The 500,672-nt window shown below is 46.9% G+C and overlaps 3 protein-coding genes and 5 long non-coding RNA genes across 14 annotated transcripts; 4 read left to right on the forward strand and 4 right to left on the reverse strand.

Moving 5' to 3' along the window:
- Window positions 1-13,352: 13,352 nt before the first annotated feature.
- LOC140687294 (uncharacterized) lies at window positions 13,353-89,089 on the reverse strand. Its single transcript, XR_012061492.1, has 3 exons — window positions 88,976-89,089; window positions 84,743-84,818; window positions 13,353-13,417 (listed from the first exon to the last, which is right to left on the reverse strand). It is a non-coding gene; the product is annotated as an uncharacterized lncRNA (long non-coding RNA).
- Window positions 89,090-106,701: 17,612 nt separating this feature from the next.
- Window positions 106,702-300,391, reverse strand: LOC140687293 (uncharacterized). 2 transcript variants are annotated; one of them, XR_012061490.1, is made up of 5 exons: window positions 300,225-300,391; window positions 207,080-207,177; window positions 205,203-205,318; window positions 145,781-145,873; window positions 106,702-106,763 (listed from the first exon to the last, which is right to left on the reverse strand). It is a non-coding gene; the product is annotated as an uncharacterized lncRNA (long non-coding RNA). The 2 variants fall into 2 exon arrangements; XR_012061491.1 differs by lacking the exon at window positions 106,702-106,763 and adding an exon at window positions 126,850-127,323.
- On the reverse strand, window positions 116,700-120,116 carry MAFB (MAF bZIP transcription factor B). Its single transcript, XM_015234531.2, has one exon. It carries the CDS (start codon window positions 119,670-119,672, stop codon window positions 118,701-118,703), a length of 972 nt encoding a protein of 323 aa, XP_015090017.2. The 5' UTR covers window positions 119,673-120,116; the 3' UTR covers window positions 116,700-118,700.
- On the forward strand, window positions 141,060-142,299 carry LOC140687291 (uncharacterized). Its single transcript, XR_012061487.1, has 2 exons — window positions 141,060-141,374; window positions 141,957-142,299. It is a non-coding gene; the product is annotated as an uncharacterized lncRNA (long non-coding RNA).
- Window positions 187,892-190,785, forward strand: LOC140687292 (uncharacterized). Its single transcript, XR_012061489.1, has 3 exons — window positions 187,892-187,948; window positions 188,191-188,463; window positions 190,723-190,785. It is a non-coding gene; the product is annotated as an uncharacterized lncRNA (long non-coding RNA).
- A 67,752-nt stretch (window positions 300,392-368,143) lies between the features above and the next one.
- TOP1 (DNA topoisomerase I) lies at window positions 368,144-448,512 on the forward strand. The gene is made up of 21 exons (XM_006202539.3): window positions 368,144-368,415; window positions 368,744-368,768; window positions 395,816-395,918; window positions 408,894-409,017; window positions 409,968-410,023; window positions 412,466-412,561; window positions 413,558-413,633; window positions 416,709-416,821; window positions 423,336-423,451; window positions 426,721-426,842; window positions 427,771-427,893; window positions 429,363-429,550; window positions 429,813-429,957; window positions 438,919-439,062; window positions 439,920-440,105; window positions 441,139-441,207; window positions 441,729-441,843; window positions 442,616-442,743; window positions 445,719-445,813; window positions 446,035-446,184; window positions 447,217-448,512. The coding sequence occupies exons 1-21, from the start codon at window positions 368,383-368,385 to the stop codon at window positions 447,317-447,319; spliced, it is 2,310 nt and encodes a 769-aa protein (XP_006202601.1). The 5' UTR covers window positions 368,144-368,382; the 3' UTR covers window positions 447,320-448,512.
- Window positions 431,817-458,086, reverse strand: LOC116284339 (uncharacterized). 5 transcript variants are annotated; one of them, XR_012061734.1, is made up of 7 exons: window positions 457,299-457,336; window positions 456,189-456,376; window positions 454,101-454,228; window positions 449,626-449,726; window positions 442,597-442,856; window positions 435,049-435,295; window positions 431,817-432,392 (listed from the first exon to the last, which is right to left on the reverse strand). It is a non-coding gene; the product is annotated as an uncharacterized lncRNA (long non-coding RNA). The 5 variants fall into 5 exon arrangements; XR_012061735.1 differs by lacking the exon at window positions 431,817-432,392 and having other exon boundaries at window positions 433,430-435,295; XR_012061736.1 differs by lacking the exons at window positions 431,817-432,392; window positions 435,049-435,295; window positions 442,597-442,856; window positions 457,299-457,336 and adding exons at window positions 448,788-449,083; window positions 457,591-458,086 and having other exon boundaries at window positions 456,189-456,307.
- Window positions 457,461-492,520, forward strand: PLCG1 (phospholipase C gamma 1). 2 transcript variants are annotated; one of them, XM_031687820.2, is made up of 33 exons: window positions 457,461-457,543; window positions 458,001-458,319; window positions 477,564-477,716; window positions 477,803-477,896; window positions 478,037-478,084; window positions 480,201-480,285; window positions 480,375-480,458; window positions 480,712-480,746; window positions 480,969-481,041; window positions 481,137-481,238; window positions 481,414-481,532; window positions 481,613-481,698; window positions 481,776-481,896; window positions 482,557-482,725; window positions 482,810-482,932; window positions 483,011-483,112; window positions 483,186-483,373; window positions 483,583-483,783; window positions 483,853-483,972; window positions 484,063-484,243; window positions 485,094-485,171; window positions 486,019-486,122; window positions 486,341-486,437; window positions 486,683-486,752; window positions 487,205-487,362; window positions 488,244-488,340; window positions 488,435-488,659; window positions 488,737-488,885; window positions 489,698-489,812; window positions 489,928-490,089; window positions 490,188-490,276; window positions 490,358-490,545; window positions 490,708-492,520. In XM_031687820.2, exons 2-33 carry the CDS (start codon window positions 458,103-458,105, stop codon window positions 490,748-490,750), a joined length of 3,876 nt encoding a protein of 1,291 aa, XP_031543680.1. In that variant the 5' UTR covers window positions 457,461-457,543; window positions 458,001-458,102; the 3' UTR covers window positions 490,751-492,520. The 2 variants fall into 2 exon arrangements, with proteins under 2 accessions (XP_031543680.1, XP_031543681.1); XM_031687821.2 differs by having other exon boundaries at window positions 490,361-490,545.
- Window positions 492,521-500,672: the final 8,152 nt, after the last annotated feature.

Genomic DNA, 500,672 nt, shown 5'->3' on the forward strand with positions numbered 1-500,672 from the left:
CCATGTCACTCTCTGTGCTTGTAGTCTTCTAGGGCTCCCCAGTGCTCTTAATAAAAAGCACATCTTTAGAATAGCCTACAAGCCCTTCATTATCTGGCCCAGCCTGATCGGCCTCCTCTTCCATTTACCTCTACTCCACACCAGTCATCAGTCCATGAAATCTCCATGTACATTTACACTTTCACATCATGCCCTATTTTTTTTCTATCTCTAATACTCCAGCTTCACTAGAAAAGCATTTCTTCTCATTATTCAAGACTCATCTTGCATCCTGTCCTCGGTGAAGCTTTCCCAGATACCCCTGGAAAAAGTTAGACCCTCCCACTTGTGAGTTCCTGCAAAGCTCTGTGCACAACACCATTCTGATCTGTTCATATGCCACTGTCATTTTCACTGCCTTTATGTTCTCCACCAGAATGTGACCCCTTGAGGACAGGGGTTTTATTCACTCCTATCCCCAAGTCTAGCCCCACTGACCACAGACATCAATAGACACTTGCTAAAGTGGGTATCAGATCTGAACAGGTTCTGAGGATCCCTGGGGAATTCAGGATCCTCAACAATCCTCTCTGATAGCTATGACATCACTTAGAACGGTGACAAGAGCCTAATCTGAATGACTCAGCACACCTGTGTTCTCCCTGCAACATTTTCCACTCCTTGAAAACATTGGTGAACCTCTTAACCTCCCAAAGCCTCAATAATCCTCATTTGTCATCCTGAAGTAACACATGTACCAGCCAGGGCTAGGCGTATTTAGATATGTCATCTGCTTTAACCTCCCCAACAACCCCGGGATATAGGCATCTGTTCTCCTTTTTACAGATGAGGAAACTGAAGTTCAGAGAGGTTAAGTAACTTTCCCACTTTACAGCAGCTAGCAAGCAGAGCAGCTGGGATTCAGAGACCCGGGCCACCAAATTTAGAGCCTTCACTTATTCACTCATTCATTGTTTCATTCAAAACAAAAAATTTGAGTGCCTACCACATGCCAGACCTGGCTCTAAATGCTGGGGATACAGCAGCCACTAACACACGAAGACATCTCCACGTTCACTTCCACTCTGTCAGTCTGCTATTCTCAAACTGGTGGCACAAGTGAGGGGGACCACAGGACTGCAGTGACCCCAGTCAGCTCCTCGGGACACACACTAGCTTCAGAATGAGGGCGGCAAGGCTCATAGGTAGACGGAGATGGAGCAGGATGAGAAGTGCTTCCTGCCAGCTGCGAGGGCAGGTGGAGTTCCTCAGCACCTGTGGCTGTGCTGGACCAGGACAGGGAGGGAAAGACAACCTGGAAATGGCAGGTCACAAATCTGCTCTCCCGCCACCCGAAGCCCCTCCCCTGCCCTGTCCTCAGCGGAGCCCAGGAGCCATCGCTCAACTTTATGACGCTCCCCGTGCAGGTTGCAGACCTACCATCACCAGTAATGGGTTGTTGTTTTTATTTTCCATTTATAGGGGAGGCTGAGTTACTACCTGTGGTCACCGCAGCCATTAAACTGCTCCGGGGACTAAGATTTACATATCGGCCACGTGACCAGCAACAAACTTAAGGGGAAGAAAAAAAAAAAAAACGACAACATTTACAGTCTAATTAGAGCTGGTGATTGATACACTGGGACAGCAGAGAGCAGCCTCATCAACCACAAAAAGCCCAGGAAGTGCCGGCACACAGAGCACTCCTGGGCGATAATCACGGGGAGAGCACAGGCTGGGTGCGCTGGAGGGACCCCAGGTAAGGAGAAGGGCTCAGAACAGGTGGACACACTCCCCCACCCTGGGCCGGCAGGGAGAGCTGGGAAGCGGGCAGGGAGGAAGCCAGGACGGGAGGTCCGTCACTCCTCGCCACCGCTGTTTCCAATTAATGTAGTAATTAAGTCTATTACCTGAACAAAGGTGGTTGACAACTGGCTAATAACATGCTACAGCCCCCACAGCTTTCATCCTGAGATCTCAAAACACGTTATAAATAATTAAATGCTATTATTCCGTGATTTGTGTAATCAAAGAACTGTACAACTATCCTGGTTTTGCCTCTTGCTGCACATAGCTCAGCACCATCCTCTCGAGTGAAGAAATTGAGGCTCAGAAAGAGGTCAGGGGACCTGGCTTGGATCACCTGACACCTCACTCACCAGGCTCTTGGTACCCGCTGCCCTTTTTCCTTCCCCACAGGCTCACAGACCAGCCCTCAGCCTGAACTCACTCCCAGGCATGTGAACGTTCCCTGTGAGAATCATCTTTATTCTCCTGGGGCAGGGGGAGGGGTCTGGTAGGGCCCACCAGCCACTTCCTGTCCTGTTCTCTACCTTGACCCCCGCCTCCGTTTTACTCTCTGAACCCTCCAACCTGAACATGGTCACAGAGTGTGCCCCTTTTGCATGTGGTTTGGTAGAGGGACAGGTTTTGATCATTTCAAGGCAAGTGCATGCTTCCCCCACGCGTCCAGAAGCCGGTGCCCTCTGCAGCCATTGAGATGCTGCCTCCCCAAAGCTATTATTTTCTATTTCCTGTGACTGACGTGCATTCGGAACTAAATTCACACGTGTGTGCAGGACCTTACATTCAAAGAGCTGTTTCATCATTGTCTGATGACAAAGCTGTAGAGCCCAAGCCAGGATCCACTCGGGCCAAGGGCTGTGGAGAGCCGAGAGCATCACACTTACACAGGTGTGGGCATAAACCATCATGGCCCCTCTGCCTTGCACAGGCCATGGCACGGGGTGGGCACTAATAATTAAAGACCCCACACTTGGACTGACTTCTGCCAGAATACAGGTCTCACAGATCAATTATTTGGTTACTTATCTATCTCCTCCATCAGCCTGAGCTCCCTATCTCAGGCTCTTTCCTACAGTTCCTTAATACCCTGAACAATGCTTTGTGGTAGATATGACTATACCCATTATATAGATGTGGAAACTGAGGTTAGGGATTTTTTTTTTTTTCTTTCACCCCAAACCACCTAAACAGTAAATGATAAATCATGATGAAACTGAGTCTCTTTGGCCTTAAGTTTCATATTTTTTTTACACTCTCCCAGCTAATCTACCATCCAGTCCATCTGACTCATTCAAACTCCCAAACCAGTGCTCTGGAGGATCAAGGCCACAACCCTAGAGTACAGTGCAAACAGAAGAATTGGAAAATACCCACCTGAGACATTCAAGCCAGAATACTAGGGCGTGAAGGAGAATTCTTATTATCATCATAATTGGCAACACAAAATTAATACCTGGATTGTGCCAGATTTCTTCATCGCCTTGAGGACATTGAGCTGTATCTGCACAGAAGGGAAATTACAGCAGATCTTAGCCAACCACCTTGTCTCTAAGGATGAAGCAACTGGGTCTTGTCTGTGATCTGTGCCTCATTTTCATTCATCAAGTCTTAACTGGATACCAGTGATGTGCCCAACCCTGTGCTGGATGTCAGGGTGACACGGATGACTGAGACAGTCCCCACCCTTGGGAAATTCCCAGTCCCGAGAACCCATGGCATGCAGCTCTCAGGAGGGGGCACTGGGACAGGTGCAGGAAGGCGGAGAAACCATGCAATCCAGGCAAACCAGTTGCAACTGCAGCGGGGATGAAGCCAGCGACTGACTCTGAGGCCACCAAGCAGAATAAAAAGAACTACAAGGGCTTAGATCTCTCTTTTTCCTCCTCAGGGTCTTGGGTGACCACCATTAAAATCCTCCTGTGATGACTAGCCATCCTCATGGATGGGAGGCTAATCATGATACTGGACTTAATGGCGGGCCGTTTAGGCATCACTCCTCCGCTCCCAGCCAAAGTGGGCACATCCAGCTCTTCTCCCCATGAAGATGTTCTCCCTGGGTTGAGAGGACTTCATTCGCACCAAGGGTACATATTACTGAGCAACCCATCAAGTAAGAGGCATTCCCCATGTAGGGCAAAATCTATGTGCATCCTATCCCGGGGTCTCAGGGACTTGGGCACAAGTCATTCTGAGGCTAGATTAGCTGACAGTCAAATGACACCTCCTATTAACACTCATCTCGGCCATGTGGAAGCTCACCTACCTCAGGGTGAGTCCATTAACTTTATATTATATATTATTATAATCTACAAAAATCCAAATCGAAAAGATTGACCACAGCATCTGATGTTCATATCCAAGAATCTTGGTCCTGGAGCACTGGAGTCTCTGCTGGCTCCTTGGTCCCAGAAAGCACCTCAGGGTCACATGCAAATTAGGGCCCCTAGAGATGCCAGAAAGCTTCAGATAGGCACACTGCTGAGCACCACATCATCGACGCTTGGACCCTCGCAACCTCCCAGGCAATTAACTGCTTTGACATCCAATAATTCCCAGAATTTTGAGCCATTAAGACACTGAGAAATATAGTTGAGAGGAAGCGGGCAATGGAGGCACCTACCCAACTCCTTTAGGTAGGAGAGGCACCTGCTGCCACACCCTGGTTAATTGGTTTACAGTGTACAACTGGCCATCACTCTGCTGCAATGGCCATTGAGAGGATTAGAATTCAACACCTATTTTATTGCAGGAATACGTTGATAGAGACAAAAAAAAGCAGAGTAATTGAAGGCTTTCAGCCCTGCCAGCCATTAGCTGGGCCTTGAGAGAGATAATAAGTTCCCAAATAAGTTAATTCTTGATGACAATCATTGGTATCAGTGATGGGTCAGACCCTGTACTGAGTCTTGGGAAGCAGATGAGGGGCTCACATCCAGTGGAAGGAAACTGCAGACATGCTAGCAGATCATCATGGTAAAGGGGCATGAAAAACGCAGTGAGACAAGAACCAGGAAGGCACACAAGAGAGGACTGCAAATTCAATGAAATCTGGAAGGCTTCAGAGAGAAGGTGGCATTTGGAGTGGGCTTTGGAGGATAAGCAGAAGATCATTGGCCAAATGAGAAGACAGCCTTCAGAAAGGCAGCATAATGTAGTACCCAAAGTCATGGACTGTGGTGTCCTACTTTGTGGGATTGTACATTAAGCCAGTTACTACCTGTGTGACTGAAAGGTTCATCTTTCCATGTCTCAGTTTCCCCATATGCATAATACAGTTGTTCTGATCATTGAATTAGAGAGTGTATAGCAAAGCATTTGGTACAAATGCCTGCCTGGGAACTGGCAGATGTTCAAGAAATGTCAGTTATTTTCATTACCTGCAGAAAAAGAGGTGTGAAAGAGATGAGATGGGGTTGGGGCTTTGGTACAAAATAAAGGGTGGTAATTGCTCAGCTTAAGATTTGAGTTTCTATTCCATAATCGATGGGCAGAAACAAGTGACTTCTGATCTGGAGTATGTCACACTGGATTGGCTTGGAGATGATGGGCCCCGATGCTGGCAAGCCAGAGAAAAGCCACTGACCTTGGGGCTTGTAAACAAGAGTGGAGAGGAGGGGAGGGATTCTGAAGACCTGATATTGGTGACTGTGATGGTCAGTTTTACACGTCAGCTTGGCTAGGCTACAGTCCCCATGTATTTAATCAAATGCTAATCTAGGAGTTGCTGTGAAGATATTTTGTCGATGTGATTAATGTCCATAATCAGTTGACTTCAAGTGTGGGGATTTTCCTGTGTAACTGAGTGGTCCTGATTCAATTAGCTGAAAGACCTCTAAAGCTGAGCTAAGGTTTCCCTGAAGAAGAAATTCTGCTCATGGACAGAAGTTTCAGTTCGTGCCCCAGAGTTCCAGCCTGCTCTATGGATTTCAGACTGGCCGAGCCAGCCCTCACTCTCTCATCTGCCAACTCCTTACAATAAATCTTCATACCTCTCTCCTGCTAGTTCTGTTTCTCTGCTTAAAGCCTGACTTATAGTAACTGATTAAAAGTAAGGGTAAAAGAAACCACATCAGTCCTAGAGATTCTTCACAAAGCTTTGGACATATAGTTCCTGCCTCGTCCTTGCGCCAAAGTCCATAAAAATCTCCCTTTTATGCGGCTGCCTTTCCTGGACAAGGCGACATTCCTGCCTCAGTTGGCAACTCTATAGAGAAGATTGCTGAAGTCCAAACTTACCGACTCTGACATATGGTTCATGCTCCCGGTTGGGTTTTTTGGTTTTGTTTTGTTCCTAATGTATATAGTTTTATATGGTTTCTTTTATGTTAGGCTGGCTCTTTGATCTCCCCAGGGAAAATTTCTCTCCTCCAGAGTTTCTTTTAATCTACAAAAAAATCACTGACCGCAGCTGCGGACCAGGAAGGGTTCTGCAAAGAGGCAGGCTACACAGGGTAAGTGTGGGCACAGAGAGACATCTGGGGACACAGCGTGTTTCTCTGAGGCCCCTGCAGTAGGTGTTGGGAGCTCTCTGCAGGCCTCCCAAGCCCTGTGTTCCAGGATGTGTACTTAGGGTGATACAGGCTCTGGTCATCATGCCAGGCTTATCTCAGACACCTGCTGCTCTAAGCCTGGCCATGGTCTAGGTGGGTAAGGACCCTGGTCTCTATTTAGCAATTGAGGAAACTGAGGCTCAGACGGTGTATAGGTTGGATTCCCTGAAAATAGACTCTGAGACAAAGTTTCCTTTTATTCTGATACAATTTCGAACTTAAAGAGAAGTGGCAATAGCAGTCTAAAAGCTCCTCTATATCCCCAACCAGATGTGCCAGTTGTTAATTTTTGCTGTTCTCTCTCACTCTCTCTCTCTCTCTTTCTCCCTCTCATGAATCATGTAAAAGTTACTTGGAGACCTCATGCACGTTTATGACCACATACTTTGGCGTTTATGCCCTAAGAAATAGGACACCCTCTTATATAATCAAGGTATAGTTCTCAAAATCACAAAGGTTACAATACTATTACCTGCACGGTCCATATTCAAATTTGACCGATTATCTCAATAATGTCTTTTATAAGCTATTTATAAAGATCCCGGATGGGATCTTGAACTGTGTTGAATTCTCAGGTCTTTTTAGTCTCCTTTGAGCAGAAACATCTTCTCAGTCTTCCTTTGTCTTTCTCAACCTTGACATTTCTTTTAACAACAAAAGTGATTAAATTTTATTAATTATATCAGGAGACCTATGATACGTTCTGAATAAAACAGTTGCAAAACATAATGGCCTCAGTGAAATGCGATTGATACGCATATACTTACTATTTTGGCTCTTCTGATTCAATTTTCCTCTTAAGATAACTGCTCTCTCTTCAATTTCCCAAAATGAGACTGATTTCTCATTAAATGTAGATATATACAACAGCTATGCTCATGCAATGGAGAAAGTGACCAACTTCTCCCAAGCATTATTTATATCACATAATCAGTCCTTAGTAACCTGTCACTCTCCTCCCAAGAAAAGCCATCTCTTAATGTCCTTCCTGCTCTGTTCAGGGTCAGTTGGTAGAGGATTCACCCTATAAACCCCAGTGGCCTGTCTATGGAGGGGTACCCCGAACGTCAAAAGCACGATAAGTCATGTCACAGTTTTACGTTACTCTCTGCCCCGTCCTGATGTTAATTCACACGATGTTGAACTTGATCATTCAAGGTGCTTGTTTTTCCAGGGAACATGGATGTGACTGAACCACACCTAATGAACATGACCCCTTTATCTTATTGATTTCCTCCCAGAGACCAGCCGGGAAGGCCTGTAATGAAGGCATAAGATGAGCAGACTTCAAACTTCTCAACCTTGACATTTTTGAAGAGTATTGGCCGGGGGTTTTGTGGGATATCCATCAATTTGGGTTTGACTGAGACAAAAATGGTTGAAGACATTCCCAGGAAGAGGTGGCGGGGTGGTGAGAAACAGCTGGGAGGGGCAGGAGCTCAGCAGGGGTGCTCTAGGAGACAAAGACCCCCAGAGGGGGCGTCTGGCTCCATCCCACAGGGCGGCTCTGCAAATGGTAGGGGTCACACCTCAAAGTTGTCCCAACTGGGGAACCAGCTGCGGAATATCTGCCCCATGCAACTGGCTCTCCGTGCACACAGGCTGAGGGAGGGGGTTCCTGCAGCCAGAAGGCAAGTGGGCTGGCTGTTGGCTGATGTGCACAGAAGGGATCTGGGTGGATAAAGTGGGTGCACTAACAGTGAATGCTACAAAGCGTTTAACTTAGAATCACACAGCTAATAAAGGATCGAGCTAAAGGGTCAAGCATCATTATCTTGCTGGAGAAACGGGTTATTAAAAAAAAAAGTTTTTTTTTTAAACAGAGTCACATTGTCTCTGCATTTTGGATTGTCTGTGGTTGGCTTTTATTTTCTTACTTTTTGCCACTATTTTAAAATACGAGAGTGTGATAATTAATAAGAGAAATGACTAAGGTGCAGGACACTCATGTGTCCACAGGGTATTCAGGTGGCTGAACAGCACAGTGTCTGAGCACTTGGGTCCTGGTGCCAAGCCACCTGGGTCCAAGCCCTGACGATGCCAGGCACCAGCTGTGCCACCTCTCAGAGCATCTGTTCGGCGTCCGTGAGGGGTAACAACAGTGCCAACCCCAGAGATTAGTTGAGAATCAGATGGGACAAAGTTTATAAAGCTCTTAACCTAGTACCCAGCATGCGGTGAATCCTCTATAAATGGTAACTGTCTTCTTAATCCCCTCGATTCACCCACAGGGTGTGGCGGGCCTGCCTGACCCTCGTCTGATTCACCTCTGTCCCCACCCCCCACCTCAGTCTCTGTTCAGCAGGGACCTGCTGACACACAGTAGTTCCAGGAGGGGTTTGGCAAGAACGGTGAGAATATCCAATGACAGGTCAGCTGAAATTGGGGTCGTGGGATAGAACCCATAAGACAAAGCTCTAAGGACTTGGAGGAGTGGGCTGGCCATACCCGAGAACTTTTCCTAGAAGGTCTTCTGTGGCTTCCTGTCCTTGACCTTGGCTGGCCTAGGTAGCCCTCCTGAATGGTGCCATGGTGCTCTGTTTCCCCCATCACAGCTCCAAACACATCGCATTATAATTTTCTGGCAAATGTTCAGCCTGTCCCTCTAGAATGTGAGTTCCTTGGAGCCACGCCATAGGCTGTGACACATTCACGTCTGTAATCGCAAAAACAAACCCAATGCTTGACATCCAAAACAACAACAATAATAATACCTAATATTTGCTGAGCACTTACTATATGCCAAGCTAGTGTTTTTTTGTTTGTTTGTTTGTTTGTTTGTTTTTCTAACAGAGGTACTGGGGATAGAGCCCAGGACCTTGTGCATGCTAGGCATGCACCCCGCCACCGAGCAATTACTCACCCCCACCCACATTCTTTTACTTTTTCCCTAGATGGAGGCACTGGGGATTGAACCCAGGACCTCATGCATGCCAAGCACACGCTTGGTGTGCTGGTCAAGGAAGCAGAGGCAGAAGCTGAGACATGAAGACAAACAGACAGGTTGAGGTGAGGAATGCCAAGGACTACCGTGGCCTTGCTGGGTGCCCACTAGCAACACAGTGACTCCAGCCCCAATGCAGGCTCAGCTGAGACCTCTGGCAGCTGCTGCCCTGGTCAGGGCAGATGTCACCCTGCTGCCGGAGTTGCCAGTCCAGCCCTGAATTCTCCTAACCGTCCTGCAACATGCATCATTGGGCACTCTGAGCTGGAGACTTTGCTTCGTGGCCAAGTGTGGCACCTAACCTCCATCCTTCTCCAGCCTCTGTCCAGCCATCAGGTCGGCCCTATTGAACTACACCTTGACCCCTCCTAGAGATGGTTCCAGAGGCACCCATGGAATGCCAGGTTTGTCTCAGAAGCACATGGTCCCTTTCTTATCCCCAGCAGCCTCCTGGGCTGTCTTCTGAATGAGCACCTCCTAAGTGCCAGGCACCTTGGTCACATAGCCCTAGAACTCCTCTGCAAAGGCTGGACGTTATCCGTTTCACCAGCGAGGCAACTGGAGCTCCAAGACAACAAGGATGCTGGTGAAGGAAGCACACATGCAGGATTCCAGCCCAGCTCCATGGGATTCCAGCCCATGCTCCTTCCATGTGTCCATGAGTCCTTACAGCTTCCAGCCCGTGTTCCTCATCTGTAAAATGGATTCAATAATGCTGATCTCATATGGCTGCCATGAGATTTCAGTGGGAATCCACAAAGCCCTCAGCCCAGAAACTGGACACTGAGTAAATGCTAGCTAGTGGTAGTAACAGAAGCGGCATCACCCCTCAGCCCTCTTGAGAAATCCTGCTCAGGAAATCAACGGGGCAGGAAGGAAATGGGTCTTGAGCATCCTTGGGAATCCATAGCTTCTTCTTCCCAAGAGGGAAGCAAGCCACTTTCCAGCTTCTGAGCCCCCATGGCTCTGACCAGGCAGGTACTGATGGGGGAGAATTAGGGCTGCCCACAAGCCCAGAGCATTTGTTCAAGAATTTAAAGTTGGCCTGTGCGGCCCCGCTATTAAACTCCCTGTGGGCGAGCTGGTTAACGGTGGGGCCTCGTGTGATAAGTCATTAATCTCTACGTGTAATGCGAGAGCCACACAACTGACTTCAACCCTAATCTCCCGTGAGTTACAGCCTCTTCTGTGATTCATAAAACAAATCAATCACACCTCCCAGGCTCTCATCTATTTATGACTGCTTTTTAAATGCACCGAGAGGGAGAGCCTGGAGGATGACTTTCATCCCTTCCCCAGCTCCACTGACCTCCACGTGCTGCAGGGACATGGACACTACGTCCTTCCTCAGGTCACAGACCAAGGTCAGTTGAATTCTGAGGCTGATGATTTTGCATCCATCGAATAGGAAGGACCCTCCCGATGGCTAACCATCGGGGCTGAGAGCAGAGAGGCCTGACAGGGGGCAGGTCTGGTGATAACCGGCTTAAGTCTGGAAGGCTGGTCAGTGTGGCAGGTTTAAAGCGTAAGCATCAGTTCTTTGACACTCTTCCCATTGAGAGGTAGGGCCTGGTTCTCTCTCCTTGAGTCTGGGTGGGCTCATGGCTGTTTCAATCGCTAGGGTAGGCCGACATGATGCGACATGGCTTCCAAAGCTCGTCATAAAAAGACCATTCCATTTCCATCTCACTCCCTGGGACGCTGTGCTGTCGTGCCAGAGGCATCATGCCAGCGTGGAAATGCACCGTCCCAGCTGAGTCTGCGCCCAGCCAGCCCTGCCAAGGCACCAGATTGGTGAATGAAGCCAGTCATGGAATTGGACTCTCCAGTCTCCTGCCATTCAAGTCACCTCCAGCCCTTTGAGTCTTCCCAGCAGACCCAAATCCTCTAAGGTGGGTGCTGCCGGCCCCGCTTTACAGAAGAGGACATGATGGTTCTGAGAGGCACACAGCCAAGCCGGGAAATGGATGCCAAGCCCCGCGGTGCTCCTCCGCCCACACTGATGGCTGAACAGCTCTACCTGAGTGCTCTGCGTGTTTCGATCGAGTTGCCTGAACTTTTCCAAATAGTTTAGGTGTTTGGCTCTAATTGCTTGAGTATTTCGGCTATTTTGCCTGGCTCTCGCGGTATTTTAGCAATTTTGATCTAAATAATCTGTTGAAATTTGCCCCTTGGCAGTGGGTGTGGTCAGACCATCAGGGCTGTAGCTTCTCAACCAGCTCGACAAGGGGTTATCAGCTCGACAGCAGGCTCCCAAACTTGGGGCCCCAGGGCCTGGCAGGCAGTGGGAAGGGACACCCCCCTCTGCCAGCCACGCACACTGGAGAACATCCTTAGGAGCAACCTGAACACAGGAGGGACCCGCAGTACTTGGCCCCATGAGCCCTGGAGGGAGTAGCACCTGCCTCCCCCCTTCCAATAATCTTGGCTCCCAGACCCAAGTGATGGTCTGCTGGGTTTTATTTCCTGGTCTTTCCACAGGGAAGTTGCTCAAATCCAGGTCTTTGCAAAACCAAGTGGCCCTACAGGGTACAATCCCTGCAAAGAGAGGCCCTAGGAGAGGACTTCGGGTAGGAGACAGTAAGGCAGGGGTGTGGAAAAGTGAGAGGTAGATGGTGGGAACTCCAGCCCTTGGCTGATGCTAGGAGCCCAATTTAGACACCTCTCTCCCTTGATTCAAGCTCTCTAATAGTGTTCTCTCACACTGGGGGATAAAAGTCTAAACTCTTTCCCTTGGTCTAGCAGAGATTCTCAAACTTGAACCATCTGCAGGACCTCACCCCTAGAGTTTCTGATTCGGGTGTGGTTCAAGAATGTGCTTTTCTTACAAGGCCCCAGGGGATGCTGATGCTGCCAATCCAGGGGCCATAGTTTGAGAACCACTGGCCCACAGGAGCCAGTATATTTTGTTTTCTGCTCCCCCTTTTCCCAAGATACAAAGACCCCCCCCCCATTTTGAACTATAAACCCTCCAGGTGGTTTCTTGCTTTCAGAGTCTTATCGCTCAAGATGTCCCTCTGCCCAGCCCACCCTCCTCCAGTCGTGGACCCCTTCTCATCCTCCAGGTCTGGTTAGTACCATCTCCTAAAACAGCTCTTCCCTCCAACCCTGCTAAGGATGCTCTCAGGGTGATGCCGTCTACCATTGTTTCCCATCTGTTTGCTGCTTAGCACCATCCGACATGCAGTGGGAATTTATGGCTCTGTTTACTTGTTGGCTATCTCAGCAAACGTGCGTGAGAGTTTTCTTTAGACGGTAGCCTCCTTCCAAGCAGACTCTGCCTTACTCACCCCTGTAACCCCAGCACACAGCTCAGTGCCTGTCACATAGCAGGTGCTCAGGAAATATGTGTTCAGCGGGTACATCGCCTGATGTCACTCTCATGACAACCCTGTGAGAAAGGGGATATCAAACCCATTTTACAGATGATGCAACAGAGGTCCAAAGAGGTGGTGTCTCATGTCCAATGTCAAATGACCAGCTGTGGAACCCAAGTCTGTAGACTCCAAAATTCTTACCGAACACTCTCTGCATGTTTTGGTGAGGGAATAGGGGACAAGGGCTACGGAGGGGAAATGGTCTGGAAGTGAGGTGTGGAAGAACAAGGATGGGCAGGCAGCAGGAGGCAGACAAAGGGGGCAGGCAGGAAGGCCAGCTGGCAGAGACCCAGCCTCCGGGGTCAGGAACCACTGCCCTGGGCACGAGGCGGAGGAGGGGTGGCTGCAATTCTGCTCCAGAGGCCAAGGCACTTCCACCCCCACCCCTGTCAGACTCTTATCTTCCAGGCTCTCATTGGTCTGGGCAGTAGGTGGAGCAGGCCAGGGACACTGGGAAGGGACAAGGTTCAGGGCAAAGGCCAACACAAGGCCTGAATGGGGGGGGCAGGGCTGAGGCAGGCTGGGAACAGGGACGCAAGAGATCACCCTGGGCTCAGTCTGTTTCTCAAAGGTTCCACGGTCAAAGGTCTTTGCTCTGTGGCACGGGTTTCACTGCCGGTTATGCAATGACCACCTGAGGTTGCTCCAGAGGGCTGAGTGCAGGGGTCAGGCCCCCTTTGGGACGGCAGCTCAGCCTCGTACCCTCAGCTGGGTGCCTTCTGGGCAGCAGTCATGGAATTCTGGGTAATCTTCTGGAGATCCTGGAAGAAGAAAACATCCTACTGAGGCTCCCCTGCGGGGGAGGGGGGAGAGTATGAGCTCACCTGCTGGCCCCCCAGCAGGGCAGGGATGGCAGAAATGGAGTCCCAGGGTGTGAGCTTCAGGGAAAGGAGGCCTCTCTCAGGGAGCTGGTCAGAGACAGAGATGATGGACCGGTGCACAGATAACCCCCAGGGCCCCCAGGAGGCTAGATGCTCCTAGAAGCAATGCATCTCTCAGGGGCAGCCTGGATACCCCTCTCTCCCTCTAGAGACCAATTCAGAAGCCTGGTCTGCTGACAAGGGCCCAGGGGCTCCGGCCTAAAGGCGGAGCGGAGATGTGAAGAGACGTTGCTCAGCCTCTGCACGCGTGCATGCTCACACGGGTATAGGTGCATGTTCCCAAAACAGGAGGAGGAGGAAGTGGAAGGTCGAGGGGAGACCAAAATTGCCTCCCCACTGTTAAGGTCTAAGTCGACACCAGTGGTGGCCAGTGAGGCACAAAGGCCAAACCAAATCGATCACGAACGAACCCACTGGATATTTATTGAATCTTACCACATGCCAAGCATTTCCTTAGGCACCTGGGACACAGTGGGAAATGGCACAAACATGAGGCTCTGCTTTCATGAGCTTATGGTGCAGTGGGAAATACAGGTGATGATTGTCTGTACCAATGAGTGTGATAAGGAAGACAAAGGGGGATGAATTCCAGAGGATTCCTCCAGTTTGGGCATCAGGGTAGCCTCCTTGAGAAAGTGTGACTTAAGAGGACAGCTAAGGATGAGTAGAAACCAACTAGGAATGTGGCAGGGATACAGGGCTGAAGATTTTCTGATGGAGAGCAGAGAGCAAGGGAGAACAGGAGATGGCCTGAGATGAAGCCAAGACAAATTAGAAAGAGTCTCAGAGAAATAAAAGCCATCATTATTACGCTAAAGCACACACTCAGACTAGCTTAGCAAAATGTCGCCTTAATTATGTCTACCTTAATGGACAGATAAAAACAGTTTGTAATGAGTTCTGTAATTGGTTATGTGAAAAGAGATGCTTCTTCAGTTCTAAAGCATGTTGTCCTGTCGACAATTTATGAGAGAGAGGAGATGGTTTTTCAAGCATGAAAACACGAGGTCCTAAAGAACTGTCACGTTGTAGTGCCTTGTATCCATCTTTCCCCGGGGGTTCTGCCAAGGGGGACTTTACCGTACTCATCCTGGATTGGAGACCAAAAAAAATTATACAAGGCTTTCACTCTGGATGTGAGTCACCCTACTGCATAGCACAGGAACAGACAAACCTGGGTTCAGATCCCACTCCTGTCCCTCACAAGGTCTGTGCCCTTGGGCAATTTCTTTACCCTCTCTAAGACTCAATCTTAGTGAGCGGGGTGGTGAGCCAGGAGGATATAGCTCAAGTGGTAGAGCGCATGCTCAGCATGCACGAGACCCTGGGTTCAGTCCCCAGTAACTCCATTAAATAAATAATTAAATAAATGAACCTGATTACCTCTTCTACCCACCCATCCCTCCAAAAAATAAAAACTAAAATGGGGGTGATGATGGTAGTCACTTCATGGAGCTATTATGAAAATCCAGAAAGCTCATACATGCAAAGTACACAGCACGGTGCTTGGCCCATAGAAAACATTGAGTACAAGCTGAATGCCACGGGGGCCCGCTATTAACTGGCATAGCCAATTACTATGAGCTTAGTGGCCTCGACACCACATATCTATTATCTTGTAGTTGTGGGGGTTAGAAGTCTGACAACGGGCTGTAATCAAAGTGTCTGCAGGGCTGGTTTTTTTGTTTGTTTGTTTGTTTTTTGATGGGCTCAAAAAAACACAGCCCTGCAGGGGAGAATCTATTTCCTGATGTTTCCAGCTTCTAGAAGCCACTCACATTCTTTGAATCATGGCCGTTACTTCCATCTTCAAACCCAGCAGCGTAACCTCTCTCTGACCATTCTTCCGTGGTCACGTCTACCTCTGACCATAGCCCAGTGTTGAGGACTTGTGATGACACTGGGCCCACCTGGATAATCCAGGATAATCTCCCCATCTCAAGGTCATTAACCTTAATCACATCTGCAAAGTCCCTTCTGTCTTGTAAGGTGACATACTCACAGGTTCCAAGGATTAGGACATGGACATCTTTAAAGGGTCATTTTTCTGACTACCAGGCATGTATATATTACCTGCGATTCTTTTTTTTTTTTTTTGGTAAAAAATGAATGAAAGTTTATTCTCCGTAACTCTCTACATTGACAATTCTACTCTGTTCTCCTCCTATGTCCTCTCCCATTTTCTTGTGTGTTTTTTGCAAATGACTTTCCCCGATATCGAGTATAAATCAATTGAACAGCAATTTGAAAGCCTTGGGAGCCCTAGTCCCTCTTCCTTTTGGAGGCTCCCCCATGTCACATATTGAAAGCACTTTAAAATACATGCATATCCTACACTGAGTATAATTTTTATACAACTATGAAATCATAGGAGTTGAGTTGGATGGAACTAGTTTCCATAATGACATGTTTTATACACAAGTAATTCAATACTCACTCTTAGACTTTGCAGTTTTCTTTCCTTATTCAGCTCTGAGCTATTTTCATAGATCCTTTGAAAGCCCATAAACACTGTACCTTAAGGACTCAGTGAACCAAAGGGCCTGAAATGAATGGATAGTCCTCTGAGGCAGGGTGGGGAGGGGATGAAGACAATGAAGGAGAAACTGGGAGGAAGGAAGGAGAAAGAAAGAAAAGGAAGATGGGAGGGAGGGAGGAAGGAAGGAAGGAAACTTGACTCCTTCTTGTATGAAAACACAATGACCCACTTTCTCTTCCGGTGGCAGGACCATGGACCACCCATAAGTACAAGAACATCCTGGGGAGGGCATAGCTCACGTGGTAGAGTGCGTGCTTGGCATGCACAGAGTCCTGGGTTCAATCTCCAGTACCTCCTCTAAAAATAAGTAATAAACCTAGTTACCTCCCCCCACCTCCAAAACAAAAAAAACATCTTATTCCTTTCAAGTAATTCCATTCAGAGTCTTTTGTCTACTATTACTCGGCCATAAAAAAACAGAATGAAACATTGCCGTTTGCAACAACATGGATGGACCTGAAGGATACCATGCTTAGTGAAATAAGTCAGCTAGAGAAAGACAGATGCTGTATGTTTTCACTTATATGTAGAATCTAAACATTAAAACAAACAAATAAATATAACAGAAAAGAAATAGACACAGATACAGGTAACAAACTATTGGTTACCAGTGGGGACAAGACAGGGGAAGCAGACTGAGAGGTATAGACCACTATGTATAAAATAAACGAGATACAAGGATGCAATGTTTCACGTGGGGCCAATATTTCATAATTACTTTCTATGGAGTATCATCTATAGATATATGGAATCACAATGTTGTGTACCTGAAACTAATTTAATATTGTAAGTCAATTCCACTTCAATAAATAAAATATATATATTTATATATGTATAAATATATAAAGAGTCATTCGTTTATTCATTTATTTAAAAAAAATTTCCTTTGCACCTGTTAAGGCCCATCCCCATGCCAGGCCCTGGGAACAGCAAGCTGATAACCTGTCTCCACCTCAAAGATCTTCTAGTCCAGCCGGGAATAGTCATGACCATGAGTTGGCATGTGTCACCTTTGTCACAAAGAGCAGGGCCAGACCCATTGTCCAGGAGCCTATCATCCCAAAGAATAACTGGAGGTGTAGCAGCTCTTTAAGAGTCTCCAGAAACATTCAGTTCCTTAGCTGGCTCCTTTCCCACTTTTTGGTATAATTTACATCAGTGAAGCGCCCAGATTTTAAGTAGATTAGTCTTTCGATTTTAACAGAAACCCACAGAATTTTCCCAACACCCCAAAAAGTTCCCCTATGCACTTTCCCCATAAACACACCTTCTCCCAGAAGCTACCACTGCCCTGATGTCTTTCCCGTAAGTCATTTCAACTGTTCTAGAACTCCACGTCGGTAGAATCATGCAAATGAACGCTTTTATGTCTGGCTTCCTTCCCTCAGCATGATTTTTTTGAGATTCACTGACATTGCTGTGTGTATCGCTAATCTATTTATTTTTATTGCTGAGTTGTATTCCATTGTATAAATAGACCATAGCTTTTCTTTTTCTTTTCTCCTGTTGATGAATATTTTGGGCTATTTCCAGAACTAGGCTATTGTGATCAAAGCTGCTGTGAACATTTTTCTAAAAGGTTTTACATATTTTTTAAATTTCTCCCAAGTAAATACAAAAAAAAAATGAAATTACTAGGTCACTTAGTAGATGCACATTTAAGTCTTTATTGTCAACTTCAAAGACCTCAAAAAACCCTCTGAGAATGGAACTGCCAGGTTCTCTGCGGTCCCCGCAGCTGTAGGAACCTCTGCAGAACCTCCCACAGTCTTTAACACTGAATATAAAAGGACTAATACCAGTCCCTGGGGTCTGGCCTCATTCAGAGGCCTGAGCTGGGATGGCAGTCTGTCCCCAGCCCCAGACTAACCCAGAGCCCCAAAGAAGCCAACAGTCTTGTGGCCAAAATGATGACAAACTGGCCAGCACCCAGTGATGCAACAGCCAGTCTGAAGCATCCAGTCTGAAGCTAGTCACAGAAGAACAAGAGTCACCCAGGAAGAGTGACCAGTCACCAGCATTCGCCCAGGAACGAGGGGGTCCCTGAAAGCGGGACTTTCAGTTTTAAAGACAGGACAGTTCCAGGCAAGCCAGAATGGATCAGTCACCCTGCACCAACATATGCATGTGAGACGTGATTCTCAGTCTGACCTTCCTGCTCACCAGCCAAGCCCCAGGATGCCTGAGGAGGTGCAGGGCAGATACAAAACTTCCAGCCGCTGCAGGACCCATTGGCCACTGCCTTTTCTGAATCAGATGAAAACTAAAATTCTCAAACCACTCCCACTGAGGCAGCTGGAGAAAGTGGGGGAAGCCTTTTGGCTGTGCCTGGGGTCAAACTCCTCTTTGGAGCTGTCTCCAATACCACTGATCAGCATGCTTCCCTGAGCTCCCAGGGGGCCGGGGCCGGATGTGGAGTCTGCCTGGCTCACTGCCCTTCCCAGGGGACCTGCCCACTCCCTGTCCTTCAGCTGGGTTGTCAGCCACAGGTTGTGCCCCCAGAGGGCGTGTGGTGAGGAGGGTTTCCTTGGCCGAGGCTGAGGAAGGGGTTTTCTGTCTCAAGTTCTGCTCACAATCAGGCATTACTGGCCTTGTGATCATCCATCTTTCAGTCCCCTTTCAATACATACCAGTGTCTTCAACATTAAGTCATTTAGTGAGGGAAGGGGGCAGGAACACACACACTTTCATGCTTCCCTAAGTATCTGGAGACTAGTGAGGCAGATAACCAGGTAAAGAGGACAAGCAGGGTTTCATTCATCCATTCAAATATTCACTGTGCACCTAGGATGCATCAAGCACTGAGAAAGGTCCTGGAAATACAACAACGAACAAAGCCCCTGTCCTTGTGATGCTTATAATCTAGTCAGGGAAACAAATGATAAAGGAGCCATTACAAAAAAAAAAAAAGAAAAAAAGAGTGATGAGTTATAGGAGAAGAAGATCTGGAAGCTATAAGAACATATATCCAGGATCTATCCCACTCTAGGCAATCATGGAGGACTTCCTTGAGGAAGTGACCTTTACATCAAGACCCAGAAATGAGGAAGAGTTAACTTACACTTAAACCCTGTGTCTTGGACCCTCAAGGATGGGGACTCAGTGAGCAGACACAGCAAGGTCTCTGGAGTGGTCCCACACCACAGTGCTGCGTTTGACTTACTTCTTCCAGCACATTCAGCTCTCAGAGAAAGGACTAGGCTGTCCCCAGTCAGGACTGACCTAGGAAGGGGCCCAAGCAGGACTGATCTAGGATCTAGAGGTAGGAATCCCTGTGGGAGGAACCCAGGGGCCCCAGGCGTGGGTGAAGTAGCCCTAGGCAGTAGCCTCAGGGAAGAACAGAGATCTTAGATTCAGATTTGGGCTCTAGAATCCTACCAACCTGAATTTGAATATCAGGACCACCACACATTATTCTTACATCACATCTCTGAGTCTCAGTTTCCTTATCTGTAAAATGGGGATAAATAGCACCTATCTCCTAGACTTGTGTGAGAACTGTAAAAGGCAATATATGAGGACAGCTTAGCGTGGCGTCTGGCATACATAGTAAGTACTAGATAAAAAGTGGAAAAAAAATAAAATAAAAAGATACAAAGTGCTGTGGGAGCCCAGTACCTTCTATCATTTATCTCAGAGTAACAATTATTTAAAAGAAACTCAAAAACTGGCAAAATGCCACATTATGTCTCAAGGAAGAAATATTGGAGCTGAGCCGTGAAGGGTGGGTATCTGACTTACAAAGATCAAGGAGAGGTTTCCAGGCAGAGAAGCAGTATTAAGAAAGGCAGGAAGACCAGAACGGGTGGGGCGCTTGTAGGAGGGGCCCCGGAGCGCTGGAGGGGAGAGGAGATGGCAGAACAGCAGACTCAGGGGCCAGGCAGGGTGGCGCAGGAGGAGCCGCTAAGACGTTTTGACTTCATCCTGCAGGCAAGGGCCAGGCTAGTGGAGAGTCTGGAGCTGGTCAGTGATGTGTTGCGAGTCATGTAGACAGAAGGGAGGTTGCCTGGGAAAGAAAACACGAGGCAAGGGACCGAGAAGGAGGCTGATAAAAGTGTCTAGAGAATAGCTGGCAAATTTTCTATAAAAGGTCACCCCAAACACCCCCATCACCAGCACACCCAGTTCTATCTCTTGGCCCCATGCCTTGGCACACACTAGGCCCTCTGCCTGGAATTCCAACGAAATAACCCTCCAAAATTAACCAGGTTATTCACTCATTTATCTTGATATATGATATCTTGATTATCTATGATAATACTTATCAAGCATTTACTCTGTGTCAACCCCATATTCCCCACTCTCATGAAATTGATGGTCCAGTGCAAGAGTCAGCAAACTTTTTCTCTAAAGGGCTAGAAGCCAATATTTTTGGCTCTGTGGGTCATCAGGTCTCAGTCACAAATACACAGCTTTGCCATCATAGAGCGTAATCGCCCACAGACACTAAGTGAATGAACAAGCCTGGCTAGGTTTCAATAAAACTTTATTTATAAAAGCAATCCAGATTTGTCCAAGGACTGGCCAACCCCAGCAGAAGGGTAACGCAAGCTGCAAACATGAGCCCTTACGTATTTGAATGACATCTGTCATCTTTAATTTTCTATACATTTTTAAGTGAAAAGGAATGGGTGGAATTCATTTTAATATGTTGTATTTAATCCAACACACCCCAAATATTACTATTTCAACCTGCAATCAATATTTTAAAAATTATTAATGAGATACTTCTCATGTTTTTATACCACAGCTTTAAAATCTGGTATGCATTTTACACTTAAATAGCACCTCAATTGGAATGAGCCACGTTTCTGTTGCTCAATAGCGACATATGGCTGTGGGCCACCGGACAGGACAGCACTGGCCTAGCAGAAGCAGAGAGGGGAGGAGTCCTGCCTGGAGGGTGGCAGGGAGAGAGGACGGGGAATATCCGACATCAGCTGAAGGCACAAATAAACTGCTATACAAATCCTGCTTGCTGGGTAATTTTGAATGTGGTTCTTAATCAATCTTTAAGCTCAAAGTATCAGCCTCTAGGTTCATGTCAGTTCTATTACGTGGACATCCCAGGATTCAGGGTTTGATAGAAGGGGTCCTCAGTTTGGACTTTCTGACAATATAATCATCTTGTGGCGATCACCAGGCAGCTACCCCCAACCTTTGCACATCCTGGGGGCTTGAAGCATGCTTGTCAGCTCCTGAGGGGTCGGGGGTATAAGGTGGGGAAGGAATAGAAAACCACCCTCCCTCACTCCCTGGGGAGGGGGAGGTGTGTCCCCACCACACACACACAGGCACACACATGTGCACACACATGGGCACACACGTGCACCAGCACATACAGGAATCCAGCTGTACCCTCTCCAACGCTGAGCCATGGGTCGCAGCAGTGGTCTCCAGTCCGTCCAGGACGTGGGAACAGATACAGACTCCACCTGAGTCACAGGATGAGTCAGAATGCTCTGGAGAGCTTCAGAGGGAAAAGCAGGAGGGGCTGATGGTGGGGAAGGGAGCCAGGCCCCCAGGGCAGAGGGAGCCTGGGCCGCTTTCCCAGGCGTGCGGCCAAGGGAAGACCGTCCTAGAAGGAGCAGGGCCCGCTGCCCTGGCCGACCTGCGTCCTGAAGGAGGGTCTGCACAAAGTGCGTGTGCATTAGGAGAAGGAAGTGGGGGTTTTTTTGAGGGGGTGCCAAGCAGGGGAGCGTTCAGACAGGAGCGCATGGAGGCTGCTCTGAGCACACGAGGCAGCAGCTACACAGCTGTGCGCTGCGGAGGCTCTCGCTTCAGCAGTGGTTCCTGCTGTTTGCCCTGCTCAGTGCATGGGACACTGCCGATGACCCTTGCTAAACTGGGGAGACTGAGGACGAGGCAGTGCTGGGTTTCCTATTCGACCCAGGCAGGGCCCACAGGGTGGTCTCGGCTCCCCATGGCAGAGGGTAAGTTCCCTGCAGAGGACAAGGCCACTGGCCGAGCCTCATTTGGGCACACGGGGGCTCTCAGAGAGCTCGCCAAACCATCAGACCCAGGTTGCAGCATTTTTAGGGCCAGGTGGGAGAACAGGATCAGGACACCCCAGGGACGAGACGGGGTCAGAGGTGAGGGGCCAGCCTTGAATGTTCGGCATCAGGAGCACAACCCCAGGCCGCCACCGGGGTCTCTGCAGTACCCCCACAGCGTGATACTGGGTTTGACGTATCTCCTGCCTGACACACTCAGCTCAGGGACTAGCCTGTCCCTAATAGGGACGCATTTGAGGACCTGGAAGGAGAGTCCGGAAGGAGAAACCCAGGGCCCAGGCATGGGCAGAGGAAAAAGTGGATACAGTGCCTTCTCCAACCCACTCCCGATCTGCGGGTTCCGTGTTCACATCACCCATGTAACTCCTCATCTTAGGTTGGGGTCCCCCCAAAGCAGAGCCCAAGACAAGGACTCAAGTACACGTAGATGATCTGGGAGGCGATCCCAGGAACAGTGCATGAGGAGCAGGAAGAGGGAGCCAGGGAAAGGAGAAGAGCAGATGGAAGGGGGCCTTCCTGATACCATCAGGGCAGGCAGCAGAGCGCAAGTACACCAGGTCCTCCGAGGAGTGTGCAGAAGGCCCCCAGGACTTCCTGTCTGAAAAACAGGAGGCTGGAGACGTTACCCACCAGTTTTCATCACCTCTGGTTGAAGGTGGTCCCCAGGAGAGTTCATTTCCTGCCACCTCCGCCCCCCCTATAGTTCTGCAGAAAGCCCTGAGGCAGAACCAGGAGCTCTGTGGAGTGGCCCAGAGGTGGGCAACCGGCAGGACTGTCCTGGAATCCGAGTGGACACCCCAGGCACCTGCCACCCCTCCTAGGACTTCTGGCTGCACTTTAAATAAAATGCAAACTCCCTCATGGCCCCAGCGGCACTGTGCGGTCTGGTCCCTGCCTGCTTTTCCAACCTCCTCTCCCCACCTTCCCATCACCCATCACACTGCAGCCGCCTGCACTTAGGAACAGCCGGATTGGTCTGCTCTCCACTCCCAGAAAGAACCACGCCTCCAGGCTTCGCCCTTGCTCTCCCTTCTGCGTGAAGCTCCAGGTACGTGCTTACACAGTCAACTTTCTCTCACCCTTCAGGTTCTGGCAAAAGCACCTCCTCCTTAGAGATTTCTGTGTCCTGACCACCCTACCGAAATCCAGCTCATTCTCTCGAATGTCCCAGTGGTGTGCTGGTAGATGCTTAACCACCAGCTCCCAGGGAGACACAGAAGCCTCCAATTGCACTGATTCCATAAAGACTCCCATTGACCAGAGTCGATGTCAAGCTAACAGCCAGCGGGCACCGAATGTGGAGGTGGGAAAAGAAGCACAGACGCACCCACAGAGGACCCCACCGTCTCTGTGGGGACCACGTGAGTCAATTACTTCAAGAGCATAGATAACAGTAAAATAATTAAGAAGCGATGCCTTCGATTTTTAATTTTTATTTTAATATAATTTATTTCATTATAAATTTATAGAACTTAATTTTTCATAATGGCCGTGTTTAACAACCAGCTCACCAAACTCCCAAGTTTTTTTAAAATTGATTTTTTTAATTCTTATTTTCTATTACAATATTAGTTCCATGTGTACAGCAAAGGGATTCAGTTATAAATATACATACATTTATTTTTTTCAGATTATTTTCCATTACAGCTCATTACAAGACATTGCATATAGTTCCCTGTGCTATACAATAGGTCCTTGTTGTTTATCTATTAAAAAACTCCCAATTTTTTAAAGGTAGTCAGTTACAATGTGTCAATCTCTGGTGTACAGCATAATGTCCCAGTAATACATATACATACATATATTCGTTTTCATGTTCTTTTTCATTAGAAGTTACTATAAGATATTGAATATAGTTCCCTGTGCTCCACAGAAGAAATTTGGTTTTATCTATTTTTATATATAGTAGTTAATATTTGCAAACCCCAAACTACCAAATTTATCCCTTCCCATCCACTTTCCCCCAGTTAACCATAAGATTGTCTACTATGTCTGAGAATCTGTTTCTGTTTTGTAGATGAGTTCAATAGTGTCTTCTTTTTTCTTTCTCTTTCTGGCTTACTTCACTTAGAATGACGATCTCCAGGTCCACTCATGTTGCTGTAAATGGCATTATTTTGTTCTTTTTTATGGCTGAGTAGTATTCCATTGTATAAATATACCACAAATTCTTTATCCAGTTATCTGTCGATGGACATTTAGGTTGTTTTCATGTGTTGGCTATTCAAAATTCCCAAATTTTTGACAGTCATCTCTCACGAGCTGTTACGAGTCAGCTCCAAAACCACTTGATACATCCATGCTCTTTACCTCTATACACCTTTTAAGAGTTGCAGTTATTTTTTTCTCCTTGCTTTAGCCTCCATACACTAGCCTGCTAGGATGTAGGTTCCACGAGAGTGGAAGCTCTGATGGAATTTATGCTCAATCGTATCCTCAGAGCCCAGCCCACAGCAGAAATTCAATAAATATTTGCTGAATGAACATATCAATGCATGCACGAATGGGCAGATGAGGTCAGTGGATGTCATAGGGTTGGGAATCTCTGCTGTGGATTCGAGAGGGAAGACTCACCTCCAGTGACCCACAACGAAGCCCAGAGGACTTGGAGGCGGGTGGTGCTCCTGACAGGGGGTGGCAAGCAGAACAGGCCCAGAGTTTCCCGACAGGAGAAGCCAGGCTGTGGTAGAGGAGGTGAATCTGGAATCATCGCTGAACATTCTTGGGGTCTTGCCAGGGTGGCCCCTCCTGGAGCTTCACACCCTCCCCACAGCGCAGCTGGCCGGAAGGTGGGAGGGACATCGGGAGGTGGCAACTGACCCAACTGACTGTCACAGCCCTGCCTGTGGAACTCTTCATAGGGCAGCTGGGCGGGCCTGTCAGCTCCAGCATCTCTGGGATCCTAGCCACTCATGATCCCTGTGCAAGCAGCCCCTCCACAAAGGGAAGGGCGAGAACCCCAGGAGGAACAAATTTTATTTACGAACCAGAAATAGACAAATGGACAGAGAAAACAAACTGTGATTACCAGGGAGGGAAGATGGGTGGGGGGTAGATTAGGAGTTTGGGATTAATAGATAGACACTACTATACAGAAAATAGATAAACATCAAGGACCTACTGTATAGCACAGGGAACTATATTCAATGTCTTGTAATGAGCTGTAATGGAAAAGAATCTGAAAAAATATACATTCATGTATGTATATGTAAAACTGAATTGCTTTGCTGTACGTATGAAGCTAACATTGTAAATCGACTACACTTCAATAAAAAATAAGAATTAAAAAAAAAAAGAACCCCAGGAGGAACAGCAAACTCAGCAAGCCTGTGCCCATTGACTCTCTCCACCTTCGGCCCGCCCCTCCAGCTGTCTGCACACGCAGAAGACTCCCCACCTCACAAGCCCGTCTAGTACCAGGCATAGCACTTACACCAGGGAGATGGCAGAAGATGCCTGCAGCGTGAATGAGCCAATGAGTAAGGCAGCTTCCCAGCAGAGCACAGGTGAATCAGAGGCACTTCCCACTCAGGCCAGCTCCAGGACTGGTATGGGAAAGAGCACAGAGATGCCAGGTCAGCTCTGCCCATAACTGCAATCCAGGGTGGGAGCTGGGAACCCAGCCCTCAAGTCAGGCAGCCGGGGGTCACCTCCCAGCTCTGCCACTCTCTAGCTTGGGCCTTCACATCTGGAAAATGGGAATAAATCATTATAGCACATACCTCTCAAGACTGCTGGGGTATTTAATGAAATGATACAAGCAAGGGGCTTGCCAATTTCCTAGACCAGAAAAAGGGCTCAATGGGTTGATCTGCAATTTGTAGAACACTCACAGAGCATTTTCTTCAAGCCAGGAACTGCCCTAAGTACCTGAGAAACATTAGCTCATTTAGTATCGTATTCGTATCAAGGTCTTAACACTGCGCCATACTGGCTCTCACTGTGTTTTTTCTTTTGTTAGATTAGTAGGTTTTGTTTGGTTTGTTTTGGTTTTGGTTTTTGACATTGTTATTGTTACAGAATAAGGTTCTTCCCTTCTCTGGATCTCAAGATCTTGTAACAGGACATTGGATTAAATGGCCTCTAATCTAGTGTTTCCATTGCAAACTCCCATCTCTTGGTTCATTCCAGCTTTTCGGAACTTTCTAAGTCCTGGTGTGCAGAGTGGACTCCCAGTGCAGGAATTTGACCCAAGAGGCCAGTCTCTGTTGCCAGGAGAACGTGGGCATGGTGGCCACCTTGCTCCAGGCAAGGGCTGTGGACCCAGGCAGCCATTCGCAATCCCACCAATGGTCCCCTTCCCTTGGAGTGAGTCCCAGGAGATCAGCCTTTTGAGATGGAAGTCCAACACTACCAACCCCATTCATTCTTCTGTCGATAAGTGTTCATTGAGCACTGACTATGCTTGGGAACAAGGCAAGGAATATGACAGGAAGATGGCTGCCTTCATGGGGTCTAGCCTATTGGAGGAAACAGAAAAGAAAAAGTCAACAAGTAAATAAACCAGCTAATTTCACAAAGAAGCATCCAGGGCTATGAAGAGTGTAAATCAATCTAAGAAGACAGTGACTAGGGGAGTAGTCAAGGTAGACCTCTCCATAGAGATGACTTGGGAGCCAAGACAGGAACGGAGCCAGGAGCCAATGATGAGATGAGCTGAGGGAAGGCAGGTGGGGGCAGTCTATTGAAGAAACAGGCCTGAGTGCCTAGAGTTCAGGAAGCAAGGTGGGGCATGGCCACAAAGCTCAGCAAGGCAGCAGGGGCAGATCAGGTAGCACCCAGCAAGTCAGCGTAGGAGCTTTCATTTTCTTTAAGTATACGTGCCCCTACACAAGACCTGCTACGTAATTTGTGGGACCCAGTGCAGAATGCAAATAAAAGGCCCTTGTTCAAAAACCATCAAGAGTTTCAAGATGGCAGCAGAGCATTTAACCAAGCATGGGACCCTGCCCACGGAGCCAGCCCTGTCTCTACAAAACTCTGTTGGCATCAATAAAACTGTCTTTAATTTGACAACTGTGTTTTGAGGACCTGAAACAAACTAGGCACCATGCCAGGGACTGGGACGACGAAAAAGCGAATGATCAAATAAAGAAAACCACTTTGACCTTCATTTTTCCAGATTTTCTCCACACACAAACAAAGCCAGAAGACTGCCGCATCTTCACATATTTGATGGTGGTGAACAAAGGTTCACACCATTCATTGAAGGGATTTGCCTTGATCCATTGGTAACAATGGGAACAATTACTGCGTATCTGCCGTGTGCCTGTGTACAGACATCATTTCACTTAATCCCCACCAGCCACCCCCCATCAACAAGAAACATGCAAGGAAAGCAGATGAGGAAATCAAGATCCAAAAGACAATTAACATTTCCAGGTTCCCACTGCTTACTGGTAAGTGGGGAAGCTGGGATTTGAACCCAGTTCTAGTTGGATCCAGACCCTTCCCTCTCCGGATGCACAGCCTTTACTCACATACAATGTGTGCTCAGTTGATTGTTCAAATTAAAGATTCAAGTGCAACCGTCAATAACCTTGAGAGTAACTAATGTCTACTGAGGGCTTCCTGTATGCCAAGCCCTACTCTAAGCTCTCCACATAGATTTTCTCAATTTTTCCTACAGACAATCTGCTTATGCATAGAGCATAATTTCCCCATTTTCCTGGTGGGGAGACTGAGATTCAGAAAGGTTAAGTAACTTGTCCAAGGCCTTCCAGCCCATGTGCAGTGCAGCTGGGGGCCAAGTCCAGCTGTGTGTTCCGGGGTTTGGGTCCCTACCTCTGTCCTGCTCCTCTTCCTGTTGGCTAAGGCCACGCACAGTTCTTGCTACTGTGGAACCCCCAGCCAGTTGGTCAATTTCTTGACGGAAGGGTCAGAACTCGGAAGTTCAAGGAGCCAGGCCCCAGGAGAAGGTCTGGGGGTTTGACCTGGTGTCAACATCAGCAGTGAAGATTGCTTCATGCCCGGCCCAAGAGGAACAGGGAAGTCTGACTTCTCCCCTAGCCATGGGAAAGAGCTCCTTTTCTAAAAAAAGCAAGGCCAGAACCAAGAGTGTGACACATCAGGGCCCTTTCTGCCACAGTCTTTCTCTTTGTCTTGGCCTTTTGGCCAATGGAGAGGGCTATCTTGAAAGAGGAAGACTTGTTCACTCTTGGTTTTCTGACCAAGGATCTGAGGGACTTCCCTAAAGAAAAGTGCCAGGCAGGAAGGTTCTGGGGCCGGGCATGGTCTGGAGAGGCTGAGCCCCTGCTCTGTAGCGCAGCCTTGCAGGGACCCTCAAGTCAGGACTCACAGCGTCACTCTGGTATTGCCCAGAAGGAAGCACTAAACAGAGGGCAGGGGCCTATGGTGACCTCTCAGTAAAACCCTTTTTCCCTGCAGGAAATCCAGGAAGCTGGGGGGAAGAGGGGCACAGGTCCAGGGGTTTGTATCAATCCCAATTCTGCCCCAGCAGGGTGCACACCAGAGTCAGGCAGAAGCTGAGTTGGAGAGAACTCGGTTGGAATTCCACAATGCCACTCAGTCAGTTTGCGGGAGCCAGGTAAATTCACTACCACTTTGGGTCAGCTAATCCCCATTTTCCTAAATTAAATCTTATAACCTGTATTAAGGAACAGATGCAAATAAGAAGGAAATAGACTTCTTGGTCTCAGTGAAGCTGCAGAAGCAGGCAGGCAGCTGAGAGAAGTTCCGCGGGCGAAGCCCAAGGGAGCAGAAGCAGAATTTCCCAATCCGGGGTACGAGATTCAAACAGAAAGACTCGCACATCCTGTTCCACCACAATTTGCCATTCCAATGTTCTCAGCATTGATTTGTCCTTCATCTCTAACGTAAGTCTATTTTGAGGTCTCAGATCACTAAGAATTTCTACCTATGTCCTTTACTATGAAGTCTTCAAAACCAAAATTCTTTGTCTTAATCTTCTTTCTCCAAAACCCTGTAAAGCCTCCTCCATTTGGAGCGCAAAGGGAAAGTGTGAAGAGAGCTCATTTTCACATTCTTGGTAAGGAGTCTTTGTTTTCTTCTTTGATGCTCATAGTCTAAAAGTAAATTACCCTTACAATTGAAATATTTTGTGTTCAAAACTGGGAGATCCCTTTCTGTTTTTCCTTGGAATATGAATCCTTCCATTCTGCATACCCAATATTAAGTTTTCTGCACATTTTTTTTAAAAAGTTATCACTTATTGAACATTTAGGGCCCCATTTAAAAAATTAACATATGTAAGCCTTACAAATGCCTTATCAGAAAGTGATTAATGAGTATCATGGCTGGGTGTATTGGATAGGAAGTCAGGCTCTCTGAGTTTCCATCCAGACTCAAAGCCTTTCCAGCCGGGTTGACCTTGGACATGTGACCCAAGCACTCTGAGCATCAGTTTCCTCATCTGTAACATGGGGGCGGTAAGGCTACTAACCTCATTGTGGCTGTGAAGATCAGATGAGCCATATGATATCATGTATATGTGGAATCAAAAAGAAAAAATGACACAAGTGAACTTATTTACAAAACAGAAACAGAGTCACACACATAGAAAACAAACTTATAGTTCCAAGGGGGGAAAGGGGTGAGGGGTGGAGAAATAAATTGGAAGTTTAGCATTTGCAAATACTAGCTACTATATATAAAACAGATAAACAGCAAGGTCCTACTGAATAGCACAGGAAACTATATTCAATATCTTGTAATAGCCTATAATGAAAAAATATGAAAAGGAATATATACATATATGTGTAACTGAAGCACTGGGCTGTACGCTAGAAATTAACACAACATTGTAATACTTCAATTTAAAAAAAAAGATTAGATAAGCCCACACCAAAATACTTACACTGCACCTGCACGCACAGAGGCTCCACAAAGGCTGACTTTTAGTGTGAATCTCCTTTTCCTTTAAAGGAAACTGGGACTTCAAGAAGAGGAGTAACTTGCCCCAAATCATACAGCTGGAAGTGATGGAGTGATGGGGATTCCAACACCCTTTCTAAACCCAAAGTCTACACTGGTAACTCGCAGACACGGTGCCTTGTGCCCAGCATCGGCCTGGCACAGGGGAAGCTGCGAGTCAGGAGAACTTCCTCCCTTACCAATCACCTAACACGGGAAATAGAACAGATGCTAAAGGATGGCTGCAGCCACCTTCCCCGTGCAGACTTTGGGGTCGGTCAGCTTCACCTCTGTGTACTCAAGGCTTCATGTTCCAGAAGCCATTCTGGCCAACGGGCTGAACCACACATGCCTGTCTACATGACTGCCTTTTATCACTGACGCCATGTTCTTGAGATTTACTTCTGCTCCAAGAAACAGAAAAAGTTACATATATATAAGAGAGATATATGATGATATATAGCGGATACAGCTGAATATAATGCTGAAAAGGCACCCTCAGAATCCAGCTCAACACTGCTTCAGGCAGTGTACAGACAGTCAGCCACATCAGACAGGAAAGAATTGTGAAATTCAATCTACTTGTGAACCCTCGCAGAGTCAAGGAAGAAATTAGGTACCACAGTCATTGAAGTTTTTTTTTTTTTTTTTTTTCCTGGTCTGCACAAGCATAGGATGCTGTGGAAGCCCAGGGGAAGAAGCGAACACACCACACAGGCTGAAAGGATCAGGGAAGGCTTCCTGGAGGAGTTAACATGGGCACTGGATCTTGAAGGATGAATAGGAGTTAACCATGCTAAAAAAAAAAAAATGAGGCTCATTCCAACAGAGACAGAGGGGTCTAAAGGGCATGGTGGGATGTGGTTAAGGAATATCCCATCAGCTACATCCTCACTTCTTCATTTGTTCAAGGAAATTAATGAACCCCAGATAGATGCCAGACCCTGTGCAAGCTACTTAGAAAATAAAGCTTAATCTAACCTCCAGCATCTCCCACCGTGACCCATGAGCAGGTCATAACCCACAGCGTGAGAGGTGTGACAAGGGCACGTCTGATGCTCGTGAGGAGAAGGGATTACTACTACAGGAGCAATGTAGGGGGAGAAACAAGGGGTTTTGGAGTTCCCTTTCTGAACATAGAATATGCAGGATTCTGTGACGGATCGTATTCCAGGGATGAGGGAAAGGGAGACATCTGGGAGACTGTCGGAGCCACAGAAGATTGAGAGGAGGGAGGAAGAGAAGGGAAATTATGTTTGGGAAGTTAACAACCACTTCAGCTTTAGAATCAGCTTTCTACATTTGTGAACCTAGGAAGCCTTTAGACTGGGAACTCCCTGAGGGCTAGAATTAAGACTGCAGCATCTCAAAGGCCCTGCACCTTCACGTAGAGGACCTGACACCATTCTGGATCCACACTTGGGGTTCAGTGAGTGCTTGATGACTTGAGCTGTCCTACCTACTCTGGACGGGGGTCCAACCTCACTCTGAACCCTACAGAGCTACGTGGAGCGTGGAAGGCCAAGTTGGCCAATCACCTTCTGCCACATCCCACCTGAGCCATGACTCCAGGATGCCAGAAGCTTCCGCGCATCACAGATTAACATAAAACCGTTGCTCTTTTCAAAAACTGAACCGCCCCAAGACTGAACGCGCAAATGCTTGTGCAGCTATAATCTCGGCAAACATCTGCTACCTTTGTGTGGCAAACGCAGCCCCTTTAGAACAGTGCCTTTGATTTCAAGGAAAGACAAATCAGGCCGCACGTTTTTGTTCTGAATGCCTCTCATCACAGGAGGAAATTTTCAACAGCTTGGGACTCTGAATGTATGAAAAATGGATTATTATTTTTTTTAACAAGGAGTTCATGATAAAGAATCAACAAGGTTCCTGAAAGAGATGCAGCCAATTCTCTACTCCTGTTCCTTTCCCCTCTCCTGTCTCATTTTTTCTGGATTCTCTGAGGTCCGCTCTGGACCTGCGCCTCATTTGCACTGCCAGTTTCAGGTCTGAGCCTCGGAGGGCTGGGGCAGGGCGGGCACTGGCCTGAGTCATCTCTCTACACAGAGTGAGTTCTGAAATAAGGGCCAAGCTCTTCTCTCCTGGTGTCCGACCTCACAGGACGTGTTTGTAAGTAACCAAAATGGAGGACTGTTTGCAGGGCAAGAGAGTGTTTAAGACACAGCCCCTCATCTTCACGACTCAGTCAGAAGGGTGGGTGTCACTGTCCCCAAAGCAGCAGGTGTGGAGAAACAGGCTCAGCTGTCCTGGGTTCAAATGCTCTCTTTGCTGCTTTCTGGCAGGGTGATGCTGAGTGGAAAAAAATACTCCACTTACCCTTCCTAGTTTTGGAAAATACCCATAATGGTAGCTATGGTGAGCAATAAATGACAGCTTAATTAGAGTCCCTCTAGGCATGGGACATTTGTCATCCACATAAGCACACAGAAGGAAGGCTTGAGAGCCAATGATCGCCACCACCATCTTGGTTCAGGCCTGAGTACCTCTTCCCGTGGACAGCTACACCCTCCTCACCGGACCCCTTACTTCTACTCTTGGCCCTCCAACAGCCCATTCCCTACACAGCAACCAGAGTGATCATTTTAGGTGACAAATCAGGGCAGATCATTCCCCTGCTTCAAATCCTGCAGTGTCTTCCTAATGTGCTTAGAACAAAATCTGTCTCAGCCTGCACAATCCGGCCCCCATGGCCTCCACAATCTCATCCCTTACACTCTCGCCTTTGCTCACTGAGCTGGCCCCCTGGCCCCCTTTCTACTCCTCAAATATGCATCCTCAGGACCTGCATGTGGATGCTTTCACAGCTGCCTCCAAAGCTGCCCTTTGCATGAATGGCTGGCTCCTCCATCAGTGTCCCCTCAAATGCCACTCCTCCACTCCTCAGGGACCCCTCCCCTAGTGTCACTGACAATTGCCTTGTTTGCGTGTTTGTTCCCTTGAGCATTGCCTGTCACCTCAGCTGGCGTGCAGTCTCCATGGGACTCCTTTGGTCTTAGTCTCTGTGTCTTAGTCTCCAGTATCTAAAACAGTAGACTCCATAAAAGTTAAATGATCAGAAAACAGACAAATGACATTATTACAAATTATAAAAGAAGGATGTATATTTATTTAATCAGAGTAAAGGAAGATGCTACCTCTGAGTCAATAGAACCTTTTCTACCATCTCCACGTAGGTAAGACAAACCTCTTCCACCCCGAGGTTCAGAGACATCTGTCAAGGTCATATAACCTCAGGGCTCACCTGGGAGACCTTTCAAGCTGGCATTTTATTTAATCTTTTTAACAGTGACAATAAATAGATCCAAGTTCACCTCTTACTCGGAGGACCACATTTTCTCACTCAAAAACCTTAAGTGAAAGACAAGGAACTCAAAAGTCTTAACTGTGCCCTGATCAAAACCTAGCAGCAACAGAGCAATTAAGCTGAGTTTTAATTAGTCCCATCACTGATTCTCTAGAGAGCCCCAGAGGGAGTGGGCACAAACATGCATCTAACTGCCCACTGGCATCCACACTCAGATGTCCACAAGCGCTGAAGTTCATTGGGTCCAAGGCCAGGTTCATTATCTGCCTCCCTCCACCCACACAACCACACCCTAGGTCAGCATCTTTGGTGTGGCCGCCGTCCTTCCAATTGTCAAACCAGAAGCCTGGAAGTCTCCACTTACAGCGCCCTTTGCCTCAACCCCCGAGTCCTGTTGACGCTACCTCCTAACCCAACATCCTGGTCCCAGTCTCCACCATCCCACTGAGCCCAACTGACCACTGCCTCCCCCTGGACAACCTCATTTGTCTCCTCATTATGTCCCCACACTCACCCAGGCATCCTCCATCATCCCCGTGGCAGCCGGAACAACCTTTTCAAAAAATAAACCAAATTGTACTCCACAGCTTCTTAAGCCCCTTCGATGGCTTCCCGCTTCTCTTAGAACAGAAGCCAAATCCTTAACTTAGCCTGCAAGGTCCCCCAACAGTCATCCACTGCCCGCCTCTCCAGCCTGGCTCATACCCCGTGGTCCTTCAGGTCCCAAGTTCTCGCCCCATAGCCTTCATTTAGTTCCAACTCTCCACAAAGACTTTGCACATGCTATTCCCTTTGTTGGGAACATTCTCCCACTGCCAACCACCTCCTATCTATTCTTCAGATCTCTACTGTGTTTTACTTCCTCAGGGAAATCTTCCTCGATCATCAAGTTTAGGTCAAGTCCTCCTAGAACTGTTTTTTCTCTCCCGAGCACTTACATCTGTGTATAATTATGGATTCGTTGGTGTGACCATAGGACTATCATCTCTACCGCCCATCAAACTCTACACTCCTGAAGGCAAGGACTCGTCTTTTTTGTCCTGCACTGTACCCTATTGCTTAGTGTAGTAGCTGGCACAGAGCAGGAGCTCAGACCATTGAATGGATGAATGAGGAACAACTATCCTATGGATTTGGGTTCACCTTCCATGAGCCAGTCAAGATCCCATGTTTAGCAATCCTCATGGGAGATGGGAGAACTGGAGGAGTTATTTCATTAAAAGTAGAGGGAACAACCTGAGTCGTTGAAAGATTCAGAACTTGGCGCTGAAATCAGCCATTGTGTCCCCGTAACTTGCAAAGATGTATTGTACTTTACAGAGTTCTGCACTGAGGAAGTGCATAACTGACTCCCCATCTCTTCTATAGAGATGGCACATTTAATTTCTTTCTTTGGGAATCTTGGATAGTGTCTTGGATTTCTTAGAAATTACTGGAGAAAGTGGGCAGCAATGAGAGGGAAAATAGGCTGGGTTTGTCACTGTCACTATGCCAAAGAAAAGAGACCTGTTAATATCTAAAGGATGTCCCCAGCCATCATTCCTAAGGAAGAACACACACACACACACACACACACACACGTACACGTACACACAACCTCTATGAGGAAGAAATGAAACCAACTTGAGACCTTGAGCTACCTATCGGTCAGCAGGTGTACAGTCAGCTTTCACCACGTGCTCTGCTAGATGCTGGGGTCATAGCAAAGGACAGTTCTTTGAACCCAGAGCCTGTCCTCACACATCTTCAGTGTGATGAGGGCTGCGATTTTGAACACATGCTGACACCACGCTGCAACCAAAGCTGAGAAGAACGTGCAGGGGCCTCGGCTGCACAGAGAGGGGACGTGGCCTGGCCTTGGAGATTGGCAGAGACTTGCCAGAGGAAGTGCACCGTGATGACCCCTCTGAGTCTTGGCCTTCTCGTATGTAGAATGGAGACAATAAGTCCCATCTCCCAGGTTGTTGAGTGTTAGGTTTAAAATAACAATAACCCTGGCTAACATTTAGTGAGCGCTTATTCTGGGCCAGCCACTGGGCTAAGCACATCTTATGCATTAGTTCCTTAAATCCTCATCACAACTCTAGAAAATGGTTACAAATATTATCCTCATTTTACCAATGAGTAAACTGAGGTTTAGAGAGGTGAGGACACCTACTCATGTCTCTGGGGACCCAGGTCTGCCTGGCGCCATGCTTTGAGGCAGGGTACTCTGCCACCTCCCTAATGTGCCCACGAGAAGCACTCGACCCAAAATAAACCCATCACTGAATGTTGCTTCCCTTCCTCTCCTTGTCCCCTCCTACCCTTTCCTCCGTAGAGGGAAAAAACAACAACAACAAAGATACCAGAGTTACGTGCCTTTAGCTGGTTTCTCTGGATTCCATGAAGCCAGTTTATAAACATAGTCTTTGAAAGGGCCTGGAAAGGGGAAACCAGAATTTTGACAGTTATTCCTACCTCAAGAACAATAAACTAAATTCCTGAGTCCATCTGTGGCCTCAACCCTCACCCCGGGGAGATCCTGAGGATGGAAGCTCCAGGCTTTGCTGCCCCTGGGGTGGGAGGTGACTGAGTTTAAGTCCTGGTTGCCAAAGCATTCCAACAATGTGGTCCAAAAATCAATCAAGCCCCCAAGGTATTTGGAGCCGGACTTCACAGTGGTCCCCTGTGGCTTGCCTTCTAGAAGTTGTACCTTCAGCTGCTGCTCTGCTGGTCCCTCTGGAGGACTTGGCACTATTCCATCCACCAGTGCATCACCCCATTGGTCTGGCTGCCTTCCCCTCCTTGACCTACACCCACTCCTTTCACTGTATTACAAGGTTTGACCTCATAAAAGATGTATTTATTCACCCATTTGATTTATTCATTCTCAGTCTTGGGAGCCTACTATCGCCAAGCCTGTGTTTCTGCACTTGTCAACTCCCCATTGTGCTGATATTCTGAGTATTTTTTCAGATAAAAGTCAGAGAAGAAGACTCAGCTTCTGGCCAGTTGCCACATCTCTCACTTGACTGTGAGCAGGTGACCCAGCTGTCAGCAAGCTTCCTCCCTGCACTTGACCCCAGAGCTGCAGAGGTCAGAGTGGTGGGACTGTGAGGCTGAAGTTACTGGGATGGTGGCCCTGTCTTCCCTAGTTGGCGCAGCTGGAAACAATCAAGGTCAGCTCCCCAAGTCAACCCCGGGGAGACCCTGCCCGCAGCAGGTAGGAGGTGAGCTTGCTTGTTCTCTCACAATGGCAGCAAGACTTGGTGGTTCCTGGGCCTTAGAGAGCCCTGGGCTCCTCAGATCCCTCTGCAAATCAGTCCCCAAGCCATACTCCCTGTGCTGACCTACATGTTCAGTTGGCCCAACCTTTTAGTTTCCAACAAAGTAATCAAGTGCACGGGCTTTGGAGTCAACTAAACTTGGGATCATAACCTAGCTCTGTCACTTTGTAGCTTGCTAAATTGCTTCATACATCCAGTCCATAGTTTCCCCACCTATAAAAAGGGGTTGGTAATAATAGTAGTGTCTGTTCCTAGGGTTGGTTTGATGACTAAATGAGATAACGCACGTAGAGCGTTTAACCCCAAGTTTCTCAACCTCAGCGCTAGTGACATTCCAGGCTAGGTATTATTTGTTGTATGGGGTCTCCTGTGCATTGTAGGATGTTGAGCAGAATTCTTAGCTTCCAGCCACTAGATTCCAGTAGCACAACTCCCCTCTAGTTGTGACAAATGGAAGTATCTCTAGACATTGCCAGAAGTCCCATGACATTATCCCTATTGAGAACCACTGTTTTAATGCAGTGCCTGGAAATTATGCTTAATTAATGTTCACCATTGTTATTAATGGCCACTGGAACCCAGTCTGCTTGGATGGTCTCTGGCCTTTGTCCAGATCTGTCCAGCCCCACCACCTGAGAGTTATTCCTGATCCCAGTTTCCTACGTACTAGCAGGACCCTGATTCAAGATATTTGAACCATGGTACTGTGAACAGCCTGATAATGCCTAGAAATGTGTCTACAACACCATATTGAACAGATAAGACCTATTTCTCAAAAAAAAATCACAAAAAGAGATTTGTGGGAAGAATAGAATTAAGAGAAGAGTTATCTGAGGTAATTTGAGGCTAGAAAGAGAATGGAGATCAATGTTGAGAGGGCTCAAGAGTACTAGGAAGATGATACCACTCAACAATTGCAATAAGACACAAAAAGAAATAAAGATGATGATATACTGTTAGTCCCATCAACATGGGGCTCACAATCTCTTGATTGTAGACAAAGAGACAAAATATGTTTATGGCTGTAAAAATGCCTAGCCCATGACCTGGCATATTGTAGGCCCTCAGTAAAGGTCATCTAATCCTGTCATTCAGTTTGATTTACTTTTTTGTCAGGGAGGATGGTGGGTCAGACTGAACTGGCCCAGCATCCTAGACTGTCAGAGTTGGGAGGGATCGTTGAGACGATCTGACACAGCTTCTTAATTTTACAGCTAAAGACATGTACACGGAGAGAGGAGAAGTAGATTGTACAAAGTCACAGGGTGTAAATAGAAAAACTTGGAAATGGAACTACGTTTTCCAGACTGTACAGGTGAGTGCGAGACATAGACACGTCTGCTGACTTGTCCTGAGCCTAGCTCTTAGGTCATGTGGCATCAGACTCGGCTGCTGGAAGAGAAGTGATAAGGTGCGTCTGGATAGACAGTCTTAGGCCGCCGCCCACCCTCTGGCCTTGGCTCCCCCCAAACTATCATCCTGCCTCCTCTCGGCTCTGTTCCTCTGTGCCCCTGGCCTCACTTCCATTTTTGTGCCTTTCTCTTCTCCCTAACCTCCTCCCCACAAAGCCTGGTCAAGCTCTATCAGTACCACTTAATCCCATGAGAGTAATCTAACTCCTCATTATTTGGCTTAGTGCCTCCTCCCTAACAGCAACTAACTGATGTTGAGCACTTACTATGTGCTAAGAATCTTATACGCAATACCTGTCTGTACGATAAAGGTCATTACTATTATCTCCATTTTACAGATAAAGAAACAGGTTTAAACAGTTTCATGTGTGGGAAAGGAGAGCTAGACTGTTAACGAGACAGAAGTGAGAGACTAGCATATTAAAGCACTTGCTATGGGGAACATAATTGTCCTAGTATAATAGGTGGAGATGGTTGGATTCCTGGAGAGAGTAAGCTAGTTTAGTCTGAAGGCCGTAGGGAGGTGGCAGCTGGTGACTGCTTTCTGAGAGCTAAACTTGAACTGTACTTTTTCCTTCATGTCTGGTAAATACAGACTCGTTGAGGGGTGGGTTGGTAATGTTGCTGGGGTTCCTGGTTGGTGGGATTCGCAGCCAGGCAGCATTTCTCTGCTGCCTCCAGCCCTCCCAGAGGTCCACATCCCATGGCCAGGCTCTTGTTTGTCCTCACCAAGTCCCCAAATCACAGGCAGGGTATGGATTACAGGGCTCCACCTGCCTTGACACTGGACCTCCAGGTCCTGACCCATTTCTGACTAATTCATCTATGGAGTCGTCCAAGTCTATGACCCACTTCCCACAGGGCTCCTCCCCAGACAAGCTTCCCCATGGACCTTCTCTGTGCCCTGGAGTTCCCGCAGCCTGCAGGCACCAGCACCGCCCGTTCTGGACAGCTCCACCCAGCCCAGCCCTTACCTGGGTGTTGCCCGGGACTCCACCCTCTCCTTTCCCTTCTCAGCCCAGTCTTTCTGCTCTGTTCTCTCTGGCCCACAAATGTGCCTCTCTCACTTAGGCCTTTTTAACAGTTGTTCTCCCTGACCCCATTTCTCCCCCTCTGATACACTCACTCTCAAAAACACAAATATGTTCATATCAGATTTAACACCTTAAACACCTTAAACTTAAACACCTGCTACGGATTCTCTTTTTCTTTAGGATAAAACCCAAACCCTGTAGGTTGGGTGTCCCACCCTGAAGCTGAATCTATCAGTCTAGAATTTTCTCTGCTAGGTGAGTCTAGGGAAGATGAGATTACTTAAGCTAAGCAACTAAGACTTCCCAACATCTGGTCCTATGCACAGTAACTCTTGGATCTTAAAAATCTTCCATCTTAAAGGGATCCTAAATCAACTTCCCACCACCACAAACTAAATTTTTTCTTGACTTCTGCCGATGACAGGGAGCTCACCACATTGTGGGGCAGACCATCCTCTTGTGTAAAGAACTTTTCGTGATGGGGTCCTAGAATCTTACATCTGTAGTACACCCAGAATCCTCCCACTGCAAACCCCTCTCTGCAACAAGCCAGCCAATAACTAGATTAATTCCCATGAAATACTCATACTTTGATGTACTTATGTTTTGAACCCCGATGCAGCATTTTGACTCTAAACGTCTCTCAACATTCAAAATACATTTGGATTTTGAATTGTACCATCAGCATGATACTCCGACTAGCTCTTTCCAATCAGATGTTTGATCCACTTGCCTAAGAGGGCAGGTTCTAGAGTCAGACTGCCCAAGTTAATGTCACCTCTGCCACTTACAAGTTGTGGGACCTTGGCTGAGTGACTTAATTTCTCGGATCCTCAGTTTCCCCACCTGCAGAGATGACACTTGCCTTCTAAGGATTATTTGTTGTGAGAATTAAATAAGATAATACATATAAACTGCTAAACATGGGTCTGTGTAAATGCTCAATAAGTGTTATGTCTTATAACTGTAATTAATATCCTTATCTATGATATGTCAATGGTGGCCTTCAGACATTTTTCTTAGAATCTCAATGTTTAAAACAGATAAAAGCAGTATTGTTCTGGTGGCAGTGTGGCTGCGTGTCCCAGGGTCCCACTGTCTCTGCCTTTCTCTTCCCCACTTCCCTCCTTGGTAGTCCCATATCCCATTGGACTCCACCAAGTCTACTTTGAAGACTATTGACCTATATCATTAATAAATGCTCCACTAGGAAAGACCAATTGCAGAGACACATGGAATGTGTATTAGTCTCCTATTGTTGCTGTAACAAAGTCAGTGGCTTAAGCAACACAAATTTATTATCTCACAGTCCTATATGTCATACTTTTGAAATTGATCTTATGAGGCTAAAATCAAGGTGTTGACAGGGCTACTTTCCTTCTGGATGCTCTAAAGGGGAATCTGTGTCCTGGCTATATCACAGCTTCTAGAGGCCACCAACATTCCTTGGCTCATGACCGCCTTCCTCCATCTTCAAAACCAGCAAGGTAGCATCTCTCTGACCCTGCTTCCACCATCACATCCACTTCTCTGGCTCTTCTGCCACCTTCTTCCACTTTTAGGGACCCATGTGATTACACTGGTCCCACTCACATAATCCAGGGTAAACTCTCTATTTTAAGAACAGTTAATGAACAGCCTAATTCCATCTACCACGTTAATTCCTTTTTTCAGGTAACCTAGCACGTTTACAATTTCCAGACATGAGCATGTGGACATCTTTGGAGGACCGCCATTCTACCTGCCATAGCTTGTCACTGGAGACCTCCTAGGAGACCAGCCTGGATGGATTACTCTGCCAATGCCCTCGCTGCAAGGGAGGCTGGGAAGCTGAGTGTGTGCCGTCTTTAGTTTTACGGCAGAAGACAAGCTCCACATCTCACCAAGGTCCATAAAAGAAAGAATTCTCCCAAGTTAGTCCAGATGGTGGGGAGATGAAAAACAATAGCAAATATCCACAGCCCAAATCTAGGAAGCTTATTTTTCAAAAGAGAAATAATGTAGTTCTCGGTGAACCTATTATGGCTCCAAACTGATTCCTACTTCCTTTTCTAAGTGCCTGTAACCCCTCTACCATTTAAATAACCATTTCTAGTTCATTGCCAGAGACTAGCCTGAAGCCCATAAATTTTAGAATCCAGGTTTTGAAAATCAAGACAAAGCATGCCCATCCCCAGTCTTCTGGCGTCTCTCTGCCTCCACAGTTCTTCAAATAAGACCAGCAGGGATTCCACAAAGACTTCTGCAAGTCCTTTCAGGACCCTGGGCTATAATTCATGTGCGGTTGGAGATTTGAATTGATTAAGAGCAGAGATGTGCGCCTTTCACCTTTCTCGTATCTTGAGTTTCAATCTTCCCAGATTAAAGGCTTTTGCCTTGATAAATTGAGCAGCTACCTCAATTCTCTCAGATAACTGTCAACGTGGTACCATCATCAGCATGCTCTGGACTCGCCTTCCTTCCCTACCACCTGTCTCCAAACACCAAATAAAAACCCTCATTTCTGTTTTCAGTGGTGTTTCAAAGGTCTTAGCTCCTCTGCAGTTTGGCCTTTCAGACACAGTTCTTATAAACATGGGTCATTTCCCCAGGGGCTTGGCTGTGTGCCCTTTCTGTGTACTTGTGTTTTTAAAACCCAAGCCCACGGGAGATGACCCCATGGAGTCACATGGCTTCTAGTTCGCCCGTATAGGGACTGTACAATGGAAGGAACGTGGATGCTGGGCTCAGATGCACAGGGGCTTGAACTCCATCTACATCTCTCACTAGCAGTGTGAACTTTATCTCTAACATTAAGGCAATGCTAGCTTCTCACTCTCATAGAGCCACACAGCTAGGGTTTTTTTATGGCAGCCCCTTGTGGGCACGCTTTTAGTGAATTTCTCTTGGGCATTTTCCCTTTGGGGAACATAGAGTTTTATCTGTCTGAACTCCTGCTATCACATCACTTAAAAACAGATGGGCAGATATCCACCACATTTAGAGTTCTTTGAGATACTCCAACATAAAATGTAGGTTATGTGGCATGCATACTGTTCCCTGTGGGGAGCCAGGGGCATTTAAAAAAAAATATATATATATATATATATACAGTCATCTTCCAGAGTAGAGCTGTCCGAGGGCATATGGGGCCTTGAGCAAATTGTTTTTGTGGAGCCCTTGTTAAATAATCGATTTAATTTAAAATATATTATAAAATGTATAGAACCACGCAAGGCATAATGATTGATCAATGAAGACTTAGAATAATGGGTAAAGAAGAAGTAATTATGTACTTGTTTATTGTCCAATATTGCACATGAAGATTTTTCACAGGGTCCAGGAACTATTTCCTGTTCATGTCCAGGAACCATCTCTATTTGTTTTCTTTATTGTTGAATGCACTATTTCTGGCTAGTTTTACATCTCCCACTAGGAGGGGAAAAAAAAGATGAAATGCTATATTTACTTCCAATAACACAGCATTTCAGAAGCTGCTTATTTAGAAACAATATATTAGATCCCTGGCCGATACATTTCCCTAAGAGCATTTTTTAATGTTGGTGACATCATTACACACAACGCTGCCGCATCCATCACGCCATCTATGAAGACTGGCTTCCAGGGACTCAAAGGTTGTACTTAGTTTGATTGATGAAGACCACAAATGCCAGTCTTACCCAGACGATGTAGGAAAATGTGAATGAGAATTCATTTTCCAGTTATGTCAAATTTACCATTTGGAATATTATAACCTACAGATAGAAAAACACATCGTCCAGTCACATTTGGAACTCTTTCAGCCATAGTCACTGCATTCCTAGAATATGACCTCTTTCAATGTCAAATACATGACTGCCTTCCACTTACAGGTAACAGCGGGGAGCACTAATGAGATGCCCAACAGAAAAACAAGAAGAAAAGTCCCTTTTGTCTGTCCCTTGTTCACATGGCCTAAGGCCAACATGGAAGTGCCCATCAAACATCCCTCAAGATAAGGGTATCAGTAAGAAGTGCTCACCGACCATCTCAAAAACCATCAGAGAAGATGGGCATGGCCACCTCTGGAGATCCTTCCTGGGTGCCAGCCTTGAGGTCTGCACAAAGACAAGGGGAGAGTGATAAAGTCACACTCAGGCGTAAGAGGTCAACAGGGATCAAAGGCCAGCCAGGACAAGTAGAAAAGTACTGGGAGAATGGGCAAACAAGTAGCAGCATCGACATGTGGAAAGGCACAGAGACTTGGAAAAAGAAGGTGCACCCAGGAAACTCCAGACAGTCTCTGGTGACTGACTTCAGATGTCAGGCTAGGAGATGTGAACTTTATTCTATAAAAAGTCACGAAGGCTTGTTGTAGCATCGCAAGCAGGAGAGAGACATGGCCAGACTGGGATTTTAGAAAAATCATTGTAGCATCAGAGGGAAGGTCAACCTGGAAGGTGGGTGAGAAACCACATAGGATGAGGTTATTTTAATTATCCAGCAGGCAATAAAGAGAGTCAGAACTGAGCTTGGGTAGGAGTCACTGGGTAGGAGAGAACAGGGTGTACTCTAGACACATTTCAGGAGCCAAGCAGGCAGGAGGTGATGATTGATGGATGTAGGAATGAGGGTCGGGGAGGAGCCCAGAATGACTCCCAGATTCTAGCCATGGTGACTGGGTGGAGAATGGTATCATTCCTGAAACAGGGAATAGTGGAGGAGGAACAAGTTGGGCAGGAAAAGGGATCAATTCAGGCTGGGACTTGTCAAGTGACAGGCGTGCAAGATTAGAAGAGAAGGTTCCCAAAAGACATATTCAAAAGTCAAGAGTGAAGTCTGGCCTGGAGAGGGTCCTGGTTGAGTTGGAGCCCGGAGAGGGGATTCTGGAATGAGACGGGAACTCAAAAGAGAATCTGGGAAATCCTGAAATTTAAGGAATTGCAATGGAGTGAACATCAAAAGTTAAAATGCAGGACACCCAGGGATAAAAGTCTACCCTCCAAGTATCGGAAGCCACAACCAATTCTTTGGCCAAGATTTAATAATCAGTTCATCACATACACCTACCCTTATTCTCTCTTTCTTCTCCAGTGATGAGTAAAAACACAATTTGCACCCTCACCACATTTACAAAATTCCTGAACAGAATTTCTCTGGAGCCTAATCTGCAAGCCCCCTTGAGTCAACAAACCTGAACATAGCCAGACGATTTGTCAGCTTCAGGAACACGGTAGGATAATATAAAGGATCGATTGTGCAGGTTGATCAGCCACACTTACCAGTCCTGCAGGGGGTGAGTCCAGGAGCTTGGAGCTCAGACTCCCCTAGACAAAGAAGGAAGGAAAGCCCTTAGATTTACTTTTGTCTTCCCCATTTCCAGATAGAGAAACAGGCCAACAGATTGGGAGGATTTTACTCAAGGTCAGCTGTGACACCAGTTAACCACATCCGTGTGACTAAATCTTCTCAATTGATTAAAATGTCTAAGTGGACAGAACATTTCCAAAGCTCCCCAGGTGCTGCTGGCCTGGTTCAGAAACTAATCAGCCTAAATTTCCTCCAGCTGATTCAGAAGCTCCTGGGATGAGACACAATCCAGGATATTCCCAAAGCACTCTTTTGACAATGTCTCTCTCTGGGTGGAGAAAAGGTGAAAATTATCACCCTCCGTGGGGTACCATGGACTGTGGCTGTCACATATCCGTCCTTCTTGTGGCCACTAGGCTCTGCCTTGCCCTGAGCAGAGGCTTCCCGGTAACTCGTGCAGACAGGCTGACCCAGACAGGGTCCACACTTGCAACGTCCTGCTTTTCTCACGTGCTCCTCAGGAGAGGCTGTGCCACTCTCACCTCCAGGTCTTAGCACCTGCTGTTCCCTAGCGCATTCTGCCAGGAATAAGCTTCCATTTTCCATTTCCCTCCCTTTGTGTCTAATGGGCCGTCTCAGCGCAGACATCATTCCTCCAGGAAGCCTTCCCTGACTCCCTTTCTGCGAGGGATTACGCCTCCCAATAGCCAGGAGTCATGTCCTCGAGGACGTGTGACACGTAGATCCAGGACTGGGAAAAGGACAAAGCTCCTTTAACAATATTTTATAGTTTACAAGCACGTTGACGTTCAGCAAGCACTCGTGCTCCAGGCTGCTCCCCAATACTTAAATATTTATCATGAAGCTAGTTTCTCACAACAACCCCACAGAACAGTTTATCCCCATTTTTCAGATGAAGTCACTGAGACCTAGCGAGGTGTAAGAAACTTGCTCAAAATCTACCTCCTAAGCGACAGAGAGAAAATCTGAACCCTGGCCCGATGCTTCCTCTCACTCTCATCCCCGCAGTAGCTGATATAATCACCCCTCGAGCCCTGGTAAGGTTGGCAAAATTAATAGGTTCGGCCGAAGAAAGTGAGGCTCTGATAGGTGGCGGAAGTTACCAAAAACATGTGTTTTGGGCTGATAAGGTTAGACCCATCAGCACATTTTCTGAGGCAGCTCCCCCCTAATGAGCACCGCCTCCCATAATCTCTTTCTGACATTTTAATGAAAAATAAACGTCCCCCCACCTCTGCCCTGTTCACTAGGCCAGATCAGGCAATTATGCAGTGTTTGTGTGGGGGACTTGGTTCTGAGACACCGGGTCAGCAGAGAGGAATAACAGCAGTGAGGAAACCCAGCTGGCCCAGCGGGATCTTCCCAGGGCCCCTCAGGCCCCTCTCCCACTGCCCTTTCTACCCTGAAGACGGCTTACCTTGCCCAGAACTGCCCTGGGCCGCCCCCGGGAAGGCAAGACGCACCAGCGCAGTCCTTGGCCCCGGAACTAAGAAACTGACATGCTTTCTAACCACTCTCTAAGACAAGGCCATGCAGCGTGGCGGCTAAGCGCACAGAACTGGAGTGACCCTGAACTTCATGCACTCACTCCGCGAGCTTGGACGAGTGGCTCCAACTCTCAGAGCCTCGGTGTGGTCTGTAAAATGAGATGCCAGCAGCACCCAGCCCCCGGGGTTGAATGAGATCATCCACGTCAAGACAGGGCACCGAGGCCAGGCATGCGGCGAGATCTCCCGAGAACTTAGTTGTTCGACTGTGTTTTTACTTCTCATGAAGTGTGATGAACATAGAGAAAAATGCACATTAGTGCATAACTCACTGGTTGTCACAAAAGGTACACATCCATGAAACCAGCCCCCAAATCAAGGAACGGAATGCCCCCAGCATTTCAGAAGGCTCTGTCCTCACCCCAACCCATATTTCTGGTCATTATTGCCCACAAGTACCTCCAGCCCTACTTCTGACAGCACGGATTAGTTTTGCCCGTAGGGAAGATGACACAATCTGTTTTGTTACTCCTATTCAACGTGTGCCAGGAACGGGGATAAATCCTTACATGTAATATCTTACTCGGTCTTCACAACAGCCCTCTCACGTAGGTATATTCCCATAATCCCCATGTCCCCGATGAAGAAAAGGAGGAGGTTTGAGGAATCTGCAAAAATGCTGGCAGAACGGAGTTTAGCAAGGTCCTCACACGCAAGGTCAAAATGCAGAAATCAATTGCATTTCTATAGACTAGCCACAAACAATTGGGAATTGAAAGTTAGAATACCGTTTACAAAATACTTAGAGAGAGACTGTAAAACTGTGAAATCCTTAGGGATAAATTTAATAAAATATCAACATGAACTGTACAGTCAAAACTTCAGAGCACCGCTGAGAGAAAATAAAGAAGACAAATGAATGAGAAGAGACACTGTGCTCATAGATTAGAAGACTCAGCATTGTTAAAATGTAAATTTATCCCTAGCTGATCTATAATCTGAAGGCAATCCCAATCAGAATCCCAGCAGGTTTTCTTTTTAATTGACAAACTGATTCTAAAATTTATGTGAAAATGCCAAGGGCCTAAAGGAGCCAAAGTAATTTTGCAGAGAACGTTTCGGAGGACTTACATGACCTTATTCGAGACTTATTACAAGGCTACTGTGATCCAGGCAGTGTTATATTGGAATAAGGATAGACACAGATCAATAAAACACAAGGGAGAGTCCAGAAGTAAGCTCATATATATGGTCTCTTGATTTTTGACAAAGATGCTCAGATGATCCAATGAGAAAAGGGTAGTATTTTTCCATGAATGGTGCTGGAATAATTGGGCATGTGTATGCAAAAAAATAGATAAATAAAAAGAAGAATCTTGGCCTTGGCCTCACACCATACCTAAAATTAACTCAAAAAATTGATCACAAAGACAGATACTGTATGATATGACTTATATGTGGAATCTAAAAAATACAACAAACTAGTGAATGTAACAAAGAAAAGGGGGGGCAGACTCACAGATATAGAGAAGAAACTAGTAGTTACCAGTGGAGAGAAGCGGGGAGGGGCAATACAGAGGTAGGGGGTGGGAGGCACAAATTACTGGGTATAAGACAAGCTCAAAGATGCATTGTACAATATGGGGAATACAGCCAATACTTTGTAATAAGTGTAAGTGGAAAGTAACCTTTAAAAATTGGATAAAATTTTAATTTTAAAAATAAATAAATGAAAAGTAAAAAAAAATTGATCATAGACCTAACTATAAAAGCTAAAACTATAAAAACTCTATAAGGAACAGAAGAAAAATTCTGCAACATTGGGATAGGAAAATATTTCTTACATAGGACTGAAAAGAAATGACCCATTTTAAAAATGATAAATTGGATTTCATCAAAATTTAAAATATCTTCTCTTTGAAAGTCACCCTTAAGGTAACCAAAAAAAAAAAAAAAACCCTACATACTGGAAAAAAAATTCATTAACACATATGTCTGAAATAGCATTTGTATCCAGGTATTTAAAGAACGCTTACAACTAGATAATAAGGAAACAGCCCAAATTTGTTAAATGGGCAACACATTTCAAAGGAGAAGGTACACAGATAGCCAATATGCACATGAAAAGATCATTAGTCATCAGGGAATAAAAGTAAAAGCAAACTGAGATAACATGGCAGACCAAGAAGTCTAAAATTTCAAAGACTGACAACAGCAAGTGTTGACAAGGAAGTGGAGCAGCTAGAACTCACACGTTGCTGGTGAGAATGTAAAACGGTATGGTCACTTTGGAAAAGTCTGGCAGTTTCTTAGAAAGTTAAATATATACATAGTGTATAATCCAGCAATCTCACTTCTAGATAACTACCCAGGAGAAATGAAAACAGATGTCCATACGAACACCTGTAGGCAAACGTTCAGAGCAACTTTCTTATATTGACCAAAAACTAGAAACAACTCAAATGGTGAACAAACATATGGGCTATGGGATCACATACCATGAAATCATACTCAGAAATGAAAAAGGAACAAAATACTGATCATGCCACAGCATGGATAAATCTCAAAAACCCTTGCTAAGAAAAATGACCCAGAACAGAAAAGCATAAATACTGCATGATTTTATTCATAAATTCTAGAAAGGATAAATTTAATCTAAAGTGATAGAAAGCAGGTAAGTGGTTGTCTGGAGCCAGAGGTGGGAGCCCCGGGTGATGGGGAAAAGGCACAAGGAAACTTCAGGGACTGATGAAGATGTTCTATATATTGATAGTGGTGGTGGTCAGTGGGTACCCTGATTTGTCAGAAGTCATCAGACTGGACACTGAAAATGAGTGCATTTTAAAATATGATAATTATACCTTGATTATTAATAATATGATTTTTATAAACAAGCAGATGATGGAAGCTGTTGGTTTACTTTTTATTAGTTACTATGTCCTAAAAACTGTGCTAAACCCTTTACGTGTTATTATCTCATTTAATCCTCTCAACAGCCACCCAATGTGTATATACTGACATTACCCCCATTTCATAGAGGAGAAAACAGAGGCTCGTGGAAAGATGCAGAATAATGTGGCCAAAGTTTCACAGCTAATAAGTAATCCAGGAATTGACCTCAAGTAATTTCAGCCAGTGAGTGTACTGCCTCAAAAACACAGAGGGAGCCTGGTCTGTACACATAAGTAATTCTTACTCAATAAATGGTTATAATTGATATTGTTCTGGTGTTGCTATTTGCAGAAGTGATAATTAAAATCCATCCATGGAAATGTCAAGGTCACGGCCATGTGAGCATGTGGGGTACCTCTAAGTTGAGGGCAGCTCAAGAGTGTCAGGACCCCAGCTGGATGGGACAGAGCTCATCACAGATCTCAGTCAGCAAAGAATTCCAACAGTGCACACATAGATTAAAGCACAGGGGATGTGAGCATCACAGGAACACCCACACCAGGCCTGGGACCCCAGGGAATAAGAAAAACCATGGAGAAACCCCACCCAGGGTGGGGTTGAGGTTCCAAACACACTTCCTGGGCTGGTCAGCATGGATCAAGGATTGGGCAGGGCTGGGCAGGTTTGGGCAGGGTGGGGTGAGATGACCTGCAGAGCCTGGACTGACCAGTGTGACTGTCCCAACCACAGTTGATTTGAGACGGGTCACTCCCGGCAGGACAGAAAGCCTGCACATGGCTCCCTTGACCTCAGATTCTCCCCCTTGTTAACACCAGGAAAGTTTATCTTGGGAAATTTCCCTGCTTGTCTGACCCTGCCTTTGAGGAGGATGAGCTCATACCCTGTAATCACGACACTGGTCGTGAAACAATTATTCATCTTCTGCTGCTTAAGATTGGTGGCCCATGTTCACCGATGACGAGCTCTCCCCCAGTCCCTCTCCCCACCCCTTCTCTCATGGCTCACTGCCTTCTGGTTTTTGCTGGATGCAACTGCATCGAGCCAAGGGTGGAGGGAGGGGCTGGGGGGAGGGTTTGAGTGCTGGGCCCCAGCTCAGGAAGTAAGAAATGGATGGGAGGGAGAAGAAACCAAAAAACTGCATTCTTCGAAGGCTTGGGACCTTCATGAGGGGATCTTCTCAATAGATTACCATTCATAAGGGCAGCAGAGAGCTGCTGAATCCAGAGGTAGTGGACCTTAGTGGTGAGATTTCTGGCCCAGTGGGGGAGATATTTGAAAACCCTCACTTAAATTGTCCCCAAGTCAGCCACAGGTATGCCCTGTATGTGCCATCAGTCTACAGGCTCTTCCCTGCCTGATCTGGGACTCTTAAGTTCTGCTGGGCCCTCAAGGAGTTACCATGCCGTCCTCCAAACATCATCGAGAACCTGTCATCCAATGGCTGCCATGGGGTCCAGAGGATGAGGCAGAAGAACTGTACAAGGAATAGACTGTCGAGGACCACACTGGGTAGCTGAAGAGCAAGGACAATGAGAAAGATACTGACCAGACGATGTCAGAACTACGCTTTAGATAAAGATGCTCCAACAGTCAGAGTGAGGATCATCCAGGATGAGATGGTTATGAGATCATAAGATGGGCCTGAGGCATCAGCAGTGATGATGGAGGGCACGAGATAGATTCCTAGATGAAGAAGTTTGTCATTTTTCAGTGTGGCTGTCCATCACCCTTTTCAGCAGACTTTGGCAATTGGGGGAAAATATGATGTGATAAGTTCCCACCTCCAAGGTTGAACTCATACTTTCTAGACTCCCTTGTCACAATGCCACAGTACGTGACTATCTTTCATCAATTAGATGCTCCGGTTGGGAAGCAGTCGTGTGATGATGGCGTCTGCTTGGAGCTCTCTTGCAGTTTTGCAGGTGTAGGAAACTACAAAGGCATTCCGTTTTCAGAGCAGCATGGCTGCCCAGTCAAATTACCAGCTCAGAAACACCATCAGGGCTGGTAGGAGCAGTAGTCTGCAGTAAGGCTGTGTTTCTGGTACCCAGCATCCAGTGGCAGCTTCAGAGAAGGCAGTTTCACCATTAAGCCAGATCCGCAGTGTGGCTTTGGGTGTTCTTAGAAGCTTGGCCTCAAGCCAGTTTCTCCACCTTGCCCATCAATTCTGGAAGCATCTCAATATATTTTCTTCTTAAGTATGTATTCTGTCATTTGCAGCTGAGAAGCAAGGACAATTTTTAGACATTTAGGAGTAATATTAAGAGGACTTAATGACCTAGTGGCCCAACAAGTTGGACAGTGACTGGCACACAGGAGACACTCAGTAAATACTTGACATTCTTACTGAGTGGAAGGAAGGAAGGAAGGAAGGAAGGAAGGATGGATAGACTGTATATAATACATGAGAGGAAAGAGTGTAGAGTGATCACAGATCTCTGACTGGGACAGTGTTGTGGATGGCAGGGCCATCACTGAGAAGACACGGAAGAGAGAAGATGGTGCAGGTTTAAGGAGAAGATGGTGAGTCAAGTCTGGGAGCATTGGGTTTGAGTTTCCTCTGAAACAACCCAAGTACAGGCTTTCAGCCACTAGTTGGATATTTCGATCCAGAGTTCAAGAAGAAGCTCGGGGCAGCAGATGATGACTTGGGGGTGATCAGGACAGAGAGGTAAGTGAGTATTGCAACTGGAAGAAACAACCTAGTGAAAAGAGGAAATAGCAAAAATGGGATTCTGAATGGTACCGGCCTTTACAGATGACTTGAGGAAGCATTGCTCACAAAAAAGACTGAAAAAAACCATCAAAAGTGCAAAGAAAACCAGAACCCGCTCTATGGAGCTGAGCCTTGTAGACTGAGAGGCAACCAAAGGCCAGCCAGCTGTGGAAGAACCCAGGCAAAAACAAGAAATCTTTCGGTTTCTGCTCCCATAGTGTTTGTGCCAAAACTCGTAGTCTCCTTGCTGTCAGCAGTCATAGACCATAGCACCATTGACACACTCATTGCTGGCATTTATAAATACCTACCAGGGGCTCAACAGTATGCAAGGCATTTACATTTGTTGTCTTTTTAATCCTCTCAGTTACACTGTGAGTGAATTGTTATATTTTCTCTATTCGTCTGATGAGGAAACTGAGATTCCAAGAAGTAAGGTCATGTGCCCAGTTTCCCATGGGGCTGGTTATTAGAATTGTTCAGCAAGAGATTCTGAGACTCTGAACAAGGATGTAAAGAGGAAGCTTCAAAAAGAGCCACCAGTTTGCTTCATAAGAAACTGAGGCACAGAGCAGTTACTTGCCTGACATCACATTGCATCTAAGCTCTAGTTAGCTGCCTTCAGGATCCAATGATGATAATGATGATGGTGATGATGATGGTGATGATGATGATGATAATGATGGTGATGATGGTGATGATGATGATGGTGATGATGATGACAGTGATGATGACAGTAATAATAACAATAATTGCTGCTACCTTACAAGGCACCCATCATGTCCCAAAACCAGTGTTCCATGCATTATCTCACTTAAACTTCATGAAAACCCAGTGAGGTAGAAGTTATCATAAGCCCCACTTTGACTGTGGGTTTAAAGGGGCTCAAACTGCAGTGATAATCCTTCCACTGGGGCTTGGGGCTGGAGGTGAATATGCAGGACGAGACAGGGGGACAGGCTGCCCAACATGGCAGGTGCTAGTTCCTCAGACCCAGAAGCAGCCCCAGGGAACTGACAGCCCAGCCCCAGAAAGGGCGACATTCTGCCCAGACAAACCACAGAAGCGTCTGGGTCGCTGCTGTCTCCTGCCCTCTGTGAACTTGTAGCAGCTTGTGCAGACCTCTGGGATGAGATGAGCAAAGCCTGGCCTGTCTAGCCCCAGAGCTGGTGAGAATGCTGCCCCGTGTGCCATGGGGCTCATTCCTCCAGGCCTGCCCAGACCCAAGACCTTGAAATGAGCTGGTTGTGAGTCTGTAGGCTGGGGCGGTGGGCAGAAGAAGATCCCCAAATGGCAGACCCTGGGGGGGATTTCAACACCATCACGGGGCTCTGTCCTTGGTCTTTCTTCCAAGACTAGGACTTCCTGGGCACGATATTGCCTCTCCTTTTAAGTGACATCTGGAATAATATTTCAGTAATATTCCTAGCAAAGCTGCTTGACTTGGTGAGGACCCCCAGTGCCTTGTAAGGCACCAGCTACATAGTAAAATTAAATACTGATAGATCACTTACTACGTGATAGGCAAGGTGCCATGAACCTTGTGTTCACTATCTCCTTGAATATTCCCTAGAACCCTATGAAGCCGACTCTATTATTATCTCCATTTTACAGAGGAGGAAACTGAGGCTCAGAAAAGTGAAGTGATGTACTCCAGATCATGTATGTAAAATGTGGCAGAGCTAGGTCCATGCTCACAACTGTCCCACTATGATGCCTTGTTCGGCAAATGAGTGAATGTGTACATGTATTCCTGTGTGTCTGTGTCTGTGTGTGTATGTGTGTGTGTGTGTGTGTCTAAAAAGAAGACTTAATTTGGTGGAGACATTTAAGAATCTCGGGCTTGCGGCTTAATTCTGCTGTATGAAAGCTGTGTGACCTTGGTGAAGGCAATTCATGTCTCTGAGCCTCTGTTTCCTCATCATTTTTTCCAAACATCCAGCTACGGGAAGAGGAAGATAAAATACGACTCTGAAATAACAAATATGAATGCAGTAAAAATACAACACAAGCGAGTGTACATAGAGACATGTATGTGCATCTGTGAACGTGGCAGTTCCCCAGGCAGGGTGGTAAGGTACGTGCTCACGAGCCAGGACTCACGTGGGCTCCCTCTCTCTCTCTGCCCCTGGCTATACACTGGGGGTACAGGAAAGGTACCCAGAGCTCGCTCATTATACCTGTCTGCCCGTCACACCTCTAAACCTTTCTTCCCAAGATGGCAGTAGGAGCCACTGGAAGTTTTCACATGGCAGAGTGCCATGATGAGATGTCTTTCCCAAGATAAATGTGGATTTCTCTCCATATCCTGTGGGAAGTCCAACTCCCAGCACAAGATTTCTGCAAAGTCCCACAGACTTAAAAGTCTTTGGTCACTTCGTGCTCCCTAGTACTCTGGATTCACTTTCTCAATTGTCTGGTCCTCTACATTCATCCTCAAATGCAGAATTAAATCTTTCTCTCTTGATCCTCAACAAGAGAAAAAAAACTCACCCATACAAAACACTGACGTGTGCTGATAACTTTAATGAAGATCTGCAGTGTCAGAGGGAGTTTACATCACACAATGCGAACAATTTTAAAGTAAGTATTGAAAATCTTGTTCTTATATGTCCTCAACCACTCTGGCCGCCAGGCCTCTCTTACTGTCCACCTTCTTGTTGGAACTTCTTCTCTTTAACCTCCTGCCACATGCCCGGCCCTGTTTCTCTCTGCTCTTTTCCACTGCTCTTTTCCCCACTATACCCCATCTCCAAATTTTGGTAACATCTAAGGTTGAGCAGTTAAGGTATGTCTCACCCAATCCAGGTGAACTATTTTTTAAGCAAAGGTAACTCTCCCCATAAGAAAATCACTAAAACCAGCAATTAAAATAAGAATTTTTTTATCCCACTGCTTATATGCATGAAAGCATGTTATAGGTAAATATATTTAGAGAGACATCACATATGTAAACAGACACACACACACACACACACACGCCCCAAAGGCCACAGCTCAGTTCCAACTTAAAAGAAGGATGTTCTAATGTCATCACTATAACCAACCACCTGTCTGGTTTCAGCTGTGATTGGCAGCAAGTAATTATCATCCACCAGGATGGCCAGGCCCAGTGCTCTACCATGGATCCCAACAGACTTCTTCACGGCAGGAGCCTCAGCTTTGGTGTAATTACCAATGCCTTGCACACCAGTTGCCCTGGTGTGATGTCAGTCTCTCCACATTGTTTATTTTAATTAAAACAGAAATTGCAGGTCTTAGGCACTTGTAATTACAGCCTGTGAAATAAATTGACTGAGGCCCCTAATTAACCTGAAACATGTCTACCTGGCTGGAGATGTAAGTTGGGACTTGACTGGTACAAGCCATTGCATCGACTCTGAAAAGAGACCTGGGGAAGAGATGGTAGAGACTGGGATAGGACAGCTCTCCTCCAAAAACAGCCACATGGTGGCCTGTAACCCCTAGACCATATAGTGGGCTCATTTTCATTTCATTTCTAAAAAGACCTCTTAGCACAGGATTCATTCAACAAAAGTGTATTGCTAACACCTAAAAATCAATTAACAAAATATACCATATCAATAGAATAAAAAAATTAAAACTCACACAATCGTCTCAATAGATGCAGAAAAAACATTTGACAAAATCCAATGCCCTTTCCTGCAAAAACACTCAACAAACTAGGAAAAGAAGGGAACTTCCTCAACCTAACAAGTGGCATCTATGAAAAACCTACAGCTAACATCACTTAATGATGAAAAACTGGATGCTTTCCCACTAAGGTCAGGAACAAAACAAAGATGTCCACTCTTGGCACTTCTTTTCTTTTTTAAACTTTTTTTTATTGAGTTATAGTCATTTTACAACTTTGTGTCAAATTCCAGTGTAGCGCACAATTTTTTAATTATACATGAACATACATATATTGATTGCCACAGTTTTTTTTCGCTGTGAGCTACCACAAGATCTTGTATATATTTCCCTGTGCTGTACAGTATAATCTTGTTTATCTATTCTACATATGCCTGTCAGTATCTACAAATTTTGAACTCCCAGTCTATCCCTTCCCACCCCCCTCCCCCTTGGTAAACACAAATTTGTATTGTATGTCTATGAGTCAGTTTCTGTTTTGTATTTATGTTCTTTTTTTTTTAAGATTCCACATATGAGCAATCTCATATGGCATTTTTCTTTCTCTTTCTGGCTTACTTCACTTAGAATGACATTCTCCAGGGACATCCATGTTGCTGCAAATGGAGTTATGTTGTCATTTTTATGGCTGAATAGTATTCCATTGTATAAATATACCACATCTTCTTTAACCAGTCATCTGTTGATGGGCATTTAGGCTGTTTCCATGTCTTGGCTATTGTGAATAGTGCTGCTATGAACATTGGGGTGCAGGTGTCTTTTTGAAGCAGGGTTCCTTCTGGATATATGCCCAGGAGTGGGATTTCTGGGTCATATGGTAAGTCTATTTCTAGTCTTTTGGGGAATCTCCATATTGTTTTCCACAGTGGCTGTCCCAAAATGCATTCCCACCAGCAGTGTAGGAGGGTTCCCTTTTCTCCACAGCCTCTCCAGTATTCATCATTTGTGGACTTTTAAATGATGGCCATTCTGACTGGTGCGAGGTGATACGTCATTGCTGTTTTGATTTGCATTTCTCTGATAATTAGTGATATTGAGCATTTTTTCATGTACCTATTGATCATTTGTATGTCTTCCTTAGAGAATTGCTTGTTTAGGTCTTCTGCCCATTTTTGGATTGAGTTGTTTTTTCTTATTAAGTCGTATGAGCTGCTTATATATTCTGGAGATAAAGCTTTTGCAAAAATTTTCATTTGCAAAATTTTTCTCCCATTCCGTAGGTTGTCATTTTGTTTTACTTACGGTTTCCTTTGCTGTGCAGAAGCTTGTAAGTTTCATTAGGTCCCATTTGTTTATTCTTGCTTTTATTTCTATTGCTTGGGTAGACTGCCCTAGGAGAACATTTTTGAGATGTATGTCAGATAGTGTTTTGCTTATATTTTCTTCTAGGAGGTTTATTGTATCTTGTCTTATGTTTAAGTCTTTGATCCATTTTGAGTTTATTTTTGTGTATGGTGTAAGGGAGTGTTCTAGCTTCATTGCTTTACATGTTGCTGTCCAGTTTTCCCAACACCATTTGCTGAAGAGACTGTCTTTATTCCATTGTATATTCTTGCCTCCTTTGTCAAAGATTAGTTGACCAGATGTTTGTGGGTTCATTTCTGGGCTCTCTATTCTGTTCCATTGGTCCATATGTCTGTTTTTGTACCAATACCATGCTGTTTTGATTACTGTAGCTCTATACTATTGTCTGAAGTCTGGGAGAGTTATTCCTTCAGCCTCTTTCTTTTTCTTCAGTAATGCTTTGGCAATTCTAGGTCTTTAGTGGTTCCATAAATTTTATTATGATTTGTTCTAGTTCTGTGAAATATGTCCTGGATAATTTGATAGGGATTGCATTAAATCTGTAGATTGCCTTGGACAGTGTGACCATTTTAACAATATTGATTCTTCCAATCCAGGAGCATGGGATATCTTTCCATTTTTTTTAAGTCTTCTTTAATTTCCTTAATCAGTGTTTTATAGTTTTCTGTGTATAAGTCTTTCACCTCCTTGGTTAGATTTATTCCTAAAATCCCTATTTTAAAGGGGATTGATTCTTTACTTTCTTTTTCTGCTGATTCATCGTTAGTATAAAGAAATGGAACTTATTTTTGAACATTAATCTTGTAACCTGCTACTACTCTTGGCACTTCTATTCAACATTGTACTGGAATTTCCAGCCAGAGCAATTGGGGGAAAAAGGAGAAATAAAGACACCCAGATTAGAAAGGAAAAAATAAAACAACTCTCCTCTTTGATGTCATGAACCTAAGGAATCCACTTAAAACTTGTTAGAACTAATAAATTAGTTCAGCAAGATTGCAGAACACAAGATCCATTTTAAAAAATCAATTGTATTTTTGTACATTTGCAATGAACAACCCAAAAGTAAAATTAAGAAAATTCAATTTAAAAGAGCATCAAAAAGAGTAAAATACTTAAGAATAAATTTATCTAAAGACATGCAAACTTACACTCTGAAAACTATAAAACATTGTCAAAAAAAATGAAAGAAGACCTATGAAATGGAAAAACATCCCATGTTCACAGAATGGAAGATAAATGTTGTTAAGATGGCAATATTCCCCAGTTTGGTCTACAGATTCAAAGCAATTCCAATAGAATTCCAGCTGGCTTCTTTATAGAAATTGACAAACTGATTCTAAAGTTCTTATATAATTGCAAGGTTCTCAGAGTAGCCAAAGAAAATCTTTAAAGAAAACAAAATTGGAGGACTCACATTTCCCAATTTCAAAACTTACTGCAAAGTAACAATAACCAAGGCAGTGTGTTACTAGCCTAGGATAGACATGCAAATCAGTGAAATAGATTCTAACTCGATTGAGAGTCCAGAAATGTGTCTATGGTCAACTGATTTTTGACAAGGGTACTAAGACTACTCAACAGGGGAAGAATAGTCTTTTCAATAAGAGATGCCGAGAGAACATCATAGTTACATGCAAAAGAATAAAGTCAGATTTATGAAAAACTGTCAGATTTTCCCAAACTGCCTCCAACAGTGTATGAGAATTCCAGTTGCTCCACATTCTTGACAACATTTGGGATCATCAGTCTTTTTGAGTTAGACCTTCTGAAGGGTGTATAGGGCTGTCATAGTGTGGTTTTAATTTAATTCCCTGGTTACTAATGATAGTGAGCACTCTGCCTATTTTCATTGGCTTATGTGTATCTTCTTTTGTGAAATGCCTCTCCAATTGTTTGGTCCATTTTTATTGTGTTTAATTATTGAATTATGGGAGTTCTTTGTAAATCTTAGATACCAGCTCTTTGTCGGATATCTGTTTTACTAATATGTTCTCTCAGCTGGTGGACAGCCTACTTGGTTTTTCAACAGTTTATGTTTAGAAGCAGAATTTTTCAAACTTTGATGAAATCTAACTTATCAGTTTTTCTCTTACGAGTTCTGACCAAGAAACTTTGCCTAGCTCTAAGTCATGAAGATATTCTTCTATGTTTCCTACTGAAAGATTTCTGATTTTGTATATGATATGAAGTAGAAATTTAGCCCTTTTTTTCCATGTGAATAACCAGCTATTCCAGCATCATTAGCTGAAAGATTTATTTCTGCACTGAATTGCTTTGGTGCCACTGCAGAACTGGTTGACCAGTTGAGTCAGCTTCTAAGCTTTGTCCTTTGTTCCATTGATCACTTTGTCCATCTTTATGCCAACACCACACTCTCGATTACCATAGTTAAAAAACGAATCTTAAAGTCAGATATTCTAAGTCTTCCAACTTTGCTCATCTTTATCAAGATTACTTTTTATATTCTACGTGTTTTGCATTTCTATGTAAATATGAATTTCTGCAAAAGGCCTTCTGGAGTTTCTGTTGTGCTTGTGTGGAATCTGCTGGTCAATTTGGGAAAAATTAACATCTTAACAACATTGAATCTTGTTCTTTTTTAATTACTCCAGCAATGTTTAGAGTTTTCAGTGTAGAGGTCTTGTACATGTTCCGTTCAATTTAATCCCTCAGGATTTTGTTTGTTTTTGATGCTCTGCAAAGAGATTTTTAAATTTCACCAAATATTTGTTGCTGATATATAAATTATAGATTTTATTTTTGTATATTAACCTTGAATCCTGTGAGCTTGCTAAATTCACTTACTAGTTCTAGTAGTTGTTTGGTAAATTTCTGAGGCTTCTCGACAGTCATAACACCTGAAAGTAGATATAATTTTACCTTTTCTTTTCACATCTGCGTGCAGTAGACTGGGAAGAGAGGATGCCTTTTCCTTAAAATCAATCTTAGTGAGAACGTGTTTAATATTCCACCAATTAGTATGATTTTTGCTATAACTTTTTAATAAATAGCTTTTATCAGATTGAGAAACGTACCTTTTATTCCTAGATTGCTGATTTTTTTTATCATGGGTAGATGCTCATTTTTGTCAAATGCCTTTTTTCTGCTTGATATATTTTTCTTTCTAATTTGGTAAGTGTGACAGATTATACTGTTGGATTTTCAAATGATAAACCAACTTTGCACTTCTGGAATAAAACCTACTTGGTCGTGATGTGTTATCCTTTTTTTATATTGCTAGATTTGATTTGCTAACATTTCATTAAGGATGTTATGTGGATTTTAGTCAGTAATTCTCTCTTTCTTTCTCTCTCTTTCCCTTTTTAGAATGTCTGTCAGATTTTGGTATTATAATTTCATAAATGAGTGTCATAACAGGAATCTGGAAACATTTCCTCCTCCTCTATTTCCAAAAGAGTTTATGTAAGATTGGTGTTATTCCTTCCTTAAATACTGAAAGAATTCACCAGTGAAAATATGTAAGTCTGGAATTTTCTTTGAGGGAAGTTTTTTTTTAAACTTCTTTAGCCCTACATTAAAAAGGAATTTGGTATTTGTTTATTTTTGTGTTTGGGGAAGGGATTTATTTTAAAATCGGTTATTCATTTTTTTTCAGTCTTTTATCTCCACTCTACTGAGGTGGAATCTTCTCCAACTTCCCCTGCCTCCTTCTCTGACATTCAAAACCAACAGGATACAGAACAGATGCAAATCTACAGTCTCCAACAGGCTCTGCTCCTTGGTCTCTCTTTGTTTCTATCCTCATCTTTATAACCTTGCTTGCTGTGTCCATTCCTCCCAGCATCCGTGTTAATATAGCCCCAACTTTTACCCTGTCATTTCATTAAAAACACATAATCTCCAAACTAGTATTGAGAATGGCATGACTTGGCCGCCTGAAAAAGCAATACTCACAGACATGATGGTGGTCACGCAGTTTTTGAATTGCTACAGTTGCTACGTCCCTGAGCCACTGCAAAGAGGGAGCTAGGCAGAGAGCGTCTCCACTTTCATGGCGCTGGAGCTGTGCTGTTTCTATGTCTTCATTAAAGAGGTTAATTGGAAAGCAAGGGAGGCTGTGCCAGGGGCAGCTAGAGCTAGCCAGACGCCATTTTAAGCTGGAAGTTATCCAGCTGATTTCTTTGAGAACCTACAATGCTTTACTCTACAGACACACCGCTGCTGGCGCTGAGGAAGGGACTGGCACAGGGTACACATCCAGCACACGGGGCTTCATGTTTTCCATCTTCCTGCTGACATTCTACCCCAGTAATTGAAGAAGTAGATCCACCTTCCCTGATTGTTCTCTGGGGCAAAATGGTCAACGTTTCCACAATTGAAATGGAAACCAGATGATCATGCCCTCAGCTACATCAGAACTGAGAACTTTCCTTCAAGAATCAGAAAGAGGTGGTAGGGCAGGGGCAACTATGGTGTCCAGGCTCCAAAGTCTTCCTTAACGCAGCTGCACTCCTGGTTACTCCAAAGTTTTTATAAGATTCTGGAAACACCAGTGTATCTGCACCCATTCTGTTCCCTCTAGTTCATGTGTCCCAGCTATCATCAAATTACAACTTGGGTATGAAGTGTCTATGAAGGAAAGAGTACCATTTTTCCATAACTGCTACAAATAATGTGCATATATCTGTGTACTTACTTACTACCACAGCGGTTTAAGAAGGGTAATTTCAAAAATAAAAAAGGAGAACACCCTAACAGGGCCAATCCTTAGGATCTTTGATAGCTAGAAATGTTTTGGAATTCCCATTATATCAATAAGTCCATTCATTCATTCAATGAATTAAGCACTTATCCATTGAGTCAATGACTTCTATGTCACAGATTTTGTTCCCAGTTCCAAGTTATATCAAATTCACAAAAATGTGAGCTCATCAACTGGAATGTAAGCTCCATGCGGACAGGGCTTTGCCCATCTTAATCACCAAGGTATCCCCAGCCTCCTACTTAGGACATGCTCAATTAATATGAATTGGATTCTTTGAATGAATGAATTGACTGGTTCAATTGAATGGCCAAAACAGGAGTCACCTGCAGCTACTGATTTAGTAAGAGTCACATCTGTTCTGATGGTGCAGATCCACTGTCCAAAGAAAATAAACACCCACTTGCCTGAAGGACATGTTTTTAATCATAGCTATTGAAAACCTGGAGAATCCTGACTGCTGTTGGAATGTATAGCTCTGACCAATGGAATTCCGTAAGAGGAGGGACTGCTTGATTTAGTCCATTCTTTGCCCCAGAATCCTGACTGAAGTAATTAGATCCAACAAAGATAGGTGTTCAAAGACTGGGGACTCCCTCCAGTGTGTGTGTTTTTCCCACATTATCAAGCAACTCTGCAACACCAGCTGGGTGCCCTACAATTCAACTCAATTCTGAGACTATTTACCTAGAGATAGCGTCAGATCCCACAGGTTAAGAGCTCTGTCTTACCAGACTGCCATTTGTAAGTGACATACACTTCAGATGCCAACTGCAAGTTCCGGTTGTCACCTGTGCTTCTGACCAACCAACTAGAGGTCAGAGGTTCCCACACTCCCCCACTTTGGATTCAATTAATCTGCTGAAGCAGCTCACGGAACTCAGAGAAACATTTTACTTGCTAGATTACCAGTTTATTATAAAAGGATATAATTCAAGAACAGCCAGGCAAAAGAGATGCCTAAGGCAGGAAGTGGGGGAAGGGGCACAGAGTTTCCATGCCCTCTCCAAGTGAGCCATTCTTCCAGTATCTCCACATGTTCACCAAACAGGAAGCTCTCTGAGCCCCATCTTTTGGGTTTTTATGGAGGCTTTATTACAAAGGCACAATTGATCAAATCATTGGCTATTGGTGAATAATTCAATCTCCAGCCCCTCTACCCTCCCCAGAGGTCCTGTGTCCCAACCCTTTAATCACATGGTTGGTTCCCCTGGCAACCAGCCCCCATCTTTAGGTGCTTTCCAGAAGTCATTTTATTAACACAAACTCAGGTGTAGTTGAAACGGACTTGTTATGAATGTTAAGACACTTTTCTCACCTGTGTCACTTAGGAAATCCCAAGGGTTTTAGGAGCTCTGTGCCAGAAACTGGAGTGAAGACCACATAAGCACTTCTTATCATAAATCACAATGTCACACTCCCTTACCTCCTTTCCTGCCTTCTCTGGGTGCATGTAACTCTTTGGTTAAAAGGAGTGGGGAGATGAATCAAAGCAAAACTGTTCCTCAGTTGACCGAAACTATAGCCAGTTTCCCAGAATCACCAAGAAAATGATCTCCACCATCTTCAAGTCTAGAGTTGGTTTTTTTTTTCCCCTGAAATGGTGCTTTCAAGTAGGAAGTGTGAGACTACAGTGGGGTTCCATGAATACTTGGTTTATTTCCTCTGGTAAAATCACACCAACAGAAGAAATTGTGTGAGCTCTATGTGAGCAAGCTCACAACTGTACCCTCAGTGCGCTCAAAACACTGCAATGAATGAATGATACCCAAGATACAGACTCAGTGGTTCCCTTATTTCATCCACAGTTAAGCCACTCTCTGCAAGGTCTCAATGCTGGAGTAAACTTTCCTAAGCCCCACTTCCATTTTTCTCCCTCTCTTGTGGTCACCAGAGTCAAACCTATGCAGTTTCTCACTCTTCACTAAGTCTGCATCTTCGTACACCTTGTCAACCAAGATATAATCACTTTATTCATCATGTCATGTTCATCTATTTCTTCCAACTAAATACAACATTAAAAAAAAAAAGAGCATGCTTGTACTATCTGCCGCTCCCTCTTGGTCACAGCTGATTGAAACAGAAATCAACGCCTGGCTCCAACCAGGCCAGTCCCACCCGTCTCCCAGGACGGGGAGCCACAGCACACTCTGGGCTGCTCTCTGGGAAGGAAGAGACCTTGCGGAGCTGGAGATCACCCACCACGTGGCCAGAGAAGAAGGGAGGAGGCACAGACACTGAAGCAGAGATGAGAGACAGAAAAAGAGGGCTCCCAGGTCCCAGAATGCTCCATATCTGGTCCCAGTCCCTCCCTGAGGCCTGGCTGCCTTCTGTAAAGCAGCCCCTGGTCCTTGCAATCAATCCTCCAATCTTGGCAGCCTAAGCTTGTATAAGTGGGTGTCTGTCATGGGCAACTTAAGAACTCAAACATCAATGCAACAGTCTCCTGGTGCCTGACCTGGACTGGCACGCTTGGCTCTCTCCATCACTGACTGAGAGTTTCCCACGTACTAGGCAATATGCTATGAGATCTATGGTATACAAGGCTACGTAGCTGTAAGCTGTATCAGAGCTATATTACAAAGCCCGATAAAGTACATGCTCTTGTTATCATTCTTCTTTTACAGACGCGGCCCAGAGAAGTGAGAGCAGCACCCACAGTCATACAGTCAGCAACTGGCAGAAGAGGATTAAAAAGCAGGTCTGTCTGATGCCCAAGACCACACCGTCAGCCACACGGCCACGGCAGGCTCATGGATGCCCCTGGGGAAAGTGCTGGGGTAGTTGAGAGGTCTGAGGAGGACCACCTGATGCCCTGAGCCTCTGCTTTCTGCAGCTGCTGAGTTCCCTGGATGAGGTGCCTTCTCTGCTGCCAGCACAATGGAAAGCACAGCGAGTCCATTCCAAGGGGCCTCGCTGCGGGCACAGTGCAGGTAGTGTGGTGGGTCCTCTGCCCAGAGTAGCCCCTCTGGGTCACAGATGTGCTCACCTGCACGAGTCCAGAATCAGCAGTGGGGGATGGACTGGGATGACCAGATGGCCAGACCTGCACTGGGTCAGAGAGGCATTAGGTTCTAACTTGGCAGAAACAATCGTCCAAGAGACACTAGATGCAGACTGTAGTCAAGGTTTGGGGATGAAGGCACATAGTCACGTATCACTGCCTCTGAAGTTCCAAGCAAATTAATTAGTAGAGGCATGCGGTTGGTGGGGTAAGGGGCAAAAAAGCGCTCTCTGGAGGCACAGAAACATTCTGAATCTGAGGTTTACCGTCTAATGCCAAGGAGGAAACAAGTGGCCAAAATGCCCAAAAAGCTTAGTCCTATGAAGAACAACTAACCCAACTACTAGAATTGCTAATGTCAATGCAAAGACAAAATTTCCAGGAATGATATTCCCAAAGCCAACTTGCTGCATTTTTTGAACTGTTTACAATGATCATGTGTTGTCAGGAAAAAACACCTTTTTTTCTTTTTTAAAGAGGGATGTACAGAAAGGAAGGGATTATCTATGCCTGTGATGTCTGAATCTGTTTCTTGTTTTTTACTTATTTATTTACTTGATGCTACATATAAGCGAGATCACCAGGTATCTGTCATTCTCTGACTTACTTAGCATCATGCCCCCAAGGTTCATCCATGTTGCTGCAAATGACAGGATTTCATTCTTTTTTGTGGCTGAAATGGTATTCCATTGTGTGTGTGTGTGTATGTGTGTGTACGCTTCTTCTTTTATCCATCTATCCATCGATGGACACAGGTTGTTTCATATCTTGGTCATTGGAAATAATGCTTCAGTGAACATGGGGGTGCAGATATCTTTACAAGTTAGTGTTTTCATCTTCTTCAGATGAATACCCAGAAGTAAAATTTCTGGATCATATGGTAGCTCACTTTTTTTTTAATTTTTAATTTTTTGAGGACACTCCATCCTGATTTCCATAGTGGCTGTACCAATTAGCCACCAACAACGCACAAGGTTTTCTCCTTTTCTCCACATCCTTGCTGACACCTGTTACTGCTAGTCTTTTTGATAACAGCCATTCTAACAGCTATGAGGTGATAGATCATAAAATTCTATTTACTATTTCTCCTGATTACCAAAAAACCACCTGGTTGGGTTTCTGGGTTGGTTTTTTTTTTTTTTTTTTTAGGTTTTTGGTTGGTTTGTTTGTTTGTTTGTTTAGTTTTCTCAAAAATAGATACAGACAGAAACAAAACAAACGCAAACCAGCTTTTACCTCGGCACGCAGAGATAACCCCTGACGCCGTTTCCCTCCCAGGCTCTTTCTATGCATATTTTTACGTAACTCAGGATCACACTGAATAATGGTTTGTACTGAAGACAGCGTGAAACGCTCACCAAGCGCTTTGGAGCTCTGATTCTTCACGACAAACCTGAGAGGACAGTTCCACAGAGTGTTTCTATCGCATCTCAGGTGGCTTGTGTCACAGGCACGTATGTAATTCTTTAAGACTGGCAAATCTGTATCAGTTCCCTAGCGCTGCTACGACAACTTACCACAAACTTGGTGGCTTCAAAGAAGGGAAATTTCTTCTCTCACAGTTATGGAGGCCAGAAGTCTGAGATCAAGATGCTGGCAGGACTGAGCTCCCTCCAGAGGCTCAGCAGAGCATCCGTCCCTGCCTCTTCCAGCTTCCGGTCCCTTGGCTGGTGGCAGCATCACAGTCTCTGCCTGTCTCCACATGGCCTTCTTTCCTGTGTCTCTACATGTCTTCTCCATTTCCATCTCTTATAAGGACATTTGTCATGGGATTGAGGGTCCATCCGAATCTAGGATGATCTCACCTCAAAATCCCTACTTTAACTACATCTGAAAAGACCTTATTTCCGAGTAAGGTCATACTCACAGGTTCTGGGGATGAGGACTTGGACATATCTTTTGCAGGGCAGGGCCCTAGCTCAGAGCCTCCTTTGAGGTTCCCCACATGATGGGTTCACTCCAGTCCCATCAGATGGACAGTGAGCACTCTGTCCCCACTAAACTTGGTGAGAAACCAAAGAGAAATGGTGACAATAGAAGGAGAGGAGTTGAAGGTGAGTTTCAGTTTCACTTTTTTTTTTTTTTTCATTTTCATTCAACATCACTTGCTCTGAATAAGGCAGACAGCTGACTTAGAGTGGGCCAAGGCCAGAGAGGAGTAGATGTCACATGCTGGCCAGCACACAGCTCCTACATCAAAAAACTATCGAAAACCTCAGACTCTAGAGGGAAAAACAGACAAAAATAAATCAGTTCCAACATAAGACATTAAATGAGCATTCATGAGAAATATAAGCGAAATGCTTCCAAGGGCAGAGAAAGTTCTGGAAGCATCGGAAGGGTGGAGGTGTTTGACCTGGATAATGACAGATCAGCCAGAGTCCACCAAGTGAATAGAGAAGAACGGGCACCCCAGGCAGAGGGAACAGAGTGTTCGAGGCATGAACTCAGGCATGGGATTTTTATGGTCCAGGAGGGACTTCTCGAATATCCAGAGCATGGCGGTGGCAGCAGGGCCAGATCCAACGTATCCAAATTGCAAGGTCATATTTAAAGAAAAAATACAAAACTGTGAATAATACAAAGTGACGTGCAATGCTGCGCCACCTCCCCACAAAAGGAGAAGATATCCAAGGGTACTTACTGCATGATTCCATTTATATGATGTTCTAGAACAATCAAAAAAGCAGACTACTGCTGCCTGGGGCAGGAGCGTGCAGGGAGGCTGACATAAGGAGCAGGAGGGAAAAGCTTGGGGTGATGGAAGTGCTCCATAGCTCAGTGGGGGTGGGGGTTACACCGGTGTATTCATTTATCAAAACTCACAAACTGTGCCCTGAGGTGTCTGCATTTCATTGTGTGTCAGTTATACCTCAATAAAGATGATGTCTTAAATAAGCAAATTAATGAATTAAAATGTAAGTACAAAAACTGATTTAGAAAAGAAATCACAATGAATGACAACCTTCAAAAATCTGACAAATACCACAAACCTCACCACATCCAGAAAAAGCAGCCCTTTTGTGCATTGATTAACCACCTGACATATGTCTGTAATTTTTTCCCCACATATTTTGGCTTCGTTCTCCTTGTCTCTGCCTCTGTCACTAATATCACAATAGTTGTTTTTGTTTTTGTTTTTTTTAAGAATCAGTGGTTGATTTAAATTAGGGTTTTTTTAATCGATAATTTAGAAAATGTCTCCCTGCTTCATATCTCTGTTAACATCCTCTCTATTTTCAGAATTGTTACAAAATTTGGCAAAGTCTTTATCAACTTTTTGCACATTTGAGTTCCAAGATGTGAGAATTTCCCACAGATTAGCTTCTGGCTCTGTATATTTCAAACTTGGTTTCTCCTCCATACTTTGGATGCCACAGGACACGTTCACATCATGACGCAGCCTCTGGTTCCAAACCTTCATGTCATGACACGTCACATGTTACATATGAGTTGGCACAGTAGTAGGTCATACAAGTTTCCCTGGAAGCGATTGCTACACGGGGATGAACAGCCATTACTCAGCTATACACAGAAGAGACTGCAAGTCACATAACTGAACCCAAACATGTATCTCCAACCTCCTCTTAGCCAGATCCCCTGGAGCCACTCTGACAGTAAGAAGAGATGGGGAGATAGTACAGAAGTCAGAGAGCAAAGACAGTAGCCTTAACCTGTCTCAGTTAAAATATCTTATTTTTGCAAAGTTTACAGAAGCATATGACCCTGGGAACACATTGCTAGGATCCCAAGCAAGAGCCCTGAGCTGAAACTTCAGTAAGTACACAGTGAAGTGGCCTTGGGGATGGGGTGTAGTCTAGATAAATTTGGAAGGATAATTTTGGGACATGGCTAGGACCAGACTGCGGAGGGCTTTGAAAGTCAGGTGACGGAATTTAGCCTTTAACCTCCAGGCAGAAGGGAGCTATAAAAACTTCTCCTTTTATAAAAAGAACAGCATTATTTTAGGGGGATAACTCTGGTAGCGATGGAAAGGATTGCTGGGGGGAGTGGGTTCTGTTTGTTTTAGTTTCTTCCTTTAATTCACAGCATTTCTTCTAGAATCCCCACCAAAAAAAAAAAAATTTTTTTTTTTACTTAAGTGCCTTTATGTTGAGAAAACTACATGAAAGATATTAAAGATCGGTTTGAAAAGACCCCACTTAATTCCACCACACTGACATAACTAAGCCAATGGAGTGGTTAAGAATATATGTGATGCAGTAAAATTCCTGGGTTAGAAAACTCGGCTTCATCACTTCCCAACTGTTCTACCGTAGGCCAATTATGTAAGCTCTCTGACCCTCAGTTTCCTCATCTGTAAATGAGAAAAATAGAGCCTAAGCGTAGGGTTACCGTGAGAATGACGTGAACTAATGCACTTCAAGCACACAGTACAGTTTCCGACTCAATCAATTTAGCTGCAGTTACTAGTTTTTGACTAGTCCCCTCCTCGAGCAAATACGTTTCATTGAATCCCCACCTCTGCAGGGTCTCTTCTATGGTTCCCTCATCATCAGGGCAGCCGTTAAAATAATCAGAATCAGGCCAAGCATTCAACTAGATGCAGCAGGTTGAATGTCCTGCAGCCGGTTTTCTGAGAGGACGACTTGGGGCAGCAGGGGAGTCGTCAGGTGTCCAGGAGTGAGTCACCGCACAGAAGGAAGAGAGAGAGAAAGGTAAGCCAAGACAAACTGTGCTGGGACTCTTTGGGTTTCAAGAGACAAAAGCCCAACTCAAACCAAGGTAAGAACAAAGAGACAACATTGGCTCCCACGACATAAGAGAGACGGGGCAAGTGGGCCTCAGAGGCGTCAGGATCTAGGCGCTCAAAGAATGCTGTCAAGTATCTCTTCTGTTCACATGTTTTCTCCTCTCACTATCGTGATACAGAAGATGGGGAAATCCCCCAAAACTCTAGGCTTGCACCACTCCCACTCAGCAAACCCAGAGGAAAGAGGGAGGATCTGTACGTCAAAAGTGAGGGCTTGGGCTGGATTACGTCATGTGGCCAAGGATGGTCAGATGCTGCCCCTGACAACACCGCCACAAGCCCACGGCGGGAAGGACAGGTGACAGTCTCAACAGAAAGGATGTAAACAGAAACAACAGACACCACTGCACAAGGGTTACCAAGAGGAAGGTCAGCGAATGGGTCTTCAGCCACCTCCCAACACCCCAATTTCCATTCCAAGGCTCAGGTCTCATCCAGGAGATGCAGGCTTCTGGCGGGTCTTGGACCGTGGGAGTCTGTCACCCACCCAGACTCTGAGACAGGCTGCCACCTGCTTCCTAGCAAGAGGCGACCTGGCTCCGGGACCTGGGCTGCGGCTCTGGGCGCCGAGTCAGGCACTGGGCGTTCTTGGGCTGGGGAGGCTGCTGAGTCAAAGGGCCCCGGGGCTGAGGCCCGGGCGGCTCCGCCCTGCTTTCCCGTGGGCAGTAGAGGATTCGGAGGCAGCGCCCGGCTGCCGTGTGCGTCGACTAATTGGAGACGGTGAAACAGCGTTCAGGGGAGACTCGGGTGCCAAATGCCTCTCCTAGAGGTGCGTTTAAAGTGTCTGGCAACTGAGCAACCTCGCCAGCAGGCATCCCTGGGGAGTTTCCCAGCAGAGGCCGCCCTGGATCACCTCCGCCCACTGCCCACCAGAGGGAGAATCCCTGCACCCACATCCTGGTCTGTCTTCACGGCTTCCAACCCATAGAACCAGGCAACTTTCTTTACCACTCTGAGCATCAATCTCCCGATTCATAAAATCAAAATCATAAACTCTATCTGGAATACTAAGATCGTGAATATAGGTCTGTTGGCATTTTTCTTTTCTTAAGTCAGTTTTACCGCAATCTTTCAAGAGGATTTCCAATGTCTCAGTATAAAATTACTCACATGTCCTCTCGGTATTGGTGCTGTCTGTCTGCTATAGATGCAGTCAGGCTGGTTTTCATTACTCGCCTTTTCAGAGAGTCAGCTTTTGATGTGTTGATCCCCCTAATGGTTCCTGTTTATATTATTAACTTTTGCCCTTATTTTATTTTTTCCTTCCTCTGTTACTGAACCTCTAGGGAGTTTAATCTATGACGCTTTTTCTATCTTTTTACATTTCATTCTCAACACTCAAGGCTAGAACTATCACTCCAAGGACTGCTTAAGGTACATTCTACAGCTTTGATATGTAAAATGTTTTATTACTATTTAGTGATAAATCTTAATTATGTTACATACTTTATGGTTTCTCATTTGAGCTATGAGTTATTTAGAATTGGGTTTTTTAATTTCACAAATACACTTTTTCTCAGCTTCCCTACTCACCATTTCCATTGTTTACGTAGCAGAATACCTGGTATATAGTAAGTGGTCAAAGATTATTGGCAGGCAAGAAGGAAGAGAGAAAGGAAGAAGAGAGAAAAAGATTGAAGGAGGGAGGGAGGCAGGTCATAGAGTGACCCTGATTTGGTTTGATCGAAAAGTTGCCAGGGACCGTCCTTCTGTCTAGATGAATGTTAGGATGGTTAGATGTAAGAAGAGGAAAGTAGCACGTGCTCCCAGTCCCAAGCCTGAAAGTCTCAAAGGAATCCGGGAATTACGTGAGTCTTAGATCCAGATCGCGTGCTCTCGGTGGCTCCTCCTCCACATTCGCCAGCCAGGGTCCCACCCCGAGCTGGAAGAAGACAGGCAAACAGAACCTCCCAGCCAAGTTTCCTGCTGGTTAGGGCACTGAGAGCCTTCCTTTGGTGTCACTTTTAAACAGCTTTCTCATGCCAAGGAACTAAATATGCTATCTTCAGCATCCTTTTCCTGGCAGTAGGCTGAAAGTGCTAGCCAGTCATCAGCCAGGCTGGTCAGTGTATCCCACCCGAGGTCACGCTCTGTCCCACACGGTCTTCTTCAGTGCCCCCAACAGCCCTTGCCTCTGAACTGGACAACTGCCTGTCAGTCTCAGATCCATTTTGTGCACTTCCCCTGCTCTGCTCTGGGATCTACCTTCCCCAGGGCCCCTTATCCTCTGGCTTCCCAGTGGGAAGCACTAGAGGAAGATTGGACAGGAGAAACCAGGTATGTCTCTCCCTTTCTCTCGGCAGCATCTCTGGCAGAGACCACAGCACCCCCTCCCACTGGGCATAAACGTCCCTGGTCTTAGCTTCTGCTGATGGCCCTGGGTCCTGGGATCTAATAGCAATATCTCCTCCCAATGTTTCTCCAGCCCTAAGGGTGGTAGTAGCTTCCTGCTCCTACTTAAATCTAGGGTGCCTCTCAGCTCCTTCCGTCACCTGTGTGATCAATTCCCTGTGTTAAATTCCCTCTATTTGAAAGACCTAGTGCAATTCTCATTTCCTGGCTGGAAATTGACTAATACAAACCGACTTTGTAGATGAACCCTGAAGTGAAGTTCCGAGAACTCAAGGAAGAAGGGATAAAAATTCCAGTAAAGAAAATATCAGTGCAGAGCCTGGGGTCAGGTCTAACTCTGACTATTGCTTACCCTGAGAGCTTCTGACTCTGTTTTCCCATTTGCAAATATGCATGACGGAGGATGACAACACCAAATGCATAGAACTGTTGTGAAGATGCAATCAGCTAATATCTCTAGTATCTCAACTAAGCAGAAAGTCTGGCACATGGTCACGTGACTAAAAAGTGGCAGAACTAGGATCCAAATCTCCTACTGAGTGCTCACTCCCCAAGTAGCTTGAATCAAGTTGTTTGAGTGGGTTCCCACAAAAGGACTTCCTGTGGACTCTGTGGACTGGATCCTTTCTTGGAAGATTTTTTCCTTGAGAATCTCCTCCCCCCACATGGAACTGACCTCCTGCTTCCCCATTGGATAATTGCAAATGGCTCTTAAGCTGCCTTGCCCATCCCAACTTCATGAGGGGCCAGACCCCAGGCATGCCTGCAGAATGTAATGCAGTCTCTTGGACCTCCAGCAGCCAGGAAGGTTGACAGAGACCCCAACACATGGTCCTAGGTCTTCATGCTCAGGAGCCAACAGGGCCAGCCCAGAGCTGTAAGTAAGTGAGCCTTAAAGGCAGCCCTGACAGTATGAAGATGGCACTTTTCATCCCCAGTCCCAGGGAGCTGGGTCTCCAAATTCCCCTATTAGGACCAGTCTGGCCACTTACCAAAGCAGAAGAGACAGTCTTGTCATAAGACAAGACTCTTATGAGCATAAGAGTCTTGAATCCTGCCCTAGTCTTATTTGGATCAGACCCTCAGGCCCCAGAACTCTGAGTTTGTATCTAACAAGTCTGACCTTAACTTCCCTCCTCTAGAAAAATACACGATGTGCTGAATTCCCTACTTTCCACCATTGGTTTCAGGAATGAACTTCTGGGATCCCCCAGAGACTTGGACCCAAGAAGGGAGGGTTGTGCTGATGTAACACTCACTCATCTACAGCCAGGACATCCTGGAGGACACCCTGGAGTAGCTGCCCCTCAATGCCTCCCCATCTGGAGCCTCCTGGATGGTTTGCTCCATGGGTGCAGTTCCCAAGATGCAAGAGGCTCAGCCTTGCTTATGGTCACTGATGTGATCAGTCATTCACCAAAACCATCGCGAGTTCCAAAAGCATGTGCCCTGTAGGCAGAAGAAATACTCCCCCATCCCCTGTAGGGGATATACGTGCGTAAAAACGAAGCAGGAACCAGTGCATCCCTTTATGAGCTGAGTAATTTTCATTATTTCATTGCATTTCATTATTCTTAAAAATCACATCCTCTTAAGTAATACAGGGATGCTACTAGAAAGCTAATAATCTCCCTTAACTTTCAGAGGTAGCCCTACGCTAACAGCCTCGTATAATCTTATGTGCTTTTTACTATATTTATAAAGCATACATAGGGCTTGAGGTTTCAGAAAATGGGTTGTTTTACTCTGGTTTTTTTGTTTGTTTGTTTTGCAGAAAATAGGACCGTATTATATCAATTACTTGACAGATTGGTTTTCTCAGTCAACAGACCCTAGATTACACTCCTGATCTTTCCACTTACAACTGATTCTTTCCAGTTTTTGTTGTCACATGCAGTATCACAACGTACTCGACCATTTCCCTATTAATGAGTGGAACTACGTTTCCCAGAATTCCCCTCCCTGCATAATTAGCTCAGGCTCCAAGAGGTGTTTTGCATGAGGGTGGGAGGACGGAAGGGAAGCAGCAGCAGCCAGATTCTGTTTAGGCTCAGAAGGTCAGCTCCAGCCCCTGGGCTGTCGGGCGGCACACGTGTCCTTGCTGTTCTGCTGGCTCCCCTGGGTGACGCAGGGCAGCACCTGGACAGCAGCTCTTCCAGCCTCCACCAGCCCTCCCCTCCCTGCTCTTCCCCACCTCTTGGGCCGGGAACATGTTGAGCTCTGGGACACAGGACATCAGCTTCTCCAGCAGGACACTCACATCATGGAAGCTGGGGACTCCAGAGTGTTGAAAGGCAGGCCTGGTTTCAGAAGTCCTGAATGTTCCAGGTCCGACTCTGTGTCCTCACCCTCCCTCGAGTGTCTGTCTTTCCTTCTCAGCTGCTGGCCCTGTGGGCTTCAAGCCCAAGCACAGAGGCAACGGTCCCTCAGACCCTGTTTAACCAGCTTCCACCACCGCGTGGGACCAGGTCCTCAAAATCAGGCCCTCGTTTTATTTCACTCTTGGTGGGTTAGCTTCTCTCCTCAACCTTGAGCAATACAGGTGTTTTCTTTTGTCATTCTCATTTGATTTTCACGACAGCCCCATTAAGAAGTTCTTGTTAATCCCATTTTAGAGATGACAAAGGTGGGGCCCAGAGAGGCTGAGACATTTGTCGGAGATCCCACAGCCAGTGACGGGGGTGGGGGGCTAGGACTTGAACCCTGGCCCCCAAACTCCAAAGTGCCCTTCACCATTATTTCTCCTGAAGAAGAAAACTGGACCCCATGAGACTGACAACACGGAATTCTCACTTGTGTCTGTGCCAGGATCCTGTCCCCTGCCCTACCTTTGCTTCAGGGGAAGGGTCTTCCTTGGTCGGGATTTGAAGTCTGCACAGAGTGGCCACTGTCTTCCCTTCCCTTTTTCCCCTCCAGCTCTAGACAGAGTTCCCCGTGGGTTAATTACACTGTTTTATCATAAGTCAATAGGAGGAGGGAAAAAACACTTTCTTGAAAGATTCTAAATGGAACTCAAGGCCCCAGAGAGAACCTCCCTTGAAACTTCCCTGCCTTCGTGTAAAAGGAGACACATACGGATAAGAGAGACGGGGCTGCTGTGGGAACAGGCTCTGGCTGTGAGGTGTGGGGGCTTGCCCACCAGACAGCAACAGCAAAGCGGGCAGGGAGGGAGGCAGAAATGGAAACAGGTCGACAAGAAGGAAAGACAGAGACGCCTGTCAAGTTCCTACCAAATTAACACCTCCCTCCTAGGCCCAGGTTCTTTGCGGAAGGCTAGAGTGGGACCCAAGACAGCCAGTGGGGAAGGGAGGTGCCTTGGGGCACTGGGCCCGGCACGCTGGACACTGGCCACATTGGACACACCACCAGAGACAGACATCTGCCTCTGAGTCAACTCCTTTCTTCATAGTCTCGCCTGCCCCACCTCTTGGGCTAATATTCCAGAGATAATTACAGAAAGCCTGCCCGACTGGGGATTTATGAGCCTAGAGAGAGCCTGGCTGCTGGAGGGGGAGGGCAGGCCCATGGGGGAGGATGGTCACAGCCACCCACTGATCTGGGCACCGCAAGTTTCTGCCCTGGAATGGGCCCTTAAGCACCCACAGATAAACGGTGTCTGAGGCCAGAAGTGAGGAGGTCTTGGAGGTCTGTTCAGACTGATGCCTGGGCCTCAAAGCCAACTCCTCCAGCATTCAGACAACTTTTACCCTTCCACCAACCCCTCCTCCTATTAACCCCTCCATCTTTCCACTGAATGTTGCACCCACCTGCCATCTTTCCATCTCTTTCACAACCCATCTCCCCATCTGCCAGTATCTGCCATCGCCTCTACTTACCCACCATCCTCCACAGACCCACCTTCACCCGTCTGTCGAACCATCCATCCATCAAAAGCTCCATGATCCATCCCACTCCTCATCTATCCATCAGCTACTCCACCCAACTGCCAATCCCTCTTCTATCCAACCCCACCCCCTTGTTGACCAATATTTTCACCTCTTTACCAGTACCTTCAGCCTCCACAAAACCTTCAGTCATCACCATTTCTTCTACCCATCTGCCAATGCTTCATCCATGATTCAGCCCACGTATCTGCTGACCCATTCCCCATCCGATATTCCCTCCACCCACACGCTACTCTCTATTTATCTTCCAGACTCCTCCATTCATCCACCCAAACACCCTTCCATCCATCTGCCAACTTCTCCGTACATTTACCAACCCCTCCTCCAACTCCTGACCTACTAGCCCATCAGTCCCTTTCCAGACCCTCCCCAAATCCTCCAGGCATCCACCAAAATCTCCAACCCACCCCTAATCATCCACACACTCACACATCAACTCTCCAATTCATCGGCCACCCCTCCCTCGATCTACACATGCAACTCCTTGTCATATCCACCGATACCCACCCCGGTCCACCCATCTATTCCTCCATCCATCGTGTAACCCTTCCATTAGTATGTCAGCCTCTTCCTACAACACTGACTCCTTCACCCACCAAGCCCTCAGCACTTCATCTACCTCTCAATGTACCCACTGACCTCACAAAGGCCCCAACCCAGCCTTCAGGGTGGTTCAGTGAAAAGAACTGGATTAGTAGACCACGCAGACCTGGGATATACTCGGTTTGGCACACGCTGGCAGTGTAGCTCAGTCCAGTGCTCCCCCTGCCTGGTCGCAGCCTTGGGAGGGTCCTCAAGGTCACTAAGGAAGCTGGACAGTGTAAAAGGGGAGTAGGGAAAAGGTCCTCTTACCTCTGTTAAGGACGCTGGTAAAGTTAATTACAGCCATCTCTGCACCCTCCCAGCTAACTGGACAGAACAGAGGAAGCCTCACCCCGCTGATGTCTGCCCTGGCTTGTCCTGCCTGCCCTGATGGGCCACAGCCAGGCCACAGTCCCCTCCTCCATCTGAGCCCTGGAGTTCTGAACTAGCTCCAAAGACTTTGAATAGGCAAATCCACTTTGGACCAACGCTTGGGGTTGCAGACGGCCCCAGCACCAGTGATGCACTCCATCACTTACATACAAACAAAGTCTTTTGACAACATGTGGACCAGGGTAGACCCAAGCCAGGTAGATGGCAGGTAACACAGAGAGGGGTAAACTACATCAAACCTAGATCTAGGCTGTAGAATCAAAAAGTTCTGTGTTTGTATCCTTCCTGTTACATTTTCCAGCTGTGTGGCTTTCCCAGGTCACTTAACCTCTCTGAGCCACTGTGTCCTCATTGTAAAATGAGAGTCAAAAATGTCCTACCTACTGCATAGGATTGTGATTAAATATACACACACATCTCCCATCAAAGATCAGGTTGCCTTCTCCTCACTTGAACTGGCCCCAGGGTCTGAGACCTGGGCTTCTGGGCACAGAAGGGAAAACAAGGACGTATTTCCACTCCCATCCAGGCTGCTGGGGTCACAAAGTGGAGAGCTCCCGGTATCAGCATTTTCACTGAAAAACCTCCGTTTTCAGGGAAACTTAAAATGCCTGGAAACTGCTATGGGGTGAAACTTGACCAGAGAGAGAACTTTCTTTTGCAAATCCCGGCCCTCTGGTTTTGGCAAGTGCTGGCCCCTGGCCTTAATTCAAGCTGACAGGTCAATGTGTGAGTTTCTGTGACTTGGGTTTCTAAAGTGGAGTTCTGCGAGTAATCAGTCAAATTGCTTTTGATATCTAGAAAAGCTAATTAAGGTAATAATACTTGGCACTTGTATAATAATAATAAAAATAATGATCCTTTATATGTAAGGAGCGTCTTTCATCCAAGGATCACAAAGCCTTTACAAACATTAATTAGTGCTCACAACTCACCTGTGAGGTGGGTGTAATTAGCCCATTTGACAGCTGGATGAATTGAGGTACAGATCGGGTAAGGGATGTGACAGAAATCTCACCCTGCATCTACTGCCAAGATAGAGTCGGCTCCGGAGATTCCAGAAGCCACACTCGGAGCCCTCTGGCAGGATTCTTCCGCCTGCCTTTCGGCTGTCTCACACAACGCCCCGTAAGCCAGAGCTCCCTTTTGACCAACGACAGAGAAAAGCTGAATGCCAGGACCGTGTCTAGCTGGGTGGCCTCGAGCTAGGCCCTTTCCCTCTCTGAGCCTTTATTTCCTTCCCCATGAGCCCCAAGGATCGGACTCCATGTTACCCCAGTGTCCAGCCCCAACACTTGTCATCCTGTTTCCGCCTTCACTGGCAAGTTTTCCAGGCCTTGAAGCCACCAACAAAGACCCAGATTCAGCCAACATCCCTAAGCAGCTGGGTTGCCAGATTTAACAAATAAAGGTATGAGACACCCAGCTAGATCTGAATTTCAGAAAAATAACACATCGTGTGTTAGGATAAGTATGTCCCAGGCAATACTGGGGGACATGCTTATACTAAAACATGATTGGTTATGTACCTGAAATTCACATTTAACTGGGTATCCTGGAGTTTATCTGGCAAACCTGCTCATTAGCCCCTCTGTGCCAGACACCAGCTGGAGGTGCTCACGCCACTCATGGCATGTCGACCTTAGCCTGGCCCTGGGAGGCAGGCGTTACTATTCCCTGGAGCTTCCACTGACACCCCAGCGATTCCCCAGTGCCCAGAAAACAAAGTCCAAACCCCTTGATGGAATCCCTTCCAGGCCTTGCAAATCCAGCTCCCAAACCTCTCAAGCTTCACGTGGGCCCCGGTGGGCCCCGGTGGGCCCCGGTGGCCCTCATCACATGCATATCTAGGCTGGATGTACTTAGCAGGGCCCAACACCCAACATCCTACCTGGCCTCTCTCTGGTTTCCAGCCTTTCCCTCTGCTGTTCCCTCCACCCCACATGCTTTTCTTCTATCTTCTAGAAAATATCCACGCAATGTCACCTCCTCAGAGAAGCCTTCCTTCACCAAAAAGTCCCTTTGCTGTGTTAATCTCTTGGCCCCCAGAGTCCCCAGTGTGTGTGTGTGTGTGTGCGCGCACGCGTGCGCGCGTTTGTGGGTCCACTGTACTCCATCCACACCATACACCCCATCACCAGCACACCCCGTGTTATTTATTGGCCCCAAACCTTGGCATACCCTATTCCCTCTGCCTGGAATTCCAACAAACTTACCCTCCAAAACTGATCAAGTCATTCATTCACTGACTTACTACTTATTAAGTACTTACCATGTGTCAAGTTTATAATTCCCACCCTCAAGTACAGAGGTCAGCAAACTTTTTCTCTACAGGGTCAGATAGTAAATATTTCAGGCTTTGTGGCCTGCAGGGTCTGTGTCACAGCGACTGAATTCTGCTGACGTAGCCCGCAAGCAGCCACGGCAAATGCAAAACCAAATGGGCGTGGCTGTGTTCCAATAAAACTCTACAAAAACAGGCAGCCGCCAAATCTGGCCCATGGGCCATAATCTGCCACCTCCTGCTTTAATGTTAGAAGATATGGAAGAAATATCACACAAATGCCTGGTAAGTACAATGAGCAAACTTCCCTAAGCGCTGTGGAGGCACATCTGGCTCCAGCTCATCCTCCCCTATGAGGCCCTCATGCCAGCGGCCCTCGCTCTCTTCTCCCCCAGCCCGAGTGTGGAGGGCACGTCCTTGGTCATTCTGGGCAGAGACACCCCCCCAATTCCAACCCAGAGTCTTTGGATCCGCTGTCAATGTTGCACCTAATCCTGTCCAAGGTGCCTCTCGCTGGCACTAAATGTGCCAGGGCTGCGGCGGCCCCAGGTGGCCCTGTCTGGCAGCCAGGCCTAGGCCCCCTCCCAAGCAGAGGGGAAGCTCTGCTCCCCCATCACCCATAAAGATGCCTTTATTGCCACTCCTTCCAATCACTCAGCTCCGATTATCAACCTGGGCTGAGAAGGCTTGGGGATGTTATTTCACAGAGCGTACGTGCGCTCAGGTATTTGCATGGGAAGGATCTCATTTATTGGCCAGGAGGAAACACAAAACCCTCTCCAGAGACCCCGAGGCCAGAGGAAGGGCCGGACATTTCCAGCATCACAGCTTTCTCTCCCTTCCCTCAGCTGCTTCATCCTACTGGGCTGCAGGATGGTTTTTCAGACACACACACACACACACACATGCATGGAGATCTTGTCCTCTGTGCATTATACACAAGTGCTCAGCACACAGGCTGCCACCCTCCTTAGTCAGATGCAAGTGCAGGAACACGCATGGGCACACAGGATCCCCTGCTTCACACATACTCCAAGAGCACTCGCGTCCCAGCAGACAGACTCGGGGACAGACACAGATGTGCTAGAGACACGCAGACCCTAAATTCTTGCCTCACACCTACATGTGCACACACGCATATACTTGTGTGTGCATGCACACACTATATGCATGTAGGCATGTGTGCTATACGTGTGTGTGCACATATACTGATACACGTGTGTGCACGTGCTGCATCCACAATAGCACATGTGTGCACACATGCATACACTCTAATTCTATATACTGTGAAATCCAGCCCCCCCATGTGTCTTACAGAAGGAACTGGCCATAAAAATCACAGTTTTGGAATCTCCAGGCTGCCAGCTCCTCCTGGGTTCCTGCTGCCAGTGTCAGCCCCGAGGCAGGCCACAGGAAGTCACCACTTCCCTGGCTGCCAAATTTCAGTCACCTCTGACCTCTTCAGATAGAGAGAAACTCCTCCTGCTACCCTGAGATGCCCGAGCACCACGCACCCAGGGCTGCAGCCGGGGTGGGGTGTGAGGAGATAAAGCTGGGCCTGGTATCCACACCGCCGCAGTCAAGGCGGCTTCCTTGGCTTCCCCTGGGGCCTCCAGGGGGGGAACTTCAGGCTGAGCCCAAGGTCAGAATGTCCCCATTATCTGAAGGACGCTGGCAACTTTCCTACAGCCTTGAGGGACTCACCACCCCACCCCAGCCACCAACGCCCACTGCTCCTGTAACTCTTCCTGAGCGATCTCTCTCCTATCCCTGCCACCTTCCTGGTGGGGGCTGGTGGCACAGATGGCAGGGCCAGAGGCAGGGATTAAGAAGCCGGTGAACCACCTCCCAGCCTCTCTGTTAACTGGGCAGCAGGATCTGGACCCCTGGACGTGTTCTCACATTCAGCAATTCATTCATTCATTGAAAGCATGTGTGCCTAGCTCTGGGGATTCAGAGGTGAACAGACATGAGTCACTGATCTCCCTGTGCAGATAAAAACCAGGGTGCCCAGCAAACCCACTAACACGGCCTGCTGCAGTCAGGAGAGCTTCACAGAAGAGGTGACATTGGACTTGAGCCTAGAAGGTCAAAGAGGAGGGTATGTGGAAGAGCAATCTAGACATAGCCAACAGCAAGCGTCAAGGCTCAAAGAGGCTGGGTCTGGTGCATGATGGATGTTCTAGGAACATCTGTCGGCTGAATGAATGAAGAAAGGAAGGAGCAGCCACTGGAGGCTTTCAAGTAAGGACATGACACTGACTCATTGGTAAGGAATACTTCCCACTCTTGCTGGGGACCCCAGGACTCCACCTGTCACCGGAGGGCGTCTATGCCCAGGATGGATGGGCATGATCTCCCAGGAGTTCACTTGCCCCTTGGACTCCTAGCACCCTGTGCCTGCCACATACTTACCTACAGACTCAGATAAATCAGGGGGCTAAGATGCACCTGTGCACGTGGAAGACACCCACCGGTGTGCAGCCACGTGTGGGCCACATCCACGAGTCTAAGAACAAGCACTGTAACGAACACTCCTACCACACTTCCCTAGGGGCCAGGCGGCCAGGCACTGTTCTACCTTCTCGACACTGATTAATTCAGTTAACTCAACCCCCTAAGGTAGAGATTGTTGCAGTCCTCATTTTACAGATAAAGAAACTAAGGCGTGGCGATGTGAGTCATACGTCCAGCTATCTAGTTTGTAAGAGGCAGGGCTGGGATGTGAACCAAGCCATCGGATCCCAGAGTCCATGCTCTTAATCACCAAAGCAAAGTGGTCCCAACTCCCTCCGTTCCCAGTCCCATCCTCTGCTTGTCCCCCTCATAGTCCAGCCTCACCCGAACCCCTTGGGCTCCCTCAAACACACAATTTCTTGCCACACTCATCTCTGGGGCATGCTCCCTCCCATCCTTCTCCATGATATGTACCACCTTATGAGATCCGCTTTTATTTATTTGTTTGCCAAACACGTGTTAAGCACAGATTATAGTCTGCCCTTACGCTAAGCATTTTACGTACATTCTCCTATTCAGTTATCACTGCGGCCTTATGAAGATGCTATTATTATTAGCCCCATTTCTCAGATGGGTATGCCAAGGTACAGAGGAGTTAGGTCACAGGCCCAAGGTCATAGAGTGATGGAGAGTGGAAGAGACGTAAACAATCTTGACTCTTGAACCTCAGCTGTTAATCTCTTCTTGGTCTGCGTCCTGCTAAGTTTGGGCTTCTGCAACTGAACGTCTGAGGCTGAGGATGAAAAGAAGGAAAGAAGGAGGTGGGAAGGATATAGCTCAGTGGTAGAGTGCATGCTCAGCATGCATAAGGTCCCGGGTTCCATCCCCAGTACCTCCATTAAAATATAAATAAATCTAATTACCTCCCCCCCCAAACAAACAAAAATTTTTTTAATTAATAAAAAAATAGTTTTAAAAAAAAGAAGGGAAGAAGGAGAGGGCGAGGAAGAGGAGCAGAAGGAAGACAACGTGCAGAACTATTGGCCATGACGAAGCTGGCAGGCGGGCGGGGTGGGTTGCGTGGCTTACAGACTTTCTGCCCACATTTTCTTGTGAATAGTTTGGAAATATTTGGAAATACAGAAAGGTTGAAAGAACCGTGCCACGAACATCCATAAACACACCACCTAACTTGGCAATGAGCGTTTTCCTGTACTTGCTGGCTCTTGCTGGCCATCCACCCACTGAAAATGGCAGACACTGGGCAGGTTTTTTCAATCCAAAGAGGTGGTCAAGGCTGAGCTCTCTTGGGAAAACCACATGCAGTTCACATGGACACACGCAGGGGTGCATGTATGCAGGTGTGCACCCGTGGGCACACACGTGTGCACACACACAGGGGAAGAGGACACAGAGGATGAGGGTGGCCCGGCATTTGGAAGAGGGCCACCTCAAGTGGTCCATCAGCAGGCTCCTTCCCACATGCCATACCCACAGGGGACAGCCAGGCCGTCATGGCCCCATGGAGGCCACCAGGAGCCCTGGGGCTCAGGGCCAGGCTGGGGGGTGGGGTGTTTCCCTAATTGGCCAGCTTGTCCTTCACGAGCAGAGGAAACAGCCGCTGGCTTCAGCCTCCAAATGACAGGAAACGCCATGGAGGGCTATGCGGGCAGTAATTACTACTTTGAGAAAGGAGGTGGGGGAAGCAGAGGGGGAAACAGTTCCAACTCAAATCATCTGCTCATTGGGGGATGGGAGGATGTTTCAAGGAAAAGACATTTTGAAAAGCCTTCAATCAATCTGACAAGCAATTATCTGCTTAGCTGCTGGTACAAATCCCCCAGTGAGGGCTGGTGCCCCTCCCAGGAAAACAAGGGCCCCAGACTGACACTCAGCCCCCACCCCCCACCCCAGCCCCTAGCAGGCAGAAGAGTGAGCCGGGAGCTTGAGATCCTGCCTGGGAAATCCCATGCTCCAGAGGCACCGGGGGCCACAGGGGAGTCGCCTGATTTCCCTCCAACTCTCAGACCCACATGTGTACACACACGCGCACGCACATGCACACGCACATGCACACTACCCAGGGGCGACATGTGACGTGTCCCCACGTGTTGCAGACCAAGTCTGTTTCAAATAATCTCCGCTTCACCAGGTAACCGGAAGCATTCTCACATTTCATTAATTCCTTCAACAAACCTCTCCTTGGAAAGAAAATTCACTAGGGCATCCGATGAGAAGGATGAGGGAGGATACCCATGGCCTTCTCAAGACAGCTTGGGAAGACAGTCATTGTCACCTGCTTTGTGGCTCCAAACCCAGTTTGGGGATGTAGCATGGCAGACTGGGAGAGCCTGTCTGGGAGACAGTAAGGGAGCTGAATTTGGACCTAAGTATAAGAAGCAGGTGCTGGGCCCTCCTCTGGAGCCCTGGGAAGCCAGGCCGTGCAGGGTTCTTCTCTCCTCTGCCCACCCCAGCCTCCGTCTCCTCCTCGGGCAGCCCCGTCTCCCAGGCCCTGGCCCTAGCTCTCCCTCAGAAAGTCATCTAATTCCTCTCTGGTACAAGCCATTCAGGACACAGAGTGAGAGGGCTTGCCCACTGTCCTGCCAGGGAGGGGTCTTCCCTGGCCCTGCAGTTCTGGGCAGAGCCCAGGAATGAACCTCAAGTCAGGACACAAGAAACGGGGATAAAAATGGCCCGAGGACTCCCAGAGTCAGAGGCTGAAGGTGTGGGCACAGACACTGCTGGGAGCAGCAAGAGGAGGGGCAGAGCCCTGGCCAGCAAGGAGCTGGGGACCACGGCCAAGATCTCGGGGGATTCAGGGGGCAGCGGGGGCCACAGGCCTGGGGGAATGACAACACATCCCCCAGAACAGCCCCAGCAACCCACTGGGCCCAGGGCCCAGTGTGTGGGCTCCGATGCCCCAACCACCTACCTGTGAGGTACCGAGACCATGACCCTTTAGAATGTTTGACAAGTGGGGAGACTTTCCCATAGTCACAGTCACTAGCAGAAGGGTCTGAATTTCAACCCAAGTCCTGCTGACTCTAATCCCCATGCTGCTGACCACTCTGACCTATCAGCAGCCTAACGAGATCCTTATTCAACACAGAGCACATGCTCAAAAGTCAGCTGTTCTCATTTCTTTATTGCCCACCTTGGAGCCCAAAGAAGGTCACGTCAGCCAAGCTGAGTGTCCTGTGGGGAGGCCAGGCAGGATACCTGTGGAAGTTGGCGCCCTGCCTTTCACACTTGAACTTGAGTACAGGTTGAGAACTAAGTGCCATCCAGCCCGGTAGGCCCCACACACGGAGCTTAGAACAGAAGGATGTATTCCAGCTTTGACATCGGTGGGCTGGAGTCGGCTGGCCAGACTCGCAGGCTCTGCCCAGAACTGGGCGGAGAGGAGTGGCTGCTGCCTGGAAAGGCATTGAGCCCACCCCGCCCCGACATGTGGGCCCTCGCTGCACCAGCCACATTCACAGCAGCCGCTCCCCACACTCTGGGACACATAGGACACGTGCTCCCTCAAGGTCATCAGCAGGGAGAGGAACACATGGTTAGATGGCCTAAAATGATCCTGTTCGCCTGGCAGGGCAAGGAGGCCACTGTCGCCTCTCCCAGGACATCTCGTTTTGCCCTCAGTGTCAGGCAAGCTGTATCTGAGGCACTGTCAGACAGGCACGTTGCTCAGTGTGTCCTCGAGAGGACGCGCCCTCGTGTTTTATGACTAGAACAACCCAGGTACAAGATCAGCCCCAAGTTAAACCCAACCCCATCTCCCAACTGCAGTGCATGAAAGCAGAAACTCCCCACTTGCAACAGAGCTGGGGCAGACATCCAACCATCCATCCATTTCATCAGCATTTACTGCTGCCTACCTGTACCCAGCCTGCGGCAGGCACTGGAGGTGCAGGGACAAATGAGACACTGTTCCTTCTCTTCAGAACCTGAGGTCTAGAGGTGGAGACAAGAAAGGTGATGCCATTAGGAGGTGCTCCCTAGCGGGAATTTTGGCAACACACAGCTCTGTCCCTTTCTAACAATGCGACCTTAGTGAGTCATTGTCCTCAGCAAGCCTCAGCCTCCTCCCAGCAGAATGGGGTAGTTGGTGTCTCCTCTTGTTTGGGGAGGTGGGGAAAATGCTTGTAAAGAGCTTGAGGTGCTCAGTGTGCCAGCTGGGGTCATTCCTGATGGACTTCTGTGAAATGGGTATGACAATACTCAGCCTGTCTGCCTTTACAACGTGGTCACACCAAATAAGACAACGCCGAAGGAGAGTGTTGTATAAATGGCGACGTGTTGATTTTTATCACTCCCTCTTTCGGCAGATGTTGCTTGAGTGTCGGCAATGTGCCCATGTTGGTGCCAGGAGAGGCAATGGAGGCCCGGGTGTGGCCACAGATTCAGCAGCATCTGAGGACAAAGAGCAAGCTGTGCACAGACCAAATGGACCTGGTGTGATGAGAACAGCAAGAAAATCTTCTGCAGAGGAGGACAAAGGACGGAGCGGGTCATTAGCAGACGGGAGAGGTCAAAGCAGGCTTCCTGGAGGAAAGGGAGCAGCACTGGCCCTGCAAGGACAAATGGGCACCCAGGCTTTTCAAGGAGGAGCGTCGAGCTTGTTCTCCAGCTAGAGAATCAGCACGCCTGGGGTGTCTCAAGAGCAGTGACCCACACAGGTTTTTCTCGTTACCCATCCAGGGTACGTGAGTTCTGAGGGCAGAACTCCAAGAAGCCTGCAGGCAGCTGAGCTGGAAGTCAGTCTTCAAACCAGGAGGAGGAAAGGCCATCCAAGGGAAGCCTTGTGCCCGTGACCATGGAGGTGGAGCCCTGCACGCTAACAGGCGGAGAGGATGTTACCAAAGGCAAGTTCGTGTGCCCGTCGCACTGTGAGGCCAAACAAACCGAAACGTAGCAGTTTGGAGCAGAGAAAGGTTTACTGCAGGGCTGAGCAAGGGGGAGAGGGTGGCTCATGCCCAAGAAAAACCCGAACTCCCTGAAGGGTTTCCGCAAAGCATATTTAAAGGCCGGTAAGGGAGGAGGGTCGCAGGGTGCGTGGTCAGCTCGTGCACAATCCTCTGATTGGCTTATATTGAGGGGACAGGGCGGTCAAGACCATCAAGGAGCCAGAAGGTCTGGGGGCCACATGCTCTCAATCAAGTAGTTAAATTTCTTCCCTTCAGTGGTGGTATTTAGCAACTTAAAAACTCAGGAAATACACATGAGCTACTATTACATGATGCTTCAGAGAAGAGCTACAGCAGAGGGTATAGGGGAGGGGTCTGACCCTGGAAGGCCCCACAGGGCCCTGCCCGGTTACGGGGACATCAGCCTGGCCGTAAGCAAAGAGGGCAGGATGTGTTCCTGAGTTCAATCCACAGTGGCATCTTCCGCCAGCCTTGGTTGGTGGAGGCAAGATTGGAACCCACGTCTGGCTGTTCACGGCTGTTTTTCAGACCCACCAGGGATGCTCAGTTCTGGGGTGGGTTATGAGCCTCTGCAGGAATGGCTAATCGAATCATCACTTGGCCTTGCCTCAGGGACTCCCAGTTGGTCCTTTCCTGCACCCCATGCAAACTCCTCTCCCTTCAAAGGTCTTCCCATGTCAGTCCTTTTCTGTTCTCTATAGAAACCCAACTCCACCTACCCACCCCAAACCGCACCCTCCTCCCCAGCCCCACAAGCATCCTGTCACCTCCCCCAGGTCCCCAAACCACTTACCACTGTCACTAGGACCTAATGCAAAGTCACAGGGGAAGCCCTTGGCTGACAGCCACCCCAGGAAGCCACATTAGCAGCTTCATTAATCAGGGTCAGGTTTGCACTTCTATTGTCTGCTCTAATCACTTGTTTATTTCAGCTTTGGCGGCAGCCCCAGTGTATTACCATTATTACAGTCTGGCATGGGACAGAGTACACTTGCCTTGCACAGGCGCATAGGAACGGCGTTCTTGCATTTTGTAGCAAAAGACTGTTCTTATTCAATATCGCTAAAAACATCAGATGATGTTAAAAAGGGGATATAAATCCTTTAAAATGTATAATATATATATATATATGTGCTTTTGAATCCACAAAGAAAAGTGAATTAAAATAAAATAAAAGGAAATAACAGGTTATCTCACAGCAAACAAAATTATAAACAACAATACCTAATGCTGGTGAGGTTGCCCTGAAATTGCTACATAGGCCAACTTTGCTGGAGGCAAAGTAAATTAGCACAGCCTTTATGGAAAGTAAATTGGAAAATATGTATCACAAACCACAAAAATGTTCCTATCCTGAGACTCAACTGATTCCACTTCTGGGAATTTATCCTAAGGAAATGAGACAAATAAAGAGAAACACTCTGTGGAAAAAGAAGAGTGTTCATGAAAGCATGATTCCGAATAGGGGGAAATTGAAAGTGAAATTCAACAACACCCCGCATCAGTCCGATGAAATGACAGGTAACCATTCATCTGGTAATCTGCAAGACTGGTGGTGCAGCAGGGAAAGGCACTTGGAGACTACAACGTCAGTGGGAAAGCAGTGCTCACATTTCAACCTGATTATCAAGACCAGTATGTAAATACTGGACTAACATAGAAGTCACGGCGTTTGAAACGCTAGACCGTAGCCTTATGGGAAGGTTTTTTTTTCCCCTTTGTTTTCTGAATTTTCCAGTTGGGGTGTATACTGATTTTATAGTTCCTTATAACTGGAGCTAACAAATGATCACGCTTCACAGAAGAACCACAAAGAGAGCTTAATTAGACAGCGATGCTTTCACAAGACCCTTGGCCTGCCTGGCCCTCATTTCCATCTTTCTTGAGATCATCTACCCCATAAATGTCATGTGGGAGGGGGACAAACCTGGGAAGGCTTTTTAAGCCTTCGAATCAAGTGCTGCGAGGAAGAATGGGTTTGTCCAAAATACTGGCTAATGGTTGTGGTACCCTTAATACCCGTCCCTAACACCCCCATAAAGTGGGTAACACCGTCTCCATTTTACAGATGGGACAGCTGAGGCTCAGGGGGTGCTGAAGACTTGACCAAGAACAACTAAGGAGTTGAGCCCAGGACTCAAATTCCGGTCCCTCTGCTCCATAGTCCCTTCTCCGTGGCTGTTGTGTTTCGTAAACCGTGTTGATGATTTTTCTCCAATGGATATATTTTAAAAGAAGCTAATTCATTAAAAGAAATTGGAAGCTGTGGCTTGAAGGGAACTCAAGGCGGCCCATTCAGTCTGCCCAAGAGGCCCTGGAAGGGATGTAGTCTCAGGGGTTGGCTGGCTTAGCTTGGAAGAGGACTGGCATGGCCAGCAGCTACTAAACCCACTGGGGCCAAGCATTCCAAAAGAAGGCATCCACTTGACCAAGAATGTACCTCTGCAACCACAGAGACAGGCCCCAAAGAAGACAAAAGGGCTGGAGGAGCCTGCGATTGGCTCCCGGTGATGTCATGCCCCCACCCAGAATGCCCGTAAATGTGGCCTGCTCTGGGGCAACTTTATGGGGGCCTTGGTGTCTGCGCCATCCCTCCCTGGCGGCCAGGCCAGTGTGACAGCTCCTGTCTGTACCCCACCGGCCCCCAACACGTCCCCAGCCTCCCTGCACTGGGCCTCTCACAGCCTATAATTACCCGCGGTGCCTGGCTTTATGGGCTCCCGGAAGCGGCAAGAGGAAGCTCCTTGAAAGGGACCCAGGAATCTTGCCAGCAGGGGCCTCTTCCTCCCTCCCCTCTGAGCGGCTTAGAGAGCAGAACCCGGAGCCCTGCGGTGCCAAGCCTCTGCAGACACCCTCCCAACTCCCGGCTCCTCCACCTGGCCCCATCAGCGAGCATTCCCCCTGCCAACAACCCTTCAACCGCTCCCCAGGGATTTTAGGACAAAGTACAAATCGCTCCCTGTGGCTTCCAAGTATCTGCATGGTCCATGGTCTGCCTCATCTGTCACAACTCCCCCACCCTACTCCACAGGCTGGCAGCAACAACCCCCCCCCCATCGTTCCCACAAGTACCACACCCTTGCTTGCCCCTGAGCTACCTCAGATGCTAGTCCCTCTGTCTGAAACGCTTATCCCTCCCTCTCTCTTTTCTCACTTCCCGTTAGCTGGCTAACTCCCACTCACCCCTGAGGACTCAATTTAGATTTCTCTTCCCTCAGGCAGCTTTCTGTAGCTCTATCCTAGCTGGGCTAGGTTTGCCCAGGCCCACCAGGGGTGTGAGCTGCACAGAGTATAAGGTGTCTCTGCCACACGCGGGACACTTTGCTTCCACTGGAGCGGGTGGGGGTTGCATCAGTGTTTTGGGAGCTCACACCCCATGTGGCCCTGGGCAAGCCACTTGGCTTGTCGGAGTCTCAGTGTCTATCTGTAAGGTGGAGACAATGCACGTAACCACCTCATAAAGCTCTCAGGGTGATTCACTGGAGTCAGACACGAAGAGCACCTCACACAGTACTGAAGACACATTACGTTGTACCGGGGCCGGCGAGAAGCCACAGCTATTTCTTGTTCACACAGGTTCTCATTAAACTGGGCTTTTTGCACCTTTGGTCACCCCAGTGACGTCAGCAAGCTGTCAGACTCTCACTGAAGCATTGATCAATATAGTGACTGAGACCAGACCAAAAGAGACTCCGCCGAGAGTGTCGCGGGCCCCCTGATCACCACTTTGGGAGTGTTCCCACCTAACCGCCTCCCTCCTTCCCCCCTCCCCTGTCCACCGGATGTGGATGCTCCAAGGGCTGCCAGCTCTGTCAGCGCTCACATCAGTATCTCCAGATCCTGGCAGAGCAACCGATCCAAGAACCTAAGTCGACGCCCAGGTCATGGATGGCGGGAAGCCGAGAAGGCGTCGGTGCGGTGTTGCTCTCACTCTCACATTACACGCAGGAGCATCAGCGATAACACAAGGCGGCACCACACATCAGACCCTTCCCTGAGACTCGCCGAGTCCTCACTGCCGCTGGTGCCATGCTGTCACGTCCGCTGTCCAGATAACGGAAAACTCAGGAAAACGAAGGCTCAGGTAAGCTAAGTGACCTGCTCAGGACCCCAAAGATACCACGTGGGCCCGACCCCAAAATTCTACAGTGGCATAAACCATCCATTGTGGGGGCTTTTTAGAATTTTTTTTTAATTCAGTGCAAAGGTACTTTCTTTCTTATAATGTATTTATTTTTATTTATTCTAATTTCAGGTGGGCGGCAATTAAGTTTGTTTGTTTAATGGAAGTACTGGGATTGAACACAGGACCTCCCGCACGCTAGGCGTCACTCTACCACTGAGCTATACCCTGTGGCTTTAAAACATGCCCATAGTTCTCAGATGCTGCTCCCACTGGGGTGTGGGGTCTATACGCCCTCCTCTTGAACCAGAGGGACTTGTGGCTGCTCTGACCAATGGAATATGGCAGGAGTGCAACAGGCATGACTTATGAGGCTACGTGACTTCCTAGGCTACGTCATAACATGCCCTGCAGCTTCTTCTTTATTTAATCGCCCTCAGAGTCCTGAGCCACCATGAAAAATCCCACAAACCTACTATCCTGAGACCATGATGCTAATGGCCACTCCAGGTGACAGTACCATCTGAGCACAGCCTCCAGCCGTCCCAGCCAGGGAACCAGACATGGGAGTGAAAAAACCATCTTGAAAGTGTGCCCCCAGGCCCCACCATTCAAGTCATCCCAGGTGACACCCCAGACATCGTGGAGCAGAGAAAAGCTGTCCCCATGGCGCCCTTCCAGAATTCCTGGTCCGAAGGAGCTGCGCGCAGGCGGAAGGGGCTGCTGTGTCTCACCAGCAGGTTTTGTGACAGCTCGTTCTGCAGCAAAAGATAATCAGGACCCCACCTGACAATGGTCCCTCTTTCCTTGGCCCTTTGAATTTGACAGTCCCATCATTGTCAAAGTCAGAAGCTCCACGTGGACCCTGTGGAAAGTCACATCCGGCCCAGGTGTTTGGGCTGAATGAGGGGAGACCAGACTCGTTGGAGACCTGGACTTCAGCATCCTGAGGATTTGACAGCCCATCCGTCCATCCCTCAGCAGCTGTGGCACGGCTGACTGTGCCTGGCCCTGTGCTAGAGACGGGGCTACAGTGTCAGAAAGAAACAAGCAACAAGTGGACGCAGGCCCTGCCCTCAGGAGCTCGCAGTCCAGCTGGGGAGACTGACGTCGGAAAGTAATGTTAAGCTAGAAATGGAATAACATGAGGGACCTCTAACCATGTCTGGCAGAGGGAGCAGGGAAGCCCTAGAAAGGTGACCATCAACGAGCTGATCAACAGTGCAGTGTCCATCCCAAGCAGCAGAAGGAGCGAAAACTATAGGCAGAGAAAACAGCCTGTGGAGAGGCTGGGGCTGAGCGCACATAGGGCATTCAGGGGCACGACAGAGAGCCAGTGTGGCAGGAGCAAAGGCCCTGGGGCAGATGACAAGAGGGGAGACTGGACAGGGCTGCAGGGGCTGAATGACAGACTCATCAAATTGCTGGACCATGACCCACCCCTCCTTCTCGGATTTCCTAAGCTGTCCTGCCTCTCTGACCCTCCCGTCACCACTTATGCATCCACGTCCTCAGTCTCCGGTCATCACGGCCGTGTGAGACTTTCCTCCTCTCAAAATACCAGTAATTCTCAGCTGCCCACACACTCTTCTGATAACCCCCAAATTTTAAGACACAGCATATGAAATGGCAATATTTGACCGTGTTTGACTTTTTAAAAAAGCCTGCAACTGAAGAAAAAAATTAAAAAACCAGCAACTTGAACACTTCAGCTTAATGTTAAGCCATCACCCCTTTCCAGGTACCTTCTGCAAAACTCCACTCGGCAGAGCAAGTCTTAACACTCATTATTTTCTGAGGCTCGTAGTTTTAAACTAATTTTGCCGAGAGGAAATTACGTCGTAATTTCAAATAAAATCATATATAGTATGCACATTTTGAATTCCATCTTGACCCTCCAGGGATGGTGACACCGCATCTCCCAGACGTGAGACCTGCTGGTCTGTTCTGGAGCAGGCGCTCTCACTCACTCCCTCTCAACTCTTCAGACTCGACTTCTTTGGGACGAGGGGCCCATAACCCCAGGAAGTTCCCAGGTATAAGAAGTCTTAGAGGGGACTTGAGAAAGATGGCAGGTTGGCCAGTTTGCAACTCAGAATCAAATGAGTTTGGAGATGACACCAGAGATTGCTATGGCTGGCCACACAGCAGCTGCCCCAGAAAATGTGTTTGGAATCTAAATCTGAAAAATGCAAGAGTTCTTCTCCAGCTCCAAACCCAAGAATTTGATAGCAAAATAATGGGACTAAAAAGGCTCCAAGCTTTGCTTCTCCCACCAGCCAGCCAGACCCTGGTACAGAGAGAGAAACTGAGGCCTGGAGACAAGAAGAGACGGGCTCCAGGTCGTGGCTTGAGGTTGGGGTTGGGGTGAGAAGCCAGGCGCCCAGGACCCCATGTGCTCCTCCACCCCTGCTGAATGGGAGTGGGTGCCCAAGTGGCCGATCAGCCTCCATCTCAGGCCACAAGCTGCTTGTGTGCACTGCTGTTGGCTCAAAGGGGCAGGCCGAAGGCCATCTGGTCACCTGTTGGGCATTGCAGTGTGAATACGTGGACGGAGGCACAGGAGTGGAGGTGGGACGGAGGGTGGTTTTACAATCTGCCCTGCATCACTGCACCCCCGAGATTCTGAGAAATTTGGTGAAGGTGTTACATGTCTTGGGCCTTGGCCACTTAGGACGGTCAGAGACGGGGCATGTCCTGCCCCAGAGCAACCCGCACCCTCCCAGAGCTGGGAATCCTGGGCTTCTGGCACTCTTGCTCATCCCTAGCACTGGCCCATTCAGAGGCGGAGGGTGGTTCTGGACCTTGGAAGAATCTGTGAGGCCAGGCCAGGCCAGATCTGACCGTGTCTGTGTGTGTGTGTGTGAGTGTGTGTGCGCTCACACATCACAAAGAGCAGCTCAGCCAACCTCAGCACCAGCCAACATGTATTGGCACCTCCTCTGTGCCCAAGGGAAGAGAAAGTTAATAGCAACCATCCCCCACCCCGAAAAGGAGCTCAGAGTCCAGCGAGGGAGCAGGAGTCTAGGAAAACCTAAGAGCCCGTGCCATACAGCAGTGCCTGCAGTGCCTTCCAGTTTAATCTACCCAGCACCGAGGAGGGGGGTGTTATCCCCATTGCAGCTGAAGCACTTGAGGCTGGGGAAGGCTAATGGGAGCACCTATGGAATGTTCCATGGGAGGCCAGGGCCAATCTGCTTTTGCTCACCATTGAAGTGACTGGCACATAAACGACAAATGCCCAGTAAATCTTCGTTGAGTGAGTGAGTGAGTGAATGAAGTGTCAGAGGCAAAATTAGAACGCAGGTCCGCCTCCTCCAGAGGCCCAGATGCTCTTCAATTTGAAAAGAAGTAGAAATCAACACAGAGCATTATGGGAACTACAGTGTTAGACACTGTTGGAGGGGATGGGGAGGAGCACAAAGCATGAGGACATTTGATGGAGGTTTTGAAGTATAGTTAGGAGTTCTCTAGGCTAACCATTCATTACCCCCAGATATTTAATAAGCACCTGTTATGTGCCTGGAACTCTTTTAGGAGTTTAGGATCCATCAATGAAAGATATAAGATTTCTGCCCTGTGGGACTTAGAACATTCAAGAGGATCAGAGGGAGAGGGCATCTCAGGCAGAGGGAAGAGCGAAGGTAGAAGCAAGGAGGTATACCTTGGGGATGCAGAGTAGGGGGTTCATTAGGTTCACTTACATACATATATATTTTATTTATATATATATATATATTTATTATATATATTATCTATATTTATATATATTATATATATAGTGCATTTTTCTCCTAATTTAAGCCATGGAAAATCTGAGGCTGTAGAGGTTTTTAGTGTCATTTAAGAGAAAAGAAATTATACTTCCTCATTATCCATCTTTTCATATTTTATATTGATTTTCATACTGAAAAATATTTATTGCCACATTTAAAGCTGCAATCTTTATGTCAGGTACCCAGGCTCCAGCATGGGTGGTTAAGTTGCTTATAAAATATGTGACATGTTTTAATTTCTTTAAATCAATCAATCAATCATTCCTGATGTCCCTGGCAGGGATAAGATAGAAAACAGGCTTTTATTTTATTAGAAAACTGAGGTTGTCAACATTTCAAATGAAAGGTTGCCTGACCCATGTTTCTGCAGATTGTTGGGGAAAAGTTAGACAACTCCAGGGCTGAACTTGGATGTGGTTCTGTGGAGGAGGGGGCAGCGAGAGGGTCTGGCACCCAAATGGGACTCCGTGGGGCATGCGGATGTGAATGCAACAAAGGTTGGGGCAGCTCCTCCTGTAAAAAGTGAGGAGATGACAGCTGACCTCCACTGGGTCCAGATGGGGCTGCCTGGCCAGATCAGAAGGAGAATTCCAAAGATCCAGTGCCAAATAAGGAAGTGGAAGTGAAGGAAGGAAAGGGGCAGAGGCAGGAACCATAAGGGTCTTTGTAAGCCAGGCATGGCGAGTCAGGTGATGGGGATACAGACATGGGCGGCGTAGGGACCAGGGTCTACAGAGGCTGAGGAACAGGCAGGGGCTGAATGATTAGGGTGCCCAGGACATAGCCTGACCCAGAGCAGGCACTCAGCAAATAACTATTAAGTGTGTGGTCTTGAATACCAGGCAATTTGTTGCCTTTTTTTTTTATGACAGCTTTGATAGGTTGGATGCTTTTTATGTGCTCAGAGGTAAATCTGCCTCTCATTCATTCATTCATTATCTCATTTTACAGATAAAGAAACTAAGGTTCAGAGAGGCTAGTGGCTTAGCCAGGGTCACACAGCAGGCAAGTGCTGGAATCTGGGCTTGAGTCCAGCTCTGTGTGAGTCCAGCCCCTAAGGCATTTGTGTCTTGGGACTCGGTCCTGCAGAGAAGGACGTGCAAAGACCAGGCTGCACCAGGACTTTCATGGGACCTAGAAACTGTTTATATTTAAAATTATAATTCATGACTGTGTTGGTTTAAAGAAAATTATAATCCAGGCTAGATGCTATGCACTTTATTTCTTCTGACTTTAAGGAAATTCAGATATTTCTATGGGCCCCTAAAAGTATCCTGAGCAGTAGCCCAGGGCCCGTTGTGTCGGCCAGAAAAGTCAGAGGAGCAGGTCCTGGGCATGGCGTCTGTGCCTAAGAAAGCTGTCCGCCCCCTTCCAAACTAACTAAAGCCACTCTGTGTGGCCCTTGGAGGCACCCAGTGGGCCGGGGGGTATCCCACGGCACATGCCAGACCCCTCCGGGAGCTCATCCCCCACGCGGTGACTCTCCTTCCAGAAACGTTTTATCCCTTCAGCTGCACCGTCAGAGAGGAGAAAGGCCCAGCTGCCCCGGGACTCAGACCAGGCCAATTCTGTGCACACAGAGAAACAGTAGGAAAATCCAGCCTGGCCCGGGTCCAGCCCCAGCCCCGCCCTGTCCCCAGCTCCAGAGGAGGAGAGAGGCTTGGCTGCCCTCTGCCCTCCACCCTTACCCTGGGCTTCCCGGAGCTACCTCTCTGGGAGAAGCCAGGCCCCACGGGTGACCTTTGGCATCTCTGATCTCTGTCTTCCCTCCCTCCTCCCCCACCCTCATCACTCAGGAAGGGCTGGAAAAGGGCACTGGCAGGTGGGAAGATGGAGGACCTGCCCCACCCTAAGCCTCCCGGAGCCCACCCAGCCCCCTCTCACCCTGGGCTCTGGGATCGCCCACCTCAGCCTCCTGCAGGCTCTGTGTGTCTTACATAGAAATCAGATCACCCTTCCCAGGCTTCCAGCAAATCTCCCGCCCCAGTCCCAGTTGTTAGTTTCTGAAAGAAAACAGAAATAATTTTCAACTTTTTTGTGTGCCAGGCTCTGCGCTAAACACTAAAGTTATTCAACACCTGTAACAGCTCCACTGAGTAGGTCCTATCCTTGCCTCGTTTAGGGAGCAATGTGGGCAAAGAGGCGCACTCAGGGTCACACCGCAGTAAGTGGCGGGCTCCAGAGTCGGCTTGCTCCAAGCACGGGGCTCCTGCTCTTCTCAAAATTAAATTCTTCAAAGCCTCCCACGTCGCCATTCCCTAGCCTGACTCTCAAGACCTCCCTAACCCAGACTTTGCCAAACTTTTGTAACACACACACACACCACGGCTCCCCGACGTGGCGTCACCCACACACACACCACGGCTCCCCCACATGGCACCAGGCGCACTCCAGCCATCCAGAACCACTGATGAGGCTTCAGACTCCCACATCATTCCAGCCTCCCGTGCCCTCGGCCTAGAACATTCCCGTGGAGGAATTGCTCTAATGGATAAAGCATGAGGTTTTGACAGACTGACCCAAGTCCGAATCCCACCTCCACACCCCTGGGTCCAACTGTGTGACCTTGGGCAAGTCATTGCACCTCCCTAAACACTGATTTCCTCAATTATAAAATTGGAGCCACAAAGCCTACCTCGTTACTCTTTTCATGAGAGTTCACTGCGAAGGGACAGGAGGCGTGACCGGCACAGGGTGGGAGTTCAGTGGGTGCTCTCTCTGCTGGCCCCACTGTCACTGTCACTGCCACCAGTTCATCCCTTAAACCTCAGCTCAAATATCACCTCCTCTGAGACGCCCTCCAGGGGTCCCTCAGACAAGCAGAGTGCCGCCCCTGGGCTGCGAGCTCTGGGAGAGTCTGGGTCTCTTCTGGACTCCAGCCCAAAACACAAGGTTGACTTGTGTTGTTGGAAGGCGAGAAGGAGGGAGAATTAAGTGGAGAAGAGGAAAGAGGCTGGCGGTTGATCCTGGGATTGGACACTGGAGGTTAATGGTGGAAAATAACTTAGACCTTAGTTATTTTAGTTATTAGGCCCAAGGTGTCTGGGAGCAGGAAGAACGGCAACCCCTTCAGTCAGTTTACCCAGTCACCCAGCTGTGTGGACAACCCCATTATTTCCTAGGGTGCCCCCTGAGTGGACACCAAGTCCTGCCTACACCGTCCCTGCAAGAGCCCCCAACACCCTTCGTGGAACTGAGTGGGAGTCTCAGGAAGCAGAGTCAGGCTGGACCCCAACCTGGTGGGCTTCCCACAATTTCGGAGAGATTCTCACAGTGGTTTCCAGTCCTCATTATATACCAGTCTTGTGCTAGATAGGGAATCGGATTTGGTCCTTCTCCTGGCCCTTGGAGGTGGGGAGGGGCAGGGATGGGAAATAGGGAAATCTGCTGGCTAAGCCAGGGGTGAGCAAAGACAGAGCCCCACCCCCTCCTCCCACTCCGCAGCCTCGTTCCTATCCCTGTGCCGCCTCCCTCACTCACTCACACCCTCCTCCTCTCCATCCCAGCCTCTATCTCAATCCCACCTCTCTCCTACTCTTCCCCATTTCCACTAACCCATGCTCCCCTTCCTCCATCTCCACCCTCCTCCAGGGCTCCATCCCATCCCAGAGAGCTGAGGTAATAACAGCCTTCAAACTAGCCCGACAGGTTCCAGCGACCCAGCCCTGCCCCAAGGCAGATAAGAGGTGGAGCTGTGAACCCCCAGCTGCTGGCTGCCTGAAAGCACCAATTATCTCCGTGATCCCCAGCCAGCCTGGCTTGGTAGCCCTGGGGGAGCTGGGGGAGGTAGGGGGCAGGGGAGGATGCCCTGGGCACCGGGACTGTGTTTTCAGACCCCAAAGTCCAGAATCACTCCAACCAAGGATGCAGCCTCTTCTGAGAGCTGACAGGTCTGAAGAATTCGGCCAAGCCAGACACATTGACTCACGTTTAATTACGCATGGAACCAATCATCTGATTGAAACGAGTGAAGTTTCACAAAAGGAGATGTGAAATGCAAAGCGGGGTGGGGGGAGGAATTAGCAACTTTTTTTTTCCTATGAGAACATTGTTTGAAGCTTTGACCTGAACCCTCCATGAAAAATCTCTTTTAGAGCCAGGGTTTCTGAACCCAGCTGCCTCCACCCCATCCTCTCCTGCATGCCCCCCACCCCACCCCTGGGCCAGTGAAAGGAACTGAGGAAGGGGGCCTGGTCAGAGCATATGAAGTCCTTGTGGGATTATCTGTGTGAATGTGAGGAGATGTGTGTGTCTGTAAGTCTGTGAGCAAATAAATGAGTCACATGGCCAGGGTTCAAATCCCAGCTCCACCTCTTAGCTGAGTGACCCTTGGCAAATTACTTAACCGCTCTGTGTCTCGCTTTCCCTATGTGTAAAATGGACTAACAAGGAGTTACTCACCTCCTGGGGCTGTCATGAGAAGGGAAGGAATTCATAAATAGAAGCGCGTAGCCAAGTAACCGTGGTGGGTGAATTTCAGCGTTTGCTATTGTTACTACCATCCATATCACTGTTAACAGTGTTAGCCGCCTTAACCGAATCATTGTTACTATTCTGATTACTTAGAACTCTGCCTGGAGCCATACGGCACACTCAACCCAAGTAGCATCGACTGTGTGTGTGCATGTGTGTGATCTGACCAAGGAGGGGCCCTGTGGATGAATAAGTGGATTTTCCTGGGTAAACGGCGGTTCTGTATTACAGTTCTATAAATTGGAAGTTCGACCCGGTTGCACTGGGCTAAAATCAAGGTGTCTGCAGGAGCGTCTAGGAGAGGATTGGTTTCCTTGCCTTTTCCAGATCGTAGAGGCCACCTGCACTCCTCTGTTCACAGCCCCTGCCTCCTTCTAAGCCAGCGACGTTGTGTCTCTCCAACCTTTCTTCCCACCCCATCTCCCTCTGCCCACAGTCCAGAAAGGTTCTCCACCTTTCAGAGCATTGTGGTCACATCTGCCACACCGGAAGAATCCAGGGTAATCTCCCCATCTCAAGGTCATGATCCTACTCATATCTGCAAAGTCCTTTTTGCCACAGTAAGATAACACATTCACAGGTTCCTGGGATTAGAGCAGGGGCATCTTTGGGAAGCCATTATTCTGCCTCCATAAATGGGAAGAAGCCCCCTGGCTCTAAATTTGTGTCACTTGAGTCCATCAGAAAGCATCTCTCCTGGAGCTTGGGGCAGTGGAAGAGGCTGGAGGTGGCCAGACTGACAATGTACAAGCTACAGTCTCCATGTTCAATGGCATCCCAGCTTAAATTCCCAGATCCCGTATCTAGCCATGTTTGGGTCACTCCTCCCAGATCTGAAAGGGCAGAGAGGTGTGGCTCAGACTCGGCCATTGATCTGGCTCAGTGTCTGTGCGGACATCGCTTCCTGGCTGAGCCTCATCTGAGGACCACACGGGATTACATGTGACATTCCTGGGACAGTGTTGGGCATACAGTAAGGGCTCAGCTGGTGTTTCAATACGCCCATTCCACATCCTTAGGACATGAAGATGAGGTTTTCATGAACAATAGCAGTCAGAGTGTGTGCATGTGTGCGCATGCACAGGAACGTGGGAAAGTGTGTGAATACATGCACATGAAGGTGGGAATCAGCGGTAAGACAGTGCGTCCCTGCATGAAGAACTGAGCCCCGTGCTCTTTCCCACGGGCCAGGCACCTCCCAACCACGTTCCTTTCATGGCCAAAGCCATTGCATCCACTGACCCCACAGTGCTGGGAGCCTGACCACAGTGAGCTGCCCCAAGCAGGACATTTCTGTGAAGTCTCCTTTTTCACACAGTCTGTTCCAGAGGCTGCCCACTGCTACTTTATTATAAAGAACCATGTTTCAAGCTGCAAATTTTTGGAACACTGTGCAACTGTTTAAAAGTGTGAGGTCAGACTCTGGACAGACAAGATGTCCAAAACATGTTGTTAAGCAAAAGAAAAAAGTGAGTTTCATAACACCGGGGGATAGGTTGGACCCATTTTTGTTTAAAAAAAAAAAAAAGTGTCCATCTTGCCAAGTTTCAAAGACACAGACGCTTTCAAGGCACAAGACGGGACGTGAAGGGATAGAAGGCTCCAGGGAGAAGTGAGGCTCATGTCACCCTGCACATGTAACCTCCCATAAAAAACACTCAGATTCCAGTTTTCAAAGTGGGCAGTCAGGCCTTTGGCCCCTGGAGCCTTAGAAAGAGTGTGGGGTGTGTGTGTGTATGGTATGTTGTGGGTGGAGTGTATAAATTCATTATGATTTTGTAGTGAGAGAAGTTTTCCTTTTTTCGTTGTTTACATTGTGTATTTCCTTCATTTTTTAAAAATAAGCTTATATAGGTATCCCACAAGTCTTCCTACAGTTTTAAGCTTAAAAGCTAGGATTTCCCTAATCATAAAAAATAAAGGCAAAGAAGTCAATATATTTGTGTAACAATGGTACCTGGGAAAAATCAGAGATGTTTGTTGCTTAGATTCTAACACTGCTGGGTATATGTGTGGCAGTGACACTGACCAAGGTTGGCTGTGAATCCATGCTGCTTCTTCCCCAGGGATGAGCCTGCCAGCTTGGGGAGGCTTCAGGGAAGGTCAGCAGGGTCCAGAGCCCAGACACAGGATGTCCTGTACACTCAAACAGGCGCGCACACGCACACGCACACGCACACATACATACTCATGCAGGTTTCTGTGAACAGATCCCCTAGTGATGTGTACTTTCTGTTCTCAGTGAGCACTGGTCTAGGAGACGACAGACCTGGCTTCCATGGCTGACTCTGCCCCGTGATAGCTAAGAAGCCTTGGACGTGCCTTTTTCACTCTCTGAACTTTGATTTCTCTATCTGCCAAATAAGATAAAAGGTGCCTGAGACATGGTAGGTGTTTAATAAATAGGGTTTCTAAGGAAGAGAGGCCCATGGCCTGTCCCCAGTCCCTGGGCTCCAGCCAGGTAGAAGTACGTCATCAGAAGTGGGCTGGCCGCCTGCAGAGAGCAGAGTCCACTGGTCTGATAAGGTCAGCCTCACTCGGCCCCACACAGAGCGGCCTCTGTCCTCTGATCACCTGCACCCAACTGATTCCAGGACATGTGCCACACGATCCTGGGGCCCCAGGGCTCAGGCAGTCCTCACTGCCTGCCTGGGGGGCAGAGGGGAGAGGGAAGCAACATATTCCCATTTTGCAGATGGGAAAATTAAGGCTTAGAGAGCCAATGTAACTTCCATTCATAGATTTGCTTTCATTCATTCATTCATTTACTCATTTGATGTTTAAATGAGATGCTAATGAGGATCAGGCCCTGGGTGAGGCTCAGAGCAGTGGGGAGCAGCAGTAAACCAGACCCTCCAGGCCCATGTCATCACAGAATCAGGACCAGCTTCACAAGCGTGTGACCTGCGTAGTCACACAGGACCCCCACCATCAGAAAGGGCCAGGCTTGCTTTAATGCTCCATTGCCATCTTAAATGTCTCAAAAAATTTTAAAGACACCCTTTATCTTCATTTTGTACTGGGCCCTGAAAATTACAAAACTGACAGAGTTAAGAGGGTCACAAACCCAAATAAACAGTTCCCAGTAGACGGATATAGGGGAAAGAAATCTGGGCAAAGCTTGGAGAGGTAGGGGTGAGCAGTAATGGGTGGGGGTGACTGACTCAGTCAAGAGCTTTAGTGGGGCCTTCCGAAGGGAGTAACTTTATGGCTGAGGCCTGAAGAATGGGTGGAAATTGGCCTGGTAAAGAGGCAGAAAAATGAGATGAAAACTCAGTTTCTTTATAAAATGGAGATAGTCACCGGACCCCACAGGACCGACCATCACAAGGTTTCATTCAGTTCATTCATGCATTCCATTCATCGATCTATTCATTCATCCAGCCAATATATTTCAATCACCTACTATGTAGTAAGCCCCGAGCGGGTGCTATGGACCAACATAACAGTGGAGGACAAAATACAACATGCCTACATCACATGTATCCTAGCTGGGAGATGGATGTTAAAACAACTTACTACACAGACAAGTGTTTATCCATTCCTAGGATTTGGGTGGCGAAGATGCACAGGGGGACGAGGAGCACATGATGGAGGCTGAGCGTGGCTCGGGGGCAAAGTTGTCAGCCTCATCCAAGGCCCAGCACAGAGGAGGCCCTGGGAGAATGCAGGCTGTGGAGCCTGGCTTGCATTCTGTTCAGCTGTAGGCACAGTCCCAGGGCAGAGCTATGGGCCAGCAGGCACCATGCCAGCAGCCACCTGACTGTGCCCTGGTCCCCAGGGTAGTGAGTGGACATGGGGAGGAGCTAGCGCATGGCAGGAGGAGGTCAAGAAAGCAATAAAAAGTTAATTAAAGGGAAACAGCTTTCAGAGAGGTTGGGAGGGAGGTTAGCATTACTGACCAGCAACTGTGTGCCTGTATTTCCATCACATATGACAGTCTGCTTTCAGAGCCCTCGAAGGCAGGTGCCCCGTGTTACACAGGAGGAAAGTAAGTCTCAGATAGGCTAAGCAACCATCCAAGATCTCATGTGAAGTTGGGACCAGAATGCAGTGTATGACCCCCAGAGTAGTCCCTACTACCTCCACTCATCTTGACCAAAAATCTGTCCAGGGACTTGACAGTCCACCAAAGAAACTTCTCTCCAGCCCCAGGACTAGCAATGCTTATGTTTCTCCTGAGCATCTGGTTTGCATTTCCTTGAGAGAAGCACTGTGGTTCTTAAAGGTTGTCTTTTTCCCCCCTTTTCCCATTGGCCACTAGGAAGCCCAGAGGCAACTCTATAGCCCATCTCAATATAGACTTTACGTCACATGTGAATCATAATGTCATTTCTGGTTCAGCCTCATTCTTTTACCCTGCTTTTATGTTCTGCTTCCTATTTCTCACTGATTCGTGCTATGGGTTGGCTCACTCCACTATACGCAGCTTCATTAAGCCATCTTCAACCTGTTCAGCTTTTTCTACATGCCCGCTTCAGCCTTCCCTCGCTGCAGAGAGACTTTCTCTGACTCCTCCCACACCAGGCCCAGGGGAGCTGCCCCGACGCTCCATTCTTACCCTTTTCCCCTTCAAGCTCCCACCCCTCCTCTGACCAGCACCCCAGAATCCACACTCCACTTTCCTGGGAAATTGATGCTTATTGGCCCAGCTTGGGTCAATGTCCACTCTTAGTCACATGGCTCAGCCAGTGACACAGCAGCATGGTTCCATCCTTGCAGGGTGATACCCAAACTCCTCATCCTGGAATTCAAGCCCCTCAGGACCTGTGTGCAGACTGCAGTTCAAACCCTAACTCGTCCACTTCGCAGGAGGATTTGGGCACAACCCCCTAATCTCTGCCCAAACTGCCACCTGGGAGCACAGGCTCACAGTCACTCGGAGTCACCATGGGATGACTCGGGAATCAGCGAAGTCGGAGAGGCAGAAGTGCTGAGCACAGAGTGTTTGCTGAGTGAATGAGAGGATTCATGCCTGAAGATGAGCAGGCTTTCATTAATTTACCCACACACTCCACTCCCAACTGCTGGGCCGTGGCCCCTATACCTGCTCTTGACCCTCTTGGTTCCCAGAGACACAGGAAGGACGTGGTGAGCAGCCTCTGACTTCTGGCTCTGTAACCTGTGTCCAGTAGGTTAAAGGTGGTGAGCTCACACACACACAGAGCACATGCGCAGACTCTGCAGAGGGATGGGCGTCTACAACCCTGGGCTCAAGCCCTGCCCATCCTGGTCCTCCTTCCCTGGGGGAGCCCACGATGTGCCTGCTTCCAGAAAGCTTGTTGAGGAGTAAATCTGAGCCCTTTTGCCCTTTTCAAGCTTCTGACCATCTCCTGTCCCCTGGGCCTCCCCTGGGATTGGGAGGGGCTGGAGGGGAAGGCAGAGGGGTGCTGTTTCTGCCGGTGAGAACCTGCCCCGCACAGGCCGCTGCACTTCCTGCTTTCTGTGCATTTTCTCATTCACTCCTCGTTTCTCCTTTACCGCCCTGCCAGATTAATATGATTATAGCCATGTTGCAAATGAGGGACGTGAGACTTAGAAAGATTACCTGGCCTCCCCAGGCCACCCAGGTGGTGGAGCCAGAGTTTCAGGCCAGAACTGGCAGTCTGCAGAAGCTGGGGTCTAGCCAATGTGGCAGGGTAAGGACCCCAGCTCCCAGCCCCAGTGAGAAGCCCCTGCCTCTGTCGGAGGAGGAAAGCTAGCCCCCGCTCAGAGAGCATCCTGAGGACTGAATCAGAGGCCCTTTCCAAGGAGGCAAAAATAGACAACATCAGCTGTTCAGGGCCTGGGAGGCGAGCCAGGTCCTTGCATCCTTCCGGGCTGGGGAGGAGACAGGAGTGATTATTAGGGGACCAAAGCCTCACCCACCACCCAGAGTGCCTTGGAAGGGCCAGAGTATAGCTGACAGCACTTTGTGACCGGAAGGACCAAGGCAAGAAGCAATGGGGCAAGGCTTGAACTCGGGGCCACGTGCTATCCTGGCTGATACCTGGAGACCTCATCTGGCCTTCTCTAAGGTCTGAGCGTGAACCACGTCCCTGAGAGTTCCTTTCACCAACAGACTCTCCTCTAGAGGAGTAAGTGGGCACCAACGACGGCTGACAAGGTCGTGATCACCATAGTGAAGATGAAGATGGTCACTGTGGTGATCACGACGGTGACAACACCACCAGCTAACACACAGCGCAGCACGCCTCCACCAGGCACTGGTCTAGGCGCTTTATGACACAGCAACCCTGTGAGGCAAATAGTATTATCCTCATTTTACAAGTGAAGAAACTAAGACGGAGCAGTTAAATAACTTGTCCAAAATCTCACAGCTAGAACGTGTTGGAACTGGCACTCTGGTTTCAGAGTCTGCACTCCTCCCTACACTATTACGCACGTTTGATGTATAATACAACGAAAACAGCCATCACTCTTTACTAAGCGCCTCTTATGCACAAGAGGCCATGCTAAGCACCTTACAGGCATATCTAACTTAATTCTCGCAAGAGCTTTAACTCCTCAGCATTATCATGGTTCTGTCCAGTTGATACAAAATCAAACCTTGAGGTGGAAGGAATCACCCCGATACCACAGGGCCAGTAAATGCACAAGTGACAGGCAGCCTGACTCCGGCTAGCCCCGTCTTAACCACAGAGGCACACTGCTTTTCTGTGGCTGGGTTCACTGGTGGACGCACCACTTTGCACAGGCCCTTGTGTCCACGCTCGCATGAGTACCAGGACACTCACCCCACACAGACTCACAGAAACACAGCCCCAAAAATCGGCTGTGTTGTCACCAAGTTAGGGACCCAAGCCCTCAGCATAAAGACTCAAGACGATCTCTCCAAAAGGTGGTTCCCAAGGAGGGAGGCGAGCACACGTTGCGATCATGCCAGAAAAATGTCTGGCAAGTCGTGTCAGTCAAGGCTCCCGGGCTCTGAGCATCTGGAAAAAGCTGGTGGGGGTGAGACTATTCGCACTCGGGGCTGGAACTCCAGCGTCCTGCCCACAGTATGCTCACAGCAGTAAATCCCACTTCCCGGGAGCTCCTGCTGGGCTTTGCACACTGCCTTCTAGGGCCTTCCCTGCCAACCAATTTCAGGGCAAATTGAGCCAGCGATCCTGGCCAGAGGATGGGACCGGTTAGACCTGCTTGACAGTCTCCCAGCTACAATGTGGGAGTCTGGGCTTGCGGCTAAGTCTAATCCTTCCAGATTGCTTCTAGGAGTATTTCCTGAGCTCCTGCCTCCTTCCTGAAAGGCCGAGCCCTTTCAGAAAGACACTGCTAGGGACCAGAGATGGCTCCGATCCAGCCCTCTCTCCAGAATTTACATCATCCAAGGGAGACCCCAACCAGCCCAGTCCTGCCCCCCATAATCACAACAGCCACCATTCACTGCACCCCACCACCCCCCAGACATGATCGAAAGGCCATCTCACAACACATCCCTTCCAAAGCCAGAAGAAGTGGGCAAGATGCTCCCCATTTTACCAAGAGGCAACTGAGGCTCAGAGAGGTGAAGTGACTCCCTTCACTCCCCACAGCCAGTGAGAGGAGGGGCTGGGTTTCCTCCCAGGTCTACCCAGCTCTACAAGCTGAATTCCTTCTGGGCCCCCACTCCAGCTCCAGGGAGGATTTCAAGAAAAAAAAAAACCAGCACTGTCACTTTCTAGCTGTGCATCCTAGAACAAGCTGCTTAACCTCTCTGGGACCTAGGAGCAATTAAAGAAGGAAGTGATTGAAAGAGGGAAGGAGTATGAGTGGCAGAGAACTTCATGGGAAACACACCTTCAAGGTGTGGAGGCTAGAGAACCCCCAGGAGGTGCTGAGGCCAGTCTGGCCTGAGTACAGCAGTGAAGGATGGAGAAACAAAGGCCGTGGTGCTGGGCCCTGAAGTCCAGGCTAAAGAATTTGGAATGTTCCTTAGAGTCAAAGGGGAGCCATCAATGTTTTCTGAGTGGGATGAGTTGCCAATATCTCAGAAAATTTAATTTAAAAGCAACGTCCCTCCTCATCACAAGAAAAAAAAATGTGTGTCTATGTATGGTGACGGACATTAAACTAGACTTACTGGGGTGATCATTTCACAACATACACAAATCATTGTGTTATACGTCTGAAACTAACATGAAGTTATATGTCAATTCTATCTCAAAAAGCATTTTTTAAAGGAATGTCCCCAGTGGAGCAGAGATGGCTCAAGAGAGGGTGTAGGGTGGTCTAGGGGTGGGGGACATCCTCTCCTCAAAGTCAAGTCTCCACCGGATAAAATCCCAGAAGCATTTTTCAGCTAGTCCCAAATTCTGCTTTACTTATCATCCAACGCCCAGTCTCAGAAGAGCATAATAGTAGGAAATATAGACTATGGATTTAGGCTGTCTGGGATCCAATCCCAGCACTGCCACTGGCTAGCTGTGCATCCTTGAGCAAGTTGCTTGACCTCTCTGTGATTCTGTTTCCTCATCCAGAAAATGGAGATAATACCATCCTGCTGCCTCATAGGGTTGTTGTAAGGGTTACATGAGTTAATAGTTGTAAAACACTTACCTGCACCAGGTGTGTGGAAAATGTCCGTCAGATAAAGATCTTCAAGGCCACGGCCCCTGATCTATCAAAGATAAAAACAGGATGAGTTTGACATGGTGTGTTCTTAGTGTGTTCTTTCTGGTTCCTAGTAATCATTAATTCCTTTGCTACCTACAGGCCATCCTTTGACTAATATGCCCTGGAAGATTCCCAAGAGCTAACATTAGGCTCAGAGGTTCTGCAGAAAGAATCCATCGCATATCAACAATTTCAGGGGGAAAAAAAACAGTTTTGTAAGTTTCAACCTAATGCTTCTACTTTTTGAGAGCAGGATTTTATAGTCCTCCCTGGTCTCCTGGTGCACTCTTCTCCATCGTGCCAACAGAGAGGAAGGTGGCCCATTCAAGAGAACACAACAGAGTCACTCTTTTTAGAGATCTTAAGCAAAAGAAAGGTCTTCTAGACACAGGATACCTGTGATCCAATTGATATGTAACTTTCCTACTGTATAAAAGTATAAAACCCAGAGAAAGTTCACTGCCTGTTGACCTTGAAGGAGACAGAAGACGGACAGGCAGGCAAATATGGGTTTCCTTGAGAAGTCATCTGAGGGCCGGGACAGACCCTTCCCAAGGGCCTCTGCACTTCACTTCTGCTCTTTGACCTTCCCCAAATTACCTCAGAATCTGGGCTCAGCACCTTGGACTGCCAAAGCCACAGGTTAGCTGGAACTGAAATTCAGAGCTGGGCTCTCTTCTGAGGCAAAGACAAACCAATGACTTGTTGGTTTTGCCAACAAGACAGTGACATGATCAAGAGTAAGTTTTTGAAAGAGGACCCTGGCAATCTCGGAGGACAGGGCCCAGAAGATGAGTTTATTAAGACTTTAGGAACCGACTGAAAAAGAAGGGGGAACATTCCAAACTAAGGTGTGGAGGTGGAAAAAGCCAGAAGGGTGCCTCTGAGAGGGGATATAAAAAGTAGGTTTGCCCCCAAGAAATCAGCTTACTTCTCAAGAACTAAAACAACAAGGACCTGGAAGAGTTCACTTGGCTGGGTGGTATTAATAGGCACCTAGAGACACATTCTTTCCTAGTTTTGCTTGAAGACAAGATGCCCTTGACTCTATTTACCCAGCTGTGAAGTGGGTACCTCACAGCTGATCCCTTCCAGTGTGAGATAAAAGCCAAATGTCGTACAAAGAATGTATGCAGGGAGGGTATAGTTCAGCGGTAGAGTGTGTGCTTAGTGCACACAAGGTCCTGAGTTCAATCCCCATCACCTCCATTAAAATAAACAAATAAATAAACCTAATTACCTCCCCCACACACACAAAAACCAAACAAAAACAACGGAGAACACAAAAAGTAATTTTAAAAAGGTTTTTTATAGAAAGAATGAATGCAAAGGGAAGGAGTAGGGAGTGGGGGCGAGGGCTGCTCACAGACATGCCTTGATTTCCCAGCCCCGGTTATCTTGAAGAAGCCTTCAGGAACCACAGCCTCATCCGCCGCGGTCCGCTTTTAGAGAGCCTCCTCCTGCATCAATGAAACAGAAAGCAGGAGCTTCGGGGAGGTTGATTTTGACTGGAGGACACTGAATGCAATCTTTTCTGGATGTTTACAAAGTGTGTTTACCAAGCAGCCTGCTCTCCAAACCCTTGCAATTGCTTAAAACAAGAGAGCTGTTGATTTGTGGTGTGTTTTCTTAAAAAAAAAAAATCATCACAAATGTTGGATTTAGAGACATTATTTCTTTTTAAAAATAACTTGTCAGGGGGACAAAGTATTTAGGCCCCTTTCTTTTCAGCTCAGAAAGCAACGGGGAGGAGGAGCCTTTGTTTTTTTTTTCTGCATGAGATTAGAGCGAGGGACAGAATAAACTAGGGGAAGGAGGGCAGTCGGAAATGGGTGGGAAACTGGTTAGTTCCCTGCCCTCAGAATCCCAACAAGACCCTTCTCTGATCCCCCCATCCCGCCCTTTTCTCTTCAAAGACCCACCAAGAATCTATGGGGAAACAATGCGATTAAGCTCTGCTCTGGCCCCCTCCCCACCCCACCCCTAACCTCCCTCCCCAGAGCTCCCCCACCTGCCTCTCATATCAGATGTCAGCCTTTCTCCTTATGAACACCAAAATGTGTCCCAAAGTGCACCACTGATGGATACAAGATTTTCGAGTGTGATACACAAACAACCTTTCAAAAAAATTTTTAGCAGCATATATTTTAAGGAATATCAAAAAACTAGATACATGATAGATAGATAAATAGGCAATTGATAGATGATTGATAAATAGATGATTGATAGATAAACAGATAGATGACCGGTAGATGAACAGATAGATACAGAGATTGGATGGATGGATAGATAACTGATAGACAGATAGATGATTGATAGACAAATAGATAATTAAATGGATGGATAGATTGGATGAATGAATAGATAGCTACTGAGCCAGAACCTCAAACCCATGCTCACAGCTATTACCTCTTTCCTTTTTAAATACATTTTACTCAACACATATTCATTCAACTAATTATTGGGTTATTGTGGCCCTACTAAATGCCAGGCACCACTCATGGTGCTTAGGAAAATCAACGGACAAAGCAGCCATCAGACAGTCACACCATAGAGCTTATCTGCTGGCAGGAAGAGGCAGAAAAGTAAACCATAAATGAAGAGAGAGTCCAGTGTTCTAAGGTGATTTGTACTATGAGGGGAAAAAAGAAAAGAAACAGTAGAGCAGAATAAGGAAGGTAAGGAGTGCCCAGGGAGGAAGAAGGGAATGGGTTGTCAGATCAAGCAGGGAGGTCAGGATAAGCCTGATCAAGGCAGTGAGATCAGAGCAAGGACTTAAAGGAGATGAGGGAGTTTGTCACTGTTTTATCTGAAGAGCGGTTCAGGCAGAGGGAACAGCTCAAGGAAATGCCCTAAGCAAGGAGGGTAACCAGCAGGTTCCAGAAACACTGGGCAGCCGTGTAGTGAGAATAGTGAGCAAGGTGAGAAAGTAGAAAAAGAAAAAAAAAAAAACAGAGAGGAGACAGAGATCCCGATCACTTACTTTAAAATTAAGACTAAAAGAAATTTAGACCTAGAATGTTCTGCCCCTACCCATATGACTTGGATAACTCCTATTCAGGTTTCCGATCTTCACTCGAATATCACTTCCTCCAGGAAGCCCTCCCTGATTGCTCTTTCCCCAATCTGTGTCAGGTTCGTTGTTGTACATATGCTCTCAGAGGGCCATAGCAGTTTTCCTCCACAGCAGTTTTCTCTTTTTGAAATTGTCCCCTGCTTAGTGTGATAGCTAACTTCATCTCTTGCTCTCCTACTAGACTGTAAGCTCCATGAGGATTTGTTTGCTGGGATTACTCCTGGTTTCAGCTATTGTTGTATCGCCAACACCTACCACAAAGCCTGGCATAGGGAAACACACAACCGATGTTGGTTCGACGACTGAATGAATGCTTTGACGTGGCAAGACCAGAGGCAGAGTAGTCCAGGAACACCGGCTTACAGCAGGTGCTGCTGTGTGTAGCACACTGCAATTCAGTACGCTACTGGGACCCAGCGTTTGATAAGTGAGATCAGCTTCAGAAGCTGGAGTCCCCGCTGCAGTGAACCTGGATCAGCCCAGGACTCCCAGCCCTCTCTTGCGCCCACCCTCTCATCAAGGCCCTCCACAGTAACTTCTGTCTTCACTGAAGAAGCTCAGATATTCACAAAAAGCCTTTGCTCCCCCTCCAACCCTGCATTGGCAGTAGCAACAGCAGCAGCATTCAAATGCTTCCTCTTGCTGCTCACAAAAGAATCCTAGGAGTGGGGACCACCCTTGGCACATTTGCTGGGATGCTTGACTAGGTGGGAAGAGGGAGATGGCCGTGTGCTCCAGCACGTATATGGCCGCTCTCGTGGAGCAAGTCCAGGACCACACGGCCCTGGATCTGACAGGTACTACGCAGCCATGGCGTGATTTACAGGCGCTTGCAGGGAGAGGTTTCGTCTCCCACTTTGAGAGCTTGAGTGCTTCCTATAAATATTTATGGGAGTCTGGGCCTCCATTAACCCCACCGATGCCGCATTTCATTTGGGACACGGGGCTGGTGTGTGAATAATTGTGAAGGCCGGTGTGTGACATATAATGCGTGTGTTTGTTCACGTGACCCACATGCATTTTGTGAGGGTGTGTATGCACATGCATATGTAATCAATTGTGTTTCACTTTGGATACAAATCCATACAGGTGCGTGCCGAATTGTGCACGTTCGGTGCACACTATGTAACTGAACACATATGAGCATCCAGACACACATGGACACGGGCATGGATACACACTTGTGGGTATATGTGCAATGTGTGTGCATGTGACTCTGAGAGTGCATGTGTGGATTCTGCATTGAAACGTGTGTGTACCTCTGTGCCTGACTCTGTGTGTGTGAGCATGAGTTACATACACGTTTATACATGTTCCTGACCTAAGAGCGTGAGTACATCTCTGTGCAGGTTCAAACCTTCGATATCATACCGGAAACAGCTTTGGTTCAGTTCTGGGTAATTCCATCAAAATTGCCTCACCTAGAGGCTGCTTCTTCTAGAAATACTTGCTGTGATCATTACAATACATTTTGGGGGAAAGTTCAGTTGAGAACAGATAAAAAGTGAGAGGACTTTGATTAATCACAAACAGCACAAATGTTCCAAGTTAACCATGCCCAGGTGGGTCTCCCCCACCCCCACCCCCACCCCCTACACACAGCCGTGCACACATACACACAGAACCACCATCAAAGAAATAAGCAACACGACTGCAGTGTCCTGACCCACTTGTGGTGTTTGTTCTGTGGCATCTCCCAGGTCCCATTGCCCATCTCCCTGCCTAGGCAGGGAGTCCTGTGGCTGGAAAGCATACACCCCCAAAAGTGACTGCTTCCTGCAAAGGGAATTAGAAAGAAAACTGTCCCCCAAAAGGGCTTCTTCCCACCCGTCCATATTTTTCCCCAAGCTCTCCCCTACTCCCAAGTGTTCCAGATAAGGGATAGTGGATTTACGGGGTTTGGTAGCAAACATACAAATTTTGGCATCAGACCAGTGGGGATTCAAGTTCTAGGTCCTCCACTGGGTGACACTGGGTAAGAGATGACCACTCCGGGCCTACTTCTCCATCTGTGACCTGCATGGATGGTAGCAGCTTACCCTCAGAGACTTGGGTGACATGTTGCTGTGGGATTAACCTCGTGATCTGGCCATACTTTGACTGCTCTGTGGTCTGCTTGCTCCTTGTCTGTGGAAAGTGACGTGCACCAGGCTCAGGTTCCCAGGGCACAAAGGAGGACAGATACCAAGTCCAGCATGAACCATGCAGCCCTTTGCTGCCCACTCAGGGCAGGCAGAGCTGAGACCCCAGACCAGCCCAAGCCCATGGCCTCTCCTCAGTAGGACAGAGATGCTTCTAAGCCTGGCAGGATCAAGGCAGTGAAAGTGACAGATCAGAAAAGTAAGGGGCTTGAGAGTGAGCTGAGGGCAGCCTGGGCTCCTGATTGCTGATGCAGTCCCAGGCCAGACTCAACATCCACCTCACCTTCCCCAGCTCTCAGATGGACACCGTCTAGCTTCCCGTCCCTTGTCTATTTATGGGAAGAAATGCAAGCCCTGATAAAAAGCACTGAGCTCCAAAAAGGAAAACACTACAATGTAAATACTGGATTTGTGGGCTTCAGCTCCCTCCTCACACTGTGACTGGCTCCTTCCAGAAAGTTGCAGGCCTCCTGCTACTGCCTCTGTGCCGCTCCCCCAGCCTGGAGGACATCATCCCCTTTTTGATACCAATAAGAAGGAATGTGTTGTGAGTGGCTGCTATTGGACATGAAAGTAACTTCACATGCAAAGACTGCAGAGAGGCAGCTAAAACTGAGTTTTGCTTGGGAACAAATCCTTATTAATAATGCAGGTGGTTTTCTAAATTCAAGCAGCAACTTATTTCATATGTTTAATTTCCTCTAAGTGAGAACAGTTAGCTCTGATTTTCTCATCTAAGTGCATCTTCTAAAACAATATACGTAGGACAAAGAAGAAGGGTACTAAGATATTGAGAAGACATGGAAGGTGCAGAAAATGCACGTAGCACATAGTGAAGGCACGCAGGGCACAGAAAGTGTGTGCTCTCCAGGTGAAAGCGATGCTCTCCAGGGTCTGGACAGCTTGCTCCCAGGCGCAGGAAGTGTAGAAAGGATGAAATTCCAGCAGCAGCCCATCTGCCCTGCCTAATAGGAGGTTAGTCCTCTGAGCCAGGTAAGCACCAGCCTGAGAAGGTTCATGGTGGCTGCCTTTGCAAACTAGGTTTAGGTACACCCTGAACAGGCAACTGTCCCTTCCCTGCAAGCTGGCATGTCTCCCCAGAGTATCGTACTGGGCACAAGCTGGGGAGCAGCTTTTCAAACCAGACTGACTTATTTCAGGAGAGCTGCTGTTGCCAAAGACATTGTCTACAGGATGCACCATTTAGGACTTTTATTTTGGTGGGGGGAGGAGGGGCAGAGCAAAACCTCTAATCCTCCCTTCCTTACATAACAAATCCAAACACTGCTATCTCAGGGTTGTGAGGGCAGGCCGGCAGACAGCAGGCTATAGAGGGAAGGGTTACGCAAGAAGCCAGTTCTGGGTTTTCCTTTCTGAAAACAGAAGGACTCAGAAGTGGGTTTTGCATCTGAAAGCCTGCACCAGGAACTAGTTGAAGCTCTAAACCCAGCTGTTTCCCGGGGCCCAGAGAAGAAGAACTTGAGTGGGGATGGGATGGTTGGCTGAGGGAGCAGGGGTTTGCCTTGCAGAGAAGAAGCTCTATCTGTAGGTCACAGAAAATGGGAGATGAACACCATGGGGTGTGTGGTGTGGTTCCTGGCAGCTCCCACTGTGAGCCTGAGTCTGGAGGCCCACAGCTGGAGTGGGTAGGGGGCATGAGGGCACCTCTAACAGAGAAGGGGGTCCTGCCACAGAAATGCCCAGAGATCCTGAACTGAAGGAAGACTGGCTGCGCCAAAAAGAGGGATCTGGGTCTAGGATCCAGCTCCAGCTCGCCAAGGATCCCTTCACGGAGAGCCAAGACTTGTCCCTTCTCCCGCTAGCGGGGACCTTGTTCTGGGTGCATCCCCAACTAGCCTGGCCGCTGGAGGAAGGATGGACAGGAAAGGCTGGATAGCGGGATCAGGCAAGCCGGGAGCCCAGAGCAGCCCGCCAGGCCTCGGCGCTGCTAGGCGGCTCCCAGCACGCCAGACTCTCATCTCCATCCCTCCACTCCTCCCTACACTTACCAGGCACCTCAGGGCCGGCTCTCAACGCCTTTCTCCGCCGGCAAACCGGGATAAAAGGCAAAAGACAAAAAGGGAAAAAAGAAAAAAAAAACAGAGAAAGTTTTCTGAAACGACGAGTTTACGAAGGAAGGGCTGAGGAAAGGAAAATGGCAAAGAAAGTAAGGACGCGAGGAGACGAGAGGGGGCTGACGGAGGGTGATCCCAGGCTCCCGGGTAGCTGGGGGGAAGCGGCGCCCAGCGCCTTCCCGCCCGTTTAGGTGAAGACGGCCGCGGCGGGTCCATCCAGCACAGCCTCCCGCGCACCCCTGTGAATTGGGGGTCGCAAGAGGGGGCCCTCGCTCCCGAACAGACAGGGGCCGCCCCAGTCCGGGGCACGGGCTGCGGCGGAGCCACCGTCGCAGGGCCCGTGTGTCTGTCTCCGTGTGAGTCTTCAACGGCAGGCGCCAGCCTGTCTGCGTGGGGACCAGTGGTGGCGTGGAGGACTCCCGGCGCAGGGCGGATTTTTTTCCCCGGGTCGTGGAGAGTCGACAGGAGCCCGCGGGCGGCGAGGAACAGTGGGAACCGAAAGGAGCCTCCGGGCTGTAAGGCGCCGCCGGAGAGGGACGTGCCGAAAGACCTCACCTCGGGACCGGGGACCACGATCGCTTTCCCCGAGCTTCTGGGCGCCGGGTCTGCGGCGAGGCTGCGGACCCGGACGTGGCGGGGACTTGCCTGCTGGACGAGCCCACCCTGGAGGCTCCCGAGGTCCTGGCCGCCTCTGGCGCGCTGCCGGCTTTGCCCAGCTCGGGTTTTCCTGTGCCCGGGCCGGTTGGTGCTCAAAGGGTGGGTTGCGCCCAGACTAACAGTGCCGGCAAGCGCATCACTGTGGGTGCAGGATGTGGATGTCTGTGTATCTGTGTGTCACTTCTGATTGTGTCGTGGGACCGTCAACTTCTCAAAGCTGCAATTGGTCCCTCTAAACCGGCCTGAGCTACTGGGTAGTTCTGGATGCAATGTGATGGCACTGGTCACTGGGTCGTGTCTGTCTCTGTGCTCTGGGAAGGAAAACCAACACTTTGGAGTTTGCCACCCTCCCTAGCCCGGAGGCTTTTTGTGCAGAGTCCGGGTGACCCTAGAGGTGGAAGATGCCAGTCTGCTTGGGATGATACCAAACGAGTCAAGTCTCCAACACATGGGGTCCTGGTGATCTCCCCTGGTCCTCTGAGCCATGCATTGGGTTTCTTCCAGAGCTTCACCTGTCCAGACCTTTTTAGCCCCAAAAGGGATATACTTGTACATGTGGGCATGCTCTTACCAAGTTCTGTCCGTGTGCACATGCACACGCTGTTACCCAGCTAATAATACCCCCTTGCTCCTTCCACGATGCGCAGCGGCAGAGTTACCCTGCAGCCAGACTCAGCTTCCATCCTCCTTCCATGCAGCCAAAGCCTTCCCTGCCAGGCGGCTCTTTGGGTTGGTGAAATGAACTGGGCCTTGGAATTTAATTCAGGCTAGAATCTCTGACTTCTCTCTTGCTAAAAACACCAATGCACTGTTGAATGTAAATTACTGCTGGTATTATTTGCATCCTTATGTTTGGGATTTCCCCCTGTCTTTGCCATACCCTGACCACCCACCCCAGGCCTCCCGGGACCTAAGCCAAAATCTATCCCTTGCTAGTTTCACCCTCCCCTTTCTTCTCCCTGGATCTTTCTAGCTCTAGTTTCTGGCTGGGGTTCTACTGCTTGGGTTTCCTTCGCCTCTCCATTCAGGTGCCAAAATTCCACATTAGGAACTCAGGGCCAAGGAACTCCAGGCTGGAAGGCTGAGTCTGAGGAGATCAGAAACCCCTTGGAACCCACTATTGCTGAAGGAGCAGAGAATTCTTCTGGAGGTGGTAGGAAGGAGGGTGGTTTCCTACCCGGAGTTATAGATGGGATTCCAAGGCCGAGAAGGGTTTGGGGCATTCTAGGCGGGCTTCCTTGCCTCCTCTAAGAGTCTGGGAAAGGAAAGGTTCTAAGACTGCCTCCCCATCGAGGATGTCCAGGTTACCCAGAGCTGCTGCACCAGAATGATGCCCCAGCCCCCTCAGACCCCTGATTTGGGGAGTCATTGAAATCTTGCTCTGCTCATGCGGTGTGTGCCCTCTGTGGGGCTGAGGGCTCCAGGCCTGAGCGGCAGAAAACAAGTCTGCATGGTTGGGCTCCCTGTCTGCAGGATCTTACATCCCAAGACCTGGTGGTAGATTCCACTTGCTTCCACAATCCCCGAGGGGAGAAGGCTAGGCCCCCACTCAGAGCAGGCATTCTAGGGCAACTCTGGTTGCTCCTAGCAGGTGCACAAGGCAGGAGGGCCAGAATGACAGGGGCGGCTATCCTGCTTGCCAGAAACACCCTGCTTCCCCATCGAGGTAGCAGCTCCCTGCTGCCTGGTTTCGGCCAACCTCAGAGCCAGCAGGCTAGCAGACCAGTTCTAACGATCAAGTCTGAAAGCTTCGCAAAGTGGCATGTGCCCTCTCTCCACTCACAAACCGGCTCCTGACTGGTGTCTGTACCTACGATGAGAAGCAGAAAACACATTTGAGGTTCAGGTACACATACATCTGCACATACAAGGGAAAGATTTGCCCAGACTTGTTCTGTTTCTCCATTGGTGGGGGTGGCAGGGAGTGAGTGCCCCCCAAATTGAGGCGACTTTTGAAGAGGCAAGAGAAGAAAAGTCAGGCGAACGCAGAGTCCTCTAAATAAACACCATGTCCATGGTTTTAATAAGCAAAATAGGAAACCATTTTAATAACCAAAAAACAGAAACCAGTCTGAATAAAACTACAATAGGCTAGGTTTTAATATTTTCATATCATAAGCAGGGTTTGAAATTGATCCCTTATTTTACACGAAATAAAAACAATTTCTGTTGCAGCAAATCTGATTTCAACACAGTTGAATCCGTAAAAACCGAAGCTCGTTTCTGATGCAGGACGAATATCCACAATATTTAAAACTGCAAGCACCATGCGGTTCATACAATCTTGTTATTACTGTTAATTTATCAACTAATACAAACTCAAAAATGCATCTGGCCAGCAGCGCCAGCAATTTCAAATGAGAACTAAAAAATATGCTTTCCTTTTGGTATTTTTGTCAGTGCAACTTAAATTCTTTTACTGACCTGCAGGAAAAAAAAAGGAATAATAAAGAAAAACACCCAGATCTTCCCTGTAACTACTATACAACTGAAGGGGGGGGGGGACACCACCAATAAGTCGCCTGCTATCTCAAAAGCAGGGAAAGAAACACACATAACATATTGGTCTAAAGAACACACTTGAAAGTTGCAAAATTACTTGCCAATGTTTGGGTTTCTGGTACTTTCTGAGAGTGACCGTTGGTTCAACACAAGTTCAGGTCACCGCTGGGCACTCAGGGCTGGTGAAGTCACTCATCCTAGGAGCATTTTGTCTCCAGTAATGAGTGAGGGCATGGAGAGTTTCGTAGGGACCTTGGGGTGATTCTGGCTGCAATAAAAAGCAAACAAGATCTGTTTTCCTTTCCTTTCTTGTTAAGGGTGTCAATTTAGCCCTAAGACCAAGTGACGTGAGGACACTCTCTGGCCTCCAGGGTGCGAAACTCTGCAGCTGCCCTGCCCTGGTACTTGGGGGTTGGGACTCCAGTCCTCTTTCTTTCAACAAAAACAAAATTGAAAACTAAAATGGGAGGAAAAGAGGACCCAAAGGGGACAAGGGAGGGGGAGAAAACATGCAACTTCCAAGGGTGCCCCAAGACAGAGTTGTTTTCTGATGCAAATGCCCAGAACTTTTTTATTTTACTTACAAAAAATGCCATAATAATAAACCCAAACAAAGACACTCCGCTTGCTGCCACGTTCTCTAAGCGGTTTGGCGGGGCGGGTATTTACAAGCCGACAGCCGAGACTGAAACCCGGCGAACAACCGCCGGAGTTGCCGAACTGCGATCCCTTCTCACTCAAAGAAACAAGGGGGTTATGATCCATGATCAACAACATGCTAAAGTTAAACAAGAAAATGGTACAAAATAGAAATTATTACCATACATGTCCAGCATGCAGGATTAATATTTTTAATGCAGATTTTCGTATGTTTTTCTATATAATCGAGCAGGCAATAAAACTGATGAGATCTGCGCGCAGAAATGTCCTAACCGAGGCCCGCGTCTCGGGGCTGAGAGCCAGTGTTCTCCGGACCCTGGACAGACAGGTCCGCCTGTCGTTCCTTCCTTCGCTCAGCCTCGCCTCGCGCCTGCTGGGACGCCAGGATCCCTCTCCTCTCCTCTCCTTGCTGCTCTCTTTCTGGGCTGGACTATGCTCCGGGCCGCGAAGGAGCGGCCCCGGCTTAACGCGCAAAGTTCCGGGAGCCAGGAGACTCCAGACGGCCTTGGCGACTCCTGGAGACTATGCCTTGCCGCCCCAGCCTGGAGAAAAGTTGCTCTGGGACTTCCCACCCTCTCGCCTCTCTCTGGCTCTGCTCGAGTCTAGGAGGCGGCGCTGGCGCACGCCGCTCTCGCCTTGGCCAAGGTCCCCTGCCTGCCCGCGCGCCCTCCCGTCCCCCGCGTCCCGCGCGCCCTTCCTCCCTCTCCCTCAAGTCAAACAGGTCAAGGTTGGGGCCGTGGCAGGGACGGGGTCCGGGGTAGTCCAGGGCTAGGAACACGGGACAGGGAGTCCGGGCCGGGGCAAGGGCGGGGGCCAGGACCGGCCACGACTCACAGAAAAAACTCGGGAGAGGAGGGGCTGTCGCTGGTGGAGCCCGCCTCCCTGAAGCCGGAGTTGGCGAGTTTCTCGCACTTGACCTTGTAGGCGTCTCTTTCGCGGGCCAGCCGGGACACCTCCTGCTTAAGCTGCTCCACCTGCTGAATGAGCTGCGTCTTCTCATTCTCCAGGTGGTGTTTCTGCTGGACGCGTTTATACCTGCACGACTGGGCGTAGCCCCGGTTCTTCAGGGTCCGCCGCTTCTGCTTCAGGCGGATCACCTCGTCCTTGGTGAAGCCCCGCAGGTGGCGGTTCAGCTCGCGCACGGACATGGACACGAGCTGGTCATCGGAGAAGCGGTCCTCCACGCTGCCGCTGCCGCCAGCCGCCGTCGTCCCGGCCGCCGCGTGCGGCCCGGGCCCCGGGTGGCTGGTGGGCAGCTGCTGAGCGGGGCTGGCAGCGCTGGACGGCGGCGGCGACGCTTGGTGATGGTGGTGATGGTGCGGGTGCGCGTGCGGACCCAGCTCGTCGTGGGCCACGCCGGCGCCCGGATACGCGTGGTGCGGGTGTGGGTGGTGGTGGTGGTGGTGGTGGTGCGCGCCTCGGAAGCCGTCGAAGCTCTGCAACGGCTGTGGCACTGGATGCGAGCCGATGAGCGCCTCCACCGCGTCCTCGGGCGTCAGGTTTAGCGCCTCGGGGTTCATCTGCTGGTAGTTGCTCGCCATCCAGTACAGGTCCTCGAGGTGGGTCTTCTGTTCGGTGGGGCTGAAGCTAGGCGACGAGGGCACCGAGCTGCACGGCGTGCTGAGCGGTGTGGACGACACCGAGCCAGCTGGCTGCAGGCGCGTGCAGGGCCGGCCCGGGCGCTCTGCACGCCCCAGGGGCTCCTTCTTTACGTCGAACTTGAGCAGGTCGAAATCGTTGACGTACTCCATGGCCAGCGGGCTGGTGGGCAGCTCGGGCCCCATGCTCAGCTCCGCGGCCATCGCTGATGCGAGGCGCAGCCGCCGCCGCCGCCCGGGAAACTTTGCGGCCGGCCCGGGCGCGCCGAGCCGGGAGAGGGGGCGAAGAGCGGCGAGCCCCGGAGGCGGGGAGCCGAGGGCGCAGCGGGCCGGGGCCGCCGGCCAAGCCTTTGTCTGGGGACGCGGCGGCGCGCCGGAGAGTCCCGAGGCTGCCTGCGCCGCCCCAGAGCTCGGGGCTGTGGCCGCGCCGGGAGGGGTGGAGAAGCGAGCGGGGCGCGGGGCTGGGCGGAGGGGAGGCGCCGGGCGAGCGCCCGCCGCTCGCTCTCTAGCTCTCTTGCTCTTGGGCTCTCTCTCGATCGCAGCCGCTCGCAGCCCGGCGGTGCAGCTGTGCGGGATCCGGCGCCGCCGCTGCCTTTTATCGCCTCCCTGATGTCACTGGGGCGCGGGGGCCCGGGCGGCCCTGCGCGCTGGCCAATGGCTGCACCGGCCCCGCGTCCCGGCGGCGCAGGGCGGGGCGCGCCTGACAGCTCCTCCGCCCCTCGTGTCAGCTGACTGGCGGCGCGAGCAGCCGGAGAGCCGCTGAGGCCTGGCGGAGGGCTGGAGCCAAGAGGAACCGCCGGCCTGGGTCCAGCCTCCAACCCCCTCGGTGTCCCGGCCACCGTTCTCTTGCCTTCGCAGTGCTCCCCCCGCCCTGGTCGGGCCGCCGTGTCCACACCTTAGAGTGCTCTCTTCCCTCTTTACCCCTTGCTCCCCCACCCGCAGCCCGTGTCACCCCCAGGAGGCTCAGAATGAGCGCCGGGACGACACCTCTCGGGCCCATTGTTCCCAAGCGTCCCCCGCCCAGTGAGGGAATCTCCGCGTGTCGCGCGGTCGCGGGCTCTGTGTGTGTCGTGCATGGCTGTGTTTCTGCAGGTCCAAGCATACTGTGTGTTGGGGGAGCGGTTGGGGCGCCAAGAGTTGTGTTCAAATCCAACTCTTGGCCTCAGCATATCCTCTTCGGACCAAGCAGGGGCCGTCCCGCTCCTGCCGTGTGAGGTGCCGGAGCCCCAGGATAGGACTCCGCTGGCCTCCCTTCTTCCCGCACACCCCACCCACAAATGCACAAGATGAAGGGAGCCGGGAAAGAATCGTCCCAAAACCTCTGAAGCCCTCTCCCCAGCCAAAGGCAAGGAACCCTGAGTTCTCCGAGGCTTGGGGCTGAGGCCAGCCCAGGACGGTGCTCCGGGTGGCTCTTGGCTGCTGGGAAACCGGCCCTGTTTTTGTTTGAACGTTTTGTAACGATTAAGCAGATCCCGGCGTCAGCCCGCCGCGGAGAGGCTCAAACAGGCATAAAGTGCGACCCCAAGTGGCCACTGTAAGCCAAGGCGCGCCAAACGGCCAGGCCCGCAGCGAGAAGGCTTGGCCCACGCCTCGGACCCAGCTGGGAATTGCCAACCGGCCCAATCCAAGCTGGCCCAAAACGTGGGCTATGTGTGTACCAGAGCCCAGGACAGATTCCCCTAGAGCCTCGCATAGTTTCTCGGTTCGGTCCTCGGACTCAGCCGGGAGTTCCGCGCTGACCCCCACCCCTCAAGAAACTCCGCACCCCAACTCGGGGTGGGGGGGTCAGGGAGAAGAAGGGGATGCCCTGCGGCGGCTCCTTGCGCGGGAAGCTCCTAGGCCGGGTTAGGCAGGTGGCTGAAAGCGGAAACGGCACAGCGAGGGCCCCCGGGGCTGTCCGAGGAGAAACCTCCCGCGAGCGCAGACGGGGACCCCGGAGCGCACCGTACTAAGGCAATTAAACAGGGACTGGACGCTGCGCACCTTCCCTATCGGGTCCGAGATGGCCTGAAATACGAGCTCCCGAGACCCCAGCCCGGGCGCAGAAACCGGATAAATCGCAAATTCGCTGTACCCGGAGACCCGACCCGCCTCCCGCGTCGCCTTCTGCTCTTCAGCGTTGGGCGCGCGCAGCGAAAGGCTGGAGAAGCGCGCACTGGGTGAGTGTATCCCGGCAGCTGCCTGTGCGGGACCAGCACGTCCGACGCCGCGCGTAGGGGTCAGGTGGCACACCAATGCGGACGCTGCCAGAATTTTTTTTTAAGAGTTAAGTGGTAAAATATTTGCCCCCAGTTAATTTGAAAACTCAATTCTCTTGCGCCCTCGGTGAGTCTGGGGTGAACCGTGGTCTTGGGCCGCCTATTTTTTAATAAAATGAATATATCTGAACTAAAACTTGAACTGAAAGGTTTGGATCAGCAACTGTAATGCTGGAAGAGCCGTCTTCAACCCTCTGCGAGAAGCGCTCTCAGCAGAAACGGTTAGGCTGCCTCCCGGGAGAGTCTGGGCCATGCCTGCTGCCCCGCCCCTGCTCGAAGCTGGGCGCTGGGGACACGCACTCTCTATGTCCCTGTCGCGCGTTCTCACGCAGCTCAGTAAGGGAGCGTTTCGAGGGCACGCTGCGTCGGCCGTGTCGGATCTATGCAGACTGATTCCGGCTCCAGGCGGCCAGGGCCAAACGCCCTGGGCTCTCCCGGTGTCACTGAAGCCCATCCCGCAGCGCCCACCTTTCGACGGACAGGCTTTCGGAGAGCGCACCGAGGCGGCCGGGTTGGTCTGTGCCACCACGGGTCTGTCTGACACTTGCTGAGGAGAACCAAACCTGAGTGTCAGGAGTGTGGCCCATCGAGGCCCTACGGTCCCTTTGGCCCCAGCTCCGCAGGTCCTAGCCTGTTCTTCTGAAGGCGTCCTGCCGCGGTCTCAGACTCTCTAGAACTCGGGCTTTGTCTGGGTGGCCGCGTTCCTCTTTGTCTCTGTGCTTCTCTCTCGGTTGCAGTCACTTCCTTCCCCTGGGTTCTGAGTGAAGTATCTCTGTCCATCCTTAGGTCCACCTTCCCCAGTAACCCGTTTCTTTGCCGCTCTCCCAGCCTACCTAGCTCCTCCTCTACCCACCCTATCCCCAACCAGCTCCACCAAAAACTGTTGACAACTGGGTAAGCGAAGGACACACTCAGGTTGCTCCGCAGTGAAAGACGCTGCAGAGCAGCCGATCTCACTGTGCGGCCCGGCCTCCCTACCCTGGTTCCCGCTGCGCTCCACCGCTGGCTCACGGAGCCCCAAACCCTGTGGCCTCCCGCTCCTGATAGCCACCGCTGGCGCCTCTTTTCCGCGCCTGGGGGCTGTCGCGATCAGCGTGCCGGCTGGTGGGAGAAGTGGAGAGCCAAGGAGGGGAAGCAAAGGGAAGGAGGCCAGGAAACACAGTAGTTCGCCAGGTCCCAAGCCTCTTCTGAAAGGACGCCAAGGAGGACTGGTGGTGTCCAGAGCCCTCCACTGAGTAGTTTGTTGTCTCTAACCCCCGAAACTCCAATTTGAAGTTTTCATCTCCTCTCCCTACCGGCTCCGTGCTGGGCCAGAGGCGATGCGTTTTGAGCGCACTACCTTGGGATTCTTCAGCTACAGATGGTGAGCGAGGAGGTAGTGCGCGATCACAGCCATCGCGGAGCCTCGGGGCACTCAGGTCGGGGTGGGCGAAAAAGTTATTTCTTAAGAGAGCGCAGGGCCCATCTCCAGCCCCCAGGTCCGCGATTCTTGGCGCTGCTCCCTCCCACCCCTGCCAGCCCACCTGCTAACCCGAGAGTGGCCCGCGCGCCTCCTGTCCAGCGCGGTACACACTGCAGCCCCGTTCAATCCCAAGGTGCCCGGTACACCCGTCGTTTCCTGAGGGCTGCAGGTGTTTGGTGCGCGAGAGGGCGTCTCTGCGTGCATGGATGCAGTGGGAGGCGTGCGGGAGGGTGTGCGTGTGTGTGTGTGTGTGTGTGTGTGTGTGTGTGTGTTGGGTGGGAATCACGGCACACGAAATGCTTCGAATCTCGCAGAGCCCTCAACTCTACACCTGGGCGCCAAGTGGATTGCAGGATCCTACTGTCCCAGGTCTCCAAAGGAAGCCAGTGGTCCCAAGGGCCCCAGAGTGAGTTCTGCCAGTAAGGAGCCTGAGTCAGGGGACCACTTTCCCCCCACACACAAGAGCCTGCCTTCTGCGTTTGCATCACCCAGATACTGGATTACCTATCTCCTGGAAGGAGCCCTGAAATCTCTGCTACCTTTCCCGAGGCCCGTTGGGAGGGGATTCGGTCTCTCCCACTCCCTCTGAGTTTCCCAAGGTCTTTGGCTTCAAAGAGGAGGCAGAGATACTTCTCTGTTCTCTTCCTCTTTTCCCAAGGCAGCCGTCACTTCTACTGTTTCCTATTTCACACAGTGGCCATCAGATTCTAATCCAATACTTTCAAAAATGTATCCTTGGGCTTCTGGGTCCTGGCGGCATTAAGCAAGAAAGGAACCAGAGTTACCTCAACTCTGCAGAGCATTTTCTCAGCTCTTTCCCCTGGGGACCAGAGACACCCCACAAACACACACACATACACACTCACACACCAGGAATGGGAATTTATTATTAAAACTACTTTATCTGCTTCTTTTTATTTTGTTTTAATGTGAATACTAGGAATGTTTGAATTTACATATGTGGCTTATATTCTATACCTATTGGACAACGTTGTGTTAGACAACCACTGAGCAGTATTGGGATATTTAATAATAATATCCACTCCCATCTGTACAAAGATTGTCAAAGTCCTGATTACTCACTTGTTCCTTCAATTCTCACAACTCTCTACGATAGTGAATATTACTATCCTTATTTTACAGAGTTAGGCAGGCAGGGTGGTAGGTAAATACACATATATTGCTGTGTCCTAAGAGTTTTTGCAACTCATTCAGTCCTCACAACTGCCCTTGGAGGTGGGGAGGATTATCCCCATCTTACACAAAGAAGGATGCTCTGACAGGTTAAGTGATTTCTTTAGTGACACGGTGGCAATAAGCTGGAGCTTTTAGCCGTAAGTCCAGTACTCTGAATGCCATGAAGCACACGTTTCTTCACTTCACTGGGTGGCAGCCCAGGGACGGAGGCGTCAGCACAGTTCTTCAGCTCTTCTCTGGGTCAGGATTTCCAGCTCTTCACAGACCTAGTGGTTCCTTTCAGGTCACAGCTGAGCCGCCAGCAAGTGCCAAGTCTCTGCTGAAGGCTGGGTTATCGGGGCAGTGATGAACGTGTCCCCTTGTCAATGGCACTCAAACCTCCCTGGGCTCCCTCTTGCTGCCCTTCCTCTTCCCCGACTGCATGGGGAAGGGCTGGAGGGTGGGAGTTAGAAACCAAGGCGGGATGCAAGCCAAAGGAGAGATGCTTTGCAGGGTCCTCTCAAAGGTCTTGTCCTTTACTCTTGGCCTCAGCCTGACCCCTGATCTTGGCCTTGATCCTTCATCCTGCCTGTAACCTAAGTTGGACTTTCAGCCTGTTTGACCTTCAGCAACCATCTATCCTCCCAAATATGGTGGGAGGGGCAGTAGAGATGGTTTAATGCTGATGAGAAGTTCACCCAAGGCCAGTGAGGGATGACCAGCACTGCTCCCTCCCCCACATTCCCTCCCTGTGACCCCAAGGCCAGCATTAGAGACCCTGAACCCTCATAATTGCTCCCCAGGACTGAGGCCCTCACCACCCACAGCCCAACCATCACTTAAGACCTCAGTTTCTCCATCCAGTGCCTTCACTCTCATCCAAGCCACCCTCATCTTTTGCTTCAATGACTACAGGGGTCTTGGCTCTGACTTTCTTCTTCTCCACAGAGCAGGGAGCCAGTTTTCATGTTACATGAATCTAATCATTCTACAGGTGTCTATGGCTCTTCTCAGGCCTTTGAGGGAGTTGGGATGTAGCTGAGAATGGAGGTAGGGAGAAGAACCCAGGAGCCAGGGCAAGGTCGTGGTCACTCTAGGAAAATCACACACACTGGAGTCATATGGCAGGGCTTGCCCTCCATCCCTTCACTCTCCAAGCTGGATCAGGGTAGACCTCAGGTTTGGGAGAGGCCTCAGGAGATTAATACAAGGAAGGTCAAGGAAAGGCTTTGGTTAACTAGTCCAAATGTTTTCCGCTTGAGAAAAACATGTTGCAAACAGACTCCTGAGCCACAGTCTGGCTTTAGAGGTCTATGTGGAGTCCAGGAATTTGCATTTTCATAAATTCTCTAGGTAATTCTGATGTTTGGGGTCCAAGAAACACACTTTGAGAAATTATATAGAACTTGACCATGAGATCCTGGAGGAAAACACCGTGATGGTATTACCTCTGGATCTCATACGAGGAAGAATGAGATTACAGTTGCAGAACAATGAATGGATGAATGAATGGATGAAATTAACAGCGAGGCAAACATGGATGCTTCCTTGAGGTAGGATGTCTCAGAACCCTCGGGCCTTTTCTGAATGCCCTTCTGCCCTCTCCTCTCCCTTAGTTAAACAATCATTCTTAAACCAGTCCTTAGGCCAGCCTCTGTAGACCAACGACCAGCTTCGGAGAAATCTGGATGACCTGAGTGATTCCATCCCACTGGCCTGTCCTCTTTCGTTCTCCTCTCTCAGGATGCTCTTCAGGGGCCCAGAGGTTCAACCTCCCACCACATTCTCATCACAGCTTGGGGAGCAAGCTTCTGGGTACAGCTGATGTGGGTGACACCATCCCATGGCTGGAAACAACTGTCCAAGGCTGATGGAGGAAATAATGTTGTTTGGCTGCATCCGAGCCCAGGCTCATTTCAGCCAGGAGCTTCTGTGGTCACTCAATCTCTCTCTTCCCTTTCTTCTTTTACAAATGAATTATCCAAGATACACAAGCCTACTTTCTCATTGTAAAAAATGCAACAATGTAGTTTTAACATCTATGTCTAAAGCTACATCTTGCTTTTTATTTTTACTCAGCAGCTTCTGTGTCAATACATCGAGATCTACTTCTTTCTTTTTAACTAATGCACGACAGTTCGTCCAATGGATGATCTGTAGTTTTTCACCCGGTCTTGTATTTATGGACATTTAAGCTCTTTCTCATCTTTCACAATTGCAAACAATGCTGCAACAAATGGCTTTTTACATGCTCCTTTTTGCATGTGTACAAGTATCTCTCTGTGATAGATAGCAAGAAATGAAATTGCTGGATTGAAAGAAAGATAGATACATTTGTCATGTTAACACTCAAATTAGCCTCTAAGAAGATTGGACTGCTTTAATTTTTCCATCAGAAATATACGAAAGTAGCCCGTTTCCCCACAGTCACACCAACAATGGATTTTTATCAAAGGTTTTCTTTTTGTGTGTGTCAATTCTATTTATGTCCCTTCTGTGACCAGTACTGGGAGATGAGGCACAGGGATGGGCATGGCTTCTTTCCTCCCCTCCAGGGAATTGCAAACCTTCCCGTCACAGCTGGAGAGGTGGTGTGGTGGCAATGCATCCATGATGCTGTAGATCCCAGCAAATGAGCCCCTGGTTCCATTGCAAGGGGTGAGGGGATGGGTTGGCTGATAAAGCTGCACTTAATTAAGGGTTCAGAGGCCTAGCAGAAATGTATCAAACAGAGAAGTGCAGAAAGAGTTGATGGTAGGCCCAGCCCAAAACAAAGGCACCTTGCCAACGTACCATCTCAGGCACTTGAGGCGCTATTTCAGACAGGCTAGATTTAGAGCTTCAGGCTTCTGCAGTAGTCGACACTTAAAGGGCCTTGAATGCTGTGCCGAAGAGTCAGACTCTAGTCTTGAGGGCTGGAAGATCATCTCCACGTGGGCAGGCATGATCATTTGTTTCACTGTTGGGCACATAGTAGGTACTCAATAAATACCCATGGAAATGAAAAGAAGCACCCCGATGGTGTTTGAGCAACATGCTTAGTTCTCTTTCATCTCTCATGGAGACAAGATACACTCAGTGCCCTGGACTGTGAGTCTGCCTCCATTCTGGACGCTGGAGACAGAGCAGGGACAAGCCCAGCTCAGGAACCTGGTGCTGGGTCTCAGCCCTCGTTCCCGGCTCTGTGCCAGGTCCCTCTCACCTCTGCCCATTAGAGATTGCTTTTGGTTTCTGTGTTGACAACCCCTGTTTCTGTGTTTGGAGCGACTGTTCAGTGCCATTTCCTGATTTAATATCAGAGGCAGCACGGAGCAAGGATGCACCGTTAGCAATTTTTGCTCCAAGTATTTTTCAAGTTCCCTTTTGATGTAAGGGTTGGGTTTGGCGCTTCCCTGATCTTGCCGAGCAGGGAGGGAGAGATGGGGGCTGAGGGTGGGAGCCAGAGGTGGGGGCAGCGGATAGGACCCAGAGAAGATGCATCCTGTCCAGCTGAGCTCAGAGACTCCAAGCTCCTTTCTAGAAAGGGGGATGGCAGAGGGCTCAGCAGCGACAGAGGCACAGGTTCAAGGGGCTGCTGGTAGGTATGGCCGCTATGAACCAAGGTTGCTGTCCGCTTTCTGTGTGGGTGCACAAATCCACACACATGTCTCTGCATATATGTCTCTGTCACTAAAACAAAGGACTAAAAAGCTAAAATAAGCTACTGTGATGCAATTCAGAAGACCAGAATATGAAAGCAACATTGAGTCAAAGAAAAATTTAAGATGGATGCAGCTTCCGGTGACACTTGGGTTATTTTGATCAAGCCTCTATTGTGCACGAGGCCCTCTGCGGGTAAGTGCCAGGGACAGACTGAGGAACTCGTCTTCTCCTGGTGGAAACTAGCTTTTTCACTGCACTATAGTCAGTGCAGTGACGGAAGCTTTCCCGGGGGACTGTGCACCCGCACAGACGCACGCACACACACATGAGGACAGGGACACGGGGAGAGACTAGAGTCTTTGAAGGCCCTGATTCCCTACCTATAGGCATCTGTGTGACCTGCTGTTTTGTCTCAGTTTTACTTCCACTGCCACCCACCCCTGGGGCACTTTCTCTGACCCTCTGTGTCATTTGGGGTCCTCTCAGAAGCAAATGCCAAAACAAGATCAGACATGCAAGAGGCTTACTGGGGACACACCTGCAAAGGATGAAGGATAAGAGAGCAGGAGGAGGCAGGAAGAGCCTTCAGACATCCCTGATGCAAGCGTGGCATCTAGGAGAGGGGAGGGGGAAGGAAGCAGGGCGGGAGGGAAGAGCTGCAGACCCCAGCGCTGGTCTAGGAGCATTTCAGCCAGGCTGCTGCGGCACCCCTGGACCAGCATCACACATCTTATGGGAAGGGGCCAGCCCCTGTCTCACCCCTGTGCGCCATCACTGGCTGAGAGCAATGGAGAGGAAACGTACCCTCAGCTCAGACACACCGGAGATGGAGGGGTGGCGGCTGAGGCTGGAGGCTACCTCGGTTCCCTGTAGCAGCTTCTCCTGAAGGAGACTTAAGCTCGACATTTCCATGGCCACCAGAACCTCCTTTTCCCACCCAGTCAGGACAGACTGCCCCAGGGAGTGAAACGAACAGCAGCAAGCATCTTTTTGAATGTTTTCTGAGTGTGAGGGACAATGCCACCTCTAGCTCTCATCATCTTGAGAATCCAGCATAACCTCAGGACATAGGACAGATATTGTTGTTCCCACCCACCACCATTCCGCAGACAATGAGGCTGAGGCTCAAATAAACTAAATCACTTGCCAGAGGCCATAGCTAGCAAGGGCAGAAAGAAGATATGGGGTCTGTTTGACTCTAACCACTGCACTAGACTGCTTCAGCCAGCAGGAGGCCTGGACTGGGTACGTGGGAGGCTCTTTTCTCTCTTTGCACTCATCTCTCTGGCTGCTGATTTCTGTGATGTGTTAACAGCACAGCCCCCAAGAAAATATCTCAGGTCTCATCAGAGCCAATGCCAGCCCATTCCATATTGGCACTGAGGTACCAACAGCCTGCTAGTCAGCTCCAAACAGAAGACCCAGAATGCTCACCAGAAGCAGGTACGCTCCAGCAACCTCATATGTCTTTTTGTCAAACATCGCCTCCTCCAGGAAGCCCCCCTGACTGACCCACGTTTCCACTGCATCTTAGATGGACTTGCATCCGTGCATTTATTACACTATGTCTAGAGTGTCTGTTTTATCTGTTTCCACCACTAAACTGGGCCCCTCCAGGACCAAAAGTAGGTCTGACTCATATTGGGGTCTCTAGTACCCAGCACACGAGGGCCTGGATTTGGAAGGGTGGCAATACATGAAAGGGGTGCTCTGATAAATGAAGGGTGCTCCAGGGCATCAAGAAGACTCCCTTGGAGGATAAGGGCACCTTGTCCTGAAACCATAGCTTTGGCCTTTAGGAGTACAGCCTGCACTCCCCAGCCTGGCCGCCAGGGGCCACATCAACCCCTAGGCAGCGTTAACCCCTGGGCTTCTGTCTGAGCAAATCCATCCCCTCCCATTGTTGCCCCAGCATCTCTGCAGGGGCCAGGCCGAGGCTCTCCAAGACCTCAGCATCTGCTCTGCCGCCAGTGGACCCATGGGTAGTCCCAGCCAAGGAGGAGAGTTATTTTTATTTATTTCTTCTTAATCATGAACTTAATTTAGCTGCTAATCAGGTTACCATGGTGACTTGCATTGGCTTTATAGCAGTTTCCTAAAGCGCCTTTATTGCACTCTTTGGGTAAATGAGTAAAATTTGGGTGATGAGGGAAGCACATAAATATTGGGTGTCCTAGAAAAAGGTCAGAGGCGGCCCTTCTGTGTTTGCCTTTCACCCTGCCTGATGTGCTTAAGAAAGATCCATGACTCTGGGTGGTCCCCAGGTTTCTCTCTTCTGCCCTCCCTTTGAGGCCTTCAATGGCTCCCTACTGCCAAGCAGGTAAAGTCAGAGATTTTGGCCTTGCTCGCAGGGTCTGCCCTTTTAGCCTCACCGCCCTGATGCTCCGCCTTCCTTTCCTGGGTGCTGCTCCCTGTGTGCCTGTGCCTCTGTGCCTTTTCCTGGGTGGCACTCACGGCCTAGAAAGCAGGGCTGCTCTCCAAGGTGTCTCCTCTGCCTGACGGTGGCCTGGCTGGCCTTGGGGTCACACCGCATCTCATTGTGGTCTTTGGGGGCACCTTTGAACCCTCTGATTGGCCACACTACTGCCCTGGCAGGGGTGCAGAACATCACCCTAGCCAGCAGGAGAGCAGGGCAGGGAGGCAGTAGGGAAAGGAAATGGGAGCTGGCATTCAACAGTTTTCAGTATTTTACAGTCTGGAAGGCTTCTCTAGCATTCTAGCCCAGTGGCTGGGGGGACACGGTTTACCTCCCTTCACCCCATGGGCTCAGAGGCACTCCTGCCTTGGGACAACCCGAGGCCCCCACCCCATGACTCCCAGAAGGGACAGTGTCTCCAGCTGGAGGCCACAGTTTCCAGGCTTCCCCTGAGGATCTCGGGGCTGGCCGGCTGCCAGACAGCCCTGGGATCAGCCACAGTCCATTAGTGTATGCCCAGGGCTCAGGGCACCAGCGGAGCCACCAGGTGCCAGCGCCAATCCTGCTCAGGGAACCCAAAGCCACCTTTAATTGTCTTGGCCTCTGTTATCTTCCCAAGGCGCAGGAGGAACAGCCCAGCCCACACTGCAGGCGAGGCTGTGTGAGCTCACCGGTTACCACCCTCTCTGAGACTCACTTCTCTTATCTGGAAGATCGGCCTGGAGCTGTGGCATAACTTCTGACCCTCCTGAACTTGGAGTCAGAAGCACTGGGTTCAGACCCTGGCTCAGTGCTTTTACTTGCTTCTGCTTCAAGTCTGAGGTCAAGGGAGAGGAAAAGTCAGTTCCCAGAATGCTTTGGGGAGACTGAGGTTAGCAGGCCTAGACATCTACAATAGTGACCAAGAAGGAAAGGTCTGGGACGGGCCAGGAAAGCCTAAATGACTACAGTGAGTTTGGCAGGCATATTTGTCCATTTTCCTCCCTAGAGGAGTTCTGCTCAAAAGGAACATGACTCCAGGTAGGGGTGGGGAGTAGAGAGAGACCCTGCTCTACACGGGCCTGGAAGGACCCGGGCACCCAGACGCAACAGCAAGGCTTGAGAGAGTCTGAGATCCTAATCCTAGCTCAGTGGCAAACTTACTGCAGAATCTCGGGCAAGGTTCCTAACCTCTCTGGGTTTCAGAATTTTTCCTTGAAGGTCAAATCCCATAATTTCTACCTAAAGGAGGGTGGGATATTCTACCTCCAGTCTCCTCTCCAGCCTGTGACTTTATCAAGCTGGTTGGGGTTCATCTCACAGCAGTGAGGGGTAGAAATTATGACTTTGTAAAGCTCAAAGAGCAAACCCCCTTTGGCCATGGAGGACTGCGTGACTCCACCAGCCCGGCACACCTTAGTCTACGAGCTAACAGGTATCCATTCCCTGCAATGCCTCAACAAGAATCGAGCGTGGAAGAAGTCAGGGAAGTGCCCACGGACTTGGTGTGTGTTTACAGCATTGTGTTGAGGAGCACTGGCTTCAAATCCCAGCTCTGCACTTACTAGCTGTGCTGCCCTTGGGCAAGTTACCTAACCACCCTGTGTCTCCTAATAGCATGTGGACCTCATAGAATGGGTGGGGAGATTGAGCAGGTTAGTCCACAAAAAGCACTTCATGTCACGTGCTGACCTTACGTACCAAACATTTCGCCCGTATGTTAGTTCTCAGAGCTATTATTATTGGCCCCATCTTACAGTCAAGGAAGCCGCGATGCAGAGAAATCAAACCTCTTATCTGGGCCAAGTGCTCTCAGTCAGTACATCTGTCATCGGCCCTTGTTGCTCCCACATCTGCTCGATATGATCAATGTTCTCAACTGACTTGTTTTGCAAAACAAGTTCTCATAGCCATGGAAATAGAGATGGGAGCGGGGAGTTCATTAAGAAGGGCAGGGTGAGCCACTGATCCATCTTAACATCTTTAAAGGAGAGACGACTAGACGTTAGAATGTGAGACAACAAGGGTTGCCCAACACCATCCACAAAGGCTTCTGGCCAAAATCGAATGTGACTCTGATCAGGCTTCTGGATCCGAGTGACCTGACTGCTGACTTCCAGGAAACAGGGGACAGAGGAACGCGTTAGATCACACCACCAAAAACCGATCAGCCCAAACGCGAAACACGCTTCAGGATAAATGACCCAGATTCATCAAAAAAAAAAAAAAGGCATTTTAAAAAGGGAAATAAATGACATTTTAAAATTGAGGGGCTGTTATTGATTAAAAGAAACTTAAGAGATGTATCAACCAAAAGCAATGTTTGCGGCCTAATTCAAACAACCTAAATGCAAAAAGGCATTTTTGAGACAGTAGGGAATATGTGAGCATGGATCAAATATTAGATATTAAAGGAACTGGGTGAGTTTTTAAAAAATTTTTAAGATGTGATAATAGTGTTAAGGTTAATTTTTTTTTAATTTAAAGTTCCTATCTATTAGACATGCCCCCTAAAATATTTAAGTATGAAATGAAATGGTATCTGAATTTATTTTAAATAATCCAGTGAGGGGCTGGGGTAAGGAGTACACTAGGGTTTACTACAATTCTCTCTACTTTTGTGTCTGTTTGGAAATTTTCATATTAAAACATTTAAAAGAAAAAGAAGGGCAGACGATGAAGACAGATCACTCTATAGGAAGAGTTTTACAAGCGCAGGTTTCAGAAAACCTTGTTGGTTTTAACTGAGGTTTGGCCCCGTAAAGACGAGAGGAAGGGACAGGAAGACTCCCCAGCCCTCCTTGGACTTCAAAGTGGCCTGTCCCCTAAAACAAGCCTTTACATGCCAGCCTGGAATCATTCATTCATTTACTCACTCACTCATTCATTCATTCACTCATTCACTCATTCCTTCCACAGTTCATTTATTCATCCACTGGTTCACGTGCTCCTTCAATGTCCAATTCATCCCTTCATCTCCTTATTCATTTATTTTTTGTTCAGTCAACACACCTATTTGTCGAGAGCCCACAATGCACCAGACCCTGAAACAGACACTGAAACAAAGGTGGTCATCTTCATCCTTGTGGTACTGACAGTGGGGGGCGGGGAAGGGATTCAACTTGTCATATCTGCTGTCACAAAAATTATTTCCACAAACCATGGAAAGTTTGAGGAATGACATGGATTGTGTGCCTTTCGGGGAGTTTAACATGGTGGGGGGGACGTGACATGGTCTGGGGTGAGGGATGCTCAGGGAAAGATATTTCAGCTGAGACTGAATCATTTCAGCTGAGACTTGAAGGATTAGAAGGAGATGGCCAGGTGATGAGCCCAAGGAAGGGCATTCAGGCCAAGAGAACAGCCAGAGCAAATGTCCTGGGGCAGGAGGGGTTGTCAGGAATGTGAGGTCCAGGAGGGTGGCTGGATCAGAAGGCCAGAACCAGGAGCTTACAGGAAAGGAGAGCCTGTAGGCTGCAGACTGTCTGGGGTGTTAACTGCTGCTCCTGAACCAACAGAAATGTCTATCCCAGAAACAGATCATGTCCCGTAGAGACAGAGGCCTTGGGCAAGCTGACAAAGGCTCCTGCAAGTTATCTAAACGAGTATTGGGAAAGCTGGTTGGTCTAAGTGTTGTCTAGTGAAAATGCTCTGCTTACTTGAAGCATGTTCATCTGGAAGCAGGGTTGGGAGGCAGGGAGGAGCCTGCCTTGGGGCAGGGAAGAGGCCACTACAAAGGGAACGCTGGAATCGCTGAGTAAGTAAGACTCCCAATTAGAGATTTAAAGACCAGCGGTGAAGAGCAGGCCGGTGCCTCCCTCCAGCTCCTCCCTCCTTCAGCCACCCCGCCAGGGGGACAGGGGAAGGAAGTCCCAGCCAAGCCAACCGTGGGGACAGTTGCCCAGTGATTTATGGTCCGGAGACAAAGGCTCCCGAGGAAAGGCCCTGTGAAACTCAGACGTGTTGTTGAAACAATTAGATCCCATCCATCTATTTGAGTCAGCACAGTATCTGGATAGTGGGCCTGGGGCAGGGCTGGCGTGGGCTGTGCGCCAGCTCTGCACACGGTGGGGGAGGGGACTTTCTACGTGGTGAACGGGCACAAAAGCCTAGGCGCTGAGGGGTGGAACCTCCATTTTTCAGATGAGGAAAATGACACCGGGAAAGATGACTTGCCCAAGGTCACCTAAGAGATTCAGATTCAGGCCTTTCAATTGAAGTCCACATCTTTTTGGTCATATCTTACTGCCTCCCTGGCAGTTCCTACAGCTGCCTGGGGTGGCTGGCCCTTTGGGGGCTACAGGGCGTTTTCTCCAATTTTCCAAGATCAGGCTGCTATTATTCATATAGGAGGATCTGCCTCCCACCTCCCAATTCACTCAAAAAAAACAAAAACAAAACAAAACAAAACCCAAGCTGGGATATCCAAAGCCAACAGCAGCCTTGTCTCCTAAAAAGCAGTGTTCACTCCCTCCTCTGGAACTCTGATTCTCCAGGGACCTCAAAGGGTCATAAGTGACAGTCCCCTGCCTCCAAACCAGCTACAGTGTCCTGGACCATCATGAGAGATTCGGGTGAAGCAGTTCCCTGCAGGGCACAAGCACATCCCTGCAATCCCGTCCCAGGACCTCTGCCTCAGGAGCGCTGTGTCGGGTCAGCAGTGTGATCCCAGCACAACAGGATCTGGTCCAGAGGAAGCCCATAGCAAATGTTCGCTGAATCAAAGAATGGACCTTAGGCACAGAAAAGTGGCAACAAACCCAATTTGAGAAAGAAAAAAAAAGGTGACATATTAAAATGAAGAAGAGATGGGGAAATGCTGATGGCATAATGTTCATTGTAAAAACCAGAATACAAAACTACAGAATTAAAAAAGCCCACATTAATCCAGCACGATTTTAATCACGTAAAATGACATGCACATCTTTATACACAGCCAAAACCCTAGATGAAAATGCAAACCAAAATATTAATAGTTATGCTGCTGTGCATGTGGCTCACGCATGGCTTTATTTGCTACTTGAATGTTTTTCCTCAATGTATTAAAGGAACATGAAAAGTTTTCCAAATAATAAGGAAAAGTGATAACTAATTTTATTTTTAGTACTGTAGTTTTAGATAATAAGGTTTAGGGTACTGCCTGCCTCTCTGAACCCAGAGCCAGCAGCGGGGTGCCAGACAGGGCTTTGATACCCTATGGGCTCCAGGAGAGCTCTCCTGTGCCTGCAGGACCCACCCCAGGGCGCCAGGAGCTGCCGTTCCCTGCCCAGGACCTCGGGGTGGAGGGCATGGATGCCAGGTCTCACTGCCATCTGCCAAACCTCACCACCACCAAGTGCATTTCCAGGACTCCTTTCCCCACAAGCAAGTCAGTAAATCAAAGCACATCTCGTACGCAAGGTGGCCCCTTTCTGGTAAAACACAAAAAAACTTAATCTTTGGTCCAGAAGCAGTAGATTGCGGCGGCAAGTCAGCAGCCAAAACCATTAATCTTTGCCGCGTTCCCCAACTGGCCCAAGTAGTAAAGAAGATAATACCCCAGCAGAATCAGTGACCCACTACAAATTGGTCCTGAAAGGTCCACCAGCATAAATAGACTTTTGCTGATCCAACACTTGTTAGGAACCCCAACAAAGAGACTATTGGCTCATCTGATGAGCCGCTAGCAATGGGCCCTTGTAATGGCTGGTGATGGATGACCACCCTCCCTTAGAGGGGAAGATGCAGCTCCTGGTATGGGGCCCTTTCTCATCTTAAATTTGTCCTCAATAAATCACAGGTGCAGAGGAGCCGGCATCAGTTTCATTACACCTACATGCTCCAGTATCAATCACGCCACCATGGCGGCCTGTCTGGATGCAGTTCATTTCAAGTGGCTTTTTCTGTCCTGATTCTGCTTCCATTGCGTAGCGCGCCTCCACGGGCGGGAGAAGGAAGCTTCTCTCTGAAGGCCTCTGCTTCTTTGGCCTCAGCACCTCCTCTTCCCTCTTCCTCCATTAACTCTTCCCCAGATGAGAGCCATTCTGAGCTCTGCACCCAGTGGCTGTGCAAAGACTTAGAAAGATTTGTTTTTAGGATAATGGCTCAGCCATTGGCAAACTTGGAGCATTCTAGTCACCTAACTTTGCTAAGGCTCAGTTTCTTCATCTGGAAAATAGAGCTGATAACACCTTTCAATTTTTCTTGATTGAACAGTAATAGGTGTGATTAGCCCTTAGTAACACCTAGGTGTTACTGAAATGGTAACAGATGAAACACAATAGTGTGTATCAAGAGCCCAGCACAGTGTGGGTCCAGAGTGGACCCTCAGCTGATGGTGGTCCAGCCAATGCTCATTCCTGCCTTGGATGCTGGTCTTCCTTTCCTTTGGGACCCAGGCCTGTGAGGAAACAGAAACTCCCCTGTTCTCCTTCCTTGTGTCCACCTGCCGGGACCGTTCCCGGTGCCAGCAAAGGTGTGTCAGTTACAGCTCAGAATTTATGAAGATGCTGCCACAGCTCGTTTTTTGTCTTGTTCCTTTCATTGTAGGCAGTTAAAATACACTTAAAACGAAGGACATAAGAGAGCTCTCAGACCTCTTCTTAATGCACATAATCAAATACTCTAATGTCATTAAATGCATGTAGAAGGCTCATCATAAAAGCTGTGAACTTCTGTTTTAAAGAACCATAAGTGAGAATAAATGGTTTCTTTTTAGGCAGACCCTAAGCCGGTCTGCCTCCGGCCCCCAGGGGCAGGACCAACATATCCTCCAAGACAGCCAGCAGCCCTTTCCAGAGGGCACAGCCTAGCCGCCTCTACTGGGGGCTGGAGTGCTGGTGGCCCAGTACAGTCCTGGAAATCGTTAACCATGAGAGCAGATCTTCTAGCAGAAGGGAAGGGAGCACAGGACGCTGCTCCTGGGCCGGTCAGGAATGTATCAAACAGAACAAGCTGTTCAAAAAGACACTTCTATTCACTCTACACCTACAAGAGAGAAGGAGTGACAGAGCCATTTATTTGCAGCAGAGCTGGGGAAGGGGTGGAAAGGAGACACAGAGAGGAGCAGGCAGGGACAGAGAGAGACAGAAACGGACATGGGACAAGGTTTATCCAAGCACACAGTGGTTCGTCAGCCTGCACGCTGGCTCAGGAGTCTGGAGGAAGATTCTACGGGTCACATGTATTTGCAATACTTCTCAGAGAACAGAAGAGTGATGGTGATGTGACAAAACAGATGACGATGCTGTTGATGTTGATGATACTGAGCACCTACTGTGTGTCCCATCTTTTGTTTAAGTCCTTTACAAACACAGCCTCATTTAATCCTCCTAGCAACCCTATAAAGTAGCAACTACATTTCATCATTTCTAAGATGGACACTTTCTTTCCCCTATTTTAACATCTCTGAAATTGAGATGTTTTTACAATCACTTTCAGCCTGGCAGCGGTTTTGATGTCACTGTCATGTCTGGGGACACACATCAAAACTTGCAGAATGGGTTTCTGTGCTTAAAATCCAGAAGAAAATAGAGGGTGGTTTTTAAAGAAATGCTACCAGTGATGTTTGTGATGTCAGAGAAGACGGTAGTGTATAGAAAAATGTGGACCATAACAATTGTGAGTCAATCCCAGAATATGAAGAAGATTTAGGAATACCTTAAATGAACTATTTCATTCGTATGTTCTTTTTCATGTATGTGCAAAAGCCTTATGATAAAAAAAATCTATGTCTAAATAAATTCAAGAGCTCTTTCCATAAGCATAAACTAGACTTCTAAGGGGTAAGAGAGTTCTTACCGTATCATAGTTTAATTAGCAGTGACATCAAATTTCCTAGTGTGACACCAAATAATGGTATGACATACAACCTCTGGCTTCTTGGTCTAAGTGAGATACAGTACTGTCCCATCTTACAGATAAGCAAACTGATATTTAGGCTCCTTTATTACTTGCTTGAAGCACATAGCAAGTCAAAACCCCAGATCTTCCTGATTCCAGAGCCTGTGTTCTCAGCCATGCTTGCTGTACATCTCAGCCATTTCTGGAGCGTGACCAATAGAGGTGCCAGTTTCAGCTTTGCCGCTTATTGGCTTCATGATCCAGAAGAGCGATTTCTAGTGTCTGAGCCATAAAGCAGAGATGCTAATGAAGCCTGCTTTCCCATGTTGTAGGGAGAACATCTTTATGTGAAAAGATTCAGCCCAGGGCCTGGCCTCAAGAAGACGACCAGGAAGTGGGGGTTGAATGAGGGTCTGCATATAGGTCCATGGGACATCCAGAGAGCACCCCCTTAGCCTCTGCACCAGAAGCCCAGATCTAGGACTGAAAAGGTGGGCATCAATAGAAGATGCTTTCAGCCGTATCCCTGGACAAGCCAGTCTACATACACCTCTAGGTGCCTGCTGGATGCTCAGCCCCTCCTTCCTACTAACAAAACAAAAGCCACATCGTTAACGTGTTACTATCATTACGACTATTTACATTTACTGAGAGCTCACGCTGCGCCAGCATGTTCTAAGGCCTTTATACATATTTTATCTTCATGGTAACCCCATGAGTGGGTATAACAGATGATGGGGAGACTCAAATTGCTGAAGAACACACAGGGTTGCTTTTGGCTGTCCCAGGCCTATGCAGGAAGCAACGCACATAGTGTCTTAGGTTAACCTGGTCCTGGGGCTCAGCAGTTTGTCTCCATTAGGTCTGAGATATAGGGGAAGTTGACTTTTAAAAGTCATGGAAGATGTCTCCCACCCCTGATGACAAGTAAAACAAGTTTACTGAAGAAAATTTGGAAGATATTTTAACTTTATTGCATGATTATATCTGTGGATTTGTGGGATTACAGCAGAGCAATTAAAAGTTCATGCTAGATCAAGCTGCCTGGTCTTGAATCCTGGCTCTCCACCTACAGTCTGTATAATTTGGGACTGACTGACTAACTTTTCAAAGCCTTATTGTTCTTCATTTCTTAACAGGGATGAGAACAATAACACCTACTTCACAGGGTCTTTGTTAAGATGAATGAGAGAGCCCATGTACATTACACTTGGTAGATAATAAATGTTCAACAAATATTAGCTACTTGAATTTCTTTTGTAAATTCTTTTCATACACTTTCTTCACTTTACTCGTAGAATCTTGCTACCTTTCTTACCAATTTGAAAGAGCTCTTTTTGTATTAAGGACATTAGCTCTTTGCCACGTTTATTGTGACTATTTTTTTAATTGGCTTTTGAAGGAATATTCTTTCTGCTTTGATGGTCTCTGAAATTATCTTAGTGCCACCCAGATCTAGTAAAGCAGCCGGGAGGATTTATTTCTATTAAATAAAGGTTTAAAAATAGGAAGGGGAGCTGATTTCCAGTGACGCACCTCAGAAGACATGACTTCCCATTCTCAGTGCGGCATTTCTAAGGGGTGAGGTAGGAATAGACGGAGTGTCTTGTACCCGAAAGACGGAGCCGGAACGGGGCGCCCAGAGGACATCGCTGCATCTCGGACACTTCATGTCAGGGAGGGGAGTGGTGGCGCTTTCAGGAGCCCAGCCCTTCTTAGTTCTGAAGCTGTCCTCATGTTCACAAGAGTATCTTGGTGAAACAAAACAAAACAAACGAGAAACCTCCCACTCCAGGCTCTCGGTCCGTATTTCCCTACACTCAGTATTTTTCTGTCAACGAGGGTTCGGAAGAGTTAAGAAAGCCTCTGTTTTCATTTTTTATGTCTATTAAAAATAAACATGCTGAGAAGCTGTCTTTTAGTCTCTTTATCAAGCCCCAAACGACACATAGCCCTTGTCAGCTCAGCGTTGACGAAAGCAACCAGCACGATTTATAAGGCGGCAGGAGCTAACTGAGTTAAAGGCTGGTTTCCCCTCCATTGATTAAAACAGGTTTTAGCCCAGTGATGGGCAGGACTCAGCTGCGCATGTGGACGGGCCGGCGGGACGCGGTCCCCAGCTCACGGGACCCCTGGCAAGTCCTGCTGCCAGGAAAGCCGGGAAGCCGTCTCCTTTCGGGTCGGCACAAACCAGACGCATTTCACGCTGAGTCAATTTAATCAATACTTTTCTTGCCCTGGAAACCCGGGGCGTTGAGAGAAAGCAATGCCACGATACACAGCAGAGCAGCTTTCAATTCTAATGAGCTTCTCTGTGCTAATTTGTGACTTTGCTAACTGGAAGATTTCTTTGTTAGAAAACACACCCTTGCCTTGGAGTGACACAAAATGCCAGCTTTTCCTCCCCCAAAGGCCCCTCCCTTCATCTTTTATTATCAAGCCAGAAAGGGAAGTACTTTTTGCCTTTCACTCTGTTAGAACTAACAGATTTTTTTTTTTTAATTTAGGTGTCTAGCGTTGCATTTTGCCTTGTAAAAACTAGAAAGCACAAGAGAGCAATTTCTCCTAAATCCCACCTGTCACCCTTCTGGCAGAAAACAGTCCAGGGGCACCCTGGAGGGTACACGCATGGCCCAGCCGCTTCCAGGAGAGACACAACAGGATGCCCCCTCCCGCCCCCTCCCATTGCACAGGGAGATCTGGTAATTTGCAAATTGAGCAGCCATCATTATCTTCCAAGGAGCAAGCAGGGTCTCCACTCCTCGCTAGGAGAATGTGACCCAATCATTTGTCTCGGCAACGCACGGATTCTAGAGCACTTGAGAATTCTTGGCCATAAAGCTGATTGCTAACACAGGGATGGTTGGAAAGAAAAATCTTTTTAATCTGGTGAGGAGGGAAGGGGAGGACGAAGGCAAGAAGGAAAAGACAGAGAGAGCTCACTAGCGTGGTTATCAGCTCAAATCGGAGCTTTTTGTGAATCGCAATTAGAACTCGGATGTGTGAGCAGAATTCCTCTCCCTCTCACTTTTCTGCCTTGTTTTCGTCGCCGTCCATCTGGGTCTCTCTGTCACTATCTCCATCTCCGCTCCTCTGTCCTTCCTGAGTACTTGATGAAGATATCCTGCCTGGAAATAATTGCATTCAAACCCGTGAGTCCCACTTAAAAGTCTTTGGGTCTGATCGAGATAAACCCCATCAGGCTTTTGTTTCCACTCAAAGTGCCCCATCATTTATTAGATGAATTAAAGTATCAATTTCTGTTTAAACATTAACAGGGTGATGCCAAATATTAGTCAGTTCCTAATAATTTTGAGGGATTAAAAAGATAATAAAAGTAATAGTCCATTACATTACCTACTTCAGCAAGATTGTAATGAACGTAATAAATTCTGGATCAGGGTTATAACAACTTCCATCTATTTAAAATGAATTTGTAGGGTTACTTTCATTAACTATGTATATGGGGAAAATGATCTGACATATTACTTTAAAAGAGCTGTAAAACCGATTAGGAGAAAATATGCTTTCCAGACAGGGATGCCGGCCACTGGGGACCACTGCATTCCGGGGAAGAGGGGATCCAGCTGCCCAGACAGCCCAGGTTTGCCCTCCTGCGCTGCCTGCTTGCTACTCCAAAGAAATGATCAAAGAATCAGCGTTTATCAGAATGAACGAGGGTGAAGGAATCTTTTTTCTTTCCGTTTCTCCTTTTTTTTTTTTCCCCTCCCCAGGTATATTCCTGCTAATGAACCAAGGCTGGCCCTGGGAAGTTCTCTCTGCAAGAAAATAAACTCAAGGGCGGCAGCCCAGCCTGGCTTTGGGGCCCTCAGGGGAAAGCTGCCGCATTAAAGGGGCCCATGCCCTCATCTCTGGAGGACACAAGGGAGCGAGCACTTGGCTGCACCACAGAAATTACTGCTGCACCTCCAATGCCCGCTTCATTTATCAATTTCATAGCAGAAAAACCCATATGACTGCCTTGTTCGCTCGCTCGCTAAATCTAGTCACAGAAAGCTCCCCACCGCCAGTCAAGTGTGTTATGCGCCGGCCTGGATAAAGTAACTTGAAATACCACTAATGATTTATACTTAATTGAACCCCTAAGTGATTACAGCGGTGGTAATGAACGGTGCGCACCCCGGCTCGTTCCCTCGCCCACTCAGCCCAGCATCTCTGGGCAGCGGGGGCTTAGATGGGAAGTCAGCAAGGACCACTGGCTGGCTTGAGCTTTCCTCCTGCATCCCCCAGCCGCTGGTCTGGGTCCTGGCTAAATTGCTCTCGCTTGCAGTAAATGACTCCATAAGCACCGTATCAGACCATTGATCCTTTTTATTAGATTACCCAATTGTAAGGTTAATGCATTTGCATTTGGCCAATAGAGCCGGTCAGCCTGAATCCCGCACGGGGATCGGTGTTTCAGTGGACACGCAAGGAGAGCGGCTCTGTCAACAGACTGATTTGTTGGTAGCCGTAAGTGGATGCTGGTGCCCTTCCTCCGCCACCACCCACCCCGCTACTCCCCAAAAGAAAGAGCCAGGAGAATGCACTTCCAGGGTTGTGTCTTCCTTAGCAGAAGCCCCCCTCACAGCCAGGAGGCTAAGGCTGCTGCCCACCCCTGTACTCGTGTTTCTGGAAGAAGGGAGGGTCCTGTAAAGGTTTCCTGTCACCTCAGGCAGGGACAAAGGTAGGCAGTTCACCTGAGACCCGGAACCTGGCTGCCTCCTCAAAATGAGAGAGAGCCAGAGCTCAAAGCAGTGACAAGGAACTTCAGAGGCCAAAAAGTCTTCTCTTCTGAACATGATCGAGTCAGAAAAGCTTGGGCAGCCATTTCTACCTAGGTTTCTATACCTGACATGAATTATTCTTGGTTTTTCTAAATGCGTTAGCCACATGCCACTGACGGTAATCGACCTTTGTGGGGATTTTCTAGCAAGTGAATTTACAAGTTGGAAAAACATACTTTGCTGATCCGACATGAGTTCTACATTGGAGGGTATAGCTGTGGTTTGGAGGGGATTAAAAGTGACCCAGAGAAATCACCGTAGAAAACCATATTCTTTTATTAGTAGGGAAACAGAGGCCCAGAGAGAGAATGAAATTGACCCGAGGCCCCCCAAGAAGTTCATGGAAAAAACTCTCCAGTCTCCCGCCTTCCAGATCAGCCTCTGGTATTAAGGCAGTACTCCCATAAGAGGTGGCTTTGAGGTTGTGACAGCAAAGAAATAGTCTTTTTATACAAATGTCCTAAGACACGAGCCATATTTCATATTCAGCTGCATAAACTAGGTCTTTGTCTGAACTGTCCTGCAGAGCAAGATTTGCTGTAAGCACTGCTTACAATATGGATTTGTTCAGCATCTTGCCTCTGAGGACAAGGAAGCTGGCTTCATCGCTGCAATCCAAAATCACACTCCAAAGGTGGCCGGGAGGGTGGGGAGCAGCCCATCCTCTGACGTCAGAAATCAAGGGTTCCTTTCCCAGCTCAGCCACTTAGGAGCTATGTTAACTATCTGAGCCTCAGTGTCCTCATTTGTAATAGTTATTCCCTTGCCAATTGTTTTGAGATTAAATGGGATAATATGTTTAAAAATGACCAGCACAGCTGTGGCCCCTATTCATGTAGGGCTCCTTATTTATAAGTTCTCTCCCTCCCAGTTTCATAGGAAAATGGTAGTTTCCAGGACCTTACAGGCAATGACTGATCAATGACAGGTAGCTGGGGGCAGCTCACACCAGTGAAGGGAACTGCTTTCCTACCTAGCTCTCTCCTGCTTTGTAAGAGAGACCCAGACCCCTGCTCAGCCCCTGCTGGAGGCTAGAGGCTGGAGGCTGGAGGCTAAGCCTTCTTTGAATCACCACTCAGACCCTGCCTGAATCTAAGAGAGACCTAAGAGGCCATGAGGACATCTAACATTTGTAGAGCACTCTGTCATTTAGCAAGTGGTTTTTTTTTTACATGCATTTAACCCTGTAAGTTTCAAATGGTTATGCCCACTTTACAGATGCAGAAACTGAGGCTTACAGAGGCCAATGACTGTCCACAGTGACACAGCTGGGAAGGGGCAGAGCTGGGGTTTAAGCCCATGCCGGTCAGACTCCATGGTCCATGGTCTGTCACTGTGACCTCCTCTTAGGACTCACAGTACATTTGTGGCAGGGGACAAACCAGAGTTCAGCAGAGACCCTGGCTTTTCCTTCCCTCTCTTGCCTGCTGTCCCATTAAGCCACCAACCCAGGGGCAGGCAAAGGATCAGAAGGTATTTGTCCAGAGGGAAAACAGAGCTTCAGATGTGATAGGGGAAAAAATTACTGAGTGAGCAACAGTTGACCTTGGCGAGTTATTGAGAAAATGCCGAGATGGCAAGGCAAGGTGGTAACAGGGCCCCGAGGGCCCTCAGAAAGGGAGCCTATCTGATGGGGAGTGGGATGCGGGAAGATGCCCCCTGGAGATAATTGAGGCTGGCCCATCCGGGAAAGACGATAAAGACAGGCCCCAGCTATTTGTCCAGAAAGTTCTCAGTGTTCTCAGAACTTGGTGCCCAAAAAGTTAGGGGCCTGAGCAGGCCAAGTTCCCACTCCTCATGGGCCAGAGAGTCACCACAGCCTCTTCCCTGGGAGAATAGCAAGGGGAGGGGAGGGGGAAGTCCCAGACACAGTGGTCTGTACAGATGCGCACAGACTCTAAGCAGGCCTGTGTTTTTCTGCAGGCTGTGTGTGTATATGTGAGTGTGACGTGTGGGACAGTGTTTCTGTGTGTAGCTGTGTCTCAGGAGAGGATGATGGTGGTGGGCTTGTGTGTGAGCGACTGTACCTGGGCACATGGGTGTCCATGTATCTGTGCATCTATGGACACGCGCAGGTGCCATGCCTCTAGGAGAGGCTTAACAGCCGCAGCTCAGCTGAGGTGAGGGAGGACGTGGGAACAGTGGGCCCTCTCAACAGAACTATGACCATTCAGAGAAGTATGGGCTGCAGGACCCTAGTGGGAGGGCGTCTGCGCTGTCCTGAAGAGCCAGGGAGGGCTGCCTGGAGGAGGGGGCATTTGCTAAATGGAAACTTCTTCCTGAGTCTCTGATGCGATGAGCCAGAATCAGAACTGCAGAAACCTTTATTACCAACCAGAGTCATATTTAGTCTATTGTCCCCAGAGCAGACAGAGATGGTGACACCATTCAGGGAATATAGCATGATGAGCTAAAGCAGTCAACTGGCCTCCTCCTTGGAAATGTAACCGTGTGCTTCCCACCAGGCCCTCCGTGCACGCGAGGAGACAGGTGGACCCAGACAGCCCCTCACGTGCCTTGGACTCTTGAACTTGGGACTTTCAGGTATCTTCTGATGGGAGTTTCCCAGCCTGGGCTGACCTGGCTTTTCATGTACAAAACAGAAGGAAAGACCCCTGCCCAGAGACGGGCACTGGCCTGGACCGCAAGGTGGTGCCTGAAAACCACTGCTAAAGCCACCTCTTACAGCTACGTGATTTGAGACCAGCCCTTTCAGCAGCGTGACCCTCAGCTTCCTCATTTGCCAGATGGGGGGATTATTCCTCCCATACCTGAGTTATGCACGTGGAGACTGGAGTCCTGACCTTCAGTCATTGCACAACTTCAAGCAAATCACCAAGTCCTCTGAGGTTTGGGTTCCTCATCTGTAAAACAGGGATAATAACAGCCAATGAGACCATGTAGAGGAAAGAACTTTACAAAATTTTTTTAAATAGCATTTGAGAGAAGTCACCTGTGAGATGGAAAAACTCAGCTGGATTTTCAGTTCTCAGTTCTCAGCCCCTCTGCCCCCGCCTCCCCCACCTGAGCATTTCTCGGAGGATCTGGGCCCCTGAGTGCTGCCTTCAGAAGATGATGAGACCCACATGGGGGCTCCAGGACCCCGAGGACAGGAAGGCCCAGGGACAGAGTCTGCTGGCCAAAAGGCACTGGCCCGTGGCTCCCTGAAGCCGCACGGCAATGATTCAGGAAAAGGCTGACAAGGATATTAGCAGTGTGGGTTTTTTTTTTTTTTTTAATCCTGAGCCCAGAGAAAATGCACGGTCAGGAATAAAGGCGCCCAAGAGAGCAAGGAGAAAGAGAAATAATCAGAATTAGCCAGCAGGCGGGCAGCGGGAGCAGGGGCAACCCAACCCCACAGAGGGCGGGAAGTCCTGGCAGGACCCCCAGCTGAGGAGGCGTTCAGGGAATGGGCAGGCTCAGCCAGGCGCAGGAAGGATGCTGGCTGCCCCAGCCAGGACCTGTGTCGACTGGAGCCCAGCGAGCAGGCACAGTGGGAAACAAAGAAGCCGTCACCAGGTGAGTCCAGCATACACTGGGGCTGGGGCTGCCGTGCACCCCTTCGGATCCCTTCGGCCCCAAGGCAGTGGTGACGGTACCGGAGAAGGGTCTGAGTTCTGTGCTGCCCAGTGTTGATGGGGCTCTGGTTGTGGGCATCGAGGTTGGGGGACAGCCAAGAGGCTGCTCAGATACTGCAGAAAGGCTGCAGAAGCTTCTCCAAACAGGCCTCTGTGCCCCTGTCCCTGCCCTGTCCTCTGCCAAGGCTAAACTGAAATGTGGATGACAGAGGCCATGGCCGAAGAAAGCCACTGGGGCGCTGGCTTTCCCTGGCAGGTAGACCATGTATAGCAAGATACTCCAGGAGGTGGTTCCAGAGCCTGCTTTAAGAGCAGAAAGGCATGGATTTTGATGAGCTGGGCCAGAGAAATCCACTTACGTGGGCGATGGAACCAACATCATTCCTAATTGAAACCTGCTTTTCACAATCATGTTAGACAATCAGATGCCTTAAGAAAAAAACCCGTTCCAAACTCGTGCATGTGTGCTGTGTGTGTGTTGGAGGAGGGGTCAGGATGAATGCATCCGCCCCTGATTCCACTCCAGATTCCAAATTAATGGAATATAAATTAATGACAAACGTGTGTGATGTCCTGGGCGTCAGATGCTTCTCCACACCCCCTCACTCTGTCCTCGGGAAAAACGCTTCCTGTCTCTGAACGCCTTTTCTAGGCATGTGACACGGAGAATGAGATCGCATGTCCCCAGGTCACCCTTGCCATGAAGGCAACCCATCCAGCCCGGTCTTTATACTGTGGAGGAATTCAAATGGAAGCTTTAACAGTGTCTGTGTTCACAGCACATTTACACAGAATTAACTTTTGCATGGGTTAAAAGCATTCCTTTGTTAAATGTAACATTTACTACACCACAATTTTGGTGACATCATTTTGGCCTTTTCTCCCCCAGTATTTTAGTACATCAGCAGCCCAGATACACGGAAGCATCAAGACCTCTGTCACACTTTGATCTCTGAAACTCATCTCCAGTTCCAATAATGAAAATTTCTTTTGCTCTTAAGTTCCTAGAATATAGGCTCCCTTCTGCCAACTTGAAGTAAATCAGGATCTTATCTGAGTGAAATACAGAAGGAGAAGAGGGTGTGTTTCCCTGGAGCCTTGCTGATTGTCCAAAGCTCTCTGTGCAAAGCTCTAAATTACACTTCTTGACACAGAGAGCCCAGTACACGCTCCTACATTCCTGGGAGCTCTCGATGTTACTGTCTTCCATCGGAGCTACCGTCTCGGTGTCAGCCACTGAGCATACACCCTCTTGCTTTTACTCCTCTCCAGGTGCCAAGTTCTTGCAGGAATCACCAAGACCTCTCACCGCCCCCAGCCCACTCTGTATGGGTCACCTATGTGAACACCAAGCCCAAAGAACAGCCCCCCAAATTTAATTTATTTCTACCTAAACAAGTTCTTTTATCATAAAGCAATAAATTTGTCTTGGTGCCAGCAATTTGTTGCGGGTGACATAACATTGCAAATTGATTAATCGCTACTGTACACGGCAAAATGAGAAAAGCAAGGAATTATTATGAATAGCGTCCGTCTTTTACGGGAGGGATTCATTATTCAAAAGTGCTCACTGGTGCTTACACGTGCCCTCGGTGCAGATTACATCCATTTGCAGACTTCCCACATCATGCTTACACAAATCAACAAACGGGCATTTATTAAGACATAGAATGAAAGCTATTTAAAAGTGAAAAATGGCCTTTTGCATTACTGTTCTTCAAGGAAGGCAAATCTGGGTGGGATGTTCCCAGGAAGCGGCCCCACAGTGGTCACGTGAGCGTCTTCAGGTCCTGTGCCCCTGGGGCTCATGCAGGTGCTACCAAATCTGCCTGCCCTGCCAGGTGCAGCCGCAGGATCAGAAATATCCCGCCGGGGGTTCTAGAAGACTCACTCTGGCTCAGGAGACTTAAGAAATCAGCTACCACTGTCTGCTGGGGAAGTGGTACTGACGGGAGTGCTCAGTTCTCGGGAAAGGAGCCTCCTTCCCGTCCCCACCTCCTACCCCAGGAAGGAAGCAGATATTCACAGAGCACCTGCTCTGTAGCAGACGCTATCCTGAAGGCTCCGTTTGCAGTCAATAAGGCAAAGCCCTCCATTCCCTGAACCTCATGGGCGGTCCTAACGACCAACTGAAATAACAGGTGCACATAAAGCACACACGTGTTAGCTGTGACTGCTGTTAACATTTCGTTTCATCATCCTCAAGGCCAGTGTTAATATCACCTTTTTACAGATGGGAAAACTGAGGCTTAGAAAGGTTGCAAGATGTGTCAAATCGCACAGTGAGTAAGCGAGCAGGGTGGAGCTGTGATTTAGGATCTGGCCCCAAAAGTTCGTTCTCTTTTTCGTTAAAGCCACCCCCACACCTCTCTCTCCTGGACAGTGGAAGTTCAGTGTAGTTGCTTCGTCTAATCAAGCAGAGGAGGTCACACATCATCCACACTCCAGCCTCTTTCCTTGAGGTGCCAGGTGGGACATCTGAGAGGTTCTGGAGATTTCATGACCTTCCATGTCTCTCCCCCTAACTGTGCCCCACATCACGGAGCTCTGTCTCAGTCTAACTCGGGTCCTTTTCTTCTCCGTCCACTTGCCCCATCATCCAGGACTCTTCCCGAAGGAAGGGCGCTACTTGCCCTAGTGAAGGCTGACGGGCAGCTCACAGCTCCAGCATTGATTATTCCTGCTGAACTCATGCTTTGTTTAAAAATAGCCTGAGATCTCAACTTTCATATTCTAATTAGATTTCAAAGCAACTTTTATGAAATGAGAAAGGCTTCATTATTTCTCTGTTGTTCAGAGTGCCATTAACCACTCCCCAGCCAGGCTAAAGGCCCTTCTCATCCCTGCCATCACCCATCAGATGAAAGCAGTTACTCACTCCCTTCCGAGAAGCCTGTCCCAAACCACAGACCTGTCTCCAGGTGCCCTGAAGCCCTGAAGCCGAGAGCCGTAGGGTGATAAGCCCGGGCATGTGACTGGAGCTGGGAGCAGGCCCCAGTGGCCACATCTCACAAGACAGTGTTTTTCAAAGGGTGTTCCTCAAACCAGTTGCACTGAGATTCCCCTGGGGGTGTAAGATATGCAAATTTGGGGCCTCCCCCAGACCTGCCGCAGAATCAGCTTGGGGGTGTGGCCTGGCAGTCTGAACATTTGATAAACTCCCTGTCTGATTTCTTCGGCAAGATAAAATTTGTGAGCTATTGCCCAAATACTACCCAAACATCCTGCTCAGTTTTTGATGCCATCAGACTGAATCGATGATTCCTGCAAATTTTGGTTGACTCAGTAAACCCCTCCCCCAACTTTCTGTAGGACAACACAGCCTAAGAAGGTGTTTTCTATCTTCAGGCCCCGCTGACTCCCTTCCTGTCAATTGACCCCATCCTGGGTCCCTCAGGGCACCCCTGGGCTCCCAGCAGGACCAGTGTGCCCAGGCTGAGCTGGGCCGTGGGGTACTTGCTGGATATTCCATAAAGCTGCTCAGCCCCAGGCAAAGAGAGACCAGGTTCCAGACAGGGTGGAAGGGGGAAGGGCATCTCCCTGCAGCCCTGGCTCGGTTTATGATGGTCAGAGCCTCAAAGTTATCAAGCACCTCTCTCCCTCGCTGTCGTTACCAGAGCCTGTCACTATTCTACGTGCCCAGGCGTGTAGCTCTCAGACCTCAGGATGTACCAGTATCTCCTGACAATCTCCTTAAAGCACTGACTGCTGGGCCCTCTCCCTGAGCTTCTGACTCAGTAGGTCTGGGATGGGGCCAGAGAAATTGCATTTCTAACAACTTCACAAGTAATACTGCTGATTCAGGGACCAGATTTTGAGACTCTAGACCCTAAGCTCCACGTTACTTCCCCAGCGTCCAGCACATAGTAGGTATGTAACTTGTGTTTGCAGGATGAATGAATGAGGGAGGAAATGATATGAACTGCCTTCTTGAACCCTCTAACTGGGGCTCCTCACTCCCCTCCACTTTGTCTGGGTTACCCAACATCTGCCAGACATCTGTAAGAGTGCCCAGGAGGGTGTGTGTCCTGGGACCAGGCTGAGGGCTCTTAACTGCAAGACAGGGTTTGTGGCTTTCCACACCCCCAGAAATAGACTTGGCTCTCCTAGGGGGTCAGGAAGCTAGACAGGGGGTAAGGCAGCCTGTTCCAGCCTGATGACAGTAACGGTGATTCTCCCCACCTTGGAAAACTGGCTGGTCACTTCCTACCCAGGTGACCTCTAGCTCAGCGCTCAGACTCTAAAGAGTCCCAGCGTCCTCGTTTGTGAAGTCGAGCACTGGCCATTTTCTCCAGGGTCACTGTGAGGGTTTAGTGAGGCTGTGCATAAAAAGGGCTTAACAGTACCTGGCAGGTTTGGGGAGCTTGGTGGATGTCTATTCCCTCGCTCTTTCCCCACAGTCCCCACCCCCTGTGAAATGATTCCCAGAGATGTTCCAGGGAGTAATGAATTCCCTCATTTCAGCTAAACCACCCGTGATCCTGGTTTTGTGGAGACGTATGAAGGAACATGATAAATTATTGTTTTAAGCAGAAGCTTCATTCAAATATCCATTTCCCTGTCAAGTTAATTTTGTTTCGATGTATTTTCTAGTGGGTTTTGACTGGGAGCACAGATAGTACATAAACAGAAGAACATTATGTCTTTGGCTCGTTTTCTGAGTGATGGCGAGCTGATGGCGTGGGGGAGGGATGATGTGGAGGTTGTAATGCACCAGAACCCCCACTCCCCAGCCAGGACAGGTTGGTGACGTAGCTCTGAGGGTTAATTTTAGGTAGCCCCTATCTGCCTGCAGGGCATAGCAGCACCAATCAAATGGCTGAGTTCCTCCAGCCGGGAGCACATTTCCTGGGAACACCCAAGAAAGTAGCCTTGTATCCAGTCTCTGTACCCAGCCAAGGCCTCCAACCCATTGTCTCACTTCCCCCTTAAACCTAAAAGACTTCAGGGTGTATTTCCTAAGAGCAAGGACATTCTCTTACATAATCACATTGTAACAGTCACAATCAGGAAATTTACATAGATGCAATATCATTATTTTAGTTCTTGATCTGTATTCAAATTTTGCCAGCTCTCCCATGAATGCTGTTTACAGTCATTTATTTTCTTATCTCAGGATCACATATTACATTGACTGGTTGTTGACTGGTTGTGCCTCCAGACACCTTCAGTTTCGGAGAGATCCCCTCTTTTTGTCCTTCACTACCCACCCTGACGCTTTTTGAAGAGTTCCGACTAGTTGTTTTTTAGAAGGTCCCTCAGTCTGTTGCCTCATGATTAGATTCAGGTTATGGATTTTGGGGCTGAAATACCACAGAAGTGGTTTGCCTTTTTCAGGGCGTCGTATCTCTCCCACTACTGGTGATGTTGTCCTCAGGCGTTTGGTTAATGTGGTGACCCCAGGCTTCTCCACTGTGGAGATACTATTCTCCTTCCGTTATCCATAAGTGATTTGTGGAGCGATACTTGGAAGTACGTAGATATCTTGGTACTCATTCGTTTTAGTCTCTATTGATGGTTCTCGCCTGAATCGGTTATTACTGTGATGGGGGCACAATGATGGATTTTTCTAAATCCAACACCGCTCCTACATTTCCCAGTTGGCATTCTGCTATAAGGATACAATAAGAAGATCTCCCTCCCCTCATCTGTTTATAAATTTATTTATTTATCTCTGACTTTATGGACTCAGAAATTCTTCTTTTATTCAGTGTGTTATAATCCATTGCTACTATTGTTTGGTGCTTGAATTGCATGATCTCGCTTAATCCTCGTGATGATTGGGTGACATTATCAGAGATGTTCATATTTTCCCCTTGGGTCCCACAGCTACACCTGCAGGACCCTGCTTCCTGACTCCCGGCTCCGGGCTGTGTGCCTGGAAACGCTGCTGTCCGGGCAGCACTCGGTCTGGTCAGTGTCCTTGCTGGGGAGACCACACACAGTTTCACCAAGCCCTGATTCTCCAACCTCCCTACCAAGCCTCGTGAGAATTGGCATACAGGGTGGAAGGAAGCCTGATCTCCCAGAACGCTCTTCCTTTGTCTGAGGCAGCTCAGTCTGGAGGCAGGAGGCCTGTTACCTAATCTGTGAAATGGGTCAATTTACTGGGACATCACTGATATCAAGCCCCCAGGAACTCCTTGCATGGGCCGCTTTGTAAATCAGTGAGTCTGACTGGATGAGCTTGGCCACTCCTGAGTTCATCATTCAACAAATATTTGCTGAGCGTCTACTATGTGCCAGGCTCTGGGCTGGCCAGGAGTTCCAGCAGTAAGCAAGTTAGACGAGGTTCCTATTTCACGGAACTCGGATTTGACTGGCATAGATATCAATCAAATCATCCTCCAGATAAATATCCGATGATGCAGACATGAGGCCTCTAGAGGGACGGATCATTATGTTGCGAACATGACTAACAAAGGACTTTGACCTTGGTTTGGGCGTCAGAGAGAAGCAGTCAAGTTAAAATCAATGGTTTACAATACACTTTATCTGAGGCCATTATGCAAAGCAGAGAAGACAATGCTGAGACTCAGATTGGTTGAGTAACTTACCCAGGGCTGCACAGTAACAGAATGCAGATTCAAATCCAGGCCCACTGACTTCCTGGCCCGTATTGGTGCAGGGGACCCATGAGTCCCGCAGGGTCTCCAGGGATTCTGGGCAAAGGGCCTGTGCCCATCTGTTCAACTCGGCACGCTTGGTTTCCACTGTGACACTGCAGGACCCCTCTAAGTCAAAGCAAGGAGGAACTAAATTTCTGTTGGGCCCAAACATTCTCTAAATCAGGTGTTTTTGTTTGTTTGATGTTTGTTTGTTTGTTTGTTTTTTAAGGACTAAAGCCAGGAAAGTTGAATAAGCCTGAGTATTTACACAAGGGGAGTAGCTTCAAGCTTATCACTCAACATCAGAGATCTATAATTGTGCACCAGGCAGCGAGCTAAGCATAGAGGGAGGCTGAGAGTCACCCAGATGAGTCCAAGGCCAGAGCCCATGGTCTCAACCACAGCACAGGGCTGCCTCCCTGGGGATGTCCATCTATCTGTCTCTCTGAGCCCTTAGAGCAACCAGGCAAATGCCAGGAGGGAGAAAGACTGCCCACCCCTACCCTCACTGCTCCAGGCATCAGGAAGAGTCAAGGTGGGGACAGGTCAATCTCACGGTCGCACCGTGCTACGCTGCGGCATGGACACCCCCAGCCTCCAGGTCTCCTCTGGCTGGCCTTGGCTGGTCCTGGCTTGATATCTGATCCCCCTGGAAGCTGACACCTCAGCATGAGAGGGATCAGGACAGACACAGCTGCCGCCACTGGAGCCTCAGCCGACTGCAGGGAGAGACTCTGAGGGCACTGGCCTGACAACTGTCCCCCCAGCTCCCTCTTCCAGGAGATGCGTGTATACATTCTGGTATAGAACAATAATGGCAGGGAAAAAATTCAATTAACGAACTTGGCCAAGTTTCTACAGCTGGGAAACGGCTCAAAATTCAAGTCATCTATCTGCAGTGCTTATGCATCTCACCTTCTCTTCAATAAACCACCTCCCTACATAATCACGCATAATATACACCACGTCCGGTGCCTGGCATAGAGCAGGTTCCCCATCAGTATTTGCTTAATGCCTGGGTGCAAATGTGTGTCTGTGTCTGTGTGTGAATGAAAGAGGTCGTACAGGCGAGAGTGTAAGCTGGATGGTATATAATACAGGCGTCCAGAATTGCATAAAAGGCAGAGGTCCTGAAATTATCACAGGAGATTCAGTAAAATCAGGAATGAGAATGCATGTGAATTCCTGCATCTCAGCTCTTGTTTCATCTCGTGCTTTTCCCCCTGGGGACAGGGAAGAGCATAAACGCTGTTCAGATCAGTTTAAGACAAGGAGATGATTGCTAAAACCCACCCTGGGCTCGGCACGGTTGGGTCCATTCTCCTAGTGCATACACTTTGATGAAAACTGAAAGGCCACAGGACTTGGAGCCAGAAAAATCTGCTTCATCTCCCACCTCCACTACTTACTTGGGTTTAAGTGACCCTGGGCAAGTTACTTTGCTCCACTGCGCTGCCGATCCCTCACCCAGAAATGACAATGATCATATGCACCTCACAGCATTGTTATGAAGATGGAATATAAGGAGCATTTCCAGCACAGGGTCTGATGCATAGCAGGCACTCAGCATATGTAAGTCTCCCTCTTTCTCCTTGCACATAGCATCAAAGCCATGTTCATAGAATCCTCAGGGGAGAGAAGGATGGTGATTCGCAACCCCAGTAGAATGTCAGAGCCCCTGAAACCTGGGCTCCTCCCTCCAGAGGCTCTGATTCACTTGACCTGGGGGGTGTCCTGGGAATCAGAGCTTTTAAAAGCTGCCCAGATGATCCCAATGGACAGCCAAGGTTGAGAATCTCTGGTCCATGGGGTCTCCCTGCCAGTCACTGAACCCCTCATGGGCTTTGCCGCCACTTGTCTGGTGTCTACTTTGTCAGATTAATCCAAGGCGGAGAGGAGGAGGAGGGAAGTTCATCCCATCCGAGGCTAAAACCAGCTCCCTTGAACTGGGATCTGGATTTCCAAATTAAAACTCAAGTCTCTCAAGCTGACAAAAGAAATTCTTGTGTGTGACTGTATGGATAAGCAAGGTGTTTTAAGATGCAAACATGACATCTTAGACATTTAGGAAACAGACTTTGCTAAAGAAAAGAAAAAAAGACCATTAGGCGAAATCACATTTAGTATCTGCTATGTTCCAGACACTGCACCTCCCGTCCTCCCACTCCCTCTCAATACTCATTGCTCACAACACCCTGAGTGTGCTGGGGCCAGTAGGGGCAGTTACGTAGAATGTGGGGATACAACCACCTCTCAGGTTTAAACTCCTAGTTCTTTGTACCTAGGCCTCTCCACAGATTTCTGAGTTGTTTTGGAATCTGCATGTAAAATAAAAGCTTCCTACATAATTGAAATGATGGCCAATTGACCGTGAAATGGAAGTGCCTGTGACCAATGAGGTGCTGGGCTTTGGGAGGGGGGCAGGTGCTGTCCTGCTCAGAAATGGGGCCTCTGGAGCCCCAGGGCTGGTTCTCTGGTTCAGGGAAAGGAATCCTTCTGCAATCCTTGTGGCTCCCAGCCAGTCCCCCAGCCTTACCTTGGTTCTTGCTCTGGTTAGAAGCAGTTTGTTGTTGCTCCAAAGGGAGACATTCTGTTGTGATCTTTTCTCTCCTGGTTGAGAGGCGTTCTAGGGGAGGAAGTTGGAGTGGGAAGGCCTATGTGGATGCCCCCCTTGGCAAGCCCAGGCCCTTCTAAGTCAGATGGGGTACGGGATGCCCAGAGGGAGGGAGTGGAAGATGATGCTGGAAAGGTAGACACAGCCCAATTACAGATAAAAAGTTTTAACTTTAAGAAGGCAGTGGAGTGGCATCAGAGATACCAGAAGAGAAGTCATATATATAACACGTGTTTTTCAAAAATTGCTCTGCAAAGAGGACTTGCAGGGGTGCAAATAGGGGCAAGGGGTCCAACCAGTCAGCTTCAACCCAGCAAAGTCATCATGTTCGTATAGACAGCATGGTGATGATGAAGGGGAAAGGATGGGGGAGACTTAGGACATGACTAACTGGAACATAGAAAGAGGAAAAAACAAGTGTTGTGTACTGCCATCACAGCATTGTAAGGAGACAGCTTGTTGAAGGGGACAATAAGGCTCAAAGAAGTTATGTATCTTGCTAATAAATGGTAGAGCCAGGAATTAAATGCATTTCCATACACATCCTAGAAATGTTCATGAATAGATGAGTGCAATATTAAGACAAGGGAGGAGACAATATTTTACCCTGATCAGACCACACTCAAAGTATTGTGTTCAATTCTAGACCCCATACTTCAAAGAGAGACTTTGTCTGACTAATGGAACATACGCAGAGAAAAGTGATGTGAGTGGTTGAGAGACCAAAAACGACCTTATATAAGATGAAAGTTCTGGGGGTGTTGGGGATGGAGAAGAGCAGAGTGGATGGCACGTGACCCTGCATTCAAATATCCTGGGTCCTCTTGGAGCACAGGGAGTGGAGCAGGAGCAAGTCTCTTAATAGATCAGCAAAGGACAGAGTGGGCATGTTATAGACTTAGGTCTTTATCTTGGAGGCAGTGGGAAGCCATTCACAGCGTTAAAGAAATCATAATATGTTTTTCGTTTTAAAAGATCACTCTAGAGGTGGATCCAAGAACACCTTATTCAATAAAATTGTATGTTTTCTTCATAATTATTCCAGTACATGTCTTAGTAAGCTTATTACTCAAGATTTTGCATCATTGTTGCTACGGAAATAAAATCTTTTTTGTCCATTATTTTTTCTGTTTCTATTATTGTTTGTTGGAATTTTGGAATTTTTTTGTACATTAATCCCATATTCAGCCACCATAATGAACCCTTTTTATTACTTCCAGTAGATATTCTAGTTAATTCTTTTAAATTTTCTAGGATGGTAAACACATCTTCTGCAAGTGATGGCAATTCTCTCTTTTTGTATTTATAATTTATAATTTTAGAAATCAGATTGCCTCATTGCATTTACTAGATTAAATTGTCTCTTTGCATTTATTAGAACTTCTAAGACAATGTTTGCTATAACAATTCTGTGAATAGTGGACTTTTCCCCTTATCTTATTGCATTTACTAAAATTTCTAGAACAGTGATTCTCAGCTGGGGATGATTTTTCCCCCTAGGGGACGTTTGGCAATGTGTCTGGAGACATTTTTGTTATCACAATTAGAGAGATGTTTTTGGCCTCTACTGGAATAGAGAGGCATTCTTATCTTAGTCTTGATTTCAATGAAAATGAAATTTCACTGTCTTTCACCATTATGTATGGATTGACTATTAGTTTAAGACCAAAATTTTGTTGAGCAACAAATCTGTAAAACTGTGTTAACTAAAGCTTTCCAAATCAGAAATAGGTATTACCAGAAATAGTTATCATCTTGAAGATGATAACACTTTTTTTTTTAACATTTGACCAGTTTTTACAACTATAATAATAGACTTCTTGGCTCCACTGACATTACTTTAGAAAATCATTGACTGTTGCTATATAAGCAAATCCCTGCCACTTCTCCCCCTGTAGAACACTGTAAGGCATTGACCATGTGAGAAGTAGCTTGGTTACAAATCAATGTAAGTAATTTGGAGTGTCTGCCCTTCTGGCTTTCAATGGGGACTCATGTGAAGCCTTGTTTGCTTCCTCTGGCTTATAATGACTAAATATGGATACCCTGAGCCTCACATTGCCCTCAGCTCCTCTGAAGGATGACTGCTAACCTCTTTGAAGTCGTCTCTGGAGTCTCAGTACCACAAAGTGAATTTTTCATATACAAGCCTACCTCGTCTTAATGTACTTCGTCTTACTGTACTTCACAGATCTTGTGTTTTTTTTATAAATTGAAGGTTTGTGGCAACCATACCTCCAGCAAATCGATTGGCACCATCTTTTCAATAGCATTATGTTTTAATTAACGTCTGTACGTTGGTTTTTTAGACATAAAGCTATTGCAGAATTAATAGACTACAGTATAGTGTAAAAATAACTTTTATATGAACTGAGAAACCAGGAAATCTGTGTGACTCGCCTTAATGCAATATCCGCTTTATTGTGGTGGTCTGGATCTGAATCCACAGTATCTCCAAAGTATGACCGTACTACAGAGACAGCCAATTTCGGAGCACACAGTCTCAAACATACTCTCCACATGTGGGAGAAGTTCACCCAGGCATTTTCACAGGATGTAGTAACGGACAGATAGCAACTTAATTTTTTAATATAGAATTTTTAATATTAAGTTATCTTTGCAGTCCTAAAATAATCCTAATGTGCACATGGTGTATTATTCTCTTAATACTAGAATTGGTGTTTTATATTTTTTGGTAACTACATTCAAAAGTAAGATTGGCTTTGAGCTTCTGCTTTATATGATTTTGGTAAGAAATTTTGATTATTTGGGGATTTTTTTTATGCTCTGAAACAATTTATCATGAGATTTAAAAATTAGATTATAAATTAGAAATGACATATTTATAAAACCACCTGGGTTTACTTATTGGTTTATCATTCTTAAAAACTGTCTTTGTGATGTTAAATATTGTTTTTTACTTCTAATGTTTTGTTGCCACATTTTGCCCTTTTTGTTCATTATGAAGGAGATTTTACTGACATCTATGGAATTTCCCTTGAGTTTAGTTGTCGGTTTTACTGTTTCAATTTTCTAAATCATTAGTTTCTGCTTTTGTCCTTGAATATTTTTCACTCATTTTCCCAAAATACACATTTTTCCCTAATTACTTGAAAAAAATTATTCTCTGATTTGTGTATTCTTTCTTATTTTAATGGTGAATTCATTTGATTAAATGTATTTACCTTTGAGTACAGTTCTGGCCATATCCATTAGGTTTGCTAAATAAGGTTCTCATTCCTTTCATCTGCATACCCCATGACTGCTAGGTTAGGTTCTCTCTAACCCACAGGATTTGTTTCCCTTTCCATTAATTATTTTCCCTCTAACTTTTTATTTTCTTGCTTCTTATTTTTATTATATTGTGCTCAGAGAATTTGACTTATATAACTTTTATTTTAGGGGCATTATCAATGTTTTTCTTTCTGGTTAATACATGGTTAATTTGTCTTACTCTACCAAGAGTTCTTGAAAAAGAAGTTTTTTCTCTAGAACACAGTCTCCCCTTTGGGAAGTGAATCACAGAGGAGAACACAGAATTATCTAATAGAGTACCAGAAGAAACTATTATAACCAACATTTAATACTTACTTTTATCTTATCTCTCTTAATATCTATTTTTGTATATGTTTCATATGTCATATTAGCATTGTAGAGGATTATTATTAACAGTCACATATTGGAAGTATATGCTTCAAAAGATTTTAAATATTGAGGTGTAGAGTGAAAAAGAGAGAGACTACTAGTCTACAGAGCATGGAGTTCAATATTTTAGTACAGTGCTACGTCTACATAATTTTAAAACATATTTATATTGAAACTGTATGCTCAAAAATGTTCCACATAAAGGAATTCGCATTCAAAAACTTTGGGAAAAAATTGCATTATCAGTGATAATCACTTTCTAAAGAGATGAAAAGGTTTAGTTTATTAGAATTCTAAAGAAGGTAGCAGAAGCAATTTGGATTCATACGGGTTGCTAGTCTGGAACGAAGCGACAAAAACAGATCTATCTTCCAGGGTCATGTCATCTACGGGGAGTATGGACTTACGCAAAGGAAAAGGAAAATAGCGGGTGGCGGGATGGGCAGAGCACTGAGCAATGAGTTCTGTGATCCTTCCATGTGGTGCACACCCAAAATCATCCATGGAGTTACAAAATCCAAGAATGGTTGGCGTAAGTGGATTCTTGTGGAAACATGTGGAAAGACCGTACAGACTCAGGAAAGGAAACCAAGAGGAGCAAGAGAAAGTGAGGTTGGTAACTTTTAAGGAGCACCTGATGGCCCTAAGACATGGAAGTGAGAGCTGGAAAAACCTTACCTACATCTCCAAGGGGCAAGGAAGCCTTTATTGTGACAGATTTAGGTGAAAGATACATATATTTCTCTGCTCATCAATATCCTTACTTACATTTTTATCTACATGATCTATCAAAGAGAAGTATATGAAATGCCTCTGCCACTACTGTGTTTCATTACTTTCTTTTGTATTCTTAACAGTTTTTAACCTGTAAATTTTAGTGTTGTTATTTGGCCCATCAAGATTCATGACTGTTTTTTTCTTATTATGGATTGCTTCTGTATTAAATAAAATTGGTTTAGTTTAATGCTTTTCATGTTGAATTCTATCTTGTCTTTCTGCATCATTTTGACTTAGGTATAAGTTTTGTACAAACTTTGTAGGTGATTTCTGTTGTTTATGTACTTGCTTTAATCAAATCTAAAAGCCTGTATTTTGTATTACATTTTATGCTATTTGAAGACCCAGAATTCTAGGTCTTACTGTGTTGCTGTTTTATACTTTCTGTTCTTTGTGCTTTTCTTGCTGTCAGTTAAATTTTCCATCGGCCTAATTTCTATATTTTGAAAAACTTTTAAAATATGAAAAAGCACCAGTAATAATATACCAAAGTATTCCCATAAGCTCTGTTCTCTTTGCTCTTCTCTTCTCCTCTGGTTAATTGAAGGGTATAGCACATTCTTATATCTCTCTAAGTGCTTGTCTTTTCCTTGTAAAACCTATGCTTGATCCTGTACTTGTCTGTTCACCAATGTGATGAATTAAGTCACTTTGTTGACTCTTTCTCTATAAGGGGGGTGAGTAAGCATTTTTAAACTTACCCCCAATTCCTTCCCAACCCACTTTCATGTTTTCATTGATATAATCTAGAATTTTTAGGCTCAGGTTATTAATATTTAATTTTATCTTTGTTTATATTATATTCATCTTTTCCAAGAATTGTTTTTAGATAATCACATTGCTAAGTAACCATATTTATGGTCCTTAAAATAACATACTAGGTTGAGTTCTATGTTTAACTGGTTTTAATACTTACTACTCTGACTTTACATCTGGATTTACCCATTCCTGTGTCCCTACCAAAGTGGAGTATATCTTCAAAGATTTTATTTGCTTTGTTTTTGTATTTTAGGATGAGCTCATAAATGATACACTTTGGATGTATATCTTTCCATTGTCTTCACAAATGAACTTGGCTGAGAATAGTGTGGTTTTGAGTCATAACATTTTCCTCTCAAAATTCCATAGATACTGTCTTACTGTCTTGTAGTTTTCAGAGTTATAGCAAAGTCTGAAAGCAATCTGATCTTTGTCCTTTATAGGAAATCTGTTCTCTTCCTGTATGCCTGGAGGGTTTATTTGTTTATTAATTCATGTATTCAATAAATATTTCTTGAGCACCTACTATGTGTGAAACACTGATCTAGACACAGCAATGAATGGAACAGACAGAAATCTCTACCTTCATGGAGCTGACATTTTAGTGAAGGAAGACAGATGATTTTTTTAATGAATATATAAATATATAGCATTTCTGATGGTGACACACACTAGAGGGAGAATAAAATTAAGGAAGAGTATAGGGAGTTGGACACATGACATAATTTTAAAAGGGCCATAGGGAACCCTTTAGTAGGGTGACATCCTCATTCAAGTAAAACCCTGAAGGAAGTAAGGGAGCTAGTCATATGGATTGCTGGTGAAGTGCATTCCAAACAGAAGGAACAGCATATGGAGAGACCCTGAACTGAGACCATGCCTGGTATAGCCAAGAAATCACAGGAAGAAGGCCACTGTGGCTGGAGCAGAGTGAGTAAGAGGAAGAGTAGAAGATGATGAGATTAGAGTTGTTTCAGAGGCCAGATCCTATAGGGTCTAGTTAACTTGGTTGGATACAGATCAGCCTTTACCAAGCTGGGGTTCTGAGGAAAATATTCATTGGGCATTGTTACATTCTAAGAGGGAGATATGGTAAGTAAAGTTTCCCAAATTAACTTGTCTATGGAGTCCCTTTGAAATACTTAGGTTTTTCTTACTCTATTTTGAAAAGCTATATGCACACCAATGTTCATAGCAGCTCTATTTATAATAGCCAAGACATAGAAGTAACTTAAGTGTCCATCAACAGATGAATGGATAAAGAAAGATATATAGCTATAGATACAGATATTAGAAAGATATATAATGGAATATTACTCAGCCATAAAAAAGAATGAAATATTGCCATTTGCAGCAACATGGATGGACCTAGAGATTATCACACTAAGTGAAGCAAGTTAGAAAGACAAGTATCATATGATATCACTCATATGTGGAATCTTAAAAAATGATAAAAATGAACTTATTTACAAAACAGAAACAGACTCACAATCATAGAGAACAAACTTATGGTCACCAAAAGGGAAAAGGGTGGGGGAGGGATAAATTAAGAGTTTGGGATTAGTAGATACAAACTCTACATACAAAATGGATAAACAACAAGGTCCTACTGTATAGCCCAGGGAACTATATTCAATATTTTGTAATAACCTATAATGGAAAACAATCTGAAAAAGAATATATATATTAATATATATAACTAAATCACTTTGCTGTACACCTGAAAATAACACAATATTGTAAATCAGCTATAGTTCAATTAAGATAAAGAAATAAAATAAAATACTTAGGTTTTTCTTAAGGTTGAGAGTTTTCTTTTAGTTCATCTTCAACTGTTATTTTATTTGTTGTTCTGGTCTCTTAAAATTTGGTTTTCATTTTGAATTTTTTTGAAATATTTTAAAGTATTTCCTATATACAAAAGAATATACCCAATGATTTTTTCTTTAGGAAAAGCAATGATCTCTATGTTGGAGCATCATTTTCTGTCTTCTATATATTTAATCTCTTTCCTTTTTTTCTCTTTTATTTTGCTAGAGTTTTTCAAGTTTATCCAAGATTTCTGATTCCAAGTCCAATGTCTGCCTCACCTATTATTAGTTCAAATGCACAATTAAAACAAACTTAAAATAGACTCTTTTGTGATCATATTAGTTTTTTATAGTAGGTTTTTAACTATAAAAATTAAGAGCTAATATTTATTAAAGGCATGCCTCATCTAAGTTGTTCTGCTAAGAGTTATACTTCATTTACCGCATTAGCATGAGGTCAGATATTCCTGAAGAATCCATGCAAGGTGTAAATTGGAACTCCAACCCCTGAACTCCCATGTCTCTCCCAGGGTCCACCCCTTCCCAAAGCCAACATCACCTCCCAGGCTGTTCATCATCCACCCTTATGCATTTCTACCCCAGTGGCATGCCAGTGCTGGGAGCTGTACTGGTGGGAGAGTATTGCGGGGGTGGGGTGAAGGAATTGAGCACTCTGAGCTCCTGAGAACAAGATTCCCACAGGATGAGGATGGGGAAGATGGAGGCTGCCTCCTGCCTTTTCCCCAAGTGGCCCCACTTTTGGCCTCAAGACTTTATCTGACTTTTGATCAGTGGGAATTATATACATATTACTGATGAATATTCCTGGGTTCTGATGCTGTTAACCATGGCACTATTTGTGTGTTTTAATAAGCATTGTCACGGAAAAGTGGGGAAGACAAAACAGGCGTGACCAACTTAAAACACAAACAGGGAAGCAAGCACAGCATGGGGGGTGGGCAGCTCTCTGCTCTGGCCTCCTCCAGACCTCAGGCCTTGCCTTACATCCACCTCAACCCCAGGTAGGACAAGGGAGTCTCTGATCCTATCACTGAAGGGAACTGGAGTTATTAGCAGAACACGATGGCTGAAAGTATGGTCTCTGGAACCAGTCTGCCTGGGTTCAAATCCCAGCTCCACCACTTACTAAATGGATGACACTGGACTGTTTACTTAAAAAAAAAAATCTGTGCCTCTGTTTTCTCACCTGTAGAGTTGGAGATAATGATAAAACATCTCATTTTCATAGGGTTATTGTGAAGAGAAAGTGATGTAATATTTGAAAAGAACTTACACTAGCACCTGGCACATAACAAAATGTTATGTATGTAATTGATTGATTGATTTAAAATGGCCAGCATTGGCAACCCATGAGGTTTGAGCCAACTTCTTAGCTCCAGGATCCTTCATGAGCGGGCTATACTGAAAATGACAACACCGAGTCCTGAGAACTTCCTGTGCACCGGACCTTCAGTACTTCACCGGCACAAATCATCTAATCCTCACAACAGCCCAGGGAGCTCAGTGCTCTTACACCCACACTGTACAAATGAAGCCTGGCGGTTTCACTGCTATTAAGCAGAGGAGCTGGACTTCAAATCTGAAACGCCTGAAAGGCAGAGCCACCTCTCTTTGAAGAGAAAAGATACTTTGGGAGTTCAAAGACAGCCCACTCCTTTAAGAAAGTTCCAGAGCAACTTAAAGAGTCCAGAAAAAAATAAATTTTTTTTAAAAACTTGACACATGGCAAACTGACTATACTTCAATTAAAAAAAAAGAAGAAGAAAGAAAGTGTTCAAAACCCAGGACAGACCTGGTGCTCTACAAATACTTTCTGAATATCTGAAGAGTGGAAATCTTGCCTATGATCAATGATTATCAACTAGGGGGTGATTTTGCCCCAGTAGACATTTGGCAACGTCTGGAGACATTTTTGGTTGTCACAACTAGTGGGGCACCAGTAGCACCTACTGGCATCTAGTGGGTAGAGGACAGGGATGCTGCTAAAAGCCCCTCAGCGCAGGACAGCCCCTTCCCAGCAAAGAATCACCCAGCCCCACATGTCACTAGAGCTGAGACTGAGAAACACAAAGCTTTGGAATCGACTAGATTTGTTCAACTTCCGCATCTGTCTCTGACAAGACAAAGGAAACTAGATACCCCCAAGTGCCATCACCCCCCAGAAGGCCTCTGCGCCATGTAATTCACCTCTGTCAATAGGGCTCTCTCTGTGCCTCTCAAGAGTTCAGTCCATCTCGTTGCTCTGCATCTTTGGGACAACCCCATAACTGCACGCAAAGACAAGGAATTCTGAATTTCAAGGGTGGGGGCTGTGGAAGAGAAGAATCCTGTCCTTAGGAAAAAACTGAGCCACTGAATTAAAAAGCTCAGCCAGCAAGCCCCTCGAAGCTGATAGGCGATAAAGCCTAGTCTACCTGAGATTTCAGAGGCTGCCTGAGAGAAGTGACTCTCTGCTCCTTCCACTCAAGAGCTCGAGTTTTTGCATTTCAGTGACAAGGGAGCTGCTGGGGAAAGCCTGGTGGCTGAGCTCCTGGTCCTCTCCGAGGAGGGAAGCTGGCGCCCCTCTGAAGTGGCTGCGTTAATGTCATGTCATTACACCGTATTGCTGCACAGGTTAATATAATTGGGTGACTATGTGTGAGCAATGATCCGTGCTGTGTTACAGCTCTGAAACAAATGACATTTAACCAGCCGGTCTGTAAGGCTCCTTGTTATCTACGTGGTGAACAATTGGAACGGAGAAGCAGACCTCTGGACGAGCAACTGATGAATTAGTTGTTAGGTTTCCTCGACAGCCTGGATTTATAAGAGCACAATTCTAACATAATTTATTAGATCTATAAACAGACAGATCCGATGTTTTTACTGAGATTACATCTTGTCACCCTCCAATATTGTGTCACTGACAGCCCTGTTATAATTTAATTGTATTATTCTGATAAGGTTCTGTTTCCAGGGGCTTTTTTTTCCCCCTGAAAATACATTTTCATTGTAGCTGGAAAAGGATCGGAAACTTTCACGCTGGCTGATTACCTGGTGGCCACCCAAACACCTTGTCCAGGCTGTGACGGCGAGTGTCTCAAGGGCAGGAAAGAAGTTTGGAAACGAATTAGTGTTTGGCCCTGGCCTGGGGTGGGCCAGGAAGAAGCTAAGCCAGGATCCCAAAAAAGGAATTGGGCCCGTCTGAGGAGTCAGTGAGGCCAGTGACTAATCTCTGGTCCTGGAGCTTTTCACCTTTGCGGCTGCCCGCCCCTCTCTGGGTTCACCTATCAGCCCAGTACACGGGCAAGCCCACCATGTCAAGTCACCGTTCACTTGAGGTTGAAGCTGGGGTCTCTGGTCATCTGGCCAAGGGGTCTCCTTTCAAGCTATTCTAAGCTCATCTCCCCCCGCCACATAAAAGAGGGGTACCTGTCCGCTCTCAAAAGCCCTTCTAGCTAAACAGTCACAGCTCTGAGTGACCAGCACCTAACAGTAAAAAGACTCTTTACTGCAAGGGAGGAGGGTCTGAGAGTCGTGTGTCCAGCCCCAACAGCACAAGACAGTGGGAAAACGCCGCATTTAGAGGCAATCAGACGGGGGTTTCTGTCCCACGGGCAGCTGTGACCTTGGGCATCCCACTTCTCCTTTAAGAGCCACTGCCCCATCTGAAACACAGAAGTAATACCTGCCTCGTGAGTCCTGGTGAGAACAAATGAGAAAACGAACAGAGACGTGTTTTAGAAGTTGAAGCACTTTGCAAATGAAGGGTACGCTTATTAGCAACAACATCTCTAAACGCGGTTTTTTTTAACCTGGGAGGGATATACATACATAGTCATTACATTTTATAATTATCTACAGCTTTAAATGTTACCAGGAACCTACATATGATATAATATAACCTGAGCCCATTTTAAACTTCCTAGTAATATGGTGAAGGTGAGTGACTTTATTTTCCCCATTTTAGGGAGGAAAAACCTGGGGCTTGTGGAGGTTACCCAGAGTTACTCCACTCATTACAGGATTCTAACTCATAACTCAGTAACCCCATGTCCGTGACTTTGCACTTCTGATAAAATCAGGGCTTTCAGGGGGAGGTTATAGCTCAAGCGGTAGAGCGCATGCTTAGCACGCACAAGGTCCTGGGTTCAATCCCCGGTACCTCCCCTAAAAATAAATAAATAACCCGAATTACCTCCCCCCGCCTATATATATATATACACACACGCGCGCGTGTGTATATATATACATATATATGTATGTATATATATACACACACATATATATATGGGTACTCTTGGGTTTTAGCTCCATTCGCTTTCAGGACCAGCTTTGGTCCCCAAGGCTGGAAGCAATTCTTGGAGTCATTCGTAAAGACCCCATGCCTCACAGGGAGAAAAGAAATTAATATCAGAAGTGGCAGCCTCTGAGTGGCAGCTTCATAACAGGCTTGAACCCCGACCTCTCAGCTGCAGCTGGGAACGGCTCAGTCAAGCATGTCATTGACTCCCAGGGTCCTGGAACCCGAGATGTGCACGTGGGCTTGGAGGTCAACCAGTCCAGCCCCCTCATTTTACAGATGAGGAAGTGACATTCCAGAGAAGGCAAGGGGCTCGCCCAAGGTCACACAGCAGATGGGGGTAGGGGGGTGCAAAATCAGGGCTGGAACCAAGCCCCCTCGTTCAGGGCTCTCTCCAGGCACACTGTCCTGTTTGATGCTTTTCTGAGATCCAATAAAACTCAAGGCCCATCAAAGCACCAAGTATGAAGTGTGTGGCCCTCACAGACCTGCCAAGTCATTGTGTGCAGCAGAGGGAGTCTGCCGCAGGTGGGATACACACTCGGTCACCCTCCACCACCTTAGCCTCAAACCTCCTGCCTCACCCTTCCAGGAGTTCCAGCCCAGTTCACTCTCCTACATGCAGCCTGGTCCTATTCTTATGTCTCAATGCCAGGACACGCTGATTCTCTGGATAGCTTGTCTATTCTGGTTACAATTTTCCTCCCAGGCGATCCTGCCTCGAGCCGCACTAGTAAATGTTTCCTGGGCTCACCTGATCCTCAGAACCTTCTCCGAGGGAGTTTGACCCCAGCCCTGAAATGGCAGCTGGATGGAAACAGAAGCAAAGCTTTCGAAATATAACAATTGCAGCTCAAGCATCACATCCACAGAGAAGCCTTCCCTGACCCCAGCCACCTCCACCAGAGACCAGATCAGTCTCTGGCATCCTTTGCCAAGGAGCTCTTACAGTTGTAAGGAGGCGCGGACGTCATTTCCTGACTGGCATGTGTTTTCCCCGCGAAAGTGTGCTCTGAGAGGCCGGGGGGTGGGTGCTTCTGTTTGCTGCTCCACCGTAAGCGCTCAGCCTGTCATGAGGCAGGTGTTCAAGAAATATCTACCCGATGAGGGAGGAATGCAGATGAAGCACTTTTTCGCCCCTCCTCTAAAGGGAGGGGCTGCCACAGAAGATGGAGGATTCTGGCTTCCCTTGGGGAGTCCAAAGAGGGTGTACCTCTGAGCAAAGGGAAAAGGTGGCTTGGCTGAGTGGGCTTCAGGGTGGGTGTGGCTGAGACAGAGCAAAGAGATAGCTCCCCATCCCCAGTGCCCCTCATCCCTAGAGATGAGTGTCTCCTATTGCCCCCAGGCAGCAGGGTGCCCCATTGTGGTGAGGATGAGGATGACTCAGGATGGAAGTGGCCACAGAAAGTGCTCCCTCCTACCTGCTTCTCAAGGTTGCTCCCACTTAAAGGGGTTCCAGCTTGGAACCTGGCAGCCTGTTAAGGTAGAGAAGGTACAAGGCAGGAGAGAGGGTCCCGTGGGTCAGCCGGGGATGAGCCAGGGGAACAGGAAGAGAGGCCACTGGGTGTTTCGAGAAGCCCCTTTGGAGACCCTCTTTGGATCCAGGGGGAGACACATGAGCCTGGGGGCTCAGCACAGGGGCCGTGTCTAGATGCTGGAACAGCAGATCAGCAGAAACTGCTAAGAGTAACTGAAGCAGCATCTGCAGCCACTGCTCTTCAGAAACAGCTGGCCTGGGTCCCCGAGGACCCAATTTGACTTGCATTCTGGTCAAGAGAAGAAGGGATGGGCTGATGCTTCCAGGACCTGGCGGTCCTCAGCAATAAGGGCTACCGGGTAAATTTTGCTGGGACACAGGCACAGCGTCCTTGGGAATGATGTCACAATGTCTGCCCGCTAGGACAGCACTGCCTCCCCCCAGAAAAACAGAATGCAAGCCACATATGTCATTTAAAATTTTCTAGTAGCCACATGTTTTTTAAAGAAACAGGTTAAATTAATTTTAATATGTCCTATTTAACTCAATATATCCAAAATGCTATTATTTCAACATGTAACCAATATAAAAATATTATTGAGTCAGTCTACAATTCTTTTTGCAATGCACTGATGATTTTACATTTCCAGTCTATTCAGTTCAGACTAGCCACATTTAAAGTGTCCAGTAGCCACATCCGGCTAGTGGTTACTGCATCTTGGACAGCCCCTGCCCTAGAAGCTGAAGTCAGCCTTCAGCCTGACAGTGGACATATCCCAAGGTTATCAGGTGTCTGAGGCATCAAAGGTGAAATGCAGGGGGACAAGAGCAGGTACAGGAATAAGGGGTTTCATAAGCCAGAGGACGTTCACTCAAACCCACGATGTGCTTTGTGCCAGGCTCCGGTGGAACTTTCCCTAGCTGGGAGCACCCTGGAGCCACTGGCCCTGTGGCTGCCCTCTGGAAACGCTCCGCTTTCAGCCTGGGAAATGGAGCTGTTTGAAACAGATCCAGGTTTTCGGCTGCCTGGTGCCTGCACCCCATCTGCCAAGCACCAGGAGCGAGGCAGATGCTGGAAACACATCTGTCAACCCGCCCTGATGGTTTCTGGCACTTCCCCCAGCCTTTTGGCGCTCTGTCCCCCACCCAGAAAGAAGCTGCGCTCTCAGGATTTAATGGTTCCTGGCACTCCCACTGGAGGGCATCATGGGGGCACTCCTAGAGACTTCTGCTCTCCTGCTTTGTCAACGCCCGCCCATCACCCTGACAAGCCCCTCTGAACGGGCAAGTGGGATGCAGATCCCAGAGGTCCCCACAGACACAGTGAAGAGCCCTCAGAGGGGTTGCACAGGCTGCAGTCCGGCCAGTCCCAACATAGAGCAGGACCCATGCCCACGTGGCCAGCCACCACACCTGCTTCTGCCTCCACCTTCTCTTCTGAAATACAAGTTGTTTTCAGAATGAGATGAGAATGTGTAAATTCATTTCCTGATCATCAGTATTCATCAGCGGCTGGATAAAACAAGACAGAGAGCTCACAAGGCTCCAGGTCAGGTTCATCGCCCCTTCTCCTGGTCATTAGAAGTCCCCAGCATTGGAAGTTCCCAAATGACTTCAACATTATATACTTTATGGCGTGGGGTGATGGGGGAGATGTTCAGACTGGTTGTGCGTATCTGGGTGTATTTTCTATGCCTGAAAAAACTGCATGGATTAGACCATCATCACATGTCTGATTCTCCTCGGCCATGCCAACCCCAGGTCAGAGCTGGATTCCTATATATGCTTAGTCAATATGCTTAATCAAACAGGTGAAGGAAAGAGGGGAGAGAGAGAGCGGGAGGGAGAAGTCAAGAATATTTGGTCAGGGCGAGGGTGAGTGACAAGGAGACAGAGTTCTGAGAGGGGAGGAGGAGGACCAGAGTAGTCGCCCACCTGCTGCCCAGCCTCCTCTCTCTTGGCCTCCTTGTCCTGGTGACAACTGGGTGGCATGGCACAGAGGGCCGGGCATCCTGGCTTGAGCTGGAGAGACTTGCTGGCTCTTTGTTTTACCTCTTGAGCCGTCAAGGAGTCTAAACATCAGCTAAACGCGGACACCATCTGTGGAACCCATTCCGATACCAGTGTTTTCCTTATAAAAGCACGTTGTTTTATGTGTGGGCAGAACGCTTCACTGTAAATTGTTAAATATGATGTAAATGCTAATTTCTCTGCATTGCCCTGTAAAGGAACTCCCTGGGAAGTGCATCTCGTGGAAAGCCATAAAAGAAAATGGTCAAAATAAATTAGGGAGAGAGGCGGGTGGGAGCATACGGTGTCTGTTTTGCCAACACAAAGCTGTGAGTCCCCTCTCCATGCTCTGGCCCCAACAAGAGAGGATTTGCATAACTGTGGTGACAGATGCCATCACTTCCCAGCGGCCACACGGCCTTGACAGCTTTTGGAAAACAGTCTGCCAGGATTTGTTTCAAACAGCAACACTTTAAAAAAAAATCACCAAGCATTTCTCCCTTTTGCAATTCTTCATACAATCGTGTTTTTTAGTGCTTTGGATTTCAGTCCCGAAAAGAAGAGGCAACGACTGAGAAGAAATGGTTTGAGGTGTGCCCGAAAAACTACCCTCGGTTTTGGGTTGCCCGCTCAGGTTTGCAGTAACAGCCACCTTCTTTAAAAATCTCAAATGCACTTTGGCCACATTCAAAAGAGAGGACATAATATGATAATGCTTGGCAGGTGTCTCGCAGACACAAGCCTATTTCTCCGTCAGGAGCCTTGTGTGTTCCGGCACTTCATTATCCAAAGCCAGCTCTGGATTTTAACCACAGCCCAGCTTCCATCGCACACAAAAGAATTCGAATCCTGGGGTCATGGGGCTATTTGTGGAATGAATATTAGTACATTCCTTGCAAATGCATGATGTATGAACTGTATATATTTCTTTGATAAATTGTTTTTAAATATTTCCTCCTTTTTATTAATTGAAGAGGAGCCTCATGTATCAATGCCATTTTTTCCTGTTTTTCACATAAATTATTTCCTTGCAATGTTCGTTTGTATTATTATTGCTGATATTAAGGGGAAGACTTTTTTTGCCTTGTAAACAAGATTTTGCTTACAGCTAAATGGGAAGAAGTGAAGTTAATCACATTGAAATAATAGGTTTAAAAAGGTAATTCAGTGGTATTGGAATGAAGTTTAATCTTCGGCAATAGAAGCCGTGCTGAGAGCAACAGCAGAGAAGCTTGTTCTGTAATTAAATGGTATTTATCATTGGCAGGTCAGCCTCGCTGGGTGAGAGGCTCCAGGACTCCACAGGGAAGGGGAAAGCAACTCAGGTGGACCAAAAGGCCCCAGAGCAGAGTCTTGGGATGCAAGAGGGAGCTGGGAGGAAGGCTGGGTGCAGGGGGTACCTCCTGGGAGCAAGCTGTCCGACCCTGCCCACGTGTATCTCAGCTCGCAGCAACGAGTCTGGCAAAAATCCCAAGAGCATCCTCTACATTCGTCCAGAAAGGACCCAACTCACAGTCTCTCTGGTCAGCCTTAACCACGTGAGCTTGGAATTCAGACAGCTCTGAGATCAAATCATTCTCTGCATCTCTGAGAGAAAAACAATGAGGCACTAACCTCCTGGAGTTGTCACAACCAGTCACCTGGGATGTTACGCACCATGTACCATGCCCAGCGTTGTAGCAATAATCAGTATTAATTACAGCCCCACAAATGAGCATCCAGACCTCAGGCAAAGCTAGTGTGGGTTGAGAATCTCCAGCCTGACAGAGAGAAAGCTGAGTTTCTCAAACAGATGGTTCTCAGGAAGACTTCTGCAAATATGGGCAATCCCATCAGCAAAGCACCAAGCCCGGTGTAAGCTGAGGGCATCCAGCCTGCAGCAGAAAAGGCTGGGCAGTGATTTCAAGACGATTCCCAAATAGTTCTGCTCAAGTGGTCAAGCCCAAGAACAAAGCAGGTCACTAAGTCGGACCTCATCCCTGCTTTCTCTTTCCAGATCCCGGTTTCCTCCTGAAGCTGGAGGACCCGAGCCCCAGTCGGCTTGGCTGGGCTAAGGCCATGCCTGCCACGCTATCCATGCCTTTGGCCTGGGTTCAGGTCCCGATTCTGCCTCTTGCAAGGGCATGGTTCTGGACAAGTGAGCGTTTGAAAATGAGAAGGAGTGACTGTGGCTGGTGGTGATAAGGATGACGCTAGATAATCTGGGGGAAGTCTTTAATGTTCCAGAAGCCGATCCTACAACCTCCCATCCCACAGCTTCTTGCTAGTTGGTGGCTCTTTCTTTGTGGCCTTTGGTCCTTTTGACTCAAACTCAAGCTCATCGATGAAATTCTCAGACCACTGCCGTGCAGAGTGAGAGGAAGATCCAGGGGCAGAGGATGGTCTGGATTTGGGGAAGAATCCTCTGGGTTTTAACTCTGGCCTGTGTCTCTTCGTCAGGACATTTGCCAGCAGGAAACCGAGCATTTGTGAAGCCCCCTTCAGTGACTCCCTTTTCCGCAGCGCCTGTTTGATGTTCATGGGACCCTGGGGCTCACATGCTGTTATAAGATGCCTTAAAAATCCACCTCGTCCTCATTTGGCCCGCATGCAAAAACTTATCAGGACGTTCTTCAACATCAGGGCAGCCGAACCTGGCACTGTTCCAGCCTTCATCTCCAAGAAGCATGAATTCAGACCCTTTATTAGCTCTCCCATCTTTATTAGTGTTCCGGAGCAAAGTGTCTGCAGCTAAAATTATTGAATTTTCACTAAAACCTGAATCCATGCACGATCCTTTTGGACTTTCATGTTCAAAAGGGGTCCAGACTTCCAACTGCCATCTCCTGCCTCTCCCTGTATCTTCTGTATCTTTCCTCATTACAGACGGTGGTCCAAAACCAATATGAATTAAATAAATACCCCACTGAGAGTTCCACTTTGGAGAATTGTCTCATTATGGTACAGATGTGGGCTATCTCCAAACAGCACCAACATCTTGTATTTTATTTTATATTTTCTTAAAAAAGAAAGAAATTAAAATCTGAATAGTATCCAGGAAGGAAGTGTTTGCACGGGTGAAGGTTTGATTTCATTTTTCTCCCAGCATGCCCCCTTCTTTTATCCCATAATGGCCCTTCCCAGTTAATCTGTCTTGAAAACCTGCAGGTAGAGATGTTTATTGATACAAGCCCTACGTGCAACTCGGTTTACAGAGACCACTGAAAGTGCATAAATAGTAAATTTCACTTGATGTCTACTTATTAATGCGACTCCACTCTGAACATACCAACAGAAAGAGGTTTTGCCAGATGGGGGATAAGTCTTACGTTATGGATAGATATGGAAGGAAACATTTGGTTTCCATTCTAAATAACTGATACAGGCTGTCCCAGTGATTGCATTTTTCAGGGCAAATCAAATTCAACATCAATTACTTTGTTTTTTAGCAGAATTTAAGAAAAAAAAAGTTGTGTCTCTTTTTTTAAGGTCACCAAGATTTCATGGAAACACGTCAGCCTTCCATTTCATACAAACACAACAAATTACTTTTATAATTTTACAAGAACAGCTTTAACCGTGGTTCACACAGAAACATCCTGTGCCCTGAAACCACAAATATGACTTCCCAGCAGCTGGTAAATTTGAATCCCTAACGTAATGCCCACATTTCTTCCCTTGGACACACCCAGGATCTGATGCTGGTGGACAGAAAAGCAGGGCAGAGGAACTTACATTTCCTTTATGCAGATGGTGGAGAAATAGAGCAGGGAGAGATGTGCACTCTACAAGGCCTTTATGGTCCATCTATGGAGCTGGAATAGGAAATCAATGACCAAGTCCAGACTAGGGCGCTGAATTCCTTCAAGTAATCGTTTTTTCCTTCCTCCAGTCCCCAGCCCCTCCTCTGTTAAAGACTTAACATTGCCTTGCTCATTTAGAGCATAATTGAGACTCCACTTTTATTTCATCATCCTTCCCCTTTCATTGATCATTGCTAATTTTCTGGCTCAGTGCCATCTGGGGAATGGGTTTACCTAACCCCGACAGAGGTGTCATTCGAGTTGTTTGGATAAAGACGGGTTTGTGCTTTCTCTTGCAAACCCTCAGTGGTGTGAAGAGCAGAATAGGGATGCAGGGATGTCTGCTACCCTCAATCCTTCCACCCCTCTGCCAGCCCACCCAGATTTAAAAAAATATCTTCCCCACTCCCGGAGTCTGCCTGGCATCTCCGAGAACATCACCTACGCATCCTCCCCCGTACAGATAAAAACACCAGCACAAATAAAGGAACGGATCCCTTCCCCACTACGAGTGCAAAAAGAGTGGGTGGCCAAGTGTAGCTGTACCTCCCAGTAGCCAGATGTGAAAACAGCACATCTGTCTGCAGTTTCTCTTATCAAACAGCATCACTGAGAACGTGTGCCAAGGAGAGACTTAGAACCACAAAGTCCCATCTCCCCTTCTCCAGATGCACCAGGCTGGGGGCAGGGAAAATGTATAAGGTACATGTGGCAAAGCCTTGAACTTGGGCATGTGTAAAACCAGAAAGGGAAAGACAGCCCAACAGAAAGGATCAGAGGAAAATAGTTCCCAACACAGTATCCCAACATGACACTCCACCATCCCAGGAGGGGAAAAAAAAAAATGTAGCTGTGAGAAATGTGATGGAATTGTCAAAATTGTCTGAAATCAGCTTCATAGATTGTAAACCACCAGTCACACTTCTCCTTGTTCTGTAACAGGGTAGAAATGGCAACATTTTCATCAAGGCATGAAACAAAGGCAGTAACATCACAGGAACGGACCTATCAGTGAGACATCCAAGTTATCCACACAACCCCACCCACTGTTTGTTTCATCCCAGACCCAGGACAATAGAAGTCTGCTACAACATTTAATGACCCAAATCTAGCAAAGTACCTCGAGGTTCAGAAGCAACGGGTGTGCTGGAGTCAACTTCTACCAGCTCACAAGAGTCAAATGTTAAACTTTCAGGTTGCGAGTGGTTAATATCATGTGGGTAATTTGAAAGTGGCCATCATTTAAACCATGGAAATGGGCAAAATGTGTTTGTTGTTTGTTTGTTTCTAGAAAGCAGGTTGTTAACTCTTTATTAATACCACGGGTTGGAGGACTTTCCCTCTGAGATCACTCAGTGTGATGACTAGACTCAGCTCAATCAAGTTCTCTTTCAATACCCCCCAGATTGTTTAAGCCCCTGCTTTTCTAGCATCAGCACATACCTGGCATTCTCAGAAGTGCCCAAGGATGGGCCAAGAAGGAAGACAAGGGGAAAAATGGGTCTTTCAGGTCCACAGCCCTGATTTAATAGATCATCTTGGCTTTGAGCAATGACAATAGATTTCCACTTCAGTTTCCCTTGTGTCAAAGGGTTCCACTAAAAGCTTAGCTTAACACTGGGACTGCTTCTGTGGATATGTGTCTGTTTCATGCTTCCGAGAGGGGTGGCTGATGCAGGCTCATACAGTGAGTCTAAGGTTTGGGGAGAAGAACCCTGGGTCCTGAACCCAGCTTGCTGTGGACTCGTGTGATCTTAGATATATCCCTCTCTGAGTGGTGGAGGAAGTGAACTTTGTGGTCTGTCTCTAAGGGCACTGCTGACTCTGATATTCTGACCCTCAATACCGTGTCCTTGGTCTAACTGGACTCTTGAGGGAGTGCAGAGAATTTAGGATCTGAAGGACAAGAGATGGGCAGATGCTGTCCAATTTTACAGCAGAAAACATGGAACCATAATCATTGACCCTGGACTCCTGCTCATTTTCAGGATAATCCAGGAGCCCTTGGGAAAGGAGCACCAGGAATCCAGAGGAGGTCCGTAGCAACGGCCCAGGCAGACCAGGAGTTGGGGCATCTGAGTGACCCAGATCTCGATTCAGATCCCAGCTCTTCCATCTCCATGCTAGGTGACAACGGGAAATTTATTAATCTTTCTGACCTTTTTGATTTGTTTTCTCTTCTATAAAATGGGTCATAATAACACCCACTCAACAACACTTTTGCATGAATTAAATGAGATAGAGCATGTAGGACACTTAGTACCATGTTAGCCTAAAAGAAGAACTTAATGAACAGCAGACCATCAATATTCTATTCCCCCAGATGGTGGGGCTAAATTGAGAGACTGAGGCAATGTAACCCACTTGGCATCTGCAGTCCCAGCTTTGACCTAAGTTGAGTCCACACCTGGGGCTGAACTGGGCTTGGGTTTCCAAGACAGACAGCTGAACAGACTGGGTTTCTAAGGCAAATTCGAGGATAGACCGACTAGAAGGTGATTTGTACAAGTCAGTTTGGGCTGAAACCAGTTAAGTCTTTCGGGTTTGGAGGGAAAGGAGTGAAAACACACGAGAGAGGCCGAGACGAGCCATGCAGGCCTCCCCAGGGCCTGACTCCACCAAGGCACACCCACTTCCTGAGGCCTCTTCCCAGGAAGGAAATCCCAGTCATCATAAAAGGAAAATAAGGAAATAAAATCTTAATAGGATTTCATAGGTGATATAAAATCGCCACAACTCTGGGTGACAGACAGTAAAAAAGATCATTTAGAGAGAAAGGCTTTCTAAGGCTTCCTGTGGAACTGGTTGTCTCAAGAAGCCCGGGGGGTGGTCATATATAATGTCATCAGTTGTCGCTCTCGGCGGGAGGCAGTGCCAACAGGGCCTGCACTCAGTGGGCTGAGGGCCCCGGAGAGAGTAACCTGGAGCTTCAGGCCCGGGAAGCTCAGGGAGTCATGAGCTAGCCCCCAAACATATAGTCCTGTCTGCCTGACAAGTCTCCTCCACGTCCTTCAAGACTTAGCTCCACCATGGCCTCTTCTGGAAGCCTTCTTGAACCCCAGTAGACTTAAGCCCTCCACGTCTTCCCCTGTACTCCCTGGGAAATGCCTCCCTCTCACAGTGGTGCTTCCCAGAATGTGTCCATGGAACATGAGCACTGGTGTCAACTGCGAGCATCTGTGAGACCCCTGAGGCCCACCCCTAGACCGGCCATTTCAGAATCTCTGGGGGTGGAGCCCAGGCTTCTGCCTCTTTAACAAGATCCATGGGTGTGGGTATCATTTCATCTGAGACCTGCTGGCAGGGAGCCTGTCATGTGAAGATGTGTAAGCGGTGTGTTCCAGAGTGGAGGACACAGGCCAAGGTCTTGAGGTGGAGAAAGAGTTTGGATAACTCTTTTTTCCACCTTCTTGGAGAAAGAGCCAAGAAGGCTGTGTGGCTAGAGAGAAAAGGGTGGGGAAAAGTGGTTGAGGTTGAGGCTGGGGATCTGTCAGGGGCCAGATCCAGGGGAGCTGGAGTTTAGACCAGATTCTAAGTTTACCGGAAACCCATGAAGAGGCTTTGTTGGAAGATTGAGTTACTGGTCCTAGTTCTCTATTCCATTATAATAAATTATGTATCTCCACCTTCCCTCTGGCCTCTTGGTGATGAAGTGTACTTCCTTTCTCCTTGACCTTGGACTTGGCCACATGACGCTTTGAGCAGCGGGATGGTGTTGCATGTGTTGGAAGCGAGACTTAAAATGTTCTCAGACCTGCAGTGCCCCCGTTTTTCCCCATGAGAAGAAAGTGCCTTGAGTAGCCACTGGTCCGGAGAGGATGAGCGACACTGAAAGGAGACCTGGACCCAACCTACAGTATGCAGGCAGACTCAGCTTAGATCAGCCAGGTCTCAGCCAACCCTCAGACACACGAGCAAGAAATAAATGCTTATTGCTGCGCAGCACAGAGTTTTATGGTGAATTGTTATGCAGAATTACTATGAAAATAACCGTCTGATAAAGACTTTAAGCAGGGGAGTGTTTGGGTTTCCATTTTATAACAATCATTCTGGTCGCTTTGGGGGAGATTAGATTGTGAAAGACAGATGTGGAAATGGGAAAAAACATTAGAGGCCTGTTGCAGTTTCCTGGGGAAGACTCTTCAGTGGCTGAGGCTCTGATGGTAGTGGTGGAGACAGAGAGAATTAAGGGGGTTCTGGATGTACTGGGGAGATCAGAACCGACAGGACTTCCTACTGGACTAGATTTAGGGGTGTGAGGTCAAGACATTAGTGAACAATTCCAGGAGGAACCACAGAGGTAAAGTGGTGCAACATGGCACCACTAGATAGAGTAAGGGAAACAGAGAAATAGGAGATGAATGTTTTCTAGATTTTTTGGCTTATGTGACAAGTGGACAGTGGTGTCGTTTACCAAGATAGGGAAGACCTAAGAGAAAGAAGGTCGATGTCAGGGGATGAGGGAGGGTGGGGGCGGGGGGCGCAGGGGACCAGCAGTTCTGATTTGGCCATGCTACATTTGAGATGTCCACTAGATACCCAAATGGAGATGTAAGTGGGCAATTGGATTTATGGATCTGGAGGTCAGTGGATTGATCAGGGCTGGAGCTGTAAATAAACACATCAACACATGACCTCAGTGTGACATGTCTTGGTTCAGGCTGTTCCCTTTCCTACCTCTTCACTGGACACTGAGATCCTATTTCTCCTTTAAGGCTCTGCCCAAATTTCACCTCCAGGCAGAGCTAGTCGTTCTCACCTATGTGCTCCAGAGTCGGCTGCAAATACCTCCTATGATTCAAAGTAGTCCGCCTCCCCCAGTAGACTGGAAGCTGAGAATCTTTGTTGTTCCAGCACTGAACTGAATGCTTGGCACAGGGAAGATGCTCAAAGAGATGAGCTTTCTTCCTTTAAGGCATTAGGTTGGGTACTTTCAGAAGAAACAGTCCATTTAAACTTCTCAACAGCGCAGCAGGTGTAAATGCCATCCCATGTTAAAGTCCATGAAACTGAGGCCCAGCATGGTTAGGGTCCTGCCCAAACCATCTGCAAGCGTTAGAACCTGGACATGTCTGATTCCACGGCTGGCGCTCTTTCCGCGCCGCCTCTGCCCCAGAATTGCCTCCCATCCCCTCCCTCCTCCCGCTCCCTGGAAGCCCTCCTCCTCCCTGGCAGGGCTCCCACGCTGCCTGCGCCTCCACACAGGATGTGCTTCCTGAAGTTCCTGGTCCAGATGGCCTGCGGAAGCTGCTCCTCATAAATCACCAGGCCTCACAGAGCTGCGCTCAGCCACTTTCTCCTCTCAGTCTCCCCAGGTCCCGGTGCGTGGGCTCCATCTGCCCAGTCAGCAGAACGGGCTCCTCCAGCCCGGGAGCACGTCTGTGGTCACCCTCCCCATCAGGGCCAGGAGGCAGGGAGCAGACCCCTAGGAGCTGATGAGGGGACTCACAGAGCATCATTAGGGACTGGGAGGTGACTGGGTGGAATGGGCAAGGGACAGGGAGACCGATGCTTGAAGCTCTGTCCCTGGGGGAGGCGCAGGTGCAGAGAGCCATCTAATCCACCTGCCAGCCTGGTCTCATCATCACTGGATACCTAGACACCATGCCACCAAGAAGACACCATGCCACAGGGTAAACACATGCTTGGCACCATAGAATCCCTCCAAGGTATCCAAATACAGATCAGCAGGCTCCATGGCAACTCACTGAAGACTAACGCACCTTGGACAAGACAATTCCCTTCCGTGAACTTGTTTCCTTATTCTTATTTTTAAATTGCAGGTAAGAATACCTGGCTCACAGCGTTGCTAAGATGCTGGTAGATACTCATGGGAGTCCCCAGCACGTTGTAGGATTGTAAATGTGAGACACCTCAGGGTATTCTCCCATTCAAAACTGGGCACAAGTGAGGACAGCAGGGACCTGGCTTGACTGAGGTTTTCGCAAAACCTCATCCTTCCTTTCCATTCCACTACCATCAACCGCCTCCTTCATGCCCCTGGTGTGTCACTCTGCTGCCTAAAACCTTTCAGTGGTCCTGTAGGCACCTTTGGCAATAATTCTCCACCTTTTTTAGTCTATAACTTTAAAGTCTGCAATTTGGGGCAGGATACTTGGTGGGTGGTGTGACAAAGTTGGCTCACTGCCCACCAAAGATGCCTGCTTCCATCCCACCGTAAGGAGTTGCTAGACTGTAGTTGCCCAGCCAGGATGGCAATTCCCAGTTCTTCCTACACCTGATGGAACCAGATGACCACTTCTCACCGCTGGAGCGTGAATGGAAGTGATGTGCTGCTTTCCTCCAGGCAGAGGTGTTTGAGAAGCAGCGCCCCTACTCCCCTTCTCTTCTCCTATCTGCCAGCTGGAAGAAAAGACTAAGCCACAAGGCCATGGTGGAGCCACACAACGAATGGAAGGTGCTTCAATCCCTGAGTGATCCTGCGGAACAGAGCCCCAGCACCCCAGTCAAAAATTCACATTTTGGACTTCACTTGAGGGAAAATAATTTTAAGCCAATAATACTGTAGAGTTTTTCTGTTATAGCAACAAACAACACTCTAATACCAGGGGGTTAAAAGACTCAGAATAACATGAAACATATCAATAATAATGATGATGTGATCAAGGCTACAGTGTAACAACAACCCACAGAATCTATGAAGGCCGACACCACTATCTGACTATTTAATGGGAGACCTTTCCACACTATGTATCAGTTTAAATAGATTTGGTGTCCGGACCAAGCTCTCTTACATACTTACAAAAGAGCATTCTTGACTATTCTGCTAAATATGCCCTTTTGCATCTTGTCACATGACTCATCCACCTACAGGTAGCATCAGCCTCTGATTCCCATCTGAGCAGCCACCCAACTCTATTCTCAGTCTATGAGTTCTACAGGGGTGGCACCTAAGCCTGCGCGTCAAAGTTCTCCATCCACTGGTGGTAGTCATTGGTTAAGGAGTAGGCACGTGATCTACATGAATCAAATCATCAATCAAGGTAAATTTCAAGACACTGGGTATGCTGGGACAAACACAAGTGCTCTCTTCTGCTAGATTCAACCCTAGAAATAGGCTGGCAACCATCTTGCAAGCACAAGAAGAAAGCCTAGAGGAGGATGTTGCCAACACGGATGGCCAAGGCAGGATGAAAGAGAGTTATTGGGTCTTGATTACATCAGACCGTGGTCATTTTATATATGTAAATCAGTAAATATCCTTCCCTCCCCCTAATTCCAATTCAAAATGGATTTTATGACCCTTACAACCAAAATCATCCTAACTAGGTCTCAGATGGCCCACCATTTGGAGCCCAACTCTGAAGGACTGGAAGCTACCTGCAGTGAGAACTTCTGACCGGCAGGATGCAAATTAGGCACAGAGTCCTGCACACCCAGCTCCCTTTCCAGAGCTCTCCCATTGTCACTGCACTCCCCTGTCCTCCACACCCTCTTCCCACTCTCCACACCAACGATGCCAAATTCCCAGAGAGTGGCGAGCCTCCTCAGACCCACTCATCTTCACTACTTCTGTTCCCACCACCCTCACCCACCATCTTTGCCCACCTAACTTTAACCATCTTTTCAGCCTCCCTATAACTTCACTTCCCCTGTGAACTTTTCTCTTGAACAACTTGTTTTTAATTAGTCAAATCCATTTTCTCTCTTTTTGTTGTTGTCCAAATCTGTGCTAGTTCACTACCAAAATAAACCTGGCCTTTAAAAAAAAATACCCAAAGAGGTATTGGCCCAGTTTCAACATGAGGGCTCATGGAAACCACTTCAGGAAGGACGACACCCCCACAGACTTCCTGGGAAGAGGAGATTTCAGTCCATCTCAAAAGACCAGAGGAGTGAAGAAAACGGGCGTCACGAACTTGTTCCCAAGGTCTGGGCCTGAGAAACACTCAGGAGAGGCCAGTTGCTGGAAAAAATAATAATAATAATAATACCCACAGAGAGGAAAGCTTCTCTTCAAGAGGAAGATTGACTCAGGCCCTCTACCCTCGTCTCTTCCTGTTCTCCACCTTAGACACCCACCACTCCAACTGCACTGCCTCTTCGCAGCATCTCAAGCCACCAGACAAGCTCCCACCTCAAGACGTATAGTGGTTATTTATTGCTGTATAACACTTTAGCCCAATCTGTAGCTACTTAAAGCTATATATATATATATATACATACACACACATAAACATAGATATATTTAATCTCACAGAGTTCCTGTGGGTCAGGAATCTGGGAGTGGCTCAGCTAAGTGGTTCTGCCTCAAAGTCACTCATGAGATTGTAGTCAAGGTGTCAACAGGGCCACAGGCATCTAAAGGCTGAAGGATCTGCTTCCAAGCTGGCTTACTCGTGGCCCTGCAAGTGAGGGCTGACTGTTGGCAGGAGGCCTCAGCTCCTCCTCCTGTGGACCATCTATAGGGCTGCTTGAGTGTCCTCACAACATGGTGGCTGGCTTCCAGTGGGGTGAGTGACCCAAGGGAAAGCAAGGCTGAAACTGTAATCTCTTTAATGACTCAGCCATAGAAGTCACATTTCTCTAATCTCTTATCGTTTACACAGGTCAGCCCTATTCAGCGCAGGAGCAGGCGACACAGGGTGTACAAGGTCCTGGGGTCACTGAGGTCCCCCTTGGATACCACTGGGTGCCAGTTATTTTCTCTAACTGGTGCCTTCTTTCCCCAAATATCCGCCTGGCCCAAGGCTTGCTCTTTTTTCTTCCTTCAAATCTTTGCTCTAATATCACTTTTCTCAAAGAGACCAGACTTTCAAAAACTACAGCTCTTCCTCCTGCCTCAGAGTCTTCCCTCGCTTCCTGTTTCCTTTCCTGATGGACTTTTCTTCAGAACACTCGTAATCAAATATATATAATCTTTTGTTTGTTTGTTTTTGAGTTTTAATTTTAAATTTACAGAAAAACAGCAAAATTAGTATAGAGAGTTCTCATAGACACTCAACCCGCTTTCTCCTGTTTGTCCCAGTTGTTTTTTTGTCTTTATTTGGGGTTTTTCTCTCTCCCCCATGTGAAGGTAAGCCCCACGAGGGCAGAGGCTTCTGCCTACCTTATTCACTGATGAATCTCCAGTGCCCAAAATATCACCTCACTCACGGTAGATGTTCAATAAATATTTGTTGGGTGAATGAAAGAACTATTCTAGCAACTCAAGGAAAAACCAACACTGGACTTCTGACCTTGAAGTTCTCAGCAGAACTGCAGAGGGAGTTTAGCATTAGCTGATCCATGGGACTTAGATGGTTAAACTCAGCTGGGAAAGGCTGCGGGTGAGAAAGTGAAACCTAACCTGTTATAAAACAATAAAGGGAAACAATAAACCTCATTTATTCATTCATTTTCCCTCTTCGCTCTTTTTGGTATGATTTGCTTTACTGTTGAAAAAGTGAACTAGCTTTATAGTTGTGTCAATAATGTAGCTCCATAATTACACTTATCAATTACTTCCCAATAAAGTTGGGGGAAAAAATTACGTAGCTCCATTTATCCACAGTGCTGATGCAGGCCTTCCCTGGAAGAGGCTCGCCTGGACTAAGCAGGGCTCCCACAAGGAGGGGATGACTTCCAGAGAGCCCACGAGAATCACCCACGCTGAGGGTTCCCCCTATAGTAGAGCCATCCCAGCTCCCCGCTGACCCTTCCTTTGCAGGGCTTCCCATCCCGTCATCTGGAAGGCTCCTCTTCTCTTTATTCACTCAGATAATTATCCCAACAAAGCCAGTGCAGGATGCATGCCTTTCTTCTCTGAGTTCACTTCCACCTGTGTTAGCAAGCCTCGGGGAATTCTCACCAATGGATTGAGGTTCATCCTTGGGCTCTGAGCCCCTCCGGGCCCTGCAAACCCCATTCTCAGATCTTCAACAACTCCTAACCCATCCAGTGCTGGGGCAGTGGGTCAGGACAGGGACCATGAAGTGTTTATCAACCACCTACTATGAGCCCAGCACTATGCTAGGTACTCTACAGATACTTAACTTCACCATGACCAAGCACCACAATTAAATACAAAGGGGGGAGGTCATCTTGAGAGAGGCCTCCAGAACTTGAAAATAATAGTTCTTACCTTGAGGACTGTTGTAAAGATCAAATGAGGTGATGCAAAGCGCTAGCGTTAAAAGCCCGGCACTTGGAAAACCCTCTGCTGTGTTGGTTTAAAACAAGGACATTTTACAGATGGGAAAAATGGAGCCCAGCAAGGTGAAAGAACACCATCGAGGTCACACTGCTGATAGGATGGAGTTTGGGCCCAGGTCTGCCTGGTGCTAAGCTCTAGCCACGTGCACTACATTTGTCCCTCAAAGAAGGGTATGTAGACACCTGCATCCGAGTCACCTGGGGAGCTGGTTTAAGCCGCAGAATCTCAGGCACCATCCCAGACATCCATACCCAGAATGTCTTGGGGGTGAGGCCCAGAGATCTGCATCTTTCACCCACCCCGCTGGTGACCTGAACTTCATGGGGCCAGCCTGTGTCTCCAGGACCCGACAGAGGTCATGAGTCGGTGCTTTTGCCTCCTGGTTACTTCAAATGCAAGTTGTGGGCAGCACTCTCTGGAGCTTCCTGGGGCCTGGCAAAAGCGGTGAGAAATGTCTAACTGTGTCTCCCTGTGAAATAAGGGACCTGCATGCCAGGGAAAACATTTTGTCAAGGTGCTCAGGAACACGAAAGGGATCCCTTTGACACATCTGTCAATAGGGTAACAGCAGGGTGTGGAACTCACATTCATCAAATAGACAAGCTAATGCTCGGATGGTACCTGCTGAATATCCGGGGAGCTTTGCAGGGACTCCTGGCAGGGCAGGCCAGGTGAAGGCTGCCCACCTTCCCCGCACTGGATCTCCACCCAGATCTCAGCTTCCCCTTCGAACTGGAAGCTGTCCTGGGTGCTTCACAGACGGGACCTCGACTGACCCATATCAACTTCTGGAGGACAGCGTGACACCCATTTGACAGGCTGAGATGTTGGACTCAAAGAGATGGGATCACGTGTTCAGAATCACACAGCAGAGGTAGTGGGGCTGGGGAGGAAATCCAGGTCTTAAGTGGTACCTTCCCTATACAGGCAGCTGCAAGTCATGGATCTGGAGAGGAAGAGAGATGCTGTTCTGTTACCTGCCAACATGCCCCTTCCACAGACCAGAAAGCTGCACCCTCATGCAGTAGGCAGCTGGCTGCTTAATCTCTAGTCTTCAGGCTTGTTTGGGGGCATGTTTGAGGGCCATGCAGACCCACATCCACTCCTGGGTTTGGGTGGAACTGAGGCTCCGTGCCACACAATGTCACGACGGGGCTGGAAGAAATTCACTCCTAATCCGTAAAACCTTGACCCTTTCAACAGAGCCCCTCCTGTATTAGGGTTCTATGGCTGTCGTAACAAATTACCACTTAACTTCGTGATTGAAAGCAACACACATTTATTATCTAACAGTTCTGGAGATGGGAAGTCCAAAATGGGTCTCACTGGGTGAAAATTAAGGTGCCAGCAAGGCTCCAATCCTTTCTGGAGGCTCCAGAGGAGAATCATTTCCCGGCCTCTTCTAGCATTTAGAGGCCACCTACATTCCTGGGTTCCCCATCATCAGAGCCAGAGAGTTATTTACACCTGCAGGTTCTCCAGGAGAGGGAAGTTCCCACACCCACAATACAGCGCTGTGGGGTCCACATAAGCCAGCCAGGCCCACCGCCTTCTCTTCCCACATGGAGAGGATGGGGCACAGAAGCTAAGGAAAGCAGAGGTGTCCAGGAGTAGAGAGAGGGCGGCAGTGCGGATGCCACTGAGATGCAAAGTGAGATGAAGACATCCGACGCCCGTCGGATTTAGTGACCCAGGGATACTTCTAGGCCTTTCACCTGACCTCAGGGGGTGAGTCCAGCCTCCTGGGCAGAGGCAGCAACAGGAAAGCCCAGAGCCACTGAAAGTGCTATTTATATGGCGTGTGCACGTATCCTGATGCTTCATGCCCAATCTCATCTCCCCTAAAACGGCCCTGCAGGGAGCTTATGTTATTCCCATTATATAGGCCATGAAACTGAGGCTCAGGGACATGGCTGAGCAGTCACAGAGCCAGGGTTCAAACCCAGTTGCTCAGGGCCCAAGGCTAGGTCAACTGCCCCAGCCAGAGTGGTGGCCCAGCAGCCCCCAGTGGGCCAGGTGGCTTGTGAATCAGCTGATTCCCACCAATCTGTGTTCTCCAAACCACCCTGGGGTTTCTTCGTTGGGTTTCTTGCTGATTGATTTATTAATGAAAAAATAGTGCTGACTCATGGTTTTAAAATGATTCCAACTGGAGAGAAAAGTAGAAACCTTCAGATCTCTAGAGAGAACTTATGTGACCAGTCTGGGGGTTATTCTGTACGTTCTCTATGTAGTGTGTGGGGTGCATGCGTGTGTGTGTACACACATTGTAATTGCTCTGCCCACCCCTTTTATAACTCTCTTCTATACATTAGATGCTTTTAGGAACATTCTTCCATGTCATCCTTATAAGCATCCTGGGGCCTGGACATATTATTACCATCCCCTCTTTACAGATGAGGAAATTGAGGCTCAGAGAGGCTAACCCACTTGCTCAGATGCACACAGCAGTAAGGGGCAGGACTGGGATTCAAACCTAGGCAAGCTCACTTCAGAGCCAGTCTTTTTCCTGCACTCTTCCACCTACAAAGAAAGGTGACCAAGAAGAATCGTTCTATGTTCTTGAAACAAAAGGCCCAGGAGGCCCGCGGCTGGGAAGATGAAGTCATCTTCCAGCATCCAGCAGAGATTAAGCACCTGCTGCATGCCAGGCTATGTGTCCCCAGCACCTCAGGGCTCCCATGGCGACAGCCCCAACAAAGGTCATCCTGACCAGGAGTCACCTCAGGGACCTCCCCTTCAACCCAGAAGGGTGACTTGCGTGGTGGTGATGGAGGCGGTGGGAGGGGAGGGAAACGTGTGTCAGCTCCAATGGGCACAGGTTAGAAGGAGCGGAGCTTCCCCCAAGAGGGGCAAGAGAGACAAGACCCACGTGGTGGCTCCCCTTTCAATTATTTCTCCCTTTCAAACTCCCAAGAAAGTGCTCATGGCAGATCTATCTGGGTCACGGGACCGAAATAAACATTATTTGAATAATCTCAGGCTGACAGACTTGGAGGATGGACAGGAAAATTACCCCCTGGGAAAGGTAAACCTGAGGATGTCACTGGATGCACCCAGAGGGTGTGTCAGTCACTTCGATGCCTTCTGGAAGCATTCCCTCCTGCCCAGACCCTTGGCTCAATGCCCAGGAGAAGGAGATAGCAAGACGCAGACTCAGAGGAGCAGAACCACAGGCCAATATGCTAGTGGCTTCACGACTGCCACCAGAAGAAGCAGGACTTGAATCCAGGTCTCTCCAGCTTCACTCCTCTCCCCCATCGTTAGAGCAGCCATGGTTGTGTGGCTCATCTCTGAGAGAGCCAGATAGCTCACTTGGGGTCTCCATGGCAACCAGTGACTCTATCTCCAGGGGCAGGACGGTTTACCTGAGCCCAGCCACACTCTCCGGCCGATCCCTTACTTGGCTGGCATCAAAGGTGAGGTTACTCTCCAGATAACAGGGCCCAGCAGTGGCAGCCAATGGTAGGGGACAGCCTAGTGCTGCAGACCATCTAGATTGGAGCCCCAGCCCTGCCACTCACCAGCCAAAAGCCCTTATTATGTCTATTGTCACTCCCTGAGCACCCGCCATCTGCCAGGCCCTGTGTTTAGTCCATTATTTGCAGTATCTCAATTTACCCCATGAATCAATAGGTCCTATTATTTCCTCATTTTACAGATGAGGACACTGAGGCTCAAAGAGATGCAGCAACTAGTCTAAGGACACACACCCAGCAAGCAGCAAAGCGTGGACTTCAACCCAGGTCCTTCTGTCTTCCAAGCTCATGCCGTATATACCCACTGGATTGCAGTAATGAACCAGCACCAGACAGCAGAAAATCCAAGTTCCACTTCGAGAAACTGAACCCAGCAGGAAATCCACGTCCCTCCTGTGTCTACTCAGGCAAATGCCTAGAGGTCTCTGAGCCTCAGTCGCCTTGCTATAAAATGGGTAAGACTCATGGCTGCCAAGAGGAGCAGATAAGGGGAACCTAAATGGATCAACCCCAATAGTCAGAGACACCCTCCCCAAATCTGTCAGTCCTGGCCAGCAAACCTCTGCCCCTTTCCCCAACCCCTCTCCCCACTTTCCGCAGTGCCGGGGCTAGAGGTTGTGCTGGGCCAGAGGCTGTGCTGGCTGAGTGGACCAGGCACGGGCATTTTTCCTTCTTGCTGAGCACTGTGGATCGTGCCAAGCATTCCCTCTCCTTTTGTGTGTGTTTTTCATGACCTGCTGCCAACAGCTTTTCGCTGGGCGGCTGCCACCATTTACCCAGCACAAGAAAACTGCCTTTCTTCCCCCATTTAGGGTCTGGTTTTAATTTCTACAGTATTCTCTTTAATAACAATGCCTAATTAAAACATCTGTTAAAAAGTCTGTAACATTAACTTTACAGGGAGAATTTAATAGAATTATATTGGAATTGCAGGCATTTAACGGGCTTCCTAATTAGGCTTTTCTTAAAAAAAAAAAAGGAAAAAGAAGAAAGCAACATTCCACAAATTAAAATTCAGCCTCTTTTTTATAATAACGTAGACTGATGGTCCAGTGGCTGGAGAGGACAGGAAGAAGCTGGAAGACAGAGGGGTGCCCCAGCTAACTGAGGGTATGAAATCTCTGGGATGGAGAAAGAAAATGGAAAAATGGAGAGGGACTGACACTGAATGGCAGTATCGTGCTGGGAGCTGTCTCGTTTATAATCTCAATTATATCCTGACACCAACCATGGAAAGTATAATTAGCCCCACTTTACTGATGAATAAACTGAGGCAATAAGGGAAGTAATTTGCTCAAAATCTCTCTCACACACACACACACAGAGCCAGAGACTTCTAGCAGAGCCTTCCCTGCGTGATCTTCCTACTATTCCACCCAGCCACCCAGCTTTGCTTCAGAAGGGTTTTCTAGAGCTCTCTGTGGGGCGCCCCCGTCTCTGATTCAGTCCCTTCCTGGTGGTGAGCATCACAGCTGCCTCCCGTGGCCACACGTGCTCTGCCCCAGGGTCCTTTCTGCAAAGTCCCCATCAGCTTGGTGGTCCTGCCTGAACTGCCCTGGCCCTGGCTGTCACCAGCACCCCTTCACACCACGCTGGGGCGGGCTGGGGTAGGAGCACAGCCCAGGGCCAGCGGGTACACCTTCCAAGGGAAGGGCCAAGGGAGAAACGGCCAAAGTCATCATTCTGGTCAAAGTGGAAAGTCTGGTCCCCAGACTTGCGGTGTCAGTGTCACCTGGGACCTGTTAGAAATGCAAATTCTCAGCTCTCTTCTCCCCTACCCTCTTCTCGCCCCACCAAGACCTACATTAGAATTTCTGAGGGTAGAGCCCTATAATCTCTGTTTAAATAAGCTCTCTAGGTGACTCTGACGCCATTAAGGTTGAGATCCACTGATCTGAAGCCATCAGGGAGCCTTTCTGTCCCCTGACATGTACACTTATCCCTCCCCAGCTAGACCCCAGAGCTTCGGCACCTCACCTGCCCTGTGCCATTGACCCCAGCCTAGACTCTGCCTGAGCCTTGGGGGAGTAAACCCTCGGAGGACTACTGGCCTAAGGCTGGGCTGTTAGTTACAGGAAAGAGTGGGACTGTGGAATTAACATCTCCAAGTTCTAAGAAAGACCAAACCCAGTGACCTTCCTGGAAAGAGCCGCCATGTTTCTTCTCAGCGAAACCAACTCAGCCACTGACCTCAGAAGTCAAGGAAAGGGAGTTATCTCCAGCGAGGTTTTCAGATGCCAGAACATTTCCATTTTAACTCCCCATTCAACTGCCCCACCAATAGCCATTTACCAAAAGCTGCCAGTGGGCCAAGCCCTGGGGTGGATTTGAAGAGAATTCAGACCAGATCTCCCAGTCAGATAGGGGCAACAGTCAGGCACACAGACAATGCCCACTGCAGGCTAGTGAGGTGCCCGCAGATGGTGTCTAGGGGCCCATCCACTCATGTGAATGGTTTGCCCTTGTCCTGATGGACAGGTAGTGGATGCAGTGGATAGAGCAGGGATCTGAGAGTTAAACGGAGCTGAGTTTCAAGCCTTACTCAGCCACACTTGGGCCACGAGATCTTGGGTAAGTGGCGTTTCCTTGTTAAGCCTGTTTCCCCATCTGCAAATGTCCTCGCCACAGAGCTGTGCCAGATTAATCTGACTGAATTTACAAAGGAATGGAATCTATGAAGGCAGAAGGTTTACCATCCTTCCTCCTCACTGCAGGGCCCGGAACAACTGCCAGATGGATGGAGGCAACCAAATACGGCCCAGGGAGTTGACCTCTTCTGCTCAAAACAAACTGGAACTCTGTGGCCTGGGTGTGGACTGAGAGCCTCAGGTGAGGAGAGACTCCTAGACCACGTGGCCCTGACTCTGGGCCCTGAGTCTCTCGCCCTCCTTAGAGATTTCACTACGATTCCTGACCCCGCCACCAAGCAGGTTCCCAGACTCCTCTGTCACTCCAGGCTAGGAGTGGCCAGACCCCTTCCCCCCACTCCCCCAGCATACTTAGGAATTCTAAGGCTTTCCTAAATACCAAGGGGAGACACCACAAGAGAATGAGAAAACAAGAAAAGGAAGCCTGGAGCACTGCTCAACTACCTACCAGCTGTGTGACCTTGAGTCATTTAATGAACTTCTCTGAACCTCAGTTTCCTCCATCCATCAAATGGAAATAATAATAATGTGCCCAACTCTGGAGTTGCTATGAGGATTAAGGAAGTTCATATTTGTCATGTACTTAGAATAGTGGCCAGCACCCAGTAAATGCTACAGATGTGTTTGTTCAATAAATTAAGGAAGGCATGAATCCAGTCCGGCTCCCAGCCCTGAAACAGTGGAGATTACAAGTTACCAGAACTTGAAGACCCCTCCCCAGCCCTTCCCCATGTCAGACCCTAAGAATTGGCGGTCCTTGGCTGGAGGCATCTCCCATCACCTGTCCAGGCAGAGCCGGTCATTCACATGGGCCTGGGCAACATCCCTGTGGGAGGCAAGTGAGCAGCAGTCCCCACCTGGGCCCCCGAGGCCACTTCGGGAGGGCTGGAATTCACAGTTCAGAGAGTGGGCAGATTCTGTTGGACAATCTCCTGTGTGATGGCTTCCTCTCTTCAATTACTACTAAAATTCATCAAATGGAACTGAGAGGTTTTAATGCCAGTAATTGTGGTACAAAACGCTCGGTAATTGGTCTCTCAAATGAAAGAGGGGAGAACGCCATTGGAAATGAAGCTGGCTGGGCCTTGAATAGTTCAGGAGTGAAGGCTCAGACACGCTACCCAGAGCCAGCTGGTCTGCCCTACCCCTATGCCTAAGACACCCACCCCCAACCATTGGACTCCCCTGGTGGGGGCCTCTCTCCCCGTGCCTGGCCTGGGCTGCAGGGACAGCAGTGGGCGGTGGGGGAGGTGTGCTGACACGCTCCTGCAGATCCGTTTCCACCCTGGTCATCCTTGAAACCTCAGGCCTTATCTATGGAGTGGAAACGTCCTTACCTTCCTCACACAGAGTTAGCAAGCCCTGCCTTCTGTTACAGCCCGTCTATGATAGCCCAGATGCTATAACCAATAGCAATAGTTATTCTAGTAAAGAAGGAGAGACTTTTAGTTCAAGAGCTGACAGTGGAATTCCTATGGATAGTTTCTCTACCCATGGGACAAACAGGGCTGCCAGCAATGCCTCCCATCCCTATACACACCTGCAGCTCCTCCCAACGAGAAGGACAACCACTTGCCTCCCCTTGAACCTGGACTGGTTCTGGGACTTGTCCCCATCAACAGAATGCGACGGAAGTGACAATGTGCCAGTTCTAGGCTAGAAAACTGATACCAAGCACTTACTAGGTGTCAGCACTCTCGGTGCCTAGACGGGCTCAGCTAAACCTTACCACAGCCCCATTTCACAGGTGGGCAAACAAAGGCTTGGAGACGTTGCCTGTCTGAGGTCACCCAGTTGGCAAAAGGCAGAGGCTGAATTTGAACCCGGGATGTCTGGCTCCCAGGCTTCACTTCACTCCTCTGGGATTTCCGCTGTGTGTGAGATGCTAAGCCTTTCTTATTTAATATCAGAATTAATCCACAGGCCAGAGGAGCAGAGCGACACAGGCAGTTAAACCTGATCACACTCACGCTGACGGGGGTCCTTCCTAGTGGCCCAACACATGCCCTCAGGTCACATTGTCTTATTTAATTCTCACAACAACCCTAGGGGGTAACTTTTTATTATTCTCTTCATTTTACAGATTAGGAAATTAAGACCTAGAGAAGTTAATCAATTTGCCCCAAATCACCCAGCTGGTAAGTAGTCGGGTCAGGGTGAACCTAGGACTGGAGTTCCTGAGACCAGTCCTTTAATGTACATTTGAATCACCCAGGGGTCTTGTTTAAATCTAGGCTCTAATTCAGGAGATCTGGGGTGAGATCTGAGAGTCTGCATTTTATTACTGTTATTGTTATTGTTAGTTCTGTTGCTGCTGTTGTATTATATCACCTGAGATCCCTCAAGACAAGGACGCACAGTCCCCCGGGGCCTCATATGTCAGCAGGGAGCCTGGAGGGTTCTTAATGACTTGATGGGAGGAAGGAGGGAAGAGAAAATGAAGGACAAAGAGCGAGGTGAGAAGTGGAGGCTGCCTACCTGGTGCCACACCTGCATCTTCACATTTCTAGTAACTTCACTACCACCAATAAGACTCGCATGTCCAGTGTTCTCACTGTTAGAGCCCCAGGCAGGAGTCTCAAAGTGATGAGGTGACTGGCCACAGGACACTCAGCCAGGGCACCCATCCAACCCACGTCCTGCCCTCCTGCCCTGCTGCCCCGTGGAGGAGCCGGGGTTTGCAGATTCTCATCCCTCCCTGAGTCCGGGGCCAAGCTGGGAGCCCGGGAAGGGGCGCGCCAGGAAGTGCGTGGTTTTCGCCCCCGTGTCCTGCCAGGGACCACAGTCCTCCTTTCCCTGGGCTCCGAGGTCCCGACTTCTCTCCACGTGGGGCAACCCAGGTGGTCTACGGCTGAGGAGGCTGAGCCAGCAGAGGGGGCCACAAGAGGCGGGGGGCTGTGTCACCACAGGCTGAGAACACACAAACACACAGGCACACGCTTTCCCATGGGAACCCGGCCCAGCCCCCGCCCAACCTACCAGCCAGGACCACCCCCGTGCCAACTTTCTCAGGAAACCTGGATGGACTGAGGACTCAGGAACTGGCCTGAGAGACAATCAAGTGGCATCGACAGGGGGAAGACAGGAACCACAGCCGGTGTTTTGTGGACAGAATAGGAGGCTCTTGCTGACCCAAGCAGACCAAGTACCTCCTGTTCCTCCAGAGGAGCCAGGGGAAAGGAGCCAGCAGGAATCAACGTGAGAGACAGGGCTGATGGCTGAAGTCAGAGACAGCAGAAGACAGAGAGCCCCAGACAGGGAGAGACACCAGAAGAGAAGGGACACAGATGCTGAGCGAGACTTCATGGAGAAGAGAGGTCAGGATGGGGAGTTACAGGCACAGGAGGGTGGGGGGCTCATCAGGTGGGAGAACCAGTTCTGGCAAAGCCCCCAGCTCGGCAGGTGCAGAAGTCCTGGCCTTCCCACCCCAGGGTAATCAATACCTTCTGAGGATTCAAGCCAAACCAGCCAAAGGCTGACAGATTAGTCACATGTCAATTAAGTGATAATATTTATAGAAACTTGTCCATCAACAGATGAATGGATAAAGAAGATGTGATATATACTACACTAGAATATTACTCAGCCACAAAAAAGAATGAAATAATGCCATCTGCAGCAACACGGATAGACCTAGACATGATCATTCTAAGCGAAGTAAGTCAGACAGAGAAAGACAAATATCATAGGATATCACTTATATGTGGAATTTTCCCCCAAGAATACAAATTTTATTTACAAACCAGAAATAGACCCATGGACATAGAAAACAAACTATGGTTACCAAATGGGAAAGGGAGGGGGAGGGATAAATTAAGAGTTTAGGATTAACAGATACACATTACTATAGATAAAATAAATAAAAACAAGGGCCTACTGTATAGCACAGGGAACTATATTCAATTTCTTGTAATAAGCTATAATGGAAAAGAATCTGAAAATATATATATACATGTATGTGTATGTATAACTGAATCGCTTGTTATACACCCGAAACTAACATTGTATATCAACTATACTTCAATTAAAATAAAATTAAAAAAAATACTTGTAGAACCTGGGACACAGTACATATTAAGTTCCTACTAATACCTACTGAGTACCTTCTAAGCCTTAGTGCAGGTAAGCCATGGCTCTCATTATTGCCCTCATTTTTAGGAAGTGGTAGGTGGCTGCACCTCAGGGCAAGATGAGGTACCCCGAGAAGCCAGCCCAGGACAAGAGCCGGTGGGAGCAGAGGTGGTCAGCTCTGAAGGGAGGGGGTCCAGTGGTCCCTGGAACTCCAAGGATGTCCTCCCTCTTCCCTCCTCCCTCCAGGAGCCCCACCCATCCCCTTCCTCTGCCTGGTCTGCACCGCCTGGGCCTGGGAATCTGGCCGGAGGTGGAGTCTGGGGGCACTTCCTCAGAAAATGAGTCCCCACGGAAAATGAAGCACAGCGTGGACTGTTGGCTTCACGGGCCGCAGAGGCTTTTTCTCCTCTGCCACTTAAAACACTTCATAATCAAGGGCACGCTGAATGATTCCCCAGATGTCAGCTCAGATCAGCTCTTTCTTGTCAAGTAGGCAGAAAAATTTCTCTATTGAGCCCATTTCTTCTCTTTTTCTCTGCGACATCCCAATCATCCCATCTTGGTGAGCGTGCCGGGGGCTGCGTGCCGGGGGCTTCGTGCCTTTTTGGAAACCCACATGAGGGTCTGGACACAGGTCACGGGCTGGGCACCCACCAATGACCCTGCAAGAGAATCCAGGGAAAACAGGCCCCCAGGGGCATGCTCCTCTCACACCTCCTTCAGCTGGGGCCTGCCTGCTGCCCACCCCCCAAGCCCCACCCACAATGGCGTGAGACTTGGCATTCATTTCACAATGAGCTGCCCACCTAGTCAGAGCCGGGTCAAGGTCACAGAGTCAAGGAGATTTGAAATGGTTAAGTGCCCTTCACCAAGGATAAGGACAATGTTGGTGTCTACACATCCTCCCCGTATCACCCCCATCCCCACACCCATCACCACCATCACCACCCCCATCATCATCATTTATCACTTGCTATGTGCCAGGAACTATGTTATGCCATTTATATTCATTAGCTCAAGTCTTCTCATCCACACAACTACCCTATGAATTAGGAACTATTATTATCCCTATTGGACAGATGAGAAACAGAGGCACAGAGAGGTTAAGTCACTTGCCCATAGTCACACAGCAGTCTCGTAGTAGAACCAGGATTTGAACACAGGCATTCTGTTCCCAGAGCTCTCCTATTTGACCACATTACCATAATTACACTCCTTTACGTGCACACAGCCCTTTACAGTTTACTCCTCAAAGTCAACATCGTGACCCCATGAGGTAGATGTGGGGTAACTCTCTCTCTACAGAAGGGCAATTTGAGATGCAAGGATCTAAGACTGTCAGAACTGGGACTCTTAACATCAGCCAGTAGTTCCCAGAGCCAGAGCTCATGCCTGGGGGGTTTTCCTGTCCCATATCCTGGGATGGATCTTGTGTCAAGTCTAGAAAGGTCTCCAGTCTTCAAAGATGCAGATGGCAGCCACAGAGAGCCCAGCCCATCCTAACCTTTTAATACCAAGCCTGCCCAAGCACCCACCACCCAGGACTTTGATTTTTCACCAATTTGAGCCCCAGCTGGCACCCAGCAAGCTGCATCCTTGGTCTCCTGGAGCAGGTTCTGCTTGATTCGGCATTCAGCAGGTTGGGAGCAGAGCTGTGAGGACACTGCTCTCCTGGTGGCCTGTCCCCACCAAAGTACGTGAGGAGTTTGCAGGGCTATTAGGAGGAGGATGGGCATAGCTGGAGGGGGGAGCAAGTACAGACGGGTGCAACTCTACTGACCTTCCCAAGAAGGACCTCTTTTGCAACATAGCAAAGTCTCCAAATATAAGTGCAGGAGGGATGGCAGTGACTTCAGTGTGGCCTGGACCCAGGGTCCCCAACCTGGGAGGACAGGAGCCAGGGAAGCAGCAGGGCAGGCAGCAGGAGGGCAGGATGCAGCTGAGGGTCCCAGAGCCTGCGGGGGAATTTGACAGTGGTGCAGACTCCTGAATGTCGGGTGGTTTGGAGCCAAGTTCCCCCTGCCCCTCAGTGCCCGCCACTGACAGCAGCAGCAGAGACATCTGGGGAGACCCAGCCCCCTGAAGGCCCGCAGGGAAACATATACTAGGGAAATGGGGGAGGAGGGGAGGTGGTGTCCTCTCTGGTGACAGCTGGACCCACTGCAGCCTTCCACCAAGGTGTCCATAGTTCAAAAGAGTTTGGCTAACAACATCCTAAATATTTTAGGTAATCATTCATTTCCAGGTTTGACTAGTCATAACCATCCAGAATTCTCTGGCCAGCAGGATGACCTCACCAAATTGGTATAATTTCCGTCCAAGGCAAAGCTCAGTGTTTTAGGTAACTTGGGTGGCCTGACGGCAGCTTGTTGAAATATTAAATATAGTTTGAGAACACTTCCTGGCCGGTCTGTGACTGGATCTGCCTTGTTCAGGGCTATTTCTCCAGGGAACCTGGCCCATGCAGGGCCTCTATAAATATTTGTGGAGTGAATGAATGAATGAATAAGCCCCATGAAGATCTTCACAGTTGTCTCAGGGTCTGGAGACTCCAGATTCTTTAGTCTTGCCAAGATGAACTCTTCCTTACACACTGAAAGGCATCCTTACTTCTTGCCCAGGAGTTCTCAGTAAAATCTGCCATGAGTTGCAGCATCATGAACTCTGCCACCGCCACAGAGAGGCACACAGTACACACACATGATATGGCTGGGTGCACTTGTGTGGGACACACACACACACACACGCATGCGCACACACACACACATACATACCAGGAACAGCGCCGAGGGCTATGGGAGCAATAGCGGCAGAGTCATGGCTCCCAATTAAAATCAGAGTGTGGAAGGGAAGGGAATTTATCTGCAAAACCACAAAGCCACAGAGAGGTCACTGAAAAAGCGTCTAAACTTGTTTACAAAAATATGCAATTATGTACTAACTGCTCAGTGATCATTGCACTGAGCGCTTGTGTTTAATCTCCTCACTGTTAACCATTTAGAGGCACAAAGGAAACTGGTCAGGGAGGAAAATGAGCAGGAGGCGGAGGACAAGGTCGTCAACTAAATTCTTGCTTCTCAGAATTGCTGATGGCATGATTGAGCCTCAGTCTTCTCCTCTGAAAAATGGGGACAGGAAGGCCCACTGCTCAGAAGACAGAGAGATCGCTTCTAAGCAGCGCCAGGCACGGAGCAGCCCGCAAACCCTAGCGATCCAGGTTCTAACCAGAATCACAAACTCCTCTCCATGAGCTGTTGGCCTCTCAGATGCTTTTACATCAAGACTCACAGGACCAAGTAAATATTCTTTGGACAAACTATAGGCTCATCTGTCTACCCAAGGCCCCCAATGGTCCAAGGGAAAAAGGTTCCCCAAAAAGAGGAATTTCAGAAAGAGTCCCTTCCAAAAGGATAGCTTTAGCTGACTCTGGGTCTGGCAGTGTCTCCTTCTTTAAAAAAGAAAAATAAATAACTTTCTCCTTAGATAAAGTTAATTAATTTTCTTTATTCTTATTTCCTGGCTACTCTTCTGGTTCTGTCTGTTTTGGGGGGGAGGGGGAGAGGTCCTTAGGAATTATCAACTCATAGACCAGGAAGGAGCAAGGAATAAAACTTTTTTGAGTTTCTACTGTTTTTCAGGAATCATGATAATCACATCTTAGATCATAGCTTCTATGCCTCAGTTTCCACATTTCTAAAGTGGGGAGAATGAAGCTAACTTTCTCATAGGGAAGTTATAAAGACTAAATGAGACCACGCCCCTAACACAGCACCTGACACCTAATAATCACTCAATCTATGTTTGCTGTCATTATTATCTGTAATTCTCACAACAGCAAAAATTATATGGAAGGGCTCAGAGAGGTTAAATAACTTGCCCAAGAACACACAGCTGGTAAACAGCAAAGATAGGATTCAAACTCAGGCAGCCAGAGCGCCACCACTGTATGCTGCTCCCACTTGATAAGTGTGCACTGATCAGCTTTTATTACACTCCAGAGACCTGAGCCTAGGCAAGAGGTCTGGGAAAGGTGGCTTGGGGTTTTTTCACAGTGGATGACCTAGAGCACACAAACACGGGCATGAGGGGATCAGAACCAGGGGGGTCTTAGGGATCATGTTTTACAAATGGAGAAAGGAAGTCCAAGGAGGAGCAGAGGTTTTCCAAAGCCAAATGGTAAATCTCAACTCAGACCTTGCTTTCCTTTCTTCCGAGTTCTTGCCTCTAAACCATGCCAGTGAGATCACTGTCACTCCACAGAGATTTGATAGACCTTGGGTCTCGAGCTCCCACACACTAGAGGAGTGATCTTGAGTGTCTTACCAATCCTCTCTGTACCTCGATTTTCCCATCTGTAGAGTGGGGATGAACAGTAAACGCACCAGGTTATAGTGAGAAATACCATAATATATGTAAAAGTGCCAGCAACATTCTAGGAGCTCCTTAAAGCTGAGTTAAATCTGAGTTAGGTTTGCAGGGGGGTAGTTTTGTTTTATTTTCTTATCAGGTGACAGAAGCCCACTCCTTGCTGGATAACCACCTCAACATGACTGATTTTTGCCTTCAAATAGACACCTTCCCTTGGCAGGCAATTCACAGGCAGTCCACGGAGCGGGCTGGGCTGTGGCTTGCCTCCTCTTTGCCTTCCCTTTTTTCCAGCCTTTTCTCTTTCTTTCCTCCTTCCCTTTTTGCCGCCTCATTCTTCTCACAGGCAAAGACCTTTTCTCTCCAGGCCCACGGCATGGAGCCTGCACTTCCGAAGGAAGACAGCACTGAATAGATTTAGCAGGTTCTGATAAATGTCACGTTTATTTTGGTGCCAATGGAGTCACTGCATTTTAATGAAGACTCCACCCCGCCCCAGATGTTGGTCCTGATGAGAACACTGCATATTCCACTGCCATCTCACCAAGCAGGCTGGGTTTGGTCTGCCAGCTCCCTCCCTGGCTCAGGGATGCTGTTTCTAGGTACAGGCTTTGCGGCCAGGACCTCACAAGCCTCTTTTCCAACCTCAGTTTCCTCATCTGAAGATGATGTACACTAACGCCCCCCCAGCTGGGGGCTGGGAGCCTAGGAGATGTTCAGTGACTGTCTGCTGATGCCAATTGATTCCAATGATCCAGGCCCAGGGATGGGCCGGGAAAGGTTGGCTGGGAGAGCCGGCTGCATGGGAGGAGCTGAAATGGGTGGCTGAGCAGGCAATTTTCCCATGCCTGAGAGCAAGACTCACAGATTGGACCCCTTCTCCCAAAGGCCCCACCCCGGAGAGGGCTGCTGGCCTGGGAGGGAGGAGGATCCTGGGAGACGCAGGGCCAGAAGCACTGACCTTCCTTTTATCCTCACCCAAAGCGAAGGGGGAAATGACAAAGGACCCGTCCATCGACTACGTGGCTCCCCTCGTATCCCCTACCCTCCCACCCCACCCTCACGGTAGCCAACTTCAAACGCCTCTGGGCTGCAGACCTCTCTCAAGGTGATGGATTGGCGTTAGGTGGCAGCCCCTGGAGACGGGCTCCCACACACACTGTAAAATCAAACCTAGCCTTTCTCTGCATTTTGCTGAGCCTAAGTGTTTTCTGGGTTCCTATTGTCTCTGAGTGTTATGCTCCAGAAGCTTTTTTGTCATAATCATGAACCAAAGCCTGCATGAAAACACTTTGTGGTTGGAGGAAGAGGGAGGAAAGTGTGAGAGGGGCAGGAGATGTCAGAGGGAGACACTGGGGACCGGTGCCTGGCATCTCCAAAGGAAACCAGGTGTCCTGGTTTGGCTCCCTGTAAGCAGACCTGGAGACAAGGGTTCAAGGGCAACTAGTGTGTTCAGGGGAGGGTGAGGTGAGTCGGGGAAGGGAAGGAAGGCAGTGAAGGGTGCAAGGTGAAGAAAGTTACAGCAGCGAGAACTCGGGGAGCCAGTGCAGAACACGCGTCTGTAAGTCATCCCACCTCAGGAACAATCTACCTTTGGTGGAGGGTCTTTCCTGGGACATCAACTCCACAGCACCTCAGACCCGACCTCAGGCAATCTGTAAAACAGCCTGGAGGGGTGGCCGGTACACCAGTTATCACATTTGTCTTAGAAGTAAGATTCTTTGGCCATCATTAAAAAGTCCACAAATGATAAATGCTGGAGAGGGTGTAGAGAACAGGGAAACCTCCTACACTGTTGGTGGGAATGTAGTTTGGTGCAGCCATTATGGAAAACAGTACAGAGATTCCTCAAAAAACTAAAAATAGATTTCCCATATAAGCCAACAATCCCACTCCTGGGCATATATCGGGAGAAAACTCCAATTAAAAAGGATACATGCACCCCAAAGTTCATAGCAGCACTATTTACAATGGCCAAGGCACGGAAACAGCCTAAATGTCCATCAACAGATGACTAGATAAAGAATTTGTGGTATATTTATACAATGAATACTACTCAGCCATAAAAAAGAATAAAATAATGCCATTTGCAGCAATGTGGGTAGACCTGGAGATTGTCATTCTAGGTGAAGTAAGCCAGAAAGAGAAAGAAAAATATCACGTTATATCACTTACATGTGGAATCTAAAAAAGAAAGAAAAAGACGCAAATGAACATATTTTGTTCATTTGTGAACAAAACGGAAACAGACTCACAGGCATAGAAAATAAACTTATGGTTACCAGAGGGGACAGGGGTTGGGAAGGGGTAAACTGGGAGTTTAACATTTGCAGATACTAACTACTATATACAAAACAGATAAACAAGTTTCTACTGTACAGCACAGGCAACTACATTCAATATCTTATAGTAACCTATAATGAAAAAGAATATGAACAGGAATCTATGTATGCATATGTATGACTGAAACATTATGCTGTGCTCCAGAAACTGACACAACATTGTAAACTGACTATACTTCAATTTAAAAAAAGAATATAAACACACACAAAAAAAGAAGTAAGATTCTTAAGGGTCCGTGAGGCAAAGAGCTGGGTCCACTTGGTAGAGCCAGGCAGATGCTTTAAATGAAAGTTATTTACCTTCTAAGACCCAACTTGAACTGGCCTTTTCCCTGAAACTTTTCACAGCGGGCCTTATCCCAGCAGAAATGACCACTCCCATCATATTCCATGTCCACTTCAGTTAGGACGTTTGTCCACTGTGTCATACTATCCCTTACTCGTCTGTCTCCTCTGCTACACTGAGGGCCACGTGGAGAGCGGCCAGCATGCTGCAGGCATTTAGCAAATGCCTGTCCCCTGTCCTCCATCCAACCTTGTTTCACCAAAAACCAGCACTGTGCATGAGACAGGCAAACGCTTTATTGAATGGCACTGAACAACAAAGGGTAACTCTAGCAATAAAATTGCCCTCAGCATTCATACCAAGGGTAAAAAGAATTCATCTAGATCTTAGTGTATGAGGAAGAAAGAGGCAGTAAATCAATGCAGAAAGAGCATTCCAGGGAGAGGTAACTGGCTGTGCAAAGGCCCAAGTGATTGTGTCTGTGCAAATGGGGAGACATGAGGAGTGAAGCTGGAGGTGAGCAGGGGCCAGACCAGGCAGGCTTCCAGGCTGAGGAACGGCAGTGCCACAACCCACACAGAGAAGGACTTTTCCAAGGGCTTCAGCAGACCCAGATGAGTCTTTAGGACTTAGTGGGAGAGGATGCTTCTGGTCAGAACACAGTCACCAAAGTTCAGAAGAAAAGACACAGTGCTGGAATCCTGGGTAAATGACAAGACCAAAGCTGGACACTTCTGTGATCACTGACCACTGCAGGGGCACTAGGGTGGACAAACCTCCCAGAGTGACTCATTCTAGAAGGGGAGGGGGGAAATTCGAACCATTTCATGGCCACCCAGTGCTCAAAAAAGGAACCAAGGACTAATGAAACATAAGGATCAGTGAAATAGAATCTCTTAAAGGAGGAAGTCAGGCCTCAGCAGCAACCAGGGGAGGACTGTAACTCACAGAACATGAGGGCAAAGGGCCCAAATCAGCTTTGTTCCCAGATTCTGGATCTGTAAGTGGCAAAATCAAATCAGAAAGACAGGAAGAAACTAATTTTTTTTAAATGAATACATTCACTTCATCTTACTGACAATTAGGTGACACATATTCATTGTAGAAGATTTGGAGTATACCCAAAATACACCAAAATAAATAGAAATCACATGTCATTCCACCAGTAGATTTTCTTCTGTTCTTTTTTTAATCCCTATATATAACACATAGATTTTCCCTAAAATTGGGGTTATAACCTGGACACAGTTTAATTGTCTTCTTCTGCCATTTAACAATATATCACAAACATTTTACCCATGTCATTATCAATCTATAGCAACTTAATAGTTGCACAGTTTCCATCACATGGGCACTGTATTTGAATTGTTCAATCCCCTGTGGCTGGACATTTAGATTATTTCCAGTTTTCATTACTATCTCTGACAATGCAGAGAACATTCTTTTACAAACAACTATTTCTTAGGATAAATTTCAGAAAGCAAAATTACTGGGTTATAATGTATGACTATTTCTAGGGCTTATGACATGCTTTGAAGTTGCCCTCCAGAAGACTCCTGCTCTCATGAAGCAGATAATCTAAACCTGCGTTGTTCAATATGGCGGCCACTGGCCATATGTGACATTTAACTTAATTAAAATTAGACCCAGTTAAAAATTCAGTTCCCCAGTCTCACTAGCCACCTTTCAGGTGCTCAATAACCACATGTGCTAGTGGTTACCATCTATAGAACGTTTCTACCATTGCAGAAAGTTCCACTGGACAGCACTGCTCTACACAATAGAGAGGACAAGAAGACAACCCACCATATAAACAAGTCAATTGTATGGTAGGTTAGAGGGTAATACAAGCCATAGAGAAAGATAAAGCAGAGCAGGGAGGGCTAGGGAACTCTGGGGTGGGGAAAGTTGGCTATTTGGAGAAGATAGTCGGGGAGGTGTCGCTGGTAAAGTGACATTTTAACTGCAACCCAAGAAGAGAAGAAGCAAACCATGTGGATACCATCTGAGGGAAGATGCCTTCCGGGAAAAGGGAACAGTCAGTGCAAAGGCCATGTGGTATGAGTGTTCAAGGAAAAGCGAGGAGACTTCAGCTTTTACGCTGAGGTGGGGAACCACTGCAGGGTTTTTCACAGGAGGAAGATAGTATCTGACTGACATTTTGCTTGATAAATTGAGGTTAGATTGTGGGCAGGGGAGATAGGGGGATAAGAGAGCAGAATCTGGGAGACCATTGAGGAGAGTAACGCAGGGATCCAGGGCAGAGACACTGGCGACTGGAGCCCCAAGGGATGGAGGGGGTAAAAGTGATTGTGTTCTGGATACAGCTTGAAGCTGGAGCCCACAGGATTTGCAGGTACAGTTGGAAACTATTCTAAACATTACAAAAAAAACAAAAAAGCACAAGGACGGTGTGTGTCACTGGTGAATCTGCAGAGGCAGCCTTTCTACCAAAGTCACCTTGGAGCCAAAATCTGAGGTCTGAGTAGAAGCTGATCTGGTGACGATTTTACAAGTTCCTTGTCCAGTCATCTACAGCCTCCTGACAACAGGAAGAGGGAAGGGAAGTGAGTTGGGGGCTGCTTCCTCCTGGGAAAAAGGAGCAACTTTGCTGCAAAGAGCTAGAAACAGCTCAAAGAGCCACGTTGTGTTACGTACGTATCTGCAACCCCAACAGCTTTGCTGTTATGGGCCTGTTTGTCATAGATCAGTTAGTGGGTAGATTGCTTCGGCTGGAAATGGAGATGCAGACAATGCCAGAGCGATAATGGTGCCCGAACGCTGCCTGGCGCTAATCAGGACTCAGCAATGACTCTGCTGTGCCGACTGAAGTGCAAGCATTTGGAGTTATTACCCAAGGCTTGTCTCTGCAATTAGATGATTGCATAACCTTAATATGATCAATCTTGCCGGATGTGAATTGTGCAGCTGTAACCACAAAATAAGGTGGCATGTCTGTTTTCTTGTTGAACGCAAACATTATATATGCGCAAGTCATAATTTTATAACGGTTCCTTGTGGCAAGAAAGAGCTTTGTCAGTCAGAAGATGCAGTTGAAAAATACGTGTGTGTGTGAAACACAAGTGCTTAAAGAGACAGTCACACTGTCAGGCTTCTCCTTGGGAACTAACTGGTGCTTTGTGGGTTTTGCTTCTCCTCCTTTTTCCTTCGTACACATCAATTTTGAGGGCAGGAAGTTGGGAAACTTGGAGCCCCTCTGGAGCCCTCCCGGGACAACACAGCTTGGCTCGCACACATGCGCCACTTTGAGAGTCCTAGGGAATCAGTTTGATATTCATCAGCAATTGCACGGCCCACCCCGTTCATCAAGCCTCATTGTTCGGTGGGGACGTGAGCTACGACTTCGGCTCTTCCGATTCGAGATCCTTGCAGAAATCCTAGCCCAGCCCCCGAGGCCCAGCTCGAGGGACTACAGGGACACAGCCCTCAGATGCCCTCTCCCCCTCACTGGCTCTGGGTACCTGGAAGGAGCTGTGACGGGTAGGGACACCAATGTCGGTGATCTCCAGGTATCTCCTCTGTCTTCTGTCCCGGCATTCAGGGACCTGGAGGCCAGCAGTTGTGGTTGGGGTCAGAGCTTACTCATGTGAAAAGAGGGAGGGACAGAGAGGAGACAGGGTGGGAGACAGGGCACAAAAAGATAGATTTAAGAACAAAGCACAATGACAGGATGTCAGGATATAAAACCTACTGGCCAACTGAGTGGATGCTCAAGATTTTGCGTGCGTGTGTTAGATTGAGAGAAGGGGAAATCAGACTGTTATATCTGATGGGGGCTGTGATTTCATGGCTGGAGTGGATGACAAAGCCACGTGTCACAGGCTGAGTTCCCCCGGAGGCAGACACCAGAGGGACATTAGCATGCAGGAGGTTTATTAGCAAGGCCTCTTGGAGCCAATGCCCGCAGGGAAGGGAAGGGAGCTGGCGTGGGCAGTGGGAAAAACAAGACGCCCTCAGCCCATCCCACGGAGAGCTCTGAAGCTGGGATGACCCTTCAGACACGTTTCAAGTTGGAGCAAAGCAGCCATACCTTTATCCCCTGCACTGACCCATCAGTGGACGTGGGCGGCCCTGGGGAGGGACCATGACCTTGAATGAGGCAACTCTCCCCAGCCAGGGTAACTCCTGAAGAGGCTGACAGCGGAGAGCTATCAGCTGACGAGCTCCCCGGTAGTGAGGGGAATTGGTCCTGCAATCCTGAGTAGGGGGACTGGGCAGTGCGGCACAATGTCACCGATGCCGAGCATTTAAGAACAGTAAGAACTAAAATTGAGTGGAAGGCAGAGATGGTCCTGAGGTGAGAAAGAACCAGGTATGGGCCAGGAGGCAGGTGTGAATGACGGATGAACCGATGAGCTGCTGGTTTCCAAGACAGGGGCAAGGTCAGACTGGCTCTCTCGATTTCAAGTCCCGGTTTTCCCCAAACTACCACCTGTCTTAAACCTTTGCAAAATGGCCAAGCTGGGTGAAAGCAAAAGTGTAGAAGGCAGGTGCCTGAACAGGCGGGACCCCATCCAGCCAGCACAGTCATCTGACAGCTCTCGTGTGCAAAGCTCCGTGCTGTACACCGTATGTGTGCCCTTCCTACCAATCTTAAAACAGGCTTAGGAGTTAGAAACCTCAGAAAGGCCCACTGCGGTCAGAAGCGTGGTCGGGCTCCCCCATTACCAGCATATCCTCCACCTCCACCTCCACCTCAGCCCACACCACTCTTCTGAGAGCCTGATCTACGCATCCATTCCCATGACGGACACCTCTGCTTAGGCATCCACAGGACCCTCAAACTCACACATCCTAAACTGCCCTCATCTTCCACCTTCACACCTGGGCATCCTCTTCTGTTCTGCATTTCAGTAAATGCACAGCATCCATCCATTTGGACAGGGCAGGACACAGCATCTTTGACTCCCGGCCTTCCCTCATCCCTCCACATCCTACAAGTCCTATGGGTTCTACCCGCTTCACAGGTCCAGGATCCACCCACCTCTCTCCATGTGCATCACTCCACCTTGCTTTAAAATCCCCTGAAATCCAGGAAGCAATTCTCCAAGTCAAATCTTCCCGTCCCCAAACGTACTTGCCGGCTCGAATACCTTCTCTTTGTCCATCCAGAGGATCTTCCTAAAACGTGAACCTGATCACGACTCTCCTCTACTTAAAACCCTTCTACGTCCGCCCCATTGCCTTCAGGATGACGTCTGCCCGCCTTCACACAGCAAAAGTTCTTCCTGCTCCGCCTGTGGTTCCTGTATCTCTCTGAGCCCTCATCTCTAGATGTTCCCTCTCTCTCTCTTTCTCTTGCCTGCACAAGCACACCTACACAGACATTTACACTCACCTTTGTGCCACCCAGTGCAGCACCCGTGAGTCACACACGGCAGTTGGGCACTTACGAATGTGCCTAATCCAACTTGAGATCTTCTGTACAATATGCACCTAGTATAAAAAAGAAAGAATGTAAACTGTCTCGCTAATAAGTTGGTACTGAGTCCATGTTCAAACGATCGTATTTTGATTAGTTAATATTAACTGGGGGGTCCATTAATTAGTTTCACCTGTTTCTTTTTACTGTTTGAATGTGGCTGCTAGAAAAAGTGTTATTACACAAGTGACTGTGGTCCTGTGCCCATCATCCGGAGCTGCCCTGGGCCCTTGTGGGAGGAAGTGCTCCCTCCCATCCCCCCAACACCTGGGCGTTTTTTCAGCTCAGGGGGCAGGGGGCAGGGGCAGGTCTTGAAGACTTTAACTGACCTAAAAAAAACTGATCATTTCAGAGCTTGGGCTTCCGCTTTTGTGCAGTTAAGAGGCAGTCACCAATAGGGCCTCCATTTTGGGGGTGCTGGCAAGCCCTGTGCAGGCTGAAATGTCAAAGACATTACAATGTCAAAGACTGTCCCCCTTGTGGGCCAGAGAAGCTGGGCGGAGTGTGCTACAGTGAGGAAAACCAGCCAGTTCTGCCTCTAAGAATTACGTATTTGGGTGAGTGAGTGTTACGTGAGCGTGGTTCGGGATTGCACGGGCTGGGTCGGGGAGAGGCTGCAGTTGCCTGAGCATCGGGAGCAGCTGATACTGGGCTCCAGAGAGGATTAAAGAGGATGGCTCTTTCTCCGAGAGAGAAAAGGAAGAACAGACCTTGAGACAGGAGGGAAAAGGAGGCAAGGCTCAAAAATCCCTGCGGGGTGACTTTTTTCATTGGTACTCTTTCTGGGATTCCCTGAATAGTCATAACTTGGAGGGGGTTTTTTTCTTTCTTTCTTTAATTGAAGTATAGTTGACTTACAATGTTGTATGAGTTTCTGGTGTACAGCGTAGTGATTCAGTTATACACATATATATATTCTTTTTCGTACTCTTTTTCATTATAGGTTATTACAAGTTCTTGAATATAGTTCCCTGTGCTATACAGTAGGTCCTTGTTGTCTATTTTATATATAGTAGTTTGTATCTGCTAATTCCAAACTCCTAATTTATTCCACCCCCGCTTTCCCTTTGGTAACCATAAGTTTGTTTTCTATGTCTGTGAGTCTGTTTCTGTTTCGTAAATAAATTTATTTGTGTTACTTTTTTAGATTCCCCATATAAGTGATACCATATGATATTTGTCTTTCTCTGTCTAACTTCTTTCACTTACTATGATCATCTCTAGGTCCGTCCAGGACAGAGTTTTGAATATTTTCCCCTACATTGTCACTTCTGTCAGGTGCCATCTGCACTGCAGTAACGTGTACCACGTTCTAATGGCCTTGTGTGGTGGGGGTGAGGAGGTGGAGACAGGGAAGGGAAGCACGTCTACCTGCCATGATGCTTCCAAGAAGCAGCCTCACTTCAATGGGGCCAGACCTCCCAGGACTCTGGGGATGAGCGGGGTGTTCCATGGGGGCACTAGGAACAGCTAGAGGAGCACTGGGCAGGATTCTGCCAATTGATGAGAGGCTCAGGAGCAGCCGGGAGACTAACACGTTTCCTCCATCCACCCTGGAGGAAGATGCTCTCATCCCACTCTGCTGCCCCTTCTTCCTGGGCTATGTTTCCCACCCTGGCCACTGCCTCTCTCGTCTTCAGGACCGAGTTCAGGGATCACCTCTTCCAGGAAGTCTTCCCAGATGTCCTCAGTCTGGGCAACGTAATGCTTCTCAGTGTTCCCATAGTACCCATTTCTGACTCCATTGTCTGTCTGCTTGACTCATTCCTCAACAGTGGAGACCCTCTGGGCAGGAATTTGATGAGATTCACCTTGGTCATCCGAGTGCCTAGCTCCGGCTCTAACACACCAGCTCTAGGTGCTTGGTGAACATTTGCTGAGTAAATGAGTAATACTAGACAGATCTTGGGTACAAGAGAAGCACCCTACACTTGCCCAGTCTTCAAGCCCCATTTGAGGTTCAGCACTCTTCTGGCTTCAAGCAACTTCCAGTCCCCAGCTCGATCATCTTCAGTTTCGAGAATAACCCCTATTGCTGCCAGAGCTCTCGGGCAGGAGGGCAGAGGGGCGTACGTTTGGAGGCCCTCTGATGAGAGAGTTTTTCCTAATTCTCCCCTCCTTTAAACAAACTGGGATCCTGATGGATAGAAGAGTCATCTTCACAAAGACTGGGAAAAATGGCTTTTAATATCAGTTCTTAAGAAAGAAAGTATGGCCCCTATAAACTGTTAAACTTCACTTTATTGACCATAAATCTGTATTTTGCTCAATGCAAAAGTTTTTCATCTTGTACAGAAAAAATGCTGAAACAGCGACAACTGCCGAAAACAAGAAGTTTTCTCTTACGGACAATTTATATGAAAAAGTTATTGAATTTCTGGTTAGGGAGGCCAGGCCAGGCATCTCGAGGCTCCCCCACCCCCACCCCCCAGGGCCAGGCCAGCGGGTGCCAGACGTGACCAGTTGCTGATCAATGTCAAGAGAAAATTAACCAATTGTAAGTCTATTAAGTTGTGGGCACCAGGGATTTCAAAGCCCGGAGCAAAGACGCATTTCTCCCTGCGGACATTAAACTGAGGCTTTCTTTGCTGAAAGTGCAGCCAGGCTTTCTGCCAAAGGAAGGGAGGGAAGAGCTGGTCTAGGGGAGCACCTACTAGCTACTAGGTGCCTTCCCAGTTATTGTTCCCTTTAATTCTGGGAACAACCCCGAGAGGGAGCTTTATCAGCCACGTGTTACACACAAGCAGATGGGAAATGAGAGAGGTCAAGTAACTTATTTAAAGCCTCACAGCTTGGAAGTTACTGATTAATTTCTCTGAGCCTCAGTTTCCCCATCCATTAAAAGAATCTGAAAGTCATTAGCCCAGCACTGGCCTGTGTTGGTCTCAGGAAATGACTGCTTCCCTCCTGAAGTCAGGGAGGTGCTGAGCAGAGATGTGAAGCCAAAGCTTGCTAAGACCCATACTTTCTCCCCAACAGAAATTGCCCCCTTATCAGTCTCCCTGAAACCAGTCTCCTTAAGGAAGTTGGACCTCCTGTGTGTATCTGGGACAAAGGAACAATGTTCTGCCCAAAGAAAGTCAACACACCACAGAGAGTGTGCATTTTGACCAGGACTTGGCAGGATCCTTCAAAATACCTCCTTTCACTGATTTAAGTGCTAGAAATTTTAGCATTAGAGCACCACATTCTTGAATTAAGGCATTATCCCATGTCAAAATGAAGACTCCTGATTAAGTTAACATATTTGTAATCCATAACATCAGAGTGGGAGAGGCTCTCCAGAATTATCTAGCCCAAGAAGAGCATGTAAGGCCATCTAGTGAACCAAGTCCTACTGATTGGTTGTGACTGCCTGAAGGGCTGTGTTGAGAAGGACTCTGATGTAGGATCTAGGCTCCATGGGAAAGAGTGTAGTACAGCTGACACTTGAACAACTCGGGTTTGAACTGAAGGGTCCACTTATACTGTGGATATTGTCCAATAGTAAATACAACGGACTTACCACATAGTCCGTGGTTGGTTGAATACTTAGACGTGGAGGAACCACATCTCTAAGTTATATGTGGACTCACCCTTCCTGTTGTTTAAGGGTCAAGTGTATTCTACCAGTTGCTTTAGGCAGGAAAGCAACTTAGCAGAGATGCTTATGAAAGCCCCTTCAATGGTCTCCTAACCTCCAGTCTCCCTGTTCTCCTTGCCCCCTTCAAAATACCTTTTCAATAAAGCTGCCAAAGTGATCTGTCTAACACAGAGATACAATCACATTAATCCTCCCATTCAATACCCTTCAATTTACCAGGAGGACAAAGTGCAAAGCCTTCATGGGCTGCTCCTGCCTCTCTCTCCAGCTGCACATCCCGTCACTCCCCTCCCATGCCACACTCTGCGGTACTCAACTACTTTTCTTTCCCCAAGACACCCCATGTTTTCTCACACCACCACACTTTTCTTTTTCACACCAATCTACATGGAACAACTTCTCTCAGCCTGCCCAAACGGCAACTCCTCTTCATCCCTCAAAACCTAACTCAAGAGTGAATCCTGGGGTTCGGGTGGTGGGGGCAGGGAGCAGGAAGAGAGACGATAGCTCTTAAAGGGAAAAAGTAAAACTAATTCCATCTGCTCAATATTCAGTGAGCAAATATGGTACAAATCTGGAGCAGAATTGTTAGCTGCTTTGAGTTAAGGAGCTGCCTAGGAGGAAGGTCAAAGCAAAGACTTGAATTCAAATCCCAGGTTCATGCATTCACTCAGTAGACACTGGCAGACATACTTGGTTCTAGGTGCTTTGCTCAGAGCTGCCCTTCAAGAATTTCCGGGCTGGGCATTGGCAGAGCAGAAACCCAGCACTGGAGGACACAGTGGTGACTGCTGATTAAAGCCAGCCAGGAAGGACTCAGAAAGGTTTCCCAGAGCAAATGACAAAGACACTGCCCCTCCAGAAGGAACAAAAGCATTTCAAGTGGACAGAACAGTGGCGAACGGGGGCCACGAGTATCCGTGAGCCAGTTACGGGTATCTCTTCCCAACGTCACATCAGGCTGGAGATCGACCGAGGTAGTAGTCGTCATGCCATGGAAACTGCCACAAATCAGGGCTTTTCCCCCAGAGATTGAGGAAGTCAGTGGTCAAGCCTTAGGTCTGATCGGACTTGGAGAATGAGAGACAGGGATGATGGAGAGGCAGGATATGGAGGGTGAGAGAGTTCCTGACTTAAGAGAGCAAGTGGGTGGTGGGATCATTTGCTATGAGCTGGACAGAGGAAGAGAAGCAGGCTTAGAGGGAAAGGTGACGCTGGTTTGAGATCTCTGTGAGACACCCATGGGGACACATCCAATAGGCAGCTGGATGGAGAGTGAAAACTCAGGAAAGAGAGTGGAACTGAAATCACCCACCTAGGCCAGGATGCTCGGGAACACTGAATGGTGCCCTCCTGTATCCACTACGGATGCCCCTCTGTGAAATAACAGCCCCAGGAACCTGCTCCACTGCTGTATTCTCTCCTCCTTCCAGACCCTCACAGAGAAAGGTGTGCACTCGCTGAAGCCCTAAAGTCTCATTAAGAAGTCAGAAGAAACCCAGCTTCCCAGAGGCCACACCTGTGACACCTGTAGTACCTTCATTTCTTCGCATCCTCATACACATTTCTAGTAGTTTCTTATCTGAAAAAAAATGAATCAAGGAGAATTCACTCAGCAGTGACCATACACAGGGGACTATCCTGAGCACGTCACATGAGTTAACTCATTCAGGCCTTACGTGGTCTTATTTCCTCCATTTTTGCCCATGAGAAGTCCAAGCCTCAACAAGGTCCCTTGGCTTCCTTAAGGCCACAGAGCAAATAAGTTGCTCAAGTATGTTTGGATATCTTCCTAGTGCCAAAACCTTAGCCGAGACATCGTGGCACCTGAATGCCTTTACAAACTGCTACTGACGTGGGATGGCGTTTCACTTTTCCACAATAAAAATGAGCCTCTTATTTTACATCCGGGCATAACTGTCAACTGCCTTTCTTAGGATGGACTGTCCTTGCTTCCTATGGGCAGGGGTGTTCAAATGCACCTGCAGGAAGATGGCTGTTTGCCTTCTTTTTTCTCTATGTCCTTACTTGGCAAAATAAAACATTGTCAGCCTTGTGCGGGTTCTCCAAACGATTCTTTTCACATTTCCTGGAATCCAAAGTGCTGGGAACAACTTTAGAAGCCCCATGCTGAAAACTCAAAAAGGCGAGAGCAGAGGCAATTCAGCCCTTCACTGTCAACACCCTTGGAAGGTGCATGGGAACAGCAGAGACATGCAAGGATCCTTGCTTTCCTCCCAGGGGCCGCATCACCCCCGCTGTCCCCGGCCTCACACAGAAGGAACACACAAACAACCTTCCATGTGACAGTGGCTGGCTCGGAACTCGCTACAAAGAGAGAGGAAAGCTTATCTCACAAAGATCGTTTTTTTAAATTCCATTTCCATCTGTTGAAACAAGATAGAGGGAATTAAGAGATGAATACAAACAACAGAATCTAACAGTATACCACTTCTATCCTCTCTTCCCCAGACAAGTGCTCTACCCAGCCAGCTCAGGGGCAGGGAGGTTTTCTCTTAAGTCTTCGAGGTCATCAAACAGGACTATCTAGGGACTCCAGGTCGGCAGGCTGCTTTTTGACCTCCCCAGCCAACCTGGGGGAGCCCCCAGCATTCTAATGTCTTCCTCCCTCTGTCTAGCCGTGGCTTCCTGTGCTCAGAGCTTCTCCTCATCCTCCCCCTCCCTGGAGAAAAGAAGAGTCTGCAGCTACAGAAAACAATGTATTGGGTCCTGCTTTGTGTCTAGCAAGTTCAAGCATGCGATTTCACTTCATATTGTGTGGCTACTGTGGAAAACATACGGAGGTTCCTCAAAAATGAAAAACTGAACTACCATGCGATACAGCAATCCCACTGCTGAGTGTGTATCTGAAGGAAATGAAATCACTATCTCAAAGAGATATCTGCACCTCCATGTTCATTGCAGAATTATTTACAATGGGCATGACGTGGAAACCATCTAAGTGTCCATTGATAGATGAATGGCTAAAGAAGATGTGCTACACCTACATAATGGAATATTATTCAGCTACGAAAAGGAAAGAAATTCTGCTATTTGCAACAACATGGACGAACCTTGAGGGCATTATGCCAAGTGAAATAAGTCAGACGGAGAAAGACAAATACTGGATGATGTCACTTGTATATGGAATCTCAAAAAAGCCAAATTCATATATGGAAACAGAGTAAAGAGGTGGTTGCCAAGGGCTGGTGGGTGAAAAGAGGAGATGGATACAAACTTCCAGTTATGCAATGAATAAGTTCTGGGGATCTAATGCACAACACAGGGACAATAGTTAATAATACTGTGTTGTATACTTGAAAGTTGCTAAGAGAGTAGATCTTAAATGTTCTCACGACCACAATAACCAAAAGATAATTAAGTGAGGTGAAGGATGCATTCACTAACCTTATTGTGGTAACTATTTCACTATATATATGTGTATCAAATCAACACATTGTATACCATAAACTTACACAACATCATATGTTAGTAACATCCCAATAAATCTGAGAAAAAAAAGGAACTGGAGTCAGAAAGCCTCAGCTTTAATACTGACTCTACCACTTACACTAGTTTATAACCCTGGGTATCTCCAGGACCTCTCTGAGCCTCAGTTTTCTCTCCTGTGAAATGGGGATGAGGACAGTGGCACCTCATAGCATTGCTCTAAGGGTTGAATAAAAGAACATATGTAAATTGCCTGGCACATTGATGAATGTCCTATCGTGTACCAGACACTGTGCTAGACTCTGCAGATTCAAAGACAAGTAGGACAGAGATCCTGACCCCTCAGGATTGACAGAAGAGATCAGTGTTTGACAGAGGGGCATCTATATGCTCCGAAGTGTCACAAGGGCACAGAGGAGGGAAAGATCAGCCATGGGGGAAGGGGTTGGGGCAGGTTTCAGCAGAAATGTGTTGAAAAGCACAATCTAGCCAACAAATTGCTTTACCTGCTATAAGGAATGAAAATGATAAGATACACAGTAGAAAAAAAATATATTGTTTTCTTTAAATACAACACTCAGATATAACCTGGAAGTATATTTTCTCACTAAATGTCAATATTCATCAACTATCCTCAGTCACTGTCTAACTAAATAACGTATCTAGGTCTCAGCTAGGTGCTCAGACAATGGAAGGACAAAGGCAGCAGAGCTGAGGGCCCCAGCCCAGAGGAGGCCAAGGACAGTGGCCCCAGCTGAGGACAGGCACCGCAGACCACGGAACAGCCTAGCTCACAAGACCTCAACAAGGAAGCCCAGGGCCAGGGTGTTAGCTAAGCTTAGGTTTACTTGTGTGTAACAGCAAATCCAAAACAATGGCAAGGAGAGAAATTTCTGTCTCTCTCATAGAAGTCCAGGTGGGCAATCCAGGACTGGTTTAACCCTCCACCAAGACAGGGGCCTGGGCTTCTCTCTGTTGCTCTGCCATTGTGGCCTCATCTCTGTGGCCAGAGTTGGAGCTCCAGACATCATGTGCATGATGCAGGCTGGGGGATAAAGGAAGTGGGCAGAAGAGCTAAGAATACCACTTACTTTTCCACCTGCATCCCATTGACCAGACCAAGTCACATGACCGAGTCACATGGCTACAACTAGCGTCAAGGAAATGTAGTCTTTCTTCCAGGCAGCCATGTGCCCAGCCAACAGTTCCATTAACTATGGAAGAAGAGGGACTGAGTTGGGCTCAACTAGCAGTCTCTGCCAGCCAAAGATTTCTTGGCCAAAGAGAGATTTAAGGCCTCAGGTCCAGGAGGGCTCTGACATACGGGCATCTAGAGGATGGGGTTAGACAGCATTTCTAGAAATGGCCCCCAACATTCTGTGCCCCCTAATCCCTGGAACCTGTGAGTGTGATGAGAAAGCATTCATTATGTTGTACTTAACGGCACATTTGACTTGAAAAGGGAAATTTTCCAGGTGAAACCTAAACGAATGGCATGATTGCTTCAAAGCAGGGAACTTTCTCCCGCTGGTGACACAGGAGGAAGTCAGATTTCAAGCTCTGTTGCTGGCTTGAAGATGGAGGAGGCCACATGAGAAGGAAGGTGGAGGGTCTTTGGAGCAGACAGCAGCCCCAGCTGGCAGCCAGGACAGTGTGAGAAACCTGGATTCTGCCAACAACCTGCATTCACATGGAAACAAAGTCTTTCCCAGAGAGTTCAGATAGGAGCCCAGCCCAGCTGTCTCCTTGATTTCAGCTTTGTGACACCCTGAGCACAGAACCCAGCCAAGTCTGCCTGGACTTCAGCCTAGAGCTCAGTGATCTAATAGCTGGGTATTGCTTTAAACCACTAAGTTTGTGGTAACTTGTTCTGCAGTATGTATAATTGATACATAGATACGGACAGACAGACAGAGAGAGAGAGAGAGGGAGAGGAGAACCATGTGGGAGGTTCAAGGCCTGAGCAGAGTACATCACTGCCCCTCACATTCATCAGCCAGAATCAGACAACAGCCCACCTGACAGCAAGCAAAGCTGTGAGCCTAGGAGAGAAAGGAAATGGGGTGGGGGGTTGGTGGCACTCCTTGAAAACTCCCCATTCCCAATCTCCGACGAATGTAGAAGAAGGCAAGAGGTTCCAGAAGTCCGGAGCATGAGTATCTCTATCCCCAAGATGAGGACAGATTCGAAAACTGTAGAGCAGAGAGTTTGGTAACTCTGGCCAGGCCCCCAGCTTTCCCATCCACACTTAACGCTCTGAAGTTCACCAAAAGCCTCTTCAACGGGTCACCCAAGGGGACTTTTCTTTCCTCTTCTGACCCCTTCTCTTCGGGCCTCTAGTCCATTTCCACTGCATCTTGACCCTTCCCCCATGCAACACTGGTCTTCTCTTTAAAATAAGGTGGGAGGACAGGGAGGGGACAGGCATCACCGTCCTTGGAGGGCTGGGCGTGGACCATGCCCTCCGGCCCCTCTGCATGCCGCCTCAACACCATCCAGCCAGGGGCTGGGCACATAGAGAAGCTGCCTGCAGCTTCCCTCACACCAAGGTCCAGATGTGCCTGGACCCGGTCACCAGATTGGCCATGTCAGTAGAGATAAGGTCTTTGCCTCCACAAGGATGCTCATTTTCTCCTAAGAGGCCCAGAGGGTTGGCTGACGCCCTCTCCACATGCTCTGACAGCCCGGCGGCGACGGGGAGCGGAGGGACTGAAATTTCACTTTCTCAGAAACAGCAGATTCAGCAACTGTGGCTGCTACAGGAGACGCAGGTCTGTGCCGGCTTGCTTTCTCTGGGCCTTTATCGCCATACAAAGAGCAAGAGCTATTAGGTCCTGTCCGGCGGCCAAGGACTCACCTCGTCTGGCGTGGGTGAAATGATACCCGGCCTCCAGGGTGGGAGACGCCTCCTTCCCCCCCACCGGCACTCACACTGCTGGGGTCGGCTCCGCCCTGCCCCTTGTGAGCGGTTCCCAGCCAGGATGGAACCCACCCAGCAATCTTGGACTCCCAGAGAACCAGGTCCCTTCCAGAAACTGAGCCAAGTTTGGACCCCATGGGAAAAGCTGTAATGGGGACAGAAATCACGTCTCCAAACTTGGAATCCTGGCGCCAGTGTCAAAAACACTGGAATTCGGTCAGTGCGGACCCAGAACCACCCAGATCTTACCAGCCCTGGTTGGGATTCTGAGGCTGGATGAAAGCAGATGGGAAACCAGGGAGATGGGCAGGAAGGAGGTGCTGCTGACCACAGCCAGCCTCCTGCCCCCAGGACTCCCTCTCCACTTGGATCTGGGCTTCTGGTTCCTTCTGCTGGGCTCCATGAACAGTGCTTATATTGTCCTTTGCCCCAGCCCCTCAGCATGCCCTAAATCGGCCCCCTCCCAGCGTCCTTTCTGAACAACCTGAGAAAGGACCCTCAGCTCACCTAGGTCTGAGACATCCTCCTTTTTATACCCTCAGGCAAGGACCCACGGGGTCTGTCTGCTCAGCCCACTTACCAAGTCCCCAGACAGTCCTAGATGTGTTTCCTTCCCTCCTTCCTTTGATAACCTCTCCCTGAACACCTCATTTGCTCAGCTCTGGAGGCAAAAGCTGACCAGCACTCCCTCTCTGCCCTCCACCAGCTCTTAAACTCCTAGAGAAAGGAGATACGTGCAAAAATAATGACAATGACAAGGTAGTGTTCAACATTTTTTGAGTACCGACTATGAGCTAGACCCTGGAAAACGTGCACTCTGATACAAAGATGGCTGTGATCCCATCGCTCGGAGAGAAAAAGAAATATCAACTCACAACTTCTCACTCTGCTACCAGTTCATCCCAACTACTGAGAGCAAAGATCCCCCGCCCCAAATCCTTCCCGGGGTTCGCCTGGCAGATGAGTGGAGGACACATTTACTGGTGGTTGGGAGTTCGTAGCAGGTGCCACTGGTACATTACCCGCCCCCGTGAACGTCAGAGGTTTCCTACTGCAAGAACTCAAGACCCTCTTCTGGAACTTCTTCTCTGGCCCCAGAGCCCACTGAGGACCCCGGCCCCAGGTAGGGCAGGCCAGACACACCAGGAAGCTGGCGCCCTTCCCACCCACCTCCCACCCCAGAGTGCCCCCCAACAGTGACGGAGGAGAGCTGGTGGCTAAATGCTCCAGCTTCTTTTCTCCTGGAGGTGGTGGGGGTAACACGTGTCCCACATGTTCTCCCAGAGGTCCCCAGCAGGATCGTGCCTCAGTGGTACAAAACAACACCCTGCTCACGAACGCACCCTGTGTAGACCTCCTTCCCTTCCCTAGCCCACTCACAATCCTGGCCAGGGCCCCCCAGGCTCACCTCCCAAGGTAACCACTTGCGCCTGACTTCTTCTTTCAAGGGCTGCTTTGGGAGGATCCCAGCCTAAAGCAGCATCCAAAGTCTTCCCCACATCCTGGTCCTCCATGGGCAAGCGCCTGCTTGGCCCCCAGGCGTCCTGTGCCCCAGCCAGCTATGTCTTCCTCCTCCTCCTCCTCAGATACACCAAGATCACTGCCCTGACTGGGGTCCAGCCTGGGACCTCACCTTCCCTGTGCTGCTCCCAAACGCTGCTCAAAAGATTTATTTCCTCTGAGGGACATTCGAGTTAACTCTCCCACAAAGTCACCCCAGCCATCCCTGTCCTGGAGGAGCGATGCAGTGTGTGTGTGTGTGTGTGTGTGTGTGCGTGCATGTGCGCACGTGTGTGTGTGTGTTCATACTCACATACGTTCATATGTGCACACTGATCGCCCCTCCTTCCCTGCCTGCTCAGGGGAGCTCTGCCCATGCCAACAGGGTCCTGAACTCTCGCTGGGTAAATGGAGGAAAGGCAGAGTGGGTGGGGGATCCAAAAATCCTGAGAAACACATTATTCCTTTATTTCTGAAATCCTTTCTTGAGGAAGAAAAAAAGGATAGATTCAGCAGAAGGGGAGAAGTGGTGAGAGCCAGCAAAGACTCAGTTTGAAAGAATTGGGAGGTGTTTTGTGAGGTGAGAGAGGAGAGAGAGAGAGGGAGGGAGGGAGAGAGAGAGAGGAGGAGGAGGAGAAGTCAGGGACCACTCTCAGCCTGAACTGTTTGGCTACTGAGGAGAAAATAAATAATAATTCCTTTTTTTTTTAAGTTTTATGTTTTGCCTCCTGGGAAGCAACCCTTTCTTTGTTATTTTTTTCAGTCTTCCATAAAATGATATGTGTTTTTTGTGGCTATTGGCAACACCATGGCCTCAAAACAAGCCAGCTCGATGCGACACCACATCTTAAAACCTTAAAATGGAGGTTAAAATCTCTATTTTAACCCTGAAACCAAGGCCCCCAATTGGGTCCTTTCCTCAGCCCCTAAGGACAGGGTGGTGGCCATCCTGGGCCCACATCCATGGTCCCCAGGCCAGAGCCAGCAACGGCCCTGCCGCCCAGCCCCGTGGTCCCAGCTCTCTCCCACCTTGCCCAGAGTCTGACAAGCCACCCTAATGCATTGACTGTGGCCTTTGCTGGAGGGGCTAAATATAAAACTTTGCTGCACTCCTCTTATCAAAGTTAAAAGCTTTTCATGTCTGTGTTAATGTTTTTTTCTGTCTGCTGGCTCCAGTGACAGATGCGGCATCTTGTGCTGAGTAACTAGAGAGTGAACGGCTGGCAGGGGCCGGGGAGGTAGGGCTAATTTATCTCGGAGAGTTTAAGCAGGATGACATGGCTGGGAAAAGGAGGGGGCAAGGCTGTCACCTGATTACTGATTCCAAGATTTCTCCTCCGAGAGGGAGAAGGAGTGAGTGAGGATGAAGGGAACAAAAGGCAAATCAATAAACAGGTTAGCGTCTGCGTTATTATTAACTCTCGGCCTGTCAGCGCCCCATTGAAGCGATCGCTCGGGGCAGCCTCGGATTTAATGGTCAGTGCAATAGATTTACTGTAAATGTTATCAGAGGCAGGGCAGGGGCAGGGGGCGCGGGGAGGCCCTCATTGACAAATCATTGGATTGAGCCTGGAATGCATGAAGCCATTTCTGACCGTGCATAAATAACCCAGAGCTTAGGTCCTGGGTGGCAGCTCCTCCATCTGATTTAAATGTTGCCACCCGCCTTTCCCTGCATCCTTCGTTTTTGGAATGTTCCAGAAGCCAGGTTTCCCTTCAGTCTTTCCAAGGGCCTCCAAGTCTGGCCCTTGGGAAAACTGCAAAAGGACAGGCAATAGGTCTGCCCCAGGAGCCTCGGAGATCCAAGGAGAGTCAGCGAGCCAGGAACAACTCCAGACTTCAAAAATGGGACCAAGGGTCTGAGGCTGCCCTTTAGCAGGTGAGAGGCCTCTGAAAGGTTCTTGAGCTCAGAGATGCCTTCCTGATGTCCCTTCTGATCACTCTTCAGTCCCTGCTTCCTCTGATCCTCCTACCTCCTGTACTTCTAACAGCAAATGCTTTAGACCCCAAGGCTTGGGGAAGACTTTGACCAAGTCCATTCATCAGAGTGCAAGTTGCTGACCTATCCTATTGCCAGGAGCCGTGGCAGAACAGGAATCCAGGCATAAGTAGAGTAGAGACAGTAGCCAGAGAGCAAGGTCAAGCAGGCTGCTGTTTTTCAGAGCAGGGCCACTGTGTACAGTTGTTCAGGCTGTACACTGCACAAGTCTAGAGGCTGTCATTCATGTCACAGTCCATGTAAATGGCACTCTCTGGAGCTGTGCAGCAGTCCTAACAGAAAGGCAACACCAAAGGGGGCAATGGAGGGTAGCAGCCACCCACACAAGTGAACACTGAGCCTTTCCAGTAGGTTCCAGCTAGAGTCATGGGGATAGCCAGCCATGGGTTGTCTAAACAGTTGAGAGGGTTTTTAAAGCCTCCTAGGAACTTGGACCATTGAGAAGTGTTTCTGCTGGCATTTGGTTGAGAACGAGCCCGGGAGAACAGTCACCTGAGTGAGTGCAGACTTTCTTTTAGCTGTGCTGACCATATTTTTTTAAACCAACCATATAGACTCAAAGCCTAGCAAGGGGTTTTTGTTCCACTTATGGGGACAGAAGCTCAGAGGCAGAAATGTTCTACTCTCTCGGGTATTGAGATTATAACTGGGGTCAAAAGCAGAACACTTAGCATCTGGATTCTCAAGATTAACACGAAGTGTCAAGGTGGTGCAAGCTCAGAACCCCCTCTCTCCGCCCCTTGGCCCTGGAGCACCTAAGGACTACCTTAGCTTGGGTTCTCCTAAATGGAGTCCCTAAGACAAGAAGTCAAGAGGTCATTTATCAGGGAGGTGAACCAAGGAAGCAAACGTGAGGGAGGAAAACCAGTCCCCGGCAGGTGCATCATTGAGCAGATTACTGGAGTGGTGCCTGCTGGAGGCTGAGCATGTTCCTGTGTTACCAGGGAGAGCCCTCAAGCCTAGAAAAAGAGAGGCATGGGGCTTAAGAGACCAAAGGAATTGTCTGCAGCCACAGGTGGACTCTGGTCGGTCCAGTGGATGCAAAGCAGGGCATCAGTAGCGTCCTCTACAGGATCGGACCTCAGCATCCACCAGGTCCACCTGTAGAAAGACCAAGTACCTCAAAAATCCACTGCTCTGTTCAGGGAGACCTTCACTCACAGAAAGACCCACGTGTCTCTGGAATCAGAGCTGAGTATCCCTTGGGAGTTTCTACCAAGCTTCTGCCGAGGAAGATCCTTCGTGCAGGACTGTCACATAGTGGCAGGTTTGGGGACATTTCTTTGAGGCTAGGGGACACCTGCCATCCTTAAATGGGGGTTACCCTGAAGGATGATTTTCCTTTTACTCTGGGACACTCTTGGGAGAGGGGTGGGCAGGTAGGAGTCCCTAAAAGGCAAGGGGAGGGGGGCCAGGGGACTTAAAAGAAGCTAGCTCTCTGGAAGAAGGGCAAGGCCAAGGAGACCCAGCAGGCCCCCACTCAGAGGCACTTCTGGTTTCCCCAGAGCCATGCTTTGTTCACCATCAGTGTGTCCCCTCCCCTTCATAATGACCCTCAGGAGCTTGGCCCCGCCGCACAGAAGGTGGGCAATGCCAGCCAGGCTTGCACTGGTGTAAAGGCGAAGAGGGGGCATTGGGAAAGTGAGACCTGCCCACAGCCCCGCCAGCAGGCCCCGGGCCACGGCAACCTTTGGAGGGAGTGGTGCCCAGAGGGTGTGGCATCAGATGAGGGGGCCCATCTCGGAGCCAGGAAGCACAGGGACAAATGGACAACTCAGGTGAGAGGACTCAAGACCCAGGTCTTGGTTGGCGCAGGGAGACAGGCCGTGGCCTCTCACGGGATGGTGAACCGGACAGGCGGGCCAGCAGTGTTAGACAAGGTGACCTCCCCCAGCTGGCACTGGGCTCCTTAGGGCCCATAACCCCCGCCAGCCTCCCAGCCTGACTGGGGCGGCGGCTGAGCCAGACCATCCAGGGGGGATGTGGCAAACAATTACTTTCCTTATTGAATATCTGATTAATTATTCAGGAGCTGAATCAATTATTCATATCTCATTTAAGCGAAGGGGGAAAAGCCACTGCCCCTTGACAGAAGCTTCTCAGAGACTCCCAAGGCCCTGGGGACTGAGTCATCAGCAGGAGAAATTGTCACAGCAGGAATGCAGCCCTGTCACGGCTGCCACCGCCACAGCCCTCCTCCTGCACACACCGTCACTTGTGCATGCACACGCCCGATCACACACAGACACACACACACGAAGCACCAGCCGGGTACAACGGGAGACACGGTGAGTGAAGACAGTCACATAAATGCATAGATACGTATCTGACTCTATGAAAAAAGGAAACAGGCGTGTGATCACACAGAGGAAGAAGCCAGTTCCCTGGTCCATCGGGGCAGGCCCCAGGTAGGAAAGGACATTTGAGTTGGGTTGACAGAGGACTAGGGAAGGGCATTCCAGGCGCAGGGAACAGCAGGAGCAGAAGTGGAGGAATGTGAAGAACATGCAAGGCCCTGGAAGAGGCGGTGACCCAGGGTGTAGAACCACAAGGACGGTGGAGGGGCTGGCAGAGACGGTGGGAGCCCGCGCCTTGGGTTACTCAACGGGAAGCCACCGAAGGTGTGGGGGTTCCTGGAGGGACACAGTTAGAGTGCTCGGAGGCCCAGGGGAGGCCACGGGGTCCCATTCCAGACACTTGATTACCGACTCCCCACCCCCGTTCTGTCCAGGGTGCCCCTGGGCAAGAGATGCTTCTAGAGATCATCTTGGCTGGAGTCGTGAACCATGAGGCTTTTGTAAGTGAGGGTTCCCAGTCGAAGGGGCAGGGGTAGGGGTGGGGAGGCGGCTCCAGAGAACCTTAGAGTTTCAGTGCAGGGAGTGGGACTCACAGAACACTTTTAACAGATGGAGAAATTAAGGCCCAGATCGGGGAGCTGACTGGCCTTCGGTCACCCCACGACTTGGGCCTGCGGCTCTCAGGCTGAGCAGTAGCAATGCCATCTAGCGGGTGGGAGGCGGGGTGAGGACAAGTCTCTGGCTCTCTATTCCATGGCCCTTACCGAGCCTCGGGGATGGCGACTGCCTGGATGCCTTTGCAGAAAGGTCTGAGCAAGGGACAGACCGTAACTGCATCTTCACTCTGTCCTTCTCGGACCTCAGTATCTCTGTGTTCCTCTCTCTCTATCTATTGCTTGCTCATGTGCTGGGTGTGTGTGTATCTTTCTCCCTCTGTCTGTCTTCCCCCATCTCATCCTGTCTTCTCCTTCCTTCCTCTCTGTTACTCTCTGTCCCTTTCTCCATCTACCTATCTTTGCCTTTCTTTGTCTGTCTCTATTCTTACTCATCTCTTTCTTCTACTTCTCTTTTTCCCTCTCTCCCTTCCTCGTCTCACCCTCACCTTCTTCTATCTCCTTCTTTCTCTCCATCTCGAGGCCCATCCATAGTGGGGACCGAGCCCCTTCCTTCCCCAGCCCCTCAGCCTGACCAGATCCCAGTGCCCTACACCCACTAATCAAATCTGCGACCTGATTCAATTACACCCAGCAAAAACGCAGACGTGTAACCTTGTTAATACCACGTTTATTAGAGGGAGGGGAGGAGAAAATTAAGATAGACTTCGTGTTACTGCTAATTAGAAAAATTGAGACTTTACATCTGCGTAGCACTGAGCAACATGTGGTGGTAACAGATGTGGGCTCATTACACAGCTGCACAGGGCGGGGTGCGGGGGGGGAGGTTGCAGAAAATGTTCCGGAGCCAACCTCTTTCCTGAGCAGCAGCCCCCACCATGCAGCACCCCCAGGCCTGATGACACCCTCAGAAGCAAGAAGACCAGGACCTGGGAGGGGAGGCAGTGTGGTCCAGCAGCTGACAGCCCAGCCCTAAGTCAGACCTGAATTCAGACCTCAGCTCTAGCACGTGTTGGCTGTGTGAACTTGCGCCTGGCCCTTAACCTCTCTGTGACTTGATTTCCTAATTTACACAATTGGCACCAGCCTCACCGAACTGTGGGAGGGCAAATGAAAGAAAGCAAGTCGAGTGTTGAACACGAAGTCTGCACGAGCTCGGACCTCCTGTGCTGGCCACAGTGCAGGGGTCAGTCATGCTGTCGCAGCCCCAGGGCACGTGGGGTGTCCAGTCCCATTCCACATGTCTCAACCACCCGTCACCTGACAAAGGCCAGCAGGAGCCAGGGCTCAGCCTAGCAGCCCCTGGGAGCTTCATGGGTCTGAAACAGCCCCATTTCAGAGCTCCGCAAGCCCAGACCCTAGACTGCACTCGTAAGGAAACCACAGAGAAAGGGGAGGATGCGGTGAAGGGGGGTGGGCAGCATATTCATTTTCCTAACAGCTGTGCTGGCCACCCCCACTCACTGCCCCCATCTAATCACTGACTTTTCTCGCCTGTTCGGTACCCAGGAAGCTGACCTCACCTCAACCCCCTTGCCCCCCAGGTGTGGGCTGGTTATGGGAAGCACCTGCACGTGATAAGGGGCCTGTAGGGAGTCTGGCCACGACTGCATCCCACTACAGCTACGGAGCTGGGGGGCTGGTGGGGGGAGTTCCAAGACTCGGACCCTCACAGGCCTCTGGAAGCACCTTTCCCTCCCTCACCCCTGCAACCTGATGAGGGAGGAGGGGCCATTGTTTTCTGCTCTCGCTTGCCCACGTGGCCTCACCATTCCTCACTGCAGGGCTGGGCCTCCAGCTGTCAGGTCCCGACCTTAACAGATCATTGAATAAATGAGGCCTCAGTTGCTGGAGCTGGAAAGCCTTGAGGGTGGGATTCCACTGCTGCATGAAGCTAGGGTCATGCAGGCCCAGGTCCCATGCCTCAGAATGAGGATTATAAGACCTATGACCAAGTTCATGTCTGTTCACTTAGATTGTCCTGGGCAAAACTCTAACCAAGGCACATGGTGAGCGTCAATCATCACTCCAGACAGCGGTCCTCAGCCAGAGCAATTCCGCCCCCTAGGAGACACTCAGCAAGGTCTAGAGATATTTTTGATCATCAAAATTGGAGCCTGGGGTGCTCTAGCACCCAATGGGTAGAGGTCAGCACTGCTGTTACACATCCTGTAATGCACAGGACAGTCCTCCACAACAAAGTGTCCAACCTGAACTGCTAGTACTCCTGAGGTTGAGAAAGCCAGGTTTCCCCACTCAAACAACCACAGAATCGCAGAACTCTCAGAGGACATCGATCCTGTTACAGATAAAGATACTGAGAACCCAGGAAGACTTGAAAGTCACTGCCAAGTTAGAAGTAGCCAGTATCCAAGTCCAACATTTCACCTCTGGAGTCTAGCACAGAGCTTGGCACCTGGACCCAGCCTCTCTGCTCCCAGGAGGGCTCCCAGCATGTCTTCAGCTGCTTCCCCGGGCCAGGATGAGGTGAGATCTGGGATGGCAGGTCCTAGGGACTCCTTCCCCTGGAAGAGGAGTCCAGAGAGCTTTCCTTTGGTGAATTCTCCCCTCCCCACAAGGGCTCTTGTCAAGAACATACACTCATGCACACACACACACTTCCAGGCACAAGTGCACACAACCCACAGCCTGAGCTACTCTGTGAACAGTCACCAGCTCACCCACATCTCTGTGTTGGCCTCAAAGGGCTCTCCTTGGGAAGCCCAGCTCTTTTTCTGCTGCCAGAAAGCCTTGTCAAGGGCAAACATTGACCCTTTGAGGGTACAAGTGATTTTGGAAATAGCTCCTGGTCCGTCTTATTCTGGTGTGCTCAGACTGGAAAGGGCCATCTTAGGAGGGTTTTAAGAGAGAGCTCTATATGGAGGTGAAGGTTTTGTGGAGTAGTTCTGGAGATGACTGTTGGGGAGGCAGGGCGGTCCCCAACGGGACCACAGGCATGCAATCCCATGCTGGGAATAGGGAGGGAGAACCAGGAGTAGAATGAGGACTCGGTGAAGGAGGGTCAGTACCCAGATAGCCAGAGGCAGAGCCAAGGGCCAGCCCCAAACCACACACCCGCAGGAAAGGAGAAGCCAGACCCATGGCTCAGCCTATGGCCAGGGGTGGGGCCAGAATATGGAGGACGACCAAAGCTTTGGGGGCCATCCGGAATCCCTTCTCCTTTATTAGGATAACTGCATTGGGATCACCTTTCAGAGAATTGTGACCATCTTCCATGGTGATAACCAGAATCAAAGCTGTAGCACAAATGAGGAGTTTATAATGAAGAGCCTGTTGCAGAGGCACAGGTAGTGTAAGGAAACAAACACAGGCGATGAGAGAGCCGTGGGATGCTGTTCCCCTCCTGAGGGCTGAAGGGAGAGCTAGGACTATGGAGAGAGACTGCCCAGCAGGATACAGAGTCCGACGGGGACAGTGGCCACCAAAACCAGTGCAACACCGGAGGAGGAAGGGAGAGTGAAAGAAAGACCCCAACCTCCTTCTTCTTCCGCCTTCTGATCTCCTCCAGTGCCTCCCACAGGCAAACCCAATGGGAAGCCGACAAGCAAATCCAGGGCTCAGCCTTTTGGGGTCCAGAGAAGGGCAGATAAAGGAACCAGGGAGAGGGGGAGGGCAAATGGACCTGTCCTCTTTGAACAAGAGATGGTCACTAACCCTAAACTAGGCTAATCAGACCTTGCTCTCCCAAGACTTTAAATTCCAACTGGAAATACAAAAGAACACCAAAAAAAAACTCCATTCATTCCCATAACGGTGCCACAATCACACCCAAACCACACAGAGGTGCCACAGTGAAGGAGCATCAGCCAAAGAGCCCTCATCCTGTCTCCACCCTTCAAGACCAGGCGGAACTTACCAGGGAGCCAAGGAAGTCTCCAGGCAGCTCCCGCTGATGGCTTTATAACGGGGTCACCTGGGCACCTTAAATCACACTAATAAACCACGAGAACCCCCCATGTGGGATGCTGGCAGGAGACCACGCCATTGCCATGGCCAGAGGGGAGACCTTTTTATTTCTTTTCCCCAGAAACTACTCGATAAATGCTTTTAGCATCTTTTTTTAAATAAAAAAAAAGGACTGAAATATAAGGGCATATTAGCATCGCTTCCATTTTCAATTAGTTCAAATGATTGTGTTAAAAGCTATTAATAAACCACCACAAGTGGAGGCCACTGGAGGAGGAGTCTATGAGGGAGCAATCGGCAGCCCACAGTGGAGTCTCGTGGCTCTGCTGAGGACCGCTCCCTTGCCTCCAAAGCCACAGGGACCCACCACGTTCCTGTGATGCAGGGAAGGGTAAGATGATGGGTTGGAAGCATCTGCTAAGATCTGAGAAAAGGAAAGTCTCCCCACATCCACCAAGCTGCTCAAAACCTGGAAAGAAGCAAGAGTCTGGTTTGGAGTTAAACAAGTAATTGGCCAGTCTGTTGGTTCCTACAGGGGAAAGATGGCCATATGGGCCAAGCTTGGGTCATCCTGGGTGGTCCTGCCCAGTCTGCCAGGGACGGCCCAGATTACACACGATTGTTTGCAACTCAACAATCAATTCAGAACTCTCCTGTGCCAACTCTGGTCCATTAGTGGTGGCTACCTTCGTGTACTGTGCTGAAAGGATCCTAAGGCTTTTATCTCTCACAGGGGAAAATGGCTTAATTGGTTAGTGATGTCTGCCAGGGCAATGATGTGGAGGGTGGAGGTGTGCTTGTCACGTATCCACTGTTCCTGTTGGGAGAGTGACTATCCCCTTTGGTCCATTCACCAATTGGAGGAAGCTTCCATTCCAAGGATGCTCAAAGGGAGCGAAACCCCTCCAACCTGCCCCCTCTCACCTTGAGCCCTGTTTCTGGGTACACGGAACCCATGGGACAGGGATCTTGGATCATCATGGTCTGTTTGCAGGCCTGTCTCACCCACATGACGGCCCATGACACCAACCACCATACGAGGCAAAAAGACCAGTAAATGCCCCACGCTGACCCTCACCCCTGTTATCCCCCAGTCTGTCTTCCACACCCCAGACTTCCAGAGCCAGCCAGCAGGGCCCCCAACGAGAAGAGATGTCAAAGGATCCCTAAAGGTCCAAAGGGACGTTTCCAGGATCTCCCTAGCCAGGCCCACAGGGGCATTTCATGTGCTGTGCTTTGGCTACACCCCTAAGAAGGAGGAGGTAGCCCCAGCATTCTGGACTTAGGCTCCACAATTACTGCATCTCTTTCTCTATCCCTCACTCCACTCTTCAGACCAGATTCCAAACTGAAAGAAGGGTTGGCCATGGACCACGGCTTGGAGACAATGATGGAAGTAGGCAGCCAATCGGTGTGGCCCTCAGATGGACCCAGCCCCGATGGACAAGAGCTCCATTCCCAGTTCCTAACAACTCCCACCCCGCCCCGTGATTGATGGTGGGCAGACATATCCTGCCCCCCTTCCCGTTCTCCCACAGAGGTTTTTTTTGTTAGGTTTTGCTAAAGCAACCTGCAAATTAATTTAATATCCTCCTTTCGTTGGGAGCTATGAAACTGGGCTCGAGGCTGATGATGCATGAACCATTGGTGGCAAGTATTTAATCTCTGGACAATGGATAGAGATGTTAGTGCACGCCACACTAAATTCTATTTACGCTGCCTATTAAGGGCAGTCAAGCTGAAGGGAATCGGTGCACATTACAGGCCCTAATGGGAGAGGAAGCTCCACAACAGTACATTAAAGGCGGAAAATGAATTAGGAGGGGACTGCGGAGGAGAAAGCAGGCAGGCCGAGGAGCTGTCTGGAGATAACTCTTCCTGTCAGCCCAGCGAACACACCCAGCCCCGCTGCTCAGATACGCCAAGGAGAGAAGCCCTCATGGTTCCCCGCAAAGACCTTAACTGTGGGTGCCACCCACCCAGGGCCCAGGGACATGGGACCCCAGTCCTGCAGGTAAAGGAAGAAAAGGGGCTGGAATGACCTCAGGCCACCAACACAGCCTCCCTGACCATTCCAAGTGGGTCCACCTAGAGGTCTGGGGCATCCTCCATCCCTCCAGCCCCTCTGATACTTCTGGTCCTTCCACAGGCAGGGGGGTGCAGGCATTGGCCGTGGAGAGTGAGTCTGTGGGCTGCTGTTGCTATGAATTGGGCAAACCTTGGGAACAGTGGTTGTCGTACAGAAGAGAGCTACGGGGACTTTGGGTGGTCACGTGACTTCTTCAAGCCCCAATTTCCTCTCATGTTCTCGTGTCAGGTGAGTGCTTGAGTCTTCCTGGGCTCACAGGGTGTCTCAGTCCTCCCCTTCCCTGTCTATCCATCTCCCGTAGAGTGTCTTGTTTCCCCACAACCCAGCATAGAGCTGTGCGGAGAGAGGGTATCAGCCAATGCTTCCTCGTGAAAGAAAGAATTTGCCCAAGGTCACCCAGCAGGTAAACGCCTCAGCCAGGATTAGCACTAGATCTGTCTGACTCCCATCACACCTCCCTTCTCAACACCCCTGTTGTGAACAGGTGACTCCTGGGGTTCTTGGGAAAATCTGAGCTGGCATTCTCTCCTCAAAGCCAGAGAGCAGGGTTGGGTCTGCGGGGGGTCCCAGCCTCCTGCTTCCTGCCAGGTAGACAGTGTGGAGTGTAACTTAGCAGGCTCAGATGTGGGGGCCTCCAAGAGAAGGGATGCCAGCATGAGGATAATATTTCTGGGCTATCTAGTTAGGGAGGGAAGGCGGGGCAAGGCGGCACAGGCTTCATCTAACAGGATGAAATGTTAGGACAGCACCCTCATGGGAGGATGTCCACAGTCAGCCAAGCCCTATACTCGGGCATCTGCGAGGTCTCCAGAAAGACCTAGCATGCTGGGGAGAGGGGTAATGACGGCCTCAGGAAACTGCCCAAACTACCAGAAACGGATGGATAAGGTAATTGATCAACTGTCCCAGCTGCTATGCCCTGATTCCTCCACCACATTCACTGCCAGCCTCCCAATGAACAGAGCAGGGATACCAAGGCAGATCTGTTTCTAGGATATGTGAGACTCCTTTGAAAATTGATTTCAGCTCAAGAACTCCCCACTGGCTTTGCTGAAACTTCCTCAGAACTGCACAGCATTTGATTGCTTTTGTCTACCCAACCATCCTTCCTTCCCTCTCTCCTCCAAAATGGTCAGACCAGCATTATGGGCTGACAGGTCCCCCAGCCTCCTTCAGCTTCCTCTGTATTTTTCCCTCATAGGTGTTTCCCCAATAAATCTCTTGTCCCTTTAATGCAATCTTTATGTCTACTTCTTGAAGGAACCAAACAAACACACCTGAGAAAACTGGATCCTAAGCCCACAGTGGGGAAAGCTGAGAACCGACCTGATTCACCCTGGAATTTCCAAAAGATTTAAGACTTGAAAGGATCAAGTACCACAGTAAGTGGGGAGTGAAAAAATTATCTAAGAGGAGGAGAATCTGTAAAAAGCTTAGCAAAGTACCCGGCCAGGAATGTAAAATGGTACAGCCTCCATGGAAAAAATTATGGAGGGGTCTCAAAATATTAAAACCAGAACTACAATATGATCCAACAATCCCACTTCTGAATGTATTTCCAAGTGAACTGAAATCAGGATCTCGAAGAGACATTAGCAGTCCCATGTTCACCACAGCCAAAATCTGGAAACCACCTAAATGTCCATTAATGGATGAATGGATTTCTTAAAATGTAATATACACATACACTGGAATATTATTCAGCCTTAAAAAGGGAAGAAAAATACTGCAATATGCAGCAACATGAATGAACCTTGAGAATATTACGTTAAGTGAAATAAGCTGGTTGCAGAAGGACAAATACTGCATGGTTCTTTTATATGAGGTATCTAAAATAGTCCAATTCACTGATGCAAGGAATAGAACTGTGGTTGCCGGGAGCTAGAGGGGGAGGGACGGAAATGGGGAGTCGCTAACCAATAGGTATAAAATTTCAATTGTGCAAGATGAGTAAGTTCTAGAGATCTTCTGTTCAACATTGTGCCTATAGATAACAATACTGTACTGTACAGTTCAAAATTTATTAAGAGGTTAGATCTCATGTTAAGTGTTCTCATCACAATAAAATTCTTTAAATTAAAAAAATTTTAAGTACCTGGAACATAGTAGTGATTTGCTGAATAAATACAAATAAAATTGGTTTAAAATATTTTTTAAAAGCAGTCAGATTCCTAGAGCTTCTACTCAGAGAAGCAACTACTTCTGCTCTATCTCAGCAGATGAGTGGAGAATTTTTCTCCAGAGAGTATAAAACAAAGGGTCTCTCGAATAAGGACACCAGGTATTGCTGAGAGCAGGGTTCCTTACCGAAAATAGAGGAACAAGTGAATTTATACACGTTAGATGTTTAGACCTCCCCATGCTGTTCTCCTTGGAACACTGACAGCCAAATTTTTTCCTCCAGGAGGGAGACTGAAAGAATCTCCCCTAGGAGTCTACCTATCCCCAAAAGAAAGACCTAAGACCGATGACTTCTGAGGTTTCTCTACCGAATAAGCCACAGGTCACTCAACGGAGAAGCTCAGAGCCAACAAGTCCCATTCCCACACAAAGTGTCCAGTCAGCTGGTTAGTGTCCCCTTCTTCAATGAGAACAGACAACTAAAGACCAACAGACATCGAAGAAAGGCCCCTGACATGGAAGATGGAGATAAAAGCAGATAAATGCAGCAACCAGGAGAAAAAAAAAACTATGCAATTCAAAAAATGTATGTATGTTATCCCATTGATACGAAGTGTCCAAAACAGACAAATGTGGAGAAACAGAAAGTAGATTAGTGATTGCCCAGGCCTGGGAAGGGATGAGGGTTTGAGAGGTGATAACTAAAGGGTTCAGAGTGCCTTTTGGAGGTGATGAAAAGGTTCTGAAATTGATTGTGGTGATGATTGCACAACTCTGTGGATATACTAGAAGCCCTTGAATTGTACACTTACATGGGTAATTTGTATGTTGTCTGAATTATATCTCAATAAAGCTGCTGCCAAAAAATTACATATATATAATATCTTATACACTGACATATATATAATATTCAGAGAGATAAGAAAAGCAATTGCATCAGACAAATGTAGAATAATATAAAGATGAACATTCAGAATACATTTTAAAGAAACAGCCTTAGAAATTTAAAGTGCAGCAGTTTAACTTAAGAGTTTGAACATAAAGGGGGACACTTTCCAGAAGGCAGAACAAAAAGACAAAGTAGAAAATAGAGAAAAGATGAGAAAATTAGAGAATCAGCCAGAGATGTCCAGACTCCAAATGATGAGCATTCTGGAAAAGGAGAACAGAGACAACAGAGGAAGAAAGCTACTAAAATTACTCAAGAGACTTCCTGAGCACTGAAAAATAGGAGTTTCCATTGAAAGAGTTTATAGAAAGGATGAAAATAGTCTCACACCAGGCATATTATAATGAAATGTTAGAAAAATGTCAGGACCCTAGATACAAAAAGATCCTACAAGCTTCCAGAGTGAAAAAAATAAAACAGACGCTAGAAAGGATCAGAAATCAGAAATGCTTCAGATGTCTCAACAAGGAGAAGATGATGAAACAGTATGTTTTACTTATCTATTGCACATAACAAATCAACCACCCAAAACTTAGCAGCTTAAAACAACAACAAATGATTGTATTGCACACAGTTTCTGTTGGTCAGGAATTCAAGAGTGGATTACCTGGGTGGTTCTGGCTCAGGGTCTTTCATAAGGTTATAGTCAATATATTGGCCAGAGTCATAGTCTTCTGAAAGCTTGATTGGGGCTGGTCGATCTGCTTCCAAGATGCCTCTCTCACATGACAGGCAAACTGATACTGATTTTTGGCAGGACATCTCAGTGTCTCACCACGTGAACATCCTCCAAAAGTCTGCTTGAGTGTCCTCATGACACAGCAGCTGGCCTCCCTCAGAAACAGGGCTCTTAGTGTCATATAACATGTCTTTTATGACAGTCACTTCTATAATATGCCACTGGTTACGAAGGTCATCCCTATTAAATGTGGGAAAGGGACCACATGGGGCATAAATACCAAGAGATGAGACTTATCTGAGGCTGTGTTGGAAGGTGGTTACCAAAGACTTTCTTCCAAAATTATGAAGGAAAATGAATTCTAAGCAAAAAAATTTACTCCCAGCCAAATAGTTATCAAGTCTGAGAATAAAATAAGGATATTTTCAGCCATGAGAAGTCTTTAGTTTTTGACCTCTCATGCATTTTTTTAAGACACAACTAGAGAAGGTGCTCCACCAAAATGTGTATATAAACTAAGAAAGAGGAAGACAAGATACAGAAAACAGGAAATCCAACCCAGCAGTGAGCGAGAAGTAGGGTGGGGCAGGGAGAGCTCTGATTGACATCTGTGTTAAGGCAACCAGGTCAGATGGGAGCATGTCAGAGCCATGGGGAGCGACCTCTCCCAGAAGGAGACTGATAGAAGGTCTGATGTGATTAAGTGTCTTGATAGGTGATTTAGGCAAATAGCAAGGAGCCGGGGTTGAACCAGTGATGAACAGCAAACGAAGCCTCAGAAAAAAACCAAGACAAATATTAACTCCAGGGAAATTAGAAGTTTTGGTGGGGGCAAGAAATGTAATAATGGTTTAACACCTGGCTCAGTCATGAAGAGTGTTTACACAGCCATAATAATATAAACATTAAACATCGATCTTAATGAAATTATGATAGATCCATGCTGGGAGGGTGAAGGCAGGTAAGAAGTATGTATGAGTGTGGAAGGAACAGGTAGAGGAAAGATAGTTAAATCCTCACCTTCCATGGTGGGAAATCAAGACATAATGCCTACAATGGCAGCAATGTGAATGGACCTAGAGATTTTCACAGAAAATAAAGTAAATCAGAGAAAGACAAATATCATAATGATATCACTTAGATGTGGAATCTAAAAAAATGACACAATGGACTTACTTACAAAACAGAAACAGATTCACAGACATAGAAAATGAATTTATGGTTGCCAAAGGGGAAAGGAGGGGGAGGGATAAATTAGGAGTTTGGGATTATCAGCTACAACCTACTGCATATAAAATAAACAAGGTCTTCATGTATAGTAAACATATATTATTTTTGCATATGTAAAATATATACATATATTAAGAAAATAGAACTACCCAAACATAAGATATATGTTTATATATTTATTATAGAGAGAGATAAAATATAATAAATATATAAAATAGCACAGAAACCATATTCAATAGCTTGTAATAATGAAAAAGAATATATATAATAGAATAAATATGTATAAAGAATATATATAATATTCTTTTTCATTATAGGTTATTACAAGCTTATATACATAGGATATACATATATAACTGAATCACTATGCTATATGTCAGAAACCAACACAAAATTGTAAACCAACTATACCTATACTTCAATAAAAATAAAAGCAAGCACAAATGAAAAAGTTGCAAAATCCTAGGGGGGAGGGTAGAGCTCAAGTGGTAGAGCACATGCTTAGCATACACAAGGTCCCGGGTTCAATCCCCAGTACCTCCTCTAAAAATAAACATAAATAAAAATAAACCTAATTACCTCCCCTCCAAAAAAGGTCAAAAAAATGCAAAATCCTAGAAAAAAAAAAATCTTTAAGGCATAATGCTTATATCTGAAAAAGCAAGAAGTACTAATACAAACATGTTTTGTAAAGACACTGAGATAAATATCCAAACCTACACCAAATAAAACTAAAACTATGTACACCAGAAATTGATACAACATTGTAAACTGTCTATAACTCAATTTAAAAAAAAAAAAGAAAAAAACCCTAAAACTGTAAGAGAAAACCAAGACTGCTCTCAGAAAGATAACAACAAACCATACCCAACAAATTGAGACCCAAAAATAAAACTTGTTCATGGGCACCTCCTCTCCCTACACCTGCCCCTCAGTAGCTCTTCAGGTCCCCCTCCATCAACCAGGCTCTAGCGTAAGACAGGCTGGAATTCACAGCTGTGTATGTGTGTATTCTTGGGTTTGGGCAGCTCAGTCCTATTTTCTTAATATATTTTTTTTCTTTATACATAGAGAGAAGTATGTAAACATATTTTCTATATATATTATAAATATATATTTTAAGAAAACAGAACTGCCCAAACACAAGAATATGTATATTTATGTATTTATTATATACAGAAAAACTATAATAAATATATTAAATACATAAATACATATATACTATGGGGGGAACCAATCAGATTTTTTAAAAAAACAAACTTCAGGTATTTGAACAAGATGCTCCTTCTATTTGGAACCCTTCCCAGGCTCCCCATCATCTATTCTCTGATGCCTTGCTTGTCTCACTCCACTGTGCAGGTCTCAGAAGCCCTTCACCAGGTCATGGGACTCTCCCTGGCCGCTGTAGCCATGTAAGTCCTCCTCGGGTGGCAAACAGCACGGAGGACTTGATGGCAGTACAGTGCTCGCACTGTACATAATAATATGATTATTGTCAGAGTCCGTCCTTATGGGGCAGGGACCATGACTGGTTCACTGCTCCACTCCCAGTGCCCATCATGGTGCCACCACCTAGCTGATGCTCAATACATATTTGTCGAATTGCATTAATTCAACACATTGAATTTCAATGATGGATGGAGAGTAGTGGGATGCAAAGGTGAGGTGTGGTTGTATCTGTGGGGGCTGTGGGGGGTTTTTTAATCTGATTCATCCCCACCCCACCAAAAAAAGTGAAGGATAAAGAAACTGGTCCTAAAGTATGCAATTGAGAGTGGTAACAAAGGGGGCTACGGGGCTTAGTGGGGTCTTAATGACCTTGGAAATGACTTTCACCTTTAAAGGAAGCTGAAAGCCACTGAAGAATGGTAAGCAGAGGAGTGACACTGTCAGAGGTACATTTCAGAAAAAGCATCCAGGATGCTGTGTGGAGAAAGAATTATGGGACCCAGAGTGCCAGCAAGGAGACCCACAAGATGGTTCTGGAGGTCTTCCAGAAGAGAGACAGTAGTGGGCTGGAGCAGGGCTGCTGGAGGAGACAGATGTGGCAAAGGCAAGGCAGAGAATGCTTCCGAGAAAAACTGTAAGCCTTAAAGATGGAAGAGATGATGGATGTGAGGTCTGGGGGGTGGTGAAGTGGAGGAAGTGAAAAACAGTCATGGAAGTTTGCAGCTTGGGCTTTAACGGAGATGGGGAGCTCTTCCTGAAATTCCCTTCAAAGAACTTATGCGCATTATCTTTTCACTAAACTGGGGTATTACACAGGCAAGGCCTGGCCTAGAGAGACAGGGAAGGGACAAAATGGGGAGGGAGAAAAGAATGCACCAGGGTGAGGTTCCTGCCTTTGAACCCCCTCCCTGTCCTCTCCCACTTCCAACCGTCCATGGCCTGTTCCTTCAAGGACAACCTCTGTCGCAGCTGCTGGCAGCTCCCACCCACCAGCTGCAGCCCCACTGCTGGAAATTAAGCTGTAGTGTTTACAGGACTTAATTAACAAAATCACTCATCATCCCAGGAACTCACTGACTCTCTGGACATGACAGCATTTGAAATAAATTAGCCTAGTGCCCAGTGAGGTCATCCTCATTCCGATCTGGGGTCCTCACTTACCCCAGGCCCTCTGGCCCTCCTCTGGGGCCTCCCCTCCAACCTCCAGCCCCCAGGAGCCCTTGCAATTAATAGCTAATTAACAAACAAAACAAACCTACCAGGTGGAACAGCAGAAAGACATTCTCAGCCCACGAAAGCAAGTAATTATTTGGTGTGGGCAGGTCTAGAAAAAATCACTTATGAGGTAAATCAGTGGCTCTCCCGACTCTTGAGAGTCCGTTAGGGTAGAGGAAGTCTCCTCACGATCAGGAAACTGATTTAAAGGAAAAAGTAAGCCTCGCCCAATTCCTCTACAGCTAATTACAAACCAAGAGTTTACAGTTCATTTTTCCAGGCTTGCTGCAGTCACTTCAGGGACGAAGGTAAAGGGTTCACTTGAACAATATTTATTGTGCTTCTACAATGAATCGGGGGCTAGAGGATGAAGCAAGACAGACATGACCCCTGCTCTCATAGATCTTTATAGTCTCATGGTTTGGAGACAGACAATAAACAAGAAAAAAAAGCAAGACCTTTCCAAGAGTGATAAGGACTACGAAGACAATTAATAGGTGATGTGATGAGGAAGACTGAGCTAAGGGCTACTTCACAGGCAGGATGGTCAGAGAAGTTTCTCCAAAGAGACAATACTTGAGGAGCAGAGGGAAAAAAATATGTGTGGCAGGAATTATGGCTAGTGCAAAGGTCCTGAGGTGGGCAAGATATCAGGCGGGGAAACCAAGAGAAGACCTGTATGGCCAGAGCATAAAGAGTGAAGAGAAAAGCAGGAAGTAGGTGACTGACTGGGCCACAGAGGCCACTATCAAGCATGTATTTTTATTCTAAATGAACTGGGAAACTTAGAGGGGTTTAAAAAGGGAGTGACAGGACAGGCAGAAATATAAGTGGAGGATGCAGCAAACACTCAAGACCTCTCACATCCTTCTACATGAACTCCTGCCCCACCCCTGCAGTCCTAGCATGCCTCAGGAATTGGCCTTCAGGAACTACGACAGAGTATTCATTTCCAATAGGCATCACTGTGACCTTCTACTCAAAATTCATTTATTCTACAGATGGAGGAGCTGAGACACAGCCTTTATGTAAGTATCTTCCCAATACGAGCCAGGGCTTTACGTGCGTGGTCTCAGCAAAACCTCCCAACAGTCCAATGAGGTGGGTAGTAGTGTCTCAGCTTAACACATGAGGACACTGAAGCACAGAGAGGCTGAGTAACTTGCCTAGGGAATTAGACGTTACTGGAGCTGGGATTCAAACACAGGCAGTCTGAGTCCAGGGTCTAGTTCTGACACTACACCTTACAGCCTTCATGGAGTAAATCATTTTCCTGAGATTCCACAGCCCACTTAGGCCTGGAGCTCAAGTCTCTTCATGGTCTCCTGCACACCCCTGTCTGAGACAAGCCTCCCATGCATCAGGAACTCACCTCTGAATGTCCTAGGGTGGCTGTGGGCTTAAATAAGAAACATGTACAAAGAGCCCAGCACAGGGCCCAGCACGATGCCTAGCATTTAGCAGCAACTCCATAGATTTTTTTTTTTTAAGAAAAGGAAAACCCTTCTACTTATGTTAAAGTGAAGCCCCATTTTCTCTGAAGTGAGGCTTGGAGAATGGGATGGAAGGAAGGGGACCTACTCCCTGGTGTGGACCAGCAGAACATACCCATTCCAAAAAATGGACCTTACTTTTAATAAATATTTTAAAGACTTGTTTTTAAACACATGTGCTTAATTTCATCAAAATATGAGTCCATTGGAAACTGGTATATATTTTTTTAATCTTTAAACAGGGTCTCTTGCAGTATCTCAAAACTCTAGGGGGCCAAGCACCATGGTGCAGCCAAGTAATTGCCCTCTGGGGCCAGAGAGCAAGTGTCTTTCCCACCCACTCCCATCTGAGAGGCAATACTGACCCATGACCTTGGTGAGGCAGAGAGCAGCCCTTGGGGAGCAGAGAGTGGCTCTCCCACTCTGCTGGAAGTGTCCTAACCAAGTGCCTGATGGCTCAGTGAGACTCATGCCACCAAAGCATCCCTCTGTGGCCAAGAAGAGAGAGAAGGCGGAAAAGTTAGGCCTCAAGGGGTCATGACTGAGTGCAGGGCAAAGGCCAGGCATGAGATGGCTCTTGTGGGCCTGGCCCACAGACTTGCATAAAAGCCAAGAATCTTCCTGCCAACCTAGCAAGATGAAGAGCTCTGTTTTCTCTCATTTGAAAGCTCTTGCTCATGTGATGAGACCCCAATTAAATTGGCACACCCCCCTACCTCCCTCTTCCCCTCTGCCCTCTTTCTTCTCCCTCAGGGCTCCACTCCTTTCCAGACCCTACCATCCTGCACCTGCCTCAATATCTCTTTAAAAAGTCCTCTGGGGGCTGAACTAGTGCCTGGATCAGTGGCAGAAGGCACAAGAGGCCACCAGCCCGACTCCCCTACCTCGAGGACAAGTCAGGGACTGTCCCCGTATGCAAAACAGCAGGCCCCTGAATTCATAATTGGACGTTCCAAAATGTAATTATGAAAGATGAAATGCTCCTCTCAATGAGAAGGCTGTAAATAGAATAATTAATTTTGTGTTTGCTTGAACAATTCTGTATTATGGACCTTACAGTGGAACTGAAATTAATTAAGTGCACCAGGATTTATGGAGGAGGTGAAGAGAGAGGGAAAAAAAGAATTAATCCGAAGTAAAAGATAGATGAGTTTGCGAGTATAACGATGTGTTAGCCTGGGGTATTCTTTAACAAATTTACCAGGCACGGTCTGGGTACAAAAGGCATGTGTTGACAGAATTACCTCAACTAATACAACTGCTGGTCAAAAAGTCAGTGAGCCGGAGGTGGATGGATTGAGCCAGAGGGGTCCCTGATAGAGACGGGCTATTTTTGAGCTGGCCAGGAGGGGACACTGCCAGAGGTGGGGGGACCTAAAGTAGAAGCCACCCCACACACATACAATGCAGGGGACAGTAGAAAGGTCCTAGAGGTCCCAGAGAGGGAAGTCAGGAGGGCCAGAATGCAGGGGCTACCTCAAGGAGAAGGTCCTCAGCATTCCTGGGGCCTCCAGGTACGTTCATTCCTGCTCGGCTGTACTGAGTGAACACCCGAAAGTTATTCAGCATATTGCCTAGAATGAGTCATTTACAACTGTGTCTCTTCCACCAACCACGAGTCCCCTAAAGGCTGTAATGCAGTGCCTACCTTGATACCTGAAGGGGGAAAGAATGACCTTGCCTAGTGAGCTGAGCGATGAGGCTGAATTCCACCTCACAGACGCTTGGCAACTTAGCTAGTGATGTGACTGTTGATTAATGAATTGTTTGGCCTTCAAAATGTCACCTGTGTGTCAGGCCACGTGTTATGGGACAGTTCTCTTATTACTCTTTGGAATCCCCAGGTTGCTCAGGGGCTAGGGAGGGAGGAAGGGGGTCTGTCCCCCAGCTCCAGGTGCTAGCCCTGTGCCTGATGGCATTTTCCAAAAGTGGCCCCAGCAGTCTTTCCAGTCCCACATTTGAACCCAACCTCCACGCTGTGAGGAAGCCCAAACTAGCTCACAGGGAGAGACCACATGGGGAGGAACTGAGGCTGCCAACCAAAAGCCAGTATCTCGAATGCCCAATTTATCCCTTCTGCAGTTACTAACTTCTATATATAAAATAGATACACAGCAAGTTTCTTCTGAAAGCACAGGGAACTATGTTTAACATCTTTTAGTAACATATAGTGAAAAAGAATATGAAAACAAATGTAGGTATGTATATGTATGACTGAAACATTATGCTGTACACCAGAAACTGACTGACTTTGGAACTGAATAAATAAATAAAGCCAGTATCAACTGCCCAACATGAAAGTGAACAACCCTTCAGACTCCACCCCCAGCCTTCAAGTCTTCCTACAGACATTGTAGAGTAGAAGTAATCTATGCCCACTGTGCCCTGTCTGAATTCCTGACTCACAAAATCCATGAGACATAATAAATGATGACTGTGTTTTAAGCCACTAAATTTTGGGTTGATTTGTTACACAGCAGCAGATAACTAGAACAGGCCCTCACTTAACCAGAGTAGCACTCTCCTTCACCTGCTCTTTATTTCAGGATCCTAAATCAGATTTCTGTCTTTAGAAAAAAGATACTTGGTAGCTGCAAAGATATGATGGTCTGAGGGAAATACACACACACACACACACACACACACACACACACACACACACACAGTAGTTTGGAGTCACAGACCTGCGTTGAAGCCCAGCTCTGAGCCTTCAGGCTGGGTGACCTTGTACTCCTCATGTCACCTCTTTGAACTTCCTCGTCTTCATAGATAAAATTGGAGGGTAACACTGATGCACAGAGTTTGGGGGAGGATTTTAAGAGAAATACGAAAGCACCCAGCCCTGATACCCACAAAGTGTTGCAGTTAAGAGTGAGGCTTGGGAATTCAACCTGGGCTGACTCCTGAGCAGCACAATTCGCTTCTTTGGACCTCAGTTTGCCATCTGCACAATGGGGAGAATAACTGCACCCAGTTCCTGCTCTAACACAGGCACAGTGCACATATTAAGTGCTCAGTAAACAGCAGCCTTTAGACAAACAGACAAACAATTGTTTGATTGATGCTCAGGTTCCCTCATCTTCCCTCCAGGAGCCCAAACAGGCATCAGAGCAGCCACTAGTGTGGAGATGCCTTTCTCTGAACAGCCAGATGTGAGGACTCAATGATGCTCCCAGGAGTCCCACACAACCCTGACCCTGTGTCAAGGCAGATATGTGGGACAGAGCAGCGTGGGCAGCTCTGGGCTGCAGGCACCTGTTCCCATGCCAACATCTGTCCTTTGAAAGCACTAAAAGAGCAAACAGGAACTTTGGTGCGTCTTCTCAAGGCGTGCCTGTATGCTGTTTGTCACACCGCAGCCTCAGGGCCCACAAGCTAAGTGATCTCGTAGCGGCCCAAGTCAACCAGGTAGAGGGAAGCCCTGGGCTAGGTTTCCATCTTGGCTGCAGCAAGGTTGCACACCACCAGGCAGGTTCCTCCTGTCCTGGCACCCTGGCCCCAGGTGAGCGGCCCTGTTGCAGGCTCCCACCCCCCAAGGTGGTATTAAGCAGGCATTTAGATACCTGGTGTGGAGAAGAGTGATGGATGGCTTTATTAACCCACCGAGGCGAGGCTGCTGACAGTGAAGGACTCCCCTGTCAGGGGAAGCGTCCCTCGCCTGCAGGGCCCCTCCGCAGCCTGTCTGACAGCCTGAGCCCCTGACAGATGGGCAGCTCCTACAAGAACGGGAGAGCAGTGTGGGGAAAAGCCAGTATCCCTCTAAATATCAAGCCTCCTTCCAGGCCCACTCCCATAAGGCTGAGCACTACCAGGTCACCTGGCCCTAAAAACCATCAACGGTCAGGGTCTCCCATCCTTAATGTCTGTATCAAATAATTCACCTTGTTCTCCATGTAAAAGATATCCCCTGGAGTTACGCAAGGTAGCAGCTCTGCTGGCATTTCTAGATGGCATCTTAACTCTGTGCTAAGCATCTATCCCACTGATCTCTCTCCTCAACCTCTGAATAAGCTAAATACTACTTTGGGTACCCATTTTGTAGATGAGAAAACTCAGACTCAGAGAGGTGACTTGACTGGCCCAAGATCATAGAGTGGGATTTGAACCCAGATTCACACAACTCCTTGAGTCTCTCCTTGTCCCTGACACTATGCACAAAGGACCCTCCTTGGGGTTGCTTGTGTGGTTCCCCCATCCTCCTCCCTAGGCTGGTCCTCCAATTACCTCCTTCTCTCTCCCACACCATCACAGACTGGATAAGAAACTCTTGAGGCCTCAGCTCACTGAAGAGAAATCCAGGGTGAGGAAGGCTCTGTCCACTCCTGTTTCTCCAGAGACCCCCGAAACTCCTCCAGCTTCCATGACCCTCTCCCTTTGCCCCAGACACAACCTCATCAGTAGCTCCCTTGGTGTCCAAGGGAACTTGCAACTCCCCTCCCCGGTTGGCATCCCTCACCACTGCTGCCACTCGGTTCTCTCCACACTTGTCTGGACTCCAGCGGCAGCTCTGGCCTGCCTGCCCCGACCACCTCCACACATGCACGGCCAGAGCAATCCTTCTGTAAAGCCCAAACGCCATCCTACCTGCCTTTCAGACATGGCAGGGGCTCCCCCAGCCCCAAAAGAAAGTTCAAACCCCTCAGTTAACCCAACATCCTTCACAAACCTGGCCTGCCCTCTTTCAGCCCAGCTCCTGCCTTGACACCTCACCACACCCCAGCCACATTGAGCCTCGGACCACCCTTCCCTCCACTCAGAAGGCCCTTCTCCTTCAGCACCTGCCATATCTGTTCATCTTCCTGGCCCAGTTCCCCTCCCCCGGCCCCCACCCACCAAGGCACTGCTCCCTCTGCAGGACCCCATATTGTGTTCCTACATTCTTTCATCATACCCCTCAATGTGCACGGTCACTCCCTCATGGGACTCGCCACCTCCCCACTTTTCTGTGCATCCTCCAAAGACAAGGACAGTGACGTTCTCCATTCACCCACCCAGGATCAATCAGATGCTCAGTTAGAGCACTCGTGATTTACTATGATTGTTGTTTCAAATAAAGCCTCTGCTCCTTGCAGGACAGCTCCAGAGCAAGACTGGCCGGCCTCTGCCACTCCCCCCAAACCTTGTCTCACCCCAAAGCCTTTCTTGCAAATGTTCCAGCCATACTGTCCTGCTTCCAGTTTCTGGATTCTATCCAGTTCGCTCCCACCTCAGAGCTCACAGAGTACCTGCTCTCAACCTGGAATGTTCTGCCTGTCTCTTCACATGGCTAACTAATTCCTCCTTACCCTGCCCAGCTCAGCTGAAATGTCACATCCTCAGAGGGGCCTCCTGTGGCCACTGGATTTAAATCAAGTGCCCTATCCTACATGAACAGGCTATGCTGCATAGATTGATTGCATCAATGCCCCAAAGCTTCACCGCCTCCTTTCTCCCTCCATCCATAGCTTTGGCCCATGACGTCGCAGCTGCCCTCAATAAAGAGATGGCGTCTCTCCCCCGACCACTGAAATCTAGGCCTTGGGACTTACTTTGGCCAATAGAATAAAGCAGAATTGATGTGTAGGCATCAAGAAGCATTGCGTATTTTCACTCATCCTCTTGCTCATCTATCGTCATCATGAGAACGTGTCCTAGCTGGAGACGAGATATGTGAACACCAGTGAGCCACCCCAGTCACCTCAGCTGAAGCCATCACCAGCCAACCCACAGCCAACCACCAGATATAGGAGTGACAAAGCCAAGACCAGAAGAACAACCAAACTGAGCTTTGCCTAAAGGGTTCACCTGCAGACCCATGAGATAAATAAATGGTGTTTTAAGACACCCAAATTGGGGATGGTTTGTTACACAGCACCTTGTGATAATTAAAAACTGATGGTTACCAGGGGGTTAAGGGGGTGGGAAGGGATAAATTGGGATAAATTGAGATGTGCAGATACTAACTACTAAATATAAAATAGATAAACAACAAGTTTCTTCTGTGTAGCACAGGGAACTGTATTTGATATCTTGCAGTAACCTATAATGAAAAAGAATGTGAAAAGGAATATGTGTATGTGTATGTATGACTGAGCCATTATGCTGTGCACCAGAAATTGACACAACATTGTAAACTGACTATACTTCAATAAAAAAGAAAAACTGATACAGAAAACTAATATCAGGAAACTGATATCTGAAATGCCCCTTCCTAGCAGGTCACAATTGTGATTATATATTTATTTGTGCATTTATCTTATAAGTGTTTTTTCTCTATTGGGCAATAAGCTTCATGTTGACAGATACCATATCTATCTTTACATTACTGAATTCCTTGGCTTGACATAGTACCTGGGACACAGGGGATGCTCAAAAAAAAAAATCCACTGAGTGGATGAATTAATTGAACAGCTGAATGGGTGAATAAACAAATGCACCCCATTCACTCTTCCTGTGGCCCTTTTCCTCCCACTCCCCTAAAAGCCAGGCCAAGGCTGTTTTCCAAAGCAACTCACAGCAGAGAGATTAGGTCAGAGCAGTTGACACTTCGCCCCTGAGCCCATCAACCATGAGAACATGAATCCCTGTGAGCCAATCAGAGCCTCTGACACAAGGTTTTGTGATTCTGAAAGTTATGCCCTTGGCAGCCATCCCATGCCACCAGCCCTGGGGAGTGGAGGGAGGGGATCTCATACAGCACATACCTCCTCCCCTTCAACCATCAAACCAGAAGCATATGAGAGAGAAGCACTCCTTTCCCATCCTTTAAAAGGTAGGGTTGTGTAGGGTACCCCTCACAGGAAGGCTTCAGCAATACCCTCTCCTACCTTGTTAGCAGAGCATCCCCTGGCCTCCTGCCACACCCACTGAGAAGCTGCTCTTTGCAACCTAAACCACCTTCTTCCCCTCCCAGATCTTTTTTGCAATGTTCAGAGATTTTACATTGGACGATAAGGAACCTCTTTTCACTACTGTCGCCTATAGCCACCCCTACTCCTATAACTACAGTTTTAAGTCCTTTGTACAAGCTATTCTGGAAATGGACCGGCCCCGTATCCCTTTCCTGGCACCTATACAATCAAGCAGGGATCAACATAGAAAAAAAGGCAATTTCATTTATTCTTCTTATTCTCTCATTTATGAATATACTCAAGAAACAATTTATTAAAGACCTACTCTGCACCACATTCTAGGGATATATTGGTATGTGAGAAGACATGGGAAGATTTTATTTCAGTGGAAGAGTCAGGCAATGAGCAAACAGAAAATTTAAAAAAGGAACTATCAGATAACAAAATAATTAAATTGAAATAAGTTAACACAAGAAAGAAAGAAAGAAAGAAAGAAAGAAAGAAAGAAAGAAAGAAAGAAAGAAAGAAAGAAAGAAAGAAAGAAAGAAAGAAAGAAAGAAAGAAAGAAAGAAAGAGATATCATAGTGACTGAATAGAAAAATAAAATCCAGGTAGGCTGCGGAGACAATAGCAAATCCATAGCCCACCTGGAAAGGTCTGTTTGGCAGAACTTTTATCTCCATAAGCCAAAGAGAGAGCTGAGTTTGTCAGTGATCCCAGAAGTAAGTTACTCTTTCACGAAGTGTGTATTTACAGAGCACCTACCATGTGCCTGGCTGCTATAACGTGGCAAGGTTAAAACTTGACTTAATGTCTTCTGGCTCCAAATGAGGAAGGAAGGAAGAAAGTGAAGGAAACCTGGCATTTATGAGGACTTACTATGGGTCAGACATGAGCTGTGCGATGTCATGCGCATTTTTTCACTTGGTGCTCATAGGCTGCAGGGAGGTAGAAACCAAGGTAAGTCCCATTTTCCTGCAGCTCAGGGAGTCATCCACACACACCCATAAAGTGGTACAGCTGGGATCTGGACTTATGCGGCTGTGGTTCTTACCCCTGGAGCATGCTCCCTCCCCAACCTCTGATAATTCAGTCAAATCATCAGAATTAAAATCTTTATTTTTTACCAGAATATGAGAACTTGATTCCAAGAATATATTGACAAGAATAAAATAGATGATTGCTCTTAAGAGTTGAAGGAGCACTCCATGCCCCTCTCCATCACCCAGCCAAAACCCCGTCTGTGCATCTTCCCCTTCTCCCTACAATATCTCATCCTCAGGTGTGACCAGTCTAGACTCCCTGCCAAGCATCTCCCATAAAGGAGCCAAGGGACATCTTCTACAGGGCACCTGCCTGAGTCTTTGGGGCAAGTATTTTTTTATGCAATAATTCTTGCCATAAGGAAAGCATGTTTAAACTATAAGAGGCACTAATTCCCAGGCAGAGATAAAAATTCCTTTTTGACTCACATAGATTTTCCATGGTGAGTTAGCGCTGCAATGAGGGTAATAAATGGGGGAGGGGGAGGCTTCTAGCTCATAAATCAAAGGGAAGAGGGGCAGAGAGAATGGAGTTGATGGAGGAGGGGAGAGGTGCTAGGGAAAATCTCAACCTGGGAGAGTGATGCTCCCACCCCTTTCCCCAGTTCTTAATGATCTCATCAGGGGTCCAAGATCAATTCCCAGCCTTATTCATCTATCCCCTTCTGCATACATTATTTTAATAGCATCCACATAGGGCCATTCGACATTCGTATCAGGCGAGCACTAATGGGAAGTTTGTTTGGAAAGCTCAGGAATCAAGGAGAAGCAAGCACCCATGGCTGGGGCCAGGACGGCTGAAAAGGAAGCAAATGTGGAGATTGGGGAAATACGGGAGGAGGAAAAACGACAGCCAGTAGTTCTGCCCAAATCAGACCAATGTGACTGAGTTTCCCCTTCTCCCTAAAGGGCCCCTCCAAACACCGAGATCTCTTAGCAGACCAATGAGCATAAAACTCAGGTATGCGGATTTGATTAAAAGGAGTCCAGAACTTTGAGCTCATGGTCACCTCAGCTAGTCTGGATAAGCTCTCCACACAGCTGCTCCATCGACTTTCTCCACGTGCAAGGGAACCCCCTACCAAAAATGCAGCTGAAGTCAGAGATGGGACCAAGAGACGCGTCATGGTGCACCAAGGGCATCTGCCATAGCTGTCCAGAGGCAGAAGAAGCAAAAAAGCCAGGAGTGGACCCAGAGGCAGAGCCAAGAGCCTTTTCCACCACCCCAAACCTGGAGAAGGCAGAGGCGGTGATGAATGCCTCACTGCAATGCATGGCACTCTACAGCAGAGCATCCCGATGCCATCAAGAGCAAGAGCTCCAATGCACTGTGTGTGTATTGGCTGCCAGGGACAGGGGTAAGTGCTTTCCACCCGTTATCTCACTTAATTCTAAAACAACCTTAAGAGGAAGGCCCTATTATAATCCCCATGCTACAGAGAAAGAAACCAATGTTCAGGGTGGAATATGTTATTTACCCAAGGTCCCCAGACTCAAAATGGAAGGAGCCAAGATTAGAACCAGGTCTCCTTAACCTCTGCCCCAGCCCCATGCTGCTCCTTCAAGGGCATTTATCCACATTCCTGCAATTGATGAGATCTGGATGAGAGTTGTAGATTAGATGATAATGTATGAATGTTAATTTCCTGGTTTTGAAAGTTCTACTGCAATTACGGTTATACGAGAATTTCCTGGATTTTTGGAAATAAACACCAATATATTGAAAGCAAACAAAAGTTATGTCCACAGCTTACTGTCAAACAGTTCAGGAAAAAAATGGTGTACACATGTATATATACACACACACACAAAATGATCAAAAATGTGGTTAAATGTTAACTTTGAGGGAATCTGGGTAAAGAATGTACAGCAATTATTTGAATTATTTTTGTAACTTTCCTATAAATATGACATCATTTTAAAATTTTAAGTTTTTTTAAAAATCACCTAATCCCACAGAGATTCATCTGTCTTATATTTTAAAAGAGGGATTAAAAGAAATTCCAGTGCATTGCAATGAGCAACAAAGAAAAGGTTATTACCTCCCAGGAAATGCCTCTGAGGAGCTTATCAGAAAGGATCTTGGCCCTGAAAGGTTTCTTGGATATTTGGATATTTTCTTCTCCTCAGTATCTTAAATTCCTTCGGTAGCTGAGCCTTGGGAATCGATGCTGACATTATGTCCCTGCTAGGGCAGGAAACAGAGCTGGCAGATGGCCACCAGGAGGATGGGATTTCAACCCACCCTCTCCTGCCTAGGCACTTCAGCTCTTGGAACCTTGTCTACCTCAAGGCTGAATTCAGCCCCAAGGTTTCCCAGGTTTGTTTCAAGGCCATGATAATACTGAAAAGTAGCAGAAGGCCAACTGTTTAGAAAAGGGGCAGAAGGGAGTCATTGCCAGAGGGCCTTGGGAGTCAACAGCTGGGTTCCAGACCGAACTCCACCCCTTGGACAATTCCCTCAGATTCTCTCAGCCTCATTTTCCCCATCTGTGACAAGAGGAATTACAATACCTCTCTCACAACCATCATCTACTCATTCACATGCTCAACAGCATTTACTGAGGACCTTCTGGGAGTCAGATGCTAGGTGAGACACTGGGAGTAAAAGTCAATTGCATAGACATGGCCACTGTCCTGGAACTTACCACCCAGTGGGAGGAGCTTGACAGCAAGCAAGCAAGCAAGCAGATAGGTAAGTGATATCCTTATACTGTAATAAGTGCTGTGGATGAAACAGACTATGAGAAAAAATAAGGGGATGGCCATCCACTTAGCTAGGTGGTCAAGGAAGGCTTTCCTGAGGAGGTGACCCTTTACAGAGACTTGAAGGCTGAGAGGTACCAGCCAGGTGAAAAGGCCTTCTTGAGATAACTAGAAATGATCCAGAAATGATCATGAGATGATCAGCATTGCTTCCTTCTTCCTTCATCCTTCCTCCTTCCTCCTTCCTTCCATCTTCACTCAACGAAGGCAGCTATTCAACCGAGGGACAAGACCACTTTGTGCAAAAGGTCAGCAGCCCCCTGGGCAGACTGGGCCGAGCCCTCTGCTGGGACCTCCTCCCCTTTGCTCCCTACACACACAGGACCTGTGCCAGAACTCAGAGAGAAAGATGAGAAACTCCCTTACAGCTTGTATGATGCTGCCACTTCCCAGAGGTGACACTGGGGAGGATGTCGAGCAAACTGCCTTTATCCTTGCCCCTCCCACACCACAGGCAGGGGCACTTCTCTGAAATGTCCCTCCAAGGGGCCAACAGGAGTTATTGGATAAATATCCCGGCTCCCTCGCCTCTTGTGGGGAGTGACTTCGCGGAGTGTTCCACAATATCTCCCAACGTCGTGGGATTGCACACCAGTTACCCAGCTCATGAACAGTTCGTGCATTAACCTCCTTCCCTTCCCTGTCTCACCTCCCCACTCCCACCACAATTTGCAGGGATCACCTCCCAAACAAACAATCTGCATTCACATTCTTGTCTGAGGGTCCACCTGGGATGGGGGGAAGCCAACATAACCTAGTACCTAAAGATTATTTAGTAATCTAAATGGGATTGTGAGCTCCTTAAAAGCTGGGGAAACCTGTCTTCTAGCTCATTGCTCTATCCCCAGCATCTCCCACAGGGACAGAGAAGATGTGCAATAAATGAATGAGAGATTGACCTCACAGAATTAGGCAAGTCCCCACAAGGGTAGACATTGGACCCAACCCTTCTCAGGAGAGCCCTGGGGGATGTTTGGCCCCCAAGGGCCTCAGACACCTGGCCTGGGCGTGAAGATGGCTCCACTAAGGGGACTAGATTGAGGGGCACTGCCAAAACTCAGGAGAGTGAGATGGACGGGCAGCACAGGGCCGGCTGGGCTGACGCAGCCCCTACTCTGTTCTCTGCAGAGGCGCCCGGCTTCACTGGGCACAGCTCACCATGGTGAGTGTACGAGCAGCCACAACACAGGAGCCATTGCAGTTAGTTCAGGAAAGGTACAAGAGCATGACAAATATATGTAATTTGAAAATTGGCCAGTCTTTTGCAATAATTTAGAGGCACTAGTTAGGAGCAATAGAAACCCCCCAATTACTGATGTTTAAGGCTGGCACTGTTGCTGGCTGAATATTTCATGCATAAATGAACTTCCACTAGGCCACCCGCTGCTTCTGATGAGGCTCTTGCGGGCTTTATTGCCCGGCGCCCAGCAGGGTCCCGCCAATGGGCCCCGTGACGGATGATGCATCGTTTTGCGGCTTAAATAATGCAGCGCGGGACAGGCTGGGTGCTGGTGCACTTTATTTACATATCAATTGAGTGGCCACTCTGAATATGAAGAAATATGAGAGGGAAAAGTCGCTGGCACTGAATATTTCATGGCTGTGAGCCCCGCAGGAAGCGAATGTCCCCAGCCCAGAGCTAGGGCTGGCCGTGTGTGCTAGGGAGAGTTGGCATTAATAGTCCAGGAGACAAGGCAGGAACAATCTCCGGAGCCAGGAGGGGAGCCGCTAACTGGAATTGATGATCCCCTATCATCTGGACACAGCCCGCCGCTGCTTTTTCAAGTCAGCAGAATATCAGCTTCCTGCCTCTACCTTCTGGTTCCCGGAAACTTCTACTGAAAAGAGAGTTTGTTCAAACCAACACACACCGACTTCCCAAGCCACGTGGAGGAACAGAAGTAAGCAGAGGGTGGGAAATGGCATGGTTTCCACCCAGGGAGGCCCTCGCCCTTTCCGGGGATATACAGGAAGAGGTAACCTGGAGACCCAGCCCAGCCCCTTCCCCCTCTGAAATGCCTCTGGGAGCTCCCACTCCAGCAGCCATTCACTCACCAATTGTCCTATGATCCTCCCCCAACTGCCAGGCTCCTTGCAAACTGCTGAGGATACAGCTGTGAAAAAGATGCAGTCCCTGTCCTCATGCAGCTCATAGTCAAGTGCAAAAGGCAGAAGAAAAGAATGGGAAGTTGTACTGATGGGATATATTAGGTAACTATTTCTGCTTAATAAATGACCCCCAAAACTCAGTGGCCTAAAACAATAAGCACTGATTATCCATTACAGTTTCTGCAGGAATAGGGGAGTGGTTTAGCGGTGTGGTTTTTCACTCAGGATTTCTCATGAGGTTAGAGTGGAGATATGATTAGGGTTAAAGGGTCCAATTCTAAGGCGACTCTCTTGTGGCTGTGGAACGATGGTGTTGCCTGTTGGCAGGAGGACTCAGCTCCTCACCAAATTTATCTCTCCACACAGCTGCTCAAGGGCCCTCACAACATGGCAGCTGGCTTTTCCCAGAGTGAGCGACCCAAGACAGCAAGATGGAAATGGCCATGTCTTATATCACCCACCCTCAGGGGCTGCAAACCAGCATTCCATCGTATTCTATTCATCACACACATAAATCCTGATATAGGATGGGAGGGCACTACACAAAGGAATGGATACCAGGAGGCAGGTACTGTCGGGGTCCATCTTGGAGGATGGTTACCACTTAGGGCAGGTGAAAGCAATAAAGAAGGGCAGCTAGTCTGGGTAAGGAAATCCTGTAAGGCTTCCTGGAGGAAATGGCATGTGGTTAGAGACTTACAAGACTAAGTTCTCTCAGCAAAGAGGAAGAGGGAAATGCATTCAGCTGAGGGAACAGCCTGTGCAATGACCCAAAGCCAGGGGCGTGGGGAACCCAGAGAGCAAACCCACAGAGTTCGGTTTGGTTGGAGCTCAGACAAGGCGGTGAATGCCAGGCTTTATCTTGAGGGACCTGGGGAGACTTTGACAGGTTTAAGACTCCCCTCTGGGCATGGTCGGCCTCAAGTCTGCTGTATCCAAGCAGTGGCAGTGAGTCTGAATGGTTTTGAGAAGATGCTCTGGAGGCATAAGAACAAAGCTCTGAGTCAGCCCCAGGATGCAGCACACTCTAGAGAATCCAGGTAGTGCTAGATTTAAGTTACAGTTAGAGTTAGAGCTGGAGAAATGGACAGAGGTTCTGTCTCGAATGCCAGCCCCCTCCCCCATTCACTTGCTGGCTATACAATCCTAGGCAAGTCACTTACCCTCAGTGGGCCTCGGTTTTCTCATCTATAAAGTGGGGATAATCATAGTACCTGTTTCATCAGGTTGTTGTAGATGTTGGTTAAGATAAGGCATCTGGCACATACTGTCCACTCAGTAAACTCTCATGGAGTGAATTAGGCCTCACCTGTGCCAAAGCTCTTCCCCCTGGGACTAGATAACCCCATTCTTCTCCCCATCACCAACTTCCTCTCCAGCTTTTAAATGAATAGCACCAAATATTCTGTACCTGAGGGTCTTGCAGCCAGGATCTCCCATCAGATTAGAAGTCCCCAGGAGTGGGCAAAGACGGACTAACACCCTGCTTTTGGACTGACCACACCCCAACAGCACTGTGAACAGCTAGGTGAGTTTTCTGACTTCGTTTGCCCTTCATCCTGTCAGTTTCCTTCAGAGCAATTATCATGACTTGTGAATTACTAGTTAGTTGAGTACTTGCATGGCCTTGGTTGTTGTTTTGCATTGTTTTGTATTCTGTTCTTGCTCTTGGTCTACCCACCAGAATGAAAGCTCCATGAGGTCAGGGACCTGTCTGCCTTATTTATTGCTGTAGCCCCAGGGCCAGCACAGTACTTGACAAAAAAGCCTGGCAGATGGAAGTGGAGAGTCTGGGTCAGACTTGCCCGAGTTTGAACTCCAGACCTGGTACTGTCTGTGGGGGCTGGGTATAGCTCAGTAGTAGAGCACATGCTTCACACGAAGAGGTCCTGGGTTCAATCCCAAGTACCTCCACCAACCAAAAAGAAAACAAAACAAAACAAAAAGACAGACAAACAAAAACCAGAACTGATACTCTCTGGGCTGAATAGCTTTGGATAATACAGCAACTTGGTTTTTCTCTCTGTAAAGTGGGACCAATAATACTACCTATCTCATTAGGAGAATTAATTGATAGTGTATGTAAAGTGCTCGAGACCAGTGCTGGAACATACTAAGTGCTCTATAAGGATTTGTTTTATATATGGATAGAGAGAGATGTAGACAGAGATGTAGACATAATAGTAGATGCTCAGTAAGTATTTGATGAATTAACAATGTGCTAAGTTTATGAAAGGGGCAAAGTCCTAATTGGGACAGGTCTCGAGATAGAATGAAGACCCTCATGAGGGCAAGATCCTTGATCTAAACAAAGAAACCTTGAACTTGGATCTTTAGAAGTTGGTGGCAGTGGGGAAGGGCGGCTGCAAGCAAAGGCCTGGCGGGATGGGGAAGGGGCCAAAACAGACCCTCAGTGGAGCCCCCACCTGGGACTGCCAGCCCGTGTACAGCTAAATCATACATTATTGATTTGTCAAACATATTTGCATATAAATAAGCATGATCATTCATGGAGGCTCGAACGGTGCCGCCTCCCCTCAGTGCCATGATTGCAGATGGATGGCCCTAGTTAGACACGAGCCAGGGACGCTGCTACCCCTGCCGCAAAGTCAGTGGCTGATTTAAAACTACATTTATTGGAGCATGTAAGTGTGACAGCCTAGTGGTGAGTTTGGGATAATTAGTCTAAAAGACAAGATAAACGACTCCTAAAACTGGTATTGTGACAAAGATGCCACCCCCACCCCGCCCGTCCCCCTCACCCCCTCCCACCAGCTCAGCCCTGATGCCAAAAATACAGCCGATGATAATTAACTGGGAAATGTTAACAGGCGGGATTATGTTCCAATTGCATTTTCCAAAGGACTTTAGAATTTTACGCCCAAGTTGATTGTGTTCCCCTCCCCCTGGTGATTAGACTAGAGCAGGCGGGCTGGTGTGGGGGGTGTTGGTTCTCAGCTAGAAGCAAAAGCTGGAGCTGCAGGGGGTGGTCAGACAGGCCCAGACAAGGTCTCCAAGGCCAGGCAAGCAGGTGGCTGCAGTCAGCCTCCCCCGAGCTCGAATGGAGACAGATCTGCGGGGAGAAGCACGTTGACCCAGGGAAATTATGTCTGCCATGTTAATTCATTCCACGTGGGAGATGGGCCGTGAGCTTGGAGGCTGGCATCGGCCCCCTCTCATGGATCAAGGGACCCAGCTGCTCAGCTATATACAACACTAGCGTCTCATCATCATGGGGAAACACACTACTTGCTAACATTTCATTTTAACTGTCCTAAATTACACTTGAAGACTTAGAGCCTGGCGGGGCCAGCCAGCAGATATCAAACACTACCTTGAAGATGAGCTTGGCCTAGAGAGGATCCCGTGGTCCCAGGGCTGGGGCCTCAGTGCTGCGCTGATGTAGAAGGGAGAGGCTCACTGCCTTTTGGTTTCTGCCACCCACCTCCCTACTCCCCAGGAAGGGTTGAGGGCTGCCCTGTGACCGCCAACCCATCCTATCAGTGGGTTTGAGGACTTCTTTTCTGGTATTTACAAAATGAGAGGGCCCTTTAGGATTTGCTTGTGGCCCTCTAAGAAGAATCCAAAGGTGGGGAGGGGGGCAACACAGCCGAGTCAGCAGAATAATGGGGGCCCCCAAAGATGTCCTAATCCCCAGAACCCTACATGACAAAAGGGACTTTGCAGATATGATTTAGGACCTTAAGATAGGGAGATGATTCTGAATTATCCAATGTAATCATAAGGGTCCTTATAACAGAGAGGCAGGAGTGCCAGAGAGATTTGAAGATGTTAACCTGTTGGCATTGAAGATGGAGGAGGGGCCATAAACCAAGGAATGCCGCGGCAGCCTCTGAAAGCTGGAAGGAGGCTCTACCTGCCAGCACCTTGAGATCAGCCCAGTGAGACCCACTGCAGACTTCTGACCCCTAGAACAGCAGATAATAAATCTGTGTTGTTTTAAGCCACTGTATAGTTCTGTTACAGCAGCCACAGGAAACCAATAGAGTCCCAAGTGTTAGCCTGGCCTCGCAGCCTCCTGCTATGTGACTTTGGGTAAGTGACTGGACTTCTCTCAGCCTCAATTTCTTCATCTCTAAAACAGGGACAGTAGAACCTACTTCCTGGGACTGTTGTGAGTATTAAATAAGTAAATTTATGAAAAAGGCTTAGCTCAGTGCCCAGTGTATAATATGAACTCAATAAACAGCACTGACTGTCGTAGCTGTGGTTGCCATTACTATCCCTCACTGCTCTCCCCCAGACTTTGTCCGTGAGAATAAAGTTGATAAGAAAATACATATCACCAAACTAAAGACTGATTTATTGATCACCTTCTTTATGCAAACTACTGTGCCAAGTACTGGGAATAGAACAGCAAGCAAAAAGAGCCCAGGTCCCTACCCTCATGGAGTTAATAATGTAACAGGGCAGATGGACAAGATTACATAATTCAATTATATTATATATCACAATATTATATGTTACATTTATATTGAATAAACTCCCAAACAAGTGCCAAGATTTAGAAGTATTGAAGAAGCACAGAGAGATGTGTCCCATCAGGGAAGTCAAGGAAGGCTTCCTGGAGGAAGCTGACCTCAGGGTTTGAGCATATTTGGTTCTTTGGGACCACAAGAGCATAGACCTCTCTGAGCTGTGGAAGGAAAAACTCTGCCTGTATCTCTGGGGTCATTCTAAGGCCTTTTGGCTATCTGGGAGGAGTTCAGTCCAAGTAGAGGTCCTATATATGTTCCCCATGGTGGATCCTGGGAAGGTACCAAGACCCTGGCCACAGTAGCCCGAATATGAGGTGGCCTGATCAAGTGTGGCAGTGAGCTCTTTGAGGGTGGCTCTATCTCGAGGATGCTGGACCCCTATTTGACTCCATATATCAGATCAGACTTTGTTCTTAGGCCCAAACCCTGAATGCACAGTCCCCAGCTGGAAGAGGCAGAGGCTCTAGCCTGGACCACAAACACCCAGGTCTGCTGTGGTCATTTTGGGGTAGACCCACACTCCAGCCCATCCCTGGGCTCAGCCTACCTTTAAAGTGGTCCTGTCAAGGGACTTGCCTCACTTTGGAAAGTATCCTCAATCTCCTAATATAATTTCATCTCTTGGAAATTTAAAATCCCACCTACTCCTTTCATAGCATAAACTATAAGAAGTAAAGCTGACCAAAATACCCTGGCTAGTGAAGATGTCTGGAAGACAGCAAGGCTCAATAGAAAAAGAGGGCATAGCCCCTCAAGTATGTGTCATCATTTCTGAGCTAGGGTGAGGGGAATAGGAGATTTGTGTTTTTATCAGAGGAGATATGGGTTTAAAATCATGTGCAACCTTTCAGAATAGTCTTTCAAGGAGCCTTCTGTATCTGCCAGATCCTTGTATCAGCCGGCTACTTCTGTGTAACAAACAACCTCAAAAATCTCAGAGGCATACAATAATAATCATTTATGTTTCAATTGCTTAACTTATTGGTCTACAGATCATCTGGGATCTGGCTGCTTTAGGCTGCCGTTGGCTAGTCTGGCTTCCAGGCCAGAGATTAGGTTCTGCTAACATCCTATTGACCAAAGCAAGCCACAAAGCCAAGTCCAAAGTCAAGGAATAAAGAAGTGTATTCCACCCTTCATGAATCTGAAGCAGGCATACAGCAAAGTCTAATTCAGTGGGGCAGATAAGTATACTCCTCTCATGGACATGGCAGGGAAGGAGGGAAGGAGAGGATACTTGTCTGACCACCATGAAATCCATCACCTACCCTAAAAGTCTGTCTGAGGATAGTAGAATGCTCCTCTCCCATGGACCTCCCCTCACTCCCTGCACAAGAGTCTAGGCCTCAGGCTTCATTCTGTGTATATTCTAGCCTTTTTGCACACCACCCAGTTCCCATGATGACTCAGGTTGGCCATGCCCCAAAGCCTCTGGCCAGTACTTGTTTCCAGGCTTAGATAGTCACCACCTAAAATCCTAGGCCTGATCAGGGATTCCACACACATAGTAGATACGCAAGAATCATTTATTGAATGAACGAACCAATCAACCAAATCCAAGCCCATCCTTTGAACACAATTCTTTGGCCTGTTGGATGCCCTCTACCTAAGCCCAACCCCATCTCATTCCTGCCGTATACAGTTTGGCCAGATATTATCATCACATCCTCCAGGACCCACCCACCCAAACAATGACTGTACAAGCTCCAGACCCTCTCTTTCTCAGCTTTCACAACACTGGCCATGCTGTTGGCAGAAATTCCAAAACAGCCTACAAATGTGGATGTGGGAGACCGCATTCCCCGGAATGTTTCGCAAAAAGCAAATATTGTGACAAACAATTGGAAATGTGGTGCTTTTATCTGCACTTTTGGTAGCTGCTCATATGTTCACATTAAAACAGTTGAAAATGTATAATTAAAAATCTGTTTCACAATGTGGAGAACATGTAAAAATAATTTATCCATTCGCAGATGAAAAACAAAAACAAGTAAGTGTGAGCCATGGGGGGAAAAAAATAAAAGAGAGCAAGCTCCGTCAGGATGCAGGCCCCAACGGTTGGGGAGCTAGACCACTAGAACCAGTGTCAGAGCACATGCATGCCCCACATCCCCAAATGTGGAATCCCAAGGGGCTGGGCTGAGCCTGCAGACTTTTCAATCCACTCAATTTGATGCTTCAGTTTTTCAGTATGACAGGAACTGTAAAAACGAGTGTCAAGTGAGTATTTGGTGAAAAGCTCTATGCATGGGGCTCAAGACCCAGAGAAACAGGATGCAGATCCAACCTTGGAGTCCAGCAGTAGAGACAGACAGGCACCGGGAGAAAAGATTTATTAAACAATAAGTGTTTGCAACCTCCCAGATGCTGAAGAGAAAACTCTCTTTGGCTATCCTGAATCTCTTTCTCTCCAGCCATTTCAGGGAGATTCTGAGTCTGCCAGTAATTTCCCTGGGATTTTTTTCATTCCCATTTGGGAAAATGTAAGCAAAACCCACTTAGGAGGAAAAAAGGACTTGCAAGAGATAGAGAAGTAACAAAGAAATCAAGAGCCACGAGTGGTTTGGCTTAGAGAGAATTTTAGTGGGGAGTTCATTATGAGGGCAGCAGTAAAGGGAAGGAGAAGTTAAAAGCCAGAGGGGTGAGGAAAGAAAAATTTTTAAGTGTTGCTGTGAATTAGGATTTGATATTCTTGGAGAGGCGCCAATAAAAGATTTAAATTATTTTAAATGCCTTTGGTTGCTATGTGTGATTCTTTAAATGTAACTCCACGCTGAGACTGGGCCATGTGGGGCCCTGGTTTCATTTGGGTTATATGAGTAAATATACATTTCCTATGCCCGGTGGGACATGCCCCAATAGAGGTGTGGATACAGCACTTTGATAATACAGAGAAGGGGGCATCCCAGGAGAGGAAGCCAGGCTTCCCAAAGGAGGTAACGTCTGAGTTGAATCCAGAAGAATACGTTCACTTTATGGACATGAATTGCAAGGGCATTTCCAGTAGAGGAAGTAATGTCCACAAAGGGTGTTTAGGGAAATGTGAAAAGTCTAGTGGGATGAAGGAGCAGCCAAAAATTCATTGGGTAGACAGAAGCCCTGTGGTAAAAATGAATGACCTTGAATGTCATTAGAAGTTCAGCCTTGATCCTGCAGTCAACAGACAGCTGTGATTTTGAGCATGGGAGTGACACATCTGTGGGGTCACATCCAAGCAACCCTCTTGCCAGGAAGGCTGCATCCCCTAAAGCAATCTGCCCTCTCCTGGACTCCATCCCCAAAAGAATGACCAGGGGAAATGGAATCAGGCCTCGTGCTGACTCCAGAGGTTACAGAGGCACTTGCAAGAAGTTCACAGTTCCCAGTGGAGAGAAAGCTGCACTCCAGAAAATAAAGCCACTTGTCATCTGAATTCACGTACAGGGAACACATTTGTTTCCAATGAGCGTGTTTCACAAACTTGTTTAAATGGAAATGGACTTGGTTTCAATGGCAATGCAGTCTTGGTGGCAATCTGATGTTTTATTTTATTGTTTGCAATTAGCGACAAGTGAGGGAAATATCCAAATCATGCCGCATCACACAGGGTGTATGTTATCCAAGTACTTAGCTCTGATGAGGGGATGGGGGTTGAGGGATGCAGCCAAGAAGAACTTGAACCCCCAGAAGAGAGACGGAAAGACATGGCGTCGTCAAGCTCTTAACAAAAGCAGAGGTGTTATTTAAAGTCAAGAAGTACAGCTGACTTCTGGGACATACAGGAAACCAGGGAAGGAAATTCTCTCCAAGGACAGGACAGCTGGAGGTCTAGGGGGCCCAGGCCAGCTGCTGAGCAGGAACAACTTTGGGAAAAAATGCCCTGTGGCTACAGAAGGGAGGCCTCTGATTTGTCCTCTCACCAGCTGTGAGTGATGAAAAGTAAAAGGCCCAGTGGCCATTGTCCAGAATTGCCCAGGGCAATTTTTCAACCTCAATGCCATTGACGTTTTGAGTTGGATAACTCTGGGTTGGATAATGCACAGTACAGCACTAGAGGATGTTTATCAGCATCCTTGGCCTCTACCCACTAGATGCCAATAGCATCCCCTCCAGTGATAACAATCCAAAATATCTCCAGACATTGCCAAATGTTTCCATGGGGACAAAATTGCTCCCAGTTGAGACTCGCTTTCCCCCCAGGCTAGACATTGATTACCAGTTCTGAGTCTTGGTTAAACTGGAGGAGGAGTCCAGCACATATGAGAGAAAAGGTTGATGGCTGAAAATGCTCCATTCTGAAGACTCTAAAGATCCTCAGCTTACCTCAACAAAGCCCACCACTGCCCTCCCATAATGGACCTAGAGGGTGGGAGAGGGAGGCGGCCCAGAGTCCCTCAGCTTTGATTGATCTCAGACTTCAAAATAGACTGAAGGACTGATCAGATGACATGGAGGAATGGGGTGAGTGTGGATTTAGAGTTCTATGGAGCTGGGTTTGAACCCAGGCTCCTTACTTCGTCATGTGAGGTCTGTGCTTCACTGACCTGGACTCTCCCTTCCCTACTGTGCTCCAGCTGCTCTGATCTGCTGGCACGCATCTCACGCTCAACCTCAGGACCTTTGCACTGGCTGCTGCCTCTGCTAGAACAATCTCTACACACAAACACACACACACACACACACACACACATACACACAAACACACATACATACACACATACCCATAATCACACACATACACACACCCGTAAAAACACGCACACACACACACACACACAGAATCCCCTCTCACTCTCCAGGTCTCTAAGTGTTGCCTCTGCACAGGTAGTTCCCCTGACACCCTTCACCTTTAGATTCACATGGTGCACACTGTACAGCACCTGTGCTCTTCACAATGAAGAAAGTATTGTGGCTGTTAAGGGCTGAGAGAAAGGTGGAGAAAGAGAAAAAGAAGTAAGCCTGAGAGAACATGCCCAAGACAGAAGGAGACACAGAGAGACAAAGGGATGGGGAGAGAGGGAGAGGAAGAACTCCACAGTAAAAAGAGGCGAGTCAATGGTGACCGTAAGCTTTTCCTCCTCCCGTGACATCTGTGTTCACCATTGCTTCCCCTCTGGCACTGGGCTGGACTTGCACCACCTTCCAGCTGTAACTGAAGGATAGCATCTACCTAATCTCATTTCATGCTTATATCAGCCCCAAGTGATTGGGGTCCTCATATTCTTATTTCACAGCTGGGGAAGCTGAAGTAGCAAAGGTACATAACTTGCCCAGAGCTACATCACTAGTGAGTGGCCAGTGCTCCCGGCCACCCAGAAGGGAACTGGCCTGACGCGGGCTGGGCACAAAGTTGATGTTCAACAAACATTTACTGAACGAGAGGGACCAGGGATGGGATGCGCTTCAGGGAAATTTGAATCCCGTCCTGTGCACAGCAGGGCTCAGTCCTGTCCACCCCACCCCTCCCCCACGCCCCACCCCCACTCACTTATCACCATGTAATTGAAATAATGCCTATCGACAGAGACTCGCAAACAACTGCTCAATTTTCCTCAAAATTCAATTAAACTTCGTTTATTCTGGGGATCGATCCAATTAAAAGAAGGAAAATTTCAGATGGTCTGAGCAACGCCATCCATCTTCAAACACAGTGTCTACCCTAGTGATGTAATAATTTGCCCAATCAATGCTTTAAAAGCATTTAGCAGTCTTGATAATGAACTTTTGTCAAAACAGCCTTGCAGAGCAATAAGTGCCTGCAGATTAATATGAAGTCATAAAGGGCTAATGCCTTGGGGGGAGGGGGAAACATGAATCACTGGGAGCCGCGGCCGGGAGCTGCCATGTCTTCTCAGAAGGAGGCCTGGGCAGTGTTTCCAGGGCCCAAAAAATACCGAACACACTTCCCTACTTCTGCTCCATCTGCACATTGTTCTCCCTTCGGTGGTCTCAGGAGCCCAACTCCACTAGCCAGGGACCTGGGACAGCCTAAATCCAGACCATCACACTCAGGACATGTAGGGTCGCCCACCTATTGGAAAAAGATGTCCAAGGGAAGGAGGCTTTGCTTGTAAGTGCTTCTAGTTGACCACCTTTAAAAGCTCTAGCTTCAAAAACGGTCTTTGAGCTGCAAAAGACCCTTTTCCTATGACAGGTTTCCTCTTTTTCGGGGGAAGTATTTGACTCACTAACTCTATGACCTCAAGCAAGTTACTTAAGGTCTCTGAGCTTTAGCTTCCTCATCTGTTAAATGGGATGATAGCATTTATTGATGCTCAGGAGAAGGAGGTTGGGTTGGATTAGCAGGCGATAAGGATGCAAAGAGTAATAAGACCCAGCCTCTATCTTTAAAGAGTTCAGAGGCACTGGGGAGAGACAGGTGCAAACAAGCACAATGCAAGAAGTCAGTGTTGTCAGAGACGTCTGGAGCCAGCGCTAGAAACACAGTGCCTGAGATCAGAGGGGGCTTCACCAAGGCAGTGGCCCTTGAGCTGGGTCTTGACTAAAGAGCAGGTATTTGCCAAGCGGAGAACAGAAGAGAAGGGAGTCTGGGCTGAGAGAGCTTGCAAGTGCAGAGGTGTGGAGGGCTCATGTGACCTGTACAGCATGTCTGAAACAGAACCAGAAAATGGAACAGGACAGGCTGGCTAAGCCAGATCCTCAAAGGTCTCACTGGCCTGGCTGAGGAGATTGTCCTCTATTGTATGGGAAATGGAAAGCCATGGATGTCCTCTATTGTATGGGAAATGGAAAGCCTTGGAAGCATCTTAAGCAAGGGATGGATAGGAGGACAACTGCACTTGGGAAAGTTCCTTCAAGCAAGCCATGAGAGATGAGTTACTGGGGATGGAACAGTCAGAAAGAAAGATGAGATACATGTGCTCAGCATATAGCCCCTCTCCTCCAAGAGTCCCCCCAGCTCTGCTCTCCCCACAATGAACACACCCACCCCAAGCTCCCTGCTCCCTACAGTAGTGCCCCCATTCCTCCAGGCAGGAAATCCAGAATTCCTTCTGTACACCTTCCTTTTTCATCCCTCACTATCCCAAGGATCCCGCAGAAACCTTCTACCTGAGTGCTGGCTCCCATGTGGGAGAACAGGATGACCCATTCCCAAAAGGAAAGCTTACTTTAGTGCAACAAGGCATCCTTACCACTCTTTGAGAGAGGCCAGGATGTCAAGTAACCTGGCAACCAAACCTGGACACACCCAGAGCTGTCCGTGGTCCTGGCTGCCTTGGTCCAGGAAAGAAAAAGGGAACGATGCTCCCCAAGGCAGATCAGAAACCCTTACATGGGGCCAAGTGAGCTCCCTTGCAGAATCAGGGCTTGGCAAGTCACTTACTGGGAAGCTGGGCCAGTCTGAGCTGGGAGAGTCAGGACGAGCTGAGCTGGGTGAGCCCCTGGGCCCTGGAGTGGTCCAGAATCCATCAGGGCTGGTTCTCCATCTCCCACTCCAATCCCTGCAGGTTGGAGGCCACATTGGGTGGGTGATGCTCTCACCATGGGGAGCCAGGCTGTGGCTCCAGCACCTAGCACTAGCACTTCCTTCAGCATCTCCTCCCCAGGCCAAAATCAGAAAAAAAAAATTTCAGGGATCAGCTAGTGCTTTAAAAGCTGGGGGATCTGGGTGGCCAGAGGAATCAAACTCTTGGTCCCTTTGCTGGAAGTATTGCACCCCTAGGGGATGCCAGGCCCTGACCTGCCATCACAGAGGCCCAGGATTTGGAAAGAGGAGGATTAAGAATTAAAGGACGGAGGCGGGTGCAGAGGGAAAAAGAAAAAAAAAAAAAGCATGTGTTGCTAGATCAGGGGAAGTATTAAATGATCCGAAATCCAGAAACGCCTTTTCAAAGACTTCTGCCATTAGGACTTAATATTAAATTTACTCCTTCTGTGCCTTAAAAAATAGCTAATTTTTTTTTTCAAAAGGTGCTTTTGATGCCAAAGGTATGGCTTAGGCTGAAAGGCACCAGCACATCAAACATCATTTGGGGGATTTCAAAGGGCGGTTTCAGCAGGATCCTGTTTTCCTCATCCCCCTCCCTAGCTGATGAAGTTTCTGAGCCCCCTGAAGTCAGATCTTGTGTTCTGGGCGCCATCAAAGGCCCCCAGCAACATCACGTCCGTCTGTCTGTCCCAGTAAAACTTTCGCATAGAAAGCCTCCCTTTTGCGCAGAGATCTGAGGAGAGAATAAAAAGGATGCTGATTTGCCAGGAAACAGGAGGGAAGCCCTGCTGAGCTGATAGGAATCTTTTGACCAGATGTGAATACATTTGGCCCAGACAAGGGGGTGGGGGAAAAATCCATTACTTTGGAGAAAAGCCTCGCAGGGTTTCAAAAGGAAATATGTTAATGTTGGGAGAAATCATTTGTGTGGGTTTATGTGTGAGTGTTTCAGCCGCCCCCAAGTTTAACATTGTCAACCAGGAGCAAAAGCAGGGGGATTAAGTCACTGCTGATGGGGGAGGACAGAGAGAGCTGGGGAGCTGGGGAACGGAGGCTAGGCAGCCTCCCTGGCCTTCGCCTGGGACTCTGCACCAGCTGGGTCTAGGGCCCCAGACTCAGACAGCTGGATAGCTGCTGCCAGCCCCCACCCCACTGGGATGTCACAGGCACAGTACCTAAAGGGCCTTCCTTTCCTTGAGGCTCCACCCAGCAATCTGCAGGCTGCTGCTCATAGAAGTTCCCAGACAGTACTGAGTGTACAGATGGGAAGACTGAGGCTTGAAAAGGGAAGGGCACTGTCGGAGGGCCCCCTCTGGACCCTGGCTGGGCCCTGCCCACAGGCCTTCTCCCCGTAGCACCCCCACACCCTAGCACCTGGTCTGCTGCCTGAGGACTGCACCTGGGCAACTGTTTAATACCTCTACCCAGAGCTTCTGGAGACACCCTAAAATGGGATTCCTGTCACACCCAGCCCTGGGGTCAGGCATCTCGGTCTTATTCCCAGTCCCATGGGAACTGAACAATTATGTCCAGACAATTAGTCAGAAATCTTCCCCTGTGGCTTCAAGCGGCAGTGTGCCTGGATTCGGGAGTCCTGGGCTCAGCTTGGTGTTTTGGGGGGCCTCCCTTCCCATTAAGGATAATTCTGCCAGCCCTGTCTCTACTTCATAGGCCCACTGCAAAATCAGGACCAGTTAGATTGGGAATAAAAGCTGTGAGCAGAGAGTCCACAGAATAGGGCACCAGGAAGCCCTCTCATCCCTCCAGCAATTTCAGGCACAAGTAGGAAAAAGGGAGGAGGTTGTTTTGGAGGCTGTACTGTGTGGTTGTTGCAAATGCACCTGAGTCCCTTGGAGGCCCTGCCCTCCCACATCAGCACTAGACTTTTCACAACAGCTTTGGGGCTCTCTTCTTCATTAGAATAGCTGGTCAAACTTAGGGAAGAAAAGAACCATGGGAGCTTGTTTCTTGGAGTGGAGGTGAGGGATGGGTGGGAGCCAGGAGCTGGAGCTGCCATGTGGACTCCCGTTCTGAGCTTATTACACAAGGAATTGGGGGCCTTCGAAGCTCGGCGCTTGAATCTGAGCATTGTCTCCCTGCTAGGAGAGGGGGAAGAAAAGGGAGGTGATAGCTCATCATTAATGGTCTCGAATTAATATAAATTAGTCAAGCACATCTCGGCTGCTCTCAGTCAGACAGAGCCCCAGGCTGCTGGGGACCAGCACGGGGGTCCCTTTCCTCTCACATTCAGTCGACCATCCATAAAGCCGCTGCTGACCATGCACTCTTCCCTCCCCCTGCTCTCACCCTCCCTCCCAGCCCCCACAAGCAGCTCCTGGCTCCAGAGGTATAAAACACGCTGGTGATGGCACCCCTGGGATGAGGGGTGGGCCCCCCAGAGCCTGCGACCTTTGAAACGACCTTTGGAACATTGCTGTCCAGAGAATCGCTCTGCCATTAGGAGCAGGGGGCGTCCTAAGCTCAGCCACAGGCCGGATGCCCTCCTATCCCATCCCACATTCTCTCCCTGAGCCACAGAGGCAGCAGATTTGCATGTCTGTGCCCAAAGCCAAGGTCACAAACAGAATGATACCTGGTGCCAGAGCACAGCAGCCCTGAGCCACCCAGGGCCCTCAGAGTGTTGCTTGGGTCCGTGGGGTGCCTAGGGCTCTGGCACATTTGTTTGAACACACAGGGCTGTGAATTCTCCCGCTGCAAAGAGCAAGATCAGGCCATCCCCTTCTCATCCTCTGCAGTTCGGTTATCATTCAGGGATGCAAACCATCCATCAGGTAGCACAGGGTGACTTGGCACCAGCCAGGAGCACAGGGCTGAGAATCAGCAGGTAACTTGAGTCTCCTGAAGCAGGCCTGATCACCAAGGCACCCTGGGGCCACCTGGTTCTGGCTTGACCCACAGGGCACGCAGAGACATTCCCAGGACCAAGCCAAACATGGGCTGCTTAGTCCAAGACTTAGAGGTCAAAGGGTACCTCCAGTAACCCTGGGAGATAGGACTTTTAACTCCATTTACAGATAAGGAAACTGACACTCAGAGGTCAAATCACCTGGCAGGAGGTCACACAGCCAGGAAATGACAAAGTTGGGTCTCAAGTAGTGATAAGAATTAACTTTTACCAATGTGATACTGAAAGCTTTACATACAATTCCTCATACAATTTTCCCAACTTCAGTAAGACAGGACTAGTATCGCTCCAGTTTTGTACACGTATCAACTGAACCTCAGAGGGGCTGAGCCATACTCCCCATGGTCACACAGCTGGTAAATGATGGAGCCGTGATCCCAGTCCACTGCTGTATGGCTCCAGCACCCCGGCAATGGGGGACAGACTCGGGCAGGACCCAGCCTACCTGGCTTCAAATCCTGCCTTTTCCCTTTACTAGCAATGTGACTTTGGATGAATTGTCCAGCAGACTCTCTGGGCCTCAGTTTCCCCACCTTTAAAATGGAAATTATCATCACAACATTGTAGCAGTGAGGTCTAAATGATCGATATCCATGGAACACTTAGAGTAGGGTCTGGTGGATACCAAGCACTGTGTGTTTGCTGGATGAACCTTTCTCTTGCACAATCATAAGTCCACTAATTCTGCAAATATTAGCATAAAAATGGGCAACCTGGAGGCCCCTCTTCTCCAGCCAGTCCCCTACCCTTTCAGGTCCAAAGCTGTAGAGGGACACATGCCCGAAACGCACCATACACCTGGCATCCGTAATGCTCTGTCAGAGCAAACGAGGCCATTAACTGAGAGCTCCGTGATGGAATTGTCCCACGCGGTATTTATTATAGGGTCCTTTTTCTGACACCTCCCAGGGAGAGAATATTAAATATTTAATGCACACAAGGCTGCTCGTTTTTCATCCCCACTTCAGCACTCAAGTCAGCTCTGGTCTGGGGGAGAGCTAAAGTGCACCAGCCTGGTACCCAGATGCCTTCCGTCCTCCCTGCCCCAGCCGCTCTCGCCAGGTCTCAGGGCCTGACTCAGGCCAGGATGAGAATGCAATGAGGACCCAGGCCAGGACTCTGGAGCTGAGGCTGGTGAGTCAGGGGTCCCATCTCTCCTCCACGTGCACTTCTCATTCCTCTGCCCGCTGCAGCTGCTCCTGCACCACCTGCCCCTCTGCTGGAGGGAGGGCTTCTCCTGGCTGAAGGAGCCCCCTCAGCGGGCACACTGTGCGCTGAAAGTGCCAGGGAGTAAATGCCCCCAAAGCAAACCTCGAACAATGATGGGCTGTGAGCTGGTGCATAAATGCCCCAGCCGCCTTGCTCACCGGGTGGGCTAACTCAGAGGTGCATGTTCAACTTGGTCTCCCAGAAGTCTCCAGTAGGAATGGGCTCCTGCTGCCTACAGAGGTAACCTGCCCAGTAACACAGCCTTTATGTGCTTCCTTTTCCTCTCTGTTCTCACGTCCCCTCTCCCCTAAGAGTATATCAGGGATCACCTCCCAGACAAACTGCCTGTCCTCAAATGCTCACCTCGGGCTGCTCCTGTAGGGACCTAAACTAAAGCAATGCCTTGGCCATGAGGGGCCTTAGCAGAGAGCACAGGATGGAAGTCTCAGGTGTGCGTTTACTCGTTCAGTGAGCACCCACCTGCTCAGGGCCAGGCCCCGTGCTGGGGGCTGGGGACACAGTGAGGATCCCCAGGATCTGGCTCCTGCACCCTCAGGAGCTCCAGGTTAGTTGAGGGTGCAGTCACAAGACACTAAGTTCCCCCTGTGTCAGCTCTCCCCTTCGTGGAAACATCAAGCTCCCAACCAAAGCACATCCTGACCGCTGCGGCCCAGCATCTGGACGAGAGCTCTTCAATCATGTTTGAGTTGATTTCCCAGCATCCTTCTTCCTCTCTTTCTTCTCCTGGTGATCTCTAGCCATCCGTGTTGCACCTGAGTGTGATCTCTGGTGAGAGGAGGGACCCCGGGAGAAGTGAAGACATTTTCCAAGCATCAAAGCATGACAGTGAGAACAAGCACCTGGATTTTCCATCCCCAAAACATTAGTCAAAGATGTGCTACAGGTGTCAAGCCTTCTGCTTTGGACTGCAATGTCCACTCAGGGCGGGTGGTTGAGGAGGTCCCAGGGCCTGGTGGGGAAGGGGAAGACCTGGTGACGAGCAGCGGGGTAGGAAGCGAACTGACTGAGAACCCACCAAAGGCCAGGCTCAGCATTTTGCCTCCAGGATCTCCTTTAATCCTCAAGACAACCTCATGCAGAAAGCTGTTTCCTTCCATTTTACAGATAAGGAAACTGAGACTCAAAGGGATTAGGTGATTTGCCCAAACTATTCATGATTTGGGAGCCCCTCTACCTTCTTCCCACCTGCACAGGCTGGGGAAAGGGAGAAGGGGTCAGTCTTGGATTTCATCCTGAGGCCACTGGGGAGCCATGAAAGAGTAGAAAGCAGGAGCAGGGCAAGAGCAAAGATGCACTTGGATCCAACGTGATTGATTCAGAGCAGCACTGCTACCCGCCAGTGCTGCTGCTATGCTAGGGGTCTATTTAGACCCATCCGTCCCTTACCCGTGCCCTGGTCAGGCCGGGCAGCTTCTGGGTGAGAGGCTGAGGCCCCCAGCAGTTGCCACTAGGAAACGCAGCACAGCTGCACCCTCTTCGCTGTAGGGCTCGGCTGGTGCAGGGACTCCTGCCTGAGCCCTCTTCCGCTGCTCTTTTTTTTTCCCTTCCAGTTTTAACTGAGCTATAATTGACATACAACACAGGGTAAGTTTAAGGTGCCCAGCCTAATGATCTGACTTACATACATCATGAAATGATGACCACAGTAAGTCTACTGAACATCCATCATCTCCTATAGATACAACATTAAAGAAATAGAAAAAACTTCTTTTTCCTTCCGGTGAGAACTCTTAGGATTCACTCTTTTAACAACTTCCACATATAACATACGGCAGTGTTAATTACATTTATCACGTTGTATATTACATTCCTAGTATTTATTTATCTTATAACTGGAAGTTTGTGCCTTTTAACTACCTTCATCTGATCCCCCCCCTCACCTCCCACCTCTGGTGACCATAAATCTGATCTCTTCCTCTACTCATAATCCCCTTTTCCTTGGCCAGCCTCTCTCTAGTTTTGGTATCAGCTGAAATGTCAGACTGCTTCCCTGACTCCCTGTTGTGGGTTGAATTGTGTCCCCAAAAAAGACAGGTTCAAGTTTTAAGCCCCAGGACCTGGGAATGTGACCTTATTTGGAAATAAGGTCTTTGAAGATGTAATCACATTAGGATGGGTCATACTGGATTAGGGTGGGCCCTCAGCCAATGACTTCTTATAATTAGAAGAGGGTAAACTGTCCCCAGAAAGGCGAATGCCATGTGAAGATGAAGGAATTATGTGGCCACAAGCCAAAGAAGGCCTGGGGCCACCAAAAGCTGGAAGAGCAGGCAGACTCTCCTCTCCAGCCTTCAGAGAGAGCATGTGACTCCTTGACTTCAGACTTTCATCTTCTAGAACTTCAATAGAATATATTTCTGTTGTTTTAAGTCATATAGTTTGTGGTACTTTGTTATAACAGCTCCAGGAAATTGAGGCACCCCCTAACTTGGTAGGTTTCCCCTGTATTCTCCATTACAGTCCTCCCTCCTCCCTCCTTTATACCGGTAATTGTGATCAGTAATTATGTAATTATCTTTATTTCTGTGTTATGTTCATTGGCCATCTCACTCATTAGACTCCTAGGGAGCCCTATGAAGCCAGAGCCCTCACCTGCCTTGTTCTCTGCTGTATTTCTGCTGTCTAGTCCAATGCCTATGATGTCTGATGTACAGTAAGTGCTAAATAAATATTGACTTGTTGATAAAGTTTAACGAGTATCTATGACGTATAGGTTCTGCTCTAAGTGAACAAAATAAAGAGTCCTCTCTTTATGGAGTTTGTAGTCTACACTCAAGAAGGAGCATAATAAATAAGTAAGCAGGACACCAGAGGAGGATGAAGTAGCACAGGGCGGAGCAGGGCCAGGTCAGGGAGATGGGGCAGTGGGGTGGAAGAGGACAATCCGCAAAATTAAATTAGGTGGTGAAGAAGAACTCATTGACAGGTGACATTTAAGCCAAGTTTGGAGGTGAGGGAATTGATCATGTGAGATTCTGGGGGGAGAACATTCCAGGCAGAAGGCACAGCCAATGCACGGGCCCTAAGGCAGGAATACACTTGGCAGTGCAAGGGACAGGAAAAAGGCTAGTGCAGGTGGGATGGAATGAGGAAAGAGAAGAGTAGCAGGAGGGAAAATCAAATATTTGTTGAATGGATAAGGATGGATAGATGGATGGATATGGATGAACAGAGGGAAGGGGAGAAGGAGGGAAGAATGGTGGAATGGCTCACACCTAGGAATCAAGGACCCTATGTTAGGTCAATAACAGAGAATAAAGGGAGCCTTATCCCCAAGAAAAGTGGCCAACAGCATACCAAATGAAGTCAGCTTTCCACACCCTTTACATCCATAACACAGCATCATGGAACAGGATGAGGATGCCTACAAAAGTAAACTCAAGCTTCTTGGGGACCCAGGGTCCCAAGTGAGGGCTCTTCCAGGGCCTATGGCCAGAGCCTTCACATATCCAGCTGGCCAGAATCTCCTATCAAGCTTCAGGTCCTCCCTTAGAGCTGCAAACTATGAGAATGAGCTAGTCCAGGCTCCTGGTAGCCAAAAGTGGGTCTGTCCCAGAGAAATTGCTAATAAGGTGCCTTCTGATACAGAGTCCCTGAAAGATACCCATAAAATTCATTAGAAATCACTGAGATAGGAAATGAAAGCAGGTTGGTTTATTAAAATTATGAATTTCTTCTTCCTCCCTAAACCCCAGCTCTAACTGGATCAGATCAGCATCTCTAAGGGGCCAACAGAGAAGGAATCCGATTGCTGGGAAAGTCCTGAGTGAGGGTGAGATCCAGAGCCCCAGAGTCAGCACCATCATGTGAGTAAATTGTCTTAAAGTTGGACCCCCCAGACTTTACCAACATCTTGACACAAGCTTATAAGGGATCCTGAGTCACAATCACCCAGTTAGCCGATCCCAAATTCCTGATCTACAAAAACTGTTAGAGAATGTGTTTGGTTATTTTAAACTCCTACCTTTCGGGATATTCATTATGCAGCAATAAATGACTAATACACAGGGAAACAGCTTTCAGGGTCGACGGAGTCAGGAAGAGCTGCAGAAATGACATCAAAGCCAGGGCTTGAAGCACACAGGCCAAAACAAAGACAGGGCATTCATTCCAGGCAGAGGGAACAGCATGTGCTAAGGTGTAGATGAGTGAAGAGAGCTGGTATTGGGGGCTTTGCTGGAAGCACAGGAGGCACCACAGCGAATAATTAGAGATGGGGCAGGGGCCAGGGCATGATGGACAGAGTGACCATACACCCTAGTTTGCCCGGGACAGTCTTGATTTATGCCTGTTAGCAGAGCATCCCATGCAACTAACTATTTGTCCTGGATAAAATGGTCTCGATTGAGATGATGGTAAGTCAAATACAGTTACCCTGTGGATGAGCCCAGTGTGCAGGCTAAGACGTTAGGGCTTTACCCTGGAGGCAATCAGGAGCCATGGAAGGGTTTTAAGCTGAGAAGTGACTGGATCTAAATTGTGTTTTAAAAAGATCCATTTGCAGAGAAGTCACCGGGGTTCAGGATGAGCTGGTATGGTGACCGGTTTGGAGAGTGAATGTGGTACAAGATGGGTGGTACAAGATAAGAGGCCAGGGAGGACATGGGGACAGTTCCTCGGTCGAAGTGATCAGTGACCATGATGGCCTGCATTGAGGCCAGAGTAGCAGGAACAGGGTCAAGGGAAGTTTAGGAAAATTCAGGCGATATTAAACAGACATGGCTGCAGTAAGAGATGGAGGAGATGCTAGAGGGTGATTCTGAGGCTATCAGGGGGTGTGACCCCCACATTTCAAGGACCAGAGCTCAGTCTAAAAATAGCTCTCAAATGAGTCACCTCAATCGCAGCCAACAAAGATTTGGCTGGTTTATTACTAAATTGCAGTAGATTTGGCCAAAGGGACTGAAACCACATGTAGTCTTGGCTCACACAGGCCCCACTGGATCCAGTCTCCTGCTAAGGGCAGTACCATGGCCCTGATGCACACTTAATCTCATTTCCACTTCGTAAGTCTGCAAGAATGCTATAATTTCCTTTCTTCCTTCCTTCCTTCCTTCCTTCCTTCCTTTCTTTCTTTCTTTCTTTCTTTCTTTCTTTCTTTCTTTCTTTCTTTCTTCCTTTCTTCCTTTCTTTTTCTTCCTTCCTTCCTTTCATTTCTTTTTTTTTTCATTTTACCCTTAAGGCATCAGGTCTGGGAGAAGCTCCCAAAGGTTTCCAGGATGTAGGCTGTGGGTAGTGTGGGTAGGACAGTGTAAATTCAAACCCAGACCTCCCTAGCTATTTGATATCAGCTGGCAAGAGGTTTTTGGGTGAAACCCCTAGAAACACTCTCTTGCCACCTCCCAGCTGGGATACCTTGGCTGAACTTGAGTCACCCTCCTAATAAAAATTCCATGTTCCATCAGCAGAATGCTTCCAGCCCAATTAGATCAATTTTCTCTAAGTAGCAATAAATGTGTTTTCCTTTCAGAGGCCAGCCCGACACATTAAGCAGGCTGGGGGCAGCCATTCCCCAGGCCGCTGGCTCCGAGTGCGTGGGGTCAGGGGTCACCGTGCCGCCGCCTCCAGCTTATTAGTGGGGCCCATTCATCTTGGCTGGGGACACCAGCACTCAACATGGTGGCCGGGCTCAGGGCGGGGGGTGTACAGACCATTCATCAGGGACTCCAGTTGGCCGGAGACAAGAGCAGAAAAGCTGGCCTGCTCACCAGCCAGCAGGAGCCCCAGGCCCAGCAGCTGAGGCCCGGAGCTGCCTGGTTAAAGGTTAATCTGTTCCAGGATGTCTGTCTGTAGGGGCTGCAGCCACCATGCAGGGGAACCAAGGGGCCCCTTTCAGATGCACCTAGCTCCCTTCCGGCCACCTCCCCGACCCCCAAAATCTACCCAAGCAAGGCTTAGGGGATTCTGGAGAATGCAGTTTCACTGGGGCCCCCTGTGGCCCAAGGGCCTGCCAGGAACAGGCCCTTTGATTTGCAAATCAAGACTCCAGAAGTGGGTGAGAATTACGGCCCTACCTCTCTCTGCTTGGCCTGGGCCACCAGCCAGGCCTCCATGGGGAAGCTTGGCAGAAGGAATGAGTCCTCCCTACTTTCCTCCATCACACAGACAGCCCCTGTCACCCTGAGCCAGGGATGGGGGGAGGGGGGCCCAGTCCTGGACGCAGGGATCCCAGAGGGGCACGGGATGATTGGCCAGGGCTGCCCTAATGAAGCCCCACAAACTGAGTGGCTTGAACAACAGATATTTATGATCCCACAGAGCTGGACACTAGGATCCATGATCAAGGCACGACAGGCCAAGATCCCTCTGAAGGCACCAGAGGAGGATCTGCTCCAGGCCTGTCGCCTAGCTTCTAGCAGTTCCTTGGCTTAGGGCATCTTGACTTCAATCTTCAAGTGGCATTCAGGGTGTGTGTGTGTCTTCTGTCCAAACTCCCCTTTTATATGGACAACAGTCATGTTGGATGAGGGCTCACCCTCGTGACCTTATTTTAACTTAATCGTTTCTGAGGTACCAGAGGTTAGGGCTTTAGTATATAAAGTTGGGGGGGACATAATTCAGCCTGTAACATCCCCCTTTGGGCGACAGGAGAGGCAAGCCCAGTGACTCAGATTCATTTGGCAGACGTTGTACACGTACACCCACCAGGCTCGGCACAAGGTGTGGGTGCCCAGGGCAGACCCGAAGTCAGCCCTGCGAGTTCACAGGTGGCAGGGAAGGTGGGCATGAAGCCATCACACAAGCAAATGTTCGATTACACACTATGGAGGATGCTCTGAAGCACAGGTGTGAGCAGGCAGACATGTGTGGAACCAGGTGACACTGCAGGTGAGAAGTCCAGCTGGGGCAGGCATGACAATGGTGTGACCATCCCTGGCTTTGCTAGGCTCTTCATCTGTCCAGTCGACTCCCACCTTCACATCCCCCTACCCCCGCCCAGGCTGATGCCTTTCCTGGAAGCCGGATTAATGGCATCTGAGCAAGGCTGGCCAGGAACCACACTTCGAGGTAACCTTTCCGCAGAGCCCAGGGGACCTGGCAGAGGTCTCCTTGATTTATACCAACCCTGGCTACGCTGCCCTCCTCAGCAGAGAGCCCCCTCCTTTAGAGGTCTGAGTTCTTGCAACTCAAGCTGCCACTCGGTCCAGACAATGACCAGCAGGTCCTGGGATCAAAGGTCACCTCCTCGGGGTATCTTTACTGACCTAGTGCCCTCCCCTCCCCTGAAAGTCTCCTTGGCACCCCAACTACAACTGAAACTATATAATGGATGATAGGATTAGCTATTCCGTGTCTGTCTCCCCTGAAGGCTACAAGCTTTATGACAACAAAGACAATTTTCTCATCCACTTCTACATGCCCCAAATGCAACCCTGTGCCTGTGACATAGTAATGGTCTATAAACATTGGCTGAGTAAACAAACAAAATAACTGGTTATTAAATCAACCTCTTACTTCTCCCAAAACCACAAGCTGACCTGCCGGTTTCATGCAAATCTATACCACTCCTGAGGGCACCAAGAGAATAAAGATGAGCAACAAGAAGGGTGTTCAGGGTGTTGGGTCAAGCTTGGGCAAAATCAAGAGAGGGAGGGAGTCCAAGGTGGGTTTGGAGAACAGCAAGCTTTTCAGTTTGGCCAGAGCAGGACCTGAATGCTGGGCTTAGGTGATGCTCGTAGGTACCCCTGACGGTTTCTGAGTGCTGCCAGGATCAGAGCAGGGCTGTGTTGCCAGGAAGAGATGCTAGGTCCACAAGATAGGGCAAAGGGTGGGACCCAACCTCCTAGGGAATAAGGTACATGACTGTAGAGATGTTTAGCGCAGGTCCCAGCACACGGCCGCCTCCTGGGGTTTCCATCCACCCAATCCTGGTATAAACCAATATGTCCCAACCTCAGCAGTTTCAACATTGGGGCTGGATAAATCATTAATGCCTTCATGCACTGGAGAATGTTTAGTGGCATCTCTGGGAATCAAAAGTGACTTCAGACACCGTGAAGTGTTCTTGGGGGCAAAACTGCCCCAGCTTAGTAAACCATCCAGGGCTATCAGCAACTTTTTGAGAAAAGCTGCATGCAGGTATCTCCTACCACCTCCATCTCCCAAAAGAGGTCCTGTGTGCCCACGCTCTCATGCATTTGATCAACAAACATTCTCTGAATACTTTTTCTGTGCCAAACTTGTGCTGGGCCCTAAAGAGAGCACTGAACAAAACAGTGATTCTGCTCTCAGAGACTCTATATTTAGTGGAAGAAATAATTTTGCTGTAAGGAGATCACAGGATGTCATAGATAAGATAACGGCCCCAAAAATGTCCATGTCCTAATGCAGGGGACCTGTGGCTACGTTACCTCAAAGGGTGCTTTGCAAATTCAATTAAATTAAGGATATTGAGATGCGGAGATTATCCGGGATCATCCAAGTGGGCCAAAGTCATCACAGGGCTTCTTATGAGTGAAAGAGGAAGACGGGAGAGTCAGAATTTTAAAAAGAGATGTAATGATGGAAGCGGGGGCCAGACTCAGAGAGAGAGAGAGATGAAGATGTGACACTGCTGTCTTTAAAGATGGAGGAGAGGACCATGAGCCAAAGAATGCAGGTGGCTTCTAGAAGCTGGAAAGGCAAGGAAACAGATTTTACCTTGCGTCCTCCAGAAGGAAAACTTCCCTCCCAACACCTTTATTTTAGCCCACTAAGACCTATTTCACAATTCAGACCTCCAGAAGTGTAAGATGATGATGAACTTGTGTTATTTTAAGCCACTTAGTTTGCGGTAATTTGGCACAGCTGCAATAGGAAACACATACACCCAGTCACACAGTTACGCACAGAGGGATGTAAGGGATGTAGGATCTCAGAAGAAGGAGTAGGGCTGCCATGTGTGGTTGTCCAGGTTGCGCACTACCCCAAAACAGTCAGCAGAAACGGCCACTGGGGCTGAAATTTAGCCCACACTCTTCTTACCAAAACATAAGCCTTATGAGGACTATGGCTTTTGGGGGGTGAGGACAAGGGAAGGGCATCTTTTTCTAATTCATATACAGGCACTTTCTATTTAACAAAAGATGTGAGCACGGGTAGGGCCACAGTGAGGGGAGGGTCTTTAATTTGTACAAAGGGGCTGCATATGTAACTGCAGCCCTGGCAGGAGACTGTGACTCTTCCTGAGGTAGTCAGGAAGGCTTCACCAAGGAGGCGACATCCGGGCTAGGTCCTAAACCACAAATGTGGAAGGAAGGGGGAGCCATTCCAGGGAAAGAGAACGGCACAGAAGTCTGAAAGGGCCTGGGCGCTCGGGGGACAAAGAGGCACCACGTGGCTGGAGCATCAAGTGTGTGAGAGGAGACGCCCCGGCGAGGTGGGGTTCAGTTTGGGACGTTCGTGGGAAGGCGTCTAGGACGTGGCCATATACTCATGTCCGGAGATCTGGTGGGAGGGCTGGGCTGTTCCACACCAGCCTCCTGCTGCTGCTCCAGGGGCCCAGCCTAGCCAGGCTCAGGAACCCCTCCCACCCGCTCAGCCCCTGAGACCTCTGGCCCAGGGCTCTGGGCTCTGAAGTGTCTGTTCCAGGACTTGCTTTCAGGGTCTGGGAGTGAGTTAGTAGTGAGTCGGTCCCTGCAGTGCCTCCCATTTCCCAGCACTTAACTCCCAGACAGGGATTGATGGCGCCTTGACCTTCCCTAATATATTGCCACAAGGGGACTTGGGCCAGTCCTGCTGTCCCCGCCAGGCCATGGCCCCTCCCCAGGCCTGAGTCAAAGAACAAGGAAAAACCATCAAGCTGGGCGCAAGGTTTGCGATACAAATGGCAGTAAGTAAGTTGTTTTCAGGAGGCAAATGGGCCCCGGCAGACTAATGGCCATCCATGCCCCGCCCCTCTGCAAGCTTCCCCCCTCCCCCTCCGGCGCTGGCCCAGCTGGAAAGCTGCAGGAGCTCCAGCTCCCCCCACCCCAGCCCTTTTGCTGACAGTATAACCTTCAGGAACCTGAAATTCCTGAGTGGTCCCCAGAGCTCCATGCATCTTGAAAGAAAATTTGTGTAATGTCATTTCAGGCTGTCCCTAATCCAGAATTATTGAGGGGGGGCTGGGACCTGGGAATTGCCTCTGACACTTGACAAATACTTGGCTTTGTGTAAATGGACAGGCTCCTGAAATAACTGCCTTTGGATGTCACATGAAGAGAAATTAATTCTTTATTAACTTCCGCAATGATAATCTAATAAACCCATCGGGCCTCCGGGCCCCAGCATTTAAAGAGCTTGGTGGTTTGGATGCAAATGTCTCCCAACCCCATTTTGTCGGGAATGTGCTCATGGAGAGGAGAAATAATCTGCTCTCGAGGTCAGATGTCAGCTCAGGGTCAACATGGGTGACTTTCATGGCTCCATGTGGACCTGAGATTCAGGAGACAGCCCTCCTGGTGACAACCAGTTGTACTGGATTTTCTGGGATAGAGCTCAATTTCAGATGTTCTGTCCCTTTGTTCCCCAAAGAGTATTTGTTCTGGTCAGATGACAGGCTCCGGTTTGGGTTAGCTTATGAAGCCACTGTAGCCCCCTCCAAGTTCCAAAGGACAAGCCATTCATTCTTTCCTTCCACCCCAAGGTGCCTGCCATGTGCCAGAAATGGAAATACAAAGCCGCTGTCCTTGGGGGCTGGCAGTCTAGCGGAGAGGCAAGCCACACGATTCACTGTAATTAGTTGGGGGAAATGCCATGAGGACAGAGGATATCTGGGAAAGTGGACAAATCTGCTTCTCCCCAGAGCTGAGCCCAGATCCCTGTCCCCATGTGGGTCCACAGAGTGAAAAGAGGACAGTCCAGCCAAGAGGCCTTCAGGTGCATCAGGCCAGGCCTCTCTGGTGAGGTCCAGGCTCTACACCCTGAACACAAGCACAGACGGAAACAGAGTCTGAAGGTCCATCCTGAAGGCAGGAAGAACAGGAGATGGGGAGGGGAGGGAGAGAAATCATTATTGCTTCCCGGAGCTGATGCACACAGGTCCAGAGGCACACAGGTCCTCCCAGGGTAGGGAAACCAGAAACCCCCAGAAACAGGAGCAGAAGATCCCAGCCTGATCTTGCACTTAAGTTTCCTGCTTGCATACCTCCCACAATGGGACATTCACTACCACTCAGGAGCCCAGAAAAAGAGAAGACTGCACAAGTTCTTAAACAGACCAATGTGTATGTGTGTGAATAAATTAGAGCATGGTAAAAAGCATATTGCAAACTAGTGAAGAAATGAAGGATTACAGTACTAGATCAATGGTCTAACTATATGAGATCTCAGATGGATTTTAAAACTCAGCAAAAATAAATAAATAAATAAGTAAATTAGAGAGAGAAATGTAGGCGAATGGAATTTGGGGGTAGGGAAAGGATTTTCTGAGCATAAAATACAATAGAAGAATTCACAAAGGAAAAGATAATGAATGTGACTACATAAAATTTTTTAATTTCTCTATGTTATAGACTATGTTATATGCTAATCAATAGCCCTTTTTAAAAGGGGCAAAGGTCACAGGAGATAACTCACAAAAGAAGAAATACAAACAGCTAATATGCATATGGGGAAAATGTTCGATTATGCTCATAACCATAGAAATGCAAGTTAAAGCTGCCATCAGGTCCCATCTTTCACCTATCAAATTGATTTTTTTTTAATTTTAATGATATTCAAGGCTGAGAATGGGATGTGTGCCCTCTCACTGGGCTACTGGCTGGCAGAGATGCAAACTGTTACCACCCTCCTGGAAATCAGTTTCTATCGCGTATCAAGAATTGTAAAATACTTTATAGCAGATTCATCAGTACATGGTTTCAAAAGGAGGAAGAGGTATAGGTTAAGAGAGACTTATGGAATGTTTCAACCAAACGTAAAATGTGAACTTTTGCTTGGATCCTGATTCAAACCTATTGGCTATGAGAAGTCATTTTTGAAATCATTGGCAAGTTGGACCTAGCCAGATATGAGATAATACTTAGCAATTACTGTTAATTATTTTAAGTGTGTGAATGGCATTCTGGTCATGCTTTAAGAAGTTACTTTACCTATTTGAGAAGTAAAATTTAACTTTTACAGGGGAAATGATACAACATCTAGAACTTCCTTTAAAATATTCCAAAAAAAAAAAAATGGGGACGGGTAGATAAAACAAGATTGCAGAATGCTGATAATTGTTGAAACTATGTGATCACAGAGGCATGTCCAGTATACTATTCTCTTGTGTATATTTGAAATTTTTTCCACAATAAAATATATCACTTGAACCAATCCTTCTCTGAGATTCTATCCTGAGGAAATTATCAAAGATATGCACAAAGATTGATGTACAGAGACAGCAACAAGAAAACTGATCATGAAAGTAAAAAAAATCAGCTATAAGCAAAATATCTCGTATCAAGTTGATACAGCCAAAGAACTGAATATTAGGCCACTACTGTTAAAAGATACTTTTTTAAAAACACATATTGGTCTTTGGAAAATACTCATATGTTAAGTGAGGGGGATAAGGAAAAGCAAGATATAAAATTATATATTCACCATGATCCCAATGATCTTAAAAATGAATATATTTGTGCAGGGGGGAAAAAGGCCAAAATGTTAACAGTGGTCATCTTTGGGAGGTATAATTACAAATGATTTTTATTTGCTTCTTTAAACTTTCCTGTAGGCAACAAGGTGGAAAAAATGTAATTATCTTGAGAGCTGGAGCCAGAATTCCTCTGAGGAAAGAATCTGGCTTCAGAGAAATGCCTTGATAAGCACCTGGACTAGAAGCTGAATCCTTGAGGGCCTAGGCCCAGGGGGAAACTGACACCAGGCAAGCTGAATCTCAGGGCCACATGGGCAGGGGTCTAATCGGGGGAGGCTTGGAGAATAGAAACCGGCGGGGAACGCACAGATCTCCGGCAAGTGCTTTGAGTCCCTCCACTCACGGAATGGAGGGGTCTAGCCCTTTCCACCCAGAACTCTAAAAGATAATGTTTCTATCCCGCATCGCAACTGACAGCTCAGTAACCCGTATGTTCCAAGTGCTCTGCAGCAGGCAGTCATTGTTTCTACCATCAAAGGGAAGAAATGTTTCTTCTTTTTTAAGGAAAACAATCTCCTTTATCCCAAAGCTGGAACCTGCCTTTTGGGGGCCTATTGTTGCCCACTCAGAACCATCCAGACTGAGCTGGCTCTGTCTGTCACCTGCAGCCTGAGGGATGTGAGGACAGAGCTTATTCCTCTGTGGGCCTTAGTTCCTCCGATCATGTGTTCCTCCGGTCATGTGTTTCTCGTATTGCTTTGGTTCTGAATCTTCTCCCCAGGTTAAGACCCTTATCAATGTGGACTCCAGGGGGGGGTCCTGTTAAAATTGTTGTACACACACCTGAACACAATGGATCTGACCAGTTCAAGGTAAAAGGTGATTATCACCTCCCTCAAAATAGTCTCTATACTTCTAATAATGCAGCCTATATCTACATTAAATTTTTGTTGACTTATATTGTGTCAGTGATTAAGCTATAATCTATCAGTTTCAAACATCTTCTTCTATACTCTGATTTTGATGCTGGAGCTGGGACTCTGCAAACCACATTCCCCCTTTTATAAGGACACAATCATACCGGATTAGCACCCAACCCAATGACCTCATTTTAACTTAATTATCTACAAAGATGCTATTTGGAAATAGGTCCTGGGGATTAGGATTCCAGCATCTTTTGTAGGGGGATACAATTCACCCCACAACAAGGTCTCAGCAGGCTTTGAGGTCTTGGCTGAAAACGCCTTGACAGCCCTGGGCAAACTTCCCCACCTAATAATCAGAGAGAGAGGAAGTGTCCACTGATGGGAACACCTACCATCCCCCACCCCAGGCCTGGAACAGGAGCGGCTATGGGTGGCAGTCGTGGGAGAAGAGGAATGGAGGCAGCCTAGCTTGGAGCCCTGCAACATCAATAGCCTCGTGATGATTAATAATTATTAATAAGTTATTAATAAAGATTAATCCAGACCCTTCCTAAGAGCCGCAGGAGAGGCTGGCTCCTTGAATAAAACAAATGGCTGAAAACCATTCAGAGGAAACTTCCCCACTAACCTGGGAACCAAGTGGCTCCCTATCACCTCCTGGGGCCCGCAGCCTCAGAGGTACACCTGGGTCTGAATCCCACTCTACCACTTTTTAGCAGAGACACCTTGAATGAGTCCATGCCTTCCTCCCAAGACTGAGTGAGCATTTGCAAAAGGCCATGCAGAGGAGGTGCTCTGCAGTATCATCGAGGCTTACAGGGAAGGCTGGAGCCTTGGAGAGGCCTGAGCCCCGAGCCTGATCAGGTTGGCAGAGGAAGTCAGAGCCAGAGGGAAGGGCAGTCTCAGGGGTTCCCACTCCTGAGAGAAGCCGATGACCATGACGGACCCAACTGGTGAGCTAACAGCAGTAAAAATGGTAACTCATCCCATTTCCCAAGAGCTCCCTAGGTGCCAGGTACTAGAGGCTAGAGACGCCAGCATCACTTCCACTTTACAGAGGAGCAAACTGAGGCTCCAAGAGGTTACAAGACTTTCTCCTCAATGACATGGCTGGGCAATGGTGGAGTCTTAGCAGATCCCTTGGCACAGAGGCTGGACAAGACCTCTTTCTGCCCTCTCATAGCTGCCAAGGCCCGAGCCAATGACACCTAACAGACAAAGCAAGGCAGAGGAGTTGATAACACAGACATGGACACACACAGACACACACACACGCATACATACACTGCCTGGGTTTCAGAACCCATGCAGGCCGTAGGGCCATCACCCCGAACTGTGCCCTATTTCACTTTTCTCCTGATGCTCCCAGAACCTCCCCTTTTGAGATTCTCAGCAAGTTTATATTTGGGAATAATTGTAACGTAATTTGATACATAATTAGGGCAGAATAGAAGACTGCGTTTTTAACTACCCATACATCCCCATCTCATTTAAATAATTCCTAATATATCCAAGCAGGCTGCCTTGTGCGGCACTGAAGTGTATTGAACTGAGGATAATGAAATAAGGGATGGGAGAGGGAAAATGTTATTTCAGAGTCTGAAGATCACCAATTAATGACATGAAAAACTGAGAGGGACTCTGTTCACTTAATGTCCCTCGTGCAAGGCACAAACGCAAGCCTCTCACAGACTCTCTGCTCAGCTCCTCTGAGACAATTAAGGCTGGAGTAGGAGGTTCAGGGGTGGGGGGTGGCAGGGGCAGCTCCGGGAGAACTGAGCCTCTGCCCCACGCCACTCACTGGGCTCTAACCTTACAAGCCATCTTTCAGTTCTTCATACACTGCCAGCTCAGGGCTTTTGCACATGCTGTTCCCTAGGCCTGGACCCTGTCCCTACTCCTCCCTGGCTGGCTCTGGTCCATCCTTCAGGCTCCACTCACATGTCACCTCCTCAGAAAGGCCTTCCCAGACCCCCGTGTCATTCACTATCTCAGCACCCCTTTTATCAACTTCACAATACTAATCATAACGTGTCATTTACTTGATCCATGCCTGTCTTCCGCCTGGGAATATAAGCTCCACAGGGCAGGGGCCATGTCATATTTTCTCCTGTATACCCTGAGCCTAACACACAACAAGCACACAGTAGGTGTCAGTGAACAAGCTATGCATGTGTTGAGTGGATGATGCTACAGGAGAGAGAGAACTGGGAAGCCTCACGGGCCCGGATCCCTGATTGATGCCTCCCCCTCCAGCCTCCTCCAACATGTTTCTCTGAATCCCCCAACACCTGGTCCTTTGAGGAGGTTTGCACTGCTTTCCGGTGGCCTTTCTCTCTGCCACCCAAGACCTCTGTGTTCCCATCACTCATACCCCATCAGTCAGCTCTTGGATATTACACTGTGTCTTCTCCAAATGTGATGACCAAACCCAGTAAGGTCCTACCATCAAGCCAAGAGGTGAGGGGTCTCGGCTGGGGCTGGAATGGACCAACGAGCCAAGGCTTCCGGCAGGAGCTGGGAGAGGATCACAGGAGACGTAGCTTGGGGTGGAAGCCCACGCCAGCCAGGCCTCGGTGGCTGGGCTTTGGGGGTAAAGCAGCAAAGAACCAGCTAGCGGTTCCCTGCTCCTAGCTGGGCTGCTTCATCAGCAGAAATAAGAGGTGCTCCAGCACCCCTAGCTCCTTCCCCACCCCTGCACACACATTCCTCTTGTTTTCCCAGGACTGAGGGCTTGGCCCACAGTGCTAGGAGTGAACGTGGTATCCAGGAAACACTTGCACTGAAAGTCTCCATCAGCACAGTCCACAGGAGACAGAAATCCAGTTGTTGTTAATGGGAGAATTGGGGGAGATTTCACTTTTCTCCCAAGTGGCTTCTGAACAGCCGTGACTCACAGGATCTGGATTATCATCCTTCTCTGGAAGGGGCCTGACACAGGGACGACTGAGCTATCCCACAGCACAGTATGGAAAACAAGCCAAAGTGGTTCCTGTCCAGGAACCCTGCTTCATCCCCCATCCTCACTCGTCTGCCATCACCCAGGTGCTGCTCGTGGCTGGGGTGTAGGACCTCTTAGCAAAGTATCCTGGGCTGCAAGTTCGAACATGTGCACCCTCCCTGACCTTCTCCTCTGGTCCTCATTGGCCTGGAGGTTTTGACAAAGACCTTAGAGGGCATTAGCTGTGTTCCTGGACCAACACACAGGAACACACACTCAAGGTACTGCACACATTGAGGTCAGATGGGCTCTGCCACTGCTGGCCCCTCTGCAGACCAGGGAGGGGCAGGCCTGTCTCAAGCACTGGGACCTAAAGACCAATGACCCCCTTGGCCCCCATCATCCTGGTTCACTGTTCAGAAAACATGTTCATCACACTGGTGTCGCCTCCAGGTTCCAGGTGGCAAAGGGGAGGGGTTGGGAGCTCACACTTAGACACAAGACTAGTTAACTCCAGACACAGGCTCTCCCACTCCCTGTCTTTGTGGCCTCCAGAACTTTGTTCTCCCTGCCCATTTCTCTATTTGTAAGTGGAGGTAAATGCAGTGCCTCTTTCCAAGGGCTACTATAAAATCAAACAAATTAATATTAGGGCAATCAACTGTCCTGCTTTGCCCAGGACTGTCCCAGACTTAACATGGAAAGTCCAGCATCCCAGGAAACCCCTAAGTTCCCAGACAGCAAACAGGGATGCTCACCCTAATTAAAAATCTATATCTGACCTACACGTGGTAAGTATGAAATAATATCTTTTTCTAAAAACTTGAATTGGTACCAGTGACATCACTTATCCAGATATGCCCCCCCCACTTGCCCTCTCTCACACCCCCCGGCAGGCTCACAAGATTGAGTGGGGAAAGGGTCCTAATTCAGTGCCTGGAAAAGGTCTTTCCAGGCCCCTATAAGAAGCAACCCCTTCCCCCAATGGCCAGGGATGCCTGGAGGGGTCCCCCACCTGGAAACATCCTGTTCCATGTCCCCTCTTCTGGTGCCAAAGTCTTTCTGCTCCAAACATACAGGCCCCAGGGGGCCACCCCCGCAGTCCCGGAAGCCAAGAGCTGCTTTTCGGCTAGGCCCCAGCCCCTTTCACACTCAGGTAAAACTTTAACCAGAGGCCTTTGGCGGCAGCACTGGGCCCTAAGCTCCCATTCAGGGCGTGATAAATGACCGCTGTCACAGCGACATGAATGCTCATATTGAAAAGCCCTTCTTTCTGTCTCCCTCCCTTTCAGGCCGCCAACTTCTTCTCTCTTAAGTCACCGGGCATCACTCACATGTCACCCTCTCCTGAATGCCCCCCAGTCAGGGACCCTTGCTCCCTCTGTCCCTCACCTCCCACCTGCCCCTCCCCTCCCCCTTCCTCTTGGGTCTCTTTCCTCACCCCCCTCCATTCTCTCCTTCTTCTCTCTTCCTCCTCCCCAAATTCTCTCCTCTTCCCTCCCCATCTCTTTCCTCTCCTCCCCATCCCTCAGCCCCTAGCCCTGACTTGTCCCATCCCAGGTTCTGGAAGAAGGAAGCTCACGCTCTGGTCCTGTCACCCATGTTGTCGCCACCAGGATAGGGGATCACAGATGGAGGAAATGGTCATCCCTGTGTCTCACCCTCACTCTCTGTTGTGGGCACAGGCACTGCGAATGCAGCCCTAAAGGGAAGGGAGGCAACACCAAACAGGGACCCCAAAAAGGAAATGAGAAAAGAGCAGACTCATAGTGCCCTTATCCAAGGGGTTTTACCCCAAATGCCAGGGCTACTATATTTGTGTCAGTCTGGGTTGTGTTTCTCTGGAGAGAGGAATCAAAGATTCCATCTGGTCCCAGAATAGACCAAGAACTGCCACTCAGAGGCTCTGCTCATCCCAAGATGGCCCAACAGCCCCAGAAACCCCAAACTAACTTCACACTGCGGGTATCAAAGCTGTGCGGCTGGGACAGATAAACCCTGAGTCTGAAGCCTCGGCCCAGCTGGCCTCCCTTCCCTCACCCACAGCTTCTTCTGCCTTAAGAAGGAGCCTCACAAAACAGAAACAGACGCAGACATAGAAAATAAACTTATGGTTACCAGAGGGGGAAAGGGGGCAGGAAGGGATAAATTGGGAGTTTGAGATTTGCAGATATTAACTACTAAACATCAAATAGATAAACAAGTTTCTACTGTATAGCACAGGGAACTATATTCAATATTTTGTAGCAACCTATAATGAAAAAGAATATGAAAAAGAATATATGTATGTATATGTATGACTGAAACATTACACCATAAACTGATACAACATTGTAAACTGACTATACTTCAATTTAAAAAAAGTAAAATATGGGGGAGGATATAGCTCAGTGGTAGAGTACATGCCTAGCATGCACGAGGTCCTGGATTCAATCTCCAGTACTACAATTAAATATATATATAATTTATATTTATATATATGTAAGTAAACGTGATTGCTTCCCCCAGCCAAAAAAAAAAAAAAAAGAACACACACACACACAAATGAAATAAAATAGCTAAACTTGCTATTAGCCCAGGAAATTATATTCAATATCTTGTAGTAACCCATAATGAAAAACAATATGAAAAAGAATATATATATATATATATACATCTGCATAACTGAATCACTAGGCTGTAAACCAGAAATTAACACAACATTAAAAACCTGACTATATTTCAAAATTAAATTAAATTTTATAAAAAAGAAGGAGCCTCACTGGGACAGCCAGGGACAAAGGAGGCCAGAACCCACCACAGAAAGGGCATTGAATCAGTCTCAAAGCCAGGAGAAATGGCTGTTTTCTTTGGGGGAGGAAAACAGAAATTTGGGAGGAATGGCAGCGAGTGGCTGTGTGCTATCTTATCTTTGTCAGTGCCCTCTTCCGCCCTGATACCCATCAGCTACCCTGGAAGCTAAGGAAGCTAAGGATGGATTCTCCATGACTGTGTCCATTCAGGAGGCACCTCATTTGGTATGTGGATTTTAAAGGTGCCTTTTACTTCAAGGTGCTCGTGTTGTCCTTGAGATGACTTTCCAGGGACTTCTGTTTTGGTAACAAATGGAGCTGCAAAGCACAGGTGGTAAGAAGAGCATGGTGCATGCCCCCGCCCCTCAGGACCACCTGCTGGGTGCCTTTCCACAGCCATCCCGGCACCAGATACCCAGGGCAGTCTTGAGACTATGAACCCCTGTGCATTATGGGAGACAAGTGAGGTATAGGTGAAGCCATTGCTAAGTCTGCTTAGCCCAGAATTCACATAGGGCAGGAGGAAAGGAGGGGCTCCACTCACTCTGCATAGGGTCTGCCCTCCATCTCAAATAGGAGAAGTACCAGCTATGGACCTACCACAGGACATGGGTAGCCACAGGTAGCTTCCCTAATACACAGCTAAGGCAGTGGACACAGGTCCATAAAATGCCCTCCAAAATAGGACCCTAGGGTCAAATATACTCAGGAAACACAGCTTGATAATATGCCTTTCTTAGATGGTTGCAATGAAGATTAGCATATTCAAGGCTCTGAGAAATCCTACAGCCAACCAGCTTAACTCAGAGCTTCCCAAACTTACTTAACCAACAGCTGAGTCCTTGTTTGTGCAGAATGACCATCAGCATTCCTGGAAACACCGTCTTCCCTGAGGCATGTTACCTACCTGACCTCACTGTACTGCTAATAACTCTAGGAGGGGAGTATGATTATTATCCCGTTAGATGGATGAAGACCATGAGGATCTAGAAGAACTTGCACTCAAGCATAGGGATTTAGACTCTACCTTTTGAAGAGAGGAGTCCCAAGGAGTTTCCATTCATATTTTAAAACCACTCCATCCCCCTTTCTCCCTTGACTGCACCTCTTAGACTCCAAGATGGAGTCTAGTTTCTTCTAGCTTTTCATCTCTTGACATAAGCAATTTCCTCATCCAAAAAGCCAGTTGGAATTTGATTATTTGTTACTTGCAGCCAAAGGGCTTCTTAGAGACACAGATTTTTAAACAGATTATTATGACACAATGTGACAAGTGTCTTAATCAACATATTCACAGTTTTCTGCTGAGACAGCAAAAGAGAGAGAGAGAGAGAGAAAGAAAGAATCAGCTAGCCTGGCCTGTGGGAGGACCAAGAAAGGTGATCCTTGAACAGAATCCCCAAAGGAGGTTTGTTCCCCAGACAGCAAGGTGGAGAAGCATGAACCTCGACAGGAGCAAAGCACTGTGAAGCATTTACTAGATGTAATACCTTCAGATACATCCCTCTGATGAGAAAACAGACTGAGACAGATTATGTACCTTACCCAAGGGGACATCACTGCTAACTGGCTGGGCCAGAATTTGAGCCTGGGTCTGCTTTACGGCAAAGCCCCAGTAAGTATCCCCACAGCATGCTGCCTCATCACCAAACTACCAGCAACAAAACGGACATCTGCTGCTTCTGAGAACAGACACCCCTTCGGTGCCCCAGAGCTGGTGACTTTTCCTGGATTTATATGGAGAATCTAATTCTGGTGGCACCAAAGGCTGTGACAGCTGGAGGAAAAGTCCTAAGAACCTTCTGAGAGTTCTGCACTTGAGCCTACAAGGTGTTTTCCATAGGCGCAAATTCTTTAAGCTTTTAGGGACTGTGAGATCTTCCATTCCAACTATTACAAAGAGCTTCTGTGATTTTTATTATATTCTTAATGCCCAAGTTTCACCCTGCTCTCACTGAATTTTACTGCATAATTTCAGTGACATTTAACTCCTTGTGCTGGAAGAAAAAAAAAAGGCAGGAAATTTAGAAAAACAAGACCTATGCTGAAATTCTGCTCCACTACTTAATAACCTGGATAACTTCTCTCACTTCCAGTTACTTGGTGATTTGATTCTACACAAATTATTTTAACAGCTCTTGGTTTCCTCAGCTGGGAAATAAGGGTAATATTCCCAACCTTGTATGACTTGGAGGATTCACTGAGATAACGACTGGTCCACAGAAGGTTCCAGATGCCTATCAGTTCCTATCTTCAATCCCTACAGTCTTTTCTTCTTACTTTCTCAAAGACTGTGCCAAATCAAAAGCAAACAATCTTCTCAATTGGACTCATCAGGAGTTCTCCAGACAGGGGCAACGTTAAAAATAGTTAACAACCAATACCACACAGGCATCATCAATCACACTACGTATAATCGATTGAAAGCCAAATTACAGTAAAGATTGCTTAAGTATTTTTCCTCTTCCTGAGAAAGAAAAGGAATTCTCCCTCCTGACTCTACATTCCCCACCAACAAATGAAAACTGGCCACCAGGGGAGACGATGATGCTAGCAATTACAAATCTGAGACAGAGTGCAAGCCAAAAATAATAGCTTGAACCAAATCATAAGCTTAGCCAGCATTCATTGGGTACTCGCCATGTGCCAGCACGTGCCCAGCACTTTACACATACGTCCTTCCTTCACTCTCATAAACATCCCACAGAGCAGGTGTGACCATTATCTCTATTTTTCAGAGGGGAAAACTCAGATCTAAAGAGGTTAAGCAAATTGCCCAAAGCCACAGAAAGAAGGTAAGTGACAGAGCTGGGACAGCAACATGGGTCTGCCTGACACCAAAGCCCGTAACCACAACCATCAGATTCTATTATCTGACCTTTTCCATGATTAGAAGCTGAGGCTTTTACTTCCCCTCTCCCTGCCCCATGGCTGGACACCTGCGTCTCAGATAACACAAACTCTTCACAGAGGCAGCCCTAATCCCCCATCAATGCCTCTGTCTTAGGTCAGGTTCCAATCAGGCAGACCTCAAGACAAAGATTTAGGTGCATGTGACTTATTAGAGAAATGCGCTCAGAAGAAATCAGTAATGGATAGAGAGAAGCAGGTCAGAGAATGGCAGAAAGCCACACAAGGTTGTGATCACAGACAAAAGCCCCACCAAGGGTAGTGTCACCCTGATTCTACAGGGGCAGAAGTTGCATCTCAGGGTGGCCCTGACCCCAAGGCAGGAGAGCTCCACCAGGAGAACGGTGAGGATGTAAACTGTAGATTCCCAAGAATCTTCGGACTCTCTGTGCACTTGAGCAACGTGACTCCAGTAACCTAAAGACAATTCTCCAAAGCAGAGAGAAGAGATACAAGTGCTGGCCTTTGAAAACACACCCAATGGTCTCGGGGGCAGAAGGTCGGGATGAGCAAGGAAATAAGAAGGGTCCCAGAGGGATTGGGACAGATCTCAAAGCTCCTGCAGGTGGGGCTGAGGATAGACCCTGTTCTGTTGAAGTCCATCAGTCGTCATGACCACATCATCCTTGTGCTGTGCTGGGAACAATGAGGTGGAGACAGACAGATTTCAGGCAGAGAGGTCCTGGCTGCGACAGACAAGAACATCTCCTCTTTCTGAGTAAGTGACAACTCTGGGTCAGGACGGCACTTGGGGCTCCTCACTCAGTGAGTGGGTGCTGAAGGATGAGCCAAAGCAGAATGATAACTGTGGGTGCTTTTAGGCAGGCTCCCTGAGACTGCAGTCATGACTGGCGGGCTGGTATTAATGACTTCGATTTTATTTTACAAGAAGAATTGACTTCTATGTCTAGACTGTGGCCTTAAGATGAAACATTCAGGCATCTCTCTTGATGAGTAGTTCTAGATATCTACGACAAAAGAAATCTTCCTTTATTCAAAAAAATTAAAAGGCTTGACAATCCTGCTATTCAGTGTCACATTTCTATGCATTATGGACCTCAACTCTTATGAAAATATAATAGAAAAAGGGGGAAAACTAAACTGAGAATTGCTTCATTATTAGTGAAGAATCACCCTGAATTCACATGAGTAATTAACTTTAAAATATCAAGCTCAACTACTAATTAACCTTCAATCAATGCTTTAAATAAATTTTACCATACTTTCCAAAGTAAAAATATATTAATGACATATGTTCAATATTATATATCTTTCCTATACTCTGATTAATTGAAAGTATTTTGTAATTTTCCAAACTTGCTGTTCTTTAAAATGATATTAAAGCTGGGGATGGTGAGGGTGAGTAGAAGTCAGATCATGAATGTCCAGCCAGGTCACACTGAGACTGGCAACATCCTAAGGGTTGGTGAACTCACATCACAGCAGCTACCCTGCTTATCCAGAAGGGAAAAAAAAAATCTGTTTGGGAGGTGTTCGTTTTAGGGCTCCAATAAGCATCCCTGAGTTCTTCCTGATCTCTGCCTGAGCTGGCCACATGGAAACAGCTAGAACCCCAAATCCAGATCACATGGAATTAGGTATTCAACTCACATCCTAGCTACCAAGACCTGAATGACCAGTTGTTCTTTTTTCTCTAGAGTGCGGAGGGGATCCTCCCCTACGATCCTGCATCCCTGCCACTTGGTACATCACTGAGAACTGGGGAGCCAAGGGGGTCAGTATGAAAGGGTTACTGTGTGCTGGAGCCTCCAAGAAATATTTCACAGGCATGATTATTATGTCTTCATAATGACCCTGAGAGACTGGGTCCATTATGGTCCAAATGGTCCATAGCAGTGACCATTAATGCTTGCTAATATCCATGTGCTCCTCGACACTTCCCAGCCTCCCTTGCATCTAGTTTGGGGTAATTAGACTGAATTTTAGCCAATGGACTATAGGTGGACATAACGAATGCCACTTCCAAGCCTACCTCCTAAAGCCAAGGTCAGCAAACGCTTTCTGTACAGGGCCAGGTAGTAAATATATTAGGTTTTGCAGACCATGTAGTGTCTGTCACAACTACTCAACTCTACCACTGTAGAGCAAAAGCAGCCATTGACAATGAACAAACAAAAGGGTGTGCCTGTTCCAATAAAACTTTATTGACAAAAACTGGCCAGAGACCACAACTGCCTCCCAGGTGTAGGTTTGCTGACCTTTGCCCTAAAAGATCCCATTAAAGGGTTTTTTAAGGCAGAGAAGGCAGCTTTAGGAGATGGCAGAGCTACAACATGAAACAGCCTGGCTCCCTGAGTCACCACTGGTACTGTGATGGAAGCAAGAAATAATGTCTACTGTGTTGAACCACGGAGATTTGGGGGTTGTTTGTTATAGCCTCTTGCATTAATTTACCTGACTAACAAAGTAGGTTTAATTGTTCTTTATACATATAGTGAATTGTCCACCTCTATCTACCCAGGTCACTGGCTCTGTCTACTTCTGGAGGAGGCTGTGATTCAATGACAGCTCACCAAGTATGGATGCAACTAAGTGTTAGCCCTGAACCGGACAAGAGCCAGTGCATACACACAATATTCTCCACACCACTGGCCTTGGAGAATTTTCCTTTTGACAGCTAGAAAAATGACATTCAGAGAGGGAAGTTATCCTCCCAAGCTTACGAAGTAAAGAAATATTTGAGCCAGGTCTGGGGGACCAACTCATCCCAGTTTGCTAGAACTTTCCTGGTTTTAGCACTGAAAATCCCACATCCCAGGAAACACTGCTGTCCTGGATGAACAGGGCTAGCTGGTCACCTAGCACAGGTCAGCCTGGCTCCAAAGCCTATTCTCATCAGGAAGGAGATTGTGGGAGGCCCCACCCGGCTCAGCCTGATCCCTGCTGGGAGGCCTCTCCGGCCAGTGCCCATTCCAAGTGTGACAGACCTGCAAGAGGAGTGTGGAACTGTGTCATCTCCCCCAGGCCCCAGCCCTTCTCCCTGAAGGCAGTAAGTTGGGCATGAATTTTAAATACACACTAGCTTGAGTGTGGAAGTCAGCCCTGACATCTATAAAATGGCACTAAATCCTGCTTTTATGAGCTCTGGCTGCATTCTGCTGAGTGTTTTATCACACTCACTGGAAGTTTACTGAGGAGAGTTAATAACCCAAAAATGCTGGGGCCTGCCTATCCCTGGACGGAGGAGAGGTGGAGTACCCAGTGGTGACTTGGGAGCAGCTGTTAGCACTCATGCCAGAGATGCGTGCCCCTCCACTTCTCCGTGCTCTGCTCTGCCCAGGACCTGCCCATTCCTTCACTTATCCCCCCATCCAAAAGTCCTACCAGCTGTTCAGCACCCAAGCTCAGGCTGAGCTCAGGTGGTTGGGGAAGGCCTCTCTGAGAGGGTGACATCTGGGCTGAAACCTGAAGGTTGAGAAGAAGCTGGTCATTCCAGAAACAAGAGGAAAAATGTCTCGTGGAGAGGGAACAGCATAAGCAAAGACCCTGAATCCTGTGACGCATTCCAGGCAGAGAAGGCTTTCCGGAGGAGCACAAGAGAAGGCCAGGACAAATCCTCAAACCACAGCCTGGAGGAGATGGACAGAGGAAGCGACACACCAAAAGGAAACCAGTGCAGAACAGTCAGAGAGGTGGGAGGGAAAACCTGGCAGAGGGGAACCATAGGCGCTCAGGAAGGGAGCATCTCAAGAAGAAAGAATCCGTGGCATCAGATACTATAGAAAAGCTGAGTAAGAAAGCAAAGAAAGGGGTCTCTTGGCTTTGGCAATGTCAATGTCACAAATACTTACTGTGTGCCTATATGTACCAGGCTTTGTGCTAAGCTTCAAGGAGGCAAAGATAAAATAAAACACAGGGGTGGAGGAGGACAAAGAAATATACAAATATTTTCTATCACATGCCTTCAGTGCTACAGGATCCCAGAAGAGGGGCAGAGTAACTCAACCTGGAGAGGTGAGGGGACTTCTGAAAGGAAGGCACATTTAAGCTGGGTTGTGAAGGGTGAATAGGAGTTTACTAGATAGGTGCGGAGACAGGAAACATCAGGGGAAAAGGCATCATAGTGACACTAAGGAATGCAGGAGGTCCCTGACATGGGAGAGCTGGGAAGATGACGCTGAGGGGAAAGGGAAGGAGTAAGTGGCCTCTTAGGCCCTGCCAAGGAGTTTGGGTTTATTCTCCAGGCAACAGGGAGGCACAGAGGGAGACAGCATCAGACATGCACTTTAGAAAACAGTCTCCAGCTGTGGGTCACCCCCAGTTTCGACACCAACCTCCTGAGTGACCTTGGACAAGTCCCTTCCACTCTCTGGGCCTCAGTTTTACCCACTTTGAACTGGGGAGAAGAGACCATCCCCTCCAGTTCTCATAATCTGAGAGTCCTGTGGTTATTCTCAGAGTCAGCTGTTCTGAGAGGACTTTTTGTTGATATGCGTCTGATACAAATAAATTCATTGAGCAGATTCTGATTTTCAGAGTTGTCATTGGCCTTAGTTTTTGAGGAGGGCTAAAAGACTTGGGATCAAGCAGGCCACCAGCGCATCTAAGAGGCTTTTTCCCAATTCCCTGGTGAGGATGAGAAGTGAAGACTCCGTCGTGGCCCAGGGGAAGGGCTGACATTTGGTGAGATGTCTGTATTTAACTCCCACCACTTGACATCTGTTTCCAATTAATCTGCCTGTGTTAAGAGGGATGCTGCCCAGAACGCACAATTCAAGCTCAGTTCTGGAGAGTCAGAGGGAGGCAGCCAGAACGGGTTAGTGCAGACCCTGGTCCACCCACTCCCCTCCACTCTATTGCAGTGAGGCTCCCATGGACCCTTAGGAGCAGCTGGCCTGCAAGGTGCTGGAGACCCACTCCACTCCCCCCTTTGCAATTTACACTTCAGCAATATCAAGCATGATGTGTCTGAAGAACTAAAAGAAAGCCAAGATCACTGACATACTGAGTGGAGGAGAGCGGCATGAAGTGGACAGACAAGTAGGGAGGGGCCAGATCATTCAAGGACTTGTAGGCCAAGGGGAGGAGTTCCATTTTTATTCTAGGTCTGGTGGGAAACAACAGGGCCCAATTTGCATATCTGAGAGATGCCTCTGGCAGCTCACTGGGGATGGGTTGGACAGAGGCAAGAGGGGGAAGGGGACATCGTGTCAAATTGGACTGGAGAAGGCAGAACTATGGAAACAGTAAAAAGGTTAGTGGTTGCCAGGGGTTGGAGAGGTGGAAGGGATGAAGAAGCGGAGCACAGAGGATTTTTAGAGCAGTGAAACTAGTCTGTATGACACTATGTAATGGCAGCTACAAGTCATCACACACTTGTCAAAACCCATAGGAATGGGTACAGCACCACGAGGGAACCCTCCTGTAAACTATGGACTTCGGGTGATGATGTGTCCATGTAGGTTCATCGACTGTAACCAGGGTTCACAAGTCGGGGTTGCTGATAGAGGGGGAGGTGGTGCCGGTAGGAGGAGAGGGGGTACACAGGAAATCGCTGTACATTGCAGTCAATTTTGCTGGGAACCTAAAACTCCTCGAAAACACAGAGCTCATCAAGTTAAAATTTTAAATTCACCTGTTTCTGTTCACTTTTTTTAATATGGCCACAAGTAAAGGTAAAGGTGAACTTTCACGTGTGGCTCTCACCGTGTCTCCCCAGGCTAGCACAGAGGGAGAAGGGATGGTGGTGGTTGGACTCGGGCAGTGGTGGGAGAGGCACAGTGGAGAAGACATAGCTGAGATGTATTTTTGGAGGGAGCACTGGCAGCTCTTGCTGTTAAACTGGATGTCGGGGGTGAGGGAGAGGAAGGGGAATATCAGAAACAGTAGCGTTGGTTCTGGCTTGAGCGCTTGGATAGACAGCGGTATCACTGCCTTGAATGGGGAAGACTTAGGGGAGGGGAAATCTTGGGAGGAGGGCGGGGGCGGGGAGCTGCATGTTCCCTTGGGACAAGGTGAGTTCGAGGTGCCTGTAAGATGTCAAATAGCAATGTCAAGCAGACAGTTGGACGCCCAGGCCTGGTCCTCAGGAGCAAAGTCTGGGGAGAAGATCTCAATTTGGAAGCAACCATTGGAAAAAAACTAGGTCCCTCCTCTGGGTCTGAATCTCACCACAGACAGTCAGACAGACAGATGGACAGAAATGTCAGTGCACACCCCTGCTCTCCCAGTTACAGCAAAACCTTCTAAATATGCAAGTGTTGTCTCTCGGCACCCTGTGGTCTCTGCAAGTCACCAGCTCTGCCTCTTCGCTCCCCTCCCCGCCGCACCTAAACCCCCTTTCTGGGTTCCCACCTCCCAAACTTGCCAGGCAAAAACTGTGGCGCAGGCGCCCACCGCAGACAGCCTTCGTCAGTGAGCCGTGGGTCAGGATGTTTGCACAAATGCCTCACAGCATCATTTATCTTGAGGGATGTCAACTCGAAAAATGTTAGCTCATGTCACTGTCGGTGGAAATGCCAAAAATTAGCTTTCTTTCATCAGAAAATGGAATAATTAACTTTGCAACTGTTTTCCAAACTGCTAATTAATGGGTTTTCCCCACTTGATTTGTCAGGCTACACGGCGAGCAGAACAGCAGCCTGGGCCCCTGGAGGATTCCCGCCTCCCCTCCTCCCGGTCTCCGGGAGTCGGAGTTGGAAGAAGTTACAGGAAAACAAGTGGAGGAAAGCAAGGCCAGAGGAAAACGCTGCTATTTTGGGACCAAGAGTTCTCCTTTTCCTTTCAAAATCAGTCTCTCACCACTTTGCTCTCCCACATCGTTGCCTCCAGTCGATCTCAAAATTGTGGTGGTTAGTCTTAGTTGATGGGCTCACCCAACATCTGTCACCCAAACTTGGAGGTCAAATCAGATGCCTCTCTCCCTTACCCGAGATGGTAGGGGGCAGTGGTTAAATCCTGGAGGTAGACAGATGTGGGTATCAGTGCCAGTCTGAGTTCCTACCAGCTGTGAGCCCTAAAGCAAAACACTCCCCCGGCTCCCCCGCCAACCACCTCATCTCTAAAATGGGATCCGTAGTAGACCTACATCAGCAGCTTACTGGAAGCTTAAAGAAGATGACAAACACAAAGCCACGGGCATGCTGTTTCAGACATAGTAAGTCCTCAACAAACAGGGCTATCAGTACATCTTTTACCCCATCTCCATCTATACTGCTCCTGATATGGCTCAAGCTCCTCCTCTGTCCCCTGGATTGTCACCTCTTCAATGAGGGTCAGTCCATCCCCACTGTGAGTGCTAAAGAAGTTTTCCCACCATGCAAATCTGAGCATGTGGTGGGTTAGATTACTGGTCCCAATTCTTATTCCACTATATCAGGACTATGCATCCATACCCTTTGCCTTGTAGCTCTGCAGAGCCTCCCGCTGCAGACAGAGTGTACTGCCCCATTGATTGTGTCAAGTATTTTTAAATTTTAATTGTGGTAAAATACACATAAAATTTGCCACTTTCTCCTTCAGCAAGCTACTATCAATATTGGCTGCTAATAGCTTTCACTCCCCTCCTTTCTCCGGAGAATTGCCATTGCCCAAACAAGATCTGCCAGCTTGTAGCCAGTGATTGATTGACAAGGGAGGGGCCTTTCAAAGAGCCTTAAGACAGGACCAAGGCCAAGGTGCCCTTTTTGCCTCTCCATTGGACCAGGTTGAAGTCGACCTCCAACTAACATCACATCCTGACTTAACTTTCTTCACCTGCTTTATCGTGTTTCCTTAACTTTCCTTCTCCTGAGAACTGTCCCCTGCTAAAACATTTTCACAATAACCCCTATGAGCAGTAATAGATAGTTGCTGTCTTAAGCCACTGAGTATTGAGGTGTTTTGTTACATGGCATTATGAACTGATACAATTAGAGCACATAATACACGGAATACAATCCAGCCATTAAAAACAATGCTTTACATATTGACTCCAAAACAAGTCAACAAGGCAATTTTGCTAGAAACAAAAGTTGGTCCCAATAGAGTATGTATAGCAGCATTCTTTCTGTTAAAGTTAATATGTGCTTCTGTGAGATATTCAGGTACAGAGAAATGTCTGGCAGGGACTTCAGTGGTTAACAGTGTCTATTGTTGTGTGGCGGGATTATAGACAATACATTCCTTTTGTCTTTCCACTTATTTTATACGATTTGGTATTTAAATTGAATTTTCTTTTTTATCTGAATTAAAGTTCTTAAAAAAAAATTTACCAACTTAACCATTTTTAACCATACACTTTAGTAGTGTTAAGTACTTCACATCATTATGCAACAAAACTCCAGAATTCTTTTCATCTTGTAAAACTGAAACACTATCAGTTGACCAACAATTCCCCATTTCTCCCTCCCGTCACCCCTAGCAACCACCATCCTACTTTCTGTCTCTATGAATTTGACTACTCTAGGTACCTAACATAAGTAGAATCATACAGTATTTGTCCTTTCTTATTTCACTCAGCATAATGTCCTCATGGTTCATCCATGTTGTAGCCTGTGTCAGAATCTGCTTCCTTTTTATGGTTGACTAATACTCCTACTGATGTTGGGCTTAGCCATGTGACCTTCTTTGTCCAGTGAAATGTTAGCAGAAGGATATGATGCATGCAGGAGCTTTAAACATGCTTGCATAGCTTAGCTTGGTTTCATGTACTCCGATGAAATGCCATGTGAAGATTAGGCCCCACATAGCTGCTGACCCTTCATCCTGGATCCCAAAATGAAGACACAGCAGACCTGAGCCCAGCTGGAAGCCTGGAGTCCAGCCTGGCCCAGTCAAACCCAGCCAAGGTTAACTAAAAGTCAAATGACCCGTGAACATTAAAATAAATCTCTGGGATTGTTTGTTATGCAGCAAAAACTACTCCCCTGCAATGCCACCCCTGCCCAGAGCCCTCCCTCCCTGGGTGCATTAAATGTGTACTTCCTGAATAGAGATGGAGGCTCTCAGCTTAAGAGAGCTCTTGATAACCATCTTGTCCCTGCAATACGCATGCCTTCTCCCATCAAAAGAATACCACCAGGCACCTCACTCATACACCACAGAACACGAAGGTTCATAGACTAAATTGGGATGCTTAAATCATGCTGTTCATTAAACCAATTAAGACTCAAAGCAAAAAAAAAAAAATCAAGAAAATAAGATGTGAAGTTGGTTGGCACATTTAAGATGGGTTACATCTTAAATGGGTGGGTGGAAGGACCAAATGACCCCACAACCCTGAGGTATGCAATCTTCATATGTCCTGTCTCTCTGTCACATCAGCCTGCCCTGCTGATGCATGGTTCAGAGGATCAGAGTTGAGATTTGAGCAAGGGGGTCTAACAGACAGAACGTGCTGGGGTCAATCACACACATGAGTCTATTGAAGAGATAAAGTCAAGTACATATACCTAGACCCTGCTGCAGCTTGACCACTCACCCCTGAACAGCCATGGGTTTTATCTGCATTTCTTGGACAGACCATATGTTGGGACTGAATGAGACCAAGATTGGTAACACCAGTGGGTGGTCAATTTAGGGATGACCTAGCTGTCAGACCAGAAGTGGCACAATCATGACATGGTCTTTCCACCCATTTCTATTTATGATACTCTTGTTTATTTTACCATATATGCCATTTCATTTATGAGTAGCAGGTTACTAATATTCTTACTATCTATATTTTTAACACATCTTACGAATTCTGCCTGAGTCTCACGAGCTCATTCATGGTGTATACTTAAAACATCCTCTAAGGTTTGCCTCTGTTGCATAAGCTACTGCCTTATGTACTGTCTACGCCAAACACTTCTTAAGAGGTTCATCCATCTTTTTGTTTTTCTTGTCCTTTTAGAAGAATTACATATTCTCAAGTAATACAGTACATATGCATTACATTTTTCAAACCACGCACTTTCCTACAACTCTACCACCCCCACCTTGGTCCAAGCCACCACCATCTTTCACCCATCGGCCTCTTAACTGGTCTCCCTGCTGCCACAACGACTGCCTACAAAGCAATCAGAGGGTGGCTTCAGAAAAGGGAAATCTCTTCCTACTCAGACTGGCTGTAAAGTCTAAATTCCTGAGTGGCATTAAGACCTACTGTGCTACAATGACAATTGCCTCTCCTCTCACTTCCTGCCCTGCCATTCACATCTCCCCACACTGTGCCCTCTCAGCACCAGCCCCATCAAGAATGAGCTCCTTCCCATGTACCTGCTCAACTCAATCCATGAATAGATACACCTTCTTCAAACTGTCCTGCCCTCCAAGACTGGGTCCTGGGTGGTAGGAAATGGGGACTGAAACTGTGATGTATTTCAGGATAGGAACTTGAAGAATTTAGGAAGTTATCAGACCAGATGTTCAAAATCTGCTCTCTCAGGAACAATTCTCATTCATGTATTCATTTAACACATATTTATGAGTGTCCACCAGGTGCCAGGCACTGAGCAAAGTGCTAGAGACAGGCGGATGAGTAAAACAAACATAGTCTCCCAAATTACAGGCCTCTCCAAGAATACCCCATTCCAGGCCCATCGTGCTCTGTAACCTGGAGGGTTCACCCCACAAAGCAGCGCCTGCCAGGCGAAAGTGGGCTCCGGAAAGCTTTGATTACTCACAGCCTCTAAGCCCATCTTGCACTCCACTCTTCATTCTGCTTCCTGGCTTCTGGCCCCTGGGTGTACTTCTTGTTATCCGGCCCGTTGCTTGGAATTCTGACTCTCTGACTTCCGATTTCCCTCGTAAATTCAAGCCCCAAACCAGATCCAGGTATTGTAGCCTTGACCTCAGCATCAGCACCAGGAGCGAGCCCCGGAAGTCCACCCCACCAGTCCGGAAGCCCACCCCACCAGTTCGGAAGTAGTTCCGGCCTCACTCTTCCCTGCGCCTCCACGGCCGGTGCCTGCCTTCTATGGACACTGAGAGTTATCCGTGGGCTGGGCTGGCTCTCTGCTTCCCCTCGGGCCCATGAGCCATTGTCCCCGGCCACTGAGGCGCGTCTTGGAAGCACCATCTCCTCGGGCTCTTTTTCCTGCTCTGTCTGGATTGGGCTCATTTACTAAAAATTAGTTGGGAATGAAAAAAGCCCCTAGTTTATTAGCGTGCTATTATTCCCCTCCTGCCATCCCCCTGCAGCATGATGGATTGCCTGGTGAGGGGACGCAGCCCCAGCCGGGGAGTCAGCAAGCTCAGCGCGGTCCCCGGCGCAGACAGATGGGGAGGCCGAGTCCTGACCATGATTGATTAGCTCCGCAAAGCCTGTTGAGCGGAGTTCCATCAAGATTGATGCTTTCTCCTCATAACAGCATTTCCAAAAAGTTTCTATTACATTTTGATTATGTTTATAGCATCTCGCTGGTCTGGGGGAAGATGCAATCTTGTTCCCAGTGTGTGTCTTCATGGGCCGTCTCCATGCCTCGCATGGCCCTGCCTGCTTGGCCTCTGTCGAGGGCCCCTCACTTGCTGGGCAGCAAGAAAGATCTCTGTTGCGTCTCAAGATCAAGTTGGAGGAAGCCAGTGTCCACTCACCTCGTGCCCAAAGTCCATTCTCAGGCAGCTCTGATTTTTGAGCGCAAACCCCACAGGTGTTCTAAGGCCTGGGCCTGAAGGTAAAGAGAAAACCGGAGAGCAGAGATGTTTCCTGAGCCCGGCTGGATATCGGGGAAGGAACCAGGCAGCCCCCATTTGTCTACCTGGTTCCCATGGGCACAGTACAGGGCCTTGTCAAATGTCCGGTAAACTCCGTATTTAAATATTTATGTTGTGTGTGTGTGTGTGTGTGTGTGTGTGACAGCTCATCCCACAGGGGATCTGAGTGATTTACAGGAAATGGTGAAAAACGAATAAAGAATAAGAATTAGGACCAGGGAAATGCAAATCAGCCAAAAATGTTAAGACCAAAAGTAAAAAATAAAATATATACACAGCAATATATATTTATTTTATTTTGTACTTATATGATATGATGGATGTACAGTAAACTTACTGTGATAATCACTTCATGATGTATATAAATCAAATCATTATGCCATACACTTTAAACTTATACCATGCTGTTTGTCAATTATCTCAGTAAAGCTGGAAGGAAAAAAATTAAATTAAAATAATACACGTTTATATTTATATAATATATAAATAAATATATATTTATATCTAAAATATATTATTTTATTTTAATTTTATATAGTATTTTATCTTAACATATCATTATTAAATATTATTACTATAACATATATATATATAAAGTAAGATCCCACACAGTCTATGCTTGGGCCTTTAATTTGGTCTGAGTTTCCTGATAATCAAAGAGAAAAAGGAAACAAAATTAGTTACTTAGGTCTTACTGTCATTAATAAAAGAATGAAGAAAAGCCAGTTCCTCAAGGGACTCAAGGTTTCTTCAATTGTGATTCTAAAGGAAATTTCATATTAGAGAGTTCTTAATTAGAGACTGTGAGAAATGTGTTAACCAGTTAAAATGTTTCTCAGCCTGACTCTACTGACATTTTGGGATGGATAAGTTTTGCTGTAGGGGGTCCATCCTGTACATTAAGGAGTGCTGGCCTCTACCCACTGGATGCCCCTTGCACCCCCTCCTCAGCTGAGAAAACCAAAATGTATCCAGACACTGTCAAATGTCCCCAGACACTGTTAAATGTCCCCTAGGGTAGAGTTACTAGATTTAGCAAAGAGAAATTCAGGATGCCCAGTAAAATTTGAGCTTCAGATAAAGAACGAATAATATTTAAGTATAAGTATGTCCCATGCAATATTTGGGACATGCTTATACTAAAGAATTATTCCATTTTTTATCTGAAATTCAAATCTAATTGAGAATCCTGTATTTTATTAAATAACCCCTCCTGATGAACAACATCTTCTGGTGGGAACAAGATCCCCAGGATACACTGCAAGGAGCCCACTCCCTACACCAGATTTTTTTAAGTGTTACAATAGTGAAAATGTGTTTTTCCCCCTCAGTGCTTCTACTTATTTATATGTAACCAACAGTTTGTCTTCTGTTTCATATCTTTTTTAACTGTGAAACCCCACTGTGAAATATCTTGCAAATAAGTTGGAGGAATGTTTTTATCAAAAAGCAAACCAAAACAAACCTTTGATTGATAACCACTGGGTTAATGCCCTCAAGACAGCAGGTAATGGAGCCAGGGGGTTCCAGAAGGCTCTTTCTTGTAGCATCTATAGGAGTCAAGAAGATAACTCTACAATATAATTTTTTAAAACAATTCTTCATAATTCTAAATGATATCCTTATACATCGTTTTCTGCTTGATGCAAGGTTAAAACCTAGAGATACTTCACTACAACCTGCCCCTGACCTATCTGTCCAGAATCCCTTGGCAAAAAGGTAATAGGTGAGTTTCACCTGCTGGCTCGGAATGACCCCATGCTGGCTTCCTGTGGCCACTGGGATTACCATCTTTAGAAATAATCCATTCTTGGATTACTCAATTGAAAAAACTGGTTAGGCATTTAGAAAGATAGCAAGTTGGATATCTTCCTCTCTGTTCATTCCAAAATAAATTCCAGATGTATCAAAAATCTTAAGCATAGAAGTGAAATCATAGTGGTACTAGGGGAAAAAAATACAGGATAATTTTTGGAATTTCAGAATGGGAAAAGTCTTTTTGTGTCACCTTCTGGACACAAGATCCAGGAGCCATTAAAAAAAAAGGAAATATTGAGAGATTTAACTACATTAAAAATGTTTAACTCTCTGCATGGCCAACAGAAAAAAAGGAAGGCAGCAAACTCTGGGAATAATATAAGCAACATAAAATAGAGAACTAATTTTTCCATTACATAAAGAGGCCCTCACAAATCAATAAAGGGAAAAAAAATAGATAACTAGGCTTGAAAAAAAATGAACGGAGAGTTCCCAGAAAAATATAAATGGCTTTTAAACACATGAAAGAGTGATCAACCTCTCTCAGATACAAATTAAAACCATAATTTTAAACCTCTTTTTATCTATCAGATGGGCAAAGATCAAAGTGTTTAATAGCATGCTGTCGGTAAGAATAGGAGGAAGCAAAGACAGTGTTCTTTGGAATATATGCACTGGTTCTCACCCTTGGAAGGCATTTTGGCAGTATGTGTTCAAATTTTAAATGTGATATTGATACTCCACTTTTGATATTTACTCCACAGTAAATGAGAGCATATGGGTGCAAAGATGTTATGTACACAAGAGGATTCATTAAAGTATTCTTTTCATAGCAGAAGTTTGTGAATAAACTAAATGCCCACCACTACAAACTTTTTAAATAAATTACGGTACATCCATGAAAAGAAATGCAATTTTAAAATATGAGATGGCTGTAGAACATGTAGTGACAAGGAATAACCTCTAAGCTATATTGTTAAGTGAGAAAAGAAGGTGCCAAAGATGTGTAGAGGATGATAAGAAAAAGGCGATGTATGCACAAATAAACCTTTCATATCCCTTTCTGTATTCCTGTGGAGCTATGCACAAGAAACTAGTTATATTGATTTTCTCTGCAGAGTAAATATAGGGACTTGGAATGAAAGACGAAAACAATACTTACTTCTTAATGAACACTCTTCTGAACTTTTTGGATTTCTTTATATCATGTGTATGTATTCACTTTTCAAAATGAAGCACTTAAGAATTTTTAATAAAAAACACCCAATTGCACTTAAGGAAATTTATCTTATGGAATCAACCAGAGACAGGTGCTAAAATTTATGCTCCAAAATATTTATTATAATATTTTGTATAATAATGAAAAATTAGAAACAATTTCAATGTCCAATGAAAGAAGATGGGTTTAAACAAATTATGGTATATCCATATAGTAGGCTATTTTATAGCCATTAAAATTCATATTCATAAAGTATGACTTAGGACATAAGGAAATGATCCTGATATATCATTAGGTGAAAAAAAATTAGGTATAAAATTAGGTACAAAATAGTGTGATCCTGATTTTTTTAAAACATACACAGAAAGAAACGCATGTGAGATAGGAAGGCTATTTCCCAAATGTTAGCAGCCATGTCTCTGGGTGGTGGGTTTGCAGGTAATTTGTAGTCCCTTTTTTATACTTTCTATAAATTCCACATCTCCTATGAAGAGATGCTAATTTTATAATAAAGAGCATTAAATTTTATAAGAAAAAAAGAGAAAATTCCACTGGCCTACTAATGTTAAATGAAAAATAAATTTCCACTAAGATGAATCCCAAGTTCCCTAGACTCTCCATGGAGCTTAGGGACTGCCTTTATTAAACAAAAAGGCTGGGTTCTAGTGGGGGATTGTTTGGGGGCCAGCCTCACCTTGGTTAAAGACTCAGTCATCCCAGAGAGGGCCATGTCTCAGTACCATGGGATTCACAAGAGGATGGGGGACAGAGGTGCTGGCCCCATGATATTATCTGGAACTCTTCCCACATGTTTTGCCTAAAACGACTAACTTTATTCCCAGCAGAAAGCTAGAACAGCTCCTCCAAGTCCAACAAACCTTCAAAGCCCACCACATCCAGGCAGGCCTCCCTGATAACACCTCCTCTGCTTTCTTAGGACAGTGTGGCACCAGTCCTCCAGTCCCTCATTATTTACTGTACTATAAAATTTTTTAATTTATTAATAACAGCTACCATTTATTTCACATTTCATTTTGTACCACACACTATACTAAACCCTTTATATTCATTAGTCAGTTCAACCTTCACAACAATCCTATGACAAAGCCTCAATAAGTTGTACAGCTGAGCAAACTGATGCCCAGAGGGACCCAGTTACTCACTCAGACTCTTACAGACAGTAATGGCGGCACCAGGACTCAAACTTAGTTCAGTGATTTCAAAGGCAATCATCTCAACCACTATCAAATGCCTATTCAACATTGTAGTAGAGGCTCTACTCAGGGCAATTAAACAACAAAAAGAAAGTAAATGCAGACAGAAATAAAAAGAAGATTTTCCAGATTGGAAAGCAAGAAGTAAAATTTTCTGTATTCACAGATGACACGATCTTATATATAGAAAATCCTAAAGAGTCTACAAAAAATTATTTAAAAAAATAATGAGTTCAGCAATTTTGCAGGATGCAAGCTCAATATGCAAAAAATCCATTGTATTTCTACACACTTGCAATGAACAATCCAAAAAGAAAATTAAGAAAACAATTTCATATCAAAAAGTATAAAATAGCTGGGAATAAATTTAATGAAAGAAATGCAAGACTCATATGCTTGAAACTACAAAAATATCACGGAAAAAAGTTAGAGAAAGCCTGAATAAATGGAAAGATGTCTGATGTTCATGGATTATAGGACTTACTATTGTTAATATAGCAGGATCTGTAGTTTCCCTACCAAAAATCTTAGGTGACTTTTTTGCAGAAATTGACAAGGGGAGCCTTAAAATATATACGGAAATGCCAAAAGAGACAAAAACAATAGACAGAGTAGACTAAATCATCTTGAAAAAGAAGAACAATCACACTTCCTAATTTCAAAACTTACTATACAGCTACAGTAATCAAGACATTGTGTTACTGACATAAAAATAGAAATACAGATCAATGGAATAGAATTCAAAATCCAAAAATAAACCTTTCCACTTATGGTCAATTCATTTTCAAGAAGAGTGCCAAGATAATTCAATAGAGAAAGAATACTGGATATCCACATGCAAAAGAATGAAGTTGGGCTCCTACTTCACACTGTATGAAAAGTAACTTAAAACTTATCAAAGGCCTTAAATGCAAGAGCTAAATCCACAAAAGTCTTAGAAGAAAACATATGAGTAAATCATATATTTGGATTAGGTAGTTGTTTCTTAGATGTAACACTGGAAGCACAATAACAAAAGAAAAAATAAATAAGTTGAACTTCATTAAAATGTAAAACTTTTGTACATCAAAGGGCATTATCAAGAAAGTAAAAAGACAATCCACAGAATGGGAGAAAATTTTTGCAAATTTTATATCTGTTAAGGGGCTTGTATCTAGAAAATATAAAGAACCCTAACATCTCAATAATAACAAAAAAGACAAATAACCCAATTTTTAAATGGGAAAAGAATTTGAATATTTTTTCCAAGTAATATATAGAAATGGCCAATAAGCACATGAAAGATGCTCAACATCTTTAGTAAAACATGGAAATCAAAACCACAAAGAGATACCACTTCTTGCCCACTAGGATGGCTGGAATAACAAATGTTAATGAGGATGTGGGGAAATTGGAGCCCTCATGCTTTACTAGTGGGAATATAAAATTTTGAAGTCACTCTGGAAAACAGTTTGGCATTTCCTCAAAACATAGAGTTACCGTAAGACCCAGGGATGCCATTACTACATAAATACACAAGCATTAAAAGCATGTTCATACAAACATTTGTACACAAATATCCATAGCATTACTCATCATAGCCCCCCAAAAATGAAGTAGCACAAATGTCCATCCCCTGTTGAACAGATAAACAAAATGTTGTAAATCCACAAAAAGGAATACTATTCACCCATAAAAAGGGAGGATGTTCTGAAACATGCTATAACATGGATGAAACTTGAAAACATGCTAAATGAAAGAAGTCAGACACAATATCCCATATTGTATGATTCCATTTATATGAAGTGTCAAGAATAGGCAAGTCCATAGTGAAAGGAAATAGATTAGCTTTTGCCCAGGGCTGCAGAAGGAGGAGAATGGGAGTGATGGCTAATAGGCATGGGGTTTCATTCTGGGGTGATGATATGTTCTGAAATTAGTAAGTGATGATCAGTGTACAACTCTGTGAATACCATTGACCCTAGAACAAAAGTTTGAACTGCATGGGTCCACTTACCCACGGATCTTTTTCTATAACTATAGAATTGGCCTTTTGTAGCTGCAGGTTCCACATCCACGGATTCAACCAACCACGGATCTCAAACTTAATACACGATCAGAGGTTGGTTGAATTCGAGGACGAAGAACCCACAGATATGGAGAGTTATCTGTGGGACTTGAGTATCTGCAGATCTTGGTACCCACCCCAGGTCCTGGAACCAATCCTCCACAGATACTGAGGGAAGACTGTATACTAAAAACCACTGAATTTTAAACTTTAAAATTCACATATGTGAATTATATCTCAATAAAGCTGTTGTTTAAAAACAAGAGAGGGAGAGCTTAATAAAAAATCTCAACAGTAAAAAAATAAACATTCCAATCAGAAAATGGGCAAAAGATTCAAAGAAACATTTCACAGAAGAAGATATACAGGTGACAAGCACATGAAAAGATGTTCAATATCATTAGCCTTTTGGAAAATGCAAATTGAATCCATGATGGGATATCACCTATAAGAAGAAATAAAATAAAAATTAGCAGCAACACCAAATGCTGGCAACTATGCAGAGAAACTAGATGACTCCTACATTGCTGGTGGGAATGAATGTAAAATGGTTCAGCCACCCTGGAAAACAGTTTGGCAATTTGTCATTAAAAAACAAGCTTACAATTACTGTCTGACCCAGCAATTGTACCCTTCAATACTCATCCCAGAGAAATGAAAATTTATATTCATACATAGTGACATTGTGTGAAAACCTGTTTATGAATGTTCACAGTGGCTTCATGAGTCATAGCCAAAAACTGGGAACAATGGAGACATCCTTCAGTGGATAAATGGTTAAGCAAACTCTGATCCATCCATACTGTCAAATACTACTTAACAATAAAAAGGAATGAATTATACACACACAAGAGCTCTGTGAATCTCCAGGGAATTATGTTGAGTATTTTTTTAAATGCCAATCCCAGAAGGAGAGATAGCATATGACTCCATTTATGTAAGATTTTTGAAAAGACAAAGCTTAGAAATGAGTAGATTATGGGTTGCCAGGAGTGGGAGACTGGGGCTGGGGGATGGGAGGAAGTGGGTGTGGTTATTTAAAGGCAACAGGAAGGATCCTGGTGGTAACAGAAGTGTTATCTATCTTGACTGTGGTGGTGAATTCACAAACTTACACACGTAATAAATTGCACAGAACTAAACACACACACACAAATACAGGTAAAAGTGGGGAAATACTAATAAGATCTGTGGATTGTATCAATGTCAATATCCTGGTTGTGACATTGTACAATAGTTTTACAAGGTGTTATCACTCTAGGAATATGAGTAAGGTACACAGAATCTTTCTTTATTACTTCTTACAACTGCATATGAATCAACAATTACCCCAAATTAAAAGTTTAATTTTAAAACCTCTTACCTAATACGATAGAAGGAAGGGAGGGAGGGAGGGAAGAAAATTAACCTTTACTATGTGTGGATTTACCATGTTCCAGAATCCAGGTTCTTAAACACCTGATCGGAGATAACTATTATCCCCATTTTATAGATGAGGAAACTGAGGCTTAGAGAATAACTGTCCCATTCTCAGAGGCACACTTTGAGGAGTCAGGAGTCAAACCCTGCTCTCTGACTCTCCCTGTACCGGCCTCCATCTTTTAGGCAAACACAGCCATCAGTCACATGTAGGCAGTGACTGCATTACTCAAGAGGAAATTGAAGCCAGACTGTAAGATGCAGTCCACAAAATTCATGATTTCTTCCCCTACCCCCCGTTCCTTTTACTTGGTCCCTTTTTCATATGGATCGGGTTTTTATTTCTGCATTTATTGCACACGCAAATTACAGATGAGAGCATCTACTACACAAGTCATTACTCAGAGGAGCATCTCCCCAACTGCCACTGGACGAGGACTGAACAGCTTGTGGTTAATTTGCTATATAATCACTGCCTGTGACGGGGGGCAGGGCTGTGCCTGTGCTAATATTAGGAAAGAGGGAGCTGCACAGAGAGGACCCGTGGGGCACAGGGAGGGATGGCAGTATTGAACCAGGGAGAAAGGAAGAGAGCTGGTGGGGAGCAGAGGGAAGGGGTCTGCCCTAGTCAGAGGCTTCTGGGAGGGCTGGTTCCTCTGCCAAAGAGTAGAATTGCCCCATCACATTAGTCATATCTCCATGAAAGAACTAACTAGAATCCCCATTCTCCAAAACCTCCCCCATTCCTGACCTCTGTCACCACCACATCAGCTCAGAGAAGGAATATTTGTATCTGCATGCTGGCATGGGTCAGGAGCTGGAGGAAATTTACCAAGAAGCAAGAATTACACCACTACACTCACGTCCTAACAATTCAACAAGAAAAAAGGCCAACAATCCAATAAAAAATGGGCAAAGGATATGAACAAGCAGTTCTCAGATTAGGAAGTTTAGCCTTGAAACATACAAAGGATGCTCAACCTTAGTCTTAATAAAAAAGGAAATGCAAATGAACACCACAACGAGGTACCATTTTTTTTTAACCTATCAGATGGACAAAGATCAACATGTTTGGTCACATGCTGAACTGGCCAGAGAGCAGAGAAACCATCACTCTCAAAGGCTGGGGAGCATGTAAATGGGTGCAGTCTCTGTGGATGGCAATTCTGCATTCTCTATCAAAATGTTTGACACACGTACCCCCCAACCCATAAATCCTGCTGCTCTAGAATGTATTCCACAGACATACTTGCATATATGTATGCAAAGTTGGATGTACAAGGCTATTCACTGCAGCACGGTTTATAATAACAGAAGATTGGAGACAGCCTGAATGTCCATCAACAGGGGACTGCTTAAATAAATTGCCATACATCCATACAATGGAAATCTTTACGGCTGTTAAAGAAGAATGAGGCAGCTCTTTATGTACGGATATGAAACCATCTCCAAGATATATTGTTAAGTGAAAAAAGCAAAGTGCTGAACAGTGTGATTAGACTGCTGCTGTTCGTGAGGGGTTTTTAAGGATATACACACATATACATCTTCACTGATCTCTGCAGAGGATCCCTCCAGAAGGATGACAATTTTTGCAATATTTGGTTTTTGTAGAGGAAGAAAGGGCTCTGGGGGCTGGGAACAAATTAGAAGGGAGGTGTCTGGTTCACTGTTGACCTTGTTTACAGTTTGATTGGTGGTGTGTGTATGTATAACCCATTCTAGTTGATTAGCGATCATTTTTTTTAAAGCCTCTGTTGTTTCTTCTTGTCTGAGAATCAAAGCTCCTGGCCTGACACCCAGGGCCCTTCATAGTTTGACTCAAGCCTATTCCCCTGCATCTCTTGACAAGTCACCCCAAGCACATGCCTCTCGAAACACACTGAATGTTTCACTTCTCCCAAACACACCATGCTTTTTCATACCTCAGGACGTTTGCACTTGCTGTTTTCTGTCTGGAATGCCCCTTCTCCCATACCCACACACACACAAATATGCATCCTCATTTGCCTTATACAAGCTTACCCATTTTTCAAGACCCAAAACAAACATGACTCCCAGAATGTGGCCCTCCCTGACCACCCCCAGGAGAGTTAGTCCTCTTCCTCTGTGCCCTCATGGTACCTGGACAGGCCTGCATCCTGGCATAACTGGAATTGCACCTCGACAGGAATGAGCCTGCTTCTGGCTCATTCTCAAAAGTGAGCTGCTGACCTGGTCTGTCCCCACTGGGCACCAATAGGGGTCCAACCCATATGGATGCTCCCTTCCCCAAAGAGTGGGCAACAGAATAGAGTCCAACAGAATGGTCCATGGACCCCATATATGGATATCTCAATGCACATTAACTGATGACTCTGAGCAATCCTGCAAATAAAAATGCTGTTAAATCTACTTAGCCAGCATGCCCCTCACTTTTTAACCACAGAACTTGGTTTCCCTTGGAACACTGATTAATCTCCTACAGATCTAGTGTTCTGTGTGCAAGGAAAACTGTGAAATGTCTACAGCAATGCCCAGAGGGCTTCTTTAATTCAGAACCTTAATGGACAACAAAGGGATCTAGAATTTGGGGAGTCATCCTGAATAAGATCTCCATGAAGTCTGCCAAACCAGTTAACTTAAATTATAAATCCGACAACTTTAATAAATACTCGGAGTGTTTCAGGCTTCATTGGTGCCCAGGTCCTCCTTGCTAAAGAACGGGCAATTTCCCACCAAGGAGGAGACTCTCCACCCTGGCTCAGGACTTGGCCAGCTCTAGTTTGCCATCTCGGGCGCCGTGATGGAACGTGTGCCCCTTAACAGGAGTCCCATCCCACTTGTTGCCGGGAACAGTATCTACCATGGATGAGGGCTTTTAACGCCAACATTCTCAGGCTCAGCTGCAATTCATTGCTCATTGCTCTTATTTTTAGCAGTGCCTTCACCACCATCTCTGTGGTTCCTGCTATTACTATTCCTCAGGCATGGGAGGCAGTTTCCCAGAGATGGGCCATTAGGTGTGCTTTAAGCTCTAGGCAATCCCTTTAGTGATTAACTTGTAGCAAAAGCAATAGAATACAAAGGTTAAGGTTAAAAGAAAAAGATCCAATATGGAGCCAGATTTGTTCTTCCTCATTATATTACTATTATATCATCATATTATTATTTCAGTGGTCAACAGGCAGCTTCCCTCTTCATGGTGAATCTCAGACCCAAGTTCCTTCCATTTCATGGCTCCACCATCCTCTAGGACAGCGGTTTTCAATCTGAAGTGGTTTTATCTCCCCCACCACCTCACCTCAGATATTTTCAATGCCTGGAGAGGCTTTTGATTATCATGATGGGGGAAGAGGGTGCTTCTGGCATTCACCAGGCAGAAGCCAGGTACGCTGCTAAATATTCTACAATGCACAGGATGACTTCCCACAACAAAAATGTATCCAGCCCAAAACATCAAGATTGATGCTTCAATATTGAAACCTTCTCTACCAGATCTTAACCTGGGGTCCATCAATCCCAAGGAGTCCTTGGAAAGAACTTTACTTCAGTGTAATTGGTTTCCTTTGTAACCCTATGGATTTTACTTCGATCACAACGTAATCAAGTATCACGTTGCTGAGTAAGGGACCATAAGCGTCACTAACCTGAGTGGTCCATGGCACACACAAAGGTTAAGAATCCCTGCTAGGAACATTGCTTAAGGTCTACATATCTATCACTGTAATGATAGATGTACTAGTAGAGTAAGGGACAAAAACGACATGACTGTCTCAGTAGATGCAGGGCTGGGTTTTCTGGGCTGATGAAACGTTCTAAAAATCAGATTATGGTAATCATTTCATAACTCTTAAAATCCACTGAATTATATACTTTAAATAGGTAAATTTTATGTCTGTCAATTGCATCTCAATAAAGCTGATTTTTGTTTGTTTCCAAAGGGACGTAAAACTTTCAGGAGTAATGGATACATTCACTACCTTGAGAGTGATGGTGGTTCTCCAGGTGTACACATATGTGAAATCTTTTCAGATTAGACACTTTAACTATGTGCCATTTATTGTTTACCAATTATACCCCAATAAAGCTAAAAAAAAAAAATTAGCAGCATTTGTTGATGGAGTGAGTGGGGCAGGTGACGGGGAGAGAAAAGCCAGGTGTGACCCGCAAGTTCCTGGCTTGAGCCCCTGAGGGCCAGAGGTGCCATTTCCCAATGTGGGAATATTTAAGAGAGGAGAAAGTTGCAGGAGGCTGGAGAGAGGTTTAGTTTCCCTGGGGATGGATGCCTCACCCAGAAGAGAGAGAGAGAAAGAGAGAAACAGAAAGCCTGAGAGGTAATAACCCCTGGGGAGCAAGTGAGGATGGAAACAGGGTCAGGGAAGGCGAAGGTGGGGTGAGAACCAGACCCACAAGAGCATCTTGGACCAAGGGTCCAGAGCAGAGGTCTGCCTGAGCCTGGCCACCAGGCCTGAAAAGGGGGATGTCTTTGGAAGAACACAGGAAGAAGAGGACGTCCTGCTCCTCCCCTGACCTGACATATCCATCTCCATGTTGAGATCAGTGTAATTATCCCCACTAGACAGAGAAGAAAACTGAGGGTCACAGAAGTTGAGACATCTCCCAAGATCACAGAGCTTGTATGTAACCCGCATGTGGGAGCTCAAGTACACTTTTGGGGCACCAAAGTGCCCAGAATAAGGTTCATGGGGGCCAGGTTTAAACCTAGCACCCACCTATGCCCCCCCCAGGGCACAAGCATGTCCTAGGAAGTTAGCATGAAGGAGAGAGAGCGCAGCTAATTGCCTGTACAAATTAACTCTAATGCGGTCCGTATCGACGTACTTATCTTTCCTTAATTACATTAATCAATTAATGAAGAAGATGCCTTCCTCTTATGATTTCCTAGGCCCATATGTTCTTGGGAGTCTGGCTGGAGCATGAGTTTCCTCTCGGGCCCTGGCTTCAGCGGACTATAGGGCTGGCATCAGTAGGAGAGACTGCCCCCAAGCCTTCCATCTGAAGCTGAGTTCCAAGTGTGGAGTGGCAAGAACAGAAGTGCTGGTCCAGAAGGGGTAACCAACGGAAGAAGTCCAAACTCCTTCCCCGGCATTCAAGGCCCCTCTCCAGATCTGTTCATGGTTCCCTTGGCCCATGCTTAATAAGCTTGGGCTGACTGATTTTCTACGACCTACCCTTGCAGGCTTCAGCCTCCCCATCCACAGAAGTGCTATTTCCTCCACCGGGAAGGCCAGCTGCCATCAGTCAGGGGTCTAGGGCAGGCCAGACAGCCCTCCTTCCCAGTGCCCTGTAGAAGGCTTGCCTACCACAGCCTCCTTCATTCATTCATTTCTGATTCAACAAACATTCACAGCTCCTGTCGTCAGGAAGCTTCCAGCCCTCTGGGACAGACAGACATTAAACAAATCTCTGATTACAAAGGGCAGTGGTTCTCAGCCCACTCGCATCACCAGGGGAGATTTTAAGTACGATGCCCAGGCCCCCCCCTCCAGACATACAAAAGCAGACTCTCTGAGGGTGGGACCGAAGCATCAGTATTTTTTTAATCCCCAGGTGATATTAATGTGCAGGCAGGACTGAAACTATATCTGAAATGCTGCCACCCAGGGTTGCTCTCCCAGGAGATTTTTGAGAGTCTGATCAGCCAACTGTGCTTTTTATAATCTTTGTTTAAGTGAGATGAATTTATATTGATTACTCCATTCCCCGTGTATAAAGAAGTGACACATCACAGAGAGCAGAGCTTCTCAGGTTCCTACTCACTCTGACCGTTTGTCTTTTTTTTTTTTTCATAAAAATAAAAATAATTAGTTTCTACTCATCAGGTCTTACTATGTGCCAAGAACTGCACTTTACATTAATGATCTTGTTTAATCCTCAGGACGACCCAATAGCCATCTCTTTTATAGATGAAGAAACTAAGGCTTGGAGAGGTTGAGAGTTTTGCCCACCTGTTAAACGGCAAACCCAGAAAAATTCTCTCTGCCCTACCCGACTCTACCTCTTCCAAACAGTTAATACCACAGGTATCCATCATGCTCACATAGCCATGGTTAATACCTCCATTGTCATGTCCTCCTTCAATTGTAAGATTTTCTTAACACTTCATCTCTTTTTCCTACCCAGATACTTGCTTTTTAAAGCTAACATTCATTTTATAAAAAATATTTTTAAGTTTTTAAAACCTGATCCCTTCTGAACTACTTAAAACCATCTCATAACCACCTGAACACAAGACATGCATTTTTATTTTTTTAGAAACTATGGAACTCAGTTGAACTGAAGACATACAAAGAGCAAACACACAAGCTTCCTCATAGGAATGAAATTTCGATGGAAAGTGCAGTTCAAAGGTACAACAACCCTAAGGTCCATGTGGCCTGAAAAAGTGTTTTGAACTTGAACTGAAAGTGTGTGACTTCAAATTCAACAGTAATTCTCCAAGACATCCAGAAGCCTGTTGCTCATACCCAAAGGTGTCTTCATCAGCGAGTCAAGTCAGCCACCCTAAGTGGCTGAATCAGTCTGTTTGGCTTCCCTGGAAACATGCTACAGAACGGAGACCTTGCAAAGACAAGGTGATAATTGGCTGGTGCCTTTAACAGAAGACATGTTCAACTGGTCTGTGTCACAGTCACACACAGACAGCCTAGGGTGACCAACCACCCCAGTTTACCCAGGACTGTCCTGATTTTAGCAAAGGAAGTCCTATGTCCCAGGAAACGGTTGGTCGGCCTCATGTCACCACACTTGGCTCATGGGAAGGAGCTGTCATTTCCCTTTGGCCAGCCATGGGCCTGGTCCCTGGGCTCTGGCCCACGGCTCCCCGCGGGGCAGGATGTCCTGGCCAGGGCTAGCAAAAGCTCAGGCTGCTATAACAATGCCATAGACTGGGTGGCTGAAACAATGAACTTTTTTTTCTCTCGGTGATGGAGGCTGAAAGTCCAAGATCAGGGTGCCAGCAAGGGCAGGATCTTGGAGAGGGCCTTTCTCCTGGTTTACAGGTGGTCATCTTCTTGCTGTAGCCTCAGGTGGTGGAGATAAAAGACAGCTCTGGTCTCCTCATCCCCTTATAAGGGCACTGACCACATTCATGTGGGCTCCACCCTCATGACCTAATTCCCCCCTCCCAGAAGCCCCACCTCTAAATAACATCACACTGGGGATTCAGGCATCAACATATGAACCTGGGGGACACAAGCATTCAGTCCATAACAGGGTACTTGGGGGCAGAGAGGACACTGGCCTGAGTAGTGACCATATCTCCTGCTGAACACTCTCCCCTCCCCTCAATAAACTTGAGAGAGATTCTGCTCGGATGATACTGGGGCAGGAACTCTGTGCAAAGTCAAGGTACCTTTTCTGAGCTCTGGTTTTCTCATCTACCAAATAGAAAGAATAAGAACAATCATCCCAACCTCGAAGAACTGCAGTAAATGAAATACAGCACATGGCATGCTCTGGACATAGTAACGCTCAGTAAGTGTCAATCACTGTCATCAATATCATTCATCCTCCAGGGCATTGGGGTGGGGGGAGCTGAAGGAGGAAAAGGAGGGGAAGGGTCCCACACCCCTCCACCACGGAGCAGGAGACCCAAGTTCCAAATCCTATCTCTTCTCCTTCAAAACCAGCATCGACCTCTCCAATCAGGCTCAGAAGCACCAAAGATATTTTAATTTCTTCTCATCTTCCTTTATGGTGATAAGAACGCTTACCACAACGCGCTGGTCTACCCTCTACACGTTTTGAAGTGTACAGTCCATTACTGCTGACTCTCAGCTGAGCTCCAGACCTTATTCATCTTCCTTAACTGAAACTTTTCTTAGAGTTACGTTTGACATATAACACTGGCTAAATTTAAGGTGAAATCACCAGAAACTTTATGCCCCTTGATTAGTAACTCCTCATTTCCTCCCCACCCCCAGCCCCCCGGTGACCACCATTCCACCCTTTGCTCCTACAAACTTGACTATTTTAGATGCCTGCTATAAGTGGAATCCTGCAGCATCCGTCTTCCTGCAACTGGCTTATTTCACTTAGTAAGATAACCCTGAGGTTCATCCACATTGTAACATATTGCAGAATTTCCTCCTTTCCTAAGGCTGAATCATACCCTTTGTGTGTATAGCTACCATATTTTAAATTTCTTTTAAAATCAGGGGGGAAAATTAACTTTTGGAGTAGACAAAAAATGTTTCACTTTTTTCTCTCATCAGAAACAAATTAAATTTTTAGGACTCACAACAATCTATTCTTTTTGGAGGGGCCCGTAAGTAATGTCCAGGATCCACATAAGTCATAAGGCAGCCCTGCTCAAAATCTCACCTGTGCCTGCCTTTTTGATCTCTCCTGCCCCGCCCCCTGTCTCTGCCTCTTTCCTGGACAGTGAGGAGAGGGGGTGTCCCAGCCTATTGTCTCTAATCTTCCTCCACAGAGCAGCCAGCACAATCTGTCAAAATCACAAATCTGACTGTGTCTCCTCTCTGCTGAAAATCTTCAGTGGCTCCCCATTGCTCTCGGGACAAAGTCCAAATTCCTGAGCATGGCACACAAGGTCTAGGTAGTCAGTCACCGGTCAGCCTCCTGCCACTCCCCTCCACACACCCAAACTTCTTGCTTTCACACCTCCACCCCTTTGTACTTGCAGTGTCCTCTACCCAGAATCCCTTTCCCCTGCATACTCCTAGCCATCCTTTAAAGCCCAGCTCCTCTAAAAGAAATTCCACCGTGTTGTGATTCCAAAACTCATCATGTTGTGATTTTGAGGGGCTGTCTCCTAGAGGTCAGGGGCTGTTTCCTTTGTCTCATTCCTCGAACCACCACCCCAGTGCCTAGCATAACTGGCTCGCCAATGGAGTTTGTAGAGGGTGGGATGACTCCCCTGAGGTCACTGTCAGCACCTGGGCCCTCCTCTGCCCCACCCCACTCCCAAGCCCCTGCAGTCCTGTGGTTTCCAAGTGCTGAGGAACGCCCTATGGTCCTGCCCACCCCTTCCTCGTCCAGCACGCTGGGAGTGCAGCATCTCGGGGTGCAGGGTGGCAAAGTTGCCCTGAGTGAGTAGACTTGTGACCTTCACCAATACCTCCTCCAGAAGAAGCCATCACCCAGCCAGGATTGGAGGGGTGGCTTCCCACGCCAAGAAAATCCCAGGGGCCATGTCCAGAGACCTGGCCGGGGCCCAAGACATCTGGCTCAGCCTTTGTCTGCCTGTGACTGTCCATCCCTCTGTGCCTCAGTTTCCTCATCTGTTAAGAGTGGATCTGGCTAAAGCCTCTAAAGAAAGGGTTCTTCAGAGTCTGGCTGTAAAATCTCACCCAGGGCCTCCTATCAGCCCAGGCTGAGTTACCAACACAGAGGGAAGAGCGCCACCTACTGACTCCAAGTACACCGACCCGCCAAAGAAATCATCCAGATCTGCAACTGTCAACTTGAGTCAATTGCCGGTATTCTCCCACAGCCCCCTCCCCTTACTTAGAGCTCAGGGCACACCCTCCAGCCTGGCCAGGGGGCTGTGGCTGCTCTGTCCCCAGCCCCCAAACCCCAGGACAGCCAGAAGCCCTCGCGCCATCCTGCCCCATGTCAGACTCAGCACCAGGGCAGCCCCCCAGCTGCCAGCCCTCCCCACCCCAACCCTGGGCCTGCGGCTGGAGGTGGAGAACAATGATCCCTATTGTGACTAAATTTCCCCCTGAAGATCTCATTCAAGATGTTAGAGTGAGCGATCATAAAAGGAATTAATAGTTGATTCGCTGTATAATTTCCTAGTTCAATATACTTTAGTGCAGCAACCAAATGAGCCGTCCCGGCCGTTCGGTGGGGCCAGATAGCGACTTTATCACTGCGATCTCAGGCTGAGGAATAAAAGCAATTCTTCTGAAGTAATTGCGTCTAATTAAAAGAAACATTTAAAAAGTGTAACCAAAAGGAATTCATTTCAAATGGAAAATTAATGCTGAAAAATAGCCCTGAGCTCTCTTGTCGCAGCTAATAGCCAGGCAGCCGCAGAATAATTAAACTGTTTTGAAATGTCGAGACCATCCTCCTCCGGAGAAGATGGGCACGGCTGAGCATGCTGTGGGCAGCGGCAAAGGGGGCGGCTTCCAGAGGTGGCCGGCTCGGGGACGTGGGGTCAGCCACAGGCAGCCAGGGCGGGTGAGGACCAGGCCGCCTTGGACAAGGCTGGAAGAGGTTGGTACCCTTCATGGGAAGAGGAGAACTTGGGCATCTCGAGTGCCTGGGCATCCCACTAAAAACTCAGCGTAACCCTGCAAGTCAAGCTTTTCCTTATTATGATGACCAATATCATCCTCATCAGTTCAAAAAAAAACAGGATTCCCAGTGACAAGACACCTTGTCCAAAATCACATGTAATTTACAGCAGATCCAACTTATCACAACTGAGAGGCAGCAGAGCCGAGATTCAAGCCCAGGTCCACATGTGCTGGTATCCGCATGGCTTCCACTACACTGGATGTTAGGATGCAGCACTGGAAAAGAGGCCCTGTGCTCACTAATGTTGTGGCTCTCAGCTGTGTCTTGCCCTGAGGAGTTTTGAAAATCTTGCCCCAGGCTCCACTCCCAGACGTGCTGACTTCCTAGGTCTGGGGTGGGTGGTAGACTGGACATAAGTATTTTTTAAAAGCTGCCCAGGTGACTCTACAGTGCATTCAGGGTTGAGAACCACTGGTCTAACCCCCAATTATCTGGCACACTTCACCCAGTGGGCAGGCTCTGAAATCTTTCCATGCATTTCCCCAGGAAGAAGCTTGGCCTCAACACAATATTCCCTTGCAGGGTTGCCACCAGAATGAAATCAGTGAATCCAGAGCCAGGCAGTTAATAGATGCTAAGCGTTAGTTTCCAAATGGAGGTCAGCAAGAAGTAAGAAGCTGAAATGTCTAGTGAGGCTTATCTCTAGCTTCTGACTCCATTAAAACTTGGGGGAAAAAACTAAATCTGAACAAAATTTAACAGTGAAGATGATCTGGCCAAAAGGGCTTATGTTCCAACTTGAATTCAGGATGGGGAGGTCGTGCTGACTTTAGAAGCAAACCTGTACTACTGAATATACACAATTTTTTTTCAAGTGCTTGTAGTTAATTCAAACTAAGCTAAGGGTTGCCTGTGATCAGTGATTAGGGGGCATGCTTTAATGCAACAGAAGAATAATTTGTAGTCCATGATTTGTTTATATGCTGACAAGCATTTCTAAAGACCTTGGGAAAGCTTGCGAAGTAGGTTTAAACATGTGCCTAAACCTTATTTACACCATTAGGATTCTTAGAAAACACCTTCTTTATGCATATGCAAAGATCCCCAGCCCTCCTCTCTGAATTGCAAATAGATTCCAATTTTCAAAGATCATCAGCAAAGCACCCATCTGCTTTGTTACTGGCTAAACCCCTCAAAAGGCAACCCCAGGATCTCTAAGGATGACGGAAAACTTTGGAACCAGAAGTAAAGCACTACTTTACCTTCTGATGAAACGGGGCTTATGGCAACGCCAGGATCTTGGCAACGTGAAGGATGTCCACAACATTCTGTTTTTATTGTCGACTGCCACTTCTTTGCCTGACGACTTTCTCTGGCCCTTGAGTCTATTTTGCCCACCTATATGGCAGGCTAGAAGTGCCACTCATACCCCCAGAGCAGCTCTCAACCAAGGAGTCGTGAGAGTTGGGGGATACATACCCTAGCTCCCTTGCCCCTGGAGCGGAATGACCCTATGTGTTCTATGCAGGCTCCCACAGTTCCCCAGCAGAATGAAGCCTCAGTTGCGCTGTGGGAACTAGCATGATTATGCACCTTTTACTGGCTGCCTTCCCCTCCCTGGCTGCCTTTCTCACTCCCTGTATTGCCTCCAACTCCCAAATAAACGTTGAATCCATGTCTCCTAACACAGCGAGTAAGAACAACAACTTTGGAGTCATCAGGTCAGTGACTGTCATGGAGATCCTCCCCAAACTGGCCCCTGAGCACACGACACAGAGAAGAGTCTGGACTTCTGGAGCAGAGATACCTGAGCTCCCACTGGCACAAATAATGTTGACTGAATCTACTTCAGCATTTATTTTTGCCTTTCCCCCTCTTAGATCTCGGGGCCCCAGTTGCACCCCCTCCCCAGTCCACCCTCCGTGATCTCTGTCTCACACCCTCCTGTCTGCCCACACCTTCGAGCAATCCCTGAGGCCTGCACAGACAAAACCGAAGGCTTGGACACATGATGGGGTGGGCAATATTAGGGAGAATGGCTTTCCTGGGCTTAGAGGGGGCATCCTGAGAAAAAGATGTCCTTGCAAGTTGCCTTTAATGCCTTAATGTAAAGGCATTAAACTAATATGCCCTTGCGTGCATATGACTAAGTGAAAGAAGCCAGTCTGAAAAGACTACATCCTGTCTGATTCCAACCACATGACATTCGAGAAAAGGCAAAACTATGGAGACAGTACAAAGATCAGTGGTTGCCAGGGGTTGAGGGTAGGGGGAAGGAAGGAGGAATACCTGGAAGACAAGGGGGTTTTAGGGCAGTGAAACCATTCTGAAGGCTATCGTAGTGGTGGGCACACATCATTATACATTTGTCCAAACCTATAGAAGGCACAACACCATAGTGCAATCTTTGGGTGATGATATTGTGATGTGTCCTCGTAGGTTCCCCAGTTATAGCACATGGACCACTCTGTGGGGGATGCTGATAGCGAGAGAGGCTCCTTTTGATGGGGGAGGGATGGGGTGGAAACTGTGTACTTTCCATTCAATTTTTTCTGTAAATCTAAAATTGCTCTAAAAAAAATAAAGTCTATATTAAAAAAAAAAAAAAGAATGGAACAGTCTTTCAGTACCTTGGCCCAGAACAGATGCCAACAGCAGTAACCAGATTAGAGGAAGAGCTGGCGGGGAGGGGACAAGTGTGAAGGGAGGCGGGATGAAAAAGACACAGACTAAGGCCTAATGGCAAAAACAAGGGCGCAAAAAGCAAAGGTCCAACCAAAACGCCACGGCAGTAGATCCGCGGGCCCAGCCTGCCCTGGGCTCTCCCACCCTTAGCCGACTCCAGCCCTGATCCAGCAAAGTCAAACCTTTTCAGGATGGAATGTTCCTGATCTTCTAGTCCTCCCAGTCTCTGCCTGACACCTTCATTTCCCTTTATTTGCTCTTTCTTTTCCCTCCACCACAATATGCTCAAGTCATCCAAAACTTTCCCTTTATCACTGAGCCTCCCTAATTAAGCTAACATTATTAGAAGGTTAAAGGGGGGGAAAAAAACCTCCCAAATTCTCTTTGCGTTTCAGTAGCTCTTTAATATGCGAGGCAACGAGAGATGAGCTTCTCCTAATTGCCAGTCCCTGGAGTAGCCGGTCAGAAAATGAATTGATGCTTTTTTTTTTCCTTATGAACAATGCATGTAGCACAAATTGCGGTGGCCGTCACCAGAGATTTAATTACAAAATATCATTACTTTCACACATCATTTCAGATTTGGCCTGATCCAATCAAAGTGAGGGCGAGAGTGAGAGAAAACTGCACTCTTAGCAGGGTCACTCATTCAGGGGTGGCTGGGAAGCAGGCGGGAGTTGGCATCTTCGAAATGTCCTCAGGACCATTGCAGAGAAAAGCGGCTACCAGAGACATGAATGGAAAAGGCGGTTCCTGGGGTTCGGGGCTTCAGCAAAGCAGAGGTTGTGGGCTCTGGGAGGGTCCCCAGAGCATGGGAAGGACCCCTCAAGGGAGGAATCCAGCTGCTGAGAGCATCACAATTCAGCCACTCGAAGGTGCTACAGACATTCCCTTCATCCCTGGGCTTTAAGCAACTGATGTCTCTGGATCATTCATTCCACAAATACGACTTGAGCACTGAGCATGCACCTTACACCATGCTAGGCTCCAAGGCTGCAAAACAGTGAGTGAACGAATGCGGTGCCTGCCTTCATCGGGTTCACATTCTGGCTGGAGAAGCAGGTTCGAACTGAATAATCCCACTAGAGTGAAAGAGACAGAAGGGGTGGTGGAGCCATGCCTCCCCAGTTTGACTTCCGGCTCCATCACCCAGCAGCTGTGTGATTGTGGCCAAGTCCCTCAACCTCTGGGTGCCTCGGCCTCCTTACCTGTAAAATGGGGCTAATAGTGGGACTTGCCTTATCATGGAGTTGAGGATGAGACAATTTAATACTTACACCACACTTGGGACAGTGCCTGGTACATGATAAGCTCCATGTAGGGGTGCTTGTTAAATAAATACAAATATAAAAATTGCAGCTGTAAGAAGCAGAGTACATAGTATTCTGACAGGCTGTAATAGGAGGATTCAACCCAGTCAGGAAAGTCAGGAAAGGCTTGAGCTGAAATGCGAAGGAAGGGGAGACATTAATTAAGGGAAACACTAAAGTAGAGTGGTCATAGCTCAGAAAGCAGCATGTGCAAAGGCCCGTGGCTGGAAGAAGCATTTTAAGGGCAAGGCATTGGACAAAAGGCCAATGTGGTTGAAGCATGGTGCAGGCAAATGATGAAGAAGTTGGCAGGACCATTCCATAGAAAACCCTGTAGGTCACTGTCAAGAGTTTGGACTATAAAAATCACCCATGTGTTGGGGGGAGGGTAATAGCTCAGTGGAAGAGCACATGCTTAGCATGCATGACATACTGCTCATCAGTTGGAATCCCATAGAAGCCGATGGCAATTAAGGAGACTTTCTTTTTTTTTTTTTTTTTTCAGTTGAGCAGGATGTAGGAAAACTGACCAGAATAGTGGTGTTCCCCCAGGGACAGCATCCGTGGGGATGGCAGAAGGGACGAGGCGAGAAGGGGAACAAGTCCTGGGAGGGAGAGGAAGAGGGGCTACTGGCAGCAGCTGTGACTCCTGTCACCACCCTGGTGGGGAGGGAGGTGCAGAAATCAATGCTCCAAACCTCACCTCCTCTCACCAGCAGTCTCGGGTCAGAGCTCCCCTTGGTTGAGTCTACCCAGAAGGTGGAAAGCAAGGAAGGCCATGATGCAGACCTTACCGGTCAGCTGCCCAGGGCCAGAGCAGGGTGGGGAAAGTGGACGGTGGACCAGGGAGCACATGGAAGACAACCAGCACCACCTCCTTAGAGGATGTGCAGGTTTCAGGAGGAGAAGGCAGACCCTCCAAGACCTGCCATGATACAGGCCAGAGACAGGACGGCCACCCTGCATCCAACCCCTTCTCCAAGCAGCCTGCAACCCAGTGGTTCTCAAAGTGTGGCCTGGGGACCCCTAGGGGTCCCTGGGATCCTTTCAAGGGATCCACAAGGTCAAAACATTTTCATAAAAATGCTGTTATCTTCCTTTTTCCTCTCCTTCTCTCACAAGTGCACGGTGGGATTTTCCCGAGGCTATTTGAGGCCAACACAATTCCCTGAAAAGGCTGTTAAATATCCCTCCCCTTTCCAATCGCATATTTCAGGGACGACAGATATTCTTCATACATCTGAACCAAAACAACTTACCACAACAGGTCAGACACAGAAGCAGGTATGAGACTCCAGCAATCTCTTATTAACCTTAATCTTTTCAAGAAATTTAATGTAAAACAATGCCACTCTTCTCATTTTTTTTTTTGGTTTTGGAAAATATCAATATTTTCTGTTAAAAATGTAATCTACACTACACAGAATAGGTTGATTACTGTTATTACAAATTATAATAAATACGTTTTAACTTGCTGTTTTAATTTCTAATACAATAACTAGTGACAGGTTTAGCCCAAATAGGCAAAAGCTCTTTGAGGTCTGCAATCACTTTTAGGCACGTACAGGGGTCCTAAGATGAAGAAGTCTACGTGGGCCGGATGCTCAGAAGAACACTCTATGGGTAACCACACTGACTGTAGCTAACGGTGCCAAACCCCTGTCAGGGAGGCAGACCCTGAGGCTCAGAGACGGGCGGGCTGACAACTCCCCAGGCTCACACAGCTGCTTGACGGCACAGCTGGGACTCGAATCTGGGCTGACTGGTCCCAGGGCACACACGCTCTCCCCCCACAGCCTCACTGCCCGGGGGGCAAGATGCCAGGGAGGCACGGGGGATGATGGAACCACACCTGTTCCGCCACCTCCTCCAAGGAGGGAGAATGACAGGGACTGATTGATCTCAGTGATGGGCTACAAATGGTCCCTCCACGTGGCCATGTTAATCAGCTTCCACTAGCCAGGATCTGACCAGTTTGAAAGGTTTATAGCAACAATGTGGTGCTGATTTATTTCTCCTTAATAAAAAAGTGATCAAGTGAAACCTGCATCTATCATTCTATTTATCACGCAGAGTGATTTATGAACTAATTACACTTGCGGAGGCCGCTGACTCTAAGTATGGACAACGCTGGGAGGTGGGGTCGGTATGGCCGTCAGTGAGGCCCTGGACACGCCCGCCCCACCGCCCACCTCTTTCAGCCTTGCCACTCACACACAAGCAAGACTGAACTCTCCAAGCTGGGTGTCAAGGCTCCGAGAAGAACAGGGATGAGAAATAGAGGGGCCGTCCTGTCCCAGCCATTCACTCCTTATTCACTCTTTCCTCTCCTTGTCCCTGGAGCCAGCAGCTCTGCCCTCCTCCCCAGACCCGCCTCCCCAAGTTTCTCCCAGTTCCCTGGAGGGAAAGAGCCTTAAGACAAAATTTGGAGAATGTGAATCTCCTTTTTGGGCTGTGCAGTGATCCCACTCCCAGGCATCCAAAGAAAGGGAACGCTGGACCCCTGCACGTGCTGTAGGAACAAGGGCAACACCGAAGCCCTATGTCCCTTCATCTCCCCCCTCCCAAAACCAGAAACAGCCTGAAATCTAGCAGAAGTGGTTTGCGATGCAGGCAAACTACACTAAAGTAAGGAAGGAGGAAAAGATATTTACGAACCTGTCAAGATTTCCAAGATGTACTGCTTTTAGAAAAAAGCAAGTTGCGGAACATTGGAACAATCTAGATGAAGGTTTATTGACCTCAGCACTGTGGACGATTTGGACCCGGTAATTCTCCGTTGTAGGGGCTGCCCTGTGCACTGAAGGGTGTTTAGCAGCATCCTGACCTCTGCCCACTGGATGCCAGTAGCACCCGCCCCACCAGCCGTGGTGATCAAACGTGTTCCCAGACACTGCCAAACGCCCCTGGGGGTAAGGTCGCCCCCAAGGGAGAGCCACTGGTCTAGACGTCATCAGGGATGTTTACGTGAAAAAAAGCCAGCACCCAAACTAGCATTTCTGTGGGGACTTGGGTAAGTTTGTGGGTGTACAGAGAAAGCCTGGAGGGCAAGACTCTGGGCAGGGAGCTGGGGTCACCTGTGGGGAGGGGGTGGGTGTGAATGAGGAAAGAGGAGGATCATGGGAGATTGTCACCTTAGTGTGCCATCTGCCTGTTTGTCATCGAGGTTGTATCTGTTTCTCCCTTACCTGTGTAACACGGAGAGAGGAAGGAGAGGGGAGAGGTAAGGAAAAGCAGGAAGGGGAGGGGAGGGGAGAGAAGGAGAAGGAAAGAAGAAAAGACAGGAGGAAGGGAAGGAGGGAGGGAGACGGGTCTGGGCAGAGGTGCTGCCGGACCTCCCTGTTGCCTTTTTCCCTCTGGTCCTTAGTGTCCTCAAAGCAAAATAAGGGGGCTGCACACACAGGTCCCTCCTGCCTTGTCCTCAGCCCAGGCAAGCCCCAAGGTGACCCGGCCCCTCCATCCGGCCAGCTATCACACAGAGAGGCCAGAGTTTGCAGCCTCACCCTCCCTCCCAGCAGCTCTGATTAGCCCTCCGGGGGAGGAGGGGAGCACAGGGTCTGGTCAGCCGCCCAGCTCCCCCAACTCCACACTGAGGACTTGGTCGAGGCTTGATTAAATAATTACACAGAACCCACCGAGTAATCACACCGTCTCCGGAAACAAGGAGCACCTTCAGAGGAGGCCCCGTGAGTGATTTGGGGGCGTGTGAGTGTGCCTGTCTCCTGCCTGGGAGGAAATTCTCATTATAAGGCCTCATTTGCAAAATGTATCCATCTCCCCTGGCTCACTCCATCCCCTCCCAAGCCCCGTGTGTACAAGGGAACCCCTGTACCGAGACTGAGGACCCCGAGGCTCACAGAGGTTTGGGGCTGGTTCAGGGGCCCAGGAGCAGGATGGGGAGCAAGCCCAGCTCTGTCTGACCCCAAGGTGACCAGCACAAGGTTCAAGACTGAAAGACCTAAGAGAGGTTTTGTTTGGTTTTTGTGTGTGTGGTTTGTTGTTCTGTTTCCCCACTAGGATTCGTCCTCTTTTCAGTTTTGGAAAACAAACCTAAAACCGGTGCTGGGAGCCTTCCCAAGATCTGCTGCGGCCAAGACAACAGCCCAGTGTTGGGGGTGAGAGGTGGGACCCCCTTCCCACCCGCAGCTGCCCGGGGCCCCATGCGCCCAGGCTGCTGGGTGGAGGGGGAGCCCAGGGGCTCTGCTCTCAGATTCAGTGAGCTGCCCCCTCTCCAGGATAAGGGCCACTGGTGGCTGAGGAGACACTAAGACTCCGGCACCCTTTCCCACTGAGTGTCCGGTTTACCCGGGTCCCCCAAAGGGAGATGCTCACAGCCGGCTCCTTGCTGGTCCAGCTACCTACCAGGCAGCCCCCTGGGCTCATTTCTGCTGGAGTAGCCCAAATTCATTATCAATGATTAGTCTCTCCTCAAGAAGAAGCTCGCAATCAAAGGGCCATTAAAATTAAATGCTGGAGATGCGTGGGGGCAGGGAGAAACAGCAAGGGGGAGGGGAGGGTAGAGGATGGCGGGGGATGGGCAGGCAGAGCTGGACTTCAGTAACCCCTGGACCCTGACGCCTCCTTGCCGCAGGACCTTGGCTCGGTCACGCCTCGCCCTAAGGCTGGCCATCTCTGAAGTGGAGGGGCCGTTGCGACTACGGGGTCCGTGATAACACCTGTAGAAGCACCCAGCTGGGGGGAATAAGCCTTGGGTGACTCTAAGACAAGGCTCCCAGCACCATGACCCTGGGGGAGTTAGTGGAAGGAGAGGGGTGCCCCTGCCAGAGCAGATCCCTGAGCAGTGCCACTTCTCACCACCCAGCCGTGTTCACTCTGGTCCCTGGGGACCACGCACGGCCCACCTCGCCCCATCCCAGCACTCCCAGGGCAGGGCCACAGCCCTCTCCTGGTCTCCATGCAGGAGCAGCGGAGCCATCAGGAGCAGCATGGGAGGGACAGAGGGGGAGCCAGGACACCCCTCAACCTTCGAGGAGACTGGACCACATGGGGCTTCCCGGCCCTCAGCTCCCCACCTGTCCTGTGGCTTCTCAGGAGGCCCCGGGTGCAGGCCTCGGGGACCCCACACCCCACTGACCCTCCAGCTGTGTGGGTGACAAGACTCTAAGACATGGCCCTCTGCTGGGCACCAGGACATCCAACGTGGAGTCTCCCCACGTGCATCTGCAAAACATGGCCCCCTCTCAAGGGACAAAATTCAAACAGGAACAAAGGAAGGAAGCAAAGGAGAAAACAGAATCCTACAGGCTATGAGGTCTGGCCTTCCTTGGGAGAGGGGAGCTCTGAAACTCCAGAAGCGCTGACCCCCAGGCTGATATGGCCGTCTGAGTCCCTTCCAGCACAGGAAATGAACTTTTACAAAGGCCCCTATTACGGGCCAAGCACTCAACCTTGTTGCTTCATCTCCCAACCACAAGGCTGCCACAAGCTTGGTATTACTCATTCGGTTTTACAGAGTACAAACTCAGAAAGATAACGCAGCCTGTCCAAAATGCCGCGTCTGGGACGGTCACGGTGCCAAGGCCCAGAGGCAAAGCCAGGAGCCTTGGGGTTTGGGTTCTGACTTGCTTCCTCTTCTACTTGGCGGCCAGAGAGCCACGATGACACCAGGGGTGATTATAGGTGACACTCCCCCAGCCCCTCCATGTGCCAGGCCGCCGCTCTCTGCAGCTTTGAGTCACTCCCTCCTCCCCACAAATCAAGGAGGCCAGGCCTCTCTTACCCATTTCAGAGTGAAGACACTGAGCACTGCGAAGTTAAATGTCTTGTCCAAGGTCACAGGACAGGGACAGGACAGAGCCCGGCCTTGCCCTCTCTGGGCCCGGCTGGCACAGTGCTTGAAACAGAGCGACCAATCCATAAATAAATACCAGACAGAAGAGGGGATTGGGAGCAGGAGGAAAGGATGACAGCACAGCGTGGAGGGTCGTGTCCAGAGCCAAACTGCCCAGGGTTTGGGTCCCAGCTCTGCCACTTTTTAAGTGAAAGCTTCTTAATTTGTCTCTGTGTCCATTTTCTTATCTGAAAAAAATGACTATAATAATAGTTCTCGTGGGGAGGGTATAGCACAGTGGTAGAGCGCATGCTTAGCATGCGGGAGGTCGGCCCTGGGTTCAATCCCCAGCGCCACCACTGAAAAAGAAATAAATAAACCTAATTACCTCCCTCCCCACAAAGAAAGTAGAAATTTAAAAAAATAATAATAATAGTTCTTACCAGCTAGGGTTCTTCAGAGAAACAAGTGAGTTACTATCCAGCTTGGCACCGGCCGAGAGCTCTATACTACTGTGGATACGTGGAGGGCAGGCAGCGCGAAAGCTTTGGACTGGTCCACATCCCGGACCCAAGGTGCTCAGGCTCCACACGTGCACAAGCCCGAGAGTGAGCACCTTCTTAAATTCTGCACCCTTGGCACCCTGCTGACCTCATCCTAGTCCCAAGCCTTCTCTGCCCACTAGTTTCTGCCTGGGATCCCCCAGCTGCCTCCACCCAGAGGATAGGGGCTCTCAGACCAGCCCTGCAAGGGTCTCTAGCCTGGTAACAGTAAGCTCCCATCACTGAGAGGCCGTGGCCACTTACAGCCCTACAGACAGAATAACTGCTGGAAGCTGGAAACCACTTCGAAGCTTGAGACAACGGGTGAGCATCCCCCGTAAGAATGATCACAGCGCCACCTGGTGGTAACGTGGGAGATGGTCCAGTTGGTCCCAGAGGGCAGAACAGAGCATCCTATAGGCGTCCCGCGCACCCCACCCACTGGCCCTCCCCCCGGGTGCTTCTCACAACAGGGGCATTTAGACACTTAACCAACATTAATTAAGGTCCTAATATCAAGCACTTTGATGAGCAGTTTTCATTCATCATTGAATTTTAACAACACTCTAAGGAAGATATCATTACCCTCCTTGCAAATGACACTGAGGCTCAGAGATACAAAGTTATTTGCCCAAGGTCACATAGCCGGCAAGCAACAGAGTCAGGATTTGAGCTCAGACATTCAGACACCAAGGCTTTCCCTCCTTTTCAATAAGCCTCAGGGGATTCGGTGAGAAATAAAATAGACACTTCCGTTGACTTCACAGAGCTTACAGCCTAGTTAGGGGCACAGCAATTACAAATTCATGTATTAGGTGCCCACTGTGCTTCAGGTGCTGGGGATGAAGAAGGTGGCCAGGGTCCCTTTCCAAATCAAGCTTGTAGGGAAGACAGACATTTATCAAATAATCACACAAATAAATATGCAACAGTGACAGAAGACCTGAAGGAAAGGTATGGGTTCTGAGACCGGATACCAGGGTGCCTACATGATCTGGGGGTCAGAAGAGTCTCCCTTGAAAAAGTGATTCAATGAGCCAAGATCTGGAAAATAACCAGGCCTTACCCAGGCAAAGAGGCATTCATTTTCTCATTAGCCAATGAAACAGCGGCCATCCATGTTAGCATTTTTTGTTACACATATATAAGCCCATAAATAAGACATGGAATATTTGCTTTTCAACTTGCTTTCTAACTCCACAGTGTTCTTCAGATCTTTGCATGTCAACACACAGAACCATTCGTTTTAACTAAGGAGACCGTCATACCATTGACATCTGTCACATGCGCTGTAATTTACTTATCCATGGCCCTGCTGATGGCATTTGGGTTGTCTCCAAATTTTCATGCCTACAAACAGTGCTACAGCCAACATCCAAGCGCATGCATCTCAAAATGCACATTCATGAGAGTCCCCTTAAGGTAGGCTCCCCTGTGTTCTCTTAAATACTTCTCAACATCATTTTCATGGGGGTGGGGAGAAAATAGGTTTCTATTAATTAAAAACTGCATATAAAAACAAATGCATTGGCTGGTTCATTTACCCTGGCTGAAGCCACATGAGCTTCTGAAACACATTTGCCAAAATATTTCCCACATTCCTGCTGATTTTGTTCTTTCTTCTCTTTTATTGTATAATTTTTCCAAGATGGACAACTTCTTAGAAGACGTACTTAAAGGGTTTTAAATGATGTGGTCTTTTTTAATCACTCATTTCATAAGCAAGATGACCTTATGCAAGCCTGATTTCAAGATTTCAGCTGAGTGCTCTGTGGCCTTCAGGCTGGTGGGTCTCAGGCAGGTGGCACCCTGGAGGAAGGGCTTACATTTCTATTCAAGCATTTGCATGTTGGGTCAGTCTGTGAGGAGCTTTACTGGAAAATCTGAGTTAACTGAGTTAACCAGCACCATATTTCCCGCTGATCGCCATCAGTGTCATGGCCCCTACACCTGGCTCCAGGTATGCGTGTAAACTCCGCATGAGAGGCTTCTAGAGCATCAGGTCTTACACAGCAGACCTTGAGGCCCATGATGGTCTGTGTGTGTGTGTGCGTGTTCATGTATGTGCCCAAGATGTGGGCAAGGACTGGCTGCCCAGTTCCCATAAGCCCTTTATGTGGAATTGCCTCTGATTCTCAGAACTATGGCTAATGAAACGTGAAAGGGCTCCAAGGACAAGTCTCCCTACCTTCTCTTCCAGATTCATTCACCAGGCACTCCCTATGGTCCACTCAGCCAGGAAATACAGGAAATTGCTTCCCAGGAGACAAGGCATCTGATCCAGCAGCAGTTCCAAACTCTGCCACCCGGTGGCAGCATAGCTCCTGCTCTGGCCCCAGGTCTCTCAGCTTGGGCAACCACAGGGACTCTCAGATCTTCATTCAGCCAGACTTTGCCTTGTGGGTCCACTGCCTGTCTCAGCTGTGACTCATTCTGGGCCCCCCTGCCCCCATCAGGAAACCCCTCCTGCTGGGTGAGATAGTTCATCAGATGAGGCACAAGGAATCTCCTGTGGCCCAAGAGTCTGTGTTCCATTCCATCACACCAGAGAGTGTGGGGCTACCAGACAGCCCCAGAAAACCTAGGAGGGGACGTGAGGAGGCTCGGGCCAGTGTGCCACAGAGAGGACTTCCAGAGCCCAATAAAGCTGTCCTGCTCCCTGTCCCAGCTTCTGTCCTCTCCTCCACCTATAGCCATAAGGCCCTGGACCTAAGGTCAGTGGTCTGTGGCCACATGCCAAACCCTATCCTCTCTGCCCAGCATTCCAGGCAGCCCTGACCTCATTGGCCTCAGCCCCCTCGCCACCCACTATGCCTCAGCACAGGTGGGCCCCTGTGAGGGCTTAGATTTTTGGACCAGCACAGAACCATCTGATGGCCCCTCGATGCTGTCTCGGGCCTGGATTCCAGCCGTTGGTGCCCCCGCTCCCTGGTCAGGGAAGGCCAGCCTATATGGGCAGGTAAGCAAGGGCAAGCCATGACCCTGGAGGCCCTGCCCAAAGCCTGAGGCCCGAAGCCTGAGATCTGGCAGGTACCCAACTGAGATCCCCCGGGACAATCTGTTCATCGCATGCAAGGCTATTGTAATTCTGTGACATGTGTGATTGTGAGCCCTTTTGATATTCCGCTACCCTCCAAACCTGTAAGCCCTATACAAGAATGGGCCAGGTTCACCCCTGTAACTGCTACACTGACCACAGTGCCTGGCACGTAGTACGTGTTCAGAAAAGAACCGTGGAATAAGGAAAAGAATAAATGGTTACCTTCCTGGAAGATAACTCTAAACACTAGTAAATTGTTTTCCAATTCTCAAAGCACTTCCCACCATGACCTCATCTCATTCTCCCCACCTGCAGAGTGGGTACCACCATTACCCCACATTACAGTACATGCCTTTCCGATCCCTGCAGTGACGAATTACCATGAACTTGGGGGCTAAAACAACACAGCTTTATGGTCTTACAGTTCTGGAGGTCGGAGGTCCCACGTAGGTCCCATGAGCTAAAATCAAGATGTCTGAAGGGCTGCCTTCTTCTGGAGACTTGGGAGAATTCATTCCCTTGCCTTTTCCAGCTTCTAGCTGCTGGCTTTCCTTGGCTCATGGCCCACTTCCTACACCTTCAAAGCTAGCAATGTCCCATCACTGTGACTGAAGCCAGGAAAGGCTCTCTGCCTTGAAGGATTCCTGTGATTAGACTGGGTCCACCTAGGTAATTAAGAATAATCTCCCCATCTCAAGGTCTGTAACTTTAACCACATCTACAAAGTCCTTTTTTTCATGTAAGGTAATATATTCAGATCCAGGGATTAGAGCATGAACATCCTTTCTTTTGGGGTGGGGTTGGGGGGCATGATCCAGCCTAGCAGGTACAGATTCAAAATCAGAGGTGAATTAACTTGTCCACCCTTTTTTGTTTGTGACTAATGAAAGGGGTTTAAATCCAAGTTTTGGGGGCAGCAGAATCTGAGCTTTTACCCCTGGTTGCCAGTGTAAATACCCGGGGTTTCCAGACCACTTTGTGGAAGCCAGAAAGGCAGGACACACCGCCCTCGCCCCGTTAAGAGTAAATGCACACTTTAATTTACGTTAAATTAGAAAATAAAAAAGTTGTGCTTGTCTAGACAGTGGGAGCATGTCAGAAAGCGTTCTCTTTGTTTCCCTTTATTGTCATTGTTTTCACATAAATAGAGTTAATCCTTGAACCAGGTGGGTCCAGCAAGTTGAAAATCCTCACAGAAGTTTATAATCGACCCTCAGTAGCCGCAGTTCCGCATCCGCGCATTCAACCACCTGTGGATCGCGTAGTACTTGTGCCTGCGTGTAAGGGGACCCGCGCAGGTCAAACTTATGTCGTTCAAGTGTCACCTGTACGCCTTTTCAACCAGAGGGAGAAAAAATTAACTCACCTTATTGGCTGAAGTAGGGAAGTGGGCCTGACGCTGCCGTCTCCGGACTTAACGCCGCTCCTCTCTGCAGTTAAACAAACGGCCAGCAGATGGCGTGCCGGATTCACAGCCGGCTTCTCACCCTCTGGACCATCTTATGCGGGTGCTGGGCTGGCCTGGTAGACTTAACTTCTCCAAAACCCGTTCCGGGAGAAAATGTCCAGAGGGGTACCAGCAGAGCAAGGCAAGGGCATAACGTCCGGGGATTCACTCAGCTTCAGGGTGGCCAGTTTGTGTTACCTTCTGCTCCATCCTCCAAGCTGGGCGCAGGGACCAGAGGTCAAGCCTGCATGAATTGAATGAGAGGGTCAAGTTGGCTGCAGGGCAGCAGAAGGGAGAAGCAGCTAGTTTACAGGACGCTTAAGATGACCAGGAACCTTACATACTTTCATACACATTTATTATTTCATTTCCTGCTCCCTGTGGCCCCATATGGGACCTGGCATTAAAAATAGTGAACTGGCTAGGGGAGACAGTAGCATTGTCAGCATCTTTTTTGAATCTCTCCAAATTCCCACAAAAATAAGCAGGGCAGATTAGCAAAAGCAAAACCCACAGACAACATTTGCTTCAAAATTAGGTGGCAGACATATCCGCGTGAACATCGAAATAATGAGTGGTGGGGCATAACCCCAGTGTTCACCTGTGTGTTTGCAGATGCCCTGGGGTCCCCTCCTCCCCAGGCTGTTCCTAGCTTGGCCTCTGGCCTTTGGCATCCCATCTGCTGCCAGCAGAGGGAAGTAAGGGGATGTCAAAGGGACCGGGTGACAGGACAGCCCCAAATAGCCAGCAGGTAGTCCCTGGAAAGTATGAAGGGACAATTTGAGAAGAGCAACTGAATCTGGGTGGGGTCTTGCCTAGCCCCATAGTGAGAGAGGACGGGAGTCCTCAGGAAGGACTCCAGTCCTCCACACTCTCAAAGCTGCTCGGTTCCCTTCCAGGACAAGGTCCAACCCTGAGGAGGAAGTGCTTGGAGCAAGATCAAAACGGAGAGGATCGATCAAGACAATCAAGAGGAAGGAAGGTGGTCCAGATCGAAGCGGCAGAAGGAGACTGACCAGGAGACCTCAGAAAGCAGGCTGCCACGTTGGTGTACGCCACAGGCAAACAAGAGGCGGGGAGTTCTCAAGGTTAGAAATGCCACCCTGGTCATCACCTTTAAGTTTGGGGAAACTAATTTCACATAAAAACGAGCTTCAGAGAAGTCGGAAGGTCAAATCCCATACAAGGTTAATTTAAGCAAAAGGAGAATCAGGCGCAAAATAGCATCCCTAGAAATAGTATAAAACATGCCAGCAAGACAGTTCTTCAGCATGGATCAAAACTGTAACCTTCTAGTTCAAAATGACCTAAAAGACACCTTTAAAGTGTGCCAGGTTGAAAGAACAACATAAGTTAGAATTAGAAAGTCTTAATTATAGAACAGAACTCAAGAAAGAATTAGAAATACAAGGGGAAAAATCATTTTAGAAATGAAGGCTACAATAGAAGAAACACACAAAAATAAAATAAAGTAACAGAAGAAACAAGAGAACAAATTAACCCAACCTTAAGATAGTGCCTTAAAATAGGTGAAAAGGGGAAAATATTTTAAATCAACAAGAAATGAAGAAAGAGGGCTTTTCAAAAAATATTCTAGAGACAGTGGCAAATATTGAAATTAGGCAAAGATGTTCCAACAAATAATAAAAGTCCCCTGAAGGAGAAAACCAAAACAAAAAAACAAATATGAAAAATTATTAATCAAGAAAACTTACTGAAATTTTTAAAAATTGAAATTACAATATATTGAAGGAACGTACTGCATATCTGAAAATATAAACCCAGAATAATCAGACATATTCAAGACATTCTAATAAAATTACTGGACTTCAAGGAAAGAGAAAAATCCTTTAGGCATCTCAGTCATAATAATAACTGACATAAAAAAAATAAATTTGATTATTAACAGGCTTTTCAAGAATACTTTATGCCAGAAGAAAATGAAGTCACATACTTAGGACATTCAAGAAAGGAGAATGTAAGTTAATCATTTTATGTCCAGAAAAACTGATTTGTAAGTAAAATGGACTCAAACTAACTATGATTAACATAAAAGAACTCAAGGAATGTTTTTCACATGAGCCTTTCCTGAAGAATCTATTAGAGAACAAATTTCAGACAATCAAAATGACTAGAAAGACGAGGGGGGAAAAGGGCTACAAAGACGAGGGAGAAAAAAGGATTTAGTGGAGTGAACATTAAATATAAAGTTACCAGAACAACTAAGACTCGATGGAGCTCGAAAAGAGAGTATTGTATGTGATATCTACACCCTCTGACAATGTATCTGTCAGACTACTGTTAAAATATGGATAATGGGAAAGAGCATGACCGAGAAAAAATTCCCAGGATGGAAGAAAGGAGGGATGTGATACAAAAGAGATTAAGTAAAAATCCTGATGTAAATTGGAATTATCAGTAGGAGCAGAGGGTTCTGCCCTCTTGGTTTCCGGCTGAGAGTTGTATGCCATAAAACATATTTCTTTGTAATCAAACCAGTAGCAACATGCATGCAACCCTAGCACCCGGATAGTGGTCATGAAATACCATTTCTCTTTTTTTTTTAATTTTAAATAAAAGGCCTTCTTGGAGAAAGGCTGATTCCAGGTCTGGAGCAGAAAATGTACAAGATGAATCTGGTACATCTTGTCGTACAGAAAGCAAGGGACGTCTCAGGGACAACTGGGGTTGTGTCAGAAGGACTCAAGAACCGACCTGAAGAAGCTCTCACTGGCGTGGGACAATGGAATGGGACAAGGTGAGCTTCAAAAAGATAATACTTGTAAATGACTGTAACCCATCAAACACGTCCAATCCAAGACTTCATAATAATATGGAAAAAGAATTCATTGGTCTCCTTCTGAGGATGACAAAGAACCAATTCATTCTCTTGAAAACTGGCAACTAAAGGGAAAGAATTAAGCATGGGTCCTGCCCTTCCTGTATGACCTGGATCACTGAGCAACAGAGTAAAGGAGAGGAAGCATCTCTGTCTAAAGTCTCTTGCCAGTTGATAAATAAAAAGAACGAATAGCATTGGAATGACGCCTCGTGCAACCCCAGTGAATTCAAGGACGAGCTGACAAGACCACCAACAGCTGCTGAGACAGAGAGACCATCCAACATTCTGTGCCGACGGATGAAAGCACACAAGCCCACTGGGGAGCTGGCCAAAGGGATTGAACCCAGGTCTGATGAAGCCTCTGGATCCAGCCGCCCACCTCCACAGAGGACAAAGGCGCACACAGAACGGTACCTGCAGATGAAGTCAGCAAAATCCAGACAGAAACTACCAACCAAATGGCGTTCCTTCAACAAATAGCTTGTAAGGAAAAGAAAGGGTTAGGGGACACCTTTAGGTTAAAAGACTTTAAAGATGTATCTTTTTTTTTTCAACAGGCAAGTTGAAACAATAGTAACTAGGGATACACACTTAGGAAATAAACAAGAAAGTGATGACTGTAAAAATCAGGCTACTTGTTTATTGCAGGGGGCCCAGAGAGGGCTCAGACTGGGACCGGGCACCTGGAGAGGGCTGGGGGAGAGGAGTGCTTGCAAAGTTCTATTTATTAACCTGGGAAGTAGTCACAAAGATATTTGCATAAGATGACTCATTAAGCCACACATTTATTTCAGCATGCATGTTTACTTTACAATAATGGTTTAAAAAACAAAGATTGAAATGACTGAATGAATGAACTACCCTAGCAGGTCTCGCTGTTCTCTTTTGATGGATGATAAAGGGACAACTCAGAGAAGAAAGCAGTTGGCCCAAAGCCACACAGCTACTACCGCCCAGCTGGGCTGGAAACCCAGGTGAGATTCATCGGTTCTTTCGACAAACAGTTTTTGACACCTGCTGACTTGGTTCCTTCACAGCCAGGCTTCATATCCACCTACCCTGCCTTCACAGGACTGATGTGGTGGGAGAGGGCGTGTGTGTGTAAAGGACTTCTTCAGGTCTTGGTGCTCAGTCAGCTGTAGTCACAGCACACCCCAGGCCCACGTGGTGCTCTCAGAAGCTGTGCGGATGCAGCTTCTCTCCCCCCGCCGGACTCTGCACGTGGAAATGCATTTGACCTCGCCTGACCATCTGATGAACTTTCACTTCTGTTTCTCAACACCCCCCAGAGTGTTCTGTCCCCTAGAGAGGAGGGAGGGTCTAGGGGAGGATCCTGGCCTGAAACTAAGAGTTCAGCATGCCCTGTCCCTTCTACCTCACAGAGGGTGGGGGCACCAATGAGTTGGGGCAAAGGAGGAAAAGATGAAACAGTGCCATCAGCTCTGCAGACTAGAGCCCCTTCCTTCTCCACCTTGGTATCTGTCACCCCAACGTTTAACACGCAGTCTTGTAGAAAGCAGGGGAACAGGGGGAAAGTGGGCACAATCCGTGTTTGTTGAATGACTAAATGAATGATTTTAATGTATCACTTTTGATCCATTTCACACAGAGTCCAAGGCTCAATGGATACTTTAAAAATGTATCTTCTTTCACTCTAAAGTGGGAGTTATAATAATGCCTATCCCTAGGGTCACTGAGAAGATTGAATCAGTTAATAAATATAAAACCCTTAGAATAGGGTCTGAAACATACTGAGCCCTCAATGAGTTATTCCTGTAACTGAGACAAATTTGTCTAAAGTTAGTCGATGTAGGGTTAAGGGTCAGTATGAGGTCAGGATCAGAGGTTAGTGGGCGGAGACAGCTGGTTTAGCATGGGTTAGGATTAGAGGACCAGGTTGTGGCCAGCCAGCAGTCAGATTTTTTAATTAACCATCTATTTATTTATCCCCATGTTGTTCCATAAGGACCCAAGGCAGCTTTCAGGAAACCCAACTGCAGAAATCAAGAGAGATGGAAGCGGATATGATCCTGGCCTGGAGCATTCATGCTGTCATCCCAGGGCCCCCTCAGGAAACAGCCACGACTGGATGACCAAATCCCAGGGCTTGTGGGCCACTCCAAGTCCACATCGACAGCCCAGGGTCAAGAAGAACCAGCCCCACGGAGCCCTGGTGAGAAGTCTATGAGTTAACCCCTGCAAGGTGCCAGCACTTAGTAAGTTGTCAATAAACATTTGCTGTTATCATCAGAGCGCAGGGCTGCGGTGGATCAGAGGGCCTGCTTTGAATGTGCAGGGAGCAGGTGGGGGTCGGCATCCTCTCACTGGCCACACCAGTACAACCTCTCCCTGTGAGCAGAGCCACCCCTGCACAGCCCCGTCAACAAATCAGAGCCAGGAGACGTGGATGTTCAATGTCATCAGACTGGGAAGGCCAAATCTGCTCCATCAGGGCTGCCCTGACCAGTGGCTCCAGGGATACCTGAGGTGCATTGGCCCTGACCGCCCCTTCTCCTTTGAATGTGCCTGGATAGCTTCTGCCAACTCTGGGCTCTGCCAGAGCAAACCTCAGCTCCCAGGACACCTCTATTCTTTGCATTGTTGAATATATTTGTTCAGATGAGGAAAAGTCCATATGGCACATTTCACATATTTCAAATGTTCTGTATGTGTATGTGTGTGCGGTGTATATTTGAGGGTTGCATTAGTTTCCTGTTGGTACTGTAACAACATGACCACTTGGACAATACGTAGCATCATCGTTCTGCAAAGAGTCAGCAGAGCTCTGTCCTTCTGGAGGCCCTGGAGTAGAATCCATTCCCAGTCTCTTCCAGCTTAGGAGAGCTGCCTCCATTGCATGGTCCGTGGCCCTTGTCCACCTTTAAGCCAGAAATTGCGCCCTGTCCTCACATCTCCTCTGACTTGACCATGCCTTCCTCTTGTCAGGACCTCATAAATCTACTGGGCTTACCTGAATAATCCTGGGTAATCTCCCAATCTGAAGATTAATTTAATCACATCTGCAAAATCTCTTGTGCATGTGAGATAACAACGTCACAGGTTCGGGGGATTCGGACAGGGAGATTTTGTTAGAGGTGAAGGGGCACTATTCTGCCCTAGTGTTATAAACTCCTAAGATGCTGTGGCCCACCCATTGCTTTCTGTTCTACCCTTTGCGGAGGGACTTTGGAACCAAGAAAACAGCCCCGCTTTTCAGTCCAAAGAAATTTTGGTAAAATGTCCCATCAGAAGATAAAGGAAAGAAGTGAAACATCCCTTTGGATCCTTCTTGAGTTTGAACAAGAAATTATGCTCACCTTCCTGGGGTCCCAACGTACATTTGTGATACTAGCCAAGGGGACAGCCAAGGGTAACAGGCAGTGGCCAGGATGAAGCCTCACCTGCTGGGGAAACCCACCCCAGGAAAGACTTCACTACTCTTCCGCGCTCACTGATGATTAGAAAGATCATTTCTTTACCAACTGAAATGGCCCAAAGTAGCAATGGCCCAGGGACTATTTTAAAAGCTGCCTTCCAGCTCTGCAGAAAGTATAAACCTGACCCAAACAAACAAACAGACAAAAGTCCCAAAGTGCCCAGGTCTCCAGATTCGTGTGCCATCTCCTGCTTTATCTGACTGGCTGGCTCTGGGTCTGGACTCCGGGTCACAAAGGCAGTGCAGGAAGGACCAGGCAGAAGTGTTCAGGAGACCTTCCAGCCCCCAGTCTGTGCAAGCTGCCACAGCTGGGATCCATCAAGTATCCCACCTGTAAAAATGCTTCTTTAAGCTGGAAGTCATAAATCTCTTCTTGTTTTAGTGACAGCTTGATTGTTGCCTTTCCTTGCAGGAGACACACACGTAGGAAGTGGTAAACCTTCACAGTCGGAAGAGGGAAGTTGGTCAAATGCCAAGATCAGAACCTGGTCTGTTAATCATCAGGCAAGTGTGTGAAGAGGAGGCCGTGCTGGGGAATGGAGACCCCGCTGGGGACAACACAGACCCAGGGTGCAACCAAGTTCCATGCATGGGAGCTGTCCTTTCTCCACCTGGAGCCTTTCCACTGCTCTGCTCCAAACAGATGTGTGTGGTCCCAGTGTTAACCCTCCAAGGTAAGCTTGTTACTCTCATGTCCATGTTCCTGAAGTGGCTACCTCCCTGCATTCCTCAAGAACTGACAATTCAAAAGTTAAAAAGTTAAAAAAAAAAAAAGGAAGGTAAAGAAATAGGGACAGAGGGGAAATGGGAAGAGGAAGGCTAAGAGCCACTGGAGTAAGGTTAGTGCAGACAGCACAGCTCAGAGTCCAGGCACTGGAAAACACAGGCCACAGATCTGACTCTGAGCTTCTCAGCAACCACGGTAAAGAGGGAAACAAGATCCATCATGTAATTCATGAGTCAGCTGAAAGCAAGACTGTTTCCCCCCAGGGAAAATGACTACTCCTAGTCCTAAGATGTGGAAGAAATTTACCTGGGGTTCTCTAAGAGGCCACTGTGACGAAATGAATGAACACTGTTCTCAGCAAGATCCTGACAGTAAATCCAGACACCAGTTTCCTAAGGCTGTTTCTTATAACTCTTCTTTTTTTTTAAATTTTTTTATTGAAGTGTAGTTGATTCACAATGGTAGTTTCACGTGCACAGCAAAGCGATTCAATTATACATACTTTTTTCAGATTCTTTTCCATTATAAATTATTATAAGAAATTGAATATAATTCCCTGTGCTATACACAGTAGGTCCTTGTTGTTTATCTATTTTGTATATAATGTGTGTATCTGTCAATCCCAAACTCCTAATTTATCCTTTCCCCCCTCTTTCCCCTTTGGTAATCATAGTTTGTATTCTATGTCCATGAGTCTATTTCTGGTTTGTAAATAAAATTTGTATCTTTTTCTTTAGATTCCACATGTAGTTGATAGCATATGATATATGTCTTCCCCTGTCTGACTTACTTCACTTCCTATGATAATCTCTAGGTCTATCCATGTTGCTGCAAATGGCATTATTTCATTCTTTTTTGTGGCTGGGTAGTATTCCATTGTCCTATAACTCTTCTTGATGAAGGCCTGCAGTATAAGGCTGAAGGCCAGTTTAGTAAGAACAAGGGAATCCTCCAAGGTTAAGTGCTATGTAGTATCTGTTCAGATAAGGGTTAGTAAGAATAAGCAGTTAAGTGACGGAAGTAGTCCTTTATGAGTGGATGTGTCTGGGAGATGTATAAATTTTTGCCTCTGTGCTTCCTGCAAGTTGGCAGCTGGATCCAAAGGCTTGATCATACTTGAGTTCAGTCCCTTTGGCTAGATTCTTGGTGGGTTCATGAAACCCTGAACACCAATGGGTATGAACTGTCAACAAGTACACACAGAAATATGGGTGAGTGTCACCAATGTAATGTTGAGCAAAAGAAACCAGAGCCAAAATGTATATATACTGTATGATTTCAAATACACTTGACCCTTGAACAATGCAGGGGTTTGGGGCACTGACCCCCCATGCTGACAAAAATCCCTGTACTTCTATTTCAGCCTCAAAAACAAAGGAGTTGATAAATGACTCACCCAAAGGCAGGAAACTGAAACAGTTTGAGTAGAAGGACTCAGATCCTAGTTCTCTTGATTCCACATGTTGTGATCTCTAATCGAACACAAACTTTTCCCCACACTTAGTTAATTTAAAGATCTGCAAAATGAAAATACAGGTACTCTGTTTATTGAAAACAGTCCTCGTGTAAGTGGACCCAAGCAGTTTAAACCCGTGTTGTTCAAGGGTCAACGAATATAGAAGAATATAAACAGATAAAATTAATATATGCTGCTAGAAGTCAGGGGAGTAGTTAACCTTGGGAGGTTGTGACTGGAAGGGCGTGGGAAAGGGCTTCTGGGATGCTGGCAGTAAGAGTTGATGACATGGATGTGTTTCGTCTGAAAATTCTTGTGATATGGGCACTTTCTCAATGTATGTTACACTTCCATAAAAAGTTTCTTGAAGTTGTAGCGGGTCATTATAGTACAAATTTTAAATTAGGGGTACTGTTTGGGGGCGCAGGTTGTGACCAGAGTTAGAGCTCGCCCCAGAGCTGGAAAGTGGGCTCAGCCAGGATAAGGCTCAGTGTGGACACAGGGTCAAGAGGACCCAGCTGAGGCGGGATCAGGACTCATCCTGGCTGAGGGCTCGAAGTTTTCAGCTCGACTGCTGCCATTCCAGGGTCTGACCACTTGATGTCTCCACTCGACAAATTGCTAAGTGAGGAGCCGGCTGGATAGAGCCATCTGGACCCATCACCACCCTGGGCCGGAGTTAGGTTGAGGGTGATTAGGAAATGTTTGAGGATGAATCCAAGTGGGACAGAGCTGGCTTCGTGGCCAGGCCCCGTGGAACAGTGTGCAGCAGAAGGGACAAGAAAGGCAAGGCCAGCTCAGAAGTCCCCAGCTTTGTCTCCTATCTCAGTCAGCATTACTTCATTCATTCATAAATTCATTCATTCAGTGTTTAATGAGCTCCTGCTCTGGACCAGGCCCTGAGGATTCCAGGAGGACCACAGTCCCTGTCTTCACGGAGCCCATGTCATCCTCACACCTCCTCTCTCCTTCCCGGCACCCACCGCTCCCTCTAAACCCAGAAGAACCGTTCAATGTTAGAATCTACCTCCCAACCAGCTCCTCAGCCAGGACCCCCTTTTCTTGTTTGCCGCCTGTTTTTCCCACCAGGATAGCTGTCTTCTAGACCCTAGTGTTCTCAGGGCCTGGCCCAGAGTAGATGAAGTATTTGTTGAATGGAATTGGGACAGCAATGAGGTGGCCACATTATCCCTGCAGAACCAAGCAGAGCAGGGGGCTTCCTCTGGGTCTGGGGGTCCAGGCTCCCCAGGCCTTACAATTCTGGAAGAAGCCTTAGACAGGGCTGTGTGTGGGGTGGGCATGGGCACATAAGTAGGGCTGAAAGCTGAGGTTTCAGGGCTGGGAGAACAGAGAACAAGAGCGTGCTGTCAGCCCAGCCCACAGACCCTGAGGAAGTTCCACTTCCCCTTTTTCAAAAGCAAACATGGTGGGGGGAGGAAGGGACCAGCTTCCACCACACTCTGATAGGCCCAAAGACCTGGCTACAGGAACAGGAAACATGAGCCAGCAGAGATTAAGTAGGAACCAGCTGCGAATGCCCTGCCTGCCTCCACCTCCAGACAGTCTCCCAGCCACCTCCATCCAGCCTTGGCAGTGGATGAAGGGCAAATAGACAAGCTGGATTGGGGCCTGCTAGGATGCTGGGGAAGAGACTTGGGGAATGAGGCAGGGCATAACCTTGGGGAAACAGGCTGGAGGGAAAGGGACAAAGAGCAGGAGCTGCAGTCAGATGCTCCCTGGAGGAGGGAGGAGGGAGGAGGGAGTGGAGCCTGAGACACAGATGTGGATGTGGGCAGCTACCCTCGACCTTCAGAGAACCAAGTCAAGCCCACTTCCTTGGGAACCAGAGATGGGGTTACTAGGATGGGACCTTCAGCACCAGGGTCTATTGCCCCATGCATATCCAAATACATTTCCATGTAGGCTGCTCCATTAGAGTCTAGGATAGGTCAGCACTGTCCAGTGGACCTTTCTGCAATGAAGGAAATGATCTCTAGCTAGGTTTTCCAATATGGTAGGCACTAGCTACATGGGCCAGTAGCTACCCTACTGGACAGCACAGCTCTAGGCTTGTGTATAAGGTGAACGAAGCCACTTCTCACTATTTCTTTTTTCCCCTCCTTCTCCTTCCATCCCCTCACATCCTACTAGTCTTATGCCTCAAGCTACCAGTCAATAATGATGTTGAAATGGGTATGAACTTCACAGGCCATAAACGTGTGTAAAACAAATCTATAAAATACTTTATTTTTGTATCTTGGAGTGTAATGTCTGTCTCAAGTGTCCATCCTGTGGCAGCGATTTACTCTAAATAAATTCAGATTAAATGCAGTTAAGTGAGGGTTTCCTCCTTCTTTCCCCTCTGGGTACATCTAAGTCTCAGGACTGGTCAGAGTATGTAGTTGGCACCTAAGCATTGGGGGAGGAGGTGACAGTTGGGGCCTGAGGGGCCACAGTCCATGCTGGCATCCAGCTATTATCCAGGTCCCATTCATTCAACCTCTCTTTAATCTCCAAACTTCATCTCTGCGTTCTGCTATTCCTGCCACTCAATATAGGTTCTCTATACCTGCAGGGGCAGGTAAGGCAGGCACAGAATCCCTTCTCAAAGACTCAGCCCAGCCTCTGATGCCACCTCCCCTGCCCACATACTCCTGTACTTCCATCCATTGTTATCATTTATTCAACCCCTCCTCTGTACCAGGCACGTTCTAAACGCTTTAAAACCATCAGCCCATTTAGTCTTCCCAATAACTCTCTGAGCTAAAAACTGTTAATATTCTCATTTTGCAGATGAGAAACTGAGGCACAGAAAGGTAGTGTGAAAAAGCTCACACGACAATTATTCTTGGGCTAGGACTTCGAAAACCAATATTACGTGTGCATCACCCAGCAATACTGCTTCTAGGAATCCATCCCAAAAATATGCTACAAAATCCTGAGAGTAATTAGGCATGAGACCTTTTGTTATTGCACTCTTTGTAGTAGCAAGTGGCTAGAAACTACCCAAACATCCATCAATAATGGATTACGTGAAAAAATCATGGTACATTTACTCAATGGAGTACTATGCAGCTGTGCAAAGGGAACAAGCACTAATTGTATATATTGTAATAGGATGAATTTCAGAATATATTATCAAAGACATATTGACATATTGTTAAAGACAGAGAGAGAACTTCATACTGTATTTACTGAGTGAAGCATATATGGTATGCTACATATATGTACACATATATGCCTTTTTATTTATTAAAGAAGAAAACACTTTAAAAATGATTACCTGTGGGAGAAGGAGACTAGAGTAAAGGGAACAGGTATAGAATCTACACTTACCTGAATATACTTTATTTTGAAGATTTGGCTATGGACCAGTATAACTATTCCACAGAATTATTAAAGCAAAATTGAATTTCAAGTAAAAGTTGGAAACAAAATGAAACAGATGTATCAAACTATGAATTAAGCTGAAAGTATAACCACTCAGAGAAGAATTATTTCAAATGACTTTAGAGACAGTAATTTGACTGTACATTCCCATGGAGATGAAGGACAAAAACTGCAGCAACAAAAAAGGTTTTAATCTCAAAAGGTTTTTAATAATTATATGATCAGTAAAAATTATGATTTTATACATTATAGTATAAAGCAAATAAATCTAGTGTTGTTGCCATTAGAAATTAAGACAGCAGCATAAGAAAAAAATACAAAGATAAACTCAAACAAGTTAAGCAAAAACTCTATAATCTAAATTGAAATCGAAATTATCAGCATGAACTCAAGACCTCTTAAAAATTTTTTACCTCTATCCGCTGAAAAGACCTAGAAACAATTACCAATGCAGTAGCCATGAGCACCCTTAGAGAAAAGATTGTGAAAGATCTAAATATCATTTCCCATACGAAAGGACCAGGGCTCCTTGGAGAAATGGCTTATTCAAGGTCTAGGGGGAAAAAATGCACAATATGAACTTGAAACATCTTGTCATTCCAGAAAGTAAGGAAGCTACAAGGTCGTGTCAAAAGGACTCAGAAGTCAACTGGAAGAGGCTCTAGCTGACCAAAGATGAGACAATTTAAGCATAGATAAGGTTTAAAATCAAACAGGTTTAAAATCCAGAAGTTCAAAATGATACTCAGAAAAGGAAGGAGGAGGAGGAGAAAAGAAAACCTCACTGGATTACCTTTGAGCATGTTAGGGAAGCAAGTCAACATTTTGGATATTGGTAAATAAAGGGAAAGAATCAAGCATTTTTTCGACTTTTTCAATATGAACTGAATCTCATTGTAACCAACTAACTGGTTAAGGGAGTGTCTCTTGATACATATGTTTCCGCTAATAAGTGGAAAATTTTTTTTAAGAATTAGAATTTCGCATTTTGTCTTTTGCAACCTGTAACAAAACAATGGGTTTAGGGCATGATCATTCATGGCTAGGAATTTCACTGAGAGACATATTCACATACGTGATGTGCCTCCTGGTAGAGGTGTACAATGTCACCTGTGAAACATTCTTGCTTAAAAAAAAAAAACACTTAACCCTGACTCTATGAAGATACTAGTCACATGAAATAAAGGGTTCAGGGGGCTTGTTAAATGACACCACAGGGATGCCATCAGCAAAATCCAGACTGTAGGAAACTCTGCAACACAAATGCCTCATTTCTTCAATAAATAAATTGAAGGCAGAGAAAGGGGAAGTCTCTCCTAGTCTTATCTCTTCCACCTCCCACACTTACAAAAAGAGAGAGACAGTGAAAGAACCTACACATTAAAGGAGACTTAAGAGACATCTCAATCGATGCAATATATAAACCTTGTTTGGATCTTGATTCAAACAAACACATATGTTTTAAATTATCCAACAATTGGGTGTTTTTCAACCCTGGATGTTTGCCAATATTAAGAATTCGTTGTTGATTTTTTTAGGTGTAATAATGGTATCCTGATTACATGTTTAAAGTTCTTATCTTTCAGAGAGACATAAGGAAATGTTTACAGGTGAAATGATATGATGTGTGATATTTGCATCAAACTCATGGGACGGGGGTGTAGATGGGTATATAATAAGTTCATCCATGAGTTGACAACTGTGGAAGCCAGGGAAGGTTCATTATATTATTCCAGTTTTGTATACACTTAAAATTTTGTACAATAAAAAGTTTTAAGGGAAAAACTTATGTTAATTTCTTTCTATTATTTCTGCATTTCTGCTATAAAAACCATCTCTGAGGCCAAGGGTACGAGTCTGAATCTGAGAAAGATGATGGGACACAAGGCTGTACAAAAAAAAATAAATACATTGGTTAATAGTTCAAACTAATTTTTTTGATTGAAGTGAAGTTCACGTACCATTACATGAGCCATTTTAAAGTATACAGTTCAGCAGCATTTAGTACATTCACCATGCTGTCCAACCACCACCTCTGTCAAGTTCGGAAGCAATTTCATCTCCCCAAAAGGAAACCCCACACTCATTAAGCAATCACTCCTCATCTCCCCTCTCCCCAGCCCCCGGCAACCACCCATCCGCTTTTTGTCTCTGTGGATTTACCTATTCTCGGTATTTCATATAAGTGGAATTATACACTGTGTCACCTTTTATTTCAAACTATAATCAACCACACTTTTACAGAGTTTGGTTATATACCAGGCACTCACTCAGTGCTAGAGATAAGACGGTGAAGGAAACGTGATCCCCGCCTTCATTGGGCATAAGAGACAGTCATTATGCAAACAGCTACAAACAATTAACTATCTGATGACACACGTGCGAATCCTGCAGAGTTGAAGAACAGAATCTACGGGGAAGGTAAAACAAGGTGGGGCTGGATCTAACTTGGGGAGTGAGGGAAGGTGTCTCTGAAGAGGTGGCATTTAAACTGAGCCCTTATGAATGAGTAGGGGTAAGCCAGGGCAGGAAGGAGGGACAAAAACTCCCTGGCCAGGTTGGAGGAGCAGGCATTGGAGGTTTAAACAGAGGAGTCATGAAACTTGATGTGTTATTTTGGGTTTTGTGAGGTTTTTTATTAACTAAAGTCCATAGTTTACATCAGAGTTTACTCTTTGTGTTGTACAGTTCATTGGGTTTTGACAAATGTCTAACAACATTAGTTCACAATTACAGTATCATAAAGAATAGTTTCACTGCCCTAAAAATACCCTATACTTGACCTATTTATTCCTCTCCTGTTTCCCTCCCCTCCCCACCCAACTGGTCTTTTTACTGTCTCTATAGTTTTGCCTTTTCAGAACTGTTATATTGTTGGAATCAAATCATATGTAGCCTCTTCAGATTGGCTTCTTTCACTTAGCAATATGCATTTAAGGTCCTTCCATGTTTTTTCATGGCTTGATAGCTCATTCTATTGTGCATGTAGTGGGGGGGATAAAAATATATATAATTAAGATTTACCATTTTAACCATTTCTAAGTGTACAGTTCAGTGGAATTAAGTTCACATTGTTGTGTGACCACCATTACCATCCATCTCCAAAACTTAGCTCATTCCTTTTTATTGCTGAGTAATATTCCATTGTGTGGGTGTACCACAATTTGTTTATTCATCCACTTATAGAGAGATGATTTGTTTTTAAATAAGACCACTGGCTACTGTGTTGAGGGCTGATTGGAGGAAGGCTAAGAAGGCAGGTGGGGAAGCCTCAGAGGTGCCTGATGCTGTTGTTCAGTCAAGAGATGGTTGTGACCTCAGAAGAGGTGGAGAGAAGTGGACAAATATGAGAGAGTGAGCGGGGTGCAATTGTCAGGACTTGAAGATAGATTGGATGTGGGGGGTTGGGGAGATGGAAGAGTTAAGGATGAGGTCCAGTCTTGTAGTTTGGGAGACTGGGTAGGTAGGTGGTGGTGTCATTGACTGAGATGAGGGAATTAATAAAAAAAAAAAAAAAGAAGGATGGATATGGGAGAAGACCACAAGTTCAGCTTTGGATCTGATGTTTTGAGTTTTTAAGTGTCTGAGAGATGTCCAAGTGGAAACGTGAAGGGCCCTGTTGAAGGCATGAGGCTGGAGCTCAGACCTCTCTTTTTCCCTTACCAAACAACCCATCTCACTGGCCTTAATTCCATTCCTGAACAGGCCAAGTCTTCTCCAGCCTCAAGACTGTGGCATTGCTGTTCCCTTTGCCTGGAACACTTCCCCCCACCCCCCAAGATGGCCACATAGCAAGCTCCTTCCTAACATTCAGATCTCAGCATAAGGAGTGAGTGACAGATCCACATGGGTCAGATTTTGCTGCAACAGTGATGCATACAAAACCATTTCCTTATCTTGGTGATCATTTTGAAATGTACAGAAATAGCGAATCACTATGTTGTAATAGGAACTAACACAGTGTTGTAGGTCAATTACATTTCAAAAACAAACAAACAAACTCATAGAAAAAGAGATCAGATTTATGGTTACCAGAGGCAGGGGATGGGGGAATTGGATTAAGGTAATCAAAAGATACAAATTTCCAGTTATAAGATAAATAAGTACTAGGGATGTGTTATACAACATGACAAATACAATTAACCCTGCTGTAAGTTAAATATGAAAGATTTTAAGGGAGTAAATCCAAAGTGTTCTCATCACAAGGAAAAAATGTTTTTTCTACTTCTTTGATTTGGTGTCTATATGAGATGACAGATGTCCACTAAACTTATTAGGGTCATCATTTCATGATGCATGTAAGTCAAATCATTACATTGTACACCTGAAACTTATACAGTGCTGTATGTCAATTATATCTCAATAAAGCTGGACAAAGGGAAAAAAGACTTCCAGAAACTTGGAGCTTACAACAGTTAAGTATTAATTTCTCACCCAGGGGTTCTGAGGTCAGCGGGGGTTCATCAGGGCTCTCCTGGGCTGGGCTGGGCTGGGCTGGGCTGGGCTGGGCTCCGGGCTGCAGGGTGAGTGCAGGGCTGCCTCATGTGTCTTCTGATTCTGAGTGCAGGCTGATGGAGCCCCCACTGTCTGGGACTCAGGTTCACATGGCCGATGACAGCTGCTCAAGAAGTGGGAATGGAGATACTGGGTGTCTTGGAGCTGCCCCTTGTCACTTCCACACATATTCTTTTGGCCAAAGCAAGTCACATGGCTAAGTCCAACATCAACAGAGTGAGGAAGTGTATTCCTCCCACAGTGAGAAGGGCTGAGGGAGATAAATATTTGCTGAACAACAATACAATCTACCACCAGACCCAGCTCTTTTTTTCCTAGATGGCCATGTTTATTCAGTAATCCTCCTACACTCTTAGGAAAGACCATCTTCTTTGAATGAATGAATGAATGAATGGTGGAATGTACCTTTCAAGGTGAGAAGATTCTCCTCGCTCTTCAGATGAGGAACTTGAGGCTCATAGAAGGGAAGCAGTTTTCTCAAGGTCACAGAAACCGCCTGTGGCCAGCCCAGCCCTGCCCAGCTGGCTCCATCAGCTCAGCTCCTTACATACAGTGAGGGAGGTGAGAAAGTACTATTCTCCGGCAAGCAGGGCCCCGGCACCCATTCTGCCCTCTTACTGGGGCTTGGTTCACAAGCACACAATCAGGGGGCAAGTACCTCAGATCTCCTTGCTGAAATTCAATCCCAGTTCTCACTCCAAAGCCAGGTGGGACCTTGCTTCATCATTTCCGGGTCTCAGAGCCACAAAGGTTAAGTGTATTCTGGGAAATGAGTCATCGGTATGATGGGTGGCTTTAATTGCTGATTAAGTGTTCCGTGAAATTCTGTGTCCCATCCCGACTGTGCCCGCCCCTAACGTACAGACAGTCATCTGCGGGGGCCCCGCAGTATCTAACACGGAGTGGGACACACAGCGGAGCTCAAACACTAGGCATAGGAAAAATCTGCCTCAGAGAAGCAGTGGGCACCTCTCTCGAAGCAGGATTACTCAGGACTTTGACACTCTGCTTTCTATCTATACATAAATTTTGAACAGTTCACAATGAACATACGTTGCTTCTGCCATCAGGGAAGAAAAAGCCATCTGGAAATATTTTAAAGTTCATACTAGCGTGCAAAAAGCAATCCTTTGCGGGGTGGTTGGGAAACTCCTGAAAATCTTCCTTCAGAATCCTACTCCCACACATTGTCAGAAGCCTGTTTTCAGAAACACTGACTCAATTCCCAATTACTCCTTCAGTCAGCAAGCCAGCGAGTACTTACCATACGCCAAGGGCTGACTGAGCCACCAGGTTGAAGGGTGATGGGCTGGGGAACAGGTGGAGCTGGAGTCAACGAGGTCCGCGTTCATACACAGCCGGCCCACGGGCCAGACACTGTGCTAAGTGTTCCACGGGGATTATCACATTTAATCTGCATGACAAGTCTATGCGGTCGGAGCTATTATTATCCTGTTTTACAGCTGTGGAAACGGTGGTGCAGAGAAGCAAAGGAACTTGCCCAAGGTCATGAAACTAGCAGATGGCGGAACTGACATTTGATTCCAGGGCCTGTGCTCTTAACTGCTACCCCACACTGCCTCCCAGTAGGAACCTGCCTGAATTCCACAGGCAAGAAGTTGCAGAGTCAGAATTTAAACCAAGCACAGTTCGTCAGCCTCCAAAGAACATGCTTTTAACTGACAAGGCGTCCTTCTCCCTTTCAGCCCTCCCCACTTCTGGCTGCAATGGCAACACACTGGGTGACGTGGATTGCTTCCCTGAGCCTCAGTTTCTGTGGCTGAAAATGGCAACAACATGGCTTACCCTGCGGAGCTGGCGAGGCTTGTGTGAGAGGACTGTTTCTCCCCCGAATCGTGGTAGGTAACTCAGCGAAGATGTATCTGTGTCCTTTCTGCTTTCCAGGAGTTCGGTGCTGTTGGCCAAGCGGACATGGGAGCTCTGTGACTGACAGGTGCATTAGGTGCTGTGCGGTCACAGGCTGGGCACAGGATGGAATGTCAAGGGTTACTGTGTATCCAGAAAACTCAGCTGAGGGAAAAACTGAAATAAACAACTCCCCCGAAGGAGGGGAGTTGGGTTCGTCATCTTTCCTGTTTTCCCAGCCTGGCCCAGTTCCAAAACCTCTTCTTAATCTTGTCAAGATTTTGGCCCTCCGCCCCGGGAAGGAGCTGCCAGGAGGCCCACAGTGAGCCAAGCCTTCAAGGAAGTGATATCTTCTGTGGGTCAAGAGAAGGGAAGAGGCTTTCTGGGAGTGAGGAGAAGGCAGGGACAGAACCAGCAAAGGGCCCAGTAGGGCAGGCCCCTCCTTGAGCTAGTGGAGAAACTGAAGCTTAGAACAAGGCAAGGTTTCTTTGTTTGCTGTTGGCAGAGTTGGGGCAGGTAGCCTAGCTCCAGTATCCCAGTCTAGAGTCCTCTCCAGCCCACAGCACCAACTCTTCTCTCCCTTCCCACTGTAGGATAACCCAGGCAGCTGCCTTCATTCCCCCCTCCCACAACGATTTCCAGCAACATCTGCCCATCACTGCACTGGGGACTTTGAAAATGAAGATGTGGGTCCTGTGGGTCCTGAAGGAGGAAGTGGTATCTGCAAAGATCTTGGTGGGTATGACTATGTAAGAAATGGGGCCAGCAGACCTTCTGAAACAAAGAACCAAAACTCCCTAATCATCTACTGTGTGCCTGTGCAGTGCCTGTGCAGTGCCCGGCACATTCAACATCTTACATCATCTAATCATCATGCTAACTCTGGGAAGTAGATCACGTCCCCATTGTGCAGATGAGGAACCTGAGGCTCGTAGGGGATATGTTCCCTACCAACTCTCCCTCTGCCCCGTAACTGTCTTCTGAGAACCAGACCTGGCTACTCACTTCATCTCAGGTGTCCCCACTTGTATACCCCACATTCTTTTCAACCTCAACTTGAACGATCCTAAACTCATCATCTTGCCCTCCCACGGACCTCCATTTTCCCATCACAGCCTCACTACTCAAAACCCAGGATATCGACCTTGACTCCCCTGCTCCATCTCCAAGTGGTATTCCAGACCAGTGATCCCATCGCTGAGTCTTTTGCCAGACACTGGATTTCCTTAATTCCGGAGTTTGTAGCATAATCCGGACTTCTCACTCCTGGATGACTTATTCGGGCGGCTTCTGAATACCCATTCTCCCTCTGTTTTATCCCTACACCCATCTACTCCCCCATCCAAATCTCAGGGTAATCTTTCTAAAAATTCAAACCTGCCTGGTCTCACCTAACTGAAAACATTTCAGTGGTGTCTCAATGCCCTCAAAGGATGCCCCTTTCTAAGGCTGACCAGGACCCCCAAACCTCGGCCTTTGCTGTTCTCTCTGGTCTCATGCTGGGTCACTACCTCTCCTCTGCCCCCCACGCCTCGGACATCCTGGAATACTCACAGTTCCTCTTTCACTTCCAGGCCATGGCCCATGATAATGTCTCTGCCTTCCCCTGCCTCACTTCTTCTCGTCTTTCATGTCTCAGTTTAGTCACCACTTCCTGGCCGGCCTCTCTAGAAGCTTTGTGAGCTGTCCCTTCAGTGAATTCCCACAGTTCCTCTGTTCTTTCTCCATGAGGCTACCACCCCCTCCCTCTCACATTCTCCCTGTATCAGCCAGCAAAGCTTTCATAGCATCACGAACTGTTGGAGCAGCACCCTCAAATGGACATATGATGCCTGCCACATGCATAACTCTCCATTTTCTAAAAGTCACATTTTTAAAATGTAAAAAGAAATAGATGAAGTTAATTTTAACAAGACCTTTTAACTCATTATTTCAAAAATAGTATTATTTCTACATATAATCCATGTAAAAGCTATTAATATTTGATCTTCTTCTTGTACTAGGACTTTGAAATCTGGCGCGTGTTTTACGCTCACAGCACATCTTGATTTGGACCAGCTGCATTTCAAGTATTTGGTATCACCGTGCGCTAGTGCCGTTTTGGAGGATGCTTAAAGCGACATGGCCTGTGTCCTGTTCTGGGGACACTAATTCTGAGAAATACTCATAGGCATCCTATAGAAAAAGGGATTCTAAGTCACATAAGTCTTCAAAACACTGACAAAGTGTAACAGTTTTTACGCTTCCAGATCTCCCAGAGTCTTATCTGTGCTAATGTAAGATGTGATACTAGAAACAGACCAGAGAGCCAGGAGCCTTTGCCCAGTTCCTTTGAGCTCAGAGCTCTCTTTTTGTAAAGCATTTCTAGGGATTAGTGTCCAATGGAATGTTCTTTAGCAAATACTGATTTAGCCATATCCTTGAGTCAGTCAATCCCCAGATCCCCACGGGAAGAATTTAGGGTTCAGGAAACCCACCTCGTGTGCCTCTGAGCCTGCGCTCAGGAAACACCCAAAATCTGGTTATTGAACTGACTAATTAATTCTGAGAGGCTGCAGAGGGCAGGGCTAGAATCAGTAAGCAAAAATGGTAGCATATTTGAGCTCAAACAAGAAAGCTTTGGGGGTTTCGCGTGTGTGTGTGTGTGTGTGTCTATGTTTTTAACAGCTTAAAGCTAACTTGCCAGATCTCCCTGGAAAATGCAACAAGCAGCCTTATGAGATGATGATTTCTCCTTCTAAGAGTGTTCGAGGCTGGAGTTCTAGGGGAACGGAGAGGGTCCTCCCCAAAGTCGCTAATTTCTCTCCTTCAGAACTAAACAAATAAAATCAAATAAAGAAGAGAGAAAGCAAAAAGCAGCAGTAACATGAGAACTCGAACTTTAGAGGAAGTAATCAGGTGTACATGCACATTCTGGCTTTTTATTAAGAACACACTTTAGAATTCTGTAGGCCCAATGGAGGGTCAGTTTATAGCCAAAGCCCCTTTGAGGCCACAGTTCCTTGGTTTCATTCGTATTTTTTTTCCTTTGTTGAAGTATAGTCAGTTTACAATGCTGTGTCAATTTCTGATGTACAGCATAATGTTTCAGTCATACATATACCTACATATATTCGTTTTCATATTCTTTTTCATTGTAGGTCACTACAGGCTATTGAATATAGTTCCCTGTGCTATACAGAAGAAACTTGTTGTACATCTATTTTATATATAGTAGTTAGTATCTGCACATCTCAAACTCCCAACTTATCCCCTCCCACCCCCTTTCCCTCTGTCTTGGCCTAGCCCTGCTAATTCATATTTTTGATCCATTTTATACACAGTCAACATCTAGTCAATGACTAATTGAATCAATCAGTCAAAATGTGTTGCCTAGAGGGTAGACAAAAGGATGGTCTGTTTCTCTTAAAGTTGTTTTTCTGGGACAAAACCAGGCAAACCCAATCTGTGCTGTTAGAAGTCATCATGATAGGGGTTATGTTGGCGGTAATGACAGGAAGAAAGCACACAGGGTGGGGGATGGGAGCTTTCAGGGTGCTGGCAAATTCTGTTTCTTAATTGGGTGCAGGTTCTACAGATATATTCAGTTGGTGAAAATTTATCAAACTGCATACTTTTGATACATGCACTTTTCTGTATGTATGTTACACTTTGATAAACAGTTTTAGTTACTGCTTTTGGGATAATCTACTACTTTGTCACACCAAAAACAAAAGGGTGATTGTGATTAACCTAACTAAAATTATCGGGCTGGTCTGAGATTTGAGCTGAGGAGGAAGAGGTTAACCAGTAGCCAGGTGTTTCTCGTGTAGGGTCTGAGCAGTAGTCTTGCTGGCTCCGAGGGCAGCTGAAGGTTAGCCAAGATGCCGAGGAGCCCTCAGTCAGTCCTCAGACAGGCAGTTGATGGATTCAGACCAAGTGTCTTAGAGCCTCCCAGTGCCCATCAGTAGGATACCTGAACGAACCTGGAAGTTGGAGCCTTTAAAGGTTGGATTCTGCGCTCCCACATCATGCATGAGGCCTTGCCCAAAGCAGGTGCTCTACTGGGTGTCCCCTTCCTTCCTCTTACCTGGATTATAAGTATGGCAGTCCCAGAAGTGCCAAGGACTCTGTAAGAAGGGGCCTAATGCCAGTAAGGATCACAGAGGCTGGCACAGCTGGGCTGAGTGTGGAAGGGGAAACGAAACCCTTACATAGTTCACACGTGCTCAAGCAACTGCAAAGAAGCCACTTGTGGTCAGTTGAAGGCATGGATGGGGGATAAAGAGGGAGCTTCAGAGAAGTGGGGGAGGTGATGAAGATAGTGCATTTCAGGTGATAGAGAGGAGGGAGGTGAAAAAAAAAGCCAGCAGTTAAGACTAATGGGGAACACGCCACGGGCTATGGGTGGATTTCAGGCAATGGAAATGAGGAAGATCAAAGAAAACAGCCATTTACAATAGGCAACACACCATGGTGCAGAGGAAAGAAACCCTGGACTTAGAACTGCGTGGTGTTGGCAAAACATAACCATGCAGTTCTATCATCTGTGAAAATGGGACAATAATAGTTCCTTCCTCTTGGGGTTGTTGAGAGCATGAAATCAGTTGATGCATGAAAAGTGTGAAAATCTTGTAGCTGCTGTTAATAACAATAAGGGTATTGGTAATAATATGGTAGGGGGACACTTCTGATTGTGAAAAGAGACCAGGTAGATTGACTTGGGAGCCAACAACAGTCAGAAATCTAGAGGGGAGGGGAGAAGGAGAGGAGAGACCCTTTAGAGGAGGAGTTCCTAATTGGAGTGCATTTGAACTTCTATGCCAAATGCTGTTTTTAAGAGTGTATGTGTTTTTTGGAGGGACAGGGCCCATAGCCCACATCAGCTTCTCAAAGACATCTAGGACCCCTACTGTAGTTTAAGAATTACTACTGATTTAGAGAATTAAAGGCTCAAGAGAGGGAAGCCAATGAGACAAATGGTCCACCATCCTCCATAGATGGAGTGAGCCATCTCCCACGACCTAGGACATGGGTTTAGGGAATGGAGGGGAGTCTAAAAAGAAGAGGTAAAGGAGAGAGAGGTTGTGGGAATAAAGGCTCAGAGAACCAAGCCAGCTCACAGCAGGGATGGGGCGGGGCTGGGGGTTGGGGGAGCTCGGTTTTCACTGTGGCCCAGGGAAGTCTGGCAGAGGGTGTTTGGCTGAAGGCTGGGTAAGTGGATGGTTGGGCAGGCAGCCCAACCCAGCAGCTAAGATTGGGGAAATTAGTGGGGCAGAATACAGATGGGGGTGGGGGGCAAGTCCTGATTACAGATGTGAATTTAGGACTACTCAGGATGTAACTGGTATTTAAAGCCACAAGAGTAGATGAGACAGTGGATGGGGAGAACAAAGAGGAGAGGTCTGAAGACTGACCTTGACTGTGTGTCCAGGGAACCATGGAGGGATTGAGTGGAGAAATTCTTTTCATTTGCTTGATGTGTTGGGAAAAAACTGTCAGCCGGTGTGCAGTGTTCTCCATCCCAAATACTTCTGGCTCTCAAGAACAGCACTCTGCCAGGGGTGGGACTCTTAACTATTGGCTCCATGACTGTTTTAGGGCCTGCCTCCCCAGGGTGGAGTCGGGTGAGCAAAGACTTTGCTATCTGACAGTTGTAGGTTTGTATCCTGATTTGGCCGTTTCATTCATTCATTCGTTCATTCACATAACAAATATTTCTTAAGCATCTACTATGTCCCCAACTTTATACCAAGCGCTTGCTTTGTAACAGTAAATAAGAGATGGCCCTTGGGCTCAAAGTTTTATGTCTGCTTGGGGAAATGGACGGAGACAGTGGTGAATGGTAGGTGCTGGGGACATGCCCAGGTTGCTATGGGAACAGACAGCAAGGGCACTCATACTTCTCCAAGCTTCAGTCTCCTTAGCTGCAAAATGGGAATCATGTCGCTCACTCCAGGGAATTTCCTGGCACATTCCAGGCCCCTGCTTGACACATGTAGGAGCTCACTGCAGCCCATGATTAATTCATTTATTCAACAAATATTAATTGAGCACCCGATGTGTGCCAGGCACTGGTGTGGATGCAAGAAATTTGGCATTAAGTTCAACAGATAAAAATCCCTGCCTTCATCCAGCTTATATTCTAGAAGAGGGAAAGCCAACAATAAACAAAAAAGTAAAATCTTTCATAGGCTAAATGAAGACTAATAAAGCAGGGATGAAAGGTGGGAGAAGTACTGAGGGGAGGGAGTTGTGATTTTAAATAGAATAGTCAGAAAAAGTCTCACTGAAAAGGAGATCTCTTAGTAAGGATCTGAAAGAAGAGAGAAAGTCAGCCACGGAGGTATATGGGGGAAGGATGTTCCAGGCAGAAAGATCCACAAATGGAAGGGTGAGGATGGAAGGTGAGTGGTATGTCATAGGTAGGGTATGCAGGCCAATGAGGCTAAAAGAGGGGATGGAGGTGGGGAGTCCTAGCAGATGAGGTCGGGGGGCCAGGGATGGGAGAAGGTAGGCTAAGGCCTTGGGGGCCATTGTAAGAACTTCGACTTTTTTTTCCTGTGTGAGACAGGAGCCATTGGAGAGGTTTGAGCAGAGGTGTGACAGCATCTCACATTTTCAAAGGATCACTGTTTTAAAATATCACTTGTTCTGAGGATGTCCTAGGGGAAGACAAGCATGGATTCAGGGGACACCAGGGAGGAGGCTCTTGCATTAACCCAAGTGGAAATGATGGAGGCTTGGGCCAAAGTGGAAGCAGAGGGAAGGGGGAGAAATGTTTAGTCTCCGGATATATAAAGGTGGTGTCCGTGGGATTTGATGACAGATTGTATACGGGAGGTAGGTGAGCAAGAGAAAGAGCCAAGGATGACCCTGAGGTTTGGCCCTAGCATTGACTGTGATGGGGAAGACTATGGGAGAGACAGGTTTGGGAGGAAAAATAGAAGTTTGGTTTAAGGTGTTAGGTTTAAGAAGCCCATTGGAAATCCAGATAGGGCTGTTTGGTTGGCTGCCGGATATGCAAGTCTGAGGCTGGAGGTGAGGGTGGGCAAGGTCCTGATTACAGATATGAACTTAGGACTTCTCAGTATGCAACTGGTATTTAAAACCACAAGAGTGGATGAGATAGTGAATGCGGAGAATGAAGAGAGGAAGTCTGAGGGCTGAGCCCAGTGATTCTCCAAGCAATGACTGTTTCACTGGCTTCCAGTTTGGGGTTTCCAAAGCTTGACTTGGACATTCTGTAAGGTTTTGTGCAAATATTTCCCCAAATGTCCTGTCTTCCCGTTCTGAATACACATGCACAACAGGAAGGGGAAAGTCCACAGAAGGGGGAAAAAAGTCAATTTAAAATAGATTGTGGCGGAGGGGTATAGCTCAGTGGTATAAGGCGTACTTAGCATGCATGAGGTCCTGGGTTCAATCCCCAGTACCGCCATTAAAATAAATAAATAAATAAACCTAATTACCTGTCTCCCCTGACTCCCTGCCCCCCCACCACAAAAACACAAAGAAAAAAGGCATTAGGAAAAAACTAATAAAATAGATTGTGTAGCCATTTTCCCCCCAAATAACAGGAGACTCAAGCTCTGGGTCAGAAGGAAGATTTGGAGTCTTTTGCTTTCTGCCATCAAACTTTTCAGGCTGGGCTCCCATGGGAGAGTCTGCCTGGCTTCCTAGTCCCCAGGGCTGTCTCATAATGTTCTTAGAATGCCATCTTATAATTGATGGTTTACGTATCTATCTCCTTTTCTGGACTGTGGGTTCCTCCAGGTGGAGGCCCTGTCTCATTCATCACGGTACGACTACCAGGACCTGGCACCCAGCAGGCATCAGGGAAATGTTAGTGCAACTTGACTACATTGCAGAATCCGAGGAGGACCATCCCTTCCCAGGGCTCCAGGTGTCTTTCTCCAGCTCCACCACCAGAACTGGTGTCAGTTCTGTCAGCTGAATCCTGCAAAGGCAGAGATAGATCCTGTAGGGCTGGACTGTACCCTTTGGGAGGAGAATATTCCTGGGGTACCTGGATAAGCCATCCTGCAAAACAAGTTCTCTGAGTCAATCTCTGAGTGAGTTCCAGTAGGAAAAGGTCCAGAACCCTGGAGGTAAGGTTCAAGCAGCCTGTGGCCTCTGAGAAGCAAAGAGGAATGTCTCCTCGAAAGGGACCTGCCTCTTTATCTGACCCAGAACTGCTGGCTCAATTGTGCTATCACTCTGTCCAAGGAATGGAATGATCCCAAAGGCCCTCTTCTGGACTAGATACAAGTGTGTGTTGCTCATCCTAAAACAAACAAACAAACAAAACCCCTCTTACCCCCAGGTTACTCTGGTTACTGCGTTGTGTTTCTCCTCCTGTGTATAGCTAAACCTCTTGAACAATTTGTCTAAACTTGCTATCTTCCACTTCCTCTCTCAGGCCCATCCCTACAGTAAGGCTTTCCTTCCAGGCCCTCCCAAATGATTTCACCTAGTCTAATGACTTCAGGTACCTCCTCAAGACTGACAACTTCCAGTCCCTCTCCTGAGCTCCAAACCCACGAATCCAACTGCATACTAGACGTCTTGACTAGGCTGCCCCACAGGCACTTTAAACTCGAATGTACAAAACTGAATTAATCACCTTTCCCTCAAACCAGGACATCCCCATGTCTTTGAGAATGGCACGACCATCCATATCTTCGATTCCTCCTGTCTCCCTTTCTCTGATGTATATGATCAATCACTGATACATCAACTCTTTGTCAGGAGTATCCCTGCAATGCGTATGATCCTCTCCCTCCTTGTGGCTCTTCTGCTGATCAGGGCCATCATCACCAGCATTTCTGCCTGGATGATGACATCAGCCTTCTTAACCGTGGCCTCACAAGCCTTCAGTCTTGAGTATTTCAAATCCATTTTCTATACTGTAGATAATATTTACTAAAGTGCATATTGATTATGTTCCTCCATCGCTTAAAACTCATCAGTGGCACCCCATTGCTCTCAAGATAAATTTAAAATTCCTCAACCAACACAAAACCCCCTGCATGAGTTGGGCCTTGCCAACCCCTTCAGCCTCATCTCTCACTACCCCTCCTCACAGTCTACCCCTCAGCCACACTGGAGTACCAGTACTTCTTCAGGTGAATCCTGCTTGGCCCAATTTCCAAGTCTTTATTCCACCTGTTCCCTGGGCCTCTGTGATCATCTCCCTCACTTGCCTGCTCTATCGTCCGTAACCTCCACTGGCTAGCTTCTGTTTCCACTTGCGGGCATTGGTTTGAATGTTATTTCCACTAGGAAACCTTTGCCTGACTCCTCCATTCTGGCATGGCAGCAACCCTAAAGGGCTCCTATGGCAAACATACTGTACTTCATCCCTAAAGCATTTATCAGAGTAAGTGACAATGACTTGGTCTCTTGTCTGTCTCACCTACCAGGCCCGAGCTCCTTGAGGGCAGGGATCTTGTCTGTCTGATTTGTGGCTGAATCTCTAGCAACAGGTATGGTACCTGCCTCATAGTTGTTGGGGTGTGTGTGTGTGTGTGTGTGTGAGATGCAGGGAAGCCAGGAAAGGAGCAAATGCAATAGGAATGTGAGGGAAAGGGACAGATAACTACAGAAAGTAGGTCTTGGCAGACCCCGCAGGGCTAGTAGCCACTAATGGGATGGTGAGGACGAGATCAATTCAAGAGGCTCCAAGGATTTGAGCCTGCATGACAGGGAGTGGGGAGAGTAAGGGCTATTCACCAAGCAGGGACCACAGAGGGGAAAGGTAGGTTCAGGGGAAAGGTTGAACTCAGGAGCAGAGGACTGTGGGGACCAAAAATGGAACACATGCAATAGGCACATGGGTGAATATTTCTGTAGCTCCAAAAAGAAGACAAAGTTAGAGACACCCATTTGAGAGGCTGTCTATAGGAGTCAGTATGGAATCTGTAAAGCTTCCAAGAGGAGGGTGGGTAGAGAGAAGAGAAGGTTGATGACAGAAGCTTTGGGAGAGCTTACATTGCGCTGGGAGAAGAGGAGGAGGAGGCAGAAGCATGGCATTTGCAGAGGTAGGAGGAAAACCAAGAGAATTCATGGTCATTGGAGCCAGATGGAAGGAACCCAAAGCATGTGCTCAGCATCGCTGAGTGCTGTGGGAAGGTGGAGGAGATTTAGGCTAATCTATTTGCAAACTAGGAAGTCTCTGATTAGAATGGAAGTCAGATCAATAGCATTTAAAAGGTGGGATTATAAAGCAGAAGAGGCAGCAAGCATGGACTATCCTTTCCAAATATTTTAAACATGGCAAAGGAAACAGTGACCTAAGGATGTTGGGAGGTAGTACAGGGATTCAGAGACTGGGCTCTGTGGTCAGACCACTTGGATTCAAATCATAGCCCCGTAACTCAAGATAACTTAATCTTCCTAAGCCTCAGTTTCCTGGTCTGTAAAATGATGAAACTAGTTGTAGCTGCTTTATAAAGGTTATCGTGAGGATTCAGTGAGATAACATATGTGAAGCACTTAGCTCAGGGCAGAGCACATTGTAAGTAATCAATTAATGAGACAGGTCAAGAGGGAAAATTGGGAGCAGGGAGCAAGTGAAGAAATTGCCATGCAGGAGGGAGAGAAGATGCTGGAGGGAGCCATGCTCTGGGGAGGTGGAAAGGATGGGATTGATGACTCAAAGGGCTTACTCGGGCCATGGGGAGGTAGATCTCTTCAAAACCTGAACTTGGCTGAACTGTCATCTGCTGGTGATTGAGTGAGGCTACCATCTCTGTTCCATTTTCTTGGAGGGTCATGCTGAGTCAGTTTGTGGTTTCCCTCGCTCCCAGAATTGTCCAGGATTTCCTGGAGCCCTGGTTTCTGCCTCTTGGCCTCCCGCAGCCCACTGGTTCTCCGTTTGGAGGCAGCTGGACCTGAGTAGCAGCAGGACCTCCCAGCAGCATATCCTATGAGAGGGAGACTCAAAGGCAGCTGCCGTCCTAAGTTCTCCTCAGGCTGTACCCTGGACACAGGTCAGTATCCTGCTGTCCCTTTCATGGTCTGCATCTTCACAGTCATTCCAAATGATCCCATCCCTTGCCCCCTCCCCCACCATGGTTAATGATGTTTCTGAAAAACTCATAGTGGGCTCCACAGTCTCCTGGCTAATCTGCCTGTCTTCAGTGTCAGCTCTGCCAAACTGTCCCCACCCTGCTGCCCATAATTGTCCTCACACCTCCTCAAAACCCCAAATTGCTCACTCTGCAGTAGCTCCACTGTCGCTGGGGGACGGCTCTCCACCTCCCGTACCTCCTTCTCTGGTTGACCTTCGCATGTACTCTCTACTCCATCCTGACCAAAACTTTTCATGCCCATGTCTCTCTGCCTTTGCCCAGGTTGCCTTTCTCCCTGCAGTACCTTCCCATCTCTTCCACAGGCCAGTCCCTCCGCAGCTTTTGAGAATGGCATCCAACTGGAAGCCTTTCCTAATATTGCCCCCACCACCAGCACTGGTGATTTGGATGTGCCTCCCCCACCCCAGCGTTCCCATAGTAACTGGTAGCTGGCTACCTCTTCCATGTTATTCTTTGTACCCTATGGTAACGGTTGGGTAATATGTTTGTCTTGTTATCAGAATAGGAACTGCTCCAAAATGAGGATTAGGTCTTATGAATATCTGTATCCCCAGGGCTTAGCATCTTACTTATCTACCACATAGCCCCCTACTCCCTCATTTCTCAGGGAATAGTGGTTGAATGAATAAGTGTGCTCATCATAGGAAGGATGTCTTCTGGCCAGGAGACAAAGAAAGACTGTGAAAGTGGACTCCCCAGTTCACCCCGAGCCACATGACCAGGCTCCTACATCCTCGTTGCCTGACCTCTCATTCCCTGATGCCAGGGTTGCCTGTTGATTCTCTTTTTATTCTACAAATTTTAACCTTGGCTGGGCTGTTTAATTACCAGTAGGCCAAGGGTGTTTCTGGTTGTTACTGGGATTGCCCAGCTTGATTCTCCTTTCTGGGGTGTCAAGCAGGTTCTCTTCTGAGGGTTGCCCAAGTCTTGAAAAGGCAGCAGATCCTTAAGCAAGACACCTATAGGAAGGGAGAACCAGCAGAAGACACCATTGCCCAAGAACTGGCAAAATCTATGGAGGCTGTGCCAGGATCCAAGGTCAAAATGCCAAGGGGGCATCCAAGTGCCAAAACCTAAGGGCCCAGGTCCAAGGCCAAAGAAAAAATAGAGGCCTTGAGAGGGCCAAGGTATTAAGTGTAGATTAGGACTGAGTATTACTCAGAGCTCTTAGTCTTAAGTGACCCATCAGAGCACCATTAAGCAGAAAGGGGAATTTATTTCAAGGTATAGGAACGGGGTGAACTAAGGCATCAGGAGACAGTAGGAGCCAGGGTCCTGAACTCCATCAAGGCCTTCTCTTCTCTTCCTTCTCTCCTCCTTCTTCCCAGATTTCTCTGGCCCTTTGGGCAGAAAATACCAGTAGGGCAGCTCCCTAATTTACATACTACAGATCCATCAGCAAGAAAAGACACCAAACCACTTTCTCCTTCCCAGGTCCAAAGTCTCAAGGAAGTAGATCTGTGTGGCTCAGCTTGGGTCAGCTGGGGTCAGCTTGGGTCAGCTTGGGTTCCACAACTGTAGCCAGAAGGACAGGGGCATATTTGTATATTTGTGTACATTGTGCAGAAGGACAAATTCCCCGAGAAGTGGAAGTTGTTAAGACAACCCTATACATGTTCTGTTCTGGCAGCCAAGAGTTGGGCCAAGGTAATAAGAACAATCCCAAGAGAGTCAGAAGCAAATGGAGTGTGGGTTGGATCTTGGCTGGCCATCTAGATCAGGTGGCCAGAAGGCCAGTCATTTCAAAGAGCCCAGTCTCAAGAAGTGGTCTGAGGGGGGAAAAAAATAAAGGGTTTCTGGGCTTACATACATTTTGGAGATGCCGCAGGGCATGTCCCCCTTAAAAGATTCACACGTGTGTCAGCATATTGACGACTTTGAGAAGTCTTGTGGGAAAAGATCTGTTTAAGTTTAAATCATAACAATGTATGTATTTGTGTATGGAGCCCTTCTTTCAGTGGAATATTGATAAATCATCCACCTTTCATAGCGCATGTGTTGGAAACAGGCCTACAACATCAGCTGTCATCTGCTAGTTATTTTTAACAGGGGCTAGGATGCTCCATGAATGAGCAGTCTTGATTTAAAACAGCATTTCCCAAGCCTCACTTATTTCCCTCTGACCTTCCCAGAGTTTGTCTTATATGTTCCCTCTGTGCCATTCTTTGATATTTTAATTTAAATCAATCAACCAACTTTTTAAAAAGCTTCATCATAAACAGTGATATCCTTAAAATCATGGATTTAATGTGATGGTTTGAATTTGTTTCTCATACACATGGAAATAAGTACATAATAATTAAAATTAAAATGTCTGTACACACATCACCTATAATTTTCTCAAGTCCTAAGGGTAGGTGGACCATATCGTGGGGACACCAGATTGAAGTATCAGGAATCACAGTGTAGCCATGTGGGCTTGGATAAGTCAGCCAACTTCTGAGCACTGCCAGCCACATATGCTGGCAGAGAAGTTCAGCTTGTAATAAGATGCCCAGATACCTGCATGCTTGTGCATGGGGACCATGCTTGGTGTGCACTTTGGCATGTGTGTTTTGTTTTCATGCCTACTCAGATCCTCCTTGGAGTGACCTGGAAAGCAAATGCAGATTCTCCCTGGGCTTTGAGGGGTGGCAGTGGAGTAGTGCTAGGAGGCACTGTTACTCCTTAACGTAGTCCTCAAATTACTCTGGCTTTATTGTCGCAAACGGGTAGGAGTTACATGCTTCACCTGCTAGCCTGGGATTGATTCCAAGATGGGAAGACTGTGAGGAAAGTCATCAAAAGTAAGGTGAAACTGGTTCTGGCAGCTTGCTTGAGAAAAAGAGCATAGCTTTGGAGTCAAACAGACCTGAATTTGAATCTAGAGCTCAGCACTTCCTAGCTGTGTGTTCTCAAGCAACTTAAAAAAAATTCTGTTAAAATTCCACCATTATCACTATTGTGCAGGTGAGGAAACTGGGGCTCAGAGAAGTTAAGAAACTTGCTTGAGGTCACATAGCTAATAAATAGTGAAGCAGACTTCAAAACTAGATTGGTTTGACTTCCACATGCACAACCCTAACCACTGTATTACCCTACTTTCCTTCCCACATTGATTGCGTAACCCTTCTGTAGGATCTGTGGCTGGGTACTGGGGATCGAGTGCTAAGCAATGCAGACAAGGTCCCAGCCCTCACAGACCTGGCATTCGATAGAAGACAAAGACATAAAATCACTAGCTTCCCCCATTAGTAACTTAATAACAATTGTGGTAAGTGTGACAAAGGAAAAGGACACTCTAAGAGGGGCACTTGATGGGGTGGAAAAAGAGGAGTTAGGGAGTGTGGGAAGGATATTAAGATGGAGCTTGAAGCATTCACAAGGATTAACCCCAAAGTGTTTACCACCAGATGTGATAGAGATGATTTCAATAGTCCTTGGGTGGGCACTTTTCATATTTTATTTGAAAACGGTTTCATAGACATTATTATGTCATAGATATTATTACTCAGGATGAAGCTACAGAAAGAAGGGGATCCATGAAAATATTAAGTAACAATAGTGGAAGTGGTCATAGATATGGAAAAATTCACAAAAGTCACACGTTAATTAAGCATCTTACGTAGGGTCTTGGCAGCTACTTTAAGAACTTTGAACTTTATACTAAGATGAAGGGGAAGTATTGTGGGAAGGGGCTGATGGTTAGAGCTGCAAGTTGAAAGATCACTTTGGATACTGTTGCAGAGCAGCTTGTGCGAGGGCCAGAAGGGAAGCAGGGATCCTTGCTAGAAATGTATTGTAATAATTCAAGCAAGGGATAATGCAGATTTTGACAGGTGTGTAGGAAGGGGAGAGAGTATTGAAGAGATTCAACTAACCGGTCGAATGAGAAACGGAGAGGAAGATGCCCACGGTGGAGATTTTCTAGCAGGATGGTGGAGGAAGATGATGAGTTCAGCCCTGGAGAAGCTTGTGAAGTATCCGAATGTAGATGTCAGGGAGGAGGTTAGTAGGTCACTTATCTCTGACAGTTTAACTTTAGTAAATAGGCGACCTCACAGAGCTATTGTGTGAATTCAGGGCGGTGTACACAGTACTCCTTCCATAAACGGCATTTTTTTTCCCCCTCCAATTCCTTTCCCCTATGCCCCATTGCGTGTTGGGAAACAGCGGGGCAGAACCTCGCGGTCTGGTTCCCTTTGGCTCCTACCCAACCCCTTTTCTTAGCACAATTCCTGGTTCAGGAATGTTTGAAGAATGAACAAATGAAATTAGGCCTCTTGTGACCCAGGGCTACATGTACCTGTCTGAAACCTGGAGCTAAACTAGACCTTTGGTGGGCTGAGAAATTAAAATAAATTTTTAAGAAGTGGGTGTGAAATAATCCAGAAGTTGGAAGGCCTGGACAAAGGCTGGGGCGGGGGCTCTTCCCAGCAAGCAGCCTCAAGGTCCAGTTGGCGAGCGAAGAATAGCTGCTGAGAGCTCGGGGACCCGGCTGCCCAGGTATTTATATGCAGCTCCGGGGAGAAGCAAAAGCGGAATACCTGCTCGGACTGGGCCAGGCGCTATCCCGCCGCGGCCTTTAAAGGCTCACCACGTGGCCGAGCTGCCGGCCCCGGTCGGGAGGCGGTGTCCAGGTTGCGCCTGCGCACTGCCTAGGGGAGGGATCTGGGTTCCGAGAAAAGGCGCTGGGAGAGGAAGAGAAGGTTGCTCAGGGTGGGCGGCCGTGGGAGGAGTCAACTCCTTATGCAAATCGCCGCGGCGCGCAGGGCTAGGGGCGGGACTTGGGATGCGAAGCCAGGTCCGCCTTTGGAAGCGCGAGGGGGCGGGCCCCGCAACCCTCGGCCTCTTTCCGCGAGTCTCTGACGTCAGCGACGTCGCATTTAAAAGCGGCCGCGCAGGCGCCGTGAGCCGAAATGCGAACTTAGGCTGTTACACAACTGCTGGGGTCTGCTCTTGCCGTCTGCCCGGCAGTCAGTCAGCGTCGCCGCCGCCGTCGCCGCCTCAGCCGTTCCGGGAGTCTCAAACCCTCCCTGCCGTCGTTTCCCCGCGCTTCTGGGAGCCTCCGGGAGTTCCCGTCCGCCCATACAGGCCGGTCCCGACCGTCTGCGTCTGCTCGGCGCCCCTCGCCGCGCTCGCCGCTCCGGCCGACATGAGTGGGGACCATCTTCACAACGATTCCCAGGTACGGCCCTGCCCGGCCCACCCGTGCCCCTAGCCCTGCCCTGGTCCTCCACGACCCCCGGCGCAGGCCCCGGCCTCGGCCCTGCCGCTTTGACAGGCCGAGTCCCCGGCCAGGGACTGCCGGCCGGAGGCTATCGGTTCCCTGGGCCCCAGGCGAAAACCGCCAAGTTACAGTCTCAGGGTGGCTGGCTGGCCCTTCAGGCCGTTCCCGGGGCCCACTCATCCCGGAGGGCTCAGGGTGGGCAAGGCCCCCCGGCCGCGCGCGCTCGCCCGCCGCCCGCGGGGTGAATGTGCCTGTTGTTTCATGGTCCCTCCTTTTCTCTCCCCAGATTGAAGCGGATTTCCGACTGAACGGTGAGTGTGCCCCCTCTCCGACCCCAGGCCCCCCGGCCGCCGGCCCCGCGCCCTGCCCGAGCCGGGCAGAGGACAGACATGGCGTCCCAGAGACTAAGTCCCGGCTCCTCGCTCACCGGCCCCATTGTTCCCATCGGGCCGCCTCTGGACCCCCTTTCCCGGGACCCCAGCGCCCCCAGGTCCCGGCCTTGCCAAGAGGGGGCAACGGAGACCCAGCGTCGCCCATCGCCGGCCCTCGGGCTGCCTTTCCGGGCTCGGATTCCTCCCGGGAAAGTCGCCTTGTCGACAGTCGGGACTTAGTCTCTGCGCCATTTTCTTTTTCTCTCTCCTCTCGTTTCTGTGCCTGTGTCTCTTTCTCTCCCTCCCTCGGCTCCTTCCTTGAGCTGCCCAGAAAGAGCTTTCTGCAGAGCAAAGCCGTGAAAATCACAGACCTCACTGGAGGGAAGGGTGGGAGACGGAATTGTTACAAATTGTTCCCTAAGAGAACTTTATTTGGGAGGTTGTTCCCTTACTGCTTCTTGTTTGTTTCATTTTCTGCTTCCAGAATGAAAGATACCCTTCGGCAACTGTTGATTTTTTTTCTCCCGGTAAGATGTTTATGGTAGGAATTAGGGCTTTAAAACTTAACCTATTCTTTGTGGAGTTCTTCATATTTTGAGATTGCTTTCCCCAAGTTGTGTTCTTTGCAAAGGTAGTGGTACCTCCCTTCAGAAAGTTTGCAAGTTCTCTATGGGCCATCCAGTGTAAATGTCGAACTCGGGCGTATTGGGTTTTTTTGTTTGTTTTTTGTTTTAATTAAAGTATTACTGACTAGTCCTTTTCTTTCATTGGGGCTGAGGTTCCTAAGGTAGTGTTCTTTTAGAAACGCAGTTTAGTGTAGCTGTCAGGAGGAAGGGTTGTTGAACATCTCATCTGGCCCGGTGTATTGACCTTTTCTTGCGGGCAAAAAAAAAAAAGATTTTATTTATTGAAACAAAGAGTGGCCAGCACCCACCCCTGCTTCCTGTTCATTCTTTTTCAGAAGCTGCTGTTTTTCAGGATCAGGAGCTAGCTTGCTTTGACCAGATATTTATGTTTTTGAACACTTTTCAACCAAATCAAAGCATTCATTCTTTTTAGTAGTTCCACTTCAGTTACCCAGTGAAGATCCCCCCAGTAAAAAGCTCACCCTGCAAGCTTTTCAACAATCCTGTTGAAGGAGAAGGTACCCCCTGTAGTGTGCTAGGAGTTCCCACTGATTCTGATGGTACATAATCCTACTCAGTTGACTTTGGGTTCCGGGAACCTCTCCAATGGGAGAAGCTGATGAGTAGGTTTTCTGATGTTGTAATCATCAGTCCATCGTGTTAGCCTGCTCTACTGAGAACAGCCTCATGTTCAGATTTTGAAGCAGGGCATCCACGAAGAGATGGTACTTGTGAGTTATCTGTTAAAAGTGTAGCATTTCTTGAGCACCTAATATGTGTTTAGTACTGGAGCTGAACCTTTGGCTACAACTCGCTGCTCTTCAATTCAGTCTGTTTGGGGAGTCATAATTAGTTAATTATAAGGTAGGTGCTGGGGCATGTGTATACCCGAAATGCTTTGGGTGACTAGGAGATTTAACTTCGTCTGGGGGTGGGGAAATTTCTCAGAGAAGGTAGCTTCTGAGCTGGATGTTGTGCAAGACTAGGTACTGAGTGTCAGGGGCTGGACTATTTCTTAATTATGTGTAGCCAACCTATCAGGGTTTTAAAAGAGGGAGATGAGGCCCTTGCAATTCAGAAAACCAGAAAAAGTATAGATATGTTTCTTTGGGATGTGGGAGCAAAGAAAGGATGTGGCAGGTGAGGATGTCCTTTTGACCTCTTGTAGGAAGGTAAGTTCTTAAATACAGAATAAGTGTTCTTTTGACTTTAAAACTGGGCTGAGTAGTAATGTGTCTAGTAATGAAACAGAGTTTAGTCCTTTCTCAGAAAATTAACCTCCATGGTTCTTACCTAAATTATACAAAGGAACTGTTGAATATGTGAATGATTGTAGGCTGGTAAATTCTTGATCTTTAGTAACAGTTTTGTAGAGACTGAAGTAAACTGGCTATATTGACTTTCAGAATTTGTTTCTTCACTTGTAATGGCAATAATTGCTAATGCTTACTGAATGTTTACCGTCTGTCAGGCATACATCTCAGCTCTCCATGGATCACCTAGTTTAATTTAACCTTTGGGAGAACTTTTATGATTTAGGTGCTATTATATCCATTTTATAGGTGAGGAAACTGAGGCTTAGATATATTTACTAGCTTTCCCAAGACCAGTGAGTGGGGCACTACAGAGCTCACAAGCTTAGCCACTATGCTGAGTAGGATTCTAGAATTAAGAAACTGAAAGCTGCACATCCCTACTTTCCTAACAGAGCTGAAAAAGGAGAGGGAAGGATTTGATAGTCTGTTACTTGCTTTTTGTCTAACCTGCTCTTTTTATCTAAACTTGCTCCTTCAAGAGAAAAAGCACTTTAACTGGTTTTCCTCCCTCCCTCCCCTGCCCCAGCCCTAGCCCTAAGGGTCTAACGCTGGAGTATTATCTTTGTAAATATTGTCTGGAAGAAAGATGTAATGTTAGTAGCTGTGTGCTTGTTTTATTAAGCAGTATACTGGTAACTGGTGATTGATTCATGTAACTAGGAAAGATAGTTTTTAAAAAATGAAAATCAGTGTTTAATTATGCTCAGACATGTTATTATTGATCTTTATATTAAGAGTTTGCTTAAGCATGATTTTAAGCAGACATAACCACTTTACAGATTAACTGTGCCAGTTCATATATTAAAACAAAAATTCCCCATTTGCCTGCCCTCATCCCCTAAGATCTAAAAGATATTTTGCCTTTGGAGCTCATTCTTTACAATAATTGAAACTGTTGCTATTCGTATAAAATTTAGAGTATTCCAGGCTATACTCAACTGCTGGGAAAAACCTGTTATTTTTGGAAATGTATTTATATTTAAATACTGGGAGTTTCAGAAGCAGAAATCATAATCTCTTCTACCTAAGAGAAAAGACTTCCTTTCTATGTGTTCGTAGCACATTTGTATTAATTGTAGTGGGGCTGACTCATTATCACAGTACTGTGCAGACAGCTGAACTATCTATAGAGTTGATGATGGTAACAGGTTGGGCATTAGTGGTCCTTTTGCCATTTTAAGGGCTAGATGTTTTTACGTGTCTACTCTTTCCTCCCTGGTATAAGTATAATGCTTGATTTCACCAGTGGTGATTCTAATAAATGTTATATGGGATCATTGTTTGACATTATCTTGTGTTGATTCTAGTTAGCTTAGTAGAGTCAAACTGGATGGAGGAATTAAATATAAATTGTTTCTGATGCTGACAGGTAGTTGTACTTCTGTGCTGTTTGGGCACTGGTTGAGGTGGGAGGTGGGAAGGCTAATGATGCTGCTGTCTGAAAATTCCTGTCACATTTTTAGAGCTGCAAAGTGACGGCACCTTCAAAAGCTATCTGGCACGTCTTCCTGCTCGATCTGAAAACACTTTAAGCGTTAGGCTCCAGTGTTGTCTTTCCTTCTGCTGCAGCCAGGCTCCTTGGGGGTACCTTTTCAGAATTAGTGAGCTGGTGTGGAATCTAGAGATAAAACAAGTTTGCTTGTCAGCATGTGCCTTTTAGGTTACCAGCACTCAGAACTCATAAACAAATTTTAGATTCTGATGTTCCTGGTAAAAAAGGAAAATCTAAGAGTTGCTAAATAAGAAATACCTTATGGTTTGTTAAGTGAAAACTAGATAATATTGGCTGTCACCAACTCATACTTGTCTTTGGGAAGTAGATAAAGTAAATTGGAAAATAGGAATCCAGGGTCAGTCCTCAAATCTCATTTTAACCAATAGTAAAAAAAAAAAAATTGAGTAACTTTTTTCTTTAACATCGGCATAAAAATGGGGAATTGTGAGAATTTGAAGAGAGATTCATTAATTTGTTCTGGGCCTCAGTAAATTAGTATCCATTTATACATTATGCAAGTATTCTTAGGGATTCTTAACATGTCTTTTTTTTTTCTTTTGATTCTTAACATGTCTTAAAGCTTATATTCCAAAACTAGGCTATTGAGGCTTTTTGCTTGTTTGTTTGCTTTTGGGCTTTTGTGGCAGGTGCAAAAAAAAGTCTGCCTTTTGATTCTGTAAATATGTTAGAGAAATCTTTGTGTTGTATGTTAATTATAAGTTAGCCATTGCTGCTAATGGCATAAGGAATGAATCTGTTGTACTTTCTGGATGTGTTTCATTTTAGGAGCCTTCAGAAATACTGAACTTGGTGTTTTACCTCATAGTAGTTGAGTGTGAGCGCATAAATATGTTACGGATCTTTAACAACTTATGCCATACTTTCAGTGCAAAATACTGATTTTCTTCAAACCCAAAGTTGTTTCTCCAGAAGTGTTTTGTGAAGGATTGCATCTTTTCCAAATGAAACTATGTTGAATTCCAAGAAAGTTCTAGTTCACGTGGAAAATGGGTTCAAATGTAATTATTTACTTTTGCATGAAGAAATGGAAATGCTTGAAATGAGTATTTGATGTGATATCCTAAAGTAAAAAGCTGTCTTGAAAGAAATTAAAATATAATTAATTCATTGCATTTGAAGATGGAAGAGAGTCAGTTCGCTAACTTTTCTGTATCCTGTGGTTAAGATTATCTGACTGCCCCTTATTATTTTTGAAATCATTAACTTCGCAAAATGAGGGCATTTGAGCAAGCAGTTGACAATTTGGCTTCTTTCGGTAAAAAGTTTGCGATGAGAGAAGTTCCTAATTGGCTCTGAGGAAGTAAGTGAGATATTGTGTTTAAAGGAAGCTTTTAGATTGTGTTTAAACTTTGAGTAGTAATAGACTTGGAACTAGTCTTTTCTCTCTATTTCCATGCCTTGTAAATCTGAAGTTTGAGAAGTGGCTTTCTATCCCTGTGGCTCCAGGCCAGTTGCTGAAATAGGAAATCTAAAGTAGGGGCCATCAGCATGGAAGAATTAGCATTTTGCCAGCCTTTGCCCTTCCCCCACAACCTGCCTATCTAGATATCTAGGTACTCTGTATTGATAGCATAGGGCCTGGGTACTGTAGAGAGGGATAAAGATGCGGGGCTGGTGACGGTGACTAGCCTTGGCTTTATTAGATGGGAAGAAACTTACAGTGGAATATCGTTAGATAGTAATGACATTTTTGGTAGTGTTATAAGAAGTGACTAATAGTTTGATTTAGTGCACATATTTAATATATTCTGTATGTTCAAAAAAGATTCTAAATATTTTTCAACCTGGGAGAGAAGTGACTCAAGTATAGCTCTAGGGTGTATAGATTGTATCATTAGGTTAGACCACTCACTATGAAAGTTTCTATTAAGTGTCTTTATCTGTCATATCTCTGAAGTTTTAATAAAGAAAGAAGCTCCAAGGGATATTGGCACCTTAAGTTTTAAATTTCATTTTGGTAGGTATTCGTTTTAAATTTGTTGTCTTAAATTTTTAGATCCACTCAGTTATCTCCCTGCCAGCTTTACCTTTATGCACTATTACTGAGAATTTTTCTGAAATATATAGTAAATATTTTTATTTACATCTCTCTTCTGCCCTCCCCGTTAGATTTGGGGTAGAGGTGCGTCTCTAGCACTCTGTTAATTCCTCTCTGAGCCTTTGCAGTTAACTTTGTTTCTGTGGATTTAAGGAACCAAAGAATTCAGTTCATTAGCATTCCTGAGATACACGTAGATAAGCACCAGCAAAAGGTGTTAAAACAATCAGCATAATTGAGAACTTTAATTCTCTTGTCTTTGTTGATGTTGAGAACAAGTTTAATAGATCACTGGGTGTTCTGACATTTTCCTGTATTTTAAGAACAAAAACACATTAGCCAGCCCTTGGTCCAATAATCTTTGTATTTTACTTAGCACAATCTCGGAAAGACAGAGGAACCTTTCTTGGAGGACACATCCTGGGCTGTTTGAAGTTTACCAAAAAAAGTTTTAAGTTGAAGGTTAGTCCTACACTAGAATACAGTAGAAATGTACGTTTTTGCCATTTAATAAAATTCCAGATTTAAACCTTGCCTACCATATGTGAATGTCGAGATTTATAAAACTCCATAGGCAAAATATTGGTTGGGGAGAAGACTGATCTAGCAGGTTTCAGGGTCAGTGGATTAGGGGGTCTCACTGGCTAAGACCCCTTGCTTTACCTGGCTCCTATAAGGTATCCCATTTATTTCTTAGCAGCAGAAGGGGAGGTAGGAGGAAGGGAACTAATTTTGAGGTTTTTTTTTTTGTATTGATTAAATCTGAATTTAATAGGAATAGAACAGATTTGTGAGAGAACCAGAGACCAAGAAAGGAAATTTTTTTCTTTTTATATCTTATCTCCCATACTGCCTTGGTCCAGATTCCAGGAACCCCATTCAGGTGGTAATTGATATGCTAGTATGGATGTCACAGCTTGCCCTTCTAGAGACAGCTTAGACTCCATACGTCTGGAGTGTTAGGTCTTCAAGAGACGCTACAGTGTTATGGTTGGAACCAGATTGGTATAGAAGGGTATTAAGTGAAGAGGGAGGCTTTGGGGAGATTCTATACTCTTGAGCAGCTATGTTAAAAAAGAAAGCTGGAGTAGAAATCAGAAAAATCTAGATAAGTCCCTGTTCTTACTGTGAAACTTGTCCTGTTCTTGCTATGAAACTTACCTTGTTTTCTCATCTGTAAACAAGGATGATATTTCTATGCTTCACAAGCTATTGAGAATTAAATGAATATGTAAAGATGCCTCTCTGCCCACATTTTAAAATTGAAACTTTGATCAGATAGCTTCTATTCTGAAACTTCTTTATTTTGAATGTTAGTTTTGAAGTAGTGAGTTGATGATTGTTTTCTTCCTTCACTGATATTCTCTGTTAACATTTTAAATCTTCTGACATTTACACAGTGAATAGTAGCATATAACTAGAGTTGGTTGAGTCTTAGCTAACTGAACTGCATAGCCTCCATGGGTCTCTTCTGACTATTAAGCAATCACTGTAAAATAGAACGTGTTGTATCTGTATCTGGATTTGGGCTAAGTAGGAGCCAAATGTGTATATCTGGTTCCTACTTTTCTAAAAATAAGTCTAAGGCAAGGTGGTCACTGCTGAAAGACATTCCAGCAACAGAGAAGGTGGGTTTAGAAATGAGGGAGGCATATTGATGTGCTAATTTCTGAACCCTTTAATTGAATTACAGGTTTTCTATCAAAGTCACCCAGAGCTTTTATATGTTTTTTATACCTCAATAAAAAAAAAGTTTTCCAGAGATTTACCTTTTAGATGCATTTAATCAGAGAAATGCCAAGTTCATTTTTTGTGATTTTTTTTTTTAAACCACGAAACTGAGTATTGTCTTCTGTCAGCATATTTCTTCAAAGGGTACTACTATTACACTTCTCCCTCTAAACGTTTTTAAGCTGAGAAAACTTAAAGCACCTGAGAGTTACCGTAATTTTTCATTTATTCATGCAGTTACTTAAAGTAACCAACTCAACTTCTGTGAAATAGTAATTCTTGGGAATAAGTGCCTTAAATTAATAAAGTTTACGTATGAGAATTTGAGTAGCAAATTCCATGTTAACAGCTGTGCATGAGTAGGCATTTGGAGAAATTTTTTATCAAGTCAGCAGAAATTTTAGTAATGGCTCATAAGTCTAGGTAATGCTGTTACTGAATTGCCTTGAATTTTTAATTTGGAAGTACTACTTAAAATAAACCAAAGTTAGGGATGTGTTCACTAACGTACGTTAGATTAAGCCAGACAGATTTTAGTAGAGATCTTGTACCGTTGATCAAAAGGATTATCAGAGAAGCATCACAACAAGAGCAGACTTTAAAATCAATAGTTAAAGGTAGGCCAGAGAAAATAGATTTTTAGGATCAGAATTACAGAATAGGGTCTAATTTTAAAGTCTTTCAAAGATAAAATCTTGAAAAAATAAGCTTCTGAGGAACATATGGTTCTTAAACTATGTGGGAAAGAGCCTGTGGGAAAGGGAGTATTAGTACTGCGTGGCTGTACTGTCCTCAGTATGTGAGAGTCAAAAATAGGATTGGATTGAAAAGTCTTCAGAGCAAGGCCTCTTTCTCTTATACCATTTTCCTCTGATTCAGAATGTTAATAGTCTTGGGGGGGGTCTCCCCTCAAAATCAGGCAACGTTAATATGGAGGAAAGGACATTGCAATTTGAGCTTTTGAGCTTCTCAATATTTAAGGTTTTTGAACAAGTTAATCTCTAAGCCTTAGTCTTTTGCTTATAAACTAGATTCTAATACTTCCCTCCCCAGATTGAGATTAAATAGCATCACTTTAGGAAAGTTACAAACTGAGAACAAAATTTTGAATTCCTTGCCAGTCCTTAAAAAACCAAAACCACCCAAACACCCTTTCAAGAGATTACTTCATTAATCTTTTGTACAAAGAAAACATCTTGAATTTGTTTAAATTTGGATATTGTGAGATTCTACTCAAGAGGAAGGGTCACTAGGGAGCCTTGAATATGATAGCTGTTGCTGTGAATCTGAGATAGGTGGGCTCAGGAGGGTACTGACTTGCCTTGACTTTGTAACTGTATGCAAACCACTTTGTTTCTCATAAGTTAAATTATAGTTTAAGCATCTTTGGCAGTGGATAACTTTCCCCTTTTTGCCCTTGGGATGGTGCAGTATTTAGAGATATACTTAGGAAGGTACAAGTTTCATGTTTAATTGCAAATGAAAATTTTGAGCTGCCATATTCATTCATTCAAACATTCAGAAAGTAAATACCAGTTATGACTAGATAACAGATGAGCAAGACAAACTCACGGCTCTCAGAACAAACACTTTAAAGTTAGTGAATTTTAGGTCTGTATGCTTACTTCCTCTGTTGAGATTCCCTGTTTTTTTATTGGGCCTCAGTACAAAAGGCTCCTGTCATAACCAGGGTAAGTGGGGATGGAAGGTACTTTCTGGCAGTTAATGCTTCACTGTCAGTGAAAAAGAGTGGTCTCCACTGATTTCCAGTCCTAGGAGATTTTTTCCCCCTGTCTCCTTAAAAAAATTGGAAACCTAGATGTCCAAACTCATAACTGTTCTAGAAAAAGAAATTTTCACATACTTATAAGCTCACTAAACTTTTTCACCTGAAATAGAAAAATAAAAGTTCTGTGTGTTTTCCATTATCTTTTGTTTCAGATACCTGTGTTGCATGAATTTTTAGAAAAGTAGTTTTCAGGTTTCCCTGAACAGATAGATTTGTCAGAGTGACTGGAAATGTTCATATTTTGTGTGAGAGATCAATGTGACAATTGCTAATTCAAGTATTTGCTTGAAATAGTTTAAATCCTTGAACTGAATTGCCTGCAATAAGGGCTGTGAAATCACTATCTTCATAAATTTGAAGAACTGGAGTCTTAGAGATGAGACTCAGTACTTAAAGTCCAGGAAAACTAATTTTATTAAACAGTTGAATTGTATTACTGTTGTTACTCCTTCCTAATCCACGAAGTGTCTTGATACAGGCAATACACAAAAGTTGTTAAACTCCTCAGGAAAGTTCAGAGTACATAGTGGTGTTACGTATAGTGATTTGAACACTAGAAAAGTGACTGAGGCAATGTTAGACTTTGTCTTATTCTTACAGTCGATGTGTTTTTGCAGAAATAGATGCAATGTCAGTAATTCTTGTTATTTAACATAAGAAATAAAGAAATGAGCCTCCTGGTAAATTGATCACATCAGGATGTATTTAATTTTTCGTGTTCTAGTTAACCAGGAAAGAAAACAAAAATGGGGAGGAGGAATACAAATTGACTAGTCTCTGCAGCTGCTGGTTGGCTTGTTATACTTGACTTCCAAACTGAAAGCTCTCTGAGGCCAGACACCCTAGTTCTGAAAAGTCTCCCACTTAGCTCCCTCAGTGTACAGACGTCGAGGGCAGATGGGGTTGGCTCAGTGGAGATTCAGCTGGTGATGACAACCATAATTGATTACTTTTTTCCCCTTAAAAATCAAATCACCTTCTTCTTCCCTTGAATGCAGTGTGATATAAAAATTAGTGCTTCCACAGAACTTTATAATCTTTTACAGATGTTAGCACCCTCCCCGATCTCAGAATGTCAGGACAGTTGTCTGTTAGTAGTGTGCTTGTTTTCCCTGTGGGAGAATGGATTCTAGTTGGACAAACAGGAAGCTGAAAATCTTCCCTCTATAGTCCTGAAAATGTTACAGAACTTATTTAGGACTGGAGCTAATGTCTAGAATTTAGATGTAAGGTAATGTTTGTGTTGAGCTCAAATTTTTAGGGGAATAGTTTTAAAATTTTACTACAGTATAGTGAAATATGTCCATAAGTGACTGAAAACAGCGGAAATGTTTGCATAAAAAGGATTAGTGGAATATCAAACAGAATTCATACTGATTGCACATATATAAATATGCATGCCAGTAGGTGCTGTTGTACAAAAGTGAAGATAATTTTGCCAAGTACATTTATTGAAAATTTGATTTTTTTAAGGCCTTCTGCAGCAGCCCTACTTTGCAGAAATAAAGTTCAGTGCGTGTTCTTCTCCCACAACTATGATCATATTTTGTTCTGTTAATATATTCTACTCTGGAATGCCTCCTCAATCTTTAGAATTTGATGCAGTTTACATAAGCCTACCCTCTCCATTTTACTACTCTTTTTTAGGAAGTCACTAAGTATTGTCAAGTCTTGAGGGCTAAAAACATCTCAGAGCCTGTTTCAGTATTGAAGGGCATAGTCACAGATACTCAGTTTTCCTTTCCAATGAAGTCTGTGTGAATCAATACTTAACCCCAAGCCAGAAGTAACCACTTTTCTCCTGCTTTCACTGAACTTTTATTGTCCTATTCCAGCTGTTCATTTTAGGCTGGAGAAGTTCACGGGGTTTGCTTATTACTTACTAGGAAATAGGCAAGAGCACTATCTCATCCTATATGGTCAATACAAATGCTTTCAACAGATGTTTATGTTGTGAAATGAGATCCCAAACATTGAGAGCTTTACATTAAGTTGTCATTGTTTTCAAGTTAATTTGCCCAGGAATCACCTGGGAGTGCTTGGTAAAAATACATATTCCTAGTCCTATGCCTTGAAGTTGATTCTGTATTGGAGCTGCTGGGGTATCTGTATTTTTAATATATCTTTAACAATCCAAAATGATTCTAATACAGGTGACCCATTAATCACCTTCGGAGAAACTGATCTATCTGAACTATTTTATTTGGCTAAGACATATTTTGCTCCATTTCATTAAGGTACTCCATTGGTCCAGCTATTAAATTTACAGAATTTTTAAAACATGACCAGAACAACGTTTTCTAATATGTTTGTAGAAGCTTGACACTTGTCCCACTCTAATTAAATAAGTATTTTCTACTTTTCAACTAGCATTTAGCTAAATAGCAGAGATGGTTAACTGCCTTTGCAACTGTTTGAACTATGTGTCTCATCAGAATCCTAATCCTTTCTCCTACTTCCATGTTTAGCCATTATTTGATACTGATGTCATCTTTTAGGATTGGGTGACTAAGTGGAGCACAAAGTGTGAAAAGTTTTATTCTAATATTCCTAGGATGGTTAAAGCAGGGCTATAGAAGGTTAAGTGGAGAACAGTTTAGTGGAATGCTGAGGATCTAATCTGTGGAGGTTACTACTTTTAGATTAAATTAGGGTTCTTTAGCTACTGACAGCACTAATTGAAATGGGAGGATTTGAATAGAGTACTGGTTCTTAAAGTGTGATTTCCTGATTAGCAGCATCAGTATTGTCTGAGAACTTGTTGGAAATGGAAATTCTAGGGCCTCATCCAGACCTGCTGGTTCAAACTCTGGGAGTAGGGGCTCAGCCATATAGGTTTTACCAAGTCAACCAGGTGATGGATACACACTAAAGTTTCAGACCCAATAGAATAGAGTAAGATTTGAAGTTTAACTCTTCCTGTTGAGCCTCCCATTTTTAGGAGGAATGAAAGACAGTTGACAAAGTCCATATGCTCACCAGTGAAAAACAGACTTTGGAGTTAGATAAACTTGGGTTCAACTCTTGATGGTTGGGTGGCCTTGAGCAGATCACGACTCTGATTCATTTGAAACCTATAACTAGTTCTGTAGTAATTCAACTTCTTAAACAATGTTCCTTGTTTTTTCACCAGGCCCATGGCTGGGCCTCAATACTTGTTCAGTACTTGCACTTCCTTATAGTTATGAATTTGGAGTAATTCAAAATGAAAGCATAAAAAGGAGCCAATTACATGATTAGAACCAGAAAGGCTTCTAAACAACATATATGTATTCAAGCTTAGACTTTTCTAAGTTAGTTACCCAGAGAATGACCCGAGCATTTCAAGCACAATCAATAGTGATATTCTAGACAAAAGGGCCCGCTGGTTGAATTAGTACTAGGATGCATGAAGCAATGCATGAAGCATGAAGCAATGCATCAACACACTTTTACCTTTATGGCCAGACAGGGTATGGTCTTGGGGCAGTTTGAGGCCCATGCCCACTGGAAACAACTGCAGCTTAGGCTGAACTGGTGGGTTCCTATGTAGCATAGGCAGGAGATTTACAGTCACTTTCACTACTTCCCAGGCATTAAGGGCTCACTTAATAGAAGCAAAGGAGGACAAGCCTGCAGGAATGGGCCTGTCCTAATTGAGCTGGCCTGAGAAGGTACATTTTCAGGTTAGACAAGTCCTTTTTCTCTATTAAGTTTTGCCTCCTGGGAAAAGAGCATTTTCAGTGCAGAGATGTCCTTCTGAAAATGTTAACCCACTACAGAAGAGTATGTGAAATGCAAAGGACCATCTTAAGGATCTTGTACTGGTTAATTACTTTCAGAGGCAAAAATTTTTAAAAATTCCAACTTTGTCTTGTATTTAGAGAACAAAGATGAGTTAGTAAAATGGGATTTGCTTGCCATACTCCTGAGGCTTAAAATAATTGCTCTATCTAATTCACTTATATCTCAGTGGACTAATATAATACCTTAGTTGAAATGTTCTATGGGCAGCACTCATTGAGGCTCTGATTCTCCAGGAGCTCTGCAGAAATGGCCTGCTTTTGAGATGGCAGTTTAGCCAGGCAAACTTTGGCTGACCTTAAGGAACTACATAGGACAGTGTCTTGCCATGTAGGGAAAAGCTCCCTGACTGGGCTCCAGCAGAGGAGTTCCTGGTGAAGTGGAGAGTGCAAGGCAAGGCAGTCTCAAGCCTGGCTTTGTCAGCTGTGACAAGAGCAGATCATACAACGCAGTACCTCATGCTTCCTACTAGTAAAAGGAAGTTGTTGACCTGGATCCAAACTTTTCAGTCAGCACTGTCCAGTAGAATTTTCTGTCATGATGGAAATTGTTCTGTATCTGTGCTGTTCCATATGGTAGCTGCTGGCCATGTGAGACTGCTGAGCCCTTGAAATGGTGGCTAGTGTGGCCAAAGAACTTTGTTTTCAAATATTATAATTTAAATTTAAAATAGCTACATGTGGGTTGTGACTATGTATTGAACAATATAGCTCTAGATGAAATTTTAGATTAGAGCAAAGAGATTCAGGTATAGCTTTTGCTTGGAATATGGATAGTTGGGAGTTCCTGAAACTTTCAAATGCAAAACAGGTATGAATTTGTGTTACGAGTTTGAATAAAGGAACTCCTTCTGTATGTCTGCATTACCTTATCCTGGGTAACATGCTAAGAGGACTTATGATTTACCAAAATCATTTACCAAAGCCTTTGGAAAGTTCAGTTTTCCATTTTCCTTGACCTCTTTAGTGCTACACAGAGATGAACATTTAAAGTCCTTTGAATTGAATTAATTTTCATTTTTATCTCAGCAGCCCTGTGAGATGTCATGTCTATTTTGTAGCTGACAAAAGAGATTAACTTACATTTATATATACCTTTATGGAACAGTATGCTTTAAAATGGTAGGTTTTAGCTCACAACTTCATTTGAAATTGCAAGTATTTAGCATGTTGCTATAGCAAGAGGTTAATTCATACTTGTTAAATTGTAGTCAGTAATAAGTAACCATAGAATGTAGTATATTATAAGTGGTAGAGAATCTAAGATTGTCTAGGCAAGCATGTAGCACTCAAGGTGTTAACTCATCCAAGGCGTTACTTATAGTAAAAGCAGATCAGCTTCTGTTCCCTACCTGGGACCTTCCTGTCATTTGTAAGCTCACAGAGAACATAGTTAGTGTAGACTTATATAAGTAATCTGGCCCACAGTTAACTAGACAGTTAGCTAGACAATTTTAGTCTGATGGAACCAAGTGGGATCTTGTAGCCTTGTAGCATGTAGTGAACATATGAGGTCTTAGAAAACAACTTGAATAGACTGCTTAAAGACCAGGAGCAGGTCCAATTTCCTTCAGCTTTAGCTTCAAATTATGATCAGTTATTTTTGGGGTGGGAAGACGAAATGGGATTGGGATAAAATAAATAGCTGATTTTTGAATATTTACTGTTTTCACTTTACTTTTGAAGAAACTGGGGCTCAAGGCTATGTAGTTTGTAAGTAAGCCATAGCGCTGGGAGGCTGATCTAGGCCTGTCTGATGCCATAGCCTGAATTTGTAAATGTGATGCAAAACAAGGTAAAGAGGAGCCTGGGTGACTCAATTGCCTCCTGGGAATTTTGGGTTGTAGTGGAGTGACCCATGTAGTATCAGACCAAGGGCTTTCGTTTCTTAGAGCACTTGCCTTCATTTACAGTGGCTCCTTACCAGACCGATTATCATTGACTAGTAGGCTCTGTTGCACTTTAAACTAGTATGTAATCCTTTCCCTGTTAAGGAAAGCTTGCCTGCTTGTGCAGCAAAGACTCCTGGATAAAAGTTTTAGCAATTCAGCTTGTACTTGGAGCCAGTTACTCCAGAAATCAGTAAAACTTCTCTATCTGAGTACTCAAGAAAAAGAATGTTTTTGTTAACCAGAGATTAACTGGGACCAGGCGCCCCCCCCCCCATTTCAGAAGGATCTCTGAAGTCTGCGTATTTACTAAGGAATTTCATTGGAAGTGGTTAGGAGTATGTGAACAAGCATGATGTTGTTCCCACTTCGAGGAGGATAAGTAACAAATTTAACTAGCTTGCTGCTTAAGAAGCAGAATTAGCAGTGGGCTCAGTCTTGGCCTCCGCTTCAGAGATCTCGTTCTTGTGACTGACTCTGTCTAGTTTTTGCAGAGCAAGTAGATTTTAACCACTTTTAAATCAAGTTGATTAATGGTCATTCATGGGCTGTTTGAAGGGAGGAGAGAAGTGGGAGCCAGGCTGAGCATGAATATTGTTTGGGAGAAAGCCTTAGGAATGAAGCAAGGAGGATATTCTTCACTTACACCCTGAGCTTCAGAAAGGCACCTCTCTACAGGGGCATTGAAGATACTTTCTAGTCACTGTTAAGTAGTTGCAGGGTTCTGCAAACTGTGCCTTTCGTATGGCCCATGAACTGTGAATGGTTTCTATGTTTTTTTATTGGTTGGGGAAAAAATTAAAAATATATATTATTAAATACACCTGGAACTAATATAATGTTATATGTCAATTATACTTCAATTTTTAAAAAGGGAATATTATTTCATTACACAGGAAAATTATAAGAAAGGCAGATTCCAGTGTCCACAAATAAAATTCTATTGGAATGCAGCCATGCTCATTCAGTTACATATAATCTTTGACTGCTTTTGTACTACAGTGGCAGAGTTGAGTACTTGCAACAGAGATTCAATGGGCCACAAAACCTAAACTATTTACTAACTATCCCTTTATAGAAAAATTTTGCTGACCCCTGGATTGGTGAGTAGTGCCATTTGCTTATCTGACCAGTTGGCACTTGTGTGTATCACAGGAAGCTCATTGGACTCTTTTCATATAACTTGGTAGCCTTTAGATCCCAAAGGACTCCATCTGTATAAGCCAAGTGTCAGAAGTTTACTGTGACCTTGTAGCTTCATTGTCTTATTCCATCTTTTTTATATTCTTCTTCCCAACTGAGTCCCATTGGCGGGACTCAAGTTACCTATCCCTAGGCATGACTCCAAACAACAAAGAAAATTTCTTTTCTAAAGGACCTTTCTATTCTAAAACTGTGTTACCCCTTATGTAGCTCTTCTTTCTTTCTCTCAAATAGGGGCTGGGATAGTAGCAAGTGATCCCAGGGACTCAGCACCTTGTGCCTGCCTTTTAAAGGAACAGAGACCCAGTTGAAATAGAAACTGAAAATAAAATCAGTAGCATGTCCCTAATTGCAGGTGGCTGGTGTTTGGTATTAATTCCTGCCCAGAGGACCAAGAAACAACAGAGCAGTGTTTTTCAAAATGTGATTCTGAATTTTAGTTACCTGGAGAGCTTGTATTAAAGTAACACATATCTGGGGACTATCTTATTCCCAGGTCTTACACCCAAGAACCATTGCTGTCAAGCATTTCAGTTTTTTTCTTTTTACCCTAATCTGTTTGAACTGGAACATTTTAAATGTCATAGAATTCTTGTGACTGGAATTGTAAGGGATCAATAGAGGTTAATTTACAGATGAATAAACTGAGACCAGAGCAGAGAAATATATTACCCAGGACCCTGTCATGACATTGCATGTTTTTTTATTTTTAATGAATTCAATTAGTCCCTGGGAATGAGAACCAGAGGAAGAGAGAAAGATGAACTTGAATTTAAGGAGTGTAATGGAAGGAGTAGGATAGGAGAGAAGGTTGTAAAACAAGTTAAAATAGGTTGCATAGACAGGAAGGGGCTGAAAAGACAGAGCAAGGTAATTGTAGTGTTGTAAAAGCATAAAAGGAGTCAAATTTAAATGCGGAAGTGGACTGGAAGAGAAAACATCCTATGACCATTTAACTCTTTTTTTGTACGGGATTGAGTTGGTTGCTGATGTTTAAGAACCAAGGTAGGTTAACATAAGTGATTTTAAGCCAGTTTGTGGAATTTCTTCTGAACATGTAGACACTTGGGAAAGTGTTGGGATAGGTTTTAGAAATTTGAAATTGTTGCAGAACCGAAAAAAATAAAATGGAAAATGCTGGACTTCTATCTTTGAGCAACTCTTGCTAAGTTTCTGATGATAAAATTTTACCAAGTATTGAATATTGAGAAAAAAACTTAATCGCTTTGCAAAATACTTGACAACATTCATCTTATTGTTTGACCCTGTCTTTGACTTGGCCTCCGTAACTTCTTGTGAAGGTCTTTTCCACCTGCCAGCACTACAGTCTGATTCTGGAACTTCATGGTGCTAAGTTCAGGGAAACTTGGGTGTTTAGGTAGACCCTTTCCTCCCTCTCTGTATTCAGAGTTACTCATTTAACAGCTGCTGCTGTTGTGAAGGGTTGGGGTGGCTGTTATACTTATTATGGGACTTCTTAAGGGCAGAGAATTGGTATTATTTCCTACTGTATTTCCATGCCTGGAACAATGCCTGGCATAAAGTTGGTACTCAAGAAATAATTGAATGAATGACTATTGTAAACCCTAACTTCCTTAAGGAGAGATGAAGAAATACACACTTTCTTCTGCCACCTTCTCAGCTGGGAGTTGTTTTTTTGTGTTACTAGCTTGAGAGTACTAGGTCCCTAATGGGGACACCCCATTCATTTCAGTAATGAACAAGTATGTTCATGACAAAAGATCTTTCTTGTATATAGCACACATCTAGGGAGAACAAGTGATGATTTAGACTTTAAAAATTGGAAATGTTACTAGTGTCTTCTCTCATTTTTGAGTTTTGAGGGATTTTCTTTAGAGCTGGATCCTTCCAATATTTTCCTTTTAAATTCCAGATCTCTTTGAACTTTCAGCCAGAACACCCTCTGTCCTGCATGCTTTGAAAGGCTATTAACTGTGCCCTGGAATTTTGGAAATGTTCTCAATGAGAATCGCTGTAAAATAATGATAAGGACTCTTCTGTGGGCTACAAATTGAAATCAGCCACCATTAAGATGGATCACAGGCTGAGTTTCCTGGATTGAAACTAAATCAACATATTGGTAAAGTCTCAATTTAGACAGCTGTGTAGGGGGAGAGGGAAGGGTAGAGATCTTTCATCCCTTAACCCATCCCCCTTCCAGTGACAGGGTTTCAGCCTTCCTGACTGCTTTTAGTTTGGCATTAAGTTCCTGGGGAGATTTGCTCACCCTTGATACTGACCACACTCCGGATGCCAGTCTTTATCATTCAGGCCAGCTTGTTATCTGTCCTAGACAAAAACAGTCTTTAAAAGTGTTAGAACATACTGGATGTAGAGTGTTAAGTAGAAATGTGAAATTTGTTTAAACTACAGCTTCTGGGGATGTAGCATCCATGGGTTTGAAGGTCAGGGAGGAAGAAGATTTATCCCAGTAGAAGTGATTTAATAAATGAGCATGTGATAAATATCTTCTTTAGAAAATTAATTTCTTTACCCAGTGTTTTTGCCTAAATTGTTCTAGTGTCCTCGTTCCTAATGCGCTGGCTATATATTTGTGTGTCAGAGTTGAGCAGAGGTTATCTTTGACAGTGTGGTATTGTGAGGGCCTCTTTGGGCAAGGCAGCTTTTGGTTGAATTAACTATTACCTACCCCCATCCTCTACACACTTGACTATCTTTGAAGGAGCCCATCATATTATACTGCTGCTGCTTTAAGTCTCAAAACCTGTTGTCAAAGTCAGTGTGAAGAGGTCTGCCTCAAAACATGGCAAAATACCCTTCTTTATACCAGAAAATTCTCTGCGTTTCTAAGGAAGCAAAGGACTCTTCTCTCCTGCCTCGATCTGATTACCCTAATAGTTTAGAAAAATAGTGGAGTGGTAAAATCGTTAAAGGTGTTGGGAGTAGTTGATCAAATGATCAGTAATCTTTGCCAGTTTCTTAGTCTTTTCTCTCTTTCTTAAGCGTAAATGTTTGTGCTTGGGTTGAATTGTAGTTGCATTAGTGACCCTGGGTGGAATAAGCTTGGCAACACTGTTAGCCACACGCTGATTGCTGCTAAACTCATGCAGATGTTACTACCTGAGGGTGTTAACTGGTGTTATCTGAGCATCCCTTAAAACCTGTAGGTTTTTTAGGCTTCTCTAGGATTGTTAAGAGCAGGCCAGCAGTTTTACTTGTTTCTTCATAAGTACTTTTCTTTCCTGGACTTTTGTCATTGGCTGTTCAGGTAAGGTGAATGGGTGTGGCTGCTGCCTTAAATGCATGTATAAAACCTGAACCCTAAGTTATTTGGAAAGATTGGGTAGGCTCATTTCGGTTCTATGTAAATTAACCGTGAAGAGGGTTCAGTAACAGTTGTACTTTATTGACAGTTGTCAATATGTTTGCGATTTTGTGCAGATTAGCCAGGAATTCCATTAAAACCATACACAGAATTTGATTGATTCTTGAAATAAAATTCTTTAAAGTCACTTAAATTTGATGAACTCCAGTTTCATCTGTAACAGGTGAATTCATCAAGATCACAGGTATCAAGTTAATGATGAAGAGAATTGAAACTTTTATTAATCACTGACCTATGCTGCCTTACAGACCTAGTAGTTAAGTGACATTTACCCAAGTTTGTACAGTAAGTGGTACAATAAGAATTTGAATTGGATCTTTTTCACTGTTGAACCAGCCTGCTTCCTCTAGCTTCCTTCAGAGGTTGTTTCCAGCATTCTGTGTTTGTCTGTAATGTCTTTACTTGTCCTTAGGTTTTAACCATGATCTTTTGTGCTAAACATACTTAACAGACTGTTTTTCGGACTTGGCTTCCTTTTTCATGTAATTTGTACATGTGCCTGTGAGAGTGAACTGTTCACCTGATGCCTGGTTTGACTCTGATTTGGCTACTTGGGGCTGGCTCTGTACCTGGTTTCCAAACTGTCATGATGGGATTAGACCAGCTTTCAGGGACTTTATAACAGTTGGATCAAATTTTGCTGGACTTACTTGATAACTGATGTTTCTTATGCCTAGGTGTTTTGGTTGTTTCCTTTCTAAGCAGAGGATTAGGACTCTAAAGCTAAAAGCAGTAAGAGTGTATCTATATCTTTTTTAAGAAACTGTTTTGGGGACACATGGCTTTAGAGAGAGGCAAATTAAATATAACTCTGGGATTTTCTTTTTTTTTTACTTTTTAAATAATTTATTATTGTATTATTTATTATTTTATTTTGGCAGCAGGGGGAGGTAATTAGGTTTGTTTATTTTTAGAGGAGGTACTGGGGATTGAACCTAGGACCTCGTGCATGCTAAGTATGTGCTCTACCACTTGAGCTATACCTTCACCCTCTGGGATTTTATTTTCTGATATACTTCTGACAAGAATCAACTCTACCATTTCCTAACTGGCAGGGAGTATATCTCACTTAATTTTGCTCAGTCATGAGAAGATAAATTTTTTGGCAACAACAACAGTAATAATAAATCATGGCTCATCTGCAAAGAGTGCCCTTTCTCCTTCCTCTGCTTTGCTAACCCCCTCTTAGCCTTTGGTAAGACTTAGCTAAAACACTGCCTCCTCCTGGAAGCCTTTGTTGACTCCTCACTGCCCTCTTGGATCCAGGCTCTTTATTTCTTCTGTTCTCTGGTGAAATCAGGCTGTTTCTCCTCATTATATTACTTTTCACTGGGAAACAAAGGAGGCAGTTAATCCAGATTCATTATTTTTACTCTTAAGACTTTTTTCAGATGTCCATAATCCTACTGCCATACTACCCTGACTGAAAAATAATAGCAGGAGAGAAAAGTAGAAAATTCTGTCACCATGTAAGAGATGGAGGTAATGACACCCACATGTTTCATGTGTAGACATTTAGGAAAATGTCTTATCTTTCTAAATGTAGGAGCGTCGTGATGCAGTAAAAACACTTTAAGGTCAGTCATTTCATATTTGAGATTTTGGGGGTAGGGAAGGAATTTTAATTCATTTCAGCAAGTCTAAAATGAAAGGTTTCTTCTGCTGACCTAATTTTCTCTGCCTTCACGTATACGTAGACCAGCATAAATTTTTAGCCTTAAAAGTGTACCTACAGGCTAAATTCGTAGATGTGGATTGATGGGTCAAAAGAGTATTTAAGTTAGTTTTGTTAGGCATTACCAAATTCCCCTTCCATAGGGGTTATATGAACCATATGCACCTTTTTAGAGATTTTAAGAGGCAAAAATGTGAGATTTAATTAAATTAATACCACCCAGAGTTGCCAAAACTAGAGGTGATACATAAAGCATACATAAAGCCTTGCATCAAGTGTACCCTTACTAAGGGATGTAACTATCACTCTTGTGTGACATGGGAATAATATTTCCTTATCATAAGAATGGCAAGGAAACTGAGTGTGACAATGTTTTTAAGTACTCTAGATTGGTTCTGGCACCTATATTGATGCCCCTTTTCTCTTACTTGCCACTGGCTGTCTGGGTGGTTGTAAACTCCTTGAGGGCAGAGTCTGTCCTGATGAGTCTTGAGCAGAGTGCTTTGGATTTAAGAATACATTTTAAATGTAAGCTGAGTTGGCCCTCAGAGTATAATTCTGAACCTAGAAGTAAAAGTTTTATTTTCACATTATCCATCAAGTCCTTGTTTAATGCTAGCCAGCAACTACTCCTGCAATCGAAGACACAGATACTTACCTCTTTTGTCATTTGGAAATCTCCTTACTTAAAATCTTTGTTAACCTCAAGAAACATCTTAGGTAACAATAACAAAAGATGTGGATTCCTATTCTCTGTATATGTATGCATTTACTTACCTATCTTTAGGGAGTAACTCTAGTTAAGTCAGAGTGAAAGGAATTACTTGTTACATGTCTTCTGTCTTCTCAAGGCTGCCTTATTTCAGTGGTCTTCCTCCCATGTCTTCATTTTGAAATTTTGAATGCTGGGGTTTGAAACACTTGTTATCAGGAGATTATTAGGTGACCTGAATTTCTCAATTAATGAGGTATTCTGGTGATATACAGTGGTTTGCACCTTTCATTTCTAATCTGTCAGTCAACTTCAAAACAGTTCTTTTTGCATTTAACATATGCTTGAAGTGACAAGATCTTTTCTCTAAAACGAACAGTATCTATTCTTAGATGAATTCCAGTTAAGGGGGAAAAGTATGTACTAAAAGTAATCTTCAAGGCCATTAGTACGCTGTCTAGAAACATTTTCACTGTGGGGAATATACATCATCCTGCTCTTATTGGCTTTACTTTTTCACTTATTGGCTTCTCTTCTGACCAACATTTTTAGATGTCCCAGTGTTACCTTAAATACAGTATGACTTCAGTTAGTTTCATCATTTCTCCAGTCTTTTTCCTTCTTGTCTTTGTTCTGCACAGCATCAATGCCTTTTTCGAAGGCACTTCGTTCTCCTAGTCACCTTGACTTAAAGTCTTTGCATCTTCTTTGACACTTCCCTGGCCTTTATTGGATTACACATAGCCAGTGAGTTCCTGGAACTGATTCTCCTACCATTTTTCCAACATGCTTTTACGTTTTTTTCCTTCCTTCTCAGCCCCTTTGCTGTAACTTTTTTCTAGACTGCTTCAAAAACTAGTTACTTTGCTAGTTACCTTGCTTTTACTTTCTACCCACACTGCCCTTCAGTTAATCTTAAGTATGTCTTTTATTTTGTTCCTTTTCTGCTTGAAACGGCTCCTTGTCATCCTGAGAGTAGGACACCCTGACTCTTTGGTTAATTTTATCTATCAGACTTTATCACTTACTGCTTCTTAACACAAATCTTCTCTTGGACTACGCTAGTCTTCCTGCTGTACTCATATAATAAAAATGAGGGATTGGGAAGTATGAAATTTAAAGATAGTGTTTAATTTTTTACTGTGAAAAGTTTTAAGCATATTTGGGTAGAGAGTAGTATGGTAAACTCCCATGTATCTTGTCTGCCCACTTCGATAACTATCGGTCTTTTTCCAATCCTGTTTTATCTGTCTTCATATCCCCCCATTTTTTTGGTCTGAGGGTGTTTTAAAGCTAATTCCAGACATGATTAATCTAGAAGTACTTCGTATGCATCTTTAAACTGATATTTATCTATCAGTTTACCTAGTGTAGATCATTTCTACAGTTGTTTCCTTGTCTATTGGCAATTTAGTTTGTTTACACACTTTCGGTGTTAAGGAGACATCTCATCCCACTTTGCGTCCCTGTCTTGTTTCCTCAGAAGGCCCAGTCTGAGTTAAGATATTTGAAGAAGGTGTCATATATTACTCTTTTTGGTACCTGTCACAGCGCACATAGCACAATGAGCATATAGTAGACATGTAACTTCTTTTTAAAGTAGGGAAACTTGGGGTTCAGATCTTTGACCTAGACCTTATTTGTATCAGTGAAATTTTCAGCTACAACCTCAAATTTCTTACCAGACATTTTGATTTTATGTTTTTGGGTTAGCAACTGTTTTAAAAGGATGGGAGACCTGGCTTTAAAATCAATTTTGAGGTTCTGTGCACTTAACAAGATAATGTTTTGGCAGACTGGTTATCTGAAACCTGCCTGGAGTTACGTTCAATTTATCTTTTATTTAGTTTTCTTTTTCTTTAAATTCAGTGCTTTTTAGTGACTTAATAATACTACCTTTTCCTTGTGTACACTAGTACTTGTCACAATAAATTTTTAAAGCCTGGTAATTTTTAAAAATAACTTTTTTAACATGAAGGTGACTCATCTTGGGAGAACAATTGGACAGCCAGGTGAAGTAAACACACAAAAACTCAAATTGTTCATTAAATTACCACCTGAAGATAACTACTTTTAACATTTTGATATCTGTCTTCTAGTCTTTTTTATACATGTTTATGTGTTTGTTGAATTATACACAGAGTGGGGGTGTTTTTTGTTTGTTTGTTTTTGTATTATGTCCCTGCCATACCCTTTGGCTATAATATCAGATCCTGACATTCTGTTCCTTGTTTAATACTGGCCTATAAACAAAATCTAACAACACAGGCTTTGTTCTAGATTATGGTGCTGGTGACTTGTTTTGTCATTGTTACAGTTTTAACCATAAGTGCTAGTTTAGGGCAGACATAATGAGGGTATTAATTACTGTCAAGTACATAGGGGCCACCAACTTTGTGTATTGGGTTGACTCAGCATTTTGAAATTTTAGACTTGAGATTTTCAGAAGTTGGAGGATTCTTTCTGCTATATGGAAGATTGGGTTCAAGTCCTAATTCTAACACCATATTTTATTTTTCACACCCCTGTGGTATGAGAATACCTTATAACTAGGGGTAAGGTCATTGCAAATTTCTGCTTCCTCAGGGCCTGGTACAGAAGAGATACTTAGTGGATTATGCCAAATGTGGCTTCTTTTGCTGTGAGCCAGGAGTAGGGGAAGCACGCACATTGCCTATTCATTATTGTTAGTTATCTATTGCTGTGAAACATGTTACCTCAAAATTTAGCAGCTTAAAATAACAAACATTTGTTTTCTCACACAGTTTCTGTGAGCCAGGAATCCAGGAACAGCTTAACTGGGTGGTTTTGGCTCAGGGTCTGAGATTGCAATCATCTGAAGGCTTCACTGAGACTGGAGGACCCACTTTCAAGGTGGTTCATTCACATGGCTTTTGTCAGGAAGTTTCAATTCCTCACCACAGGGTACTCTCCATAGAGGTGCTTGAGTGTCCTAGCAGTTTGGCAGCTGGCTTCCCCGAGAGCAAGGGGAAAGATCCAGTGCCTTTTATGACTTGATGTCAGAAGTTGCATACTGACATTTCTACCTTATCCTGTTTTTAGGACTGAGTTACTAAGTCCAGCCTATGCTTAAGCAGACGGAAATTAGACTGCACATTGAAAAAAGGAGTATCAAAGAGTCTGTTGGACATATTTTAAAGCTGTCACGTGTGTTAGATACATAAACTTCAATTGATTATTTCAGTTGATTCATAGTCAACATTGTAGTGACCTGACCACAGTGAGCCTCATTTTTAATAGGCCCTTATGTTAATTCTGATACATCACTAACCTAAAAAAGTGGAGAGAGATAACCATGTTCATGGATCAAAAGACACAGTGATATTTTGATGTCTTGTCTCTTCAGATTGTCCTATGAACACAAGTTTCCAGCTGACTTTTTTTTTTAAAGAAATTGACAAACTGAATCTAAAGTATATATGGAAATACAGAAGACATGGAATAGCCAAAGTTTTTTAAAAAGAATAAAACTGAAGTGCTTACATTACTTGATATTAAGACTTACTATGGAAAAAAAATAAAGGCCCTACTGTCAAGATGTCAAGATGTCAAGTGTTTGTAGTCAAGATGGTGAGTGTTTGTATAAGGATAAAATAGGCTCCAGAAACAGATCTGCAATTATGTGGTAACTTCATTTTCAGGAAGGAGGTCCAAGGCAATTCATTGGGGAAAGGGCAGTCTTTTCAAAAAATGGTGCTAGAACAACTGGACATCTTCATAGATAAAAAAAGAAGTACCCTGTCCCTTACCTATATAAAACCCTTAGGAAAAAGAATATTCACAGTACACATACCTGACCAAAAAATTGTAATGCATAATGTAAAAAGGACTCTTAGAACTCATTAATAAGAAGACAAATATTTTTGAAATACGGGAAAGATTTTTTTAAATGTATTTTTATTGAAGTATAGTCAGTTTCCAATGTGTCAATTTCTGGTGTATAGCACAATACTTCAGTCACATGGGAACATACACATGTTCGTTTTCATATTCTTTTTCACCATAGGATATTGAATACAGTTCCCTGTGCTATACAGTGTAAACTTGTTTATCTATCTTATGTATATTAGTATCTGCAAATCTATAACTCTGGAATGGGGTAAGATTTGAAAAGATACTTCACTAAGGAAAACATATGAATGAGCAGTAAGCACACAAAAAGATACTCATCATTTAATCAGCAAACTGGATTAAAACCTCAGTGAGTTACCACTATACACTTTCTAGAATGGCTAAGATTAAAGACTGATAATACTAGGTGTTGGTGAGAATTTGTAGCAGTTCAAACTCTAATGCATTGTTGATGGGTATGTATAATGGTACAATCACTTCAAAACAAAGTTTGTCAGTTTCCTAAAAAGTTAAGCTATTTACTGTATGACTCAATAACTTCACTACTAAGTATGTACCCAATAGGAATGAAAACATGTCTACACAAAGACTTGAATGTTCTTGGCGGATTTATTCATAAAATCCAATGCCTGGAAATAATGCTAATATCCATCAGCAGGTGGATGGATAGATTAAATTATAGCATATCCACACAATGGAATACCACTCAGTATTAAAATCTAACCAACTACTGATTCATCCAGCAACATGGTTAAATGTCAGAAATATGCTGAGTGAAAGAAGTCCAGACACAAAAGAGTAATAAATCCTATATAATTTTATTCATTTGAGACTAGAAATCTAAACAAATCTAATCCGCTGTGCTGGCAGATCAGTGATTGCTTCCGGTTATGGGGTGGAAAATGGGGATTGACTGGGAATGGGCACAAGGGAGACTTCCCGGGGTAATGGAATTGTTGTAAATCTTGATTGTGGTAGAGATTATATCTGTGCATATGTTTACTAGACTTATCACACTGTATCTTTGAGATGTGTATATTTTACTGTGTAGAAATTTTGTACTTCATTAAATTTGATTTAAAAACAGTTATCTCTCAAGGTTTGGATTTTCCAGAAGTTACATAGATAACCGTCTGATCTTGAGAATCAGTGTTCAAGATTTATCCCTTTGAATCATTTATTGCTTAGTCTTTATAGTATCAGATCTAGGGAGAAGAATGCCAAGTACTTCTACAGTAGAATTGGCTCCACTCTTCCTGTATACTTACAACACATCTTGGTTTTAGAAGCAGGGTAAATGGATGCCTTGTCTGGACTGCTTTGTGAAATCTTTCCTTTCAGTGGAATGTGCCGTTATGGCTGCCATGCCATTTAAATCCTGTCATTGTGCTTCTTGACCAGCTTGTCAAGGTAGGTGGGCAAGAGATAGCTCATGACTCCTCTTAACTGACTCACGTCTTATGGTTGCAGATTCTCATAAACACAAAGATAAACATAAAGATCGAGAACACCGGCACAAAGAGCACAAAAAGGACAAGGAAAAGGACCGAGAGAAGTCCAAGCATAGCAACAGGTAAGGGTTGAACCAGCAAGTCCCTTATCATTCACCAGTGGTTTGGCTGTGATTTGGCTCACCTGGAATAGTCTTGAACTTGAGCCATAGGGTAAATAGCATGGATAGCAAAGTAAGCAGAGACTTGATTCCAGAGTTGTGAAGAGGAGACCTTGGTAATTCAGGTCTAACTGGGCATACCATTGTTCAGATCAGGATGTACAAAGCAAGTATGGTGAATTGTTAACGCATAATGGCATTTAATCAAGTATCCAGGGAGCTTGATAAAAGATGACTAGATTAGAGACTTGCTATTTTTTTTTTTCTTTCTGTACTTCAAAGGATATAAATGTAAAAAGTCTTAACTTGGGCTTCCATGGTCTGTGAGCCCCTGAAATCATATGCAGATGGTTGGGTATATGAGATTTTCCTAGAGAGAACATTCCTAGTTTTCATCATGTTATCAAAGGGGCTTAGCTCTCAGAAAAGCCAGTGACCACCAGTATATATGAAACTCAGTAGTGCTCTCTCTGGAATTCAGTAGTGCTCTCTCTGGAATTCAAAAGGGATCAGAAAGATGTTTTCTTGTTTGTTTTGCTGCCATTTTTTGGTGTAGGAGGCAAGTGGTCAAGCCCAGAGACTTAGGATATCTCTGGATATAGGACCATTTGTTGAAAATGAGGACTTCCACTTCAATTTGAGTTAAAGGCAGTTGTTGGTGAGAACGTCAAATAGTGGTGGAAGGCCTAATATTCCCATAGTGGTCTTTGTTAGAAGGGAGCATAAAGTTCAGTCATTTATTGGAACAAGTGCCTCTGGCCTAGAGTCTCTTAGAACTACTTCATTAGTTTGGCTTACTGTCTGTAAACAAGTTAAAGTGAGAATTGCTTTCTAAGTCTGTTCTAAAAAGAATCATTAAAGTGAATCATTAACACTTCAAAAATATTTTTAATGAAATTGTTAATGAATAAGTCTTTATGAACCATTAAAATAACCAGATTAATATTCTCTAGTGGGGGTGTTTCTTCACAAACCATCTACCACTCCTGTGGTCTTTTCTTATCCACCACTCATTTCTTATCACTTCAGTATCTAGTTTCCATTTTCACTAGTCTAGTGAATTTAATCTTTGTAGTTGAATCCAATCAACTCACATGTATCTTTTCTTCTCCAGTTTATAGTTGCCCAGCCTATATTAGTATCTACCAAAGTAGATTTGAAAGCAAAGAATATTGCCAAGAATAAAGAAGTTCATTTCATGGTGATAAAAGGGGACCAATTAATCAGGAGAACATAAAATAACAGTTACAAATATTTATACACTGATGTCAGAGCCTCAAACTACATGAAGTAAAAACTGATAGAACTGCAAAGAGAAATAAACAGTCCATATTTATAGTCAGATTTTACTACCTATTTCTCAGTTGTTAGGATAAGCAGAGAAAAAATCATTAAGGTTGTAGAAGACTTTGAACATCATCAACCAATCTGATTTAATTGACGTTTATAGAATATTACAGTCATCAGCAGAATACACATGGACCATTTGCCAGGATATAGCATATTCTGGGCCCAGGCCTCCTCCTTAAAACCACCTTCCCTTGTCTTTCATGCCTCCATTTTTTTCCCCATCTTTCTGGCTACCTTTTTAATCTCCTTCCAATTTCCAGAGTGATTCTCTTAACAGTCTTTGGCTCTCTTCCTCTGCCATCTCTCTTGCCAATTACCGTTATGTTCCATTTCTCATCTCCTTGAACTTCTTTTAAGTTTCTCAGACACAGTGTGTCTTCTGAATACCCATAGGTTTTTTGGTAAATTTTGTTGTTTTTGTTGTTGTTTGTGGTGGGGAGGTGGGGAAGGGTGTGGTAATTAGGATTATTTATTGATTTTTATTGGAGAGACACCGGGTTTTGAACCCAGGAGTTTGTGCATGCTAGGCATGCAGTCTACCACTGAGTTATACCCTCCCCTCTTGAATACCTTTAGATTTTAAACATGCTGTTACTGGTTCTAGAATACACTGTTTCCCTCTTAATATTATTTTAGTTGCAGCTTAGACTTTATTTTTTTCAGGCATCCTTTCTGCCCACCCCTCCTCATGTAAATGCCACTTCTGTGTGTTCTCTGGCACCTTGAATATATTCCTATCACAGTAATTACCAAATTGTGTTGGTGTTGTAAAATGTCTATTTACTTTTCTGTGTGTCCTGTTAAACTCTTAAGGTCCTTGGGAGCAGGGCTGGTGTCTGTTGTATTCATTTTACATCCTCAAGGCTTAACTTAGTAGTATATATTTATTGAATCAATGGGTGGATGATCTGTGGCTCCATCAATTACCATTGCCTTTCCTCTTTTAACATATTTTCAACGTTCTATAGGGTAGTTCCCTTTGGCCATCCCATGTTTCAAACACTTTTGTGTGTTTGTGGTGAAATATGCATGACATAAGTTTGCCATTTTGAAGTGGTGTTATGTATATTCACCATATTGTACAACTGTCACCAGTATCCATATCTAGAACTTATTCATAATAATAATAATAATCTCTGAACTTCCTAAATAATACCTCCTCATTCCCCTTCCCCTCATCCCTTGTCAGCATCTGTTCTGCTTTCAGTCTCTGCATGTTTCCATTCTAGATACCTCATGTAAGTAGAATCATAAAATACTTGTCCTTTTTCCCTCAGCATAATGTTTTCAAAGTTTATCCATTTTGTTGAGTATCAGGATTTCATTCCTTTTTATGGTTGAATAGTACTCCATTTCATGTGTACCACATTTTTTTTTTTTCTGGTAGATAGGCATTTAATAATTAAATTATAATTTTCTTTCAGGACTCTGGGCCTGTTAGACCTACATACTTTTTTTTTTACATTTTTTATTGATTCATAATCATTTTACAATGCTGTGTCAAATTCCAGTGTTCAGCACAATTTTTCAGTCATTCATGGACATATACACACTCATTGTCACATTTTTTTCTCTGTGATTTATCATAACATTTTGTGTATATTTCCCTGTGCTATACAGTGTAATCTTGTTTATCTATTCTACAATTTTGAAATTCCAGTCTATCCCTTCCCACCCTCTACCCTGCGCCCCCCCCGTAACCACAAGTCTGTATTCTCTGTCCATAAGTCTGTTTCTGTCCTGTATTTATGCTTTGTTTTTGTTTGTTTGTTTGTTTTTGTTTTTTAGATTCCACATATGAGCGATCTCATATGGTATTTTTCTTTCTCTTTCTGGCTTACTTCACTTAGAATGACATTCTCTAGGAGCATCCGTGTTGCTGCAAATGGCATTATGTTGTCGGTTTTTATGGCTGAGTAGTATTCCATTGTATAAATATACCACATCTTCTTTATCCAGTCACCTGTTGATGGACATTTAGGTTGTTTCCATGTTTTGGCTATTGTAAATAGTGCTGCTATGAACATTGGGGTGCAGGTGTCATCCTGAAGTAGATTTCCTTCTGGGTACAAGCCCAGGAGTGGGATTCCTGGGTCATATGGTAAGTCTATTCCTAGTCTTTTGAGGAATCTCCACACTGTTTTCCATAGTGGCTGCACCAAACTGCATTCCCACCAGCAGTGTAGGAGGGTTCCCCTTTCTCCACAGCCTCTCCAGCATTTGTCATTTTTGGATTTTTGAATGACGGCCATTCTGACTGGTGTGAGGTGATACCTCATTGTAGTTTTGATTTGCATTTCTCTGATAATTAGTGATATTGAGCATTTTTTCATGTGTTTTTTGATCATTTGTATGTCTTCCTTGGAGAATTGCTTGTTTAGGTCTTCTGCCCATTTTTGGATTGGGTTGTTTATTTTTTTCTTATTGAGTCGTATGAGCTGCTTATATATTTTGGAGATCAAGCCTTTGTCGGTTTCACTTGCAAAAATTTTCTCCCATTCCGTAGGTTTTCTTCTTGTTTTATTTCTGGTTTCCTTTGCTCTGCAGAAGCTTGTAGATGTGTACCACATTTTTAAAACTTCATTCATCTGTTGATGGATACTTGGGTTGTTTCCATCTTTTGGCTATTGTGAATGATGCTGCTCTGAGCATGAGTGTACAAGTATCTGTTTGAGTCCCTATTCTCAATTCTTTTGGGTATATACTTAGTGGAATTACTGATCATGTCAAATGAGTATTTTTGTCTTCCTAGTCATGTTTATGATGTGCTAGTTGATGTGAAGTGCCAAAATACAAGATAGTCTTGACCATGAAGAACTTCATCATCTGAGGAAAATCCTTATAGATGAGATGAAGAAATACTAATTTTTATGTTAACTGAAATCTGTCCAAAAAGACTTTAAAAAGATAGAAGTTAATATTTAACACATAAGCTTTTGAAAATGGATCTTTTATTCTCTGACACAATTGTACTTCACCAACCATAATTCGCACCTGTGATGGGAGAAAAGATTGGGTAAAAGTGGCATTAAAGGCTTTGAAACATAAAGTTTGGTCCTGCCCTGTTTTACCAGAATCTCCTTTTTAAAAATAAAAGATTTGGTTTTGACATCATTTTTCTTGAAAAGTTCATAGTAGCTTACTTGCCTCTGTCTAGGGGAAGGCCTTCTGGTTCTGGTCTGTCTACTTAGGTCTTAAGTGATTTGACTAGATTCCCTAACCTCCAGTGCGCTTCCTCATCTTCTTAGTTTTCTCATGTTAGTACATGCTTCAGAAGAGATACTGGGAGTCAGTACATATAAAAACTCTTTTAACTGTGAACTGCTCTACAAGTGTGAGGAGATAATATTTTGTACATCTATTTAATAAGTACATATTTTTCCAAGATTATAGCATAGGCAAATTCAGAAATTTGTTCTATACAGTTTTGTGCCTTGTAATATTTTCTTCAATTCTAATCAAAATACGAGAAAATAATAGCCTGTTTGCCAAGAGGCATGGAAGAACCTGGCCTGAGTTTCTGTTTACATATGACTAAATCTAGCCCTGGACCTCTAATTCAAATATGAGTAAGTTTAAGACAGTTTACCCAGATGATGTGTTGTAAGCAGACTTTTAAGTACTTCCTGTTTTGACTTCTACCGACACACACCACCTCTTTGCAACAAAGCAAGTGTTTGGTTATAGTCCAGTAAAATCCTGTACACCATGTTCCTTTTAAGTGATTTCTGATCTTTCTATAGTTTTGGGTTTCTTCATTTTCCTTCTGCAGCACATTAAGGAAACCTTGAGGATTGCTTGATCACCTCTGAAGTGCAGAATAATCAAGATTTAGCATGTTCTGTTCCAAAATGTTTCATTTTATTTTAACACTTTGCTCTTTAACCCTGCCTATTTTGGTGGCTGTTTATTATGAGGAAACAAGTTTTCCACTAGAGTGTTTCTATGTTCCTTCCTTCTCTGCTAGATATTAGCATCATTTTTCATTATGCTACACTTAGGACCCAAATCCAGGAGGCCTCTTTCTCCTGGCTAGTAACATGCACTGCATACTTGGAGTGTCAGAGCATGGGAAACCAGCCTTTCTGAGACAGAATGGGATGTAGAACTCGTCTCAGGAGATCCAATCTTATTCATATGCTTTCTTTTTTACTGTTCTCATTCAGGGTGCAAAATAAGGGGTGAGTATTAAGATCATTACATCTCATCTCTTTTTTGTATGGACAGGAGTCTGAGGTGACATGCCCAAAGTCACATGGCAGTGTGGTGGCAGAGATGAGATGAGAGACTAGAGCTTCTGAGTCCTAGTATGATTTTCTCCTACTACTTTGTTTCTTCCAGTAAACAAACAAGCAAACAAATTTCCCTCCCTGAGGAAGGTTATTTGTGTAGCTAAACTGTCTGAGTATAAATGCAAGCACTTCTTTCTCAGATGCACATAGGTAAGTTTTAAGATGCCTGATCATTTCAAGTGCTGCCTCTCTCGGGACCCCAGATCCCTAAAGTTTTTGTCACTAGAAATATTAATCTCATTAAATTCTGACCCAGTGAAAACCCTGTCTCTGATTATCTGGCCTATAACATCACAAGAAGAGTTTACACTGAAGTGAAATAAAACTAATTTCTTCTATTACTTATCTCTGATACTGCTTCTTTCTGTTAGCATCGATATTTATCACTTCAGGTTCTTCTAAGAAAGAAATAAATCCTCTTAAAAGGAACATAGAATACTCTTACCCAGATGATAAGGAATCACTGGGCTTGTAGGATCTCACTAGATATTTCTCTTGAAATGTTGCATTCTTGGCATAAATCATCTTTAATGGTAGACCTCTTATATGTACAACATTATTAAAAGCAATCACATTTAAAAGATGTGTTTACTGCTTTTTTGGTGAGCTGTTTGCTGAAGTTCTCCATTCAACTACACATCCCTATATCATCCTGTCTGGGGCAGATGGACAACTAACATAGGTAAGTAGAGAAGTTGAGTAGCTTAGAAATAAGGAAACTGAGTACCATCACTATTCACATAAGAATCAATATGATACAGTGAAAAGCACACTAAAGTAGAAGTCAAGAGTTCAGGTTCTGTCATTTACTAGCTGTGTGTCCTTGCCTAAGCTGCTTAACTTTTGGGACTTTTTCCATTTTGGTTAAGTGTTGTTAGCAATTCTAGCCTGGTCAAGCGTTCAGGTCTGTTGGGGGAGAATTCAATGTAATTATGCAGATAAAAGCTCTTTGGAAAACTGTAACATACTAAATTGATGATGATTACCTCAAAGCCTAGTAGAATATCATTCAGATAAATTGGAGCTGTTAAATTGGAGCTGTTGATTTTGGTAGTGGAATTTAATTTAGTAGTTACTTATGCAACATTTAATGTGGTGACCTAGTTTTCAGTGATATGTAGCCCTATTATATTACCTATAATCCTTTTTTTTTTTTTTTAAGATTTCGTGGCGGAAAGAGTATTTGAGCTAGCCATGGAAAGACGGTTAAGACCTTGGCATGGGAAGGTGATGGCTAGAAAGAGGGGCACTCCAGACAATGAGAAAGAAGTATTCTAATGTTCTTTGTTCTGGGAAAAATCCAGTTAGATGGATGTCTGGGTTAACAAGATGAGTTAGAAAATGAGGCCCCCAAAAAGTGGCTTGAGGCAAAACCATTAACTGCTATTTCAAGAAGATGAGACTTGATTCTGAAGTGAACAAGAAGACATTAAAAATAGTTGAGAAAGAAAGTATAGGACTTAGCCACAAGTGGCATGAGGGTTCTAAGAAAAAGGATTCCTAGCTTGGATAAAGGGTGGCTGTTTACTCTATTAATAGAGATAAGGACCTTAAGAGAGGAATGGGAGTTCAGCATATGTATTGGCTTTGGCATCTTTGGGCACATCCCTTTATCTCCTCTGGCCTGCAAACGAAGGATTGAATAATTTCTAAGATTCCACTCAACTCAACTCAAGTTTTAATAATTCTAGTTATTTTGTTTAGTAACCTATAATGGTGATGAGCATTAAGAAATCTTCATTTCTTAAATTAGAGGATTAGAAATTCATGAAATTGTTGGATGAATTAAGACGTGGAAGTCAGGGATGACTCTAGTACTCTCCATCTAGGGGAAGGAGACACTGGAAATAAGGAGGAAGGCACAGCCGGAAAATAATGATTACGTACTTACTCAGAGTTGTTAAAGTGTATATGATCTTTCCTAAAAGGGTTTTTTAAAGATTGTTTCTTCTGTTGTCTTCTTCAAAATGTATTATAGAAACTATGATTTCATAATTAAAATTGAATTTTCTTTCATAAGAAAAAAATAAATCTTCATTTCATAGAGCCTTTAAGAAACTAGCTGCTGTGTTCTTTCCCCAGAGGCAACTTTTGAATTTACCCTAGAATCTTTATTTAACAAACATTATTTAAGCTTTAATTGCCTGCTTTCCTTTGAAGGGCCATAGATTTCCGTTTCCACAGCTTGGAAGCTTTCTAGGCTGTCCCATAGGAATCCCCTGTGACTCCATTGGCTGCAGCCTGCAGGGGTCTGCTGCCTTCATAAAGTGGGCAGGTATCTGGCATGAGTTCGTCCTCTTAGCCATTAGTGGCTAGGTCTTGTTCGCAAAAGATAAAGAGGCTCCTTCTACCCTTAGCAGTGTTTTCGTTTTTGCTTTGCTTGGGGAGTTAGGTACCAGAGCCGGCAAGTACATGACTTGGAGCCAGACTGCCTGAGTTTAAATCCTAGTTAGCCCTCATTAGATGTATTTCCTTGGGAGAGTTACTTAACCTTTCCATGTCTCTGTTTCCACATCTATAAAATAAAGATACTCATACTTATCTCAGTTTTGTTATGGGGATTAAATTGCTTAGAAGAGTGCCTGGCACTTAGTACTGTTCAAGTATCTGTTAAATATTTTTATTGGTGATAGAGGACAGACTTGTTTTTGTTTTCTTTAACAGATGGTTTCCCATAGCCAACATCCTCAATTCCCAGAATATTAGACACAGCATTTTTTCCTAAAGAGGCAGCAAATGCCCTCTTGGGGCAGAAGGAAAATACTTTTTTCTCCTGATTTCCTACTGCCATCCCCCTATTTCTTCCCTCTCTCCCACCTTTCTTCCTAGTAAGTACCATAAGGGAACCCCGGTCAGCCCTCTCTGTTGCCTGCTCAGCTCCAACAAGGGTCACAGACCAAAGGCTTCATTATCATTGCTTTAAAAATAGTGTAGTTTACTTTTTTCTTAGTGGAATTTAGCTAATTGATGCATAAAATAGGCATGAACACTCTGGCTTCGAATCTTCCCATTTGTTCTCTTTGGCATTGACTTCTGCTTGTCCAGGCCCTGCTGTACGGTAGATCTTATACCCAGACAGACATGAGCCCTGAGCCAAGGAGTTGGCTTCTGTGCATAGCCAATAATTTGGTGTTTTCTCTCTGAGTTCCTGATGATGAAATTCGTATTTCATCCAAAAGTGTAACCACTACAGAGGTTTTAGGAATGCTAGCTTGTCTGTATTTTGGCTTTCAGTGTATCCCAGACTAAAATTATTCTTAAAATGTACTTGTTCTTCAGATCTTTTAGTTCCTTACTTTGGTCGTTATTAAGACTTCCTTCTAGTTTATTTTTCTTACTTAGCTCCACTGAAGCTCCTTCAATATTTCAGTCATCTGTACTGCTGCTCCTGAACTGGCCAGTAGTTATAGTTAAAGCCCATTTTGTATCTTTGACATTATAACTGTTGTGTTCGGAAAAGTAGCAGGATCAATGGAAAAACTCAGGTAACATCTCTTAAAACAGGTAGTCAACATACGAGCTTTTACACTGGTCAGAATTTCCATCATCTCACTGTCAGTGGAAAAGGTGCTGCCCTTTAAGCCACCGTGAATGTCAAACCGGTTTTAAGTCTTGGAAAAAGAGGTACATGCTAGGAAATCCTGAATGATGATGAGTCAGCTTAACTGATCCCACATTGGCTGCATTTTCTACCAGTGGCCAAAAGCCTGCTTCTAACTTCCATGGCACAGCCTTAGACGTGATTTTGTATCAGAGGATTTGATCCCCAAGTGCATCTGCTACTTACTTCAGGTACGTTCATTCCTAAGAAAGACGGACACTGGCACTCCTGCCAGTGTGAGGTTATGGGTGAGGGGTAGGACTCCCAGTACTCTGCTCTCTATTTCTGGAGGCAGGGACAGGAACAGCCTCTGACAAGTAGGTATGATGTTAGCATTGTGTTCAGAGACCTAATAGGGCTCCATAAACCCAAATTTCTAACAGTCCCCAATGTACCTTGTACCACCAGATGTTCCTTAACCCTGAATCATCTGAGCTCATGTAGTATAAGAATCCAAACTTGCTCTCTTAAATTCAAACGGTTGGAAATAGAGGATTGAGTTTCCTTTAAAAAGTCGGGTTTGATAGTTTCATCTCATTCTAGTCTTTGTGATTAATTATGACCTACAAAGGGGTTACTACTCTAGCAGGAACTTTGAATTTCCTGGATAAATTTCCCCCTGGTTAGCAGGCAGAGGATCCTGTGTTCACTTTTTTCACTTTCCTGGGATAGCCTGGGTACTCTCTCATTGCCATGTCATTTGTTGATTTTTTTCCCCCTGATCTCTGTTGGTGTGATATTAAATACCAAAGCTGAAAACTGGAGGTCTGTGTGTGTATTTATAGGTGCCCATGCTGTGATTGCCAGAAGGCCAGTTTTATAGTGAAACAGACTAATGTTCTAAGAATTGCTTTGAGAAAGAGACCAAGGGGGAAAGGAGGGATGTGGAACATAAAGGAATAAAGAATATTGAGTATTCCTAAACTTAGGTTCCTGAATCAGCCGTTCAGAGTTTCATGCAAAGATAGAATGAGAAGCAGCTATCCCAAAGGTTTTATCATTTCAGATATCCTAGATCTCTATTCTGGAAAGTTTCTACTTGATGGTAAAATAAAATTTTGACCATATACATCAAATCTCAGGCTGGCCACACGCGTTTGTCTCTAACACCAAGCTACCGTAAGTGATAGTTATCAACTTTATGGAAATATAACAGTATTGATTTAGTGGAAAGTACTCTGAACTTGGGGATGGAAATAATTGAGTTCAAATTCCAACTTCCTTTCTTTCTAGCTTTATAACTTTGAATAAGACTTTGAACCACTGACTTCTCTGTTTCATTCTAAGGGGGTAATAAAGTCTACTTCACAGGAGTGTTGTGAGTACTTAATTAGTGTGTGTGAAAGCATTGAAAACAATGCTTGCCTAGAAAGTGGGGTGTTTTTTTTTTTTCCTTTTTTCTTACTTTAGGGGAGAAAAGTATATTCATCTTTTAATGTTATGAATACAACTATTACACATTTTTTACTTTCAGGTGTAAACTTCTGTAGATGACTATTAATTCCTCTTACAAAGTTACTGTTCAAAACTAAAACTACAGTGCTTGTATAATGGAATAGTAAGCTCAGACATTTTGCTGGTAATGTCAGAACCTTGGGCCTGTAATTTCAAATCTGTAAACTTCTGAATAATCAGTTGTAATCTTGGTGCCTTTGCTTTTTCACCAGTCATTCTAAAGCTGGAGAAATGAATGAGAATTGGAAGTAAGAGTGTTAATACAACTGAGAGCCATTTTTGTACAAACTAAAAGATAAATCTGTTTTCAAAACATTGCATTTTGGTAAAAAACAGATTATGAGAGCACCTTGAGTAGAGAGTGACATCATAATAATGCTGAGAAAGAAAAGTCTAATGGGAAATGTTGATTACCATGTGCTTCCAAGCACGCTAGAACTAGGCTCAACTCTCATGAGTTAAAAAGTTTGCTCGTGTAGAAACTTGTCGTGTGTCAACGTGTGACACATCTAAATAACAACCTAATGAGAGCAACATAGAAGGAGAGTATATAAAGCAAGAAAAGAGGACGTTGATTCTTTTCCATCTGTGACGGTTCCTGAGTCTTCCCTAAACCTGTAATCCTGTTTATACTAGGCCCCCTGCCCTCCTGGCTGGATTTCAGAGATTTTCTGCTTGTTTGTTATCCAAACTCCTAGCTTTGGTTGGGGCTCCTTTTGTACCCACAGATGTGAGTGACAGCAGATGCATTACTGATCCAGGTTCTGTGGCTCTCACCTGACTAGTCGCCATCATTTGTTTTTCCCCTTTTAGCCTTTGATGTAGCTGAGTATGCTAGCCAGACCTCTTTAGAATAAACTTTGTGAGATAGTCATAGCCCAATGAGCTCATTGCTGGTAAAAATCTAATTTTTTTCTGGGCTGGAGGTAGTAAATGTGACAGATGGGAAATATAGTCTGTGGTGGAAAAGGCAAGAGCTGATATAACCTATAGGCCTGACTGTCGCTGTCACCTGGGGTTGCTGCCAACTGTCCTGTGTCTGGGGTGGACCCCTATTTCAAAGCACTTGAGTTCATGCTCCCTTTTGTTAACTTGTGCAATGTATTGGTTGCTGTTGTGAGCAAGGTGCCTAAATTGCCTGCCAGGTGCACTGAAGTAAAGTCAGCCAGTGTTCTGCCAACTTAAACTACAGCTTGTGATTTTTGCTCTTTAGTCTTTGTCCACATGCATGTTTTTATATAAATGCAGTCATTGTGTATGTTCCTTTTTTGCATTATGTGTCATAAACATTCTCCGTGTATGTTTGTAGGACTCACAAATTATAGCATAGCTACATAATGATGATAACTGTGATACATAGCTTTGATATATCAGTTTCCCCCTCTTGTTACTCACTAAGGTTGTTATCAGGCTTTTCTTTTTCTTGTTGGTTTTTGTTTCCTTTTTGTCGGGAATCATCCAAGTGAACATCTTTCTATAATGTTTTCCCAAAGTGAAATCTCCAGGAGCTAGATCCCAGGGCATGACTACTTTAATGGCTCTTTCTTTGTAATGTCATATTTTACTTTCCAGAGGAGCAATACCTTTTTAAAGTGCTACCCGTGTGTTCACAAGCCACTCTGAAAGCAAGGCTTTTAAATGTTTAGCACGGGACATGCCTTTGCTTTTAGATGGGCCTTGTCTTATTGTGAGGAAAGGACCAAACAGGATTTATAAGCCCCATTTAGAAGTGACTAGTTTTTCCTAGTTAAAAGGGGCAGGAAACATCGACTGTGTTGGGCTGCTTACTGTACAAGGCCTTGGTGTGGCTACATTTGTGATACGTCTCAAGTCTGGCACTGAGCCACCAAATGATTTTTAATGACATGTTTTTTACCTCCTCACATCAGGTATAAATGCTCAAGCTGGAGCTTTCATTGTTTTTTTTGCTGGTAGAATGTGGAAATACAGTAGCTTTGCTGTATAGTCTGAACTACTTTTTAAAAAATGTCCTGGTTTGTTTAGAATGACTATGCTTCTCTATGTGGTTCCTTTGCTCCTTTGAAAAAAAAAAAACATTAACAAGATAAAGAAGGTGTGTAGCCAAGAGCCTCTACTTGAGCCTTCTGTCAGGACTGGTGTTTAAAGCTTTGTAAGTTTCCATGGTCCATGTTATTTTAGGGTGTCTCGTGAGTTGATCCTGTGAAATGAACTCTGGTCCCTACTCTGGGCTAACTCTTTGTGTCTTATTTTTCACAGTGAACATAAAGATTCTGAAAAGAAACACAAAGAGAAGGAGAAAACCAAACATAAAGATGGAAGCTCAGAAAAGCATAAAGACAAACACAAAGACAGAGACAAGGAAAAACGAAAGGAGGAAAAGGTACAGGACTTTCCAGTGGGGAAGGAAGAGAAGTGGGATGTACTTTTCACTGTATTTACCTTTGAGAGCAGGTGGTGGAGGTACCTTCATTGCACAGTAAGACTCCTAGGCCTTTGGGTGGAAAAGTCTGTGTCAGGAGACTTCAGAGCCAGTCGTAGGTCTTAAACTATGAAAACCGGAGCCCTTTACCACAGCATTTCACGGCACCAAATCTGTCTGTATCATTACCTCATTTTATATGCCAAATGGATAAGTTGAGCAATGTGGGGCTTCTGGAAATACTGTTTTTCTTTCGGGGGAAAATAAATTGTTTTAAGGAGAAGGCCTAATGCCACTTTGTTCCTCTGCTAAATGAAAAATTCCTCCTGAGTGAAAGATAATTTAGTGATGCTGGTGCCCTTTGTGGCTTTTGGTTGCTATATAACCAGTACAAGCCCTCTCAAATAGTTAGGCTTATCTGGCTGTGAATGAGTAGTAGTAATAATGTGCATAGATGTTTAAAAAATTTTTTTATTTCAGTTTCTAAAAAAGTAATGCTGATTGAACTTGGTAAATTCAGACAATATAAAATAGGGAATAACAGTGACAAATGCATCTCCCTTTCACCACCAATTCACTGTCCTCCATCTTTTCCTTTCTGGACATAGCCATTATAATATTTTTTGTATTCTTCCATTGACACTTTGTGTGTGTGTTTGTATAAAAAGTCACCATTTTGAGGGGAAACATTTCTCAGTATATTGGGAAATTCACCTTAAAGAATTGTAAAAAATGAGTCTTGGAAAAACGTCAAGACCTTGGTTCACCTGCTTAGTTTTGCTAACAGGGAAAGTCAGTCTGAGATCAAGATGCCCTAAGAATTGAGGCCACATATTCTAAAATAAGGGAGAGGCTTCTTCAAGTTTAGTCCTTTTAAGGTACTAATCAGTTATTGTTGTTTTACCTTTCAGATTAGAGCCTCTGGGGATGCAAAAATAAAAAAGGAAAAGGAAAATGGCTTCTCTAGGTAAGACTCCTCTGCTGCCTTGGCTTCTGTTTCTCCATGTGTACCCAGTAGACCAGCTGCCGGTGTTGTTGTATTGTCTGAGCTTGCCTAAAATGCACTGACCTGGCCATCTCCGGGTTTTCAAGGAAGTTGGCTGTGAGAGGATTGATCTAAGCCAACATGAGAATTTCTAGAGTGCCATTTAGTGAAACTGACAAGCACATTTTCTAGAAGGCCATTCTGAATATAAAAGGTTGACAGGAAGAAATTTTTTAAATTGAGATATAATTTATAGTCTGTAAAAACACCCCTTTAAAGTGTACAGTTTACTGGTTTTTAGTATTTTACAAGGTTATATTACCTCCCCACTACCTTCTGTCTAATTTCAGAACACTTTCATCACCCTCAAAAAAAACTCCATAGCCAGTAGTGATTTTGGAGTTTCCTGAAAAAACCCTACTCTGAATTCCTCCTTAGTGCTATTCTGTGGCTCATATATAGAAGCTTACTTGATCTATGTTTTAGGGTTGGGTGTAGACCTGAGTGCAAATATGTTCTCTCTCTTCCAGAAGGAGAGGAAAATGAGTATAATCTAGAAGTCACTTTTCCTGTACTTTTTTTTTTTTTTTGCCATTTTGATTCTGTTTTCCTTATCAGCCTCAACTCCCTGAAATAAACTGAGTGTCTTCTTTAGTTTCAAGAAACCAGGACTTCATGAACCTGTATTTTCAGCTGCTCCACTGAAAGGCAGGATGGATTTACTAGGAGTTGTTGGAAGTGTTCGCATTATTGTCTCAGGCAAAGTGTTTTGAGAGTTTTGCTTTCTTGAAACTTTGAACTTTTAGTTTTGTTTGAGACCATTTTTGAAAATTATGCCATGTACTTTGGGTCCATTAGACCAAGAGAAGCCGGTGCCCTCTTCAGGCATGTTCTGTAACTGTTCTAGGAATGCAGAATAATAAAATACAGGAAGCTAGGCATTCTGACTTCTTAGACATCAGTGACTGGGCACAGGGCAGCTATTTTTTGCCGAGAGACTGCCTTGGACTTTTATTAAACTGAGACTAAGATATGAATGGACTTGGTGTGTAGTCCTGGGTTGGTTTCAGACTTTCTGGGTTAGATAGTTGGAGCACACCCTTCAAGGTCGTGGGCTGCTCACTAGCTTGCATGCATATCTTTGTAGAGAATCCACACACTTCGCTGGCTAGGTCACAGTTTTCTGGTAATTGTTTTAGAAATTCTTTCCTCAGGCCTAGTAACCTCACATGTTTGTAACTTCACTCAACGATAATACTAGAATCTAGCATTAACTTAACTTAAACTGTTTCTTTCTTTCTAGTGCAAAGCTTTTGGGTATTTTGGACCTGTGGGTTGTGCAGTGATTTCAGTGGTGGGGAGAAAGAAACTATAGAGGTCAGCATTTCGAGGAATGTGCATAAATAAGGAAGGAAAAGATTAATCTCTTAAACATTCAGATTCAGTTGCAAGCAAGGGGATCCAGTATGCTTGGGGAGTGAGTGAGTAGCATCATTGAAACCCCATGAATATCCTGACTTCTTTGGCAGCTGAATCTGGATGCTAATCCCTTGGCACTCTTAGATAGAGATGGGTGACTTCGTGTCAGGAGGCCATTCCTTGTACTGAGGTATCTCTGTAGGTGTTTCTGGCTGGGAGCAACGAGTTTCTAATAAGATGTGCCAGGCCAAGGGGCACTCCAGGTTGTGGTGACTACTGGTCCTGTTGGTTTTTTAACTTCTTCCTTCTTTTTGGTTCAAGATAATTATCTAACAGAATCATCTTTTTATATTCAGAAGGAAAAATCTTAAAAATAGGATAAGGCACTCTTCTGTGTATAAAGTAAGTAAACCAAAGGAGGAAGTTGAACAGCGAATAATTGGCTTAGAATTACTTCGCTTTGTTCTGGGCCTCTCATTTAGCATAATGTCAGCTTGCTTATTTTCCCATATAAATAAGATTATTTTCCCTTAGAACTTTTAAAGTATCAAGTTTGGGGAATACATTTTTATTCTTTTTTTGATAAAAGCTATATTTTAGCTTTTGGAGCACTAGAATAATCAATTCAGATTGTTAGTGGGGTCACATACACAGTAGATCCCTCTAATAAGGCGAGGACACAATTTAGGTTTGTTCCTGTTATGGTGTGGGTGGTGCTGGCAGAGAGAGCGAAGATGTAGTGGGAAGAATACTGAGAGTAAGGAGTCCTAACCCCAAACCTTGATATCTGTCACCAGTTCATCTGTAAAATGAGGGTTCTGATGCACAAGGTTGTAGTGAGAATTGAGAAAAAATGCTCATGGAAAACCTTTATGATATGTACAATTGTATGTTGTTATCCTTCTGTTAGCTGCTTCTCAGTGAGGTAATTTATCTCTACTTTGCATTACTTTATATAATGTTGATGTTCCAACACTCATTAAAATAGCAGTTTTTTCCCTTTAGTCCTCCACGAATTAAAGATGAACCTGAAGATGATGGCTATTTTGCTCCTCCTAAAGAGGACATGAAGCCACTAAAGAGACCTCGAGACGAGGATGAGTGAGTATTTGTTACTTGGATTTTTGAAAACAGAAAGGAGTTTAGAGAATAAATGTGAAGTATGTCTCCACGGTACACAGAACAACTGCATTAGTTGACATTTTACTCATTAGGAATTTGTGATTAATGGACTGGGTGACTGATTTCTCTTTGAGTTACGAGAAGTAGAGTTCGCTAAGCACATAAATAGGTGTATGTGAGGCTTAAATGAAGGAATATGTATTTACATTTTTCTTACTGTTTTTCTTATTAAAAAATACATACTTTATTGTTGGTATTTCAGGTAATTCAAAATTCATGGAGATATTTAAGTTACTTTATCATCACTTACCCCAGATAAGTTTTCACTGTTAAAGCAGTTTTCCCTAGGATCTGTGCCTATAGCTACCTTCTAAGGGAAGTTTCAGCGTATAGGAGTAATAGAATTCCTGTTAATTTAGAACAGTTATTTGAGGCTTATGTGTACCTCTTTCTTACGAGGTTAAATCCTATTTATTATTTTTTGATCTTTTATAGTTTGTTATGTTCTAGAAATGTACAAAGGATTTATGGTAGAAAGTGAGTGGGAAGGGAGGAGGGAAATACTTAGTGAGCTCATTTGTGTTTATTCAGAATTCACAGAGAATTTCTTTCCTCCCCTTTCCGGCCAGTTATTCCTTTGTGGTAGCCATTGCTGCACTGTGCATTTGCTTCCCAGATTTCTACTTATAGTCTTGTCTATTTCTGTATATATCCCTCTATTCCGCTTTTCTTCCAGGCCTGTGTGTAGTATGAAGTTGTTTGTTTTGTTCTATATAGAGCTGTAACTGTTGGTTCTTGTTCTGGCCTTCTTTACTTTCTCCATTCCTGTTCTTGACTGTAGAATGCCCAGCCATGAATAATAGCAACCACGCCTGCCTTGGAGGCCGCCAAGAAGAGTTTGGAGGTCCTAATTCTATTGGTGAGAACTACTGAGTCACAATTGTGTTAACTGCATATTCATGTTCCCCTTTCTAGTGCTGATTATAAACCTAAGAAAATTAAAACAGAAGATACCAAGAAAGAGAAGAAACGAAAACTAGAGGAAGAAGAGGTTAGTAAAGAGACTTAGGCCCTTTGGGGCCTGAGTTTGGAATAGTGAGTTTCCCGTAAAACAACTTTTGAAGGCTAATGGGTTTTAGGAATTTATTGCTCTGTTGTAGAGGAAACAGTGGAAAAGACTCTTACGTGTATTATGGCAGGTGTGGCACTATTAGTTTTAAGATCTCTCTTATTCTTTCTGGGTGTCTACCCATAGCTATGCTGTCAGCTAACATGTTCTTGGAGAAACTATGCCATCTTCGTACAATGTACAGGGGAAGTGTTAACAAGAAATCATATTTTTGCTTACAGTCTCATCTGGACTCATCTTATGCCTCTTCTCTAATTTACTTTGTTCCAGCCACACAGACCTCCTTTGTTTCTTTTCCACACCAGATTCTTTTGTGCTTCAAAGCTTTGTGTAATACATGCTGTTCCCTCTGTCTGGAACACACATGCTCTTCCTATTTTTCTTTTTTCTCCTAGCTTGTAACCCTCCTTAGAATCTCAGTTTCAACTCAGGGACTTTAATAAGGGTTCTGTTTGATGCTTGTGGGAGATTTAAAATATAAGAATATGGTTCCTTCTTTTGATAGTTTCGATTTCTCGTACTAGAGAATTGTGGGCGAGTAATTAAAAAAAAAGATGTCAGAAATTCACAGGGGTCTTAATCCTTCATTCTCCTAAGAGAAGGAGGTTGAGTGAGTTCTTAGTTCTTATGCTGCATTTGAGGTTAGCCACTGACTTGGACAAAGTGGATTCAAAAGCGTGAAGTCAAATCAGTAAAGATAGTGATAGTAAGGAATAGTGAGTTTTAAGAGTATAATCTATCATAGTATTAGTAAAAATACTATTAATAATTCAATTTAAATGTAGTAGTTGCTTACTGTGTGCCAGGCACTCTTCTTTACACTTTATAGATAACATTTCATTTAATCCTTACAACAACCCTTAGAGATAAATACTGCTACTAATATCTCCATTATACACATGCAGAAACTGAGGAGTGGAGAGGTTGACTCATTTGCCCGAGGTCACGTAGGTAGTAAGAGATAAAGCTGGGGTTTGATCCCATGTGGTTTGATTCTGGAGCCAGCACACTAGCTGCCATATTACCCTGCCTCCTGTGGGACTCTGCTGATCCTTTAACTCCACGAAGGAAGAAGAAAAGTCTTTAATGAAATCATGCAAAGAATATGAATGAGTAGGTGAGCCGCAGATGATCAGGCCCTTGATTTAGGGAACTGTAGTTTTTCTGACAACTAGCCTGTTCTTGGCAGAAGTTCAAGTTTATGAGAGTCAATTCAAGGGGCTGAGAGTAAAATGTTGAATACTGAGTATGATAGTCACTCCACTTTAACATACATTATCAGTACAGACTAGTTTATAAAGAAATACAAAACTTGAGCTCTTTGTGCCTTCTGTCGCCTTTATGCTTATGTTGCAGTTATGTAAAAATAAAACCTTTCTCTTGAGTTTGGAGGAGGTTAGTAATAACTGTTAAAAACCATTTGGGAAAAAGAATGGTTGACTTCATTTATTTAATTGTTCTATTTAACAGCCCTCTCCCTACAGGGGGAGGGGAAAAAATGCAGGCTGAAAGACTGAGTTAATACCCAGTCTTATGGTGATAGGGACCCCAGATGGCAAGATCAGTCATTAAACCTCACTTGCTGGCTATGTTTTTTCCCATTTCTGGGAATTGTTCTAAAGTCTCTCAGTAACTGATAATCCCATTTTGGGGCTTGAAAACATACAACGTAGCCAGTAGTTTCCTGATGGGACCATCTGCATGCCTGTTCAGAAGCTGTTCAGAGAGTGTCTTAACTGAAAAACATTTCCTTTTTATGTGATGTGTTTCAGCCTAAACAGTAAACATTATCTGAATGAATGTGATCCTCTAGTTCTTTCTTCTCCCAGACACTCTTACACATTTATATTTTCCATTACTATTTAAAAATACGTGTGACATTGTAGTCTTTCCCTTTCCTTCTACACCAAAGGCCATTTCCTTTAAGACCCTGAATTTATCTTGACTGCCATCCTATCATGTCCTAGTGTTTATGTATTTCAGTCATCCCTATGAGTCACATTCAATTATTTTTCGGGTAAACTTGGGCTCTCATTATGGTCAATAGCAGCTTTTTGACTTTGAGCAAGTGACAAAACCTGTTTCAGAGTTTCCTTGATTATAACTGGAAGAGACCAAACCAAACTGTCTATAAAATTCTTTCAAGTTCTGCCACTCTGTAACTGATTTTAAAATAACTCAAAACTACCTTTCCTAGCTATATAAAACTTGCTGAACAGAGACTTAAGTTATCTCGAATAGTTAGGACAAAGGAAAATGTTCAGAAGAGTTTAGATTCTGTTGAGCACCCCACCTATGGAATAGCACATTTTTATCTGGATATGTGTGTGTTTTGAAGTTTTATCTCCTGTGTTGGTGAATTGTACTTGTTTATGTTCGATCTTCTTTCTCGGTGCCACTGTGACAGCTCATCTAGGGTCACAGTTCAAAGAACCATAAAGAAATACCATCCTAGAAATTGGTAATTGTTGTAGGACTTTCCAAATACTTGCTTCTTGCTTCATAATTTTGTGTATGCAAACAGCAGTGATAAAGTATTTCCCACTAGACTCAATCAGGAATTTTCCTCTCAAATTGTGTATTAAGTATCTAATATAAAAAGTCTCCTATACCCATTATTTGATAGTATTAGAAGAGATTTGAAGATGAGTAGATTTTAAAGTAAGTGAGGATGATGTACTGGGATTACTCTCTATAGCAGTGCTTTCCCAACTCCCCTGAGGCTAAAAACGTACAGTTTCCCAGACTCTTCCTCTGCAGAGTGAGTGTTTTAACTTCTCCGGTAATCATGTATCAGGACATTTTAGGAAATACTGCCCTAGAGAAAAGTGCCAGTAAATTTTTATTCATCCATCAAATTGAGAGTTTTGGACTTGAGAACCTCTCCAGTTCTAATATTATTTAATACCAATTTTTCTTCTTAATGCCCCCACAGAACTATTCCTAGAAATGTGATTGGTCCTTATTTAAGTGTTTTCTCCCCATGTCTCTTTGTAGGACGGTAAATTGAAAAAACCCAAGAATAAGGATAAAGATAAAGATAAAAAAGTTCCAGAGCCAGATAGCAAGAAAAAGAAGCCGAAGAAAGAAGAGGAACAGAAGTGGAAATGGTAACATCTCAGCGCTGGGTTAAAATTTCAGCTCTTTGATTCTACAGCCTAATTAAATAAGAATGTTTAGTTATTAAAATTAATAGCCTGATGTTTGAGGGAAGAGGGAGGTACTTAAAAGAATCTCTCTAGAATAGCATTCTAAAGTAAGTTTTCGAGTTCCTGGTGAGAGCATTAACTAGCTCTCATCCTATTGGATCTCAAAACTAGATTCCACCCTACTGAACAGAATAAACTACAGAAGTCCTCTATATGTATGAAAATTTAGCATATGAAGAAAGTTGCATTTAAAATGATAGGGAAAATGTGGATTATTTTATAAATCATGTTGGGAAAATTGCCTATTTAAAAAATAACCTCCACAAGAAACGGGTGAATATTTTTATAATTGTAGAATAATGAAGAGCTTTTGAAGCAAGGCATGTAACTGGAGCCATAAGGAAAAGATTTATAAATTCGATACATCAAAATTAAAATCTTCTATATGGCAAATAAAGAAACTCATGCCATTAAAAAGAAATTCTAAGGGAAACTGCAGTGCAGAGGGCTAAAATTTCTAAGATGAAAAAAGGTCTTTTAAAACATAATGAAAGGAACAGTCTGATAGAAAAGTGAAAAAAGGCAATTAATGAAAATAAACAATTAGTAAATATCTTAAAAGATGGTCAGCCTCACAAGCAACAAAGAAAGATGCAAAGAAAAATAATAAATGAGACTTCTTTTTGTTTTAATATCTCTCAAATTAGGAAAGCTTATCTAGGGTTGTAAATGTGAGAAAACAGGCATTCTTCACTGTGCGGACTGAGGATTCAGTCTTTAATGGAGGATAATTTGGCAATTGCAGGTTACTTTTTGATATTTAGAGTTTTTAAATAAATGTATTTTTTAACACCTTTATTGTGGTATGGTTCCTATACAGTAAACACTACATATTTCAAATGTACAATTTGATGAATTTTGATAGATGTATATACCAGTGAAACCACTACCACAATCAAAATAGCTAACATGTCTATCAGTCCCCAAGAGATGCAATTTTCGAATTCCCAATTTATCCCTTCCCATCCCTTCTACCCCCTGGTAACCATAAGTTTGTTCTCTATGTCTGTCAGTCTGTTTTTGTTTTGTATATAAGTTCATTTGTGTCCTTTTTTAGATTCCACATATAAGCGATATCATACGGCATTTTTCTTTCTCTTTCTGGCTTACTTCACTTAGAATGACACTCTCTAGGTCCATCCATGTTGCTGCAAATGGCGTTATTTTATTCTTTTTATGGCTGAGTAGTATTCCATTGTATATGTATACCACATCTTCTTTATCCAGTCATCTGTCAATGGACATTTAGGTTGTTTCCATGTCTTGGCTATTGTAAATAGTGCTGCTGTGAACACTGGGGTGCATGTGTGTTTTTGAATTATATTTTTCCCTGGATATATGCCCAGGAGTGGAATTGCTGAATCATATGGTAAGTCTATTTTTAGTTTTTTAAGGAATCTCCATGCTGTCCTCCATAGTAGCTGCCAATTTACATTCCCACCAAACAGTGTAGCAAGGTTCCTTTTTTCTCTACACCCTCTCTAGCACTTACCATGTGTAGACTTTTAAATGATGGCCATTCTGACTGGTATGAAGTGGTATCTCATTGTAGTTTTGATTTGCATTTCTCTAACAATTGATGTTGAGCATCTTAACATGTATTTTTAATAATGATTTTTCTTAAAATTTTGTATTATTTAGCTACTGCATCAGTAATACATGATTTGTATTTATGTTGAAAAAATTCAAATGATTTAGAGGTATGTGAGTTAGAAAAAAATGACAGTTTCCTTTCCTTCTTTCTCCCATTCCCATTTTTCTTTTCCAGTTGTGAGGTACCACTGTTTGTAGTTTGAGTGTGTAGAATTCCAGACCCATTGGTATACATTTACCCTATAGCTTTTATAATTTAGAACAATAATCTCGCCAGCACCTCTGAGGAAGACATCAGTGATCAGGGAGGTGGCTGCATGGAGCTGAGCTACAGCAGCAGAAACATTCAGCGTAGCTATGTGATTGGCATTGTTGGTGTAGACATGCCTGGAGTTAGAAGAAAAGTGTTGAGAAAGAGAAATACAGAGCAAAGGAATCCTAGGCCCTTCCAGGGGTCAGAGTAAGAAAACAAAAGAGCATTTATTTTTATTCATATTTATTTTTTTCTTTGAAACTAATCCGAGTTTTCAGTGATAGAATATTGAAAGGTTTTTATCACTTTAAATAAAAAAAAATTTTAAGACAGAATGAAGTGATTGTATAAATCAGGGGGCATTATTGGAAGTGGTGAGTTAGTAATTCATTAGTCTTGTTACCTCCCTGAGGGTTCTGCGGTGGGTACGCAGTAAGTGTGTGTTGATTGTTGAATGAACCAGTTCGTGTCTTTGTCATGACAAGCTCCCTGCTCTCTTCCCCCTTCCTTTGGCATCTTGGCTCTTGTTGGGCTTGGGAGCGGATGTACTCTTCTTCTGATCCAGCCTTGTGTGTCTGGGTGTGGAATTAGGTACGCTTGAAGGGTCTAACAGCCTAATTTGGCTTTTTTGTTTGAAATTCTTACCAGTGTTGCCACACATTAATTATGAGAGACCATGATTTAATGGTTTTTATTCTTGTTTTGGTTTAAGTTAGTCTTAAAATGTACAGAACAGAAATGATTAGCCTCTTAACCAATTACTTGTCCTTTCCTTCTATCACTATAAGCTGCCTGTTAGATGCTGAAGTCAGTGGTGCAGTCCTTAGTGATTGTCCCTGACAGGCTACTCAGGGAGTTTGAATGGCAGATATTCTAATTTTTAATGTTTCTCACTAAAGGAGAATTACACAGTTTGCCAGGTTGGCAAATGTGCACATCTTTTGCTTCCCCCAAAGTCTGTAGATTTGTTCATCTTGCCAAAAAGAAAGTAACTTTGAGCCTTTTCTCTCCCTCTTTGGTAATTGTGGGGATGGGAGAATGGTTGGGATCCCTGTGGATTTCCTTACCATGTCATATTTTCTTCATATATGAAGAACGTTTCATATATATATAGCTTAATTCATAGAAACAAGTGGTGTTACAGGTGGTGGCAGTGTGCTCAGGCTCATCCATAAAAACCTATTTAGCCCAAATTGCCCTTATTTTTAATGTGACCCATTGTAGCTGTATAGGGATTCAGCTGTGCTTTAAGTACACTTTGTGTTGGGGCTGACCTGTTGGAGCTAAGTCCCATGTTTACACTAAATAGATGATTTTTCGTGAAAAGACTTAGAAATTGGGGAGTTTGTTGCTGGTGTTGGGTGAGGTTAAGTACATGTTTTTCTTAATTTTCCTGGTCAAACGTTAATGGGGGCCTAAAGGGCCAACACTGTTGTTTTTATTTGTGTAGTAGTAGTTGTTGATCCAGTGATACCAGCCTGTTGGAGGATATATTCTTTCTGTTTAAACTAAGGATTTAGTATTGAGTGAATCTCTCAATTTGCTTAAATGGTAAAGAAGTTACTGGGAGTCCTCAGCATGAACATGATGGAATAGAAGGAATTAGAAAAAGCTTGGAATTTTAGTTAAAGAAGCAGTGGAGTTGATAAGAAGAATGGAACCAAGTCCTAGGGCAAAGGAAAACACGACATTCTGGATTCCCACATAGTTATTCTGTGACTGCTGTTGATAGGCTTTTTGTAATTGCTCCTACATACATGCACACATGCATAACATATGCTCATACATACGCATTTTCTCCGATTTGGAGAGTAACAGATTCTGTGGGTGGAGTGGTTTCTGCATCCAGGCCTTTCTGTGTTAACATCTAGTTGAATGATCCTCCCAGTTTCCTATCTGCAAAGTGGTAGTGGTAGGTTGATTATAGAGGATTCTTAATGTTTTTTCCAGGTCTAAGATTTTATTAAATCTTGACTTTGAGAGTTTTTTGAAAAATTATTTTTAACAGTGGTAAAATACAAAAACATACAATTTACCATCTTAACCATTTTTCAAGTGTGCAGTTAAGTGGCATTAAGAACATTCACATTTTTGTGCAGTGATTCCCCACCACCATCCATCTCCAGAACTCTCTTCATCTTACCAAACTGAAAATTCTGTTAAATATGTTTCCTTCATCCTCCTTTTCCCCTTGCCAACCACCATTCTGCTTTCTGTCTCTGTGAATTTGATTACTGTAGGCCCTTCGTATAAGTGGCTTTGTGCAATATCGGACCTTTTGTAACTGGATTATTTCACTTAACAAAGTGTCTTCAAGATTCATCCATGTTATAGCCAGAATTTCCTTACTTTTTAAGGATGAATAATAATCCGTTGTATGTATGGACCACATTTTGTTTATTCATTCATCTGTTGGTGAATACTTGATTGTTTCTACCTTTTGGCAGTTGTGAATAGAGCTGCTATGCACATTTGTGTACAAATACTTGTTTGAATACCTGCTTTCAGTCCTCGAGTATATTCCCAGAAGTGAAATAAACTAGATCAAATGGTAATTCTATGTTTAACTTTTGGAAGAACTGCCATATTGTTTTCCACAGCTGCACCTGCTTACGTTCCCATCAGCAGTGCACAAAAGTTATAATTTCTTCATATCCTCATCAACACTTGTTATTTATGGTTTGTTTTTGTTTTTAATAGTAGTTGTCCTAATGGGTATGAGTAGTATCTCATGGTTTTGATTTATATTTTCCTAGTGATTGGTGATGTTGAGCATTTTTTCAGATGTTTACTGGCCGTCTATATTTATCTTTGGAGAAATGTCTATTCAAGTTCTTTGCCTATTTTTTAATTGGGTGGGTTTGTTTTTTGTTGAGTTGTAGTTCTTTATATAGTGTAGATAATTAACTCCTTATCAAATATATGCTTAGTGAATATTTTCTCTCATTCCTTAGGTTGCCTTTTCACTCTGTTGATTATGTCCTTTGATGCATAGTTTTTAATCTAATAGTCTAGTTTATCTAATTTTTCTCTTGTTGCCTCTGCTTTTAGTGTCATATCTAAGAAATTATTTCTGAATCCGGTGTCATGAAACTTTTGCCTTATGTTTTCTTCTAAGAGTTTTATAGTTTTAGCTCTTACATTTGGGTCTTTGATACATTTTGAGTTAATTTTTGTATAGAGTGTAAGGTAAAAACCCAATTTCATCCTCTTGCATGTGAATACCCAGTTTCCCCAACACCATTTGTTAAAAAGATTCCTTTCTCCACTGAACGGTCTTGGCACCCTTGTCAAAAATGATTTGACCGTATATGTTGATCTTGGTTTTATAGTAATGCTATTGTTACAGCATAGTTTTGATACATGTAATTTTTATTTGATGTTTCTGAATTTCAGAATATTGGAGTCGGGAAATGGTGGGAAGTAATAGACTATGCATAATTGGCCTTCAGAATAATTCTGTAGGTCTGTAGGGCTTTTCATTTTAAGACAGAAATAGTGAATATTAAAATCTGTGATGCTTTTAAGTGTTCTATCTATAAGACAACTGACTGACTCTTTAAAAAACAGAATGGTGTTGGTGATGGTGAGAAGATCTGTCTAATTTTAGAGAAAGAAAGATTTAGACATAACCCATTGCAATGTGTGGTCCTTAATTGTATCCTAGACTATAAAACACACTTGGGATGTAATTGGAATTATTAAATATGGTCTGGATATTAGAATGATACTAGGGAACTATTACTTTTGTTACATGTGATAATATTATTATAGCTATATGAGAAAATATCCTTATTTTTATAGAGATGTTTGCTAAAATATTTAAAGGTCGATATTATATCTGTAATTTGCTTGAAATGGTTCAGAAAAAAAAAAAGGAAACTTAGCATAACACTAACAATTGTACATAGGTGATGAGTATATGGTATTCTACATCTTACTCTCTGATTTTCTGTATGTTTGATCATTTTTTAAATAAAAAGTTTTTTAAAAAGTTGTTTCCGCTGCGCTTTACATTCACTTGTCAGTGTCTCCTAGATTGCTCTAAATTACCTGTAACTACCTTAAACTCAATATACCCCAACTCAACTATTATTTTCCAGTGTTCTGTTCCATTATGTACTTTCTCAGAAGATTGTTTTCCCCTGTACCTTCACCTGGCATCTCCATTCCCAAGAGGCCTTTTCCTGTGTATCATCAGCATAAATAATATCTCTGTCATGTACACCATTGTGGTTTACTATTACACTGTGTGATAACAAAAAGCTGTTTTTATTTTCATCCTGATTCGTTGCTGAGTAATGATCTCATGTACCCATTATCTTTGAACTAAACTGCTGAAATGTATTTTCCTCCACTCACCTGAGTATTCCATCTTATTTATTGTGAGTATTGGCTTTTTCAAAGTGAAAGATACTGATTATTTTGACCCAGGCCTTGAATGTGGGGCCCAGAGTCAATCCAGATCACCAGTCAATTGAGCTGATAATTATTTTGGCATTTAATAGATGATAATCTTTATATTAGGTGAAGTGATCACTCAGTGAGATTGTACTTTGTCTTTGAAAGGTGGGAAGAAGAGCGCTATCCTGAAGGCATCAAGTGGAAATTCCTAGAACATAAAGGTCCTGTATTTGCTCCACCATATGAACCTCTTCCAGAGAGTGTCAAGTTTTACTATGATGGTGAGTTCCGAGGTTGTCCAATTCCTGGCCAAGGAAAGAGTTTGATTCTATTTAGGAATAGAAAGTGAGGAAGGATCTTATGCAAAATATTCTTTTTTGTGTACTTCATTTTGGTTTTTTGTTACCATGTAGTTTGAGGGAAGGATAATCAGGTGTTTACTTAAAGGCCTGTTTGGTGCAGAAAAAGTGCTGTGAAAAAGAGGCTATTAATTTCTTATCTACGTGGTCTCCAAAAGGTCCACCTGCATAGCTCACAGCACTTGGACCACAAGCTAAATGTTTTTATCTGAACTTTTATTTCTAAAGCTACTATTAAAACAGCCTTACCTGAATGGTAGTATTTTATTTTAGTGATACAATGCTAGCTGACAAGCTGCTCATCACTAGAAATAGTATTTAGTACTCAGTTGAGGGTTAATTAGTCTACCCTCAACCTCTAGTTGGAGCTGGTAGGTGTCTATCACTCACTCTACATAGCACACCACTATGCCTTTGCCCTTTGTGCAGTCAAGTCTGAATAACTGCTTTGAAAAAATGTCCTGTCTAGTTCTCTTAGAACCCCCAGAATTTTCTATTAACTGTCATTGGTATTTCTGTCCTTGGGTTGAAAAATTTGAGAGTAGTCTTTGATGCTCCCTTGTTGGCAGTGTAGCAGTGTGCAGAAAGTAATGTGCTACTGATTTCCCTCATTCCAAGAGTTCTCTCCAGAAATGGCTAGAGTGTTGTTCCTCAAACCCTTATTTGCTTTAGATCCACCAGGTGGATCTGGGCCCTTTTAGTAGGTGTAGAATGGTATTGAGTGCTTCTGAACCAAGTGGTTTATTGAACAAACTTTGAGAAGCACATGGCAGGAGAAATGCTGAAAATGCTGTCCACCAGCAGTGGCCTCAGGTCATGGATGCTTATAGGTCAAGGGTGGTAGTTTATACGAAAAGGCTGGGTCTTGCTAGTGACAGATACGTCAGACTTGGCAAGCTGGAATTCATTTTTTAAAAATTGTATTTATTCAGTGTGCCTGTCTGTATACAGACACCCAAGACCCAGCAGTGGACAATATTGACAAATCCCTGATCTCATGGTGTTTATAGTCTGTCCCTTACAGCCTTAATGACAGTTTCTTGCATCAGATAAACATTCTAACCTGTATTAACTGAAGAGCACAGGACAGAGTTCTGCAGTCAGCCCTCACAGTGGGTCATTCCTGGAAACTCTTAAATGTGACCCAAAGCCAAAACTCCAATGAAGAGAAGGAGCCTAGACAATCAAACATGCAGTTATTCTGTAACTCTAGTCTGGGTTTACCAAGAGTTTTAGAAAGCTCAACTGGTAAAGCCTCACTTTGAGGTTCAAAGTGATTGGAAGGGAAGTTAGATTATTTTCCTTAGCCTTTGGGTTTCTCTTACTTTTCAAGATAGGAAGCCAGTTATCATTGGTTGCCCTGGCCCCTTCCCATATTCCTTCTCAGTCCTCCGTTACAGGAGCTCCAGCTCCAGGGCTCTCACGTTTTCTCAGTTAGTCTTCTTTCTGGGGTTTCTTTGGTTAGGTAAACTCCCACCCTGCAGTAAGTTAAGAAGTCTGACTTACTGGTCCAAATTGTTACTGTCAGTCCTGCCTACTCTCTAGGGAAGAGAATTCTCAGACTCTTATACAGCACCTGCCAGGAGGTCGGGCATGAGCTGGCTGAGGCAGTGAATGGCCTCTGAGAACCTCCAGTTTTCAGCTCTGACTCAGCATTTCTTCTTCCTGGAGCTCGGCCATTTCCGCAAAGCACTATCATTGCCAGGAACCTTGAAGTCATCCTCCCTACCCCTCTGCTGCTAGGAGCTGTCATTTCATCTTTTTGACAGCTTATCTAAAACAGGAGGTGTCAAACTTGCTTCCTCTACTGGAACAAAATTCAGTAAAATTTCCCATAAAGTCTCTTTTTCTGTTTTTGTTTTGTTTTTAAGTACTGTTAATATTTAGTTTATACCAAATAGACCCAGGAACAGTTTACATTCTTTCTTGCCATTTTATTTATTTTATTGTTAGTGTCTTAATGTTTTCCCTTATATTGGAAGCATGTTATAACTTAACTGGCAGTGCTGGTTCAGACCTGAGGTGGGAGAGTTCTGAAAAAGTGTAGGAAATCCTTGAAAGCCTGTCCTCCCCAAGTGTCTTCTTTCAAAGGCAGATGGGAGGTTGAGAGGGAAAGTGGCGCCACCTATTGGCCTTTTAAGTTATGGACTTCAAGCAGGTTCTGTCTACACTGAAAGTTTCAATTTTGGGCTGCAATTCCCTACATCCCTACAATCGAGGATGATAATTTCCCAACCATCATGAGATGAGATGTTCTCTGAGTTTTGGAATGAATGTATTTCTTAAGTTTTAGTTTTCTACAATGAATGTGAAAATCCTTGGTACCTATGTAATCGTAAGGCAGTGGAGAAACGTGTACAATGCCAAGAACTCCTGTCATCCCTGTGCTCTGGATGAGTCCTTTTTCCCTGAGAGAGGCAACCTCGTAATGCCTGTGTTCCAGAGCATCTCAGACTCCAGTGTGTACACAAGCCATCTTTGGGGGTCTTGTTAAAATGCACTTTCTGATTCATTAGGTCTAGGGTGGAGTCTGAGATTCTACATTTCTACCAAACTCCCATGTGATGCCAATACTGCTGGTCTGTGAAGCAAACTTTGAGTAGCAGGGTTCTAGAGGAAGGTCTTGTTTACCTTTTCATACGGGATATCTGGGCTTGCCTGCTATGAATATATATTTTCTATTCATATTCCACCCACCTAACTTTAAGAAGAAAGATGCCTATTTCTTTTCCCCACAATTCCTTTCTTCCAATCCCTGCCCTATCCTTTCCTCCCCTTCTTGAACAGAAGCTGTTTAGCTTAGCAGTGGCAGGAGTCCCTCTGAGGATTTGATTTTTAAAAACCATTGAAGAGGTGTAAAGGACCCTGCTTGCTGAAAGGAAAAGGAAGAGTGACTGGGCCTCCCCCAGGTCATCCCTGTTCTGAGCAGGCTCCTGGGAACAATTTACTGGCATAGTCTCCAGAGAATGACCCAGGTAAATATCTGATAAAGAGAAGGAGAATTCATACAAGTAGATAAAAATCAGTATACTGTCTTTGTTGTTGTTGTTACTGTGTGTCACCAGACCTTTATATATACATTCCTTGGGAAGGTAAACCATTATTACAGCAGCCGTCTCCAGAGCCACAGTGTTTACACTCAGAACATGAATACTCCACACCTTATTTTTTGGAACTACTTTTTTCTCTAGGTAAAGTCATGAAGCTGAGCCCCAAAGCAGAAGAAGTAGCTACATTCTTTGCAAAAATGCTCGACCATGAATATACTACTAAGGAAATATTTAGGAAAAATTTCTTTAAAGACTGGAGAAAGGTATTGTAGCCTGTGTATTAATATCCTAGCATCTTGCAAAAATATTGATCAAACTACTAAGTAATAAGCTATAATTTTATCCCCCAAAAATCCCTGATGTAAAACTTGAGTTTTATGAATTTTGTTGTATTAAAGTGTTTTTTTTTTTTTCTGTTCATTTACTATATTATACAGGGTTTCTATCCAACAAGAATACCTACATTTCTTTCCTCCTAGCTCTCATAGGGCTGTAAGGGGCTGTTTATCAGATCAGGCCAAACAGAAAAACTCAGCTCCAGTTGCACAAAAGAAAGTTTTTCTCTGCAGGACTGCTTGCTCTCTGTCATTGCAAAAGAAAGATAGATAGGTTAGTGTTGTCCCATTCCCTCTTAATTCTTGCTCATTAGCTTTGGGTACTTTCTGCTCTTAAAACCACATATCCTATGTCTACCTAGGTAATTTTAAACAATTTCATTATTCTCAATTTGAATAATGTGAACAGAAGCCTGAGCTGAAATTTACCTTCTGAATAGCCCTGGAAGTCAGATTTAATAAATGAATAGAGCAGGGATAGTGTTTCTAAGAGAGAATGAATAGGGGACTATTTCTCTCATTATTAAAATGAATGATACATATTCATGTGTCTCCAGCTGGGACATTCATATGCTTAAGGGACTGTGGCAATATGCCAAGGAGTCTTAAGAAACTACGTAAGAGTTTCCTTTTTCAATGATGTCGTTTGACGTGTTTTTCTATCAAATACATATTTTTATGATAGAACGAAGTAGTAAAATTGTCTCTCTCTTTTTTTTCCTCCACCCAAAACTCACTCAATTTAGATTGACTGCCTCTCCAGATACCTTTTGACTGAAAGTGTGATCCTTTGCTATAATTGCAAAGAAACCTGAGGTCTTATCAGTTCTTCTTTCTTCCCTTTTCTTTTAACTAGGAAATGACCAATGAAGAGAAGAATATTATTACCAACCTAAGCAAATGTGATTTTACCCAGATGAGCCAGTATTTCAAAGCCCAGTCAGAAGCTCGGAAACAGATGAGCAAGGAAGAGAAACAGGTACTGCAGAATTTCTTAAACCTTGGAAGAATTTGGGGATTGTGATTATTTTATCTAATTTTCTTCTTGGTTCTTACAGAACAGTTTGACTTCAGTAATTTCACATGGCTCTATAACACCTTTAGGATTCTCAGCCTAGTAAAGTTTAAATTTTCTTAAGGGTTTTATGTAGACTGAAAGTTATGAATAAAGGACAATGTTTAATGGCTCAGTATAAGAACTCTAGTGTTCTCCTGACTAAAAGCCAGCCAGTAGCTCCAATAATACAATATTTAAGGATGGGCAGATCTGACCCACAGTAGCTCCTGGATATTAGTGATTTAAGACAGATAAAATAATATTGGCCATGTACACTCAACACACACACTCACCACCTGCTCCCTACCACACCCCCCGATCTTTGATCTCTCTTACTCTGGAATCTAGCCACACTTATCAGTCTTCATCTTCTGGTTTTGGCCAGCCTCATTCCTGAAGGATCTTTCTAGTATCCAGCTGGGATGTCACTTTTTTCTAGAGTAGTGGTAGGCAGGCTATAGGCTGTTTATTTTTATAAGAATGTGTAATTGGAACTCAGCTACATCTACTTGTTTACGTATTACCTGTGGCTGCTTTCATGCGACAGTGGCAAAGTTGAGTAATTGCAGCAGAGGCTGTGTGGCCCTCAAGCCTAAAAGATTTTCTATCTAGAAAAAGTTTGCCATCCCTTGATCTAGAGGAGTCCAGGCTGGAGTTAGGTTATTAGTAGTAGTATTTTAAATCAGAGGTCCAGAAGTTAAGGATTTTAAGGAATTCTTTGCAATTCAAAGCCTCGTATTTTCAACGTAGTAAACTTGTGTGTTTGTATAATTTAAGCCATTGTCTTTATATAACTCTTTTACCATAGAATCATCAGAATCTTACCTGCATCAGACTTTTCAGTCTCAGCTTAGTCTTCTCCCCAGTATTCAAAATTAGTGAAATTAGGTTTATTTTTCACTTCAGGGTTTTTCAAATTAAAAACCACTTTAGGGAAGTTTTTGTAAGTGTCACCTTGTCAAGAGTCTCTGCCAGGGATACCTGTTGCCAGCAAGTTTAGGATCCGTTTCTACTCACAAGGCAGCAGGACTTAGTTCAGTTGAATTGCTAAGTGTAATATGAATAAAGAGTCAGCAAAGGGTATGGAGGCTCCATATCCTCCCTTTTTGGAGCAAGGATCACAAAGTATAAAATACATATACCCATGTGCTGGGGGAGAATCCATAATAGGTTTGTTTGCACTTGAAAACCTATATGAAATGCTTTTCACATGGGGGAATTTTATTGTATTTAAGTTAAAAAATCTCCTAGGTTTTCCTTTATTTGAATTAGTTTCTTTGTAATTTTTAGACTTGTCTATACCTTGACATGTTCTCACATAAGAGCTAAGAATTTATGAGTTGAGAATGGTGGTTTGAATCTCTTTTGTGTATTTCCTTGCTATCTTTCAGAAAATCAAAGAGGAGAATGAAAAATTACTGAAAGAATATGGCTTCTGTATTATGGATAACCACAGAGAGAGGATTGCCAACTTCAAGATAGAACCTCCTGGGCTTTTCCGTGGCCGTGGCAACCATCCCAAAATGGGCATGCTCAAGAGACGGATAATGCCTGAAGATATAATCATCAACTGTAGCAAGTGAGCACAGTTCATCCTTCGGCAAGAAATGGAGTGGCAGTCTTCTTTGTTCTTGGTAGTTGAGAATCTCCCCCATGTTACAGAGGACTGTTTGGGAGCTGCCCCGTGTTTCTATGTTTAGACCTCCAAGTGTTTATCATATATTGGCTGGTCAGGAGGAAACTTGGAAATACATGCTCAGCAGATTTATCCACTTCAGGTCATAAAAGGTGAAATTGTTCCTCACGTCTCATTTCACTGCTTTCCTGCTTTATTTCCACAGAGATGCCAAGGTTCCTTCTCCTCCTCCAGGACATAAATGGAAAGAGGTCCGACATGACAACAAGGTTACTTGGCTAGTCTCCTGGACAGAGAACATCCAAGGTTCCATTAAGTATATCATGCTGAACCCTAGCTCACGAATCAAGGTAAGTGGAAGTTGCATCAGTTAGTGGGGCTAATAATTTTTCTTTTTGTTGTAATGTTCTCAGCCTTGAGAATCACTTGGACAAAGGAAAAACCCTCCCCAGAAAAAGAAGGCAAGTACTTTCATGGTTAGCATTATCTGGTGATCTCCCAAAGATACATCTATTTTCTTCATCACATTGTAATCTTATTCATTTATTAATTCACAAATGTTTACTGAAATCCCAATATGAGCCTGACATTGTGTGTGCATGGTGCTAGGAATTGTGTTGGTAAACAAGATGGACACAGTCCCTGCCTTCACATTGCTTACCATCCAGTGGTCAGAATGTGGTAAATGTATGTTGACCTCTGTAGCTCTTTTGCCCTTCACTTTTCTTGGCTCTGAAGAAGGGAATGTAATTACTCTGAATCCAGAAAGAGGTTGTAAAATTTGGAGTCTTACATACTCTGTCTTCCTAAGATTTCATCTGGGTAGATTTCACCAGGACCAAGTGGGATGATGTATGTGAAAGCGTATCATAAACTACTGGGTGTCCATGTGTTGCTGTTTATTGATACTATTACTGAAAGGGGAAACCTTACTTGGAAGGGCAGTCAGTTCTTGTCAGCCTGCTAGGCATATCCTGCTTGGGAGAGTCTCAGGCATACTATGGAAATGTGAACAGCAATGTCAAAGAAAGATGGGCTCCACAAAAAAGTCGGGGAATTAGTTCTGTATGGAATGACTGTTTACAAGCAAGCAACTAGGACTGAAGATCTTAATCTCGGTTTATACGTTGTTAAACATTTAGTAAGATTTTAAAGCCATAGCTCAAAAGGCTGTGTGTCTTTTTGAGACTAAACCTACAGTCTTACAGTCTTCTGTCCTAATGAAAAATATCCATCTATATATATTTTCTTCAATTCAAGTAGAAAATGTCACTTTTTTTTTTTCAAAGTTTAGAGTAAGTATAGAATCTGAATGAGAACCCCTGTGGCAAGTAAAAGTCAAGTCATTTAAAGAAACACGTTGTGTATTCCTCTCCTGAAATATCACAGAACTCTAGGGCTACCGAGGTAGACAAACAGTGATTTTATTTCTCAAAACACTGGTAGACTGTGGGCAATCAGGTAAGAATTCAATTGTATTAGAAAGGTAAACATTAAATGCTTTAGATAAATAGAGCAGTTATTTCCAGCAGTTACAGATTAGGAAAAATTTTGTGAAGAAAGTTGGATCTTAGAGGTATTTCAAACAGAGAAATGTGTCATTACAGGCAGAGAGGGAGGAGTGTGAAAAGGAGTACCAAAAAGAATTATCAAGTGGTGATGGTTATACAACATTGTGAATGTGCTAAATGTTACTAATGGTAAATTTTATATTATGTGTGTTCTACCACAATTTTAAAAAAAGTTATCAAAATAATGGATATTAGATTAACTTTAAAGTATTTTCACATAAGTTGATATGTGATTCTCTTAACAACCACACCAGACATGTACTAATGCCATTTTACAGATAAATAAATTTAGTCTCTAAGAGGCCAGAAAGCTTGCCTAAGATCCAGTAGCTAGTAACTATTACCTTAGATCTTCAGCCCCCTGTTGCCTTCCTGTGATACCCCACTGCCAAATCATGGCCAGCCTTAAATGTCATGCTAAAGTGGCTGGACCATTCTGCATCTGATAGAGAACCATTGACTTGGAACAGAGGAGTGTCTTGAACATAACCCCACTTGAGCAAGATTTATAGGCATTATGTGTGATCACATCAATAAATATGAACTGTTGTAAATGCTGCAATGGGAAAGTACAGGGTACCATTTAAGAGTATACAGGGGCGCCTGATTTGGTCTCTGGGGTTCAGGGAAGGCCTTTCTGAGGAAGTGACATTTAAGATGAGACTTATAGGATGAATAGGATTTATCCATGGAAAGGTAGGAGAATGAGTTCCAGAAAATGGAAATAGCCTTTTGAAATCCCTGAGGTGAGAGAGCTTGGTGGTCTTGACTGAAAGAAGGTCACTGTACTTGGGGTTATAGGAGCAAGAGAGAGACAGGAGGAGGAGACTAGAGAGGGATGCAGGCCAGATCTTCAGACTCTTCCTTGAAGTTTTTTAATATTAGCTGAAATCAGTAGGAAGCCACTGGGTTTTAAAGAGGGGGTGACACCACGTTTCTGTTGTAGAAATGTGGCGTAATTGATCTTTCTGACTGCTGCTCTGTGGAGACTGTATTGGACACAAACAGGAAGTAGGGAGACCATTAGGAGGCTGTTGCAGTACTTACGGCAAGAAATGGCGATGACCTCCACAAGGGGGTGGCAGTGGGGGTTAGAGAAATGAACAGATGCCAAAATATATATAGACAGTATGCTCTTCCAGGCAGGATTAGAGTTGATTGTAGGCGAGTCCCTTGAGGATTGAGAGTCTCACTAAATATGCCAAGTGGAGTACCTTAAGGGCAGAGAGGCAGCCAATTTATTCCAGACAATATCCAGATAACGCCTATGCACTGTAAGGATTTGTGTGGGTTTCTGAGTGATGGTTACGGTAGTAAACCAAGAAAACCCCCCAGACATAGGCCTTGCCTAGAACCTTACCCCAGGACAGAGTGGCTCATTCCAGTCAACTGGGCTGGGATCCTGAGTCATGAAAAATGGTTAAAAGCTTAGCAGGTGGTACTGTTAAGGGAAAAGAAGTATGACTTCTTCAGCTTTCTGCTGGTCCACCTTGGCTATTTCCCACTCAATAGAACAGTGAGGTTGAGGTTTGACAGTATGTTTAATAGTTTTTTCACTGCATTGCCAGCAGGAGAAACATTCTCTTTTTGATAAAAAATAGAAAGATAGAAGCAATAGAGGTTTTATTTTTAATGAAATATTTCAGATATATAAGAATAGATATAATATAGTGAACACTCACATACCCACCATCTGGCTCTGTCAGACCTTAATATCATGTCCTATTTGTTTAGTTGCTTCATTTCTTAAAAAGTTTATTGATAAACACAGTTAAAGCCCCCTGTGTACCATTCATCTTTCTCCTTGGAGATTACTGTAAGGAATTTAATGTTTTCACTCTTGTGTGTATTTTTGTATTTTTACATTATATTATGTCTGCATAAACAATATGAAGTATTATTTTACAAAGTTTAATTTTAAATTAGATATGTTATTGAGATCATTTCTGCACCTGTTTATTTCACATAGCTTTGGTTTTGAGATTTTATTATCTTGACCCACATTTCTAATTTATCCATTTCATTTGCTACATTGTATTCTATTATGTAAAAAATGATCTATTCTCTTAATGAAACATTTAGGGTTTGCAGTTTCTTTTGCTGTTACGAATAGTGCTGGAATAAAGATATTTTCCTTGTGTATATAAGTGAAAATTTCCCTTAAAGATTTATTTCCAAATTCTTCTCTAAAGGGCTTGAACTGGTGCACATCACTACCATCCTCCCAATATTGCGTACAGGTTTCTATCTCTTTCATATTCTTGCTGTTTTTTTTTTTTTTAACATTGATCCTGTATATGACAACATTGCTGAACTCTAGTCTGAAAGTGTCTATGTCTTTTGGAGTTTCTATATAGACAAATAACCTATAAATAGAGACAGAAATAACCTGTACATAGAAACATCCATAAAAACTTAAACTTTCTCTAAGCAACAGTTGTCACTAATTTTGTACTAATTTGTGTACTCAGTGCCTTCTCTCTGGATTTACTTGTTGAAAATCACCCTTTACTGTTTATTTAATGAGGATCCATAGGTGGCAAATTCTCCCTTTGTTTGAACACTTCTTTATTTTAATCTTCATGATTTATTTATCTTTTCACCTATTTAAAATGTATCTATTATTGGTGATCTGTGGCTTCACTATGCTCTATCCAAGTATAGATATATATATATATATATATGTATTTTTTTAATTTTTTGTTGAAGAATAGTTCATTTACAATGCTGTGTTAGTTTCTGGTGTACAGCAAAGTGATTCTTTTTCATATTCTCTTTTATTACTCAGACTTTTAATCTGAAGACTGATGCATTTTTATTCTAGAAAACTCTCAGCCATTATTCCACAGCTTCTAGGACATTCTTTTCATTTACTTCTCTATCTCTTAGGTCTTTTCTTCGTTTGGGAGGAGTTCTCTAGGAGTTAACCTCTATTCATTAATTCTCTTTGATTATATCCAATCTAAAGTTTATCCCCTCTATAGTTTATTTCAAATATTATTTTTGCTTTCAGGATTTCTAATTATTTTATTCCATATCTACCTGATTTCATTTCTGTTATTTTGTAATTTTTTGTTCTTTTTAGTGGATATGATATTTTTTTCTCTTGAACATTTTTGTCTGATTGTTCTTTAAAAGGTTACCTGAAGTGAATTCATGTACTAATTATTGTCATATACCGAATTTCTACATATATGTCAGACTGTTTCTGAACTCACTATCCATTTTCCTCATGTTTTGGAATTTGTAAAGCCCTTTTGACTGGGAGGTAGTTTTTGTCTGTGTATCATGCCCTTTTCCTCCTCTTTGCTCCCTGCTTCTCTGCTCATTCCTCCTGTCTTCGAGGAAGTCTTCTAACCCAGCTCAGCCCAAGCGAACACAGCCCCGGGCTTCAGGTCACCCCTTCCTGCATGGAGCACTTTCATTGTTACATGTTTGAAGCAAAGCGATGATTAAAGCAGGAATTCACTGACTAGATATGACCCAAAAGCCTGTGAAGAGTAGGTTTTTGTATTACAGTGTGAAGAGTGGATAATTGGTTTTACTTCATGGAGGACTTCAGGTCCAGTTTATGGGAGGCTACTGTTGTGGGGCTTTGTTTTATACCTTTTCGCTTCGCCTCCAGAGATTTCTCCTAAGACTCTGCTTGCTCTTGTATCTATATTTTGTTCATTCACTTCCCCCATGTGATATTGTTATACCATTCTACTCTATCTCTGCTCCATCAGGAAATTTAGTTCAAGCATGATGTAGCTTACAGATTTTTGACAGTTTAAAAAATTTGGTTAGTGAAAGGTAAAGAACGAGCACAACTCAGGTGTGTCCCTTTGCTGCACCCTTGCCCCTTCCTGGAAATTTGGACGGGCCTACCTTGCAGTCATAGACAGGGTCACACTACTTTCAGTCTTACAGGTCATGGAAAGGATGAGGACTTTGGAGAGCCTCAGTAACCCAGGAGCTCCAGCTCCTGAAAAGATTGTTCTGTGCTCATTCACATCTTTATTTGCTCATCTTGGTTTGTTCTGCTTTTCCTTCCAGGATTTCCATTATACAGACATCATCTTGCAAGGGTTTCTATTCCCTTCCTCTTCCACTCTTTATATGGTGCCCATAGAATCTGAAATAGAAGGGAAATGACAGTCAGCCTTCTGGACCCTGTAGTTTCATCAAAACTCTCTGATGCCAGATCTGGAGGTTACAAAAGGACTACTTTTAGTAGGTACTCACCTGCTAAGTCCCAACCCCTACCAAGCATTACCTAGTCTTATAAACTGGGAAAGTAACCCTTAATAGAAGTAAGGTTCTTTGAACCAGTCTTAATTTTATAAACAAGATTTATCATCATGATTTTTCTTTTAAATGCAGTACAGCAAACTTTGGGATCAATGTTGCTATCACATTGCACTCAAACTAAAATATTCTCAGTGCCAAATATACACTTTTGCCTTTTCTCTCTTTAGAACCAGTAATTCTGTGATTTCAGATGTATGTGACTACAATCTTTTAAATGTAACCATATGGGGATTAAAGGGCTGGACTGAAGAAAAATGTCTTTATAAAACTTTATAGTCTTGGAAAGCTCTGATTTTGGTGAGCTTTATTAGAAGGAGAAAATAAAATGTGCTTATTTCTAAAAATTATATTCTGAACCCAACTTCCTAGTATACAGTTCTAAATTTTGAAGTGTAAGAGCTAGAACATTAAAGCTTCTGGATGGTATCATGGTAGAACATCTTCATGACCTTGGAGTATATTTCTCAGGACATGAAATAAACACTAACAACAAACTACTGGTAAAGTGGACTTTATTAAAATTAAAAACTTAGGTTCAACAAAGGACACTGCTAAGAAAATAAATATACAAGTTACAGACTGAGAGAAAACATTTGCAACGTGTATACCTGACATAGACTTGTATCCATAATATACCTTGAATCTTTATAACTCAGTAATAAAAAGACAAACATCCCCATAAAAAAGAGCTAAAGACTTGAACAGATGCTTTAGAAGGTAGAGGAATGGCCAATAAATTAGCACATTGAAAGAGTGCTCAACATCACTAATAATCAGTGGAATGCAGATTTAAACCATGATGAGATACTAAGTCCAATTCTAGGTATTTTTGCTTCAAATAAAATGAAAACATAGGCCCACAAAAAGACTTGTACAACAACGTGCATAATGCTGTATTTACGTGAGTCCAAAACTGGAAACACCCCAAGGATCCATCATGTGAATAAACACCTTATGGTAATTATGGTATAGCCAAACCATTAGGGATAGTTACAGAATATAATATACATACATACATACATATACCAGCAAGTAAAAGGAGTGAACTACTGAAAAATACAGCAAAATGGATGAGTCTTTAAAACATGTTGAGAAGCCAGACACAAGAATCTATAAATTTTATGATTCCATTTATATAATATTCTAGATTAGGCAAAGCTAATATATGATAATAGAAACCAGATTAACCAATGATTGCTTTGTTAGTGATTAACTAACTAGGAAGGGTCATAAGGGAACTTTCTGGGATGATAGAAATATTCTCTATCTTGATGGGGTATAGGTTACATGGGTTATATAGATTGTCAAACTGATCTAACTGTATACTTAAATCTGTATAACAAAGTCTTCGTAGAAGATCTATTCAGAATGAAAGTTTAAATAAGAAGTATTGGAAGAAAATACCCTACTTATATCTGAAAAGCATTTGAATATATAAAGAACTCTACAAATCAATAATAAAAAGACAAACATATTTAAGGATGGGCATGTATAGAAAGCTGGTTGGATTTTATTTTCAAACATGATATAAACACATAGGGCCGGGCATGGGGAGGGGTATAGCTCAAGTGGCAGAATGCATGTCTAGCATGCACAAGGTTCTGGGTTCAAATGCTAGTACCTCCATCCCACCCCTCCCTAAAAAAAACCTAATTACCTCCACCCCAAAAAATAAATAAATAAACACATAGGGCCAGTTTATTGTCTTTTCTTTAAATTATGTATGTTTGGGTTTCAGATTGCCATTCGCTCTGGATTCTGTTTAGGGAAACTGAAGGTCTTAGGGATAAGCATACTTCCTAGAGGCAGCCCTCCCCTTTTACTAGACCAGGTGGCTTCCCCCACCACCCCTACCTCTGTGTCCTTATTTGAGAGAATCCTGGTTCCTTGTGCCAGAAGCCTAGCCAGCCTGTGAAGAAAAGTTGGTCTTGTGGTTATCCTCTGCGACTGGCTTATTTGTTAGGTTTTCTGAACTTTATTTCAGTGGTATGTAATGGATAAACCAATGGTCCCTACTGGATTTTTGAAGACTCAGACTCACACGTTGTTGGTCTTTGTGCATCAGCCTGATAGGAAGGAGCCCACTCCTGAGCTGGAGACCATGTGGTTGAAGATGAACCTTTTGTGTATGTGTAAGAATGATTATTAGGGATACTTCTTACAGACTTGTACATGAGGACAGCTTGCATCACACTTTTCTTATTCACCCTCTTAAAGGTCAGAATGTACTTAGTGAGAAATTTTCAGCTTCCCATTGTCAGGAAATAGAACTTGGTAGTTACTGAACCTCTTGTATTTTGTAGCCAAACAAGTACATACAGCTAGTCCTCACACACAGTTGTGGGAAAGTGCTGATGACTCATTAGCATACCTGGATAAGGTTTCATCTCTGAACGTTAGGAGCTAGAAGTAGAAGACATTTCTTGCTCTATGTACCCTACACTCCTGTGTGCTCAGAAGGCCAGTTAGAGTTCTTATATACCTCAAGGACTACATGTCTGTGTCATAAGCATATGAGGGTAGAAATCACTGCAACTCTCTTTGGTTGTTGGGTGGGGGAATTCTTGAGTTCTTAAATTGTGTCCCTGTGTCCATGTCATATAGTCTGTGTCAGGCCTTGTAATACTCCCTGGCCCTTGTGGATTTCTTGGATTTTTTTTTTTTGTTTTTTTCCTTCCTCACCTTTCTCACTTGACATTATCAGTCCTTGATTGTGGATCTCTGAATCTCTTCCCAAGGAAACAGAAATCATCTTCCATCACTGTTGATAAGGTTGTCTTTTTATACCCCTTTAAAAATCTTGCAGTGGCTTTAAAATCAATTTTTAAACCTGCCACCAAAAACTCTAACGTTTAAAAAACAACAACAACAAAGAAAAGAAAGAAAAGAAAGACTTACCAGTAACATTGTTTCCCTCAATCTCATCAGGAATACTTTTAAATGCAGAAAAGTTAGAAAATGGTGAATAATTATGGCAGTTCCTGGAAGGTACTGCGTTCCTTAGTAATTACATGTTGTACTCTTTGGTTCTGCTTCCTTGACAGTTCCATCGAACTGTGAATGAGTGTCTTGAATTTAATGAAATTCAGTCCTTGCAGAAAACTGCTGTTGTGTCACAGATTCAGCAGCAAAGCTGTGACGCTGATGTGGGAATAGCGATGTTTGTACCTTTTGTGTTGACAAGTTAGTTTAGGGACTTGCCAGGTGGGCTTTTCTTAAGAATATAAACCTTTTACAGAGAGAAAGCCAGAGGCTTTCTTAGAATCAGACAGCAGCCAGTTATGCTTGCCAGGAAAATGGGACAGCATGAGTTTCTATCAGGTAAATGCCTTGCTTACTTTAAGCTCAAGTTTGTTCTCTTTGGTTCAGAGCTCTGAATTTGGATATTCAGTCTGTTTTTACTCCACCATCCCTAAGCAGTTCACCTCTGGGGCTGGGTCTTTGCAGGGTGAGAAAGACTGGCAGAAATATGAGACCGCTCGGAGGCTGAAGAAGTGTGTGGACAAGATCCGGAACCAGTATCGAGAAGACTGGAAGTCCAAAGAGATGAAAGTCCGGCAAAGAGCCGTAGCCCTATACTTCATCGACAAGGTGAGAGCATCTTCCCATCACATCGCCTGCTGTGTTCAGCTTAATGAAGATGTAGGGAGCATCTACTCCTCCAAGGCCTGTGCTGTCTGTATTGCTGGAGAGGCAGTGATAGCCCAGTCACCCATGGTCCTGCCCACCCAACCTCTAGTCCCGTAAGGGAGGTAGAATTGGAGAGATGTTCAGTGTCTGCTGCTGTCTCAGTAGTCTGCCTAATGGGAGGGTTTTCAAGAATCTCGATGTGCCAGAAATGCTGTGACAGTTTCAAACTTTCTGATTATGAGCCACCCCCAAAATTTTATTTTGCATCACAACCCACCACACATATATTTGTACTTCTGTGAACTGAAACAAAAGTTGCAGAAAACAATGCTCAGCCTTTTCTATGAGTAGTGAATTCTGATTTTTTTTTTTACTGTTTCTTGTTTTTAAAAGGATGGTTATAAACCCTTAAAATTGGCTAAACAGTCTGTCAGTGTATCACAACTAATTGCACTTATATTTATTTTAACAGAAGTTCTGAATTGTTTCAAAAATTAAGCAAAATTAAGACTAGCTTTTTGAGTCCGATTGCCCAGAATTTTAAAAAATATTCTTTCCTCCATCCCCATGAGAGAGGACAGAGTAAAGAGAAGCTTAGATTTCTGGGAAAGTTTAATCTCCCTTGATTCACCATACTTCATTTTATAGGGGAAGAAGCAACAGTGCAGATCCAGAATTGTCAGACCTTTGCAGACTGATGCTCTTTCCCCCAAGAGAATTGGGAGGCTTCTGATTTTTGGTTTCCTAGAGATCCTGTGAGATGAAAGTTTCTTCATTCATGCTCATCTTCTCCCCCACTTTCTCTCCTTGCTGGGCAGCTTGCTCTGAGAGCAGGTAATGAGAAGGAGGAAGGCGAAACAGCGGACACTGTGGGTTGCTGCTCGCTTCGTGTGGAACACATCAATCTGCACCCAGAGTTGGATGGTCAGGAATACGTGGTAGAGTTTGACTTCCTTGGGAAGGACTCAATCAGATACTATAACAAAGTCCCTGTTGAGAAACGAGTAAGTTAATGTGGCTTAAACCTCGCCTGTTTTTCATTTATTCATTCAGCAAGCATTTGAGTGCTTTTTGTGTGCTCTGCGCTTTGCTGAACATGAGAAAAAAATGACTTGAAAGAGAAAGGAGAGGTATTGTTTGGTGTCCTGTGCACCTCTTTTTAGTCCCTGCCCCACACCTCCCTACCCCGTGCTACCTTACTGGGAATGAGGGGCCATCTCCTGTAGCAGTATGCAACAGAGCATGCTGTAGAGTTATCTCTCATAACAAACTCAATGTAAGATTTATCCCATCAAGTTGTTTTAATGATTTAACCACTTAGTATCCTGTGGTCCTGTTGCACATTTGTCTCTTGGTCGCTTTGTTCAATCTTTTCCAACTCCTGATTCAGCAGAAAGGTAGCCCTTGAGTCCCTGGATCTCTGAGCCCATAGCTCAAGAAGGTACTGCAGCTCCAAGTTCCCCCAGAGACCTGCAGAGTGCTAGCCCCTCCGCAGTCTGATGTTTCATCAGTACTTAGTTTTGCTGGGTATGGAAAATGCTCCAGATTAAACAAAGTTAAAGAGATCTGACGGTTAAGTGTAATATCTGAGCTTAGATTGGATTCCACATTGGGAAGGATAAAGGACATCATTGAGTCAATTGACAAAATTGGAATATGGACAACAGATTGGATAAAAGTATGTTGATGTAAATTTATGAAGCTATTCTGTGTATTTAAGGGACTATCTCTCCTCTTAAAAAAATACACTGAAATATCCAAGGGTAAAGGGCCATAATATATGCAAGTTCCCAGAAATGGTTCAGAATAATTGTTTATGTACACATGTAGATGTAGAAAGGAAGGGAGCATACATGTGCACTGCCCAAGTAGAAAACAAGATAAAATGTTAATGGTAGGTGAATCTGGGTAAAGGATGTGGGTGTTTTTTTGTGCTCTATGGGATTTGTTTCTTTTTTTTCTTTTTGCAAGTTTCTTTAAAGTTGCAGTTATTTCCAGTGGTTTCAAAAATAATTAGGCTCTGTTTATTTCTTTTAGGTTTTTAAGAACTTACAACTATTTATGGAGAACAAACAGCCTGAGGATGATCTCTTTGATAGACTCAATGTGAGTGGACTGGGTTGAAGAGGGGCCTAGCCAGAGCCTCACAAGCTCCTAAAGGAGAGGTTTGCCTGGGGGTGCCTGGGGCTCTTCCCTCAGCCTGTCCTGTGGCACCCTGTGCACCCTTCCTCCCTCAAGCATGCAGCAAACCCACGGCCAACGCCCTGGGATGGGTGGGCAAACCCTGTTACTCTCTTCTGGCTCCTGCAGAGCCTTTCCTTGGCTGGATGTCCAGCCACCTCTGTTAGAGACCCAGGACCTGTCCCTGATATCTTACTAGGGGGGATCTTCACAGGGAAGGATACATTTGCTCTATTGGCCTGCTGAAGATTGAAGTGCTTAGGGAGGCATCATGTGACCTGCATTCTGGAATTTTTTCCTCTTTTCCTAACTTCCCACTGGCGGAGCAGTAAACTTGGCAAGATTGTGATTGCACTGGCATAAATATCTGAGAGTTTGACAGAGAGGCCAGAGTAGTATGGCTTTCAGCTAACTCCCAGCATCTTTTGTTACTTTGTCTTCTCCAGACTGGTATTCTAAATAAGCATCTCCAGGATCTCATGGAGGGCTTGACAGCCAAGGTGTTCCGTACATACAACGCTTCCATCACGCTACAGCAACAGCTAAAAGAACTCACAGCTCGTAAGTACTGCTTGGCCAGACAGGGCCCACGGCCTTACTGATGACATGCTCCACTTCTTCTCAACAGTGTGACTGGAAACGTTTTCCTCTAATACAGGGCTAAGACTCAGTTGTATAAACATAAGATCAGTGCTGTTTCCCTCATTCTTATGCAGCTTCTGAGTTAGTTTTATGGAATGCTGACAGAGACTTTTATCTGCTCTGAAAATGCCTGCATTTTGTGTTTTATTTTATATCTACGTTATTTAACAGAATGAAGACAGTACTGTGATGTTCTGTTAAATTGGAGAGAGTAAGGTTGTCATAGTTACTTAAAAAATGCATAGGACCAAGTCCTTTCCTTAAGGTTTCTGTCCCATCCCCCTTCCCACCAAGAAGAGTACATAGTATTCTCCTAAAAATCAGTTGCAGAAGGTATTACCAAGATCCCCAGCTTTTTCCTCTAGAGCCTAGTTACTGCTGAGTTTCTGCTGTCTTCCAGAGTATGTCAAATGGTACTAGAAAATGAGCCCAAGAAGCCAAACATGGGTGTGTGGAGAGTCAGTATTTTAGGATAGGATAAAGAATGCTGTATGACACAAGCAACACTGAGGCAAGCAGATAATTCTGTTGACTCTCAGATTTTGACCTTGTACCTTGGGGTGACTTGAGTTGATCATCTGAGTGAGAGGAAACCCAGGAAAATCATGAAGATGAAGCACTGGGGAAGGCACAGGTGTTCTCTCTTGTTATACAAATGGACTCTGTTCTTACCATGTTTCTTTCTTTACAGCTGATGAGAACATCCCAGCAAAGATCCTATCTTATAACCGTGCCAACCGAGCTGTTGCAATTCTTTGTAACCATCAGAGGGCACCACCAAAAACTTTTGAGAAGTCCATGATGAACTTGCAATCTAAGGTATCTTGGATCCGAATAGTGGGGTAGCAAAATGAAGAGAATTATATCTGCTATGGCCTTTTATACTTCACTCTTCTGGGCTGGGACATCAGATAGCCAGTTCTGGATCTGTTCTGGAAAAAAGGTTTATGCTAAAAATAAATACATGGAAATACGATGGTAGGTCACTGATCAAGACACTGCATATCAGGTACCCATTACTCAGGAAGTCTGTATTCTGTGGACAGAAGTTCTACATTGGCCAATTCCTATTTTGGAAAGCTAAGTTTGATGTGCTCTTTGAAACACTAATTATTGTCCTCATACATGAGGCTAATGGAAATAATGGAAATAAAGACAGTCTTCACAATTCCTTTTCACAGCCCAGAAATGTAGCTATTTCCAAATCAGATTATTTCAAATTGAGAAGATGATGAAACAGTATTTAACTTTCCCCCAATCCTAGCACAACTATTTTTATTTTTACACATTCCACATGAATCATATTTTTATATAGCTCATCATCAAACATCTGTTGAATACTGGCTGTGTGCAAGGGCTGCTGCCCTAGAGGGAGAGACTGACATGCAAACAACTAGATGTCGTTCCTCTTCCATGTGCCTCCTTCCTCCGATTCTGCCCAGGGCTGAGCTTTTAAGCTGCAAGGCACTTAACATTTGATGATAGCATTTCTGTGTTAGCAATGACACCGTAACTAACCCATTTTAATGTACTAACCCACCATGAGAATTAGCAGATACTTTACTGTAAAGCAGATACATGAGTTACAATTTTCTTGAAATATACTTGCCTAAAAATCTGATACAGATATGCTTTCTTATTGATTTACTAAGTAAGATCCTAGGTGGGTTTAATAGTTACTGCTGAGTGTCAGGATAGTAATGACTATAAATGATAACTTCAACTTCTGCAACAGTTGTAATATATGAAAATACACATACTGTCCATTAGTGACAGTCATTGGTACTACTGATATTACTATGGTTGTTGCCCACATTCATAACTGAAAAAGAAATGAGTTTCAACTAAAGGTTAATTAAATTACAGATTGATCCCCCCCCCCCACGTTCATAAAATTCTATAGTTGGATAACTGGAGTTTTAAAAGTACTGCTGTAGAGTGAGACTGCGTCACATTTTCAGACCCTGGGTGTTTTCCAAGAAATTGAAACTTCTTCCAGATAAGTACCCAGGTGTAGTACATCTGGGTCAAAAGACACACACACAACTACAGCCCATGCTACAGATGCCATCTGGCCTTCCTGAAGAGATGTACACATCCACAATAAGTAAGTATGTGTCCACAGACGTCTCAAATCCTTGGACCATGTGATTGGCAGGCAAGGAACTGTACAGACTGCCCATCCTAGCAACTTCCATTTGCTGCCACTCTGTTAAATCGCAATCATCTGGTACCGTTTACTATCCTCATGCTATCGTTCCAAGCCAGAAATAAAAGCATGGATATTCAGGTGGTGTTTACCTAATTCAGGAGACCCCTCCCTGGAGCATGAGGAGGTCTTTTGTTGGTCTCACTCTGGAACCACTGTTTGGGCCGCCCAGGCTGCCTGCCAGACTAGCCCTCTAAGCCCAGGAACCCTCTCCTGTGTGCCCACAGAGCAAACACACGCCCCTGTTTGCCAAGTGAATCAATGGAGTCTTTGATGCTTTGCGAGAATTTGACATAGCCTGCCAATTTAGCATTCACAGAAATGGTTAAAAGGTTGTGGTTTGTTGCATTTTTAGCCTAAGAAGAATCTGGCTAGTGGTGTCTGTGATGCTTTTGTGTATAGAATCAGTTCCTTCAGCTTAACTTTGGACAACATAGATGTTGGAAGTAAGCCATTCATAGTAAAATGCATTTAATGATTCTCTCACAATGGTGGCCTCTGTTTCCAATCTTAGGCTGTGGGTGTAAATCTGACAGACAATTCTAGGCTGAGAGCAACAGCCCAGTGTGTGTGAGTCAGGCATGTATTTACTCTGCAGAGGTTCCCTTGACCTCACAGGTTAGCAAGGTGACAGCAGGTCAGGGGTTCTGCCCCCAGCAGCATGAGCTTACTGCTTTGGGCTCTAGCTCCATAGTGTTGCCTGCTGCTGTCCTTAAGCGGGAACTAAAACAATGTAGAACTGGTTCTATCAAGGAAGAAACTGTCGTCTCTTCCTTTATAGACTGGGTCTCCATGAGATTTTGTTTGGAGAAAGAGCTCCACAGCTTAAAAAAAAAAGTTTTCGAATCTGTTTTTGAGTGATAGCTATTTTAATTTCCTTCCTGTCTCAGCTTTCTCTTCTTTAAAAAAGCAGAATGCCAAAGCCAAGCCATGCCATGTATTGGCTTGGAACAGACTAAGCTGAGCTGTTTGGCCTCCTGGACACCTTCTAAGTGCCATTTTCTAGTCTCTTGGATATTCCCTTCACTGCATCCTTTTTTGAGATGTTGGCAGCTCCTGCCCAGAGTGCTAGTAGAGTCTAAGGAATCAGCTGGGCTCAGTATATGCAAGGGACCTTGTCTCAGCTTCTAAAGAGTATCTCCTGCAGGATTCTTGGAATGGAGGCTACAACCTGGTACAAGATCCATTTGATCAATAGCTCTCATCTGTAGCCCTCCTCCCAGTATCAAAAACCAAAGTGTTCTCTGATTGAAAGATTAGCACTCACATTCCCAGCCCCAGTGGGTTCTCTTCCCTGAGCTTCTGGGTTAATGGAACCCTGTGTCCCTGCTGATAAAATCCTCATTTCTTGAAGGGTGACTGAAGAAGATAAATGACCAAGTAGCATTTGAACTCAGCACCCACGGCGCATCTACTCTGTGCCTTCATGAAGCCACCCCCAGGTGTTTTAACCTGGCAAACCACCATGATTGACAGCCTGCTGGTGGAGGCAGCATCTAGGTTTCATCTTCTCTTGGGGAGCCCTTCTTTTCCTTCCCTGGGCTTATTTTATTCCTAAATTTTACTGTTGTTCTTCCCTACCCAGATTGATGCCAAGAAGGAACAGCTAGCAGATGCCCGGAGAGACCTGAAAAGTGCTAAGGCTGATGCTAAGGTCCTGAAGGATGCAAAGACCAAGAAGTATGTGTCTCGTGTGGTGTGAAGCTCAGGGTTGGTTGAGAAGAGAGATGGGTGCAGTATCAGCCAGGGGCCCTGGCTTTTCTAGGGTTTCTGAGTGATCTCTTTTAGAAATCTTTGTACCTGGGACTTTTCTGCTTTTACTGCGCCTACGTGGCAGCATGGGGTTGCAGTGCTCTTGTCCAGAGGCCAGGCCTGGTTCTTGATGACTCCCTTTCTTCCAGGGTGGTAGAGTCAAAGAAGAAGGCTGTGCAGAGACTGGAGGAGCAGTTGATGAAGCTTGAAGTTCAGGCCACAGACCGAGAGGAAAACAAACAAATCGCTTTGGGAACCTCCAAACTCAATTATCTGGACCCGAGGATCACCGTGGCTTGGTAGGCACCATGCCTTTGAATTCCAGCTGCTGGCTTGAGAAAGGTGGTGGGGATTCCAAAAGCATTGTTAGCACTCATGTGCCATTCCTGCGCTGCACACTTTCAGTCCTCTGGGAAACCTCCACCTTCTGCTGCATGCACTACAAATGCATTGGAACATCCTGGATGGTCCTAAATGGTCAATACTGTTAGACCACCTTTGAGTGTGTTTATGTCTGTTAAGGCAGACACAGTCCCTGCCCCTTTTGGAACTTCAGGTCAGAGTGGAGACTCTTAGTCCTTCCTTGTTGAAGGAAAAATATAAAAGAGCTCATCTATCTACACTTTTCAATTTTTCAATAAAATTTTTTTTACAAGGAAAAAAAGTAGGAATAAGGAGAGAAGAAAAACAAAAATGAGAATACAGATCTGAGCAACCTACAGAGTTTGTTCTGCTGTTGGCTTGCTTCCCTGCACTGCCCCTTCCCCACACACCGCATAAAATAAATCCAAAATAAATGGCTTTTTTTGAAGATGCTTATTAGTTACCTTGAATTGTTAAGTTCTGGACCTAGGAAGAGCAGTCATTCCCTATGGCCCTGCTCCTCCTCTGGGCCAGGGATTCCACCCAGCTCTTGTATCCTTTCTATTCTTTTTGCCCTGTTTGGTGCTGCAGGTGTGGTTAGCTTGAGAAGCAATATAGTGCAGTGGTTAAGAGCATGGACTCTGGAGTCAGACTGCTCGGGTTCAGTGGTCAGCTCCGTCCTCATTAGCTGCATGGGAATGTGAGCAAATTACCTAACCCCTCTGCCTTTGTTTTTCTTCTGTACCTTTTTCATTTGTACATCTGTAATAGTACCTACTTTAGAGGTCTTTGTCAAGATTAAATGAGTGTAGCACATGAAGCTCTTAGAAGTGTCTGGTACATTATTAATTCTCAATTCTCATCAGATGGATGTGAAGGAGAAGGGAGTACATCCAAACCCCAGCCGCAGGGTCTGTCTCTTTGTCCCTGAAACACACTAACCCCTCATCTTTCTCCCTTGTTTGCAGGTGCAAGAAATGGGGGGTCCCAATTGAGAAAATTTACAACAAAACCCAGCGGGAGAAGTTTGCCTGGGCCATCGACATGGCTGACGAGGACTACGAGTTCTAGCCAGTCTCGAAGGGCAGGATTCTGTGAAAAGGAACAGTGTGGTTTGGGGAAGATGGGATAAACTGTGAGCCTCGCTTGCCCTCTCACCTGAGGGAAAGAGGCAGCAAGTCTTAACAAACCAACATCTTTGAGAAAAGATAAACCTGGAGATATTATAAGGGAGAGCTGAGCCAGTTGTCCTATGGACAACTTATTTAAAAATATTTCAGATATCAAAATTCTAGCTGTATGATTTGTTTTGAATTTTTGTTTTTATTTTCAAGGGGTCAAGTGGATGGGAATTTGTCAAGAGTTCTGCCAGGCAAATTCACTGTTTCACTGAAGCATTTGGATTCTCTTAGCTACTGTATACGAAGTCCGATTATATTGGTGCGTTTTTACAGTTAGGGTTTTGCAATAACTTCTATATTTTAATAGAAATGAATTCCTAAACTCCCCTCTCCCCCATTTCAGGACTTTAAAATTAAGTAGAACAAAAACCCAGCGCACCTGTTAGAGTTGTCACTATCTATTGTCATGGGAATCAATTTTCATTAAACTTGAAGCAGTCGTGATATCGGCAGTGTTTTGGTTCAGACACCTGTTCACAGAAAAGCATGATGGGAAAATATTTCCTGACTTGAGTGTTCCTTTTTAAATGTGAATTTTTATTTCTTTTTAATTATTTTAAAATATTTAAACCTTTTTCTTGATCTTAAAGATCATGTAGATTGGGGCTGGGGAGGGATGAGGGGTGAGCGAGTCTAAGGATAATGAAATAATCAGTGACTGAAACCATTTTCCCATCATCCTTTGTTCTGAGCATTCTCTGTGCCCTTTCAGATACCCATCTTTTTCATTTAAAACCCCAGTCTTTCACTTGAAAGACTTTATTGTATAAAAAGTTCCACAGGTCAATAAATTTAAAGGAAAATGAGTATTTGGTCCAAAAAAAGGAGAAATAATGAAGATTTTAGGGCTTTTATTTTTTTCTTTTGTAATTGTGTAAAAAATGGAAAAAAACACATAAAAAGCAGAATTTTAATGTGAAGACATTTTTTGCTATAATCATTAGTTTTAGAGGCATTGTTAGTTTAGCGTGTGTGCAGAGTCCATTTCCCACATCTTTCCTCAAGTATCTTCTATTTTTATCATGAATTCCCTTTTAATCAACTGTAGGTTATTTAAAATAAATTCCTACAACTTAACGGAAACTTCGCGTCTGCCTCTTCGTAACCCAGGGCCCCAGGCCAGAGTGAGGCTTTGGGGCTGGGACTTGGTGAGGGATGTGGTCTGCCTGCTCCTGTCAGCAAGGGTGCCTCCCTCCCCAGGAGCTAGGGACCAGGCCTTGAAGGGGCTGCATCTGTTGTGCCGACGTGGGTTTGGGTCAAAGAGGGAGTAAGCCAAAGTCCACATCCTTAGATAAAGGCAGGCCCAGGAAGTGAGGGCGGGTACAGAATACCTACAAGAACAGGTGGGGTGCAAGAAGTATATTTGGAGCATAGGGTGGGTTTATTGAGCAAGATGGAGCAAGTGTATTTGAGTGACAGATCCTGGAACACACTTCATGTGTGCTGGCCAGAAGCAGTGGGGAACTTCTTTTGGGTTTGCTTATGTGGCTCAGCTTTCAGTCAGGATGGCAGGAATTAAGGGTGCTAAGCCAACTAGAACACTGGATCCCAGAAGCTCTCTCGCAGATGGAATGCAGTCTTCTTGTGTTGACTGAGACGAGGAGTAGTTTGTGACCACTTTCCAGGGCTCTAGCATCCAAGCTGGCTAGGGTCCCTACAAAAATTGTTAGTCCTTTCATCTTAGATTACAGCTAAGTCTGGAATTCAGGTTGAAGGATGAGGTCTCCTGGGCAAATGGAGCAGGGAGTAGGAAGGCCAAAGGGGTCAGAACTGGTCACTTGGCTAGCCCTTGCGAGCACACACAGGTGTTTTCGGGGGGGGGCTCCATCTGCCCTGATGGGCTCTGAGCTCTGGGGGCTGGGCTGGGCCCACTGCAGAGAGTCCTAGAGGGGCCTTCCTGGCAGCCTGCATTCAGTAGTCGGGGAGGGAGGCAGCATTCACCCAGGGAATGAAAGGTTATGCAGCCATTACTGCTTTGGAGCAAGAGACCACAGCCCGGTATTGTTGAGTTCTGTGGTGCTGAGGTGGTAGACGGCTGAAGGTAGGGATAGCAGCAGACATGCTAGTCCAGTGCCCAATCAATACACTTCAGCAGGACCTGCCTCAACCAGGGGACCCACCTTGGACCACAACTAAAACTCAGGGACAGGAGACCTTGCAGGCAGATTTTACTGATGAGCAGGAAATTGTGCCTACCTTTTCCAGCAAGAAACTTTTTTCTTCTGAGGGCAGGTGCAGAGCAACTAGACGCTGGTCAAGACTAGTTGTGAAGGACATCCTGGGTGGTAGCAGCAAGCCTGGAAAGCAAGCGAGAGAATGGGAAGCTGGGATGAGGAAGAGGCCAGACAGGTAGGTGAGGACCAGGTGTGAAGGGCCCTGGAGGGAGGATGCTTGAGCATGGAGTCAGGAGGCCCACCCCTTGCTTGTTCATCAGGCTTTCCTCCTCCCACTTGCAGCCACTTGCAGCCATGTCCAGGAGCAGAGGCCATATGCGCAGGATCTGACAGACTCCCTCCGGTCAAGCCCTTCCTGGGATGCTGGAGTCCAGCTGTGGGCAAAGGTGGGGGATAGCTTCCACGTGCTACCCCAGCCAGACATCTGGGTGTTTGCTTGGCCACTCGCTCCCCCACCTCCCACGTCTGGTCAGCAGGTCCTGTCCTCCCTGTCAAGGCTAACTCAGGCCTCTGCCACATTTAAGAAAAAAAAAGAAACCTCCAAACTCCCAGCCTTCTCTAGCCCCTCCCTATTTCACAAACAAGCACCTGGAATGAGTCATCTCCACCACCCAGTCATTCCCCCACCTACTGCAACTAGCTTCTGCCCCATCTTCCTCCAGTTCCCCTCCCCACTCTGACCACAACCACCAGTGAATGAGTGGCCAAACCACTAAGTGGGCTCTGCTTCTGCACCTTACTTAAGCTCTCTATGGCACCAGACACTTGACTGCTCCTTTTTTAAAACGACTCTACTAGTATATTTTACATATCATAAGACCCACCCATTTCAAGTGGACAATGATTTTTGGCAACTTTACTGAATGGTGCAGCCATCACCATAAATCAGTTTTAGAACTTCACCCCGACGCTGTAAGATCCTGCATGCCCACATAAAGTTAACCCCCGTTCCCACTTCCAGCCTCCACTAATCTACTTTCCCTATAGATTTGTCTTTCCTGGATATCTCACATAAGTGGAGTCATACAACACGTGACCACTCCCTTAAAGCACTTCTCTGGTTCCCACGATGCCACCCTCTCCTGGTTTTACTCCTCTCCCTCTCTCTCTCTCTCACTTCTCCATCATCTCTATCAGGTTAGCTGATTTCATTCGTGCTTGAACATGATGATTCCCACGTCTCTACCTCCAACCTAGACCCCCTTCCTGAGCTCCAGATGCATATTTCCAACTGCATCTCTGGGGGGGTGTCCATGGGCCATTCAATCTCAAGTTCCTAGAACTGAGATCAGTACCTACTACTCCAAGCCCACTGGGCTGGGTTTCACATCTCAGGGAAAGGCACCACCACCCACTCTTTCCCCCACCTGGAGCCTAGGGCAGCCACTGTCCTTCACACCCTTTCTCTCACTTACATATCCAGTAAATAACCAACTCTGAAATACCTCCTAGATACCATATGCACCGAATATACATATTTCCTCCAAAGAAAACTTTAAAAAGTTTTTTTTTCTGAGAAGAGTTTACTTACATTTCAGTCCTTACAAATTGGGTTCTTCTCTCAACTTGTTTTGAACCAAAAAGCACTTTTTGGAGAAAAAACACATTATCCTGAAATGACCTCAGTCAAGCTGGTTTTGGACAATTATAAGTAGTCCCCTGACAAAATCAGTAAACGAGGCAAAGAAATTTACCACAGACTGAGTAATTATTTCTCACACTCCCAAGTACTACATATAAACAGGAGGCCTCTTCAAGATCACTTTAAATTGCAATATAGTGTTGATTTTTTTAGGTTTGAAAATGGTACTGCAGTTACATGTATTTATTTTTTAAAGATTCTTTTAGAAAAGCACTAAAGTATTTATAGATAACATTATAGAGTTAAAATTTGTGTCAAAATAATATGGAAGGGATTAGTGGGTAGAGTGGCCATCAGTTCATGGTTAAGCTGGCTGATGGGTACATATTCACTGTGCTATCCTGTCTCTAGTTACGTAACTTAGAAGTCTTCCATAACATTTTTAAAGCAATACAGTCAAGTGGTGGTTATGCATACCGTTAACGTACTATCTATGGGAGAAATGAAAAGAAACCTGTTTTAACGTTATACAGAAAGGTAATTATGCTTAGCTTAGAATATCCAGTGATAGCATCAAATATTGATTCAAAAAGTATTTTTCTCTGCAGCGATATGGATGATCCTCAAAAACATTATGCTGAACAGAGACACAAGAGTACATACTCCATGATTCCATTTACATGAAATTCTAGAATAGGCAAACCTAATTTGTAGTGACAGAAAGTGGACTAGTGATTGCCGGGTGGGGACGGGAGACTGTAAACAGGCAGCAAAAAACTTTCTGAGGTGACGGAAATGCTCTATTTCTTAAGTGGGTGGAGGTCACATGAGGATATACATCTGTCAAAGCTTACCAAACTTTACACTTAAAATGGGTGCATTTTATTATATGGAAGTTACTCCTCAATAAAGTTGATTTCTCCAAAGTGCTCTTTCTCAAACAGCTTAGAAGGCAGTGAAGATGATGTGCTTTCAGAAATTATATTTGATGACTCAAAAAGTGGCTCTAATGGTGACAGCTACATAGAAATCAAGATTCACGTAAAGAATTTGAACATAATTTATTACTGAAAAGGTGAGAGTCAGAGAAATCAATACTCATAAATTAATATAGTGTTTTAAATAGTATGGGGCTTAGAATATGTTTAAAATAAGTAAATAAACTGTTAAATGTGGGCATCTGAATTATGCATCTCTAAAAATATTTACATTTTAGTTGCAAAGAAAGCCACAAAACACCTAGAGTGACCTTACTGTGAAAACAAGTGATTGCCTTATATTTGGAGCTGCTGTATCTTCAGGTATAGCCCCCACTTTGCTCTGTCCCTACGGCCACCAACAGGTCCAGGTGAAATCAGCTGTCCTTTCCCAGTGCTCTAGGGGCCCTTATCACACTGAACTGTCAACTGTTGACAAATGTCTGTTGGCATTTCTCTCTCCACTACTGGACCGGGAACTTGGTTTGATTCATTCTGCTGTCTCACTGCTATAGAGCAGGCATCAGGAGTGTTTATTGGAAGAAAGGAAGAGAAAGTGGAAAATTCTGTCCTGTGCCAGTGGCTAAGCAAGGGCTCTCCCCTTCTCTGCCTTTCAGTGAAGCAATTACAGTAGCCCTACCACCTTCCTGAAGAAGGGACGTCTGCAGTCCAGCTTTCCTGCCTCAACATCTGGGTCCTAACAGAGGGGCCCAGTAGCAAAGGGGAAGCAGAGTCCCGGCCCAGTGTCTCTTGAGTAACAGGAAACACAAGGGGCTGAGCAGGAGAGGTGAGCAGGAGGATACGACCTTAAAAGTGTGATGCCCAAAGACGAAGGCAGAGCCATGGATGGATACTGGGGGCCAGAGCTCAAGAGCTAAAACCGCAGGTATGGGGTGGAGTTCAAGGTGCACTGAGGTGAGTGCTTATTAGGTACCAGCTGTATGCTTAGGCGTGGGCTGGCTGACTCAAACCCTTGAGAAGGGCTGGTCAGACATCCAACATAAGAAACTACTGAGCAAAAAATTAAAGAATAGTGTAAAGAAAAGAGATAAAGTTCTATGCATAGATCAAATTAGACAGTGCCGAGTCTATAAATCTGCCTACCTTCAACTGCAGAAGGGGCTTCACTCCTAAGCTATATTTTTATACCATCTATATTCACTCAAGGTCATTACAAGAACAATGAAAACTGTGCCAGCATTTGCTGTTAATCTGCTGAGAACATTCTCCAGTATTTCAATCAAGTAAGTGTCTATTTGAGAAACTTCTTTTATAATTTAACCCTAGAAAAATCTATCTCCCCCAAGGAATCAGTTCAAAGAGTTTTTGCTTTGGCTACCAGGAAGCTCAGCCATATTAACTGTCAATCACAGCAGCCATGCTAACTCATATTCCTTCTTATAACAGCACATCCCATTTCTACAGGACAACATTTTTGTCTTTTAAGTATTCTGAACATTTCTTAAAAGACTGAGAAAGAAGACATTTGTGGTGGGCACAGCAGTGTGCCACTCAGATTCCCCTTCAAGAAAGCACCTGTTAGCCCCCTAAGACACCTCAGCTGCAGACAGCTGTCTGGCCAAGACTGTGCTTTGCCCAGGACAGCCAACATCCAATGGCTGACTGAAGTGGTGCTATGAAGGCCCAGCCATATGAAGCTGGCACTGAACAAAAGAGCTCCCTGTGGGCTGGCTAAGGCTGCCATCAGGCCCGCAGCTTAACTTCTCCCTGTGCCCTCTCCTGTTTCTTTCCTCTCCCTTCGACAGGGTTGATTCCAAGGGCACTCCCTAAAAAACATTCCGCACACTAACCTCTGTCACAGAGCCTGCTTCCCAAAGAACCCACGCAGTGACAACATTTAACCAAATAACTAAAAATAGAAAACACATCAGGTATGGGTACTATAGAGGGGAAGAAAACACAATAAAATGGTCATACCTACGCAGAAGGCAACATAGCATGGACTCTGGTGCCAGGCCGCCTTGGTTTGAATCCCATCTCCGCCACCTCTTAGCTGTGCGTCCATGAGTATGTCTCTTAATCTCCCCATGCCTCCATTTTTCCATCTGTAACATGAGGACAGTAATAGTACTCACCTCACAGTGCTGTAATGAAGAGTAAACGGGGGTAAAACGGTTATACAGGGCTTACTATACGCCAAGTGTGATTCTGAGTGTTTGGTAAATAAAACAGACACCTGTGAGGTCAGGCCCACAGGGCCAGAGGGGTATCTGTCCTGGGACTCTGCCTCAGACTCCAAGCCCAGGTACTTGTATAAGACAGAGCATGTTGAAACATGAGTGTTGACAGAAATAGGCCCAAGCAGGGCTAGCCTGGATGATGTCACGGGCGTGTGCCTTGTGTGGGTGCTAAGCTGCTCCCTCCCAGCCAGTGCAGCTGCAGGCACTGCCAGTAACACCCACGTACCCAGATATATGCTGAGCTGGGGGAAGCCCATTCCAGTCACACCCTCTGCACGCCCTGCTTTTCCTGAACGTCCTTGGGTGGCGGGAGGCACCTGAGGCCTGGGGTGCTGGCTCAGAAGTCCCAGGAGAAAATGGGGCCCTATTTTCTGATTAAAGGCCTGGCAGCAGACTGGAAACATGAGCTCCTGTTGGCAGGGATTTCTGTAGCCCCTGGAGGCCCGGCCTCAGAGGCAAAAGCAAAAGCAAGGAAGCATGGGCTTACATGTCGGGAAGCTCTCAGAAAATGGAGAAATGGAGATTAAGAGTGCATCACCACCCCACAGACTGCCCAAGTTGGCCCAAGGAGTAAATGAGGGCTGCAGCACTCAGGAGGAGGCCTCCTGGAAAAAGGGACAGATCAGAGAAGCAGGGAGGGGCCCAACCTGTCCCCACCTGTCTTCTTGACCTCATCACCTCCCATGTTTCCCCCTCACTTAGTACACTGTAGCCTTCCTAAACTCACTAGGCTCTTTCTGGCCTCAGGACCTTTGTACATGCTGTTACTTCTGCCTAGAAAGTAAACTTTCCTCCAACCTACCCCTTAATAATTCACCCAGCCATCTACTTAGATCTTTTAGGCCTCTGCTGCATCCTGGAGAGGTCTTCCTTGTCTACTAGAACTGAAGTAGGTCTCCCTAATGTTTTCTCTTATAGCCTCTGTTCTTTTCCTCCATAGCTCCCATCACAATTTTCCCAACGTAACAGGGTGTTTATCTCACTAATGCCTGTGAATTCCTTCCTATAGGGCTGGTGCAGTTTCTCTTGTTCTCCTGACTCACTGATGCCTAGCACAGGGAAGCTCAAGCCTGCAGACAGGGGCAAGCACTACTTCAAGCCCCGGCCAGCCCAAGCCACACCCTGTGAGCACTCAGGTTCTGCCAAGTTTCCTGTGTCCAGGGCCAGCCATGCCTAGGGCCTCTCTAAACATATGCTCATTAGCCAGCTAGACTCCAGGCCCACTGACAATTGTCCATCAGGATCCACTGAAGCCAGGGGCTCGCCTGTGAGGCAGAAAATGCATGGCGTCAGAAAGACTTGAGTTCATATCCTCACTTGTTATTTATGTGACCTTGGGGCTAGCTGTAGAACTTCTCCCAATCTGTTTCCTGTCAGTAAATTGGGGACGATAATCCCTGATGAGAGGTTAATTGTGAGGATCAGGTGTGACCACATGTTGTAAAGCTTGCAGCGCTGGGCTGGGCATTGGGTCAACGTTCTTTCCCTCCCACCCACTTTAAAGGCCTGTCACTAGGTGGCAGTCCATCTCAGCCACTCTACCTCCCCTTGGGTGGCCGCAGCCTACTAGCGCAAATGTCTCAACTTCAGGCGGAATTCTCAGCTGCTTGGGGGCTACACTTGAGGTGATCAAACACACCAGACACACACACACACACACACACACACACACACACACACACACACACTCACTCTCTCTCTCTCTCTCTCTCTCTCTCTCTCTCTCTACCATTATAGCAAGACAAAGTCAAAGGCAGCCCCAGACACCAGTCATCACCCAGCTGGGGGGACTACCTGAGCACACACTGTTAATATATGTACTCACACATTCCTGGAAGCCTGGATCTCTCTAGCATCAGCTGGGTGCTCTGCTGGGCCTCTCAGCTCTGAACTGCAGAACACTGTCCTGCTCTGCCTGGCTCAACATCTGTCAGACAGGTTGCACTGTGACGGAAGGTATAGTTAATTCTGCAGCAGGGGCAGCTAGATTGCAGAGGTGCGTCTAAGGAATGACTGCAGGAAGATAAAGAGCAAGAATTATTCAAATAACCACCAAAGGGCATTGTGGCTGGAGAATGGAGTGAAGGCGAGGTGGTGAGAGATGAAGTGGGAGAGAGAAAGGGGACAGACTATGCAGGACCTGCTGGGCCAGGTCAGGAGAGTGCATTTTGTGTGCAGTGAGGAGTCATGGAGGGTTTGAGGCTGGAGGTAGGGAATCATGATTCAATTTCATTTTAAAGAGTAGAGCATGGAGAACAGATGCAAGCAAGACCAAGGAGGGTAAATAGTCTGGGTGAGAGAAGATGGGCCTTGAGCTCTTGGCAGAGTGCAGATGTCTGAAGGCAGAGTGAACCGGATTTGATGGGCTGATGTGGGGTTGAGACAGAGGAATCAAGGATATCTCCAACGGTTTTGGCCCAAGCACTTTAGAGGAGTTCAGTGTCATGTTCTGAGAAAGTAACTGTGGGCGAAGCCATTTGAGGAGGAGGTGAGATGTCTGTGTTACGTGAGGACACGGAGCAGGTGGTGGGATGCAGGAGAGATAACAGCTTTGCTGCTTAGGTTGGGGGAGGGGGGCGGTGTGGAGCCATGTGGGAAGGGTCAGGTCGCCTTGGGAACTGACTCAGGATCCAGCCCAAAGGAAGAGAAGCTTCTGAGGCCGAAAGGCAGCGGCCAGAGAGGGTGGAGGAAAACAAGGAGAGTCGTGACGTGAAAACCAAAGCTCCGGAGAGCATCTGCAGGAGGAGCGGTAAGGAAGGGCTTGAGCCCGCGCCTACCACATGGAGTCGGAGCGAGGGGTGGAGAGGACACTGGTCCAGCCGAGGGGCAGAGGCGAAGACTACTGGAGGCCTTGCAGGGGGTGCTCAGGCCTGAGGGGGCTACTCCGAGTGACGGAACCCTCCAAGGCCACACTGGCTGCAGGGGTACAACAAACCTGGGTCTGACAGTCACAGAAACCGCCCGCGGGCCGGCCCTGCACGACCAGAGAGGGGCGGGACAGGCCTGCTGTCCATCAGAGCCTGCCGACCAATCCGCGGGCGCCCCCGCCCCCGCCCCCTCCCCGGAGAGGGCGCGCAGAGAACCCGCCTCCGCCGCCGCCGCCGCCGCCGCCGCCGCCGCCGCCGCGGGTGTGAGGCGGCCCGGCCTGGCCTGGTTCCCTCCGCCGGGCAGCCCGCCCAGGTACTGGGTTTGGCCCGCGGGCCCGGCGGGGCGCTCTGCACCCTCACCTCTCCTCGCGGTCGCTGTGCGGGAGGCGCTCGAGGAGCGGGCTTGAGGAAACTGCTGCGGCCAGGCCTGTGCGGGACAGTGGGCTGAGCAGCCGCCTGTGCGTGTGCAACTGACGGCCGGGCAGGCGCGAGGCTGCCGTGCGTGACGGGGGCGGCCGTGGACGCCGGACTGTGTCCGCGGCCGCGTGAGAAAGCTCTGCGGGACGGAGGGACTGGCCGGTTGACCGCGGGCGGCGCGTGCGCCCCGGCCCGGGGCCTGTCCGGGGGTCGCTGGGCGCAGGCGCGGCGGGCGGCGGGCGGGGGTCCTCCCCACGGGCGCGCGGGCGCCTTTGTTCCCGGCGCGCGGGCCGGGGCGGGGCCTGCAGGGCCGCCCCGCCCCCGCTCAGGCCCCGCCCCGTCTCCGCCCGCAGGAGCCGCCGCCGGGGTCCGCTCGCCGGCCGCCTCCGCCGCCGCCTGTTCGCGCCCGCCGGGCCTGCGTCGCCGCCGCTTGTGCCGCCCCCTGCGCCAGAGCCATGGCGGGCGCCGCGTCCCCCTGTGCCAATGGCTGCGGGCCCGGCGCGCCCTCGGACGCTGAGGTGCTGAACCTCTGCCGCAACCTCGAGGTGGGCACCGTCATGACTTTGTTCTACTCCAAGAAGTCGCAGCGGCCCGAGCGGAAGACCTTCCAGGTCAAGCTGGAGACGCGGCAGATCATTTGGAGCCGTGGCGCCGACAAGTTCGAGGGGGCCAGTAAGTGCGCTCCCCTCCCCAGGGCCCGCTACGCGTTCGGGGGCTGCGGGGGGCTGCTCCCGGCTCCCGCGCGCCCCAGCCCGCCGCTGAAGAGACTTGGGCAAACTTTCAGGCCCTCCCCCACGCCCTCCGGGCCCCGCCCCCCCTCGGCCCGGGTGGTCACCGGGGGCGGGGGGCATCCGGGTCCTCAGTCACCTGACAGGACACCCCCTCCCCCAGCCGGGGGGAGTGCTCCAGGCGCATTGCCCAGAGGCCTAAAAATTCTAGCGGACTGGAGACAAGCGGGGCAGGCATCAGGTCCCCCACACCCCAGGAGTGGTGTGCGATGAGACGAGGGAAGCCAAGGCAGCGTCCCCCACCCAGCCCCAGAATCGAGGGTCGGACCAAATGCAGCCTTTCTCCAAAAAGAGCAGTCTTGGTAAAACTTCGGGCCTCCAGGCTGGGCTCTTACTTACAAAGGAACCTTTGGGTTCCCTAAGTAGAACTTAGGCAGATGTTGGGGTAGGGCTGGTTTTGGAGCAGAGCCAGGCCTACTCATCTCTCTCTTGGGGAGAGAGGGAGGAAGGGGGTCCTATTTGGTTTGGAAAAGTCTGAGAGGAGGCAGAGGCTGCTTTTTCCTGCTGTTCTTTTGTCCTGAAGCTGAATTTTGGAGATCTGTGTGAGTGGGCAGACACTCAAAGCCAGGACAGGGACTTTCGGTAAAGGGGACGGACTCCCCTTGCCCTTGGAAGTATCTCCTCAAGAGCTTGGCCTCAGAAAAGCCGACCTCAGTGCCTTGTGTCGGGTTCTCTTCCAGAGCACACAGCCATTCTGGGAGTCTAGCCCTTTGTGCCCTAAGTCCTATGTCCCATGGCTGCAAGGAGCCAGGAGTGGCTACTTTTAATATCCTGCCTTTTTGCCTTCGCAGGCCTGGGCTTGGGTGCTTTTGCAAAGGAGAGAGTTGGGGGATTTTGCAAAACCCCAGATCTTTCAGAGTGTTATTCCACTGAATGTGTGCCAAACGCGTGCCTCTCCTGCGGCCGGATGGGCACCCAGCTCTGCCCTCCATCCTCCCACCTCCAAGTGTGAGAGATGATGTGTCTGCAACCCCAGTCTGTGGGTTGCTTCCTGCAAGGATCCCCAGAGACTGGTGTTAGACACAGCCAGGCTCAGAACTAGGTCCATTGGAGTAGGAGGGGGATCAGGAAGTGACACCCCCAAGGGAAGGTCCTACAGACCTCTTTGGGTATGGTGTACTTGCATGTAGATGGTTGAGGAGATTAGGTGGAAGGAAGGTCTTGTGGTGAGGCAGCCGTCCTCAACTACAAACTCCAGATCTGACACAGCTGTTGAACTTTGAAATTGCAGCTGCCTTCCTAGATGCCCCCATCAGCCCTGTCAGTCATTGGGAGCAAATTTTAGTATTTGAGAGACTGGATTCCAAAGTGGAGGAAGGACAGACACTGCAGAGAGCTGAGATGGTCCTGGGAACATCATCCAGGCATCAGACTCCAGGCATGGCCCCTTCCTTCTTTCTGTGGTGCTCCCTATGCTCTCCTGAATTGGTGGCATTGGCTGGAGGTTCCCAGATAAAGATCTCCTGGGTAACAGGCTGCATTTCAGACCATGCATGTGACCAGCAGGCAGTAAGTGCAACATAGTGGTTGAAGACAGGGCTGGATTTGAAGCGCATATATAGTTGTGTATCCCTCTGGTCAGCTACTTATGTTTTCTGAGACTTACTTTCTGCACCTGTAATATGGGAGTAATAATATATCCACTATATGTGGTTACTCTGGGGGTTAAATGAGAAAATTGAGGTAAAACATCTAGTACAGTCCCTGACACATTGTAAATGTTTAATAGGTGGAGCAGTTAATAATAACAGTAATAAACCATGACTGCTCTCCTAGGCCCTGGACTGGAAATACATGGCCGTAGAAGAGGGTGAGCGTGCAGGAAGGGAAGACAGGACCCAGTTCACATTTCTCTTAGATCACTGCCCGGAAAAGGGAGGAAATGGTTTTGTTTTGCCCCGACCCATCTGCTCCTCACTTACCTACCATGTAGAACAGTGTGTAGAGTTTTAAGTATAAGGAGATTTGCACACCTGACTCCTGGGTGTGACTCTTGTAAGTTGGAGCCTGTACAGAAGGTAGGGGTATGGAGGCAAGAGGGTGGAGGTGGGAATGCAGAGGGTGTGATGACCCCAGCCCCCTCTGGTGGGTCGGCCAGAGAGGTACAGATCAGTGATCTCATCAGTTAGCTGGGATTTGAGAGGCTTGGAGCATGGGCAAAGGATGCAGAAGGGGCCCTGGCCCTTTGATTTTGGAGGCCCGAATTGAGGAGTCTGAGTGAGAAGGCTAGTAGATGCTTGTGTGTTCAGACATATTAAATGTCTGAGCCTCCCACTGAAGCTGCCCCACTGCTGCCCATTCCTGGGTGCAGCTCGTTGGTGGGTTCTGAGCCCTGCAGCCCCCTCTGCACGCTCTGAGGAAGGTTGGACTGCCGTCGAGGTCTCTTGCCTCCTGGCCCCTTAGCCAGATGCCTCAAGCATCTGGCCTTTTTCTGCTGACCATGCCAGGCTGCCAAGCGGTGCCTGTAGCCTGGCCAAAGAAAGAGACACTTCCGGGATCCTCAGGGTGTGCGTGGCCCTGAGGAGAGGCGGGTTCAGTGAATGGCACAGTTCTCACGTACCGGACCTCGTTCCAGCCTCTGTGCCCTCCCACTTTACCTCTCACTTGTGAAATGGGGCTGCATGTGCTCATTTCTGGGGTGGGAGTTTGGCTCAAAAGAGGGGTAGGAAGGTGCCTTGGTGCCGGTTGTCACGGTGGTGTGACAGGAACCAGGTAGATGTTTGGCTTTTTATGTTACAGACACTGAGTACAAAGCAGTACAGACTTCCTGCTGAGTGCTACAGAGACTTCTCATCATGTTTTCTTGGCTGAGCCTCACAGGGGCCCTGGGGGGTGGTCCAGAGTCCCATCCCACTTTACAGATGAGGCAGTGGAGATGTGGGAAGGAATGATGCCACGGCTGAGAGTGCCGCTGTGTGATGGCCTCAGCTGGCCCCAGCTCTCCAGCCAGTGTTGGGCCGGCAGTCTGAGCTCTTGGGTTGTGCTGTGAGTTGGCCTCGGGCCCCCATCCTTGTGGTCTTGTGTTGCTGCTCTGAGGAGGCTGTACCTTACAGACATCCTCAACTTCTCTATGCCCTGGCTTCACACTTTTCCTTCTAGGGTGAGGTGTTCAGTCAAGGCTCACCATAGGCCCGGTGGCCTGGTGGTGGCTCCGTGAAGGGCTCTGAGTGTGGGCCAGGCATGCCCGTGGGGACTGTCAGAGCTCCAGGCTCTCGTCTTTGCTCCTTCCATTGATACCCTTCTAGACCCCAGGCTTCCTCAGGTGGTGAATGAAAACAGGCCCTTGCCCTCAGGGAAGCTGAAGCCGCAGCGACAATACCGAGTGATAATACCTTTGATGATGGGAGGTGGGAAGGGGCAGAAGAAAGCAAACCGCCTGGACAAGGTGGTCAGACTCAGATGAGGTGACGCTGACACCAGCTGTCTGAAGTCTGACACCTGTGGCTGTCAGACTGCTGAGGAGGTAGACCAAGAGGCCAGCTCTGAAGGCTGGGCCCTAAGTGCCTGAGGAGGGCAGGCCTGTGTCATCGGGGATTTTCTTTGTGCTGGCTGCTTGCTCCCCATGGGAGAGGGGCGAGAGCACGTGTCCGGATCTCCAGAGCTAGCCGTCCTCGCCCGTGTGTTTCCTGTCTGACTGTAGTTTTTCCAGGGGAAGTCAGACCTCTTAGTGTTTCCTCAGCACCCCAGGCTTGCCCTGATGTGTGGGTTTCCAGACCAGCCCGGCCAGGCCGCCCTGTCCAGCTGGGGCCTTTTCTTTCCTGTGAACTGAGGAAAGGAGCCTACTTCACAGATGTCTGGAAGAGCTGACTACACCAGCGCTGGGGCCCCCAGCACCTCCAGCTTGCGTGCGTGTGCGTGCGTGCTCAGGCATATGAACCCAGATGCACAGGCTTGAGTTGCTGGTTAGAGATCTTGGCCACTAGCTTTGTTTTGGGTAGCCTGTTGGAATGAGGGGCATTTGTTTGGTCAGTAAATATTGCTGAATGCCTCCTATTTGACTGGTACTGAGGATTCAAAAGATAAGACATGATTTTTGCCGTTGAGGAACTCCCAGACTCTTGGAAGAGACAGGGTTGGGAATGTGTAATTATAACCCTGGGTATGCTGTACCATGATACAGGTCTGTGCTGAGAGCCTTGTGAGAACAGAGTTCTGCTCAGCAAGTGGAAGGCAGGGGTGAGAGGAGAGAGCCAGGAAAGCTTCACTGTGGAAGTGACTTGTGAACTCGGCCTTAAATTATTGAAGAACTTGTCTCTGCCCCAAGTGAGGCTCTGGGGATCACTGGGGCAGGCTTGGGGATGCTTTCTGTGCTGCAAAGCGTCGGGACAGCGTAGAAAGGGCCATGGTGCGTTGTGCTCTGTCCTGTGGGCAGCAGCCATCGCCAGAGGCTGAAGTGGGACTGTCTTGTGTTTGTCTGGGAGAGTCTGAGGAGGGAGGCCAGTGAGCCGCTGCAGTTTGCAGGAGAGAGCTGGTGAGCACGGCATGGCCTCCTCACTGAGGCTGACAGACGCAGCGGTGATGGAGGGGAAGGGGTGGGTCTGGAGGGAGGAGGCAGTGGAGCCATGATAGCTTAGCTTTTGGGCTGTGAACTCAGACTGCCTGGGTTAAAATCCTGTTGTGCAGCTTACTTGCTCTGTGATCTTGAGTGTGTGACTTGATCTCTCTGGGCTCCTCACCTACAAGAGAGGGATAGTAACAAACTACATTTTTCTCGTAAGGGTTTTGTGAGGATTAGGTGAGAATCTGTAAAATGTTTCACATCCAGTGTGGTGCCGTGTAAGTGCCTCATGCATGGGCGCTCTGACAAGGAGGAAGGTGAAGATTAAGTTCTCTGGGAGGACCTGTTGAATTAAGGAGGCTGGTGCTTGGCCACCAAGCCCTTTGATTCCGAGAGGAGGAGCCCCACCTAGCCTCTTTCTCGAATCTCTCAGCAGCCTCTCTGTCGTCAGGGCTCTTTTCTGCTGCTGACTTTTACAGGGTGTCAAAGCAGTTGGCTGGGAATAGCTGCTTTGGTATCACATGGAGGTATCAGATTGTCCTATTTCTAAGAACCTCACCCAGAGAAACGCTATCTGAGCACATTGGTGGGAGACCCCTGTCTTCCAGAAAGTGCCTTAATGCCACCACCTCGGTGTGCTAGGGACTGCCTCTGCCTCTCCAGGCGCCGTCCATGTCGATCTCCATTATCTCATAGCATCTCTTTCCACTCTGCCCTTTCCTCTGGCATGTGGCTTCAGGGAGGCCAGAGATGGCTAATTTGGAGGGAGGAAGTGAGGCCTGTTGTAGCAAAGGCCTGATATTGGGGGAATTGGAGACTCTTTCCCCCCCTCTCCCCTCCCTCTCTTAGACCTGGAGAAGTCAGAGGGTACTTTGAGGAGAGTCCTAGGAGATGTGAAAGTGGGATGGGAGGAGGGGAATGTTCTGGAACTTGGGGCAGAGTGCTTTGTTCAGAGAAACATAGCGCCGGGCTTCCCGGAGTGGAGTAGGGGGTGGAGATCTTCCAGAGCAGCTCTGACAGGTGATAAGACTCTAGGCAGAGCTGAGGGTGAGGAGTGGCCTCCAGCAACTGTGGCCAGGATCAGTGGGCTTTGGGTTTGAGTCTCAGCTCTTCCTGTGACCTTGGCACAAGTTACTTAAACCTATCTGAAACTGATCTTTAGCCATAAAGATAACTCCTCCCTTACAGAGCTGTATGTTAACGCTGGTCAAACTAGATCGCGTATGAGTTGAGAGATCTTAACGTGAGAGTGCTCGGCACAGCACGTGGCACCTGTGGTGCTTCATAACTATTTGTTTTCTTTGCTTTCACCGTAACTAACTCCAGAGCTCCAGTTCTTTCTGCCACCAAGCCAGCCACCGTGGCTGCCCTGACAGCCTGGGCTAGAGGGCTGTTTCCTCCTCTTGTTTGTTCCTCCCTGGGTCTGTACACAGAGGTAGGGGCAGGAGAAAAATTGGGTATTTGAACGGTGTGTTGGAGTTACCCGAGCATTTTCTCATCCGTCGCCTTGTCTGAGCAACACTGCAGCTCCGAGGCTGGAGGCGGTGGGAGTGCCAGGCTCTGTCTTCTACATGAGGAAACTGAGACCCCAAGGCTGAGGTCACCCAGCAAGTTCATGGCAGCCTGGGATTTCTGATTTCCACTACACTGCTCAGTTTGTTCCTCCATGCTGGAGAAAACGACAATAAGGTGGATGCTCTCTAGGAGCAGGGATGTTTTTCCTTTTTTTATGTGGACAGAGCTGTCTGATCCCTATTCCGCCCCTGGCCAGATGTGCCATTTGACCCACCCAGACGTCCATCTGTGGACACGCTGTACTCGGTGCCTTCATTGAGACCCTGTGCCGCTCTCATCATGCCTCAGCCCCCACCGAGATACTTCCCTCACTGGCAGGGGTGCAGGCAGCAGAAGAGCCTGACCTGAGTTGCTCTCATTGTTATGGTGGCAACCGAACCGAACTTCTGCCGGGGAGAAGGGAGCCTGGGGACCCCGTGCTCTAGGTGCCTGAGAAGGGCCTTTTGAGGGCCCTGATGACAGGCTGAGGCATGTGCGTTCGTCTGTATGTTCCCTTATCCATCCCATGTTTGTGGTGGGCACACTGAACCGGACAGTCGTGACCATTCCAGCCTCTGACTTGTTCACTGTGACAGTAGATCTCTGGCCTAGTGTGCTTTCCATATCACCATAGCTAGTCTTTCCTAAAGAGGAAAAGAAAAGAAAAGAAAAAAGAAGGCCTGGAACAGCTTTCTCGGGGCCCTGTGGCACACTGAACAAGTGAGACACCACTTGTGCCACCCTGGCTCAGGACTGGCATTTGCCGATGTTCCGAGCACTGTGGGTCTAGCGGTGAACACAAAGGCTAAGGCACATACAGCCAGACAGAAAAAATAGTTCTGGGGTCCGGTGAGTTAAGGAAGCAAGCCTGAGGCTCCTGTCAGTCGAGGGTGGAGGACTGCTGTGTTATCTCAGTGGCTGACAGCAGGCCCCTCTCGCCCTCAGGCTGCGTGTGCGAGTTCTGACAAGCCACTCCACTGTCTCCAGAGAGAAACTCTGGGCAGATGAGGTCCACGAGGGATTTGGAGAAAGGAGGCTGGGGCAGAATTAATTTCTGTGACTTGGGCACAGGGCACAGAGAGGTGGCCCTGCTGGCGTGGCAGAGTAGATTGCTGCCTGGGCGGGTCAGGAGGCTGCCTTGGTTGGGGTCTTGGAAACAGGACTGTGTGTTCAGACTTGGAGGTGTATGTGCCCTTGCCCAGTTTTCTGTCCACCTTCACCCCGATGCTTGTGCCCCTGCTGGAGCTGCCCCCAGGCCTAGTCTGCTGTGGCCACAGCTTCCTCTGTCACCCCAGAGTTAGAGCCTCTCATTAGAGCTGGTGTGCTGGGGCCTCCAGAGGGAGTGGGGACTGGCTGCCTCTAGAGAACCCCTCAGGGCCAGAGGAGAGGGAAGAAGTGTGTGTGGGGTGGTTCTTGGGTTCCCCAGGGCTGGGGAAGAGGCGGTGGGGACGCGGTGGGGGTGGTTGCTTTGGGGGAGGCTGAGGTCCCAGGAGATGCAGCCTGAAGGAAGAGTCTTGGCTTGCTTCCTGCCTCAGCTCTTGACGTTCTCCCTCTCCTCTTTGAAAGGCTAGTTCCTTTTGAGGAGGTGCTTGGCTAGCCTTCGAGAGGCTGCAGTGGCTGAGTGCCCAAGCCCAAGTACTAGCTCTCTGCCCCTCGTCACCTCCTAGGAGCTGGGCCCATCCTGGGGGAGGCAGGGAGGGCTCCTTTTTATAGCCCACATGTAGGCTTTTTGTATAGGCCCTGCTGCTTCCTTCCGGGCCCTTCCCGGTGTTGGCGGGTAGCCCTGGCTTCAGCAAGACTCAGGATGTAGAATAAATGGGGCGGGGCTTTCTCCTGCAGGAGACTGGCACCTCCCTTGCTGAGCCAGGCCTGGCACAGAGCAGCCCCGGGGTTGGGAAGCAAGAAAAGGGGGTGACCCAGTCCTTGATCCTGGGAAGCTCGAGATCTGGACTGCAGAAAATCATGACAGCTCAGAGCTGGCAGGGACAGTTGTGCCTAAAGTGCTGTAGGCTGAGTGGCCTGCCCCCGTGGGCCCCTCCCCCGCTGGCTGGTGTGCGGCCTCGGTTAGAGGACCTGTGCTAGGCTCTGAGGTGCCTGGGAGCGAGGCGTGGGCACGTTGAGGAGCGAGTGGTCTGACCAAAGCTCTAGGCCTTGGCGATGGACAGCTGGCCAGGCTGATGAGGGGTTGGGCCACGGAGAGTTTGACCACTTGTTTGTGTGAGATCTAATTCTAACTCAGCAGGGGTGGGCCTTTCACAGTGGGGTTGTCTTCCTGTTTTCTTGAACACCTGGGGATCTGGCTGAGCTGAAATGTCCTGAGGGAAGCGGTTGCCCCCCAGGCCCCAGTGTCCTTGGCTCGGCCTTGCCTGTGGTGGGGAGTAGGGCGTTGACCATGCTGGGACTCTGGTTGCCAAGCTGTGGGTGTGTGGTGGGTGAATTCTAACCCCATGGGATTGAGTGACTTCAACCTCAGGTCCAGAGAGTGTGGACCCAGAGTTCACGGAGTGACTAACCCTAGGAAGGAGGAGAGAAGTTGGCCACACATCCCAGAGGCTTCTCCGCCTACTCAAGGGGCAGGAGGTCAGCTGGGAGGTTGGGCAGCAGCATGGGCAGGGGGGATGGATCCGTCTTAGGCGCTGCAGACCACTCCCCCTAAACAACTTCATTTATTTGGAGGTGGCTCTCCTCTTCCTCCCTTCGTCACTTCCTTGACCCACAATAATAATTGAGTGTAATATGCCTATGTTCCCTTGTCAGTTTCTACCTGGGACTGTGGCCTTTTTTGGGAGCTCTTAGCATATCCACCAAGGAGGTTAGGAAACATAGGATGTGTCACTTTGTCAGGAGTTACTCAAGGCCTCTTGAGGCCAGCAGTACCCAATGTAGAGAGAATCCCCTCCAGTGAGAACACCTGATGCCCAGCCTGTTCCCGTGAGGCTGTCCTGATCCCTGGCCTGAGAACTGGCCCCTACTGGAATGGGAGGCTCTGAAGGCTGGGGTGGGAGGCAAGGAGGCAGCTATCTGTGCTGGATGAGGAGAGACCTGGAGCTGTCTTAAGGCATGGGACTAGGGAATTAAAATCAGGAAGGGGAAGTCTCAGGGTAGCCACCCCTCTCAGTAGGGAAGGTGATTTCGAAGAATCTGAGCTGGGCTTCCTGGAGAGGCAGTGAGTGGGTGTTCCCTGCCACCTTGGAGGGAGATCAGAGACTAGATCACACACTGGGGACTTGGCCCTGCCAGGAAGCAAGAGGAGGACAGGAGAGTGGCATGGCTTGGGCTGGCATGGCCCAAAGGGAGTGTCCAGATGCTGAGGAGAGCCTGGGCTAGCAGCTCGAAAACGGGAGAGCCGGATTGGTGTGCAGGAGAGGCTGTTGAGTGAACAGGCCTGTGACTTAATGACCCTTTTCATTGTTTAGAACGTCTCCAACCTCCTAGTCAGGGTTGACTCTGTTGGAGGTTAAAGGGCTGATCCCACATCTCTCCCTAAGAAAAAGGAGGGCCATGGTGGCAGTGATACAGAAACCAGAGAGGCAGGCAGCCAGGGCCCGGGTTGGGAGATGGCATGGGAGTCAGCAAGCACCATAGGAGAAGGCCTCTGCTGTCCTCCTTCCACCTCTCCTCCCATTTCAGCCCTGATCACTCGACCCCCAACCAGAGGCCCCTATTGGTTCCTTTCGGAAGGGAGGTCCCAGACTTTTTTCCATCCATTTCCTGCTAGGCACTGGGCCATTGATGCCGCCAGACATGGTCCATGCGCTCAAGGAGCTTACACTCCAATGGAGAAGACAGTCTGTCAGAGCCTTAAAATACACAAATGGTGCCCATTCATGTAGGCACTTGGTAAATATGATTGTGAATGGTATAAATAAAGCCGGTAGGACTTGTTCAGGGGTTAGATTGGAGGACGGTGAGAGAAAAGATGTTAAGGGTGATTCTGAAGTGTCTAGTTTATGCACCTGTTTGGAGGTGATGCTGCTAGCGGACCCAAGGGGTGTGGCAAGAGGCCTGGTGAGAGAAGGCCATGTGTTTGGTTTTGAGGGGTTGACTTCGAGGTGAACAGGTGGAGACCTCAGGTAGGTAGTTGGATTGAAGGTTCTTAGGCTTAGGAGTCAAGGACTAGGCTAGAGCTGTGCTTGTGAACTATCTGATGTTGGTAATCTAAGCTCTGGTGTGGATGACACTGACTGGGGACAGGGAGAGCATCAGAGAGGAGAGGCCCTTGGCCTGGGCCTGGTTGGAGGCCGGCGTGTAGTAGGGATAGGCCTGGAGTCCGGGAAGAAGCAGGAGACCCAGGAGAGGTCAAGGGCAGAGCTTCCATTGGGAGGGTGGGTGTGATCAACCTTGCTGGTTGCCCTCAGGGTCAGGAAAGAGGAGGCCAGAAAAGTGACTTAGGCTTAGTATTCTGGTTCTCGATGTGTCTGAATACACCATGAGGGGCATTTCATTGGGCCTTTCAAGATCCTGGATGCTCTGGTTCCTGACCCTGCTGGACCCTCAGCCTCTCTCCTGTGGGCCACCAAGAAAGAACGCGGGCAGCACCAGCCTGCAGGGAAGGCAGAGGTCAGCGTGCACAGGGCTGCTGGGGGAGTCACCTGGGCTCGGGCAGGAAAGTTGGAGCAAGCGCCTGGTCCTTGCTGTGCTTGCCCCAACCTTCCCTCCCCTCTCACCCACTCTAACTCTAAACACCCCTTTCCCCAAACAACCAAACTGTTGTATCGCTGATGCCTTTGGCTTTTGTGATCTAACACCCCCTACCTTCCCCTCCTTCCCAACCAGCAGCAACCGAAACTCCCCAAGTCCACCTGCTGACTTTCTCTGCTCTTGGCGCTGCAGGCGTTTCCCTGTTGTTCCACTCTTTGCAGGACCTTGTAGTTATCTGCTTCCCCATCTGTTTCCTCCACCAGGCAGGGGCTTTCTCAAGGGCAGGAACTGCAGTGCCTTATTGATCTCTGTTTACCCAGGACCCACCCCAGGGCCTGACAGGGAGTAGATACAGGCCTAATACACATTTGATCGGAGGTGGAGTGGGGAGATGAAATGAATGGATAAACCCAGGAGACTGCTGCTCATCTCTCTCCCAGCTTGGAGTTCCCTGGGTGGGGCCTCTTTGCCCTTCCTTCCTTTGGGGCTGAGGCATGCTGTTCCCACCTCTGGAATGGGTGGGATTAGTCTTGCATCCTAGGGAACAAGGCCGCACGCCTGGACGGTGTGAAGGCTCGCTGTGGCTGCCCTGCTTTTTCTCTGCAAACCCAGTGTCAGGGGTGGCCGCTGCTGTGGGGTCACTCCAGAGGGTCTCAGTTCTACCACGAACCATGTGACCATGACAGGACCCTCTGGGGCTTTCATTTCCTCACTACTCCTAATAGAAGATTCACCTAGACTCTAGACTCCAGATGATTCATGAACTGGCGAGGATCCTTTACAGCTGTGGCCTGAAGCAGTTAGTACACAGAGGTGCAGGGTCCCATGTGGGAGGAACCCATGGAGCCCCATCCAGCTGTCAGAATGGCCTTTTCCTGTTTATCAAGGTGGGAGAGGGGCTGGCTGCTCTTCTCGTCAGGTGTTTGGGGAACAGTGATGGATGAAGTCCCAGCGGGGAGCAGGTGCTGAGCTCTGCCCTGGGTGTTCCCTGTACTCCAGGGTTTGGCTAGGGCTTATATCCTGGGAAGGCGGTCGGGTCGCCTCTCCCCTGCTGGTCTGATCTGAAGGCACTGCTGCATGGGAATGGGACAGATAAGCCCCAGCCTCAGCTTCCCTTGGCTGCATGACCCTGCGACTCTGGGTCTTCAAGCCGGGATCCTTGTCCCCTGTAAAATGGAGGGTGAGAGCTACTCAGCCCTCTGCTCTCGTAAGAACTAGGAGCTGCTCCTGACTGTTTCTGTTGAGAAGTGGCAGGGGGAAGGTTACAGCCTCGGAACAAAGGGGAAGGGAACTCTCACTCCTTCCAGTCCTTGGGCAGGAGGCGGTCAGCACGGAAGCCCCTGGCGTCCCAGGCCCTGGCTCATGTGCTCAGGTTCTGTCCTATCTCCTCCTCAGCCACGTCCTTCCTTCCCCTTCTGAACTGTGAGGCTCTGTCATAGCTGTCTGTTCCCAGATGGTCCAGGAGCCCTGGGTGCAGAGCCCCTCTGCCTCTGGCTCACTGTGTGGGGCGGCAGAGGCGCAGGGCCGGGAATCAGCCAGTTGGCGGTACTTCCTTTTCTCCATCTTGGCATCCTTTGGGGGAGAAAGCTCAGTTCCATTTGTGCTCCCTCAGGCCCTGGGTGTGTAGTTCCTTTGGAGGGTGATGCAGGAGGTGGCTGACTTGAGGGGTGGGGGCTGGGCATGGCCCATCTGTTTGGCCCAGGCTGTGTGTCTCCGGAGATGTGACTGATGAGGGACTTCTGGGAAGATGTGCACAACTCTCCTGACCCCGGGACCTCTTTTGAATCTCCTAGGGACTTTGGCTTAGAGCCAAGCAGAGCATGGTGCTCAGGGAGCCCTGCCTCTTCTGTTCTGTTTTCCCCAAAGTGCCATTAGCTTCCCCTGTCTCCTACCAGCTCCAAGAACTTTTGTACAAGAACCTCCCAGTGTTTTCGGACTGCTCTGACCCCCAGGGGCCACGTCCCTCCCAACTGTGCCTAGTCTCTCATTTCTGTCCCATGGTCACCTCACTAACCATTGCATTTGCAAATCTGTTGTAGCTCCTCAACCTTTACTGCCCCACCATACCACCTCTTCCAGGAAGTCATCCCTGATACCATCTTTGAGCATCTGTGCTCTGAAGTCTAACTTCCAGTTCATTCCTGCTTTCAGGTACTCTGTAAACATGTTGAAGCCTCGCCAGGGACCTACCTGGGTTTGGAGAATGGAGAGAAGAGGCAGATGTGGTTTCTTCCTTGTGGAGCTCACAGGCCAGTGGCCTCAACACCGGGAGGCACTAGACAGAGTTGGGGAGCACCAAGTATGCCACTGAACTTGGCCTGAAGGAAACTAAGTGGGAAGGTGGGCCTGGCACAGGCAGAGGCTCAGAGTTAGGAGGAGCGTTGGGAGCTGATGTGGGGCTGGCGTCTGTGGGTCTCATGGCCTTGCCTGGCCCTGGACCCTTTTAAGGAGGGCTGGGTTTCTTCCACCTTCCTCCGGCACACTCTGCAGGGCTGGGTATCCACATCCCATAGGTGAGGCAGTGGAACCTTGAGTGGAAGGGACCTGTCCAGGTAATAATTCATTTACCTCTTTCAGGTTCTCTGGATTTTTTTAAAAGCTTTCATACTTATCATGAATTAGAATTTTTTTAAGTTGCAAAATGCATTTACGTTCATTTTTATATGGTTGGTTTCTATTGCAGTTTACAGCAGTTAACCTATACACTTTTTAAAGGAAAAACTGTCTTAAGAGAAGTATTTCAATGAATGCATGTTTCATGTCCAAAAATTTGTGATATGTGCTGTTTCCTTTTTTGGTGTGGTGGTGGCGGTGGTAGTGTATCTGGTAGTGTATCTTCATCATTTGGGGGTTTAGTTTTCAGTATGTCCTCCTGCCCCTTTCTAGTAAAATCACTTTCCTAACTCATATCTCATTGACATCTCTCAGGGACTCCAGGAGTGGTGGTCCCATTTTGTAGATGAGGAGAGTGAGGCTCCCGGTGGGGCCATGTCTCCTCCCCGCCTTGCCAGTGCTTTTGCTCGGGATTCTTCTCTGTACGTCCTCCTTGCCTGATGTGTGGCTAAGAGCCAGTGGGTTTGGGGGATCTCTCTGGTGTAGAGCCATTTGGAAAGTGGCTTTGTTGAGTGCAGGGGCTGCTAGGACACAGGTTCCTGACCACGAAGCTTCCGTGTAACTTAGGGTCTTGGATCTGGTGCTTTGGCTTCGTCTCCACCTTCCAGGGCCTGCCATGGTCAGGGCAGGACTGACTGGCTCTCACAGGCCGGGCTCACTAAGGAGCCCTGAAGAAGGCTTGGTGACCTGCTCTTGCCACCACCCCCTTTTTCTTCCCTGGATTTCCTGTTCTGGGGCTCTGCCTGGTTGACAGGAACACTGCACCTGTGCACATTCCCACAGTGGATGTCCCCATGCACTGGCCAGGAGGCAGGCTGGTGGGGGACTCGTGGCTTGGCCTGATGTCTGAGATGGGTGGGGAGCAGGTTTCTGAGACAGGAAGCAGGCCTGCCTTCAGAGAAGCCTAGCACAGACAGGTCCTCTGTGGTCATTGTCCTCTGTCGCTTCCCAGGCTCCAGACTGGCTGCCTGCTGTTCAGTGTGTCCCCTTCATGGCGGCCTCCCCTCTCCCCATGCAGTGGAATGGGTGCTGTCCCTGGGTGGGGCCTGCTCTCTGAAGGATGTGTCTGAGCCGGCCCTGGGAGGGCAACAGCAGCTGCACAGCTCCCTGAGAGCTTAGCAGCGATTCTGTACTCAGAGGAGGAAACTGAGGCTCTGAAACGGGAAGTGACTGCGTTACTGGATTGTCCTGAAGGCAGTTGCTCTCCAGGGCTGCAGGACCCAGGTTCTCCGCTTTGAGTAACTGCTGGCCTCTAGTCTCTGAGTCCTCAGACTGGGAGTCTATACTTGGGCCCAGAGAGAAGGGAAGGGTCTGTGCTTTTGCAAAGTCAGTCTGAGGCACTCTCCTTCAGTGCTGAGAGCTGGGCCCTGCCCCAGGCAGCAAGCAAGTTTCTTCACATAAAAACCGAAACTAAGCCAATCCAAGGTTGAGGGCGATCAGGGCAGGGCAAAGCTGCTCTCCCTTGTGGGTACCTTATATGTGTAGTTCTCTGCAGGTGAAGGGTTTATGGAGGCCCGCCGTCACTAAGGCTTCACTTTATCTACAAGCTGCCTGATAGGAGAGAGACTTGCATGAAGCCTGAGCTGTATGCTTGGAAACAAGATTTGAAACTTGGTCTTTGTGATTTCAGTTCTGTTAGTCTCCTGTTCTGGTACCCCTCCATTTGCAAGGTTGGGGGCACAGTGCCTCACGCTGTTGGGGAGTGTGTAGGTGGGGTGCTGGGGCTGAGGCTCAGGAAGCAGCCTCTGGCTGAGAGCATGTCCACATGCGCTGACTGAACTCAGGCTCAGGAGTCCTGCTGCTCCCCCGTGGTGCCCCATCCTTGCCAGACCTCTTTTGGAGCTGGGGAAATGGCTGCTTGGGCCGAGGCAGCTGTGGGCCAGCTTCACCTCGCCTAGGCTTGGGTTTGCCCCCAGCACAGCCCTGGCAGTGGCCACAGCTGTCTCCCCACTGCTGGCTCACGTAGGCCCCATGTCAGCGGCAGAAGGCATGTATGCAGGGGCTTCAGACTTCACTGGGGCTGGTGGTTCCTGGCTGGGCCCTTACTGCCACCCTGTGAGGAAGGAGGAATCCCCAGTCAGGGAAACTGAGGACAAAATGGTGTGGGACTGTCCAGCACCACACAGCTAGAATTTAAGACCTGTGTGGTTCTCCTGTGCTAGGCCTGGGCAGCCTTCAGGAAGGGAATGGTCAGGGCAGGCTTCCTGAAGGAGTGGGAGGAGACAGCCGGGCCTGTGAGAAGAAGGTCCTCAGCCTTCTGAGTTGGCCTGTGAGGCCAGTCCCTGGCCCGGATGCAGACGGTCCCCCATTACCTGGAGCCTCTTGAGGAGGGCTAATCTATTTCTTCATGAGTTTGTAGGTGATGAAATGTCAGGGACTGAATTCCCCTCACCACCCAGGGAGCTAATCTTGTCACTGTCTACCATACCGTCCCTGAAGCCTGGGAGCATCTGTGTGGGCCCTGGGGACTTGGTCCTTAGAGGAATGAGCTCTCCATGGCTCCCGATGGGCAGAGCCAGCTAGGTTGTGCTGACGGAACTCCAGGCCCTCTCGGGTTTGGATGAGCTTGGGAGGGGGTTGTCATAAATGAAAGCCCTACTCCTCTGCTGTACATCGGGCGGGGGGGTGGGGCCTGGCTGCAGGCCCCTCGCTGTGGGCTCCTGCCCTTGTCCTCAGAGATCTCCCCCTCTCACTCCCCCACCTCCAGGACCACCAAGTACCTCTGACTTTTCTTTCCCCCATATCCCTTGAACATTGTTCTCTGTGGGAATGAGTGCTGGGTCATGGGTCTCCTGCTCCTCTAAGCATTCTCCTCCCCTCCTCAAGCTCCCAGGTCCTAGGATTGTCTCTCTCCCTGCCTTTCCTGTTCCACTGCAGGTCTGACCCAGACCTTGCTGAGGGCGCTCCCCTCCCCCTCCCCCCAACTTAAGGCAGAGGCCATGCCTGTCCCAGGGAGTCCCCTCCTCTTGATGGCAGCCCCTGGGGCACCAGCCCTGGTTCTCAGGAAGGGGACTCTGCTGTATTTCTTCTAGGAGGAGGCGGATGGGTGGTGAGGTGGGAGATCATACAGGATGCCACTTGGAACCTTGGTAGAGCCTCTCACCCTAGTGTCACATCCCTCCAGCCTGCTGTTGGCTTGATGGACTTGGAGGGCATCAGGGCTAGGCTGGTACCTCCAATGGGGAGAAGTATGAGGGACCAGGAGTGACCAGCAAGAACTTGAGAGACGGGCCCGTGGCCTGGAGCTGCTCTGTGTCTACCTGGTCCCTGTCTTGGGTGGGAGCCTCTTCTGCCTCCATCCTGGTCTTAGTGGAGGTGTGCTCAGGAGGATAGGGCAGGCCAGAGGTTCACCTGGGACCCACTGGCAGTGTGTATTGTGTGTGCACACGCATGTGGAGTGCCTGCAGGTGGCCTACCAGCAGGCTTCAGACTGGCCCTGAGGCTGCCTGCTGAGCGAAGCCCGTTCGTGGACTAACTCCCTCTAATGACTTGCGGCAGCTGTGTGGACAGGTCCGGGCTGTGGGTCACGCAGGCCTTGTGGCCTGTATGTATCATGTGTGTGAGGTTGTGTGCCTATGTGAGAGGGTGGGAGGGGGATGACAGCAACTCTGCACCGGAAAAGCATGCTGGTTTCTGTTTCAAAGGGCAGGGTTTGCAGTTATTCTGCAGTTTCTGATCTGGGCATTTCCCCTGATCATTTCATCTCTTTCCAACTCTGGGGACTTTGTCTTCTGAGACTGGGTCTCTGTGTCCCAGTATCCCCCATCTCCCCTCTGTTTCTACCTGAGCGTAAGCTTCATTTTAAAAACTGTTCCCATCTTGCTGCCCCTTCCCCCTACCAATGTGCCTGGTGTCCTTCCGTTCTTCATTCATTCAGAAGCACTGGATGGCCTGCTTGGCCTGGGAGAGATGAAGAGCGTACACACACACAGTGCCACTGGGTGTCGAGGGCGTGCTTACTGCAGGAGGGCGCTTCCCAGTTGTGTCTTTGGAGGGAGAGAATGGAGCCTGGCAGGTAGACAGTCCCTGACTAGGGACCAAGGTGAAGTGCAGGGTAGGGAGCACAACTGACTGTTCCTGCCCTTGGTCCAGCTTAGTTTGGGTGGAGCAGAGAAGATAAGAAGGTAGGTGTGGTGGTAAGTCACTGAGCCCCATCACAGGGCCCTGAAGGCAGGAGAAGGAGGTGGTCTCCTTAGCAAGCAACCTTGGGAGGATCAGAACAACGTTTTTTCAGATTTGGAGGCTCAGGAAGGATGACTGATCCGTGAGAACTGGTGGGGGGGGCAGGACAAATGGCAGGAAAGCTGGGGCTTTCAGCTGGAGGACCAGGCTTGAGGGGGTTGCTGGGGGCATGGGAGCAGGGGCCTGGGTAGAACCAGTGGTGTTGGGGTTGGGCGGGACGGGGTTGGGCTCGGGACGGAAGCGATGCTGCTGTTCAGGGTGAGATAGATGGGGCGCAGCTGTGGCTAGAGGGACAGGAAGAGGGCCTGGGGATTGGGCCCCTTCAGACATCCCAGCCAGGCTGGTGTGCACTTTGGGGTGGAGGCGGGCCCAGCACTGTGCTGGCACCCCTCCCAGCTTCAGCTCTTCTAGGCCAGTCTGAGTTGAGAGCATCTGAAGAGGCTGTAGAGCCAGGGGAGTGCTCAGAGTCATTTCAGGCCGCTGAGCCCAGCTTCTCCCTTTTGAACTTCCTAAATGTGTCTCTCTATCTGGCCTGGAAAGTCTGCCCTCTGTGCAGGGTGCCAGCCAGCACCAGGGCACAGTGTGGGTGTGCAGTTGGGGCCCTCCGGGCCTGGGGTCGTGACCTATGTGCCTCCTTATATGGTCTGCACAGACCTGTGAGGGAGCAGACAGAGGAGGAGGGAGCCTTGAATGAGGGCACACCATGTGCCACCTACAGGGCTGGGGGGCTGGGCGCTCTGGGCTGTTAGGACTTTAGAGCTTAGCATTGCCTCACTGTTACCTGCTTTCACAGATGGAAGTGACAAGGTCAGAGTGGTTGTCGCTCTGCTGAGGTCACACAGCTGAGGTAATGTGGGGCTGGGGTTCTAGTCTCAGCAGTTCCACCCCAGAGCCCATGCAGACCTTTTCTGCCTCCCAGCCCTTTAGAGAAATTCACTGAAGCCCTTTGCTTTAGGGGTGGTAAAATGGGGGCAGAGAGAAGTTAAATGAGTCACTCAGTGTCTCCGGGTTAGTGGCTGAGGCAGGTTTGTGTGCTTCCCCATTCTGTGCCGTACACAGGCAGGGCCCCTCTATGGCCAGAATAGAGCCATCTGTGGGCACTGCCATCCTTTCTGAGACTTGCTCAGGGATGTCTTTAGGGAATGGGCCTTTCAGGCTGTCCCAGTTCTCTTGGCCTAATCCCTGCCTCCTCCAGTGGACCCTGAGACCCATTTGGGCCTGCCCAGCCCCAGCCCTACCCGTTGGACTTTACTGTTCAGCTTGTGTACTTTTGTGTCATGAAATGGTCCTCAAAGAACAGCCTTGGGTCGCTGCTTCTCTTTCTAGAGTCCAGCTCTTTTTCATATCAGAGTGACCCTCCTGTATTGTCAGCACAGAAAGGTACACAGGATGGAGCTTCCTGCCCCTCAGACAGTTCGCTCAGACCTCTCAGCTTTTAGCAGAGCTCTGTCCTAACACTCAGCCCGGCTCTTTCATCCCCAGTGGGACTGAATGGTCTTGGCTCTGCCCCTGAGGGTGTCTCTCTTTGTGGTCCCCCCTGAGGAGCGTGTGAGAATGAGTGGGGAGACTGGGCTGTACTCGTTTCAGTGCTGACCCTTGAACACCCCAGCCTCATCTTGGTCCCTTGCCTGCCTTCCTAGTTGATATTCGTGAAATCAAGGAGATCCGCCCAGGGAAGACCTCACGGGACTTTGACCGCTACCAAGAGGATCCTGCTTTTCGACCAGACCAGTCACACTGCTTTGTCATCCTGTATGGAATGGAATTCCGCCTGAAGACTTTGAGCTTGCAAGGTGGGAGCCAAGGGGCTGGAGGAGGTGGGGGAGACAAGGGGAATGGCCCCAGGCCCTTGGCTCAGCTCTTCACCCCCTGCTGATAGCCACGTCTGAGGACGAAGTGAACATGTGGATCAAGGGCTTGACTTGGCTGATGGAGGATACATTGCAGGCGGCCACACCCCTGCAGATTGAGAGGTAGGAGCCACCCTGGATGGGGTTGGGGTTGGGGCAGCGGGCACTGGCGAGCAGGGCAGGGACTCAGGCCTGTGTGTCCAGGGCCTGCCTGCTGTCTCCTCCCTGAGCCTGGGCCACCCTTCGGGCTTCTCTCCCTTCAGGTGGCTGCGGAAGCAGTTCTACTCAGTGGACCGGAATCATGAGGATCGGTAGGTACTGAGCTGCAGCTCTGGCCCAGCAGGGTGGGTTTGGGCAGCCAGCCCAGTAGCGTTGCCTCTGAGCAGCTGCCTGGAGAAGCAGAGGACCTGCCTCAAGCAGGGCCTGGGGTGGGCAGGTGGTTCTGGCACAGTTAGCTTCCTGCAGAAAGCCTTCTGATGGCCGCGGTGCAAGCTGGCGAGAGAGGCCAGGGGCAGTAATCTGTGTGCCTGGCCACCGTGGCAGATAGTGCAGAACTGGCTCTGGGCGTCCTGTATTTTGTGGAGGGTGCCTTGAAGCTTACAGCTTTGAGGTCGTGTTGTGACCACCAGAAGTGCTAAGGAGAGGTGGTGGACAAAACCAGGTGATGGTAAGGACTGCTGACTGTTGCCATGAGAGAGTCAGTCACAATGGAGGGTTTGAAGAGAGGTGTGATGTGAAGGACTTCAGTTCCACAGGACCACTGGCTGCTCCTGGACAGTCCAGGGCAGGGCAGGGTGGAGAGTCAGTTAGGAAGTGACTCCACTCTGCAAGTGAAGATGAGAGGGCTGGGTCAGGGTGGGGCTGCTAGGAGGTGGTCGGATTTGGGCTAGGCTGTGTTTTAAAGATAGAGCCCAGTAGGATTTTCTAACATGATTTTGGGGTGTGAGAGAAAGAGTTGAGGATGACAGTAAGCTTTTTGGCTTGAGCATCTGGAAAGGTGGAGTTGGCATTGACTGAGAGGGGAAGGCCATAGGAGGAGCGCGTTGGGGTGTTTGAAGTCCTGTGATACCCCAAGATGCCAAGGTGGAGATGTTGAGCAGGCAGGAATGAGATAGGGGAGAAGCTGGGCTGCAGATATTACCTGGAGAGCACATGGGTGATACAGAAAGCCTCGAGGCTGGTGATACCTGGGGGTAAGCATAGCAGGAAGAGGAAAGAGCACTGGTGACTGGTCCCAGGCCCAGGCTTCTCCAACCCTGGGGACTGGGGAGGCGAGGAGCCAGCCAGGGGAGCAGCTGCTTGTGAGGTATGAGGAAAACCAGAGGGTGTAGCGCTCTGGAAGCCTGGGGAGAAGGGAGCGGTCAGCTGTGCCCGGCCTTGTCAAGTGTGGGGAAGACAGAGCTGCCCCTTGGACTTGACAGCTCAGAGGTCATTGGTGACCTTGAGGCAGGCAGTGGAGTAGTGGGAAGAGGGCTCAGGGAACGACAGGAGCCTGGGTGGCTCCTTCAGGGCACTGCAGTGAAGAGGAGCGGAGAAGGGGCCGTAGGTGGGGAGGAAGCAGGGCAGACAGGGGTGTGAGGGAAGCAATACCAGCTGCTGGTAGTGCTGGTGGCAGGGAGTCCACAGAGGGAGAGCTTGCTGACACACCAGCTTCCGTGACCTGCCTAGTGAGGACCCTGCCGGCCCATCCATCTCCCGGTGACTGAGGGCAGGCGAGCACGTGCTGAACAGCACTGGCTGATAGCTGATGGCCCAGGCAGGGCTGGACCCCACAGGGAGTTTCAGTGCAGCCTGCTTGGCTCTTGGGCAGGAGGAGGGGGGTGCCCACTTTCCCCACCCTATCGCCACCTCCTGGAAAGAAGGCCTGGCTTTCCCTCATCTTCCTCATCCTGTTACCGGGGCCCAGCAGTGTCCCCTGAGGGCAGGGGTGGATCCCTGTCAGACCCTGGGAGCATCCCTGTGCCAGCAGTGGTATTTGGCTGAGAATGGTCTTCCCCTCCTCCCTGCGGAGGCCCCAGCTCCCAGCCTCCCAGGGTCAGCGGGCTGGAACCCCACTGAGCCCTCTGCTTACCCCCCACAGAGGGTTTGGGAGTGAGGCTGGGGGAACTGGGGGGCCAGAGCAGGGTTGGTGGGAGGGGCGGCCTGAAGAAGGGCTCCACTCTTCCCAGGCCTGACCTGCTTTACCGAGCCCACTCGCTCCCTCTTTGCCAAAATTAATAGGCTTTCCTTTGCTCAGATAAGGAGACTGAGGCCCAGGGAAAGGAAGGGGACTTCCCCCAGTCACCCCATACTTCTGAGCCAGCCTCACCATCGCGACTTCAGGTCCCAGAGTATTGTTTACCTGTTTGGCCCCAGGTGGACTCAGCCCACAGGCCAGAGGTCATGAGAGGTGGGGTGAGGCCACTGGGGACATCCCTGTTTCCTCAGTATATCAGCCAAGGACCTGAAGAACATGCTGTCCCAGGTCAACTACCGGGTCCCCAACATGCGCTTCCTCCGAGAGCGACTGACGGTGAGGACCTGTGGGCCGTCTGCAGGTGGGTGGGGAGGCCGGCAGCCCCCCCATGAGGGCCTGACCGGAAGTCCCGCTCTGCCGCGCAGGACCTGGAGCAGCGCACCAGCGACATCACCTACGGGCAGTTTGCTCAGCTGTACCGCAGCCTCATGTACAGCGCCCAGAAGACGGTGCATGAGCCACCTGCCCTGCCCGCCCCTGCCCTGCCCGCCCCTGCCCTGCCCACCCCTGCCCTGCTCTCCTGCCCCAGCCCTGCTTGCCTTAGCCCTGCTGCCCTGCTTGAGGGCATTTGGGTGCCATTCCTCCAGCTCTTCTCCTCATGAGACCTGCCCCTCTCTGTTGCCCCAGCCTTTCTTTCTGAGAGCCCCTTCCCCACGTGGCCTCCCAGGGGCTCTCACGCTGACCAGGTTCTGTCTCCTGCAGATGGACCTCCCCTTCCTGGAAGCCAGTGCCCTGAGGTTTGGTTTGAACTGGGGAGGTGGGGTTCCCTCCGGGCTTCGACCCTCCCCTGGTTGAGTCCTGATTGCAGGTGGGAGGCAGTGGGAGTGGGGTGAGTCCTGATGGACCATCTTGGGCAGCTGTGGTGGCTGGGAGCTGGGCTCTGCCTTTCAAGGGGCCCCTCACTGTCCGTGGTCCATGCTAGCCAGCTGACCACCAGGCACATCTCTTCTCTCCTGCAGGGCGGGGGAGCGGCCGGAGCTCTGCCGTGTGTCCCTTCCTGAGTTCCAGCAATTCCTCCTTGAGTACCAGGGGGTACGGCTGGGCTGGGCCAGGTTGCCAGGCTGAGGGGGGCTGGGCTCACCATTGGCTGGAGGCCCCTCACGTGCCCTGACTTTCTGTCATGTCAGGAGCTATGGGCTGTAGACCGGCTCCAAGTGCAGGAGTTCATGCTCAGCTTCCTCCGAGACCCCTTGCGAGAGATTGAGGAGCCTTACTTCTTCTTGGAAGAGGTGAGCCCTGCCCCTCAGCTTCTGTCGGAGAATCAGGGAGTAGGTGGGCCAAGTAGAGCCACACTGGGTCCCTTCCACCATCCACTGTGCCTCCACCTGGGCTGAGTGCCCTCTCCTGTGCCCTGGCCCAGGGCGCGGCTCATCTTCTCTTCTCTCTACATTTGTTCCTGGGCAGTTTGTCACCTTCCTGTTCTCCAAGGAGAACAGTGTGTGGAACTCTCAGCTGGACGCCGTGTGCCCAGACACCATGAACAATCCTCTCTCCCACTACTGGATCTCCTCCTCACACAACACGTGAGTGGCTCCCTCGGCCCCCCAGCCCGACCCTGGGAGTGGGGCTCGCTTCACTGCCCCTCCCCTCCTTTCCTGTCCAGGTACCTGACTGGCGACCAGTTCTCCAGCGAGTCCTCCCTGGAAGCCTACGCTCGCTGCCTGCGGATGGGCTGTCGCTGCATTGAGTGTGCGTGGGAGTCAGGTCGGGGGGCACAGGGTAGAAGGGAGGCCTGCCCACTTGACCATGGTGGCCTTGCTCCCCAGTGGACTGCTGGGATGGCCCAGACGGGATGCCAGTCATTTACCATGGACACACCTTGACCACCAAGATCAAGTTCTCAGACGTCCTGCACACCATCAAGGAGCATGCCTTTGTGGCCTCAGAGTGAGTTGGCGAGGCGCGGCTCCAGCGCTCTCCTGGGATGAGGGCGGAGGGTCCCCTTAAATGCCGCAGCCCTCCTCCCCGCCTTCCACCTCCTGCTGCTTGTTGGAGCCATTGCTTCCCCAGCTACTCACTTCCTGTGCGCTTGGCCCGCCCGCTCGCTGGGTCCTTCTCCTCAGACTGTGGAACACTGTCAAGCTCTTCCCATTCTCAAAAATTACTTCCTAATAACCCTGGACTTGTTAGGCTGTTGTCCTGCCAGCTCCTTTCCCGTCACAGCCCAGAGGACTGTCTGTACTCCCTGTGTCCCAGTCTGCATTGCTCCCCACAACCTGTGGTCACTCACGTCTCCCACCTCACTGGGGGGTCTCCGGGGGCCCCTCGTAGCAAAATTTGAAGGCTGCTTGCCACTTCTCCTGACCTTGGGTGTGGGGTGTCTCCTGGCTGCTGGGTCAGCCTCCGTGATCTGACCGACTCTGGGGACACCCCTCGGCAGCAGTCTCAGCCCTTGGTTTCTGCTGCACCAGTAGGTGCCTCTGTAGAACCCTCCCTTCCCCCAGTGGCCAGGGCCCGCCTCTTCTGGGGTGAAGACTCTGTGACGGTCTGAGACTCAGCCCCGTGGAATTGCAGGATCTGCATGACACGCTGTCCCCTACCCTGCAGGTACCCAGTCATCCTGTCCATCGAGGACCACTGCAGCATCGCCCAGCAGAGGAACATGGCCCAGCACTTCAGGAAGGTACTCGGGGACACACTCCTCACCAAGCCCGTGGACATCGCTGCCGACGGGCTCCCCTCACCCAACCAACTCAAGAGGAAGATCCTCATCAAGGTATGGCTGCGGGGGCCCCACCCCTGCTCCAGCTCTGGGTCCAGGCCCAGGGCTGGCATGCCACGTTCTGGCCTGTCCCCGCAGCACAAGAAGCTGGCTGAGGGCAGTGCCTACGAGGAGGTGCCTACGTCCGTGATGTACTCTGAGAACGACATCAGCAACTCCATCAAGAACGGCATTCTCTACCTGGAGGACCCTGTGAACCACGTGAGGGCGGGGCCGGCTGGGTCGGGAGGGCAGGGTGGTGAGCGGGTTGTTCACCGGCCCCGTTCTCATCTCTTCCAGGAGTGGTATCCCCACTACTTTGTTCTGACCAGCAGCAAAATCTACTACTCTGAGGAGACCAGCAGTGACCAGGGCAATGAGGACGAAGAGGAGCCCAAGGAGGTGAGGGGCTGGCCCAGGGCTGGGGGCCGGGCTGTGGTCAGAGTCACTGAGTGTCTGTGCTTTGCCCTCGCAGGCCAGCGGCGGCACAGAGCTGCACTCCAATGAGAAGTGGTTCCATGGGAAGCTCGGGGCGGGGCGGGACGGGCGGCACATCGCCGAGCGCCTGCTCACAGAGTACTGCATTGAGACCGGGGCCCCCGACGGCTCCTTCCTCGTGCGCGAGAGCGAGACCTTCGTGGGTGACTACACCCTCTCCTTCTGGTAACCTCTCCCAGCGAGTGTGCACCTGGGGGCGGCACCACCAGGGCTGGCCCGTACCACAGGCATACGCACGCATGCCCCCGCAGGGCCACCCCCACTTGAGCTGTCCTTAGGGGTTCACCTCCCTCCCTGAGACATGGCACCTTGCTGGGGTGGAGGTGGCAGCCAGGGTCCAGACTGCTGCTCACGGCTTCCCCGTCTCCCTTCAGGCGGAACGGGAAAGTCCAGCACTGCCGGATCCACTCTCGGCAGGACGCTGGGACCCCCAAGTTCTTCCTGACAGACAACCTCGTCTTCGACTCACTCTATGACCTCATCACGCACTACCAGCAGGTGCCCCTGCGCTGCAACGAATTTGAGATGCGCCTCTCAGAGCCCGTCCCACAGACCAACGCCCACGAGAGCAAAGAGTGAGGGAGGGGCAGGGGAACGGGTGGGAATGGCTGGGGGTGGCCAGGGCTGACTCAGTCCGTCCGCAGGTGGTACCACGCCAGCCTGACCAGAGCACAGGCCGAGCACATGCTGATGCGTGTACCCCGGGATGGGGCCTTCCTGGTGCGGAAACGGAATGAGCCCAACTCCTACGCCATCTCCTTCCGGTGAGGGGGTGGCCCTGGGGGACTGGAGGCGGGGTGGGGTGTGCCTGGTCTGGGCTGCCCTGACCCTTCATGACTGTTCTCTTTGTTAAGGGCTGAGGGGAAGATCAAGCACTGCCGAGTCCAGCAGGAGGGCCAGACTGTGATGCTGGGCAACTCAGAGTTTGACAGCCTCGTTGACCTCGTCAGCTACTACGAGAGGCACCCCCTGTACCGCAAGATGAAGCTGCGCTATCCCATCAACGAGGAGGCGCTGGAGAAGATCGGCACGGCTGTGAGGGCCTGGTGGTTGAGGGGGGCATGGCAGGCAGTGGGGAGACCCGCGCGGCGCTCCAGAAACTCCCAGGCTCGCCCTGGGGCAGGCCTCGATTGCCCCTGATAGTCCTGGGGCATTCTGGTGGTGTCAGACTGAGAGGCCCCGGGAGTTGCTCCTGGGAGGGCTGCCTAGCCAGGAAGGTGTCCAGGGAGTGGCATGTGAGTGGGTCTGCAAGGATGGGCCCGAGTTGGACGGGTGAGAAAGTAGGGGACAGGTGTTCAAGCAGAGATCCCTGTGGGCCACCATGTGGGCTGGGAGGTCCTGGTGCTCACACAGGGGGAGAGTTGGTCGGTCTGAGGCCAGGCGTGGACCAGACTCTCCGTAGTAGGGAGAGGGCTGCAGAGGTGTGCTCTGAAGGGCAGAGCCACAGGGTGAAACAGTGAGGAAAGAAGGCAGGGCAGTGGCCTTGCAGAGGAGAAAGAAGGGGTCCAGCACAGGAGGTCCCCTTGAGACGCCTGTCCTCGGTGGGCCCAAGTGACCAGGGAGAAGTCTGCTGCCCCTGGGGCTGGGGTGGTGAGAAGTGTGCGAGGCACTCGGGGGTGGACAAGAGTCCTGACTGCTGGTGCCTGTGAGGCTTTGCTGCTCGTCTCTCAGAAGCCATGCAGGCCTTCAGGAGCTGAGAGATTCTAGTCATGGGCTGGGCCTCGAGGGTAACAACGTGGGTAGGAGTGGGTGAGACCAGGCCCCTGAGGTTGGGGGACCAGGTGCCAGACTTGGTGGCCTGATGGGGAAGGGGCGGGGAATACAGGAAGCCAGCTGCGGCTTCTGTCTCTGGGCCTTGACGCATCCTGTTCTGCCCTGTTTCCAGGAGCCCGACTACGGAGCGCTGTACGAGGGGCGCAACCCTGGCTTCTACGTGGAGGCAAACCCCATGCCAACTTTCAAGGTACAGCCTCAGGTTCTGGGCACAGTAAGCTGGGGAAGGTTCCCAGCTCCTTGGGGCTTGTATCTCTCTGCTTGGGGCCACCTGCGGTCTTTGTGGAGAAGTGGTGTTCGTGGTTTTCCGAGGCCTGAAAGGTTGTGAGAGATATGTGGTTGGTTTACGACCACAGCTCTCCCAGGTCTGACCCCTCCCCAGCCCCGTCCCTGGGAGTCAGGACTGACCCTTCCAGACTGCTCCCCAGTGTAACCTCCATTTCCGCCTTGGGTGGCAGCAGGGTGCAGGTTGGGGCACGTTGGCCAGAAGACTTTGTTCTTTGCTGCTCCCTCCCATTGTGGAGGTCCGTCAGACAGGAGCTTCTTCTTTGCCTTTTTTCTAAGGAGTAAGAAGCTGTGTCCTATTCCTCACACCCTTTTCTCAGCAGCCAGGGACCCAGGGAGAAGGTTCCATCTCCTACTTTGCAGATGAGGAATAAGGGGGTCCCAGCTACAGCCAGAGATTCCTGGTCCCAGGGGAGGCACTGGGCACCTGCAGACACTCCCTTCCCAGCTTCCCAGATGGACTCCTGTGCAGACTCTGGATTTTCCCTGGGGCCCAGGGCAGGGACTTACAACGTTCCACCTGGCAGAAACTTCCCTGGCAGAAACCCTGGCTCTCCCATCAGACCTGTCTTGGAGCCTCCTGCAGGGCCAGGGTGAGGACTGTAAGGAAGGCAGGTTGCTGGCAATGGCACCTCTGGCCTCCTGAGCCCCAGTTGGGAAACCTAAGAGCGTGTGTGCACACGTGAGGCTGCAGGTCAGGAGAGCAGCAGGGAGGGACTGTCTGCTTTGACCAGTGCTTCTCTCCCCCGCAGTGTGCCGTCAAAGCTCTCTTTGACTATAAGGCCCAGAGAGAAGATGAGCTGACTTTCACCAAGAGTGCCATCATCCAGAACGTGGAGAAGCAAGAGGGAGGCTGGTGAGCCTGGCCCCTGGACGGGAGCCTGTGGTGTGAGGCCAGGAGTGCTGGGCTCGGGTGGGTGCTGACACAGAGCGCTCGGGAGGCGTGGGCCGTGTGCCCCAATGTGCGCCTGCAGGCCTGCCTTGGCCTGGCTTAGCTGTGGGACCCTGACGTGATGCCCTCCTCTTGGGAGTTTGGGGTGGTTGCTGGTGATCAGCATCCTGTGGCTTCCACAGGTGGCGGGGGGACTATGGTGGGAAGAAGCAGCTGTGGTTCCCTTCAAACTACGTGGAAGAGATGGTCAGCCCAGCAGCCCTGGAGCCTGAGAGGGAGGTGAGAGCAGAGCCACACTGGTGGGACAGGATTCCCACCCACAGATTCTCTGCTTGTGCAGACCGCCCCCCACCTGTGTATGGTCCCGTCCCACTTCCATGGAGTCCACAGGCTCCCGTGAACACGGGGCACATCATTGTGGTCATATGAACGCTGTCAGATGTATTTGTCTTGTGCACACAGACATCCCCCACACGTGTGTGTAAGCAGACATGCTCACCACCCGTGGGCTTTGCCTCCCACAGCACTTGGACGAGAACAGCCCCCTGGGGGACTTGCTGCGGGGGGTCTTGGATGTGCCAGCTTGTCAGATAGGTAAGCCCCTGCCCTTTTCTTGCCCAGTCCTCCTTAAGGTTAGGTTGTCCCTGGTGGCTCTCTCCATGCCCCACAGCAGGAAGCCGATGGCTGTACCTCCAGAGGCTGCCCTCCCTCCGCGCTCTCCCCATTCCCGGACACCTCGTTGATACCCAGGCTCCCTTCTTCACCCCCAGCTTGAACACCTGCACACTCGCCCTTTACAGGCACCGTGGATGCTGCTGCTGGCCAGCTGACATCCACAGTCCTGATGGGTTGGTCCCTGCATGTGACAGTGACGTGGAGACAGGAGGGGAGGGGCACATGGCCCCAAGTAGCAGTGACTTGTCACTGGGCTGCAGCATCCTCAGCTGTAAAACAGGCCTGGCAGAGCAGTGGCACCTCATCTCGGGGCACAGGGTAGGGGGACGGGGACACATTTGTCCCCCAGCTCTGCTCTCCTCTCCCTCTAGCCATCCGTCCCGAGGGCAAGAACAACCGGCTCTTCGTCTTCTCCATCAGCATGGCGTCAGTGGCACACTGGTCCCTGGATGTGGCTGCTGACTCACAGGAGGAGCTGCAGGACTGGGTGAAAAAGATCCGAGAAGTAGCCCAGACTGCGGATGCCAGGGTGAGAGCCTGCCGGTGGCCCTCAGAGCAGTGGGCAGCCTCAGGGATACAGCCCTTGCCACTAGGTGGGGATTGGAGGAACAGACATGTGAAGAGCGGTGTGGCTTGTTGAGGAGTGTTGAGTTTGAGATTCCTAAGAGACATCCCCGGTGGCTCTGCCTAGTGGGCAGCTGGATAGCAAGGGCAAAGGTGAGAAGACGAGTCCTGGGTTGGAAGCAGGAGTGGATGCCCAGGAGCTCAGGGACGATGGGGTGGGGTGTAGAGTAGGAATGGGGTGTAGCATTCTAGGATGTGGGTGTTGAGAAAGGAGGGGCTGGAAGGGGAGGCCAGTGAGGCAGGGGCTGTGGAGCAGACAGGCAGGATCAGAACCTGAAAGTTCCTGTTGGATTTGGCAACAGCAGGTGGCCCGGGTGACACTACCATGTCAGGAGCTATGGGATGGCAGTGGGCATCACGGAGTGTGGAAGGCCAAGGCACAGCCTCTGCAGGGCCAGGCCAGGATTCAGGCGGGCGAGGAGGTGGAAGGACGCAGAGCCCAGGCTGGGCGGGAACGACCAGCTTCTGGAGGAGGGAGGCTCTTCTGTGAGCCTGGGACGGAGAAGGAGGTGCTCACCAGGGAGGGGGAATTCCTACTTGATGCCACCCCAGGTCATGTAGGGTGAGGTGGAGGGGCTGCAAGACACGTCTGTGGCTGGTGAGGATCCCACCCTGAGTCTTGGAGCACACGTGTCCTCGGGGGCAGGGAGGAGGCGGGGTGGTTCTGAGGTGAGCTGAGGACAGACAGTGGGGTCTGGAAGGTGCGGGGGCGTGTGCCCCAGGCTGCCCGGGCTTTGGTGTCCGGGGCAGGGCTCCGGCCTAGGCTCAGGGCCCGTGTGCCCTCAGCTCACAGAGGGGAAGATGATGGAGCGGAGGAAGAAGATCGCCCTGGAGCTCTCGGAGCTCGTTGTCTACTGCCGGCCTGTTCCCTTCGACGAAGACAGTAAGGGTCCCGCCCAGACCGGGGCTTTGGGGAGCCGGCCCCCAGCGGCGCCTGGGTGGGCGGGCTCTGTAAGTGCTCTCCCTGTTTGGCCCAGAGATCGGCACAGAACGCGCTTGCTACCGGGACATGTCATCCTTCCCGGAAACCAAGGCTGAGAAATACGTGAACAAGGCCAAAGGCAAGAAGTTCCTCCAGTACAACCGGCTGCAGCTGTCCCGCATCTACCCCAAGGGCCAGCGGCTGGACTCCTCCAACTATGACCCTTTGCCCATGTGGATCTGTGGCAGTCAGCTGGTGGCCCTCAACTTCCAGACCCCAGGTAAGGAGGCGGCCTCTGGGTGTGGAGGGGCCCTGCCAAGGCAGTTGGGCTGGAGTCCAGTTTCCCGGCTCTTCCAGACAAGCCCATGCAGATGAACCAGGCCCTCTTCATGGCCGGCGGGCACTGTGGCTACGTGCTGCAGCCCAGCACCATGCGGGACGAGGCCTTCGACCCCTTCGACAAGAGCAGCCTCCGGGGGCTGGAGCCGTGCGCTATCTCCATCGAGGTGGGAAGGGGACCCTCTGCCAGGGGTTGTTTCAGATGTCGGGGCGGAGGTGCTGGTTAGTATGATGGGGGAGGGGCACTGGACTGTCCTCGAGCTCGAGGAAGACACGGCTGTCCGCGAAGGTGGCTGCAGGCCTCCACTGTGAGGCTGGGCTCTGAGCAGCACAGGCCAGAGGCCACTGGGCTGAATGTGGCCATTTCTTGGCTCTGAGGAGTCAGGCTGTCCAGTAAGGCCAGGCTGTGAATGGCCACTGCCTGGCAGGAGTGGGCAGAAGACAGGCAGGAAGCTAGAGGCCCCCCAGCAGGAACAGGCTGGACCACACTTCCTAGAATGGCGCTTGAGCGAGACTTGACCCCACACCTCACCCCCTCGAGGCCGCAGGGCTCACTCTGGTGTAGAAGCCTTGAGCACCCCTTCGCCCCAGGTCAGAAGCTTGGTGCTGTGGGGTTCAGGATGCGAGGGGCCTGAGCAGAGTGTTGAAGGAGTGAGGACAGCATGGGGTGAATGTGTTCTTCCCCAAAGAGATTCTATTTTTTTGTTCTAGGGGGAAGTATTTAAAAATTTCCATATTAAATCAGAGATGGATTTAATGTGGAGTAGATTGCAAAAACTTACATGAAAATTATAGCTAAAACTAAGACTTCTTCAAAAGAATTTTTGCTGCAGGAGCTGCTCTCAGGACCCCGATGATTTGAGGGACTTGATGGGCAGTGCCCGTGGGGCCCAGCAGAGGGCGTGCTACCTCCACTGCATAGCGGGGACTTGAAGGGAGCCTGAGTATGGTCCTGGGTCCATCTTTGCCTGCCTTACAGGTGCTGGGGGCCCGACATCTGCCGAAGAACGGCCGGGGCATCGTGTGTCCTTTTGTGGAGATTGAGGTGGCTGGAGCAGAGTATGACAGCACCAAGCAGAAGACAGAGTTTGTGGGTTAGTCTCCCCAACCCACTCACCTCATACTCCCAGGGCACCGAAGGCCCCTCCACACCTGTGACCCCGTCCTCTGCCGATGGTGGCCTGAGGCCTCTTGCTTTCGCTTTTGCAGTGGACAACGGACTGAACCCTGTGTGGCCAGCCAAGCCCTTCCACTTCCAGATCAGTAACCCCGAATTCGCCTTCCTGCGTTTTGTGGTGTATGAGGAAGACATGTTTAGTGACCAGAACTTCCTGGCTCAGGCCACCTTCTTGGTGAAGGGCCTGAAGACGGGTGAGGACCCTTTCTTGAGACTGACTCCTGTGATCTGGCTTGGGGGTAGGGGGCCTTGCTTGCCCTCCTCTTGGGCTGAGGGCCAGGCTTTCTCCTAGGATACAGAGCGGTGCCTTTGAAGAACAACTACAGTGAGGACCTGGAGCTGGCCTCCCTGCTCGTCAAGATAGATGTTTTCCCTGCCAAGGTAACGGCGGCGGGGCGAGCGCTGGGCCCGGCTTTGCCGGGTGCTGGGCCGCCGCTGACTTGTGCATTTGCCCCATGGAAGCAGGAGAACGGCGACCTGAGTCCCTTCGGCGGGGCGTCCCTGCGGGAGCGAGGCTGCGACGCCTCGGGCCAACTATTTCACGGGCGGGCCCGGGAAGGCTCCTTTGAAGCCCGCTATCAGCAGCCATTTGAGGACTTCCGTATCTCCCAGGAGCATCTCTCAGACCATTTTGACAGTCGGGAACGAAGGTGAGGGGCTGGAGGGAAGGTGGCCAGTCTGCAGCTTGGAGAAGGGGGCCTGAGAGATGGGAAGGAGCGCCTGGAGCCTCATGCAGGACCGCTCTTTTGTCTGTGGGCTGTCCCACCGGGCTGCACCTGCTGCTGGTAAGGACGCTCTTCCCTTCTGTCCAGGGCCCCACGAAGGACTCGGGTCAATGGAGACAACCGCCTCTAGCTGTGCCCCAGCCTCGTGGAGAGCAGCGGGTGCCGTGCACCTCACGGAGTGCCGTGAACTGGGTTCTTGGGAAGCAGCCTACCATGGTACTGGCCTTGCCGCCTGGAGCCTGGGTTCCAGCAGTGAACACTAGACGGAAACCAAGCCATTAATGAGATGTATTACTGTTTTGGGCCTCCACGCCCCAGCTCCGGGTGAAGGCAAAACCTGTACTGTCTCCCATGTAAGCACATGCCTCTGGCCCTGACTTCTGGGTGTGCAGCTTCCATCTTACGGGGTCAAGACCGTGGCCGCAGCCCCTTGGAGAGACAGGCTGCTTCAGCCAGTGGCACAGGAGGCCCTGAGGAACCGCTGACATTCCTGAGAGGAGAGGAGGAGCAGCAGCCTTGCTGGGCTACCGAGAAAGAGTTTACATTGTCCTGTAGCTTTAAAACCACAGCCAGGCAGGGAGGGCACATGTCCCCACAGTTTGGCCGTGGGGCCAGAGCAGAGGCGCACAGGGCCTGCCTGGAGAGGAGGATGCAGCACAAGGGCACATTGCCCATTGCCAGAAGCACTGCCCAGCCTGACAGATAAAGGGGCTCATGTTAAAAATAGTAGCATTGGGCAGCCCGGGCTGTGGAGGGACGCCCCAAGAAGGGTCAGCGAAGGAGGCCGAGCTCCAGGGTGCTACCTGGAGCAGGGACAGCGACAGCATGTCCCAGAGCCACAGCAGTGCTTCAGGGCCGTAGGAGGACGAGGGCCCTGGAGCTGGACACGCCGGGCCACTACACCACCTGCCTGCGGCCTGGATGCAAGCCTGAAGGACCATCACCAGGGTAGATGGGTTTGTGGGCATTGGACATGCTGTGCCACGATCCCTCCCATGTTGTCAGCAAGGGCATGCCTGCATTGACACCATGGCCCCTGAGACCCACAGCAAGATGACAGCTTGAGACCTTGGTCAGAATGATCAGTGCCAGCCTGGCCAGAATGGAGGAGCTAGTCATCAAGGCAGAGGTCAAGCTGAGGACTGTCCCTCGTACGTTCAGGAAACTCCTGCACACAATTAACATCCCTCCTTCAACAAGGCGCCCTCTGCAGCCCCAGCAGACTGGCTACGAACCCCCGTTTAGGACTGAAGACCACTCCCCTCGGATCTGAGTCTGCCAGCCGACGCTGCAAGAGGATGCTGAGATGATCTCAAGTTCCGTGAAGTCAGTCGAAAATCCTGTTAACAGACATGATGTTGGAGTATGGAGTTTTAAAGTTTATTTTTTGCACACTCTTTCTCACTATCTTCATTATTTCATGTAGGCTGTATGATTTTCTATGTCTTCCACTTCTGACCTGAAAGCTGCTTGGTAGGGGGATCGGGGAAGCAAAATGAACGAAGTCATCTGTGCACTGGGGCAGAACTATTCTTTTTATGGACTTCACAGCTCAACTAACAGTGTTACCTTTTCCAGATTTACACGTAATCATCGGAAGAACCACTGAGCCGTTCAAGCCTTGTTCTTATTCAGTCCTAAAACAGTGATTCAGTTTTCTATAGCTTACCTTTAGGGTAGCTGGTAAATTATTTTAACATTATATTAAACTTTCCATATCATGGATTGTAAACCGAAGAAAATTACAGTTTCTGAGAAAACGTATGGATCTATTTAAACCAATTCTGAAGTCGTATTTGAAAGTATGACCTTGCTGTCAACTGTCCATAGCAAACTTGTCTATATATGGTTGCCAACGTTTGCTTTATAATTTAAATGTTAATAAAAATTTTAAATTTTATTGGAAAAGTGTTCCTTCTGAAAGGACTTTTAGAAACAGTATTTCTCTTCTCAGTGGTGCTGTGATGCTCTCCTCCGTGCTCCTCGCCCCTGGAGGGCGCACCCCTGCGAGGAGAGCCAGCCACCCTGTCGGCAGGGTTTGACTGGGGATGTTGAGCCCTGTCAGGAATGGGCGAGGGAGGGGGTGCGAAGAGAAGAAACAGCAAAGCCTCTTTTTTAAAAGGCAAAGAGAACTCAGTCTGCTTTCCCTTAGGAAGAAGAAGGATTAAGGAGTTGCCTGTCCTGCGGGGAACGGGCAGCCAGGTGCTGAAGGATGCTGCTGTGTTCACAGCAGCTTACGTCCAACTGGTAAAAAGACCCAAGGAACGTGATGGGAAGGTGGGGAAGGCAGCCCCACCTCAGGACCGAAGCTGCAGTCCTGGCTCGTGGGCGTGAGGGCACCTCAGCTGGGCCAGCGTCCAGCTCATGCAAACCTGCTGCCCGTGTCCGCGCTCAGGGTCGACTGTTTGCTAGTCCTGCCATCCTAAGATCTGCTGCCAGATGATAAATCATCCTCACGTCCTTTATTTAACTTGTGTGCTCTTTTGAAGGCTCTAGAAAGCCTGCTCTCTTTACTAGGAATGGTTAGTCTGGTTCTTGGTAACTTTCCAGGCCAAGCAGATCTTCCCTCTGGGCTGAGGAGGTGTGAGGCCACCTTCTCCAGCTCTTCCGCGGAGGGTATGGCTGGGTAGAGTGCAGCCTGCCTGTGGGCAGCCAGCTTGGACAATGAACCAGAGTCCCTTCCCCATCCCAAAGAAACCTCTCCTTTAAAAAAGGAAACGCAGCATTCAGAAGTCGGTTTCTACCTGCCTCTCTCGCTTGCAACCCAGTTCTCTGTGCCTAGAACAAGGTTGAAGGGCCCTGCCCTGCCTGAGGCTATTCTCATAGCAGTCTGTGTTGGTGTGGATCAAAAACGATGCTGTGCAGGCATAAAAAGCCAGCCCAGGGGCCTGAGAAGACCTGCGGTTGAAGGAACACAGGACGTGTAACCGGTTGGTTCTTAAAGTGGTCACTGGTACCCGGCCCTAGTGTGACAATGCGCGTACTGAAGCATGGTCGCCGGCTTTGGAGAGAACAAGATTTTTTTAAACAAGCCCAAAGATTTAGAGCAGTCGGTTCAGAGCATCCTTTTTCTGTATAACAAATCAGACCCAAGACATGCACATGCCAAGTTCTCAGGTTTGGGGCCATCCTGGGCCACTGAAGGCCCCTCTGAGCACCACCCACTTGGAGAACCCTCTTGTCCACTGAACTAACTCAAATGGAGCCTCGCTGCTCAGGCTCTTGCTGGCCCCTTGGCTCTCTGATTAGAGCTTCTTGGTCTGACTCAGAAGAGGGTGGTCTTTTCTCTTGGACAAGAAAGGTCTTCCCAGATTTCTCGTGGGCAGGAGAAAACTTCTGACCAGTGAAGGAAGAGATTCTGTGCTGACCACTGGGTTAGGGGCCGTCTGCATCATGAGACGTCCTTGGCCATGGGCGTTGACCACTTTCGTTTTAATTTGGACATCCCTCCGTACTGGTCTGCTCTCCCAGGCAGCCTCACAGACCTGAGACACCCGCTCCAGTCTCTCCTATAACTGCCTTCGCCTTTCACTGAAAAGGTCTTGATCCTTCTTCCTAGAAGAGAGATGACAACAGATTCAAGCAAATTCACAGATCAGTTTCACCTCAAATTCCTCCAGACCTGACAATCATTGAATGAGCTGGCAGGCCCAGCATGGGAGTAGGGGTTGGGGGGTACCCTCCCTGGGGCAGGGATGTCCTGGCCCATGGTGGGTAGTGGCCTGCCTCACACCATGCATGCAGGTCACGACTCTGTAGTGTGTCGCTTGGGCTGGCATCTACTTCCACCACGGGTTATGCACCACTTGGGAAGCTTCTGAAAAATTATGGTTCCTGGGGCCTGAGCAGGAGAGTTCTTCAGAAGCTCTCCAGGTGATCTGAATGAGTGGTCAGAGTTGACAACTGCCAATTTGGGCAGAAGAAACCAAGAGCAGAGCAGGGAAGACGGTCAGTGGTACCAGGGGTAAAGGCAAGAAGAGGGCAACTGGCTCCTTGCAGGGCCTGTCCTGTCACCACCAACAGGAACTGCTCCTGGCTGGCCAGCCGATCAGGACGAGTAGACTAGGTTCAAAAGGGCAAGCCTTCATCTTCACCCAGTGGACACGTGTGCGCACACAGCATCACCTGCAAGTTTCAGGATTTTCTGCAGCCTGATCACAGATAGGACTCAGGTAAAGAGCTCCCGCTCTACAGGCTGCCCTGTGGGGAGAAGGCAAGCAGTTTCTGACCTCAGCTGAGCACACTGCCCTTAACGAGGATCTGTGGTCTTGAGCGAGGGCAGAGCATCCCTCGTGACCAGGCACATCATGAACATCACCCAAGGCTGGGCCTGGGGCTAGAGAAACACACTGGTCTTTCCACGTGAGCTCATCATCTCTCGCACGTCAGTTCTGTTGGGGGAAGAGACAACTCTAAGTGGTATCAGGTTACCCCACCAAACTTGTTCATGGAACAAAATAAGGTCAACCTCCTCGTTTCTTCCCGTTTCAGTTAAACCAATCAAGTCCTGGCTCGGCCAGGTTCAGTTCCCTGCTGGAGGCCCCTGGAGATGCCCACAGGGACCCCTTGCTACCACCACTGCCCACTCTGTCCACAGCTGGGTCATAAGTGGGCCACTGCCTGTGTCTGCACCCACCGTGGGGTCAGCTAACTGGCTTCAGGGGACTAGCTTCTGAGGACTTGCTTTTTTGATTCAGCACAAAGCTGCTTCCCCAAGACTTCAGTTGGCCCCAGAGGGTCAGGTCAGGAACAGGGCGTGATGTCCCCCTGGGTGTCCTGCCTTGGTATGTCCGACCCAGGGGCTTTTATTTCAGGGGTCCTTTCTTCCTTTCGGCGCAGGCCCTGAGGATCACCCCAACATGATTCAGTCACTTTGAATATTAGAAGTTGGGCTTGAATCTCATTCCTTCAAGGCCCCTGGGTCCTTAGGCATATTCACCAACCTCTCCTCAGCAAATGACAGCCTTGCTTATCAGGACTTCCCTCCCAGAAAAAGTGTCCTCTCACCAGACGCCTGACGGCTCCAGGCCTGACTCAGTTTCCCTTGTCTCTAGCATAATTTTGGCAACACCGCTGTTCTTTCCAGAGGAGGCACCAGAGTGGACCGAGCCGTGTGGGAGACAGTGAGCTGGCACTGTCCTGAAGTGCACGAGGGAACCTGCCCCACTCACACACCCAAGCTGTTGGTCTCACCCACAGAACAGATCAGGCGATGTGAGTATCTGCTTTTTTTTCCTGATTCCCCCACAAATCAAGTCAGCAGATGGGAAAAGTATTTACGTTTTTATTTAGGAACAATCAAAAGATTTGAAGTACCATTTCGGCCCATTTCAAATTGTACAAGCAGTTTGTCCCTGTCCCCCTCCCTTATCCAAATCCACAGATACAAAATCTAGGAAATGTGCAATTTGCATCTTAGAAATAGCAGCATCCCCACAGGGGACCTCGTGAGGCCTGGAGACCCAGCCCAGAGAGGGCAGCCCTTTCCTCCCAGCCCAGCACAGCCACAGTCCAAAGGCAAGTTCCATCTTTCTGTTAAAAACACTTCCCCAGGGTGAAGAGCCCCCTTCCACCAGGCCTAGTGACGGTCAAGGTGCACCTGTGCCTCTCTCTGGATTGGCCTCTCACACTCGGCCACCACAGGAGGAGGGGCCCGCTGGACCAACAGAAACAGGGCAGTGGCCTCTTAGCACCAAGACGACGACTTCCTGGGTGTCTAGGGGGACAGGAAGTGCACCACCAGCACACTGGTCCTGCCACCCCCGCCTCCCTTCCCACAGCTGCCCTCGGAATGCAGGGTCTGTGCTGAAGACCAGGCTGCCAGTGACCGGGTGGCAGGGGAGCAGGGACAAGGCACCAGGACGGCACCCGCAGGCCTCCAGCAACCCCCGGGAAGACTGCGCTCGATAGGCTTTCAATCCGCAACGCCGGCAGGGCTAGTTACTCTTCTGAACAACAGCGATGGCACATTCGGCCCTCCCCATACACTGAACAAAGCGGCGCCCGGAAGCCCAGCAGGAACCCACTCTCCCTACACCCACCCAGCACCACCCAGCGGCCTGCCCCGCAGGCTGCATCTGCCCAGGGCCAGCGGCGCTGGCTCTCCCAGCCACACCTGCAGCAAACTGAGGGGTGGGGGTGCCGAACGTCGGAACACAAATGAAGGGCGAGCCAGCACCCGTGGGGCGGTGCCTGTGCCCTCAGGGTGCGCCTGCCTTGGTCCTGCCCTGGAACCCGCACCCTGCAGCTCTCCATCGGGGACTCAGAACAGCCCTCACCCCAGACCCTCCACCTCCAACTCCCCGCATGGCACGTGGAATGCCTTCAGATCATCCACTTATCAAGGGAAGAAACACACTAGAAAGCATTAGCCAAAGTCATTCCCACACCGGGGGCTCCTGCGCCAGAGCCAGGCTCCTGAACAACAGGCACTGATGGCAGGTGAACACTCAGACTCGTCAGGTCCCCGGCTTGCCACCTGCCCTGGGTGGACGGCAGGAGAGACACCGGCAGCCAGAGGGAAGACAACCACAGTCCCCAGTGAGAAGCCAGGCTCTGGCCTGGGCCGCATCTGAGGGCCGTGGAAGCAAAGCAGGAGCCACACGTTTCCTGCGAAGCCTCACCTCCTGCAAACCAAAATACAGGGTTTTAAAAACTCCAGGCAGCAGGTCCTTGCCCCGTCCTCACCTGCAGGGTGAGCAGTGCCTTTTTCATGGGTCCCCGCCCTGTTCTGGACCACGGGGCAGGTAGGATGGCTGGTTCCCGCTGGATCCAGGCCGTCAGATCTCCAGTCTGGTGCAGGACTGGCCTCCATTCAAAGGAGAGGCCAGATTTGAAGGCAGGTTACAGAACAGCTCAGGGCTGAAGAACCAAAGATCAGGCTGCCCACCATCTCTCAGGCAAATGCCCCATCTGTACTCCTCCGACCTCACGCTCCTGTGGACGTGGGTCAGCCCTCGCCCTCCCTCCCCAGTGTGACTTGGCACTGGGAACACACAGAGATATTCCTGCGGAAAACGAATCAGAACCAAGGCCTGTGGGTTCTGTCTGTCTAGACTTAGAGCTGGGTTGGGTGGCAAGCCCGGCGGTATCACAGTCACCACGTCCACTATTCACTTACTCGGCCAAAATCAAAATCCATCCTGGGCTCGGCTGTGATCAATGGGCCACAGGAGACAGTGCAGTGGATGCCCCAGACTGAAGCCTTGCTCAGGGAGGGGACCGACCAGGAAGGGCGTGGGCACCACACTCCCTGGTTTCCCAGGCGTTGCAGCTTCTCCTAAGGCAGGTGCTCCCCCAGCCACCGGAGATGGGCTCCGAAGGCCTGGGCAGAAAGCTGATTCAGGAGGGCTTGGTGGGGGTGTGCTCCAGAGGGGTTAGGGAGGATGGAGCTCTGTTACTCTCTTGACTAAGGTAAGCTGCTGGCTTTGGCCCAGAAGGACTGGCCGTGCGCACCTTTCTTTCCATGTCTTGAGGACCTTTCTTTAGCATACAACTGAGCCTTGCAAATCAATGGGATACAGGAAAACTTACACGTAATACAAAACATGAGTCAAACTGATAACCTGCCCCAGGTAAAGTCTCAGCAAGGAAAAAGGTGGGGTGGTGGGGAGAAGCTTTAGGAAAAGCCCAAATTCCAGGTTTGGTTTGTTTAAGATTCTTTCTTGGCTAGTTCTCATCTCCTGCCAAGTACCTTTATCCACCTGGGCTGTGATGTCTGAATAGATAAAGCTGCTTCAACGCAAGGATTTTGGTCCAAGAAGAGGAAGACCAGAGGCAGCAGGGCGGCACAAGCAGGGCGCCGTGGGCAAGGATGGGCACAGAAAGACCGTGGAAGGCAACCTTGCCCACGGGAGGAGGGGCTGCAGGGCCTGTCACAGGACCACTGACTGAGCAGGATAAAGCCCAAAACAGCCACACCTCGGCCTGGAGAACACGCTGACACTCCCTAGTGGGATAGCCTCCAGGGCCACAAGTACCCGCGAGAGCCTGCAAGGTACCCCTCGCCCACCTCCCGCATTCGCTTCTGGTCAGCAGGTGTGGGGCCTTTAATCAAGGGGCTTTGGTCCACTCGGACAACTGCCGGGCACTCAGCTGCCAAAGCAGCTCTAGTCCCACAGGACAGTCTGCCCAAGGGGCCAGCACATCCTCCATCCAGGGCTTTCCCCTTAAGGAACCCGAGACTCCGGAGAATGAGAGCCTGCCTCCCAGATCAAAAAGCTCCTTAAACGTCAAGAATTAAAATAAGTACTCAAAGTATGCAAAGTATATGTGTCATAAATCCAGGTTTCCTTTATCAGAACTCCCCTATTAAAACTGGATCTACAACCCTATGTAAAAAATATAATCAACTAAACATACAAGGCAACAAGGAAACACTGACACACTCCACCATCTCTGATGAGCCCAAGCGCATACGGAGGTGGGCAAGATGAGTCACCTTGTAAAACAAGCTTGTTCTTTGGGAGAGACTGACCCCACCCTTCCTCCCTCAACTCTGCAGCCCACCAACTGCCTTCTAGCAAAGGCGACATCACAGAATCCAACCCTCGGGTGGGGTGCAAACCCGCGGTGACCTGCCTGGCCACAGGCCCACATCCCCACCACTCTGGGGCGCCCCGATTCCAGGCTGCAGTAGGCGCTTCTCTGCCCAGGTGGCTGTGTTCATGGCTTTGCTCCCAGAGCCCTGGGTACCTGCCGCAATGTCCCTTAGGCACCTACTCGACAACCCGTCTGTCTCCATCACTTGTGATCACTTCACTCATTCAAGCATAAGGCTTGAACCCCACTTACTCACGTCCGAGAGCATAGGAAGGAGGAGGGTCTATCTGGCCTGCTAGGCTCCTTACCTGGGCATCCTGCCACTTAGAAATGTGGCCCTGGGTGTTGAGCAGGGCCAGCATCTTGGAGGAAAACCTGCCTGGTGGGCATCACAGTAACTTCTCCATCTTTCAAGGATGAGCTGGTGTTGAGGTCTGGTCACTCTCTCTGTCCTGCATTAACTTGTCCACCAAGTAATTTATTTTTTCTGTCTTGCTGTTTGGGTTGTAAATGACATGTGGATACAAATAAAATAACGAAGAAAATCCTCTCTAAAAACAGCTCTTCAGCCAGTGCACTCAGAGTAGCATCTCAGACATTGGAGATGGCTTCGTGCAGGGCCGCCCTGGCTGCCCCCTGCATCCCGGCCACCCCTCACAGGCTACTTTCCCCAACACCCACGTGCCACCAAGTTCCTCCAGTGTGCACGTCAGGTGTACAGTTCACAAGGATCAAATGAGGATCTGTACTGTACATGTGTGTATATATAAATTATCTGCATGTACACCAGCACCACAGGAAAAGTGCAGGTGTCTGTTCTCTGAAGAAAGGCAATCACTTGCCATTCTTCGCAGTTCTGCAGAGGCCTTGGGGCAACAGCTTCACACCCAAAACGGAAAGGATACAAAAACAAGCTGCACAACTTGCCAAGGACTCACAAGTCACCTGTTGGAAACATAGAAGAGGTGGTCCCTGATGAGACAGGGCGAGCAGGTGAAGACACTTGAGAAGAACGAGGGTGCAAGGGCTTCTGGTTTCCAAAGAAAGCCTCTCTTGGTGGTGGGAGGTGCTCAGAGCCAAGCCTGTGGGGGGCCTGGTCCAGAACCTGGGTGGGCTGGGGGAGGAAGACCATGCCTAACCCACCGCCAGCATTTCTTGCCCAGAGCTCCTGCCCTGTCTCTGGGGTCTCCTTGTGCTGCCCAACCAGCCAGGGCCCAGGAGCAGCAGGCCTCTGAGGCCTCGGTGCTTTGGGCAGCAGGTGGTTTCTGGGAAGTGATGCGCCCTTTGCCAGCCCCACTCTTCACCTGCTGCTCTCGGAGCAGCTGGTCTTGGGAGAGAAAGGTATTTACCATTTAGCACAGCTTTGTAAGCAAGTTTCCCAATGTTTCAAAGGCACCTTTTCTTGTGATTTTTCTCAATTAAAAAAAAATGAATAGGAGGGTTAGGCCAAAGTAGACAGAGATTTTGTTTCCAGTTTGGGGATATAAACATAGAACTTCAAACACATCCTC

Source organism: Vicugna pacos, chromosome 19 (genome assembly GCF_048564905.1).
Source record: "Vicugna pacos chromosome 19, VicPac4, whole genome shotgun sequence".
In the NCBI taxonomy this organism is placed as follows: domain Eukaryota; kingdom Metazoa; phylum Chordata; class Mammalia; order Artiodactyla; family Camelidae; genus Vicugna; species Vicugna pacos.

Excerpts from the sequence above, each read along its gene's own strand:
- MAFB (XM_015234531.2), bottom strand. The coding sequence starts at position 119,672 with ATGGCCGCGGAGCTGAGCATGGGGCCCGAGCTGCCCACCAGCCCGCTG.
- TOP1 (XM_006202539.3), top strand. The coding sequence starts at position 368,383 with ATGAGTGGGGACCATCTTCACAACGATTCCCAG. Across the intron at positions 368,769-395,815 it reads AGCGGATTTCCGACTGAACG|ATTCTCATAAACACAAAGAT; the intron begins GTGAGTGTGCCC and ends TTATGGTTGCAG. Across the intron at positions 442,744-445,718 it reads TGATGAACTTGCAATCTAAG|ATTGATGCCAAGAAGGAACA; the intron begins GTATCTTGGATC and ends TTCCCTACCCAG.
- PLCG1 (XM_031687820.2), top strand. The coding sequence starts at position 458,103 with ATGGCGGGCGCCGCGTCCCCCTGTGCCAATGGCTGCGGGCCCGGCGCG. Across the intron at positions 480,286-480,374 it reads TCCTCCGAGAGCGACTGACG|GACCTGGAGCAGCGCACCAG; the intron begins GTGAGGACCTGT and ends TCTGCCGCGCAG. Across the intron at positions 485,172-486,018 it reads ACCCCATGCCAACTTTCAAG|TGTGCCGTCAAAGCTCTCTT; the intron begins GTACAGCCTCAG and ends TCTCCCCCGCAG.